This window comes from Ovis canadensis, chromosome X (genome assembly GCF_042477335.2).
Source record: "Ovis canadensis isolate MfBH-ARS-UI-01 breed Bighorn chromosome X, ARS-UI_OviCan_v2, whole genome shotgun sequence".
NCBI lineage: Eukaryota > Metazoa > Chordata > Mammalia > Artiodactyla > Bovidae > Ovis > Ovis canadensis.
The window spans coordinates 60206983-60783698 of NC_091727.1; the positions used below are offsets into that span (position 1 = coordinate 60206983).

The 576716-nt window shown below is 38.6% G+C and overlaps 1 pseudogene; it reads left to right on the top strand.

Moving 5' to 3' along the window:
• Positions 1–93559: 93559 nt before the first annotated feature.
• On the top strand, positions 93560–94929 carry LOC138929931 (Krueppel-like factor 4 pseudogene; annotated as a pseudogene).
• The last annotated feature ends 481787 nt before the right edge of the window (positions 94930–576716 follow it).

Here is a 576716-nt window from a genome sequence, read left to right on the forward strand (position 1 = left end):
TTTTGTTAGTGTTGCCAGTGGTGAAGGAATGAGTGTGTGCATGCAAACTCAGTCTCTCACTCATGTCTGACTCTTTGTGGCACCATGGGCTATAGTCCACCAATACTCATGTTTAAAACATATAGTGGGCAGAAAGACAATGGTGGAGTAGAAGGACCTTGAGCTTATCTACTCTCACGAGCATATCAAAATCATAGCCAACTGTTGAAAGACAATTGATTTAAAAGACTGGAACCTACCAAAAAAGATATTCTACATCCTGGCTTCTGTTCAAGATGGCAGAGAAGGACATACACTTATCTCCTCCTGTGAGAGCACCAAAATCACAACTAGCTGTTGAACAACCATCAACAGGAAGATGCTGGAACCTACCAAAGAAAGATACCTCATGTTCACAAAAAAAGAAGAAGCCACAACAAGATGGTTGGAGGGGTAGGATAAAATCAAATCCCATACCTATCAGGTGGGTGAAGCACAAATTGGAGAACACTAATACCAAAGAAGTTCTCCCACTCTTATGAAGGTTCTGAACCCCACATCAGGCTTCCCAGATTGGGGATCTGACAAAGAGACTGGGAATCTCCAGGGAATCTGACCTTGAAGGCCAGCATGATTTGATTACAAGACTTCCACAGGACTGGGTGAAACAGAGACTCCAGCCTTGGAGTGAAAGTCACTCAGTTGTGTCTGACTCTTTGTGACCCCATGGACTATACAGTTCATGGAATTCTCCAGGCCAGAATACTGGAGTGGGTAGCCTTTCCCTTCTCCAGGGGATCTTCCCAACCCAGTGATCAAATCCAGGTCTCCCACACTGCAGGCAGATTTTTACCAGCTGAGCCACAAGGGAAGCCCTCAGTCTTGGCAGGCACAAACAAAATCTTGTGTGCACCAAAACCCAGAGGAAAGGAGCAATGATCCCACAGGAGACTGAACAAGACCTACCTGCTAGTGTTGGAGTGTCTTCTGTGGGGATGTGGGTTGGCAGGGGCTCACCACAGGAATGAGGGCACTGGCAGCAGCAGTCTGTGAAGGCCTCCCTTGGCGTAAACCCTCTTGGAAATCACCATTAGTCCTACCATATAGCCCAGGACTGGGTCGCTTCAGGCCAAAAAACTACCTGGGAGGGAGGGCAACCCCATTCATCAGCAGATAATTGGATTAAAGCTTTATTGAGCAAGGCCCTACACACCAGAGCAAGACCCAGTTTTCCCCACCACCAGCCCCTCCTGTCAGAAAGCTTACACAAGCCTCTTAGGTTCCTCCATTAAAGGATAGACAGAAGCAAGAAGAACCACAGTCCCACAGCAAGTAAAACAAAAACCATATTATAGAATGTTAATCAGGATGAAAAAGCAGAAAGTTATATTCCAGATGAAAGGACAATATAAAACCCCAGAAAAACAACTAAATGAAGTAGATATAGGCAACCTTTCAGAAAAAAAGAATTCAGAATAATGATAGTGAAGATGATTAAGTATATCAGAAAAAGAATGGAGGCAAAGATTGAAAAGATGCAAGAAATGTTCACCAAAGACCTAGCAGAACTAAAGAACAAACAAGCAGAGACAAATAATACACTAGAATGGATCAATAGCAGAATAACTGAAACAGAAGAACAGATAAATGACCTGGAGGACAGAATGGTGGAAATTACTGCTGCAGAATAGAATATGGGAAAAAGAATGGAAAAAAAAAATGAAGACAGCTTAAGAAACCTCTGGGACAATGTCAAACACACCAACATTTGCATTTTAGGGGTTCCAGAATGAGAAGAAAAAGAGAAAGGACCTGAAGAAATATTTTGAATAGATAATAACTGGAAACTTCCCTAACATGGGAAAGGAAATAGTCAATCAAGTCCAGGAAGCACAAAGAGTCCCAGACAGGATAAACCCAAGGAGAAACACATCGAGACACATAGTAATTTAACTGACAAAAGTTAAAGACAGAGATAAAATATTAAAAGCAACAAGGGGAAAATGACAAATAACATACAAGGGAACTCCTATCAGGCTATCACTTGATTACTCAACAGAAACTCTACAAGCAAGAAAGGAATGACATGATATATTTAAAGTGATGAAAGGGAAGAACCTAAAACCAAGAATACTCTAACCAGCAAGACTCTTCCTCAGTTTTGATGGAGAAACCAAAAGCTTTCCAGATAAGCAAGAATTAAAAGAATTCAGCACCACCAAATCAGCTTTACATACTGAAGGATAAGAAAGCAAGAAGTATACTACATAGTGATCAAGGGATCAATCAAAGAAGAATATATAACAATCATAAATATATGTACAAGCAACATAGGAGCACGTAAATATGAAAGGCAATATTAACAGACATAAAAGGACAAATTAACAGTAACTCAATAATAATGGTGGACTTGAACAAACCACTTACAACAAAGGACAGGACATCCAGACAGAATCATTAAGGAAACACAGACCTTAACTGATACATTAGACCAGATGCACCAAATTGATATTTAAAGCATTCCAACCGAAAGCAGCATAATACACATTATTTTCACATGCACACTGAACATTTTGCAGGATAGGTAACATGCTGGTAACAAAGAAAGCATGGTAAATTTAAGAAAAATGAAATTATATCAAGCTTGTTTTCCAACCACAATGCTATGAGATGAGAAATCAACTATAAGAAGAAAAACTGCAATAAGCACAAACATATGGGACTGGACAAATGCTACTAAAAAACCAATGAATTACTGAAAAATAAAACAAAGAGGAAATTTAAAAAATCTAGAGACAAATGTAAATCAAACAAAATGATCCAAAATCTATGGGATACAGTAAAAGCAGTTTTAAGTGGGATGTTTACAGCAATACAAGTCTACCTAAGGAAGCAAGAATAATTCCAAATAAACAACGTACTCATATCTAAAGCAACAGGAGAAAGAGGAACAACAAAACCCAAAGTTAGAAGAAAATAATTTGTAAAGATCAGAGCAGAAATAAAAGACTGAAGAAACAATAGAAAAGGTAAAATGAAGCTAAAATCTTGTTCTCTCAAAAGATAAGTACAATTGATAAACCCTTAGTCAGACTCATCCAGAAAAAAAGGAGAGGGCCCAAAACAATAAAATCAGAAGTGAAAAAGTTGAACTGACAAATGACACTACAGAAATATATACACAACGGAGTATTACTCAGCCATTAAAAAGAATACATTTGAATCAGTTCTAATGAAGTGGATGAAACTGCAGCCTATTATACAGAGTGAAGTAAGCCAGAAAGAAAAACACCAATACAGTATACTAACACATATATATGGAATTTAGAAAGATGGTAATGATAACCGTGTATGCGAGACAGCAAAAGAGACACAGATGTATAGAACAGTCTTTTGGACTCTGTGGGAGAGGGAGAAGGTGGGATAATTTGGGAGAATGGCATTGAAACATGTATAATATCATATAAGAAATGAATCGCCAGTCTAGGTTTGATGCAAGATACAGGATGATTGGGGCTGGTGCACTGGGATGACCCAGAGAGGTGTTATGGGGAGGGAGGCGGGAGGGGGGTTCAGGATCGGGAACACATGTGCACCCGTGGTGGATTCATGTTGATATATGGCAAAACCAATACAGTATTGTAAAGTAAAATAAAGTAAAATACAAAAAATATAAAGCACCAAAGAGACTACTATGAAAAATTATATCCCAATAAAATGGAGAAACTAGAAGAAATGGACAAAGTCTTAGAAAGCTAGAATCTCTCAAAGCTGAAACAGGAAGAAAAAGAAAATATGAAAATATGAATTCCAAGTGTGAAATTGAATCTGTGGTCTAAAAGCTCCCAACAAAGTAAAGTCCAGGACCAGATGACTTCACAGGAGAATTCTACCAAACATTTGAAGAGGAATTAATACCTATTCTTCTGAAACTTTTGCAAAAAATTATACATGAAAGAACATTCTCTGAGGCCATAATAACTCTGATACCAAAATCAGACAAAGATAACACAAAAAAGCAAAATTACAGGTCAGTACCTCTAATGAACATAAATACAAAAATTCTCAAAAAAATACTATCCAACCAAATCCAACAATGCTAAAGCCTGTCATACAGAGTGAAGTAAGTCAGAAAGAGGAAAACAAATATGATATACTAATGCATACATATGGAATCTAGAAAAACGGTGAAAAAGTGAAGTCGCTCAGTCGTGTTCAACTCTTTGCGACCCCATGGACACTAGGCTCCTCTGTCCATGGGATTTTCTAGGCAAGAGTACTGGAGTGGGTTGCCGTTTCCTTCTCCAGGGAACTTCCCAACCCAGGGATCGAACCCAGGTCTCCCACATTGTAGACAGATGCTTTCCGTCTGAGCCACCACTTGATCTTAGCCAAAAAGCAATGTGAACCTATTTTCAGGACAGGAATAGAGAAACAGATGTAGAGAATGGATTTTCAGACAAAGGGGAGTAAGGAGAGTGTGGGATGAGTTGAATGAGTAGCATTGACATATATACACTATCATATGTAAAACAGATAGGTAGAGAGAAGCTACTGTATTGAACACAGAGCTCAGCTTGTTACTCCGTGATGACCTAGCAGAGTGGAATGGGGGATGGGAGAGAGGCTCCAGAGGGCGAGGATATATGTATATATATGGCTGATTCACACTGTTGTACAGCAGACACTAAAACAACATTGTAAAGCAATTATATTCCAATAAAAAATAAAGGACCAAGATGGAAATTTTTTAAAAAAGATCATACTCTGTCATCAAGTAGGATTTCTAACTTGCTTTTTGACCTGCATGCAGGTTTCTCAGGAGGCAGGTAAGGTGGTCTGGTACTTCCATATCTTTTAGAATTTTCAACAGTTTTTTTGTGATCCATACAGTCAAAGGCTTTAGCATAGTCAATGAAGCAGAAGTAGATGTTTTTCTGGAATTCTTTTGCTGGGACCACAAAATAAAGGAAATGTAAGGAACATTTATTTCTTGTGCATATACTAAGTCCCAGGCTCTTTCCTAAAACAACTGTGCAAGTTAGACAGTATTATTACACCATTTAAATTTTATTGGTTTGTATGTATGTGCTAAGCTCACTATTATTTATGAGGAAGCTGAGATTCATGGCATCCAGTCCCACTACTTCATGGCAAATAGATGGGGAAACAGTGGAAACAGTGGCTGACTTTATTTTTCTGGGCTCCAAACTCACTGCAGATGGTGATTGCAGCCATGAAATTAAAAGACGCTTACTCCTTGGAAGGAAAGTTATGACCAACTTAGACAGCATATTAAAAAGCAGAGACGTTACTTTGTCAACAAAGGTCTGTCTAGTCAAGGTTATGGTTTTTTCCAGTAGCCATGTATGGATGTGAGAGTTGGACTATAAAGAAAGCTGAGCATCAAAGAGCTGATGCTTTTGAATTGTGGAGTTGGAGAAGACTCTTGAAAGTCCCTTGGATTGCAAGGAGATTCAACCAGTCCATTCTAAAGGAGATCAGTCCTGGGTGTTCATTGGAAGGACTGATGTTAAAGCTGAAACTCCAATACTTTGGCCACCTGATGCAGAGAGATGACTCATTGGAAAGGACCCTGATGCTGGGAAAAATTGAGGGCAGGAGGAGAAGGGGACGACAGAGGATGAGATGGTTGGATGGCATCACCGACACAATGGACATGGGTTTGGGAGGACTCTGGGAGTTGATGATGGACAGGGAGGCCTGGCGTGCTGCAGTTCATGGGGTCTCAAAGAGTCGGACACGACTGAGCTACTGAACTGAACTGAACTGAGATTCAGAGAGAGGAAGTGACTTACTCAATGTCGCATACCTTCGCCCGGACCAAGACATAACCTAAAGTCAATAAGAGACCCTAAATCTGTTATTTTTCTACTATATCATACAGTAGTTACTCTCTGATTTGTACAATTTGTGGACTAGAGGAAGGAATAAAGGTTTACATTTACGAAGTTTTAACACTAGCATTTTAGCCCCATTAGAGTTCTGTAGTTTTTCACTCTGGAGATTTGGAGTATAAGTGAGCCATGAGGCATCTTTTTTTTTTCCCATGTGGCATATCCTTTCTGAAGTCCTGCTTGTTCCCTATGAGCTCACTGTTTTACCCACTATGGGGACATGTATGGTAACTATCCCCACTCCCCACCTCACCTCTCAACTATATTTTGTAAAATTCCTGTAAAATTCCTCTCAGGAAAGTCTTAGGCCCTTCTTTATGACATAGAAGAGTAAAAATTTTATTTTCAGGTATATAGTACATAAAGAAAAGAGGAGTGAGTCAGAGAGAAAAGGAGGTGTGGAGGGAGTGAGCAAATGATGAGGGGATATAAATGATAACATGTAATAATGAAAAATATTTTCTTTTCTTCTCTCTATAAACACTATAGTTTAGTTTGGCCTATTTTTAAATTTTATATGAATGAATCATATATTATGTTGTCTTTTATGTCTTGCTTCTTCCACTCAATATTATGAATGTGAAATTCATTCAAGATATAGGTATTATAGTTATGCATTCTTATTACTAGTCATTTTCTTGAAAATATACAAAATATAGTATAACCTATAAATTTATATGTCCTTTTTGTATAGGGCCATGCAAGTCATCTAACTAATGCTCCTATTTTACTCTATATGCTGTGAAGGTGAGTATGAGCTTTAATTTCTTCATCAGTAAAGTAGAGATAATAGACTCAGCTTACTCATCAATTTGCTGTGAGATTTAAGATGCAAGACAGAAACAAGTTTAGCATTCATAATGCCTGGATGGTGTTCTGTTTCTTGCACCATGAGAAGCTTTAATTCACAGAATATGTGGCTTTGGAACCAGATACTTGGCATTGATTTCTAGTTCCATTGCCCCCACTGCATTTTTCAAGCCTCAGCTTTCTCATGTGTAGGACAGAGATTGATAATATCCCTCAGTCATCACAATATATACAAATATTGATTCATTATGATATACATGTGAAACTAATATGTCAAATGTCAATTATATCTCCTCAAAAAGTCCCCCAACTAGTTTTTGTCCCAGGGGCCCTATTAAAAAGTATATGATAACTGGCAGTATGGTAGGCATTTGGCAGATTTGATTTATTTAGACATTCTAGAATGTGGTGTTTAGAAACCACACCATACATATGGTAAGAGAGTATCTATCTCATAGCTTAACACAGAGAGGCAGCAGGATGAAACACAGAGAAATGGTGAAGCTATTTTCCTGTGATCTGACCTAACCTTGCCTAGAAATAGGGAGGGAGAACCCTTTAGAAGTGGAGCCTAAAAAAAAAGCTGACTCAAGATGTGTCTTTTCTCTGAGTGTGGGATTCTAATGAGTGAGTGATCTAATGAAAGTGTTGTTATTATTACATTTGTCTTATAGTGATAACCAAACATGAACTGCACAAGACTGATTTCCTGGAGAAATATATGCTGGTCAATCAGAAACAGTTTTGCCAGTTGTTATTCATTATTGAACAAAAGTCCTTCCTCCTCAGGAAATTGACTCAACCCTGTCAACACTTTCTACTTGCCTTCATGAAAGATAAGGAGGGTGAGCCTTGGACTACCTTTATACCCTCCCCAACAAATGATTTTTATCATAGTGGGGTGAGTTATCTGTTTTGGCTCTTCCATGTCAGAGCCTGGGTCTTTTCTACTTAACTGGGTCTTCTTTAACAAACATCAAATTCTAAAGATGGTTCTGACTTCTCAATATTCTTACATATTTTCCCACCTCACTGTACTCCACTCTGCTCTATCTCATAGATATCAATAAAATAGCTATTCAGAATCTGTGATGCTGCAGAGTATGAAAGATCAACTGATGGTTAAAGGGAGGCCTCAAGAAAAACTCTCACCTTTGATAAGTTACTCATGTTTTCTGGGCCTTAGCTTCTCCACCTGTCAAATGGAAACAATAGTCCTTTCCCTGCTCTCAGAGCATTGCTGAAGATAGCTGTAAAAAATTCTTCAAAACAGAAGCCCTCAGTATACATAAGGTATAGTAACAACAACAACCAAACTTATTAAGTGATTTTTAAGTGGATAGTATAAACTAGTCACTCTGCTAAGTTCTTTATATACAATATCTTATTTATCCCTTAAAACATGAGGCAAATAAGTTTACCATCTTAAATGTATGAAAGTAGTTGAGGCTCAGAGAGATGCAGTTACTTGCCCCAAATTATATGACCAGTAGGTAGGAGAGCTAAGTTTAAAGCCAGAAAGTTGGATTATAGGGCCCATGCTCCTAACCACTTGTCCATTGCCTCTTTGCTATTATTACTATATTATGCATGCTTTTTTAAAAATTAATTTATTTTTTAACTTGGAGGATAATTGCTTTACAATGTTTGTTGGTTTCTGCCATACAACAACATATATCAGCTGTAAGTATACATATATTTCCTCCCTCTTGAACCTCCCTCCCACCTCCCCACATTCCACCCCTCTAGGTCATCAAAATGTACTAGGTTGGGCTCGCTGTTTTATACAGCAGCTTCTCACTACTTACATATTTTACACATAGTAGTGTATATGTGTCAATGCTACTCTCTCAATTTGTCCCACCCTCTCCTTCCCCCACTGTGTCCACACATATTTGCAGGGCAGGAATAGAGACACCGACATAGAAAATGCACTTGTGGATCCATGTATTCTTATCTAATAAAATCCTGCTCATTTCCATCCTTTCCAGGAAGCTTTGTCTAACCAATTCATCCATTAAGTATATAGTTCCTCCTCTGAGCTGTTATTTATGGTATATGACTAATTGGATATCGAACCTTATTGCCCTATCTCCCCTGTCATATTGTTACTTACATTTTTCATAAATGTTAGACTGACCTTCTCATATGTACTTTTTAAAATTAATTAATTTATTTTAATTGGAGGCTAATTACTTTACAATATTGTGGCGGTATTTGCCATAAATTGACATGAATCAGCCATGGGTGTACATGTATCCCCCAGTCCCGAACCTCCTTCCCACCTCCCTCCCCATCTCATCCCTCTGGGTTGTCCCAGTGCGCTGGCTTTGAGTGCCCTGTTTCATGCATTGGACTTTGACTGGTCATCTATTTCACATATGGTAATATAGATACTTCAGTGCTATTTTCTCAAATCATCCTACCCTCACTTTCTCCCACAAAGTCCAAAAGTCTGTTCTTTATATCTGTGTCTCTTTTGCTGTCTTGCACATAGGGTCGTTGTTACCATCTTTCTAAATTCCATACATATATGCATTAATATTCTGTATTGGTATTTTTCTTTATGACTTACTTCATTCTTTATAATAGGCTCCAGTTTCATCTATCTCATTAGAACTGACTCAAATGTGTGCCTTTTAATAGCTGAGTAATATTCCATTGGGTTTATGTACCACAGCTTTCTTATCCATTCATCTGCCAATGGACATCTACGTTGCTTCCATGTCCTGGCTATCATAAACTGTGCCGCAATGACATTGGGGTACACATGTCTCTTTCAATTCTGGTTTCCTCAGTGTGTATGCCCAGCAGTGGGATTGCTGGTTTGTGTGGCAGTTCTATTTCCAGTTTTTTAAGGAATCTTCACACTGTTCTCCATAGTGGCTGTACTAGTTTGCATTCCCACCAACAGGGTAAGAGGGCTCCCTTTTCTCCACACCCTCTTCAGCATTACTTTTTGTAGACTTTGTGATGGCAGCCATTCTGACTGGCATGAGATGGTACCTCATTATGGTTTTCATTCACATTTCTCTGATAATGAGTGATGTTGAGCATCTTTTCATGTGTTTGTTAGCCATCTGTATGTCTTCTTTGGAGAACTGTCTATTTAGTTCTTTGGCCCGTGTTTTGATTGGGTCATTTATTGTTCTGTTATTGAGCTGAGTGAGCTGCTTGTATATTTTTGAGATTAATTATTTGCCAGTTGCTTCATTTGCTATTATTTTCTCCCATTCTGAAGGCTGCCTTTTACACTTGCTTATAGTTTCCTTCATTGTACAAAAGCTTTCAATTAGGTCCTATTTGTTTACTTTTGCTTTTATTTCCATTACTCTGAAAGGTGGGTCATAGAGGATCTTGCTGTGATTTATGTCAGACAGTATTTTGCGCCAATGTTTTCTTCTAGGAGTACTATAGTTTCTGGTCTTAAATTTAGATCTCGAATGCATTTTGATTTCATTTTTGTGTACGGTGTTAGAAAGTGTTTTAGTTTCACTCTTTTACAGGTGGTTGACCAGTTTTCCCAGAAGCATTTGTTAAAGAAATTGTCTTTTCTCCATTGTATATTCTTGCCTCCTTTGTTAATGATAAGGTGTCCATAGGTGCACAGATTTATCTCTGAGTTTTCTATTTTGTTCCATTGATCTATAGTTCTGTCTTTGTGCAGTACCATACAGTATTGATGACTGTAACTTTGTAGTATAGTCTGAAGTAAGACAGGTTGATTCCTCCACGTCCATTCTTCTTTCTCAAGATTGCTTTGGCTATTCCAGGTGTTTTATGTTTCCATACAAATTGTGAAATTATTTTTTCTGGTTCTCTGAAAAATGCCATTGCTAGCTTGACACAGATTGCATTGAATCTATAGATTGCTTTGGGTAGTATATTAATTTTCACTGTATTGATTCTTCTGATCCATGAACATGGTATAATTCTCCATCTATTTGTGTCATCTTTGATTTCTTTCATCAGTATTTTATAGTTTTCTATATACAGGTCTTTTGTTTCTTTAGATAGATTTATTCCTAAATATTTTATTCTTTTCATTGCAATGGTGAATGAGATTGTTTCCTTAACTTCTCTTTCTGTCCTCTCATTGTTAGTATATAGGAATGCAAGGGGTTTCTGTGTATTAATTTTATATCCTGCAACTTTACTATATTCATTGATTAGCTCTAGTAATTTTCTGGTGGAGTCTTTAGGGTTTTCTATGTAGAGGATCATGTCACCTGCAAACAGTGAGGGTTCTACTTCTTCTTTTCTAATCTGGATTCCTATTAGCTAATTTTCTTTTCTGATTGCTGTGGCTAAGGCTTCCAAATCTATGTTGAATAGTAGTGGTGAGAGTGCTTATCCTTGTCTTGTTCCTGACTTTAAGGCAAATGCTTTCAATTTTTCACCATTGAGGATAATGCTTACTGTGGGTTTATCATATATGGCTTTTATTATCTTGAGGTATGCTCTTTCTATGCCTGCTTTCTGAAGCATTTTGATCATAAATGGATGTTGAATTTTGTAAAAGGCCCTCTCTGTGTGTATTGAGATAATCAATTTTTTAATGTGATGTATCACAGTGATTGATTTGCAAATATTGAAGAATCCTTGCATCCGTGAGATAAAGTCCACTTCATCATGATGTATGATGTTTTTAACATGTTGTTGTATACTGTTTGCTAGAATTTTGTTAAGGATTTTTGCCTCTATGTTATTGGTGACATTGGCCTGCAGTTTTCTTTTTTGGTGGCATCTCTGTCAGTTTTGGTATTAGAGTGATTGTGGTCTCATAGAATGAGTTAGGCAGTTTACCTTCCTCTGTAATTTTCTCAAAGAGTTTGAGTAGGATAGTTGTTAGCTCTTCTCTAACTTTTTGGTAGAATTCACCTGTGAAGCCATCTGGTCCTGAGCTTTTGTTTGCTGGAAGATTTTTGATTAAAATTTCAATTTCTGTGCTTATGATGGGTCTGTTAAGATTTTCTATATCTTCCTGGTTCAGTTTTGGAAGTTTATACTTTTATAAGAATTCGTCCATTTCTTCCAAGTTGTCCATTTTATTGTCTTATAGTTGCTGATAGTTGTCTCTTGTGATCCTTTGTATTTCTGTATTCTCTGTTGTGATTTCTCCATTTTTGCTTCTAATTGTGTTGATTTGATTCTTTTCTCTCTTCTTTTTTCTTGATGAGTCTGGCTAACGGTTTGTCTATTTTATTTATCTTCTCAAAGAACCAGCTTTTAATTTGTTGATTTTTGCTATAGTCTCCTTTGTTTCATTTTCGTTTATTTCTGATCAGATTTTTTTTTATGGTTTCTTTCCTCCTGCTAACTTTGGGGTTCTTCTTCTTGTTCTAGTTGCTTTAGATGTAAGATTAGGTAATTGATTTGATTTTTCTCTTGTTTCTTGAGGTAAGTTTGTACTGCTACGAAACTTTCTCTTAGCCCTGCTTTTCCTGAATCTCTTAGATTTTGGTTTGTAGTGTTTTCATTTTTATTTTCTTCCATGCATATTTTGATTTCCTTTTTGAATTCTTCTGTGACTGGTTGGTTATTCAGAAGTGTGTTGTTTAGCCTCCATGTTTGTATTTTTAATAGTTTCTTTTTCCTATAGTTGACATCTAATCTTACTGCATTGTGATCAGAAGAGTTGCTAGAAATGATTTCAAGATTTTGAATTTTCAAAGGCTGGATTTATGGCAAACTATGTGATCTATCCTGGAGAGTGTTCTGTGTGCATTTGGGAAAAAGGTGAAATTCATTGTTTTGGGATGAAATGTCCTTAGATATCAGTTAGGTCTAACTGGCCCATTGTATCATTTAATGCTAGATTTCCTCGCTAATTTCCTGTTTGTTTAATTTATCCATAGGTGCGAGTGGGGTATTAAAGTCTCCCACTATTATTGTGTTGCTGTTAATTTCACCTTTCATCAGTTCAGTTCAGTTCAGTTGCTCAGTTGTGTCCAACTCTTTGCGACCCCATGAATTGCAGCATGCCAGGCCTCCCTGTCCATAACCAACTCCTGAAGTTCATTCAAACTCACATCCATCGAGTCAGTGATGCCATCCAGCCATCTCATTCTCTCTCATTCTCTCCTCCTTCTGTCCCCAATCCCTCCTAGCATCAGAGTCTTTTCCAATGAGTCAACTCTTCGCATGAGGTGGCCAAAGTACTGGAGTTTCAGCTTTAGCATCATTCCTTCCAAAGAACACCCAGGATTGATCTCCTTTAGAATGGACTGGTTGGATCTCCTTGCAGTCCAAGGAACTCTCAAGAGTCTTCTCCAACACCACAGTTCAAAAGCATCAATTCTTTGGCATTCATCATTCTTCACAGTCTTACTCTCACATCCATACATGACTACTGGAAAAACCATAGCCTTGACTAGAAGGACCTTTGTTGGCAAACTAATGTCTCTGCTTTTCAATATGCTATCTAGGTTGGTCATAACTTTTCTTCCAAAGAGTAAGCATCTTTTAATTTCATGGCTGCAGTCACCATCTGCAGTGATTTTGGAGCACCCCCCCCCAAAAAAGACACTGTTTCCACTGTTTCCCCATCTATTTACCATTAAGTGATGGGACCAGATGCCATGATCTTCATTTTCTGAATATTGAGCTTTAAGCCAACTTTTTCACTCTCCTCTTTCACTTTCATCAAGAGGCTTTTTAGTTCCTCTTCACTTTCTGCCATAAGGGTAGTGTCATCTGCATATCTGAGGTTATTGATATTTCTCCCAGCAATCTTGATCCTAGCTTGTGCCTCTTCCAGCCCACCGTTTCTCATGATGTACTCTGCATATAAGTTAAATAAGCAGGGTGACAATATATAGCATTGACGTACTCCTTTTCCTATTTGGAACCAGTCTGCTGTTCCATGTCCAGTTCTAACTGTTGCTTCCTGGCTTGCATATAGGTTTCTCAAGAGGCAGGTTAGGTGGTCTGGTATTCCCATCTCTTTCAGAATTTTCCATAGTTTCTTGTGATCCACACAGTCAATGGCTTTGGCATAGTCAATAAAGCAGAAATAGATGTTTTTCTGGAACTCTCTTGCTTTTTCCATGATCCAACAGATGTTGGGAATTTGATCTCTGGTTCCTCTGCCTTTTCTAAAACCAGCTTGTACATCAGGAAGTTCATGGTTTGTGTATTGCTGAAGTCTGGCTTGGAGAATTTTGAGCATTACTTTACTAGCATGTGAGATGAGTGCAATTGTGTGGTAGTTTGAGCATTCCTTGGCTTTGCCTTTCTTTGGGATTGGAATGAAAACTGACCTTTTCCAGTCCTGTGGTCACTGCTGAGTTTTCCAAATGTGCTGGCATATTGAGTACAGCACTTTCATAGCATCATCTTTCAGGATTTGAAATAGCTCCACTGTAATTCCATCCCCTCCACTAGCTTTGTTCATAGTGATGCTTTCTAAGGCCCACTTGACTTCACATTCCAGGGATATCTGGCTCTAGGTGAGTGATCATACCATCATGATTATCTTGGTCATGAAGACCTTTTTTGTACAGTTCTGTGTATTCTTGCCACCTGTCCTTAATATCTTCTGCTTCTGTTAGGTTCATACCATTTCTGTCCTTTATCGAGCCCATCTTTGCATGAAATGTTCCCTTTGTATCTCTAATTTTCTTGAAGAGATCTCTAGTCTTTCCCATTCTGTTGTTTTCCTCTATTTCTTTGAATTGATCGCTGAGGAAGGCTTTCTTATCTCTTCTTGCTATTCTTTTGACCTCTGAATTCAAACGGTTGTATCTTTCCTTTTCTCCTTTGCCTTTAACTTCTCTTCTCTTCACAGCTACTGGTAAGGCTTCCTCAGATAACCATTTTACCTTTCTACGTTTCTTTTTTTTGGTGTTGATCTTGATCCCTGACTCCTGTACAATGTCATGAACCTCTGTCCATAGTTGTTCAGGAACTCTGTCTATCAGATATAATCCCTTCAATCTATTTCTCACTTCCACTGTATAGTTATAAGGGCTTTGCTTTAGGTCATACCTGAATGCTTTATTGGGTTTCCCTACTTTCTTCAATTTAAGTCTGAATTTGGCAATCAGGAGCTCATGATCTGAGCCGCAGTCAGCTCCCGGTCTTGTTTTTACTGACTGTATAGAGCATCTCCATCTTTGGCTGCAAAGAATATAATCAATGTGATTTTGGGCGGCTGTGATGGCACACAAGTGCGACCAAGAGTAGCTACCCCACGTCCGGGGTCAGGGGCGGTGGCCGAGAGTGCCAGGCTGCAACAGCGCAGGAGCAGCTGAGAAGAGCTACCCCACGTCCAAGGTCAGGGGTGGTGGCAGGGAGGAGCTACCCCACACCTGAGGTCAGAGGTGGAGGCTGAAAGAAGCAACCCCATGTCCAAGGAGCGGTGTCTGAGCAGCGTCAGGAGGGCCTAGAGGAGCTACTCCACGTTCAAGGTCAGGAGGGGCAGGCAGTGAGGAGATACCCCTCGTCCAAGGTAAGGAGCAGTGGCTGTGCTTTGCTAGAGCAGCTGTGAAGAGATACCCCACATCCGAGGTAAGAGAAACCCAAGTAAGGTGGTAGGTGTTGCAAGAGGGTATCAGAGGGCAGACACACTGAAACCATAATCACAGAAAACTATAGTCAATCTAATCACACTAGGACCATAGCCTTGTCTAACTCAATGAAACTAAGCCATGCCCTGTGGGGCCACCCAAGATGGGTGTCTCACGGTGGAGAGGTCTGACAGAATGTGGTCCACTGGAGAAGGGAATGACAAACCACTTCAGTATTCTTGCCTTGAGAACCCCGTGAACAGTATGAAAAGGCAATATGAGAGGATACTGAAAGAGGAACTCCCCAGGTCAGTAGGTGCCCAATATGCTAGTGGAGATCAGTGGAGAAATAACTCCAGAAAGAATGAAAGGATAGACCAAAACGAAAACAATACCCATACTAAATACTTTTTAGCATTTTCCTTATGTATTGAAGTACTCATATATTGGGGACATATATATATATTTATAATTGTTATACCTTCTTGGATTGTTCCTTTGATCATATGTAGTGTCATTCTTTGTCTCTTTTCATGATCTTTACTTCAAAGTATATTTTCTCTGACATGAGTATTGCTACTCTTGCTTGCTTTCTTTTAGTCTCCATTTGCCTGTAATGTCATTTTCCAGCCCTTCACTATCAGTCTGTATGTGTCCCTTGGTTTGGGGTGGGTCTCTTATAGACAGCATATATAGGGGTCTTGTTTTTGTATCTATTCAGCCAGTCTTTGTCTTTTGGTTGGGGCATTCAGCCCATTTATATTTAACGCAATTATTGATATGTATGATCCCATTGACATTCACTTTGTTGTTTTGGGTTTGATTTTATAAACATTTTCTGTGCTTCCTGTCTAGAGAAAATCCTTTAGCTAGTTTGGTGTTGCTGAATTCTCTCAGCTTTTGCTTGTCTGTAAAACTTTTGGTTTCTCCTTCATATCTGAATATGATCCTTGCTGGGTATGGTAGTCTGGGTTGTAAGTTTTTCTCTTTCATCACTTTAAGTATGTCCTGCCACTCCCTTCTGGCCTGAAGAGTTTCTATCGAAAGATCAGCTGTTATCTTTATGGGGATCCCTTTGTGTGTTGTTTATTGCTTTTCTCTTGCTGCTTTTAAAATTTGTTCTTTGTGTTTAATCTTCATTTGTTAGATTAATATGTGTCTTGCAGTGTTTTGCCTTTGATTTATGCTGTTTAGGACTCTCTGGTTTTCTTGAACTATTTCCTTCCCCATTTTAGGGAAGTTTTCAACTATTATCTCTTCAAGTATTTTCGCATGCCTTTTCTTTTTGTCTTCTTCTTCTGGGACACCTATGATTCGAATGTTGGGGCATTTAACATTGTCCCAGAGGTTTCTGAGGTTGTCCTTATTTCTTTTAATTCTTTTTTCTTTTTTCCTCATTTATTTCTGCCTCATTTATTTCCACTAGTCTATCTTCCACCTCACTTATCCTCTCTACTCCCTCAGTTATTCTACTCTTGGTTCCCTCCAGAGTGCTTTTCATCTCAGTTATTGCATTATTCATTATTGATTGACTCTTCTTTATCTTCTAGGTCCTTGTTAAACATTTCTTGCATCTTCTCAATCTTTCTCTCTAGTCTATTAATTTGTAACTCCATTTAGTTTTCAAGATTTTGGATCATCTTTACTATCAATTTTCTGAATTATTTTTCAGTTACACTCCCTATATCCTCCTCTTTTGTTTGGTTTGGTGGCTTTTTTTCGTGTTCCTTCACCTGCTGACTATTTTTCTGCCTTTTCATTTTGTTTACATTGTTGTGTTTGAGGTGCCCTTTCTGTAGACTGGAAGTTTGTGTTTCCTCTTTATTGTGGAAGTCCCTCCCTATGGGTATGGTTGGACTAGTGGCTTGTCAAGTTTTCTTGGTTGGGGAAGCTTGTATTTGTGTTATTGTGGGTGGAGCTGGATCGCTTCTCTGGAGTGCAATGAAGTGTCCAGTAGTGCATTTTGGGGGTGTCTATGGGTTTGGCATGGCTTTGGGTAGCCTGCCTTTTAAACACTCAAGGCTGTGTTCCTGCCTTGCTGGAGAATCAGCGTGGTATGTCTTGCATTGGACCTTGTTGGCTCTTGGGTGGATCTTGGTTTCAGTGTAGGTATGGAGACTTTTGGGTGAGCGCTTGTCTATTAATGTTCCCTGGAATCAGGAGTGCTTTGATGTTCTCAAGTTTTGGGGTGAAGCCTCTTGCCTCTGGCTTTTAGTCCTTCTCTTACTGTAGCCTCAATACTTCTCCATCCATACAACACAGATGATAAAACACCTAGGTTAATGGTGAAAAAATTCTCCACAGTGAGGGACAGCCAGAGAAATGCACAGAATTACATAGATAAGGTAAGAGGGAAGATGGATATAGAGGTGACCAAGAGAAGAAGAGGGGGAGTCAAAGGCTAGCCAGTACAGAACAGTACAGAACAGTCTAGCCAGTAGTCAGGCCCTGAGTGTTCTCCACAGCCCAGAACACCCAGAAAGATTCACAGATTCAAGTAGAGAAGAGAAGAGGGAGGAAGGAGATAGAGGTGACCTGGGGGAGCAAAAGAAGAGCCAAAAGTGGAGAGAGCAATCAAGCCAGTTATCACATCCCTAAGTGAAAATGGATACTGAAGATTAGATTCTTAAAGGTACAAAATTGATAAGAAGTACCAAAAAGCAAAAATTAAAAATCTAGAATATAGGTTAGACTCTCAAAAATACAATGTAAAAATACAAAGCAAAATCAATCACAAAAATTAATGTATATATATGGAATTTGCTTTGAAAATAGTGTCTTTTTTGCAATATAATAGTAGGTTATAAAAATTAAAATTAAAGGAGTAATAAAGAACTTAAATTAAAAAAATATTAATAGTAAAAAACATATCTAGGAATTTCTCTGGAGCTGTTGTGGGCAGTGTGGGGTCAGTTCAGTTTCAGATAGTTTCTTGTTATAGCTTGTATTTGTTGTCAAGGTCTATAGGCTCCTTCCAATGTTTAGTCCATGCTAACTACAGGGTTTTAACCTGTTGCACCTGTCACTTCCAGAGTGGTTCCCTCTTCTTTGCTGATTTTGGCTCCCTCTGTTTGCAAGTCTCTCCAGTGTCTAATTCTGCCCTGACACATGGGAGTGAAGGTGATCACTTATTTAGGCTTACTTGTTCAGTTGTGTTGCAGGGAGGTAGGGACACTGCAAACAAATATTGCTGTTGTGCATGGGGAGTGCTCGCAGTGTATGGGCCACACTGGGTGGCCACAGCTCAAGGTAGTGTGTGGTTCCCAGGTCTAAACTGCTCAGGCTCCATGTGCTCTGCAAGGGCACTGTCTGATGCAGGCCCTGCGTTTTGTGCACTTCCCATGTCTAAGTCACTCAGGTTCTCAAGTATTCCACAAGGGCACAGACCTGGTTGGGTGTGTGTTTTGTGCCCTTCCCAGGCCTGAGCAGCTCAGGAGACCAGACGCTTGGCAAGTGCACTGTCCCAGATGGGTTGTGCATCTTAATCTGGTCCTGGCCACTTGGTTTCCCAGGTGTGCCACAAAAGCACCATCTCAGGTGTGCTGTGTGTCTCCTTTGGGGAGCTGATCTCAGGCTGTGACCCTCTTGGTGGATGTCAACTACCCAGGATCTTAGGAAGATATGGTTAGCAGCTAGGAGTCTGCTCACAGTTTGGTGGAAGATTCTGTCTCCGGGGCCTAGATTGTAGCAGCCCCTTGCCTTCTGGCTCTGACTGTTGCATGCCTGCCTCTCTGTCTGGGGGTGGGGGGAAGGAGCCTGTATGGAGCCGGCTAGCTCTCCTTTGGTATTTGCTCAATTGTTTGTTCTGTGAGTGGGCCAGGCTGCAAATTAAGTTAGAGCCTTTCGTGGGAAAGTTCTCTTTCTTTTTTTTTTTTTCCTCTCTTGCCATCCCACAGTTTGGGTTGTTATCTCACGTTAGCTCCCTCAGATTGTCCTTGGGGCATTCAGGCCTAGTCCTTACTCTAAGCATTGATGATGTGGCCCATGCCTCTCTGGCCAGCCCCTGCTCGCTGGTGGCAGATGGGAGTGTCTGAGCTACTTCTCCATTGGCAGTTGTGGTTAGGCACATATTTTGTGGGCTTTTTTTTTCCTCCTTTTTATGTTGCCCTTCGAGATTCTAAAACTCGCCATAGACCTGCCTGTGTGAGGATTTCCTACTGTGTGGAAACTTCTTCCCCTTCACGACCCCCTCCCCAGGACGGGTCTCTGTCCTTAACACTTTGCCTCTCATTTTGTCTTTTATATTTTGTCCTACCTCCTTTTGAAGAAAATGGGCTGCCTTTCTGGGTGCCTGCTATCCTCCACCAGTGTTCAGAAGTTGTTTTGTGGAAGTTGCTCAGCGTTCAAATGCTCTTTTGATGAATTTGTGGGGGAGAAAGTGGTCTCCCTGTCCTATTCTTCCACCATCTTGGAACCACCCCTTCACATATACTTTAAGCTCATTGGAACACATATCCTATCTTACAGTATCCCCCATAGTATCAAGGACAAGGTAGAATTACAAACTCTTGGACAAAAGTCTGTATAGTTAATGCTATGGCTTTTCCTGTAGTCATGTATGGATGTGAAAGTTGTGCCATGAAGAAAGCTAAACAGTGAAGAATTGATGCTTTTGAACTGTGGTGTTGGAGAAGACTCTTGGGAGTCCCTTGGACAGCAAGGAGATCAAACCAATCAATCCTAAAGGAAATCAATCCTGAATATTCATTGGAAGTACTGATGCTGAAGCTGAAACTCTAATACTTTGGCCACCAGATGGGATGAAATAACACAGTGGAAAAAACCCTGATGCTGGGAAAGATTGAAGGCGGGAGGAGAAGGGGTCAACAGAGGATGAGATGGTTGAATAGCATCAACTCAACGGACATGAGTTTGAGCAGGCTCTGGGAGTTGGTGATGGACAGGGAAGCCTGGCATGCTGCAGTGCATGGTGTAGCAGAGTCAGACATGACTGAGTGGCTGTACTAAACTGAAAGTGAAAGTGAAAGTGAAGTCGCGTGTGACTCTTTGTGACCCCGTGGACTGTAGCCCACCAGGCTCCTCTGTCCATGGGATTCTCCAGGCAAGAATACTGGAGTGGACTGAAAGATCTTTTAACTGGGGCTCTTTTTTCAATAGTGGTCTAAATATGGTGAATTCTTTTAAAGTAATAAAATGAGGAAGATTATTTTCCATCCTCCTAAAGATGCACACTTAAAAAATACATTAATTTCTTTTAATTAGAGGACAATCACTTCACAACACTGTGGTGGCACCTACCACACATTTTTATTAATACACTCATGAGTTGTTCATTTGTTCATTCATTCATTTAGCCAACAATACTGTTATCAAGTGCTATGACAAGCAGTAAATTAAAACTGAATCAAAACAGCAAAGAAAATAAACAAAGTCCTTGCCCTCAAGGAGTTTGCAGCTTAATAGAAGAAGGCGGGTGTGTATGTTAATGTGTGGTACAAAGTATTTAAGAAAACATTTAAATATTTAAGGATATATTTATAAGTAGAATGGAGAACACAAGAAAAGAAGTCAGTTCTAATTGGGGCAAGGGGTAACACAGTCATGGAAATATTCCTCGAGGAGGTAAGCCATTGAATATGTGTATTGGAAGAACAAGTTCAAGGAACATTCCAGTAGAGAAAGCAATCTAAGTTATTTGACATGGAAGTGTGAAATCACTGAGGAATTTATACTCCACGCTAAATAATTTGAACTTTATCCTGTAAGTACTAAGGATCCTGTAGAGGATCATTTCAGTTTAGAGACTGGATTAAAGTCTGGAACAAGGCTGCAGGAGGCAGGGAGACCAACTAAAAGAAAACGTGGATGAAGGGAGAACCAATTAGAAGACTACATAGATGAAAGTCTTAACTAAGGCAGCAGCAAGGCAGATGGGAGAGGGACAACGACAGGACAAATATTAGCAAGAGAGAATAAATAGGGCTTAGTTTCTACTTGGACCTATAGGTGATGAGCAAAAGTGAGGAATCTAAGATTATGCAACACAGGTTGATGTTACTGCTTGGGTGACTGGATAGGTGATGGTGACATTTATTGAAAACCAAGGATGAAGGACACAATTGGAAGAAACAATTATGAGGGAAGGTTGGGACTCAGGAAGTTTTAGACTGAAGTCAGGACAAAATACTGGGCTGTGAATCTGGAATTAGTATTTTAAAAAATCATTTATTAAGTAATTTCACTTCACAAGCATTATATTATTTAATTTTCACATGGACCTTATGATTTATGAAGCATTTTATTCCCATTTTTACTGATGAGTAAACCAAAGCTTAGAATAGGTTAAGTAACTCACACAGCAAATAAGTAGCAGAGTCAGGATTTAAATCTAGGTCAGTCTGGCTTTAGTGCCTGCATTTTAATTACTGCTATGAAAGAAGTATTCAGAGTGTATGGGCTCATCCAAAGTATACCTGCAGACTGAGAAAAGAGGAAGGCCAATGAGTGAAATCTCTAGGCACAAGAAACTTAAGTGTATGGAAAAGAGAATCTTAACAGAGGATGCTGAGAAAGTATGATGATAGGGGTAGTAGAAGCAGGCATGACAGCTACAGTAGAAGCCAAGAGATTATAGAATTTCATGAGAAGAAAGTGGACAAGAGAGTCAAAAGCCATGGGGTAGGTGGCCAAGTAAACGAGATTGCTGCAAACAGATATTTGTATTCAGTTTATTCAGCTATAAAGAGGTTGTTGATGATCTCTACTAGAGCACTCTTAGAGGAGTGAGAGTGGGAACTGGCATGCAGTCAGTTATAGAGTGAGGAGATGCAGAGACTGAGGTGAGACTCTTTTGTTGGGGTACTTACCTATAAAGGGAAGAGGACAGACAAGGTAACAGAATGAAAGAGATTGAGTGAACAGAGTTTTTTCTTTCAACTGGAGTGGAATAAATAGTTTGAGTAGTGGGTGAAGATTATGGAATACCTGATGTGGAGAATGGGAAGTGGGGCTGACCCAGGACACATTAAAATGATTGTCAACTGTGGCAATGAACGCCTAGCTAAGGATGGAGCACATAGATTTTATAGAGCTGTAATATGCTTTGCTGTATGGTATCTGTAACTTCACAGCTATATTGTGAAATGGGAGCACACAGTAAGGGTTCTCAAAATTTTCCCACCCAAACACTCTTGAAGAGTGTGACAGGAACAATAATTAATGATTTCTGAGCACTTACATTCTCCAGGCACTGTTCTAAATGCTTTACATAAGTTCATTCATTTAACCCTTGCAATAACTCTAGGGTTTAAGAGTGTATTCTATTCTCATTTTACAGATAAATAAATTAAAATGCGAGGTTATTTACACTGCTAGCAAACTGAGGAATCAGGATTCAAATACAGGTAGTCTGAATATAAGTGCACAATTGTAACTACAACACTATAGCTATGCCTTATTATAGGGCAGTGAGTATAACCCAGACTGGAATGGGTGTGGAACGGAATCTCTAGAAAGGAGTTATATTGACTTTGAATATTCCATCCCCACTTCACCCTACCTGTCTGGATCCACTATCCTGGATATTCTGAGATAACTCCTGGCTGAGAATCATTTGTCAGAGTGAGTGTGCATAAAATACAAGGGAACTACATCATTACAGTTATAGTTAATATGATGTGTTGTAGAGTCTAGGCTCTGTAGGGAAAGAGGTAGAGTCAGTCATACAGGATTAACCAACTAGGAAGAAATACTAGGGTAATCAGACTGGTGTTAAAGAAGAAAAAAATACACTGAGTAGGAATCAAGGAGAAAGGCAGAAAGATATAAGATTGTGTTCCAAGTAAGGAATTGTTATTTAAGATTCTGTAAGTGGATAAATTCCTGATGATGACAAGATCCAAGGGATACCCTGAAATCAAGATGATATCCATCTTTCTTTTTTTTTTATTAACATATCACACTGTTTATTCTTACTGATTCATGTTGATGTGTGGCAAAACCAATACAATATTGTAAAGTAAAAAAAAATAAAAAAATAAAAAATATTCTTACTGAACTTTCTGACATCAAAGACTCCAAATTTAAACTTCTCACATACTTACTGGGCTATAACATACCTCTTTCAGTTGGAACTTAGATACTTGTATTTTTGGATTCAGATGAAGAACTTTATAATCATTACTATATTTGTCTTAATTAGATCAGTTTGTGACATATTTTTGACCCTCCTTTGTCATCAAGCTTGTTTGCTGTCCCTTCCAGCTTCATAACATGCCCACATTGGATATACATACCTTCCAGACCTGCCTCTAAGTAGGAATTAAATGAATATTAAGTTAGTTAAAGAAAAAAAAATCTCTCAGTACATTCCATGTGCAAACCCCTATATTAGATGCTACTGAAGGGTGCAAAATAAATAAATATTCAATCCACTAATTAACAAGCTTTACTTTGGGAGAAATGCGGGAGAAATGCTAAGAGATGAGGTATTAGCTTTTACTAAGTGCCTACAATGTGCTATCCAGTAAACTAGGCAAGTTACATATGATAGCTCATTTAATTGTCACAATAACTATATGTGAGATATATAGAAACTAAGGTTCACAAGTTAATAAGCATTTTAAAGTCACAGAGACTTAAGGCAGCACAGGGCCTTGAAACTAGTTCTTTCTGGCCCTAATATTCACCTTTCTTTTATTACAGCACAGGAGGGAAGATAAAATACTTGCTTTGGGGAAGCTCATAGTCTAATTGTAAAATAATTGTTCTCTAATTATTTCACATAAAAGTTTTAAGGAGTAAATTATCTCTGCCCCCAAGGGAAGTGACCACTCATTTTTCCCAGACAAGGAGTCAAGTGTAGTAATTAAAAATACTCTTTATGGAGTCAGACAGCACTGGATGCTTACTATACACTGGGAACAATATATAGATACAAACAAACATGAAATTTCTGGTTTTATGGAGTTTACAGTCTACTAGGAGAGAAATGTAATAATTGAGTCAACAAATTAAGATAACTTTAGAATGATATCAACTACAAGAATGAAATGACAAGAGGGAGGGAGGGAGCAAAGAAGGGAGGGAACAAAGAAGAGAGGGAGAAAGAAGGAAAGAAAGAAAGAGAAAGAAAGAAAGCAGGGTCAGGCAAAAAGAGTGATAAGGGCATGTGCATATGAAAGCTATTTTAGAGGCAAAGAAAGCCTCAAAGTGACATCTGAATTGAGATTCAAACAAGTGAAGGAATCAACCATGATAATAAATATAAGGGGAACAGAGTTCCTTAGAGAGAGACTAGCAAGTGTAAAGACTGGGAGGTGGGAACACATTTGAACTATCTGAGGAACAGCAAGAAATATTATATTGAACAAGTTAATTAAACACTGTTCTGATTATCATGTGTTTGTTAAATTCATGGTTCTCTACTCTGACTCTAGCCAACTGGCTCAGCAAGAAAGTCAATGGTCTGGCACAGGATGAAGGGAGGGGAGTAGTTGTACTAGATGATACTTATGATATAGGCAATAATTTATTTTTCCTCTTCTGCAAAGTGGGAATAATAATAGTACTCACAAGGGCTAGATAAGTAATAAATAAGATAATGTATTCTAAGAGCTTGATCCAAATCTGACATATGGTAGGTGCTCAAAATATATGCCATCATTGTTATTATTATAAGGCTGACCATGCCTAGTTTTGCCACATAATTGGCAAGGTTTGAATTAGAGGTATCACTCAAGGCAGGAGACTTGTGAAGCAAGCAGAACCAGAGCATTGGCAGAGATAAGGCAGAAGGAAATAGGAAGTAAGATCTGCATCCTTCACTGGCACATACTGGAGTGATGTCATATAGAATGACTCATATTTAGGATAGGAAAGAAAGATTGGAACATTGGAAACAGGATTGAAGACCACAACATCATGATGGGTCACAAGAGGAAGGGCACATGCCTGAGTTAGGAGGCTTCATCTTCTCATCTGTAAAACAGGAATAATAACTACTTCACTGATTTAATAAGATTAATGAAAGCACCTTGTGCACACTTGGCATATAATAAGAGCAGAAAACACATACACATTAGATAGATAGATAGATAGATAGATAGATAGATAGATAGATAATTCCTCCTCTCTTTGCTGTCTTGACTTTGGCTAAAGCTGATCTTACTAATCTCTCCACATGTAAGTGCATCTCTTCCTTGTATGTGTGTGCTTAGTCGTTCAGTCATGTCTGACTCTTGTGACTCCATAGACTATATCCTGCCAGGCTCCTCTGTCCATGGAATTCTCCAGGCCAGAATACTGGAGTGGGTAGCTGTTCCCTTCTCCAGGGGATCTTCCCAACCCAGGGATCAAATCCAGGTCTCCCACATTGCAGGCAAATTCCTTACTCTCTGAGCCACCAGGGAAGCCCTCCCAATTCACAGCCTCCAAACAAACAAGTGTATTTATTTGCTTACTTATTTAATTATACTTAGATAGGTACAGGGTATACAGGAAAAGGCATCTTTGGTACTTTTTGCCTAAAAAGCTTCTTGATGAAAGTGAAAGAGATGAGTGAAAAAGTTGGCTTAAAGCTCAACATTCAGAAAACGAAGATCATGGCATCTGGTCCCATCACTTCATGGGAAATAGATGGGGAAACAGTGTCAGACTTTATTTTTTTGGGGGCTTCGAAATCACTGCAGATGGTAACTGCAGCCATGAAATTAAAAGATGCTTACTCCTTGGAAGGAAAGTTGTGACCAACCTAGATAGCATATTCAAAAGCAGAGACATTACTTTGCTGACTAAGGTCCGTCTAGTCAAGGCTGTGGTTTTTCCAGTGGTCATGTATGGATGTGAGAGTTGGACTGTGAAGAAGGCTGAGCACTGAAGAATTGATGCTTTTGAACTGTGATGTTAGAGAAGACTCTTGAGAGTCCCTTGGACTGCAGGAAGATCCAACCAGTCCATTCTGAAGGAGATCAACCCTGGGTTTTCTTTGGAAGGAATGATGTTAAAGCTGAAACTCCAATACTTTGGCCACCTCATGTGAAGAGTTGACTCACTGGAAAAGACTCTGATGCTGGGAGGGATTGGGGGCAGGAGGAGAAGGGGACGACAGAGGATGAGATATTTGGCTGGCACAACTGACTCAATGTACGTGAGTTTCAGTGATATCTGGGAGTTGGTGATGGACAGGGAGGCCTGGAGTGCTGCAATTCATGGGGTTGCAAAGAGTCGGACACGACTGAGTGACTGAACTGAACTAAACTGAACAGGGAAGAGAATCTCATGGACAGAGGAGCCTGGCAGGATAGAGTCTATGGGGTCACAAGAGTTGACATGACTGAGTGACTAAGCACACACACACAGGGAAGGGATGAGCTTAAATGTGGAGAGATTAGTAGGGCCAGCTTTAGCTAAAGTCAAGACAGCAAACTGAGGAGGAAGTATGCAAGAGGATACACACCATTTTGCTACTTTCTGGAGGTATGTAATGTATAAACAAAAAATTAAGCAATCAGAAAGTATTTTGAAACAGGGCACTCAGTTTCTGTTTAACTACTGGCTGAACCACCTCTCTGCCCTCCAGACCACAGGTAATTGATTTTGGATGGAAATATCTGGAAAAAGAAATTAACCAGCTGGGTCACTGGTGACTGGGAATGTATTCTGACACAAATCAGAATACTAAAAAAGTGCATTAACCGCATTATTCTGGGTTGACTGTAGTTTGTTAATTTTATGAAAATGGTAATCCTTATTTCTCTAATAATTAGTGATGTTGGGCATCTTTTCATGTATTTGCCATCAGTATGTCTTCTTTGGAGAAATGTCTATTTAGATCTCCTGCCCATTTGTTTGATTGGGTTGTTTGGTTTTCTGATATTGAGGTACATGAGCTGTTTGTATACTTTGGAGAATAATCCCTTGTCAATTGTTTCATTTTCAAATAGGGAGAAAGTATGCCTTTTCGTCTTGTTTATGGTAATTTTTTGCTGTGCAATAAAAAGAAAAAGCTTTTAAGTTTAATTAGGTCTCATTTGTTTACTTTTGATTTCATGACTCTAGGAGCTTGGTCAAAAAAAGATCTAGCTGCGATTTATGTCAAAGACTGTTCTGCCTATGTTTTCCTCTAAGAGCTCTATAGTGTCTGGCCTTACATTTAGGTCTTTAATCCATTTTGAGTTTATGTTTGTGTATGGTGTTAGAGGGTGTTCTAATTTCATTCTTTTACATGCAGTTGTCTAGTTCTCCAAGCACCAGTTACTGAAGAGACTGTCCATTCTCCTCTGTATATTCTTGCCACGTCTGTCAAAGATCAGATGACCATAGGTACATGGGTTTATCTCTGGGCTTTTTGTCTTGTTTAATTTATCTATATTTCTCTTTTTGTGCCAGTACCATCATGTTGTCTTGATTACTGTAGCTTTGTACTATAGTTTGAAGTCAGGGAGTCTGTTTCTTTCAGTTCCATTTTTCATTCTCAAGATCACATTGGCTATTAGAGTTTTTTTGGTGTGTGATTCCATACAAACTATAAACATTTCGTGCTAATTCTTTGAAAAACGTCACTGGTAATTTGATAGGGATTGTGTTGAATGTATAGATTGCTTTGGATATTATAGTCATTTTCATAATATTGATTCTTCCAATGTAACAACACATTTGTATCATCTTTGATTTCTTTCATCAATATCTTATAGTTTTCTGTGTACAGGTCTTTTGCCTCCTTAGGTAGGTATATTCTGCCTTAGGGTGTGTGCTTAGTCACTCAGTCGTGTTTGACTCTTTGTGACCCCATGGACTGTAGTCTGCCAGGCTCCTCTGTCCATGGAATTCTCCAGGCAAGAATACTGGAGTGTTGCCATTCCCTTCTCCAGGGGATCTTCCTAACCCAGGGATTGAAACCGGGTCTCCTGCATTGCATGCAGATTCTTTACCATCTAAGCCACCAGGGAAGCCCCAAGTATTCCTCCTTAGATAGGTTCTATTCTTTTTTGTTACTATGGTAAATGTGATTGTTTCCTTATTTTCTCTTTCTCATTTTTAATTGTTAGTTTATAAAAATGCAAGAGATTTCTGTGTATTAATTTTGTGTTCTAAAACTTTTCTAAATTAATTGATTAGCTCTAGTAGTTTTCTGGTGACATCCTTAGCATTGTCTATGTATAGTATCATGTCATCTGCAAACAGTCAGAGTTTTACTTCTTCTTTTCCAATTTGGATTCCTTTCTTTTTCTTCTCTTATTGCCATGGCTAGAGACTTACACAACCATGTTAAATAACAGTGGCAAGACTGGAAATCCTTGTCTTGTTCTTGATCTTAGAGGAAATGCTTTCCACTTTTCACTGTTGAGAATAATGTTTGCTGTGGGTTTGTTGTATATTTGGGGGCTTTCCTGGTGGCTCAGATGGTAAGGAATGTGCCTGCAATGCAGGAGACCTGGATTCAATCCCTGGGCAAAGAACAGACTGTGGAGAAGGGAATGGCTACCCACTCCAATATTCTTACCTGGAGAATTCCACAGACAGAGGAGCCTGACTAGATACAGTCCACATGATCACAAAGAGTCAGATACAACTGAATGACTAACACTTTATCATATATAGCCTTTATTATATTGAGGTAGTTTCTCTCTGTGTACATTTTCTGGAGGTTTTTTTTTTATCATAAATGGAGAGTTTTTCTGGAGAGTTTTTATCATAAATGTTGAATTTTGTTTAACACTTTATGCATCCACTGAGATGATCATAGGGATTTTAATTCTTCAGTTTGTTAATGTGGTGTAATTGATTTGTGTATACTGAAGAATCCTTGCATTGCTGGGATAAATCTCACTTGATCATGGTGTACAATCCTTTTAATGTGTTGTTGGATTCTATCTGCTAGTAGTATGTTGAGGACTTTTGTGTCCATGTTCATCAGAGATACTGGTTTGTAATTTTATTTTCTTGTGATATTTTTGTCTGCTTTTGGTATCAGGGTAATGGCTGTCTCATTGTATGAGCTTGGGTATGTTCCTTCCTCTGTGATACTTTGGAGGAGCTTGAGAAGGATAGGTGTTAGCTTTTCTCTAAATCTTTGATAGTATTTGCCTGTGAAGACATTTGGTCCTGGATTTTTTGTTGTTGTTGTTCTTGTTGGAAGTTTTTTTTTTTCCAAATATGATTGCTTTTTAATTTTAATCCAGATATATTTTATCAAATTACAAGAAATATACATGCTTCTTTATTTGAAAAAGCTCCCTAGGGCTTTTGTACAACATATCACCACATCTGTGCATCTAGCTTTCTTTTTTTAATTTTTGAGGACAATTACAATATTGTGATGGTTTTTGCCATACCATAGGTATACATATGTCCCCTCCCTTTTCAACCTCCCACCCATTTCCCTCCCCATCCCACCTATCCAGGTTGTCGTAGAGCACTTGTTTTGGGTTCCCTGCATCATACATCAAACTCCCACTGGCTATCTTACATATGGAAATGTATATGTTTCAGTGCTATTCTCTCAAATCATCCTGCCCTCTCCTTTCCTCACTGTGTCCAAAAGTCTGTTCTTTATGTCTTTTCTGTTGGCAAATCCATCAGTCTTTCCTGTCTGGAACCTAACTTTGTGGCGCCATTTGTAAAGCCCATTCTTAATCCCAAGTTGATAGGAAGAGTCACTTATATTTTTGTCTAGTACTTTTGTGGTTTTGAATTACATTTATCTTTTTTCTATTAAATGATACTTTTAGTGATATAAAATTTTGTTATTTTATGTTGACCAGTCATGATACAGTTATTGTATTAAGCAAAACCCACAAAAGTAGAAGATGTTTATCAGTTTTCAAAATCAACAGCCAGACAAAAAATAAAAGATCATTATAATTGCAAGTCATAATGGAAACATGATTAACCTAACAATACAAAATAATAACATACAATTTGGGGCATTAAGCAAAGTGATGTGGTAAGTGGAAGTGCATACATGTACATGCTTTCATCTGCCCAGCCAGTCTATGTCTTTTTGTTCGTGCATTTAATTCATTTACATTTAAGGTAATTATCAATATATATGGTCTTATTACTGTTTTCTTAACTGTTTTGGGTTTATTTTGTGTAGGTATTTTCCTTCTCATGTGTTTCCTGCTTAGAGAAGTTCCTTTAGCATATGTTGTAAAGCTGATTTGGTGGTGCTGAATTCTCTTAACCTTTCCTTGTCTGGAAAGCTATTGACTTTTTTGTCAAATTTTATTGAGAGTCTTGCAGGGTTGAGTACTCTTGGTTGTAGGTTATTATCTTTCATCACTTTCAATATATGATGCCATTCCTTCTCGCTCATAGAGTTTCTATTGAGAAATCAGTTGATAACCTTATGGGAGTTCCCTTGTATGTTATTTGTGTTTTTTCCCTTGTTGCTTTTAATATTTTATCTTTGTCTTTAATTATTGTCAGTTTCATTACTATGTGTCTCAGTATGTTCCTCACTGAGCTTATCCTGCCTGGGACTCTCTGTGATTCTTGAACTCAGTTGACAATTTTCTTTCTTATGTTAGGGAAGTTTTCAGGTATTATCTCTTCAAATATTTTCTCAGGTCCTTTCTATCTTCTTTTTTGGAGACCTTATAATGGGAATGTTGGTGTTTTTTAAAAATTATTTATTTTTAAATGAAAGATGAATATTTTTAATGACAAGAGGTACAATTCACAAAGAAGAAAGACATCATAAACCATTAGACACCTAACAACAAAGAAACAAAGATACATAAAGAAAAATCAGAAGAAATATGAGAAAAGAAAAAAAATATAATCATACTGAGACATATTAACATTTCTGTGAGAATATTTTATCAAGTGCAGAAAAAGTGAGAATAGGAGCATCTTGAGTGATATCATCAATAATTTAAATATAATAGGTTTATATTAATATTAATTTATATTAATCTTATACACAAATCTATTTAAATTTTTTATCTCATATGTTATTATTAGATTTCCATAAAACATTTAGAAAAATTGGCAAAAGCTAAATCTTGCTAAATTTTAAAAAGATTTAATTTTTTATGTGTGATTCAGTTATACATATAAACATATATTATTTTTGAAATTATTTTACATTATAGGTTATTACATCATATTGACTATAGTTCCCTGTGCTATACAATAAACCTTTGTTTCTTGTTGCATATCTATTTTTTAAATTAGAAATCTAGCATTCTATTAATACTAAGTCAAAAAGTGGAATCAAAATGTTGTAATTATTTAGACAAAAATAAGTTTTCTAAAATATATATATGATACATATTATTTATATATATAGGTATACAAAAGCTTTTCTATGTGTTGGTGCACTTAATGTCCCAGAGGTCTCTTAGGCTATCTTCATTTTTTTTTTCATTCCTTTTTCCATATTCTGTTCTGCAGCAGTGATTTCCATCATTCTGCCCATAAGTTCATTTATCTGCTCTTCTACCCCAGTTATTCTGCTATTGATTCTTTCTAGTGTATTATCCATCTCTTGGATTTGTTTGTTCTTTAGTTCTTCTAGGTCTATGGTAAATATTTCTTTCATCTTCTCCATTGTTTTCCTGAGATCTTGGATCATATTCATTATTGTTCTGAATACTTTTTCTGGAAGGTTGCCTATCTCCACTTAAGTTTAGTTGCTTTGCTGGGGTTTTAACTTGTCCCTTCATCTGGGTATTACTTTCTGATTTTTCATGCTGATTAACTTTCAGTAATGTTGCCTTTGTTCTAGATAATGTGGGTTTATGGTTCTTGCTTTTTCTGTCTGCTTTCTGATGTAAGAGGCTAAGAGGCTTCTGTAAGCTTCCTGATGGGAGGGACTGGTGGTGGGAAAAACTGGGTTTGCTCTGGTGGGCAAGGCCTTGCTTAGTTCAGCTCAGTCGCTGAGTCATGTCCGACTCTTTGCAACCCCATGAATTGCAGCATGCCAGACCTCCCTGTCCATCACCAACTCCCAGAGATCACTCAAACTCACGTCCATCAATTCAGTGATGCCACCCAAATATCTTATCCTCTGTCATCCCCTTCTCCTCCTGCCCCCAATCCCTCCCAGCATCAGAGTCTTTTCCAATGAGTCAACTCTGCCTGAGGTGACCAAAGTACTGGAGTTTCAGCTTTAGCATCCTTCCTTCCAAAGAAATCCCAGGGTTGATCTCCTTCAGAATGGACTGGTTGGATCTCCTTGCAGTCCAAGGGACTCTCAAGAGTCTTCTCTAACATCACAGTTCAAAAGCATCAATTCTTCAGAGCTCAGCCTTCTTCACAGTCCAACTCTCACATCCATACATGACCACAGGAAAAACCATAGCCTTGACTAGACAGACCTTAGTCGACAAAGTAATGTCTCTACTTTTGAATATGCTATCTAGTTTGGTCATAACTTTCCTTCCAAGGAGTAAGCGTCTTTCAATTTCATGGCTGCAGTCACCATCTGCAGTGATTTTGGAGCCCCCCAAAATAAAGTCTGACACTGTTTTCACTGTTTCCCCATCTATTTCCCATGAAGTGATGGGACTGGATGCCATGATCTTCGTTTTCTGAATGTTGAGCTTTAAGCCAACTTTTTCATTCTCCACTTTCACTTTCATCAAGAGGCTTTTTAGTTCCTCTTCACTTTCTGCCATAAGGCTAGTGTCATCTGCATATCTGAGGTTATTGATATTCCTCCCAGCAATCTTGATTCCAGCTTGTGTTTCTTCCAGTCCAGTGTTTCTCATGATGTACTGCGCATATAAGTTAGATAAGCAGGGTGACAATAGACGGCCTTGACGTACTCCTTTTCCTATTTGGAGCCAGTCTGTTGTTCCATGTCCAGTTCTAACTGTTGCTTCCTTACTTCCATACAGATTTCTCAAGAGGCAGGTCAGATGGTCTGGTATTCCCATCTCTCTCAGAATTTTCCACAGTTTATTGTGATCCACACAGTCAAAGGCTTTGGCATAGTCAATAAAGCAGAAATAGATGTTTTTCTGGAACTCTCTTGCTTTTTCCATGAGCCAGCGGATGTTGGCAATTTGATCTCTGGTTCCTCTGCCTCTTCTAAAACCAGCTTGAACATCTGGAAGTTCATGGTTCATGGATTGCTAAAGCCTGGCTTGGAGAATTTTGAGCATTACTTTACTAGCATGTGAGATGAGTACAATTGTGTGGTAGTTTGAGCATTCTTTGGGATTGCCTTTCTTTGGGATTGGAATGAAAAATGACCTTTTCCTGTCCTGTGGCCAGTGGTGAGTTCTCCAAATTTGCTGGCATATTGAGTCCAGCACTTTCACAGCATCATCTTTCAGGATTTGAAATAGCTCAACTGGAATTCCACCCCTTCCACTAGCTTTGTTCGTAGTGATGCTTTCTAAGGTCCACTTGACTTCACATTCTAGGATGTCTGGCTCTAGGTGAGTGATCACTCCATCATGATTATCTGGGTCATGAAGATCTTTTTGTACAGTTCTTCTGTGTATTCTTGCCACCTCTTCTTAATATCTTCTGCTTCTGTTAGGTCCATACCACTTCTGTCCTTTATCGAGCCCATCTTTGCATGAAATGTTCCCTTGGTATCTTTAATTTTCTTGAAGAGATCTCTAGTCTTTCCCATTCTGTTCTTTCCCTCTATTTCTTTGCATTGATTGCTTTAGAAGGCTTTCTTATCTCTTCTTGCTATTCTTTGGAACTCTGCATTCAGATGCTTACAGCTATCCTTTTCTCCTTTGCTTTTCACTTCTCCTCTTTTCACAGCTATTTGTAAGGCCTCCCCAGACAGACATTTTGCTTTTTTTGCATTTCTTTTCCATGGGGATGGACTTGATCCCTGTCTCTTGTACAATGTCACGAACCTCATTCCATAGTTCATCAGGCACTCTATCAGATCTAGGCCCTTAAATCTATTTCTCACTTCCACTGTATAATCATAAGGGATTTGATTTAGGTCATACCTAAATGGTCTAGCGGTTTTCCATACTTTCTTCAATTTGAGTCTGAATTTGGCAATAAGGAGTTCATGATCTGAGCCACAGTCAGCTCCTGGTCTTGTTTTTGCTGACTGTATAGAGCTTCTCCATCTTTGGCTGCAGAGAATATAATCAATCTGTTTTCGGTGTTGACCATCTAGTGATGTCCATGTGTAGTCTTCTCTTGTGTTGTTGGAAGAGGGTGTTTGCTACGACCAGTGCATTCTTGGCAAAACTCTATTAGTCTTTGCCCTGCTTCATTCCGCTTTCCAAGGCCAAATTTGCCTGTGACTCCAGGTGTTTCTTGACTTCTACTTTTGCATTCCAGTCCCCTAGAATGAAAAGGACATATTTTTTGGGTGTTAATTCTAAAAGATCTTGTAGGTCTTCATAGAACCGTTCAACTTCAGTTTCTTCAGTGTTACTGATTGGGGCATAGACTTGGGTAGCTGTGATATTGAATGTTTTGGCTTGGAAACGAACAGAGATCATTCTGTCATTTTTGAGATTGCACCCAAGTACTGCATTTCGGACTGTTTTGTTGACCATGATGGCTACTCCATTTCTTCTGAGGGATTCCTGCCCACAGTAGTAGATATAATGGTCATCTGAGTTAAATTCACCCATTCCAGTCCATTTTAGTTTGCTGATTCCTAGAATGTCAACGTTCAATCTTGCCATCTTCCATTTGACCACTTCCAATTTGCCTTGATTCATGGACCCGACATTCCAGGTTCCTATGCATTATTACTCTTTATAGCATTGGACCTTGCTTCTATCTCCAGTCACAACCACAACTGAGTATTGTTTTTGTTTTGGCTCCATCCCTTTATTCTTTCTGGAGTTATTTCTCCACTGATCTCCAGTAGCATGTTGGGCTCCTACTGACCTAGGGAGTTCCTCTTTCATTATCCTCTCATTTTGCCTTTGCATACTGATCATGGGGTTCTCAAGGCAAGAATACTGAAGTGGCTTGTCATTCCCTTCTTCAGTGGACCACATTCTGTTAGACCTCTCCACCATACCCCCTTGTCTTGGGTTGCCCTGTGGGCATGGCTTAGTTTCATTGAGTTAGACAAGGCTGTGGTCCTAGTGTGATTAGATTGACTAGTTTTCTGTGAGTATGGTTTCAGTGTGTCTGCCTTCTGATGCCCTCTTGCAACACTTACCATCTTACATGGTTTTCTTACATTGGTGGTGGGGTATCTCTTCATGGCTGCTCCAGCAAAGCACAGCCACTGCTCCTTACCTTGGACGAAGGGTATCTCCTCACTGCCGCCCTTCCTGACCTTCAACATGGGATAGCTCCTCTAGGCCCTCCTGCATCAGCGCAGCCACTGCTCCTTGGACATGGGGTTGTTCCTCCATGCCTCCACTCAGTAAAGCTTTAATCCAATTGTCTGCTGATGGGTGGAGTTGTGCTTACTTCTTGTTAATTGTTTAGCCTGAGGTGAGTCAGCCATGGAGACTATTGGCTCTATGGTAGTGTTAGTGGTGACTTCTGAGAAGACTTATGCCGTGTAGCCCCTTCAGGACTGCTGCTTCCCAACTCCATGGCCATGATAAGCCACGGCTCCATGCCTGTGACAAGCCACTGCTGACCCACTTCTCTATACTGTTACTGCTAAGTCACTTCAGTCGTGTCCAACTCTGTGTTACCCCATAGGTGGCAGCTCACCAAGCTCCCCGTCCCTGGAATTCTCCAGGCAAGAACACTGGACTGGGTTGCCATTTCCTTCTCCAATGTGTGAAAGTGAAAAGTGAAGGGGAAGTCGCTCAGTCGTGTCCGACTCTTCACGACCCCATGGGCTGCAGCCTACCAGGCTCCTCCATCCATGGGATTTTCCAGGTGAGAATAATGGAGTGGGGTGCCATTGCCTTCTCTATAAGAGACCCTCAAACACTAACAGGTAGGTCTGGTTCAGTCTTCTGTGGGGTCGCTGCTCTTTCCCCTGGGTCTTGGTGCATGGAACACTTTGTGCCCTCCAAGACTGGAGTCTGTTTCTCCCAGACATGTGGAAGTACTGTAATCAAATCCCACTGGCCTTGAAAGTCATATTCCCTGGGAATTCCCTGTCCGTTTACTGAATCCCCAGGCTGGGAAGCCTGAGTTAGGGCTCAGAACCTTCACAACAGTGGGAGGACTTCTCTGATATTATTGTTCTCCAGTTTGTGGGTTGCCCATCTGGCAGGTACGAGATATGATTTTATCATGATTGTGCCCTAACAATCAGTTCCCTGGAAAGTTGCATGGCCCACCTGAAACTGTACCCTTGTGGCACACTCGGAAGCCCAAGTAGCTTGGCCCTGGGAGGTGCACTCCTTACTTGTGCTGTGGTAACCCCCGTGTAGTCCAGCCACTGTGAGCATTCCAAACACACGCCAGTGGCATTTGCAGTGTCCCTCCCTCTCCATAATACAACTGAACAAATGAGCCTGAATAAGTGGCTACTTTTGTCCCCTCATGTCAAGGCAGAGATCAGACACTGAAGACAGACTTGCTAGCAGAGGTGGGTCAACATGAGCAAAGCAAGGAAAGAGGGAGCGCCCCCAAAGTGGCAGGTGAAACAGATTACAATCCTGCAGTTAAAACGAGACTGTGTACTTTAGGGGCAACTGTAGACTTAGAGAACAAATACAAGCTGGAACAAGGGATGATGTGAGACTGAAATGACTCCATAATGCCCACAACAGGTCCAGAGACTTTCCTAGATATATTGGAAGACCTCCTGAGTAGGCAATTCGACTGGAGCAAGAAAACAGAGGAATCTCATAAACATTCCTCTCACTACCCCTGTATATATATATTTCCGGCCTCTTATAAAAATTTATTATTATTTTTTAAAAATTTAAAATTTATTCTTATTTTTCCTTCTTTCTTCTGCCCCCTTTTTTCATTTTTCCCTCATACTGTCCTAATATTGTCCTTTATTTCTCATTTAATTTTTATAGCTTACTTTTACCTTTCTAAAAAATAACCTTCTCTTTTAATTTATTCCACATTGTTTTCATTTTTTTGCATGTGATATTTTTTAAAAATATTGTATTTTGAGAGTCTATGTTTTATTCTAGATTTTTACTTTTTGCTTTTTAGCTTTTGTTGTTTATTTTGTATCTATGAAAGTCTAATTTTTAGTACCAATTTTCACCTATGGATTTGATTATTGGCTCGATTTCTCTTTTCTGACTCTCGTTTTTCTCCTCCTTGTCACCTTTTCTTTTTCTTCCCTCTTTTCTTCTCTATACAACTATGATTCTCTTTGGGTGTTCCTGGCTGTTGAGAGTTGTTTCACCATTAATCTATGGGTTTTGTCTTCTGTGCTGTGTGGACTGAGAAGTCTTGGTGTTACTGCAAGAAGTAGGGACTGAAACCCAGAGGCAGGAGACTCACCCCCAGGACTCTAGATCATCAGAGAACTCCAGACCCCAGGGAACATTTGTAGACAAGCACTAGCCAAAAAAGCCTTCATATTTACACTGGGACTAAGCTCCACCTAAGAGCCAGCAAGCCCAGTGCAAGACACCCCATGCCATTCCTCCACGAAAACAGGATCAAAACCATGCACATTAACAGACAGGCTGCTCAAAGCTGTAGCAAACCCACAGACACCCCAAAATCACTACTGGACACTGCACTTCTCTGCAGAGAGATGAGATCCAGTTCCATTCACCAGAACACAGACACAAGTTCCCCCAACCAAGAAACCTTTAAAAGGCACTGGTCTAGCCCTTTTGATGGAGAGAAGATGCAATAATCAAGAGGAATTACAATCCTCCGGCCTACAGTAAGGAGACTCCCAAACACAGCAAGCTAAACAAATGAAAAGAGAGAGAAATATCCAGCAGGTGAAGCAATACAGTAAAAACCTACCAGACCAAATAAAAAAGAGATGGATATAAGGAATCTACCTGAAAAAAATTTAGAATGATGATAGTAAAGATTATCCAAAATCTTGAAAACAAAATGGAGATAAGGATAAATACACTGGAGACATGGATTGAGAACATGCAATAAATGTTTAACAAGGACCTAGAACAAATCAAGAATAGCCAATCATCAATGAACAATGCAATAACTGAGATTAAAACACTCTGGAGGGAAAAAAAAAGAAGAGGAGTAAAGGCAGAAGAATGGATAAGTGAGCTGGAACATAGAATGGTGGAAATAAATTGAGCAGAGTGGAATAAAGAAACAAAGAATAAAAAGAAATTAGGACAGCTTCAGAGACCTCTGGGACAATGATAAGCACCCAAACATTAGAATTATATGAATCCCAGAAGGAGACAAAGGAAACAGCATGAGGGAATATTTGAGAATTGCTGGGAGAAATATCAATAACATCAGATATGCAGATGACACCACCCTTTTGGCAGAAAGTGAAGAAGAACTGAAGATTTAGCCCAATGATGAAAGTGAAAGGAGAGTGAAAAAGCAGGCTTAAAACAAAATGTTAAAAAAACTAAGATCAGGGCATCCAGTCACATCATTTCATGGCATGTAGATGATGAAACAATGGAAACAGTGAAAGACTTTATTTTGGAGGGCTCTAAAATCACTGTGGACAGTGACTGCAGTCATGAAATTAAAACACGCTTGCTCACTGGATGAAAAGCTATGACAAACCTAGACAGCATATTAAAAAGCAGAGACACTGCTTTGCCAACAAAGGTCTGTACATCAAAGGTATGATTTTTCCATTAGTCATGTATGGATGTGAGAGTTGGACCATAAAGAAGGCTGAGGGCCAAAGAATTGATGGTTTCAAACTGTGCTGTTGGAGAAGACTCTTGAGAGTCCTTGGACTGCTGGGAGAGCCAACCAGTCAATCCTAATGGAAGTCAATCCTGAATATTCACTGGAAGGACTGATGCTGAAGCTGAAGCTCCAATCATTTGGCCACCTGATGTGAAGAGCTGACACACTGGAAAAGACCCTGATGCTGGGAAAGATAGAAGGCAGGAGGAGAAGGGACAGGACAAGATGGTTGGTTGGCATTACCAACTCAATGGACATGAGTTTGAGCAAGTTCTGGGAGATAGTGAAAGAGAGGAAAGCCTGGCATGCTGTAGTCTATGGGATCACAAAGAGTCGGAAATGATTGAGTGAGTGAACAACAATAGTTGAATACTTCGGTAAAACAAGGAAGGAAATAGCCACTCAAAGAAACCCAGAGAGTCCCAAACAGGATAAACCCAAAGAGAAATATGTCAAGACACAAATTAATCAAAATAACAAAAATTAAACACAAAGAACAAATATTAAAAGCAGCAAGGGAAAAGCAATAAATAATATACAAGGGGATTCCCATAAAGCTAACAGCTGATCTTTCAACAGAAACTCTGCAGGCCAGAAAAGAATGGCAGGATACACTTAAAGTGATGAAAGGGAAAAATCTACAACCAAGATTACACTTTAAGTGATGAAAGGGAAAAACCTACAACCACGATTACTCTACTCAGCAAGCATCTCATTCAAATTCTGAGGAGAAATCAAAAGCTTTATAGACAAGCAAAAGCAAAAAGAATTGAACATCACCATACCAGTCTTTCAACAAATACTAAATGGCCTTCTCTAAATAGGAAACACAGAAAAGGCCTATAAAAATAAACCCAAAATAATAAAGTAAATGGTAATGGGACCATACTTATCAATAATTACGTTAAACATAAATGGGTTAAATGGTCCAACTCAAAGATATAGACTGGCCAAATGGATACAAAATCAAGACCTCTAAGAGACTTACCTGAAACCTAGGGACACATACATACTGAAAGTCAGGGGCTGGAATAAGATATTTTATGCAACTGGAAACCAAAAGAAAGCAAGTGTAGCAATACTAATATCAGATAAATCTATTTTAAAATAAATACTATTATAAGAAATAGAGGAGGACATTACATAATGACCAAAGGATCAATCCAAGAAGACATAACACAATTATCAATATATATGCACCCAACATAAGAGCACCTCGATACATAAGGCAAATGCCAACAACTATTAAAGGGGAAATCAGTAGTAACACAATAACAGTAAGGGTATTTAATACCCCACTCACACCAATGGATGGATCAACCAGACAGAAAATTAATAAGGAAACATAAGCTCTAAATGATACATTGGACCAGTTGGACCTGATATCTACAGGGCATTTCACTGCAAAACAATGGGTTTCATCTTTTCTTTGAATGTACATGAAACAATTGCTAGGATAGATCCCATCCTGGGCCACAAATTGAACTCTGGTAAATTTAAACAAACTGAAATCATTTCAAGTATCTTTTCTGATCACAGTGCTCTGAGATAAAGAATCAACTACAGGAAAAAAAAAAAACTATGAAAAACACAAACACGTGTAGGTGAAACAATACACTTCTAAATGGTCAACAGATCACTGAAGAAATAAAAAGGGATATCAACATAGGCAGAGAAACAAATGACAGTGAAGACATGACAACCTAAAATCTATGGGATTCAGGAAAAGCAGTACTTAAGTGGGAAGTTCACAGCAATACAAGCTTACCTCAAGAAAAAAGGGAGACATCAAATAAAAAACCTAACCTTGTATATAAAGCAACTAGAAAAACAAAACCAAAAAATAACCCTCAAAGTTAATAGAATGAAAAAAATCATAAAGATGAGAGCAGAAATAAATTAAAAAGAAATGAAGAATACTATAAAAAAGATCAATAAAATTAAATGCTGGTTCTAGGAGAAGATAAACAAAATGGACAAATTTTTTAGTCAAATTCAGTAAGAAAAAAGGGAGAAGACTCAATAACATTAGAAATGAAAAAGGAAAATTTACAACAGACAGCACAGGAAAACAAAGGATCATAAGAGACTACTATGAGCAACTCTATGCCAATAAAATGGATAACTTGGAAGAAATGGACAAATTCTTAGAAAAGTATGACCTTCCAAAACTGAACTAGAAAGAAATAGAAAATATGAACAGACCAATCCCAAGCATGGAAATTGAAACTACCATAAGAAATCTTCCACCGACCAAAAGCCCAAGACCAGATAGCTTCATAGGGGAACTCTACGAAACATTTATACAAGAGCTAACACCTATTCTGCTCAACTTTTCCAGAAAATTGCAGAGGAAGAAAAACTCTCAAACTTGTTCTATGAGGCCATGATTACCCTGATACCAAACCAGACAAAAACAACACACACACAAAAAGAAAATTAGAAGCCAATATCACTGATGAACATAGACACAAAAATCATCAAATTCTAACAAACAGAATCAAACAAAAATTTTAAAATGTCATACATCGTGATTAAGTGGGCTTTATCCCATGGGTGTAATAATCCTGCAATGTATGCAAATCAATCAATGTGATACACCATATTAACAAATTGTAAGATTAAATACCATATAATTATTTCAGTAGATGCAGAGAAAGCCTTTGATAAAATTCCACACTCATTTATGATTAAAAATTCTCCAGAATGTAGGAATAGAAGGAACATATTTCAACATAATAAAAGACATAGACAAGAAACCCACAGCAAACGTTATCCTTAATAGTAAAAAATTTAAAGCATTTCCTCTAAAATCAGGAACAAGACAATGGTGCCCACTCTAACCATTATTGTTCAACATAGTGTTGGCAGTCTTAGCCATGGAAATCAGAGAAGATAAAGAAAGAAAGGAATCCAGATTGGAAAAGAAGTAAAACTCTCACTGTTTGCAGTTGACATAATTCTCTACATAGAAAACCCTAAACACAGGATAGCTAAGATGGTGGAGGAATAGGAGGGGTGACCACTTTCTCCCCCACAAATTCATTGAAAGGTCATTTGAAAGCTGAGCAAATACCACACACAAAAAAAAATCTGAACACTGGCAGAGGACACCAGGCACCTAGAAAGGCAGCCCATTGGCTTCGAATGGAGGTAGGACAAAATACAAAAGATAAAAAAAGAGACAAAAGAGTTAGGGACAGAGACCCATCCCAGGGAGGGAGTCTTAAAAGAGGAGAAGTTTCCAAACACCAGGAAACCCTCTCACTGGCAGGTCTGTGGGGAGTTTTGGAATCTCAGAGGGCAACATAACCAGGAGGAAAAAATAAATAAATAAAACCCACAGATTACACACCTAACTGCAACTCCCAGTGAAGAAGTAGCTGAGATGCTCATGTCCATCCCCAGCAAGCGGAGGCTGAAAAGAGAGGTGCAGGCTGAATTGCTTAGGGTAAGGACTGGGCCTGAATGCCCTGAGGGCAATATGAGGGACCTAATGTGAGATAGCAACACAAACTGTGGGACAGCCAGAGAGAGAGAGAGAGAAAAAAAAAAAAAAAAGAGGAAAGAGAGAGAGAACTTTCCCATGAAAAGCTTTAACCTAAGGCCCTGCTGGGTCTGCTCACAGAACAAAGGACTGAGCGAATACCAGAGGAGAGCTAGCTGGAAGTGGAATGGCCCATCCCCTGCCAGAGGGAGAGGGGCAGGCTGGCGACAGGCAAAGCCAGAAGGCAAGGGGCAAACTCGACCCCAGAGATGGCATCCTCTACCAAACTGTGAGCAGGCTCCCAGTTGCTAACAAATTTTTTCTGGGATCCTGGATGGTTGACATCCTCCAGGAGGGTCGCAGTGAGAGATCAGCTCCCCAGAGGAGACACACAGCACACCTGAGATGGCACTCCTACTGCGCACCCAGGAAACTGAGCAGCTGGGACAGGGGAGGTGATAAGATGCACCGCCCCACCCGGGGAGTGTGCGCTTGCCAAGCACCTGGTCACCTGAGCTGCTCCGACATAGGAAGGGCACAAAAGGCAGGCCCAAACAAGTCTGTGCCTTTGTGGAGTACTGGAGAACCTGAACCTGGGTGGCTTAGATCTGGGAAGTGCACACACCCCAGGGCCTGCCTTAGACAGTTCCCCTGCAGAGCAACGTGGAGCCTGAGCAGTGTAGATCAGGAAAGCACATGTGCTTTGAGCAGGGGCAAACCCAGTGTGACCCAGACACTGCAAGCACTCCCCCCCCCCCCACACCAGTGATATTTGTTTGCAGTATTCCTCCCTCCCTGTAGCACAGTTGAACAAGTGAGCCTAAATAAATGACCACCTTTGCCCCCTTGTGTCAGGGAGGAATTTAGATACTGAAGAGACTTGCAAACAGAGGAAGCCAAAATAAACAAAGAAGAGGGAACCACTTTGGAAATGATAGGTGCAACAGATTAAAACCCTGTAGTTAGCACTGACTACATTGAAAGGGACCTATAGACCTTGAGAAGATGTATAAGCTGGAACAAGGAACTATCTGATACTGAACTGACCCCACACTGCCCTCAACAGCTCCAGAGAAATTCCTAGATATATTTTACTATTATCATTTTTTAATTAATTTAAAGTTCTTTATTACTCTAATTTTCATTCTTAAAACCTACTATTACCTTGCAAAAAAACCCTATTTTAAAAGCAAATTATATATATATATGTATATATATATATATTTATAACTTCTGTGATTTTGTTTTGTTTTTTAATATTGTAGTTTTGAGAGTCTAACCTCTGCTCTAGATTTTTAGTCTTTGTTTTTGGTATTTGTTATAAATTCTGTACCTTTAAGAATCCAATCCTCAGTACCCATTTTTACTTAGGAGTGTGATTACTGGCTTGATTGCTCTCTCCCCTTTTGACTCCCTTTTTCACCCCCAGGTCACCTCCATCTCCTCCCTCCCCTTTCTCTTCTCTACTTAACTCTGTGAATCTCTTTGGGTGTTCCAGGCTGTGGAGAACACTTAGGGAATTGACAACAGGCTAGACTGGTATCTCCCCTTTTCACCACCCCCCTCCTCTCCTCCAGGTCACCTCTATCTCCTTTCTCCCTCTTCTCTTCTCTATGGAACTTCGTGAACCTGTCTGAGTGTTCTATACTGTGGAGAGCAAATAAGGAATTGATTACTGGCTATATTGATCTCTCCACTTTTGATTCCCCCTCTTCAAATATCATGGCATCTGGTCCCATCACTTCATGAGAAATAGATGGGGAAACAGTGGAAACAGTGTCAGACTTTATTTTTTGGGCTCCAAAATCACTACAGATGGTGACTGCAGCCATGAAATTAAAAGACGCTTACTCCTTGGAAGAAAAGTTATGACTAACCTAGATAGCATATTCAAAAACAGAGACATTATTTTGCCGACTAAGGTCCGTCTAGTCAAGGTTATGGCTTTTTCTGTGGTCATGTATGGATGTGAGAGTTGGACTGTGAAGAAGGCTGAGCGCCGAAGAATTGATGATTTTGAACTGTGGTGTTGGAGAAGACTCTTGAGGGTCCCTTGGACTGCAAGGAGATCCAACCAGTCCATTCTAAAGGAGATCAGCCCTGGGATTTCTTTGGAGGGAATGATGCTGAAGCTGAAACTCCAGTACTTTGGCCACCTCATGCGAAGAGTTGACTCATTGGAAAAGACTTTGATGCTGGGAGGGATTGAGGGCAGGAGGAGAAGGGGACGACACAGGATGAGATGGCTGGATGGCATCACTGACTCAATGGACATGAGTCTGAGTGAACTCAGGGAGTTGGTGATGGACAGGGAGGCCTGGCGTGCTGCGATTCCTGGGGTCGCAAAGAGTAGGACAGGACTGAGTGACTGAACTGAACTGAACTTCTTCTCCTGGTCACCTCTATCTCCCTCCTCCCTTTTCCTTTCTCCATGTAATTCTGTGAACCTCTCTGGGTGTCCCCCACTGTGGAGAATCTTTTCACCATTAACCTAGATGTTTTATCATAAGTGCTGTATGGATGGAGAAGTCTTGAGGCTAATGTAAGAATGAGACTGAAAGCCAGAGGCAGGAGGCTTAAATCCAAAAGTTGAGAACACCAGAAAACACCTAAGTCCAGGGAATATTAATCGACAAGAGCTCATACAAAGGCCTTCATACGTACACTGAAACCAAGCTCCACCTAAGAGCCAACAAGTTTCAGAGCAAGGCATACCAAGCAAATTCTACAACAACGCAGGAACATAACCCCAAGCATTAAAATTCAGGTGCCAAAAGTTACGCCAAACCCATAGACACCTCAAAGCTCACTACTGGACACTTCATTGCACTCCAGAGAGAAGAGATCCGGCTCCACCCACAAGAACACCAACGCAAGCTTCCCTAACCAGGAAACCTTGACAAGCCACTCGTCCAACCACACCCACAGGGAGGAACCTCCACAATGAAGAGGAACCACAAACTTCTAGCATACAGAAAGGCCACCCCAAACACAGCAATCTAAACAAGATGAAAAGGCAGAGAAATATTCAGCAGGTAAAGGAACATGACAAAAACCCATTAAACCAAACAAAAGAGGAGGAAATAGGGAGTCTACCTGAAAAATACTTCAGAAAATTGATAGTAAAAATGATCCAAAATCTTGAAAACAAAATGGAGTTACAGTTAAATAGTCTGGAGACAAGGATTGAGAAGATGCAAGAAAAGTTTAAAAAGGACCTAGAAGAAATAAAAAAGAGTCAATCAATAATGAATAATGCAATAACTGAGATGCAAAGCACTCTGGAGGGAACCAACAGTAGAATAACTGAGGCAGAAGATAGGATAAGTGAAGTGGACGATAGAATTGTGGAAATAAATGAAGCAGAGAAGAAAAAATTAAAAAAGAATTACAAGAAATGAGGACAATCTCAGAGACCTCTGGGACAATGTCAAATGCCCTAATATTCAAATCATAGGAGTCCCAGAAGAATAAGACAAAAGGAAAGGCCATGAGAAAATACTTGAAGAGATAATAGTTGAAAACTTCCCCTAAATGGGGAAGGAAATGGCCACCCAAGTCCAAAAAACCCAGGGAGTCCCAAACAGGATAAACCCGAGGCAAAACCCTCAAGACATATACTAATCAAATTAATAAAAATCAAACACAAAGTTAAAATATTAAAAGCAGCAAGGGAAAAACAACAAATAACTCACAAGGGGGTCCCCATAAGTACAACAGGTGATCTTTCAATAGGAACTTTTCAAGCCAGAAGGCAATGGCAGGATACTTAAAGTGATGAAAAAGAAAAAGCTACAATCTAGATTACTGAACCCAGCAAGGATCTCATTCAAATATGAAAGCAAAATCAAAAGCTTTACAGACAGGCAAAAGCTGAAAAAATTGAGCACCACCAAACCAGCTCTTCAACAAATGCTAAAGGAACTTCTGTAGACAGGAAACACAGAAAAGGTGTATAAACTTGAACTCAAAACAACAAAGTAAATGGCAACGGGATCATACTTATCAATAATTACCTCAAATGTAAATGGGTTGAATGCCCCAACCAAAAGTCAAAGACTGAATGAATGGACATAAAAACAAGACCCTTATATATGCTGTCTACAAGAGACCCACCTCAAACCTAAGGACACATACAGACTGAAGGTGAAGGGCTGGAGAAAGATATTTCATGAAAATGGAGACCCAAAGAAAGCAGGAGTAGCAATACTCATATCAGATAAAATAGACTTTGAAATTAAAGCTGTGAAAAGAGACAAAGAAGCACACTATATCATGATCAAAGGATCAATCCAAAACGATACAACAATTATAAATATATATGCACCAAACATAGGAGCACTGTAATATGTAATGCAAATACTAACATCTATAAAAGGGGGAATTAACAATAACAGAGTAATAGTGGGAGACTTTAATACCCTACTTACACTTATGGATAGATCAATTAAACAGAATGTTAGCAAGGAAACACAAATTTTAAATGATACAATGGACCAATTAGACCTAATTGATACCTATAGGATATTTCACCATAAAACAATGAATTTCACCATTTTTCTCAAGTGCACATGGAACCTTCTCCAGGATAGATCACATCCTGGGCCACAAATCCAGCCTTGGTAAATTCAAACGAAATGAGATTACCTCAAGCATCTTTTCTGACCACAATGCAATAAGATTAGATATCAATTACAGGGGAAACAAAACGATTAAAACACATACATATGGAGGCTAAACAACACATTTATGAATAACCAAGAAATCACAGAAGAAATAAAAAAAGAAATCAAAATAGGTATAGAAACAAATGAAAATGAAAACACAACAACCCCAAACCTATGTGATTCATTCAGTAAAAGCAGGGCAAATGGGAAGGTTAGCCCTAGACCATTCAGGTATGACCTAAATAAAATCCCTTATGATTATACAGTGGAAGTTAGAAAGTTTTAAGGGACTAGATCTGATAGATAGAGTGCCTGATGAACTATGGACATAGGTTTGTGACATTGTAGAGGAGACAGGGATTAAGACCATCCCCATGAAAAAAAATGCAAAAAAGCAAAATGGCTGTCTGAGGAGGCCTTACCCAGATCTGTGAAAAGAAGAGTAGCAAAAAGCAAAGCAGAAAAGGAAAGATATAAGCATCTGAAAGCAGAGTCCCAAAGAATAGCAAGAAGAGATAAGAAAGCCTTCCTCAGTGATGAATGTAAAGAAAGAGGAAAACAACAGAATGGGAAAGACTAGAGATCTCTTCAAGAAAATTAGGGATACCAAGGGAACATTTCATGCAAAGATGGGCTCAATAAAGGACAGAAATGGTATGGACCTAACAGAAGCAGAAGATATTAAGAAGAAGTGCCAAGAATACAGAGAAGAACTGTACAAAAAAGACCTTCATGACCAAGATAATCATGATGGTATGATCACTCACCTAGAGCCAGATCCTGCAATGTGAAGTCAAGTGGGCCTTAGAAAGCATCACTATGAACAAAGCTAGTGGAAGTGATGGAATTCCAGTTGAGCTATTTCAAATCCTGAAAGATGATGCTCTGAAAGCGCTGCACTCAATGTGCCAGCAAAATTGAAAACTCAGCAGTGGCCACAGGACTGGAAAAGGTCAGTTTTCATTCCAATCCCAAAAGAAGGCAATGCCAAAAATGCTCAAACTACTGCACAATTGCACTCATCTCACACGCTAGCAAAGTAACGCTCAAAATTTTCCAAGCCAGGTTTCAGCAGTACGTGAACTGTGAACTTCCAGATGCTCAAGCTGGTTTTAGAAAAGGCAGAGGAACCAGAGATCAAGTTGCTAACATCCGCTGAATCATCGAAAAAGTAAGAGAGTTCCAGAAAATTATCTATTTCTCCTTTATTGACTATGCCAAGCCTTTGACTGTGTGGATCACAATAAACTCTGGAGAATTCTGAAAGAGATGGGAATACCAGACCACCTGACCTGCCTCTTGAGAAACCTGTATGCAGGTCAGGAAGCAACAGTTAAAACTGGTCTTGGAACAACAGACTGGTTCCAAATAGGAAAAGGAGTACATCAAGGTTGTATATTGTCACCCTGCTTATTTAACTTATATGCAATGAACATCATGAAAAATGCTGCGCTGGAAGAAGCACAAGCTGGAATCAAGATTGCCAGGAGAAATATCAATAACCTCAGATATGCAGATGACACCATCTTATGCTGGAAAGTAAAGAGGAACTAAAAAGCCTCTTGATGAAAGTGAAAGAGGAGAGTGAAAAAGTTGGCTTAAAGCTCAACATTCAGAAAATGAAGATCATGGTGTCTGGTCCCATGACTTCATGGGAAATAGATGGGGAAACAGTGGAAATGGTGTCAGACTTTACTTCTTTGGGCTCCCAAATCACTGCAGATGGTGACTGCAGCCATGAATTTAAAAGACGGTTACTCCTTGGAAGGAAAGTTATGACCAACCTAGACAGCATATTGAAAAGCAGAGACATTACTTTGCCAACAAAGGTCCGTCTAGTCAAAGCTATGGTTTTTCCAGTGGTCAGGTATGGATGTGTGGTTTGGACTGTGAAGAAACCTGAGAGCCAAAGAATTGATGCTTTTGAACTGTGGTGTTGGAGAAGTCTCTTGAGAGTCCCTTGGACTGCAAGGAGATCTATTGAGTCCATTCTGAAGGAGATCAACCCTGGGATTTCTTTGGAAGGAATGATGCTAAAGCTGAAACTCCAGTACTTTGGCCACCTCATGTGAAGAGTTGACTGATTGGAAAAGACTGTGATGCTGGGAGGGATTGGGGGCAGGAGGAGAAGGGGACGACAGAGGATGAGATGGCTGGATGGCATCACTGACTCGATGGGAGTGAGTCTGAGTGAACTCTGGGAGTTGGTGATGAACAGGGAGGCCTGGCATGCTGAAATTCATGGGGTCGCAAAGAGTCGGACACGACTGAGCGACTGAACTGAACTGAAGGGGAAGGTTCATCACAATACAAGCCTACCTCAAGTAACAGGAAAGACATCAAATAATAACCTAACTCTACACCTAAACCAACAGTTAAAAGAAGAAATGAAGCACCCCAGGTTTAGTACAAGGAAAGAAATCATAAAAATTAGGGCATAAATAAATGCAAAGGAAACAAAGGGGACCATAGCCAACATTAACAAAGCTAAAAGCTGGTTCTTGGAGAAGATAAATAAAATAAACAAACCATTAGCCCGACTCATCAAGAAACAAAGGGAGAAGAATCAAATCAACAAAATTAGAAATGAAAATAGAGAAATCATAACAGACATCACAGAAATACAAAGGATCATAAGAGACTACCATCAGCAACTAAATGCCAATAAAATGGACAGCTTGGAAACAATTACAAATTCTTAGAAAAGTATAACTTTCTAAAACTGAACCAGGAAGAATCAGAAAATATTAACAGACCCATAAAAAGCACAGATCAAAACTGCAATCAGAAATCTTCCAACAAACAAAAGCCCAGGACCAGATGGCTTCACAGCTGAATTCTACCAAAAATTTAGACAAGAGCTAACATGTATCCTACTCAAACTCTTCCAGAAAATTGCAGAGGATGGTAAACTTCCAAACTCATTCTATGAGACCACCGTCACCCTAATACCAAAACCAGACAAATATGCCACAAAAAGAAAACTACAGGCCTGTATCACTGATGAACATAGATGCAAAATTCCTTAACAATATTCTAGCAAACAGAATCCAAAAACATTAAAAAGATCATACATCATGACCAAGTGGGCTTTATCCAGCAATGCAAAGATTCCACATTAACAAATTGAAAGATAAAAAATATATGATTATCTCAATAGATGCAGAGAAAGACTTTGACAAAATGCAACATCCATTTATGATAACAACCCCCCAGAAAGCAGGCATAGGAGGAACATCAGTTCACTTCAGTTCAGTCACTCAGTTGTATCTGATTCTTTGCAACCCCATGAATCGCAGCACACCAGGCCTCCCTGTCCATCACCAACTCCCAGAGTTCACTCAAACTCACTTCCATCAAGTCAGTGATGCCATCCAGCCATCTTATCCTCTGTCATACCCTTCTGCTCCTTCCCCCAATACCTCCCAGCATCAGGGTTTTTCCCAATGTGTCAAGTCTTCACACAAGGTGGCCAAAGTACTGGATTTTCAGCTTCAGCATCAGTACTTCCAAAGAACACCCAGGGCTGATCTCCTTTAGAATGGACTGGTTGAATCTCCTTTCAGTCCAAAGGCTCTCAAGAGTCTTCTCCAACACCACAGTTCAAAAGCATCAATTCTTCAGCTCTCAGGTTTCCTCACAGTCCAACTCTCACATCCATACATGACCACTGGAAAAACCACAGCCCTGACTAGACGGACCTTTGTTGGCAGAGCTAATGTCTCTGCTTTTCAATATGCTCTCTAGGTTGGTCATAACTTTCCTTCCAAGGAGTAAGCGTCTTTTAAATTCATGGCTGCAGTCACCATCTGCAGGAATTTTGGAGCCTAAAAAAATAAAGTCTGACACTGTTTCCACTGTTTCCCCATCTATTTCCCATGAAGTGATGGGACCAGATGCCATGATCTTTGTTTTCTGAATGTTGAGCTTTAAGCCAACTTTTTCACTCTCCTCTTTCACTTTCATCAAGAGGCTTTTTAGTTCCTCTTCACTTTCTGCCAAAAGGGTCGTGTCATCTGCATATCTGAGGTTATTGATATTTCTCCTGGCAATCTTGATTTCAGCTTGTGCTTTCTCCAGCCCAGCGTTTCTCACGATGTACTCTGCATATAAGTTAAATAAACAGGGTGACAATATACAGCCTTAACGTACTCTTTTTCCTATTTGGAACCAGTCTGTTGTTCCATGTCCAGTTCTAACTGTTGCTTCCTGACCTGCATATAGCTTTCTCAAGAGGTAGGTCAGGTGGTCTGCTATTCCCACCTTTTAAAGGCTTTTCCACTGTTTCTTGCGATCCACACAGTCAAAGGTATTGGCATAGTCAATAAAGCAGAAATAGATGTTTTTTTTCTGAAACTCTCTTGCTTTTTTGATGATACAACGGATGTTGGCAATTTGATCTCTGGTTCCTATGCTTTTCTAACACCAGCTTTAACATCTGGAAGTTCATGGTTCACGTATTGCTGAAGCATGGCTTGGAGAATTTTGAGCCTTGCTTTACTAGCATGTGAGATGAGTGCAGTTGTGCGGTAGTTTGAGCATTCTTTGGCATTGTCTTTCTTTGGGACGGAATGAAAACTGACCGTTTCCAGTCCTGTGGCCACTGTTGTTTTCCAGATTTGCTGGCACATTGAGTGCAGCACTTTCACAGCATCATCTTTCAGGATTTGAAACAGCTCAACTGGAATTCCTTCACTTCCCCTAGCTTTGTTCGTAGTGATGCTTTCTAAGGCCTACATGACTTCACATTCCAGGATGTCTGGCTCTAGATGAGTGATCACTCCATCGTGATTATCTTGGTCATGAAGATCTTTTTTGCAGTGTTCTTCTGTGTATTCTTGCCACCTCTTCTTAATATCTTCTGCTTCTGTTAGGTCCATACCATTTCTTTCCTTTAACGAGCCCATCTTGCATGAAACATTCCTTTTATTCTTGTAATTTTCTTGAAGAGATCTCTAGTCTTTTCTATTCTGTTGTTTCCATCTATTTCTTTGCATTGATCGCTGAGGAAGGCTTTCTTATCTCTTCTTGCTATTCGTTGGAACTCTGCATTCAGATGCTTATATCTTTCCTTTTCTCCTTTGCTTTTTGCTTCTCTTCTTTTCACAGTTATTTGTAAGGCTTCCCCAGCCATTTTGCTTTTTTTGCATTTCTTTTCCATGGGGATGGTCTTGATCCCTGTCTCCTGTACAATGTCATGAACCTCATTCCATAGTTCATCAGGCACTCTATCTATCAGATCTAGGCCTTTAAATCTATTTCTCACTTCCACTGTATAATCATAAGGGATTTGATTTAGGTCATACCTGAATGGTCTAGTGGTTTTCCCTACTTTCCTAAATTTCAGTCTGAATTTGGCAATAAGGAGCTCATGATCTGAGCCACAGTCAGCTCCAGGTCTTGTTTTTGCTGACTGTACAGAGCTTTTCCATCTGTGGCTGCAAAGAATGTAATCAATCTGATTTTGGTGTTGACCATCTGTTGATGTCCATGTGTAGAGTCTTCTCTTGTGTTGTTCGAAGTGGGTATTTGCTATGACTAGTGCGTTTTCTTTGCAAAAATCTATTAGCTTTTGCCAATATTTGCTGATAAATCTCCATATTTCCTGCCCTTATAATGAATATAATTAGCATATAGGAGAAATAAGTATTAACATTTAAGATTAATCATGTTAAACCTTAGGCTAAGTAAATTCCTTTTCTTGATTGTAACCGACACAGCCTCACCCTATAGGAATACAACTTTATTTGGAGGGTGGCACCTGGTTTAAGAAAAAATCACCCTTGGAAAAAATAAGTGTTTTGGTTGACTGACTGTTATAAGAAATAAAGGGTCATAAAATAACATCAGGCCTCATGGCCAGACAATGATGTGAAACCCATGAGACCTTTGTATACATTTATATGAAAACCTGATTTTGACAAGGGTCAGGTCTGCTGAGCCCTGCGTGACTCTGTATTCATCCCTATGTATAACAAAAAGTATATAAGCAAACCTGAAAAATAAAGAAATGGGATCAGTTTCTGGAAAGACTGATTCCCCCATGTTGTTCTTTCTTTTCCCTTCTTGCTGAATTCCCATCTAAAACGTGGGTACTCACCAAGCCTGCTAATGTTGCTTGGGCTTCTAATATCGGACTGGGGAGGCTTCAGTGCCTCCTCTTCTTCGAGAGAATGGAAAGATGCCTGTGGCCTACGTAGATGTTGCAAATTCCTTGTCTTGGAGTTTTATTGGTATTCCACATAAACCAAGTTATTCAGCATCTTTTTCTCCACTAATTTTCCTACTACACTATTTCTTTCTAATCTTTCTTTATACTTCTAATTAAATAGCCTCCCTGTCCAGGCGCCACTTGCCGGGGTCCAGCACTGGTGGATCCAGAGTAATTCAAAGGGGAGACGGAATCAGCGTCCTAGGGAAAAGCTATTTAATTAGAAGTATAAAGAGAGATTAGAAAGAAATAGTGTAGTAGGAAAATTAGTGGAGAAAAAGAGGCTGAATAACTTGGTTTACGTGGAATACCAATAAAACTCCAAGACAAGGAATTTGTACCACCTACGTAGGCCACAGGCATCTTTCTGTTCTCCTGAAGGATAGGAGGCACTGAGCCCTCCCCAGTCCGATATTAGAAGCCCAGGCAACATTAGCAGGCTTGGTGAGTACCCACGTTTTAGATGGGAATTCAGCAAGAAGGGAAAAGAAAGAACAACATGGGGGAATCAGTCTTTCCAGAAACTGATCCCATTTCTTTATTTTTCAGGTTTGCTTATATACTTTTTGTTATACATAGGGATGAATACAGAGTCACACAGGGGTCAGCAGACCTGACTCGTCAAAATCAGGTTTTCATATAAATGTATACAAAAGTTTTATGGGTTTCACATCATTATCTGGCCATGAGGCCTGATGTTATTTTATGATCCTTTATTTCTGATAACGGTCAGTCAACCAAAAAACTTAGTTTTTCCAAGGGTGATTTTTTCTTAAACCAGGCGCCACCTTCCAAATAAAGTTGTATTCCTATAGGGTGAGGCTGTGTGGGTTACAATCAAGAAAAGGAATTTACTTAGCCTAAGGTTTAACATGATTAATCTTAAATGTTAATACTTATTTCTCCTATATGCTAATTATATTCATTATAAGGGCAGGGAATATATATGGAGATTTAGCAGCAAATATTGGCTCAACAAATGAAAACCCTTTACCAATATAATTTATAATCAATCTACTATCCTATACTAATAATTTTCTGACTTCTCAAAAGAGTCTGTATATAGAAAGTTTAAAGCATCTCATGCCTCTCACGGTTGGGAGGCTGTAAACAATCACATGTGGCCGGACGAACCTGCTCAGGCAGGCTAGAAAACCTTCAGAGGAGTTTGTAAGTTGAAACACTCTTGTCACGCGAGGAATTTTTATTAACTGGAGCTGCAAGTTAACTCCTTCTCCTAGAGAGGTGGTGGGAGAACAGCTCCCTGTAAAGTCAGAGGTATAGGTGAGAGCATAAAACAGACTCTGGTTTTGGGGGTAGATGCTGGGGAACAGAGGGTTTCCTGAGGCTCGATCCTGCCTTTGCATATGCCGAAGCCTCCTTCCTCATGACCTTTGCCATGGGCGGAGTTCCTCACGCTGGCTCCTGGCACTGCTTCATTCCGTGTTCCAAGGCCAAATTTACCTGTTACTCCAGGTAGCTCTTGAATTCCTACTTTTGAATTCTAGTCCTCTATGATGAAAAGGACATCTTTTTTGGGTGTTAGTTCTGAAAGGTCTTGTAGGTCTTCATAGAACCGTTCAACTTCAGCTTCTTCAGCATTACTGGTTGGGGCATAGACTTGGATAACTGTGATATTGAATGGTTTGCCTTGGAAACGAACAGAGATCGTTCTGTCATTTTTGAGATCGCGTCCAAGTACTTCATTTCAGACTCTTTTGTTGACCATAATGGCCACTCCATTTCTTCTAAGGGATTACTGCCCACATTAGTAGATATAATGATCATCTGAGTTAAATTCACCCATTCCAGTCCGTTTTAGTTTGCTGATTCCTAAAATGTCTGACGTTCAGTGTGACCTAATTAAACTGAAAAGCTTTTGCACAATGATAGAAGCAATAAGCAAGGTGAAAAGATAACCTTCAGAATGGGAAAAAATAATAGCAAGTGAAACAACTGACAAATAATTAATCTCCAAAATATACAAGCAGTTTATGCAGCTCAATACCAGAAAAGTGAACAACCCAATGAAAAAGTGGAGAGAAGACCTAAACAGACATTTCTCCAAAGAAAACAGAGATATGGCTGATAAACACACACACAAAAATGCTCAATGTCACTCATTATTAGAGAAATGCAAATCAAAATCACAATGACGTATCATCTTGTATCAGTCAGAATGACCATCATAAAACGTCTAAAAATAATAAATGCAGGAGAGGGTGTGGCGAAAAGGGAACCCTCTTACACTGTTAGTGTGAATGCAAATTGATATAACCACTATGGAGAACAGTATGGAGATTACATAAAAAACAGGGAATAAAAATACCATATGGCCAAGCAATCCCAATACTGGGCATATGCCCTGAGGAAACCACAACTGAAAAAAACGCATGTACCCCTAATGCTCACTGCAGCTATATTTACAATAGCTAGGACATGGAGGCAACCTAGATGTTGCAGATGAGTGGATAAGGAGGTTGTTATACATATACACAATGAAATATTACTCTGCTATTAAAAAATAATGCATTTAGGTCCATTCTTATGAGGTGGATGAACCTAGAGCCTATATTACAGAGTAAAGTAAGTCAGAAAGAGAAAGACAAATAATGTAAATTAACACATACATACATAATCTAGAAAGATGGTTTCAACAATCCTACGTGAAGGGCAGCAAAGGAGACACAGACCTAAAGAAAAGAATTCTGGACTCAGTGGGAGGAGAGGGGAGGATGATTTGAGAGAATAGCAATGAAACAAATATATTACCATGTATGAAGTAAGTACCATGTGTCTGTGCAAGTTTGATGTATGACTCAGGGCACACAAAGCTGGTGCTCTGTGACAACCTGGATGGATGAGGTGGAGAGGGAGATTCAGGATGGAGGCTATACAAGTATACCATGTATATTATTATTGATTCATACTGATGTATTGAAAAAACCATCACAATATTGCAATTATCCTCCAATTAAATAAAAAAAATCAAAGAAAGAAAAAAGAAAAGATAATGCTGTGTAAGTCCTATACTCAATATACCAACAAATTTCGAAAACTCAACAGTGTCCACACGACTGGAAAAGGTCAGTTTTCATTCCACTTGCAAAGAAAGCAATGCCAAGGGATGTTCAGACTATTGTACAATTGTGCACATTTCACGTGCTAGAAAGGTAATGCTTAAAATCATTCAAGCTAAGTTTCAACAGTATGTGAATTGAGAACTTCCAGATGTACAGGTTGGGTTTAGAAAAGGCAGAGGAGCCAGATAAAATTTTCCAACATTTGTTGGATCATGGAGAAAGCAAGGAAGTTCCAGAAAAAACATCTATTTCTGCTTCATTGACTATGCTAATGCCTTTGACTGTGTGGATCACAACAAACTGTGGAAAATACTTAAGAGATGGGAGTACCAGATCACTTTACCTGTCTCCTGAGAAACCTGTATGTGGGTCAACAAGCAACAGTTAGAACCAGACTCGGAATAACAGACTGGTTTAAAATTGAGAAAGGAGTAGGGCAGGTTGTATCTTGTCACCCTACTTATTTAACTTATATGCAGAGTACATCATGTGAAATGCCAGGCTGGATAAATCACAAACTGGAATCAAGTTTTCCAGGAGAAATAACAACCTCAGATATGCAGTTGATACCACTCTAACAGCAGAAAATGAAGAGAAACTAAGGAGCCTCTTGATGAGGATGAAAGAGGAGAGTGGAAAAGCCGGCTTAAAACTCAACATTCAACAAAGTAAGATCAGAGCATTTGGTCCTATCAATTCATGGAAAATAGAAGAGGAGAAAATGGAAACAGTAACAGATTTTATTTTCTTGGGTCCCCAAATTACTTCAGATGGTGACTATAGCCATGAAAGTAAAAGACACTTGCTCCTTGGAAGGAGAGCTATGACAAACCTAGACAGCATATTAAAAAGCAGATACATCACTTTTCCAAAAAATGTATGTATAGTCAAATATATGGTTTTTCCAATAGTCATGTACAGTCATGAGAATTGAACCACGAAAACAGTTGCACACCAAAGAACTGATGCTTTGGAATGTGGTGCTGGAGAAGACTCTTGAGAGTTCCTTGGACTGCAACAAGATCAAACCAGTGAATCCTAAAGGAAATCAATCCTGAATATTCATTGGAAGGACTGTTGCTGATGCTGAAGCACCAATTCTTTGGCCAACTGATGCAAAGAGCCAATTCATTGTAAAAGACCCTGATACTGGGAAAAATTGAAGGAAAAAGGAAAAAGGGGTGCCAGAGGAAGAGGTTGTTAGATATCATCACTGATTCAATGGACATGAATTTGAGCAAACTCTGGGTGGTATTGGAGGACAGAGGAACCTCGCGTGTGTCCATGTGGTCGCAGAGTCAGACATGACTTAGTGACTAAAAAAATAATAATATTCAAATAAAAAGAAATAGTAAGCTATAGAATCAGGGCTTCATCAAACAGATTTCCAGTCTCTTGAATAACATTGAGGAAAATATAGTCTTTTGACACTGAATTAGGAAAAGATTTTCTACAAGTGCATTTCTTTATTTCCTGTACCCCATGTAGGCCTTTTCTATACAGTGTTGATATCTTCTTGTGAAGAGCTGAAATAAACTGGATCCTTAGACAAGACAGAAAATGGGATGTAAATCACCAATTTTAAATTCCAGTAAAAAGTGAGAACTGGCTGAAGATCATATTGCAAATTTACCAACAAGTTTTAGAGGATTACATATAACCTAAGTTGTCTGCCAACTGCAAAGAACAACTTTTCTGATATAATCCTATTTGCTGACACTCAGGGCAATCAAAAATGTCTTCTTGCCTTTGTACTTTTCTTGACAGAATAGATCCACTGCCCTTTGAGGAGAAAAAGGTCACTTTCCCAGATCTGAGAAGCCCATGTAAAGATGTGTTTCAGACATCACACTTTTGTTACAAGGCAAATCATTTTGAGGAATGCAATTTTTCAATATGTAGTAAAGGATGTTAGAAACACACATTGGCTTTGATTTAGTAAACCCCTTTTGATAATTCATTCTAAGGAACCATAAAAAGTATAAACATACTTTTATGCATAAAGATGTTTATTACAGTGTTGAGGTTTATAATAGTACCATATTGCAAATAATCTCAATGTCTAATAAACCTGCTCAGGTTCAAATAAATCATAGCATGATGGGGTATTATGCAGCCATTAAAATGATGTTTACATGGAGCTGTAAAAGGGAGATTAGACTGTATTTTTCATATAAAGAGAAGAGCCAACTCATTGGAAAAGACCCTGATGCTGGGAAAGAATGAAGGCAGGAGGAGAAGGGGATGACAGAGGATAAGGTGGTTGAATGGCACCACTGACTCAATGGACATGAGTTTGAGCAAGCTCCAGGAGATGATGAAGGACAGGGAAGCCTGGCGTGCTACAGTCCATGGGGTCGCAAAGAGTTGGACGCAACTGAACGACTGAACAACAACTCATAGAAAATGAGAACTATATAAATTTATATAACAATCACACAATTATATCATGAATACAACTATGTCAACACTTAAGTACAGAAAATAGAAGGAAACATATCTAAACATTAATGATGATTATTATTATTTAGTAGAACAATTGATTATTTTTCTTTCTTTAATTTTTGTATTTATCAAATTTTCTATGATGAGCATATACTGATCTTAAAATCTGGGGGAGGCTCTCTCTCTCTATATATATAGACAGGTATATAGACTGATATACATATAGAATATATATATATGTGTGTATATATATATATATATCAGTTTTAAGGAAAAAAATGGTTATTTGAAAATTTTCTTTTTAACATTGGTGTGTGTTGGAATGAAAAAAGGAATACCTAGGAAGGGGAGGAGTCTGAAGTGGAACTAGTTGATGGTTCTGCAGCCGCTCCATACGAATAGAGAACTGAGTCTTCTAGATGCATATACAGTGACCTGAAGACACTGGCACAAACTGTATACATAAAACTTCAGCTTCACCCAAGTTCCTTGTGAAATATGAACACACTATTCAACTTGTTGGTCATCTAATATAGCTAATGATGAAAATGTATTACAGGATCCCTGTGTCATTCAAATAAAACTTAGGTGTCTGGTCTAGGATTAAATGACTTGGGGATCTTGAGCAGTATGAAAGGTTGAGTTTCTTCACATGTCCAAGACCAGAAACTAATATCTGTAGCCTAAAGAGACCAAATTCTATTGTCCACTATCAGAGTGAAGGAACTATGAAAATGCTTTATCCTGGTCAAGTATTACATTTGGTATAATTGTCAGTTGTCCCTGTGTCATAATTAGATTGACTATATCCCTAGATCCTTTTTGCCAATCAATCCATGGCTGGGTGAAGCAATGTGGCAAGTTTGTGAGGAAAATCTTAACCAAATTAACATACTGACTCTGTAGCCCATTGCTTTATGGTCTTAAACCTCGTGGTTAATGCTCAAAAATCAAGGTGAAAGATTTCACTGCCTATGTAAGCCTTTGTAGATTCTTGGCTGTAAGAGAACTTCATTGACATGGCTCCAGTAACAACAAAAAAAGTAATAACAGTGGTTAGATGACCAACACCTGACAGCTGGATCTATTAACAAAAGTTCCTATCCCCTTAATATCTGAGCATGCAAACATATAAAGATTTTTCACTTTTAGCTCACACACTGAGAATGAGAAGGGAGACCTCTTTAAAAAAACAACAAAAATATACCACTAAGAAATATAGAAGAAATGACAGAATTAGAAATCAGAAGAAAAAAAATTTAGCTAAGTAGAAAGTAAAAGTAAGGAGATAGATCAAGAAGCTAGAGTACAGGACTTTGAGCTCATATTCCCCCATAAGTATATGAAAAGATACATCTATAGATGGAGTAGCTCTCTCTGCAAAGAAACTGAAGACTGGCAGGAAGTAAGAAAGGAGACACAATCAGCTAGGGACCCACACCCCTAGCAGTGGACACAGAAGAGGAGGGGACATCATGGGCTCAGGGATCTTCCCTGGGGAAAGAGGGAAGACCTTCATGCCACATATTGGCACCCTAGCTTTGCAGTCCAACAATGAGAAGATGAGTCCCCTTAGCTGGTTTGAAAGCCAGTGGGACTTATAAGAGGGCTCTAAGAAATGAAGACTCCACTTGAGAAGAGCACATGCACTCACTTGCTTACTCCTAGGAACAAGGTAGAGGGTGCAGATTGAAAACACCTGTGACTGGCTCAGAAAATACCCCAGCCTGAACTGAGTTGCCTGCTTCAACGTCTCTTGCTCCCTCACAGCTCTCTACAAAGGTGAAGGTTATCACTGCCAAGGAGAGTGTACATACTTAGGAAACAGCCAGCTTGGACCTCACTTTGCCTCTGAACAGGGTGAAGTCAGCCATTACCAGTACACACACAGAGGCAGCAGACTAAAAACTGCTTGGAACTCTGACCTAATAGCCAGAATCATCCCAGTGCAGGCCCTGGCCCATGCCAGGTGCTGGTTCCAGCCCTCCCTCCACCCCCGACTCTGGCACTACTCTCCACTGGGGTGAAGGTGTCTTTGCCCAGGAGAGTGCACTCTGATCTGGCCTTGCCTTTAAACAAGGTTAGGGTGGCCATTGCCATGGTACATGCAAAGGCAGCAGATTAAGAGTTGCCTGAAGCTTTGAATAGCTTGCCAAGACTGTACGAGAGCACACATCAGGCCCTCCTTGCTCCAGCACTGCTCCCCACTGAAGTGTCAGTGCTGTTGTAAGGTGGGGGGCAGGGGTGGGGAAGTGCAAGCACGTGGAAAAAGCAAAGTCAGCTTGGACCTGACCCTGCCTATGTATGGGGAGAAGGTGGCCTTTCTTAGCACAGGGCAACTATGGATTAGAACTCGCCTGGAGCTTTGACTGGTTTTCCTGAACTGTTCCAGCACATATCCTGGCACACACGGGGCACCCATCCCATCCCCTCTTGCTCTGGCACTGCTCTACAATAGGGCAGAGGTGCCTGTGCAGCAGGGAGGAGGGAGGGGAGGGAACTTATACTCAGAGGGAATGGAACCAGCTTGGACTGCCCTTAAGGGCATCTGCTTAGGGCTGGAAGTCTACTCCATATAGGGCAGTGACTGCCACTGAACAGAAGAGAAGCCCTAGCTCATATCTAGTGCTGGATCTAGTCCCTCTATCTGCATCCCAACCTCTCACCAAGGTTGTAGCTGCCAGCACACTCTGGGGAATAATCTGACCTGTGCTCTCCCACACCTAGCTCTCCCACCAAAGCCACTGGGCACAAGCAGACTACATAGAACACTCACATAAGCACATCCCTTCAAACTCACAATAGGTAACCATTTCACCTACTTTCATAGAGACAGAGAAAGTTTAGCAAAATGACAAGATAGAGAAATGTGTTTGAAATTAAAAAAGGGAAAAAACAAGGAAAAAACATGAAAACTCTACTAAAACAAGAGATAATTCACCAGATAAAGATTAAAGCATTTCTTTTTATAATTTTGTGTATTTGTTTTATATTTTTTTTCTTTCAGTTTGCATTCTGCTTTTGGATTTTTGCTAGCTTTCTTTTTAATTGTATAATTTTGTTTTGAGGTTCTTTGGTTGTTCTCTTGTGTTTTGCTTTTAGTTTTGCAGCATTTCTCTGTGTTTCTTCATTTCTTTTCTTTGTTTGCTTTTGCTTTTACCATTTATCTTAGTTTATTTATCTATTCATTTATTTCTTGTTTTCTTTTGCCATCCTATGTGGCTTTCGGGGTCTTTTTTTCTCAGCCATGTGTCAGGCCTGAGCCTCTGTAGTGGTAGTGCTGAATCCAGGGCACTGGACTACCAGAGAATTCCTGGCCCTAGGGAATATTAATTGATGAGAGCTCTCCATGAAATCTCCATCATGACTGCAAGACCCAGCTCCACATAACTGTCTCCATGCTCCAGTGCTGGATGCCTCATGCCAAACAACAAGCAAGACAGAATACAAACTCACCCATCAGCAAAATGCTGTCTAAAGTTTTACTCGGAGAAGGCAATGGCACTCTACTTCAGTACTCTTGCCTGGAAAATCCCATGGACGGAGGAGCCTGGTAGGCTGCAGTCCATGGGGTCGCTGAGGGTTGGACATGACTGAGTGACTTCACTTTCACTTTTCACTTTCATGCATTGGAGAAGGAAATGGCAACCCACTCCAGTGTTCTTGCCTGGAGAATCCCAGGGACGGGGGAGCTTGGTGGGCTGCCGTCTATGGGGTCCCACAGAGTCGGACATGACTGAAGCGACTTAGCAGCAGCATTAGCAGCAGCAAAGTTTTACTAAGCTCACAGATATCCCAAAACACTCCAGACATGGCCCAGACCAACCTAAGGACAAGATCCAGCTCCACCCACCATAGCACAGTCCATCCCATCAGGAAACTTACATAAGCCACTGGATCAACTTCACCAATGGGGGGCAGACACCAAAAGCAAGAGGAACAAATACATTTAGCCTTCAGAAAGGAACCCTCAAACACAGTAAATTAGACAAAATGAAAAGACAGAAATACATGTTTCAGACAAAGGGGCAAGATAAAAATGCACAAGATCAAAAAATGAAGAGGAAATAGGCAATCTACCTGAAAAGAAATTCAGAGTAATTATAATGAAGATGATCCAAAATCTCATAAATAAAATGGAGGCATGGATATTGAAAATACAAGCAAATTTTAAGAGTACCTAGAAGAATTAAAGAACAACAGCAGCAAAAAAAAAAAAAAAAAAAGATGAGAAACACAATACCTGAAATGAAAAACTAGAAGGAATTAATGGCAGAATAACTGAGGCAGAAGAATGGATAAGTGAGCTGGAAGATAGAATGTTGGAAATAACTACCAAACAATTGAATAAAGAAAAATGAATGAAAAGAAATGAGGACATTCTCAGAGACTTCTAGGACAACATTAAATGCATCAACACTCGAATTATAGTGGTCCCAGAAGAAGAAGAAAAGAGAAAAGTTCTGAGAAAGTAATTGCTGAGATTGTAATTCAAAAAAAATCTGTAACATGGGAAAGGGAATAGCCACTCAACTCCAAGAAGTGCAAAGAATACCATACATGGTAAAACCAGGAAACACACCAAAAAAACACCAAAACACATACTAATTATAATAACAAAAATTAAATACAAAGAAAAATATTAAAGGCAGATAAGGGAAATCACGGAGAAGGTAATGGCATCCCATTCCAGTACTCTTGCCTGGAAAATCCCATGGACGGAAAAGCCTGGTAGGCTACAGTCCATGGGGTCGCAAAGAGTTGGCCATGACTGAGCAACTTCACTTTCACTTTTCATTTTAATGCATTGGAGAAGGAAATGGCAACCCACTCCAGTGTTATTGCCTGGAGAATCCCAGGGACGGCGGAGCCTGGCGGGCTGTCGTCTATGGGGTCGCACAGAGTCGGACACGACTGAAGTGACTTAGTAGCAGCAGCAGGGGAAAGCAAAAACAAAACAAAACAAAACAAAACAAAACACAAGAGAATTCCCATAAGGCTATCAGCTGATATTTCAGCATAAATTCTGCAGGCTAGAAGGGAGTAGCAGGATAGATCTAAAGAGATGAAAGGGATAAACCTACAGTGAAGATTCTTTTACCAGCAAGGATTGCATTCAGATTTGATTAAGACAAGCAAAAGCTAAGAGAGTTCAGCATCATCAAATCAGCTTTACAACAATTGCTAGAGGAGGATCTTTTTTTTAAAAAAGGGAAACACAATAGAAGAAAAAAGATATGTAAAACAAATCCAAAACAATTAAGAAAATGGTAATAGGAACATACCTATTGAAAATTGCCTTAAATGTAAATGGATTAAATACTCTCCCAAAAGACACAAATTGGCTGAATGGATACACAAACAAGACTCAAATATATGCTGTTTTCAAGACACCCACTTCAGACTAAGGGATACATACAGACTGAAGGTGAGGGGATGGGGAAAGGTATTCCACGTAAATGAAAATGAAAAGAAATCTAGAGGAACAATTCTCATATCAGACAAAACAGACTTTAAAATAAACACTGTTACAAGAGACAAAGGACAGTAGACAATTACCAAGGGATCAATCCAAGAAGAAGATATAACAATTGTAAATATTTATGCACCCAACATAGGAACACATCAGTACATAAGACAAATGTTAACAAATATTAAAGGGGAAATGGACAGTAACAATAATAGTGGGGAATTCAGCAGCCCAGCTACACCAATGGACAGATGATCCAGACAGAATGTTAATGCAGAAACACAAGTCTTAAATGACACATTAAACCAGATATATTTAACTGATATTTATAGTACATTCCATTTGATAGCACCAGCATAAACTTTCTTCTCAAGTGCACAAAGAACATTCTCCAAGATTGACCATATCTTGGGACACAAATCAAGCCTCAATAAGTTTAAGAAAATTGAAGCCATATCAGGCATCTTTTGCAACCACACCTCTTTGAGATTAGAAATCAATCACAGGAAAATAAAGTTGTAAAAAATAAAAACCCGTGGAGAATAAGTGATATGCCATGAAATAACCAAGACACCACTGAAGAAATCAAACAGGAAAAAAAAAAAAAAGCCCAGAAGAGAATGACAACGAAAACTCAATGACTCAAAACCTCTGGGATGCAGCAAAAGCAGTTCATTTTTTCTTAATATAAATTTATTTATTTTAATTGTAGGCTAATTACTTTACAGTATAGTATTGGTTTTATCATAAATTAGCATGAATCCGCCACAGGTGTACATGTATTCCCCATCCTGAGCACCCCCCCCCCCACCTCCCTCCCCATCCCGTCCCTCTGGGTCATCCCAGTGCACCAGCCCCGAGCATCCTGTATCATGCATCGAACCTGAACTGGCAATTCGTTTCACATATGATAAATATACATGTTTCAATGCCATTCTCTGAAACCATCCCACCCTCGCCCTCTCCTACAGAGTCCAAAAGACTGTTCTATACATCTGTGTCTCTTGCTGTCTCGCATACAGGGTCATCATTACCATCTTTCTAAATTCCATATGTATGTGTTAGTATACTGTATTGGTGTTTTTCTTTCTGGCTTACTTCACTCTGTATAATCGGCTCCAGTTTCATCCACCTCATTAGAACGGATTCAAATGTATTCTTTTTAATGGCTGAGTGATACTCCATTGTGTATATGTACCCCAGCTTTCTTATCCATTCGTCTGCTGATGGGCATCTAGGTTGCTTCCATGTCCTGGCTATTATAAACAGTGTTGCAATGAACATTGGGGTACACGTCTCTCTTTCAATTCTGGTTTCCTTGGTGTGTATGCCCAGCAGTGGGATTGCTGGGTCATCAGGCAGTTCTATTTTCAGATTTTAAAGGAATTTCCACACTGTTCTCCATAGTGACTGTACTATTTTGCATTCTCACCAACAGTGTAAGAGGGTTCCCTTTTCTCCACACCCTCTCCAGCATTTATTGCTTGTAGACTTTTGGATAACAGCCATCCTGACTGGCTTGAAATGGTACCTCATGCATTTCTCTGAAAATGAGTGATGTTGAGCATCTTTTCATGCATTTGTTAGTCATTTGTATGTCTTCTTTGGAGAAATGTCTGTTTAGTTCTTTGGCCCATTTTTTTGGTCATTTATTTTCCTGGAATTGAGCTGCAGGAATTGCTTGCATATTTTTGAGATTAATTCTTTGTCAGTTGCTTCATTTGCTATTATTTTCTCCCATTCTGAAAGCTGTCTTTTCACCTTGCTTATGGTTTCCTTTGTTGTGCAGAAGCTTTTAATTTTAATTAGGTCCTGTTTGTTTACTTTTGCTTTTATTTCCGATATTCTGGGAGGTGGGTCATAGAGGATCCTGCTGTGATTTATGTCCGAGAGTGTTTTGCCTATGTTCTCCTCTAGGAGTTTTATAGTTTCTGGTCTTATGTTTAGATATTTAATCCATTTTGAGTTTATTTTTGTGTATGGTGTTAGAAAGTGTTGTAGTTTCATTCTTTTACAAGTGGTTGACCAGTTTTCCCAGCACCACTTGTTAAAGAGATATCTTTTCTCCATTGTATATTCTTGCCTCCTTTGTCAAAGATAAGGTGTCCATAGGTGCGTGGATTTATCTCTGGGCTTTCTGTTTCATTCCATTGATCTATATTTCTGTCTTTGTGCCAGTACCATACTGTCTTGATGACTGTGGCTTTGTAGTAGATTGATTCCTCCACGTCCATTCTTCTTTCTCAAGATGGCTTTGGTTATTTGAGGATTTTTGTATTTCCACACAGATTGTGAAATTATTTGTTCTAGCTCTGTGAAAAATACCATTGGTAGCTTGAAAGGGATTGCATTGAATCTGTAGTTTGGTTTGGGTAGTATACTCATTTTCACTATATTGATTCTTCCAATCCATGAACAGGATATATTTCTCCATCCCTTTGTGTCCTCTTTGATTTCTTTCACCAGTGTTTTATAGTTTTCTATATATGTAGGTCTTTTGTTTCTTTAGGTAGATATAGTCTTAAGTGTTTTATTCTTTTTGTTGCAATGATGCATGTAATTGTTTCCTTAATTTCTCTTTCCATTTTCTCATTATTAGTGTATAGGAATGCAAGGGATTTCTGTGTGTTGATTTTATATCCTGAAACTTCACTATATTCATTGATTAGGTCTAGTAATTTTCTGGTGGAGTCTTTAGGGTTTTCTATGTAGACGATCATGTCATCTGCAAACAGTGAAAGTTTTACTTCTTCTTTTCCAATTTGGATTCCTTTTATTTCTTTTTCTGCTCTGATTGCTGCGGCCAAACCTTCCAAAACTATGTTGAATAGTAGTGGTGAGAGTGGGCACCCTTGTCTTGTTCCTCACTTTAGGGGAAATGCTTTCAATATTTCACCACTGAGGATAATGTTTGCTGTGGGTTTGCCACATATAGCTTTTATTATGTTGAGGTATGTTCCTTCTATTTCTACTTTCTGGAAGGTTTTTATGATAAATGGATGTTGAATTGTGTCAAAAGCTTTCTCTGCATCTATTGAGATAATCATATGGCTTTTATTTTTCACTGTTGATGTGGTATATTACATTGACTGATTTGCGGATATTGAAGAATCCTTGCATCCCTGGGATAAAGCCCAGTTTGTCATGATGTATGAATTTTTTAATATGTTGTTGGATTCTGATTGCTAGTATTTTGTTAAGGATTTTTGCATCTATGTTCATCAGTGATATTGGCCTGTAGTTTTCTTTTTTGTGTGGCATCTTTGTCAGGTTTTGGTGTTAGGTTGATGGTGGCCTCATAGAAGGAGTTTGGAAGTTTACCTTTTTCTAAAATTTTCTGGAAGAGTTTGGCTAGGATAGATGTTAGCTCTTCTCTAAATTTTTGGTAGAATTCAGCTGTGTAGCTGCCTGGACTTGGGCTTTTGTTTGCTGGAAGCTTTCTGATTAGTTTCAATTTCCATGCTTGTCATGGGTCTGTTAAGATTTTCTATTTCTTCCTGGTTTAGTTTTGGAAAGTTGTATTTTTCTAAGAATTTGTCCATTTCTTCCAAGTTGTCCATTTTATTGGCGTATAATTGCTTACAGTAGTCTCTTATGATCCATTGTATTGCTTTGTTGTCTGCTGTGATCTCTCCATTTTCATTTCTAATTTTATTGATTTGATTTTTCTCCCTTTGTTTCTTGATGAGTCTGGCTAATGGTTTGTCAATTTTATTTATCCTCTCAAAGAACCAGCTTTGGCTTTGTTAATTTTTGCTATGGTCTCTTTTTTTTTCTTGTGCATTTAGTTCTGCCCTAATTTTTAAGATTTCTTTCCTTCTACTAACCCTGGGGTTCTTCATTTCTTCCATTTTTAGTTGCTTTAGGTGTAGAGTTAGGTTATTTATTTGACTTTTTTTCTTGTTTCTTGAAGTATGCCTGCATTGCTATGAACCTTCCCCTTAGCACTGCTTTTACAGTGTCCCACAGGTTTTGGGTTGTTGTGTTTTCATTTTCGTTCATTTCTATGCATATTTTGATTTCTTTTTTGATTTCTTCTGCGATTTGTTGGTTATTCAGCAGTGTATTGTTCAGACTACATATGTTGGAATTTTTAATAGTTTTTATCCTGTAACTGAGATCTTATTTTACTGTATTGTGGTCAGAAAAGATGCTTGGAATGATTTTAATTTTTTTGAATTTACCAAGGCTAGATTAATGGCCCAGGATGTGATCTATCCTGGAGAAGGTTCAGTGTACACTTGAGAAAAGGATGAAATTCATTGTTTTGAGGTGAAATGTCCTATAGATATCAGTTAGGTCTAACTGGTCCATTGTATCATTTAAAGTTTGTGTTTCCTTGTTAATTTTCTGTTTAGTTGATCTATCCATAGGTGAGAGTGGGGTATTAAAGTCTCCCACTGTTATTGTGTTATTGTTAATTTCCCCTTTCATACTTGTTAGCACTTGTCTTACATCTTGTGGTAGTCCTATGTTGGGTGCATATATATATTTATAATTGTTATTTCTTATTCTTGGATTGATCCTTTGATCATTATGTAGTGTCCTTCTTTGTCACTTTTCATAGCCTTTGAAGTCTATTTTATCTGATATGACTATTGCTACTCCTTCTTTCTTTTGGTCTCTATTTGTGTGGAATATCTTGTTTTTGTATCCATTCAGCCAGTCTTTGTCTTTTGGTTGGGACATTCCACCCATTTACATTTAAGGTAGTTATTGATAAGTATGATCCTGTTGCCGTTTACTTTATTGTTTTGGGTTCAAGTTTATACACTCTTTCTGTATTTCCTGTCTAGAGAAGATCCTTTAGCATTTGTTGGAAAGCTGGTTTGGTGGTGCTGAATTCACTCAGCTTTTGCTTGTCTGCAAAGCTTTTGATTTCTCCTTCATATTTGAATGAGATCCTTGCTGGGTACAGTGGGGTGGATTTCTTCTCTCTGGAGTGCAATGAAGTGTCTGGTAGTGAGTTTTGAGATGTCTCTGGATTTGGTGTGACTTTAAGCAGCCTGTATATTGAAGCTCAGGGCTATGTTCCTGTGTTGATGGAGAATTTGCATGGTATGTCTTGCTCTGGAACTTGTTGGCTCTTGGGTGGTGCTTGGTTTCAGTGTAGGTATGGAGGCATTTGATGAGCTCCTATCGATTAATGTTCCCTGGAGTTAGGAGTACTCTGGTGTTCTCAGGATTTGGACTTAAGCCTCCTGCCTCTGGTTTTCAATCTTATTCTTATAGTAGCCTCAAGACTTCTCCATCTGTCACTTCCAAGGTGGTTCACTCTGTTTTAGCTTTTTCTGTTTGCTGGTCTCTTCAATGTTTAATTTCCTCCCTGACACAAGGGGGCGATGGTGGACCCTTTTTAAGGCTCACTTGTTCAGTCGTGCTGTGGGGAGGGAGGAACTGCAAACAAATAACACTGGCGTGTGCTTGCAGTGTCTCAGCCACACTGGATTTGCCCCTGCTTATGGCGTGTGTGCTTTCCCAGTCTACACTGCTTAGGCTCTAGGTTGCTCTGCCTGGAACTCTCTGAGGCTGGCAGTGGGTTGCATGCACTTTCCAGGTCTAAACCACTCAGGTTCAGGTACTCAGGTACTCCACAAAGGTTAAGACTCAGTTGGGCCTACATTTTGTGCCCTTCCTAGGTCCGAGCCGCTCAGGTGACCAGTTGTTTGGCGAGCGTGGTCGCTGTGATTTATCACCTCCCCTGTCCCTGTCACTCGGTTTTCTGGGTGTACAACCAGCGCACCTTCACAGATGGATGTCAACCGTCCAGAATCCCAACAAGTCTTGGTTAGCAATGAAGCCTGCTTGCAGTTTGGTAGATGATGCCTCTCTGGGGCCGCGATTGCCCCCTTCCACCTCTGGTTACCCTCACTTGCCTGTCTCCAGCAGGGGATGGGCTGGTCTGCAGCCGGCTAACTCTAGTCAGTCCTTTGTTCTGTGAGCGGGCCTAGCGGTGTCTTATGTTAGGGCTTTTCACGGGGTAGCTATCCTACAGCCTGGTTTGCTATCTCAAGTTAGTTCCCTCAGATTGCCTTTGGGGCACTTAGGCCTGGTCCTTACTCTAAGCAATGAAGCCCATGCCACCCTGCCCAGCCCCTGCTTGCTAGTGGTGGATGCAGGCGTCTGCACTGCTTCTCCAGTAGGAGTTACCATTGGGCACATAATCTGTGGGTTTTATATATTTATTTTTCCTCCTGGTTATGTTGCCCTCTGAGGTTCCAAGGCTTGCCACGGACTCGCCAGTGAGAGTGTTTCCTGGTGTTTGGAAACCTCTCTTTTTAAAGACTCCCTTCCCGGATGGATCTCCATCCCTACCTCTTTTGTCTCTCTTTTTATCTTTTATATTTTTTCCTACCTCCTTTCAAAGACAATGGGCTGCTTTCCTTGGTTCCTGATGTCCTCTGCCAGCATTCAGAAGCTGTTTTGTGGAATTTACTCAGTGTTCAGATGTTTTTATTGATGAATTTGTGGGGGAGAAAGTGGTCTTCCCATCCTAGTCCTCTGCCATCTTAGGACTGCCCTCCCAAAAGTAGTTCTAAGAGGGAAGTTTATAACAATATAATCCTACCTCAGGAAAAACAAAAGTTTCAAATAAACAACCTAACCTTACACATAAAGCAGCTGGAGAAAGAACAAATAAAGTTCAAATTAGTAAAAGGAAAGGAATCCTAAAGATCAGAACAGAAATAAATTAAACAGAGACTAAGAAATCAGTAACAAAGATCAATGACTAAAACCTGGTTCTTTGAGAAGGTAAAAAAATTAATAAACATGTTTAGTCAGGCTAATTAAGAAAAAAGGAGAAAGGACTCAAATTAATAAAATTGGAAATAGAAAAAGGTGAAATTACAACGGACATCCCAGAAATACAAAGATCATAATCAATTACTATAAGCAAATATATGCCAATAAAATGGACACTGTGGAAGAAATGGACAAATTCTTAGAAAGGTACAACCTCCCAAGACTGAATGAGGAAGAAATAATTTGAACATACCAATCACAATAATGAAGTTGAAACTGTCATTAAAATATCTTCTAACAAACAAAAGTCACGATGAGATGACTTCAAAGGTGAATTCTATCAAACATTTAGAGAAAAGCTAACTCCCATACTTCTCAAACTTTTCCAAAAAAGTTCAGGGAAAGGAGCACACACAAGCTCATTCTTTGAGTCTACCATCATGCTGATACCAAAGCCAGACAAATATATCATAAAAAAGAAAATCACAGACCAATATTATTGATGAACAGAAGGCAAAAATCCTCAACAAAATACTAGCAAACAGAATCAAACAACATATTAAAAGGATCAAACATCATGATTAAGTGGGGTTTACGCAAGGGATGCAAGGATTCTTCAACATATGCAAATAAAACAATGTGGTACACCAGAACAACAAATAAAAGGATAAAAGCCATATGATCATCCCAATGGATGCAGAAAAACCTTTATAGAAAATTCAACACCCACTTATAATAAAAAATCTTCTGAATGTGGATATAGATGGAACCCACCTCAACAAAATAAAGGCCATATAAGACAAACCCACAGCAACACAGAAAACATCATTCTCAATGGTCAATAATCAAAAGCATTTTCTGTAAGATCAGGAGTAAGACAAGGATGCCCACTCTCATCCCTATAATTCAACACAGTTTTGGAAATTCTAGCCATGGCAATCAGAAAAAAATAAATAAAAGAATCCAAATTGGAAAAGAAGTAAAACTCCCATTGTTTGCAGATGACATAATACTACACACAGAACATCCAAAAGATGCCATCAGGAAACCATTTCAGCTTAATCAATGAATTCAATAAAATTCCAGGAAATAAACTTGATGAAATCTCTTTCATTCTTATACACTAACAATGAAAGATCAGAAAGAGAAATTATCATTTACCATTGCAACAAAAAATAAAATACCCAGGAATAAACCTACCTAAGGAGGCTACAGACCTTGTTCATAGAAAACTATAAGATACTGATGAAAGAAGTTAAATACAACACAAACAGGTGGAGAGATTTACCATGTTCTTGAATTGGAAGAGTCAATATTGTGAAAACGACTATACAACAAAAAGAAACCTACAGATTCAATGCAATCCTTATCAAATTACCCATGTCATTTTTCACAGAATTAGGACAAAATTTCTTTTCTTTTCTTTCTTTCTTTTTTTTTTTACAATTTATATAGAAAGACAAACCACAAAGCAATCTTGAGAGCAAAACATGGAGCTGAAGGAATCAGACTAACTCCTTATTATACTACAAAGGGACAGTAATCAAGAGTGTATGATACTGTTACAAAAACAGAAATATAGATCAATGGAACATGATAGAAAAACCAGACATAAACCTTCGCATCTATGGTCACATCCTTGAAAAAGATGGCAAGAATATACAAAGGATAAAAAACAGTCTCTTCTACAAGTGGTGCTGGAAAAACTGACCAGCTACATGTAAAAGATTAAAATTAGAACACTCCCTAACAAAATACACAAAAATAAACTCAAAATGGACCAAAGGGAGATGGAAGAAGATGATGGAGGAGGAATATGGGGAGATCACCTGCCTCTCCACAAATACATCAAAAATTCATCAGAATATGGAACAACTCCTATAAAATAACTTCTAAACAACAGCAGAAGACTCAAACCTCCAAAAATGGAAGCCAGTCTCCTTTGAATGAGGTAGGACAAAAGATAAAGACATAAAAAGAGACAAAGGATTTCACTATGGGAGCTTGGGCCCCAAGGAAGGGAGGGAGTCTTGAGGTAAAGTTTCCATGCACTAGGAAACACCCTCACAGGTGGAGCCAAGGGGGAGCTACAGAACTTTGGAATGCCATGCAACAGCTGGGGCTCAGATGGCAAAACACAGAGAAAAATCACTACAGAAATGTGTGCTGCTGCCAAACATCACTTTTCAGCCAGCGAATAAGCAGCTCACAAGCCTCAGCCCTGACCAGAGGGTGGGGGCAGGGAGCTGAAAGAAGCTGCTAGCAAGCCTCTGCTTGCATCACAGGGTGGGTGTGGGTTGCCAAGGCTCTGGCAAAGATCCCAGGGAGAAGTCTAGGTTTGTAGCCCTGAGAATATGCTGAGAGGGCTACTTTGGCACAGCTGCAGAATTAGACATGACTGCCGCTGCCAAAGCCTGGGAAGGTGACTGAGGGAGTGGACAAAACACTGCTGATGCAGTCTGGACCCCAGAGGTGGCAGCTCCCAGGCACAGGTTACTGCCTGCACCTTGTTGGGAGCTTAAACAACTTGGCTTCTCCTAGGGACGCACAAACTGGGAGAACTAACGACCTGCCTCAGACTGTTAACAGCATTCAACAGGTTTCTATTGTCCCAGGCATTCCCTGGTACATCCCAACTGTGGCTGCCATATCCTGCCTCTCTCTAGCCCAAGAAAGCAAATGAGCCCTAATTGAGCCTTGGCCTTCACCTGCTCTTGTCCAGGCAGGGAACAGACTGTAGACTTTAGGGGAAACTGAACTTTAGGAGCAAGCACAAGCTGGAATAAGGCCAGATCTCAGACTGAACTAACCCCATACCGCCCACAACAGGTCCAGAGAAATTCTGATATATTAGTGGACTTTGGTGTAAGTCTTATGGGTGTTCTGGGCTGACGAGTGTTGCCTTCATCAAGAATCTTGGGGACGTGCCTTCTGCACTGTGTAGCTTGGGAGGTCTTGGAGCTATAGTAGGAGCTGAGCCTGAACTCCTGAGTTGGGAGACACTAGTCCAGGACTTTAATCTACCAGAGAACTGCAGACCCCAGGGAACATTAATAGGCAAGAGTATCCCCAAAGGCCTCCATTTCAACACCAAAACCAAGCCCACTCAAAGGCCAGAAAACACTGTTGCCCAGAAGCCGCCCACCAATTCTTCAACAAAACAGAAACACAGAGGAACAAGATAGCAGAGGAATAGGTGGACATGGAGTACATCTCTCTCCATGGATACATCAGGAATACACCTTCAGACACAGAATAGCTTGTGGAACACCAGCAGAGAGTGGGCAGGAGTACATTACCACTGGAAAAAAATATATAGAACCATGCAAACTAGGTAAGACAAAGGAAAAAGGGGGAAAGAGGTGAGTTGGTGGGACTGGACCTGCCCTTGGCAGGTGGGGGAACTGAAGCAGGTGTCCGACCTCTACATCAGGGCAATTGTTTGGGATAGAGGAGAAATTTGAAGCTGAGAGTGAAGCAGTTGATCTGTGACAGTCCAAATGGAATGATAATCATACAGACAATTGCTGCCACAGCCATACATACCCTGGACAGGGATGTGGGTCCTCTAGAAGGCACAGTGGCTGGGAACTATAGCATAGGGATTGTGGAGCAGTCCCAGGGTGAGTTTGGTGTTGACTGCGGGGAGATGGCCAAAGGGGATGTGAGGGAGGAGATTGTGGTGGGAAACGCCTGTGAAGGGAAACCACGCAGCCATGGCGGCAAGGCAATACTATTGAGTCATGGATAGGGTGTGGAGCTATCACCGTAGCCTCTCTATCCTCACACACCAGCATCTGAACAATAGAGATCCTGGCCCTTCAACCAACTGACATGCTGAACAACAGAGTAGGACACCAGCCAGGAGACCCCTTAAAGTGCCTGATGTGCTGAACGATGGAGAAGGACCCCAGCCAGAGGAGCCCTTTAAGTGCCTGAATGGGCAGAGCAATTGAGAAGGACCAGACAAAGAGGCCTTCTGATTGATAGCTTCCAGAGGCTAGAAAAAAATTCTGATAGGGCCATAGCTACTGTGGCTGAGGCAGTCTGTTAACACAAACTTGTTGCCACCAAGGTCCCCACGACCCAAGCAGCTGCACCACCTTCATGCTCAACCCTCACTGGTGCAGAGCTGCCACAGGTTAGAAAAAAGCTAAATAGCGCCATGTCTCCTGTGACAATAGCAGCTGGGGAGGCAAGGTGGACTGTGACTCCCAGCAAGGGAAAGGAAGCCGAGAACAGAGACTTAAAAAAAAAAAAAAATTCTTATACATTGACTTGTTCTGTAGATGCTTCTATTTTTTTCTTTCTTTTTTCTTTTTCCTCCCCTTTTCCACTCTGTTGTTGTAGTTGTTGATTTTATTAGTACTATTGAATCTATTGAAGCTTTTGAGAAATTTTTTTTTATCATCGCATTGTTTATTTTTGTTATTATACTTTTGCCCCTACATTGGCCTTTTGCAGTACTATGGGTTTTTCCTTTTTTCTCTTTTTTTTACTTTAAATTATTTATTATTTTTTCTACATTTTGTTTTACTTTTCCTACTATTCTGTTCCCATTGCAGTTAATCTTTAATATATATAAATCTTCTTTATCTACCTCTATTTCATTTTGCATTTCTACTCTGTCCTTCTTTTCTTTCTTACATTTCTTTTTTTCCACAATATTTGTTAGTTTGTTTTACTTCTGATGCTTTATTACACAGTTTGCATCTTGCTTTAGTTTTATTTTCCAGGCTTGTACTTTAGTTAGTTTTGCTCTTAAGTGATGGATATAATTTTTGGTTTCCTTTGTTCACCAGATCAACCTATTGGACCATTTTCTGGACTGTTTTGGTTTTATTAATGGGTGTACATGTATGTGAGTATATCCCATTATTTTAGCTATTATTTGCCTAATTTTGTAATTGCCATTTGTCTGGGGTGTATCTTTTGTTTCTCGCTTTTGTGTATTGTTTTAATTCCATTTAATGCCATAAAACCATCTGTGAAATTACCATTCCCCAGCCAGAGATCAAGCCCTGAACCTTTGGAGTGGGAGCACTGACTCCAAAACCCTAAACTACCAGAGAACTCCTAACCCCAGGAAGTATCCAATAGTGAGAACTCCAACAAAGGCAAACAATTGCATACAAGACCCAGCATAACCCAACTTCCAGTAGCACCCTGTGCAGGACACCTCATCCAAATAACAAGCCAAACAAGACAAAAATACAAACCCAGTCTTCATCAGACAGGATTACCATCTCGCTCAGCCCTGCCCTTCAGAGGAAAAAATTAGAAAAACTCATCTTCTCCCATCAGAACTCAAGCACAAGTCACCCTACACAAAGCTTACACAAACTACCTTACCAAACACAGGAGGGCAGAAACTGAAAGGAAGAAAAAATTCAAAGTCGAATTTTGGAAAAGGAGACCTCAAACAAAATAAGTTTTAAAAAATAATGTGTAATTGGCTCCAGTTTCATCCACCTCATTAGAACTGATTCAAATGTATTCTTTTTAATGGCTGAGTATGCTTGGGGCTGGTGCACTGAGATGATCCAGAGGGATGGTGAGGGGGGGCTAGGTGGGAGGGGGGGTTGGGGATTGGGAACACGTGTACACCCATGGCGGATTCATGTTGATGTGTGGCAAAACCAATAAAATATTGTAAAGTTAAAAAAAAATAAATAAATAAAAAGAAAGAAAAAAAAGACATACTGAAAAAAATGTAAAAGCAGAGAAATACTGCACAAATGAAGGAAAAATCTAGACACACAAATCCAAATAAATGAAGAGGAAATAGGAAAACTATCTGAAAAGGAATTCAGAAAAAATGATAGTAAAGATGATCCAAAACTTCAAAAATAAAATGGAGAAAATAGAAGAATCAATTAACAAAGACCTAGAAGAAATAAATAATAAGGATACAGAGAAAAACAATACACTTGCTGAAATTAAAATTACTCTCAGTTCAATCGGTCATGTCCCACTCTTTGCCACCACATGGAGTGCAGCATGCCAGACTTCTCTGTCCATTACAAACTCCTGGAGCTTGCTCAAACTCATGTCCATTGAGTCAATGATGCCATCCAACCATCTCATCCTCAGTCATCCCCTTCTCTTCTTGCCTTCGATCTTTCCCAGCAGGGTCCTTTCCAATGAGTCAGGTCTTCACATTAGGTGGGCAATATATTGCAGTTTCAGCTTCAGTATCAGTCCTTCCAATGAATATTCAGGACTGATTTCCTTTAGGATTGACTGGTTTGATCGCCTTGCAGTCCAAGGGATTCTCTAGCGGCTTCTCCAACACCACAGTACAAAAGCACCAAATCTTCAGATCTCAGCATTCTTTAGGGTCAAACTCTCACATCCATACATGACTGATGGAAAAACTATACTTTTGGCTATACAGACCTTTGTAAGCAAAAAATGTTTGTTTTTCAATATGCTGTCTAGGTTGGTCATAGCTTTTCTTCCAAGGAGCAAGTGCCTTTTAATTTCCTGTTTGCAGTCACCATCTGCAGTGATTTTGGAACCCAGGAAAATAAGTCCCTGTTTCCATTCTTTCCCATTTCATTTGCCATGAAGTGATGGGGCAAGATGCCATGATTTTCGTTCTTTGAATGTTGAATTTTAAGCAAGCTTGTTTACTCTCCTCTTTCACTTTGATCAAGAGACTCTTCACTTTCCGCCATAAGTGAGGTGTCATCTGTACATCTGAGGCTATTGATATTTTTTCTGGCAATCTTGATTCCAATTTGTGCTTCATTCAGCCCAGTATTCCACATGATATATTCTGAAAATAAGTTAAATAAGCAGGGTGACAATATACAGCCTTGGGTGCTCCTTTTCCAAATTGGAACCAGTCTGTTCTTCCATGTCTCGTTCTAACTGTTGCTTCTTTAACTGCATACAGATTTCTCAGGAGATTGGGCAGATAGTCTGGTATTCCCATATGTTTAAGAATTTTCCACAGTTTGTTGTGATTCACACAGTCAAAGGCTTTGGCATAGTCAGTAAAGCAGAAATAGATGTTTTTCTGGAATTCTCTTGCTTTTTCAATGATCTGGTGGATGCTGGCAATTTGATCTCTGGTTCCTCTGCCTTTTCTAACTCCAGCTTGGACACCAGGAACTTCACAAATGACATACTACTGAGGCCTGGCTTGGAGAATTTTGAGCATTACTTTACCAGCATGTGAGATTAGTGCAATTATGCAGTAGTTTGAACATTCTTCAGCATTGCCTTTCTTTGGGATTGGAATGAATAGTGAATTTTTCCAGTCCTGTGGTCACTGCTGAGTTTTCCAAATTTGCTGGCATACTGATTGCAGCACGTTCACAGCATCATCTTTTAGGATTTGAAATAGCTCAACTGGAATTCCGTCACCTACACTAGCTTTGTTCATAGTGATTCTTCCTAAGGCCCACTTGACTTCACATTCCAGGATATCTGAATCTAGGTGAATGATAACACCATCATGGTTATCTGGGTCATTAAGATCTTTTTTGCATAGTTCTTCCGTGTATTCTTGCCACCTCTTCTTAATATCTTCAGCTTCTGTTAGGTCCATACCATTTCTGTCATTTATTATGCCCATCTTTGCATGAAATATTCCCTTGGTATCTCTAATTTTCTTGAAGAGATCTCTAGTCTTTCCCATTCTATTCTTTTTCTTTTTTTTTTTTTGTTTGTTTTGCATTGATCACTTAGGAAGACTTTCTTATCTCTCTTTGCTATTCTTTGGGACTTCACATTTAAATGGGTATATCTTTCCTTTTCTCTTTGCCTTTAGATTCTCTTCTTTTCTCAGCTATTTGTAAGGCCTCCTCAGACAACTAATTTGCCTTTTTGCATTTTTTTTCCTTGGGGATGGTTTTGATCATAGCTTCCTGTAGAATGTGATGAACCTCTGTACATAGTTCTTTAGGCACTCTGTCTAAAAATCTAGTCCCTAGAATCTATTTGTCACTTGCATTGTATAATCATAAGGGCTTTGATTTAGGTCATACCTGAATGGTTTAGTAGTTTTCCCTACTTTCATAAACTTAAGTCTGATTTTGGCAATAAGGAGTTCAAGAACCGAGCCACAGTCAGCTCCCGGTCTTGTTTTTCTGTCTGTATAGAGCTTCTCCATCTTTGCCTGCAAAGAATATAATCAATCTGATTTTGGAATTGACCATCTGGTGATGTCCATGTGTAGAGTCATCTCTTGTGTTGTTGGAAGAGAGTGTTTGGTATGACAAGTGCGTTCTCTTGGCAAAACTCAGTTAGCCTTTTCCCTGTTTCATATTGTACTCCAAGGCCAAACTTGCCTGTTACTCCAGTTATCTCTTGACTTCCTACCTTTGCATTCCAGTCACCTATGCAATGGCACCCCACTCCAGTACTCTTGCCTGGAAAATCCCACTGACGGAGGAGCCTGGTGGGCTGCAGTCCATGGGGTAGCTAGGAGTCGGACACGTCTGAATGACTTCACTTTCACTTTTCACTTTCATGCATTGGAGAAGGAAATGGCAACCCACTCCAGTGTTCTTACCTGGAGAATCCCAGGGATAGGGGAGCCTGGTGGGCTGCCGTCTATGGGGTCGCACAGAGTCGGACACGACTGAAGCGACTTAGCAGCAGCACGATGAAAAGGATTTTTTTTTTTTTTGGTGTTAGTTCTAGAAGTTCTTGTAGGTGGTCATAGAATGATTCAACTTCAGCTTCTTGAGCATTTGCAGTTCGGGCTTAGATTTGAAAAATTACTGTAATATGGAATGGTTTGCCTTTGAAACAAACAGAGATCATTCTGTTGTTTTTAACATTGCACAAAAGTACTGCATTTCAGAGTGTTTTGTTTACTATGAGGGCTACTCCATTTCTTCTAAGGGATTCCTTCCCACAGTAGTAGATATTATAGTCATCTGAGTTAAATTCGCTAATTCCAGTGCATTTTAGTTCACTGAGTCCTAAATGTCGATGTTCACTCTTGCCACCTCCTGTTTGACCACTTCCAATTTACCTTGATTCATGGACTTAACATTCCAGGTTCCTATGCAATATTGTTCTCTACAGACTTTACTTCCATCACAAGTAAAATCCACAAATGGGTGTTTCTTTTGCTTTGGCTCAGGCTCTTCATTCTTTCTGGAGCTATTTCTCCACTCTTCTCCTGTAGCATATTGGGCACCTATTGACCTGAAGAGTCCATTTTTCAGTTTCATACCTTTTTTCCTTTTCATACTGTTCAGGGGGTTCTCAAGGCAAGAATACAGAAGTGGTTTGCCATTTCCTTCTCCAGTAAAAAATACTCTAGAAGAAATCAGTAGCAGAATATCTGAGGCAGAAGAAAGGATCAGTGAGATGGAAGATAAAATGGTAGAAATTACTGCTGAGGAGCAGAATAAAGTAAAAACAATTAAAGGAACTGAGGATAGTATCAGAGACCTCTGGGACGATATTAAATACACCAACATTTGATTTATTGGGGTCCCAGAAGAAGAAGGGAAAAAGGAAGTGTATGAAAATTTTTGAAGAGATTATAGTTGAAAATTTCCCCAAAATGGGAAAGGAAATAGTCAAGTCCAAGAGGCACAAAGAGTCAGATACAGGATAAATTGAAAGAGAAACACATAACAGTCAAACTAACAAAGATTAAACATAAAGAATATTAAAAGCAGCAAGGGAAAAGCAACAAGTAACATGCAAGGGAAACCTCGTATGTTTAACAACAGATCCTTCTGCAGAAACTCTGCAGGCCAGAAGGGAATGGCAGGATATATTTCAAGTACTGAAAGGAAAGTATCTGCAACCAAGATTACTCTATCTGACATGGATCTCTTACAATACTGATGGAGAAATCAAAAGCTTTACAGACAAACAAAAGTAAAGAGAATTTAATACCATCAAAGCAGCTTTATAACAAACTATAATGGGACTTACATAGTCAGGAAATACTAGTGAAGAAAAAGAACTACAAAAACAAACCCAAAGCTATTGAGAAAATGGCAATAGGAATATATATATCAATAATTACTTTAAATGTAAATGGATTAAATACTCCAACCAAAAGGTACAGATTGGCTGAACAGATACCAAAACTAGACCCATATATATACTGTTTACAAAAACCCTCTTCAGACCTAAAGACACATATAGACTGAAACTGAGAGGATAGGAAAATATATACTATGCAAATTTTATGACCAACCTAGATAGCATATTAAAAAGGAGAGACATTACTTTGCCAACAAAGGTCCGTCTAGTCAAGGCTATGGTTTTTCCAGTAGTCATGTATGGATGTAAGAGTTGGACTGTGAAGAAAGCTGAGTGCAGAAGAATTGATGCTTTTGAACTGTGGTGTTGGAGAAGACTCTTGAGAGTCCCATGGACTGCAAGGAGATCCAACCCATCCATTCTAAAGGAGATCAGTCCTGGGTTTTCTTTGGAAGGAATGATGCTAAAGCTGAAGCTCCAGTACTTTGGCCACCTCATGTGAAGAGTTGTCTCATTGGAAAAGACTTTGATGCTGGGAGGGATGGGGGCAGGAGAGGAAGGGGACAACAGAGGATGAGATGGCTGGATGGCATCACTGACTCGATGGACGTGAATCTGAGTGAACTCTTGGTGTTGGTGATGGACAGGGAGGCCTGGCATGCTGTGATTCATGGGGTCGCAAAGAGTCAGACACTACTGAGCGACTGAACTGAACTGAATGCACCCAACATAAAAGCACCTCAATACATAAGAAAATACTAACAGATATAAAGGGAGAAATTGACATTAACACATGAATAGTAGAAGACTTTAACATCTTGCTTACACCAGTGAACTGATCATCAAAACAGAACTGTTATAAGGAAGCAAAAGCCTTAAAGGGCACATTATACCAGAAATATCATTGATATCTTCAGGACATTCCATCCAAATGCAGAAGAATACAATTTCTTCACATGTGCACAGGAAACATTATCCAGAGTAGACCACATCTTGGGTCATAAATCAAACTTCAGTAAATTTTTTAATCAATAAAACTGATATCATATTAATTATAATTTCTGACAACAATGCTATAAAAGTAGATCTCAATTGCAAGACAAACCTGTGAAAAATACAAACATATGTATATTAAACAATACATTTCTAAATAATGAACAGATTACTGAAGGCGACAAAAAGGGAAATAAAAAAATTCCTAGACACAAATGACAGTGAAAACCCAACAAGTCAACCTATTCAATTCAGCAAAAGCATTTCTAAGAAGGAAGTTTATAGCAATGCAATCCTACCTCAAGAAACAAGAAAAACATTGAATAGAAAACCTAACTTTACACCTGAAACAAATGGAAAAAGAACAAAAATTCTCAAAGTTAGCAGAAGGAAAGAAATCATAAAGTTCAGAACAGAAATAAATGATAAAGAATGAAAGAAACTAGTAAAGATTAATAAAAGCTAAAAGCTGGTTCTTTGAGAAGATAAACAAAATTGGCAAACCTTTAGCCAGACTCATCAAGAAAAAATGAGAGAAGAACCAGCAATCCCACTTCTGGGCATACACACCGAGGAAACCAGAATTGAAAGAGACACATGTACCCCAATGTTCATCGCAGCACTGTTTATAATAGCCAGGACATGGAAACAACCTAGATGTCCATCAGCAGATGAATGGATAAGAAAGCTGTGGTACATATACACAATGGAGTATTACTCAGCCATTAAAAAGAATTCATTTGAACCAGTTCTGATGAGATGGATGAAACTGGAGCCGATTATACAGAGTGAAGTAAGCCAGAAAGAAAAACACCAATACAGTATACTAACACATATATATGGAATTTAGGAAGATGGCAATGATGACCCTGTATGCAAGACAGGGAAAGAGACACAGATGTGTATAACGGACTTTTGGACTCAGAGGGAGAGGGAGAGGGTGGGGTGATTTGGGAGAATGACATTCTAACATGTATACTATCATGTGAATTGAATCGCCAGTCTATGTCTGATGCAGGATGCAGCATGCTTGGGGCTGGTGCATGGGGATGACCCAGAAAGATGTTATGGGGAGGGAGGTGGGAGGGGGGGTCATGTTTGGGAATGCATGTAAGAATTAAAGATTTTAAAATTTAAAAAATAAAAAACTAAAATTAAAAAAAAAAGAATCAAATCAGCAAAATTAGAAATGAAAAAGGAGAGGTTACAACAGACAATGCAGAAACACAAAGAATTATAAGAGCCTATTATGAGCAACTAAATGCCAATAAAATGAACAATGTGGAAGAAATGGACAGAGTCTTAGAAATTTCAATCTTCCAAGACTGATCCAGGATGAAAAAAATTATGGACAACCCCAATTACAAGCACTGAGACCAAAATTATGTAAAAAACAAACAAACAAACAAAAAAACCAAAAAAAAAAAACCTCCCCCAAAACAAAAGCCCAAGGTTAGATGGCTTCACAGGTGAATTCCAGAAAATATTTAGAAAAGAGCTAATGTTTATCATTTTATACCTCTTTCACAAAACTGCAGAGGGAGGAACACTTCTAAACTTTTTCTATGAGGCCACCATCACCCTGATACCAAAACCAGGCAAAGACAACCGAAAAGAATATTACAGGCCAATATTATAGATGAACATAGATGGAAAAATCCTGAACAAAATTCTAGGAAACAGAATTCAGCAACACAATAAAAGCTCATACACCAGGATCAAGTCTGGTTTATCCCAGGGATGCAAGGATTTTTCAATATATGCAAATCAATATGATACTCCATATTAACGAATTGAAAGGTAAAAACCATATGATAATCTCAGTAGATTCAGAAAACCCTATGACAAAATTTAGCACCCATTTATCATAAAAACTCTTCAAAAATGGGCATAGAAGGAACCTGCCTCAACACAGTAAAGACATATATGTTAAGCCCACAGCAAATATTATTCTCAATAGTGAAAAACTGAAAGCATTTGCCCTAAGATTAGGAACAAGACAAGTGTGTCCACTCTCACCACTATTATTCAACATAGCTTTGGAAGTCCTAGCTATGGTGATCAAAGAAGAAAAAGAAATAAAGGAACGCAGATTGGAAAAGAACATGCAAAACTCACTGTTTGCAGACGACATGATACTATACTTAGAAAATGCTAAAGATACTATCAGAAAATTACTAGAGTTAATCAGTGAATTTAGCAAAGTCAAAGGGTACAAAATTAATACACTATATTATTTGCATTCCTATATAGTAACAATGAAAAATCAGAAATAGAAATTAAACAATCAATCCTATTCACTATTGCAACAAAGAGAATAAGAAAAACCTAACTAAGGAGACAAAAGAACTGCATACAGAAAATTATAAGACACTGATGAAAGAAATCAAAGACAACATAAACAGATGGAGAGATATTCCATGTTCCTGGGTTGGAAGAATCAATACCATGAAAACAACTATACAACCAAATGCCATCCACAGATTCAATGAAATCTCTAGCAAATTACCAATGGCATTTTTCACAGAGCTAGAACAAAAAATTTCACAATTCATATGGAAACAAAAATGACCCTGAATAGCCAATGCAGTCTTGAGAAGAATGGAGCTGGAGAAATCATCTTTCTTGACTTGAGACTATACTACAAAGATATAGTCATCAAGACAGTATAGTACTGGCACAAAAACAGAAATATAGAATTTGGAACAAGATAGTTCAGAGATAAACCCATGCACCTATGGGTACCTTATTTTTGACAAGAGTCAGGACCCATCAATGGGCCAAAAACAGCCTCTTCAAAAAGTGGTGTTGGGAAAAATGGACAACTACATGTAAAAAGAATGTAATTAGAACACTTCCTAACACCATTCACAAAGATAAATTCAAAATGGATTAAAGACCTAAATGTAAGACCAGAAACCATAAAACTCTTAGAGGAAAATATAGGCAGAATATTCAATGATATAAATCAAAGCAAGATGCTCTATGACCCACCTAGAGTAATGGAAATAAAAACAAAACAAACAAACAAAAAAGTGGGACCTAATTAACTTAAAAGCTTTTTCACAGCAAAGGAAACTATAAACAAGGTAAAAAAGCAATGCTCTGAATGGGAGAAAATAATAGCAAATGAAACAACTGACAAAGGATTAACTTCCAAAATATACAAGCAACTCATAGAAGTCAATACCTGAAAAACAAACAACCCAATCAAAAACTGGGCAGAAGACTTAAACAGACATTTCTCCAAAGAAGACATACAGATGGCTAACAATCAGATGGAACAATACTCAACATTGCTCATTATTAGAGAAATGCAAATCAAAACTACAATGAGATATCTCCTCACAAGAGTCAGAATCAGTTCAGTTCAGCATAACTGAACTGATTCTGTGATCCCATGGACTGTAGCATGTCAGGCTTGCCTGTCCATTACCAACTCCTGCAGCTTGATCAAACACATGTCCATCAAATCAGTGATGCCATACAACCAACTCATCCTCTGTTGTCCCCTTCTGCTCTTGTCTTCAATCTTTCCCAGCATCAGGGTCTTTTCCAATGAGTCAGTTATCTGCAGCAGGTGGCCAAAATATTGGAGCTTCAACTTCAGCATCAGTCCTTCCAATTATTCAGGACTGATTTCCTTTAGGATTGATTGGTTTGATCTCCTTGCAGTCCAAGGGACTCTCAGCAGTCTTCAATACCACAGTTCAAAAGCATCAATTCTTCAGTGCTCATCTTTCTTTATGGTCCAACTCTCACATCTATACATGACTACTGGAAAAAGCATAGCTTTGACTAGATGGACCTTTGTTGGCAAAATAATGTCTCTGCTTTTTAATATGCTGTCTAGGTTGGTCATAGCTTTTCTTCCAAGGAGCAAGCATCTTTAAATTTCATGGCTGCAGTCACTATCTGTAGCGATTTTCGAACCCCCCAAAATAAAGTCTGCCATGGTTTCCATTGTTTTCCCATCTATTTGCCATGAAGTGATGGCACCAGATGCCATGATCTTAGATTTTTGAATGTTGAGGTTTCAGCCAGGTTTTTCACTCTCCTCTTTCACTTTCATCAAGAGTCTCTTTAGTTCCTCTTCACTTTCTGCCATAAGGATGGTATCATCTGCATATCTGAGGTTATTGATATTTCTCCTGGCAATCTTGATTCCAGCTCATGCTTCATCCAGTCCAGCATTTTGCATGATGTACTCTGCATATAAGTTAAATAAGCAGGGTGACAATATACAGCCCTGACATACTCCTTTCCCGATTTGGAACCAGTCTGCTGTTTCATGTCTGGTTCTAACTGTTGCTTCTTGACCTGTATACAGATTTCTCAGGAGGTAGGTAAGGTGGTCTGGTATACCGTGTCTTCAAGAATTTTTCACATTTTGTTGTGATCTACACAGTCAAAGCTTTGGAAATAAATGTTTTCTTGAACTCTCTTGCTTTTTCAATGATCCAATGGATTTTGGAAATTTGATTTCTGGTTTCTCTGCCTTTTCTAACTCCAGCTTGAACATCTGGAATTTCACGGTTTACATACTGTTGAAGCCTGGCTTAGAGAATTTTGATCATTACTTTGCTAGTATATGAGATGAGTGCAATTGTGCAGTAGTTTGAACATTCTTTGGCATTGCCTTTCTTTGGGATTGGAATGAACTGACTTTTCCAGTCCTGTGGCCACTGCTGAGTTTTCCAAATTTGCTGGCATACTGATTGAAGCACATTCACAACATCATCTTTTAGGATTTGAAATAGCTCAACTGGAATTCCATCACTTCCACTAGCTTTGTTCATAGTGATGCTTCCTAAGGCCCACTTGACTTCACTTTCCAGGATGTTTGGATCCTGGTGAGTGATCACACCATCGTGGTTATCTGGGTCATGGAGATATTTTCTGTGCAGTTCTTCTGTGTATTCTTGCCACCTCTTCTTAATATCTTCTGCTTCTGTTAGGACCATACCATTTCTGTCCTTTATTGTGTTCGTTTTTGCATTAAATGTTCCCTTGCTCTCTTATATCCATTCAGAATGGCCATCAACAAAAAGTCTACAAACAGTAAATGCTGGAAAGGATGTGGAGAAAAGGGTGCACTCTTGCACTATTGATGGGAATGTAAATTTGTACAATCACTATGGAAGACAGTATGAAGATTCCTTAAAAAAACCAGGAATAAAATCACCATATGATTCAGCTATCCCACTACTAGGCATATACCCTGAGGAAACCAAAAATAAAAAGGACACCTGTAGTCCAATAATCATTGCAGCACTATTTACAATAGCTAGAACATGGAAGCAACGTAGATATTCATTGACAGATGAATGGATAAAGAAGCTGTGGCACATATATATAAGGAATATTGCTCAGCCACAAAAAGGAATGCATTTGAGTCAGTTCTAATGAGGTGAATGAATCTAGAGCCTTTTATGCAGCGTGAAAAGTTGAAAGTGAAAGTCGCTCAGCGTATCCTATTCTTTGTGATCCCATGGATTAGTCTGCCAGTCTTCTCTGTCCATGGAATTTTCCAGGCCAGAAAACTGGCCTGGGTAGCTGTTTCCTTCTCCTGGGGATCTTCCTAACCCAGGGATCAAACCCAGGTCTTCTGCATTGCAACCAGATTCTTTATCAGCTGAGCCATCAGGGAAGCCTATGCAGAGTGAAGTAAGTCAGAAAGAGAAAGATAAATATCATATTCTAACGCATATATATGGAATCTAGAAAGATGGTACTGATGAATTTATTTGTAGGGCAGCAATGGAGGCTCAGAGGTTAAAGCATCTGCCTAGAATGCGGGAGACCCGGGTTCAATTCTTGGGTCAGGAAGATCCCCTGGAGAAGGAAATGACAACCCACTCCAGTACTCTTGCCTGGAGAATCCTATGGAGGGAGGAGCCTGGTAGGCTACAGTCTATGGGGTTGCAAAGAGTCGGACACGACTGAGCGACTTCACTTTCACTTTCAATGGAGAAACAGACATAGAGAACAAATTTATGGACACAGCAGGGGGAAGAGGAAGGAGATGGTGAGCTGAATGAAGAGAGTAACTTGGAAATGTACATTACCATATGCAAAGGAGATAGCCAATGGGTATTTGCTCTATGACTCAGGGAACTCAAACAGGGGCCCTGTAACAACATAAAGGGGTGGGATGAGGAGGGAGATGGGAGTTTCAAGAGGGAGGAGACATATGTATACCTATGGTTGACTCATGCTGATTTTTGGCATTAATGACAAAATTCTGTAAAGCAATTATTCTTCAATTAAAAAATAAATCTATTAAAAAAAAACCAGAAACACAGCATTGCACATTAGCAGACAGGCTGCACAAATCCATACCAAATCAACAGACATCCCAAAACTTAATACTGGATATGGCTCTGCCTTTCAGAGAGACGAGATCCAGCTCCATCCACAGGCAAAAGTCCCTCAACCAGCAAACCTTCACAAGGCACTGTTCCAACTCCACACACTGGAGGCAGACTCCACAATTAAGAACTACAACCTTCCAGTCTGCAGAAATGGGACCCCAAGCAAAGTAAACTAAACAAAATGACAACAGAAAAATATGCAGCAAGTGAAAGAACAAGGTATAAACCTACCAGAACAAGCACATGAGGAGGAAATAGGGAATCTGCATGAAAGAGAATTCCAAATAATCATAGTAAAGATGATCCAAAACCCTCAAAACAAAATGGAGGCATGGATAAGTAGACTGAACACATGGATAAAGAAAATGGAAGAAATGTTTAAAAAGGATATAGAAGAATTAAAGAATAAACAATCAACCATGAACAATGCAATACTGAGATTAAAAATATACTAGAGGGAACCAACAGTGGAGTAACTGAAGAAGAATGGGTAAGTGAGCTGGAAGATTGAATGGTGGAAATAACTGAAGCAGAGAAGAATAAAGAAAAAAGAATGAAATGAAATGAGGACAGCTTCAGAGACCTCTGGGACAACTTTAAGAGCCCCAACATTTGAATCATAGGTATCTCAGGAGAGACAAAAGGAAAGGGCATGATAAAATATTTAAGGGGATTATAGTCAAAAATTCCCTAAAATGGGAAAAGAAATAGACACCCAAGTGCAGAAAGCCCAGAGAGTTCCCTACAGGACAAAATCAAGGAGAAATATGCCAAAACATATATTAATCAAACCAACAAAGTACAACACAAGGAACAAATATTAAAAGCAGCAAGGAAAAAGCAAAAATAACATACGAGGGGATCGCCATAAGGCTAACAGATGATCTCTCAACAGAAACCCTGCAGGACAGAAGAAAATGACAGGACATACTTAAAGAGATGAGAGGGACAAACCTACATCCAAGATTACTCTATCCAGCAAGAATCTCATTCAGATTTGAAGGCGACATAAAAGATTTAGAGACAAGCAAAGCAGCACTACCAAACCAGCTCCTCACCAAATACTAAAGGAACTTCTCTAGACAGAAAACACAGAAAAGACTGAACAAAAAACCCCCAAAACAAAAATTAAATGGTAACAGAATCATGTGAAATACCAAGCTGGATGAATCACAAGCAGGAATCAAGGTTGCTGGAAAAATATCAATAACCTCAGATACACAGATGACATCACCCTTATGGGAGAAAGTGAAGAGGAACCAAAAAGCCTCTTGATGAAAGTGAAAAAGGAGAGTGGAAAAAGTTGGCTTAAAACTCAACATTCAGAAAATGAAGATCATGGCATCTGGTCCCATCACTTCATGGGAAATAGATGGGGAAACAGTGGAAACAGTGACAGGTTATTTTCTTGGGTTCCAGAATCCAAAATCAGAGTAGAAATAAATGAATAAGAAGTGAAGGAGACTATAGAAAAAATCAATAAAACTAAAAGCTGGTTCATTGAGAATATGAACAAAATTGACAAACCATAAGTCAGGCTTATCAAGAACAAGAGCAAGAAGACTTAGTAAAATTAGAAATGGAAAAGAAGTTACAATGAACAACACAAAAATATAAAGGATCATAAGAGAGCAACTATATGGCAATAAAATGAATAACACGGAAGAATGGACAAATTCTTAGACAAGTATAACCTTCCAAAACTGAACCAGGAAGAAACTGAAAATATGAACAGACCAATCACAAACATGGAAATGAAAACTGTAATAAAAAATCTTCCAACAACAACAACTACAAAAAGCCTGGTAGTTCCCTGAGAGAGGGACTGCAGCTGCAAGTGTGCAGATCACAGAGGCTGTGACCCCCAGAGGCAGGAGCCGCCAAGTTCCCCTCCCTGCCCCTCAATCACTCCACCCAGCCACCTGCCATCGGCCAGCATCCATGGTAGCAGGTGCCTAGTGCAGCCCCCCATACCCCACGCCCACCATCACCACCCCATCAACGGATCCATGCGTCCATGGCCAGTCTCACCTGGCATCGCAGTCTGCCTGTCACAGCCCCAGTGCCCATGGTGATGGCCCAGATGACGGCAAAAGCAGCAGGGGATGCTGCTGAGTTGAAGACAGCACAGCTTGCCTACCAGACCTACTCACTTGCCTTGCTGCTTGTCTATGTTTACGAGTTCACAACTTTTCTAAGACCTTTTGTACACAAGTTCAGTTCAGTTCAGTTGCTCAGTCGTGTCCGACTCTTTGTGACACCAAGAATCGCAGCACGCCAGGCCTCCCTGTTCATCACCATCTCCCGGAGTTAACTCAGACTCACGTCCATCAAGTCTGTGGTGCCATCCAGCCATCTCATCCTCGGTCGTCCCCTTCTCCTCCTGCCCCCAATCCCTCCTAGCATCAGAGTCTTTTCCAATGAGTCATCTCTTCTCATGAGGTGGCCAAAGTACTGGAGCTTCAGCTTTAGCATCATTCCTTCCAAAGAAAACCCAGGGCTGATCTCCTTCAGAATGGACTGGTTGGATCTCTTTGCAGTCCAAGGGACTCTCAAGAGTCTTCTCCAACACCACAGTTCTAAAGCATCAATTCTTCAGCGCTCAGCCTTCTTCAAAGTCCAACTCTCACATCCATACATGACCACAGCAAAACCCATAGCCTTGACTAGACGGACCTTAGTCGGCAAAGTAATGTCTCTGCTTTTGAATATACTATCTAGGTTGGTCATAACTTTTCTTCCAAGGAGTAAGAGTCTTTTAATTTCATGGCTGCAATCACCATCTGCAGTGATTTTGGAGCCCCAAAAAATAAAGTCTGACACTGTTTCCACTGTTTCCCCATCTATTTCCCATGAAGTGATGGGACCAGATGCCATGATCTTGCTTTTCTGAATGTTGAGCTTTAAGCCAACTTTTTCGCTCCCCTCTTTCACTTTCAACAAGAGGCTTTTAGCTCCTTTTCCTTTTCTGCCATAAGGGTGGTGTCATCTGCATACCTGAGGTTATTGATATTTCTCCCAGCAATCTTGATTCCAGCTTGTGTTTCTTCCAGTCCAGCGTTTCTCATGATGTACTCTGCATAGAAGTTAAATAAGCAGGGTGACAATATACAGCCTTGATGTACTCCTTTTCCTATTTGGAACCAGTCTGTTGTTCCATGTCCAGTTCTAACTGTTGCTTCCTGACCTGCATACAGATTTCTCAAGAGGCAGGTTAGGTGGTCTGGTATTCCCATCTCTTTCAAAAGTTTCCACAGTTTATTGTGATTCACACAGTCAAAGGCTTTGACATAGTCAATAAAACAAAAATAGATGTTTTTCTGGAACTCTCTTGCTCTTTCCATGATCCAGCTGATGTTGGCATTTTGATCTCTGGTCCTCTGCCTTTTCTAAAACCAGCTTGAACATCAGGGAGTTGTTCACGGTTCACGTATTGCTGAAGCCTGGCTTGGAGAATTTTGAGCATTACTTTACTAGCATGTGAGATGAGTGCAATTGTGCAGTAGTTTGAGCATTCTTTGGCATTGCCTTTCTTTGGGATTGGAATGAAAACTGACCTTTTCCAGTCCTGTGGTCACTGCTGAGTTTTCCAAATGTGCTGGCATATTGAGTGCAGCACTTTCACAGCATCATCTTTCAGGATTTGAAACAGCTCAACTGGAATTGCATCACCTCCACTAGCTTTGTTTGTAGTGATGCTTTCTAAGGCCCACTTGACTTCACTTTCCAAGATGTCTGGCTCTAGATTAGTGATCACATCATCATGATTATCTGGGTCGTGAACATCTTTTTTGTACAGTGCTTCCGTATATTCTTGCCACCTCTTCTTAATATCTTCTGCTTCTGTTAGGTCCATACCATTTCTGTCCTTTATCGAACCCATCTTTGCATGAAGTGTTCCCTTGGTATCTCTAATTTTCTTGACGAGATCTCCAGTCTTTCCCATTCTGTTGTTTTCCTCTATTTCTTTGCATTGATCGCTGAAGAAGGCTTTCTTATCTCTTCTTGCTATTCTTTGGAACTCTGCATTCAGATGCTTATATCTTTCCTTTTCTCCTTTGCTTTTTGCCTCTCTTCTTTGCATAGCTATTTGTAAGGCCTCCCTAGAGAGCCATTTTGCTTTTTTGCATTTCTTTTCCATGGGGATGGTCTTGATCCCTGTCTGCTGTACAATGTTACGAACCTCATTCCATATTTCATCAGGCACTCTATTTATCAGATCTGGGCCCTTAAACCTATTTCTTACTTCCACTGTATAATCATAAGGGATTTGATTTAGGTCATATCTGAATGGTCTAGCAGTTTTCCTTACTTTCTTCAATTTAAGTCTGAATTTGGCAATAAGGAGTTCATGATCTGAGCCACAGTCAGCTCCTGGTCTTGTTTTGTTGACTGTATAGAGCTTCTCCATCTTTGGCTGCAAAGAATATAGTCAATCTGATTTCGGTTATGACCATCCGGTGATGTCCATGTGTGGAGTCTTCTCTTGTGTTGTTGGAAGAGGGTGTTTGCTATGACCAGTGCGTTTTCTTGGCAAAACTCTATTAGTCTTTGCCCTGCTTCATTCTGCATTCCAAGGCCAAATTTGCCTGTGACTCCAGGTGTTTCTTGACTTCTACTTTTGCATTCCAGTCCCCTAGAATGAAAAGGACATCTTTTTTGGGTGTTAATTCTAAAAGGTCTTGTAGGTCTTCATAAAACCGTTCTACATCAGCTTCTTCAGCATTACTGGTTGGGGCATATAATTGGATAACTATGGTATTGAATGGTTTGCCTCGGAGACGAACAGAGATCATTCTGTCGTTTTTGAGATTGCATCCAAGTACTGCATTTCGGACTCTTTTGTTGACCATGATGGCTACTCCATTTCTTCTGAGGGATTCCTGCCCACAGTAGTAGATGTAATGGTCATCTGAGTTAAATTCACCCATTCCAGTCCATTTTAGTTTGCTGATTCCTAGAAAGTCGACGTTCACCCAAAGGGAACTCACGTACACCCATGGTGAGTTCATGTTGATGTATGGCAAAACCAATACAGTATTGTAAAGTAAAATAAATAAAATAAAATAAAAAAATAAAAATGCTTTTATATTTAATCCAAAGAAGAAGGATCTTAGGCAATTGGGGGTTTTGGTTTTGGCTTCATTTCTAAGTCTTCTTTTCCTCTTTGTTCACTTTGGGGTTCAGGTACCCCCACTGCTTCAGACTTCCAAGGCTTTTGGGGCCCCCACATTAATAAGGCAGCCACTTGGTGAGTCTGACATGGCTTTCAGTGACACGCTGCTCCCATCCTTCTCCACATTCAAGTCCAGCCCAGCGGGAAGGTAGAAGACACTGTGTCCAGCAGGTGCCCCAAATAGCCACTGATGGCAGGAGCTCTCCTACGTGAACTGACTTCCCCTGGTGCTTCTTGGCGGCAGTGACTGTGGCCACCAGTCTGGAGAGTGGCAGAATCAGTGGGGCTTGTGGCAGCAGCAATGTGGCTCTCCTACCCTGGAGGGAGATGGAGGAGTTCGGTGATTTCCAGGACCTGGACTTTATCCTTTCCAACTCTCTGTCCCATCAGGAGTCAGTGGCCACCACGGTGTCCTCATCAGCATCATCCTTGTCCTTCCCAATGAGTAGCAGTTCTGCCAGTTATCCCTCCACCTGCAGCTTCAGCTATCGAATCAGGACAGGTATGGCGCCAGGCAGCTCCAGTGGCAGCCTCCTCTATGGTGGTGAGTCTGCACCCCCTCCAACACTCCCTTCAACCTGGCAAATATCAGCGACATGAGCCTCTCTGGCAGTGAGCTCCCACAGCCCAAACTGGACCCAGTGTACATTCTGCCACAGCAGCTGTAGTCGCCAGGTTGGCAGGTTGATGGGCAAGTTTGTGTTGAAGGCATCACTGAGTGTTCCTGGCAGTGAGTAAGGCAGCCCATTGGTCATCAGTGTTAGCAAAAGCAGCCAGGATGGCAGCCACCTGGTGGTGGTGGTGGCGCCCTATGGCAGTGGGCCACTGTGCAGTTGCCCTAAGTTCAAGCTTGGACCCCCTCTCAGCAATGGCCACCAGTCTCATGTACATGACTTTCCTCTGGGGTGGCAGCTCCCCAGCAGGACTACTCTGACACTGGGTGCCCAGGAGCTGCTGAGCAGCAGAGACTGTCATCCTATCCTGTGGCTCCCTTCCCCACTCATCCCCCAGGCTTCCATCCCCACCCTGGGCCCATCCACCCTTCCTTTCTGCTTGACAAGATGCAGCCACTAGTCCCACTGCTCCATTACCAAGGACTCATACCACCCAGTTCCTGCATGCTGGAAGAGTCCAAGCCAAAGAAGGGGAGAAGGTTGTGGCCCCAGAAAACTATGGCCACTCACACTTGTGATTACAGAGGCTACAGCAAAACCTACATGAAGAGTTTTCATCTCAAGGCACACCTCCACACCCACACAGGTAATGTACCTTACCACTGTAACTGGGATGGCTGTGGGTGGAAGTTTGTTCACTCAGATGAACTGACCAGGCACTACTGCAAACACACCTGGCATGACCCCTTCCGGTGCCAGTATGGGGCGGGGCATTCTCAAGGTCGGACTACCTCACTTTACACATGAAGAGACACTTTTAAATCCCCAAACAGTGGATGTGACCTGCACTGCCAGAAGAGAATTCAGTGTTTTTAATATTTCATATTGTCTTCCTGGTGAGGAGAGGAACCCAGCTGGAAAGCACTATAATCATGGTCAAGTTCCCAACCAGTCAACTTGTGAATGGATAATCAGGAGACAGTAGGAAATCAAAAGACAAACAAACAAGCAAAACAAATAAAAAACAAAACATTAAAAAAAAGATGGGGTCTGTGGCTGGATCTTCTATCATTCCAATTCTAAATCCAACTTGCATATATATTCCTGGACTTATGAATGCCAAAGAGGTGATTGGAAGTTGTGGATATCAGGGTATAAATTAGATCTGAGAGTTGAGGGGAGGGAAGACCAGAATCCACTGAATTGGTTCAAGTTGGTGATGGACAGGGAGGCCTGGCGTGCTGCGATTCATGGGGTTGCAAAGAGTTGGACACGACTGAGCAACTGAACTGAACTGAACTGAATATAAGAAAAAACATCATCTTGTGTTCTCCTTGCATTCTAAAAGCCATTATTATGACCTTAGAAGAGGACAAAATTCAAGTACAGAAAATGTTTTTAATAGCCTAAATGATGGTGCTTGGTAAGTCTTGGTTCTAAACATACCAAGTGAAGCCAGAGTTCATAAACTACTACATACTTTGACAAGGAAAATTTACTTTTGCCTTCTGAGCTATGTTTATGGCCTAAGTCAGAAAAATACACTTGGTTTACTTTAAATCTTTTTATACAGACAGTCTGTTATGCATTGTGGTTTCATATGTGCAATAATATGTACAGTGGTTTATTCCCAAGTATACCTTTAAGCAGAACAAATTTTTAAATATAGTCTGCCTTAATAAATATGTAATATAAATTTAAGCAACCTTCCATTTTGTATATTTGTAAACTGTAAAGAAAAAAATTAACATTTTGTAGAATTCATATTTTGCATATTCAAGATGAGAATTAAGTTTAAATAAACCTGTAATATTTTATCTAAAAATAAAAAAAGCCCAGGGCCAGATGGCTTCACAGGTGCATTTTACCAAAAGTTTAGAGAAGAGCTAACACCTATTTTGCTCAAACTCTTCCAGAAAATTGAAGAGGAAAGAACATTTCCAAACAAGGCCACCATCACCATAATACCAAAATCAGACAAAGATGCCACAAAAAAAAAAAGAAAGAAAGAAAGAAAGAAAATAAAGAAAAGAGAGACAGAAAATTATAGGCGGATGTTACTGATGAACATAGATGCAAAAATATTCAAATATTCTAGGAAAAAGAATCCAACAACACATTAAAAGGTCATACAGGGGGTGGTCCTCAGAAGGTGGAGGAATAGGATGGGGAGACCACTTTCTCCCCCACAAATTCATCGAAAGATCATTTGAATGCTGAGCAAATTCCACAAAACAACTTCTGAATGCTGGAGGACACCAGGCACCCAGAAAGGCAGCCCATTCTCTCTGAAAGGAGGTAGGACAAAATATAAAAGATAAGAAGAGAGACAAAAGAGTTAATGATGGAGACCCATCCCAGGGAGGGAGTTGTGAAGGAAGAGAAGTTTCCAAACACCAGGAAACCTTCTCACCAGTGGGTCTCTGGGGAGGGAATCTCAGAAGGCAACATAACCAGGAGGAAAAATAAATAAACAAACCCCATAGATTATGTGCCTAACTGCAACTCCCAGGGGAGAAGTAGCCCAGACGCTCGAGTCCACCACCGGCAAGTGGGGGCTGAACGGGGAGGTGTGGGCTGTGTTGCCTAGGGTAAGAACCAGGCCAGAATGCCCTGAGGGCAATCTAAGGGAGCTAACATGAGATAGCAACCCAAACCTTGGGAGACCCAGAGAGAGAGAGAAGAAAAAAAGAGAGGAAAGAGAGAGAGAACTTTCCCACGAAAAGCTCTAACCTAAGGCACTGCTCGCCCGCTCACAGAACAAAGGACTGAGTGAATAGCAGAGGAGAGCTAGCCAGCTGCGGACCGCCCCCTCCAACCCCCTCGCCAGAGGCAGAGAGGGCAGCAGGCGACAGCCAGAGCCAAAAGATGAGGGGCAATCTTGGCCCCAGAAATGCCATCCTCCAACAAACTGGGAGCAGGCTCTCAGTTGCTAACTTGGTCTTCCTGGGATCCTGGACGGTTGACATCCCCCAGAGGGTTGCAGTCAGAAATCAGCTCCAAAGAGGAGACATATGGCACATCTGAGATGGCGCTCTTGCTGTGCCTCCAGGAAATTGAGCAGCTGGGACCGGGGAGATGATAAGATGCACAATCCACCTGGGAGAGTTCAGTCACCAAGAATCTGGTCACCTGAGCTGCTTGCACCCGTGAAGGGTATAAAATGCAGGCCCAACCACGTCTGTGCCTTTTTGCTGCTGCTGCTGCTGCTAAGTTGCTTCAGTCATGTCCAATTTTGTGTGACCCCATAGACGGCAGCCCACCAGGCTCCCCCATCCCTGGGATTCTCCAGACAAGAACACTAGAGTGGGTTGCCATTTGGAGTACTGGAAAACCTGAACCTGAGTGGCTTAGACCTGGGAAGTGCATGCAATCCAGGGCCCACTTTAGACAGTTCCCCTGTAGAGCAACCTGGAGCCTGAGCAGTGTAGACCAGGAAAGCACATGTGCCATGAGTGGGGGCAAACCCAGTGTGGCCAAGACACTGCAAGCACTCCCCACACACACCAGCGATATTTGTTTTCAGTGTTCCTCTCTCCCCACAGCACAACTGAACAAGTGAGCCTAAATAAGATACCACCTTCGCCCCCTTGTGTCAGGGTGGAAATTAGACACTGAAGAGTCTTGCAAACAGAGGAAGCCAAAATAAAGTAAGAAGAGGGAACTTATTTGGAAGTGACAGGTACAACAGATTAAAACCCTGTAGTTAGCACTGACTACATTGGAAGGGGTCTATAGACATTGAGAAGAAGTATAAGCTGGAACAAGTAACTATCTGAAACTGAACTGACCCCACACTGCCCACAATAGCTCCAGAGAAATTCCTAGATATATTTTACTATTATAATTTTTCAATTTTTTAAATTTTAAGTTCTTTATCACTCCTTCAATTTTCATTTTTATAACCTACTCAGTTCAGTTCAGTTCAGTTGCTCAGTTATGGCCCAATCTTTGCAACCCCATGAATCACAGCATGCCAGGCCTCCCTGCCCATTACCTTGTGAAAAAGACCCTATTTTTAAAGCAAACTCTAAAGACTCCACCAGAAAATAACTAGAGATAGTCAATAAATATAGTAAAGTTGCAGGATATAAAATTAACACACAGAAATCCTTTGCATTCTTATACACTAACAATGAGAAAACAGAAAGAGAAATTAAGGAAACAATCCCATTCACCATTGCAATGAAAAGAATAAAATACTTAGGATTCAATCTACCTAAAGAAACAAAAGGCCTATATGTAGAAAACTATAAAACACTGATGAAAGAAATAAAAGATGACACAACTAGATGGAGAAATATACCATGTTCATGGTCAGAAGGATCAACATATTGAAAATGAGCATACTACCCAAAGCAATCTATAGATTCAATGCAATCCCTATCAAGCCACCAACGGTATTTTTCAGAGAACTAGAACAAATAATTTCACAATTTGTATGGAAATACATAAAACCTCGAATAGCTAAAGCAATCTTGATAAAGAAGAATGGAACTGGAGGAGTCAACCTGCCTGACTTCAGACTATACTACAAAGCAACAGTCATCAAGACAGTATGGTACTGGCACAAAGACAGAATTATAAATCAATGGAACAAAATAGAAAGGCTCAGAGATAAATTCACACACCTATGGACAGCTTATCTTTGACAAAGGGGGCAAGAATATAAAATGGAGAAAAGACAATCTCTTTAACAAGTGGTGCTGGGAAAACTGGTCAGCCACTTGTAAAAGAATGAAACTAAAACACTTTGTAACAAAAATACATGCAAAATAGATTAAAGATCTAAGTTTAAGACCAGAAACTATAAAACTCCTAGAGGAAAACATAGGCAAATCACTCTCTGACATAAATCATAGCAGGATCCTCTATGACCCACCTCCCAGAGTAATGAAAATTAAAGCAAAAATAAACAAATGGGACTTAATTAAGCTTAAAAGCTTTTGCACAATGAAGGAAACTATAAGCAAGGTGAAAAGACAAACTTCAGAATGGGGGAAAATAATAAGAAATTAAGCAATTGACAAAGAATTAATCACAAAAATATACAAGGAGCTCCTGCAGCTCAATTGCAGAACAATAAACGACCCAATTGAAAAATAGGCTGAAGAACTAAGCAGATATTTCTCCAAAGATGATATACAGATGGGTAACCAACACATGAAAAGATGCTCAAAATCACTCATTATCAGAGAAATGCAAATCAAATGCACAGTGAGGTACCATCTCATGCTAGTTAGAATGGCTGCTATCAAAAAGTCAACAAACAATAAATGCTGGAGTCAGTGTGGAGAAAAGGGAACCCTCTTACACTGTTGGTGGGAATGCAAGCTAGTACAGCTACTCTGGAGAACAGTGTGGATATTCCTTAAAACCTGGAAATAGAACCGCCACACAATCCAACAGTCCCACTTCTGGGCATATTGTCTGAGGAAACCAGAATTGAAGGAGACACATGTACCCCAGTGTTCATCGCAGCACTGTTTACAATAGCTAGGACTTTGAACCAACCTAGATGTCCATTGGCACACAAACGGAAAAGAAAGCTGTGGTACATATACACAATGGAATATTACTGAGCTATTTAAAAGAATGCATTTGAATCAGTTCTAATGAGGTGAATGTAACTGGAGCCTATTATACAGAGTGAAATAAGTCAGAAGGAAAAACACCAATACAGTATATTAACGCATATATATGGAGTTCAGAACAATGGTAACAATGACCCTATATGCAAGACAGCAAAAGAGACACATATGTAAAGAACAGACTTTTGGACTCTGTGGGAGAAGGTGAGGGTGGGATGATATGAGAGAATAGCATTGAAACATATATATCACCATATGTGAAATGATTCACCACTCCAGGTTTGATGCATGAGACAGGGTTCTCAGAGCTGATGCACTGGGATGACCCTGAGGGATGGGATGGGGAGGGAGGTGGGAGGGGGGTTCAGGATGGGGAACACATGTACACCCATGGCTGATTCATGTCCATGTATGTCAAAAACCACTACAATATTGTAAAGTAATTAGCCTCCAATTAAAATAAATAAATAAAAATTTTAAAAAAGATCATACATCATGATCAAGTGGGCTTTATCCCAGGCATACAAAGATTGTTTATTATATACAAACCAATCACATATTAACAAATTGAAAGATTAAAAACTACATGATCATCTTAGCAGATGCTGAGGTAGCCATTGACAAAATACAACACCTATTTATGATAAAATCTCTCCAGAAAGTAGGGATGCTGCTGCTCAGTTGCTTCAGTCGTGTTCAACTCTGTGCAACCCCATAGATGGCAGCCCACCGGGCTCCCCTGTCCCTGGGATTCTCCAGGCAAGAACACTGGAGTGGGTTGCCATTTCCTTTTCCAATGCATGAAAGTGAAAAGTGAAAGTGAAGTTGCTCAGTTGTGTTTGACTCTTCACAACCCCAAGGACTGCAGCCTACCAGGCTCCTCCATCCATGGGATTTTCCAGGCAAAAGTACTGGAGTGGGGTGCCATCACCTTCTCTAGAAAGTAGGGGTAGAAAGAATATATTTCAACACAATAAAAGCTATATATGACAAGCCAACAGCAAACATTGTCCTGAGTGGTGAAAAACTGAAAGCATTTCCTCTAAATACAGGAACAAGACAAAGGTACCCAGTCTCACCACTATTGTTCAACATAGCTTTGAAAGTCATAGCCGCAGCAACCAAACAAGAGAAATAAATAAAAGGAATAAAGATTGGAAAAGAGAATTAAAACTTTCAATGTTTGCAGATGACATTATTCTCCAAATAGAAAACTATAACAATGCCACCAGAAAACTACTAGAGCGAATTCATCAATTAATATAGTAAAGATGCAGAATATAAAATTAATACACAGAAATCCCTTGCATTCTTTTATACTAACAATCAAAAGGTAGAAAGTAGAAAGAGAAATTAAGGAAACAATCCCTTACACGACTGCATCAAGAAGAATAAAATACATAGGGATAAATTTACCTAAAGAGACAGAATACTTGTATGAAGAAAACTATAAGACACTGATGGAAGTAATCAAAGATGAAACAAAGGGATGGAGAGATATACCACGTTCTTGGATTGGAAGAATAAATACAGTGAAAATGACTATACTACTGAAAGCAATCTATAGATTCAATGCTGCTGCTGCTGCTGCTGCATCACTTGTCATGTCTGACTCTGTGCGACCCCATAGATGGGAGCCCACCAGGCTCCCCCATCCCTGGGATTCTCCAGGCAAGAACACTGGAGTGGGTTGCCATTTCCTTCTCCAATGCATTTCTTCAATGCAATCCCTATCAAATTACCAATAGTATTTTTCATAGCACTAGAACAAATAATTTCACAATTTGTATGGGAACACAGAAAACCACAAACAGCCAAAGCAATCTTGCGAAAGAAGAATGGTACTGTAGGAAGCAACCTTACTGACGTCAAACTAACTATGAAACTACAGTCATTAAAACAGTATGGAACTGGCACAAAAACAGAAATATAGACCAATGGAACAAGATAGAAAGCCAGGAGATAAGTCCTCATAATTATGGGCACTTTATCTTTGACAAAGGAGACAAAAATATACAATGGAGAAAGACAGTCTCTTCAGCAAGAGGTTTTGGGAAAACTGGTCAACTATGTATAAAGGAATGAAATTAGAACACCCCTTAACACCATACACAAGAGTAAACTCACTATCAATTAAAGACCTCAGTGTAAGACCAGAGACTATAAAACTCTTGGAGGAAAACATAGGCAGAACACTCTCTGACAGCAAGATCTTCTATGACCCACCTCCTAGAATAATGGAAATAAAAACAAAAATAAACAAATGGGACCTTATTAAACTTAAAAGCTTTTATACAACAAAGGAGACTATGAGCAAGATGAAAAGATGACCCTCAGAATGGGAGAAATTAATAGCAAATATCAAAACTGACAAATAATTAGTGTCCAAAATATACAAGCAACCCATGCAGCTCAATACCAGATGAAAAAAAAAATCAAAAAGTGGGCAGAAGACTTAAACAAACATTTCTCCAAAGAAGACGTACAGATCGCTAATAAACGCACAAAAAGATGCTCAATATTTCTCATTATTAGAAAAATGCAAATCAAAACTACAATGAGGTATCATCTCACACCAGTTAGAATGACAATCATCAAAAAGTCTACAAACAATAAATGCTGGAGAGGGTGTGGAGAAAAGGGAATGCTCTTACACCATTGGTGGAAATGTAAATTGATACAGCCACTATGGAGAACAGTATGGAGATTCCTTAAAAACTATCAATAAAACTACCATATGACCCAACAAATTTACTCAGCATATACCCTGAGGAAACCATAATTGAAAAAGACATATGTACCCCAATGTTCACTACAGCACTGTTTCCAATAGCTAGGATATGGAAGCAATCTAGATGTCCATCGATTAATGAATGGATAATGTAGTTGTGGTACATTTACACAATGGAATATTACTTATAAAAAGAAATACATTTGAGGCAGTTCTAACGAAGTGGATGAACCTAGAGCCTATTATACAGAGTGAAGTAAGTCAGAAAAAGAAAGACAAATATAATATATTAATGCATATACATGGAATCTAGAAAGACAGAACTGATGATCCTACTTGCAAGACAACAAAGAGGCACAGTCACTTTGGACACAGTGGGGGAAGGAGAGCATGGGATGACATGAGAAAACAGAACTGAAACATGTGCATTATCATATGTAATACAGATAGCCAGTGGGAGTTCAATGTATGATAAAGTGAAATCAAACCCAATGCTCTGTGACAACCTAGAGGAGGTGGGATGGAGAGAAATTTAGGAGGGGTGTTCAAGAGGGAGGGGACATATGTATACCTAAATGCAGATTCATGTTGATGTATGACAAAATCCATCACAATATTGTAAAATAATTATCTCTAATGAAAATATCTAGGTATGTATAAGAAAGAATGCGTGCTTGGTCACTCAGTTGTGTCCAACTCTTTGCGACCCCATGGATTGTGACCTGCCAGGCTCCTCTGTGCATAGAGTTTCCAGGGCAGGAAAGCTGGAGTGGGTTGACATTCCCTTCTCTGGGAGATCTTCCTGACCCAGGGATCTAGCTCATGGCTCCTGTGTCTGCTGTATTTGCAGGAGAATTATTACCACTGAGCCACTTGGGAAGCCAATAAGAAATACTCCTTATCAAAAATATAAGCAAACTCTAACAAAAATAATATCTTAATCACGAATATAATGCAAAATCTGGGGTAGATATATAAGCTTTCAGTTCAGTTCAGTTCAGTCGCTCAGTCGTGTCCGACTCTTTGCGACCCCATGAAACGCCTCCCTGTCCATCACCAACTCCCAGAGTTCACTCAAACTCACGTCCATCGAGTCGGTGATGCCATCCAGCCATCTCATCCTCTGTCGTCCCCTTTTCCTCCTGCCCCCAATCCCTCCCAGCATCAGAGTCGTTTCCAATGAGTCAACTCTTCGCATGAGGTGGCCAAAGTACTGGAGTTTCAGCTTTAGCATCATTCCTTCTAAAGAAATCCCAGGGCTGATCTCCTTCAGAATGGACTGGTTGGATCTCCTTGCAGTCCAAGGAACTCTCAGAGTCTTCTTCAACACCACAGTTCAAAAGCATCAGTTCTTCGGCGCTCAGCTTTCTTCACAGTCCAACTCTCGCATCCATACATGACCACTGGAAAAACCATAGCCTTGACTAGACAGACCTTTGTTGGCAAAGTAAAGTCTCTGCTTTTCAATACGCTATCTAGGTTGGTCATAATTTTCTTCCAAGGAATAAGAGTCTTTTAATTTCATGGCTGCAGTCACCATCTGCAGTGATTTTGGAGCCCCTAAAAATAAAGTCTGACGCTGTTTCCACTGTTTCCCCATCTATTTCCCATGAAGTGATGGGACTGGATGCCATGATCTTCGTTTTCTGAATGTTGAGCTTTAAGCCAACTTTTTCACTCTCCACTTTCACTTTCATCTTTTAGCTCCTCTTCTAATGAGTATTAAAAGGTTTTGCATAGCAAAGGAAACCATAAACAAGATAAAGTGACAACCCTCAGAATGGGAGAAGATATCTACAGTCCATGGGGTCACAAAAAGTGACTGAATGACTAACATACACATCCACAAATGAAGCAAGGGATTAATGTCCAAAATATACAAGCAGCTCATGTAGCTCAGTATCAAAAATCAAACAATCCAATTAAAAAAATGTGCAGAAGACCTACATAGAGTTTTTCCAAAGAAGACATACAGATGGCCAACAAACATGAAAAGATGCTCAAATAATATCTAAAATCATCTGTTTGCACCCCAAATTTGTAGCATTCTGAATTCAGAAAATGATACCACCACTCACTTAATTGTTCAAGATAGAAACTAGGAACCTCGGACTTCTGTTCTCTCTACCTGACTACATCCTTCCCTCATATATAATCACTCTCTATGTCCTATTTGTTTTACTCCCCAATTAACCCCTTAATATGCTCATCTTTCTGACCCTCATGGACACAAACCCAATAGAAGCCACCACCTCTCTTGCCTGAATTATCTCAAAAGTATTCTAAGTTGTCTTGAAATATTTTGATATGCTATTCAGCAGGTAGAGTTATCTTTACAAAATCCAAATTTGACCATGTCGTTTCCCTGATGAAAGCTCTTCAGTTGCTTCTCATTAACTTAAAGAAAAAGTTCAAATTATTTCTGTGGCCTATAAAGCTCCTGCTCACTCCTTCACCCTTGTATCATTACTCTGTCTAGCATTCCTCTACATGCCAACTACACACTGGCCTTCTTTTTGATTTCCAAATACATCACCCTCTCACTGCCTTGGGACATTGTACACATGCTCTCTTCTCTGCCCAGACTCTCTTCCTTCTCTTTATTTAATTCCCTCAACTCAAGCATCCCCTCTTCAGGGAAGTCTTACATAGTCCCAAGTTGTGTGCTCTCATAGCATATTATTCTTCTTATTTTCATAATTTAAATTTTTGATTAATTTATTATGTGAATTACAGCTTAATACTGTGCTTGGTTCCCCAATGGCTCAGTGGTAAAGAATTCACCTGCAGTGTAGGAGACAAAAGAGATGCAGAAGATGTGGGTTCAATCCCCTGATTGAGAAGATGCCCTGGAGCAGGAAATGGCAATCCACCCCAATATTCTTGTCTGAAATATCCCGTGGACAGAGGAGCCTGGTGGGCTACAGTCCAAAGAGTCACAAAGAGTCAGACATGATTGAGCAACTGAGCACTAAGCTACACACTTGAATGAAAGTTGCATGAAGACAGGGGCTTTGCTGGGACAAAGCTAGATGTTGTATCCTCAGCACATAGCATAATGCTGGGAACAAAGTAGGTGCTCAGTTAGTATTTGTTAAATTAATGATATATAAGTGTTAAGGCAGAAAGAAGAATCAAAAATTATAGCATGGTTTCTGGCTTTGTGATGAAAACTGACCTTTTCCAGTCCTGTGGCCACTGCTGAGTTTTTCAAATTTGCTGGCATATTGAGTGTAATACTTTCACAGTATTGTCTTTTAGGATTTGAAATAGCTCAACTGGAATTCCATCACCTCTACTAGCCTTGTTCATAGTGATGCTTTCTAAGGCCCACTTGACTTCACATTCCAGGATGTCTAACTCTAGGTGAGGGATCACTCCATCATGGTTATCTGGGTCATGAAGATTTTTTTTGTAGAGTTCTTCTGTGTATCCTTGCCACTTCTTCTTAAAGTATTAAGCTTCTGTTGGGTCTATACCATTTCTGTTCTTTATTGTGCCAATCTTTGCATGAAATGTTCTATTGATATCTCTAATTTTCTTGAAGAGATCTCTAGTCTTTCCCATTCTACTGTTTTCCTCTATTTCTTCACATTGATCACTGAGGAAGGCTTTCTTATCTCTCCTTGCTATTCTTTGGAACTCTGCATTTAAATGGGTATATCTTTCCTTTTCTCCTTTGCCTTTAGCTTCTCTTCTTTTCTCATCTATTTGTAAGGCCTCCTCAGACAACCATTTTGCCTTTTTGCATTTCTTTTTCTTGGGGATGGTCTTGATTCTTGCCTCCTATACAATGTCACGAACCTCCACCCATAGTTCTTCAGGGCCTCTGTCTATCAGATGTAATCCCTTGAATCTATTTTTCACTTTCACTGTGTAATCATGAGATTTGATTTAGGTTATATGTGAATGGTCTAGTGGTTTTCCCTAGTTTCTTGTAATGGTCAAAATTCTCAAAGCCAGGCTTCAAAAGTATGGAAACCATGAACCTCTAGATGTTCAAGCTGGATTTAGAAAAGGCAGAGGAACCAGAGATCAAGATACAACATCCACGGGATCATTGGAAAAAGTGAGAAAGTTCCAGAAAAAAAATCTACTTCTGCTTTACTGACTATGACAAAGCCTTTGATTGTATGGATCACAACAAACTGGAAAACTCTTAGAGAGATGGGAATACCATACCACCTTACCTGCCTCCTGAGAAATCTGTATACAGGTCAAGAAGCAACAGTTAGAATTGTACATGGAATAACAGACTGATTCCAAATTGGGAAAGAAGTACATCAAGTCTATATACTGTCACCCTGCTTATTTAACTTATATGCAGAGTACATCTTGCGAAATGCTGGGCTGGATGAAGCATAAGCTGGAATCAAGATTGCCAGGAGAAATATCAATAATCTCAGATACACAGGTGACATTATCATTATGGCAGAAAATGAAGAGGAACTAAAGAGCCTCTTGGTGAAAGTGAAAGAGGAGAGTGAAAAACCTGGCTGAAAACTCAACATCAAAAAAAACTAAGATCATGGCATCTGGTCCCATCACTTCATGGCAAATGGATGGGGAAACAGTGGAGACCATGACAGACTTTATTTTCTTGGTCTCCAAAATCACTGCAGATGGTCACTGTAGCCTTGAAATTAAAAGACACTTGCTCATGGAAGAAAGCTATGACCAACCGACACAGCATATTAAAAAGCAAAGACTTATTCTGCCAACAAAGGTCTATAGTCAAAGCTATGGTTTTTTCAGTGGTCATATATAGATGTGAGAGTTGGACTATTAAGAAAGATGAGCACTGAAGAATTGATGCTTTTGGACTGTGGTGTTGAAGACTGTTGAGAGTCCTGTGGACTGCAAGGAGATCAAACCAATCAATCCTAAAGGAAATCAGTCCTGAATAATTGCAAGGACTGATGCTGAAGGTGAAGCTCCAATACTTTGGCCACCTGATGCAAATAACTGACTCATTGGAAAAGACCATGATGCTGGGAAGGATTGAAGACAGGAGCAAAAGGGGATGACAGAGGATGAGTTGGTTGTATGGCACCACTGTTTCGATAGACACAAGCTTAAGCAAACTCTGGGAGCTGGTGATGGACAGGGAAGCCTGATGTGCTGCAGTCCATGGGGTCGCAAAGAGTCAGTCATAACTGAGCGACTTAACTGAACTGAGAATTTATTTTCTCAACTCTAAAATGAGAGTCAGGGTTAGAAGATTTAACTCATCTTTAACTAAGGTCTTTTGCACAAGTCCCTCATGACACATTGATAAGAGCATGAGGCCCAGAATCTAGCAGACCTGGTTCTAAAATCCCAAGTCAGTCACTGACCAGGACAACCTCATATAAGTTACTTAGCCTATCTTTGTCTCAATTTTCTTCACATGTAAATCAACCTCAGAAAAATCACAAGGAGAATCAAAGGAGAGGATGGATGTTGAGAGTGTTAGCAACATGATACATATATATATATGTACATAACATTATATATATATATATATATATTATATATATATATACATATATATATGCAGTATAATGCTGCCAACGGTTACTAAACTCCCGGGAAGCCATTAAATTATTTTTAGTTAATGTATGCTTAGTATAACAAATTTTAGTTAATAAACTCATTTTATCACAACCCTCAGCAGTAGGCACTGGTATTATCCCCATTTTACAGATGAAGAAGTGAAGCACAGACAGGTTAAGATGCTTGCTTAAGGTCACACAGCTAGCAATCTCCGTAAAGATGTGAAACCAGAGAGCCTGGCTGTAAAGTTCTGCATAATCATTTTGGTATGGTGTTCTTCCCTAAGAGCCACATCCTTTAAAAAAAGGATTCACCAACCCTTTTGAAAAACTCTGATGAAAGCTTTGGACCCTCTGTCACCCAAAATACACAGAAATCCACACATGTATGTTTTTACATACTATTTTAAGGAGTTCACTCACTCATCTTTATTACTGGCATAAATCCCTTCCATGTAGCTCATGTAGGTATCTCAGATTAAAATTCCTTCTTTTGAAGTCTAAATTTCACCAGTCTTATACTTTAACTTAGCTTCAAATACTGTCATAACAGCTCAGATCTAGAAACAAAGAGGGAACAGCTGAGGCTCTTACGCTACACTCTACCGCTGCCTACTGGACTGCCTGCTGTAATGACAACATCGCCATACCTGGAGCTTAGAGACCTTTTAAAATTACCAGAGCGCTTTCATAAAAGGATGCTGTCACAGCTCGGGATTCCCAAACCCCAATCTCAGTGGTCAGTGCCCAGAGTTCATCCTCCAATCGTTGCTGAATTCTTCCTGCCCTTCACAGTATGGAACGTTGGAATGTCGCCACCATTTTGACTTCTCAGACTGCGTCAGTACGAGTTCAGTTCAGTTCAGTTCAGTCGCTCAGTCGTGTCCGACTCTTTGTGACCCCATGAATTGCAGCACGCCAGGCTTCCCTGTCCGTCACCAACTCCTGGAGTTCACTCAAACTCATGTCCATCGAGTCGGTGATGCCATCCAGCCATCTCATCCTCTGTCGTCCCCTTCTCCTCCTGCCCCCAATCCCTCCCAGCAGCACGAGTTAGGTGACCAGCTTTTAGGATTCAGCAGAGGGCGCTGGAGTACATCTTTCGTGGTGGAGGTTGTGGTTAGCCAAAGGGGCTGAAATCTCAACTTTCTGACCTGCTCTTTAGGGATTTGTCCACTTATTTTCTTCTCTGACTGAATAAACTTCCTTAGCATGCGCCCCTCAAACCCTCTTAACCATTAACCATTCTTGGCCTTCTAAGGAATGTTCTTTTGTTTTTAGTAGTAAAATTTTGACCTCCTTTTCTGATCTTTCATTTTCTTGCCCTTCACACTGGTTATACCCATCCCTGTAGTCATTTTTTTGCTGACCATACTCCAGCGCCAAACCTGGGAGTAGTAATTAGATCACTGAACTGAGAATCAGACCAGAATTGCGGATTTAAGCTTTGCACTTTACTAGCTGTGTGACAAGTTCACTTGACCTCTCTAGGGTCTCAGTCCATAAAACTGAAAGAGATTGATATCGTAGGATCTTAATCATATCGATGGGCCTTTTGTGACCAGCTAGGACTGTAACAAATTTCTCTCTTTATACTTTCAAAGTAGTTCTGCACCAGCGTGCAGTCGCTGAGTCCTATCTGACTCTGCAACCTCATGGACTTTAGCCCGTCAGGTTACTCTGTCCATGGAATTTTCCAGGCAAGAATAATGGAGTGGGTGGGCCATTTCCTACTCCAGGAGATCTTTTTGATGCAGGGATCTAACCCGTCTCCTGCAGTGGCAGGCGGATTCATTTTCCCTGGGCCACCTGGGAGACCGCCCCTAAAGTAGTTCACCCCTACCTCAATTCCCAGGGCAACATCTCTAAATTATGCTAGCACACCCTTGTTTAAATCCTCTAATCCTTGCCTTTTGCCCATGAGAAACCTCAAATACTGTGTTGTGAAATTAAAAACCTTCATAATCTGTTTTTTTTCTTTCTTCCCTATCTGACCTCCACCTTTGCTGTTTCACTATCACAAATATCACAGTTTTCCCAGGTGGTGCTAATGGTAAAGAACCCACCTCCAATGCAGGAGATATAAGAGACATGGGTTCAAACCCTGGGTCAGGAGGATCTCTTGGAGAAGGGCATGGCAACCCACTCCAGCATTTTTGCCTAGAGAATCTCATGAACAGAGGAGCCTGGTGGGCTACAGTCCATAGGGTAGCAAAGAATTGGACATGACTGGCAAGAGTGAATGTCGACATTCTAGGAATCAGCAAACTAAAATGGACTGGAATGAATGAGTTTAATTCAGATGACCATTATATCTACTACTGTGGGCAGGAATCCATTAGAAGAAATGGAGTAGCCATCATGGTCAACAAAACAGTCTGAAATGTAGTACTTGGATGCAATCTCAAAAATGACAGAATGATCTCTGTTCGTCTCCAAGGCAAACCATTCAATATCACCGTAATCCAAGTCTATGCCCCAACCAGTAATGCTGAAGAAGCTGAAGTTGAACGGTTCTATGAAGACCTACAAGACTTTGTAGAACTAACAGCCCAAAAGGATGTCCTTTTCATTCTAGGGGACTGGAATGCAAAAGTAGGAAGTCAAGAAATACCTGGAGTCACAGGCAAATTTGGCCTTGGAATGCAGAATGAAGCAGGGCAAAGACTAATAGAGTTTTGGCAAGAAAATGCACTGGTCATAGCAAACACCCTCTTCCAACAACACAAGAGAAGACTCTACACATGTACATCAGCAGATAGTCAACACTGAAATCAGATTGATTATATTCTTTGCAGCCAAAGATAGAGAAGCTCTATACAGTCAGCAAAAACAAGACCAGGAGCTGACTGTGGCTCAGATCATGAACTCCTTATTGCCAAATTCAGACTGAAATTGAAGAAAGTAGGGAAAACTGCTAGACCATTTAGGTATGACCTAAATCAAATCCCTTATGATTATACAGTGGGAGTGAGAAATAGATTTAAGGGCCCAGATCTGATAGATAGAGTGCCTGATGAACTATGGAATGAGGTTTGTGACATTGTACAAGAGACAGGGATGAAGACCACCAAACGGAAAAGAGATGCAAAAAAAGCAAAATGGCTCTCTGGGAAGGCCTTATAAATAGCTGTGCAAAGAAGAGAGGCAAAAAGCAAAGGAGAAAAGGAAAGATATAAGCATCTGAATGCAGAGTTCCAAAGAAGAGCAAGAAGAGATAAGAAAGCCTTCTTCAGCGATCAATGCAAAGAAATAGAGGAAAAGAACAGAATGGGAAAGACTAGAGATCTCTTCAAGAAAATTACAGATACCAAGGGAACATTTCATGCAAAGATGGGCTTGATGAAGGACAGAAATGATATGGACCTAACAGAAGCAGAAGATATTAAGAAGAGGTTGCAAGAATACACAGAAGAACTGTACAAAAAAGTACTTCATGACCTGGATAATCACAATGGTGTGATCACTCACCTAGAGCCAGACATCCTGGAATGTGAAGTCAAGTGGGCCTTAGAAAGCATCACTACGAACAAAGCTAGTGGAGGGGATGGAATTCCAGTTGAGTTATTTTAAATCCTGAAAGATGATGCTGTGAAAGTGCTGCACTCAATCTGCCAACGAACTTGGAAAACTCAGCAGTGGCCACAGGACTGGAAAAGGTCAGTTTTCATTCCAATCCCAAAGAAAGGCAATGCCAAAGAATGCTCAAACTACCGAACAATTGTACTCATCTCACACACTAGTAAAGTAATGCTCAAAATTCCCCAAGCCAGGCTTCAACAATATGTGAACCGTAAAATTCCAGATGCTCAAGCTGGTTTTAGAAAAGGCAGAGGAACCAGAGATCAAATTGCCAACATCTGCTGGATCATGGAAAAAGCAAGAGAGTTCCAGAAAAACATCTATTTCTGCTTTATTGACTATGCCAAAGCCTTTGACTGTGTGGATCACAATCAGCTGTGGAAAATTCTGAAAGAGATGGGCATACCAGACCACCTAATCTGCCTCTTGAGAAATCTGTATGCAGGTCAGGAAGCAACAGTTAGAACTGGACATGGAACAACAGACTGGTTCCAAAGAGGAAAAGGAGTACATCAAGGCTGTATATTGTCACCCTGCTTATTTACCTTATATGCAGAGTACATCATGAGAAATGCTGGGCTGGAAGAAACACAAGCTGGAATCAAGATTGCTGGGAGAAATATCAATAACCTCAGATATGCAAATGACACCACCCTTATAGCAGAAAGGGAAGAGGAACTAAAAAGCCTCTTGATGAAAGTGAAAGGATAGTGAATATGTTGGCTTAAAGCTCAACATTCAGAAAACGAAGATCATGGCATCTGGTCCCATCACTTCATGGGAAATAGATGGGGAAACAGTGGAAACAGTGTCAGACTTTATTTTTTGGGGCTCCAAAATCACTGCAGATGGTGACTGCAGCCATGAAATTAAAAGACACTTACTCCTTGGAAGAAAAGTTATGACCAATCTAGATATCATATTCAAAAGCAGAGACATTACTTTGCCGACTAAGGTCCGTTTAGTCAAGGCTATGGTTTTTCCAGTGGTCATGTATGGATGTGAGAGTTTTACTGGGAAGAAAGCTGAGCGCTGAAAAATGGATGCTTTTGAACTGTGGTGTTGGAGAAGACTCCTGAGAGTCCCTTGGACTGCAAGGAGATCCAACCAGTCCATTCTAAAGGAGATCAGCCCTGGGATTTCTTTAGAAGGAATGATGCTAAAGCTGAAACTCCAGTACTTTGGCCACCTCATGCGAAAAGTTGACTCATTGGAAAAGACTCTGATGCTGGGAGGGATTGGGGGCAGTAGGAGAAGGGGACGACAGAGGATGACATGGCTGGATGGCATCACTGACTTGATGGACATGAGTCTGAGTGAACTCCGGGAGTTGGTGATGGACAGGGAGGCCTGGCGTGCTGCAATTAATGGGGTCGCAAAGAGTCGGACACGACTGAGCAACTGAACTGAACTGAACTGACGCGATTTAGCACTCACACCACAGTTTAGGTGGCATGGCTCCCATTGTAAACAAAAGAAAACAATGCAAACAAACAAACAAACAAAAAAGATTTAGGCACGGATTTAATCTTCATCTCAGTTTGATTGAAATGTACCATGATTATCTGTTTCATTATCTTTCTCCCAGTCTAGGCTGTGAGCTCCTAGAATGATGTGTGACACTTTGTAATTGTTCAGTAAATATTTGTTGAATGAATGAATGATTATGTGTTGCTGCATCCCCAATAACTGTCACCATGCCAGGCATGTAGTAGGTGTTCAATGAATACTGAATGAAGAAACGAACTTGCAAACTCTCATCAACTGCTCTAATATCTCTTTCATCCAGTTTTCACTCTTCAGTACCTTGTCAGGCATTAACTATCTCTATCTGGATTATGGGGAACCCTTTTAGCTAGTCTCTCCACACCTAGTCTTTCTCCCATTAAGAGACTGTTCCTTAAAATACAATTCTACAATACTATTACTTCTTCTAAAATCTTCTAGGACTCCTTATTGCCTAAGGATCAAGTTTAAACTCTTTTGCCTCATAATCAAGACCTGACTCTACTTTAGTTCGGTGCCCCAGGCAAACAGAATTACATCCTATTCCTCAACTTACGCTCTACTTGTCCCAATACATGCACAATAAGACCAAATGAGAAATAATAAAGACCCAAATGAGGTCCCAGGAAGTGGGGATAAAAAATAGGGGATGAAGTTAAAGAGACACACACTTCAAAGGTAAGTCTCTCTTAGTTGTCTATATGCTTCAATTCCCAAGCACTACCAAACTTCTTTAGGGAAATCTTCATTCTGGAAATAATAGAAGGCAAATTTCTTCAGGAGCTTCTTGTATGCCAAACATTGTTCTAACTGCTCTGCATGCATTAATAAATTTAATCTTCACAGTAGACTTTAGTGTAGATACTATTGGTGTCCTTCCTTCATGTATAAAGGCACTGAGGCAGATTTAAGATTGTTACCTCTTCTATGTCTTGTAACCAATGAAAATAGCAGATCTGGAACTAAACCTAGTTAGGCATAACCTGTAGTTGTGGTCTGAACTCCAACACTATCAGATATTTCTGTTGGCTGTCAGGGTACTGCCTATTTCAAAGTCTCCATTTCCATTTGTGATACTATCACTTTCCTTTTTTATTTAATTAAAGTTTTTTAATTGAAGGAGCAATATTCGTTTTGTTTCTGCCATACATCAACATGAACTGGCCATAGGTATACATATATTCCCTCCCTCTTGAACCTCCCTCCCACCTTCCACCTGTTCCCATCCCTCTAGGTTGTTACAGAGTCACAGTTTGAGTTCTCTGAGTCATACAGAAAACTTCCTTTGGCTATCTGTTTTACATATGGTAGTGTATATGCTTCCATGCTACTCTCTCCATTTATTTTGCTCTCTCCTTCCCCCACTCCCTGTCCTTGTTGAAAGCATCTATTCTTTGGCACTCAACCTTCTTTATAGTCCAGCTCTCACATAAGTACATTACTACAGGAAAAACCATGGGAATAGCTGACTTGAATTTCCTAATGTCTGAGGAAAACAAAAAATATAAAAATATATAAAACAGAAAGAAATTATAGAACTGAAAAAACAACAGCCATACTTAAAAAAATTATTTTTAATTGAAGGATAATTGCTTTACAGAATTTTGTTGGCCAAACATCAACATGAATCAGCCATAAGTGACTTTATTTTTTTGGGCTCCAAAATCACGGCAGATGGTGACTGCAGCCATGAAATTAAAAGACGTATGACCAATCTAGATAGCATATTCAAAAGCAGAGACATTACTTTGCCAACAAAGGTCTGTCTAGGCAAGGCTATGGTTTTTCCAGTGGTCATGTATGGATGTGAGAGTTGGACTGTGAAGAAGGCTGAGCACCGAAGAATTGATGCTTTTGAACTGTGGTGTTGGAGAAGACTCCTGAGAGTCCTTTGGACTGCAAGGAGATCCAACCAGTCCATTCTGAAGGAGATCAGCCCTGGGATTTCTTTGGAGGGAATGATGCTAAAGCTGAAACTCCAGTACTTTGGCCACCTCATGCGAAGAGTTGACTCATTGGAAAAGACTCTGATGTTGGGAGGGATTGGGGGCAGGAGGAGAAGGGGACGACAGAGGATGAGATGGCTGGATGGCATCACTGACTCGATGGATGCGAGTCTGAGTGAACTCTGGGAGTTGGTAATGGACAGGAAGGCCTGGCATGCTGTGATTCATGGGGTCACAAAGAGTCGGACACGACTGAGAGACTGAATTGAATTGAACTGATACATTTGTCCCAACCTTTTAAACCTTTTAAACCTCCCTTCCACCTCCCTCCCAATCCCATCCCTCTAGGTTGTTACAGAGCCCCAGTTTGAGTTCCTTGAGTCATATAGTAAATTCCCATTGACTATCTATTTTACATATGGAAATTTATGTTTCTATGTTACACTCTCCATACACCCCACCCTCTTCTCCCTCCCTCCCTGCCCATAAGTCTGTTCTCTATGTCTGCATATGCATTGCTGCACTGCAAATAGGTTCATCAGTACCATCTTTCTACATTCCATATATATGCATTAATATACAGTATTTGTTTTTCTTTTTCTGACTTACTTCACTCTGTATAATAGGCTCTAGGTTCATCCACCTCATTAAAATTGACTAATGTGTTAATTATGTGTTCCATTTTATGGCTAAGTAGTAGTCCATTGTGTATATGTACCACAGGTTCTAGACCTATTCATCTGTTGGTGGACATCTAGGTTGCTTCCACGTCCTAGCTATTGTAAATAGTACTACAAAGAACATGGGGTACATGTGTCTTTTTCAATTTCCTCAGGTATATGCCTAGAAGTGGTATTGCTGGTTCGCATGGTGGTTTTATTCCTAGTTTTTAAAGGAATCGCCATACTGTCTTCCATCGCTATATCAATTTACATCACCACCAGCAGTGCAAGAGGCTTCTCTTTTCTCCACACCCTCTCCAACATTTATTGTCTGTAGACGTTTTGATGATGATCATTCTAACAAGTATGAGGTGATACCTCACTGTAGTTTTGATTTGCATTTCTCTAGTAAAGAATGATGTTTAGCATCTTTTCATGTATTTAGTAGCTGTCTATCCATATATCTTCTTTGGATAAATGTCTGTTTAGGTCTTCAGCAAACATTTTGATTGGGTTGTTTGTTTGTCTGGTATTGAGCTGCATGAGCTGCTTGTATATTTTGGAGATTAATCCTTTGGCAGTTGTTACATTTGTCATTATTTTTTCCCATTCTGAGGGTTGTCTTTTCATCTTGTTTATAGTTCTCTTCATTGTGCAAAAGCTCTTCAGTTTAATTAAATACCATTTATTTGTTTTTGTCTTTATTTCCTTTACTCTAAGATGTGGGCCATAGAAGATCTTGCTGTGATTTATCTCATACATCGCTCTGCCTATGTTTTCCTCTAAGAGTTTTATAGTTTCTGATCTTATATTGGGATCTTTAACTTATTTTGATTTGTGTGTGTGTGTGTGTGTATGTGTGTGTATAGTGTTAGGAAGTGTTGTAATTTTATTCTTTTACACATTCTTGACCAGCTTTCCCTGCAGTACTTATTGAAGAGATTGTCTTTTCTCCATTGTATATTTTTTCCTCCTTTGTCACAGACAAAGTCCTCAAAGGTGTGTGGGTTTATCTCTGGGTTCTCTGTCTTGTTCCATTGATCTATATTTCTGTTTCTGTGCCAGTGTATACTGTCTTGATGAATGTAGCTTTGTAGTATAGTCTGGAGCCAGGAAAGTTGATTCCTCCAGCTTCATTCTTTTTTCTCAAGATTGCTTTGACTATGCAAGGTCTTTTGTGTTTCCATACAAATTGTGAAATTATATGTGCTATTTCTGTGAAAAATGCCTTTGGTAATTTGATATGGTTTGCATGAATATATAGATTGCATTGGGTAGTATAGTCATTTTCACAATGTTGATTCTTCCAATCCAAGAACATGATATAGCTCTCCATCTGGAAAAATGTCTATGCATGTCCTCTGCCAATTTTTAAATCAGATTGTTGTTGTTGTTTGATGTTGACTTAAATGAGTTTTTGTATATATTGTATGTTAATGACCTATCAGAGGTTTACTGTATATTATCCAATTGTCAGATGCATGTAGCAAATATCTTCTCCCTTTCAACTGGCAACCTTTTCATTTTGATGATAATTTATCTCCACAAAATCCTTTTAGATTTATACAGTTTGATTTCTTTGTTATTGCTTTGATTCTCTTGGCTGAGGAGACATATCCAAAAAATTATTTTTAAGACTGATGTCAAAGAGCATAATGTCTATGTTTTCTCTTAGGTGTTTTATGGTTTTAGGTCTTACATTTAAGTCTTTTTTTCATTATTTTTTTAATCTTACTTTATTTTACATTTAAGTCTTAATACATTTAAAGTTAATGTTTATGTGTGGTGTGAGAAAGAGGTTCACATTCCTTATTTCACATTTGGAAGATCATCTTCCCCACACCACTTGTTGAATAGACTGGCTTTTTTTTTCCAAATTATATGTATACTCTTGTCTCCTTTGCCAAACATTAGTTGACCATTTCATCATAGAATTGGAATGTAGAAGTAGGAAGTCAAGCGATATCTTGAGTTACAGGCAAGTTTGCCCTTGAAATACAAAATGAAGCAGGGCAAAGTTTAACAGAGTTTTGCCAAGAGAATGTACAACCCTCTTGGAAACCACCCTCTTCCAACAACACTTGAGACAACTGTACACATGGACATAACCAGATGGTCAGTACTGAAATCAGATTGATTATATTATTTAAGCTAAAGATGGAGAAGCTCTATACAGTCAGAAAAAAAAAAAAAAAAGACCTGGAGCTGACTGTGGCTCTTTATTGCAAAGGAGCTCCTTATTGCATCAGCTCTTTATTGCAAAATTCAGGCTTAAGTAGAAGAAAGTAGGGGAAACCACTAAACCATTAGGCATGACCAACATCAAGCCCATTATTATTATAAAGTGGAGGTGACAAATAAATTCAAGGGATTACATCTGGTAGACAGAGTGCCTAAAAAACTATGGACAAAGGTTTGTAATATTGTAAAGGAGGCTGTGACCAACCATCCCCAAGAAAAAAAAATGCAGAAAGGGAAAGTGTTGTCTGAGAAGGCCTTACAAATAGTTAAGAAGAAATGAAATGCAAAGAAGAGAGGAAATAAAATAAAGGAAAAATGAAGAAAGGCTATAAAGGAAAGAAAATAAAAGAAAGACTTTATTTCTTTTATATAAAAATATTTTATTCTCTTGGGTCCCAACTGAATGTAGAGTTCCAGAGAATAGCAAGGAGAGATAAGAAACCCTTACGTGAACAATGCAAAGAAATAGAGGAAAAACAATAGAATGGGATAGATGAGAGATTTCTTCAAGAAAATTGGAGATACCAAGGAAATATTTAATGCAAAGATGGGCACAATAAAGGATAGAAATGGCAAGGACCTAAAAGAAGCAGAAGAGATTAAAAAGAACAATACACAGAAGAACTGTGCAAAAATGTCTTAATGACCCAGATAACCACGATGTTGGTCACTCACCTAGAGCCAGACATCCTTGAGTGTGAAGTTAAGTGGACCTTAAGAAGCATCACTACAAACAAAGGTAGTGGAGGTGATGGAATTGCAGCTGAGCTATTTTAATTCCTAAAAGATGATGCTATGAAACTGTTGCAGTCAATATGCCAGCAAATTTGGAAAACTCAGCAGTGGCCACAGGACTGGAAAAGGTCAGTTTTCATTCCAGTCTCAGCAGAAGGTAATGCCAAATAATGTTAACTACCTTGCAGTTGTGCTCATTTCTCATGCTCGCAAAGTAATCCTCAAGATTATTTAAGCTAGGCATCAACAGTACATTAACCGAGAACTTCCAGATGTACAGGCTGCATTTAGAAAAGGCAGAGAAACCAGAGATCAAATTGCCAACATCTACTCAATCATAGAAAAAGTAAGGGAATTCCAAAAGTACATCTACTTCTGCTTTGTTGGCTATGTGAAAGCCTTTTTGTGGGTTACAACAAACTGTGGAAAATTCTTAAAGAGATGGGAAAAACAGACCACCTTACCTGTTTACTGAGAAATCTGTATGTAGGTCAAGAAACAACAGTTTGATCTGGACATAAAACAATGGACTGGTTCAAAATTGAGAAGGGAGTATGTCAAGGCTGTATATTGTCACCCTGTTTATTTAAGTTATATTCAGAGTACACCATGCAAAATGCCAGGCTGGATGACTCACAAGCCAGAATCAAGATTTCCTGGAGAAATATCTACAACCTCAGGTATGCTTATGATACCACCCTAATGGCAGAAAGAGAAGGGGAACTAAAGAGCCTCTTGATGAAGGTGAAAGAGGAGAGTGAAAAAACCGTCTTAAAGCTCAACATTTAAAAAAACTAAGATTATGGCATCTGGCCCCATCACTTCTTGGCAACTGGAGAGGGAAAAAATAGAAAACAGTGACAGACTTTATTTTCTTCGGTTCCAAAATCACTGCAGATTGTAGCTGCAGTCTTGAGATTAAAAGACTCTTGCTCCTTGAAGAGAAGCTATGACCAGCCTAGACAGCATATTAAAATGCAAAGACATCCCTTCCCTAACAAAGGTCAATATAGTATAGCTATGGTTTCCCCAGTAGTCATGTAGGGATGTGAGAGTTGGACCATAAAGAAGGCTGGGTGCTGAAGAATTGAGGCTTTGAATTGCGGTGCTGGAGAAGACTCTTGAGAGTCCCTTGGACTGCAAGGAGATCAAAACATTCAATTCTAAAGGAAATCAACCCTGAGTATTCATTGGAAGACTTATGCTGAAGCTCCAATATTTGGCCACCTGATGTGAAGAGCCAACTCATTGGGAAAGACCTTGATGCTGGGAAAGACTGAGGGTAAGAGGAAAAGGGAGCGGCAGAGCATGAGATGGTTAGATAGCATCGCTGACTCAATTAACAGGAGTTTGAACCAACTCCAGGAGATAATGAAGGACAGGGAAGCTTGGCATGCTGCAGTTCATGGTTTGTCAAAAAGCCCAAAATGACTTAGTTCCAGAAAAATGAGCAGCAATTAACCATGTGAGTATGGGTTTATTTCTGGGATCTCTTCTGTTTCATTAACCTATTTGTGTGTGTCAGTACCAAACTGTTCTGATTACTGTAGCTTTGTAGTATAGTGTGAAATCAGTTCAGTTCAATCACTCAGTCGTGTCCAACTCTTTATGACCCCACAGAATGCAGCATGCCAGGCTTTCCTGTCCATCCTCAACTCCTGGAGCTTGCTCAAACTCACGTCCATTGAGTTGATGATGCCATCTAACCATCTCATCCTCTGTCATCATGTTCTCCTCCTGCCTTCAATGTTTCCCAGCATCAGAGTCTTTTCCAAGGAGTTAGTTCTTCTCATCAGGTGGTCAAAATATGAAATCAGGTTATCATACTTTCAGTTTTGTTCTTCTTCAAGACTATTTTTGGCATTTGTGGTGTTCTGTGTTTCCCTATTACTTTTATAGTTATTTGTTTTCTTTTCTTTCTTCCTTTTTAAGGAATTGCAAGTAATTTTACAATGTTTTCTTCTAATCCATGAACAAGGTATATCTTTCCATTATTTAATGCTCTCTTCAATTTCTTTCATCTCTGTCTTATAGTTCTCTGTGTACTGATTGTTTAGCTCCTTAGAATTATTCACAGCTATTTTAGTCTTTTAATGCAATTGAAAATGGTATTGTTTTCTTAATTTATTTTTCTAATATTTTTTTAGTGTATAGAAATGCAGATTTCTGTGTTTTAATTTTGTATCCTTTAACTTCACTGAATTCTTTGATGAGTTCTAACAGTTTTTTGGTGGTGTCTTTCAGACTTTTTATATAATGTCATCTGCAAGCAGTGATAGTTTTATTTCCTCTCCAATTTGGCTTACTTTTATTTATTTTTATTTTCTGATTTCTGTAGCTAAAACTTTCAATAGTATATTCAATAAAATTGTAGATAATGGGCATCCTTGTCCTGTACCTGATCTTATAGGAAATTTAAGGTTTTCACTGTTGAGTATGATGTTTGTTGTACATTTTTCATATATGGCTTTTATTATATTGATGTAAATTCCCTCTCAACACACTTTATCATGAATGGATGTTGAATCTGTCAAAAGCTTTTTCTGAATCTATTGAGATGATCATATGATTATTATTTTTAATTTCTCAATGTGCTGTATCACATTGATTGATTTGCAGATATCGAATCATTCTTGCATCCCAAGGACAAAAATTTGATTAAGCTGTATCATCCTTTTAATGTATTTTTGAATTTGGTTTGCTAATATTTTGTTCAGCATTTTTACATCCTTGTTAATCAGAGATATTTGCATGTAATTTTCTTTTCTTTTTTCTGTGGTATCTGTGCCTGGTTTTGGTATCAGGCTGACCTTGTACACATAGAATAGGCTTTTAGGAACATTTCTTTACTTACAGATATTTGGAATAGTTTGATAAGGAGAGGTTTCAACTATTCTTTAATTTTTTTGGTAGAATAAATTTGTGAAGCTATCTGGTCCTGGACTTTTGTTTGTTTTAATTTTTTTGTTCTTATTTTTGTTTATTGCTGATTCAATGTTGTTAAGGACAATTGATCTGTTCATTTTTTTCTTCTTGTTTTAGTCTTTGGGGATTGTATATTTCTAGGAATTTTTCCATTTCTTTTAGATTGTCCATTATATTGGCATGTAGTTGTTTATTAAAATCTCTTATGATGCTTTACTTTTCTGAGGTGTCATGTATAATTTCTTATTTTTTATTTCTGATTTTACTGATTTGGGCTCTCTTTTTATGTAATAGGCCTGCCTAAGGATTTAACATTTCTTTTGTTTCATAAAACAAACTCTTATTTTCATTGGTTTTTCTATTATTTATTTAATCTATCATTTATTTCTGCTATGATTTTTTAAATTTCCTTCTACTAACTGGGTTTTTTTTTTTTTGCAATTCTTTTTCTACTTTTTTTGGTGTAATTTAATTTGCTTACTTAATGATTTTCTTCTTTCCTTAGGTAGATTTGTATTGCTATAAAATTCTTTCTTAGAACTGCCTTTGCTAAACCCCATAGATTTGGAGTCATTGTGCAGGTATTTTTAAAAAATCAACTTTGATTTCTTCAGTGAGCCATTTGTTGTTTAGTAGCATTTTGCCAACAAATGTCTGTATAGTCAAAGCTATGGTTTTCCTTTTCCAGTAGTCATGTATGAATGTGAAATTTGGACCATAAAGAAGGTTGAGCTCTGTAGAAATGATGCTTTTGAACTCCTGTTGTAGAAGACTCTTGAGAGTCTCTCAGGCTGTAAGGAGATCAAACCAGTCAATCCTAAAGGGAATCAGTCTTGAATATTCATTAGAAGGACTGATGCTGAAGCTGAAGCTCCAATACTTTGGTCACCTGCTCTGAAGAACTGACTCATTAGAAAAATCTTGATGTTGGGAAAGATTGAAGGCTGAGGAGAAGGGGACAATAGAGTGCGAGATGGTTGAATGACATCACCGACTCAGTGGCCATGAGTTTGAGCAAGCTCTGGGAGATGGTGAAGGACAGGGAAGCCTGGCATGGTGCAGTCCATGGGGTCACAAAGAATCGGACATGACTGAGGGACTAAACAACAAAAGCATATTGTTTTGACACCGTGTGTTTGTGGTTTTGTAGGTTTTTTTTTTTCCCTTGTGGTTGATTTTAGTCTCATACCTGTTAGGGAAATAAAAACGGAGGTAGTCTTCTTTAGGCTTCAAAAGCAGGAGAGCAGGCCTCTAACTTCTGACCCTTCCCAGACTATGTGAGTGTCTGCAAGCACACCAGTTGTTACCAGTAAGTCAAATGGCACTTTAGATAAGAGGAGTGGGTCAGCCTTGGCCAGGCCCTGGGCTCTGGGAAATCTTGTGACTCACAGGATAAAACAAACAGCATTTTAAAGTTAAAGAAAAATTAGAATTGCATTTTTGCTTGCACACTGATGATATCAGTTTAAAACCTCAAATTATAAGCAGTAGTCCCCAAAACTGCAATTTGAAGTCTCACCTGCAATATGGACACACCACCTAGGGCCACCTAGGGCCCTTTACCCATCTGGGACTCCAGATTGCTATTACTCAGGACTTCAAGTCTCAATGTAGGTCTCAGCCCAGTTTGGTGATATATATGCTGTTACCTCTCTATATTTCTATGTCTTTTCTTTTAATGACTGCATATTGAAATTAAGTTAAATAATTCTCTCTTAAAAGTGAAATTGTTTATTTTTGTGTAACGAGTGGTTTCTTTTGTTAACGAATCCTTCTAATCTAAAACTAAAGTAAAACTTTCAGCAAAATAATATGTTTATGGTCAAAAAAGATGCTTGATATGATTTCAATCTTTTTAAATTTATCAAGATTTGCTTTGTGCATAGCATGCATTCTATAGTGGAGAATGTTCAATGTGCACTTAAAAGAATGTGTATTTTGCTGCTTTTGGATGGAATGTTCCCTGTCTATCATCTCCCTCTGATCTAAGTTCAAATGTATCATAAAATCCCTGAATTTTATCCTCCCTCCAATGTATTGACATGTATTTTACATCATTTTTATTTTGTGTATTCCTTAGCTTCTTTTTCTGGATGTACGTGATTTTATTGCTTTTTTGCCTTTTATCCTTATTAGCTTTCTGTATGTTTTTTGTAGTACCTTTACTGCATATTTGTCTTTACTAATGAAATTTTCTTTCATAATTTTTATATTGCTATTTGTGGCCTTTCTTTTCCACTTAAGAAGCCCCTTTAACATTTCCTGTAAAGCTGGTTTCATGGTGCTCAACTGATTTACCTTTTGCTTGTCTGTAAAGCCTTTGATCTCCTGTTCAAACTTGAAAGATAGCTTTGCTGTGTAGAGTATTGCATTTTTTTCCCCTTTCTTTACTTTAAATATACCATGCCATCCCCTTCTAACCTGTATATTTTCTGTTGAAATGTCAGTTGATAGCCTTATGGGAGCTCCATTGTTAGTACTTGCTGAATTTTCCTTCCTGCTTTTAATATTTTCACTTCATCTTTAACTTTTGTCATTTTAATTACAATGAATCTTGTTGCATTCCTCTTTGGGTGGATCTTGTTTGAGACCCTTTGTTTCCTGGACATGGATATTTGATTACTTTCCCATGTTAGGGAATTTTTCAGCAATTATGTTTTCAAATAAGTTCCCTGCTCCCTTTCTTTTTCTTCTGGGACCCCTACAATGGAAACGTTAATATACTTGATGTTGTCTCAGAGGTCTCTTAAGCTGCCCTCATTTAATTTTTTTTCTTTTCTTCTATTCATGTTATGCAATTTCCACGATTCTGTCTTATATTTTGCTAATCCATTTCTCTGAATCATCTGATCAACTGTTGATTCCTAAAAAATAATAAGTATTATTTATTTCAGATATTGTATTCTTTAGATTTGTTTGGTTCTTCTTTACATAACTTTTGTTACTCTTCTTACTGTGTTCTTCCATTCTTCTTTTGAGTTCTTTGAAGATCATTAGGATCATTACCTTGAGATCTTTATTGTGGAGATTAATTATCTCTTCACTTAGATCTTGTGGGGGGCGGTAATCTTGTTTTTGTCTTCATTTCAAAAATAATCTGTAATTTTATTTTGCCTGCCTGATTCTCTGTGTTTATGTTCATGTATCATGTAAGTTTGTTATATTTCACAATCTGAGAGAGGTAGCATTATGTAGGAGACATTCTATGAGGTTCAGCCACACACTCCCCTCTTTTCAACAGATCTATGTCCTCTAGAGTTGCCCTTTATGTGTGTGAGTGGGTTATTCTTTCACAGTGAGGCCAACTACTCTAGACATGTGATTAGGCATAATTTTCCCTGGCCCAGTTGGTTGCCAGACTCTTTCAAGTGCAGAGGCTGGCTGCTGACCCATGGTGGTTTGGACAAGGTCACATAGCAGGTAACTTCAGGGACTCAGGTAGTTCCTGGTGCTGTTAGTTCACTGCCAGCTCAGGGATCCCAGAGCTGGTGTCAGTCCACAGGTGAGTGGGGCCAGGTCACAGGGCCAGTGACTGAGAGGAAAGTTGTTTCTAAACTGATACATACCCTCTGCTGGACAAGGCAAGAGCCCAGGGAGACAAGGGGCTGGTGCCCACACATTGATATACACAGCCAGGTCCTGGGTCTAGTGTTGGCCCACTAGGCATGGTATGTCCCAATATGGCTGGCTTAGGGTTCCTAGGGCTACAAAAAGACCCCTCTTGGTGTGTCATGACCTAGTGCAACTGGGAGCCTCGGGGCGGGGTTGGGGGGGGAGTCTATGGTTGCTTCCAGACTTCCTGTTGGTGAATCTATGTCTTTGCATCACTAGTTGCTTGAGTTCAAGGGTCCTAAGACTTATGCCAGCAGGTTGATGGAAGGGGCTGTGTCCTGACACTAAAAACCTATAGGGAGGATTCCAGAATAGTATTTGCTCACACCAGTGTCCTTGTGGTAGAATGAGCTCACCAAGATGACTACTGCCAGTGTCTATGTCCTCAGGTTGTGTCTTAGTTGCCTCCTGCCTCTCCCAGAGCACTTGAAGATCAGCAAGTGAGTCTGAATCAGATGTCTTTCAAATTACTGTCTTAGGTGTCAGATTTTGTGTGTGCCCTTTAAGAGTCTCTGTTACCCACAGCCTTTTCGTTCTCCAAAAGCAGGCCTTCTAGCCTTAAATACCAATGTTCTGGGTATTCGTTTTCTTTGTGCAGTATCCCTGGGCTAGGGAGCCTGATGTGGGGCTCTGATACCTTGCTTCTTGGGTAGAATCACTGCAATTATGATTAATCCTCCATTTGTGCATTGCCTACCTGAGGTTGTGGGTTTTGACTAGCACATTGTCAAATCACTTGCCTGTATCATTGTCATTATTATTTTATAATTTTAGTTGTGGAGATCTTTTCTACTAGTCTTCAGCTTGTTTTCTTTGATGATTTTTCTGTAAATAGTTGCAATTTTGGTGTGCCCATGGGAGAAGGTAAGCTCAGGGTCTTCCTACTTCACCAGTATAGCCACTCCATGTCTTCTGTTTTTCTTAATGTCGGCATTTATTGCTATAAATTTCCCTCTCAAATCTATTTTTGCTGCATCCCGTGTTTTGATATATTGCAGTTACATTTTAATTTGCTTCAAGATGCTTTTTTGTTTCCTTTTCTTTTGTGGTCCATTCGTTATTCAAGTGTGTAATTACTAATTTTTATAATTTGTAAATTTTGTAATTGTAATTTTTCCAGTTTGCTTGTGTTGTATATTCCATACACTTTGTTCATAAAAGATTTGATATGATTTCAATCTTCTTACATTTTCTAAAGCTTGGTTTTTGACCTAAAGTCATCTATCCTGTAGAATATTCTGTGTGTGCTTGAGAAGTATGTGTATTTTGGTACTGTTTGGTGGAATATTCTATATATTTCTATTGTGTCAATGTAGACTAAAATATAGTTCAAATCAAGTATTTCCTTATTGGATTTTCTGTCTGGATGATCTATCCTTTATTGAAAGTGGAATACTGAAGTCATCTACTATCACTGTATTAGGGTCTGTTTTTCCATTTATTTCTCTTTTCAAATCTGGTAGTATTTGCTTAATATATTTAGATGCTCTACTTCTGAGTGTATATTTAATTATAATTGTTACAGCCTCTTAAAAACTTGATTCTTCTATCACTGTAATTTTTGTCTCATTACACTTTTTGACTTAAAGTCTATTGTATCTTACCTCTATCTATCTCTGACCTTTCAGTTTCCATTTGCCTGGAGTACCTTTTTCTATCCCTTCATTTTTGCCACTTGTGTGTCCTCAAAGTTGAAGTGAAATTCCTATGGGCAGTATAGAGTTGTATCTTATTTTCAAATTTATTCAGTGCCTCTATCTTTTGATTTGAAAATTTTATCCATAAACAAATAAAATAATTATTGATAAAGACTTACTGATGGCATCTTATTGTTTTCTTGCTGTTATGTAGTTTCTCTGTACCTTTTTTTCCTCTTTTGCTATCTTTGTAAGTTGGTGACTTTGTGAAGTGACTTCCTTCGATTCCTTTATATTTATATTTTGTGTATCTTTTGTAGGTTTTTGCTTTGTGGCTACCAGGAGGCTTGGCTTACACAAAACATCTTATAACACTACTTTTAGGTGATAACAACTTAAATTTTATTGTATGCAAACAGCCATACCTTTCCTAATATTTTATACTTACCCTAATATTTTACAATTTTGTTGCTACAATTTGCATCATTTTGTACTGTGCATTCATGAAGAAATTATTGTAGTTATAGTTATTTTAATAAAGATTTTCATTTGGTTCTTTATACTAAAGTTGAGTTATAAATACACTAACATATTACAATATTTGAATGTTCTGAATTTGACTATATGCATTTAAAATTTGATTGCTTTTAAAAAATTGTGTACTTCATGTTACTAATTATTGTCCTTTCATTTCAGTTTGAAGAAATCCTTTTAAAATTTCTTGTAAGGCAGAAGTAGTGTCGATGAACTCCCTAAACTTTTGCTTGTTTGGGGAAGTCTGTATCTCTCCTTTATGATTGAAAGACATCTTTAAAAGGGAGTGTTCTTGGATGGTAGTTTTATTCTAATAGCACTTTTATTATGTCATCCCACTTTCTCCTGACCAGCAAGGTCTCTGCTGTGAAATCTACTGATGAATTTATGGAGGTTTCCTAATATGGAGAAATTTTTTCTCTTGCTGTTTTTAAAATTATGTCTTTGTCTTTCATTTTGTACTGTTTTGTTATAATGTGTCTTAGAGAAGATAATTTGGTACTGAAATAGTTGAGTGACCAATTAACATTGTTTAACATTGTGAACTTGATGTGCAGATCTCTGCTCAAACTTAGAAAGCTTTAAACGATCATGCCTTTAAATACATTTTCTGCTTCTTTCTCTTTTTCTCTCTTCTGGGAATAAATAATGTGAAGATTATTTCTTTTAATGCTATCCCATAATTCATGCAGGCTTTCTTTACTCTTTTCTTACTCGTTTTCCCTTTTGCTCCTCTGAATTGAAGGCTTTAAGTCACCTGTCTTCTAGCTTATATATTCATTTATCTGATTGACCAAGTCTGTTATTATAGCTTTCTTCTGAATTCTTTAGTTCATTCAGTGTATTCTTTTAAAAATTTATTTATTTTTAATTTAAAACATTTTTATTTTGTATTGGAGTATAGTGGATTAACAATGTTATAGTAGTTTCAGTTGGATAACAAAACACTTCAGCCACACATATACATGTATCCATTCTCCCCCAAAACCCTTCCCACCTAGGCTGCCACATAGCATTGAATAGAGTTCCCTGTTAGTTATCCGTCTTAAATATAGCAGTGTGTACCTGTCCATCCCAAACTCCCTAACTATCTGTTCCTCCATCCTCCCCTCCCCACTGCTGCTGCAACCAGAAGTTCATTCTCTTAAGTCTGTCAGTGTGTTTTGGTCTTATAAATAAGTTCATTTGTATCATGTTTTTTAGATTCCTCATATAAGGGATGTCATATGATGTTTCTACTTCTCTGTCTAACTTACTTCACTCAGTATGACAATTTTTGCTGTTGCTCAGTTGTGACTGACTCTGTGACCCTATGGACTGTAGCACTCCAGACTTTACTGTCTCCTGGAGCCTACTCAAACTCATGTCCTTGGAGTCTGTGATGCCATCTAACCATCTTGTCCTCTGTCGTCCTCTTCTCCTCCTGCCTTCAATCTTTCCCACCATCAGGGTCTTTTCTAATGACAATTTTAAGGTCCACATCCATATTGCTGCAAATGACATTATTTCATTCTTTTTGATGGTTGAGTAATATTTGATTGTAAATACGTACTGCCCCTCCTTTATGCATTCCTCTGTTAATGAACATTTAGGTTGCTTCCATATCTTGGCTGTTGTAAAGCGTGCTTGCATTCCTTTTTATTGTCAAATAATATTCTATTATGGTATATTTTCTTTGTCCATCAGTTAATGTACACTTCAGTTGTTTCCACTTGGGAGCTATTGTGAATAATGCTATTTTTTAATTGAAAGATAATTACTTTACAGTATTGTTTTGGTTTCTTTCAAACATCAACATGAATTAGTCATAAGTATACATATGTCCCAACCTTTTAAACCTCCCTCCCGCTTCCCTCTCAATCCCATCCCTCTAGGTTGTTACAGAGCCCCAGTTTGAGTTCCTTGAGTCATATAGTAAATTCCCATTGACTATCTATTTTACATATGGCAATGTATCTTTCCATGTTACACTCTCCATACACCTCACTGTCTTCTTCCTCCCTCTTCACCATGTCGATAAGTCTGCTCTCTATGTCTGTGTCTCCACTGATGCCCAGCAAATAATTTCATCAGTACCATCTTTGTAGATTCTATGTATATATATGTGTGTATATATATGTAATATATATATATAAAATGTGTGTATGTATTTATATATGTTAATATACAATATTTGCTTTTTCTCTCTGTATAAATAGGCTCTATGTTCATCCATCTCATTAGAACTGACTCAAATTCATTCTATTTAAGGACTGAGAGATATTCCATTGTATATATGTACCACAGCTTCTTTATCTACTCATCTGATGGTAGACATATAGGTTGCTTCCATGTGTTTGGTTCAGTTGCTTAGTAATATATCCAAGTGTTTGTGACGCCATGGACTGCAGCATGCCAGGCTTCCCTGTCCATTACCAACATCCAGAACTTGCTCAAACTCAGGTCCATTGAGCCAGTGATGCCATCCAAAGATCTCATCCTCTGATGTCCCTTTCTCTTCCTACCTTCAATCTTTCCCAGAATCAGGGTCTTTTCCATTGAGTCAGCACTTCGCATCAGGTGGCCAAAGTATTGGAATTTCAGCTTCAGCATTAGTCCTTCCAAAGAATATTCAGGACTGATTTCCTTTAGGATTGACTGGTTAGATCTCCTTTCAGTCCAAGGGACTCTCAAGAGTCGTTTCCAACACCACAGTTCAAAAAGCATTAATTCTTCAGCACTCAGCTTTCTTTATAATCCATCTCTGACATCCATACATGATTAATGGAAAAACCATAGCTTTCACTATATGGACTTTTGTTGGCAAATAAATTTCTCTGCTTTTTAATATACTGTCTAGGTTTGTCTAGCCTTTTTTTCCAAGCAGCAAGCGTCTTTTAATTTCATGGCTGAAGCCTTCATCTGTAGTGATTTTTGAGCCCCCCCAAATAATGTCTGTCATGGGTTTCCATTGTTTCCCCATCCATTTGCCATGAGATGACGGGACTGGATGCTATGATCTGGCATTTTTTCAATGTTGAGTTTTAAGCCAACTTTTTCACTTTCCTCTTTCACTTTCATCAAGAGGCTCTTTAGTTCTTCAATTTCTGCCGTAAGGGTGCTGTCATCTGCATAGCTGAGCTTATTGAGATTTTTCCTGGTAATCTTGATTCCAGCTTGTGCTTCATCCAGCCTGGCATTTTGCATGATGTACTCTGCATATAAGTTAAATTAGCAGGGTGACAGTATATAGCCTTGATGTACTTCTTTCCCAATTTGGAACCAGTCTGATTTTTCATGTCCAGTTCTAACTGTTGCTTCTTGACATGCATACAGATTTTTCAGGAGGGAGGTAAGGTGGTCTGATATTCTCATCTCTTTAAGAGTTTTCCACCGTATGTTGTGATCCACACAAAGGCTTTGGCATAATCAATAAAGCAGAGGTAGATGTTTTTCTAGAACTCTCTTGCTGTTTCTATGATTAGACGGATGTTGGCAATTTGATCTCTGATTCCTTTGGCTTTTCTAAATCCAGGTTGAACATCTGGAAGTTCTTGGTTCATGTACTGTTGAAGCCTGGCTTGGAGAATTTTGAGCATTACTTTGTTAGTGTGTGAGATGAGTGCAATTGTGTGGCAGTTTGAGCATTCTTTGGAACTGGTTTTCCTTGTGATTCAATGTGGATTTCATGTGCTAGCTGTTGTAAATAGTGCTGCAATGAACATTAGGGTACATGTGAGTTTTTCAATTCTGCTTTCCTCAGGGTATATGCTTAGTAGTGGGATTGCTGGGTCATATGATTGTTATATTCACGTTTTTTTTTTTAATGGACTCTGCATGCTTTTCTCCATAGTGTTTGCATATCAAAGTACATTCCCACCAACAGTGCAAGTACAGTTCAGTTCATTTCAGTTCAGGCGCTCAGTCGTGTCCGACTCTTTGCAAAGCCATGAACTGCAGCATGCCAGGCCTCCCTGTCCATTACCAACTCCCAGAGGCCACACAAACCCATGTCCATATTGTCAGTGATGCCATTCAACAATCTCGTACTCTGTCGTCCCCTTCTCCTCCTGCCCTCAATCCCTCCCAGCATCAGGGTCTTTTCAAATGAGTCAGCTCTTTGCATCAGGTGGCCAAAGTATTGGAGTTTCAGCTTCAGCATCAGTCCTTCCAATGAACACCCAGGACTGATCTCCTTTAGGATAGACTCGTTGGATCTCCTTGCAGTCCAAGGGACTCTCAAGAGTCTTCTCCAACACCACAGTTCAAAAGCATCAATTCTTTTGCACTAAGATTTCTTTATAGTCCAACTCTCACATCCATACATGACCACTGGAAAAACCATAGGCTTGACTAGACGGACCTTTGTTCGCAAAGTAATGTCTCTACTTTTTAATATGCTGTCTAGGTTGGTCATTACTTTCCTTCCAAGGAGTAAGTGTCTTTTAAATTCATGGCTTCAATCACCATTTGCAGTGATTTTGGAGTCCAGAAAAATAAAGTCAGCCACTATTTCTCCATCTATTTGCCATGAAGTGATGGGACTGGATGCCATGATCTTCGTTTTCTGAATGTTGAGCTTTAAGCCAACATTTTCACTGTCCTCTTTCACTTTCATCAAGAGGCTCTTTAGTTCTTCTTCACTTTCTGCCATAAGAGTGGTGTCATCTGCATATCTGAGGTTATTGATATCTCTCCCAGCAATCTTGATTCCAGTCTGTGTTTCCTCCAGCCCAGCATTTCTCATGATGTACTCTGCATATAAGTTAAATAAGCAGGGTGACAGTATATAGCCTTGATGTACTTCTTTCCCAATTTGGAACCAGTCTGTTGTTCCATGTCCAGTTCTAACCTTTGCTACCTGACCTGCATGTTGGTTTCTCAAGAGGCAGGTCAGGTGGTCTGGTATTCCCATCTCTTTTAGAATTTTCCAAAGCTTATTGTGATCCACACAGTGAATAAAGCTGAAACTGATGCTTTTCTGGAACTCTCTTCCTTTTTCAATGATCTAGTGGATGTTGGCAATTTGATCTCTGGTTCCTTTGCCTTTTCTAAAACCAGCTTGAACATCTGGAAGTTCACTGTTCACATATTTCTGAAGCCTTCATTGGAGAATTTTGAACATTACTTTACCAGTGTGTGAGATGAAGGCAATTGTGCAGTAGTTTAAGCATTGTTTAGCATTGCCTTTCTTTGGGATTGGAATGAAAACTGACCTTTTCCAGTCCTGTGGCCACTGCTGAGTTTTCCAAATGTGCTGGCATATTGAGTGCAGCACTTTCACAACATCATCTTTCAGGATTTGGAATAGCTCAACTGGAATTCCATCACCTCCACTAGCTTTGTTTGCAGTGATTCTTCCTAAGGCCCACTTGACTTCACATTCCAGGATGTCTGGCTCTAGGTGAGTGATCACACCATTGTAATTACCTGGGTTGTGAAGATCCTTTTTGTACAGTTCTGTGTATTCGTGCCACCTCTTCTTAATATCTCTAGCTTCTGTTAGGTCCATATCATTTCTGTCCTTTATTGAACCCATCTTTGCATGAAATGTTCCCTTGGTATCCTTCACTTTCTTGAAGAGATCTCTAGTCTTTCCCATTCTATTGTTTCCCTCTATTTCTTTGCATTGATCACTGAGGAAGGCTTTCTTATGTCTCCTTGCTATTCTTTGCAACTCTGCATTCAAACAGGTATATCATTATTTTTCTCCTTTGCTTTTTGCTTCTCTTCTTTTCACAGCTATTTGTAAGGCCCCTCAGACAGCCATTTTGCTTTTCTTTTTCTTGTGGATGGTCTTGATTCCTGTCTTCTATACAGTGTCACGAAGCTCCATCCATAGTTCATTAGGCGCTCTGTCTGTCAGATCTAGTCCTTTACATCTATTTCTCACTTCCACTATATGGTTAATAAGGGATTTTATTTAGGTCATACCTGAATGGTCTAGTGTTTTTCTGCACGTTCTTCAATTTCATTCTGAATTTGGCAGTAAGGGGTTCATGATCTGAGCTACAGTCAGCTCCTGGTCTTGTTTTTGCTGACTGTATAGAACTTCTCCATCTTTGGCTGCAAAGAATATAATCAATCTGATTTCGGTGTTGACCATCTGGTGATGTCCATGTGTAGAGTCTTCTCTTGTGTTATTGGAAGAGCGTGTTTGCTATGACCAGTGTGTTCTCTTGGCAAAACTCTATTAGCCTTTGCCCTGCTTTATTCCGCATTCCAAAGCCAAATTTGCCTGTGACTCCAGGTGTTTCTTGACTTCCTACTTTTGCATTCCAGTCCCCTATAATGAAAAGGACATCTTTTTGGGGTGTTAGTTCTAAAAGGTCTTGTAGGTCTTCATAAAACTGTTCAACTTCAGTTCCTTTAGCATCACTGGTCGGGGCATAGACTTGGATTACCGTGATATTGAATGGTTTGCCTTGGGAATGAACAGAGGTCATTCTCTCATTTTGAGATTGCATCCAAGTACTGCAGTTTGGACTTTTTTGTTGGCCTTTATGGTTACTCCATTTCTTCCAAGGGATTCTTACCCACCGTAATAGATATAATGGCCATCTGAGTTAAATTCACTCATTCCAGTCCATCTTAGTTCTCTGATTCCTGGAATGTCGATGTTCACTCTTGACATCTCTTGTTTGACCACTTCCAATTTGCCTTGATTCATGGACTTAACATCTGGTGGCTGCACAGGATGGCACAGAAGTGTGGCGGCTGCGATGGACAGTGCAGAAGTGCGGCCAAGAAGTGCTACCCCAAGTCCAAGGTCAGGGGCGGCGGCTGAGAGGAGCTACTCCATGTGCAAGGTAACCAGTGTCAGCTGAGCTTTGCTGGAGCAGCCGTGAAGAGATACGCCATGTCCAAGGTAAGGGAAACCTAAGTAAGATTGTAGGCACTGAGAGAGGGCCTCAGAGGGCAAGAAGACAGAAACTAGCCAATCTGATCACACAGATCACAGCTTGTTTAACTCAGTGAAACTAAGCCATGCCATGCGGGGCCACCGAAGACAGACGGGTCATGGCGGGAAGGTCTGACAGAATGTGGTCCACTGGAGAAGGGAAAGGGAAATCACTTCAGTATTTTTGCCTTGAGAACCCCATGAACAGCATGAAAAGGCAAAAAGATAGGACACTGAAAGATGAACTCCCCAGGTCTGTAGGTGCCCAATATGCTACAGATGATCAGTGGAGAAATAACTCCAGAAAGAGTGAAGGGATGCAGCCAAAGCAAAAACAACACCCAGTTTTGGATGGTACTGGTGATAGAAGCAAGGTCCGATGCTGTAAAGGGCAATATTATATAGAATCTGGAATGTTAGGTGCATGAATCAAGGCAAATTAGAAGTGGTCAACAGTGCAAGAGAGTTCCCTTAACTCCACACCCCTCCACATTTTCTTTTTGTAGACTTTTTGATGATAAACATTCTGACAAGTGTGACGTAATATCTCACTTTTTTTGATTTGCTTTTTCCTAACAGTGAATGATGTTGAGCGTCTTTTCATGTGTTTATTAGCCATCTGTATGTCCTCTTTGGAGAAATGTCTGTGTAGGCATTTTCCCACTTTTGATTTGGTTGGTTGTTTTTCTGATATATATATTTTTAATATACTTCTATTTATTTTCATTGGAGGCTAATTACTTTACAATATTGTATTGGTTTTGCCATACATCAACATGAATCCACCACAGGTGTACACCTGTTCCCAATCCTGAACCCCCCCACCCTCCTCCCTCCCCGTACCATCCCTCTGGGTCATCCCAGTGCACCAGCCCCAAGCATCCTGTATCCTGCATAAAAACTGGACTGGCAACTCATTTCATTTATGATATTATACATGTTTCAATGCCATTCTCCCAAATCATCCCACCCTCTCCCTCACCCACAGAGTCCAAAAGAGTGTTCTATACATCTGTGTCTCTTTTGCTGTCTCATATAGAGAGTTGTATGTGCTGCTTGTATATTTTGGAAAGTAATCCTTTGTCAGTTGGTTAACTTGCTGTTATTTTCTCCCATTCTAAAAATTGTCTTTTTACATTGTTTATAGTTACCTTTGCTGTGCAAAAGTTTTTAAGTTTAACTAGGACCCACTTGTTTATTTTTGCTTTTATTTCTATTAGTCTAGGACGTGGGTCATAGAGGATATTGCTTTGATTTATGTCATCAAGTGTTCTGCCTATGTTTTCCTCTAAGAGTTTTACAGTTTCTGGTGTTACATTTATGTCTATAATCTATATTGAGTTTGTCTTTATGTATGGTGTTAAGAATTGTTCTAATTTCATTCTTTTACACATAGCTGTCCAGTTTTCCCAGCACAACTTATTGCAGCAGCTCTCTTAGCCCATTGTATATTATTGCCTTCTTTGTCAAAAATAACATACCCATAGGTGCATGGGTTTATCTCTGGGCTATCTCGGAGGACATCATGAGAAACGCTGGACTGGAAGAAACACAAGCTGGAATCAAGATTGCTGGGAGAAATGTCAATAACCTCACATATGCAGATGACACCACCCTTATGGCAAAAATTGAAGAGGAACTAAAAAGCCTCTTGATGAAAGTGAAAGTGGAGAGCGACAAACTTGGCTTAAAGCTCAACATTCAGAAAATGAAGATCATGGCATCTGGTCCCATCACTTCATTGGAAATAGATGGGGAAATAGTGGAAATAGTGTCAGAGTTTATTTTTTGGGGCTCCAAAATCACTGCAGATGATGATTGCAGCCATGAAATTAAAAGACGCTTACTCCTTGGAAGGAAAGTGATGACCAACCTAGATAGCATATTGAAAAACAGAGACAATACTTTGCCAACTAAGGTCCGTCTAGTCAAGGCTATGGTTTTTCCTGTGGTCATGTATGGATGTGAGAGTTGGACTGTGAAGAAGGCTGAGCACTGAAGAATTGATGATGCTTTTGAACTGTGGTGTTGGAGAAGACTCCTGAGAGTCTCTTGGACTACAAGGAGATCCAACAAGTCCCTTCTGAAGGAAATCAGCCCTGGGATTCTTTGGAAGGAATGATGCTAAAGCTGAAACTCCAGTACTTTGGCCACCTCATGCGAAGAGTTAACTCATTGGAAAGACTCTGATGCTGGGAGGGATTGGGGGCAGGAGGAGAAGGGGACGACCAAGGATGAGATGGTTGGATGGCATCACTGACTCAATGGACGTTACTCTGAGTGAACTCCGGGAGTTGGTGATGGACAGGGAGGCCTGGCGTGCTGCAATTCATGGGGTCTCAAAGAGTTGGACATGCCTGAACGACTGAACTGAACTGAACTGATCTATCTTTTTCCAATGGTTTGCATTTTTTTTTCCAGTACCATAATGTGTTGATGACGGTAGCTTTGTAGTATAGTCTGAAGTCAGGAAAGTTGATTCCTACAGCTCCATTCTTCTTTCTCAAGACTGCTTTGGCTGTTTGGGGTATTTTGTGTTTCCTTATGAAATGTGAGATTTTTTCCTCCTAGTTCTGGGAAAAATCTCATTGGTAATTTGATAGGGATTGCACTGAACTTGTTGGTTGTATTTGGTTGTATAGTCAGTTTCACAGTATTGATTTTTCCAACCCAAGAACATGGAATATCTCTCCATATGCTTATGTTGTCTTTGATTTCTTTCATCAGTGTTTTATAGTTCTCTTTATACAGCTTTTTTGTCTCCTTGGTAGATTTATTCCTAGATATTTTATTCTTTTTATTGCACTGGTCAATGAGATTGATTCCTTTTGTTCTATTTCTGGTTTTTCATTGTTAATATATAGGAATGAAAGCAAATTCTGTGTACTAATTTTGTATCCTGGGGCTTTACTATATTCATTGATTAGCTCTAGTAATTTTCTGGTTGTGTCTTTAGGGTTTTCTGTGTAAAGGATCATGTCATCTTTAAACAGTGAAAATTTTGCATCTTCTTTTCCAATCTGCATTTCTTTCTTTCTTTCTTTCTTTTCTCTGATTTCCATAGTTAGGACTTCCAAAACTATGTTGAATAATAGTGATGAGAGTGAACACACTTGTCTTGTTCATGATCTTAGACAGAATGCTTTCAGCTTTTCACCATTGAGTGTAATGTTTGTTGTGGGTTTATCACATATGGTCTTTAGGGTAATGAGGTAGATTTCTTATATGTCCGTTTTTTGAAAAGTTTTTTTTTTTTTAAATCATAAAAGGGTGCCAAAGTTTGTCAGAGGCTTTTTCTCTATCTATTGAGATTATCATATTTTTTAATCTTTTAATTTGGTAATATGGTGTATCATATAAATTTATTTGCATATATTAAAGGCACTTGCATCCCTGGGATGGAGAAGGTAATGGCACCCCACTCCAGTACTCTTGTCTGGAAAATCCCATGGACAGAGGAGCCTACTGGTAGGCTGCAGTCCATGAGGTTGTGAAGAATCAGACATGACTGAGCGACTTCACTGTCACTTTTCACTTTCATGCATTGGAGAAGGAAATGGCAATCCACTCCAGTGTTCTTGCCTGGAGAATCCCAGGGACAGCAGAGCCATGTGGGCTGCCATCTATGGGGTCGCACAGAGTTGGACATGACTGAAGTGATGTAGCAGCAGCAGCAGCATCCCTGGGATAAACCTGACTTGATTATGGTGCATGATCATTTTAATGTGTTGTTGAATTCTTTTCACTAAAATTTTGTTGAGGATTTTTGCATCTATGTTATTCAGTGATATTGTCCTGTATTTCTCTTTTGTGTGTGTGTTGATTTTGTCTGGTTTTGGTATCAGGGTGATAAGTACCTCATAATGAGTTTGGAGGTTACTCTGCAATTTAAAGCGATTGTTTATTTATTTATTTTTTAAACAACAGCAACAAACAGCTATTTTTACTATTCTCTCACATTCTCACATCCATTTCACCACAACGAAATTTACCATGGTAATCTATCACATTTTCTTCTATGTGTCCTTAAGCAAATGCCGGAATTTTTTCTCTTAAAAGTATTTCATCCATAACTGTTTTGCCTTATCTCTTTTCTTTCTTTTTTTTTAATTTTTATTTTTACTTTATTTTACTTTACAATACTGTATTGGTTTTGCCATACATTATGGGGAGGGAGGTGGGAGGGGAGTTCATGTTTGGGAACATATGTACACCCGTGGTGGATTCATGTCAATTGTTTATTTTTAATTGAAGGATAAATGCTTTACCATATTGTGTTGGTTTCTACCAAATGTCAACATGAATCAGCCATAGGTTTACCTATTTCCTTTTTCACTTAGAATGAGAGGCATTAGCTCTTTTCTAAATGTTTGATATAATTCACCTGTGAAGCCTTTGGCCCTGGGCTTTTGTTTTTGGGAAATTTTGAACACAGTTTCAATTTTAGTGCTTGTAATTGACTTGTTCATAATTTCTATTTCTTCTTGGTTCAGTCTTGGAAGATTGAATTTTTCCAAGAATCTGTCCACTTCTTCCAGATTGTCCGTTTTGTTGTCATTTAGTAGTTCATAACTGTGGTGTTGGAGAAGATTCTTGAAGATTCTTGAAGATTCTTCAGTCCCTTGGGCTGAAAGGAGATCAAACCAGTCAACCCTGAAGGAAATCAGTCCTGAATATTCTTTGAAAGGATTGAAACTGAAACTCCAATACTTTGGCCACCTGATTCGAAGAACTGATTCATCAGAAAAGACCCTGATGCTGGGGAAGATTGAAGGCAGAAGGAGAAGGGAATGACGGAAGATATCTTTGGATGACATCACCAACGTGATGGACATGAGTTTGAGCAAGCTCCGGGAGTTGGTTGTGGACAGGGAAGCCTGGCATGCTGCAGTCCATGGGGTCACAAAGAATCAGACATGAGTGAGTGACTGAGATGAAATGAACTGAATAGTCTCTTATGGTCCTTTGTATTTCTGTATTGTCTGCTGTAACTTCTTTTTCATTTCTAATATTGCCGATGTGATTCTTCTTTCTCTTTTTCTTGATATTTCTGTCTAAAGATTTGCCAATTTTATCTTCTCAAAGAACCAGCTTTTAGTTTTATTAATCTTTAGTATTGTTTCTTTCGTTTCTTTTTCATTTATATCTCCTCTGATCTTTATGATTTTTATCCTTCTGCTAACTTTGAAGTTTTAAAATTCTTTTTCTTATTGTTTTAGGTGTAAAGATAGGTTGTCTATTCAATGTTTTTCTTGTTTCTTGAGGTAGGATTGCATTGTCATAAACTTCCCCCTTAGATCTGCTTTTGCTACATCCTATAGGTTGTCATGTTTTTTTTTTTTTTGTCATTTGTTTGTAGAAATTTTTTTTATTTTCTCTTTGATTTCTTCAGTAACCTGTTCATTATGTAGAAGTGTATTGTTTAATCACCATGTATTTGTATTTTTTACAGTTTTTGTCCCCTGTAATTGATATCTAGCCTCATAGTATTGTGCTTAGAAATGATACTTGATACAAGTTCAATTTTCTGAAATTTACTGAGGTTTGATCTGTGACCCAAGATTTGGTCTATCCTAGAGAATGTTCCATGTGCACTTGAGAAAAAGTACATTCTTCTGTATTTGGATGGAATGTCCTGAAGATATCAACTAAATCCATCTGGTCTAATTTGTCATCTAAGACTTGTGTTTCCTTATTAATTTTCTGTTTTGATGCTATATTCATTGGTGTATTGGTGTGTTTATGTGGTAATAATTTATTATTATTAGTAAAGGGGCGGTGCGGTGGCTGCACTGGCGCAGGAGAGCTGAGAGGAGCTACTCCACATTCAAGGTCAGGAGGGGCAGGAGTGAGGAGATACCCCTATCCAAGGTAGGGAGCAGTGGGTGCGCTTTGCTGGAGCACCTGTGAAGAGATACCTCACGCCCAAGGTAAGAGAAACCCAAGTAAGATGATTAGTGTTGCAAGAGGGCATCAGAAGGAATATACACTGAAACCATAATCACAGAAAACTAGCCAATCTGATCACATGGACCACAGCCTGGTCTAACTCAAGAAACTAAGCCATATCCTGGGAGGCCACCCAAGATGAGAGGGTCATGGTGGAGACGTCTGACAGAATGTGGTCCACTGGAGAAGGGAATGGCAAGCCACTTCAGTTTTTTTTTTTTTTTTTTTTTGCCTTGAGAACCCCATGAATAGTATGAAAAGGCAAAATGACAGGATACTGAAAGGGAAACTCCCCGGTTGGTAGGTGTCCAATATACTACTGGAGATCAATGGAGAAATAACTCCAGAAAGAATGAAGGGATGGAGCCAAAGCAAAAACAATACCCAGTTGTGGATGTGACTGGGTATAAGCCAGGGATGTGGATAGAAGCAAGCACTGGGATGCAAGCAAGGGATGTAGATAGAAGAAGCACTGGGATGTGGATGGAAGCAAGGTCCGATGCTGTAAAGAACAGTATTACATAGTTAGTTCATAGTTCAGTTGCTCAGTCGTGTCTGACTCTTTGCAACCCCATGAATCGCAGCACACCAGGCCTCCCTGTCCATCACCAACTCCCAGAGTTCACTCAGACTCACGTCCATCGTGTCAGTGATGCCATCCAGCCAGCTCACCCTCTGTCGTCCATTTCTCCTCCTGCCCCCAATCCCTCCCAGCATCAGAGTCTGTTCCAATGAGTCAACTCTTCACATGAGGTGGCCAAAGTACTGGAGCCTCAGTTTTAGCATCATTCCTTCCAAAGAAATCACAGGGCTGATCTCCCTGAGAATGGACTGATTGGATCACCTTGCAGTCCAAGGGACTCCCAAGAGTCTTCTCCAACACCACAGTTCAAAAACATCAGTTCTTTGGTGCTCAGCCTTCTTCACAGCCCAGCTCTCACATCCATACATGACCACAGGAAAAACAATAGCCTTGAGATAGGAACCTGGAATGTCAGGTCCATGAATCAAGGCAAATTGGAAGTGGTCAAACAGGAGATGGCAAGAGTGAACGTCGACATTCTAGGAATCAGCAAAGTAAAATTGACTGAAATGGGTGAATTTAACTCAGATGACCATTATATCTACTACTGTGGGCAGGAATCCCTCAGAAGAAATGGAGTAGCCATCATGGTCAACAAAAGAGTCTGAAATGCAGTACTTGGAGGCATTTCTCAAAAACGACAGAATGATCTCTATTTGTTTCCAAGGCAAACCATTCAATATCACAGTAATCCAAGTCTATGCCCCAACCAGTAATGCTGAAGAAGCTGAAGTTGAACAGTTCTATGAAGACCTACAAGACCTTTTAGAACTAATGCCCCAAAAAGATGTGCTTTTCATTCTAAGGGACTGGAATGAAAAAGTAGGAAGTCAAGAAACACCTGGAGTCACAGGCAAATTTGGCCTTGAATTGCGGAATGAAGCAGGGCAAAGGCTAATAGAGTTTTGCCAAGAGAACGCACTGGTCATAGAAAACATATTCTTCCAATAACACAAGAGAAGTCTCTACACATGGTCATCACCAGATGGTCAACATCGAAATCAGATTGATTATATTCTTTGCAGCCAAAGATGGAAAAGTTCTATACAGTCAGCTAAAACAAGACCAGGAGCTGACTGCGGCTCAGATCATGAACTCCTTATTGCCAAATTCAGACTTAAATTGAAGAAAGTAGGGAAAACCACTAGACCATTCAGGTAGGACCTAAATCAAATCCCTTATGATTATACAGTGGAAGTGAGAAATAGATTTTAAGGGAGTAGATCTGATAGACAGAGTGCCTGATGACCTATGGATGGAGGTTCGTGACATTGCACAGGAGACAGGGATCAAGACCATCCCCATGGAAAAGAAATGCAAAAAAAGCAAAATGACTGTCTGAGGAGGCCTTACAAGTAGCTGTGAAAAGAAGAGAAGCGAAAAGCAAGGGAGAAAAGAAAAGATATATGCATCTGAATGCAGAGTTCCAAGGAATAGCAAGGAGAGATAAGAAAGCCTTCCTCAGTGATCGATTCAAGAGTAATACAACAGAATGGGAAAGATGAGAGATATCTTCAGGAAAATTAAAGATACCAAGGGTACATTTCATGCAAAGATGGGCTCAATAAAGGGCAAAAATGGTATGGACTTAACAGAAGCAGAAGATATTAAGAATAAGTGGAAAGAATACACAGAAGAACTGTACAAAAAAGATCTTCACAACCCAGATAATCACGATGGTGTGATCACTCACCTAGAGCCAGACATCCTGGAATGTGAAGTCAAGCGGGCCTTAGAAACCATCACTACGAACAAAGCTAGTGGAGGTGATGGAATACCAGTTGAACTACTTCAAATCCTGGAAGATGATGCTGTGAAAGTGCTGCACTCAATATGCCAGCACATTTGGAAAACTCAGCAGTGGCCACAGGCTTGGAAAAGTTCAGTTTTCATTCCAATCCCAAAGAAAGGCAATGCCAATGAATGCTTAAACTACGACACAACTGCACTCATCTCACACGCTAGTAAAATAATGCTCAAAATTCTTCAAGCCAGGCCTCAGCAGTACCTGAACCATGAACTTCCAGATGTTCAAGCTGGTTTTAGAAAAGGCAGAAGAACCAGAGATCATACTGCCAACATCCGCTGAATCATCAAAAAAGCAGGAGAGTTCCAGAAAAACATCTATTTCTGCTTTATTTACTATGCCAATGCCTTGACTGTGTGGACCACAATAAACTGTGGAAAATTCTGAAAGAGATGGGAATACCAGACCACATGACCTGCCTCGTAAGAAACCTATATGCAGGCCAGGAAGCAATAGTTAGAACTGGACATGGAACAACAGACTGGTTCCAAATAGGAAAAGGACTACATCAAGGCTGTATATTGTCACTCTGCTTATTTAACTTATATGCAGACAAATGGTGGGCTGGAAGAAGCACAAGCTGGAATCAAGATTGCCAGGAGAAATATCAATAACCTCAGATATGCAGATGACACCACCCTTATGACAGAAAGTGAAGAGTAACTAGAAAGCCTGTTGATCAAAGTGAAAAAGGAGAGTGAAGAATTTGGCTTAAAGCTCAACATTCAGAAAACGAAGATCATAGCATCTCGTCCCATCACTTCATGGCAGATAGATGGGGTAACAGTGGAAACAGTGTCAGACTTTATTTTGAGGGGCTCCAAAATCACTGCAGATGGTGACTGCAGCCATGAAATTAAAAGACACTTACTCCTTGGGAGGAAAGTTATGACCAACCTAGGTAGTACATTGAAAAGCAGAGATATTACGTTGCCAACAAAGGTCCGTCTAGTCAAGGTTATGATTTTTCCAGTGGTCATGTATGAATGTGAGAGTTGGAATGTGAAGAAAGGTGAGCACCAAAGAATTGATGCTTTTGAATTGTGGTGTTGGAGAACACTTTTGAGAGTCCCTTGGCTTGCTGCTGCTGCTGCGGCTAAGTCGCTTCAGTCGTATCCGACTCTGTGCGACCCCATAGACCACAGCCCACCAGGCTCCGCTGTCCCTGGGATTCTCCAGGCAAGAACTCTGGAGTGGGTTGCCATTTCCTTCTCCAATGCATGAAAGTGAAAAGCGAAAGTGAAGTTGCTCAGTCGTGTCTGACTCTTAGCGACCCCATGGACTGCAGCCTACCAGGCTCCTCTGTCCATGGGATTTTCCAGTTAAAAGAACTGGTGTGGGTTGCCAGTGCCTTCTCTGCCCTTGGCCTGCAAGGAGATCCAACCAGTCCATCCTAAAGGAGATCCGTTCTGGGTGTTCATTGGAAGGACTGATGCTGAAGCTGAAACTCCAATAGTTTGGCCACCTCATGTGAAGAGTTGACTCATTGGAAAAGACCCTGATGCTGGGAGGGATTGGGGGCAGGAAGAGAAGGGGACGGCAGTGGATGAGATGGTTGGATGGCATCACCGACTCAATGAACATGAGTTTGGGTGAACTCTGGGAGTTGGTGATGGACAGGGAGGCTGGCGTGCTGTGATTCATGGGGTCGCAAAGAGTCGGACATGACTCAGCGACTGAACTGACTGACTGACTGACTGATATATGTATTCCTATTGCCATTTTCTTAATTGCTTGGGGTTTGCTTTTGTATATCTTGTTCTTCAGTTGTGTTTCCTGTTTATATAAGTACCTTTAACATTTGTTGTAAAGCTGGTTTGGTGGTATTAAATTCTCTTAATATTTGCTTGTCTGTAAAGTGTTTGATTTCTCCATCAATTTTAAATGACCTCCTTGCTGCTTAGAGTAATCTTCATTTTAGATGTTTCCCTTGAAGTAATTTAAATATATCTTGCCATTCCCTTCTGGCCCGCAGAGTTTTTGCGGAAAGATAATCTGTTAATTGTATGGGATTTCCCTTGTGTGTTACCTGTTGCTTTTCACTTGCTGCTCTTTATATTCTTTCTTTGTGTTTAATCTGTTAACTAGTTTGATTAGTATGTCTTGGCATGTTTTCCTTGGTTTTATACTGTATGAGACTCTTTTTGCTTTTTGAACTTTATTGACTATTTCCCATGTTGGGGAAATTTTCACATATAATCTCTTAAAAAAATTTCTCCTACCCTTTCTTTTTCTCTTCTTCTGGTTCCCCTATAATTTGAATGTTGGTGTGTTTAATATTGTCCTAAGGGGTCTCTGAGACTATCCTCAGTTCTTTTCATTCTTTTCCTTTATTCTGCTCCTTGGCAGTTATTTCATCCATTTTATCTTCCAGCTCACTTATCCGTTCTTCTGGCTCAGATATTCTGCTATTGATTCCTTCTAGATTATTTTTAATTTCAGTAATTGTGTTTTTGTCTCTGTTGTTTATTCTTTATTTCCTCTAGCTCATTATTAATGCATTAATTGATTCTTACCTTTTCTCCATTTTATTCTTCAGGTTTGGGATCATCTTTTTATCATTTCTATAAATTCTTTTTAGGTAATTTGCCTATTTCCTCTTCGTTTATTTGCACACGTGTGTCTCTATGTTGTTCCTTCATTTCTGAAATATTTCTCTGCATTTTAATTTTTTAACTTAATTGTGTTTGAGTTCTCCTTTTTCCAGGGTTTAAGGTCTAATTCTTTCTTCCTTTTAGTTTCTGCCTCAGTGGGTCAAGCTAGCCCAGTATTTTGTGTAGGCTCTGTGTAGGACAACATTTTGCTTGCTTTCTGCTGGGATGAGGTGAGTTGTTTCCCTCCCCCCCTACCCCGCCCAGATGGGCATGACTCTGTTGTGTGCTGGTTATTGAGTTTATATTTTTATCTTATTTGCTGTTTGGATGAGATATCCTGCACTGGATGCTACCTGAATTTGGGTGCTGACAGGTCTTATATACAGGTGGATGATTTGTGGGAGTTCTCACTAATTAATACTCCCTAGAGTTAGGAGTTCGCTCACAGTCTGTGGTCTTGGAGTCAGCCCTCCCATTTCAAAGGTTCAGGGCCCAATCTCTGACTGGGGAATGGGGATTTTCTTATGGCATTAAAGGTAATTACAACAAAAACAGAAAAACAAAAATCAAGAAACAAACGATGAACTCCAGACAAATGGCAAATACAAAATCAGGAAAATAATAGCAAAAACAATGGAATACACACATGAACACACATTTATACCCATAAAGAAAACCAAAATAATCCAAAATAAAGAATAATGGATTGAGCCAGTGAGCAAAGGAAATAAAAAATTATATCAACCAGTTAAAAGCAAAACTAACTAAAGCACAAACTGGAAAACAAAACCAAAGCAAGGTGACAACTGGGAAATAAAGCAATGAAAACAAAATGACCTAACAATCATGGTGAGAAAAAAAAAAGAATACAAATGTAATTTAAATACAATTAGTTAAAGAAGATATATATATATATATATATATATATATATATATATATATATGAATAGCTACAACAGAAAAAGAACAATAGGAAAAGCAAACAAAAGAAAAAATGTAGAAAAAAATAAAAATTTGAGAATTAATTAAAAAAAGAAAACCCCATAGACCTGCAAAAGGCCAACATAGAGGCAGAAGTATATAAGAGAAATAAAATATGTGATTAAAATATATTTAATATTATTAATAAAATCAACAATTACAGCAACAGAGAAAAAAGGAAAAAAGAAAAAAAGGACAACTACAGAACACATAAAAGTATAAGAATAATATATATTTTTCTTGAATTTCTATTGTCAGCATTGTTTCCCTTTTGTGAGTCTGTCCCAATGAGACCAGGTGTGGAGGTGCCACAGATGCTTGGGTCGCAGGGGCCCTAGCAGCACCAGGTACTCAGGGGAGCTGGCTGCTAGAGCAGCAGGAAATATGGTGCTCTTATGTTTTTTTTCCAGCCTCTGGCAACTCTGTCCCAGTGGGGATCAAGCATGGAGGTGATGCAGTTGCTAAGATCTTGGGGACCTGGGCAATGCCAGGTACACAGGGAACTGGTGGCTATTGTCACAGGAGGTATGGTGATATTAGGGCTTTTTCTAGCATCTATAAGTTTTGCCCCAGTGAGGATTCAGCGTGGAGGTGGCACAGCTACTTGGATAGTGGGGACCCTTGCAGGACCAAGTGTGCAGGGACACCGACTGCCTCAGCCACGGGAGCTATGGCCTTATCAGAATCTTTTCTAGTCTCTGGAAGCTGGCAATCAGAGGATTTCTTTAACTGGCCCTTCTGTGTTGCTCGACCTGTTCAGGCACTTACAGGGCCTCCTGAATGGGGGTCTTCCCCTGTTGCTCAGGTCATCAGGCATTTAAAGGGAATTCCGGACTTGGATTGTTCTCTGTTGTCCCACACATCAGGAACTTAAAAGGGCAGCTTCTCTGGGGTCTTTCTCTATTGTTCTGGTGCCAGTGCTGGGGTGTGGGGAGAGAGAGCCTAGAGTGATGGCTCCACTCCCTGAATGTGACTGAGTAGTATAGCGTCACATCCATGACTGCTTGATATTTCTCCACAGGCATTTCCCACTGCAATCTCCTCCCTCACGTCCCCTTGGGCCATCTCCCTGCAGTCAACAGCAGACCTCACTCTGGGGTTGCTCTCCAATCTTTATGCTCCAGCTCCTAGTCATTGTGCTTTCTATGGGACTTGTGTCCCTGTCCAGGATACGTATGGCTGCAGCAAGGCTTATCTGTGTGATTCTCATTTTACTCAGACTGTCACAGATGAGCTACTTTACTCTCAGCCTCAAATGCTTCTCCTCTGTCCCAAATAATTGCCATGATGTGGGGATCTGACCCCTGTTTCAGCTCCCCCCATCCCCCAGGCATGGGTCTTGTCCTTCTCACTCTTCTCTTTTCCCCCATACTTCCTTCATCCTACTAAGTTTTGCATGGTTCTGTATGTTCTTTTCCTGTGGTCAGGTACTCCTGCCCACTCTCAGCTGGTGTTCTGCAAGATCTGTGTCTGAACGTGTATTCCTAATGTATCCGTGGAGAGAGAAGTAATCCACATCTACCTACTCCTCCACCATCTTGTTCTTATCCAACGTATTCTTTAATTCTCATGAGTCTGCATTTAATGGTTTTTGAATATAAAAATACAGTTTTAGGAATCAGGTTCCCTAACTTCAGACAGTACTATAAAGCTACAGTAATCAAGACAGTATGGTACTGGCATAAAAATAGAAATATAGATTAATTGAACAACATAGAAAACTCAGAAATAAACCCATGCACCTCTTGTCATCAAATCTATGACAAAAGAGGTAAGAATATACAATGGAGAAAAGACAGTCTCTTCAATAGGTGGGGTTGGGAAAACTGGACAGTTTTATGTAAAAGAATTACATTAGAACACTCCCTAACACCATATACAAAGGTAAACTCAAAATGGATTAATGATATAAATGTAAGGCCACTCTTAGTGGAAGCCATAGGCAGAACACCCTTTGACAAATCGCAGCAAGTTCCTCTTTGACCTATCTCCTAGAATAATGGAAATGAAAATAAACATGATAGTATACATGTTTCAATGTCATTCTCCCAAACCATCCCACCCTCTTCCTCTCCCACAGAGTCCAAAAGTCTGTTCTATACATCTGTGTCTCTTTTGCTGTCTCGCCAGTCTAGGTTTGGTACAGGATACAGGATGTTTGGGGCCGGTGCACTGGGATGACCCAGAGAGATGATATGGGGAGGGTGGTGGGAGAGGGGTTCAGGATTGGGAACTCATGTACACCCATGGCAGATTCATGTCAATGTATGGCAAAACCAATACAGTATTAGAAAGTAAAATAAATAAATAAATAAATAAACAAATGAGACCTAAAGGAAACCAACTATAGACAAGATGAAAAGACAACTCTCAGAAAGTGAGACAATAATTGCAAATGACAAGGGATTACTATCCAAAATACATAAGCAGGTCATGCAGGTCAATATCATAAAAACAAACAACCCAATCAAGAAATGAGCAGAAAACCTTAACAGACATTTCTCCAAAGAAGACATACAGATGTCCAACAAACACATGAAAAGATGCTCAACATCACTAATTATTAGAGAAATTCAAAACAAAACTACAAGGAGGTGTAGTTTTGACACTACACTGGGTCAAAATGAAAGTGAATATGTTAGTTGTTCAGTTGTGTCCAACTCTTTGTGACCCCATGGACTATAGCCTCCTAGGCTCCTCTGTCCATGGGATTCTCCTGACAAGAACACTGGAGAGGGGTGCTATTCCCTTTTCCAGGGGATCTTCCCAACCCAGGGATGGAACTGGTCAAAATGGCCTTCATAAAAAAAAATCTACAAACAATAAATCTTAGAGAGGATTTAGAGAAAAGGAAATCCTCTTATGGTATTGATGGGAATATAAATTGATACAACCACTATGGAGAATAGTATAAAAGTATAACAACTATATAACCCAGCAATTCTGCTCTTGGGCATATACCCAGAGAAAACTGTATCTCCAAAAATACATGTCCCACAATGTTCATTGCAGCACTATTTATAATAGTCAGGTTGTGGAAGTAACTTAAATGTTCATCAACAGAGGAATGGATAAAGAAGATGTGATATATATAAACAATGAAATATTACTCAGTCATAAAATGGATGAAATTGGGTCATTTGCAATGATGAGGATGGACCTAGAGACTCATATAGTCATATATATATATGCACACATATATGTGTATGTGTATATATATATATATATATATATATATGCGGGACTTAGAAAACAATGGTATAGATGATCTTATTTACAAAGCAGAAATAGAGACACAGACATAGAGAACAAATCTATGGATATCACAGGAGAAAGCAGGTGGAGTAACAATTTGATGAATTGGGAGATTGAGATTGATGTATATACACTACTATGTATAAAATAGATAACTAATGAGAACCAACTGTATAGCACAGGGAACTACTTGGTGCTCTGTGGTGATTTAAATGGGAAGAAAATCCAAAAAAGAGGTCATATATGTATATGTGTGGCTGACTTAACTTGCAGTACAGTGGAAAATGACAGCAATGTAAAGCAACTATAATCCAACTAAAAAAAGGTTTCTAGAATATTTCTTTGTTGAATCTTTCCTTTTGTTCATGTATTGTTTTCCCTAATTTCATTTAATTGTCCCTCTGTATTTTCTTGTAGTTCACTGAATTTTAGAGGATTATTCTAAATTCTTTGTCAGGCAATTCACACATCCCCATGTCTTTGAAGTTTGTAATTGAAGTTTCATTATTTTCCTTTGGTTGAATCACATTTCCTTGATCATTCATGATTTTTGTGGTTATATGTTGATGCCTAAACTTTAATAAATTAGCAACCTCTTTTAGTCTTTAGAAACTGGCTTCAGTAGACAAAGTCCTTCAATAATCAGCTTGTCTATAGATTCTGAGTAGGCCATCTAATGGTATTCATGCTTGCTGCTTGTATCCTTTTTGGGTTAGTTTGGTGCATGATCAGTAAGTGGGAAAACCTGGTATATGACTACATGGAGACCAGCCTGGTGCCTAGGAACATGGAGACAGCTTGGACCCAGGGTTCAATACAGTAGGTCTGATCTTTAGTTTTTTGTGATGGGCATGAGACCTTACTGGACATGGAAAAGCCTGGATCCTGTGTAACCAGGCACCTGTGATCACTGAGGTGATCCCCATGTCTGGGTCTGTGAAGGCCAGCCTGGGACTGGGGCATGCTGGAAGCCAGCGTCTGTGGAAAGTAGTCTAGAGGCTAAATCCATGAGTCTCAACCTGGCATTAGGGTAGGCTAGGAGTCTGGGTTCACTGGTGTTCTGTTAGGGCTTGGGTTTGTGGGAGCCCATCAAGAACTTGAGGCTACAGTAGCCCTCTGAGGCCATCTGAACTAGCATACATAAGAGTGAATCTGGGAGTATGAAGCTGAGGAAACTACTTGGAGTTTCTGGAGACATCTGGGGCCATTGAGCTAGTAGGTGCATAATAGAGCTGAGGGGCCTGGATTCATTGGCGCCTGACTTGGACCTGGTGCCGTAGATCCACCTAAGACCTCTGGATCCTGCAGAGCCTGCTAAAACTAGAAGATCCTATGGTAAGCCATGGGTCTACATTCATGGAATCCTGCAGGGAACTTGGTGTTAATTTACAGGACATACTCTGTGCATATGTTAAATAAGCAGGGTAATGATATACAGCCTTGTTGTACTCTACCAGTGAACAAGTCCATTGTTCCATGTCCAGTTCTAAGTGTTGCTTCTTGACTTGCATATGTTTCTCAGGAGGCAGGTAAGGTGGTCTGGTATTCCCATCTCTTACAGAATTTTCCAGAGTTTGTTGTGATCCACACAAAGGCTTTCACATAGTCAATGAAGCAGAAGTGGATGCAGTTTTGGAATTTCTTTACTTTTTCTATGATACAGAGGATTTTGTCAATCTGATCTCTGGTTCCTCTTCCTTTTCTAAATCCAGCTTGTACATCTGGAGGTTCTCAGTTCACATAATGCCAAAGCCTAACTTGAAGGATTTTGAGCATAATCTTGCTAGCATGTAATATGAATGCAATTGTATGATAGTTTGAACATTTTTTAAGATTGCCTTTATTTGGGATTGGAATGAAAACTGACCATTTCCAGTCCTGTGGCCACTGCTGAGTCTTCCAAATTTGCTAGCTCATTAAGTGCAGTATTTTAACAGCATCATTTTTAAGATTTGAAATAGCTCAACTGTAATTCCATCACCTCCACTAGCTTTGTTTTTAGTAATGTTTCCTAAGGCCCAATTTATTTCACACTTCAGGGTGTCTGGCTCTAGGTGAATGACCATACCATTATGGTTATATGGGTAATTAAAAAGCTTTTTGTGCAGTTCTTCTGTGTATTCTTGCCACAGCTTTTACTCTCTTCTTCTTCTGTTAGGTCCTTTTCCTTTCTCTCTTTAGCCCATCCTTGCATTAAATGTTTCCTGGTATCTCCAATTTTCTTTAAGAGATCTCTGGTCTTTCCCATTCTATTGTCTTCCTCTATTTCTTTGCATTGTTCACTAAAGAATATACTATATCCTAATATTAGAGCTTGATATTGGAAAATGTGATGTCTTCCACATTGTTGTTTCTCACAATTGCTTTGGCTTTTCAGAGTATTTTGAGGTTCTGTATGACACCACCCTTATGGCAGAAAGTGAAAAGGAACTAAAAAGGCTCTTGATGAAAGTGAAATAGGAGAGTGAGAAAGTTAGCTTAAAGCTCAACATTCAGAAAAATAAGACCATGGCATCTGGTCCTATCAATTCATGGGAAATAGATGGGGAAACAGTGGAAACAGTGTCAGACTTTGTTTTTCTGGGGTCCAAAATCACTACAGATGGTGACTGCAGCCATGAAATTAAAAGACGCTTACTCCTTGGAAGAAAACTTATGACCAGCCTAGACAGCAGAGATATTACTTTGCCAACAAAGGTCTATCTAGTCAAGGCTATGGTTTTTTCCAGTGGTCATGTATGGATGTGAGAGTTGGACTGTGAAGAAAGCTGAATGCCAAAGAATTGATGCTTTTGAACTGTGGTGCTGGAGAAGACTCTTGCAAGTCTCGTGGACTGCAAGGAGATCCAACCAGTCCATCCTAAAGCAGGCCAGTCCTGGGTGTTCATTGGAAAGACTGATGCTGAGGCTGAAACTACAATACTTTGGCCACCTCATGCGAAGAGTTGACTCACTGGAAAAGACCCTGATGCTGGGAGGGATTGGGGGCAGGAGGAGAAGGGGACGACAGAGGATGAGATGGCTGGATGGCATCACCGACTCGATGCATATGAGTTTGGGTGAACTCCAAAAGTTGGTGATGGACAGGGATGCCTGGCGTGCTGCGATTCATGGGGTCGCAAAGAGTCGGACACAATTGAGCAACTGAACTGAACTGAATTGAACTGATAAATATTAATATTGTTTTATTTACATCCAGAAAAATGCCATTGAATACTTATAGGGATTGCATTGAATCTACAAATGGGTTAGGGTATTACGGATATTTTAGCAATATTGAAACTTCCAATTCATGTGTATGGATATTTTAAATATTTAAATTTATTTTTCCCTCATTCAGCTTCTTTCATCAGTGTTTTGCACTTTTCAGTGTAAATACCAATCAGTTCCTTCGTTAAATTTATTCCTAGATGTCTTATTGTTTTTGATGTTTTTGTAAATGGAACTGTTTCAACTCTAATAATTTATATTAATATATAGAAATGCAACTGATTTTTTTATGTTAATTGAGTCTAGGATTTTTGTATATAAATCATGTTATTTGCAAATACAGACAATTTTATTTCTTCATTTCCAATTCAGATCTTTTTTATTTTTCTTGTCAGATTGCTCTGTCTGGGACTTCTAATTTTGCATTGAATAAAAGCAGTGAGAGTGGGTATTCTTGTCTTGTTTCTGATTTTATGAATAAAGTTTTCACACTTTCATCACTGAGTGTGATTTTAGCTGTGAGCTTGTCATCTATGGCCTTTATTTTTGAAATATCTTCCTTCTATATCTAATTTGTTAAAATTTTTTAAAATACTGAACAGGTGAGGAAATTTGTCCAAAAATTTTTCTGCATCTATTGAGATGTTCACATGATTTTTGTGTATTGTTTTTTTTCATCCACTCAGCTGTTCTAAAGCTTTTGATTAAATAATTAAATCTATTTACATTTGAAATAATATTTCATAGATAATACTTTTATAATTTTGTTGTCTTTTCTGTTTTGTTGATCCACTTTTCCCTGTTTCTTATCCATATATCTGTGTATGTGTGTGTGTGTGTGTGTGCTTGTGCATGTGTATGTATATGTGATTTGATTTCACTTGGTACCAGTATGATTTGACTTCTTTATTAGGTCATTTTGTATAGTTACTACAGGTTTTTCCCTTGTGGCTATCATGAAGCTTACTTAAATTTTCTTAAAATTATAACATCCTACTTTAAATTGATAACAACTTAGCTTTGATAGAATTTCTAAACTTTATTCTCTTACTTGTCCACTTCTCACATTTTAGATTGTTGATGGTACAGATGTTGATGGTACAGACCCAGGTCTCCTGCATTGCAGGCAGGCATTTTAACCTCTGAGCCACCAGGGAAGCCCACATATTTTTACACTGTGTAACTAATAGTAGATTATTTTAACTTTAATAAAGTTAGTTTTTAACTTTATTTTGTTTGTTAATTTTTATCCTAGAGTTGTAAGTAAACTGTATACACCATTACAATATTAAACTTTCCTGGTGGCCCAGATGGTAAACAAACTGCCCACAATGCAGGAGACATGGTTGGATTGAATAGCAACCCACTCCAGTGTTTTTGCCTGAAAAAAATCCATGGACAGAGGATCCTGGTGAGCTACAATTCATAGGGTTGCAAAGAGTCAAACATGACGGAATGGCTAACAGTTTCACTTTCACACTATTACCATATTATGAAATTTAAATTTGACTATATGTTTACCATAATAAGTGAGTTTTGCTAACTTCTTGTGTTTTTATAATGTCAGAATTCTTTTCCTTTTACTCAAAGAACTCCCTTTATCACTTCTAGCTAAACATATCTAGTGGTAATGAAGTTTCCCAGAATGTGTTCTTTCAGGGAAGTCTTTATATCTTCTTCCCTTGTAAAGGATATCTCTGCTCAGTATATAATTCTTTATTACAGGATTTTTTTTCTTATAATACTTTGAATATTTTTTCCAATTATTGCCTGGTCTAAAAAGCTTCAACTGAGATATTCACTGCTGATATTATGGGGATTTCAATGTAACTTCTATCTTCTAACTTCTATCTAGCTGTTTTCAAAGTTCCTCTTGTCTTTGACATTTAATAATTCTGTGATAATGTTTCTCAGTGTGTTTCTATTTGCATACAACTTATTTGAGGTCTTTTGGGTCTCATGGATACAGATGTCCATTTCTATCCTCAGATTTGGGAAGTACTCTGTCACCATTACTTTAAAATGTTTTCTTTTTATACTCCTTCAGCATGGGTTTCAATAAGAATGTTTTAGCTAGTAACATCTTTAAGCAGGTGTCACTTTCTACAAGAGTATTTTTGCAGTGAGGTCACTGCCTACACTCTTTAAAATTGGGAGTGATGGTGCTTCTGGCTCAGGGCATTTGTAAGGGATTGTTGCCTTGGTTTCCTGTACATTTGCGTCTTTTCTACTGTTGCCTGGATTCTCATGTCAGGCTTCCTAAACTCTTAGAGCTAGATACTACACTCAGCAGTAGGCAGGTTATAAATTAACTTTCCAATTTTGGCAGGGTATCAGAACATACCTCAAGGCCTGCACTGATCATGGGGGAATCACATCAATAAGACTGTTCAAGGTGGCCTGTACAGATTCCCAGGAGCTCTGACGAGGATTCCTTCAAGTGTGGCTGAAGGCTGTATTCAGCTTTGGGCAGGACTATACATCATATTCTCTGCCCAGTTGGCATTGTGACATATGCTGTAGGGCTGACAAGTCTCTTTGCTTGAGAATCAGATGAAACAGACTTATACACAAAGCTCCCTGTAGAGATAAGGCCACTATTTTGGCTCTTCAAATGCAGAACCATTGGTAAGGTTCTCTGCTCAAGTGTTACTGCAATTGAGGTTGCAGTGTGGGCTACCAAGATTTCTGGGAGCTCTGGTTAGGTTACAGTTTTAATGCAATTCATCACTGTCTCTGTGGTGCAGAAGGTGCTTCAGTCTCACCCATGTGTTGTCAATTTTTTTCTCAGAAGTCTATGAAGGATTGTTAGTTGTTCTTGTGGAGGGGGTGAAATCAGGAATAAGCAATGTCATCACCTTAGTGACAACATCTCTCTCTTTTTGTGCATTGGTTCCCAAAGTGTGGTTCTTACACCAACTCCACCAGCATCACTTGGGAGACTGTTACAAGCTACTGTTGATTCTTCATAGATATTAACCCTTTTTTAAATTTGAAGTTTGCAAATATTTTTTCTCAGTTTGTATATTTTCTTTACATCCTCATCACATGGTCTTACATAAAGAAAGCACTTTTCATATATGATATTATACATGTTTTAATGCCATTCTCCCAAATCATCCCACCCTCTCCCTCTCCCACAGAATCCAAAAGACTGTTCTATACATCTGTGTCTCTTTTGCTGTCTCACATACAGGGTTATCATTACCATCTTTTAAAAAACAAAAAAATAAAAAAAAGAAAACACTTTTATTTTTATGAGGTTTAATTAATCATTCTTTTCTATTATGGATTGTGTTTGTTTTCAAAACTGAAAGCTCTGCCTAGATCAAGCCCTAGATCTCAAATTCCTCCTACGATTATTCAGAAAGTTTTATACTTTTACATTTGAATTAGTTAGATATTTTGAATTAATTTTTGTACAAGGTGTGAGGTACAGGTAACAAATTTTGACTTATATATGTCTCAATATTCCAGTATTATTAGTTGAAAAGTTATCTTTCCTCCATGAAATTGATTTCACATCTTTTCCAAAAATCATTTGAGCATATTGTATGTGTCATTTCTGGGTACTCTATTGTATTCCATTGATCTATATGTCTGTCCACAAATACTACACTGTTTTGAATACTCTGGGTATATACGAAACCTTAATATTGAATAGAGTGATCCATCCCATATTTTATCTTTTTGTTCAACATTGTTTGTGTCCCAAATGTCAAATCTTTGAGTTCTCTGAATTTGAATCAATTCCTCCCCTCTGGATCTGGGTTTGCTCATCTGTAATTGAATTATACCATAATTCCATGGAGTTGGGAACACTATGAGCATCTACGTGAAAAACTAAAACATTAGTCTTCTGTACAGCTTCCCAATTGTCTGCCCATAGTTCTTTTTCCCACAATTCTTTTGAATGAGTCTGCCAATTGTTTACTATTTACACTGGAAGCCAAATTACCAACCCATTAGTTACAAACCAAGAATCTGTGTAAATATGACATTCTGTTAATTTTTCTTGTTTTACAGCCTAATATACTACATATAATTCAGTGAATTGACTACTTTTACCTTCTCCAGTAGTGATTAACAATTCAGTTATAACTGGGTTATAAGCTACTGCTTTCCAATAATGAATTGTTCCTACATACTTTGCTGATCTGCTTGTAAACCAAGCATGTCTCTTTTCTGTTTCTGTTAAGGAGTCAAAAGGTTTTCCCCATTTAACTGGAGATTCTGTTATTCCAATCTTACTTAAAGCCTCTTCTTTAAGCCTGTTCTCCAGTGCAGTCTGGAATTTCACAAATCTTTTCATGTAAGGGAGCCATATCCTGTGGGCCTGACTTGGCTAGATCTTGAATATACAATTTCCATTTAATTATACTGAACTCTTGGGCTTTACCAATCCTGTGGGTTTTGGGTGATCTTAGGATCCATTTCATAATTTGTACTTGTGGGCTTAATATGACTGTATGACACACAGTAATTTATTCAGTGTCAATTAAAGCCCAGTGACAAGCCAGTAACTGTTTTTCAGAGGTAGTATAATTTTTTTTCCAGCCACTGGGAATTTCCTACTCCAGAAGCCCAGAAGTTTCCACTCTTTAATTTACAGAATTATCAATTAAAGTCCTAACTATCATTTGAGAGCCATTTAAAAAAAAATCATTTTAACATGAGGCTTCATATCCTTTTTGGTCCAGGAGTCTACCAGAGCTTGACCTATTTGTAACTGGTCCTTCTTAGATTTGCCTAAATTTTTCCACGGAACAAATCAGAATATTTACTTTTGTATTTCTCATCTTCAATGTTTCTTGTCTGTTTTAAATAGACTTTTAGGTTCCTGATTTTGTCCCTTCCTTTCTTCCTCAGTTATTTATTGAGAAGTTTTCCTCACATTTAGCCCTTTCTTTTTATATAATATTTCCCATACTTCACCTGTATTAATCATATCAATCTGTTTTCTTGAGATCCCCCCCCCCCTTTTTATTAAGGAACTAGAGCATGTCCTTTCTGGTTAATTTGTCTGCCTTTTTGATCTGTCTCTTTTCTCTTTTTTCCTCAAATTCCATTCTCCCAAATCTTTTAACTGTTTCACATTGTCATCAACCTCAGAAATAGGATTTTCAATTTCATTTAATAGGAGAGTCAGAATTACATGTTTATAACTTGGAGAAGCAGTTTTGAAAACCTTGTTTCTAACTGGCACAGTCTAGGAACATCAGACATACTGGGTGCTCATCTAATAAAAATAGCACTTTTCATTGCTTCCTCCTTTAATCTCTTTAAAATCTCTTTAAAACCAGCAAAACCTTTAAGAGTGACCAAGGACAATCACTTTCAGGCCAGGAAGATTCTATAGGATATTTCTTGAGACATTCCTCAGTGACTATCTCTAATTAGCTGGAGTAGCCTTGATGATTTGCCTTAAATCTCTAAAGGTTTGTTGTACAGAAGAACTATTACTAATAGTAACAAACTTAAGGGCATCTCCATAATGAAGCCTGCATCATGTATATGCACCACCCAGGAAATCAAAGGCCCTCCTGACCTTTGGGAAGATCCCTTAGAGAAGGAAATGGCAACCCAATCTAGTATTCTTGCCTGGGAAATCCCATAAACAGAGGAGCCTGGTAGGCTACAGTCCATGGAGGTTGCAAAAGAGTCAGACATGACTGAGCAAATAAATAACAAGCTGACCTTTGAGTTAACCTGCCCAGAATATTGTTAATCTCATATTGGGTATAATCCTCCAAAATACCCTTCCTTACTGCATTCCCCTTGGCATCCGACTCCATTTTACATCACCAAACAGGCTGTGCCTTAAATCTAAGCAATTTAGTTTCTTCCTTTAACTGAGGTGGAGTTGTTGTTTTCTGCTCTATGTCATCATCATCATCAGTTTCTGAGGATGAGCTGTCATCCCAGATCTCCCCATCCCAGATATCTGGGTCCCAATTCATGCCAGCCTTAGCTAGGGCCAGGTGGACTTCCATTTTATTTACTTTGTCCCACTATTTTAGATATTTGGCTTGGGCAACTTTAACAGCATTTTTTTTTCAACAACAGAATGGAAAATAGAGCTAACACAAAATTAGTCAGCTAACACAAAATTCTGGCATTTAATTGTCTTTGTAAGTCATATCAATCTTTCTCCAGTTGCACCTTTTCTTCACCAAATTTCTGTTTAGTTTCATGTACCTGAAGGATCCAGCCTTTCTGTCCCAGCTATATAATTGTTTGCCCTCTCTTAAAAGTCATGAGCTATGACAAGTAAGTGCTTCCCAGGTGGCGCAGTGGTAAAATATCCACCTGCCAGTGCAGGAGATGCAAGAGACGCAAGTTTGATCCCTGGGTCAGGAAGATCCCCTGGAGTAGGAAATGGCAACTCTCTCTAGTATTCTTGTCTGGAAAATTCCATGGATAAAGGAGACAGGCAGGCTACAGTTCAAGCAGTCACAAATTGGAAAACAGTTCCTGATATGTAAGTAATATAGCAACAAACAAACATACATATCATGAAATTGGAGAAACATTTGCACCCAAATTCAAGCAATACTGGGAGGTCCTTCAAACAGCAATTTGGAGTTTCCAATTAGAAGATCCCAGGGAATGTGTTCATCACACAAGTGAGACCTCAGAGTGCCATCCAAAGGAGTCCTGCTTTTATCACCAAGCCGTTATCAGCTTATGTGAAAGATGCACCTCTGGCTGTTATGCTAAATGCTTGTATTTCTAGTCTTAAGCCTCATGTTTGCTGATCCCTGGGAATTGGCCAGATTCACAAGTCCAGGAGCTTTGTGACTTACTCCCTTCCTTATCTGTTGGTTGCCAAGACATACTTTCACCATTTCTGCTGGTTAACAGCTTGATATGCAACACATTTCAGGGTCTCTGTCCAGACAAGGCCTCTTGTTGCCTCTGATACATGAACAAGACTACTTCTATTAATTATCCCAACACTGCCACAATAAGTCTAGTTAATATTTGTCACTGCCATACATTATATCCCCATGACATTTGTTTTATAACTAAAAATTTGTACCTTTACCTGTTTTGCTCATCCTACTACCCCCAAACCCTAGTCACCACCACTTTGTGTTCTCTATATATGAGTTAATGTTTTGTCTGACTGTTCTTGTTTCTTTAGATTTCACATGTAAGTGAGACCATGTGGTATTTGTCTTTCCGAATGTTGAATTGTATGAGTTCTTTGTGTAGTTTGGCTAGTAACCACTTATTTGATATATTTTTGCAGATATGTTCTCCCATTCAGTAGATGGTCTTTTCATTTTGTTGGTAGTTTACTTTGTTGTTCAAAAGCCTTTTTAGTTTGGTGTAGTCCTGTTTGCTTATTTTTGCTTTGGTTTATCTTGCCTGAGGAAACAATAAAAAAATATTATTAAGACTGATGTCAATGAGTGTATTGCCCATGTTTTCTTCTAGAAGTCTTTAATCAATGTTGAGCTAATTTTTATGAATGCTATAAGCTAGTATTCCTGTGTTATTATTTTGCAAGTGGTTGTTCAGTTTCTCCAACATTGTTTATTGAAGATACTATCCTTTCTCCATTATATAGTTTTACCTCTGATATGAAGTAACTGATCATGTATGTGTGGGCTTATTTCTGGGGCTCTGTATTCTGTTCCATTTATCTATGGATCTTTTTATGCTAATACTATATCATTTTGATTGTTATATCTTTGTGATATAGTTTGAAATCAGGAAGAGTGATGCATAAATCTTTAAATTTATTGTAAAGATTGCTTTGATTATTTGAATTTTTTGTATTTCCATACAAACTTTAGGATTATTAGACTTATTTCTGTGAAAAATGCCACTGAAATAAATTACATAAAGAAAACTGGAAAATCCACAAAATGTGGAAATTAAGAAACACAGTACTGAACAACGAAGAGTTCAGGAAAAAATTTAAAACATACAAAATAAATATATTGAGAGAAATGAAAGTAGAAATATATCATAAAACTTAGGGGATGCAAAAAACCAATTTTAAGATGGATGTTCATAGTGATAAATGCCTACGTGAAGAAAAAAATCTCAATTTAATTTTATACACCAAAGAATTAGAAAAATAAAAACAAATGAGACAAAAAAATCTACTATTCAAAAAAATGAAAAAAACCGCAAAATGTGAAGATTAAATATCATGCTACTAAAAATCAATAGGTCAATGAAGAAATCAGAAAATACCTCAAAACATATCAAAATTAAGCAAAATTTAAAAACCTATGAAATCCAGCAAAAGCAGTTCTAAGAGAGAAGTTCATAGCAAAACAGGTCTTCTTCAAGAAATAAGAAAATCACAAATGAACAAATTAATCTACAACACAAAGAGACATTGAAAAAGAACAAACAAACCAAATGTCAGTAGAATGAAAGAAATAATAAAGATCAGAGAAGAAATAAAATAGAGGTTAAAAATGATAGACAAGATCAATAAAACCAAGAGTTGTGTTTTTGAAAAGGTGAATAAAATGGACAAACCTCTAGACAAGCTGACTATGAAGAAAAGTGACAAATAAACAAAATAAGAAATGAAAGAAAAGAAGTAACAACCAATACAATAGAAATACAAATAAAATCATGAGTGTACTACAAAAAGCTGTAGGCCAACAAATTGAACAACTTAAAATAAAAGGAAAAATTTCTATAAACTTATGATTGAATCAAGAAGAAACAGACTATTTGAAAAGACTGATCACTAGACATGAGATAGAACCTATTTTATTTTTAAAATTAATTTATTTTATTATTTTTAATATAAATTTATTTTATTTTAATTGGAAGCTCATTACTTTACAATATTGTGGTGGTTTTTGCATACATCAGCATGAACCAGCCATGGCTGTACATGTATCTCTCCATCCTGAACACCCCTCCCACCTCTCTCCCCACTCTATCCCTCTGGGTAGGCCCAGAGCACCAGCTTTGAGTGCCCTGCTTCATGCATTGGTCAAACTTGCATTGGTCATCTATTTTATATATGGTAATATACATGTTTCAATGATATTCTCTCAAATTGTCCCACCCTCAACTTCTCTCACAGAGTCCAAAAGTCTGTTCTTTACATCTGAGTTTCTTTTGCTGTCTTAAATATAGTGTCATCATTACAGTTTTCCTAAATTCCTTATATGTGTGTTAGTATACTCTATTGGTGTTTCTCTTTCTGCCTTACTTTACTTTGTATAATAGGCTCCAGTTTCACCCACCTCATCAGAAATGACTCAAACACGTTCTTTTTATAGCTGAGTAATATTCCATTGTGTATATATACCATACTTTGATATCCATTCATCTGCCAATGGACATCTAGATTGCTTCCATGTCCTAGCTATTGTAAACTGCTGCAATGAACACTGGGGTACATGTGTATTTTTCAATTCTGGTTACCTCAGTGTGTATGTCCAGCAGTGGGATAGCTGGGTCATATGGCAGTTCTATTTCCAGTTTATTAAGGAATCTCCGCACTGTTCTCCATAGTGACGGCACTAGCTTGGATTCCCACCAACAGTGTATGAGGGTTCCCTTTTCTCCACGCCCTCTCCAGCATTTATCGTTTGCAGACTTTTTGATGGCAGGCATTCTGACTGGCATGAGATGCTATCTCATTGTGATTTTGATTTGCATTTCTCTGATATTAAGTGATGTTGAGCATCTTTTCATGTGTTTGTTAGCCATCTGTATGTCTTCTTTGGAGAAATGTCTGTTTAGGTCTTTGGCCCACTTTTTGATTCAGTCATTTATTTACCCAGTATTGAGTCACATGAGCTGCTTGTATATCCTGGAGATTAATTCTTTGTCAGTTTCTGCATTTGCTGTTAATTTCTCCCATTCTGAGAGTTGTCTTTTTATTCTCCTCATAGTCTACTTCGTTGTTCAAAAGCTTTTAAGTTTAATTAGGTCCCATTTGCTTATTTTTGCTTTTATTTCCATTACTCTGGGAGGTGGGTCATAGAGGATCTTGCTGTGATTTATGTCGAGTGTTCTGCCTATGTTTTCCTCTAATTGTTTTATAGTTTCTGGTCTCACATTTATATCTTTACTACATTTTGATTTTATTTTTGTGTATGGTGTTAGAAAGTGTTATAGTTTCATTCTTTTCTGGGTGTTTGACAATTCTTCCCATAACCACTTGTTAAAGGGAATGTCTTTTTCCATTGTGTATTTTTTCATTCTTTGTCAAAGATAAAGTGTCCATAGGTGTGTATGTAGATTAATCTCTCTGCTTTCTCTTTTGTTCCATTGATCTATATGTCTATCTATATGCCAGTACCATATGGTCTTGATGACAGTAGCTTCATAGTATAGTCTGAAGTCAAGCAGGTTGATTCCTCCACTTCCCTTCTTCTTTCTCAAGATTGCTTTGGCTATTAGAGGTTTTGTGTGTTTCCATATGAATTTTGAAATTATGTGTTTTAGTTCTGTGAAAAATACCATTGGTAGCTTGATAGGGATTGCATTCAATCTATAGATGTTTTTGGGTGGTATATACATTTTCACTATACTAATTATTCCAATCCATGAACATGGTGCATTTCTCCATCTATTTGTGTCATCTGTATTTCTTTCATCAGTGTTTTATAGTTATACATATATAGGTCTTTTGTTTCTTTAGGTAAATTTAACCCAAGTAGTTTATTCTTTTCATTGTAAAGGTGAATGGGATTGTTTCCTTCATTACTCTTTCCTCATTGTTAGTGTATAGGAATGCAAGGGGTTTCTATGTGTTAATTTTATATCCTGCAACTTTACTGTATTCATTTATTACTCTAGTAATTTTATGGTGGTGTCTTTAAGGTTTTCTGTGTAGAGGATCATGTCATCTGCAAACAGTGAGAGTTTTACTTCTCCTTTTCCAATCTGGATTCCTTTTATTTCTTTTTCTTCTCTGATTGCTGTGGGTAAAACTTCCAAAACTATGTTGATTAGTAGTGGTGAGAGTGGGCACCCTTGTCTTTTCCCTGATTTAAGAGGAAATGCTTTCAATTTTTCACCATTGAGGATAATGTTTGCTGTGGGTTTGTCATATATGGCTTTTATTATGTTGAGGAATTTCCAGTGAGTCAACTCTTCACATGAGGTGTCCAAAGTACTGGAGTTTCATCTTTAGCATCATTCCTTCCAAAGAACACCCAGGACTGATCTTCAGAATGAACTGGTTGGATCTCCTTGCAGTCCAAGGGACTCTCAAGAGTCTTCTCCAACACCACAGTTCAAAAGCATCAATTCTTTGGCGCTCAGCTTTCTTCACAGTCCAACTCTTTCATCCATACATGACTACTGGAAAACCATAGCCTTGACTAGACGGACCTTTGTTGGCAAGGTAGTCTCTGCTTTTGAATATGCTACCTAGGTCGGTCATAACTTTCCTTCCAAGGAGTAAGCGTCTTTTAATTTCATGGCTGCAGTCACCATCTGTAGTGATTTTGGAACCCCCAAAAATAAAGTCTGACACTGTTTCCCCATCTATTTGCCATGAAGTGATGGGACCAGATGCCATGATCTTTGTTTTCTGAATGTTGAGCTTTAAGCCAACTTTTTCACTCTTCTCTTTCACTTTCATCAAGAGGCTTTTGAGTTCCTCTTCACTTTCTGCCATAAGGGTGGTGTCATCTGCATATCTGAGGTTATTGATATTTCTCCTGGCAATCTTGATTCCAACTTGAAAAGACTCTGATGCTGGGAGGGATTGGGGGCAGGAGGAGAAGGGGACGACTGAGGATGAGATGGCTGGATGGCATCACCGACTTGACTGATGTGAGTTTGATTGAACTCCGGGAGTTGGTGATGGACAGGGAGTCCTGACATGATGTAATTCATGGAGTCTTAAAGAGTTGGACACGACTGAGCAACTGAACTCAACGAAACTGATGTTCCTTCTATGCCTGATTTCTGGAGAGTTTTGATCATAAGCTGGTGTTGACGTTTATCAAAGGCTTTTTCTGCATCTATTGAGATAATCATATGGTTTTTAAAAATATAAATTTGTTTTTATCTTTCAGTTTCTTAATATGGTGTATCACATTGACTGATTTTTGAATATTGAAGAATCCTTGCATTCCTGGGATAAAGCACACTTCATCATGATGTATGATCTTTTTAATATGTTTCTGGATTCGATTTGTTAGAATTTTGTTGAGGATTTTTGCATCTATGTTCATCAGTGATATTGGCCTGTAGTTTTCTTTTTTGTGGCATCTTTGTCTGGTTTTGGTATTAGGGTGATGGTGGCCTCATACAATGAGTTTGGGAGTTTGCCTTCCTCTGAAATTTTCTGGAAGAGTTTGAGTAGGATAGGTGTTACCTCTTTAAATTTTTGATAGAATGCATCTGTGAAGCCATCTGGTCCAGGCCTGTTGTTTGTTGGAAGGTTTTTTAATTAAGCTTCTATTTACCATGCTTGTGATAGGTCTGTTAAGATTTTCTATTTCTTCCTGGTTCAGCTTTGGAAGATTATACTTTTCCGTGTATTTGTCCATTTCTTCCAAGTTGTCCATTTTATTGGCATATAATTATTCATAGTAGTTTCTTATGATCTTTTGTATTTCTGTGTTTTTTGTGTGTGTGATTTCTCAATTTTTATTTCTAATTTTATTGATTTGATTCTTCTCCCTTTTTTTCTTGATGAGTCTGGCTAATGATTTGTCTAGTTTATTTATCTTCTCAAAGAATCAGCTTTTAGTTTTGTTGAGTTTTGCTATCCCAAAGAAGGACCATGCCAAAGAATGTTCAAACTGCTGCACAATTGCACTCATCTTACCTGCTAGCAAAATAATGCTCAAAATTATCCAAGCCAGGCTTCAACGGTATGTGAACCAAGAATTTCCAGAAGTTCAAGCTGGATTTAGAAAGGAAGTGGAACCAGACATCTAATGCCAACATCTGTTGGATGATAGAAAATGCAGGAGAGTTCCTGAAAAATATCTACTTCTGTTTTATTGATCACACCAAAGCCTTTGACTGTGTAGATCACAACAAACTGTGGAAAATTCTTAAAGAGATGGGAATACCAGTCCACCTTATCTGCTTCCTGAGAAATATGTATGCAGGTCAAGAAGCAACAGTTAGAAACCAGACATGGAATAACATACTGGTTACAGATTGGGAAAGGAGTACATCAAGCCTGTATATTGTCACCCTGCTTATTTAAGTTATATTCAGAGTACATGCTAAATGTTGGGCTGGATGAAGCACAAGGTGGAATCAAGATTGCTGGGAGAAATATCAATAACCTCAGATATGCATATGACACCACCCTTGTGGCAGAAAGCGAAGAAGAACTAAAGAGCCACTCTCTTTTTGTGTTTGATCTTCATTAGCTTGATTAATGTATGTCTTGGCGTGTTTCTCCTTGGGTTCATCCTGTTTGGAATTCTAAGGATTTCTTGGATTTGGGCGGCTATTTCTTTCCCTATTAGGTAAGCTTTCAACTATTAGCTCCTCAAGTACTTGTATGTGCCCTTTCTTTTTGTCTTCTTTTTCTGGGACACCTATGATTCGAATGTTGGGGCATTTAACATTATCCCAAAGGTCTCTCAGGTTGTTCTCCTTTAATTCTTTTTTCCCCCTCTCTACTTCATTTATTCCCACCATTCTCTTCAACCTCACTTATCCTCTATTCTGTCTCAGTTATTCTATGTTTGCTCCCTCCAGAGTGTTTTTAATCTCAGTTATTGCATATTTCATTACTGATTGATTCTTCTTTATTTCTTCCAGGCCCTTGTTAAACATTACTTGCATCTTCTCAATTCTTGTCTCTAGTCTATTTATCTGTAACTACATTTTGACTTCAAGATTTTGGATCATCTTTACTACCATTTTTCTGATTTTTAAAAAAATGTAGACTCCCTATCTCCTCTTCCTTGGTTTGGTTTGGTGGTTTTTATTATGTTCCTTCACCTGCTGAATATTTCTCTGCCTTTTCATTTTGTTTATATTGCTGTGTTTGGGGTTCCCTTTCTGCAGGCTGGAAGTTCATGGTTCCTTTTAACTGTGGAATCTTCTCCCTTTGGGTGGGATTGGGCAAGTGGCTTGTCAAGGTTTCCTGGTTGGGGAAGCTTGTGTCTGTATTTTGGGGGGTGGAGCTGGATCTCTTCTCTCTGGAGTGCAATGAAGTGTCCAGTAGTGAGTTTTGGGGTGCCTATGGTTTGGCATGGCTTTGTGAAGCCTGTCTTTTAATGCTCACGATTGTGTTCCTGTTTTCCTGAAGAATTAATGTAGTATGTCTTGCATGGAAACTTGTTGGCTCTTGAGTGGAGCTTGGTTTCAGTGTAGGTATGGAGGCTTTTGTGTGGGCTCTTGTCTATTAATGTTCTCTGGAATCAGGAGTTCTTTGATGTTCTAAAGTTTTGGCCTCTGGCTTTTGGTCCTTCTCTTACAATAGCCTCAAGTCTTCTCCACCCATACAGCACAGATGCTAAACCCCTTAGGTTAATGGTGAAACAATTCTCCACATCCCAGAACACCCAGAGAGATTCACAGAGTCATGTAGAGAAGAGAAGAGGGACAAAGGAGATAGAGGTGACCAAGAGGAGAAAAGGGAGTGTCAAAAGGGGAGAGAGCAATCAAGCCAGTAATCAAATCCCTAAGTGAAAATGGATACTGAATATTAGATTCTTAAAGGTACAAAATTGATGACAAATATAAAAAGCAAAGATTAAGAACCTAGAATAGAGGTTAGACTCTCAGAAATACAGCATGAAAAATAGAAAACAAAATCAATCAAAAAAAATTTTAAAGTGTGTGTGTGGAATTTGCTTTTAAAAAACAGGGATTTTTTTGAAAATTAATAGTAGACTACAAAAATAAAAGATGAGTAATGAAGAACGAAAAAATTTTTTGGAAAATTAAAAATATAATAATAAAAACATACCTAACAATTTTTATGGAGCTGTATTGGGCTGTGTGGTATCAGTTCCGTGTCAGATAGTCTCTTTTTCTGGCTTGTACTTGTTCTCAAGGTCTATAGGGGCCCCTCAAAGGTACAGTCTCAGTGTAAACTGCTGGGTTTTACTCTGCTTCACTTGTCACTTCCAGAATGGTTTTCCCTCCTTTATTTTGTTTTCCTCAGTTAACGAGTTTCTTCAGAGTCTAATTTCTGCCCTGACATAAGGGGGTGAAGGTGGCAACTTATTTAGGCTCACTTGTTCAGTTGTGTTGTGGAGAGGGAGGGACACTGAAAACAATACTGCTGGCATGTGTGGGGAGTGCTCATGGTAGATGTACCACATTGGGTTTGCCACATCCCAAGGCAGCTTGTATTTCCTGGGTCCACACTGTTCAGGCTCCAGATTGCTCAGCAAGGGCACTGTCTCATGTGGGCCCTGCATTTCATGCACTTCCCAGGTCAAAGTCACTCAGGTTCTCGGGTGTTCCACAGGGGCACAGATCCAGATGGGCTGTGTGTTTTGTGCCTTTCCCTGGTCCAAGAAGCTCAGGCGACTGCATGCTTGGTGAGTGCACTGTCCCAGGTGGGTGGTACATCTTATTCACCTCCCAGGTCCTGGCCTCTTGGTTTCCCAGGTGCACCACAAGAGCACATCCCAGGTGTGCCGTGTGTCTCCTCTGGGGAGCTGATCTCAGGCTGTGACACTCTTGGCTGATTTCAACCCTCCAAGATCACAGAAAGATGTGATTAGCAGCTTGGAGCCTGCTCACAGTTTGGTGTAAAGTGCAGTCTCTGGGGCCTAGATTGCAGCAGCCCCTTGACTTCTGGCTCTGATTGTTGTATGCTTGCCTCTCTGCCTCCAGGGAGAGAGGGACCTATATGGCAGCCAGCTTGCTCTCTCAGTCCTTTGTCCTGTGAGTGGGCCAGGGGTCACCATGTGGTGTTAGAGACTTTGGCAGGAAATGTCTTTGCTTTTTGTCTCTTTGGCAATCCCACAGTTTGTGTACTATCTCACATTAACTCCCTCAGATTGTTCTCAGGGCATTCAGGTCTGGTCCTTACCCTAAGGACCAATAACGCATCCTGCACCTCCCTGCCCAGTCCCCATTCACTGGTGGCAAACACAAGCGTCTCTGCCACTTCTCCATCTCCATTTGTGGTTCTGATTAGGCATGTATTCAGTAGGCTTTTTTTCCCCTCCCATTTATGTTGCTCTTTGAGATTCCAAATCTCCCTACAGGCACGCCTGCGAGGTTTCCTGCTGTGTGGAAACTTCTCCTTCTTGACTCCCTCCCCAGGACGGGTCTACATTGCTAAATCTTTTGTCTCTGTTTTTGTCTTTTATATTTTGTCCTATCTCCTTTGAACATATTGGGCTGCCTTTCTGGGGACCTGGTGTCCTCCACCAGTGTTCAGAAGTTGTTTCGTGGAAGTTGCTCAACATTCAAATAATCTTTTGGTGAATTTGTAGGGAAGAAAGTGGTCTTCCCATACTATTCCTCTGCCATGTTGGGGCCACCTCGAGATAAAACTTATTAAAAACAACAACAATAACCACAATCCTCTCTGCAAACAAAAGTCAGTGACTTCAATGGAGAATTCTACCAAACGTACAAAGAATAATTAATACCTGTCTTCTCAAACTACTCCAGAAAACTGAAGAAGAGAGAATACTCCAAGATTCATTGTATGAGGCCATCATCACTCTGATTCCAAAACAAACTTTGCAAAAAATAATTATAAACCAATATCTTTGATTAATATAGATGCAAAAATCCTCAACCAGATTTTAGCAACCCAAATTCAATAATATAGAAAGGGGATCATATATCATGATCAAGTTGGATTCATTCAGTGGTCATGGTTCAAACATATGTAAATCAATCAATGTGATACATCACATTAACTAAAGGGAAGACAAAACCCACATGATCATCTCAATATACAAAGAAAAAGCATTTGGCAAAATTCAACACCTATCCATAATAAAAATATTCATTGTGGTGGGTACAGAGGAAACATCTCTCAAAATGATAAAGACCATTTGTGACAAGTCCACAGCAAACATAATGCCCAATGGTGAAAACCTGAAACCCTTCCTGCTGAATTCAGCAAAAGGATAAGGATGCCAACTTTTACCATGTCTATTTAACATACTATTGGAAGTCCTACACACAGTAATCAGACAAGAAAAATAAATAAAATGTATCCAAACTGAAATGGAAGAACTAATACTGTCAATATTTGGAGATGACATAATGTTCTACGTAGAAAACTCTGAATTCTTCACAATAACACTGTTAGAACTAATAAATGATTTCAGCAGTGTAGCAGGGTACAAGATTAATATATAGCAATCTGTTGTGTTTTTATAAACTGATAATAAAATATCTGAAATTTAAAAAAATCCCAATTTTATATATACGTATATGTATATGTATAAGTATATGTATATGTATATGTATATGGATGGCTTAGTGGTAAAGAATCCACCTGAAATTCAGGAGATGCAGGCCCACGGGTTTGATCCCTGGGTTGGGAAGATAGATCCCCTGGAGAAGGAAATGGCAACACACTCCAGTAATGTTGTCTGGGGAAACCCATGGGCAGAGAGGAACCTGGTGGGTTATAGTTCATGGCATCTCAAGAGTCATATGTATGTATGTATGCATGTATTACATGTCCCTTGGACAGCACAGAGATAAAACCAATCAATCTTAAGGGAAATCTTCCCTGAATGCTCATTGGAAGGACTAATGTTGAAGCTGAAGCTCCAGTATTTTGGTCATCTGATGCAAACAGCTGACTCATTGGAAAAGTCCCTGATTCTGGGAAAGACTGAGGCCAAAAGGAGAAGATAGCATCAGATGATGAAATGGCTGGTTGGCATTACTGATGCAATGGACATGGAACTTGGGCAAACTTCAGGAGATGGTGAGAGACAGGGAGGCCTGGCGTGCTGCAGTCCATGGAGTTGCAAAGAGTTGGACATGACTGGGTGACTGAACAAAAACAATGTATTATATCTCTCTGTGTGTGTGTGTGTGTGTGTGTGTGTGTGTGTGTGTGTGTGTGTATATGTAGGAATAAGATTAACCAAGCAGGTGACAGATCTATATGCTGAAAAGTATAAAACATTAGTAAAGGACATTGAAGATGGTTCAAAGAAATGGAAAGATATTCCATGTTCTTCGATTAGAAGAATTCATACTGATAAAATAAGCATAGTACCCAAAGCCACCTATAGATTTAAAGCAATCTCTATCAAAATATCCATGACATTTCCCACAAAATTAGACCAAATAATCCTAAAATTTATATGATGCTACAAAAGACCCAAAATTGCCAAATCAATCCTAAGAAAAAGAAAGACTGGAAGTATAAGCCTTTCAGAATTCAGGTTCTACTACAAAGTTACAGTAATGAAAATGTTCAGCTGTTGGCCAAAAGCAGGCATATTGATCAATAGTACAAAATAGTGCAGAAGTAAACCCATACACCTGTAGTAAATTAATCAATGAAAAAAATGCAGCAAGACTATACATTGGAGAAAAGACAGTATCTTCAAAATTGGTGCTGGGAGAGCTAAACAACTACATGTCAAAGGATGATATTCAAACATAAACTTATATCATATACAAAATAAACTCAAAATGGTTTAAAGACATAAATTTAAGTCCTGAAACCATAAAATTCCTAGAGAAGAACATAAAACATTGATGTATATCATAGCAATATTTTCTTGTACCAGTCTCCTAAGGCAAAATAAAAAAGCAACAAACAAGTGAGCCCTAGTTAAATGTAAATGGTTTTGCAGCAAGGGAAACTGTCAACATAATGAAAGATGACGACCTATGGAACAGGAGAATATATTTGCAGATGATGCGATTGACTGAAGGTTAATATCCAAAATATGTAAGAAACTTATACAACTCAATACAAAAAGCAAGCAACCTAATAAAATATAGGCAGAAAATCTAAAAATCTAAATATTATTCCAAAGAAGACATGCAGATGATTAACAGACACATGAAGAAGTGCTCAACATCAATAAATACTAGGAAAATGTAAATCAAAACCACAATGAGGTATCACTTCACACCAGTCATGATCATCACCATCAAAAAGTTTACAGTGTGTACATGTCCATCCCAAACTCTCTAGTTATCCCTTCTACCCATTCACACACTGCTATATTTAAAATGGATAACCAACAAGGACCTACTGTATAGCACATGGAACACTGCACAATGTTATGTGGCATTTTGGATGAGAGGGGAGTTTGAGGGTGAATGAATACATGTATAATATGTATGGTCGAGTCGCTTCACTGTTCGCCTGAAACCACCACAAGATTATTTTTTAATCAGTTATACTACAATATAAAATAAAATTTTTAAATGGTTACAAACAATAAATGCTGAAGAGAGTGTGGAGAAAAGGGAACCCTCCTACCTTGTTGGTATGAACTTAAATTGGTGCACACATTATAAAACACAGTATAGAGGGTTCTTAAAAATCTAAAAATAGAACTGCTGTATGATCCAACATTCCCACTCCTAGGAATATCTGGAAAAAAGAAAGCTCTCATTTGAAAAGATTTGTGCAGATAAGTATGAAATATTGCAATTCATAGCAACATGGATGGGCCTAGAAAAGATTATGCTTAGTGAAAAAAAACAGAGAAAGACAAATACTATATGATATCATTTATATGTGGAATCTAAAAAATAATACAAATGAATCTATGTGCAAGACAGAAACAGACTCACAGACATAGAAAGTAAGCTTATGGCTACCAAATGGAACAGGAAAGATGGAGGGACAAATTAAGAATATGCGATTAACAGATACAAACTACTATACATAAAATAAATAAGCAAAAATAATTTACTGCACAGAACAAGGAATTATATCCAATATTTTATAATTAACAATTATGGAATATAATTTGCAAAAAGCACCTCAAAACAAATCATGTGCTATAACCTGAATCTAACACAGTATTGTGAATCAACTATTATTTTGTTAAAAAATAGTAGAAGTAAGGAAATAGCAACAATCATTAAATAAATAGAGTATTGTGAACCAATATTTGCCAACAAATTTGAAAACCTGGAAGAAATAGATACATTCCTAGAAGCATACACCTACCAAAATTGTATCATGAAGAAATAGAACATTTGATCAAACTGATTGCTAGTAAAAATATTGAATATGTAATCAAAAACCTCTCAATAAGCAAACATGCAGGACAACATGGATTCACTAATGAATTCTACCCAACATTTAGAACAGAATTAATGCTTATGAATACTTATGAAGCTCTTTCAAAGACAGAACACTTCTAAACTCATATTACCTTGATATAAAACTATACAAGACACCATACACACACACATACAAAAAAAAAAAAAAACCAACTAAATATTTCAGGCCAATATCCGTGATAAATGTAGATTCAAAAATATCAACAAAATATTAGCAAACCAAATTTAGAAATGCATTAACAGGATCACACTCTATGATTATGTAGAATTTATTCTAGGGATGCATTTATGGATCAATATCCACAAATCACTCAATGTGATACACCATCTTAACAATTTTAAAGACAAAAATAATATATGGTCATCTCAATAGATGCTGAACAAGTACTTGATAATATTCAACATCCATTTGCGACAAAAACTCTCCAGAAACTGTGTATAGAGGGAACCTACCTCAACATAATAAAGATCATATATGACAAGTCCACAGCTAACATAATATTCAATGGTGAAATGCTGAAATCTTTTTAATCTAAGATCAATAACTGCAAGGAGGCCCACTCTTGCCACTTTTATTCGACATACTATTAGAAGTTCTAGGCAGAGCAATTAATAAGAAGAAATATATTATCCTTTTTAAATACAAAAAAAGTAAAACTGTCACTATTTCCAAATGACATGGTATTTCGCACAGGAAACCCTGAAGATGCCATCAAAAAAAATATTAGAATTAATAAAAAATTCAGTAAAAGCAAGATACAGAATCAACCTAATTTTTTTTTCTTATACACTGATGAGAAACTACTAGAAAGAGAAATGAATAAAACAATCCTGTTTACAAATTCATCAAAAAGAATGAAATATCTAGGAATAACTGTAAGGGAGAAGATAAAAGACCTGAACACTATAAGACAATGATGAAAAACCTGAAGACACAGATAATGGAAGATATTGTGTGCTCATGGATTGGAAGAATTATTATTGTCAAAATACCCAAAGCAAACTACAGACTGAATGCTATCCTAATTGAAATTCCAATGGAACTTTTAACAGAAATAGAATAAACCTAAAGTTTGTATGGAACTACAAAAAATCCCAAAATACAATGAATTTTTGTATATTGATCTTGTGTACTACAATTTGCTTGAACTTATTTATTAGTTTTAACAGATTTTTAATTGATTCATTACCATTTTCTATATATAAGACCATGTCTGTGACTAGAAATTGTTTTATTTCTCCCTTTCCAGTTTTTATGCTTTTCTTTTTCTTACCTAACAGTCTGGGAGAAAAGCTCTAGCTTAATGTTTAATAGAAACAGCAAGTGTGAACATACATATATTTTTCCTTAGCTAAGGGCAGAGGATTTTCATTCTTTTACAATTAAGTATGATGTAGGTTGTGAGTTTTTTCATTTGTTTGTTTTTAATTTTTTATTTATTTTTAAAATATAAATTGATTTATTTTAATTGGAGGTTAATTACTTTACAATATTGTATTGGTTTTGCCATACATCAACATGAATCTGCCACGGGTATACACATGTTCCCTATCCTGAACCCCCCTCCCTCCTCCCACCCCGTACCATCCCTCTGGGTCATCTCAGTGCATCAGCCCCAAGCATCCAGTATCATGCATCAAACCTGGACTGGCTATTCGTTTCATATATGATATACATGTTTCAATGCCATTCTCCCAAATCATTCCAACCTTTCCGTCTCCCACAGAGTCCAAAAGACTGTTCTATACATCTGTGTCTCTTTTGTTGTCTCGCATACAGGGTTATTGTTACCATCTTTCTAAATTCCATATATATGTGTTAGTATACTGTATTGGTGTTTTCCTTTCTGGCTTACTTCACTCTGTATAACAGGCTTCAGTTTCATCCACCTCATTAGAACTGATTCAAATGTATTCTTTTTAATGGCTGAGTGATACTCCATTGTGTATATGTACCACAGTTTTCTTATCCATTCATCTGCTGATGGACATCTAGGTTGCTTCCATGTTCTGGCTATTATGAACAGTGCTGCGATGAACATTGGGGTGGGTACATGTGTCTCTTTCAATTCTGGTTTCCTCGGTGTGTATGCCCAGCAGTGGGATTGCCGGGCCATCAGGCAGTTCTATTTCCAGTTTTTTAAGGAATCTCCACACTGTTCTCCATAGTGGCTGTACTAGTTTGCAGTCCCACCAACAGTTTAAGAGGGTTCCCTTTTCTCCACACCCTCTTCAGCATTTATTGCTTGTAGACTTTTGGATCACAGCCATTCTGACTAGTGTGAAATGGTATCTCATTGTGGTTTTGATTTGCATTCTCTGATAATGAGTGATGTTGAGCATCTTTTCCTGTGTTTGTTAGCCATCTGTATGTCTTCTTTGGAGAAATGTCTATTTAGTTCTTTGGCCCATTTTTTGATTGGGTCATTTATTTTTCTGGAATTGAGCTGCAGGAGTTGCTTCTATATTTTTGAGATTAGTTGTCAGTTGCTTCATTTGCTATTATTTTCTCCCATTCTGAAGACTGTCTTTTCACCCTGCTTAGAGTTTCCTTTGCTGTGCAGAAGCTTTTAGGTTTAATTAGGTCCCATTTGTTTATTTTTGCTTTTATTTCCAATATTCTGGGAGGTGGGTCATAGAGGATCCTGCTGTGATGTATGTTGGAGAGTGTTTTGCCTATGTTCTCTTCTAGGAGTTTTATAGTTTCTGGTCTTACATTTAGATCTTTAATCCATTTTGAGTTTATTTTTGTGTATGGTTAGATTCACTTTATTAAGGTGAGAAAGTTTCCTATTTCCTTTTTTAAATATAAATTTATTTATTTTAATTGGAGGTTAATTAGTTTACAATATTATATTGGTTTTGCCATACATCAACATGAATCCGCCACAGATATACACGTGTTCCTTTTGTTGAGTGCTTTTATCATGTTACAGTGTTGGATTTTGTCAAATGTTATTTTTGTATTTGCTCTGACCATTATTTTTGTCCTTTAGTCTATTTTTGTGATTTGTTGTTGTTTAGTTGCTTAGTTCTGTCCAACTCTTTTGCAACTCTATGGACTGTAGCCCTCCCAACTCTTCTGTCTATGGGATTTCCCAGGTGAGGATATTGGAGTGGGTTGCTACTTCCTTCTCCAAGGGATCTTCCCGACCCAGGGATTGAACCCATGAACCCATGTCTTCTGCATTGGCAGGCCAACTCTACTAGTGAACAACCAGAGAAGTCTATTTTTGTGGTATATTACATTAACTGATTTTTAGATCTTAAAACAACCTTGCATCCCTGGCATAAATTCCACTTGATCATACAGCATAATCCTTTTTATACATTTCTGGATGCAAGCACTATAATTTTGTTGAGTAATTTTGCCTCTACATTTATAAGTCTACAATTTCTCTTGTGTATCTGGGTAATACCAGTTTCATCAAATTAATTATGAAGACTTTTTCACTTGGGGATTTTCCAAGTTCATGGTACAACAAGTGATTTTTCATTATATCCTGAACTTTATTTTATTATGGGACTCTGAATTCTATTTAATAATCTTTTCTAGTTCCAGAAATTCACCTTTTATGTATAATGCATAGAAACAGGTGCAAGTGAATGGTTAAGTTTCTGCTGGACTCATTGCTATCACCCTGGCAATTGCAAAACTTGGACTGTCACTACCTTGCCCCACTCACTGTCAGCAGGTGTTGGCTGAAGTTCAGTCTCCTTCTTGGCCTTGATTATACCTCTCAGCAGAGCACTAACTCATAGCACTCATTATTTCTGTGTGAGAGATGGAAGTTCAGCTCCAAATTAGGCCACACTGATGTGGAGGGGAGAGGATGGTCATAGTGGAAAACAAAGCGCAAACTATCACCACATTGCACTGCTGTTTTCTCCTTTATTACCAGTGATTTGGAGTGTAATATTTTTATTGTTCAGTCTCTCAGCTGTGTCCGACTCTTTGTGACCCCATAGACTGTAGCATGTCAGGCTTCCCTGTCCTTCACTATCTCCCTGAATTTGCTCAAACTCATGTCCATTGAGCCAATGAGGCTATCCAACCATTTCATCCTCTGTTGCCCCCTTTTCCTCCTGCTCTAAATCTTTCCAGAATCAGGTTTTTTTTTTTTTTTCCTCAGTGAGTTGGCTCTTTACATAAGGTGCCCAAAGCTTCAACTTTGGCATCAGTCCTTCCAATGAGTATCCAGGGGTTATTTCCTTTAATACTGACTGGTCTCCTGCTCTCCAAGGGACTTTCAAGAGTCTTCTCCAGCACCACAGTTTGACGTCATCAATTCTTTGGTATTCAACCTACTTTATAGTCCAACTCACACCTCTGTACCTGACTACTAGAAAAACCAAAGCTTTGACTATATGAACCTTTGTCAGAAAAGTGATATCTCTGCTTTTTCATATGCTTTCTAGGTTTTTAAGAGTGTAATACTAGCTCCCTGTTTTGCCCAAGTGATACTGAGACAGGTGTGCAGAAAGTGGCATACTGAAAATCACTTCCTAACACCACGTTACTCTGCCTTGTTGCCAGGTGGAGGTGATAGTTCAAGTACGCTCTGGTCCCTGCTGATATGGGGCTAGGAGGAAGAAGAGTGTCAATAAGTATCACCTCTCTGTATTTCTTATTGCCTACTTTTGCCCTGTTGATGCCTGGTAAACTTGGAAGCTCAGTATCTGCCTGAGTCCTGTTGATACTAGGGCAGGAGTGGAGAGTAAGTGCTGACCAGAACTTCCCTGCACCACTTTACTCCATTTCACTGTTGTACAATGTGGACTGAAATTCAGCAACACTCCCCACAGTGCACATGCATGCACACACACACACGCACACACACACACACACACACACACACTATTGACACCATCTCTGCAAAAGTAGAGTGCTGAACAGAGGTGGAAGTTCAGCTTCCAGCTAGGCCTTACTCATTCTACACAAGCAGAAAAAGTCTAGTGCTGGCTAGCACTGCCTTGCACCACTTTATCCTGCTTCTTTGCTACTGGGTGAGTTTAGGATCCATAATTGGTCTTTTTGAAAATGTATGGGAAGTAGTGGGTGGGAGAAGTTTTATTTTGGTGTTTTGTTGAAATAGAGCTGATAATATGTTTAATTTTTTTCCCTGTTCTGCTGTGCCATATTTATTCCAATCCTGTGGCTTCAGCAAGGAGGATTTTCTTGTAGCCTTTTTTTGGTATGCGCCTATGTATGTTCCAAGTTGCACACTTTTCATGTTATCCCATAGTGATATATGAAAGCCTAAAAGGAAACACAGGGAGCTTCCCATAACTTTATTTCTCAAGTCCTGAAGGCCTTAGGTAGTTTGCCTTATTCTTTCTATTCTTCAGTCTTTCTAGGTTTGTTTGTTATATCCAATTTTTTTTAAGTTGTAAGAGAGAGGACTTGGGTGATTACTTTGTCTTGACTGGGAATGGAAGTCATAAATCTGTTTTAACAAGCCCTCCAGATGATTCTAAGGTATGATCAGTTTGATAACCATTGCTTTGCATAGTCTTTAAATCTGTCCCTCCCCTCCTGATGCCAATTTCAGTTTCATTTGGAAAAAATGGACTCTCTGTGTTGGGTCAAATTGTAAAGACCTCCCTTCTATTGCCCAAACATCTGATTCTTGGAACTTTATCAATTGGTCCTGAGTACTCAGCTTAGAAACATCCTGTGATGGGGGAGCTCACTTGCTATCAAGAGGCCATCTCTTTTAGAAAATTCTCATTTTTTTCCAAGCAGGAAATTGTGTCTATGATGCTTATATTTATACATCCCAGCTTGGACCTTCTGTGAGGTATTGGGCCTTCAGAGCTCAGAAGACAGAAACCAAATGCTCCTGAGCCTTCTACATGGAATTGGTTTCTTATCTCCTTACATCCCAGTGGCCACCATGTGGATATATTGCCATCCACCTATTTCCCTGTTAAAAGATGGGGCCTAGAGTCTGAACAGATAGAGTATCACACTTGCAGCTCTAGATCAATATTTTCTGAAGTTCATTTTTACCGAACAGTAGTCACATAAAATGTTTTATAGATAAGTTTTTCTATGGTAAAATAAGTTTAAGAAACACAGCACCCATAATTCCATAATGGAGAGTCACAATGCAATTTACATATTAGAAAACAAGAAGTCTGCAAAGAAAGCTTTTTAATTTTCTTTAGCTTGGAATTTCCCAAGTGTGTTTACATATAGAGTTAAAACAACAACAACAGCAGCAGCAGCAACAACAACAACAACATAACTCTTACTACCAACTCACAGAAGGAACTTCCTTATAGAATCTCTATAATATAAATAAGTGATTTTTAGATTGCTTTATTCAATCTTTCAAATAAATGTATATTTATTTATTTACTAGTCTAGTATTTGCCAGACTGAGTACCATGAATGTTCAGACATTATTTGGTTAATATTTCTCTTTATACAGCTCTATTACCATTTCTTCTGTTAGCCACATCTTTCTATTAATTAATACTGAGTTAGCAGTTCCTTAAGCTTGGTTATAGATGCTAGTGTTAAGTCTCATCTCCTTTCTTTGGGACCATTGTTTCTAGTGATTGTTTTTTGTTTATTTTTGTTGCTAGACACAAGTGCATAAACTTTTATCTATATTCCAGTTAAACTTCTTCTTGGTTTTGGCTCATAATCCCATCCTTCCCAGACCTCTTTTAGCTTTTTAATTCCTTTTGTTCTACAATGAGTTCTGCAAAGTGAGTGCTTAATAAATGTGACTTAATTGACTTAACTCAGACAAGATAGGGAGATTTTCATGCCAATCACAAATAAATTGAATTTGGTAAGTCCATTTGTTGGTTACAAAGTGAATCTTTGACTGAGAATGCTGATAATGATAATCAGGTATATATCTCTATGGAAAGACTCTCTAGAGCCTGTGGGGTGTAATTACTAAAACTCTAAAGAGCTATGTCAAACTAAAAATTCCGTAAGGTTGAAATCATAACCTAGAATAATGGTATTAATGATAGCAATAATATCTCAAGTAAAACCTTTTCCCACACTGATTATTTAACTTGATCCTCAGAACAACCTGGGCAATAGAAAAGATAGGTCATGATTGGACTGAACAATGGAACCACTTCTTCCTCTTGAATTACAGAGTCAGATTACAGGAGTCCACTGTTGATTATTTGGATCAATCCAAATTGTGTGTAGGATTTTGTGTAAGATCCACTTAACCATACTGTATATGGGTATAACATAGTGGTTGCTAATATCAACTGTGCATCAATTAATCAATTTTTTAACCTAAATCAGTTCAGTTCAGTCACTCAGTCGTGTCCGACTCTTGCAACCCCATGAATCCCAGCATGCCAGGCCTCCCTGTCCATCACCAACTCCCGGAGTTCACTCAAACTCATGTGCATCAAGTCGGCGATACCATCCAGCCATCTCATCCTCTGTCATCCCCTTCTCCTCCTGCCCTCAATCCCTCCCAACATCAGAATCTTTCCCAATGAGTCAACTCTTCGTATGAGGTGGCCAAAGTACTGGAGTTTCAGCTTTAGCATCATTCCTTCCAAAGAAATCCCAGGGCTGATCTCTTTAGAAAGGACTGGTTGGATCTCCTTGCAGTCCAAGGGACTCTCGAGAGTCTTCTCCAACATCACAGTTCAAAAGCATCAGTTCTTCGGCGCTCAGCTTTCTTCACAGTCCCACTCTCACATCCATACATGACCACTGGAAAAACCATAGCCTTGACTAGACAGACCTTAGTTGGCAAAGTAATGTCTCTGCTTTTGAATACGCTATCTAGGTTGGTCATTACTTTCCTTCCAAGGAGTAAGTGTCTTTTAATTTCATGGCTGCGATCACAATCTGCAGTGATTTTGGAGCCCCCCCCCCCCAAATAAAGTCTGACTCTGATTCCACTGTTTCCCCATCTATTTCCCATGAAGTGATGAGACCGGATGCCATGATCTTCGTTTTCTGAATGTTGAGCTTTAAGCCAACGTTTTCATTCTCCTCTTTCACTTTCATCAAGAGGCTTTTTAGTTCCTCTTCACTTTCTGCCATAAGGGTGGTGTCATCTGCATATCTGAGGTTATTGATATTTCTCCCAGCAATCTTGATTCTAGCTTGTGCTTCTTCCAGCCCAGCGTTTCTCATGATGTACTCTGCATAGAAGTTAAATAAGCAGGGTGACAATATACAGCCTTGACATACTCCTTTTCCTATTTGGAACCAGTCTGTTGTTTCATGTCCAGTTATAACTGTTGCTTCCTGACCTGCATATAGCTTTCTCAAGAGGCAGGTCTGGTGGTCTGGTATTCCCATCCTTTGCAGAATTTTCCACAGTTTCTTGTGATCCACACAGTCAAAGGGTTTGGATAGTCAATGAAGCAGAAATATATGCTTTCTGGAACTCTCTTGCTTTTTTGATGATCCAGCAGATGTTGGCAATTTGATCTCTGTTTCCTCTGCCTTTTCTGATACCAGCTTGAACATCTGGAAGTTCACGGTTCACGTATTGCTGAAGACTGGCTTGGAGAATTTGGCGCATTACTTTACTAGCGTGTGAGATGAGTGCAATTGTGTGGTAGTTTGAGCATTCTTTGGCATTGCCTTTCTTGGGGATTGGAATGAAGCTGACCTTTTCCAGTCCTGTGGCCACTGCTGAGTTTTCCAAATGTGCTGGCATATTGAGTGCAGCACTTTCACAGCATCATCTTTCAGGATTTGAAATAGTTCAACTGGAATTCCATCACTTCCACTAGCTTTGTTCGTAGTGATGCTTTCTAAGGCCCACTTGACCTCACATTCCAGGATGTTTGGCTCTAGGTGAGTGATCACACCGTCATGATTACCTTGGTCATGAAGATCTTTCTTTTACAGTTCCTCTGTGTATTCTTGGAGAAGGCAATGGCACCCCACTCTAGTACTCTTGCCTGGAAAATCCCATGGATGGAGGAGCCTGATTCTTGCCACTTCTTCTTAATATCTTCTGCTTCTGTTAGGTCCATACCATTTCTGTCCTTTATTGAGCCCATCTTTGGATGAAATGTTCCCTTGGTATCTCAAATTTTCTTGAAGAGCTCTTTAGTCTTTCTCATTCTGTTCTTTTCCTCTATTTCTTTGCACTGACTGCTGAGGAAGGCTTTCTTATCTATTCTTGGTATTCTTTGGGACTCTGCATTCAGATGCTTGTATCGTTTTTTTTCTCCTTTGCTTTTTGCTTCTCTTCTTTTCATAGCTATTTGTAAGACCTCACCAGACAGCCATTTGCTTTTTTTCATTTCTTTTCCATGGGGATGGTTTTGATCCCTGTCTCCTGTACAATGTCATGAACCTCAGTCCATAGTTCATCAGGCACTCCATCTATCAGATCTAGGCCCTTAAATCTATTTCTCACTTCCACTGTATAATCATAAAGGATTTGATTTAGGTCATACCTGAATGGTCTAGTGGTTTTCCCTACTTTCTTCAATTTAAGTCTGAATTTGGCAATAAGCAGTTCATGATCTGTGCCACAGTTAGCTCCCAGCCTTGCTTTTGTTGACTGTATATAGCTTCTCCATCTTTGGCTTCAAAGATGGAGCCATTTACCTAAATGGTGACTGCCTAATACAATTCCTGAGACTGACTGATGGCATTCATTTGTGGTCTGATCCCTCTCCCTTTCTCTGATGCCTTATTAGACATTCATTTTTGCTGTTCATTCTAGGCTATCAGTATAACCCCGAGAGGGTATGTATACCATTTTAAACTAACATTCCTACATCTATAAATATTGAAGACTGAATCAGGCAAAGTTGGAAGAGTCATAGACCATGAAATGTCATGATTGGCATCTCAAGGAGTGATAGGAGACTGACAAGGTAGAATTATAGGCCTTGTTAAGTCTGATCAACTCTTCTGATCTACTTAAAACGGAGCATCAATGCTTTTGTAATCTATTTCACAAATTGAGTTCCATTTCTTAAAATCAATGACAAAAACTCAAACACTGGATTACAACCTTCTTAAACTTATTTTCAAAGTTGACCTTTTATGGTTTTATAATCTAGAATCAAAGATAAGCAATGGCAGACTAAAAAAAATATGGATATTTGTATTTGTAAACAAGGGTGGATTTGGAGATTGGGACTTACAAGCTGTGACTTAAGCAAGCTATTTAATTCACTGACCTCGTCCTGTTATCTCTATATGTAGATGAGTCAGTGATTTGCGGGGTTTAATGAGATGATGCTTACTGTTCATTCAATTCTTACTCATGTCAAACAGCATGTCAATTTTTTACATGCTGTTTTTCACATAATTTTCTTCATAACACTCTTCACTACCTGATATTATATACAATTGAGCCTTGAATAACATGAATTTAAATTGTGCAGGTCCACTTATAAGTGGATTTTTTCAAAAGTACAAAATTACAGTACTACACAATTCACATTTGGCTCAAACCATTGATGCATACTGAACAATTTATATGGAGAATTGACTATAAGTATATAAGGATTTTCCACTGCACAGAGGGTCAGCTCTCTAACCTCTACATTGTTCAGGGGTCAAATCTATTTCTAAATCTTCTTTATTGTTTGCCTTTACCTACTTCTAGTGGTAAAGAAAACCCCTGTCAATGCAAGAGACCATGAGACTAGGGTTTGATCCCTAGGTTGCGAAGATGCCCTTGAGGAGGACAGAGCAAACCACTCCAGTATTCTTGCCAGGAGAATCCTATGGACAGAGGAGCTTGGTGGGCTACAGTCCACAGAGTCACAGAGTCAGACATGACTGTGGCGACTTAGCATGCATTCATTCTCCACTTCATGAAGAGGAAATTCAAACATTTTGTTCAATAAATTGCCACATTTAATACTCACCATGACTCTATGAGGTATTATTGCTATTTTAAAGTGGAAGAAGTCTAGGTTCAGAAGTAAAATAATTTCCCTCAAATTACACAGTTGGTAAGTGTCAGAGTGAGTGAGTAACAGGTAGGAAGGCCAGAGGTCCCCAGGTGGCAGACATTTTTTTTTCCTTCTCTGTTGATGAAACCGGTTCTGCCTAAGACTACTTTTTTTTTTTTTTCTTTTCTCAAACCTTGGGCTGATAATGGCTCAATAAACCAGCATTCATGTCAATTATTTTGTGGCTGGGGGATGATACACCTCATGCCATCCTACCTCAAAAATGCATATGGTGGGAGAGGGGCCTGGTGAAACTCCCTCAGCCTTGAGGTGTTTCTTTTATCTGATTAGAAGCTTTCTGACAGACATAAAATGCCTCCTAAAAACTAGCAAGGGGGCACTCTTTTTGTCCCTTTCTGATGTCTATGTCTGAAGCTTTCCCTGTCTCTGTTATACTTTAATAAAACTTTGCTACACAAAAAGCGCCAAGTAGTCAAGCCTCCTCTCTGACCCCTGATCAAAATCCTCTCCTCTGGAGGTCACAAATCCCAACTTGTAGCAGCATCCTTTCAAGAGATGTGATTCAAACTCAGATCTGCGTGACTTATAGCAATACAGTTAACCTCTATGTTCTGTGGCCCTATTGGTTGGTGATGTAAAATCTGTTCCACATATTTACCACCAAATGTCATCAGAACTCTGCATATCTCTGCAGTAACAAAGTCCTCTTTTCCTTTTCTCCTTCTACTCTTTATTCTCATGTTGTTTAACTGTAACTCTGTGACCAAAAACGTCTGGTGCAAATGATCCTGTCCTTTTTCAGAACCTAGGTCCTAATAGGCTAGCAGCTTCTAATTTCTATCCTTTAAACACACTCTAGGGACCCTTTCTAATTCCCATCTCTTGAATACTCTCTAGAATCTCTGAGCTTTCATGTAAGCAGTCAGAGTAGCATGGCAACATCATACTGAAAAGGCCACATAGGCAGTATATTCTACAGTCCCAGCTGAGCCCAGTCTTCTAGCATTCCCAATCAAAGAATCAGACATATGAGTGAAACTATCTTGAAACCTCCAGATCAGTCCATTTCCCAGCTGAGTAGTACCAAATGACTTCATTCAACACCAAGTGGAGCAGAAGAATCACCAATCCAGACATTGCTAAAATTCCTAATTGAGTAAAACAGTATAATAAAATGTTTTGCTTTAAGCTATTAAATTTTGGGGAGTAGTTTGGTTCACAGCAATAGACAGCTATAACAATTAGAGCTATGCAAAGATGAACTGGACTACCTCTGGTCCCTGGAGGTGATTAGTTTACTGTCACTAGAAAAGTACAAGAAGGATCTGTATAGCACCTGGAGAAGAGGCTTTAGAAAGGATTTCAGTAACAAAAAGAAAATACTTTTGAACTAGATTATTAGTCTGTAAGCATGGATACCTCTCAGAATTCACTGGAATACTTATTTAGAACACATATTCTTATTCCTCCAGTGTATTAGTCAAGGTTCTCAGGTAAATTGGTTCTCAGAACCAATGTGTGCATGCTCAGTCACTTCAGTCATGTCTGATTCTTCACAACCCCATGGACTGTGTATCCTGCCAGCCTCCTGTCCATAGGATTCTCCAGGCAAGAATACTGGAGTGGCTTGCCATGCCCTTCTCCAGGGGATCTCCCCAACAGAACCAATAGGATATGAATATATAAACATATTTATTTTCAAGATTTGACTCACATTCCTCTTGATTGTGGAGGTTTGGTGAATCAAAAATCTGATGTGAGAGACTAGCAGGCTGGAAAGTCAGGAAAAAATTGAAGTTTCAGTCTGAAGGTGGTCGGTGGAGAATTTCTTCTCCTTTGGGGTAGATCCACCTTTTATTATACTCAGATAGTCAGCTGATTGGATGAGGCCTACCCACATCATAAAGAGTAATATGCTTTACTCTACCAATTTAAATGAAATCTCATCTGAAAATACCCTCACAGTTATGACCACTAGGTCAGTCCCTGTGGCTTTACATTTCAGATGAACATCTAGGCCAACAACTCTATATAACAGACCTAGGACCCAAACTGAGCCACATGAGCTCTTTACTGCAAAAAGAAAGAAGTCATTATTACATACAAAACTATATTTTACTCTTCAAAGAAGGGTAAATATGTTGCCTCCATCCAAAGAGAAATATGTGTTTCTTCTATTAACCCAGGCCCTGGTCCATGTAATTAGGTCCTCTATCCTGAATGCCAGCTAACTGTTTTTGCTGAGTCTTGCTATTTGAAAGATTGGAGAAAATAATTGTGATAATAATTGTTCTAATTGCTAACACTTGGTATGCATTTACTATATGGTGGGAAGTCTTCTAAATGCTTTAGAATTTACTTAACACTTAATCCTATGAGGTATGTCTCATGTCTCTTATCATTCTCATTTTTCACTTTAGGAAACTGAGAGACATAGAAGTGAAGCAGTTTTCCATATCTACAAAGCTAGTAATGAAAAAATTAAGATTTGAATAAAGGCAGCCAGGCTCATGAGCTTATAAGCCTCTGTTTTTAATTATTATGTTAAGCCTTTCCTGGTTTCAGAGACCCACTTCTGAAGGCAAATCACCATAAAGTGTTAATCAAGCTCTACCGGTTTCCACAAGCTTTACTCTAACAGCTTCCATTTTCAGGCAGAACCTCCAGAACTTGAAGACCCCTAGGAGTGCCTAAACAAGTTTCTTAGGCAACCCTACTTTACAGATCCCCTGAAAAATATCAGAAAACCACCTTTAGTGCTAGTCATTTAACCTATTAGTCTTATGATAGGATGATTATTACAATGACCAGTGAAACAGATTAAAATACTGATTCCTAGACATCATCCTAAGCCTACTGAATCCAAATATTTGCAGTTGAGAATCTGGAACCTGTATTTTTACTGGCTATTGTGATAATCAGTCAGGTTTAGGAATTTCTTTACCTCAACATTCTTCACTTTAATCCCTCTAAAATATTCCTACTGCATATTCTTTCAGCCCCTGTTTGTATCTTCTGATCTTTGCCCCTCCCCACCCCTACCAATACTCACACACTCTTTCTCATATACATACCACAGATGTGATTAATCTCAGGTCAACTCCACCAGCACGTTTCCCTGGTCAAGTTGACCTAAAATTACCCTCTTTATATCTTTATTATTGGTCCTGGTTCTGCCATTCAAAGCCAGAGTTAATGTCTAACACAACTTTAATTAAATAGTCTTCTATATTTTTGAAGAGAGCTATCACATGTTCTCTGTATTTTCTTTTCTGGGGGTGAATATTCTCAGTTCAATTACTACTTTTCTTATGACAGTTTTGAGTCCCTGCATTCTTCTCACTCCCTTCATGGCATGTTCTAATTTATAGTTTCATCCCACTTAGAATATGGCATCTTGATCTGAACAAAGTAATTTAGACGTGGTCTGACCACTGGTGACAACGGTCTCTTCCCATATTCTCAACATTTATACCTAGTAATATAGCCTAAAGTGGTGTTAGTTTTTGGATCAGTCTATCAATTTCTGCACTCACAAGGGCTTTCAAACATCTATCTACCTCTTTTAAGTCTTTATTGACATTAGGATATGAGTATCATCTTATGTGAAAAAGCTGCAGTAGACTGAAAAATGACCTCCTAAAGATGTTCACATGCTAATCCCCAGAATCTGTAAATATGTTACATTATATAGCAAGAGAAACTTTATAAATGTGATTTAGTTAAATATCTTAAGATAATAATATTATCCTGAATTATCTAGGTGACTTCTATGTAATCGTAAGAAGGAGAAATGAGATTCAGAATGAGAAACACATTTGATGATTCTACACTGCTCACTTTGAAGATGAAGGAATGGGCCACAAGTCAAGAAATGCAAAAAAAATCTATAGAAGCTTGCAAAGCAAGGAAATGGATTTTCCTCTAGAACATCCAGAAAGTCAGCCTTGCTGAATTCTTGATTTTCCAATGAGATTTGTTTGATTTCTGACATTAATAACTATATAATATTATTTTTTTGTTGTTTTAACCCACTAAGTTTGTGGTAACTTGTTAAAGCAACAATAAGGAACTAATACAAATGTGTCAGTTTTTGTAAGAATTTTAGAATGACAAACTGGAAGAGTACCAATAGGTTATCTAGTTCAACCAATTGGAATGCAGAGACTCAGAAAGGGAAAGATACTTATCCAAAGTCACACGAAAGTAATTAGTAGATCTTGGACTAGAATTCACGTCTCCTGCCTTTTGGGCTAGGACTATCCACCTCCTTCACTTTTTAGCAAACTCTCATAGAATAAAAGAAAGCTCAAAGGCCCTCAGAGAGAAGCATAAAATTGAGAATCTAACACTTTAAGAGCATGAAATGTGATCCAAGAAGCAAAAAGAACTAATCTGAGGTGTCACAGTGAGTCAAAGCCAGAGCCAAGTCTTTGACCCAGGTTTTAGATATTTAGGTTTCGCTGCTGTGACTCATCTCCTTTCTTTGGACACACATGTCACATTTCTTTTAACCGTTGCAACCATTAACTCTATCTAGTCAAGGCTATGGTTCTTCCAGTGGCCATGTATGGATGTGAGAGTTGGACTGTGAAGAAAGCTGAAGGCCGAAGAATTGATGCTTTTGAACTGTGGTGTTGGAGAAGACTCTTGAGAGTCCCTTGGACTGCAAGAAGATCCAACGAGTCCATCCTAAAGGAGATCAGTCCCGGGTACTCATTGGAGGGACTAATATTGAAGCTGAAACTCCAATACTTTGGCTACCTGATGTGAAAAGCTGACTCATTTGAAAAGACCCTGATGCTGGGAAAGATTGAGGGCGGGAAGAGAAGGGGATGACAGAGGATAAGATGGCTGGATGGCATCACTGACTCAATGGACATGGGTTTGGGTGGACTCCAGGCGTTGGTGATGGACAGGGAGGCCTGGCGTGCTGCGGTTCATGGGGTTGCAAAGAGTTGGACATGACAGAGCTACTGAATTGAACAGCTCAGTCTTTTCCATTGAGTCAACTCTTTGCATGAGGTGGCCAAAGTATTGGAGTTTCAGCTTTAGCATGAGTCCTTCCAATGAACACCCAGGACTGATCTCTTTTAGAATGGACTGGTTGGATCTCCTTGCAGTCCAAGGGACTCTCAAGAGTCTTCTCCAACACCACATTTAAAAAGCATCAATTCTTCAGCACTCAGGTTTCTTCACAGTCCAACTCTCACATCCATACATGGCCACTGGAAAAACCATAGCCTTGACTAGACGGACCGTAGTTGGCAAAGTAATGTCTCTGCTTTTTAACTTGCTGTCTGGGTTGGTCATTACTTTCCTTGCAAGGAGTAAGCATCTTTTAATTTCATGGCTGCAATCACCATCTGCAGTGATTTTGGAGCCCCCCAAGATAAAGTCTGACTCTGTTTCCACTGTTTCCCCATCTATTTCCCATGAAGTGATGGGACCAGATGCCATGATCTTCGTTTTCTGAATGTTGAGCTTTAAGCCAACTTTGTCACTCTCCTCTTTCACTTTCATCAAGAGGCTTTTTAGTTCCTCTTCACTTTCTGCCATAAGGGTGGTGTCATCTGCTTAGCTGAGGTTATTTATATTTCTCCTGGCAATCTTGATTCCAACTTGTGCTTCCTCCAGCCCAGCATTTCTCATGATGTACTCTGCATATAAGTTAAATAAGCAGGGTGACAATATACAGCCTTGATGTACGCCTTTTCTTATTTGGAACCAGTCTGTTGTTCCATGTCCAGTTCTAACTGTTGCTTCCTGACCTGCATATAGGTTTCTCAAGATAATTTATTTTTCTCTGAATAATGGTAGGAGTTGAGGAAGAGTGAGGATAAAAATCACTAGTCTGGTTTCTGTGCCAACAGAGTTTTTCCACAGTTACTGAGCACTTGACACTTGGAAACATTCCATTTTGCATATGACCTTTGTAAAAGTGTATTTTGTCCTAATTTTGCTTAATCTGAAAATAACATTTAATTTTAAAATTCTAAATTTTCTGTAGCACATTTTGCTGCAGTGAATGAATACAACTAATTTCACTATTTGCTTATTTTCAGAGCTATTGGCCCCTTTAGAGCTGGTGGAAAATTAAGGGTGTTGATGAGCATGTTCAAATAATGCAGAGATTGGGAGAAAGGCAGGACTGACAGAGATTTTTGGAGGATTCTATCAGAGGCTTTACAATGAGACAGACGTAGGTTCAAATCCCAATCTCATGACTTGTTTGTGTGTTCATTTTCCCAGGTTACTTCACTTCCTGATGAATTTCCTCATTTGTAAAATGGGGATAGCAAAGGTTGATAGAATTAAATAAGATAGTACACATAAAAGATTTAGCAAATTATTTGGTACAGAGGAAGTACTCAAGAAATGGGAGCCGTTCTAATTTTGGTATTGTTTTCACATTGCAAGAATGACAAAGTCTGGAATGTTCAATCAAGCCAATGAGAGAAGAGCAACCATCTAATTCTTATCCTACATCCAGCAAGTGCTCAGTGTTCTGGCCTTGGCAGTCATCTTGACTCACTAAATAGATGTTCCAATGGTCAGCCTAGGATCAGAAAGTACACAAGATAGGTAGAACTGTGGTCTGAAAATCAGGAAGCTTTGGTTCTAGTCTCATACTGGTCAGTGATATGCTCAATGATTATGACCAAATCACTCCCTTCTCTAGGCTTTAACCAATGGAAATGGTGACAGACTTTATTTTCTTGGGCTTCAGAATTACTGCAGATGGTGACTATAGCAATGAAATTAAAAGACTCTTGCTCCTTGGAAGAAAAGCTATGACAAAACTAGACAACATATTAAAAAGCAGAGACATTACCTTGCCAACAAAGGTCTACACAGTCAAAGCTATGGTTTCCCCAATAGTCATGTATGGATTTGAGAGTTGGACCATAAAGAAGGCTGAGAGCTGAAGAACTGATGCTTTTGAACTATGGTATTGGAGAAGACTCTTCAAGAGTCCCTTGGACAGCAAGGAGATCAGACCGGACAATCCTAAAGGAAATCAATCCTGAATATTCATTGGGAGGACTGATGCTGAAGCTGCAATACTTTGGCCACCTGATGTGAAGAGATGACTCATTAGAAAAGACCCTGATGCTGGGAAAGCTTGAAGGCAGGAAGAGAAGGGGATAACAGAGGATGAGATGGTTGGATGACATCACCAACTCAATGAACATGAGTTTGAGCAAGCTCTGGGAGGTGGTGATGGATAGGGAATCCTGGCATGCTGTAGTCCATGGAGTTGCAAAGAGTTGTACATGACCAAGTGACTGAGCAGCAACAATAGTTAGACTTTAATAGCCTATCTGTAAAATGGGAGGAGGATGAATTAAGTTATTTATTCATTCACTCATTTATCTATTCTAGCATATTTCACTACTAATTACCACACTCTAGTTGAAAATGTATCAATAACGATAAGAATTTTGATGGGCCAGTGTAGTGGTCAGATTTATATTTCCTTGATAGATCATTCTGGAAAATGTGGAGAATAGTCTTTGTTGCTGTTCAGTGACTAAGTCATGTCCAACTCTTTGTGACCCTATGGATTGCAACATAACTGGTTCCCCTGTCCTTCACTATCTCTTGGAGTTTGCTCAAATATTTGTTCATTGAGTCAGTGATGTTATCTTCTCATCCTCTGGCACCTCCTTCTTCTTTTTTTTTTTTTAACCTTCAGTCTTTCCGAGCACCAGAGTCTTTTCCAAGGATCTGGCTCTTCAAATCTGGTGGCCAAAGTATTGGAGCTTCAGCTTCAGCATCAGTTCTTCCAATGAATATTTAGGGTTAATTGCCTTTAAGATTGACTGAGCTTGATCTGTTTGCAGTCCAAGGAACACTCAAGAGTCTTCTCCAGCACCACAATTTGAAACCATCAGTTCTTCAGAGCTCAGCCTTCTTTATGATCCAACTCTCACATCCACACATGACTGCTGCAAAAGCCATATCTATGTGTTAGTTGCTCAGTCATGTCCAACTCTTTGCGACCACATGGATTATAGGCCATCAAGCTCCTTTGTCCATGGGATTTTCCAGGTAAGAATGCTGAAGTGAACAGCCATTTCCTTTGCCAAGGGATCTTCCCAAGCCAGAGTTCAAACCTGAGTCTCCTTAATTTGAGGCAGATTCTTTATAATCTGAGCTACCAGGGAAGCTCAAATTCCAAAACCATAGCTTTGACTATAGAGAACTTTGTCGGAACAGTGATGTCTCTGCTTTTTAATATGCTGTCTAGGTTTGTCATTACTTTCCTTCCAAGAAGCAAGCATCATCTAATGGCTGCAGCCACCATCCACGGTGATTTGTGAGCCCCCAAAATAAAATCTGTCACTGCTTCCACTTTTCCCCGTTCTATTTGCCATGAAGTGATGGACTGGATGTCACAATATTGGACTTTTGAATGTGGAGTTTTAAGCCAGCTTTTTCAGCCTCTTCTTTCACCCTCATCGAGAGACTCTTTAATTCCTCTTCAGTTTCTGCCATTAGAGTGGTCTCATCTGCATATCTGAGATTGTTGATATTTCTTTTGGCAATCTTGATTCCTGCTTGTGGTTCATTCAGCCTGATATTTTGCATGATGTACTCTGCATATAAGATAAATAAGCAGGTGACAATATAGTCTAGGGGGGAAAGTCTAGGATGAGAGAAAAGGGGGCAGAGTGAATGAAGTGTATGATGAGATGAGTGAGATTATTGTACTGGGTAATCCATTATAAAAGTAAATTAGAAATTTCAGAAAATGAATAAAAGTAAAGAAGTCCAATATCCCATCATTTAGTCACACTTGACTACTTTCTAAAAATTATGCTCTTGTTAACACTTATTGCCAGTACCCTGCTTATGTCATAAGCATGTCCACATGCCTTCAGTTCAGTTCAGTTCAGTCGCTCAGTCATGTCTGACTCTTTGCGACCCCATGAATCACAGCACGCCAGGCCTCCCTGTCCATCACCAACTGCCAGAGTTCACTCAGACTCATGTCCATCGAGTCAGTAATGCCATCCAGCCATCTCATCCTCTGCCATCCCCTTTTCCTCCTGCCCCCAATCCCTCCCAGCATCAGAGTCTTTTCCAATGAGTCAACTCTTCACATGAGGTGGCCAAAGTACTGGAGTTTCAGCTTTAGCATCATTTTTCCAAAGAAATCCCAGGGCTGATCTCCTTCAGAATGGACTGGTTGGATCTCCTTGCAGTCCAAGGGACTCTCAGGAGTCTTCTCCAACACCACAGTTCAAAAGCATCAGTTCTTCGGCGCTCAGCCTTCTTCACAGTCCGACTCTCACATCCATACATGACTACTGGAAAAACCATAGCCTTGACTAGACGGACCTTAGTCGGCAAAGTAATGTCTCTGCTTTTCAATATGCTATCTAGGTTGGTCATAACTTTCCTTCCAAGGAGTAAGCGTCTTTGAATTTCATGGCTGCAGTCACCATCTGCAGTGATTTTGGAGCCCCAAAAAATAAAGTCTGACACTGTTTCCACTGTTTTCCCATCTATTTCCCATGAAGTGATGGGACCAGATGCCATGATCTTTGTTTTCTGAATGTTGAGCTTTAAGCCAAGTTTGTCACTCTCCTCTTTCACTTTCATCAAGAGGCTTTTTAGTTCCTCTTCACTTACTGCCATAAGGGTGGTGTCATCTGCATATCTGAGGTTATTGATTTTTAAATCAAATATAAAATCAAAGTATAATTTTAGATGAAATGATTATTACATAAATTTGACTGGTAACAGAACCAAAAGTGTTAGGGAAATAGAAGAAGAGTTATGAGAGGAAAAAAGGAGTTAGGGGGATTTCTTTAAGTTTAATTGACTTATAGTATTCTTAATTTCAGGTATAAAGTACTCATTTGATATTATTATTATACATTACAAATTAATGACCATAATATACCTAGTTACCATCTGTCACTATAAAAAATTTGTATTTGTTGTTGTTCAATAGCTAAGTTGTGTCTGATTTTTTGTGACCCCATGAACTGCAGCATGCCAGACTTCTCTGTCCTTCATGAGTTTGCTCAAACTCACATCCATTGAGTCAGTGATGTCATGCAACTATCTCATCCTTTGTTCCCCCTTCTCCTATTGCCCTCAATCTTTCTCAGCATCAGGGGCATTTCCAATGAGTCAGCTCTTTGAATCAGGTGGCCAAAGCACTGGAACTTCAGCTTCAGCACCATTCCTACCAATGAATATTTAGAGTTGATCTCCTTTAGGGTTGACTAGATTGATCTCCTTGCTGTCCAAGGGATTCTCAAGAGTCTTCTACAGTGCCACAGTTTCAAAAGCATAAATTATTTGGTGATCAGCCTTCTTTATGGTCCAATTCTCACATCCATACATGACTACTGGAAAAACCATAGCTTTGACTACAGAGACTTTGCTGGCAAAATGATGCCTTTGCTTTTTGATACATTATCGAGGTTTGTCATAGCTTTTCTTCCAAGGAGCAAGGGGCTTTTAATTTTGTGGCTGCAGTCACTGTCCACAGTGATTTTGGAGCCCAAGAAAATGAAATCTCAAACTGTTTCCACTATATCCCTGAATGCCATGAAGTGATGGGTCTAGATGCTATGATCTTTGTTTTTTGAATGTTGAGTTTTAAGCCAGCTTTTTCACTCTCCTCTTTCACCTTCATCAAGAGGCTCTTTAGTTTCTCTTCACTTTCTGCCATTAAAGTGGCATCATCTGCATATCTGAAGTTGTTGATATTTCTCCCATGAATTTTAATTCCAACTTGTACTTCATCCAACTCAGCATTTCACATAATGACTCCGCATTTAAATTAAATAAACAGGGTTACAATATACGGTGTTGACATACTCCTTTCCCGATTTTGACATACTTCTTTCCTTTCCCAGTCCATTGTTCCAGGTCCAGTTATAACTGTAGCTTCTTGTTCTTCATACAAGCTTTTAAGAAGTCAGTTAAGGTGGTCTGGTATTCCTATTTCTTTAAGAATATTCCACAGTTTGTTGTGATTCACACAGTCAAAGGATTTAGCATAGTCAATGAAGCAGAAGTAGATGTATTTTTGGAATTCCATTGCTGTTTCAATGATCCAACAGATGCTGGTAATTTGACCTCTGGTTCCTCTTCCTTTTCTAAATTCAGCTTGAACATCGGAAAGTTCTCAGTTAACACACTGCTGAAGCCTAGCTTGAAGGGTTTTCAGCACAATCTTGCTAGCTAGTGAAATGAGTGCAATTGTATGGTAACTTGAACATTCTTTGGCATTACCTTTCTTTGGGATTGGAATGAAATATGATATTTTCAAGTTCTTTAGCCACTGCTGGGTTTTCCAAATTTGCTGACATATTGAGTGCAGCACTTTAACAGCATCATCTTTTAGGATTTAAAATAACTCAGCTGGCATTCCATCGCCTCCACTAGCTTTGTTCACTGTAATGTTTCCTATGGCCCACTTGACTTCACACTTCAAGATGTCTGGCTCTAGGTGAGGTACCATACCATTGTGGTTATGTGGGTCATAAAGAGCTTTTTTGTACAGTTCTTCTGTGTATTCTTGCCACTTATTCTTAATCTCTTCTGCTTCTATTAAGTAGTGCTGTTTTTGTCCTTTATTGTGCCCGTCTTTGCATGAAATGTTCCCTTGGTGTCTCCAATTTTCTTGAAGAGATCTCTAGCCTTCCCATCCTATTGTTTTCCTCTATTTTTTTTGCATTTTTCACTTAAGTGTTTCTTATCTCTTCTTGCTCTTCCCTGGAACGCTGCATTCAGTTGGGTATATCTTTCCCTTTCTCTTTTGCCTTTCACACATTTTCTTTTCTTAGCTGTTTGTAAGGCCTCCTTAGACAACCACTTTGCCTTCCTAAATGTCTTTTTCTTGGGGATGGCTTTGATCACCACATCTTGTACAATGTTATAAACCTCCATCCATAGTTCTTCAGGCACTCTTTCTACCATATCTATTCTCTTGAATCTATTTGTCACATTCACTGTATATCTAAGGGATTTGATTTATGTCACATATGAATGGCATAGTGGTTTTCTCTACTTTCTTCAATTTGAGCCTGAGTTTTCCAATAAGGAGCTGATGATCTGAGTCACAATCAACTCCAGGTCTAGTTTTTGCTGTCTGTATAGAGCTTCTCCTTCTTAGACTGCAAAAATGTAATCAGTCTGATTTCGGTAGTGACCATTTGGTGATGCCCATGTGTAGAGTCATCTCTTGTGTTGTTGGAAGAGGGTATTTGCTATGACCAGTGTGTTATCTTGGCAAAACTCCATGAGCCTTTGCCCTGCTTCATTTTGTACTCCAAGGCCAAACTTGCCTGTTATTCCAGGTATCTCTTGACTTCTTTTGCATCCAATACCCTGCCGGGGGCCAGCGTGAGGAATTCCGCCCATGGCAAAGGTCATGAGGAAGGAGGCTTGGCATACGCAAAGGCGTGATCAAGCCTCAGGAAACCCCCTGTTCCCAAGCATCTAACCCCAAAACCAGAGTCTGTTTTATGCTCTCACCTACACCTCTGACTTTACGGGGGGCTCTCCCCCATAACCGTTTCTCTCGGAGAAGGAGTAAACGTGCAGCTCCAAGGCAATAAAAATTCTTGGGCGTGACAAGAGTGTTTCAGCTTACGGACTCCTCTGAAGGTTATCTAGCCCACCTGTATAGGTTTGTCCAGCCACATGTGATTGCTTGCAGCCTCCCAACCTGAGAGGCACAAGATGTTTTAGACTTACTAAAGGCAAATTATTTGGGGGAGTTAAAATTATTAGTATAGTTGGTTAGGAATTATATTGGTGAAGGGTCTCTTCATTTGTTGTGTCAATAATTGCTGCTAATTCCCTGCTCTGGGTGGGACAAGGATGTCTCAGGTCAAACCTCTCTGCTGACAGACTAGCTTGTGTGACAGGATTATCCTTACTGCCGCCACTAGGCACATGACTGTTTACTACCTCTCAACCATAAACAGCACAGAGAGTTTTGGAGTATTTTGAGAGTCTTAATTAGCGTAGGACTTTCTCTTCTTGTTGAGTCAATGATTGCCGCCAGGCCTCCGTATCCTTAGGCACCTGGGAATATATTAATCAATGTATTTGGAATATAGCAAAGGAAATATGGTAGTTTTTGATGTTAGCAATACTAGACTTTTTGAGTTAATGGATTTTCTCTTTTGTAATAGATCACTGTACTTTGTTATATATCACTGTGTCCTTGCTGTGTAAGAATGTAACTTTATCATATCTTAAGACTAAATAGATCTTAAGGGGAGCATTGGTGAAAGGATTTTCATTTGTTGGGTTGATGTTTGCTGCTAAATCTCCATGTTCCCTACCCTTATAATGAATATAACTAGCATATAGGAAGAAATAAGTATTAACCTTTAAGCATATAGGAGAAATAAGTATTAACCTTTAAGACTAATCATGTTAACCTTGGGTTGAATAAATTCCTTTCTTGATTGTAACTCACTACACCCTCACCCTATAGGAATGTAACTTTATTTGGAGGGTGGTGCCTGGTTTAAGAAAAAACACCCTTGGAAGAAATAAGTTTTTTTTGGTTATCAGAAAGAAAGGATCATAAAATGTAAGCAGGTCTCACTCATGGCCAGAAGATGATGTAATATTCCTAAGACCTTTTTTTTTTTTATACATTTATGTGAAGCACCTGATTTTGACAAAGGTCAGGACTGCTGACCCCCACGTGACTCTGTATTCATCCCTATGTGTAACAAAAGGTATATAAGCAAACCCAAAAATAAAGAAATCGGATCAGTTTCCGGAAAGACTGATTCCCCCATGTCGCTTCTTTCTTGCTCCCGTTTTTCTGGCTGAATTCCCATCTGGAGCATGGATGCTATTCCACGTAATCCAAGTTATTCAGCCTCTTTTTCTCCACTAATCTTCCTACTACACTATCCATTTCTAATCTCTCTCTATCTGTGATTAAATATGTATTTTTCCAAAGACGCCGACTCCGTCCCCACCTTCGAATCACCCTGGATCCACCGGGGCTGGACCCCGGCAATACCCTATGATGAAAGGAACATCTTTTTTTGGTGTTAGTTTTGTGAGTGCTTGTAGGTCTTCGTAGAATTGTTTGACTTCAGCTTCTTAGGGATTAGTGGTTGGGGCATAGACTTGGATTACTATGATGTTGAATGGTTTGCCTTGGAAATGAACCAAGATCATTTTTTAAATTGAAACCAAGTACTGCATTTTGGACTCTTTCGTTGACTATGACAGCTACTCCATTCCTTCTAAGAAATTCTTGCCCACAGTAGTAAATATAATGGTCATCTGGATTAAATCCACCCACTCCCATCCGTTTTAGTTCACAGATTCCTAAAATGTCTACGTTAACTCTTGCCATCTCCTGTTTGGCCACATTCAATTTACCTTGACTCACGGACCCAACATGCCAGGTTCCAAAGTAATATTGTTCTTCAAAGCACTGGATTTCACTTTTACCACCAGACACTACCACAGCCGTGTGTGGTTTCCTCTTTTGCTCAACCTCTTCTTTCTTTTCATAGCTATTTCTCTGCTTTTCTCCATTAGTATATTGGACACGTACCAACCTGGTGGGTTTATCTTTCAGTGTCATAACTTTTTGACTCTTCATACTGTTCAAGGCAGGAATATTGAAGTGGTTTGCCATTACCTTCTCCAGTGGACCACATTTTGTTAAGCCCTAACTAGCTTGGACATGCCCTTCTGCAGCTCCACATGGTTGGATGACATGTCCAGTGCCCAGCTTGTCCCACTGCTGATCCTCATTGAGCATGTAGCCATTGGGTGTTGGTCAACGTGTGGCCTGGGATTTCAGCAAAAGCCCTGCTGGAGTGTCTGGGAAGAGGGTCCAGGTGAGGTTGGAGTTGTTTGGGGATTCCCATGGGCAGAGGGCTCCCTGGTCTCTCTGTTGCCACTGGCCTGCACTATATGCTATTAAAATATAGAGACTATATTTCTTCTGCTGTGTATTACATCTCCATGACTTATTTATTTTATTTTATTTTATTTTTTTTAACTTTTTATTTATTTTTATTTATTTATTTATTTTTAGTTTTTTTATTTTTTAAATTTTAAAATCTTTAATTCTTACTTGCATTCCCAAACATGAACCCCCTCCCACCTCCCTAGAAATGGACAAATTCTTAGAAAAGTACAATCTTCCAAAACTGAACCAGGAAGAAATAGAAAATCTTGACTTATTTATTTTATAACCAGAACTTTGTATCTCTTAATTTCACTCAGTATTTCATTCTCTGTCCATTCTTCTGACAATCACCTAAATCCTTTGCATTTGCAAATCTGTTTATGTTTTGTTATGTTGGGTCATTTTTCTTTTCAGATTCCACATATAAGTGAGTTCATATGGTATTTGTCTTTGACTTATTTCACTTAGCATAACAGCCTCTAGGCCAAACCATATTTTTTGCAACAGGCAAAATTTCACTATTTTTATGGCTGAATGTTATTTAATTGTGTAAAAATACACACATACATGTTTCTTGTTTATCCATTCAACTGTCAATGGACACCACAGTTGCTTCCATATCTTGGCTGCTGTTGAAACTGATGTTGGACTGGACTGATGTTGAAACTGAAATACTTCGGCCACCTGATGCAAAGAGCTGACTCATTGGAAAAGACCCTGATGCTGGGAAAGATTGAAGGCAGGAGCAGACGGGGATGGCAGAGGATAAGGTGGTTGGATGGCATTACCAGATTGATGGACATGAGTTTGAGCAAGCTCCTGGATTTGGTGATGGACAGGGAAGCCTGGCATGCTGCAGTCCATGGAGTCACAAAGAGATGAACATGACTGAGCGACTGAACTGAACTGAGATATATAATTTTCACCTAACTTCTCCCATTCAGTAAGAGGCCTTTTGATTTTTTTTTGATATCTTCCTTCACTATGTGAAACCTTTTTAGTTTGATGTAATTCCATTTGTTTACTTTTGCTTTTATTCCCCTTGCCTGAAGAGATATAGCCAAAAAAAATATTGTTAAGACCAATGTCAAAATGTGTACTGTCAATGGTTAATTCTAGGAGTTTTATGGTTTTCAGGTCTTAATAAATAAAAGCTTTAATAACTTTTAGTTAATGTTTTATATATGGTGTGAGAAAATATTCCAGGTTCATTCTTTTGCATGTCTATCTTTTTCAACATAATTTATTTGAAGAGTTTTCTTTTCCTCATTGTATATTATTGTCTCCTTTGTCATAGATTAATTGACCATATATGTGTGACTTTATTTCTAGGCACTCCATTCTGGTTCATTGATCTGCATACGTGTATTTGTGCAGTAACATATTTTGATTATTGTAGTATAGATTGAAATCAGAGAGCATGATACCTCTAGTTTTGCTCTTCTTTCTTAAGATTGTATGGTCTTTTGTGTTTCTATATAGATTTTGCAAGTTTTTTGGGGGGCCTAATTCTGTAAAAAAAAAATGCCATTTGTAATTTGATAGGGGTTGTATTGAATCTGTAGATTCCCTTGGGTAGTATTGCCTTTTTAACAATATTAACTCTCCCACCTACGAGCATGGTGTATTTTTCCATTTGTTAGTGTTGTCTGGTAAAGAATTCACCTGCAATGCAGGAGACCCAGTTTGATTCCTGGGTCAGAAGATCCCCTGGAGAAGGGATAGGCTAGCCATACCCTTGTGGCTCTCCTGGTAAAGAATCCACCTGCCATGTGGGAGGCTTGTGTTCGATCCCTGAGTTGGGAAGATACCCTGGAGAAGGGAATGGCTACCCTCTCCAGTATTCTGGCCTGGAGAATTCCATGGACTGTATAGTCCATGGGGTAGCAAATAGTCGGACATGACTAAGTGACTTTCACTTTCACTTTCTTTAATTGATATTGTACAGTTTTCTGAATTCAAGTCTTTTACCACCTTAGATTTATTCCTAGGTATTTTAATCTTCCTGATGTAACTGTAAATGTGTTTCTTTAAATTTCATCTTTATATTGTTAGTATTTAAAAATGAGGTAGATTTCTGTGTTTAATTTTTTATCCTATAAATTTATTGAATTCATTACTTCTAATAGTTTTTCCCTCAGTAGAGAATTTAGGGTTTTTTTTATCTATGATATTTTGTCATCAGCAAACATGACAATTTTAAGTCTTTCTTTCCAAATTACATTACTTTAAATTTATTTTATTATCTAAATGTTGTGGGTAGGCCTTACAATGTCATATTGACTTTTTTAATTTTTAAAATTTAGTTATTTTCATTTTACAATACTGTATTGGTTTTGCCATACATTGACATGAATCCACCACAGGTGTACATGAGTTCCCAACCCTTTTGCCTATCTTTTCCTTATCTTAGAGGAAATCCTTTCAGCTTTTAACCATTGAGTACAATGTTGGTTGTAGGTTTGTCATATAAGGTCTTTTTTATGTTGAGGTACTTTCCTCCTATGCCCAGGTTGTTGAGGTTTTTTATCAAAAATGAAACTTGAATTTTCTCTAAATATATTTTTATATCTATATAAATGATCATTTGATTTTTATTATTCAATTTCTCCATGTGGTGTATCAGACTGACAGATTTGTGGATATTGAAACATCCTTGCTTACTTGGGATAAATTCCATTTGATCAAGACATATAATCCTTTAATTTATTTTTTCCTGTTTTGAAGTATAGTTTATTTAGAATATTATACTCATTCAGGTGGATAGCATAGTAATTAACTACAGATAATATTCCACAAAAAGTTATTATATAATAATAGCCTTAATTTGTTTTGCTATATAATAATCATTTTGCTTATCTATTTTATGCATATGTTTGTACTTCTTAAGTTCATGATCCTACTTTACTTCTTCCCCTTTCTTCTTACCACTTGTAACCACTAGCTTGTTTTCTATGTGAGTCTGTTTTGAAGATACATTAGTTTTCATTATTTTTCCACAAATAAGTGATATAGTACAGAATTTGTCTTTATATGACTTATAAAACACTTTAGGCCAATTCACATTGTTTAAAGGGCAGAATCACACTTTCTTTTTGACCATGTGATTTTCTACTGCATATATATATATATATACACACCACATTTTCTTTTTCCATTCATCTGTTGATGGGCACTAAGGTTGCTTCCATAGCTTGGCTATTGTAAATAGTGCTGCTGTGGTACTTGTATCGTTTGAAATTAATGTTTGTGTTGTGTTCAGATATATACCCAGAAGAGGAATTGCTGGGGCATGTGGTAGGTATACTTTTAGTTATTTGAAGAATCTCCATACTATATTGTGCTTTCCTGGTGGCTCAGATAGTAAAGTGTCTGCCTACATTGTGGGAGACCTGAGTTCAATCCCTGGGTTGGAAAGATGCCCTGGAGGAAAGACTGGAAACCCATTCCAGTACTCTTGCCTGCAAAATCCCATGGATGGAGGAACCTGGTAGGCTACAGTCCATGGGGTTGAAAAGAGTCGGACATGACTGAGCAACTTCACTGTCTCTCTCTCTTTTCTTTTTTTTTTCATACTATGTTGCACAGTGGTTGGCAAAATTTTTATTTCCCCTAACATTATACAGGGGTTACCTTTTATCCATATTTTATTGAACATTTGTTATTTTTAGAGTATTTGGTGATAGCCATTCTGTTGGGTGTATGGTGATATCCCCTTGTTTTGATTTGTAATTGCCTACTAATTGGTCATGGCATCTGGTCCCATCACTTCATGGGAAATAGATGGGGAAACAGTGGAAACAGTGTCAGACTATTTTTGGGGGCTCCAAAATCACTGCAGATGGTGACTGCAGCCATGAAATTAAAAGTTGCTTACTCCTTGGAAGAAAAGTGATGACCAACCTAGATAGCATATTCAAAAGCAGAGACATTACTTTGCCAACCAACAAAAGTCCGTTTAGTCAAGGCTATGGTTTTTCCAGTACTCATGTATGGATGTGAGAGTTGGACTGTGAAGAAAGCTGAGCGCCAAAGAATTGATGCTTTTGAACTGTGGTGTTGGAGAAGACTCTTGAGAGTCCCTTGGACTGCAAGAAGATCCAACCAGTTCATTCTGAAGAAGATCAACCCTGGGATTTATTTGGAGGGAATGATGCTAAAGCTGAAACTCCAGTACTTTGGCCACCTCATGCGAAGAGTCGACTCATTGGAAAAGACTCTGATGCTGGGAGGGATTGGGGGCAGGAGGAGAAGGGGGCAACAGAAGATGGGATGGCTGGATGGTATCAACAACTCGATGGATGTAAGTCTGAGTGAACTCCGGGAGTTGGTGATGGACAGGGAGGCCTGGCGTGCTGCGATTCATGGGGTCACAATGAGTCGGACACGACTGAGGGACTGAACTGAACTGAACTGAACTAATTGGTCATATTGAACAAAGTTTAATATTAATGTTAGCCACCTGTATGTATTCATTGGAAACATGCCAACTCAGGACTTCTGATGATTTTTGGTTTCACTTTTTTATATTGAGTTGTATGAACACTCCATATGTTGTGGATATTAGCCTATAATCAGTCATATCATTGTAAATATTTTCTCCCATATCATAGGCTGTTTTTTTGTTGTTGATGATTTCCTTTGCTGTACAAAAGTTTTTAAGCTTAATGAGGTCCTATGTATTTATTTTTTCTTGTATTTTTATTTTAGAAAATAGATACAAAATATTGTTACGCTCTATGTCGAAAAGCTTTCTGTTTATGATTTCTCTGTCCTATGGCTTCAGGTCTTATGTTTAGGTCTTTAATGCATTTGGAGTTTATTTTTGTGAGCAAATGTTCCAATTTCATTCTTTTACATGTAACTGTGTAGTTTCCCCAGAACCACTTGTTGAAGAGACAATCTTTTATCCATTCTTACCTCCTTTGTCATAGATTTTTTTTTCTTTTTATATTATACTGCATTAATAACTATTAGTGGTTTTATTTATCTTTTTTTTAAATTTTAAAATCTTTAATTCTTACATGCATTCCCAAACATGAACCCCCCTCCCACCTCCCTCCCCATAACATCTTTCTGGGTCATCCCCATGCACCAGCCCCAAGCATGCTGCATCCTGCGTTTGTCATAGATTAATTGACCAAACCTGTGTGGGTTTATTTCAAAGCTCTCTGTTTTTTCCTTTGGTCTATGTGTCTGTTTTGTGCCAGCACCATGCCAATTTGACTACTGTAGATTTTTTATATAGTCTAAAGTTCAGTTCAATTCAGTTCAGTCGCTCAGTCATGTCCAACTCTTTGCGACCCCATGAATTGCAGCACGGCAGGCCTCCCTGTCCATCACCAACTCCCGGAGTTCACTCAAACGCACATTAATCGAGTCGTTGATGCCATCCAGCCATCTCATCCTTTAGTGTCCCCTTCTCCTCCGGCCTGCAATCCCTCCCAGCATCTGAATCTTTTCCAATGAGTCAACTCTTCACATGAGGTGGCCAAAGTACTGTAGTTTCAGCTTCAGCATAATTCCTTTCAAAGAAATCCCAGGGCTGATCTCCTTCAGGATGGACTAGTTGGATCTTCTTGCAGTCCAAGGGACTCTGGAGAGTCTTCTCCAATACCACAGTTCAAAAGCATCAATTCTTTGGCACTCAACTTTCTTCACAGTCCAACTCTCATATCCATACATGACCACTGGAAAAACCATAGCCTTGACTAGATGGACCTTTGTTGGCAAGTAATGTCTCTGCTTTTGAATATGCTATCTAGGTTGGTCATAACTTTCCTTCCAAGCAGTAAGCATCTTTTAATTTCATGGCTGCAGTCACCATCTGCAGTGATTTTGGAGCCCCCCAAAATAAAGTCTGACACTGTTTCCACTGTTTTCCCATCTATTTCCCATGAAGTGATGGGACTGGATGCTCTGATCCTCGTTTTTGAATGTTGAGCTTTAAGCCAACTTCTTCACTCTCCTCTTTCACTTTCATCAAGAGGCCCTTTAGTTCCTCTTCACTTTCTGCCATAAGGGTGGTGTCATCTTCAAAACTGAGGTTATTTATATTTCTCCTGGCAATCTTGATTCCAGCTTGTGCTTCTTCCAGCCCAGCGTTTCTCATGATGTACTCTGCATATAAGTTAAATAAGCAGAGTGACAATATACAGCCTTGATGTACTCCTTTTCTTATTTGAAACCAGTCTGTTGTTCCATGTCCAGTTCTAACTGTTGCTTCCTGCCCTGCATATAGGTTTCTCAGGAGGCAGATCAGGTGGCCTGGTATTCCCATCTCTTGAAGAATTTTCCACAGTTTATTGCAATCTACACAGTCAAAGGCTTTGGCATAGACAATAAAGCAGAAATGGATGTTTTTCTGGAACTCTCTTGCTTTTTCCATGAACCAGCAGATGTTGGCAATTTGATCTCTGGTTCTTCTACCTTTTCTAAAACCAGCTTGAACACCTGGAAGTTCACAGTTCACGTACTGCTGAAGCCTGGCTTGGAGAATTTTGAGCATTAGTTTACTAGCGTGTGAGATGAGTGCAATTGTGTGGTAGTTTGAGCATTCTTTGGCATTGCCTTTCTTTGGTTAGGGAGTACGATTACTCTAGCTTTATCCTTCTTTTTGAAGTCTCTGTGTGACAAGTTTTGAAGTTTCTATATAAAACATCAATACCAAAATCAGATTGATTATATACTCTGTAGTCAAAGATGCAGCTCTCTACAGTCAGCATAAACAAGACTGGGAGCTGTCTGTGTCTCAAACCAGGAACTTCTTATTGCTAAATTCAGACTTAAATTGAAGAAAGTAGGGAAAACCCCTAGACCATTCATGTATGACCTAAATCAAATCCCTTACAATTATACAGTGGAAATGACAAATAGATTCAAAGGATTATATCTGATAGAGTGCCTGAAGAACTATGGACAGAGGCTTGTGACATTGTACAGGAAGTCATGGTCAAAATCATCCCCAAGAAAAAGAAATGAAAAAAGGTAAACTGTGTCTGAAGAGGATTTACAAATATCTGAGAAAAGAGGAGACGTGAAAGGCAAAGGAGAAAAGGAAGATATACCCATCTGAAGGTAGATTTCCAAACAATAACAAAGAGAGATAAGAAAACCTTACTAAGTGATCAATGCAAAGAAATAGAGGAAAGCTATAGACTAGGATAGATTAGAGATCTCTTCTCACCACTATCATTCAACATAGTCTCGGAAATTTTTGTCACAGCAATCACAGACAAAAAAGAAATAAAAGGAATCCAGATTTGAAAATAAGTAAAACTCTCACTGTTTGCAGATGACATGACCTTCTACATAGAAAACCCTAAAGACTTCACCAGAAAATTACTAGAGCTAATCAATGAACATAGTAAAGTTGTAGGATGAAAAAGTAACACACAGAAATCCCTTGCATTCCTATACACTAACAATGATAAAACAGAAAGGGAAATTAAGGAAACAACTCCATTAATGATTGCAACGAAAAGAATAAAATACTTAGGAATAAATCTACCTAAAGAAGAAAACATATATATGTATATAAATATAAATATAAATATATATATATATATATAATTATAGAACATTTATGAAAGAAATACAAGATGACACAACTAGATGGAGAAATATACCATGTTAATGGATCAGAAGACACAATATAGTGAAAATGAATATACTACCCAAAGTAATCTATAGATTCAATGCAATCCCTGTGAAGCTACCAACGGTATTTTTCACAGAACTAGAACAAATAATTTCGCAATTTGTATTGAAATGCAAAAAAACTTGAATAGCCAAAGCAATCTTGAGAAAGAAGAATGGAACTTGAGGAATCAACCTGCCTGACTTTAGACTATACTAAAAGCTACAGTCATCAAGACAGTATGGTACTGGCACAAAGACGAAAATACAGATCAATGGAACAAAATAGAAAGCCCAGAGATAAATCTACACACGTATGGACACCTTATTGTTGACAAAGGAGGCAAGAATATACAATGGAGAAAAGACAATCTCTTTAACAAGTGGTGCTGGGAAAACTGGTCAACCACTTGTAAAAGAATGAAACTAGAACACTTTCTAACACCACACACAAAAATAAACTCAAAATGCATTAGAGATCTAAAAATAAGGCCAGAAACTATAAAACTGTTAGACGAAAACATAGGCAAAACACTCTCTGACATAAATCACAGCAGGATCCTCTATGACCCACCTCCCAGAGTAATGGAAGTAAAAGCAAAAATAAACAAATGGGACCTGATTAAACTTAAAAGCTTTTTCACAACGAAGGAAACTAAGAAAAGAGAGCCTTCAGAATGGGAAAAAATAATAGCAAAAGAAACAACTGACATAGAATTAATCTCAAAAAATATACAAGCAGCTCCTGCAGCTCAGTTCCAGAAAAATAAATTACCCAATCAAAAAAATGGGCCAAAGAACTAAACAGACATTTCAAAGACATACAGATGGCTAACAAACACGTGAAAAGATGCTCAACATTGCTCATTCTCATAGAAATGCAATTCAAAACCACAACGAGGTACCATCTCATGCTGCTCAGAATGGCTGCTATCCAAAAGTCTACAAACAATAAATGCTTGAGGGTGTGGAGAAAAGGGAATCCTCTTACACTGATGGTGGGAATGCAAACTAGTCCAACCACTATCGAGAACACTGTGGGTATTCCTTAAAAAAACTGGAAATAGAACTGCCTGATGACCCAGCAATCCCACTGCTGGGCATACACACCAAGGAAACCAGAATTGAAAGAGATATGTGTACCCCAATGTTCATCGCAGCACTGTTTACAATAGCTAGGACATGGAAGCAAACTAGATGTCCATCAGCAGATGGGTGGATAAGAAAGCTGTGGTGCATATACAAAATGGAATATTACTCAACTGTTAAGAAGAATGCATTTGAATCACTTCTAATGAGATGGATGAAACTAGACCCTATTATACAGAGTGAAGTAAGCCAGAAAGAAAAACACCAATACAGTATATTGACACATATATATGGAATTTAGAAAAATAGTAATGAGGACCTTATATACGAGACAGCAAAAGAGACACAGATGTAAAGAACAGACTTTTACGGACTCTGTGGGAGAAGGCGAGGGTGGGATGATTTGGGAGAATAGCATTGAAACATGTATATAATCATATGTGAAATAGATCGCCAGTCGAAGTTTGATGCATGAGACAGGGTACTCAGGGCTGGTGCACTGGGCTGACCCTGAGGGATGGGATGGGGATGGAGGTGGGAGAGGGGTTCAAGATGGGGAACACATGTACACCCATGGCTGATTCATGTCAATGTATGGCAGAAACCACTACAATATTGTAAAGTAATTAGCCTCCAATTAAGATAATTAATTAATTAAAAAAAAGAAAATTAGTGATACCAAGGGAACATTTCATGCAAAAAGGAGCACAATAAAGGAAAGAAATGCTATGGACCTAACAGAAGCAGAAGAGATTAAGAAGTGGTGGTAAGAATACACAGAACTATACAAAAAACATCTTAATGACCTAGATAACCACCATGGTGTGATCACTCACCTAGAGCCAAATATCCTGGAATGTGAGGTCAAGTGGGCCTTAGGAAGCATCACTACGAACAAAGCTAGTGGAAGTGATGGAATTCCAGTTGAACTATTTCAAATCCTGAAAGATGATGCTGTGAAAGTGGAGGTGATGGAATTCCAGTTGAGTTATTTCAAATGCTAAGAGATGATGGTTTTAACATGCTGCACTCAATAAGCCAGTAAATTGGGAAAACTCAGCAGTGGCCAAAAGACTGGAAAAGGTCAGTTTCCTTCCAATGCCAAAGAAAGGCAATGCCAAAGAATTTTCAAACTACAACACAATTGCACTCATCCCACATGTTAGCAAAGTAGTGCTCAAAATTCTCAAAGCAAGACTTTAACAGTATGTGAAACGAGAACTTCCAGATGTTCAAGGTGGATTCAGAAAAGGAGGAGTAACAAGAGATCAAATTGCCAACATCCATTGGATCACAGAAAAAAAAAAAAAAAGATGATAATGATGACCCATATGCAAGACATCAAAAGAATCACAGATGTAAAAACGTACTTTTGGACTCGGTGGGGGAAGGTGAGGGTGGGGTGATATGAGAGAATAACACTGAAATATGTATATTACCATATGTAAAATAGATGACCAGTTCAAGTTTGATGCATGAAGCAGGGCACCCAAAGCTGGTTCACTGGGACAACCCAGAAGGATAGATTGGGAGGGGGTTTCAGGATGGTTGGAAATGTGGCTGATTCATGTCAATGTATGGCAAAAACCACCACAATATTGTAAAGTAATTAGACTCCAATTAAAATAAATAAATACATTAAAGAAAAGAAATACAGAGATAAACACACGCTTATGGGCAACTTATTTTTGACAAAGTAGGAAAGAATATAAAATGGAGAAAAGATAGCATCTTTATTAAATGGTGATTAGAAAACTGGACACTTACTTGTAAAAGAATGAAACTAGAACAGTTCCTAACACCATACACAAAAATAAACTCAAAAAGGAATGAAGACAAACATAAAGCCAGAAATTATAAAACTTAGAGGAAAACACAGACAGTAAACTCTTTGACATAAATCACAAGATCCTCTTTGATCCTCCCCTTAGAATGATGGAAACAAAAGCAAAAAGAAACAGGTAGGACCTAATTAAACTTAAAAGATTTTTCACAGCAGAGGAAATAATAAGTTTTGATTTGCATTTCTCTGATAATGAGTGATGCTGAGCATCTTTTCATGTGTTTGTTAGCCACCTGTATGTCTTCTCTGGAGAAATGTCTGTTAAATTCTTTGGTTCATTTTTTGATTGGGTCGTTTATTATTTTGGTATTGAGCTGTATGTGTTGCTTGTATATTTTGGAGAATGATTCTTTGTCAGTTGTTTCATTTGCTATTATTTTCTGCCATTTTGATGTGTTCATTTTCATCTTGCTTAGAGTTTCTTTTGTTGGGCAAAATATTTTATGTTTAATTAGGTCCCACTGTTTATTTTTGTTTTTAGTTCCATTACACTGGGAGGTGGATCATAAAGAATCTTGCTGTGATTTATGCCAGAGAGTGTTCTGACTATGCGTTCCTCTAAGAATTTTATAGTTTCTGGTCTCACATTTAGATCTTCAATCCATTTCGAGTTTATTTTCGTGTATGGTGTTAGAAAGTGTTTGTTTCATTATTTTAGAAGTGGTTGACCAGTTTTCCCAGCACCACTTGTTAAAGAGATTATTTTTGCTCCATTGTATATTTTTGCCTCCTTTGTCAGAGAGAGATTGTCCATAGGTGCATGGATTCATCTGGGCTCTCTATTTTGTTCCATTGATCTATATTTCTGTCTTTGTGCCAATTCCTTCCTGTCTTGATGACTGTAGCTTTGTAGTATCATCTGAAGTTGGGAAGGTTGATTCCCAGTTCTATTCTTCTTTTCAAGATTGCTTTACCTATTTTAGTTTTGTGTGTGTGTGTGTTTCCATACAAATTTTGAAATTATTTGTCCTAGTTCTGTGAAAAAATAACATTGGTAGCTTGATAGGGATTGCATTGAATCTATAGTTTGCTTCGGGTAACATACTCATTTTCACTATATTGATTCTTACAATCCAAGAATATAGTATATTTCTTCATCTAGTTGTGTCATCTTTGGATTCTTTCATCAGGGTTGTATAGTTTTCTATATATAGGTCTTTTGTCTCTTTAGGTAAATTTATTCCTATGTGTTTTATTCTATTCATTGCAATGGTGAATGGGATTGTTTCCTTAATTTCTCTTTCTCTTTTCTCATTGTTAGTGTATAAGAATGCGAGGGATTTCTGTGCATTAATTTTATATAATTCAAATTTACTATATTCATTGATTAGCTCTAGTAATGTTCTGGTGATGTCTTTAGAGTTTTCTTTTTTTTTAATTTTTATTTTTACTTTGTTTTACTTTACAATACTGTATTGGTTTTGCCATACATTGACATGAATCCACCACGGGTGTACATGCGTTCTCAAACGTGAACCCCCCTTCCACCTCCCTCCCCATAACATCCCTCTGGGTCATCCCTGTGCACCAGCCCCAAGCATGCTGTATCCTGCATCGGGCACAGACTGGCGATTCGATTCTTACATGATAGTATACATGTTTCAATGCCATTCTCCCAAATCATCCCACCCTCTCCCTCTCCCTCTGAGTCCAGAAGTCCGCTATACACATCTGTGTCTTTTTTGCTGTCTTGCATACAGGGTCTTCATTGCCGTCTTTCTAAATTCCATATGTATGTGTTAGTATACTGTTTAGAGTTTTCTATGTAGAGGATCATGTTATCTGAAAACAGTGAGAATTTTACTTCTTCTTTTCCAATCTGGATTCCTTTTATTTCTTTTTCTGCTCTGATTGTTGTTGCTAGGACTTCTACAACTATGTTGAATAGTAGTGATGAGAGAGGGCGCCCTTGTCTTCTTACTGATTTTAGAGGAAATGATTTCAATATTTTGCCATTGAGGATCATGTTTACTGTGGGTTGGTCGTATATGACTTTTCTTATGTTGAGGTGTGTTCCTTCTATGCCTGCTTTCTGGAGAGTTTTGATCATAAATGGGTGTTGACTTTTGTCAAAGGCTTTCTCTGCATCTATTGAGATAATCATATGGTTTTTATCTTTTAATTTGTTAATATGGTATATCACATTGATTGATTTGCAAATACTAAAATATCCTGGCATCCCCGAGATAAACTCCACTTCATCATGGTGTATGATCCTTTTAATATGCTGTTGGATTCTGTTTAGAAATTTTTTCAGGATATTTACATCTATGTTCATTAGTGATATTGGCTTGTAGCTTTCTTTTTTTGTGTGTGGCATCTTTTTCTGGTTTTTGTATCAGGGTGATGTTGGCTACATATAATTTGTTTGGGAGTTTACCTTCCTCTACAATTTTCTGGAAGGGTTTGAGTAAGATAGGCGTTTCCTATTCTCTAAATTTTTGGGAGAATTCACCTGTGAAACCATCTGGTTCAGGGCTTTTGTTTGTTGTAAGATTTTTTATTAGGCTTCGATTTTCATGCTTGTGATGGGTCTGTTAAGATTTTCTATTTCTTCCTGGTTCAGTTTGGAAGGTTACACTTTTCTAAGAATTTGTCCATTTATTCCAAGTTGTCCATTTTATTGGCATATAACTGCTGATAGTACCCTTTTATGATCTTTTGTATTTCTGTGTTGCCTGTTGTGATTTCTCAATTTTTATTTCTAATTTTATTGATTTGATTCTTCTCCGTTTTTTCCCTGATGAGTCTGGCTAATGGTTTGTCCATTTTATTTATCTTCTCAAAGAACCAGCTTTAAGTTTTGTTGATTTTTGCTGTATTCTCCTTTTTACCCCATTTATTTTTGCTCTGATTTTTGTGACTTTTTTCCCTTCTACTGACTTTGGGGTTCTTATTATCATAGTTCCTTTAGATATAAAGGTAGGTTGCTTATTTGATGTTTCTCTTGTTTCTTGAGTTAGGCTTGTATTGCTATGAATCTCCCTGTAATCACTGTTTTTACTGAGTCCCATAGATTTTGTGTTGTCATGTTTTCATTTTAATTTATTTCTATGCATATTTTGATTTCCTTTTTGATTTCTTCCATGATCTGTTGGTTATTCAGAAGCATGTTGTGTAGTCTCCATATGTTTTTTTTTAAATTTTTAGTAGTTTTTTTCCCTGTAGTTCACATCTGATCTTACCACATTGTGATAAAAAAGATCACGAACCTCATTCCATAGTTCATCAGGCACTCTATCTATCAGATCTAATCCCTTAAATCTATTTCTCACTTCCACTGTATAATTATAAGGGATTTGATTTAGGTCATACCTAAATGGTCTAGTGGTTTTCCCTACTTTCTTCAATTTAAATCTGAATTTGGTAATAAGGAGTTCATGATCTTAGCCACAGTCAGCTCCTGGTCTTGCTTTTTTGATTGTATAGAGCTTCTCCATCTTTGGCTGCAGAGAATATAATCAATCTGATTTCGGTGTTGACCATCTGGTAAGTCCATGTGTAGAGTCTTCTCTTTTGTTGTTGGAAGAGGGTGTTTGCTATGACCAGTGCATGTTCTTGGCAAAACTCTATTAGTCTTTGCCCTGCTTCATTCCGCATTCCAAGGCCAAATTTGCCTGTGACTCCAGGTGTTTCTTGACTTCCTACTTTTGCATTCCAGTCCCCTAGAATGAAAAGGACATCTTTTTGGGGTGTTAGTTCTAAAAGGTCTTGTAGGTCTTCATAGAACTGTTCAACTTCAGCTTCTTCAGCATTACTGGTTGGGGCATAGACTTAGATTACTGTGATATTGAATCGTTTGCCTTGGAAACGAACAGAGATCATTCTGTCGTTTTTGAGATTGCATCCAAGTACTGCATTTCGGACTCTTTTGTTGACCATGGTGGCTACTCCATTTCTTCTGAGGGATTCCTGCCCACAGTAGTAGATGTAATGGTCATCTGAGTTAAATTCACCCATTCCAGTCCATTTCAGTTCGCTGATTCCTAGAATGTTGACGTTCACTCTTGCCATCTCTTGTTTGACCACTTCCAATTTGCCTTGATTCATGAACCTGACATTCCAGGCTGCTATGCAATATTGCTCTTTACAGCATCAGACCTTGCTTATATCACTAGTCACATCCACAGCTGGGTATTGTTTTTGCTTTGGCTCCATCCCTTCATTCTTTCTCCAGTTATTTCTCCACTGATCTCCAGTAGCATATTGGGCACCTACTGATCTGGGGAGTTCCTCTTTCAGTATCCTACATTTTGCCTTTTCATACTGTTCATGGGGTTCTCAAGGCAAGAATATTGAAGTGGTTTGCCATTCCTTTCTCCAGTGGACCACATTCCATCAGACCTCTCCATCATGACCTGCCCGTCTTGGGTTGCCCTGCAGGCATGGCTTAGTTTCATTGAGTTAGACAAGGCTGTGTTCCAATCCCAAAGAAAGGCAATGCCAAAGAATGCTCAAACTACCACACAACTGCACTCATCTCACACGCTAGTAAAGTAATGTTCAAAATTCTCCAAGCCAGGCTTCAACAATATGTGAACCATGAAATTCGTGATGTTCAAGCTGGTTTTAGAAAAGGCAGAGGAACTAGAGATCAAATTGCCAACATCCACTGGATCATGGAAAAAGCAAGAGAGTTCCAGAAAAACATCGATTTCTGCTTTATTGACTATGCCAAAGCCTTTGACTGTGTGGATCACAATCAACTGTGGAAAATTCTGAGAGAGATGGGAATACCAGACCACCTGACCTGTCTCTTGAGATCTGTATTCAGGCCAGGAAGCAACAGTTAGAACTGGATATGGAACAACAGACTGGTTCCAAATAGGAAAAGGAGTACGTCAAGGCTATATGTTGTCACCCTGCTTATTTAACTTTTATGCAGAGTACATCATGAGAAACGCTGGACTGGAAGAAACACAAGCTGGAATCAAGATTGCTGGGAGAAATATCAATAACTTCAGATATGCAGATGACACCACCTTTATGGCAGAAAGCGAAGAGGAACTAAAAAGCCTCTTGATGAAAGTGAAAGTGGAGAGTGACAATGTTGACTTAAAGTTCGACATTCAGAAAATGAAGATCATGTCATCTGGTCCCATCACTTCATGGGAAATAGGTGGGGAAACAGTCAAACAGTGTCAGACTTTATTTTTTATTTTTGGGGGCTCCAAAATCACTGCAGATGTTGATTGCAGCCATGAAATTAAAAGACGCTTACTCCTTGGAAGAAAAGTTATGACCAACCTAGATAGCATATTCAAAAGCAGAGACATTACTTTGCCGACTAAAGTCCATCTAATCAAGGTTATGGTTTTTCCAATAGTGAAGTATCAATGTGAGAGTTGGACTGTGAAGAAGGCTGAGTGCCCAGAAATGAATGCTTTTGATCTGTGATGTTGGAGAAGATTCTTGAGAGTCCCTTGGACTGCAAGGAGATCCAACCAGTCCATTGTGAAGGAGATCAACCCTGGGATTTCTTTGGAAGGAATGGTGCTAAAGCTGAAACTCCAGTACTTTGGCTACCTTATGTGAAGAGTTGACTCATTGGAAAAGACTCTGATGCTGGGAGGGATTGGGGGCAGGAGTAGAAGGGGACCACAGAGGATGAGATGGTTGGATGGCATCAGTGACTCGATGGACGTGAATCTAATGGAAATCCACGAGCTGGTGATGAACAGGGAGGCCTTGCATGCTGCGATTCATGGGGTGACAAAGAACTGGACACGACTGAGCAATTGAACTGAACTGAACTGAACTGTTGTCCTAGTGTGTTTAGATTGACTAGTTTTCTGTGAGTATTGTTTCAGTGTGTCTGCCTTCTGATGCCCTCTTGCAACACCTGCCATCTTACTTGGGTTTCTTTTACCTTGGGCATGGGGTATCTATTCACAGCTGCTCCAGCAAAGCACAGCAGCTGCTCCTTTCCTTGGACGAAGGGTATCTCCTCACCGCCGCCCTTCCTGACCTTCAACATAGGATAGCTCCTTAGGTCCTCCTGCTCCCGCACTCCTTGGACGTAGGGTTGCTCCTCCCGGTGGGACTGACTTAATGGACATGAGTCTGAGTGATCTTCAGGAGTTGGTTATGGACAGGGAGGCCTGGCGTGCTGTGATTCATGGGGTCTCAAAGAGTCGGACATGACTGAGCGACTGTACTAAACTGAACTGAATAGTAATATATATATATCTAGGAATTTCTCTGTGCTGCTGTGTATAGTGTGGGGTCAGTTGAGTGTCAGATAGTCCATTTTTCCATCTTGTGCTTGATCTTAAGGTCTATAGGCGCCCCTCAAATGTCTCCAGTATTAAATGCAGGGTTTTAATCTGTTGCACCTGTTACTTCCAGTGTGATTCCCCCTTCTTTGTTTATTTTGGCTTCCTCTGTTTGAAAGTCTCTTCAGTGTCTAATTTCTGCCCTGACAGAAGGGTGCACAGGTGGCCACTTGTTTAGGCTTACTTGCTCAGTTGTGTTGTGGGGAGGGAGCAACACTGCAAACAAATACCCCTGGCATGTGTGGGGAGTGCTCACAGTGGCTGGACCACACTGGGTTTGCCACAGCCCAAGGTGGCATGTGCTTCCTGGGTCCACACTGCTCAGTCTCCAGGGTGCTCTGCAAGGGGACTCTCCCAAGTGGGCCCTGCATTTCGTGCACTTCCCAGGTCAAAGTCACTCAGGTTCTCGGTTGTTCTGCAGGGGCACAGACCCAGATGGGCTGTGCAATTTGTGCCTTTCGCAGGTCTGAGCAGCTCAAGCAACTGGGTGCTTGGTGAATGCACTGTCCCAGGTGGACTGTGTGTCTTATTCACCTGCCCGGTCACCACTGTTTGGTTTCCTGGGTGCACCATGAGAGCAGAGTCCCAGGTGTGCCATGTGTCTCCCCCTGAGGAGCTGACCTCAGGCTGTGATACTCCTGGCAGATGTCAACCATCATCATGTTCCCAGGAAGGAATATGAGGTTAGCAACTGGGAGACTGCTCACAGTTGGGTGTAAGATGCGGTTGCTGCGTTCAAGAATGCTGTGGCTCCTTGCCTTCAGGCTCTGGCTGTCACATGCCTGCCTCTCTGCCTCTGGGGGAAGAAGGCCCTCTTTTGGTATTCACTCAGCCCTTTGTTCTGTGAGGGCACCAGGTGTGGTAATAATGCCTTTCACAGGAAGTACTTTTTTGTTTTGTTGTTCAGTTCAGTTCAGTCACTCAGTCATGCCGACTCTTTGTGACCACATGGACATAAGCACTCCAGGCTTCCCTGTCTATCACCAACTCTTGGAGTTTACTCAAACTCATGTCCACTGAGGTGATGTTGCCATCCATCCATCTCATCCTCTGTCATCCCCTTCTCCTCCTGCCCCCAATCCCTCCCAGCATCAGAGTCTTTCAAATGAGTCAGTTCTTCACATCAGGTGGCCAAAGTATTGGAGTTTGAGCTTCAACATCAGTCCTTCCAGTGAACACTCAGGACTGATTTCCTTTAGGATGGAATGGTTGGATCTCCTTGCATTCCAAGGGACTCTCAAGAGTTTTTTCCAATACCACAGTTCAAAAGCATCAATTTGTCAGTGCTCAGCTTTATACTCCAATTGTCACATCCATTCATGACTACTGGAAAAAGAATAGCTTTGGCTAGACAGACATTTGTTGACAAAGTAATGTCTCTGTATTTTAATATGCTACCTGGGTTGGTCATAAATATTCTCCCAAGGAGCAAGTGTCTTTTAATTTCATGGCCATAGTCACCATCTGCAGTGATTTCCCCAAATTAAAGTCTGTCACTGTTTCCACTGCTTCCCTATCTATTTACCATGAAGTGATGGGGCCAGAAGTCATGATCTTTGTTTTCTGAATGTTGAGTTTTAAGCTAAATATTTCACTCTCCTCTTTCATTTTGGTCAAGAGGCTCTTTAGTTCTTATTTGCTTTCTGCCATAAGGGTGGTGTCATCTGCATATCTGAAGTTATTGATATTTCTCCCAGCAATCATGATTCCAGCTTGTGCTTCATCCAGGCCAGCGTTTCTCATGATGTACTCTGCAAATAAGTTAAATAAACATGGTGACAATATATAGCCTTGACATACTCTTTTCCCAATTTTGAACTAGACTGTTGTTCCATGTCCAGTTCTAACTGTTGCTTCCTGACCTGCATACAATTTCTCAGGAGACAAGTCAGGTAGTATGGTATTCCCCTCTCTTTCAGAATTTTCCACAGTTTGTTGTGATCCATACAGTCAAAGGTTTTGGCATGGTCAATAAAACAGAAGTAGATGTTTTTATGGAACACTCTTGCTTTTTTGATGATCCAACAGATGTTGGTAATTTCATCTCTGGTTCCTCTGCCTTTTCTAAATCCATCTTGACCATCTGGAAGTTCATGGTTCATGTACTGTTGAAATCTGGCTTGGAGAATTTTGAGCATTAACTTTGCTAGTATGTGAGATGAGTGCAATTTTATGGTAGCTTGAACATTCTTTGGCATTGTCTTTCTTTGGGATTGAAATGAAAACTGACCTTTCCAGTCCTGTGGTCATTGCTGAGTTTTCCAAATCTGCTGGCATATTGAGTGCAGCACTTTCGCAGCATCATCTTTTAGGATTTGAAATAGCTCAAGTGGAATTCCGTAACCTCCACTAGCTTTGTTCATAGTGGTGCTTCCTAAGGCCCACTTGACTTTACATTCCAGGATGTCTGGTTCTAGGTGAGTGATCACACCATCATGAATATCTTGGTCATGAAGATCTTTTTTGTATAGTTCTTCTGTGCATTCTTGCATCTCTTCTTAATATCTTCTGCTTCTGTTAGATCCATACCATTTCTGTACATTATTGTGCTCATATTTGCATGAAAATTTCCCTTGGTATCTCTAATTTTCTTGAAGAGATCTCTAGTTTTTCCCATTCAATTATTTTTCTCTATTTCTTTGCATTGATCCCTTAGGAACACTTTCTTATCTCTCCTTACTTTCCTTTGAACTATGCATTCAAATGGGTCTACATTTACTTTTCTCCTTTGCCTTTCCCTTTTCTACTTCCACAGCTATTTGTAAGGCCTCCTCAGACAACCATTTTTCATTTCTTTTACTTGGGGATGGTCTTGATCACTGCCTCCTGTACAATGTCATGAACCTCCATCCATAGTTCTTCAGGTACTCTGTCTATCAGATCCAATCTCTTGAATCTATTTTTCACTTTCTGAAATTAAAAGATGCTTACTCCTTGGAAGAAAAGTTATGACCAACCTAGACAGTATATTTAAAAGCAGAGACATTATTTTGCCAACTAAGGTCCGTCTACTCAAGGCTTTGGTTTTTCCTGTGGTCATGTATGGATGTGAGAGTTGGACTGTGAAGAAGGCTGAGCGCAGAAGAATTGATGCTTTTCAACTGTGGTGTTGGAGAAGACTCTTGAGAGTCCCTTGGACTGCAAGGAGATCCAACCAGTCCATTCTGAAGGAGATCAGCCCTGGGATTTCTTTGGAAGGAATGATGCTAAAGATGAAACTCCAATACTTTGGCTACCTCATACGAAGAGTTGACTCATTGGAAAAGACTTTGATGCTGGGAGGGATTGGGGGCAGGAGGAGAAGGGGACGACAGAGGATGAGATGGCTGGATGGCATCACTGACTCGATGGACGTGAGTCTGAGTGAACTCCGGGAGATGGTGATGGACAAGGAGGCCTAGAGTGCTGCGATTCATGGGGTCGCAAAGAGCTGGACACGACTGAGCAACTGAAATGAATTGAACTGAATATCATTGTAAGGGATTTGATTTAGGTCATACCTCAAGGGTCTAGTGGTTTTCCCTACTTTCTTCAATTTAAGTCAATTTGACAATAAGGAGTTCATAATATGAGCCATAGTCAGCTCCCAGTCTTGTTTTTGCTGACTATATAGAGCTTTTCCATCTTTGGCTGCAAAGAATATAATCAATCTGATTTTGATATTGAGCATCTGGTGATGTCCATGTGCAGTCTTCTCTCATGTTGTTGGAACAGGGTGTTTGCTATGACCAGTGTGTTCTCTTGACAAAACTCTATTAGTCTTTGCCCTGCTTCATTTTGTACTCCAAGGCCATGTTTGCCTGTTACTCCAAGTATTTCTTGATTTCCTATTTTGCATTCCAGTCCCTTATAATGAAAAGCACATCTTTTTGGATGTTAGTTCTAGAAGATGTTTTAGGTCTTCATAGAACCATTCAACTTCAGCTTCCTCAGCATTACTGGTCAGGGCATAGACTTGATTTACTGTAATATTGAATGATTTGCCTTGGAAAAGAACAGGGATCATTCTTCATTTTGAGATTGCATCCAAGTACTGCATTTCAGACTCTTGTTGACCATGATGGCTACCCCATTTCTTCTAAGGGATTCTTACCCACAATAGTGTATATAATGGTCATCTGAGTTAAATTCACCCATTCCAGTCCATTTTAGTTCGCTGATTCCTAAAATGCCTATGTTCCCTTTTGTCTTTTCTTGTTTTACCACTTCCAATTTGCCTTGATTCGTGGACCTAATATTACAGGTTCCTATGCAATATTGCTCTTTACAGCATCAGACTTTGCTTTTATCACGTCATATCCATAACTGGGTGTTATTGTTACTTTGGCTCCATCTTTTATTCTGTTGGATTTATTTCTCAACTGATCTCCAGTCGAATATTGGGCACCTCCTGACTTGGGGAATTCATCTTTCAGTGTCCCATCTTTTTGCCTTTTCATACTGTTCATATTTTTTTTTTCTCTCTCTGGAAGTTCTATGGTTTGGGTTGCTATGTCTCATTAGCTCCCTCGGACTGTCCTCAGGGCATTCAGGCCCTGTCCTTACCCTAAGGACCGATGATGCAGAACACAGCTCTCTGCCCAGCCCCCACTAGCTGGTGGCAGACGCAAGCAAATGGGCCACTTCTCCACTGGCAGTTGTGGTTAAGCACACATTTTGTGGGATTTTTCCCCCCTCCTGGTTATTTTGCCCTATGAGATTCCAAAACTCCCCACAGACACGCCTATGAGAGAGTTTCCTACTTTGTGCAGACTTCTCCTCCTTCCCAATTCCCTCCCCAGGATGGGTCTACATCCCTAAATATTTTGGTTCAGTTTTTATCTTTTATATTTTGTCCTACCTCTTTTTGAAGAGATTGGGCTGCCTTTCTGGGTATCTTGTGTCCTCCACTCACATTTAGAAGTTATTTGGTTTAAACTGCTCAGCATTCAAATGATATTTTGATGAATTTGTGAGGGAGAAAGTGGTCTCCCTTTCCTATTCTTCTGCCATCTTGGAGTGCCCCTATCTCTAGATTTTCTATATTGTTTCATTTGTCTCTATTTCCATTTTTGTGCCAATACCATACTCTCTTGATGACTGTAGCTTTGTAGTATAGTCTGAAGTCAGGAAGGTTGGTGCCTCCAACTCCATTTTTCTTTCTCAATACTGCTATTCAAGGTCTTTTGTGTTTCCATAAAAATTGTGGGAGTTTTAGTTCTAGTTCTCTGAAAAATAACATTTTTAGTTTGATAGGAATTACATTGAATTTGCTTTGGGTAACATAGTCATTTTCACAATATTGATTCTTCCATCTCAGGAACATGGAATATCTCTTCACCTGTTTATGTCATCTTTGGTTTCTTTCATCAGTGTCTTATAGTTTTTTGTCTCTTTAAGTAGAATTATTCCATGGTAGTTTATTCTTTTTGTTGCAATGGTGAATGATATCATTTCCTTAATTTATCTTTCTTATTTTTCTTTGTTAGCTTATAAAAATGAAAGTGATTTCTATGTATTAATATTCTGTGGCTTTACTATATTCATTGCTTAGCATATACTGGTGGCATCTTTAGGTTTTTCTATGTATAATATAATCTCATCTTAAAACAGTGAGAATTTTGCCTCTTCTTTCCTAATCTGGGTTTCTTTAATTTCTGTCTCTTCTCTGATTGCCATGGCTAAGACTACCAAAACTATGTTGAATAATAATGACAACAATATCATCCTTGTCTTTTTCCTGCTATTAGAAGAAATGCTTTCAGTTTTTCACCACTGAGAATAACATTTGCTGTGAGTTGTCATATTAAGTGGTGGTAGGTTATTAAACGGTGGTAGGTTCCTTCTATGCCTACTTTCTGAATTTTTTTTAATCATAAATTGGTATTGAATTTTGTTGAAAGTTCCTCTGCATCTGTTGAGATGATCGTGTTTTTTTATTTGTTAATATGGTATATTATATTGACTCATTTTCATATGTTGACGAATCCTTGCATCAGTTGCAAGCATCCCACTTGATCATTCTGCATGATCCTTTTAATGTATTATTGGATTATGTTTGCTAGAGCTTTGTTGATAATTTGTGCATCTATGTTCATCAGTAATATTGGCTTGTAATATATTTTTTGCGGTATCATTTTCTCATTTTGGTATCAGGATGATGGTGGCCTCACAGAATGTGTTTTGGAGTTTTCCTTCCTCTGCAATTTTCTGGAAGAGTTTGAACAGGATGGGTATTAGCTTTTCTTTAAACTCTTGGTAGATTCACTTATGAACACATTTGGCCCTGGGCTTCTAATTGAACTGTTCATATTTTCTATTTCTTCCTGATTCAGTGTTGGAAGATTGTACATTCATAAGAATTTGTTGCTTTGTTTTAGGTTGCCCCTTATTGGCATATAATTGTTCATAGTAGTCTCATGATCATTTGTATTTCTTCACTGTCTGTTGTAACTTCTTTTTCATGTCTAATTTTGGTGATTTTTCTCCGTTTTTTATTGCTGAGTCTGGCTAATAGTTTTTCAATTTTGTTTATCTTCTTGAAAAACAAGCATTCACTTTTATTAATCTTTTCTTTTCTTTTTTAATTCATCTTTTCTATTGTGTCCATTTTTTTCCTTTGATTTCTGCTCTGATTATTTTTCTTTCCTTCTACTAACTTTGGCATTTTTTTCATTCTTCTTTTTCTAGTTTCTTTATGTGTAAAGCTATGATGATTATTCAGTGCTTCTCTTATTTCTTGAGGTAGGCTTATGTTTTTATAAACATCTCTCTTAATACTTTTTTTTTTAACTGTATCTTATAAGTTCAGGTCTGGCATGCTGCAGTGCATGGGGTTGCAAAGAGTCAGACATGACTGAGGCACTGAACAACAAATTAAGAGTTGTCGTGATTTGTCATTCATTTCCAGATATTTTTTTATTCCCTCTTTGATTTCTTCAGTGACCTTTTGGTTGTTCAGATGTTTACTGCTTAGCTCATCTCCATGTTTTTGTGTTTTGTGCAGCTGTAGTTTTGTTTATTCCTGTAGTTGATATATAATCTTACAGTGTTTTGGTCACAAAAAATGCTTGCAAGTATTTCAATTTTTAAAAACTTTACCAGGACTTGTTCTGTGACCCACAGTGTGATCTGGCCTAAGGAATGTTCCCTGTGCACTTGAGAAAAAAGTGAATTCTACTGTTTTTAGATGAAATGCACTGTATATATGAATTATATCCCTCTGTTCCAATATGTTGTTAAATGTTTGTGTTTCCGTATTTTCTGTCTAAATGATCTGTTCTTTGCTGTGAGTGGTGTGTCAAAGACCCTTACTATTATTGTGTTACTGTCAATTTCCCCTTTAATAGTTGTTAGCATTTGCCTTGTGTATTGATGTGTTCCTCTGTTGGGTGCATGTATATTTATAATTGTTATATCTTCTTGGCTTGATCCCTTGATCATTATGTAGTGTCCTTCCTTGCCTCTTGGAACTGTCTCCATACCTACACTGAAACCAAGCACCACCCAAGGGCCAAAAAATTCCAGAGCAAGACATACCATGCAAATTCTCCAGCAACACAGGAACACACCCCTGAGCTTCAATATACAGGCAGCTCAAAGTTATTCCACAACTACTGACGTCTCATAACCCATTACTGGTCACTCCATTGCACTCCAGAGACAAGAAATCCATCTCCACCCACCAGAACTCCAACACAAGCCTCCCTAACAAAAAACCTTGACAAGCCACTGATACAACCCCACCCACAGTGAAAAAACTCCATAATAAAGAGAACTCCTCAAATTCCCAGAATATAGAAAGGCCACCCCAAATGCAGCAATATAACCAAGATGAAGAGATAGGAATACTCAGCAGGTAAAGGAACAGGAGAAATTCCCTTCAAACCAAACAAAAGAGGAAGAGATAGGGAATCTACCTGAGAAAGAATTCCGAATATTGGTAGTGAAAATGATCCAAAATATTGAAATAAAAATGGAATCACAGATAAATAGCCTGGAGACAAGGATTGAGAAGATGCAAGAAAGGTTTAATAAGGACCTAGAGGAAATAAAAAAGAGTCAATATATAATGAATAACACAATAAATGAGATCAGAAACACTCCAGAGGCAACAAATAGTAGAATAACGGAGGCAGAAGATAGGATTAGTGAAATAGAAGATAGAATGGTAGAAATAAATGAATCAGAGAGGAAAAAAGAAAAACTAATTAAATGAAATGAGGACAATCTCAGAGACCTCCAGGACAATATGAAATGCTCCAACATTCGAATTATAAGAGTCCCAGAAGAAGAAAACAAAAAGAAAGACCATGAGAAAATCCTTGAGGAGATAATAGTTGAAAACTTCCCTAAAATGGGGAAGGAAATAATCACCCAAGTCCAAGAAACCCAGAGAGTTCCAAATAGGATAAACCCAAGGCGAAACACCCCAAGACACATATTAATCAAATTAACAAAGATCAAACACAAAGAACAAAGATTAAAACAGCAAGGGAAGAACAACAAATAACACACAAGGGGATTCCCATAAGGATAACAGCTGATCTTTCAATAGAAACTCTTCAGGCCGGGAGGGAACAGCAAGACATCCTTAAAGTGATGAAAGAAAATAATCTACAGCCCAGATTACTGTACCCAGCAAGGAGGATCTCATTCAAATATGAAGGAGAAATCAAAAGCTTTACAGACAAGCAAAAGCTGAGAGAATTCAGCACCAACAAACCAGCTCTCCAACAAATGCTAAAGGATATTCTCTAGACAGGAAACACAAAAAGGGTGTATAAACCCGAACCCAAAACAATAAAGTAAATGGCAACGGGATCATACTTATAATTATTTTAAATGTAAATGGGTTGAATGCCCCAACCAAAAGGCAAAGACTGGCTGAATGGATACAAAAACAAGACCCCTATATATGCTGCCTACAAGAGACCCACTTCAAAACAAGGGACACATACAGACTGAAAGCGAAGGGCTGGAAAAAGATATATCATGCAAATAGAGACCAAAAGAAAGCAAGAGTGGCAATACTCATATCCGATAAGATAGACTTTAAAACAAAGGCTGTGAAAAGAGACAAAGAAGGACACTACATAATGATCAAAGGATCAATCCAAGAAGAAGATATAACAGATATATATATATATATATATATATATATATATATATATGCACCCAACATAGGAACATCGCAATATGTAAGACAAATGCTAACAACTATGAAAGGGGAAATTAACAATAACACAATAATAGTGGGAGACTTTAATACCCCACTCCCACCTATGGACAGATCAACTAAACAGAAAATTGCCAGGGGCCAGCGTGAGGAATTCCGCCCATGGCAAAGGTCATGAGGAAGGAGGCTTGGCATACGCAAAGGCGTGATCAAGCCTCAGGAAACCCCCTGTTCCCGAGCATCTAACCCCAAAACCAGAGTCTGTTTTATGCTCTCACCTACACCTCTGACTTTACGGGGGGCTCTCCCCCATAACCGTTTCTCTCGGAGAAGGAGTAAACGTGCAGCTCCAAGGCAATAAAAATTCTTGGGCGTGACAAGAGTGTTTCAGCTTACGGACTTCTCTGAAGGTTATCTAGCCCACCTGTATAGGTTTGTCCAGCCACATGTGATTGCTTGCAGCCTCCCAACCTGAGAGGCACAAGATGTTTTAGACTTACTAAAGGCAAATTATTTGGGGGAGTTAAAATTATTAGTATAGTGTGTTGGTTAGGAATTATTTGGTGAAGGGTTCTTCATTTGTTGTGTCAATAATTGCTGCTAATTCCCTGCTCTGGGTGGGACAAGGATGTCTCAGGTCAAACCTCTCTGCTGACAGACTAGCTTGTGTGACAGGATTATCCTTACTGCCGCCACTAGGCACATGACTGTTTACTACCTCTCAACCATAAACAGCACAGAGAGTTTTGGAGTATTTTGAGAGTCTTAGCGTAGGACTTTTTCTTCTTGTTGAGTCAATGATCGCCGCCAGGCCTCTATATCCTTAGGTACCTGGGAATATATTAATCAATGTATTTGGAATATAGCAAAGGAAATATGGTAGTTTTTGATGTTAGCAATACTAGACTTTTTGAGTTAATGGATTTTCTCTTTTGTAATAGATCACTGTACTTTGTTATATATCACTGTGTCCTTGCTGTGTAAGAATGTAACTTTATCATATCTTAAGACTAAATAGATCTTAAGAGGAGCATTGGTGAAAGGATTTTCATTTGTTGGGTTGATGTTTGCTGCTAAATCTCCATGTTCCCTACCCTTACAATGAATATAACTAGCATATAGGAAGAAATAAGTATTAACCTTTAAGCATATAGGAGAAATAAGTATTAACCTTTAAGACTAATCATGTTAACCTTGGGTTGAATAAATTCCTCTCTTGATTGTAACTCACTACACCCTCACCCTATAGGAATGTAACTTTATTTGGAGGGTGGTGCCTGGTTTAAGAAAAAACACCCTTGGAAGAAATAAGTTTTTTTTGGTTATCAGAAAGAAAGGATCATAAAATGTAAGCAGGTCTCACTCATGGCCAGAAGATGATGTAATATCCCTAAGACCTTTTTTTTTATACATTTATGTGAAGCACCTGATTTTGACAAAGGTCAGGACTGCTGACCCCCACGTGACTCTGTATTCATCCCTATGTGTAACAAAAGGTATATAAGCAAACCCAAAAATAAAGAAATCGGATCAGTTTCTGGAAAGACTGATTCCCCCATGTCGCTTCTTTCTTGCTCCCGTTTTTCTGGCTGAATTCCCATCTGGAGCATGGATGCTATTCCACATAATCCAAGTTATTCAGCCTCCTTTTCTCCACTAATCTTCCTACTACACTATCCATTTCTAATCTCTCTCTATCTGTGATTAAATATGTATTTTTCCAAAGACGCCGACTCCGTCCCCACCTTCAAATCACCCTGGATCCACCGGGGCTGGACCCCGGCAGAAAATTAACAAAGAAATGCAAACTTTAAATGATACAATAGACCAGTTAGACCTAATTGATATCTATAGGACATTTCACCCCAAAACAATGAATTTCACCTTTTTCTCAAGTGCTCATGGAACCTTCTCCAGAATAGATCACATCCTGGGCCATAAATCTAACCTTGATAAATTCAAAAAAATCGAAATCATTCCAAGCATCTTTTCTGACCATAATGCATTAAGATTAGATCTCTATTACAGGAGAAAAACTATTAAAAATTCCAACATATGAAGGCTGAACAACACGCTTCTGAATAACCAACAAATCACAGAAGAAATCAAAAGAAATAAAAATATTTTTAAGTCTATTATATTTGATATGCATATAGCTACTCCCACTTCCCCTTCATTTCCATTTTCATGGAGTATCTTTTCTATCCCCTCACTTTCAGTCTGTATATGCTTCTAGGTCTGAAGTAGTCTCTTGTAGACAGTATATATACGGGTCTTATTTATATCCATTCAGGAAATTTGTGTTTTTTGTTTGGAACATATAATGCATTCACATTTAAGTAATTATTGATATGTATGATCCTATTACCACTTTATTATTTGAGTTTGTTTCCTGAGGCCTTTTCTTTCTTTTGTTTTTCCTGTCTAAAGGAGTTTCTTTAGCATGTGTTGTACAGCTGGTTTTGGTGGTGCTGAATTCTCTTAACTTTTGGTTATATGTAAAATTTATTTCATTTCTCATTTGAATCTGAAAAAGATCTTTGTTGCACAGAGTAGTCTTAGTTGTAGCTTGCTTTATTTTATTTTTTTCTTTTATCACTTTTTGGGTTTCCTGCCACACCCTTCTGGCCTGCATAGTTTGTGTTGAAAGATCAGCTGTTAACCTTATGGAGATCCCCTCATATGTTATTTGTTGATACTATATGTTTTACTTGTGTTTAATTTTCTTTTTTAATTTTTATTTTTACTTTATTTTACTTTACAATGCTGTATTGGTTTTGCCATACATTGACATGAATCCACCACGGGTGTACATGCGATCCCAAACATGAACCGCCCTCCCACCTCCCTCCCCATAACATCCCTCTGGGTCATCCCCGTGCACCAGCCCCAAGCATGCTGTATCCTGCATCGGACATAGACTGGTGATTTGATTCTTACATAATAGTATACATGTTTCAATGCCATTCTCCCAAATCATCTCACCCTCTCCCTCTCCCTCTGAGTCCAGAAGTCCGCTATACACATCTGTGTCTTTTTTGCTGTCTTGCATACAGGGTCATCATTGCCATCTTTCTAAATTCCATATATATGCATTAGTATACTGTATTGGTGTTTTTCTTTCTGGCTTACTTCACTCTATATAATCGGCTCCAGTTTTATCCATCTCATCAGAACTGATTCAAATGAATTCTTTTTAATGGCTGAGTAATAATCCATTGTGTATATGTACCACAGCTTTCTTATCCATTCATCTGCTGATGGACATCTAGGTTGTTTCCATGTCCTGGCTATTATAAACAGTGCTGCGATGAACATTGGGGTACATGTGTCTCTTTCAATTCTGGTTTCCTCAGTGTGTATGCCCAGAAGTGGGATTGCTGGGTCATAAGGCAGTTCTATTTGCAATTTTTTAAGGAATCTCCACACTGTTCTTCATAGTGGCTGTACTAGTTTGCATTCCCACCAACAGTGTAAGAGAATTCCCTTTTCTCTACACCCTCTCCAGCATTTATTGCTTACAGATTTTTGGATCGCAGATATTCTGACTGGTGTGAAGTGGTACCTCATTGTGGTTTTAATTTGCATTTCTCTAATAATGAGTGATGTTGAGCATCTTTTCATGTGTTTGTTAGCCATCCGTATGTCTTCTTTGGAGAAATGTCTATTCAGTTATTTGGCCCATTTTTTGAATGGGTCGTTTATTTTTCTGGAATTGAGTTGCATAAGTTGCTTGTATATTTTTGAGATTAGCTGTTTGTCAGTTGTTTCATTTGCTATTATTTTCTCCCATTCACAAGGCTGTCTTTTCACCTTGCTTATATTTTCCTTTGTTGTGCAGAAGCTTCTAATTTTAATTAGATCCCATTTGTTTATTTTTGCTTTTATTTCCAAAATTCTGGGAGGTGGATCATAGAGGATCCTGCTGTGATTTATGTCGGAGAGTATTTTGCCTATGTTCTCCTCTAGGAGTTTTATGGTTTCTGGTCTTACATTTAGATCTTTAATCCATTTTGAGTCTATTTTCATGTGCGGTGTTAGAAAGTGATCTAGTTTCATCCTTTTACAAGTGGTTGACCAGTTTTCCCATTAGTTTGATTAGTATGTGTTGTAGCATGTTTCTCTTTGGGTTTATCCTGTATGGGAATCTCTGGGCTTCCTGGACTTGGGTGATTATTTTGCTCCCCAAGTTAGGGAAATTTTTGGCTATAATTGCAAATATTTTCTCATGTCCCTTCTTTTTATCTTCTTCTTTTGGGACCCATATAATTAAAATGTTGGTGTGTTTAATGTTGCTCCAGAGTGTCTGAGACTGTTTTTATTTTCATTCTTTTCCTTTATTCTGTTCTGCTTCAGTTATTTCCACCATTAAATCTTCCAGTTCACTCATTTGTTCTTCTGCTTCAGTTTTTCTGCTCTTGCTTTCTTCTAGTATACTTTTAAAATCTCAGTTATTGTGTTATTCATTGCTCATCATCTATTCTTTAATTCTTCTGTGTGTGTTTTGCTAAGTAGCCTCAGTTGTGTCTGACTCTGTGTGATCCTGTATGGACTGTAGTCCTCCAGGCTCCTCTCTCCACAGGATTCTCCAGGCAAGAATACTGGAGTGGATTGCCATGGTCTTGTCCAAGCGCTCTTACAGACCCAGAGATCAAAATGGCATCTTTTCCATCTAGCTGTATTGACAGGCAGGTTCTTTACCATTAGTGCCACCTGAGAAGTATTAATCAATTTAATTATTTTAGACCCTTGTTAAATATTTCTTGTATCTTCTCAATCTGTGCCTCTATTCTGTTTATCTTGCCTCCATTTTATTTCTAAGATTTTGGATCATCTATACTATTATTACTCTGAATTCTTTTTCATGTAGACTATCTATTTTAATTTTTTTTCATCTTTTTCTCGTCTTTTTACCATGCCTTTTTGTCTATTGCATGTTTCTCTATCTTTTCATATTTTTTAGTTTACTATGTTTGGGGTCTCTTTTCTGCAGGTCATATTTCCTCTTATTTGTGGATTCTGTCCCCCATCATGTTTGGGGTTGGACCAGTGTCTTCTGAAGATTTCTTGGTTTGGGGGACTTGCACCTATGTTCTTGTGGATGGAGCTGGATCTTCTTCTCTCTGAAGGGTAGTTTGGCCTCCATTGGTGTGTTTTGGAGCATCTGTGGGCTCGGTATGGTTTTGGGCAGCCTGTCTGCAAATAGACATCATTGTGTTCCTGTTTAGTTCAGGATTTGGTGTGAGACATCCATCACTGGAGCTGAGTGGGGCCTGATCTTAGTGTTGAGATGGAGGACTTTAGGAGACCTCTCACCAGTTAGTGTTTCATGTAGTCAGTAATTCTTTGGTCACTATCCTGGACTGGCATCTCCTTCCTCAGAAGTTCAGGCCTGATCTCTTTCTGTGCACTAAGACTCCACAAGGCACATAGCACAGAAGACAAAACCCCAAGGCATGAAGGTAACAGTCAACAAACAAAATCACCCAAAGAACTTCACAGTTTTACAAAGAGAAGAGAGAGAAAAGAGAAAGAGAGAAAAAAATAGGAATCAAAAAAGAAGAGAGCAATCAAGCCATTAAACAAAGGTATAAGTGAAAATTAATAATAAAATCTAGAGTAGTGTAAATACAGAATCAAAAACATGGAAAATGCAATATAACTAAAAAGTACTGGAAAAATAGGAAAAAGTAAAATAAGAAAAAAGAAATTATAATAATTAAAGGAATAATAAAAAACATTAGAACAATACAAAAAAAGGAAAAAAAAATATATATATATACACACACATAGAGAGAGAGACAGTGGAAGTAAGAAGAATGTCCTCTTGTGTTCTCTGTTGTCCTTTCCACAAGAGTGAGCACCAGCCAAGCTACCTACTCAGGAAGTCCTCCAATATTTCTAGGAAGGTCTCTTGATCTGTTGTGGGTACTGCAGGTCAGCTCAGATTCAGATCTGGCCTTACTCCAGCTTGTACTTATTTTTAAAGTCCACAATAGCCTCCAAAGCCCACAGTCTCAGGCTAATTGGGGGGATTTACTCTGTTGCACCTGAAACTGCAGGAGTGAATTCACTTACTCTTTGCTCACATAGCCTCTGGTGCTCTGCTTTGGTTTTGAGCCCACCTCTGCTTGTAGGCTGCCATCCATTCCCTGCCCAGACACTATGAGGTGAAAGTAATATTTTATTAGGGGTCACTTGCTCAGTTGGACTGGGGAGACAGAGGCATATGGTAGCCACAGTTAGGGCATTTGGGGAGTGCCTGCTGTGGCCGAGACCTGCAGAAAGTTGCTACGGTCTGAGACAGGTTGTGCACTCTCCTAGGATAATTGGCCATGGGTCATGTGTCTCTTGGCAGGGCCAAGTAGCATTGGCTCCCAGGAAAGTGTAGGCAGTAACCCATGCCTGCTCCTGGCTTGTTGGCAGATGCTACCTCTGGGATTGGGACTGCAGCTGCAGCATTTTATTCCTTGCCTCAGGCTCAGAACTTGGCTTGTGATGCCCTGCTTTGGCAGTGGCCAGTCAGCTTGTATTTCCCCCTTTGGGATCATAAACTTCATTCACTTCTAGTTCTACCTCTGGGACTCATGCCATCTTTGGCAGTGGCTGGTCATATCATCTCTGGGGTCACATGGTTTGCAGCCACCACTCATCCCACCTATTGCATTCATGAAGGTGGATTCCTGCAGTCTGCAAGTGCATGGAAGTAAAAGGTCCCCACAACAATGATCTCTTGCCTCTCTGGGAGACCCAGGCTTTTTCCTGGACACTCTTAGCTGTATCTTCATGGCAGTCAAACTCTGTCCTCTCCCTGGGGTCTGACCCCTGAAACCTGAGCCTAAGCGCCTAGCCCCCACTCACTGAGGTGGGTGTGCAAGCCACTTATAGGCTGGGAAGTGCTATTTGGCACCAATCTCTGTGGTGAATTCTCTCAGCTTTGCCTTCTGAACACCTTTGTTGTGTTCTCCTTTGAGGTTCCAAAGCTCTCCACTGTCTCCACTCATAAGGGGGTTTCCAAGAGCTTGCAGAGTGTTTTCCTTCTTTTCTGCTCCCTCCCTGAGGAGCAGGTCCCATTCCCAAAGTCTTTGTCTTTTTCTTTATCTTTTGACCTGCCTCATTCTAAGGAGATTGTCTTGCCTTTTTGGAAGTCTTGCGTCTTCTGCAAGCATTCAGTAGGTGTCCTGTAGGAATTCCACATGTAGATGTATTTTGGATGCATTTGTGGGGAGAAAGGTGATCTCCCCATCTTACTTCTCCACCATACTTAAAGTCCCTTTCAGGTCATTCTTATAAGTAGTTGTTCTGTAAATAGTTGAAATTATCATGGGCCTATGGGAGGAGGTGAGCTCAGAGTCTTCCTACCACAGTGTTGGCCACATCCTCATTAAGATAATTTTGAATGGAAGGAAAAATCCACCTTTATTTAATAACTAGAGCAAACAGTTCAAATATACTTAAATTCTGTATTAAAGTCAAGTAAATCATAATGAAAATGAAAGGAAGGACACTAGAAGAAGTGGGGAAGATGTAATAGAGAAGTAAAATTTAACATTTAAATTTAACATTTAATTTAACATTTAATTTAGCATATATATATATATAATATATATATAACTAATTGTTTACTCTAATGACTGTGTCATACTTAGTTCTGCTTAGCTTTTAGTATTTCTTTTCAAAGAATATCTTCCTCGACTGACCTATCCTTTTGGGAATGGTGTTCTAAAAATTTTAGCATAGTTTGCTTTCACAATTTCCTGGCATTATGACCAGAGCTGATTAGATCCAGAATCGGAAACAACCTGAGGCAAAGGTAGTTATCGATGTCTTATTCATGGATAGGATATAGTATGACAGGATATATTCTGACAGAAAACCTCTGTCTAATTTAGGTATTCTAAACCTGTTTTGTATCTCCTGAGATCCTATTCTTTGGAATATCTAAACCCAAGATATATGAAAGATCTGTTAGGCAATACCACCAAGACCAGGAGAAGTAGAAACAGAAAGTCACTATGTCATAAAATACAAGATCAGGAACGAGAGCTATCTACTTTGGAAGGTCAACAGTATACATCACTGAGGTACCGTCTATCCTGAATAGACCAGTGGTTTCTATTCTATTTCTCCATATAGCCATAAAATAACTTTCCATAAGCTTGTCTCTATGCCTTGCTAACAAAGAAAAAGAAATTTTAAAACACCCATTAGACAATGTGATGTTTCCCAGCGGGAAAGCTGGGATTTTTAACTTGAACTCTAGTGTGGTAAATGTAATAACCTCCAGAGAATATTCCCTGAAAATATAATATATATCAATGAGGAAAATTACATGCTTTTTGTGTGCCATATGCCATATGCAAACAATTCTCAAAACTTACTTCTGTGCAACACCTCTTCACTGGACTTTAGACTTGTATATATAACCACTTACTTCACAATTTTATTTGGATGTATGATAAACATCACTAACTTACTATGTTCTAAGTTAAACTCCAAATCTTCTCCACGTAGAGTTGTTCTCACTTCAGATTTCTTCATCTAAGTCATCTTCCACCCTCCAATTGCTCAGCGCAGAAACCTTGAGACCACAGACTGCTCTCACACCATCACATCATATCCACCAGCAAGTTTTATTTACTTCTCTTCCAAAATATAACTAGAATCTGACCACTTCCCACCACCTTCAGTGGTATCACCTAGGTCTAAGCTGTCATCATTTTCCACCTGAGTTTATACAATAGCTCCCTTATTAACCTCCATTTTCTTATACTTGTTCTTATATGATTTTATTCTTCAAACAGCATCCAGAAGATGAGATGGCTTGGGTCAGTTTTCCTTGTGCTTCCCCACGAAGTACAATTTTATACCCTGTAAATAATGAAATAGGCAACCAAAACAGAACTATAAAAGGTGGAAAGAGGAAGGAAAACTGGTTAGCAAATTTTAAAAAAGGGAAACACCATTTTAGCATGATGTCTTATGATTTTTTCTTTATCCAAAAGAAGAAGAAACCCAGACCAACTGTTTCCCAACCCAAATATAGCAAGATAGCAGCTCAGACAGGCTTATTTTTCCCTCAAGTCAAACAGAAGTCCACCGATAACACAGAGCCTGGCAACGCCATCAAGGAAGATTGATTAGGAACTGCACTAGTGGTAAGTGAACAAAGGACAAACTTTCCTTTTGTGCTGGGCCTCAAATTACACTTTTGCCACCAAGAGACACTAAGCAAGTGGATGGCATTAGCAAGGGGTGTCTCAGTACAAGTGGTTTAACCTGGGAAATGCTCCTCTTTCCTGTAGGCAAGAAATTCTCTTCCCTCAACCTAGATGTAATAAGTTACATGGCCCAGGGAAATATCTTCTTTTCTTCAGACAGCACTAACAGAAATTAGTGGGGGATATCAGCAGCACCAGATAAATCAAGTAGACCAAAATAACACCACAAAGATACTAAAAACTAAACTGTCACTAGAACCCGAGCTACAAATTAGACTGGGATCTAGAAGCTAAACCTAACCAGAATGGCAGTTGGCAAAATTTTAAAAAACACATAGGATGAAAAGTTTCATAATCTAGAGGATACAACAAAAATCACTTGTCATACCAAGAACAAGGAAAATCACAATTTGAATAAGAAAATAACCAACTTGGTATTGGAACTATGCGACAAAGATTTTAAAGCAACTCTCATTAAAGTGCTTCAATCATCAATTATAAAAATTTCTGTAAGGTATGAAAAAGTAGGAATTCTCAGCAAAGAAAGAGAAGTTATAAAAATAAAATGGAAATTGTGGAGCTGAAAGACAAAATAACAGAAACTTAAAACTCATTGGATGAGTTCAAGTTAAAATGAAGATAATAGTGAATAGAATCAGTGAACTTGAGGACATATCAATAGAATTTATTCTATCTAATCAATGAAGAGAAAAATAAACTGAAAAAAAAATTGAGTAGGGCCTGAGGAACCTGTGAGATAATAACAAAAGATACATTTTTTTTTTGTCATCAGAGCCCTAGAAAGAGAGGAAAAAAGAATAGGACTGAAAGAATATTCCAGAAATAATGGTTTAAAATTGATTAAAAGACTGTAAGATGCAAGAGATTAAACTACTCCCAAACAGGCTAGATCCAAATAAGTCTATTGCAAGACACAACATACTTAAACTGTCAAAAAATAAAGGCAAAGAGAAGATCAAAGTCAATAAGAGAAGCAGCATCTGACATATAGGGGAACATCAGTTAGAATGATGAGCTATCTCATCAGAAACCATGGAAACCAGAAGGATGCAATGAAAGTTCTAAAGGAAAATAATAGTCAACAGCAAATTCTATATCTTGAAAAACTCTTCAAGAATAAAGATATTTTCTTCAAGGGAAAACTGAAAAGAGTGTGTTGATAGTAGACCTACCCTTAAATAATGCCTAAAGGAAGTTCGTCAAACAGAAAGGTAGCGATAAATTAAAAAAGGAGTCTCAAATCATCAGGAAGGAATAAATAACAAAGAGCACAAATGAGTACAAGCAATACACTATCTTTCTCCTCATTAATTTTATATAACATATTTGATAATTTGAAATAAAAAATATAATATAATTTGGTTTGCAAAGCCCCAAACAACCTTGAATCCCTGCCTTGTTATCTCCCTAACCTAATTTTTTGACACTATTTTTGTCACTGTCTCTGCTTCACCCACACTGGCCTCTTGCTGTTCGACAAATACATCAAACATATTTGTGCTTTTGGGCTTCGGCACTTCCAGTTCCTTCTGCTTGGAATATTCTTATTTCAATGGTCTTTGCTCATAAGTCACCTAGTCAGTGTGGCCTATTTTCTTAAAAGTTGGTCCCCTGCACCCCTAGCACATTCTGTCCACATTTCTTGTTTTATTGTGTACTTTACAATAAATTTAGCTCCATGAATGCAGAGATCATTGGTTTTTCTTCACTTTTGAATCCCCAGTGACCAAAACAGTATGTAGCATATATGTTGGACTGACATGTTTGAATGAATGATTTCATTAACAAATCCAAGACCTTTCTCTCTGTGAACTCTGGGAAAAATTTAATGCCACATTCAGAGCAGATTGCATGCCTCCTCTTTTCCTGGGCTGAGATAAATCATTACAGTCTAGAAGGCCCAAGAAGATGGAGAACATTTAAGTGTATATAAATATTTATAAATTCATAAACCTCTTACTTTTCATCCTGATTTCACCACCTTCTATTTATTGATTACCTACAGTTTGTTTACTTTTATCTAATAATCTTATTTAATATTTGCTGTAATCTTATAAAGTAGGCATTATTATAATTGAAAACTATGTTGGATGCTAAAGATTGAAAAAAATAATTTCATAATAGTTTGGTGTTTTTTTTTTTTAGGAAAAGAAAAAGAATAACAAAGGTAGGAAGGCAAGAAGGAAGGACAGACTCCCACAGTAAATATGCACATATATTTTAGGATGCTTTCTAATTTCAGAAGCTTAAAACTATTCTAACATTTGAAACTATATGTTATTAACCCCCTTTTACAGGTGAATAAGTTGAGGTTCAGGGAGTATAAGTAACTTGCTTTGAGTCACAAAGCCAAATAAATGGAAGAATTAAAATACAGGACTACCTAATCCCAAATATTGTCCTATATCTACTACAGTTTCTGGTTTATTAAGAAATTTTCCCAGCAGTTCTCAACCAATGCTCTTAAAGGACTTTTAGAGAGGGTGGTTTGGTGCCTTAATAACCTAATAATACCTCCAGCATTTAGCAGGTAGGTATCAGTGAGTTCAGTCAATCCATGGGAAAGTTTTACCCAACAAATAATTATTCCCTCAAAGATCACATGGAAGAAAAATCAACAAAATTTACTGATAGACTAATCTATAGCAGTATTGGGTTAAGAGCTGGAAATACAAATATGAATAGAACTTGGTTCTTATCCTCAGGAAGCTCATTGGCTAGTGAGAGACTCAAGTAAACAAATAATCTCTCATACAGCACAAGAATTAATTTATCAACATCATGAACAAAGTAACATGGGCTTACAGAGACTCAGTCTTAGACGCTTACTCCTTGGAAGAAAAGTTATGACCAACCTAGATAGCACATTCAAAAGCAGAGACATTACTTTGCCAACTAAGGTCCATCTAGTCAAGGCTATGGTTTTTCCAGTACTCGTGTATGGATGTGAGAGTTGGACTATGAAGAAGGCTGAGCACTGAAGAATTGATGCTTTTGAACTGTGGTGTTGGAGAAGACTCTTGAGAGTCCCTTGGACTGCAAGGAGATCCACCCAGTCCATTCTGAAGGAGATCAACCCTGGGATTTCTTTGGAAGGAAGGATGCTAAAGCTGAAACTCCAATACTTTGGCCACCTCATGCAAAGAGTTGACTCATTGGAAAAAACTCTGATGCTGGGAGGGATTGGGGGCAGGAGGAGAAAGGGGTGACAGAGGATGAGATGGCTGAATGGCATCACTGACTCAAAGGACGTGAGTCTGAGTGAACTCCGGGAGTTGGTGATGGACAGGGAGGCCTGGCTTGCTGCGATTCATGGGGTCGCAGAGTCAGATACAACTGAGCGACTGAACTAGAACTAGTTTTTCATAATGTTGCTTGTATAGATACAGGGAGGGAGTAAGGAGGGTAAGTCAAGAGAGGCTTCAGTGAAGGGGAAGTCTTTGAGTTGAGTCTTGAAGAACGAGTGTGAGCTTTTGCTTTAGAGAAAATAAAGGTGAATATTTTCAAGAACAGAAGATAACATACATGAAAGCACAAGCATTAAAGGATATGTCAGGAAATGCAGGTATATGATGTACAGGCTGAAACTGCAGCTCTGGGTCATAGCTGCATTTATATTTTGCCCTCACTACTTCTTAGCTGTGAATCTGAAAGCAAACTACTGAACTTCTACATGTTTCAGTCCTCTTATGTGTAAAATACGGATCATCTTAATAGAATATATCTCATAGGATTGGTGGGAGAGAAAAAGACTTAATATCTGTGAAATATTTAGAGTGGTATTTAGCACATAATAATTTTTCAATTTATGTTAGCTATTTGTTATTTTAAAAACAGATTTGTTTGTCTTACTGTTTATATTCTGTTCCAGCAAGGATTTAATACAGATGATTGATAGATGGATGGATAGATAGATAAATAGATAGATGTGAAGAAACAGAGATCTGGAATTGAGGAAACTTTAAAATGTCTGGTTTAACCAAACTTGTGTTAGAGTGCATGAGAATGGAAAAGTAAAGTTCAGACCACATATGTCGCTATATTTACAACATATAACATATGTTTAAATTTTATTATATAGGAAATGGGGAGCCATGGTTGGGTCTTAGCAGGATGGTGACACGATCAAATTTGTTTTCTGAGATTACTCTGACTCCAGTGTGAAAGATGGAATGAAGGAGAGACACTAAAAACAGGGAGACCAAATAGGAAACTATGGAATAAATCCAGGATGGAAATGATAATACCTAACCTCAGGCAATGGTAGATTGTCAAATAGGGAATGAATCTGTGAAAGAATCACAATCCACAATACTTGGTTTTTGATTGATTGAGTATAATTGAAGTTGGATAAATATGAAAAAAGAGTTGAAGAATTCAGATCTGGAAGTCTCTTGACTCTCTTCCAATGCTCTTACCCTTTCTCTAAGTTGTTTACTTTCCCCTGCTGCTGCTATTAGCTTGTGCTGGACCTCTTCCATGACACATGGGCCTGCTGAATATCCTATGTATTCTGCTTGTCTCTATTACTATACTAAAGGGCTATAAGCTGGGAGTGCAACTTATCTCTTTCCTCTGTGTACAGAGATTCTTATTAATAGATGCATTCCTGGAGTTTGGCCATCCATTACCCAGGAACTCTCATGGCCTTTGGGTGGCCTGGGCACAGGCATAAGGATCGAGGAAGGTGTTAGAGCTCTCTTCTCCCTAATGGCGCAGGTATTTGGGATCTACTTCTGTGTCTTCATGGGAAATCTCTGCAAATACTATGTGATCCCAGCCACCCTGGAGGCTTTGCCCAAACAGAGAGTGCTCTTGGCTGAGCTGCTGCTCCTTCCATTTCTAAACTTTGTATATTTCAAGGGAAATCTGATCTGAACCCCTCTGATTCATTTATACTTAAATCATCCAAAGGCTCTGTTTTAAGAGTGAATTCAGCTCCAAAAATGTCTTATAAGCTTTGGTTATAAAACTCTTTAGATTTTGTGGGCTAGAATATTTTTACTCCCCTTTTCTTTGAAACAAGATGTTGTGACTTTGCCAAGAGTAAATGGATTTCCAACCCCAAAGAGGTCATGTTTGGTTCAAGAGTCAAAAATCATGAAGCTCAAAGACTCAAAAGCATTCTTCAGGAACTGGTAATAATTAACCCCAGGGGGATGGGATAAATGATGAGATACATGATAAATCCAGGAGGTGGTGGATAAAAGGGTGACAGGGCGTTATGTATTCTACCCTTTTGGCTCAGTGCCCTAAAGCCTCAAACTTTTGTCCTTTAACTGGGGAAACAGAGCCATGAGATAGCATGCTCCCACAAAGCACCAGAAAAATTAGGCAGAGAAACAGTTCTCATGTTGAACAAGTGCCTGAGTGTTTAGAGAGTTGTTTTCACAGTTTTCCCGAGTGTTTAGAGAGTTATTTTCACAGTTTTCCCTCTCATTGAATCCTTAAACATCCTTGTGGACTAGGGATAATTACCTCCAATTTCCCAGAGAAACAGAATGAGATTCAGAGAAAGTAAAGTGACATATCCAAGGTGAAAGAACTGTTCTAAGCCAAGTCAACAAATCACTTTAATTAATTTCAGCCTTCAATAAGTTGGAGAGAGATAAGTGACAGTCGCCTACCTTGAGGAGCTGACATATAAGAAGGAAATGACATAATGATTATCACACTAAAATTATTCCTAAACAAAATTGAGTATGTGGAGTACCAATTCCAGTGATGTGCATATTTTTACACGTACTTAGAAATTTGTCTCTAGTCCTTTGTGCCAATGTTTCCTTACTTTTGTATTGACTCCCTCAGGCTAGCATAGTGGCTGGTACAAAGTAGGTATTTGGGCAGTAATGAATGAATGAGTTAATGAATGCATAAAAGAATGGGTGATAGGCCACAGTGAATGATTTAGCCTAGAATCATGTTTCTGAAACTTTCTTTGTGATAAAAATTACTTTGAGCACTAGTTACCTACACAGATTACTATACCTCTTCCCTGGAAATTCTGACTTGAAAGTTGGGGGTTTCAATTCAGGAACCTGTACTTTAACAAGTTCACTAGGTGATTCCTAACATCGGATAAGCTTGAGACACAGGTCTAGAAAAGCACCAGCTTACATTTTACTTAGGTAAGTCATAACATCAGATAAGCTTGGTACACAAGTCTAGAAAAGCCTCAGCTTAAATTTTACATAGATGAGTTCAGCTTTCCCAGTTGCCAACATAGTGAAGGCTGAGATAGGAACTCAGAGTAGGGTACACATATAAAATAAAAATATGATATTCCCTATTGTGTATAACTCCTTAAATTGAAGAATGATTTCTTTCTGTATTGTCAGAGATTATCACTACTATCGGCCCTCATGAATATTCATGTGTTTGTCTTTTTCCTGAGCATGAAACGAGACTATATTTCTAAACATTCATTGTCCTTCAGTTAAGTTCAGTCACCAAGTCATGCCCAACTCTTTGTGACCACATGGAAAGCAGCACGCCAGGCTTCCCTGTCCATCACCAACTCCCGGAGCTTGCTCAAAATCATGTCCACAGTGTCAGTGATGTCATCCAACCATCTCATCCTCTGTTGTTACCTTCTCCTCCTGCCTTCAATCTATCCCAGTATTGGGGTCTTTTCCAATGAGTCAGTTCTTTTCATCAGGTGGCCAAAGTATTGGAGTTTCAGATTCAGCATCAGTCCTTCCAATGAATATTCAGGACTGATTTCCTTTAGGATTGACTAGTTTGACCTCCTTGCAGTCCAAGGGACTCTCAAGAGTCTTCTCCAAAATTGATGTTAAAAAACATCAATTCTTCAGCACTCAGATTTCTTTATAGTCCAACACTCACATCCATACATGACTATTGGAAACACTATAGCCTTGACTAGATGGATCTTTTTTGGCTAAGTAGTGTCTCTGCTTTTTAATATGCTGTCTTGGTTGGTCATAGCTTTTCTTCCAAGGAGCAAGTGTCTTTTAATTTCATGGTTGCAGTCACCATCTGCAGTGATTTTGGAGCCCCCCCCCCCCCAAATAAAGTCTCTCACTGTTTCCGTTATTTCCCCATCTATTTGCCATGAAGTGATGGGACCAGATGCCATGATCTTTCTTTTCTGAATGTTAAGTTTTAAGCCAAATTTTTCACTCTCCTCTTTTACCTTCATCAAGAGGACATTTAGTTCCTCTTCACTTTCTGCCATAAGGGTGGTATCATTTGCATACCTGAGGTTATTGATATTTCTCCCAGCAATCTTGATTCAGCTTGTTCTTCATCCAGCCTGGCAATTCATGTGATATACTCTGCATACAAGTTAAATAAGCAGGGTGACAATATACAACCTTGATGTACACATTTCCCTATTTGTACCCAGTCTGTTCTTCTAAGTCCAGTTCTAACTGTTGCTTCTTGAGGGGCATACAGATTTCTCAGGAGGCAGGTAAGGTGGTCTGATATTCCTGTCACTTTAAGAATTTTCCACACTTTGTTTTGATCTACACAGTCAAAAGTTTTGGCATAGTCAATAAAGCAGAAGTAGATGTTTTTCTGAAATTCTTTTGCTTTTTCTATGACACAAAGGACGTTGGCAATTTAACCTCAGGTTCCTCTGTTTTTTCTAAATCCAGCTTGAACATCTGGAAGTTCTTGGTTCGCATACTGCTGAAGCTTGGCTTAGAGAATTTTGAGCATTACTTTGCCAGTGTGAGCTATGAGTGCAATTGTGCGGTAGCTTGAACACTTTTTGGCATTGCCTTTCTTTGGGATTGAAATGAAAACTGACCTTTTCCAGTCCTGTGTCCACTGCTGAGTTTTCCAAATTTGCTGGCATATTGAGTGAAGCACTTTCACAACACCATCTTTTAGGATTTGAAATAGCTTAGCTGGAATTCCATCACCTCCGCTAGCTTTGTTCACAGTGATGCTTCCTAAGGCCCACTTCACTTCACACTTCAGGATGTCTGACTCTAGGTGAGTGATCACACCATCATGGTTATCTGAGTCATTAAGATATTTTTTTGTATAATTCTTCTGTGTATTCTTGTCATCTCTTCTTAATATTTTCTGCTTTGTTAGGTCCATACTGTTTCTGTCCTTTTTTGTGTCCATCTTTGCATGAAATGTTCCCTTGGTACTCTAATTTTCTTGAAGAGATCTCTAGTCTTCCCCATTCTATTGTTTTCCTCTCTTTCTTTGCATTGTTCCCATAGAAAGGCTTTATCTCTCTTTGCTATTCTTTGGAACTCTCCATTCAGATCTCCTTTGCCTTTTCCTTCTCTTCTTTTCTGAGCTATTTTTAAGGCCTCCTCAGACAATGGTTTTGCCTTTTTGCACCTACTTTTCTTGAGGATGGTCTTGATCCCTGCTTCCTGTACAATGTCATGAACCGTGGTGCATAGTTCTTCAGGCACTCTGTCTATCAAATCTAATCCCTTAAATCTATTTGTCACTTTCACTGTATAATTGTAAGGGGTTTGATTTGGGTCATACATGAGTGGTCTAGAGGTTTTCCCTACTTCTTTCAATTTAAGTCTGAATTTGTCAATAAAGTGTTCCTGATCTGAGCCACAGTCAGCTCTCGGTCTTGTTTTTGCTGGCTTTATAGAGCTTCTCTGTCTTTGGCTGCAAAGAATATCATCCATCTGATTTCAATATTGACCTATTTTGTAGACAGGAAAACTATCTCCATTTGATAGTTAAATGCTTTTGCATACCAAAGGCATTTAGCTATTAACCAATGAAGCTTAGATTAAAGAATAGCTCATCTGCCTTGCCGTTGTTTTCTTAAGCATATCACTCAGTCCAAATTTATCCAAAAAGGGCTAAATAATGAAAAGAAGAAAAAATTATTAAATGTTATAATTTTTTTTAAAAAGCCATGATCCAATGAGATTTCTAGGAATTTCTTCTAGATATCCTCTGCTAAGGGTTTTCTCTTGCTTCATTGATACACAATGAGAAGTTAGTCCATGTATCTATAAAGCATATTTAATATGTTAACTTTACTTTACAGTTACTTTTGTATTTATCTTGAAAACTTCATACTCATTATTCTCCACACTTCACCAATCTACAAGCATCTCAAAGACTAAAAAGTACCTCATTCTTCTTTCTGTCCAGTTTCTAATTCAGTGTCAGACATTGGATGGGAAATCTCCCAATAAATGTTGAATAGATGTACAGTTACAGAGTCAATATGTGGATATGTACAGACATGACTGTGTGTGTAGGTTGGTATGTATTTGTGAGGGTGTGAGATTGGATGCAGTTTAAAGATGTATAGACCTTGGTGGCAGTACTGAGTGTGCATCTGTGTATCCTAGAAAATTGGAGCTATATGTGTGCATTGCCTTTGTTTATATTGGAAAGATGCAATTCTTTGAGGGTGGTTTGGTGTGAAACTTGGACAATTTTTTTGTCCTCTCACTGGGTAGGAAGGATATTTTGTATTTGTTGAAATAATTTCTTTTAACAAACCAAAAGGTTTTATGTCTGCTGGTCAGCCCTGATGTGCCAAAGACTCTAAAGGCATTTCCAAAGTCTCTACTGGTGCTCTGCCACAGGGAAATGGGTCACAAAGTTAGGAATCAGAAATATGAAAGAACATTTACACTTGAAGCCCACACTTCCTGTTCCTGTGATCTTTTTTGTGCCCTCCTTCTCCACACAGAGCCTCCAGGGTCCTCAAATTGAATGAAGTCTACTGGAAGAAGATGCCTGATAAGCAGGGTTCAGACTTTGTAAGTAGATAGAGACCCAAGGCTCCCTTTTCAAAACTGAAGTCTCTCAAGTTCTTCTGGGCTACAGCTGATTTCCTCTTGCCACCACTCATATGATTCAGGAGCAACTAGAGATTTTCTAAAACTGATCACCTATGAAAGAAATTGGGTTAGGAAGATACAAGCCTTGTGGCAGGTATTTCCTTACTTTTACATCAATAAAAAAGAAATAAAAGGAATCCAGATTGGAAAAGAAGAAATAGAACTCTCACTGTTTTCAGATGACATGATGCTCTACATAGAAAACCCTAAAGACATCACCAGAAAATTACTAGAGCTGATCAATGAATATAGCAAAGTTGCAGGATATAAAATTAACACACAGAAACCTCTTGCATTCCTATACACTAACAATGAGAAAACAGAAAGAAAAATTAAGGAAACTATCCCATTCACCATTGCAATAAAAAGAATAAAATACTTAGTAATAAATATACCTAAAGAAACCAAAGACCTATATATAGAAAACTATAAAACACTGACGAAAGAAATCAAAGAGGACACAAGTAGATGGAGAAATATACCACATTCATGGATTGGAAGAATCAATATAGTGAAAATGAGTATATTACCCATAGCAATCTATAGATTCAATGCAATCCCTATGAAGCTACCAAAGGAATTTTTCACAGAACTAGAACAAATAATTTCACACTTTGTATGGAAATACGAAAAACCTCTAATAGCCAAAGCAATCTTGAGAAAGAAGAATGGAACTGAAGGAATCAACCTGCCTGACTTCAGACTATACTACAAAGCCACAGTCATCAAGACAGTATGGTACTGCACAAAGACAGAAATATAGATCAATGGAACAAAATAGAAAGCCCAGAGATAAATCCACACACTTATGGACACCTTATCTTTGACAAAGGAGGCAAGAATATACAATGGAGAAAAGACAATCTCTTTAACAAGTGGTGCTGGGAAAGCTAGTCAACCACTTGTACAAGAATGAAACTAGAACACTTTATAACATCAAATACAAAAATAAACTCAAAATGGATTAAAGATCTAAGTGTAAAACCAGAAACTATAAAACTTCTAAAGGAAAACATAAGCAAACCACTCTGACATAAATCACAGCAGGATCCTCTATGACTCACCTCCCAGAGTAATGGAAATAAAAGCAAAAATAAACAAATGGGACCTAATTAAACTTAAAAAGCTTTTGCACAGCAAAGGAAACTATAAACAAGGTGAAAAGACAGTCTTCAGAATGGGAGAAAATAATAGCAAATGAAGCAACTGACAAATAATTAATCTCAAAAATATACAAGCAGCCCCTGCAGCTTAATTCCAAAAAATTAACGACCCAAACAAAAAAATGGACCACAGAACTAAATAGATATTTCCCCAAAGATGACATACAGATGGCTAACAAACATGAAAAGATGCTCAGCATCACTTGTTATCAGAGAAATGCAAATCAAAACCACAATGAGGTACCATCTCATGCTGGTCAAAATGGTTGCTATCAAAAAGTTGACCAACAATAAATGCTGGAGACGGTGTGGAGAAAAGGGAACTATTTACACTGTTGGTGGGAATGCAAACTAGTACAGCCACTCTGGAGAAGAGTGTGGAGATTCCTTAAAAAACTGGAAATACAACTGCCATACAAACTAACAATCCCACTTCTGGGCATACACACCAAGGAAACCAGAATTGAAAGAGAAACATGTACCCCAATGTTCATTGCAGCATTGTTTACAATAGCCAGAACATGGAAGCAACTTAAATGTCCATTGGCAGACGAATGGATAAGAAAGCTGTGGTACATATACACAGTGGAATATTACTCAGCTATTAAAAACAATGCATTTGGATCAGTTCTAATGAGATGGATGAAACTGGAGCCTATTATATAGAGTGAAGTAAGCCAGAAAGAAAAACACCAATATAGTGTTTTAATGCAGATACATAGAATTTTGAAAGATGGTAATGATGACCCTATATGCAAGACAGCAAAAGAGGCACAGAATAAAGAAGACTTTTGGACTCTGTGGGAGAAGGTGAGGTTGGGATGATTGAGAGAATAGCATTGAAATGTATATATTACCATATGTGAAATAGTTCGCCAATCCAGGTTTGACACATGAAACGGGGTGCTCAGAGCTGGTGCCCTGGGATGACCCTGAAGGATGGGATGGGGAGGGAGGTGGGAGGAGAGGTTCAGGATGGGGAACATATGTATACCCATGGCTGATTCATGTCAATGTAATTAGCCTCCAATTAAAATAAATAAATTTAAAAAGTAAGTCTGTTAATCTATTTGCAATTGGGCCTCTTTCCCACTATGCTTCTTATTACAATGAAGGAAAAATTTCTTGTGCTATCTAAGGCCAGTTTTTCTAGCTGTATTGTGGATCCTAGCACTTTTCACATTACCAAAGACTTAACTTTTCCATTTTCCATCCATGCTTCTCTTCCATATCTTGTTCCCTACTGGATCATTATCTTCATGCTTCAAGCATGTTCTAGTGTCTCTCAGTCACACACACACAAAAAAAACATTTATCTCTATCCCACATTCCCCTTTGCAGCCCTTCTAGCTATTTCTCTTTTCCACTTAAAAGTAAAATTCTGAAAAGAATAGATACCAATTATATCCATGGATATAAAAAATGGACTATAAAACTCTTAGAGGAAAACACAGGCATAACACTCTCTGTTATAAATCACAGCAGGATCCTCTATGACCCATCTCCCAGAATATTGGAAATAAAAGCAAAAATAAACAAATAGGACCTAAATAAACTTAAATACTTCTGCACAACAAAGGAAACTATAAGCAAGGTTAAAAGACAGTCTGCAAAATGGGGGAAAATAATAGCAAACGAAGCAACTTACAAAGGGCTAATCTCAAAAATATACAAGCAACTCCTGCAGCTCAATTCCAGAAAAATAAACTACCCAATCAAAAAATGGGCCAAAGAACGAAACAGACATTTCTCTAAAAAAGACATATAGATGGCTAACAAACACAGGAAAAGATGCTCAACATCACTCATTCTCAGAGAAATGCAAATCGAAACCACAATGAGGTACCATTTCATGCCAGTCAAAATGACTGTGATCCACAAGTCTACAAGGAATAAGTGCTGGAGAGGTGTGGAGAAAAGGGAACCCTCTTATACTGTTGGTGTGAATGGAAACTATTACAGTCCCTATGGAGAACAGTGTGGAGATTCCTTAAAAAACTGGAAATAGAACTGCCTTATGATCCAGCAATCCCACTACTGGGCATACACACTGAGGAAACCAGAACTGAAAGAGACACGTGTACCCCAACGTTCATTGCAGCACTGTTTATAATAGCCAGGACATGGAAGCAACCTGGATGTCCATCAGCAGATGAATGGATAAGAAAGCAGTGGTACATATACACAATGGAGTATTACTTAGCCATTAAAAAGAATGCATTTGAATCAGTTTTAATGAGGTGGATGAAACTGGAGCCAATTATACAGAGTGAAGTAAGCCAGAAAGAAAAACACCAGTACAGTATGCTAACACATGACCACTGGAAAAACCATAGCCTTGACTAGATGGACCTTTGTTGGCAAAGTAATGTCTCTGCTTTTGAATATGCTATCTAGGTTGGTCATAACTTTCCTTCCAAAGAGTCTTTTAACTTCATGGCTGCAGTCACCATCTGCAGTGATTTTAGAGGCCAAAAAAATGTCTGACAGTGTTTCCACTGTTTCCCCATCTATTTCCCATTAAGTCATGGGACCGGAATGCCATGAATTTAGTTTTCTGAATGTTGAGCTTTAAGCCAACTTTTTCACTCTCCTCTTTCACTTTCATCAGGAGGCTTTTTAGTTCCTCTTCATTTTCTGCCATAAGGGTGGTACCATCTGCATATCTGAGGTTATTGATATATCTGCCAGAAATCTTGACTCTAGCTTGTGCTTCTTCCAGCCCAGCATTTCTCATGATGTACTCTGTATATAAGTTAAATAAGCAGGGTGACAATATACAGCCTTGACGTACTCCTATTCCTGTTTGGAACCAGTCTGTTGTTCCATGTCCTGTTCTAACTGTTACTTCCTGACCTGCATATAGGTTTCTCCAGAGGCAGGTCAGATGGTCGGGTATTCTCATCTCTTTCAGAATTTTCCACAGATTATTGTGATCCACAAGTCAAAGGCATTGGCATAGTCAATAAAACAGAAATAGATATTTTTCTGGAACTCTCTTGCTTTTTCCATGATCTAGTGGATGTTGGCAATTTGATCTCTGGTTCCTCTGCCTTTTCTAAAACCAGCTTGAACATCTGGAAGTTCACGGTTCATGTATTGCTGAAGCCTGTCTTGGAGAATTTTGAGCATTACTTTACTACCACTGAGATGAGTGCAATTGTGCAGTAGTTTGAGCATTCTTTGGAATTGTCTTTCTTTGGAATTGGAATGAAAACTGACCTTTTCCAGTCCTGTGGCCACTACTGAGTTTTCCAAATTTGCCGGCATATTGAGTGCATCACTTTCACAGAATCATCTTTCAGGATTTGAAGTAGCTCAACTAGAATTCCATCACCTCCACTAACTTTGTTCATAGGGATGCTTTCTAAGGCCTACTTGACTTCACATTCCAGGATGTCTGGCTCTAGATGAGTGATCACACCATCGTGAATATCTTGGTCATGATGATCTTTTTTTGCACACTTCTTTTGTGTATTCTTGCCACCTCTTCTTAATATCTTCTGCTTCTGTTAGGTCCATGCCATTCCTGTCCTTTATCAAGACCATCTTTGCAGGAAATACTTCCTTGGTATCTCTAATTTTCTTGAAGAGATCTCTAGTTTTTCTATTCTGTTGTTTCCTCTATTTCTTTGCATCAATGGCTGAGGAAGGCTTTCTTATCTCTCCTTGCTATTCTTTAGAACTCTGCATTCAGATGTTTATATCTTTTCTTTTCTCCTTTGCTTCTCACTTCTCTTCTTTTCACAGCTATTTGTAAGGCCTCCCCAGATAGCCATTTTGCTTTTTTGCATTTCTTTTCCATGGGGATGGTCTTGATCCCTGTCTCCTGTACAATGTCATGAACCTCTGTCCATAGTTCTTCAGCACTCTATCAATCAGTTATAGTCCCTTAAATCTATTTCTCACTTCCATTGTATAATCATAAGGGATTTGATTCAGGTCATACCTGAATGGTCTAGCGGTTTTCCCTACTTTCTTCAATTTAAGTCTGAATTTGGCAATAAGGAGTTCATGATCTGAGCCACAGTCAGCTCCTGGTCTTGTTTTTGCTGACTGTATAGAGCTTCTCCATCTTTGGCTGCAAAGAATATAATCAATCTGATTTTGATGTTGACCATCTGGTGATGTCCATGTGTAGAGTCTTCTTTTGTGTTGTTGGAAGAGGGTGTTTGCTATGACCAGTGCATTTTCTTGGCAAAACTCTATTAGTCTTTGCCTTGCTTCTTTCCATATTCCAAGGCCAAATTTGCCTGTTACTCCAAGTGTTTCTTGACTTCCTACTTTTGTATTCCAGTCCCCTATAGTGAAAAGGACATTTTTGGGGGTGTTAGTTCTCAAAGGTCTTGTAGGTCTTCATAGAACTGTTCAACTTCAACTTCTTCAGCATTACTGGTTGGGGCATAGACTTGGATTACTGTGATATTAAATTGTTTGCCTTGGAAACAAACAGAGATCATTCTCTCATTTTGGGATTGCATCCAAGTACTATATTTCGGACTTTTTGTTGACCATGATGTCTATTCCATTTCTTTTGAGGGATTCCTGCCCACAGTAGTATATATAATGGTCTTCTGAGTTAAATTCACCTATTCCAGTCCATTTTACTAGTCATTTCACTGATTCCTAGAATGTTAACTTTCACTCTTGCCATCTCCTGCTTGACCACTTCCCATTTGGCTTGATTGATGGCCCTAACATTCCAGGTTCCTATACAATATTGCTTTTTACAGTATCAGACCTTGCTTCTATCACCAGTCACATCCACAGCTAGGAATTATTTTTGCTTTGGCTCCATCCCTTCATTCTTTCTGGAGTTATTTCTCCACTGATCTCCATGGCTGAGAGGAGCTACCCCCCATCCGAGGTCAGGGGTAGCAGCCTAGAGTGCTAGGCCTCAATGGCGCAGGAGTGGCCAAGAAGAGCTATTCCACGTCGGAGGTCAGGGGCAGTGGCCACGAGGAGCTACCTTGCATCCGAAGTCAGGGCCAGTGGCCGGGAGGAGCTACCCTGTGTCTGAGGTCAGGGGCAGTGGCCAAGAGGAGCTACCCCATGTCTGAGGTCAGGGGCGGAGGCCAGGAGGAGCTACCCCACACCCAGGCCAAGGGCAGTGGCTGGGAGGAGGTACCCCACCCCCAAGGTAGGGGGCGGTGGCTGAGAGGAGCAACTCCACATCCAAGAAGTGGTGGCTGCATGGGCGCAGGAGGGCCAAGAGGAGCCACTCCACATTCAAGGTCAAGAGGGGCGGCGGTGAGGAGATACCCCTCATCCAATGTAAGGAGCAGAGGCTGCACTTTGCTGGAGCAGCTGTGAAGAGATACCCCAGGTCCAAGGTAAGAGAAAACCAAGATGATAGGTGTTGTGAGAGGCATCAGAGAGCAGACACACAAACCATAATTACAGAAAACTAGTCAATCTAATCACACGGATCACAGCCTTGTCTAACTCAATGAAACTAAGCCATGCCATGTGGGGTCACCCAAGATGGCCAGGTCATGGTGGAGAGGTCTGACAGAATGTGGCCACTGGAGAAGGGAATGGCATACCACTTCAGTATTCTTGCCTTGAGAACCCCATGAACAGTATTAAAAGGCAAAATGATAGGATACTGAGAGAGGAACTCCCCAGGTTGGTAGGTGCCCAATATGCTACTGGAGATCAGTGGAGAAATAGCTCCAGAAAGAATGAAGGGATGGAGCCAAAGCAAAAACAATATCTTATTACAAAATTCAGGTTTAAATGGAAGAAAGTAAGGAAAACCATTAGGCCATTCAAATATGACCTAAAGCAAACCCCTCATGATTATACAGTGGAGGTGATGAATGGTTTAAGGGATTAAATCTGGTAGACAGAGTGCCTGAAGAACTATGGATCTAGGTTCATATGTACAGGAAGCAATGACTATACCCATCCCAAAGAAATTAAATTCAAGAAGGCAAAGTTCTTGTCTGAGGAAGCTTTACAAATAGCTGAGGCAAAAGAAAAGTTGTTTTTTTTTTTTTTTTTTTTAAGTTGAGGAAAGAAAAAGGCAAGGGACATGGGGGAATGTATACCTAACTAAATGAAGAGTTCCAGAAAATAGCAACAAAAGATCATAAAGCCTCCTTAAGTGAACAATGTGAAGAAATAGAGGAAAACAATAGAATGGGAAAACTGGAGATCTCTTCTAGAAAAGTGGAGATGTCAAGAGAACATTACATGCAAGGATGGGCATAACAAAACAAAGAAATGGTAAAGACCTAACAGAAGCAGATGAGGTTAAGAAGAGGTGGCAAAAATACAAAGAAACTCTATACAAAAAAGATATTAATGACCCAAATAACCAAGAAGCTGTAATCACTCACCTAGAGCCAGGTATCCTTGAGTGTGAGGTCAAGCGGACCTTAGGAAACATTACTAAGAGCAAGTTAGTAGAGATGATAGAATTCCAGCTGTGATAATTAAAATCCTAAAAGATGATGCTATTACAGTGCTGCATTCAACGTGTCAGCAAATTTGGGATAGTCAACAGTGGCCACTATATTGGAAAAAGTGAGTTTCCATTCCAATCCCGAAGAGGGCAATTCCAAAGAACATTCAAACTACCATACCATTGCATTCATTTCACATTGTACTCAGGTTTTGTTCAAAATCCTAGAAGATAGGCTTCAAGAGCATGTGAACTGAGAGCTGGATTTTGAAGAGTCAGAGCAATCAGAAATCAAATTGCCAACATTCATTCTATCATGGAGAAAGCAAGGGGATTTCAGAAAAACATCTACTTCTGCTTTATTGACTATGTTAAACCTCTGATTATGTGGGTCACAGACATGTATGGGAAATTCTCTAAGAGATAGGAGTACCAGACCACTTACCTATTTCCTCAGAAACCTGTATTTGAGTCAAGAAGCAAAAGTTAGAAATGGACATGAAACAACGGACTGGTTCAAAATTGGGAAAGGAGCACAACAAGGCTGTATATTGTCATTCTGCTTATTTAACTTCTATTCAAAGAACATCATGCAAAATGCCAGGCTGGATGAATTACAAACAGGAAACTAGATAAAGGCACTCTTGATGACTCTGAAAGAGGGGAGTGAAAAAGCTGGCTTAAAACTCAACTTTCAAAAAATTAAGATCATATCTTTCAGTCACATCACTTCATAGAAAATAGAAGGAGAAGTGGAAGCAGTGACAGATTTCACTTTCCTGGGCTCCAAAATCACTGGGGATGGTGACTACATCCATGAAATTAAAAGGCACTAGCTCTTTGGAAGGGAATCTATGATAAATATAGACAGTGTATTGAAAAGCAGAGACATCACTTTGCCAACAAAGGTCCATACAGTCAGAACTACGGTGTTTCCAGCAGTCATGTACAAATGTGAGAATTGAATCATAAAGAAGACTGAGTGCCAGAGATCCATCCTTTCAAATTGTGATGCTGGAGAAGATTTTTGAGAGTCCATGGGAGTGCAGTCAATCCTAAAGGAAATAAAATCAACTCTAAATATTCATTGGAAGTACTGAAGCTGAAGCCGAAGCTCCAATGCTTTGGCCACCTGATGTGAAGAGCCAATTCATTGGGAAAGATCCTATTGCTGGAAAGATTGATGGTAAAAGAAGGGCTTGACAGGAAGAGAGTATTACTGACTCAATAGACAAGAATTTGAACAAACTCCAGAAGATTGCGGAAGACCAAGGAGTCTGACATGCTGCAGTGCATGTGGTAGTGAGTCAAATATGACTTAGCAACTGAACAACATGTCTTCTTTGGATAAATGTCTGTTTAGGTCTTTCCACCGTTTTTTTTATATTGAGCTTCCTGAGCTCTTTGTATATTTTGGAGATTAATCCTTAGTTAATTGCTTCATTTGCAATGATTTTCTCCCATTCTGAGTGCTGTCTTTTCATTTTACTTATAGTTTTCTTGCTGTACAAAAGCATTAAAATTTAATTAGTTCCCATTTGTTTATTCTTGCTTTCATTTCCTTTACTCTAGGATGTGGATCAGAGAGAATCTTGCTGTGATTTATGTTAAAGTGTGCACTGCCTATATTTCCTCTAAGAGCTCTATAGTCTCTAGATTTAAATTTATGTCTTTAATCCATTTTGACTTTATTTTTGTGTATTCTGATTTTGTTGTTTTGAATGTAATTGCAGTTTCCCAGCACCACGTATTGCATATTTTTGCCTCCTTTGTCAAAGATAAGGTGCCCAGAGGTGCATGTGTTTATTTCAGGGTGTACTATCTTCTTCCTTTGATCTATATTTCTGTTTTTGTACCACTACCATACTGTTTTGATGACTGTAGTTTTGTAGAACAGTCTGAAATCAGGAAGGTTCATTCCTCAAACTTTGTTTTTCTTTCTCAAGATTGCTTTGACTATTCTGCATCTTTTGGGTTTCCATACAAATTGTGAATTTTTTTCTTCTAATTCTGTGAAAAAAAATGCTATTAGTAATTAGATAGGGATTTCATTGGATCTATAGATTGCTTTAGATAGTATAGCCATGACTGATTCTCCAATCCAAGAATATGGTATATATCTCATTGTGTTTGTGCCATGTTTGATTTCTTGCATCAATGTTGTATGGTTTTTCTGCATACAGGTCTTTTTTTCTCTCTAAGTAGGTTTATTCCTATGCATTTTATTCTTTTATTGCAATGGTGAGTGAGACTGTTTGCTTAGTTTCTCTTTCTGATTTTTCATTGTTAGTATCTAGGAATGCAAGGGATTTCTGTGTGTACATTTTTTTTATCCTGTGACTTATTAAATTCATAGATTAGATTTAGAATTTTGGTGGTATTTTTAGGGTTTTCTAGGTGTAGTATCATGTCATCTGCAAACAGTGAGAGTTTTACTCCTTTTTCAATCTGGTTTCCTTTTATTTATTGTTCTTCTCTGATTGCTATGGCTTGGACTTCCAAAGCTATATTAAATGATAGTGGTGAGAGTGGGTACCCTTTTGTTGTTCCTGATCTTAGAGAAAATGTCTTCAGTTTTACAATGTTGAGAATAATATTTGCTGTGTGCTTGTAGTTTTCTAATGTTAAGTTCCTTCTATGCCAATTTTCTAGACAGTTTTTTGTTTTCAATCACAAATGAGTATTGAACGTTGTTAAAAGGTTTCTCTGCATCTATTTAAATAATCCTACAATTTTCATTTTTCAATTAGTTAATATGGTGTATCCCATTGTTTGATTTGAATATACTGAAGAATCTTTGCATCCCTGGGATAAACCTCACTTGGTCATGGTGAATGATCCCTTTAATGTGTTATTGGATTCTCTTTGATAGAATTTTGAGGATTTTTGTGTCTATGCGCATCAGTGATATAGGCTTATGATTTTTGTTTTTCTTCTTGATATTTTTGTCTGATTTTAGCATTATAGTGCTTCTTGCTTCATAGAATCAATTGGGGAGATTTCCTCTCTCTGCAGTTTTTTTGGAAGAGCTTGAGTAGGATAGGTGTTGGCTCTTCTGTAAACATTTAGTTAACTTTGCCTGTGAATCTATCTGGCACCGGGCTTTTGTTTGTTGGAGGATTTTTTTTTAAAATTTTCACTTTATTTTGCTTTACAATACTGTATTGGTTTTGCCATACATTGACATATATCTACCATGGGTGTACATGAGTGCCCAATACTGAACCCCCCTCCAACCTCCCACCCCATATCATCTCTCCGGATCATCCCCATGCACCAGCCCCAAGCATCCTGTATCCTGTATTGAACATAGACCAGCGATTCATTTCTTAGGTGATAGTATACATGTTTCAATGCCTTTCTCCCAAATCATCCCACTCTTACCCTCTCCCACAGAGTCCAAAAGTCCATTCTAAACATCTGTGTCTCTTTTGCTGTCTCGCATACACGGTTATCATTATCATCTTTCTAAATTCCATATATATGTGTTAGCATACTGTATTGGTGTTTTTCTTTCTGGCTTCCTTCACTCTGTATAATTGGCTCCAGTTTCATTCATCTCATTAGAACTGATTTGAATGTATTCATTTTAATGGTTGAGTAATACTCCATTGTGTATATATACCACAACTTTCTTATCCATTCATCTGCTGATGGACATCTAGGTTGTTTCCATGTCCTGGCTATTATAAACAGTGCTGCGATGAACATTGGGGTACATGTGTCTCTTTCAATTCTGGTTTCCTCAGTGTGTATGCCCAGAAGTGGGATTGCTGGGTCATAAGGCAGTTTTATCTGCTGTTTTATAAGGAATCTCCACACTGTTCTTCATAGTGGCTGTACTAGTTTGCATTCCCACCAACAGTGTAAGAGGGTTCCCTTTTCTCCACACCCTCTCCAGCATTTATTGCTTGTAGACTTTTGGATCGCTGCCATTCTGTGACAGTTTTGATTTCAGTCTTTGTAATTGGTTTGTTCATATTTTCTCTTCCTTCCTGGTTCAGTCTTGGAAGGTTGTACCTTTCTTAGAATTTGTCCATTTTTTCCAGGTTGTCCATTTTATTGGCATATAGTTGATTGTGGCATGTGTGCTCAGTTGTGTTTGACTATTTGCAACCCGATGGACTGTAGCCCTCCAGGCCCTCTGTCCATGGGCTATTTCCAAGCAAGAATACTGAAGTAGATTAATCCAAGAAGAAGATATAACAATTATAAATATATATGCACCCAACATAGGAGCACTGCAATATGTAAGACAAATGCTAACAAGCATAAAAGGGGAAATTAACAATAACACAATAATAGTGGGAGACTTTAATACCCCACTCTCACCTATGGATAGATCAACTAAACAGAAAATTAATAAAGAAACACAAACTTTAAATGATGCAGTAGACCAACTAGACCTCATTGATATCTATAGGACATTTCACCCCAAAACAATGAATTTCACCTTTTTCTCAAGCACACACGGAACCTTCTCCAGGATAGATCACATCCTGCACCACAAATCTAGCCTTGGTAAATCCAAAAAAAAAAAAAAAAAAAAAGTGAAATCATTCCAAGCATCTATTCTGACCATAATGGAGTAAGATTAGATCTCAATTACAGGAGAAAAACTATTAAAAATTCCAACATATGGAGGCTGAAAAACACACTGCTGAATAACCAGCAAATCACAGAAGAAATAAAAAATGAAATCAAAATATGCATATAAATGAATGAAAATGAAAACACAACAACCCCAAACCTCTGGGACACTGTAAAAGCAGTGCTAAGGGGAAGGTTCATAGCAATACAGGCGTACCTCAAGAAACAAGAAAAAAGTCAAACAAATAACCTAATTCTACACCTAAAGCAATAGAAAAGGAAGAAATGAAGAACCCCAGGGTTAGTAGAAGGAAAGGAATCTTAAAAATTAGGGCAGAAATAAATGCAAAAGAAACAAACAAACAAAAAAAACCATAGCAAAAATCAACAAAGCCAAAAGCTGGTTCTTTGAGTGCTGAATTCTCTCCACATTGTCTTCCATGCACCTGTTGCTGCACTCCACTCTGAGGTGCTGAAGCTCCCTCTGTCCCTGCCCATGAGGGGGATTCTGAGTGTGTTAAACATCTCCTCCACAGCTCCCTCCTTAAGTCCTATAGTGGGGTTGCTGGGTCATATGTTAGATTTTTTCCTAGTATTTAAAGGAAGCTCTATGCTGCTTTTCATTTCACTTATCCTTTTTCATTTCAAATTTTATTGATTTGAGTCTTCTTCCCCTTCTTTCTTGATGAGTCTGGCTCATCAAGTTTGTCAACTTTGTTTATCTTTTCAAAGAATCAGCTTTTAGTTTTATTGATCTTTGACATTGTTTCCTTCATTTCTTTTTCATTTCTTTCTGCTTGAATCTTTATTATTTCTCTCCTTCTATAACTTTGTTTTTTTTTTTCTTGTTTTGTTCTTCTATTTCTAGTTGGTTTAGGTATAAGTTTAGGTTGTTTATCTGATGCATTTCTCATTTTTTGAGGTAGGATAGTATTGCTATGAACTTCCCTCCTAGCACTGCTTTTACTGCATCCCATAGGCTTTGAGTCGCCATGTTTTCATTATCATCCATTTCTAGATGTTTTAAAATTTCCTCTTATTTCTTCAGTGACATCTTGGCTAATTAGAAGTGTATTTTTTAGCCTCCATATGTTTGTGTTTTTTACAGTTTATTCCTATAAATGAGATATAATATTCTGGTATTGTGTTTAAGCAAGATATAATTGGCTGCGAGCCGGTGCACTAAGCATGGCAGAGAGGAGCTACCCCACGTCCGAGGTCAGGGGCAGCGGCCTAGAGTGCCAGGCTGTGATGGTGCAGGAATGGCTGAGAGGAGCTACCCTGTGTCCGAGGTCAGGGGTGGCTGGGAGAAGGCACCTCGTACCCGAAGCCAGGGGCAGTGAACCTGAGGAGCCACCCCAGCCCGAGGCCAAGGGCGGCAGCTGGGAGGAACCACCCATGTCTGAGGACAGGGCCTGAGGCCAGGAGGAGTAACCTGAGGAGAAGCAGCTGGGCAGGGACAGGAGGGCCTAGAGTAGCTATTCCACACTGAAGGTCAGGAAGGCAGGCAGTGAGAAGATACCCCTTGTCCAAGGTAAGAAGCAGTGGCTGCGCTTTGCTGCAGCAGCTGTGAAGAGATACCCCCACGCCCAAGGTAAGAGAAACCCAAGTAAGATTGTAGGCATTGCAAGAGGGCATCAGAGGGTAGACACACTGAAACCATACTCACAGAAAACTAGTCAATCGAATCACGCTAGGACCACAGCCTTGTCTAACTCAATGAAACTAAGCCATGCCTGCGGGGCAACCCAAGATGGGCCGGTCATGGTGGAGAGGTCTGACAGAATGTGGTCCACTGGAGAAGGGAATGGCAAACCACTTCAGTATTCTTGCCTTGAGAACCCCATGAACAGTATGAAAAGGCAAAATGATAGGATACCAAAAGAGGAACTCCCCAGGTCATTAGGGGCCCAATATGCTACTGGAGATCAGTGGAGAAATAACTCCAGAAAGAATGAAGTGGATGGAGCCAAAGCAAAAACAATACCCAGTTGTGGATGTGACTGGTGATAGAACCAAGATCCGATGCTGTAAAGAGCAATATTGCATAGGAACCTGGAATGTCAGGTCCATGAATCAAGGCAACCTGCAAGTGGTCAAACAAGAGATGGCAAGGGTGAACATCAACATTCTAGGAATCAGCGAAGTAAAATGGAATGGAATGGAGGAATTTAACTCAGATGACCATTATATCTACTACTGCGGGCAGGAATCCCTCAGAAGAAATGGAGTAGCCATCATGGTTAACAAAAGAGTCCGAAATGCAGTACTTTGATGCAATCTCAAAAATGACAGAATGATCTCTCTTCGTCTCCAGGGCAAACCATTCAATATCACAGTAATCCAAGTCTATGCCCCAACCAGTAATGCTGAAGAAGCTGAAGTTGAACGGTTCTATGAAGACCTACAAGACCTTTTAGAACTAACACGCAAAAAAGATGTCCTTTTCATTATAGGGGACTGGAATGCAAAAGTAGGCAGTCAAATTTGGCCTTGGAATGTGGAATGAAGCAGGGCAAAGACTAATAGAGTTTTGGCAAGAAAATGCACTGGTCATAGCAAACACCCTCTTACAACAACACAAGAGAAGACTCTACACATGGACATCACCAGATGGTCAACACCAAAATCAGATTGATTACATTCTTTGCAGCCAAAGATGGAGGAGCTCTATACATTCAACAAAAACAAGATGAGGAGCTGACTGTGGCTCAGATCATGAACTCCTTGTTACCAAATTCAGACTTAAATTGAAGAAAGTAGGGAAAACCACTAGACCATTCAGGTATGAACTAAATCAAATACCTTATGATTATACAGTGGAAGTGAGAAATAGATTTAAGGGCCTAGATCTGATAGAGTGCCTGATGAACTATGGAATGAGGTTCATGACATTGTACAGGAGACAGGGATCAAGACCATTCCCATGGAAAAGAAATGAGAAAAGGCAAAATGGCTGTCTGGGGAGGTCTTACAAATAGCTATGAAAAGAAAAGAGGCAGAAAACAAAGGAGAAAAGGAAAGATATATGCATCTGAATGCAGAGTTCCAAAGAATAGCAAGAAGAGATAAGAAAGCCTTCAGCGATCAATGCAAAGAAATAGAGGAAAACAACAGAATGGGAAAGACTAAAAATCTCTTCAAGAAAATTAGAGATACCAAAGGAACATTTCATGCAAAGATGGGCTTGATAAAGGACAGAAATGGTATGGACCTAACAGAAGCAGAAGATATTAACAAGAAGTGGCAAGAATACACAGATAACTATACAAAAAAGATCTTCATGACCCGGATAATCACGATGGTGTGATCACTCATCCAGAGCCTGAAATCCTGGAATGTGAAGTCAAGTGGGCCTTAGAAAGCATCACTATGAACAAGGCTAGTGGAGGTGATGGCGTTCCAGTTGAGCTGTTTCAAATCCTGAAAGATGATGCTGTGAATGTGCTGCACTCAATATGCCAGCAAATTTGGAAATCTCAGCAGTGGCCACAGGACTGGAAAATGTCAGTTTTCATTCCAATTCCAAAGGAAGGCAACACAAAAGAATGCTCAAACTACCGCAGAATTGCAGTCATCTCACATGCTAGTAAAGTAATGCTCAAAATTCTCCAAGCCAGGTTTCAGCAATATGTGAACCATGAACTCCCTGATGTTCAAGGTGGTTTTAGAAAAGGCAGAAAAACCAGAGATCAAATTGTCAACATCCGCTGGATCATGGAAAAAGCAAGAGAGTTCCAGAAAAACATCTATTTCTGCTTTATTGACTATGCCAAAGCCTTTGACTTTGTGGATCACAATAAACTGTGGAAAATTCTGAAAGAGATGGGAATACCAGACCACCTGACCTACCTCTTGAGAAATCTGTATGCAGGTCAGGAAGCAACAGGTAGAACTGGACATGGAACAACAGACTGGTTCTAAATAGGAAAAGGAGTATGTTAAGGCTGTATATTGTCACCCTGCTTATTTAACTTCTATGCAGAGTACATCATGAGAAATGCTGGACTGAAAGAAACACAAGCTGGAATCAAGATTGCTGGGAGAAATATCAATAACCTCAGATATGCAGATGACACCACCCTTATGGCAGAAAGTGAAGAGGAACTAAAAAGCCTCTTGATGAAATTGAAGGAGGAGAGTGAAAAAGTTGGTAAAGCTCAACATTCAGAAAACAAAGATCATGGCATCTGGTCCCATCACTTCATGGAAAATAGATGGGGAAACAGTGGAAACAGTGTCAGACTTTATTTTGGGGGGCTCCAAAATCACTGCAGATGGTGACTGCAGCCATGAAATTAAAAGACACTTACTCTTTGAAAGAAAAGTTATGACCAACTTAGATAGTATACTCAAAAACAGAGACATTATTTGCCAATAAGGTCTGTCTAGTCAAGGCTATGTTTTTTTCCTGTGGTCATGTATGAATGTGAGAGTTGGACTGTAAAGAAGGCTGAGCACCGAAGAATTGATGCTTTTGAACTGTGGTGTTGGAGAAGACTCTTGAGAGTCCCTTGGACTGCAAGGAGATCCAACCAGTCCACTCTGAAGATCAACCCTGGGATTTCTTTGGAAGGAATGATGCTAAAGCTGAAGCTCCAGGACTTTGGCCACCTCATGCAAAGAGTTGACTCATTGGAAAAGACTCTGATGCTAGGAGGGATTGGGGGCAGGAGGAGAAGGGACGACCGAGGATGAGATGCCTGGGTGGCATCACGGACTCCACGGACGAGAGTCTGAGTGAACTCCGAGATGGTGATGGACAGGTAGGCCTGGCGTGCTGTGATTCATGGGGTTGCAAAGAGTCGTACATGACTCAGGGACTGACCTGAACCGAACTAAGTTCTCAAAGGTTGGATATGTGACCTAAGATGTGATCTATCTTGGAGAATATGCCTTGTGCCTTTGAGGAAAAAAAAGTACACTTTGCTATTTTGGTGTGGAATGTTCTATAGATATCAGTTACGTCTATCTCATCCAATGTGTTACTTAATGTTCATGTTTCCTTATTCACTTTTTTTTTTTTTTCTGGATCATCTGTCCATTTTTGTGACTGGGGTATTACAATCCCCCACTGTTTTTGTGTTACTGTCAATTTCTCCTTTTATAGTTGTTAGCATTTACCTTATATTTTGAGGTGCTTCAAAGTTTGAAACATATGCATTTGTAATTGTTTATCTTTTTCTTGGATTGAGTCCTTGATTATTATGTAGTGTCTTGTCTCTTGTAATGGTCTTTATTTCAAAGTCTATTTTATTTGATGAGTATTGCTACTCCTGCTTTCTTTTCATTTCCATTTGCAAAGAATATCTTTTTATAACCTCTCCCTTTCAGTCTGTATATGCCCTGTCTGAATTGGGTGTCTTGTAGGCAGCATATATATGGATCTTATTTTTATATCAGTTCTGCCAGTCTGTGTCTTTTGATTGGAGCATTTAATCCACTTACATTTAATATACTTATCAGTATTTATGATCTATTACCATTTGCTTTACTGATTTGGATTTGTTTTCTTCCTCTTTTGTCTACTGTCTAGAGAAATCCCTTTAGTATTTGTTGCAGAGCTAGTTTGGTGGTGCTGAATTCTCTTAACTTTTGCTTATCTGTAAAACTTTGATTTCTTCAGAAAATCTGAATGAGATCCTTGACGGGTAGTGTAATCTTGGTTGTAGGTGTTTTTCCTTTCATCTCTTTGAGTGTGTCCTGCTTCTCCCTTGTGCCTTGCAGAGTTTCTCCTCACTGATCAGATGTTATCTATAGGGGGATTCTCTTGTATGTTATTTGTTGCTTTTCCCTTGCTGCTTTTAATAATCTTCTCTTTGCATTTGTTCTTGCTGATTTTATTAATATCTATCCTGGCATGTTTATCTTGGGGTTTATTCTGTATGTGACTCTCTGGGCTTCTTGGACATATCCTTTCCCATGTTAATGCAGTTTTCAAGTATAATCTCAGCAAATATTTTCTCACACCCTTTCTTTTTCTCCTTCTTCTGATACCTTTATAACTCAAATGTTGATGTGCTTAATGTTGTCCCAGAGGTCTCTGAGACTGTTCTCCTTTCTTTTCATTCTTTTTCTTTTTAACATTCTTCTGTGCCTTAGTGACTTACCCACTTCTCTGCCTCAATTATTCTGCTATTGATTCCTTATAATGCATTTAAAGAATTTCAGTCATAATGCTGTTCATTATTTGTTGTATATTCTTTATTTCTTCTAGGTCCTCATTAAATATTTCTTATATCTTCTTAATCAGGATATTCTATTTATCTATGCTTCTATTTTATTTCTGTGGTTTTAGATCATCTTTATTATCATTACTCTGAATTTTTTTTGAGGTAGACTACTTATTTCCTCTTCATTTGTTTGTCCTTATGGGTTTTTACCATGCTCCTTCATCTGTTTCATATTTCTCCATCTTCCATTTTGTTTAACTCACTGTGTTTTTGGGTGTCTTTTCTGCAGGCTGTAATGTCCCTATAGCTTATGAAGTCTGTCCCCATTGGTTGGGTTGGACCAATACCTTTTGAAGGTTCCCTGATTGAGAAGACTGGTGCCTGTGTTCTGTTGTTTGGAGCTTGACCTTATCTCTTTAAAAGGCAGTGTCGGGCCCAGTGATGTGTTATGGGGTATCTGTGAACTTGTATGACTTTGGGCAGCCTGTCTGCTAATGGGTAATGTGTTCCTGTTTTGCTAGTTGCTTTGTTTGAGGCATCTGGCACTGGAATTTACTGGCCTTTGGGTGGGGCCAAGTCTTAGTGTTTAGATGGAGGCTTTTGGGGAGTTCTCATTAATTAGTAATCTATGGGGTCAGAAGTTCTTTGGTGGTCCAACATCCTGGGCTTGGTTGTCCAATCTTGGAGTTTCAGGCCTGAAACCTTGCTGGAGCACCAAGACTCCAGACAAGCCACAAAGCACAGAAGAAAAAAAAAATAGGGGAAAATTCAAACAAACATAAAAAATAACAGAAAAAGCCACAAAGCAAAAGTTTAAAGCAATATTAATCAGAAGGAACACACAAAAAAACCCAGGAACTCACACTCACAGAAAGAAAAAAATGAGAGAATAAAGGACCACAAAAAAAAAAGAAGAGAGCTATCAAACCAGTAAAAAAAAAAAAAAATCCATAAATGAAAACACTAACATCTACAGTATAAAAATATGAAACAAGTACCATCGAAAAAGTACATATAATAAAAAGGTATTGTTGAAAAAGGAAAAAAATAAAATGAATTCACTTTAAAATAAAACATTAAAAATAAATAAAATAAAACTTAAAGTATTAGTAAAAAAGGAAAAATAAAAAAACAAAAATGGATATATGTGTGTGTGTGTGTGTGCCAAGTCACTTCAGTTGTGTCCAACTCTTTGCAACCCTATTGATTGTAGCCCACCAGGTTCTCTGTCCATGGGATTCTTCAGGCAAGAATCCTGGGGTGCTTTACTATTCCCTTCTCTAAGAGACCTTCCTGACCCAGGGATTGAACCCAAGTCTCTTATGTCTTCTGCATTGGCTTGTGGGTTCTTTACCACCAGCACCATCAAGGAAGCTCAATATATAAACATATGCATTTATATACATGTGCATATATATATATATATATATATATATATATATGTACACATATGCATAGATAGGTGGAGAGATTGCAAGAAGAATATTTTTCCTGAGATGTCAGTTGTTCTCATCACACAGTGACCTCCAGCTAATTTGCCTACTCAGAAAGTCCTCCAATGTTTCTAGGATGTCTCTGGACCTAAGGTGGGCACTGTATGGTTAGCTCCAACTCAGATCTGGCCTGACTCCAGCTTGTACTTGCTTCAAAAGTCTGCAGTTGCTCCAAAAGCCCAGTCTAAATGTAATTTGGGAGATTTAATCCACTGCACCTGCTGCTGCAGGAGTGAATTCTCTACTTTGATCACATGGGCCCTGGTGCTCAGCTTTGGTTTTGGTCCCACCTCTTCTTGTAGACTGCCCTCCAACCTCTGTTTCCCACACAGGCAAGAGGAGGCAAAAGCAGAGGCTTGCTAGGGCTCACTTTCTCAGTCAGGCAGGGGTGAAGGGGTATGGCAACCACAATTGGGATGTTTGGGGAATGTCTGCTGCAGTAGGGATCTGCTGGAATTTGCTACACTCTGTCCCATGACTCTGGGACAGGTCATTCACTCTCCCAGAGGAATTAGCCCCAGTTTGCGGGTCCCTCAGAAGAACCAAGCTTCATGGGCTCCCATGAAGTTATGGGTATTGACCCGCACCTGCTCATAGCTTGGTGGCTGCTTCACAGCCATCGTGTCCACCTCTGGGTCACAGACCCTAGCCCTATCTCTCTGTCCACCTCTGGCACTCCTGCCAGCCTTGGTGCCTGTAAGCCCATGAACATGCCCACCACTTGGGTCACAAATTGCAGCCCGATGGTCCCACCTATGGCACTCACGAAGGCAGGGTCCTGCATTAAGGGTCCCTGTGACAATGATCTCTTGCCTTTCTGGCAGGCCCAGGTTTTTCCCTGGACTCCCTCAGCTGTGTTGTACTAGTGCCCTCTGAGCACCTTCACTGCAGTTAACCCCAGTACTCTCCCTGGGGTCTGACCCCCAAAGCCTGAGCCTCAGCATCGAGTTTCCATCCACCCTAGTGGGCATGCATTCACGTCTCAGGCTGGGAAGTGCTAGACAGCACCAATGTCTGAGCAGAATTCTCTCTGCTTTGTTTCCACACATCTGTTGCTGCACTGTCCTTGAGGTGCCAAAACTCCCCCCCCCCCATCCCTACACATAAGGGGGTTTCTGAGTGTGTGGAAACTTCCTCCTTCACAGTTCCCTCCCAGAGGTGCAGGTCTCATCCTGATTGCATTGTCTCTTTTTTCTCATTTGTTTTGCCATACACCATTGTTTGTAGATTAGCTTGCCTTTTTAGAAATCTGAGGTCTTCTGCCACATTTAATACATCTTCTGCAGGAGTTGTTGCATATGCAACTGTATTTTTTAAATGTATTTGTAAGGAGGAAGATGATCTCCATGTCTTACTCCTCTGCTATCTTCTAAGAGAATACTGTTGTTTCCCACATTGCTTTTGATAATTTTTCTTTGTCTTTAATATTTATTAGTTTGGTTAATATATGTCTTGCTGTGTTCCTCCTTAGATTATCCTGCATGGGACTCTGTGCACTTCCTTGACTTGGTTACCTATTTCCTTTCCCATGTTAAGGAATTTTTCAACTATCATCTCTGCAAATATTTTCTCAAGTCATTTCTCTTTCTCTCCTTTTTCTGAGACTCATATAATTCTAATGTTGGTGCATTTAATGTTGGCCTAGAGGGCTCTGACTAAGACTGTTCTCACTTCTTTTCATTCAGTTTTTAAATTCTGTTTGGCAACAGTGATTTCCACAATTGTATCTTCCAGCTCACTTATCCATTATTCCACCTCAGTTATTCTGCTACTGATTCCTCCCAGTATATTTTCATGTCAGTTTTTGTATTGTTCACCTCTGTTTGTTCTTTAGTTCTTTTAGGTTTGATTAAACCTTTATTGCATCTTTTTGATCTGTGACTCCATTATTTTTCCAAACACTTAGACCATCTTTACTTTAAGTACTCTGAATTCTTTTTCAGACAGGTTGCCTATCTACTGTTCATTTAGTAGTTCTTATACGTTTTTATCTTGCTCCATCTGGGACATATTCAGATAATCTCATTTTGTCTAACTAACTGTGGTGCATCCTTTCTGTTGTCTGCAGGGTTGTCATTCCTCTTGCTTCTGGTGTCTGTCCCCTGGTGGGTGAGCTTGGTCTAGTTTGCTTTTGCAGGCTTCCTGATGATAGGGATTTGTGCCTGCCTTCTGCCCTGCAGAGCTAGGTTTTGTTCCTCTGATGGACAGAGTCAGTCCAAGTAGTGTGTTCTGGTAAGTCTGTGTTCTGAGAAGTATGACTTTAGGCAGCCTGTCTGCTGATGGGTGAGGCTATGTTACTTTCTTGCTGGTTGTTTGGACTGAGGTGTGCCAGCACTGGAGCTTACAGGCTGTGGAGTAGGCCTAGACTTTGGTACCAAATTGGAGACCTTCATTAGTCTCATTCTGGTTACTGTTCCCTGCATTCTCTGCCGTAATTTTCCTTGTCCCTACAGTGAGCTACAGCCAACTTCTACCTCTCAAGGATACCCTCCAAGATGCTTTGCATCCCAGTGCATGTGAGACCTTGTGTAGCATCACTTGTTAAAGAGATTGTCTTTTCTCCATTTGTGTATTCTTGGTCCCTTTGCTGTAGATTAATTGACCATAGGTGCCTGGGTTTATTCCGAGGCTATTCTGCTCCACTGATGTATATCTCTATTTTTGGGTTAGGAGCAGGCTGTTTTAATTACTATAACTTTATAGCATAGATTGAAATCTGAGCAGTTTATATCTCCAGTTTGCTTGCTCTTTTTTCTCAATACTGCTTTGGCAATTTGGGGTCTTTTGTTGCCCCATATGAATTTTAGAATTACTTATTCTACTTCTGATAAAAATATCATGAAAATTTTGATAAAAATTTCATTATACCTGTAGATTGTTTTGGGTATTATGGCCATTTTAGCAATATAAATTCTTCCAATCCTAGAGCAAGGGATATTTTCCCATTTCTTTGTATCATCTTCAGTTTCCTTCATCAGTGTTTATTAGTTTTCAGATTATAGGTCTTTTGCCTCCCTGGTTATGTTTATTCATAGGTAGTTTATCCTTTTTGAAGTGACTTTATTTGTTGTTTTTTTTTTCAATTTATTTATTTTAATTGGAGCCTAATTACTTTACAATATTGTATTGGTTTTGCCATACATCAACATGAATCCACCATGGGTGTACATGTGTTCCCAATCCTGAACCCCCCTCCCACCTCCCTCCCCATACATCCCTCTGGGTCATCCCCGTGCACCAGCCTCAAGCATCCTGTATCCTGCATTGAACCTGGACTGGCAATTCATTTCTTACATGTTATTATACATGTTTCAATGCCACTCTCCCTAATTATACCATCCTCTCCCTCTCCAACAGAGTCCAAAACACTATTCTATACATCTGTGTCTATTTTGCTATCTCACATACAGGATTATCATTACCATCTTTCTAAATTCCATATATATGCATTAGTATACTGTATTGGTATTTTTCTTTCTGGCTTACTTTACTCTGTATAATCGGCTCCAGTTTCATCCGCCTCATTAGAACTGATTCAAATGTATTCTTTTTAATGGCTGAGTAATACTCCATTGTGTATATGTACCACTGCTTTCTTATCCATTCATCTGCTGATGGACATCTAGGTTGCTTCCATGTCCTGGCTATTATAAACAGTGCTGCGATGAACATGGGGTACACGTGTCTCTTTCAATTTTGATTTCCTCGGGGTGTGTGCCCAGTAGTGGGATTGATGGGTCATAAGGCAGTTCTATTTCCAGTTTTTTAAGGAATCTCCACACTGTTTTCCATAGTGGCTGTGCTAGTTTGCTTTCCCACTAACAGTGTAAGAGAGTTCCCTTTTCTCCACACCCTCTCCAGCATTTATTGCTTGTAGACTTTTGGATGGCAGCCATTCTGACTGGCATGAAATGGTACCTCATTGTGGTTTTGATTTGCATTTCTCTGATAATGAGTGATTTTGAGCATTTTTTCATGTATTTGTTAGCCATCTGTATGTCTTCTTTGGAGATGTCTATTTAGTTCTTTGGCCCATTTTTTAATTGGGTCATTTATTTTTCTGGAATTGAGCTGCATAAATTGCTTGTATATTTTTGAGATAAGTTATATGTCAGTTGCTTCATTTGCTATTATTTTCTCCCATTCTGAAGGCTGTCTTTTCACCTTGCTTATAGTTTCTTTTGTTGTGCAGAAGCTTTTAATTTTAATTAGGTCCCATTTGTTTATTTTGCTTTTGTTTCCAATATTCTGGGAGGTGGGTCTTAGATGATCCTGCTGTGATTTATGTCGGAGAGTGTTTTGCCTATGTTCTCCTCTAGGAGTTTTAGTTTCTGGACTTACATTTAGATCTTTAATCCATTTTGAGTTATTTTTGTGTATGATGTAAGAAAGTGTTTTAATTTCATTCTTCTACAAGTGGTTGACCAGTTTTTCCAGCACCATTTGTTAAAGAGATTGTCTTTTCTCCATTGTATATTCTTGCCTCCATTTTCAAAGATAAAGTGTCCATAGGTGTGTGGATTTATCTCTGGGCTTTCTATTTTGTTCCATTGATCTATATTTCTGTCTTTGTGCCAGTACCATACTATCTTGATGACTGTGGCTTTGTAGTAGAGCCTGAAGTCAGGCAGGTTGAATCCTCCAGTTCCAATCTTCTTTCTCAAGATTGCTTTGGCTATTCGATTTTTTTTTTTTTGTATTTCCATACAAATTGTGAAATTATTTGTTCTAGCTATGTGAAAAATACCGCTGGTAGCTTGAAAGGGATTGCATTGAATCTATAGATTGCTTTGGGTAGTATACTCATTTTCACTATATTGACTCTTCCAATCCATGAACATGGTATATTTCTCCATTAGTGTCCTCTTTGATTTCTTTCACCAGTGTCTTATAGTTTTCTATATATAGGTCTTTAGTTTCTTTAGGTAGATATATTCCTAAGTTTTTATTTTTCGTTGCAATGGTGAATGGGATTGTTTTCTTAATTTCTCTTTCTATTTTCTCATTATTAGTGTATAGGAATGCAAGGGAGTTCTGTGTGTTGATTTTATATCCTGCAACTTTACTATATTCATTGATTAGCCCTAGTAGCTTGCTGGTGGAGTTTTTAGGGTTTTCTATGTAGAGGATCATGTCATCTGTAAACAGTTGACATGATCTTTTCCAATTTGAATTCCTTTTATTTGTTTTTCTGCTCTGATTGCTGTGGCCAAAACTTCCAAAACTATGTTGAATAGTAGTGGTGAAAGTGGGCACCCTTGTCTTGTTCCTGACTTTGGGGAAAATGCTTTCAACTTTTCACCATTGAGGATAATGTTTGCTCTGGGTTTGTCTTATATAGCTTTTATTATGTTGCGGTATGTTCCTTCTATTCCTGCTTTCTTGAGAGTTCTTATCATGAATGGATGTTGAATTGTGTCACAGGCTTTCTCTGCATCTATTGAGGTAATCAATTTGTTAATATGTTGTATTATATTGATTGTTTTGCAGATATTGAAGAATCCTTGCATCCCTGGGATAAAGCCCACTTGGTCATGGTGTATGATCTTTTTAATGTGTTGTTGGATTCTGATTGCTTGAATTTTGTTAAGGATTTTTGCATCTATGTTCATCAGTGATATTGGCCTGTAGTTTTCTTTCCTTTTTTTTTTGTGGGATCTTTGTCAGGTTTTGGTATTAGGGTGATGGTGGCCTCATAGAATGAGTTTGGAAGTTTGCCATTCTCTGCAATTTTCTGGAAGAGATTGAGTAAGATTGTGTTAACTCTTCTCTAAATTTTTGGTAGAATTCAGCTGTGAAGCTGTCTGGACCTGGGCTTTTGTTTGCTGGAAGGTTTCTGATTACTGTTTCAATTCCCATGCTTGTGATGGGTCTGTTAGGATTTTCTATTTCTTCCTGGTTCAATTTTGGAAAGTTCTGCTTTTCTAAGAATTTGTCCATTTCTTCCAAGTTGTCCATTTTATTGGCATATAATTGATGATAGTAGTGTCTTATGATCCTTTGTATTTCTGTGTTGTCTGTTGTGATCTTTCCATTTTCATTTCTAATTTTATTGATTTGATTTTTTCTCCCTTTGTTTTTGATGAGTCTGGCTAATGGTTTGTCAATTTTATTTATCCTTTCAAAGAACCAGCTTTAGGCTTTGTTGATTTTTGTTATGGTCTCTTTTGTTTCTTTTGCATTTATTTCTGCCCTAATGTTTAAGATTTATTTCCTTCTACTAACCCTGGGGTTCTTCATTTCTTCCTCTTCTAGTTGTTTTAGGTGTAGAGTTGGGTTATTTATTTGACTTTTTTCTTGTTTCTTGAGGTATGCCTGTATTGCTATGGATCTTCCCCTTAGCACTGTTTTTACAGTGACCCAGAGGTTTTGGGTTGTTGTGTTTTCATTTTCATATGCTTCTATGAAACATATATTTTGATTTCTTTTTTGATTTCTTCTGTGATTTGTTGGTTATTCAGCAGTGTGTTGTTCAGTCTCCCTATGTTGGATTTTTTAATAGTTTTTCTCCTGTAATTGAGATCTAATCTTACTGCATTATGGTCAGAAAAGATGCTTGGAATGATTTCAATTTTTTGAATTTACCAAGGCTAGATTGATGGCCTAGGATGTGATCTATCCTGGGAAGATTCCGTGTGTGCTTGAGAATAAGGTGAAATTCATTGTTTTGGGGTGAAATTTCTATAGATATCAATTAGGTCTAACTGGTCTATTGTATTATTTAAAGTTTTTGTTTTTAATTTTCTGTTTAGTTGATCTATTTCTAGGAGTGAGTGGGGTACTAAATTCTCCCACTATTATTGTATTATTGTTAATTTCCACTTTCATACTTGTTAGCATTTGCCTTACATATTGTAGTGCTCTTATGTTGTGTGCCTATATATTTATAATTGTTATATCTTCTTCTTGAATTGATCCTTTGATCATTATGTAGTGTCCTTCTTTGTCTCTTTTCACAGCCTTTGTTTTACAGTCTATTTTATCTGATATGAGTATTGCTCCTCCTGATTTCTATTGGTCTGTATTCACATGGAATATATTTTTCCAGCCCTTCAATTTCAGTCTGTATGTGTCCTTTGTTTTGACGTGGGTCTCTTGTAGACAACATATATAGGGGTTTTGTTTTTGTATCCATTTAGCCAGTATTTGCCTTTTGGTTGGGGCATTCAATCCATTTATGTTTAAGGTAATTATTGATAAGTATGATCCCGTTGCGATTTACTTTATTGCTTTGGGTTCGAGTTTATACACCCTTTCTGTCTTTCCTGTCTAGAGAAGATCCTTTAACATTTGTTGGAGAGCTGGTTTGGTGGTGCTGAATTCTCTCAGCTTTTGCTTGTCTGTAAAGCTTTTGATTTCTCCTTCATATTTGAATGAGATCCTTGCTGGGTACAGTAATCTGGGCTGTAGGTTATTTTATTTCATCATTTTAAGGATGTCTTGTCATTCCCTCCTGGCCTGAAGAGTTTCTATTGAAAGATCAGCTGTTATCCTTATGGGAATCCCCTTGTGTGTTATTTGTTGTTTTTCCCTTGCTGATTTAATATTTGTTCTTTGTGTTTGATCTTTGTTAATTTGATTAATATGTGTCTTGGAGTGTTTTGCCTAGGGTTTATCCTGTTTGGGACTCTCTGGTTTTCTTGAATTTGGGTGACTATTTCCTTCCCCATTTTAGGGAAGTTTTCAACTATTATTTCCTCAAGTATTTTCTCATGGTCTTTCTTTTTGTCTTCTTCTTCTGGGACTCCTATGATTAGAATGTTGGAGCGTTTCATATTGTCCTGGAGGTCTCTGAGTTTGTCCTTATTTATTTTCATTCGTTTTTCTTTTTTCCTCTATGATTCATTTATTTTTACCATTCTATCTTCTACTTCATTAATCCTATCTTCTGCCTCCATTATTCTACTATTTGTTGCCTCCAGTGTGTTTTTTTCTCATTTATTGCATTATTCATTATATATTGACTCTTTTTAAAATTTCTTCTAGGTCCTTGTTAAACCTTTCTCAGTCCTTGTCTCCAGGCTATTTATCTGTGATTCCATTTTCACTTCAAGATTTTGGATCATTTTCACTATCATTATTCGGAATTCTTTATCAGGTAGATTCCCCATCTCTTCCTCTTTTGTTTGTTTTGGTGGGCATTTATCCTGTTCCTTTACCTGCTGGGTATTCCTCTGTCTCTTCATCTTGTTTATATTGCTGTGTTTGGGGTGACCTTCCTGTATTCTGGCAGTCTGTGTAGTTCTTTTTATTGTGGAGTTTCCTCGCTGTGGGTGGGGTTGTACGGGTGGCTTGTCAAGGTTTCCTGGTTAGGGAAGCCTGTGTTGGTGTTCTGGTGGGTGGAGCTGGATTTCGTCTCTCTGGAGTGCAATGAAGTGTCCAGTAATGAGTTATGAGATGTCAATGGTTTTGGAGTAACTTTGGGTAGCCTGTATATTGAAGCGCAGGGCTGCATTCTTGTGTTGCTGGAGAATTTTCATGGTATGTTTTGCTTTGGAACTGGTTGGCCTTAGGTGGTGCTTGGTTTCAGTGTAGGTATGGAGGTATTTGATGAGCTCCTATGGATTAATGTTCCCTGGAGTCAGGAGTTCTCTGCTGTTCTCAGGATTTGGACTTACGCTTCCTGCTTCTGGTTTTCAGTTTTATTTTTATAGTAGTCTCAAGACTTCTCCTTCTATACAGCGCCATTGATAAAGCATGCAAAGTTAAAGATGCAAAGTTTCTCCACAATGAGGGACACCCAGAGAGGTTCACAGAGTTAAATGGAGAAGAGAAAAGGGAGGAGGGAGTTAGAGGTGACCTGAATGAGATGAGGTGGGATCAAAAGAGGAGATAGCAAGCTAGCCAGTAATCACTTCCTCATGTGCACTCCACAGTCTGGACTGCTCAGAGATGTTCATGGAGTTATACAGAGAAGAGAAGAGAGAGGAAAGAGACTGAGGTGGCCAGGAGGATAAAAGGGGGGTATGAAAAGGAGAGAGACAGATCCAGCCAGTAATCAGTTCCCTAAGTGTTCTCCACTGTCTGGAACACACAGAGATTCCTGAGTTAGGTAGAGAAGAGAAGGGGAAGGGAGGAGACAGAGGCGACCTGGTGGAGAAAAAGGAGAATCCAAAGGGGGAGAGAGCAGTCAAGCCAGTAATCTCGCCTCCAGGTAAAAATGGGTACTGAAGATTGGGTTCTTAAAGGTACAAATTTGATAACAAATACCAAAAATCAAAGGTTAGAAATCTAGAGTAGAGGTTGGATTTTCAAAAATACAATATTAAAGAGAAGAAGAAGAAGAAAAAGTCACAAAAAATATTAAAATATATATATATATATATGAAGTTTGCTTTAAAAAATAGGGTCTTTTTTTGAAAAGTAATAGTAGGTTATAAAATCTAAATTAAAGGAGTAATAGAAGACTTAAAATTTTTTAAAAAAATTAAAAAAAGAGAAGAAAAAAGAATGATAGTAAAAAGAGTAAAATATATCTAGGACTTTCTCTGGTGTTGTGGGCAGTGTGGGGTCAGTTCATTTTCGGATAGTTTTTGTTCTGGCTTATATTTCTCAAGATCTATAGGCCCCTTCCTATCTAGTCAATCCTAACTACAGGGTTTTAATCTATTGCACCCGTCACTTCCAAGACGGTTCCCTGTTTTAACTTCTTCTGTTTGCTGGTCTCTTCAGTGTCTGATTTCCGCCCTGACACAAAGGGGGCAGTGGTGGACACTTTTTTTAGGCTCACTTGTTCAGTCACGCTGTGGGGAGGGAGGGACGCTGCAAACAAATAACACTGGCATGTGCTCGCAGTGTCTCAGCCACACTGGGCCTGCCCTCGTTCACAGCACATGTGCCTTCCCTGCCCACACAGCTCAGGCTCTAGGTTGCTCTGCCAGGAACAGTCTGAGGCTGGCCCTGGGCTACATGAACCTCCCAGGTCTAAGCTGCTCAGGTTCAGGCACTCGGGTAGTCCTCAGAGGTGCAGACTCCATTGGGCCTGCGTTTTGTGCCCTTCCCAGGTCTGAGTAGCTCAGGTGATGATGTGTTTGACGAGCACAGTCTCTGCAACTTATTGCCTCTCCCGTCCCTGCCACTCGGTTTTCTGGATGTACAGCCAGTGCACCTTCTCAGGCGGATGTTGACTGTCCAGAACCCCAAGACGTCTTAGTTAGCAAAAAAGCCTGCTTGCTGTTTGGTAGATAATGTGTCTCTGGGGCTGTGATTGCCCCCTTCTGGGTCTGGCTGCCTGTCACTGGAGGGGGATGGTCTGCAGCTGGCTACTTCTGTTCAGTCCTTTGTTCTGTGCGCAGGCCTGGCGGTGTCTTAGGTTAGGGCTTTTCACGTGGTAGCTATCCCACAGTCTGGTTTGTTCGCTCAAGTTAGTTCGCTCAGATTGCCCTCGGGGCATTCAGGCCCAGTCCTTACTCTAAGCAATGCAGCCCGCGCCTCCCTGCCCAGCCCCCACCACATCTTGCTTGTGGCAGATGCAGGTGTCTGCGCTGCTTCTCTGCTGGGGGAGTTACCGTTGGGCTGGTAATCTGTGGGTTTTAATTATTTATTTATTTTTCCTCCTTGGTATGTTGCCCTCTGTGCTTCCAAGGCTTGTCACAGACTTGGCAGCGAGAGTGTTTCCTGGTGTTTGGAAACCTCTCTTTTTAAGACTCCCTTCCCAGGACGGAGCTCTGTCCCTACCTCTTTTGTCTCTTTTTTTTTGTGTTTTATATTTTTTCCTACCTCCTTTCAAAGACAATGGGCTGCTTTTCTGGGTGCCTGATGTCCTCTGCCAGCATTCAGAAGTTGTTCTGTGGAATTTACTCAGCGTTTAAATGTTCATTTGATGAATTTGTGGGGGAGAAAGTGGTCTACTCGTCCTATTCCTCGGCCATTTTAGCCACTCCCTTGAAGTGAATTTAAATGGGATTTTTTTTTGCTTTCTCTTTTAGATATGTCATTAATAGCGTACAGAAATTCAACAGATTTTTGTATGTTAATGCTGTATCTTGCAACTCTGCTTAATTCATTAGCTAGTTCTAATAGATTAGGGGTATGAGTTTGCAGATTTTTGAAAACAAATTATCATGTTATCTGCAAATAGTGAAAGTTTCACTTCTTTACTTCCAATATTGATGCCTTTGACTTCTTTTTCTTATCTAATTGTTTTCATGGGGACTTCTAATTCTGTGTTAACTAGAAGTGGTGAGAGTGGGCATACTTGTCTTGATCCTGATTTTAAAGGAAAAGCTGAGCTTTTCTGTGTGGAGTGTGATGTTAGCTGTGAGTTTGTCATCACTGGCCTTTATTATGTTGAGATATGTTTCATCTATACCAATTTTGATGAAATTATTTTTATCATGAATTGATGTTGAATTTCATCAAATTCATTTCTCTCTTTATTGAGATTATCGTGTGATTTTAATTCCTACTTTTCTTTCTAACTCTAGAGCTGTAATAAATCCCACTCGACCATAGTGTATGATTATTTTTGTATATATTTTTGCATTGTGTTTACTAATATTTTGTATTAGAATTTTGTGTCTTTATGCATTGAATATATTGGTCTCTAATTTTCTTTTCTTTCTTTTTTGTAGTGTCTATGTTTGGTTTTGCTATCAAGGTAAAGGTGGCATCATGGAATGAAATTGTGGAATGTTTTCTCTGGTTCAAATTTTTAAATAGTTTGAGAAGTTTAAATAGATCATTTTGTTATGTTTTGTTGAACTCCCCTGTGGACTATTATTTGCTGTGAGTTTTTGATTACTAATCATTTCATTGCTAGTGATCAGTCTGTTCATGTTGTCTATTTCTTCATGACTCAGTTTTGTAAGATTTTATGTTTCTAGATAGTCATCTATTATTTTTAGGTTGTCATATTTGTTGGCATATAACTGTGTGTAGTATTCTCATGGTTTTTGTATCTCTGTCATATTGCTTCTAATGTTTCCTCTTGCATTTCTTGTTTCATTTTGTCCTTTCTCTTTTTAAAATTTGACTGTGGCTAAAACCTTATTGATTTTTTTATCTTTTCACAAAAATCACTCTTGGTTTTACTGAACTTTTGTTGTTAGTCTCAATTTTATTTTACTTTGATATTTATTATTTCCTTTCCACTACTGACTTTTTTAAAAATGTTCTTCTTTTTCTAATTACTTTAGATGGCACATTAGGTTGCTGTTTGTTTGTTTGTTTTTGTGGTAACCCTGTATTACTATAAACTTACCTCTTGGAACTCTTTTAACTGTGTCTTATATAGTGGAATCTTGTATTTTAATTTTTATTTGTCTTGGAGTATTTTCTGATTTCCCATTATTTTTTTATTGATTCATTTTTTCTCTTTTTTAATATAAATTTATTTATTTTCATTGGAGGCTAATTACTTTACAATATTGAATATTTTTGCCATACATCAACATGAATCCACCACAGGTATACACGTGTTCCTTATCCTGAACCCCCCTCCCACCTCCCTCCCTGTATCATCCCTCTGGGTCATCCCAGTGCACCAGCCCCAAGCAGCCTGTATCTTGCATCGAACGTGGACTGGTGATTTATTTCTTGTATGATATTATACATGTTTCAATGCCATTCTCCCAAATCACCCCACCCTTACCTTCTCCCACAGAGTCCAAAAGACTGTTCTATACATCTGTGTCTCTTTTGCAGTCTCGCATATAGGGTTATTGTTACCATCTTTCTAAATTCCATATATATGCATTAGTATACTGTATTGATGGAGAAGGCAATGGCACCCCTCTCCAGTACTCTTGCCTAGCAAATCCCATGGACGGAGGAGCCTGGTAGGCTGCAGTCCATGGGGTCGTGAAGAGTCAGACACAACTGAGCAACTTCCCTTTCACTTTTCACTTTCATGCATTGGAGAAGGAAATGGCAACCCACTCCGGTGTTCTTGCCTGGAGAATCCCAGGGACAGGGGAGCCTGGTGGGCTGTTGTCTATGGGGTCACACAGAGTCTGACATGACTGATGTGACAGCAGGGAGGTACTGTATTGGTGTTTTTTAAAGCTTCATTATATTAACTTTTTCCCCTCATTTGTCTTCTTATAATTGATTTCTAGTTTTATACCATAGTTGTCAGGAAATTATTGATTGGTATAATTTCTACCATCTTAAACTTTTTCAGACTTGTTTTGTAGCCTAGTATGTCATCTATCCTGGGGAATGTGCACTTAAACAGGATGTGTATTCTGTGCTTTGGGGGTGAAAGATCCTGTAGATATCCAATTCAATCAATATAGTGTAATGTGTCATTTACGAACACTTTTTCAGTATTAATTTTCTGTTTGGAAGATATATCCATTGACATAAATCCATTACAATAATATATTACTCTTTTCCCTTTATCATTGTTAATGTTTGCTTTCTGTATTAACATTTAGATACTTTTGTATTGGGTGTGTTAACAAGTGTAATAGCCTTTACTTGTATTGATGCCTTTATTAGAATATAGTGTCCTTCTTAGTCTTTTGTTATAGACTTTTTTTTAAGTAAAGTTATTTTATCTTTTTTATTTTTGGCCAATCTGTGTTGCTTGTGAGATCTTACTTTCCTGACCAGGGATCAAAACTATGCCCTTTGAAGTGGAAGCACAGAGTATTAACCACTGGATTGCCAAGGAACTCCCTAGACTTTGTTTTAATGTCTACATTGTCTGATATGATTATTGCAACCCCAACTTTCTTTAATTTTTCATTTGCGTGAAATACATTTTTTTCATCCCTTCACTTTCAGTCTGTGTGTATCTTTAGATTCGAAGAGAGTTTCTTGTAAGAAGTATATAAATGGGTCTTGGTTTTTAACCCAATTAACTACCCTATGTCTTTTGATTGGAGCATTTATTCCATTGACATTTAAAAGGATTATTGATATGTATGTACTTAGTTTCATTTTGTAACTTGTTTTATGCTAATTTCTATACTTCTTCTCTGTTCTTTCTTTTTTTAGCTTCTTCCCTTGTGGTTTAATAATTATCTTTAATGGCTTGCTTTTGTTCCTTTTTCTATATTTTGGGGTGTCTACCGTAGAGCTTTTTTGTGGTTACCATAGGGCCCATATAGTTTGACCTGTAACTATATCTTAAACTATATGTTTTAAACTGATCATCATTTAATTTCAGTGGTCAATCCATAGCTTCTACTATTTATTTGTATTTACTAGTAGGATTTTCCCATTGATACACATGTGTACATCTTGTTGTAATGTTTTCTTTTCCACTTAGAGAAGACTCCTTAACACTTCTTTAGGGTAGGTTTAGTATTGAGGAACCCTTGTTTTTTGCTTGTCTGAGAAGTTGTTTTTAAAATCTCTCCTCAATTCTGAATGACAATCTTACTGGGGAGAGTATCCTAGGTTTTAGGTTTTTGTCTTTCTGCACTTTAAATATACCATGCTACTCTCTTCTTAATTTTAAAGTTTTCTTTGAAAAATCATCTAATATCCTTATGGGAGTTCCCTTCTTTGTACCTCTCCCTTTTTTTCTTACTGTCTTTGGATATCTTTCTTTAATCTTTAACTTTTGCTATTTTATTATGATATATACCCTGTTTTCTAATTCCTTCTCTTGTGTTCTGTTTTTGTATTCTTCACCTCTGAATCATTCATATATATATATATATATATATATATATATGTGTGTGTGTGTGTGTGTGTGTGTGTGTGTGTGTGTGTGTATGAAAATATTACAAGATGTACACATGTGTATCAATGGGAAAATCCTATATATATGTATATAGTTTCTTTTAAAAATTCTCACTGTGTTCACCTATACTTTTCCAAAGTCAGTTATCATCCTTATCAGTAATACTTTGAACTCTTTATCTGGTCAATTATTTATCTATGTTTCAACAGTTGTTTTGGGGTTATTTCATTCTTCTCTGTCCTTTCATTGGAACCAAATTCTCCTTTATTACTTTGTCTATATGGAGTTATTTGAAACAATTGCCTTTCTTGGTCTGGGAATGATTTCTTTGCATGGGAGTGTTCCTATGCAGTGTGTGTGCTCTGTTGCTTTTGTGAGAGATCTGGTTCTGAAGTGAACATGAGCCATGTTTTTCCTGAGGGTTTGCTCATAGCTAAACACCTTGATGATAAATAGGGTTAGAGATGGAAGGGCTAAAGCCAGATCCAGGTGTGAGCTGGAACTTCTTTATTCAGTGGTCATAACTGCCTTATTGAGCTCAGGGCCATGACCCAAACTCCTTGAGCAGAAGCCCTGAGGTTTAGGTCCAAGCTGATTCCATTCCCTGTAGGTGTGCTCTCTCTTGACTCTACAATATGGTACCTTTTCCCAAGAGGTGAGCAGAGCTGGAGCAAGAGGGTCTAGAGCATGTTCCCAGGACAAGGTAGGGCATGTACTGTGACTGATCCTACTTACCAGTCAGAGCTCTAGACAGCTTCCAATCTACAACCTCTCTCACCTTGTTTTTATGCTGTACTGGGTTCATGCCTGTTCTGTTTAACCCAAGTGTTCACTCTCTTTGACTATACCAGGCTTTGTCTTAATAGGAATGCTGCACCAGGACACATGATAATGCAGTCATGGGAAGCCACCCATAACACTGGACAGTTTCAATCTGCTTCTTCTATCTTGTTCCCAGGAGTAAGTAAGCAAGTATAAACTCATCAGGAGTAGAATCCATATTTCTTATAGCTTTTATGTTATTTTTCCCCCTTTGGTTTTAAATCCATGTAAGAGGACTTATCTTCGCAGCATTAGACCCCAGAGTTGGGGTTTACAATACATGGTTTGAACAGCTCGCTCCTCAGGGAGAATCTCTGAACCTTTGATATCCCTCTCCTCTTCTGCGTTCCCTCACACAGCAGTCCCAAGTTGATCCATTCTCTTCCTTTCCTGCCCAAATCCATGTCTCTTTCTTCATATCCCTGGTTATAGAAAAGTCTTTCTCCCAGTCCCCAGTTTGTTTTCAGTGAGAATTGCTCCACACATGTCACTCTGCTTGACACCCCCAAATTGTATGTGATTCTTTTATATTTTTAAGTTAATCATGTTTCCATTGTGGCTTACAATTGAAATTACCTTTTGATGAATTCATGGGGGGCATAGGAGCTCAGAATCCTCTTCCCCTGCCATCTTGAAATTCCCAGCTACTTGAAAATCTTACTCAGCTTTACTGCTTTTCTGTGGTGTCTTCCATTTCCCTATTGGGTTAGATAAGATTTATCTAAACAATAGATTATCATCTACTTTTGTTACTCACATCTTGACTGTACTAGACTGCTTTAGATGACTGAGATTTTTGAACACCAAGGGGAGATTCCCCAATTCCTGATATGGAATTGGCCGTTTTTAGTCATCTGGGTATTCAGAGACTGTTCTTTTATTTTCTTCCTATCTGTAACTCCCATATCTGCTGCTTCTAACTTTTAACTTTATCCCCATCCCCATACTTGAAATACAGATATAAGTATTTAGTTCACACTTCTTAGCATGCAGAGTCTTTCATAATTTGTTTCAAGCTGATCTATCTAGCTTCATTTCCTACCACTCTTTCCCTCTATACACCCTACCTTCCAACCACAGAAAATTCACTTTTCTTGAAAGATACCAAGTCTTTTCATGCCTCTGACAGTGATGACATTTCTTTCTTTTTCGCAGATAGTATACTCATTCAAGTTTCAGCTCAAAGATTGATTCCTCTGCTTTTCATATCTTCTCCTGCACTCCAACCTATATTATAGATCTATAATCCCTTGTATGCAACTGATAAAGCCAGATCTGTCTCCGAGTTTAACGTTTTGGATTTTATAAATGTAACATATTCATTGCACTGTTTATTTTTTAACTTTCTTATTAGGATCTGGGGAAGCATCCAATATATATTCAAATGCTTTAACTTTCAAGAAGAAAACACAGAAAGAATGACAATAATTAGGATAAATATAGTTTATAAATAGCATTGTATAAGAACAGATTCGTTTATGCTGCTGGATTAGATATTTTTTTTTTATTTTCAAAGAGTTTTGAACTTTATAATTATGGATGAAGAATCGTAGACTTTGTATTGCAGGATTAATTATATCAAGACAAAATGGAGTTTATTTTACAGGTGCAATAATTGTTTAATATTAAATAATATATTAATAGAGTACTCAATGGACATGAGTTTGAGCAAGCTGTGGGAGATGGTAGACAGCAAAGCCTGGTGTGGTGCAGGCCATGGGGTTGCAAACAGTCAGTCACGACTGAGTCACTGAACAATAATATAGCACACCATATTAATAGCTCAAATGAAAAAAGAAATAGGTAGTTTTCAAAAGGTATTTGACAAAATCTAATATTATTACTAGGGGAGGTGATGGAATTCCAGTTGAGCTGTTTGAAATCCTGAACAATGATGCTGTGAACATGCTGCACTCAATATGCCAACAAATTTGAAAATCTCAGCAGTGGCCACAGGACTGGAAAAGGTCAGTTTTCATTCCAATCCCAAAGAAAGGCAATGGCAAAGAATGCTCAAACGACCACACAATTGCACTCATCTCACATGCTAGTAAAGTAATGCTCAAAATTCTTCAAGCCAGGCTTCAGCAATACATGAACTGTGAATTTCCAGATGTCCAAGCTGAATTTAGAAAAGGCGGAAGAACCAGAGATCAAAATGCCAACATCGACTGGATCATGGAAAAAGGAAGAGAGTTCCAGAAAAACATGTATTTCTGCTTTATTGACTATGCCAAAGCCTTTGACTGTGTGGATCACAAGAAACTGTGGAAAATTCTGAAAGAGATGGGAATACCAGACCACCTGACCTGCCTCTTGAGAAATCTGTATGCAGGCCAGGAAGCAGCAGTTAGAATTGGACATGGAACAACAGACTGGTTCAAGATAGGAAAAGGAGTACGTCAAGGCTGTATATTGTCACCCTGCTTATTGAACTTCTTTGCAGAGAACATCATGAGAAACGCTGGACTGGAAGAAACACAAGCTGCAATCAAGATTGCCTGGAGAAATATCAATAACCTCAGATACGCAGATGACACCACCCTTATGGCAGAAAGTGAGGAGGAACTAAGGAGCCTCTTGATGAAAGTGAAAGAGGAGAGTGAAAAGTTGGCTTAAAGCTCAACATTCAGAAAATGAAGATCATGACATCTGGTCCCATCACTTCATGGCTAATAGATGGGGAAACAGTGTCAGACTTTATTTTGGGGGGCTCCAAAATCACTGTAGATGATGATTGCAGCCATGAAATTAAAAGACGCTCACTCCTTGGAAGAAAAGTTATGACCAACCTAGACAGCATATTCAAAATCAGAGACATTACTTTGCCGACTAAGGTCCATCTAGTCAAGGCTATGGTTTTTCCAGTAGTCATGTATGGATGTGAGAGTTGGACTGTGAAGAAGGCTGAGCACCGAAGAATTGATGCTTCTGAACTGTGGTGTTGGAGAAGACTCTTGAGAGTCCCTTGGACTGCAAGGAGATCCAACCAGTCCATTCTGACGGAGATCAGTCCTGGGTGTTCTTTGGAAGGAATGATGCTAAAGGTGAAACACCAGTACTTTGGCCACCTCATGAGAAGAGTTGACTCATTGGAAAAGACTCTGATGCTGGGAGGGATTGGTGGCAGGAGGAGAAGGGGACGACAGAGGATGAGATGGCAGGATGGCATCACCGACTCGATGGATGTAAATCTGAGTGAACTCCGCGAGTTGGTGATGCACAGGGAGGCCTGGCGTGCTGCCATTCATGGGGTCCTAAAAGAGTCGGACATGACTGAGTGACTGAACTGAACTGAATATAATTACTGATATCTTATAAAAAAATATGTGCATCCATAACATGCATATGCATGGATCATCCTTAAAGGATGATCCTTAATGGTAATCCACACTTAATGGTAAAAATCTTAAAAATTATTTCCATAAAATGGAAGAGAACATGAATGCAACTTATCTCCACTCTTATCTAATGGTGTTCTGAAAGTTTTAGCCAAAGCAAGTGGTCAAGAGAAAAAAATTAAAATTATTAATATTAGAAAATTATTTATATTTCATTTGTACTTATACAAGATTGTAAACGCCAAAACAAAAAATTCAGTTCAGTTCAGTCGCTCAGTCATGTCCGACACTTTGCGACCCCATAAATAACAGCATGCCAGGCCTCCCTGTCCATCACCAACTCCCGGAGTTCACTCAGACTCGCGTCTATCGTGTCAGTGATGCCATAGAGCCATCTCATCCTCTGCTGTCCCCTTCTCCTCCTGCACCCAATCCCTCCCAGCATCAAAGACTTTTCCAATGAGTCAACTCTTTGCATGAGGTGGCCAAAGTCCTGGAGCTTCAGCTTTAGCATCATTCCTTCCAAAGAACACCCAGGACTGATCTCCTTTAGAATGGACTGGTTGGATCTCCTTGCAGTCCAAGGGACTCTCAAGAGTCTTCTCCAACACCACAGTTCAAAAGCATCAATTCTTCGGTGCTCAGCCTTCTTCACAGTCCAACTCTCACATCGATACATGACTACTGGAGATACCATAGCCTTGACTAGACGGACCGTAGTTGGCAAAGTAATGTCTCTGCTTTTGAATATGCTATCTAGGCTGCTCATAACTTTTCTTCCAGGGAGTAAGCATCTTTTAATTTCATGGCTGCAATCACCATTTGAAGTGATTTTGGAGCCCGAAACAAAAATAAATCGGACACTGTTTCCACTGTTTCCCCATCTGTTTCCCATGAAGTGATGTGGCCGGATGCCATGATCTTCGTTTTTTGAATGGTGAACTTTAAGCCAACTTTTTCGCTCTCCTCTTTCACTTTCATCAAGAGGCTCTTTAGTTCCTCTTCACTTTCTGCCATAAGGGTAGTGTCATCTGCATATCTGAGATTACTGATATTTCTCCCGGCAATTTTGATTCCAGGTTGTGTTTCTTCCAGTCCAGTGTTTCTCATGATGTACTCTGCATAGAAGTTAAATAAGCAGGATGACCATATACAGCCTTGACATACTCCTTTTCCTATTTGGAACCAGTCTGTTGTTCCATGTCCAGTTCTAACTGTTGCTTCCTGGCCTGCATACAGATTTCACAAGAGGCAAGTCAGGTGGTCTGGTATTCCCATCTCTTTCAGAATTTTCCACAGTTTCTTGTGATCCACACAGTCAAAGGCTTTGGCATAGTCAATAAAGCAGAAATAGATGTTTTTCTGGAACTCTCTTCCTTTTTCCATGATCCAGTGGATGTTGGCAATTTGATCTCTGGTTCTTCTGCCTTTTCTAAAACCATCTTGAACATCAGGAATTTCATGGTTCACGTATTGCTGAAGCCTGGCTTGGAGAATTTTGAGCATTACTTTACTAGTGCGTGACAGAGTGAAATTGTGTGGTAGTTTGAGCATTGTTTGGAGTTGCCTTTCTTTGGGATTGGAATGAAAATTGATCTTTTCCTGTCTGTGGCCACTGCTGAGATTTTCAAAATTTGCTGGCATACTGAGTGCAGCACTTTCACAGCATCATCTTTCAGGATTTGAAACAGCTCAACTGGAATGCCATCCCCTCCACTAGCTTTGTTCGTAGTGATGCTTTCTAAGGCCCACTTGACTTCGCATTCCAGGATGTCTGGCTCTAGATTAGTGATCACGCCATCATGATTATCTTGGTCATGATGATCTTTTTTGCACAGTTTTTCTGTGTATTCTTGCCACCTCTTCTTAATATCTTCTGCTTCTGTTAGGTCCATACCATTTCTGTCCTTTATCAAGCCCATCTTTGCTTGAAATATTCCCTTGATAGCTCTAATTTTTTTGAAGACTGGAAGCTATTCAAAGCTATAATTAAGCAAGATGACTGTTTAAAAATTTGTTAAGTAAAATCAGTAAATTTTTCTATATACAGTAAGATGGGAATCTATATACTTTATTTATAATATCAACGAAAAGAATAAAAATTCTAAGGCATAAATACAGAATGTGTATAACTTTAGAAAGGAAAAAGGATCATATAAGAAGACATACGTGAATGAAAAGACTACTGTATAGTGTCTGAAATTTTATTATAATAGTAAATGTAACTCATAGTAGAAATATTGGGAAAGATGTCAGAGAGAATTTTTAAAAAATGTTAACTATATTTTCTATAAAAATACATGGAAAAATTCTGAACCTGATTAGTAATATGTTAAGGCACATGAGTAGTGAGGGAGGGAGAACTGGATGTCAGCAACACTCGTAATAAGAAAAATACATTATGAAGCTATAATGGTTAAAACAGCTTGGCATTGGAAAAGAAATAGAGAAAATCAATGAAGCAAGAACAAGAGAATCTCGAAATAGATCCAAATATTTTTAGATATTTTGTATATTATTAAGTTTATATTTCTGATCAGGGATGGAAGTGCTTGTTTAATAAGTGGACGTAGAAAAAATGATTGACCACTTGAAGAAAAAACTTCATTACCTACAGGAACAATAAATTACAGATATATTAAAGGTAGAACATTATAATAAAAATTTAAAATTCTCTATGAAAACACTATGAAATGCACTAAGCGCAGGCAGCTGCGACAGCCAGCCCACTAAGCACGGCTGGGAGGACCTACCCCCCGTCAGGTCAGGGGCGGCGGCCGAGATGAGCTACGCCGCATCTGAGATCAGGGTTGGCCGAGAGAAGCCACCTCACACCCGAGGCCAGGTGCCATGATCCTGAGGAGCCACCCTGAGCCCGAGGCCAAGGGTGGGAGCTGGGAGGAACCACCCATGTCTGAGGACAGGGCCTGAGGCCAGGAGGAGCATTCCGAGGAGGAGCCGTGGCCTGGCAGGGACAGGAGGGCCTAGAGGAGCTCTCCCATGTTGAAGGTCAGGAATGGTGGCGGTAAGGAGATACCCCTCATCCAAGGTAAGGAGCAGCAGCTGCGCTTTGCTGCAGCAGCTGTGAAGAGATACCCCCACGCCCAAGGTAAGAGAAACCCAAGTAAGATGGTAGGCATTGCAAGAGGGCATCAGAGGGCAGACACACTGAAACCATACTCACAGAAAACTAGTCAATCGAATCACACTAGGCCCACAGCCTTGTCTAACTCAATGAAACTAAGCCATGCCTGCGGGGCAACCCAAGATGGGCCGGTCATGGTGGAGAGGTCTGACAGAATGTGGTCCACTGGAGAAGGGAATGGCAAACCACTTCAGTATTCTTGCCTTGAGAACCCCATGAACAGTATGAAAAGGCAAAATGATAGGATACCAAAAGAGGAACTCCCCAGGTCATTAGGGGCCCAATATGCTACTGGAGATCAGTGGAGAAATAACTCCAGAAAGAATGAAGGGATGGAGCCAAAGCAAAAACAATACCCAGTTGTGGATGTGACTGGTGATAGAACCAAGATCCAATGCTGTAAAGAGCAATATTGCATAGGAACCTGGAATGTCAGGTCCATGAATCAAGGCAAATTGGAAGTGGTCAAACAGCAGATGGCAAGGGTGAATGTCAACATTCTAGGAATCAGCAAAGTAAAATTGACTGAAATGGGTGAATTTAACTCAGATGACCATTATATCTACTACTGCGGGCAGGAATCCCTCAGAAGAAATGGAGTAGCCACAATGGTCAACAAAAGAGTCCGAAATGCAGTACTTGGATGCAATCTCAAAAACAACAGAATGATCTTTGTCCGTCTCCAAGGCAAACCATTCAATATTAGAGTTATCCAAGTCTATGCCCCAACCAGTAATGCTGAAGAAGCTGAAGTTGAACGGTTTTACGAAGACCTACAAGACCTTTTAGAACTAACACGCAAAAAAGATGTCCTTTTCATTCTACGGGAGTGGAATGCAAAAGTAGGAAGTCAAGAAACACCTGGAGTAACAGGCAAATTTGGCCTTGGAATGCGGAATGAAGCAGGGCAAAGACTAATGGAATTTTGTCAAGAAAATGCACTGGTCATAGCAAACACCCTCTTCCAGTAACACAAGAGAAGACTCTACACGTGGACATCACCAGATGGTCAACACTGAAATCAGATTGATTATATTCTTTGCAGCCAAAGATGGAGAAGCTCTATACAGTCAACAAAAACAAGACCAGGAGCTGACTGTGGCTCAGATCATGAACTCCTTATTACCAAGTTCAGACTGAAATTGAAGAAAGTAGGGAAAACCACCAGACCATTCAGGTATGACCTAAATCAAATCCTTTATGATTATACAGTGGAAGTGAGAAATAGATTTAAGGGCCTAGATCTGATAGATAGAGTGCCTGATGAACTATGGAATGAGGTTCATGACATTGTACAGGAGACAGGGATCAAGACCATCCCCATGGAAAAGAAATGCAAAAAAGCAAAATGGCTATCTGGGGAGGTCTTACAAATAGCTGTGAAAAGAAGAGAAGTGAAAAGCAAAGGAGAAATGGAAAAATATAAGCATCTGAATACAGAGTTCCAAGCAATAGCAAGGAGAGATAAGAAAGCCTTCCTCAGCCATCAATGCAAAGAAATAGAGGAAAACAACAGAATGGGAAAGACAAAAGATCTCTTCAAGAAAATTAGAGACACCATAGGAACATTTCATCCAAAGATGGGCTCGATAAAAGACAGAAATGGTATGGACCTAATAGAAGCAGAAGATATTAAGAAGAGGTGGCAAGAAAACACAGAAGAACAGTACAAAAAACATCTTCATGACCCAGATAATCATGATGGTGTGATCAGTCACCTAGAGCCAGACATCCTGGAATGTGAAGCTAAGTGGGCCTTAGAAAGCATCACTACGAACAAAGCTAGTGGAGGTGATGGAATTACAGTGGAGTTATTTCAAATCCTGGAAGTTGATGCTGTGAAAGTGCTGCACTCAATATGACAGCATATTTGGAAAACTCAGCACTGGCCACAGGAATGGAAATGGTCAGTTTTCATTTCAATCCCAAAGAAAGGCAATGCCAAACAATGCTCAAACTACCACACAATTGCACTCATCTCCATGCTAGTAAAGTAATGCTCAAAATTCTCCAAGCCAGGCATCAGCAATACATGAACTGTGAACTTCCTGATGTTCAAGATGGTTTTAGAAAATGCAGAGGAACCAGAAATCAAATTTCCAATATTCGCTGGATCATGGAAAAAGCAAGAGAGTTCCAGAAAAACATATATTTCTGCTTTATTGGCTATTCCAAATCCTTTGACTGTGTGGATCCCAATCAACTGTGGAAAATTCTGAAAGAGATAGGAATACCAGACCACCTGACCTGCCTCTTGAGAAATCTGTATGCAGGCCAGGAAGCAGTAGTTAGAACTAGACATGGAACAACAGAATGGTTCCAAATCAGAAAAGGAGTACCTCAAGGCTGTATATTGTCACCCTGCTTATTTAACTGGTATGTAGCGTATATCATGAGAAACTCTGGACTGGAAGAAGCACAAGCTGGAATCAAGATTGCCAGGAGACATATCAATAACTTCAGATATGCAGATGACACCACCCTTATGGCAGAAAGTGAAGAGGAACTAAAGAGCCTCTTGATGAAAGTGAAAGAAGAGAGTGAAAAAGTTGGCTTAAAGCTCAACATTCAGAAAATGAAGATCATGGCATCTGGTCCCATCTCTTTATGGGAAATAGATGGGGAAACAGTGGAAACAGTGTCAGACTTTAGTTTTTTGGAGCTCCAAAATCACTGCAGATGGTGATTGCAGCCATGAAATTAAAAGATGCTTACTCTTTGGAAGGAAAGTTATGACCAACCTAGATAGCATATTAAACAGCAGAGACATTACTTTGCTAACAAAGGTCCATCTATTCAAGGCTATGGTTTTTCCAGTGATCATGTATGGATGTGAGAGTTAGACTATTAAAAAAGCTGAGTGCCAAAGAATTGATGCTGTTGAATTGTGGTGTTGGAGAAGACTCTTGAAAGTCCCTTGGACTGCAAGGAGATCCAACCAGTCCATTCAAAAGATCAGTCCTAGGTGTTCTTTGGAAGGAATGATGCTATCGCTGAAACTGCAATGCTTTGGCCACCTCATGGGAAGAATTGACTCATTGGAAAAGACCCTGAATCTGGGAGGGATTAGGGGTATGGGAAGAAGGGAATGACAGAGGATGAGATGGCTGGATGGCATCACTTACTCGATGGATGTCAGTCTGAGTGAACTCTGGGAGTTGGTGATGGACAGGGAGGCCTGGCATGCTTCAATTCATGGGGTCACAAAGAGTTGGACAGGATTGAGCGACTTTACTGAACTGAGAGCACATAGACCCCAGGGCAGGGTTGCCTCTGGCCAAACAAATACCAGGGAAATAATGCAACCCCACCTTTCAGCAGGTAATTGGATTAAAGTTTTACTGAGCAACACCCTGCCCACCAGAGCAAGACCTAGTTTTTCCCATCACCAGTCTCTCTCATCAAGAAGCTTACACAAGCCTCTTAGCCTCATCCATCAGAGGGCATGTAGAAGAAGCCACAAGAAGCACAGTCTCACAGTAGCTAAAAATAAAACCATATTACAGAAAGCTAATCATGAGGAAAAAAGCAGAAAGTTATATCTCAGATGAAGGGACATCTAAAAAACAACTAAATGAACAACTAAACATCTAAAAACATGCAGAAAAAAGCAACTAAATGAAGCAAAGATAGGCAAGCTTCCAGAAAAAGGATTCACAGTAATGATGGTGAAGATGATCCGGGATCTCAGGAAAAGAATGGAGGCAAAGTTTGAGAAGATGCCAGAAATGTTTACCAGAGATCTAGAACTACAAAACTAAATAACAAACACGAATATATGAATAATACACCTAGAAGGAATCAATAGAATAATGGAGGCAGAAGAACAGATAAGTGACCTGGAGGACAGAATGGTAAAAATTACTGCCACAGAACAGTATATAGAAAAGAGAATGAAAATAAATGAAGACAGCCTAAGACACGTTTGGGAGAACATTAAATGAACCAACATTCCCATTATAGGGGTCCCAGGTGGAGAAGACAGAGAAAGAACTTGAGAAAATATTTGCAGAAATAATAGCTGAAAACTTCCTGAACATGGGAAAGGAAAGTCAACCAAGCCAGGAAGCACAGAGTTGCAGGTAGGATAAAGCCAAGTAGGAACACATGAAGACACATAGAAATCAAACTGAAAAAAAAATTACAGAGATAAAACATTAAAAACAATAAAGGAAAAATGACAAGTAATATACAAGAGAACTCCCATCAGGCTATCAGCTGATTTCTCAACAGAAACTCTATAAACCAGAAGGGAATGGCATGATATATTTAAAGTGATAAATGTAAAGAACCTACAACCAAGAACACTCGACTCATCAAGACTCCTTCAGATTTGATGGAGAAATCAAAAGCTGTCCAGACAAGCAAAAATAAGAGAATTCAGCACTACCAAACCAGCTTTACAACAAATGCTAAAGAAATTTCTCTAGGCAGAAAACACAAGAGAAGGAAAAGACACAAAGAAAATAAACTCACAACAATAAAGAAAACGGTAACAAGATCATACATATCAATATCTACCTTAACTGCAAAGGATTAAATCCACCAGCCAAAGACTTAGACTGACTGGGTGGATGAAAACGTGTCCACTTCTACTTACCACCTCACTCTGCTTGACATCCCAAAATTGTATGTAACTCTTCTATATTTTTAAGTTAATCATGTTCCCATTGTGGCTTGCAATGGAAATTAACTTCCAATTTTTTGTCTTGTGAAAACTGATAAACATCTTTTACTATTGTGATTATGTAACTGTTATTCACTTAATACCATTGTATCATGATCATGAAACAGAAAAAAAAAACCCAACAACTCTATTTCACCAAAACTAGAATCTAATAGCAAAAACCTATAATCACTTTTTAAAAATCCAGATGCATACCAGAATTATCTTGAATTTTTTTCAGTTCAGTTCAGTTCAGTCGCTCAGTCGTGTCCAACTCTTTGCAACCCCATGAATCACAGCATGCCAGGCCTCCCTGTCCATCACCAACTCCCGGAGTTCACTCAGACTCACTTCCATCGAGTCTGTGATGCCATCCAGCCATCTCATCCTGGGTCGTCCCCTTCTCCTCCTTCCCCCAATCCCTCCCAGCATCAGAGTCTTTTCCAATGAGTCAACTCTTCACATGAGGTGGCCAAAGTACTGGAGCTTCAGCTTTAGCATCATTCCTTCCAAAGTAATCCCAGGGTTGATCTCCTTCAGAATGGACTGGTTGGATCTCCTTGCAGTCCAACGGACTCTCAGGAGTCTTCTCCAACACCACAGTTCAAAAGCATCAATTCTTCGGTGCTCAGCCTTCTTCACAGTCCAACTCTCACATCCATATATGACCACATCGTGATCAGAAAAGATGGTTGAACTATTTCAAATTTTTTTAAAAAATTTCCTATTCCAAATCCTAAAAGATGATCCTGTGAAAGTGCTGCACTCAATATGACAGCACATTTGGAAAACTCAGCAGTGGCCACAGGACAGTTTTCATTCCAGTCCCAGAGAATGCTCAAACTACTGCACAATTGCACTCATCTCACATGCTGTTAAAGTAATGCTCAAAATTCTCCAAGCCAAGCTTTAGCAATACGGGAACCGTGAACTCCCTGATGTTCAAGATGGTTTTAGAAAAGGCAGAGGAACCAGAGATCAAATTACCAACATCCGCTGATCATGGAAAAAGCGAGAGAGTTCCAGAAAAACATCTATTTCTGCTTTATTGACTATGCCAAAGCCTTTGACTGTGTGGATCACAATAAACAGTGGAAAATTCTGAAAGAAATGGGAATACCAGACCACCTGACCTGCCTCTTGAGAAATCTGTATGCAGGTCAGGAAGCAACAGTTAGAACTGGACATGGAACAAGAGACTGGTTCCAAATAGGAAAAGGAGTATGTCAAGGCTGTATATTGTCATCCTGCTTATTTAACTGATATGCAGAGTACATCATGAGAAATGCTGGACTGGAAGAAACACAAGCTGGAATCAAGATACAAATGCTCAGGTATTGTTTTTTTCCTCCTGAGCTCCTGATATGTTTATAAGGAGCAGTCTTGTTTTAAAACAACTGGACTATATGATTAGCGTCTAGATAAAAGTCTAGTTTGTTTCACTTTTTTCTATTTCATATTCAGTGCTCACATTTCATTTAGTTTGTTGTTGTTCAGTCTCTCAGTCGTGTCTAAATCTTTGCTACCCCATGAACTGCAGTATGCCAGGCTTCCCTGTCCTTCACCATCTCCTGGAGCTTGTTCAAACTCATGTCCATTAAATTGGTGATGCCATCCAATCATGTCATGCTCTCTCATCCCCTTCTCCTCCTGCCTTAAATATTTCACAGCATCAGGGTGTTTTCCAGTGAGTCAACTCTACATATCGGTTGGCCAAAGTATTGGAACTTCAGCTTCAGCATCAGTTCTTCCAATGAATATTTAGGGTTGATTTCCTTTAGGATTGACTGATTTGATCTCCTTGCCATTTAGTTGATGTTTACCAGTTTCTCCATCTCTTTTTTTAAATGTTATCTCTCAAGCCTTTATCAACTGTAGTAGAAAAGCTTTTGTATACATATATATTTTTATATATGCATAACATATATATTTTAGATAAGCTATGAATTTTTACCTAACTAAATTTTTTTGTTTTTTATTTTATTGTGTTTTATTAATTAATTTATTTTAAATATGAATTTATTCATTTTAATTGGAGGTTAATTACTTTACAATATTGTATTGGTTTTGCCATACATCAACATGAATCCGCCACAGGTATACACGTGTTCCCCATCCTGAACCCCCCTCCCTCCTCCCTCCCTGTACCATCCCTCTGGGTCATCTAGTACACCAGCCCCAAGCATCCAGTATCATGCATCGAACCTGGACTGGTGATTCGTTTCATATATGATATTATATGTGTTTCAATGCCATTCTCCCAAATCATCCCACCCTCGCCCTCTCCTACAGAGTCCAAAAGACTGTTCTATACATCTGTGTCTCTTTTGCTGTGTCACATACAGGGTTATCAGTACCATCTTTCTAAATTCCATATATATGCGTTAGTATACTGTATTGGTGTTTTTCTTTCTGGCTTGCTTCACTCTGTATAATAGGCTTTAGTTTCACCCACCTCATTAGAACTGATTCAAATGTATGATTTTTAATGGCTGAGTAATGCTCCATTGTTTTGTTTCTACTTGTTTGACTTAGTATTAATAGAATGCTATATTTCTAACTGTAAAGCAATTATCCTTCAATAAAAAATAAATTAATTAAAAAATACATATGCAACAAGCAACCAAGGTTTACTGTATAACATATGAAACTATAGTCAATATCTTGTAATAACCTATGATAGAAAATAATTTCAAAAATAAGATATGTGTATTTGTATAACTGAATCACCTTGCTGTTCACCTGTAACATTGTAAGTCAACTATATGCCAATAAAATATATATATTAAAAACAAGCACATTGAAACAAGATATGTTTTTGCCTCTCAGATTGTCAGAAACAATAAGGGTAACTATATTCAGTGCTGGCAAGGTTATAAAGAAATAGATACTATCCTGTCCCTGGAGCTCATTAGTCTTGGGTAATATCTTGTTAAAGAAAAGCATAGGGGTTTTATGTAATAAAGGAATCCCACATTTATCTAGAAGTGTATGGTTTCCAAGTGTGCTTTCATTTAATCGCATAATGATCACATGTCAACATGAGAAAAAGCAAGATCCATAAAAATTATTCTGGCTTACTCAAATTAATTTAGTGAATGATAGAGCTATAATTTGATCTTCTGACACAGTCCAAAGTTTTCTCATGAATCCAGAGTAAAAGGTGAATTGGGTTGCCATTTGAGTGTTTTTCAAATCCAAATCCCATCCCATTCAACCAAGCATTTACTGAAAAACTTCTGTGGGGCATGCTTGATTCTAGATACTGGGGATAGGACAGTGACCAAAACAAAATCTCTGCCCTCATGGAAACTAAATTCTAGTGTGGGGAAAGAGATAGTAAATAAATGAATATAAAGTATACAAGTTGATGATAAATATGATTAAGAAAAAATAAAATAAGATAAATGCTAGTGGAGAAGATGGTCCCAAGATGGCAGGGCAATAGGACAGGGAGACCACTTTCTCGCCTACAAATTCATCAAAAGATCATTTGAATGTTGAGAAACTTCCACGAAACAACTTCTGAATGCTGGCAGAGGACACCAGACACTCAGAAAGGTAGCCAAATATCTTTGAAAGGAAGTAGGAAAAAATATAAAAAATGAAACGGAAACAAAAGACTTAGGGATGCAGGCTGATCCTGGGGATAGAGTCATGAATGAAGATAAGCTTCCACACAGTACGAAGCCCTGTCACTAGCATGTCTGTGGGAGTTTCAGAATCTCAGAGAGTAATACAACTAGGAGGGAGAAAAACAGAATACATGCCTAACTGCAACTATAAGCAGCAATGGAGAAGTGGTTCAGATGCTTGCATCCATCACCAGCCAGTTTGGGTTGGGCAGGGAGGTGTGGGTCCTTAGGGTAAGGACCAGGCCTGAATTCCCTGAGGACAATCTGAGGGAGTTAATGTGAGGTAGCAACAAAAACTATTTGTCAGAGAGACCAAAAAAAAAAAAAAAAAAAAAGTGTTCCCTTGAAAGGCTTGAATGCCACATAGTGATCCCTGGCATGCTTACAGAACAAAGTACTGAGCGAATCCCAAAGAAGAGCAGGCCTGCTGCCATATAAGGCCCTCCCTCCCTGGAGGCAGAGAGATAAGTGTATGACAGCCAGAGTTAAAAGGAAAGGGGCTGCTGCAACCTCGCCCCAGAGACAGCATCTCACATCAAACTGAGCAGGCTCCCAGTTGCTAATCATGTCTTCCTGAGATCCTGGAGCATTGACCTATGCCAGGAGTGTCATAGCCTGAGATCAGCTTTCCAGAGGAGACACAGGGACACCTGGGACTGTGCTCTCACAGCACACCTGGGAAACCGAGGGGCCAGGACTGGGGAGGTGAATAAGATGAACTGTCCACCTGGGACAGTGTGATCGCCAGTCACCTGACCTGCTTAGACCTGGGAAGGGCACAAAACACACAGCCCATCTGGATCTGTGGCCTTGAAGAGAACCTGAGTGTATTAGACCTGGGAAGTGCACAAAGCACAGGGCCAACTTGGGACAGTTCCCTTGTAGAGCACCCTGGAGCCTGAGCGTTGTGGACCCAGGAAGTACATGCTGCCTTGGGCTGTAGCAAAGCCACTGTGGTCCATCCAGTGTACACACTCCCTACATATGCAAGTGGTATTTGTTTGCAGTGTCCCCGCCCCCAACAACACAACTGAACAAGCGAACCTAAATAAGTGGCCACCCCTCCCCTTCTTTGTGTCAGGGTGGAAATTAGGCACCAAAGAGACTGGTAAGCAGAGGACGCCAAAATAAACACGAGGGAACTGAAATTGACAGGTGCAACAGATTAAAACCCTGAAGCTAATACTGAGACTGTGTATTTGAGGGGCACCTATAGACCTTGAAAACACATACAAGCCAGAACCAGTGACTATCTGGCACTGAACTGACCCTGCAATGCCTACAACAGCTCCAGAGAAACTTCTAGCTATATTTTTACTATTACCACTGTTTAATTTTTTTTAAAAAAATTGGATCTTAATTACTTCTTTAATTTTCACTTTTTTAAAAATTTTTATTTTTGCTTGATTTTACTTTACAATACTATATTAGTTTTGCCATCCATTGACATGAATCCACCACGGGTGTACATGCGTTCCCAAACATGAACCCCCCCCCCCCACCTCCCTCCCCATAACATCTCTCTGGGTCATTCCCATGCATCAGCCCCAAGCATTCTGTATCCTGCATCAGACATAGACTGGTGATTCGTTTCTTACATGATAGTATACATGTTTCAATGCCATTCTCCCAAATAATCCCAACCTCTCCCTCTCCCTCAGAGTCCAAAAGTCTGCTCTACACATCTGTGTCTCTTTTGCTGTCTCGCATACAGGGTCATCACTGCCATCTTTCTAAATTTCATATATATGTGTTACTATACTGTATTGGTGTTTTTCTTTCTGGCTTACTTCACTCTGTATAATCAGCTCCAGTTTCATCCATCTCATTAGAACTGATTCAAATGTATTCTTTTTAATGGCTGAGTAATACTTCTTTGTGTATATGTACCACAGCTTTCTTATCCATTCATCTGCTGATGGACATCTAGGTTGTTTCCATGTCCTGGCTATTATAAACAGTGCTGCGATGAACATTGGGGTACATGTGTCTCTTTCAATTCTGGTTTCCATGGTGTGTATGCCTAGCAGTGGGATTGCTGGGTCATAAGGCAGTTCTATTTGCAATTTTTTAAGGAATCTCCACACTGTTCTCCATAGTGGCTGTACTAGTTTGCATTCCCACCAACAGTGTAGGAGGGTTCCCTTTTCTCCACACCCTCTCCAGCATTTGTTGGTTGCAGACTTTTGAATCACAGACATTCTGGTGTGAAATGGTACCTTATTGTGGTTTTGATTTGCATTTCTCCAATCATGAGTGATGTTGAGCATCATTTCATGTGTTTGTTAGCCATCCGTATGTCTTCTTTGGAGAAATGTCTATTTAGTTCTTTGGCCATTTTTTGATTGGGTCATTTATTTTTCTAGAATTGAGCTGCAGGAGTTGCTTGCATATTTTTGAGATTAGTTGTTTGTCAGTTGCTTCATTTGTTATTATTTTCTCCCATTCAGGAGGCTGTCTTTTCACCTTGCTTATAGTTTCCTTTGTTGTGCAGAAGCTTTTAAGTTTATTTAGGTCCCACTTGTTTATTTTTGCTTTTATTTCCAGAATTCTGGGAGGTGGATCATAGAGGATCCTGCTGTGATTTATGTCAGAGAGTGTTTTGCCTATGTTCTCCTCTAGGAGTTTTATAGTTTCTGGTCTTGCATTTAGATCTTTAATCCATTTTGAGTTTATTTTTGTGTGTGGTGTTAGAAAGTGATCTAGTTTCATTTTCTTACAAGTGGTTGACCAGTTTTCCCAACACCACTTGTTAAAGAGATTGTCTTTTCTCCATTGTATATTCTTGCCTCCTTTGTCAAAGATAAGGTGCCATATGTGTGTGGATTTATCTCTGGGCTTTCTATTTTGTTCCATTGATCTATATTTCTGTCTTTGTGCCAGTACCATACTGTCTTGATGACTGTGGCTTTGTAGTAGAGCCTGAAGTCAGGCAGGTTGATTCCTTCAGTTCCATTCTTCTTTCTCCAGATTGCTTTGGCTATTCGAGTTTTTTTTTTTTTTTTTTTTTTGTATTTCCATACAAATCTTGAAATTATTTGTTCTAGTTCTGTGAAAAATATCGCTGGTAGCTTGATAGGGATTGCATTGAATTTGTAGATTGCTTTGGGTAGTATACTCATTTTCACTATATTGATTCTTCTGATCCATGAACATGGTATATTTCTTCATCTATTAGTGTCCTCTTTGATTTCTTTCATCAGTGTTTTATAGTTTTCTATATATGCCAACAAAATGGACAATGTGGAAGAAATAGACAAATTCTTAGAAAAGTACAACTTTCCAAAACTGAACCAGGAAGAAATAGAAAATCTTAACAGACTCATCACAAGCACGGAAATTGAAACTGTAATCAGAAATCTTCCAGCAAACAAAAGCCCAGGTCCAGACGGCTTCACAGTTGAATTCTACCAAAAATTTAGAGAAGAGTTAACACCTATCCTACTCAACCTCTTCCAGAAAATTGCAGAGGAAGGTAAACTTCCAAACTCATTCTATGAGGCCACCATCACCCTAATACCAAAACCTGACAAAGATGCTGAAAAAAAAGAAAACTACAGGCCAATATCACTGATGGACATAGATGCAAAAATCCTCAACAAAATTCTAGCAATCAGAATCCAATAACACATTAAAAAGATCATACACCATGACCAAGTGGGCTTTATCCCAGAGATGCAAGGATTCTTCAATATCCACAAATCAATCAATGTAATTCACCACATTAAGAAATTGAAAAATAAAAGCCATATGATTATCTCAATAGATGCAGAGAAGGCCTTTGACAAAATTCAACATCCATTTATGATAAAAACTCTTCAGAAAGCAGGAATAGAAGGAACATACCTCAACATAATAAAAGCTATCTATGACAAACCCACAGCAAACATTATCCTAAATGGTGAAAAATTGAAAGCAGTTCCCCTAAAGTCAGGAACAAGGCAAGGGTGCCCACTTTCACCACTACTATTCAACATAGTTCTGGAAGTTTTGGCCACAGCCATCAAAGCAGAAAAATAAATAAAAGGAATCCAAATTGGAAAAGAAGAAGTAAAACTTTCACTGCTTGCAGATGACATGATCCTCTACATAGAAAACCCTAAAGACTCCACCAGAAAATTACTAGAGCTCATCAATGAATATAGTAAAGTTGCAGGATATAAAATCAACACACAGAAGTCTCTAGCATTCCTATACAGTAATAATGAGAAAGTAGAAAAAGAAATTAAGGAAACAATTCCATTCACCATTGCAACGAAAAGAATAAAATACTTAGGAATATATCTACCTAAAGAAATTAATGACCTATGTATAGAAAACTATTAATTCTCATTTTTATAGCCTATTACCTTTCAAAAACCTACATTTTAAAATAAATTCCTTATATATATTAATTTTTGCAGTTGATTTTGTTTTGTATTTTTATATTGTATTTTTGAGTTCCTAGCCTCTATTCTAACCTCTTTGCTTTTTGGTATTTTTTATCAATTTTGTACTTTTAAGAATCTAATCTTTAGTATCCATTCGTTATTTGCTTGACTGCCCTCTCCCCTTTTGACTCTCCCTTTTCTCCTCCTGGTCATCTCTATCTCCTTCCTGCATCTTCTCTTCTCTACAGAACTCTGTGAATCACTCTGAGTGTTCCTGGCTTTGGAGAACTGTTTCACCATTAACCTAAGGATTTTATCTTCTGTGCTGTATAGATGGAGAAGTCTTGAAGCCACTGTATGTGAAGGACCAAAAGCCAGAGACAGGAGACTTAAGTCTAAAACTTTAGAACATCAGAGAACTACTGACTCCAGGGAACATTGATAGACAAGGGCTCACCCAAAATTCTCCATATCTACATTGAATCAAGCTCCACCAAAGAGCCAGCAATTTCAGCAATTCTCCAGAAAAACAGGAACACAACCCTGATCATTAAAAGACAGGGTGCCCAAAGCCATGCCAAACCCATAGACACTCCAAAACTCACTACTGGACACTTCATTGCACTATAGAGACACAAGAACCAGCTCCATCCACCAGGACACAGACACAGGCTCTCCCAACCAGGAAACCTGGACAAGCCAATAGTCCAATCCCACCCACAGGGATTAGACTCCACAATTAAGAGGAACAAAGAACTTCCAGCCTGCAGAAAAGGCAACCAAACACAACAACCTAAACAAAATGAAAAGGCAGAGAAATATTCAGCAGGTAAATGAACATGATAAAAAGCCACCAAAAAAAAAAAAAAAAAAAAAAGCAGAGGAGACAGGGAGTCTAGCTGAAAAAGGATTCAGAATGATAGTAAATATTATCAAAAATCTTGAAAACCAAATGGATTTACAGATAGACTAGAGAAAAGGACTGAGAAGATGTAAGAAATGTTTAACAAGGACCTTGATGAAATAAGAAGAGTAAATCAACGATTCAGAATGCAATAACTGAGATTAAAAACACTCTGGAGGGAACCAACAGTAGAATAACTGAGGTACAATAGTGGATAAGTGTGGTAGAAGACAAAATGATGTAAATAAATGAAGCAGAGGGGAAGAAATAAAATAAAAGTAATGAGGATAACCTCAGAGACCCCTGGGACAATGTTAAATGCCCCAACATTTGAATCATAGGTGTCCCAAAAGAAAGGGCATGAGAAAACACTTGAGTAGATAATAATAAAAAAAAGTTCCTAAAATGGGGAAAGAAATAGCCACCCAAGTCCAAGAATCCCAAAGAGTCCTAAACAAGATAAGCCCAAGGCAAAACACCCCCAAAACACATATTAATCAAAGTAACAAAGATAAAACACAAAGAGCAAATATCATGTAAGAATTGAATTGCCAGTCCATGTCTGACATAGGGTGCAGCATGCTTGGGGCTGGTGCATGGGGATGACCCAGAGAGTTGTTGTGGGGAGGGAGGTGGGAGGGGGAGTCATGTTTGGGAACGCATGTAAGAATTAAAGATTTTAAAATTTAAAAAAAAAAAATCAGCAAGGGAAAGGCAACAAGTAATATACAATGATATAACCATAAAGATAACAGATAATGTTTTAATAGAAACTCTTCAGGTCAGAAGGGAATAGCAGGACAGGACATAAATTAAGTGATGAAAGAGAAAAACCTACAACCAAGAGAACTCTACACAGCATAGATCTCATTCAGATATGAAGGAGTAATCAGAAGATTTACAGACAAGCAAAAGCTGAGAAAATTCAGCACCACAAAACCAGCTCTTCAACAAATGCAAAAGGATCTTCTCTAGACAGGAAACACAGAAAAAGTTTATAAAAACAAACCCAAAACAACAAAGCAAATGGTAATGGGATCACACTTATTAATAATTACCTTAAATGTAAGTGGGTTAAATGCTCCAACCAAAAAACAAAAACTGGCTGAATGGATACAAAAACAAAACCCCCATGTTGGCTGTCTACAAGAGACCCACCTCAAACCTCAAACCTAGGGACAGATACAGACTGAAATTGAGGCTCTGGAAAAAGACATTTCATGAAAATGGAGACCTAAATAAAGCAGGAGTAACAATACTCATCAGAAAAAATAGACTTTGATATAAAGACCATAATAAGAGACAGAAGGACATCACATAATGATCAAATGATCAATCTAAGAAAAAGAACAATTATAAATATATCTGTGCCAACAGAGGAGCAACTCAATACGTAAGGCAAGTGCTAAAAACTGTGAAAGGGGAAATTAACAGTAGCATAATAAGAGTGGGGGACTTAACCATCCCACTCACACCTATGGATAGATTAATCAAACAGAAAATTAGCTAAGAAACACAAGCTTTAAATGATACAATGGACCAATTAGACTTAATTGATATCTAAGGGCATTTCACCAAAAACAATGGGTTTCACCTTTTCTCAAGTGCACACTGAACATTCTCCAGGATAGATCATGTAATGGGCCATAAATCTAGCTTCAGTTCAGTTCAGTTCAGTTTCTCAGTTGTGTCCAACTCTTTGTGACCCCATGAACTGCAGTACACAAGGCCTTCCTGTCCATCACCAACTCCCGGAGTCCACCCAAAACCATGTCCATTGTGTCAGTGATGCCATCCAACCATCTCATCCTCTGTCGTGCCCTTCTCCTCTGGCCATCAATCTTTCCCAGCATCAGGGTCTTTTCAAATGAGTTAGCTCTCTGAACCAGGTGGCCAAAATATTGGAGTTTCAGCTTCAACATCAGTCCCTCCAATGAACACCCAGGACTGATCTCATTTAGGATGAACTGGTTGGACCTCCTTACAGTCCAAGGAACTCTTAAGAGTCTTCTCCGACACCACAATTCAAAAGCATCAATTCTTTGGCACTCAGCTTTTTTAATAGTCCAACTCTCACATCCATACATGACCACTGGAAAAACCATAGCCTTGACTAGATGGACATTTGTTAGCAAAGTAATGTCTCTGCTGTTTAATATGCTATCTAGGTTGGTCATAACTTTCCTTCCAAAGAGTAACTGTCTTTTAATTTCATGGCTGCAATCACCATCTGCAGTGATTTTGGAGCACCCCCAAAATAAAATCTGACACTGCTTCCACTGTTTCCCCATCTGTTTCCCATGAAGTGATGGGACCAGATGCCATGATCTTACTTTTCTGAATGTTGAGCTTTAAGCCAACTTTTTCACTCTCCTCTTTCACTTTCATCAAGAGGCCCTTTAATTCTTCTTTACTTTTTGCCATAAGGGTGGTGTCATCTGCATATCTAAGGTTATTGATATGTCTCCCGGCAATCTTGATTCCAGCTTGTGCTTCTTCCAGCCCAGCGTTTCTCATGATGTACTCTGCATAGCAGTTAAATAAGCAGGGTTGCAATATATATCCTTGACATACTCCTTTTCTTATTTGGAACCAGTCTGTTGTTCCATGTCCAGTTCTAACTGTTGCTTCCTGATCTGGATATAGGTTTCTCAAGAGGCAGGTCAGGTGGCCTGGTATTCCCATCTCTTTCAGAACTTTCCACAGTTTATTGTGATCCACACAGTCAAAGGCTTTAGCATAGTCAATAAAGCAGAAATAGATGTTTTTCTGGAACTCTCTTGCTCTTTCAATGATCCAGCAGATGTTGGCAATTTGATCTCTGGTTCCTCTGCCCTAGAAAGGGAACCTGCTTGAACATCTGGAAGTTTATGGTTCATGTATTGCTGAAGCCTGGCTTGAAGAATTTTGAGCATTACTTTACTAGCGTGTGAGATGAGTGCAATTGTGTGGTAGTTTGAGCACTCTTTGGCATTGCCTTTCTTTGGGATTGGAATGAAAACTGACCTTTTCCTTTCCTGTGGCCACTGCTGAGTTTTCCAAATGTGCTGGCATATTGAGTGCAGCACTTTCACAGCATCATCTTTTAGGATTTGAAATAGGAAATTAAAAAAAATTGAAATAATTCATCCATCTTTTCAGATCACAATGTGGTAAGATTAGATGTCAACAACAGGGAGAAAAAAAACATTAAAAATGAAAGCATATGGAGGCTAAACAACACACTTCTGAATAATCAACAGATCACTAAATAAATCATAAAGAAAATAAAAATATACAGAGAAAAAATGAAAATGAAAACAAGACAACCCACAACTTATGGGATTCAGTAAAAGCGATGTTAACAAAGATGTTCATAGCAATAGAAGCCTACCTTAAGAAACATCAAATAAACAACCTAACTTTACACCTAAAGCAACTTGAAAAATAAGAACAAAGGAACCCGAAAGTAGAAGGAATGAAATCATAAAAATCAGAACAGAATTAAATGAAAAACAAATGAGGGAGACAATAGCAAAAATCAACAAAACTAAAAGCTGGTTCTTTGAGAAGATGAACAGAGAAACCGTTTACCAGACTTATCAAGAAAAAAAGAGAAAACAAGCAAATTAATAAAATTAGAAATGAAAATGGAGAAACCACAACAGATAACACAGAAGTACAAAAGATCATAAAAGAATACTATGAGCAATTATATGCTAATAAAATAGACAACTTGGAAGAAATGGGTAACTTTTTAGAAAAAGTATAACCTTCCAAAACTGAACCAGGAAGAAATAGAAAATGTTAATAAATGAATCACAAGCATGGAAATGGAAACTGTAGTAAAAAATCTTCCAGCAAACAAAAGCCCAGGAATAGATGGCTTCAAAGATGAATTCTACCAAAATTTTAGAAAAGAGCTAACACCTATGTTACTCAAACTCTTCTGGAAAATTGCAAAAGAAGATAAGCCACCAAACATCCTATGAGGCTACTGTCATCTTAATACCAAAGTCAGACAAAGATGCTACAGAAAACAAAACTACAAGCCAATATTACTGAGGTACATAAATGCAAAAATCCTCAACAAAATTGTAGCAAAAGGAATCCAACAACATATTAAAAAGAAAGATCCTACATCATGGCCAAATGGGCGTTATGGCAGGGAGCCAAAGATTCTTCAATATTCACAAATCAATCAATGTGATACACCATATTAACAAACTGAAAGGTAAAAACCATATGATTATCTCAATAGGTGTAGAGAAAGCCTTTGAGAAAATTCAACAACCATTTAATGTAAAACTCTTCAGAAAGTAGGCATAGAAGGAATATACCTCAACATAAGAAAAGCCATATACAACAGACCCACTGCAAGCATTATCCTCAATGGCAAAAAATTGAAAGCATTTCCTCTAAAGTCAGGAGCCAGACACAGTTGCCCACTCTCACCACTACTATTCATCATAGTCTTGGAAGTCCCAGCCACAGCAGTCAAAGAATAAAAAATAAATTAAAAGAATCCAGATTGGAAAAGAAGTAAAACTCTCACTGTTTGCAGATGACATGGTCCATTGCATCGAAAACCCTAAAGACACCACCAGAAAACTACTGGAGCTAATCAATGAATATAGTAAAGCTGCAGAATATAAAATTAACACAGAGAAATCCCTTGCATTCCTATACACTGAGAAGACAAAAAGAGAAATTAGGGAAATAATCCCATTCACCATTGCAACAGAAAGAATAAAATACTTAGGAATAAATTTACCTAAACAAGCAAAAGACCTATATATAGAAAACAATAAAACACTGATGAAAAAAATCAAAGATGACACAAATAGCTGGAGAAATAGACAATTTTCATGGATTAGAAGAATCAATATAGTGAAAATGAGTATACAACCCAAAGCAATCTATAGATTCAATGCAATCCCTATCAAGATACCAATTGTATTTTTCACAGAACTAGAACAAATAGTTTCACAATTTGTATGGAAATACACACACACACACACACACACACACACAAACCTCGAATACCAAAGCGTTCTTGAGAAAGAAGAATGGAACTGGAGGAATCAACCTGGCTGATTTCAGACTATACCACAAAGCTGCAGTCATCAATATGTATGGTACTGGCACAAAGACAGAAATATAGATCAATGGAACAAAATATAAAGTCTAGAGATAAATCCATGCACCTATGAATATCTTATCTTTGAGAGAGGCAAAAATATACAATGGAGAAAAGACAATCTCTTTAACAAGTGATTCTGGGAAAACTGGTCAACCACTTGTAAAAGAATGACATTAGAGCACTTTCTAACACCACACACACACACACACACACACACACACACACAAAGAAAAATTTAAAATTTATTAAAGATCTAAATGTAAGACCAGAAACTATAAAAGTCTAAGAGGAAAACATAGGCAGAACAGTCGATGACTTAAATCACAACAAGAGCCTCTATGACCCACCACCCAGAGTAATGGAAATAAAAACAGAAATAAATAAATGGGACCTAATTAAACTTAAAAGCTTTAGCACAACAAAGGAAACTATAAGCAAGGTGAAAAGGTGGCCTTTACAATAGGAGAAAAATAATAGAAAATGAAACACCTGACAAAGAATTAATCTCTAAAATATGAAAGCAGCTCATGCAACTCAATGCCAGAAAAATAAACGACCCAATCAAAAAGTGTGCCAAAGAACTAAACAGACATTTCTCCAAAGAAGACATGCAGATGGCTAACAAATATGTGAAAAGATGCTGAACATCACTCATTATCAGAGAGAAGGAAATCAAAACCAGAAGGAGGTACCATCTCATGCCATCAAAATGTCTACAAACAGTAAGTGCTGGAGAGGGTGTGGTGAAGAGGGAATCCTCTTTCACTTTTGGTCAGAATGCAAACTGGCAAAGCCACTATGGAGAACAGTGTGGAGATTCTTTTAAAAACTGAAAATAGGACTGTAATAAGGCCCCACATTCCCAGTGCTGGGCACACACACCAAGGAAACAGAATTGAAAGAGACACATCTACTCCAATGTTCATTGCAGCACTGTTTACAATAGGTAGGACATGGAAGCAACTTTGATGTACATAGGCAGATGAATGAATAAGAATGTTGTGGTACATATACATAATAGAATATTAATCAAGTATTAAAAATGAACACATTTGAGTCAGTTCTAATGAGATGGATGAAACGAGAGCCTATTATATGAAGTAAGAAAGAGAAACACCAATATACTATAATAATGCATATATATGGAATTTAGAAAGAGAGTAATGACGACCCTATATGCAAGACAGAAGAAGAGACATAGTTGTACTCAGCCGTTAAAAAGAATTCATTTGAATCAGTTCTGATGAGATGGATGAAACTGGAGCCAATTATACAGAGTGAAGTAAGCCAGAAAGAAAAACACCAATACAGTATACTAACACATATATATGGAATTTAGGAAAATGGCAATGACGACCCTGTATGCAAGACAGGAAAAAAGACACAGATGTGTATAATGGACTTTTGGACTCTGTGGGAGAGGGAAAGGGTGGGATGATTTGGGAGAATGGCATTCTAACATGTATACTATCATATAAGAATTGAATCGCTAGTCTATGTCTGATGCAGGGTGCAGCATGCTTGGGGCTGGTGCATGGGGATAACCCAGAGAGATGTTGCGGGGAGGGAGGTGGGAGGGGGCTTCATGTTTGGGAACGCATGTAAGAATTAAAGATTTTAAAATTTAAAAAAAATAAATAAAAGAGCAGAGAAAAAAGTAAGAAAACAACTATAGAGTTCTGGGGTGCCTGGAGGGCTTGGAACCCATGCAAAACAGACTTTATTAAAAAATAAAACTAAAAGTTGGCCTTTGGAAAAAAAAAAAAAAGAACAGACTTTTGGACTCTGTGGGAGAAGGTGAGGGTGTGATGATTTCAGAGACTAGCATTGAAACAAGAATATTATACCATATGAAAAATAGATGACCAGTGCCAGTTCAATGCATGCAGCAGATCACTCAAGGCCAGTGCTCTGGTACAACCCAGAGGGATTGGGAGGGGAAGGAAGTGAGAGGGAGATTCAGGATAAGGGAACACATGTGTACCCGTGGCAGATTCATGTTAATGTATGGTAAAAATCACCACAGTATTGTAAAATAAGTAGCCTCGAATTAAAATAACATAATTAATTTAAAATAAATAAAGAAATGCTAGTGGAGGTGGTATGTTTCAATTTCTAGCATAGTGGTCAAACAGAAACCATCAACTGGAAAGAAGGAAGTGAGCAAATATCTGAAGGAATTGAGGTAATGAGCCATCAGGGTATCTGGGGAGGGAATCTAGCACTGATTTGGGAACATGTCCGGTATATTTGAGGAACAGATAGTGTAGGACCTTTGGCTCTTGCTCTGAGTTGGGAAGTTGTTAGTGGCATGCCTGCTAAAGGGGTATTTAGGCAGAAATGATCACCATGTTGGAGACTCCTGGGGGTCTCTAGCAGTCACTGGAACCAACCACAATTTACCTTCCCACTTCTTAGCCTGCCTCATTGCCTCTCTTCCAGAAATAGCTGATTCCTGACTCCCAGGAGCAGTCAGTCTGGCTCATTTACTCCCATGACCCAGAGCTCCCCACATGGGGAAGCTGCAGAAGCAGTCAGATTGGCAGGCAAGGAGGCACGAGCAGATGGCTGCAATCTGATAGCAAGCAGTGAATTCCATAGAAATGAGCTGGTGAAAGGAAAGGATGTCTGTCAAGCTCATAAAGTAAGGGACTTTATGTGGGGAAAAATGCTTATCTCTATCCGGGCTGGTGTTCAATGACTGCAGATGACTGCCAATATAGAGGGAAGATAAAGCAAAGATGTCCATTGCAGAAGCTGGTGTCCTTCTGCAGGCATTCTGCTTTATGGGATGTCTGGTAGGATAAGAACAAGGAAACCTTTATAATCTTTGGGCACAAGTACCACTTATTTGCATCTCATTTGCACCAATTCACTTGGTAGGTTTGACAATGTGTGGTGATTACTTGTTTTGAGAGATATAAATAACTGAGCCCATTGCCCAGCACAGTAAAAGTTAGATTTTATCATTGTTGATGTTACTTTTGTTATTAGAGCTGAACGTTACCATTAAGAAATTGTATAAGCCTAATGAATTTTCAAGTTTGGGTTTGTGGTTGTTTTGGAGGGGGTTACTAATGAAACTCTCTTTTTTCTCCCCCCCCCAAATAATTTTACAAAAAACTTCAACATATATATGAAAATATAAAAGTAGTATTTTATTAGTACAAAAGTATTTTGAAAGTTCAAGTTTATAATGTTTACTTATAAAATCAATCAGCAAGTATGAAGCTGTTTTGATGAGCAAAATGAATGATCATATAATTATTTTATTATGTATTTTTATAATTCATTTACTGTCAATTTTGGTCATTTGTTTATGTTCTTATTAAAGCTGAAACCATATTTTAAAAAGGAATCCCAGACCAAGTATTTGCAAAGCTTTTGAAATACCTCTCTTGCATATCACTCTTTAAGAAACACATTTTGAAAGCCATAGATATGGGACAACATTTAAAACTGTACTTATTGTTTTGGAGAAACACTCCAAAATGTCTCTCTGGAATGAAGGGCAAGTGATGTTTCATTTTACCTCTCCCTTCCGTTCTAGCTTGCTTTAGTCAGATCACCTCTACTATGTTAGACTTCCACTAACGGTTTTATTTGACAGACACACTCCATTACTGTTAGTGGCAGCATAGTATTTCATTACACGAGGTGGGGGGATAGTGTGAGGAGAATCTATTATAAGACAAGTTTCCTGGGCTTGGAAAGGCTTGAAAATAACTCATTTTGTCACATATTGATTACTCAAATGAAGAAACTGAGTCCTGTTTATGAGACAAGTCTCTCACCTATGGCCACACAGTGCTTCATTGGCAAAATCTAGGTAAGAGTGGCTCTCTGTTCAAAGGTGTGCAAAGTCTCCTGTACCACTCATAATAAAAGTCAAAATCCACTTCCCTTTTCTTTTGTTACTTCTCTGCCTCATTCTTCCACCATTCTTTCCCTCAGTCTCACCACTTTAGTCACGCTTGCCTGCTTACTAGTCCATATACACCACAAGCAAAATTCTAACTTACCCTTAAAAACTGTTTCTATCAATATATGAACTGCACTTTTCCCAAATAGCTTTATGGCTTACTCCTTTCCATTCTTCAAATATTTTCTCAAAAGAAACCTGACCACTGTATTTAACACTGCAAACTGTCTCCATATCCAGCACTCCTGATGCACTTTACCTTGTTTTAACTTTTCTATTTTCCATATAATTTATCATCTTCAAATATAAGATACAATTTATTTATTTATTAGCTTTGCTGCTTATTGTCTTTCTTCCTCTGGCATGTGAGTTCCAAAAAGGCAGATGTTGTCTATTTCGTTCCTTTGTGTCTTATTAATAAGTATTCAATAAATATTTATAGTTGAATAATATCTACTCTCTCTGTCTAGGTTGTCTTCTAGAGCTTCTCTTTCCGGCTCAGTGTATTGTCATTCCCAGACACTCGTTCTGCGTTTTGAATGCCACAGACCACATGGCCTTCACTTGACAGGCTATGAAATCTTCATGACATTTTGGGCTCTAGTGACTGTGGTCACATATGGCTTGAATGTAGGGTTGTAAATAGTTTAAAATGTTCTGGATATCAAGATTACCATGGCCTTCCTGTCTGAAATCAACAAAACAAACTGTCTTCCTTTCTTACGCAGGCAGAAGGGATGAAATTGACTGGTAAAATGGCAAGAATAATTGGATTCCCTTATCAGAGGGAAACTTCCTCCAAACTAGTAGCCATTAAAGGGAAAATGTACAATAGAATCATTTTATTAATTATGTAGACATCGAGGGTTAATCATGAAAAAGAGAAACCCAAATCTCCTCACATAATACAAGACACCTATTAATTTCAAGGGAATATTAGATCTAAGAAAATAAAATATATGTCTGTATTTTGGAGATGTGCTCACTTTATGGTAAACAAGTAAAGGAAAAAGCAAACCCACATTTTTCACTCTTGGAAAAATAAAGAGGAAACCTGAACTGCAGGATCCAAACCTATTGCCTTCCCTGGGGAAAGTCAGCATTGGTATAAAATTGCATAGAACTGAAGCAATGGCATGGAGAAAATAAGGTGAGGAAGGAATGACTGGGATCAAACCAGACCACCTAATTATCCAGGAGGTCAAAAAGTGGGAAGAAGGGTGGAACTTCATGGATCTGTTTAGTAATACATGTGTGAAATTGGGTTTAGGGTAGTAGATGATGGTTTAGAGCATATGGAAGAGAATTTTGTTGTCTTTCTTAAGCAAAGGTAATGGGAGAAGTCCTACCAGAGATTGGAAAGTAAATGGCTCAATATTGTTCTTAGAACTTTCCAAATCCCCGGGAATATCCATATAGCATAATTTCAGGAGAACTGTTCCAAAGCAAGAAAATTACTAAAATAACTCTGGTGCACCTTATATATTTATCTTTTGGGCAAAGGCCCAACCTTATTTCCATTACACACATAGCTAAAAAGATTCATCGCCTTTGGGTCCCTATGTACCACACAAGATAAATTGGCTCAGTTTCACTTAGCTTAAAGAATAACAGGAAAATAAATTAAGATATATTTAATATATCCACACTGCCTAGATGAAGGCCAATAAAAGCCACCCTCAACCACTGAGCTCCTTGCAGCTGTTGTAGAATTGTTAGGATTGAAATCTTCACTCTCTGTCCTCAGTAGTTCCATGATTATGCTTGTTCTATTTTTTTTTTCAATGAACAAACAGATTCCCATTAACCCCACAAAATGTATGCTTCAAAAAAAATTTCTCTAGCTCTTCTCCTTTATCCAGCAGCCTATGCTCCATGTACCATTCCTTTGACTCAGAAGCTCCTTGAATGAACTACTCTGGGAATGTATAGGGAGAAAAGTATAAGTATGAGGAGTATGGGCAACTGGGAAGTCAGGGCAGAGAATGGCTTTTGTAAGAGATTCGGAAAAAAGCTTTTCAGTTTTGCCATCCCTGGTCCACTGAATATCATGCCCATAGATGTCAAAAACAAGCTTTATTTGAGATTAATGACCAATTGTTAGTTATGAGTTAGAACCAGTTCTTAACCATGGTTGCTTTTGATTGACCTCAAAACAGAAACTAAGCCTGAGTTGATAATTAACTAATACAGAAGTAGCCCTTTAATGAGAAATAGAGAGGAAGAGGGTATGGGGAGGGGCAGGGAATAAACTCCCCTAATTAGCTAAATGTTTAGTTAATAGAGAGATTTCTGAGCACATTATCCCATCATTCTTGTTCTTGAGTCATAAACACTGACATTTATAATATTATTTACTCTTTCTGAAGCCCTAATGAGGGAATATTGTTATTTCTTTTCTGTAGACAGAAAAAAAGGAGGCTCAGAGAGGCTTTAGCTGACTAGATGAAGGTCACATAATTATTAATTGAGTTGAGACTCAAAGTCAGCCCTTTGACTCCAAATTCAGTTGTTATTTATAAATTAGATTCTGTCACTGTTCATCTAGGAAATGTTTGCTATAGAAGAATTGAAATATCAGAAAATACTCTTAAAAATGAAATTTTCAAAACTATAGTGTAATTATGGACCCATAACAATGGCCACCACTTACTAACTTCCTATGTTCTAGGCCTTTTACATTTGTTATTTTGAATACCCCTAATTTTATAGAGAAGGAACTGGTGGTTCAGAAAGTTTAGCATACTGTATAATTTATTTGTTATGTCTATTATTTATTGTATTCCTCTCTGAAGTAGATTAGTAGGTTGCAAACTCCATGAGGACAAGGATCCCCAGTGCTTAGAACAATTCTCAGCATACTGTAAGCACTCTAATAAAAAAGCTTTTTATGTGAGTGCTAGTATCATTCAGACTTCTCCAGAGAAACATAACCAACAGGACATTTATGATTTCTCTTAAGGAACTGGCTCATTTGTTTGGGAGGTTGGTGATCCAAAATTTATAGGACAAGCTGGCAAGCTGGAAACTCAGACAGGACTTGATGCTATAATCTTGTCACAGAGTTGCTTCTTCAAAGAACCTTGTTTTTTGCTGTTAAGGCCTTCAACTGACTGGATGAAGAAGTGAAATGATAGTCACTCATTTGTGTCTGATTCTTTGCAACCCCGTGGACTGTAGTCCTCCAGGCTCCTCTGTCCATGGAATTCTCCAGGCAAGAATCCTGGAGTGGGCAGCCATTCCCTTCTCCAAGGGATCTTCCCAACCCAGGGATCGAACTCAGGTGTTCCTGCACTGTGGGCAGATTCTTTACCATCTGCACCACCAGGGAAGACTGATTAGATGAGACCCACCTATTATTGAGGGTAATCTTTATGTAAAATCAACTGCTTGTAGAGGTTAACCATATATACAACATACCTTCACCAGGGTTCCCTATATTAGTGTTTAATTAAACCTCTGAGCCGGAGAAGGCAATGGCAACCCACTCCAATATCCTTGCCTGGAAAATCCCATTAACAGAGGAGCCTGGTAGGCTGCAGTCCATGGGGTCGCTAGGAGTCGGACACGACTTAGTGACTTCACTTTCACTTTTCACTTTCATGCATTGGAGAAGGAAATGGCAACCTACTCCAGTGTTCTTGCCTGGAGAATCCCAGGGACGGGGGAGCCTGGTGGGCTGCCATCTACAGGGTCGCACAGAGTCAGACACCACTGAAGCGACTTAGCAGCAGCAGCAAACCTCTGAGCACTATAACCTAGTCAAGTCAACACATGAAACTAAAAATCACAGTGCTCAAGTTCATATAATTAAGTAAGTGGGGCTGCTGGGACTTAAATAAAAATCCAGGTCTCTGGGATTCTGGAATCTATCTTTTCCTTTATACCACAAGAATATATAACCTGGAAGGAATTTTACTAATCATCTAGTCTAATTCTACAATAATAGATATGAGAATATGGAAGATGGGTAGAGAGAAGGAGAGGTAAGGCACAGGAAGTTGCTCAAATTCACCCTCATATTTCCAGACTTCCCTCCCCTTCTATGTTAACTAGGATTTGCATAATTTGTTTTTAATTCTTCCTTTCGTGATCAAGGACTGGGAGGAACACTGGAGAGGGTGTCAAAACTGTGCTAAATGTGTGGCATAGGCCATACATACTCTGGAAATAGATTTGGTAAGGTTGTTGAGGTTTATTACTGTTATTTCCTTCTGTCTTTTAAAGCTGACCCCAGATACTTAATGCTCCTGCACTAAATTTTTAACCTTAAAAGTTTGAAATGTTAAATTTCATGGTATATGCATTTTACACAATTAAAATGGATTTTTAAAAAGTTGATCAAAGAGTGGGAACACAAACTTGAATTAAGAAATCAAGAGACTTATGTATTAGATTGTTGTCTACTATATTCCAGGAATTCTACATAAACATATGGGTTCACTTCAGTCTCTCAGTTGTGTCTGACTCTTTGAGACCTCATAGACTGCAGCACAGTAGGCTTCCCTGTCCATCACAAGCTCCTGGAGCTTGCTCAAACTCATGTCCAATGGGCGAGTGATGCCATCCAACAATCATTCTCTGTCGTCCCCTTCTCCTCCTGCCTTCAATCTTACCCAGCATCAGGGTCTTTTCTAATGAGTCAGTTCTTCACATCAGGAGGCCACAGTATTGGAGGTTCAGCTTCAGTATCAGCCCTTCCAATGAATATTCAGGATTTATTTCCTTTATGATTGACTGGTTGGATCTCTTTGCAGTCCAAGGGACTCTCAAGAGTCTTCTCCAACACCACACTTCAAAAGCATCAATACTTCAGTGCTCAGGTTTCTTTATAGTCCAACTCTGACATCCATACATGACTACTGGAAAAACCATGGCTTTGGCTAGATGGACCTTTGTCAGCAAAGTAACGTCTCTGCTTTTTAATATGCTGAATAGGTTGGTCATAATTTTTCTTGAAAGGAGCAAGGGTCTTTTAATTCCATGGCTGCACTCACCATCTGCAGTGATTTTGGAGAGCCCAAAAATAAAGTCTCTCACTGTTTTCATTGTTTCCCCATCTATTTGCCATGAAGTAATGGGACTGGATGCCATGATCTTCATTTTCTGATGTTGAGTTGTAAGCCAACTTTTTCAATCTCTTCTTTCACTTTCATCAAGAGGCTCTTTAGTTCTTCACTTTCTGCCATAAGGGTGGTGTCATCTGCATATCTGAGGTTATTGATATTTCTCCTGGCAATCTTGATTGCAGCCTGTACTTCATTCAGCCCAGCATTTCGCATGATGTACTCTGCATATAAGTTAAATAAGCAGGGTGACAATATACAGCCTTGATATACTCCTTTCCCGATTTGGAACCAGTCTGTTGTTCCATGTCCAGTTCTAAATGTTGCTTTTTGATCTGCATACAGATTTCTCAGGAGGCAGGTCTGGTATTTCATTCCCTTTAAGAAATTTCCAGTTTGTTGTAATCCAAACAGTCAAAGGTTTTGGAGTAGTCAATAAAGCAGTAATAGATATTTTTCTGGAACTCTCTTGCTTTTTCAGTGCCCCATTGAATATCGGCAACTTGATCTCTGGTTCCTCGGCCTTTTCAAAATCCAGCTTGAATATCCAGATGTTCACAGTTCATGTACTGTTGAAGCCTGACTGGGAGAATTTTGAACACGACTTTACTAGCATGTGAGATGAGTGCAATTGTGCAGTAGTTTGAAAATTCTTTGGAATTGCCCTTATTTGGCATTGGAATGAAAACGGATCTTTTCCAGTCTTGTGGCCACTGCTGAATTTTCCAACTTTGCTGGCATATTGACTGCAGCACTTTCACAGCATTACTTTTTGGATTTGATGTAGCTCAACTGGAATTCTATCACCTTCACTAGCTTTATTCATACTGATGTTTCCTAAGGCCCATTTGACTTCTCATTCCAGGATGTCTGGCTCTAGGTGATCACACCAGTGTGCTTATGTGGGTCATGAAGATAATTTTCATATAATTCTTCTGTGTATTCTTGCCACCTCCTCTTAATGTCTCCTGTTACTGTTATGTCCATACCGTTTCTGTCCTTTATTGTGCCCATCTTTGCATAAAATATTCCCTTGGTATCTCTAATTTTCTTGAAGACATCTCTAGTCTTTCCCATTCTATTGTTTTCCTCTATTTCTTTGCATTGATCACTGAGGAAGGCTTTCTTATCTGTCCTTGCTATTCTTTGGAACTCTGCATTCAAATGGGTATATCTTTCCTTTTCTCCTTTGCCTTTAGCTTCTCTTCTTTTCTCAGCTATTTTTAAGGTCTCCTCACTTTGCCTTTTTGCATTTCTTTTTCTTGGTGATGGTCTTGATCCCTGACTCTTGGACAATGTCGTGAACTTTTTCTATAGTCCTTCAGGCACTCTATCAAATCTAATTCCTTAAATCTGTTTGTCACTTCCACTGTATGATCATAAGGGATTTTATTTAGGTCATACCTTAATGGTCTGGGCTTCCCTGATGGCTTCCATGGTAAAGCATCTGCCTGCAATGCAGGAGACTCGGGTTCAATTCCTGGGTTGGGAAGGTGCCCTGGAGAAGGAAATGGCAATCCACTCCAGCACTCTTGCCTGGAAAATCCCATGGATGGAGGAGCCTGACAGGCTACAGCCCGTGGGGTCACAAAGAGTCGGACACAACTGAGCGACTTCACTTTCACTTAATGGTCTAGTGGTTTTCCCTACTTTCTTCAATTTAAGTCTGAATTTGACTTCATTATCTGAGCCACAATCAGCTCTTGGTCTTGTTTTTGCTGATTCTATAGAGCTTCTCCATCTTTGGCTGCAAGGAATATAATCGATTTGATTTCAGAATTGACCACTTGGTGATGTCCATGTGTAGAGTCTTCTCTTATGTTGTTTGAAGAGGGTGTTTGCTATGATGAGTGCATTCTCTTGGAAAAATTGTTAGCCTTTTACCTGCTTCGTTTTGTACTCCAAGGCCAAATTTGTCTGGGACTCCAGGTATCTCTTGACTTCCTACTTTTGCATTCCAGCCACCTGTAATGAAAAGAACATCTTTCTTGGGTGTTAGTTCTAGAAAGTCTTGTAGGTCTTCATAAAACCATTCAACTTCAGCTCCTTCAGCATTACTGATTGGGGCATAGACTTGGATTACTGTGGTATTGGATGGTTTGCCTTGGAAATGAACAGATATAATTCTGTCATTTTTCAGATTTCATCCAAGTACTGCATCATGGGCTCTTTTGTTGACTATGATGGCTACTCCATTTCTTCTAAGGGATTCTTGCCTACAGTAGTAGATATAATGATCATCTGAATTAAATTCACCAGCCACATCCACAACTGGGCATTGTTATTGCTTTGGCTCTGTCTCTTCATTCTTTCTGGAGTTAGTTCTTCATTTTTCTCCAATAGAATATTGGGCACCTACAAACCTTGGGAGTTCATCTTTCAGTGTCATATCTTTTTGCCATTTCATATTGTTCATGAGGTTCCAAGGCAAGAGTACTGAAGTGGTTTGCCATTTCCTTTTCCAGTTGACCACATTTTATCAAAACTCTCCACCATGACCCATCCATCTTGGGTGGCCATACATGGCATGGCTCATAGTTTCATTGAGTTACATAAGGCTGTGGTCCATGTGATAAGTTTGATTATTTTTCTGTTATTGTGGTTTTCATTCCTCTGATGGATAAGTATAGGAGATTTATGGAAGCTTTCTGATGGGAGAGACTGACTGTGGGGGAAATTGGGTCTTGTTCTGATGGGGGGCATGCTCAGTAAATCTTTAATACAATTTTCTATTTATGGGCATGGCTGTGTTTCCTTCCAGTTGTCTGATCTGAGACCTCAGATCTGATCATGGAGTTAATGAAGATAATGGTGACCTCCTTCATAAAGTCCAGTGCATGCAGTGCTGCACTCAGGGACCCCAACCGTGCAGCAAGCCACCTCCAACCCATGCCTCTGCCAGAGACTCCTGGACACTCACAAGCAAGTCTGTGTCAGTCTCTTCTGGGAATAATGTTCCTCTCTCCTGGATCCTGGTGTGCCCAAGGTTTTGTTTGTGCCCTCTAAGAGTCTGTTTCCTCAGTTCTGTGTAAGTTCTCATGGATCTATGGTAGGATTAATGGTGACCTCCACCAAGAGGGCTTTTGCCACACCCAGGTCTGGTGCACCCAGAGCCCCTGTCCCTGCAGCAAGCCACTGTTAACCCATACCCCCACAGGGACACTCAAACAGTCAAAGACAGGTCTGGCTCAGTCTCTGTGGTGTCTCCTGGTGTACACAGGTTTTGTTTGAGCCTTCCAAGTGTTTCTGGCAGGTATGTACTTACAAAATTATAATTCGCTGCTGAACAACCATCAACAGGAGAAAGTTGGATCCTACCAAAAAATGATATGCCATGTGCAAGGGCAAAGGAGAAGCCACAGCATGATGGTAGGAAGGGCGAAATTGCGTTTGGAATCAAACCCCATACCTACACATATAAATTACCTTATTTAATACTTGAATCAACAGTGTGAGGTAGTAAATATTATAAATAAACTTTGACCCAGAAAAAGTTAAATAATTTGCCCATAGTTAGAAGATAGGGGGGGCCAGGACTTGAAATCAAGTGCCTTAACTCTTATCCATTTCAATAGCAACATGAAAATTAATGATGATGATGATTATACTAAGGTATTATATATGGAATACACTTATTCAAAGACCTATTGATAAGGTTAGAGTCATCTTTTATCATTTATATGTTTGTAATAGTAAATATATATAATTAATTATAATAATTTTATTTATTATTAATATTTTAATACAAATTCATTTCTCAGAAATATTGTTTCTTGGCAATACCTTGAATAGATGGAACATAAGATAGGTAAATATACCAGGTGAGAAGGAACTCAGTTGTAGAATGTTGGAGAGGGTAGGCATTCATGGCACCATATGGGGAAAGCTGAGTATTTAATAGGGCAGATAAATACAACCTCTGCTTGTCTTTCAGATATGCTGATAGCTATACATTTCAACTCCATTTCCTCCTTTTTCCTGGACCAAAGGAATTAAAATCCTTGCACTACTCTTGTAAAGCAAAAAACAGCAAAAAAGCTAATAAGCTAATGGTGTCTGGAGTTGCCACCACTCCCACAGCTAGTACTCAGTTGCTACAGAAGCTGTTTATTTTCTGTTCTGGCTAGAAAACAGGAAAACAGAAGTACTCCACAGGAAATTGATAGAACTGAATGGTAAAGAAATCAACTAAGCTCACTGCCTAAGAGTGGCTCATGTACCCTAAATTGGGGCTGTGGTAAGTGGTAAAATACAACTAGGGAAATGAATTTAGCAAGTCAGGGCAATCAGGGCACTTTCTGAGTGTGTGGATTTCTTACTCAGGAACCGCAGAAACAGATCCTGCTACATAGTGGAAATTAAAGTGTTAGTTGCTCAGTCATGTCTGACTCTTTGTGACCCCATAGACTGTAGCCCATTGGGTTTCTTTGTCTATGGAGTTTTCCAGGCAGGAATACTGGAGTGGGTAGTCACTCCCTTCTCCAGTGGATCTTCCTGACTGAGGGATCGAACCTAGATCTCCTCCATTGCATGCAGATTCTTTACTGTCTGAGCTACCAGGGAGTCCCCTACAAAGTAAGCATCAATAGAAGCTTGCTAAATGAATAAATAAAAAATAATAGTAGCTAAGATAATCATGATGGTGTGATCACTCACCTAGAGCCAGACATCCTGGAATGTGAAGTCAAGTGGGCCTTAGAAAGCATCACTATGAACAAAGCTAGCGGAGATGATGGAATTCCAGTTGAGTTATTTTAAATTCTGGAAGATGATGCTGTGAAAGTGATGCACTCAATATGGCAGCACATTTGGAAAACTCAGCAGTGGCCACAGGAATGGAAAAGGTCAGTTTTCACTCCAATCCCAAAGAAAGGCAATGCCAAAGAATGCTCAAACTATCACACAATTGCACTCATCTCACACGCTAGCAAAGTAATGCTCAAAATTCTCCAAGCCAGGTTTCAGCAATACGTGAACTGTGAACTTCCAGATGTTCAAGCTGGTTTTAGAAAAGACAGAAGAACCAGAGATCAAATTGCCAACATCCTCTGAACCATGGAAAAAGCAAGAGAGTTCCAGAAATTTAAAAAAAAAAACCTATTTCTGCTTTATTGACTATGCCAAAGCCTTTGACTGTGTGGATCACAATAAACTGTGGAAAATTCTGAAAGAGATAGGAATACCAGACCACCTGACCTGCCTCTTGAGAAACTTATATGCAGGTCAGGAAGCAACAGGTAGAACTGGACATGGAACAACAGACTGGTTCCAAACAGGAAAAGGAATACGTCAAGGCTGTTTATTGTCACCCTGCTTATTTAACTTATATGAAGAGTACATCATGAGAAAAGCTAGACTGGAAGAAACACAAGCTGGAATCAAGATTGCCGGGAGAAATATCAATAACCTCAGATATGCAGATGACACCACCCTTATGGCAGAAAGAGAAGAGGAACTAAAAAGCCTCTTGATGAAAGTGAAAGAGGAGAGTGAAAAAGTGAAAAAGTTGGCTTAAAGCTCAACATTCAGAAAACGAAGATGATGGCATCTTGTCCCATCACTTCATGGGAAATAGATGGGGGAACAGTGGAAACAGTGTCAGACTTTATTTTTTGGGGCTCCAAAATCACTACAGATGGTGACTGCAGCCATGAAATTAAAAGACACGTACTCCTTGGAAGGAAGTAGTTATGAGCAACCTAGATAGCATATTCAAAAGCAGAGACATTACTTTATGAACCAAAGTCTGTCTAGTCAAGGCTATGGTTTTTCCAGTGGTCATATATGGATGTGAGAGTTAGACTGTGAAGAAATCTGAGCGCTGAAGAATGGATGCTTTTGAAGTGTGGTGTTGGAGAAGACTCTTGAGAGTCCCTTGGACTGCAAGGAGATCCAACCAGTCCATTCTAAAGGAGATCAGTCCTGGGTGTTCTTTGGAAGGAATGATGCTAAAGGTGAAACTCCAATACTTTGACCACCTCATGCGAAGTGTTGACTCATTGGAAAGACTCTGATGATGGGAAGGATTGGGCGCAAGAGGAGAAGGGGATGACAGAAGATGAGATAGCTGGATGGCATCACCAGCTCGATGGACATGAGTTTGGGTGAACTCTGGGAGTTGGTGATGGGTGGGGAGGCCTGCTGTGCTGCAATTCATGGGGTCGCAAAGAGCTGGACATGACTGAGTGACTGAACTCACCTGAACTGAATTGAACCCATTTTGAACATTTACTATGTGCCAGGCCAGAGCTGCAATCTCATCTGAGAAACCCAGAGAACAAAACGCTCTCTGATTTATCTCTGTGCTCTTGAGGTTGTCACTATGATCACACAGTAAGTACCTGATGGAGCCAAGATTCAAATCCAGGATGGCTTACTCCAGACTCCATACTCTTAAATGAGTATACTAGTACAGTAGTTCACAAAGAGCAGTTATTCAGTAGATACATCACAAATATTTGCAGAATAAACAGACTTGCATTGATAAGTATATTAAGCTATTTTGTGCCCTGGCCAAGTTAGGAACGTTACTAGGTAAGGGAGCAGTTTTACATCACCTCAGCAAAAGGAGGAGTCATAAGGACAGAAGAAATAAGTTTCAAGGTCTAGAGTGTGCTAGCTTTGTGGTTTTGGGGTAAGAATTCCCATTTCCTCATCTATCAAGTAGAGTAAATAACTAAAAACTCACAGCTTGTGGTGTACACAGTAAAAAGGCAAATGTGAAAGCCTCTAGCACTGTGCTTGGCAGATCTGAATCCTAATCCAGAGTTTTATTTTCCTTTCCTGGGAGGGAATGACAGGCAATTTACACAAGTGGGAAGAGGAGAAAGGGTTAGGGTGAAGCAAGAAAGCTCAGGAAATAATGGGTGTTCTCCTAGGAAGATGGAGAAATGAAGGGGAAACATTGCTTCCCAATATTACCCTCACGGAGTTTCTCTGGTCTTAAAGCTTGTCTTTAGCATGTCAAAGAGCTCATGAATTCTATCAATTCTTCTCAAAACTTTTATTTCATAGGCTATTCAAGTAGCCAGGTGATACCAAAGCCACAATCTTCTCCCCTTTTCCCTGAAATATCTGGCATAATCTAGAGCCAGAGAGTCCATAAATTTCCAGCTGGTAAGGTTTGAAAGAAGCCAAATGTCTTCCCTTTGGGGAGGGACAGTTCAGTGCTGGATCAAATTTTGCTTACCAGTAGAATGTCTGGCACATAATAAATATTCAATAATTGTTTGGTGAATAGATCAAAGTATTATTTTTTCCAGAAGGGGTAATTTGCCAAAGCAAAGATTATTTTTGTCAATTGTATTGGCTGGTATTATATAGCTACACCCTCCCAACCTTTTCATCTAGGAGCCAGTGACAGAAGGCAGGCAGATTGTCAAAAGATAGACAGACACATGGACAAGGAATGAGAAACCATACATATTAAAAGCTCTCTGTAAGTCAAGGAATAAGTGCCTATTTCTTAGTCCTCTGTCTCTCTCTGTCTCTCTCTGTCTCTCTCTGTCTCTCTCTCTGTCTCTCTCTCTGTCTCTCTCTCTCTGTGTCTCTGTCTCTCTTTTTGCACTTAGTACAGAGAGGCTGCCATTTCATATTCCAAATTCCTGGCAGTATTTTTCACAAGTCTGCTTTCACAGAGATGTGAAAATTAATTTAGTTAAAATAGAGCCATTGAGTCAAAGGCCCATAGAACATAAGACTTTTAAGGGCTTTAGATTTCAAATTCTTCATTTTGCTAAGTAAGAACATAAGGGCCAAGAAACAGCCTTGTAAAATGTGAAGAGTAGTTCCTATCCTCACAGGATTTTGAGGCAGAACCACATAAGATTGTATAGCAGAGGGCTATACAATCTGTGTGTGTGTGGGACTGTGCCCAGGCATTATGAATTTTGCTTTTTTCTCTTCTGTTATCAACATCACCAGTAACCCCTAGGGCAGGGAGTACTAGTGACTGCAAAATGGCCTTGAAGTCTATGCATTTCACAAGGAACAAAAAAGCACATGATGATAGAAGGAGCAGGGATAGACGGTTAGAATTGGAAATCCAGTGACAAAAGCAAGATTTCAAGCAGAGCTGTACCAAAAAAGGCCTCGGGGCAAAGGGAAGACAGGGATTGAGTCAGGTGAGGGATCTGAAATCCTGAGTTATAGATTCCACTCTGAAACTCGATGTCATCATTCACAAAATGGGGAGGGAATATGGGATTATGGTAGAAGGTAGTCGCTACACTATAAAACCTGTAAAGTTCCTGTGGCCTTATAACTTACAAGATTTATAGCATTTAAGACTAGCATTTCCCTTGACTCTAAGGCCCAACCCTACCTTTAGAACCCAAAGAGGTCTTTCCCAGCCTTGGCTTCCTCTTGTATGAGAATACTCTCCTCCCTAATCTTCTTAGTACTTGGAAGTTCCTAATCCACAACACAAAATTGATAGGTTCTATATTTTGTCTGACAGCCCCTTTTTCTAAGGAAGAAAATGGGGTATGACAGATACACAGAACTGGGGCTAACAAACCAGGACTTTAGGTAAATTAGACACTTTCCAGGGCCTCAGTCTTATCAATTGTAAAACAACAATGGTAGAACCTATTTTCCTAGGCTGCTGTGACAAGTAAATGAGAGAAAAAAAGTGTCATCACTTGATAATCTGTGAAGAACAGTAAACATAGGAGAAATAAGAAAATGAGCTTTCATTCTACTTTAGTTATAGGAGCAAGGGAGAAATTATTTGTCTGTCATGTTTTAGAGTTAGAAATTGACGTATCTTCCTTCCCAGATTTTGATCTTCCAATGATTCTAGACTGTATCATAGTTATCTTCAACCTTGAAGATAGAACTTGGTATAGAGCAGATACAGTCAGCCTGCAACAATACATTTGCCTCATAAAGAACTGAACACCAGAAGCAATAATAGTATTTTCATTTTATAATTCAGTCCTATCAAAAGAAACTTTGTTTCTGTACAAACTATTAATGTTGCTAATTATGTCTTCACTGACAAGAAACTCAAGATACAGTGATTAATTACTCTTGTCACAATAGTCTGAATCATCCTCTCTTTGGTCCTCATTTTCTTCTTTTATGTAAGGTGCAGTAAATATGTGGTGGAATTACACATGGATTCTAGGGTCAGACACACCTGTATTTAAATCCTGTTTCTTATCTGGGTGACTTTAGAAAAATTGCCTCTTTCCTTTGAGTTTCATTTTCTCTTACCATAAAAGAAAGTGATAATTTGTACCTCAGAATGATGTTGTAAAATATAATGAGGTAATACATAGTGTTTGGCATACCACCAGCAGTTGAGAATCAGTTAATATATGGAATATGCACATGTATGCGTTTCCTGCTTGTCTTTTCTCCAAGATGTAGGTAAAAGTGAATGTACACATCAGTAATTGCATTCTGTTTTTCTGCTTCCCACTTCTGGCACCAAACTCAAGGAGAGTGGCTATCCAGTGCCATACAAAGGAAACACAGCAAGTCAGAGAACATGTCGCTCAAGGCATTAAAGTAGGGGAAGGCAAATTAAAGCCCATGTAAAAAAGCTTATAGGCAAATAAATGGCTGTTAAATGTTAGACATGGATCAAGACCATCCCCATGGAAAAGGAATGCAAAAAAGCAAAATGGCTGTCTGAGGAGGCCTTACAAATAGCTGTGAAAAGAAGAGAAGTGAAAAGCAAAGGAGAAAAGGAAAGATATGATCAGAATGCAGAGTTCGTTCCAAAGAATAGCAAGGAGAGATAAGAAAGCCTTCCTCAGCGATCAATGCAAAGAAATAGAGGAAAACAACAGAATGGGAAAGACGAGAGATCTCTTCAAGAAAATTAGAGATACCAAGGGAACATTTCATGCAAAGATGGGCTCAATAAAGGACAGAAATGGTATGGACCTAACAGAAGCAGAAGATATTAAGAAGAGGTGGCAAAAAAACACAGAAGAACAGTACAAAAAATATCTTCAGGACCCAGATAATCATGATGGTGTGATCACTCACCTAGAGCCAGACATCCTGCAATGTGAAGTTAAGTGGGCCTTAGAAAGCATCACTACGAACAAAGCTAGTGGAGGTGATGGAATTCCAGTGGAGCTATTTCAAATCCTGGAAGTTGATGCTGTGAAAGTGCTGCACTCAATATGCCAGAACATTTGGAAAACTCAGCAGTGGCCACAGGAATGGAAAAGGTCAGTTTTCACTCCAATCCCAAAGAATGCTCAAACTGCTGCACAACTGCACTCATCTCACATGCTAGCAAAGTAATGCTTAAAATTCTCCAAGCCAGGCTTCAGCAATATGTGAACCGTGAACTTCCTGATGTTCAAGCTGGTTTTAGAAAAGACAGAAGAACCAGAGATCAAATTGCCAACATCCTCTGAACCATGGAAAAAGCAAGAGAGTTCCAGAAAAACATCTATTTCTGCTTTATTGACTATGCCAAAGCCTTTGACTGTGTGGATCAGAATAAACTGTGGAAAATTCTGAAAGAGATGGGAATACCAGACCACCTGACCTGCCTCTTGAGAAATCTGTATGCAGGTCAGGAAGCAACAGGTAGAACTGGACATGGAACAACAGACTGGTTCTAAATAGGAAAAGGAGTATGTCAAGGCTGTATATTGTCACCCTGCTTATTTAACTTATATGCAGAATACATCATGAGAAATGCTGGCCTGGAAGAATCACAGCTGAAATCAAGATTGCCGGGAGAAATATCAATAACCTCAGATATGCAGATGATACCACCCTTATGGCAGAAAGGGAAGAGGAACTAAAAAGCCTCTTCATGAAAGGCAAAGAGGAGAGTGAAAAAGTTGGCTTAAAGCTCAACATTCAGAAAACGAAGATCATGGCATCTTGTCCCATCACTTCATGGGAAATGGATGGGGGTACCGTGGAAACAGTGTCAAAGTTTATTTTTCTGGGCTCCAAAATCACTGCAGATGGTGACTGCAGCCATGAAATTAAAAGACACGTACTCCTTGGAAGGAAGTAGTTATGAGCAACCTAGATAGCATATTCAAAAGCAGAGACATTACTTTGCCAACAAAGGTCTCTCTAGTCAAGGCTATGGTTTTTCCAGTGGTCATGTATGGATGTGAGAGTTAGACTGTGAAGAAATCTGAGCGCTGAAGAATGGATGCTTTTGAAGTGTGGTGTTGGAGAAGACTCTTGAGAGTCCCTTGGACTGCAAGGAGATCCAACCAGTCCATTCTGAAGGAGATCAGTCCTGACTGTTCATTGGAAGAACTGATGCTGAAGCTGAAACTCGAATACTTTGGCCACCTCATGTGAAGAGTTGACTCACTGGAAAAGATCCTGATGCTGGGAGGGACTGAAGCAGGCAGAGAAGGGGATGACAGAAGATGAGATGGCTGCATGGCATCACCGACTTGATGGACATGAGTTTGGGTAAACTCCGGGGATTGGTGATGGACAGAGAGGACTGCTGTGCTTCAATTCATGGGGTCTCAAAGAGTTGGACATGACTGAGCGACTGAATTGAACTGAACTGACTGAAATATTAGAAAAGGAGAATGAGGAGGCCATTGTCGAGGAGGGGAAGGAGAAGGAAAAGGAGGAAGAGAAGAAGGAGGAGGAGAAGAAGGGAGTGGAAAGGGGAGAGTATAAATCACTTGTCCGCAGAGCCTAAAATATTCTCTATCTAGTCCTTTATGGAAAAAATATTGCTGACCACTGACCTAAAGAGGAAGAGCCATGGCCACCCTTGCTAAAGACAGATAAAAGCATAATGTAGTACTAGAATGAGGCTCTTGATTTAGAATCCTTGGTGTCATTCTACAGAGGTTTCCTTCACCCTACAGCTCACAGTGTGAGGGTCAAAAGGGAGACTATATCTGGCACTCAATGTATGTGTAATTTTCCTTTCCCTCTTATTTGTTTATGTAAATTGATAAATGTTTATAAAACTGGGTTCATAATTCTGGGAATATCTAATTTCATTCTCCTTTATTTAATCCTTTCTCTTCAATTGGGTTATCTTATGTCATGATGTTTTCTCCTAGAGGAGCAGCCTATCAGATCCCCAGTGAGAACTCAATACATATACTTCCTTATTACTTTACATTGAAATATCAGAAATGTCTCTAGACAAAAGTCTTCCTCCTATTTAGGCACCTTGTTCCCTGGGTTACATTCATGAGACTATAGACTGGCTTGAATGTCATGAGAACCATCATCACTTCTGGCTTCAGTTAGATGCTATCCTTGTATTCTCTCTAATCTTCAAACAAACCAATGATGTCCTCCATTCATATGAGGACACTGAAGTTCTGAGATGTTATAGCACATTAATTGACTGAAACCCAATCTTGTATGTGCCCCATTTCTTCTTTATATTTTCCCTCAATAAACTGTTAGGAAAGGCTTCTTGGAGAACTAAGGTTGAGGGAAGAGAAACAGTATGCCATGACCTTTATTCCCAGTGATTACTTGAACTGAGGAATTTGAAGATGTCAGGCCAAAAGAATAGCCTTCTGGAAACTGATATAAGTATTTTTTTTCCCCCCACAAATGGGGCTGATGAGGAGGAGGTATGGATTCTGAGAACTATATAGATAAAGAATATAAGCTCCTCATATATGGTTTAAATAATTATATCTGCTTTGTACTATTCAAAAAGCTATTTTGAACCTTAAAAATATAAAATGGATGTAGAAGAGAATTATAAACTGCAAAAGGCTGTATTAATGTGAGGATCTTATTCCTATACTCAGGGAAGGGCCTGGCTTTCAGTTACATGATGGATCTGTGTTAGAACCTTGTTTAATTTCCCCATCTTCCTACCCCTGGCCCTAGCACTTCTACCAGTATCTCCACAGCAATCTCCACAACTAACGTCCTTAGAGTGTTAGAGGATAGAAGAAAGAAGGTGGAGATATCCTGAGCTGGTATCATTAACATCTCACCTCCTTTCAAAGGAAGACTGTAGTGCTGATTCATGCTTACAGTGCCAATTGTATTGCTGTTCACACCATTTGCTGAACCCGGGGTAGGCAAGGCATGAACTAAGAGGCTGAAAGGAGACTTGAGGAGCTATAGGAAGTGCAGACACATTTATTCTCTCCTGGCTGGCACAGCAGCCAAAACACAGCCTTTCTCCTGGCTGATGCAGCAGCCATAGTAGCAGCCACAACATAACCATAAGGCAACCATAGCACAGCCATAATGTAGCAATAGCATAAACTCATATAACATAACCATGGTGTCACTTCAATGTAGCCTTAATGTGGAAGCAGCCGGGGCTTTCATGGTGAAGCTCATACAGGTGTACCACACAAAGTAGCCCATGACCAAGTGAGTACCTTGTGACATACATGTGTCATGCTATAAATGATCTCATCTGTTACATTATCATTATTTGCAAAATATGAGATGGGAGAGCCTGAACATGCCATCTTGGCTAATTTGCTCTCCCACTACAAAGACCATCAGGCCAGCAAGCAGATTTCTGTGTCTTTCTCACTTCCCTGCTATGAAATGTTTATGTCTGCCTTCCATTATGTACTTGGGGAGGAGAAGAGCTGAATTAGTGGCAGAGGAGGGAAAAAGCCATTCCAACAAAGAAAGGAAGCTTCCAGACCATAGTTGGCACTGTGTCACTACCATTCAGGTCCAAATCCTTGGCAAATACTCCCTAAAAGTTTCCTCTGATCAACTCCAAATCACGTTCCATAGTGGAATATGACTTGGCCCTCTTCTCAGAGAGCTTGCAGTTTTATGGTTGTTTTTCAATCACTCAGTCATGTCCAAGTCTTTGAGACCTCATGGACTGCACCATGCCAAGCTTCCCTGTCTTTCACTATTTCCCAGAGTGTGCTCAAATTCATGTCTATAATGTCAGTGATGGCATCCAACCATCTCATCCTCTGTCACCCCTTTCTCCTCCTGCCCTCAATCTTTCCCAGCATCAGGGCCTTTTCCTATGAGTCAGCACTTTGCATCAGGTAGCCAAAGTATTGGAGCTTAAGCTTCAGCATCAGTCTTTCCAATGAATATTCAGGGTTGATTTCCTTTAGGATTGACTGGTTAGATCTCTTTACTGTTCAAGGTACTCTCAAGAGCCTTGTAATCATGCCTTCTAAGTTCAGCTACAGCTTTAATACTGCACAAAGTACCTAAGTGGAGGCAACATGATGGGATAGGGAGACAGAAACCTACAGGTTTAACTGCCTCCCTCACTCTCATGTGACTCCCAGGGACTATCCTGCTGCTGCTGCTGCTAAGTCACTTCAGTCGTGTCCAACTCTGTGCAGCCCTAGAGATGGCAACCCACCAGGCTCCCCTGTCCCTGGGATTCTCCAGGCAAGAACACTGGAGTGGGTTGCCATTGCCTTCTCCAATGCATGAAAGTGAAAAGTGAAAGTGAAGTCGCTCAGTCGTGTCCGACTCTTAGCGATCCCATGGGCTGCAGCCTACCAGGCTCCTCCGTCAGTGGGATTTGCCAGGCAAGAGTACTGGAGTGGGGTGCCATTGCACTATCCTGACCAAGACCCATATAGTTTGACAGACCTGTCCCCATCATCAGGTCTGAAAGTGATAATAATAATGTAAACAACAGCAACAATATTTCTGCCAGCTACTGCATCAAGCATTTGTCACTTATTAACTTCTTGACTCCTCCCAGAAATTATATGTAGAAGGCATATCATTATCCCAATTTTTTGAATAAGGAAACCAAGACATAAGATAATCCTCAGGAGACTATAACAGAACTAAATCATCTTGATTCTATAAACATCAAGCATCCTCTATGTGCTAAACTCTGTGGGTCCTGGGAATACACAGCATCATGAGAATACAAAATCTGTCATATGGGAGAGAAGAAAAGTAAACAGTCAGACAGGAAGTCACCAATTATATATACATTTATATGCTGCTGCTGCTTAGTCACTTCAGTCATGTCTGACTCTGTGTGACCCTATGGACTGCAGCCTGCCAGGCTCCTCTATCCATGGGATTCTCCAAGCAAGAATACTGGAGTGAGTAGCCATGCCCTCCTCCAGGGGAATCTTCTCAACCAATGGATCAAACCCAGGTCTCCTGCATTACAGGCAGATTCTTTACTGCTGAGCCACCAGGGAATCCCCATACATTTATATATACAGTGCTTATTATATATCAGGAATTATGCTAAGCCCTGAATTTAGATGATAAACAAAGCAGATAGAGTGTTACAGCAGAGTGGCAAGAGCAGATGGCAGAGGTAAGCGTAGGGGTTATGGAATCTCAGCCTGGGGAATGGCAGGGGCAGTCATATAAGAATTCCTGGAGAAGTTGATCCTTTGGGCAATTTCTGACCCTCAGATATTTAAAAGAGATCAGCCAGTCTCCTCTTTCCCAACAGAACAGCCAGGTCCCTACTCTCCATCTCTCTAGCCCCAGAAGGTTAACAGTTAACTTTTTTTTAGGTTACACCAAGTTTGAGGGACTTTCTAACCACAGGCAGGTCAGAGCATTCAGTCCCAGAAGCCTCCCTCTCAATTCTCCTCTCCCTGGCAATAGGTACAATCTGTCTATCTGGTTTGCCTTAAAAAACATCCTGCAAGATGATTAAATAAAAAGGAAAGATTGGCATCTCACTGCAGTGCCTGGCTCATTGTCTCCATGGGGAGTACCTTCAGACAGCTCTTACCCAGAAGTTTTGTCTACAGCATTTTTTTCTATCCTTTCATTATATTCATATTTATTACAAGGGCATAAGCAGCGTCTGAGAGTCTGTCTGCTCAGCACAGCAATGAAATTTTTCTTAACATTCAGAACAATTTTTTTTTTAATCAAGTGCTCTAACTCTTAGCAAGAATGGGTATATATATCTAAGTATATACACATGGGTATGTGGGGAAGAGGAGCTTTTGTCTATGACTATATACAGAATACTGTGTATGTTTGTAAGCATTTCTTTGTGTGTGTGTGTGTGTGTGTGAAGCTGGGCTGATTTACATGTCTGAAAGACTTCTTGCAAATTTCCTGAAGAGATGAGTTCCATAAAATTGTCTTTCCTGTAACTTGGTGGAGAAAGAGGTCATGAGTAAATGTTGCTAGTTTAGATGATTGTGTTCATGGAAATTATTTTCCAATAAGTACAGTAATTATTATTATTACCCCTAATATAATTGAACTTAGTTCTATAACAAATTCTTTACATGGGTTAGCTTATTTCATTTTCAGAACAGCCCCATAAGGGGCATTATTTCCTCATCATTTTATAGATGAGAAAATTGAGGGTTAAAGAGGTTAAATAATCTGTTCAAGGTTGTACAGTTCATAAGTGATAGAAAGAAGATTCCAATTCAGAATTCTTAAGTCTAGGATCCCAGCCATAACTACTACCCTCTAGATTAAATTTTCTAGATTTAAATTAAATCTTCTAAAGCCTAGCCAAACCATTCAATGTTGAATGTATGTGAAAGTTTCTCAGTCGTGTCCAATTCTTTGTGACCCCATGGACTGTAGTTCGCCAGGCTCCTCCGTCCATGGGATTTTCCAGGCAAGAATAGTAGAGTGGATTGCCATTTCCTTCTCAAGGGAATCTTCCCAACCTAGAGATCAAACCTGGGTCTCCTGCATGGCAGGCAGATTCTTTACCATCTGAGCCACCGGGAATCCCCTTGAGTGCACCTAGAGCACCTTATAAAGATGCTGAAGACCAGAATGTGGAGTTTAGAATTAGTATGGAAAGCATTGGGAGCCACTGACTTTTTTGATCAGGGGAATGTGTTGAGAGAGGGGCTGTGGAAAGATGGAGTTCTAAAAAGAGGAGGCAACACTCTTGGACCAATTATCTATGTGTTTACTACCCTGGTTTGTGTGATCCAATCAAGAAAACAAGAAGCAAATTGGGCTTTATTGGGATGAATTACCTTTCTTGAGTTCATTGTAATCAGTCTTGCAGAGGTGCTGATATGGGAAGAGAACACAGGATTTTGACTTTAAGGAAAAATCCTAGATGATCTTACTGCAGTTTTCTGGAGGCTGGCTGCTAAATCACTTGTCCTTTAAAAGCTTCCAGGGGTTCTTACTTTATTTCCATACTTGATTTAATTTTGGGGGGTATTATCCTAGTTCTGCTTATTAGATGTGCAAGCTACTTAACTTCTGAGTTTCTGAAAGCTAGTTTGTTGTTCCTTTTCAGTTCTCTACTCCTAATACTGCCACACACACAAAATTCAAGCCTAAATAACATTAAAGGAAGTATGAAGGAGTAGAATGTAGGCTATTTTTTTTAATTTTTATTTTTACTTTATTTTACTTTACAATACTGTATTGGTTTTGCCATACATTGACATGAATCCACCACGGGTGTACATGCGATCCCAAACATGAACCCCCCTCCCACCTCCCTCCCCACAACTTCTGCACAACAAAGGAAAATATAAGCAAGGTGAAAAGACAGCCTTCTGAATGGGAGAAAATAATAGCAAATGAAGCAACTGACAACCAACTAATCTCAAAAATATACAAGCAACTTATGCAACTAAATTACAGAAAAATAAACGACCCAATCAAAAAATGGGCCAAAGAACTAAATAGATATTTCTCCAAAGAAGACATACGGATGGCTAACAAACACATGAAAAGATGCTCAACATCACTCATTATTAGAGAAAGGCTATTTTTTTTATAACAAGCAATTCCATATCATTGTAACAAGTGACTAACACAAATATGTATAACTAAAAAGTTAGTTATTTCATTCAAGTCTCTTGCTATCCAATTTTCAGGAGATAACTGATATTATCAGTTTGGCATAATTTCTTCCACAGCTTTTTCCATACTTTTACTAATTTGTTTAAACAAATATACACACATGCACAGCTGTTTCTTTCCCTAGACAAAATGATTCATATTATGCATATGTTTTTACAAACATCATCTAATTTCACCCTCAGATGGATAAAAGCAACTTTCTTTGTTCTTTGAATAGTTAAAAGATCATGGACTTTAGTTCAATAACCACTGGATTAGAAAAAAAAATAGACTTAATGGCATGAAAACAAAAATCTTGTGGGTTGAAAAGAATTAACTCAAATAAGGACACTAATCCTTTATTTGTTATATCAGTTGCTAATATTTCCCCAGTTTATTATTTGTTTTTTGACTTCGATTTTTCTGTCTTTTGTCAGAGGGAACATTTGCATAATCTTGGAAAGAAAGAGGCTTTCTTAAGAAGGTGTTCAAACAAGACAGAAAACGCAGATTCTATGAGGAAAAAGAAAGGCATGTTTGATTATACTGAAGAAGAAATGTTAAGGCTTTTAAAGTTTCTCTCGCCAAGCATATGGAAGGCTTAGGTGTGGGAGCATGTTGAAGAAAGGTAGAATTCAGACGAAGAAAAGAAGTATTAGATTAGCATTGATTATAGGGAAAGCAGTTTGACCTGTATTTTGAGAGTGTACCCAGAACTAGCAAGTAATAGAAGAATGCCTGTGTGTGGAACAGTAGTGATAAGGATTGACTCATTGTGTAAATGTGAGTAAAGAGCTGGAAGAAAAACTTTCCTCAGATAAACACAACTCTTTGCCTAATAAACTGAAATGCTGACATTGATGGGTCAGTGGTGGGGGTAATTTAGACAATCAGATGGTCTTGAGGCCATGAGGCTTCCAGCAAGATAGCCTCTAAGTGTCTCGGAAGGTTTCCTCTGACTGTGGTCAGAAGTTTTACAATCTTAAGAACTTCATGGAATCCATCAAAGCTTTCCATATTCACTCCCCATTTCAGACTCCAGAACCAGATGTTCTTGATACAGGTCATTTTAATGATCACTTTAGCAGTAGAATGAGCAAAAGCTTTTGGAATTGTGTAGTGTGTACCTGGCTCTCACTAGCTGTGTGACTTTGGCCAGGTTATTTTCCCTCTCTGAATTTGAGTTTCTTTTTTTGAAAAAAAAAAAAAAAGTTTAATACTGACTTTAAAAGCTCTTCAAGGAAGTCAGAGGACTGATGCATATTAAAGGACTTCAGAGAATGTAAAGGCCAATAAAAATGTCAGTGATTACTATGATGTCAGCTTAGGTGATAAATAACCTGAAGTAAAAAAGGCATATTGAGTAGAGTAGTAGCTTTCCCCTACTCTTGGCATCTGCAGACCATTTGTGGTTGGATGGGCTCAGAGAAGGTACTGAAGCTTTCAGAGCCTACCTGCTACTAGCATCACCATTGTCCTTCATCCATGCAACTCATGGGGTGAATGACACAGTTTGTTAAGACATCAGTGAGATGATGTATAGTATTATCAGACGGTTTTTAATTCAGGCCAAAAAAAAGCAGAAAATATGTCATATTATCATCACAAATGCTAAAAAGGAGATAAATTTCTGGAACTCTAGGAAGTACAGAGATATACATCAAAAAGGTCTGAGCTCTCAGGGACAAATTGACCAGCTCATATGGTACAAGAGCACATAAATACACAGTCTCAGATCTAGCTGAGATTATGGGAGTAAGTGGCCTGAATGAGGGTGCAACAAAGAGATTATATTTTAGCTCTTACCCCTGTAAGGACTCTGGAACTAGAATTCCTTGGTAGAAATCCTGGCTCTGTTGTTTGCTATCTATGAGGTGCTAGACAAGTTAATTAATCTCTGTGTGCCTCAGTAATAGTACTTATCTTACACTATTCTTTTGAGTATTAAACGAATTAATATCTATAAAGTGCTTAGAATAGTGGCTAGTGCATAGTGTTACATAAATACTATTTTAAAATATTAATAAAAAATAGATGATTTCATTATTAGGGCATTAAGGTTTTTTTTTTTTTTCTCTTTATCAGGCACCTATGTATCTCTCCATCCTCATTTCTTACTGTTTCCTCTTAAAGTTGAATTCTCCAAGAATGAAATAGGTACAGCAATGTCCAATCATACTAGGTGATTATACATCTCTTTGCTTTTGCCTTCCTCTGGAATACTCTTCCTATTACCTTCATTAAGAAAATTCCTCTTCTCTTTTCAAAAGCCAACGCAAGCACCACCGCCTCCAGGAAGCCTTTCCTAATTATCACCACCTTGTTTTCTCATCTTCTTGATCTAGATATTCACTTATTTTCACAATTTCTTTGTCATTCACCCCATGAGTTGTGTGGATGAAGTACAGTGGTGATGTTAATAGCAGCTAGGCTCTGAAAGCTTCAGTACCTTCTCTAAACCCATCCAACCGCAGATGGCAAGAGTAGGGGAAAGCTACTAGTCTACTCAATATGACTTTTTTACTTTAGGTTGTTTATCACCTAAGCTGACATCGTAGTAATCACCTACATTTTTATTGGCCTTTACATTCCCTGAAGCCCTTTCATATACATCAGTAACCTGACTTCCTTGAAACCCATACACAATTCTATAATGATGGCTCACATTTTGTACTTCAATTATTTGTTTATGGGACTAAATGCTGTGGTTAGACCATGAGATCTTAAATGGTGACCATAATCACCATAACCTCACTGTCTCCCCCTCCACTCAAGCCTTGAACCTATAGTATGTTACACAGTAGAATCTCCAACAATGTTGGTTGACAAGACTTAGATGCAACACATTTTAAATAACTACTGATCTTGTGTCATTCTTGCAATGACCTGGTATAATAGACATTATTATTAGCCCTATTTTATGGATGAGGAACTTGAGGTTGAGAGAAATTAAGGGTACATCAAGGTCTCCACCAGCTAATGAGTAACAGAGCTGGAAGTTAGTGCCAGGCCTTTTTTTTTTTTTCCTAACACAATGCTCTTTCCACAGCAATGCTTTTGTTATCTGCCTGATTTTATTACTAGTAATAATGGCTAGCATTTATCAATTACTTGCTTTATTTAAAACACTAGGCTAAACCCATACCACAAATTATATCATTTAATCTTCTCAACAATGTTGCAAGCTTATCCCATTATGATACTCCTTAACAAATGAGGAAACTGAGACATAGAGAGGTGAAGTAATTTGCTGGAATTCATAAAGAATTTGAATCCAGTGTAAATTTATAGAAAGAATTTTTATCTGTAATCCTCTAGTAATTCTCAGTTGAGACTTAGAGAAAAGTCGCTTCCTCAAAATTCTACTAGGAGTGAATGGATTTTTGAACCCAGATCCTGGTACCTCTGAAGATCTTCTCTTTCCATCACAACATGTGGCTGCATTAGCAGCCCAAAAGGGAAAAACTCTCTGAGGGGGATATTTCTGGGTAGTTGGGAGTTCAGTTACTCAACTTGAGATGTGAGAATCATGACTCCTTATGATATAGAATTTTGAAGTAATATAAGAGAGGAGAATTAGACTGAAGTACATGGCCTGTCTTCTGTCCTCACAGATTTGTGATGAGTATATTACCAACACTGATGAGAAGAGGAGACAGATATAATGTGAAATGGGGCTGGAGAAAAAATAAATTATTGAAATGAGGCCCCAGCCAAGCAAACTGTCAGCAAGGCCATGTTTTCATCTTCTTCTTACCCAGTGATAATATCCCTAGGCAAGTTTAACAAGAAAGTACAAAGGAGGCCATTATTTTTATTTTATTTATTTGCTGCAGTCATTGAAAGTGTCCATCTTTGCATTGGCAGTTATAAATAAAGTATATCATCTGATCTTCCAGATTTATGAGCAAGTATGCACCAGTCAGAATTGCCCCTGGGTATCTAAGAATAATGCATAAACACAATAAAGGATCAAGGCAAAGAGCAGAATTTAGGAGCTTCCAGGTTAGGAAAGAACTTACTAAATAGGCAAAGGGACCCATTTGATAAAAGTGTGTAATAGAGTGAATATACCAGAGCCATCCAAGCTCGGTGATTCAAGCCATCACACAATCATTAAAAATGCTGCCATGATCCTAGGTCTGCAGACTTCCTTTTGACAAATTGACCTAGCTCACTGAGAGATAGGGGAATAGGTGGAAATAATCATGTTTTAGAGCATTACAATCTGGGCTTACCTTAGGCTAGAGAGATGCATGCTTCTTGGCCTGAGAGCATGAACCACGCAGGAAAGATCTCTAGGGTGCCCAATTTACAAATATGTTAATTTTGAGCATGACTTTGCTAGTGTTTGAGATGAGTGCAATTGTGCAGTATTCAAACGTTCTTTGGCTTTGCTTTTCTTTGGGGTTGGAATGAAAACTGACCTTTTCCAGTCCTGTGGCCACTGCTGAGTTTTCCAAATTTCCTGGCATTTTGAATGCAGCACTTTTAGGATTTGAAATAGCTCAGCTGGAATTCCATTACCTCCACTAGTTTTGTTTGTAGTGATGTTTCCTAAGACTCACTTGACTTTGCATTCCAGGATATCTGGCTCTAGGTGAGTGATCACACCACTGTGGTTATCTGGGTCATGAAGATCCTTTTTGTATAGGTCTTCTGTGTATTCTTGGCACCTCGTCTTAATCTCTTCTGCTTCTGTTAGGTCCATACCATTTCTGTCATTTATTCTGCCCATTTTTGCATCAGTTCAGTTCAGTTCAGTTCAGTCGCCCAGTTGTGTCTAACTCTTTGCCACCCCATGAATTGCAGCACGCCAGGCCTCCCTGTCCATCACCATCCCCCGGAGTCCACTCAAACTCAAGTCCATCGAGTCGGTGATGCCATCCAGCCATCTCATCCTGTCGTCCCCTTCTCCTCCTGCCCCCAATCCCTCCCAGCATCAGAGTCTTTTCCAATGAGTCAACTCTTCACATGAGGTGGCCAAAGTACTGGAGTTTCAGCTTTAGCATCCTTCCTTCCAAAGAACACCCAGGGCTGATCTCCTTCAGAATGGACTGGTTGGATCTCCTTGCAGTCCAAGGGACTCTCAAGAGTCTTCTCCAACACCACAGTTCAGAAGCATCAATTCTTCGGCGCTCAGCTTTCATCACAATCCAAATCTCACATCCATACATGACCACAGGAAAAACCATAGCCTTGACTAGACGGACCTTTGTAGGCAATGTAATGTCTCTGCTTTTCAATATGCTATCTAGCTTGGTCATAACTTTGCTTCCAAGGAGTAAATGTCTTTTAATTTCATGGCTGCAATCACCATCTGCAGTGATTTTGGAGCCCAAAAAATAAGTCTGACACTGTTTCCACTGTTTTTCCATCTATTTCCCATCATCTTTGCCTGAAACATTCTAACTTTCTTGAAGAGATCTCTAGTCTTCCCCATTCTATTCTTTCCCTCTATTTCTTTGCATTGATCACTGAGGAAGGCTTTCTTATCTCCTCTTGCTATTCTTTGGAACTCTGCATTCAAATGGATATATCTCTCCTTTTCTCCTTTGCCTTTAGTTTCTCTTCTTTCTTTTTTTTTTAAATGAATTTATTTATTTTCAATGGAGCCTAATTACTTTACAATTTTGTGTGTGTGTTTTTTTTTGTTTTGTTTTGTTTGTTTGTTTGTTTGTTTTTGCCATGCATTGACATGAATCAGTCACGGGTGTACATGTGTCCCCCCATCCCTAACCCTCCTCTCACACCCTTCCCATCCCATCCCTCTGGGTTCTCAATTATTTGTAAGTCCTCCTCAGAGAACGATTTTGTCTTTTATGAATTTACTTTTCTTGGGGAGGGTTTTGCTCACTGCCTACTGTGCAATGTCATGAACTTCTGTCCATAGTTCTTCAGGCTCTATGACAGCATATTAAACCTGGACACCATATTAAAAAGCAGAGACATTACTTTTCCAACAAAGGTCCATCTAGTCAAAGCTATGGTTTTCCCAGTAGTCATGTATGGATGTGAGACAGTATACTAACACATAAAAAAAAAAAAATAAAGAAAGCTGAGCACCAAAGAATTGATGCTTTTGAACTGTGGTGTTGGAGAAGACTTCTGAGAGTCCTTTGGACTGCAAGGAAATCCAACCAGTCAATTCTAAAGGAGATCAGTCCTGCATGTTCTTTGGAAGGAATGATGCTGAAGCTGAAACTCCAGTACTTTGTCCACCTGATGTGAAGAACTGACCCACTGAAAAATACCCTGATGTTGGGAAAGATTGAAGGCAGGAGAAGGGGATGACAGAGGATGAGGTGGTTGGATGGCATTACCGACTCAATGGATGAGAATTTGTGCAAGCTGTAGGAGTTGGTGATGGACTTGTAAGTCTGGTGTGCTGCAGTCCATGGGGTGGCAAAAAGTTGGACATGACTAAGCTATTGAACTGAACCTGGTGCTATGGAAGAACTCATACTAGAAACTAGGACCTTGACTTCAATTCCAGTGTTCCCACCACTTCATCTTAGTTAATTATCTTTATTCTTCATGCCTTAGTGAGGGAAGAGAGGATCTAGATATTTAACCAGACAGTGAATAGAGAACTGCAGCTGGCTCTTAGCACCTGTGTTTCCAAGTAGACCAGAGATTCAGGAATAGCAATGGATTTGTGATCAAAAGCCCTAGGGTTCACTCACATCTAAGCCATTACCTCAGTTATCTTGGGCAAGTCCTTTTACTTACTGAAACTTAGTTTTTTCATCTAAAAATGAGAAGAATGAAGCATGTCTAAGGAGTTCATAACCTCATAGAAACAGGGGGTGTGCAGACTGTCTGAGGTATGGGAAAACTCTGGAAAGATGCTGGGACTGTAAAGATAGATACCTCCAAACATTCATTAGCCACATAAGGCTTTTGGTTTTGTCTTTTAAGTGGCTTTCATTTTGTGTTCACAAACATTATTTGAACATTTACTTTGTATACATTGCCATGCAAGGTTCTATGAGAGGTGGAGATATGGGCCTTGGCCAGCAGTAACAAAAGGAAAATGAATGATGACTAAAGCACTGAACTTGTGGCAATTGGGACTCTTGTCTCCAAGACAGCCTTTGAATAGCCCTCACCTGTATCACCATTTAAGTCCTCCTGCTAGTGCTGCTGCTTTTACTGATCCCTTTCCTACACTATCTACCCCATATATGGTCAAAATGTGCATTGATTCCAAATTCTTATGCTTGGCATTACTGGGTCTCCCCATCCTGGGTAACTTCTCTCTCCTTGCTCCCCAGTATGAACCACCCTTGATCCTCAGGCCTGGTTCCTTACAGAGCCCACTCACTCCATGACCTCTCCTATTCCCAATACTATCTTTACTGCAATCTCTGCCTCTCTACTTGTCTCTCATGTATTTGCCTATACCCAGCCCACTTTATCATCTTTCAGATGCCAGTATAATTTCACTTCTTCCTTAGGATATATCTCCTCTGAGTTCACAAAATCAGAACCAAGTTGAACTATTAAAGGCTCAGGTGATTCCAGGCTGTTTGTTCTGCCTTCTTAATTTGAGTTTCAGTTCCTTGAAGGCAGGAATCAACCCTCCTTCATGCATGATGGCTGTTTTTTCTTTTTTTCCTTGCCTCAAAGCTGAAGGTATGCAGTCTGATTCTAGTTGAAGTACAACTCAAAGAAATGTCCTTTGTTTGCCAACGTATTGACATTTATGGACTATTGAAATAATTTCAGCAGTTCATGATATGGATTTTCAACCTGATTTTAACACTATAACTTTTAAACACAAATAAAAGTCAACGATGTTATGGGGAGGGAGGTGGGAGGGGGGTTCATGTTTGGGAATGCATGTAAGAATTAAAGATTTTAAAATGTAAAAAATAAAAAACTAAAAATAAAAAAAAAATAAAAAAAAAAAAAAAGTCAACAGGGGAACTCAATATAGAAAACAGATCAAAGTGGAGCTGTTCTAGTTGAAGTGGGGAAGCCATCTCTTCTATGTAATTCCTAGGATGCCTCCATAGAATGTTTTAGAGTTCATGAGGTACAACTTTGAAATAATTGTTTCAAAAGGCAAATGGGCCAGGAAAAGTTAAAATTAAGGTACATGGTTGGTAGATGACTTAACTGATGAATGTCATAATTCAGACTCAGGGGACCTGAGGGGTGCCATGGGGACATGTCTTATATAACCCATTCAAAATTTGCCTTAGGGGGTAAGAACTATAGTAATCACCTACACAGAGAAATGGAGAAAGCTCCAAAAGGCCTTGGTGAGGCCATAGAAATGGGAACAGGCAGCTAACTAAAGCCTAGATGACTGATGAGGGGCCTCTCTCCCCTAGGGAAGGCCAGGACCCTAGGTCCTGCCTTCAGCAGTTCCTGTACTACTCAGTCTAAGCGTCTTCATTGCCAAGGGTAACAAACCCCATGTCTGAGACCCTGCCTCTCCATTTCCCACATTTGGAACAATGTCCAATAGTCATCTTACTGTGTTTTCCTTTGTGTCTAGCACCAAAAGAGTTCCAAAGAGTCAGACATTTTTCCTGAGGTGAATTCCCTTTTTTAAGAAAATATAAATGCATATTTAAACGCTCATGTAAGACATCACTTTAGCCATTTCAGGAACAAGCCCTGCAATCTACTTAGATATAAGGATACTCTGGATGATATTTTTTTCTGAAAGGTTCACAGCTTGTCACACATCCCATATCCAACCACCCAAATCTGAAACACCTTTGCAATGACCTGTGGGTTATAAACTATGTTCTCTGCCATTGGGGTTTCACAGAAGAGTCTCAGGATGCAGTAATGCTATAAGCCTAGTTCCATGTTTGTTTAGTTTAAACAATTAAAAAAGAAACTAATTAGCACTGTTCTAAAGGCTTTTCCTATATTAACTCACTAAATTCTCACAAAAAAACTTATGAGATAAGTGATATTGTCTGCTCATTTTTCTTTGAAATTGAGGCACAGAAAAGTTAAGTAACTTGTGCATAGTGAAACAGCTAGATAGTCACAGGGCTAGGATTTAAACCTAGGAAACCTCAATTCAGAGCCCAAGTTAAATTATCCATACATTGTATGCTCAGGTCAGCTTCTTGAAGAAGAAACTGCATTCTTGAGAAGCAAAGCAGCCTGTCCATATCAGTGAGGTGTTTCTTCATGCACCAAGAAACAGTCTTTAATCACTCCTTGACTCACTTCTGCCTTCTAGGCAGGACCAGATAGAAGAAAATACAATTGTCCAGGTTGCCGGTAATTTGGATTCAAGTTATTTCTTTGTTTTTAAATCTCTTTGTGATCCTTGGGAGGAAGATTCTTCCTCTCTTTGAATATCAGTTTCACTGACTGCAATATGATGATTTAGAATTTCTCTCATACTTTTTCCAGTCTGAGTCAAAATGCAATTTTTTTGTAGATTTACTATACCTTAAAAAGTTCATCTGCATTTTTTGCATTCCACTCCATAATGAATATGTATTTATTTTAATGTAACTCTTCCAAATCTTCTAGCAAAGTCAGTTCTCCAGGAGAGAGTGGCCCTATAGTTCATGTATCCACTGCATTTGGGAGGACATTTGTGGTACATGCATTCTGTTTTCAGAGCCAGTGATCTAAAAGATGTCTCCAAAGGCTTTCTTTGTTCTGACATTTAACAACATTAAAACATGTTTAACCCTATTGTGCTAAGTAAAGGAAAGTAAGGTAGAAGGGAAAATGGGCTGAGCCTATTCTATGAGCTCTCTCAGAATCTTTACTCATTTGAAAACAAAACGTGGCATCAAGGAAAAGTCAAGGAGTGGCTTAACAGAAAGTCAGTTCTTGCTCTACTACAAACAAATTGTGTGACCTTTAAATCAGATTGTAAGATTGTTTCATCTAGCCCCTTCATTAAGTGGATGAGGAAATTGAGGTACAGAGATGGGAAGATGTCTACCTAATGTTACACAAAAGTAAGTAGTGAAGTTTGGACTAGAATCATAGCACCCTGTTAAACTAGAACCATAGTACCCTGTTAAGAGAGCCATACCAGTCACATCAAGTTCCTAGTCCTGTGTCCTCATCTCTAGAATGGAAATAAAATAATTGCTCTATCCCTGAGTTATTATGCTGATCCGATGGGGCAGTGAATGTGAGAGGTCTTTGGACTGATCACTTCTTGCCATCAGAGAAGTTGAGGAGAGAGTACCAGAGTTCTGGAAACCTGAGGAGTGTGCTATCTGATGAGGAGTGGGTGCTTGAAGGGAAACCATACATGGAAAGCCTCAGAAAGGAGAGATGAGGATCTCTAAGAAAACCTCCCTCTTGCTACTGAATTTGCTGGGGCTATTAGATTTGTTTAAAATTAAGTGAAAATCCTGTTTGTTCTATTCAAAAATATTATATAGTATTTACTTTATGGCAAGCACTGCTCTTGGTGCTTTACAAATATTAACTCATTTAATCCTTCTGAAAATATTATGAGGTAGGCTATATGATCATCCTTATTTTATAGATGAGGAAATGGAGGTGCAAAAACATATAGTAATTTACTCAGGCTCACACAGCTAGTAAATAGCAGAGAACAAATCTGAACTCAGGCCATTTTCCTTGAGAGCCTGTGCTCCTAACTGTTGGAAACTATCTACTCAGGTAAAATTGGTTTATGTGCAGGATGGTGTTATGGAAAGGCACAGAGTTTAGTATTTTGTTGCTAAAAAGAAGTTAGTGATCTTGGATAAGTCATTTTCCTTTATGTACCTTCTTGTGTCTATGAAGAGATTTCCCTTTCTTTTGCTCATTTTTGGTAATCTAAAAACCCAGAATTCCTTTCTCCATTCCAGAGACATTTTCTCAAGCAACAACTTTGGTTTTCTTCTCTCAGCTCCACTCCCAGTCCAACCTGACTTATTACCTCTAGGGAATAACGCTCTCTCAGCATAAAGAGAATTCCACTGGAGCAGCTAATCTTTAACTTCTTAGAGCCTCTGGATGCCTCAGCAAGACTAGAACTCCAGGAAAGTTCACTTTGCTGTTCTTCATTTAGATTTAATAAGATAATTACTGTCCATTATTTAAATATTACTGGGTTATTAAAAACATTAACAATTTCTTGCCTTTCATCCTGCTTGTTTGCTGTCTATTTGGGAACAGGGTGTCATTAAGCAAGTATTATGGAACAGATGTTTTCTTTGTGCTATAAATGTTAATGTTACTTTGAGAGGCAGCTCAGAACACTGCCACTATTTCCCAACATGACTCTGGACTCATCATTTAACCTTGATGACCCTGGGTAATCAGCCAGCCAGGAAGCAGCTCCCTTGATCACTTAAATACTTAAGTACTGGTGATCAAAAATTCAGCACTGTAGAGCTGAAACAGACCTCCCACATACACCGACTGCTAATCATTTCACCAATGAGGAAACAGGACAGAGAGAAGGGAATTGCCTGTGGGTCCACTGTGAGTGGCCAGTCCAGAAATATAAACTATTACACTGAAAATATAGTGAAGACAGGGACTGGGTCTAATCTGTTTGCCATAGTCTCCTCAATATCAATATAATGTCATGCCCAAAGACTGCAGTTGAAAAATATTGTGGATTTCCTGATTGACATAACCCAGGTGTTCTGACTTCCAGGTGAGACATCTTATCAGTAAACCACAATTTTAAGCAGTCTTGTAAATTAGCATAAACATAGAGGTCAGGGCCTGAAAGAAATCAAACTATGAATGTGACAATTTTTTTCAGCCAAAAAGTACAAAACTCTTCCAACTATCACAATCTTCACAATCCTGATGTTACTCTCCAAGCTCTAGTCCCTTGTAGCACCAAATAGGTTATTGCTACCGACATATTGAGTGAAAGAAAGGCTTTGGGACTGAGAACCACAGAGGGAGGTGTGGCAGCTGAGGCAGTGAAGATAGTGTGGTACAGGCCACTTTGTGTTTCTGGTTTTGTCAGTTATCCATTTCTGCATAAGTAATATAAAAACAGCATATTAAAGAGTGTCCAGCTATTATTTTACTGTGGGTCATGAAGCCAGGCATGTCTTATCTGGTTGCACCTAGCTCAGGGTCTCTCACAGGCTACAGTCATAGGATCAGCTGGGGTTGCATTTATCTTAAGGGTCAGCTGCAGGAAGATAAGTTTCTAAGCTTGCTCATCTGGCTATTGGAAGGATTTCGTTCCTTATGAGCAGTTGAACTGAGGGCTTCTGTTCCTTGCTAGCAGTTGAACAGAGGAGTCCATCAGTTCCTTGCCACAAAGACTTCTCCATAAAGCTGCTCCCAAAATAGGGCCCAACTTCATCAGATAAAGCAAGTAAGGGAGAAAGAGAGGGATAGTAAGATGGTGTAGGAAAAGAGCAAATTAGCCAAGATGGCAGTTGTCAGGCTTTCTCATCTCACGGCCTCTTGCTCTTGCCCCACGTTTTGTGAATACATGGTTATGTAGTAGTTAAGATCACTTATAGCACTATACATATGCATCATGATGTACTCGGTCACAGGCCTCTTTTGTTCTGTAAACCTATATAAACTCCACCAGAAAAGCCCTTGTGGTTGCATTATGGCTATGTCTGTTGGATCAACGATGAGAGAATACAGCATGTCTACTGAACTGCTGCTGTGGCAGTCAGGAGAGAACAAACATATCTGCAGTTCCTGTGGCTCCTTAAGTTTTCTTCCAGCCTCCCTTCTCATACCTTGCCTACTGTAGTTTCAGTGAACAGTGAGATAGAGCAAGACAGTTGGAAATTATGGTCTTCTGTAACCTGACCTCTGAAGTGACATTGCATCACTTTTGCCACGTTCTTAATTAGAAGTAAGTCACTAGCTTCAGTCTATGCTCAAGGGGAATGTATTACAGAAGGGCATAAATACCAGGAGGTAGGGACCATTACATGTCAATTTAGAAACTATCTACCACAGTGGTTTTTTCTAGCCCAAGCTTTGTACAAGATAAGCACACTATGAACCTAGGGGTAGAAAACAGCATTGATCAGAACATTGGAGAATTTGGCCATAGTCCTTGCTATACCACTTACTCCATAACTTTGATAATTTAGCCCACTTCTCTGAGTTGCACTACCCTCATGAGCAAAATAGAGATAAAATACCTGCTTCACAGGTTATTTGTGGTAATGCAATGAGATTGTGGATTTCAAAGAGCTGGTAATTTAACAAGGGGGAGGATTATATGCACTCTTTTGCAGAAATGATTCATATCTTTTATCAGAGTCTCAAAAAGACACTTGACTCCTTCAAATGTAATAATTTATTGCACATTTAGCAAATTTTACTATTCATTTGTTCAATGGCTATTTATTGAGCACCAATCATGTACATGATACTGTCTTAAGCACTTAGGATGACACAGTGGAGAAATCAGTAATCCCTGGCAGTCAAACACTGGTGAGGATGACAGAAACAAAGACAATAAATAAAATACATGTTATAAAGTAATAAGTGCTAATTTGGAGAAAAATAAAGGAGAACGTATAGAAAAGAAATATTGGGAGGGTGGGTATAAACTTAGATAAGATGGTCAAGCAAAGTTTCCCACATAAAGTAAGATTTGAGGGCAGGCCAGAAGTAGGTAAGAATGAGCCATATGTGGGAAAAGAAAATGGCAAGTCCAAAGATCATAGCGTATCTGAATTGCTCAAGAAACAGCAAATGAGCCAGAGTAGCTAGAAAAAGCAAGGTGAAGAGTAGTGGGAAATGAGCCAAGAGAGGTGGCAGAGGTTGGGGGTGATCATAAGGGGTCTTATAGACTCGTGTAATGAGTTCCCAATGCCACTGTTGCTGTTACTCTTTAAACCACACCAGCCTTCCACCACCCACTTCTGATGCCTGCTTAAGCTGCCAGTTTTCTACCCCAGGGCCTTGATTCAGTCATTACCCTCTTGAGTCAGTTAGAGCTGCTGTGGCTGCCCTGCTCTCCTGATCTATTTGAGAACCTTCTCTCCATCCTGATTCTCTCAGGAAACCCCTGCAAATAAAGGCTCATGCATTATGTATCATTGAAACCCTAACATCTATTCCATTGTTAGCAAAATCTATGGCTGAGAGGAGATGTTTAGCTAAAATTTGTTGATGGAAACTATTTTGCTACCTCAAGGCTGGAAGTGCTCTAAAATAATATGTTATGTTACTCAGTGTAGGTTATCCTTTCCTGGCAAGAGGAGAAATCACAAATTCAGAAATTATTCCAACAGGAAGATCACCCAGCCCAACTCTTTGCTAATCTACTACCTATTAAGTTCCTATTAGGTGTCAGACATGGCAGTAAAGTATCTCATTTAGCTTTCACAATTACTTTTGGATTCTCTAGTGGCTCAGGGAGAAGGCAATGGCACCCCACTCCATTACTCTTGCCTGGAAAATCCCATGGACGGAGGAGCCTGGTAGGCTGCAGCCCATGGGTTCGCTAAGAGCTGGACATGACTGAGCAACTTCACTTTCACTTTTCACTTTCATGCATTGGAGAAGGAAATGGCAACCCACTCCAGTATTCTTGCCTAGAGAATCCCAGGGATGGGAGAGCCTGGTGGGCTACTGTCTATGGGGTCGCACAAAGTTGGACACGACTGAAGCAACTTAGCAGCAGCAGCAGCAGCAACAGTGGCTCAGTGTAGAAAGAATCAGCCTGCAAATACAAGAGACATGGGTTTGATCCCTGGGTCAGGAAGATGCCCTGGAGAAGGAATAGCAACCCCCTCCAGTATTCTTGTCTGGGAAATCTCATGGACAGAGGAGCTTGACAGTCTACAGTCCATGGGGTCACAAAAGAGTCAGATACGACTTAGTGAATAAACAACAGCAACAAAATAACCTTTACAGATAGGAAAATAGAGACCCAGTGTGTAGAAAAGGATTTGTTTAGCATCCCACAGTGAATCAATAGTGAGCCAATAGGTGTTACTGACGCTATGGGCCCACAGTAGTAGAAATGGATTTCACTCACCTGCTACCCAGTATCAACTCCTATGCCCAAGAGAACACTTCAGTAAGATGGGTCCCAGATGTTGAAGAATGGAGCCTGAGGCCATTGCTTAGACTCAAGTAAAGCTTACTGTCTCAAAAAAAATAGAAGGCAGTCCTCTCTAGAAGTAGACATTCTTAGGATTGAATCCAAGCTCTGTTACTTATAGTCATGTGAATTTGAACCAGTTGCCCCTACTCTCAATTTTACTCTCTGTGAGAGGATTATAGCACCTGTTTTGGGTAAGTGACATGGAACTGGTGATCAGTGTGTTGTGAATGAGATGAATGGGTATGAAACCATTTAACCCCATGTCTAGCACTCTGTTTAAATACTCAAGGAATGAGTTTTCTTACTCATTAGACTTTGATTGGACCAGCTCCATTCCTGCTAGGGCTGATTGCCTTGGTATTTTATGATCATTCTCTACTTTTTGATCAGTCTTTCCAGCTAGCCCATAAGAACAGTCCAGTCCTGGTTTCACTCAACTAACTCCAGGCTTCCTCAAGGCTTAATATTACCTCCCCACACCAGGAACTTTTGACAGCTGCGCACACATGATTGGACACATATACACAAAGCTCTGAAAAGAAATGAATCTGAACCAAAGCAGTTGATTGCTAAGGAATAGGTTTGGAGAGACTTTGGCCTTCTCCTCTGCTATAATCTCCATTAACCTTTATAAGACTCCCTAAATATTTGTTGTGGTTGTGCTCAGTCATGTCCAACTCTTGGTGAACCCATGGATTGTAGCCCTCCAGGCTCCTCTTTCCATGGACTTTTCCAGGCAAGAATACTGGAGTGGGTTGCCATTCCCTTCTCCACCAAATACTCATAGACTGTGTATAAAATCAATATACTTGGCCATACAAATGTCTCCCCCAATTTTCATTTATGTGAAGATTCTGCAACAACCACTCTCAGGGAGGAGTGAGTATGGCTCAAAACTTATTACCCATTTTCCCCTCCTTCACTACATCTAGAACCCTACTATTGTCTGCTGACTATGGCATTGTCCCTGACAAGCAGTTTCTAAGTAAACTCAGTACTACCTGCAGAGGAACTCAGACAAGAAACTATGGGCTAGATCTGTAACACTCAGAGCAAAGGAGTATGCTCTGTATATAAAAGTATATGCAAAGCAGAGTGTATAAGGGCACCAGGAAGACTAAGGCCCCGCTCTCACCAGGACCAATATTTCTAGGGATCAAGGTAGGAACAAAGAGAGTTGGCATGGAGCCAATCTAGTATATTCCAAATCCAGGTGCCAGTTATGCCAGGAAAGAGGTACTGTTAAGCATGGAATTGTGGGAAACTAGCTCATCTTGCTTTCAGGTTGCAGAATTAGAATGGTGGTACAAAGCATTTAATGCCCAGTTTTCCAAGATAGAGAGACTGATCCTAAGAAAGAAATATATTCCTAAACCTCCTCCCCCTTTTGACACTTCATGCACCTTCTCACCCTCAAGTGTGGGCTCATTCCTGGAATTTATCACCTCACTAATTGGTCAGACTTCATCTGGGGGGCTGTATCAAGCTCTAAGCATGTATGCATGCGTGCAAGCTCTAGGCATCACGCTTTAATAGGAAGACAACAAAAGAGGGGCATGCACAGTGAAGATGGAGAGAGAGAGATCCCAAGGCTCATGAAGAGAAATTTAAAGAAATGGGATTGTTTGGCTGGAAGAAGAGAAGATTCATGTGGTATGATATTTTGGAAGATTTCTGAAGGGATTCTCATGGGGTAAAGAGCAATTCTGGCAAGCCCAAGTTGACAGGAAATACACCTATGGCTGGAACCCACAAGGAGCCAAATTTCAGTTGAATGAAATGAATAATTATCTATTTCTCAGAGCAGTCCCTGGAAAAAATGAACCATGTTTATAGGTGATGATCTACCACTGTAACTGTTCAACTAGAGGATAATCAGTTCAGTTCAGTTAAGTCACTCAGTCGTGTCCGACTTTTTGTGACCCCATGGACTGCAGCACGCCAGGCCTCCCTGTCCACCATCAACTCCCAGGGCTTACTCAAACTCATGTCCATTGAGTCAGTGATGCCATCCAACCGTCTCATCCTCTGTCATCCCTTTCTCCTCCCACCTTCAATCTTTCCCAGCATCATGGTCTTTTCCAGTGAGTCAGCTCTTTGCATCAGGTGGCGAAAGTATTGGAGTTTCAGCTTCAGCATCAGTCCTTCCAATGGCTATTCAGGACTGATTTCCTTTAGAATGGACTGGTTGGATCTCCTTGCTGACCAAGGGACTCTCAAGAGTCTTCTCCAACACCACAGTTCAAAAGCATCAATTCTTTGGCACTCAGCTTTCTTTATAATCCAACACTCACATCCATACATGACTACTGGAAAAACCATAGCTTTGACTAGAGGACTTTTGACTAGTGGATAATATACACTTTTTCAAATATCCAACAATCCTGAAATTCTTAGGTTTCTGTGATCATAGAGCTACTCAAAGTTGGAGCCAGAGCTTGGAATGCATAAGTTCTGAAGTCTGCTGTTGCACTTTTGACCTCACAGCCTGTCTCTTGATCAGGGTGGGAACACAGTGAAGTCCCAAGCTCTGGGAAAAGTAGTGATACTGCCTAAGGAGGATTGTATCCCCATTCTCCCAAACCTCAGTCTCATTTCAGAAACTTCTACTACCATTATCTCCATCATGCTGTGAGTGCCTCTGGGCTCCTAGGAATACTCAAAAGAAAGTCATAGGAAGCTGAGTTCAGGGTATCTTTGAGACTCGCTGATGACTTTCTCTTTAGCCTACTTGATTTCCTTTCAACAGTAACCATTTCAGAGTATGTGATTCTGTGGACTGTGGTATAGTATTGGGAGGTACTAATTTCCCTGGTGTAAGCTGGCCTGCAGGCTAGCCAAGCATCTACACTTTCCTCAGGGAAGACGACTTGCCTCATATGCACCAATAGCTTAAGAAGCTTCAGCTTTCCCTCATTTTATTCAACATTTAATTTTCTTGCTTTTGACAGGAAAGAAAAATAGGAGGAGGGGAATTAAAAGAGAAAACAACCAAGAAAGGGCTGAAGGAGAGGGTGTAGGGAGCACTAAAACCACTGCTATGTAACCAGCCAACAGTGATACTGCAAGTTTATGGGCTTTGGTTGCCATGGAGATGGTTACGTAACTCCAGCTGGTGGTGAAATTTCATACTGCTTGTGGTGGCGAACAATATTTCAGTCACTTAGGGCTACTTTTAAAGAGAACAAATAAAGTAGCTGAGGGGCCCTTTGTCTTGCAGTCTACAACCCGCACTGAGTTTCAGTCCCACACGCCAGTCATTTTCCAGGTTTTTGTGTGTAGAAAATGTTCCCAATTATTCTCTGAGTAGAGCTGGGTACTTACTACTCTCTTTGGCCCAAAATGGCTAGGAATGAGGCTTGAAGCAAAAAAAAAAAAAAAAAAAAGTAAAAGGTCCGCTTACTGGAGTGAAAGGTCTATGTGGAAAATTTCTGCTTGGAAAACTTGTGTTTTTGGAAAATCATGAATTGAGGGGAGGGCATTTATCACTAGGACAGTGTCCAGAAGGGCTAGGTATGTCCTCTGTATTTAATCTCTCTCTCTCTCTCTCTCTCTCATACACACACACACACACACACACACACACACTTGAACTCATATGTACAATGATATGAGGTCTCATTTGTCTTTCCAAGCAGATTCAGATGAAAGCATGTATATTCATATTTACAATGCTTTACTGAAAAAATACACCATTAGATTGCACACACAATTTATTTACACACAAATACACATTTGTTTGAACATACACATTCATTTGTGGCTTCCCAGGTGGCGCTAGTGGTAAAGAATCTTCCTGCCAATGCTGGACATACCAGTTCAATTCCTGGGTCAGGAAGATACCCTGGAGAAGGGCTAGGCTGCCCACTCCAGTATTCTTGGGCTTCCCTGATGGCTCAGATGGTAAAGAAATCACCTGCAATGGGGGGAGATCTGGGTTAGATCCCTGGGTTGGGAAGATCCCCTGGAGGAGTGAATGACAACCAGTATTCTTGGGTGGAGAATCCCCATGGACTGAGGATCCTGGTGGGCTACAGTCCATGGGGTCACAAAGGACTCCATGAAAAAGCATCAGACACGACTGAGAAACTAAGCACAGCACAGCACATTCCTATTGGACACATGAACTAAAGGACACAGAGAGAAAAGTGACCCATGTTCACGTTGCAATTAATATGCAGAGATTTGAACCTGGACCTTTTGATGACAAATTCAGTGCTATTGCCCCTGTGACTGTCTGCCACCACAGTAGAGTAGAGACATTTTGGGTGAAAACATTCTGCATTAGGAATTGAAACTGTAAACCTGTGCTTCTGAGAACTATCTGGGAAGTTGAGGTTATGCTTTAGGTGATGTCTCTGTCCCCTTTTGTATCTCACGTAGCAATGAGGTAAACAGAGGTAATTCCATTTACCCATATCAGAATATCCCACTCACTTGGTACCACTTGTGTGTCCTTAATCCTCCAGTCATCTCCTACCCTGCCTTGTTGGTCTGGCCAGTGAGCAATGCCAACCTCTGCTTTATGCATTCTTCTTTCTTTATTATTTATAAGTGACAACAGCTTTACTGCATCATACACAGAGGAGCAAGAGACTCAGAACCAGCTCTGAAGCTAGAATAATTCAGCCGCACTGCTTATACTCCAGATAAATGAATAGGAAAATAGTATTTCAGGATCAATTTGGTTTTCAGGACAAAGCTTTCTAGAAAGGTTCTGAAGCACTGGAGTTCTGGAGTCAAATTTCTCTGCCAGGATATTTCTGATTTCAAAAGCTTCTGAGACTAGAAAGTTCTAGATTGGTTGTTGGAGCATAAAGTCTCTGAAGTCAGAGTATTGGGATCTGAAAGTATGTAAGAATGGAGATAATGAAAAAATAGAATAGACTTCATAACAGGGGAAAAGTGGTGTGTTGAACTGCATTCATCAAATTTCTGGCTGGCTTCCTTTTGCCTCTCCCTTTCTACTCTTCACACTTCTCCGGTCTGCTCTCTGGCCCAGGATGCTGATTGGTATACTAACAAGTTTAAGTGCTCTCTCTGGTTTCCAGTTGTGCTTGGTTAAGGGGAAATCTGGCAGAAAATTAGAGGGAAGGAAAAAAATCAGAGTCAGAGTCTTTATTCTTCCAGCTCCCTCCCTTCAGTGTCACCTTGAGTTGTACTTTTCAATTGAAGATAACAGCTCCTCTCCTGACAATTCTCTCCAAAGATACTTACTTTACAAATTTCAGTAACTCCCTCCTCTCACTCTTTCAGACTTCAGAGTGGTGACAAGGCCCCACAGTGAGTACTGTACCAGGCCTTGAGGTTTCCCTACACCACACTCATGCCTTTGTAAACAGTTTTTTTATTCAAACCTCTCCATATTCTCCTAATTTGTGTGCACCTACTATTTCCTTCTGGGACTAAAGTCCAAAGAAAATCTATGGGAAATAGTTATGTTATTGTCCATCTCAGATCCAGTTAGGGAGAAGAGGGACCAGAGTTGATATTCTGGTGCTGCTCAGGGTGCCCTAAAATTTTATCCAGTCCTTCTTACCTTGGGGACCCTCTCACATAGGTCCTCAAGTGGTATTCATGATATTTGCCTGAGGGCCCTTCTAAGCCACAAACACATTTCAAGAAGGCAGTTCAGTTCAGTCACTCATTTGTGCCCAAATCTTTGTGACCCCATGGACTGCAGCATGCCAGGCCTCCCTGTCCATCACCAAATCCTGGAGCTTGCTCAAACTCATGGAGTCTGGTGATGCCAAAGTCCATGGAGTTGGTGATGCCATCCAACAATCTCATCCTCTGTCATCCCCTTTTCCTCCTGTCTTCAATATTTCCCAGCATCATGGTCTTTTCCAATGAGTCAGCTCTTCGCATCAGGTGGCCAAAGTATTGGAGTTTCAGCTTCAGCATCAGTCCTTCTAATGAATATTCAGGACTGATTTCCTTTAGGATTGACTGGTTTGATCTCCTTGTAGTACAAGGGACTCTCAAAAGTCTTCTCCAATACCACAGTTCAAAAGCATCAATTCTTTGGTGCTCAGCTTGCTTTATGGTCCAACCTCACATCCATACATGACTACTGGAAAAACCATTGCTTTGACTAGATGGATCTTTGTCAGCAAAGTAATGTCTCTACTTTTTAATATGCTGTCTTTCTTCCAAGGAGCATGTGTGTTTTAATTTCATGGCTTCAGTCACCATCTGCACTGATTTTGGAGCCCAAGAAAATAAAGTCTGTTTCCATTGTTTCTCCATCTGTTTGCCATGAAGTTATGGGACCAGATGCCATGATCTTCATTTTTTGAGTGTTGAATGTTGAGAACCCCATGAGCATTATGAAAAGGCAAGAGGGAAGAGCCCCATCCATTGTAGAAGTCTGTCATTTTCTATTATTTCAATTTGCTTCCCAATTCAAAGCCTAAGGCCTGAATCCCAAATTAGAAGAGACATGTACTTTTTTCCTACCATCCCTAGGAATTTTCCAGAAAAAATCATTGATGGCATTTCACAGGCTACTTGAGAGACACATGATGTTCAAAATGGGACATGCAGTAAAGACAAAGGATAGACTTTCTGTTCTAACAGTCAATATTTCCATTGCTTGAGGCTGCCCATGTTGATTGGTGTCGCCCTCCTAGTGTCAGGAAGACAGAAACAGACCCTGAGAAGGAGGGAGATTCACTTGACAAAGTTTAGACAGCAAGTCAAGGATGCAATCTGACGAGGACTCAGGAACTCTTGATTCCTAAAGCTGGCTACACTATTCCCAGTTAGAATTTATGACTCTCAATTTCCCTTTCTCATTCTTGTCCTTAGAAGTATGGTTTGTGGGGATGGGAGTCATTTTCTTAGACTTACTTAGTATCTGACAATCCACCAATGTTCCTGGATTATTTCTTCTCTGTAGAATATTAAGAAGGGTGGTTTTAGTATTATCTAAGCCTCTTCTCTATTCCCAGGTATCCCATTTTTTCTTATCACCATCAACATAAGAACATCCTATTTAGAGCCCCATCTAACAATGCCACACCTCAAGAATATTTAGATCAAAAGTTATCAAATTTTGTTCTCCTAGGGTTATTCAGGGGCTACCATGGGGGTATAAAGGTTTATATTAATAACAGTTAGGACTGTAGGGCAGAATCTCCTTCTTTAACCACTGCTGTCTCTACCATTCTTGTCATTCTTACTATCCTCAGTCCTTAAGAGCAATTCTTCTGTTTTTTCTGCTTTATGCACCAAGCTTTGATTTATGGTTAAATTTTGGGGAAAAAACTAACTGCTGCCTAAAGCAATTAGAAAACCACTGATTTATTCCAACTCCTTAATTATATAGGTGAGAAAACAGAGGCTCAGAGAGGAAAACGAATTTGTTCAAGATCACACAGTAAATCATTCAGTAGCACACTTCCAGATGTTCAAGCTGCATTTAGAAAAGGCAGAGGGACCAGAGATCAAATTGTGAACATCCACTGGATCATCAAAAAAGTAAGAGAGTTTCAGAAAAACATTTACTTCTGCTTTATTGACTATGCCAAAGACTTTGACTGTGTGGATCACAAAAAAAAAAAAAAAAAGGAAAATTCCTCAAGAGATGGGAATACCAGACCACCTGACCTGCCTCCTGAGAAATCTGTATGCAGGTCACAAAGCAACAGTTAGAACTGGACATGGAACAACAGACTGGTTCCAAATTGGGAAAGGAGTACATCAAGGCTGTGTATTGTCACCCTGCTTATTTAACTTATATGCAGAGTACATCATGAGAAATACTGGACTGGATGAAGCACAAGCTGGAATCAAGATTGCCGGGAGAAATATTAATAACCTCAGATATGCAGATAACATCACCATTATGGCAGAAAGCGAAGAAGAACTAAAGAGCCTCTTGATGAAAGTGAAAGAGGAGAGTGAAAAAGTTGGCTTAAAACTCAACATTCAGAAAACTAAGATCATGGAGTCTGGCCCCATTACTTCATGGGAAATAGATGGGGAAAAAGTGGAAACAGTGACAGATTTTATTTTGGGGGGCTCCAAAATCACTGCAGATGGTGATTGCAGCCATGATTTTAAAAGACACTTGCTGCTTGGAAGAAAAATTTTGACCAGCCTAGACAGCATTTGGACTCTGTGGGAGAAGGTGAGGGGAGGATGATTTGAGAGAATAGCATTGAAACATGCATATTATCATATGTGAAATAGGTAGCCAGTCCAGGTTTGACGCATGAGACAGGGTGCTCAGGACTGGTGCACTGGGATGACCCTGAGGGATGGGATGGGGAAAGAGGTGGGAGGGGGGTTCAGGATGGGGAATACATGTACATCCATGGCTGATTCATGTCAATATATGGCAAAAACCACGACAATATTGTAAAGTAATTACCCTCCAATTAAAATAAATAAATTAATTGTAAAAAAATAAAAAAAAGAAAATGAAAAGCAGAGATATTGCTTTGCCAACAAAAGTCCACCTAGACAAAGCTATGGTTTTTCCAGTAGTCATGTATGGATGTGAGACTTGGTCTATAAAGAAAGCCAAAGAATTGATGCTTTTGAACTGCGGTGTTGGGGAAGACTCTTGAGATTCCCTTGGACTGCAAGGAAATCCAACCAGTCCATCCTAAAGAAATGAGTCCTGAATAGTCATTGGAAGGACTGATGCTAAAGCTGAAACTCCAATATTTTGGCCACCTGATACAAAGAACTGACTCATTTGAAAAGACCCCTAAACTGGGAAATATTGAAGGTGGGAGGAGAAGGGAATGAGGTTGTTGGATGGCTTCACTGACACAATGGACATGAGTTGGAGTAAACTCCGGGAGTTTGTGATGGACAGGGAGGCCTGACGTGCTGCAGTCCATGGGGTCACAAAGAGTTGGACACGACTGAGCAACTGAACTGAAATGAGCACATTTAATCAGGTAAGGACTAATGAAGATCCTTGCTGCATGACCTCAACCTAATTATCATTGGGTTGGCATTACCCTCACAGTCTTCCCTCCCAGCAGCCTTGGAGTGGATAGTGGGAGGAACCAACACATTAGTCCTTCAGAATATGACTGTGAAAGTGGTGCTACTGTTTGGGTGCTCATGGTGCCTGCAGAGATGAGTTCCCCTCCCCACCAGCCCCTCCCCCATGGATAGTTGCTTGCTATGCTTAGGACTGAATTGGACAAGATTGCTGTCTCTGGCCCAGCAGCCACTCTTTCTACACTCAAGGTCCTTAGTCCATTAAAGAGGTTTCTACCCAACCAAATGTATTTTCAATTTGGAACACAAGCTTTTACCTACAGAGTGACAGCTAGAGAAATGATGCTGACTATGTTCCAAGGCAGAGAGGGATTTTGGCTGTAAGTAATAAGAAAGTGAAAGCTGCAGCTGTGTTTGGAGTAAAGTTCATTGAGGAATTCTTACAGATGATGCTCCATTGCCAGAGCATTACACAACATTGCCCTTTTCACAGGCCTAAAGTTATTGGACACAAAGGGAAAAGGGAAAAGTTGAAGCAGTGGGTACTTGCAGCCCTGAGACAAAATGGCTCTGGTCTCCGGTCTGGACAGGCCCTGACATGAAAGAATGGGAGTTTCAAATTGTTGCTTGTTCCACTCGAGTCTAGCATTACCAGATATCTGATGTAGCAATAAGGGGTAGGGACTTTAAAGTTAGGCTATTTGGTTCAAATTTTGGCTCTATCATTTATTGTCTGTATGTTTTGGGAAAGTTATTGAACCTTTCTATACCTCAGTTGTTCTATATGTAAAATAGGGATAATAACCTATATCACAGGGTAGTTGCAAGGATTAAATGAGATGGTATATGTAAAACACATAGGTCACTGTCTAGAGCTATATTATAGTAAGCTAACTCTATGTAAAGTTGAACTATTATTACTACTTCCCCAGACCTTGGACCCAACTCAGAGTCTTGGGTGCAAGGACCGAGGCAAGTTACAATCTGTTTAAGAAGCAAATGCCACAGAAACAGTTTCTGAGAGGGAGTGGAAGACAAAAATAAGAAAATTATCATTTATCTCTTTTTTAAAAAAAATTACTAGTTTTATTTAAATTTTACTTCAAATTTATTTATTCTTTTTAATTTATTTATTTTGAGGGGCTAATTACTTTAAATATTGTATTGGTTTTGCCATAAATTGACATGAATCCGCCATGGGTGTACATGTGTTCCCCATCCTGAACCCCCCTCCCACCTCACTCCCCATCCCATCCCTCTGGGTCCTCCCAGTGCACCAGCCCCAAGCACCCTGTCTCATACATCGAACCTGGACTGGCGATTAGTTTCACATATGATAATATACATGTTTCAATGCCATTCTCCCAAATCACCCCACCCTTACCTTCTCCCACAGAGTCCAAAAGACTGTTCTATACATCTGTGTCTCTTTTGCTGTCTCACATACAGAGTTATCATTACCATCTTTCTAAATTTCATATATATACATTAATATACTGTATTGGTATTTTTCTTTCTGGCTTACTTCACTCTGTATAATAGGCTCTGGTCTCATCCACCTCATTAGACTGATTCAAATGTACTTTTTTAATGGCTGAGTAATAGTCTGTTGTGTATATGTATCACAGCTTTCTTATCCATTTGTCTACTGATGGACATCTAGGTTGCTTCCATGTCCTGGCTATTATAAACAGTGCTGCGATGAACATTGGGGTATATGTGTCTCTTTCAATTCTGGTTTCCTCAGTGTGTATGCCCAGCAGTGCGATTGCTGGGTCATATGGCAGTCTTATTTCCAGTTTTTAAGAAATCTCCACACTGTTTCCATAGTGGTTGTAAGTAGATTGCATTCCTACCAACCATCTAAGAGGGTTCCCTTTTCTCCACACCCTCTCCAGCACTTATTGCTTGTAGACTTTTGGATAGCAGCCATTCCGACTGGTGTGAAATGGTACCTCATTGTGGTTTTGATTTTCATATCTCTGATGAAGACTCTCGAGAGTTCCTTGGACTGCAAGGAGGTCCAACCAGTCCATCCTAAAGGAGACCAATCCTGGGTGTTCATTGGAAGGACTGATGCTAAAGCTGAAACTCCAATACTTTGGCCACCTCATGCGAAGAGTTGACTCATTGGAAAAGACCCTGATGCTGGGAAGGATTAGGGGCAGGAGTAAAAAGGGACGACAGAATGAGATGGCTGAATGGCATCATCGATGATAGAGATAAGTTTGGTGAACTCTGGGAGTTGATGTAGAGGGAGGCCTGGCATGCTGTGATTCATGGGGTCACAAAGAGTCGGACATGACTGAGTGACTGAACTGAACTAAATTGAATAATGAGTGATATTGAGCATCTTTTCATGTGCTTGTTAGCCATCTGTATGTCTTCTTTGGAGAAATGTCTGTTTAGTTCTTTGGCTTATTTTTAGATTGGGTCATTTATCTTTCTGGAATTGAGCTACAGGAGTTGCTTGTATATTTTTGAGATTAATTCTTTGTCAGTTGCTTCATTTGCTGTTATTTTCTCCCATTTTGAAGGCCCTCTTTTCACCTTGCTTATAGTTTCCTTTGTTCTGCAAAAGCTTTTAATTTTAATTAGGTAGCATTTGTTTATTTTGCTTTTATTTCCAATATTCTGGGAGGTGAGTGATAGAGGATCCTGCTATGGTTTATGTCGGAGAGTGTTTTGCCTGTGTCTTCCCCTAGGAGTTTTATAGTTTCTAGCCTTATGTTGGAGAAGGCATTGGCAACCCACTCCAGTACTCTTTCCTGAAAAATCCCATGGACGGAGGAACTTTCACTTTTCACTTTCATGCACTGCAGAAGGAGATGGCAACCCACACCAGTGTTCTTGCCTGGAGAATCCCAGGGAGTGCAGGGCCTGGTGGGCTGCCATCTATGGGGTCGCACAGAGTCGGACACGACTGAAGCGACTTAGCAGCAGCAGCCGCCTTGTGTTTAGATCTTTAATCCATTTTCAGTTTATTTTTGTGTATAGTGTTAGAAAGTGTTCTAGTTTCATTTTTTTACAAGTCATTGACCAGTTTTGCCAGCATCACTTGTTAAAGGGATTGTATTTTCTCCATTGTATATTCTTGCCTCCTTTGTTGAACATATCATGACCATGGATGCGTGGATTTATCTCTGGGCTTTCTATTTTGTTCCATTGATCTATATTTCTGTCTTTGTGCCAGTACCATACTGTCTTGATGACTGTGGCTTTGTAGTAGAACCTGAAGTCAGGCAGGTTGATTCTTCCAGTTCCATTCTTCTTTCTCAAGATTGCTTTGGGTATTCGAGGCTTTTTGTATTTCCATACAAATTGTGAAATTATTTGATCTAGTTCTGTGAAAAAATACCGTTGGTAGCTTGATAGGAATTGCATTGAATCTGTAGATTCCTTTGGGTAGTATACTCATTTTCACTATGTTGATTCTTCCAATCCATAAACACGGTATATTTGTCCATCTATTTGTGCCCTCTTTGATTTATTTCACCAGTGTTTTATAGTTTTCTATATATAGGTCTTTAGTTTCTTTGGGTAGATATATTCCTAAGTATTTTATTCTTTTCATTGCAATGGTGAATGGAATTGTTTCCTTAATTTCTCTTTCTATTTTCTCATTGTTAGTATATAGGAATGCAAGGGATTTCTGTGTGTTGATTTTATATCCTATAACTTTACTACATTCATTAATTAGCTCTAGTACTTTTCTGGTGGAGTCTTTAGGGTTTTCTATGTAGAAGATCATGCCATCTGCAAACAGTGAGAGTTTTACTTATTTTCCAATCTGGATTTCTTTCATTTCTTTTTCTGCTCTGATTTCTGTGGCCAAAACTTCTAAAACTATGTTGAATAGTAGTGGTAAGAGTGGGCACCCTTGTCTTGTTCCTGACTTTAGGGGAAATGCTTTCAATTTTTCACCATTGAGGATAATGTTTGCTGTGGGTTTGTCATATATAGCTTTTATTATGTTGAGGCATGTTCCTTCTAGGCCTGCTTTCTGGAGGTTTCTTTTTTTTTTATCATAAATGGATGTTGAATTTTGGCAAAGTCTTTCTCTGCATCTTTTGAGATAATCATATGGTTTTTATTTTTTGATTTGTTAATGTGGTGTATTACATTGATTGATTTGCAGATATTGAAGAATCCTTGCATCCCTGGGATAAAGCCCACTTGATCATGATGTATGATCTCTTTAATATGTTGTTGGATTCTGTATGCTAGAATTTTCTTAAGGACTTTTGCATCTATGTTCATCAGTGATATTGGCCTGTAGTTTTCTTTTTTTGCGGCATCTTTGTCAGGTTTTGGTATTAGGGTGATGGTGGCCTCATAGAATGAGTTAGGAAGTTTACCTTCCTCTGCAATTTTCTGGAAGAGTTTGAGTAGAATAGGTGTTAGCTCTTTAAATTTTTGATAGAATTCATCTGTGAAGCCATCTGGTCCTGGGCTTTTGTTTGCTGGAAGATTTATGATTACAGTTTCAATTCCCATGCTTGTGATGGGTCTGTTAAGATTTTCCATTTCTGCCTGATTCAGTTTTGGAAAGTTGTGCTTTTCTAAGAATTTTTCCATTTCTTCCAATTTTTCTGTTTTATTGGCATATAGTTACTGATAATAGTCTTTTACGATCCTTTGTAATTTTGTGTTGTCTGTTGTGATCTCTCCATTTTCATTTCTAATTTTATTGATTTGAGTTTTTTCCCTTTGTTTCTTGATGAGTCTGACTAATGGTTTGTCAGTTTTTTTTTTTTTTACCTTCTCAAAGAACCAGCTTTTGGCTTTGTTGATTTTTGCTATGGTCTCTTTTGCATTTATTTCTGCCCTAATTTTTAAGATTTCTTTCCTTCTACTAACCCTGGGGTTCTTCATTTCTTCATTTTCTAGTTGATTTAGGTGTTGAGTTAGGTTATTTATTTGACTTTTTTCTTGTTTCTTGAGGTAAGCTTGTATTGCTATGAACCTTCACCTTAGCACTGCTTTTATAGTGTCCCATAGGTTTTGGGTTGTTGTGTATTCATTTTCTTTTGTTTCTATGCATATTTTGATTTCTTTTTTGATTTCTTCTGTGATTTGTTGGTTATTCAGCAGCGTGTTGTTCAGCCTCCATATGTTGGAATTTTTAATAGTTTTTCTCCTGTAATTGAGATCTAATCTTACTGCATTGTGGTCAGAAAAGATGCTTGGAATGATTTCAATTTTTTTGAATTTACCAAGGCTAGATTTATGGCCCAGGATTTGATCTATCATGGAGAAAGTTCCATGTGCACTTGAAAAAAAGGTGAAATTCATTTTTGGGGGGTTAAATGTCATATATATATCAATTAGGTTTAACTGGGTCTATTGTATGATTTAAAGTTTGTGTTTCCGTGTTAATTTTCTGTTTAGTTGATCTATCCATAGGTGTGAGTGGGGTATTAAAGTCTCCCACTATTAGTGTGTTATTGTTAATTTCCCCTTTCATACTTGTTAGCATTTGTCTTACATAATCCAGTTCTCCTATGTCATGTGCATGTATATTTATAATCGTTATATCTTCTTCTTGGATTGATCCTCTGATCATTATGTAGTGTCCTTCTTTGTCTTTTTTTTTTCACAGCCTTTGTTTTAAAGTCTATTTTATCTGATATGAGTATTGCTAATCCTGCTTTCTTTTGGTCTCTATTTGGGTGGAATATCTTTTTCCAGCCCTTCACTTTCAGTCTGAATGTGTCCCTTGTTTCAAGGTGGGTCTCTTGTAGACAGCATATATAGGGGTCTTATTTTTTTTATCCATTCAGCCAGCCTTTGTCTTTTGGTTGGGACATTCAACTCATTTACATTTAAGGTAATTATTGATAAGTATGATCCCGTTGCCATTTACTTTATTGTTTTGGGTTCAAGTTTATACACCCTTTCTGTGTTTCCTGTCTAGGGAAGATCCTTTAGCATTTGTTGGAGAGTTGGTTTGTTGGTGCTGAATTCACTCAGCTTTTGCTTGTCTGTAAAGCTTCTGATTTCCCCTTCATATTTGAATGAGATCCTTGCTGGGTACAGTAATCTGGGCTGTATGTTATTTTCTTTTATCACTTTAAGTATGTCTTGCCATTCCCTTTTGGCCTGAAGTGTTTCTATTGAAAGATCAGCTGTTATCCTTATGGGAATCCCCTTGTGAGTTATTTGTTGTTTTTCCCTTGCTGCTTTTAATATTTGTTCTTTGTGTTTGCTCTTTGTTAATTTGGTTAATATGTGTCTTGGGGTGTTTCACTTTGGGTTTATCCTGTTTGGGACTGTCTGGGTTTCTTGGACTTGGGTGACTATTTCCTTCCCCATTTTAGGGAAGTTTTCAAATGCTGTCTCCTCAAGTATTTTCTCATGGTCTTTCTTTTTGTCTTCTTCTTCTGGGACTCCTATGATTTGAATTTTGGGGCGTTTAACATTGTCCCAGAGAACTCTGAGGTTGTCCTCCTTTCTTTTAATACTCTTTTTTAAAATTTTCTTTTCTGATTCATTTATTTCTACCATTCTATCCTCTACCTCACTAATCCTATCTTCTGCCTCTGTTATTCTACTGTTGGTTCCCTCTAGAGTGTTTTTTATCTCATTTATTGCATTATTCATTATATATTGACTCTTTTTTATTTCTTTGAGGTTCTTGTTAAACATTTCTTTCATCTTCTTGATCTTTATCTTCAGGCTATTTATATGTAACTCCATTTTGTTTTCAAGATTTTGGGTCATTTTCGCTATCATTATTTGGAATTCTTTATCAGGTAGATTCTCTATCTCTTCCTCTTTTGTTTGTTTTGGTGGGCACTTAGCCTGGCCTTTCCGTATTCTGGCAGTTTGCGGTTCTTCTTTATTATGGAAGTTCCTCACTGTGGGTGAGATTTTACGGGTGGCTTGTCAAGGTTTCCTGGTTAGGGAAGCTTGTGTTGGTGTTCTGGTGGGTGGAGCTGGATTTCTTCTTTCTGGAGTGCACTTTATTTTTTTGGGCTCCAAAATCACTGCAGATGGTAATTACAGCCATGAAATTAAAAGACGCTTACTCCTTGGAAGAAAAGTTATGACCAACCTATATAGCATATTCAAAAGCAGAGACATTACTTTGCCGACTAAGGTCCATCTAGTCAAGGCTATGGTTTTTCCTGTGGTCATGTATGGAAGTGAGAGTTGGACTGTGAAGAAGGCTGAGCACTGAAGAATTGATGCTTTTAAAGTATGGTGTTGGAGAAGACTCTTGAGAGTCCCTTGGACTGCAAGGAGATCCATCCAGTCCATTCTGAAGGAGATCAGCCCTGGGTGTTCTTTGGAAGGAAGGATGCTAAAGCTGAAGCTCCAGTACTTTGGCCACCTCATGTGAAGAGTTGACTCATTGGAAAAGACTCTGATGCTGGGAGAGATTAGGGACAGGAGGAGAAGGGGACGACAGAGGATGAGATGGCTGGATGGCATCACTGACTCGATGGACGTGAGTCTGAGTGAACTCTGGGAGTTGGTGATGGACAGGGAGGCCTGGTGTGCTGCGATTCATGGGGTCACAAGGAGTCAGACACGACTGAGCGACTGAACTGAACTGAACTATCCTGTTCCTTTACCTGCTGGGTATTTCTCTGCCTTTTCATCTTGTTTATATTGCTGTGTTTGGTGTGGCATTTCTGTATTCTGGCAGTTTATGGCTCTTCTTTATTATGGAGGTTCTTCACTGTGGGTGGGGTTGTATATGTCTTGTCAAGGTTTCCTGATTAGGGAAGCTTGTGTCAGTGTTCTGGTGGGTGGAGCTGGATTTCTTCTTTCTGGAGTGCACTGAAGTGTTCAGTAATTAGTTTTGAGATGTCAGTGGGTTTGGTGTGACTTTGGCCAGCCTGTATATTGAAGCTCAGGGCTATGATTCTGTGTTGCTGAATTTGCATGGTATGTCTTTCTCTGGAACTTGTTGGCACTTGGGTGGTGCTTGGTTTTGGTGTATGTATTGATGCGTTTGATGAGCTCCTGTTGATTAATGTTCCCTGGAGTCAGGAGTTCTCTGGTGTCTCAAGATTTGGACTTAAGCCTCCTGCCTCTGGTTTCAGTCATATTCTCACAGTAGCCTCAAGACTTCTCCATCTACATAGCACCAATGATAAAACATCTAGGTTAATGATGAAAAGTTTCTCCACAGTGAGGAACACCTGGAAAGGTACAGAGAGTTACATAGAGAAAAGAAGAGGGGGCAGGGAGATCGAGGTGACCAGGAGGAGAAGAGGGGGAATCAAAAGGGGAGAGAGCAAGCTAGCCAGTAATCACTCCCCTATGTGCTCTCCACAGTCTGGACCCCTCAGAGATGTTCACAGAGTTACACAGAGAAGAGAAGAGGAGGAAGGAGAGAGAGGTGGCCAGGAGGATAAAAGGGGGAATCAAAAGGAGAGAGACAGATCCAGCCAGTGATCAGTTTCCTAAGTGTTCTTCATAGCCCAGAGCACACAAAGAAATTCCCAGAGTTGGGGAGAGAAGAGAAGGGGGAGGGAGGAGATAGAGGTGACCTGGTGGAAAAAAAGGAGAGTTCAAAGGGGGAGAGAGCAATCCAGCCAGTAATCTCACTCCCTTGGGTTCTTAAAAGTACAAAATTGATAACAAATACCAAAAAGCAAACATTAAAATCTAGAGAAAAGGTTATATTCTCAAAAATACAATATTAATGAAAAAAAAACAGTCACAAAAATTATAATATATAAAGTTTGCTTTAAAAATAGGGTCTTTTTTTGCAAAGTAATAGTAAGTTATAAAAATGAAAATTAAAGGGGTAATAGAGGACTTAAATTTAAAAAAATAAAAAATGTAAAACAATTAAAATAGCAAAAATATATCTAGGACTTTGTCTGGTTTTGTTGTGGACAGTGTGGGATCAGTTCATTTTCAGATAGTTCCTTGATCCAGCTTACACTTCTCAAGATCTATAGGCCCATTCCTATGTAGTTGGTGCTAACTGCAGGGTTTCAATCTATTGCAACTGTCACTTCCAAGGTGGTTCCCTCTGTTTATTTTAGCTTCTGTTTGCTGGCCTCTTCAGTGTCTAATTTCCACCCTGACACAAGGGGGCGGTGGTGGCCACTTTTTTTAGGCTCACTTGTTCGGTGTTGCTGTGGGGAGGGAGGAACGCTGCAAATAAATATCACTGGCCTCTGTGAGGAGTGCTCTCAGTGTCTCTGCCACACTGGGATTGCCCCCACTCTTGGCTTGTGTGCTTTCCCAGTCTACACTGTTCAGGCTCTAGGTTGCTCTGCCGGGAACTGTCTGAGGCTGGCCCTGGGTTGAGTGCACTTCCCAGGTCTAAGCTGCTCAGGTTCAGGTTCTTGGGTACTCCACAAAGGCACAGACTTGATTGAGCCTGCATTTTGTGCCCTTCCCCAGTCCGAGCAGCTCAGGTTACCAGGTGCTTGGTGAGCTGTGACCTATCGCCTCCCCTGTCCCATCCGCTCGGTTTTCTGGGTGTACAATGGGCGTGCCTTCTCAGATGTGCTGTGTGTCTCTTCTGGGGAGCCGATCTCTGGCTGGATGGTGGATGTCGATGGTCCAGAATCACAAGGAGTCTTGGTTAGCAATGAAGCCTGCTTGCAGTTTGGTAGAGGATGCCTTTCTGGGCCTGGGATTGCCCCCCAGGATGGGCTGATCCACAGCCGGCTAGCTCTGCTCAGTCCTTTGTTCTGTGAGTGGGCCTGGCAGTGTTTCAGGTTAGGGCTTTGCAAGAGATAGCTATTATTTATCTCTTATCCCCACTCTGTGGCAGATATTTTATGCTAACATCAAAATTATGCCATTGAATTCTCAAGACATATTTGTAAACTATGTATTACATAACCTTTTTTCATATGAAGAAATTGTGGCTGATAAAAGTTTAATAAATTTCTAAAGCTTACCCGGAATCAAGAGTCAAACCCACATGTCTATTTGCCAAGTCCCATGCACGGTATTTCTACTTATGGCCAGGTGTATCTGATGGGAAACTCAGATGACAGAATTGACATTGGAAATACAAAAGCAATGAATTAGAGGTAGTATATTTCGGCTCTGCCTCAAACAAATTGGGACATTATCAAAGCAAAAGGAAAGTTATGGGAAGCCCTTGCATACTGTTTTAGCATCTCTACTGTTCTTGCCTTTCCGAATGGAATCTGATGACCATGCCCATTTCCTCCTTCTCTGTTTTCTAAATACTCAGGATGGAAGACACTGGGATAGTCTATCAGTTATGATATTTCTGGAGAGCACTTGTGTACCATGGGCTCAGGACATTCTCAAGTGTTAGAACCAATTCCTCTGAAACTTCATTTGTCAATTGATAGTCACGCAAAATCCCAGATAAAGGGAATTGGAGTAAAGTCAGAAAAAATGTTGGAGGATATAAAACCACTGGAGCTAAGGCTGTGGCAGAATAAAATCTGTAGTTCCTTCTATCTCTTGATCATTCTACCCTGAAACACTACTTCTGGGTATGGGAAAACCCAGGGCTGGTTATTCACCTTTGCCTGTGACATGAAATATGCATTTTGCTTCTAGTAGTGAATAAATAGGGTCAGGAGAAGTGGACATGTTACTCTTTCTTTGTATGTCAGTGTTAGCTCTCATGCTGGAAGAAGAAAATGTGAACTCAGCTGGTAGAGGCAACTGTAAACTAGGAAGCAGTTTTCTAGTTTGGGAACAGGGTGACAGAGACATGGATAATGAGGAAATTGTTATTCAAGCAGAAAGACTTTGGCTAGCTCACCAAGGAGTTAAGTGAAACTCACAGTAGGCACTAATATCAACATATACACATAGTAGCACACTGGAGAAATGGGAAAGAATAACATTGAGAAAGCAAGGAGAGAATTTCAGCTGACTGATAAAGCAGAACAACTTCATACATCAAACATGGCAATAGTAAACTTTTGGAGATGACTAGGTGTGAGTGGAGGGTGGTCATGGTCTTCAGAGGGACAAAAAGTCAGGATAAGAAAAAAGATGGTGCTGGACTCAGGCTACAATTCCTTCACCAGCTTCCAAGTCCAAAGAGCCTTAGCGTGCCCAGTTTGCTATTGGCATTCAGCAAAGGATATTTATTACTAGGCTCATAAGATGAGACAGGCAGGAGTCATGAATCTTGGCAGGAAAACAAGACCAAAAGATTTGCTTTGACTAAAAGTCGTATAACTGGAAAGGTTTATTGCTGAACTGATTATGTAAGAGCAGTATTTAAGATAAAGATTTGAAGCCCTTAGGCAGATTTGCAAAGAGAGTTGGGGAAAGGGCTGAATGTATTAATAGGCCATTTAAGAACTGCCTGCCTTTTAAACCTAGTTTCAGACTATAAAGGGGGAAGGCAGTGGGGCATGATAAAGGACACTAATTTGGAGTCAGAAGACCTGGAATCAGTCTTTCCCTTCTCTGTATGTATGCATCACATACATACTGGGTGGTGAAGAAGGAACAGGAGTTAGATTTAGGAATCATTAAGAGGACTTTCATATCTGACACCTTAGGTTTTAGAGTAACCCTACTTTCAACACCCAGGTGTTTGACTCACTACAACATCAATAACCCTCAAAAAGACCTAACTGGATCAATTCTCCAGGTGGGCATTCCTCCATTCACCCCCTCTCCCTTGGTCATATCCAGTTTCTCTTGGCCTAACCCAGTAGTTTTCCACTCTGGCAGTACTCACAGGAAACTTTAAAAAGGCCAAGGCTCAGGCCCCTTTCCAGAGACTCTGACTTAAAAGCTCCCCTGATGATTCCCATGTACAGTCAGGGTAAAGAACCACTGACTTAGACAAACTCTCTGGTGGGCTTAATGTAAACAGCCTTAACTTCCTCAATCTTGATTTCTTGCCTCATTTGTTATTGTCTTCACATTTACTCTGTGGCCCTTTGATCACTCACAAACCATACAATTCTAATGCATTTTCTACCCATGGCCCATTGTTTTAACAATGATCAGTTCTTGAAACTAAGTCTCCTAATCACTTCACCAGATGCAGATCCATTTTTAGGACTCTTATCTCTAGGCACTTAGGTAATTAATGTTAAATTAGTTGGCATTTGTTGATTCACAGCTTTGTAAAATACCTCATTCATGCATAATATATTAATTTGGATTCTGTGCTATTTAGCACAGGGTTGAACTTATATTCATCTCTAATTATCTAAACCTATTCAATTATTCATTAATTATTTATTTTAAGGATTGTTATAGAAACATAATTTATATACCATATAATTCATTCATTTAAAGTATATAATTCAGTGCTTTTAAAATATATGCAGATATGTACAACCATCACCACAGTCAATTTATTTCTGGGCTCTCTATTTCATTCCATCAATCAATATATCTACCGTTTGTCACTTCCACGCTGTCTTGATTTCAACTGCATTGTAGTAAGTTGTGAAATAGGGATGTGTGTGATTGCTTGTGCTTCATTCTTTCTTTTCAAGACTATCTTGACCATTTTGAGTTCCTGCAATTCCACATGAATTCTACAAACACCTTGTCAATTCTACAAATAACTCCGGCTGTGACTCTAATAAGGATTGTGCTGAAATTGTAAATTAGCTTAGGAAACATTAGGGCTTCCCTGAGAGCTCAGCTGTAAATAATCCGCCTGCAATGCAGGATACCCCAGTCTGATTCCTGGGTCAGGAAGATCCGATGAAGAAGGGATAGGCTACCCACTCCAGTATTCTTGGGTTTCCCTGGTGCCTCAGCTGGTAAAGAATCTGCCTGTAATGTGGGAGACTTGGGTTTGATACCTGGGTTGGGAAGATCCCCTGGAGAAGGGAAAGGCTACCCACTCCAGTATTCCGGCCTGGAGAATTCCATGGACTGTATAATCCATGGGGTCACAAAAAGTCAGACAAGATTGACAGACTTTCACTTTCACTTTTCGCTTTAGGAAACATTGCCTTCTTAACAATGCTGTCTTCTGATCCATGCACACACATCACTTTCCCATTTATTTAAATACTCTTTAATTTCTTTCAAGAACTTTCTGTGGTTTCCAGAGTATAAATTGTCTAGCTCCTTAAATTTATTCCTAAGTATTTCATTTTTTTTGACACCATTGTGAATGATTTTTTTCTCTTTATCTTTTAATGTTTTATTGCAAGTGTATATAAACACAACATTTTGATTTCATTGATTTTTGTATTGTTTTTCCATTTTCTATCTTATTAATTTCTATGCTATTCCATCCTTTCTGCTTGTTTTGTTTCAGCTCAGTTCAGTCACTCAGTCGTTTCTGACTATTTGTGACCCCATGGACTGCAGCACGCCAGGCCTACCTGTCCATCGCCAACTCCCAGAGTTTGCTCAAGTTCATGTCCATTGAGTCGGTGATGCCATCCAACCATCTCATCTTCTGCTATCCCCTTCTCTTCCTGCCTTCAATCTTTCCCAGCATCAGGGTCTTTTCCCATGAGTCAGTTCTTCGCATGAGGTGGCCAAAGTATTGGAGTTTCAGGTTTAGCATCAGTCCTTCCAGTGAACACCCAGAACTGATCTCCTTTAGGATGGACTGGTTGGATTTCCTTAGAGTCCAAGGGACTCTCAAGAGTCTTCTCCAACACCATAGTTCAAAAGTATCAGTTCTTTGATGCTCAGCTTTTTTATAGACCAATTCTCACATCCATGCATGACTACTGGAAAAAACATAGCTTTGACTAGACTGACCTTTGTTTTAGGTTTAGTTTGTTATTAATTTAGGATCTTACTTCTTTCTTAATATAGGCAGCTACATGTGTAATTTTGCATCTAAGCACTGCTTTAGCTATAACCCTTAAGTTTGTAGTGCCTTCATTTTCATTCATCTCAAAGCATTTTCTCATTTTTCCTTTTGATTTCTTCCTTAACCCATTTATTGCTTATGAGTGTGTTATTTAATTTCCCAAATTTGAGAATTTCTCCAATTTTCCCCAATTATTGACTTCTAATTTCTTTTCATTTGGATCAAAAAAGACACTTTTTATTACGCTATGTTTTAAATTTTATTGAGGTCATATGCTTAGAAATAACATATGATCTAAGAATGTTCCATCTCGGTAGGATATTTTAGAGATTTGTTAGGTCTAATTGCTTTATAGTATTGTTCAAGTATTTTATTTTCTTATTGGGTTTGTCTTTCTGCTGCTGCTTCTAAGTCATTTCAGTTGTGTCCGACTCTGTGTGACCCCATAGACAGCAGCCCACAAGGCTCCTCTGTCCCTGGGATTCTCCAGGCAAGAATACTGGAGTGGGTTGCCATTTCATTCTCCAGGCTTTGTCTTACTGTTTTATAATTTATTGAAAGTATTGAAGTCTCCAACTGTTTTTGTTAGATTGTCTATACCTCTCTTCATTTCTGTCAATTATTGTTTCATGCATTTTGGTGTGCTTTTATTCAGTTCACATATGTTTATAATAGTGTATATTCCTGATAGATTGACACTCTTGAGTGCATGCATGCTACTCTTTGAGTTGTTTGCATCCAACTCTTCGAGACTCTCTGGACAGTAGCTTGCCAGGTTTCTCCGTCCATGGGATTCTCTAGGCAAAAATACTGGAGTGGATTGCCATACCTGCCTCCGGGGATCTTCCCATCCCAGGGATCGAATCAGCATCTCTTATATCACTTGCATTGGCCGGCAGGTTCTTTACCACTAGTGCCACCACAAAGTAGCTTAATTTATCTCTAGTTATATTTTTTGTTTTAAATTATATTTAACCTGACATTAACATAGTTTCTCCAGCTTTCCCATAGTTGCTGGTTTGCATATTGTATCTTTTCCTATCCTTTTAATTTCAATTTGTTTGTGTCTTTGAATCTAAAGTATGTGTTCTGTATACAATACACAGTTGAAATTTTTTCAAGTCTGACAGTCTTAGTCTTTTGCTTGGATTAATACATTTATATTTATTTTTCATATGTTTGGAATTATGTGTGACATTATACTTTTGTTGTCTATATGATTTTTTGTTTCTTTATTCCTTCCTTACTGCTTTGTTTTGCTTGAATAATATTTTCTAAAGCAGCATTTTAATTACATTAATGATTTGCACTTTATTGTAAAATTTATTTTTAGTCATTGGCCCGAGGTTTACCATATACATCTTAACTTGTCAGAATCAGCTTCAGCTTTATAATTATATGATTCTAGTAATACATATATAGAAATGTAATTCCTGTATTTCTCTAGTCTTTTTTTGTAACCAGTTTTTGTGGCACTGTTGTTAAAACTATTATATCCATTAATGAAACAAACCAAACAGTACATTTTTATAATTATTATTTTTTTATTTGTTGTCACTTTTAGCCCATTACAGCTTTTCTTCCATATATTGATACTTCCTTTGTGCTATTATTTGCAAATACATTACCCATACACTGTTTTTCTATAGTTATGGGTCCAATGCATTCTATACAAATTTTACACAATTGTTTCTTTAAAATCAGTTAAGAGAAAAAAGGAGAAAACCGTATTTATTCATAGTTTTAAAAATAATTACATAATTACTTTTATGATATTTTTATTTATATGTATTCAAATTATCATCCAGAGTCACTTGTTTACAGCCTTAGGACATTTTTTAGTATTTCATGTAAAGCAGGTCTGCAACTATCAAATTATCTCAATTTTTGTTTATTTACAAAATCTCAATTTTGCCTTATATTTTGAAAAATAGCTTTGCTAGATATAGAAATTTTGGTTAACAATTTATTTATTTAAGCATGGCTTATATGTTATCTCACTGTCTTCTGTCCTTCATTGCTTCTGCTGAGTGCTGCATTTCTAATCCTATTAGGTCTCCCTTGTAAATGGTATGTCATTTTTCTCTTGCTGCTTTCAAGATTAACTCATCAACATTTTACTGTTTTGTGCTTATTTATGGGTTTCCTTGCATTTATCTTATTTGAAGCTTGTAGAGCTTCCTGAATACTTAGGTTATTGTTTTTCAATAAATTTGAGATTACAGGTATTACTTCTTTTTATTGAAACAGAATTGATTTAAAATATTGTGTTGCTTTCAGGTGGAAAGCAAAGATATTCAGTTATATATATTCTTGTTACTGTTGGGGTCGCAAAGAGTTGGACATGACTGACTGACTAACACACACACACACGTGTGTGTGTGTATATATGTGTGTGTGTGTGTGTGTGTATATATATATATTTTGTTTTCCCTGGTTTCTCTGTGACTCAGTGATAAAGAATCTGCCTGGGGAGAACAAGATGGCTGAGGAATAGGTGGACATGGATTGTATCTCTTTCCATGGGTACCTCAGGAATACATCTTCAGACACAGAAGTGCATGCAGAACACCAGCTGAGAGCAGACAGGAGACACAAAACTTCGTAGGATGAAGGAACTAGGAGGAAAAACAGGAGTGTTAGTAGGAATGGACCTGCCCTTGGTGGGTGGAGGAACTGAAGCAGAGATCGAATCCAAATATCAGGGCAACTGTCTGAGTCAGAGGAGAAACATTTAAGGCTGCAAGTGAAACAGCTGATCTGTAGCAGCCTAAATGGAATGAGAATCAAACAGTCCTTGCCACAGCCATACATACCTCAGACAGGAACGTAGATCCCCTGGAAGGGGCAATGGCTGGAAGCTGGACTTTAGGGGTTGTGGAGCAATCCCAGGGCGAGGGCTGCTGTTGACTGTGGAGAGACAGATCGAGGAGATGTAAGGGAGGAGATTGTGGTGGGAAATGCCTGTGGAGGAAAGCAGGGCAGCCATGGAAGCAAGGCAATATTGCTGAGTCATGCATAGGGGGTGGAGCCATCACCATAGCCTCTCTTCCCCCCACACGCCAGTATTGGCAGCTGAACAATAGAGAGGTTGGCCCATCAAACACCTGACACAGTGAACTACAGAGTAAGACTCCACCCAGGGTGCCTTTTACTTGCCTAATGCACTGATCTACAGAGTAGGGTCCCAGCCAGGGGGGCCCTTCTATGTTCCTGATGTGCTGAACAACAGAGAAGGACCCCAGGCAAGAGAGCCCTCTAAGTGCCTGAACGGAGGGAGCTATGGAGAAAGACTGGCCAAAGAGGTCTTCTGAGCAGCAGCTACAAGAGGCTTGAAAAAAAAAAATTCTGATGGACCCATAACTCCTGCAATGGAAGTAGTCCATGTCCCTGAACACTTGATGCGACCAGGGTCCCTGCAAGCCAAGTAGCTGTGTCACCTTCATGCTCAACTCTCACTGTGGCAGAGTGGCCACAGGCTGAAAACATCTTGCATCTATGCATGCATGGTCTCTTCGGTAGTGTGTGACTCTTTGGGACCCTGTAAACTGTGGCCTGCCAGGCTTCTCTGTCAAGGAGGGAGGTATTCTCCAGGCAAGAGAATATTAGCCAATACTAGTTGCCCTACCCTTCTAGAGTACTATATTTCCTGCTGCCCTAGCCTCCAACCCCCTTGAGTACCTGGTGCTGCCAGAACCCCTGCAACCCAAGCAGCTGCACTACTTCCACACCTGGCCCTCACAGGGGCAAACCCAAGTCCTACAGGGCAGCCTCAGGAACAAACCCCAGTGGGTGACCCACATGCAGAGGTGGAAATAAAACCACAATTGAAACCTAGGGGCAGTGTGACTAAGGAAGAAGACCCCAAGCCTTCCGACCAGCTGTGCAAACTGCAGATCAAATCCACAAGATCAACTAAGCAGACTCTGTGTCTATGGAATATATAAAAGGTCATTGAGAGCTCCCACAAAAGAAAATGCACTATTTCTGATAGCTGTGGACATTGGAGGCAAGGATATAGAGAAGTAGGGCCAGATTAGAATCTGAGCTGACCCCACAACAGGTCTAGAGATCAGCACAGTGTTGGAGGGCATCCTAGGGAGGTGAGGTGTACTGTGACTCCCAGCGAGGAAAAGGACTCTGAAAACAGTGACTCAAGAAAAACTTTTATTATTCTTATGTTTTGACTTGCTCTGTAGATTCTTTAGGATTTTTTCTTTTTCCCTCCCCCCCCCCCCCGTTGTAGTTGTTGATTTTATTAGCACTAAGAAATCTAATTAAGCTTTTGAGCTTTTTTTTTCTTTTTTTTTTTCCTCAGTCACATTTTTTATTGTTGTTATAACCCCCTGCCTCTATATTGGGCTTTTGCAGTTCTGTGGAGTTTTTCTTTATTATTATTTTAATTTTTTAAACCTATTATTTTTTCTACACTTATTCCTTTGTTTGTTTTTCTTACTGTTCTTTTCCCCTTGCAGTTAAACTTTAATGTATATATGTTAAACTTCTTTATCTACCTCTATTTAGCTTTGAATAGCTATTCTTTCTTTCTTTCCTTTCCTCTCAACATATTTGGCAGTTTTATTTTCATTGCTTTGTTCTTCAGTTGGCACCTTGCTTTAGTTTTGTTTTCCAGTTTGTACTTTTGTTAGTTTTGTTCTGGTAGATATGATTTTTTATTTTCTTTGTTCACCAGGTTAATCTATTGTACTTTATTTTTGTTGTACTACTTTGATTCCGATTATGTGTTTATAGGTATATGTGTATATTCAGTCACACATTTTATTGTTGTTATAAACCTCTGCCTCTACATTGGGCTTTTGCAGTTCTGTGCTTTCATTTTTTCCCCTCTTTTCTTTCTTTTTCCATTCTTTCTTTTCTCTTTTTTATAATTAAAAAAATTAAAACCTATTATATTTTTCTATATCTATTCCTTTGTTTGCCTTTCCTACTGTTCTTTCCCCTAGAAGTTAAACTTGAATGTATATAAATCTTCTTCTTCTACCACTACCTAACTTTGCATATCTATTCTTCCTTTCTTTATTTTCTTTATTTCCTCTAAAAATATTTGTTAGTTTTGTTTTCATTGCTTTCTTCTTCACTCGGCACCTTGCTTTAGTTTTATTTTCTACTTTGTGCTTTAGTTAGTTTTGTTCTTAACTGGTAAATATAATTTTTTTATTTCTTTTGTTCACCAGGTCAACCTCAGTTCAGTTCAGTTCAGTCGCTCAGTCGTGTCCGACTCTTTGCGACCCAATGAATTACAGCACGCCAGGCCTCCCTGTCCACCACCAACTCCCAGAGTTCACTCAGAGTCGTGTCCATCGAGTCAGTGATGCCATTCAGCCATCTCATCCTCGGTCGTCCCCTTCTCCTCCTGACCCCAATCCCTACTAGCATCAAAGTCTTTTCCAATGAGTCAACTCTTCGCATGAGGTGGCCAAAGTACTGGAGTTTCAGCTTTAGCATCATTCCTTCCAAAGAAATCTCAGGGTTGATCTCCTTCAGACTGGACTGGTTGGATCTCCTTGCAGTCCAAGGGACTCTCAAGAGTCTTCTCCAACACCGCAGTTCAAAACCATCCATTCTTTGGTGCTCAGCCTTCTTCACAGCCCAACTCTCACATCCATACATGACTACTGGAAAAACCATAGCCTTGACTAGACAGACCTTAGTCGGCAAAGTAATGTCTCTGCTTTTAAATATGCTATCTAGGTTGCTCATAACTTTTCTTCCAAGGAGTAAGCGTCTTTTAATTTCATGACTGCAATGACTATCTGCAGTGATTTTGGAGCCCAAGAAAACAAAGTCTGACACTGTTTCCACTGTTTCTCCATCTATTTCCCATGGAGTGATGGGACCAGATACCATGATCTTCGTTTACTGAATGTTGAGCTTTAAACCAACTTTTTCACTCTCCTCTTTTACTTTCATCAAGAGGCCTTTTTGTTCCTCTTCACTTTCTGCCATAAGGGTGGTGTTATCTGCATATCTGAGGTTATTGATATTTCTCCTGGCAATCTTGATTCCAGCTTGTGTTTCTTCCAGTCCAGCGTTTCTCATGATGTACTCTGCATATAAGTTAAATAAGCATGGTGACAATATACAGCCTTGATGTACTCCTTTTCTGATTTGGAACTAGTCTGTTGTTCCATGTTCAGTTCTAACTGTTGCTTCCTGGCCTGCATACAGATTTCTTGTCAATCTACTGTACTTTATTTTGTTGGACTGTTTTGACTTCGCTCATGGATGTATATGTGTATATTCCATTATTTTAAATATTATTTGCCTGATTTTGTGCAAATGGCAGGCATCTTTGGTTTCTCATTTTTGGATATTTATTTTAGTCTCACTTAATGCCATAACAAACCACTTGTGGAATCTTCATTGCTGACCAGAAATCAAGCCTTGAGCCTATGGAGTGGGAGCACTGACTCCAAGACCCTAGAATACCAGAGAACTAACCCTTAAGTGAAGTGAAGTGAATTCATGTCTGACTCTTTGTGACCCCATGCACTGTAGATTACCAGGGTCCCCTGTCCATGGGATTTTCCAGGCAAGAGTACTGGAGTGGATTGCCATTTCCTTCTCCAGGGAATCTTCCCAACCCAGGGATTGAACCCAGGTCTCCCACACTGCAAGCAGATATTTTACCATCTGAAGCACCAGGGAAGCCCAAAACTAACCCTAGGGAGTATCAAATAGTGAGAACTCACACAAAGAAAACTACTTTAATACAAGACCCAGCATCACCTAACCACCAGTAGCACTCTGTGCAGGACACCTCATCTAAACAAAAATCAAAACAAAAATACAAACCCAATCATCAGCAGACAGTATTACCACCTTACTCAGCCTTGACCATCAGAGGAAAAACAAACAAACAAACACTCAGCACAAATCTCTTCCTATAGGAAGCTTACACAAACCACTGGACCAACCTTAGGAATGCAGAAACCAAAGGGAAGAAATAATTCAACCTTGAAGCCTAGGAAAAGGAGATCTCAAACACAATAAGTTAAAAAAAATATAATGTAAAGGTAGAGAAATACTACATAAGTGAAGGAACAAACTAGAAACACAGAAGTCTAAATAAATGAAAAGGAAATAGGCAAACTACCTGAAAAAAAAATCAGAATTATGATAGTAAAGATGGTCAAAAAACTTGAAAACAAAATGGAGAAATTGCAAAGATCACTTAACAAAGACCTAGAAGAATTAAATTATAAACATGCAGAGACAAACAACACAATTACTGAGATTAAAAATACTCTAGAAGGAATCAATAGCAGAATATCTGAAGCCGAAAAACTAATCAGTGAACTGGAAGATAAAATGCCGAAAATAACTTCTGAAGAGCAGAATAAAGTTAAAAGGATGAAAATAACTGAGGACAGTCTCAGAGACATCTGGGACAATATCAAATGCACCAACATTTGAATTTTAGGCATCTCAGAAGAAGAAGAGAAAAAGAAAGGGAATGAGAAATTTTTTGAAGAGATTAGAATTGAAAATTTCCCCAACATGAAAAAAGAAATAGTCAATGAAGTCCAAGAGGCACAAAGAGTCCCATGCAGGACAAACCCTAGGAAAAACATGCCAAGACACATACCAATCAAACTAACAAAGACTAAACAGAAAGAAAGAAAATTAAAAGCAGCAAGGGAGAAGCAAGAAGTAACATACAAGAGAAATCCCAGCTGATCTTTCAGCAGAAACTCTGCAGGCCAGAAGGGAATGGCAGGATATATTCAAAGTACTGAAAGGGAAAACTCTGCGACTAAGATTACTGTACCTTGCAAAAATCTCATTCAAAACTGAGGTAGAAGTAAAAAGGTTTTCAGACAAGCAAAAGTTGAGAGAATTCAGTACCACCAAACCAGCTTTACAACACATGTTAAAGGGGCTTATAAAGTCAAGAAATACAAGAGACAAGAAAAAAAATCTACAAAATCAACCCCAAACAATTAAGAAAATGGCAATAGAAACATATATATCAATAATTACTTTAAATACAAATAGATTAAATGCTCCAACCAAAAGGTAGACTGGTGAATGGATACAAAAACAAGACCCATATACATGTTGTCTACAAGAAACCCTCTTCAGACCTAAAGACACATATAGACTGAAAATGAGAGAGTGCAAAATATATTCCATGCAAACGGGAAGCAAAAGAAAGTTAGAGTAACAATCCTCATATTAGACAAAATAGGCCTAAAGGATATTACAAGAGATAAGGAAGAGCATTGTATAATGATCAAGGGATCAATCCAAGAGGTAGCCATAATTTTAAATTATCTATGCACCCAACACAGAAGCATCTCAATATGTAAGAAAACACTAACAGACATAGAAGGAGAAATTGACAGTAATGCAATAATATCAGGAGATTTTAATAACACCCCCTCACAGCAATGGACAGATCATCAAAACAGAAAATTAATAAGGAAATACAAGTCTTAAATGATACATTAGGTGAGATGGATGTTATTGATATTTTCAGAACATTCCATCCAAATGCAAAAGAATGCACCTTCTTCTCAAGTGCACATGGAACATACTCCAGGATAGACCACATCTTGGGTCACAAATCAAACCTCAGTAAATTTAAGAAAACTGAAATCGTATTAAGCATCTTCTCTGACCATGTTATGAGACTAGATATCAATTACAAGAAAAAAAAAAACGCAAGAAACACAAACACATGGAGATTAAACAGCATGTTTCTAAATAACCAACAGGTTGCTGAAGAAATCAAAAGGGAAATTAAAAAAAATTTCTAGAAACAAATGACTATCAAAACATGACAACTCAAAACCTATGGGATTCAGCAAAAGCAGTTCTGAGGGAAGATTATAGCAGTACAATCCTACCTCAAGAAACAAGAAAAACATCAAATATACAACCTAACTTTACACCTAAAACAATTAGAAAAAAGAAGAACAAAAACTCCAAAAATTAGTAAAAGGAAAGAAATCATAAAAATCTGAGCAGAAATAAGTGAAAAATAAATGAAATTAGCAATAATAAAGTTTAGTGTATAGGAGTGCAAGGGATTTCTGTGTGTTGATTTTATATCCTGCAACTTTACTATATGCATTGTTTAGCTCTAGTAATTTTCTGGTGGAGTCTTTAAGCTTTTCTATGTAGAGGATCATGTCATCTGCAAACAGTGAGAGTTTTACTTCTTCTTTTCCAATTTGGATTCTTTTTATTTCTTTTTCTGCTCTGATTGCTGTGACAATTCCATTCACCATTGCAACGAAAAGAATAAAATACTTAGGAATATATCTACCTAAAGAAACTAAAGACCTATATATAGAAAACTATAAAACACTGATGAAAGAAATCAAAGAGGACACTAATAGATGGAGAAATAGACCATGTTCATGGATTGGAAAAATCAATATAGTGAAAATGAGTATACTACCCAAAGCAATTTACAAATTCAATGCAATCCCTATTAAGCTACCAGCCACATTTTTCACAGAACTAGAACAAATAATTTCAAGATTTGTATGGAAATACAAAAAACCTCGAATAGCCAAAGCAATCTTGAGAAAGAAGAATGGAACTGAAGGAATCAACCTGCCTGACTTCAGGCTCTACTACAAAGCCACAGTCATCAAGACAGTATGGTACTGGCACAAAGACAGAAATATAGATCAATGGAACAAAATAGAAAGCCCAGAGATAAATCCACACATATATGGACACCTTATCTTTGACAAAGGAGGTAAGAATATACAATGGAGTAAAGACAATCTCTTTAACAAGTGGTGCTGGGAAAACTGGTCAACCACTTGTAAAAGAATGAAACTAGATCACTTTCTAACACCGCACACAAAAATAAACTCAAAATGGATTATAGAGCTAAATGTAAGACCAGAAACTATAAAACTCCTAGAGGAGAACATAGGCAAAACCCTCTCTGACATACATCACAGCAGGATCCTCTATGATCCACCTCCCAGAATTCTGGAAATAAAAGCAAAAATAAACAAATGGGACCTAATTAAAATTAAAAGCTTCTGCACAACAAAGGAAAATATAAGCAAGGTGAAAAGACAGCCTTCTGAATGGGAGAAAATAATAGCAAATGAAACAACTGACAAACAACTAATCTCAAAAATATACAAGCAACTTATGCAACTCAATTCCAGAAAAATAAATGACCCAATCAAAAAATGGGCCAAAGAACTAAATAGACATTTCTTGAAAGAAGACATAAGGATGGCTAACAAACACATGAAAAGATGCTCAACATCACTCATTCTCAGAGAAATGCAAATCAAAACCACAATGAGGTACCACTTCACACCAGTCAGAATGGCTGCGATCCAAAAATCTGCAAGCAATAAATGCTGGAGAGGGTGTGGAGAAAAGGGAACCCTCCTACACTGTTGGTGGGAATGCAAATTAGTATAGCCACTATGGAGAACAGTGTGGAGATTCCTTAAAAAATTGCAAATAGAACTGCCTTATGACCCAGCAATCCCACTGCTGGGCATACACACCGAGGAAACCAGAATTGAAAGAGACACATGTACCCCAATATTCATCGCAGCCCTGTTTATAATAGCCAGGACATGGAAACAACCTAGATGTCCATCAGCAGATGAATGGATAAGAAAGCTGTGGTACATATACACAATGGAGTATTACTCAGCCATTAAAAAGAATTCATTTGAATCAGTTCTGATGAGATGGATGAAACTGGAGCCGATTATACAGAGTGAAGTAAGCCAGAAAGAAAAACACCAATACAGTATACTAACACACACACACACACACACACACACACACACACACATATATATATATATATATATATATATATGGAATTTAGAAAGATGGCAATGATGACCCTTTATGCAAGACAGCAAAAAAGACACAGATATGTATAACGGACTTTTGGATTCAGAGGGAGAGGGAGAGGTTGGGATGATTCGGGAGAATGGCATTGAAACATGTATACTATCATGTAAGATTCCAATGGCAAGTCTATGTCTGATGCAGGATACAGCATGCTTGGGGCTGGTGCACAGGGATGATCCAGAGAGATGTTATGGGGAGGGAGGTGGGAGGGGGGGTTCATGTTTGGGAATGCATGTACACCCGTGGTGGATTCATGTCAATGTATGGCAAAACCAGTACAGTATTGTAAAGTAAAATCAAGTAAAAATAAAAATTAAAAAAATAAAAAAATAATAAAGTTTAATAAAACTAAAAGCTGGTTCTTTGAGAAGATAAACAAAATTGACAAATCTTTAGCCAGACTCATCAAGAACAAAAGAGAGGAAATAATCAAATCAACAAAATTAGAAATGAGAAAGGAGAAGTTACAACAGACAATGGAGAAGTACAAAGGGTTATAAGAGACTATTATGAACAACTATATAGCCATACAATGGATAACCTGGAAGAAATGGATATATTCTTAGATAAGTTTAGTCTCCCAAGAGTGAGCTAGGAAGAAAGAGAAATTATGAACAACCCAATTACAAGCACTAAAATGGAAGCTTTGATAAAAAATCTCCCAAACAAACAAAAGCCCGGGACCAGATGGCTTCACAGGAGAATTCTATCAAATATTTAGAGAAGGGATAATGCCTATCCTTCTAAAACTCTTTCAGAAAATTCCAGAGGAAGGAACACTTCCAAACTCATTCTACAAGGCCACCATCACTTTGTTACCAACAGCAAACAACACAAAAGAAAACTACAGGGCAATATCATTGATGAACATAGATGAAAAAATCCTCAACAAAATTTTAGCAAACAGAGTTAAGCAACACATTAAAAAGCTTATACATAATGGTCAAGTTGGGTTTATTCCAGGAATGCAAGGACTCTTCAATATATGCAAATTAATCAATGTGATACTATATTAAACAATTGAAAGATAAAAACCATGTGATGATCTCAATAGATGCAGAAAAAGCATTTGATATAATTCAGCACCCATTTATGATTAAAACTCTTCAAAAAACGGGCATAGAAGGAACCTACCTCAACATAGTAAAGGCCATATAGGTTCAGCTTATAGCAAACATTATTATCAGTGGTGAAAAACTGAAAGTATTTCCCCTAAGATCAGGAACAAGACAAGGATGTCCCCTTTCACCACTATTATTTAACATAGTTTTGGAAGTCCTAGCTATAGCAATCAGAGAAGAAAAAGAAATAAAAGGAATCCAGACCAGAAAAGAAGAAGTAAAGCCTCTCATTGTTTGCAGATGGCTTGATACTGTACATAGAAAATCCTAAAGATAGTATCGGAAAATTACTCGAGCTAACCAGTGAATTTAGCAAAATTGCAGGATACAATGGAGAAGGTGATGGCACCCCTCTCCAGTACTCTTGCCTGTAAAATCCCATGGACGGAGGAGGTTGGTAGGCTCCAGTCCATGGGGTCGCGAAGAGTTGGACACGACTGAGTGACTTCACTTTCACTTTTCACTTTCACGCATTGGAGAAGAAAATGGCAACCCACTCCAGTGTTCTTGCCTGGAGAATCCCAGGGATGGGGGAGCCTAGTGGGCTGCCATCTATGGGGTCACACAGTGTCAGACATGACTGAAGCGACTTAGCAGCAGCAGCAGGATACAAAATCAATTCACAAAAATCACTTGCATTTCTATATACTAACAATCAAAAATCAGAAAGAGAAATTAAGGAATCAATCCCATTCACCATTGCAACAAAAATAATTAAATATCTAAGAATAAACTTACCTAAGGAGAAGAAAGAGCTGTACACAGAAAATTATAAGACACTAATGAAACACATCAAAGATATTTCTCCAAAGAAGACATACAGTTGGATAACAAACAGATGAAAAGATGCTCAACATTGCTCATTATTAGAGAACTGCAAATCAAGACCACAATGAGCTATCACTTCAAACCAGTCAGAATGGTGATCATCAAAAAGTCTGCAAACAATAAATGGTGGAGGGGGTGTGCAGAAAAGGGAATACTCTTGCACTGATGGTGAGACTGTTAATTGATACAGCCACTATGGAAGATGGTATGGAGATTCCTTAAAAAATGTAGGAATAAAACCACTATATGTCCCAGCTATCTCACTTCTAGGCATATACCCTGAGGAAACAAAAATTGAAAGAGACACACGTATCCCATTGTTCATTGCAGCACTATTTACAATAGCTAGAACATGGAAGCGACCTAGATGTCCATTGACAGATGAATGGATAAAGAAGTTGAGGTACATATACACAATGGAATGTTACTCAGCCATAAAAGGAACACACTTGAGTCAGTTCTGATGAAGTGGATGAACCTAGAGCCTATTACAGAGAGTGAAGTGAGTCAGAAAGATAAATATCGTATTTTAATGCACATATATGGAATCTAGAAAAATTCTACTGAAGAATTTATTTACAGGGCAGCAATGGAGAAACAGACATAGAGCATAGACTTATGGACATGGGGAGAGGAGAGGAGAGGGTGAGATGTATGGAAAAAGTAACATGGAAACATATTACCATGTGTAAAATAGATAGCCAATGGAATTTGCTGTATGGCTCAGGAAACTTAAACAGGGGCTCTGTGTTAACCTAGAGGGGGTGGGATGGAGAGAGAAGTGGGAGGGAGTTCAAAAGGGAGGGGATATTATGTATACCCAAGGCTGATTCATGTTGTGGTTTGACAGAAAACAACAAAATTCTGTAAAGCATTTATCCTCAATAAAAAAATAAAAGAAAAAATAGGTTTTCCTTAACAATTATAAAATATTTACAGAAGAGATAAATCAATGGAAAAATTCAATGAGGCTTTGGGAATGTTGATTTGGAACAATGTTATAATAGTCCCTTTGGTATGAACAAAGTGTGTAAACAATTACACATCAGTCACTTAGATATTGAACACTTGGACCTCATGTTCATTATCTTGCTTTTGAAATACACATAATAACTGTATGTGTCCCTTGATTGGTGACTGAATAAACATAATTTGGCTATTTCCATATTTATTAATTGTACTATGAGGGTGTTAAATGGTGTGTCTTTTTCAGCTATGAGACTGCTTACCAGAATAAATGCTTGACTTAAAAATATTAAAAAAAAAATAAAAAAAGAATCTTCCTGCCAAGCAAGAGACGTGGGTTTGATCCCTGGGTCAAGTCAGGAAGAGCCCCTGGAGGAGGAAATGGCAACTCACTTCAACAACAATATATATTGTTGAACCCATTCCCTTCTCCAGTTCTCTTCTTTTTATTATAGGTTATTACAAGATATTGAGTATAAATCCCTGTGCATATAATAAATCATTGTTGTTTTTCCATTTTATATATGGTAGTGTGTATCTATTGATTACTCCTAATTTATTCCTCCCCACATTTTCCCTTGTATTAAAGGTAAGTTTGTTGTCTATTTTTTGTTATTGTTCAGTCTCTAAGTTATTTCCAAATCTCTGTGACCCCATAAATGGCAGCACACCAGGCTTCCCTGTCCTTCACTCTCTCCCAGAGTGTGCTCAAACTCATGTCCATTGAATCAGTGATGCCATCCAACTGTCTCATCCTCTGTTGCCCCCTTCTTCTGCTCTCAATCTTTCTTAGCATCAGGGTCTTTTTCAATGAGTTGACTCTTCACCAAAGTGGCCAAAGTTTTGGAGCTTCAGCTTCAGTATCAGTCCTTCCAGTGAATATTCAAGGTTGATTTCCTTTAAGAGTGTTTGTTTATAATGTGTAAATAAATTCATTTGTATATTTTGTAAATTCAGATATAAGTGGTAGCATATAATATTTGACTTTCTCTGTCTGACTTACTTCACTTAGTATGACATTCTATAGGCCCATCAATGGTTGCTACAAATGGCAATATTTCACTCTTGTTTAAGGCCGAGTAGTATTCCATTGTGGGTGTGTGTATACCATATCTCCTTTATCCATTCATCTCTTGAAAATGAGAGTTGCTTCCATTTCAGTGTTATTGTATATAATGTTGCTATGAATATTGGGGTGTGTGTATCTTTTAAAATCAGAGCTCCATCTTTTCTACATATATGCCCAGAAGTAGAATTGATTCATCATAAGGTAGCCTTATTTTTAACTTTTTTTAAAACCTCAATACTGTTTTACATAGTTGCTGCATTAATTTACATTCTCACCAACAGTGTACAAGAGCTCTCTTTTCTCCACACTCTCTCCAGTCTCTTTATTATTTGTAGACTTTTTTTTTTGACAATAGCCATTCTAACTGGTGTGAAGTAATACCTAATTGTAGTTTTGATTTTTATTTCTCTAATAATCAGCAGTGTTGAGCATCTTTACTTGTGTCTGTTGGCCATTAGTATGTCTTCTTTGAAGAAGAAGATATCTTATTTGGTCTTCTGCCCGTTTTTTATTGGGTTATTATCTTATATTGAGTTGTATGAACCATTTGTTTATTTTAGATATTTAAATTACTTGTCATTTGGATCTTTTGCCAACACTTTCTCCCAATCTATAGGCTGCCCCTATACTTTGTTTATTGCTTCCTTTGCTGTGCAAAAGCTTTTAGGTTTGATTAGGTCCCATTTGTTTATTTTTGCTTTTATTCCTTTGGCCTTGGGAGACTGATCTAAAAAACATATTGCTACCATTTACATAAGGTAATGTTTTGGTTATGTTCTTTATTAAGACTTTTATAATGTCATGTTTCATATTTAGATCTTTAAACTTTCTGAGTTTCTTTTTGTATATGGTGTGAGGGAGTATTCTGATTTCATTGATTTACATATGGCTGTCCAGCTTTCCCAAAAGCACTTATTGAAGAGACTATTTTCTCCATTGTATATTCTTGCCTCATCTGTCTAAGATTAATTGACTGTAGGTTGATGGATTTATAAGCTCTTTATTTTTTTCCATTGAACTATATGTCTGTTTTTGAGACAATACCATGCTGTTTCAATTACTGTGAAAATGAAAGCGAAGGTCTCTCAGTCGTGTCTGACTCTTTGTGACCTCATGGACTATACAGTCCATGGAATTCTCCAGGCTAGAATACTGAAGTGGGTAGCCTTTCCCTTCTCCAGGGGATCTTCCCAACCCAAGGATTAAGTCTAGGGAAACCCAAGAATACTGGAATGGGTAGCCTATCCCTCCTCCATCAGGTCTTCCTGACCCAGGAATCAAACTGGGGTCTCCTGCATTGAAGGTGGATTCTTTACCAACTAGGCTTCAGGGAAGTCTGCATTATTTTATGAAGTCTGGGAGGTGTATGCCTCTAGCTTTCTTTTTTGGTCCTCAAGATGGCTTTGGCAATTCTGGGCCTTTCGTAGTCATAGTAATAGTAGTGAAAGTCGCTCAGTTGTTTCTGACTCTTTGCGACTCCATGGATGACTGTAACCTACCAGGCTCCTCTGTCTATGGAATTCTCCAGGCAAGAATACAGGAGTGGATTGCCATTCCTTCTCCAGGATATCTTCCTTAACCAGGGATAGAACCTGGGTTTCCTGAATTGCAGTCAGATTCTTTATCATCTGAGCCACCAGGGAAGCCTTTGAGCCACCAGAGAAGCCAGGGTCTTTCGTGAGTCCATATAATATTTAGGATCATTTGTTCTAGTTCTGTGAAAAATGTCATAAGGATTGCATTTAATTTGCCAATTTCTTTGTGTAGTATGACCATTTAAACAATATTAATTCTTCTCATCCCAGGGATATGGGATATCTTTCCATTTCTTTGAATCATCCCCAATTCCTTTATCAATGTTTTGTAGTTCTCAGGGCATACATTTTTCAATCCTTGGTTTGGTTTATTCCTAGCTATTCTATTTTTGACATAATATTATATAGGAATGCTTTTTATTCTTTTTCTGATATTTCATTGTTAGTGTAAAGAATGCAACAGATTTCTGTAAATTAATCTTGTATCCTACTGCCCTGCTGAAGTCATTTATTACTTCTAACAGTTTTTGTGTGGGGTTGCTAGGGTTTTCTATATACAGTATTATAATGATGACTGTTTTACATCTTCCCTTATGATTTAGATAATTTTATTTTTCTTATCTAATTGATATTTCCAGTACTTCTAATATTATGTTGAAAGAAATGGTGAAAGTGAATGCACATTCTTGTCTTGTTCCAGAATCTAGCAGGAAGATTTTGAGCTTTTCACAGGTGAGTAGGATATTGGCTGTTGGCTTATCATAAATGACTTTTATTGTGTTGAGCTATGTTTCCTCTATACTCATGTTGGTGAGAATTTTTATCATGAATGAATGTTGAATTTCATTAAAAGTTTTTTTCTGCATCTATTGAGATAGTGATATGATTTTTGTCGTTTTGTTAACACAAAATATCACATTGTTTCATTTGCACATAGTGAATGATCCTCATGACCCTGAAATTAATCCAACCTGATCATGGTATATGACCTTCTTATGTATTGTTAGGATTTTGTTGAGAATTTTTGCATCTGTATTTTGTCCTGTAATTTTCATTTCTTTCTTTCTTTCTTTTTATGTAGTGTCTTGTTTTGTTATTAAGATGATGGTGGCTTCATAGAATCATTTTAGGAGAGTTCTCTCCTCTTCAATATTGTCAAACATTTGAGAAGAATAGGACTTCCCTGGTGGCTCAGATGATAAAGAATCTGGCTGTAATGAAGGAGACCCAGGTTCAATGCCTGGATCAGGAAGATTCCCTGGAGAAGGGCATGGCTATCTACTCCAGTATTCTTGTTTGGAGAGTTCTATGGACAGAGGAGCCTGGCAGCCTACAGTCCATGGAATCACAAAGAGTCAGACATGACTGAGCGACTAACCTTTTCACTTTCACTTTGAGAAAAATAGGTATAAGTTCTTTAATGTATGCTTGGTATAATTCCTCAGAGAAGTCATCTGGTCCTGGACTTTTGTTTGTAAGGAATTTTTTATTTATAGATTTCATTTTGCTTCTAGTGATCAATCTGTTCAAACTTTTTTTTTCTTTTCTTTTTAAATTTATTTTTAATTGAAGGGTAATTGCTTTACAGAATTTTGTTGTTTTCTGTCTAACCTCAACATGAATCAGCCATATGTATACATATGTCCCCTCCTTCTTGAAGTTCCCTCCTTTTTCCCACCCTATCTCACCCCTCTAGGTTGATATAGAGCCCCTGTTTGAGTTTCCTGAGACATATAGGAAATTCCCATTGGCTATCTATTTTACATATGGTAATGTAACTTTCCATGTTACTCTCTGCATACATCTCACCATCTCCTCCCCTCCTCCCATGTCCATAAGTCTGTTTATGTCTGTTTCTCCACTGCTGCCTTTTTTTTGCATATAATTTCATCAATTCCATCTTTCTAGATTTCATATATATGCATTAGTATACGAGGTATATTTTTCTCTTTCTGACTGACTCCACTCTGTATGATAGCCTCTAGGTTCATCTACCTCAAATGCATTCCTTTTTTTTTGGCCTCTTTTTTTAAAAAATAATTTTTTAATTGAAGAATTATGGCTTTACAGAATTTAAATATGTTCCTTTTTATGGCTGAGTAATATTCCATTGATGAGAGGTGTGCTGTGAATTTTGCCAATGTCAGTAGGAGACTTTGCCCTTAAGGAAAGTGGTAGCTAATTTAATAGGGACACATTATCTGTGTTTCCAAAATGTGTTCTATACTGTCAGAGATGGAGCAAATAAAAGGTGTCAAAGGATCATTTAATATATCTCCTTGATTATTCTGATGGCTACTTTCAAATACTAGAATTATTTCACCTTTTTGGGAAAAAGAAATTCCAGCATAATATTTCTCTGAGATGTCTTGGCCTAATAAATGTATAGTGTCAGAGGAACTAAGGCAAGAAAGAGCACAAGGCTTCCCTGCTGGTCCAGTGGTTAAGAATCCACCTTGCAATGCAGGGGACATAGGTTAGATCCCTGGTCCAGGAAGATCCTACATGCTAAGAAGCCTGTAGTAGCCATAATTACTAAAGCCTGTGCACCCCAGAGCCGGTGATCTGCAATAAGAGAAGCCACTGCAATAAGAATCTTTGGAACCACAACTAGAGAGTAGCCCCCCTCTCCACAAGTAGGAAAAGATCATGTGCAGCAACAAAACTCACCACAGCCAAACACTAAAATAGATAAATAAATCTTTATTTTTTTTAAAGAGTGTTTTTTCTGTCTCTAAGGGTCTGAAAGAAGAGGAATAGGTTCAGAGACCAAAACCTCTTGGGGTTCATTAACGATCCATAGTTTGAATTGTTTTAGTATTTTGAGGCAGTGTGTATTTTATGGTAGTTTGGTTGAGCACCAAGGGTTTTGTTCAGTGTCAGTTAGGACTGGAAGAAATTCATCTCCAATCTGGAATTATTTTCTGAACTGATTAAGAGAAAGAATTGGGATGATCTCCTAAGGTTCCTTGGAGACCCATTATTGAGAAGTAGGAGGACTTTGGAAAGCTTGTAGCAGTGATGAGGACACCCAAAGTACTTGCATTTGTGACAATCAGTTTTCCAATAATAGCAGAAACTGTTAACAGGAAGGTTTTAGTTTTGTTTAGTTTTCATTTGCTAAAGTTGAAGATTAAGTTGAGGATTAAGACTTTTGGCAGCCTTCGTTGGAAGTGACTCATCTAGAGTGCAAGACAGCAAGTGACTCATCTAGAGTACAAGACAGCTGGATTGCTAGATTAACTAAGACTGGAATGGATATAGTTTCCCATTCTATACTGGTCTTTTTATATTAGAAAGGAAAGTGAAGTGAAAATTTCTCAGTTGTGTCTGGCTGACTATTTATAACCCCATGGACTAAACAGTCCATTGAATTCTCTAGGCCAGAATACTGGAGTGGGTAGCCTTTCCCTTCTCCAGGGATCCTTCCAAACCAGAGATCAAACCCAGGTCTCCCACATTGCAGGTGGATTCTTTACCAACTGAACTGTCAGGGATGCCCCCTGTTCAATCCATTAATAGACTTAAAAGCTTCTCAAGTAGAATTAGCATCTGAAGGAAGATCAGAATTTTCTTTAAAAGCAATCTGAAGACTCCCCACTGGTAAACACTAGTTTGTTCTCTATATCTGTGAGTCTTCTTTGTTGTTGTTGTCATATTAACTAGTTGTATTTTATAGATTCTACATATAAGTGATATCATACAGTATTTGTCTTTCTCTGACTTATTTTCCCTTTTATAAGGCAATATAGGGATGAGCATTTGGGAGGTACAAACTATTAGGTGTAAGATAGGCTACAAGGCTGTATGGTACAACACAAGAAATATAGCTAATATTTTGTAACAACTGTAAGTGGAGTGTAACCTTTAAAATTGTATAAAGAATTTTTAAAAGGAAATTGTCAAACAGTAAAAAAAAATTAAAACAATCTGAAGTCAATCATAAAATTAATACCCAGGTTTGTCATATTTCTGTGTGCAAACCTGAATTTTGTACCATTCTAGAGTCTTTAGAAAAGTCCTAGGAATTGCTTGATAAAAGCACTGAGTGATTGGGCCTGATCATATAAATTAGTAGGCTGGTCTCCCAGTTGTAATTCTAGAGTCCTTTCAGGACTTTCTCAATTAATGGTTTTCATCCAATGCTGGGCCTGACACTTGCCAACAAGCATATGAACTATCTGATATAAGTCAGAGAAACCAGGTTGATAAAGTTGATAACTGTATTAAATTTCTCAGGAGATATGTTAGAATCTATGGTTACCTCGGGAAAATTTTTGATTATGGCTAGAATTCAGAACAGGGAGTATAAGAAATGAAGGGTTTAGCTTCCAGATCCTCTGAAGGTTTAATTTTAAAGGGACAGGTTTTGACAAGTTCAGAGGAAAAGAAAGTAGAAGGTTTCAGAGGAAAGTAGAAGTTTGGCGAGAAAATTAGTATGAGCAATTTGAAGGTATAGTGGAGGGATAGGCAGTGTAGAAGGAAAGGAGGAATATGGTGCTGGAGGTGGAACCTAGTCAGAAGGAGCTGAGGGAAAGAGACAAGTTGAGCTGGAGGCAGAGCCTGGGACAAAGAAGCCAAGGAAGAAGAACCAGAAGCTTTGGGATCCATTTTATCTTTCTTTAATCATTTGCTTCCTTAGGTAATCTTAAAACTTACTTTGCTTACAAGCAGTTGTAGATTCCTAATAATATTGGGAAGCCTCAAAATGCCAATCAAAATAAATATTCCTCTCAATTGTGGAAATTTTTCAGCCATTCTAGTCCAATTCGATTTTGAGAAAATTAAATTTGGGTGTTTTGAAAGTTCCCCATAAAAGTTATTAATACTCTGAACTGCTTTTATACAAGTAAGTCCATTTAATTAGACATTGGCATAAGAAAGGATCTAGGTTTTTAAACATAAAATCAGCCTGGAGTCTCTGAAAAAGGGGTACCCTCAAGATACTGCCAATTCAAGGGGTGGCTCAGATGATAAAGACTCTGCTTGCAACACTGGAGGCCTGAGTTTGATCCCTGGGTCAGAAGGATACCCTGGATAAGAGAATGGCTACCCATTGCTTGGAGAATTCCATGGACAGAAGAGCTTGGTGGCTACAGTCCATGGGATCACAAAGAGTCAGACACAATTGAGTGACTAACACTTTCATTTTCAGTTTTCAAAATAGTTAAAGTGATCCCACTACCTAGAGGTTTTCCCTCTAAAATTTATTTTCAGACAACTTAAACAGCTTATAGCACAAATGGCTTGATTCACACTACTTTCAAGCCAGTCCCATCCAGTTTTAGGCAGTAGCTTGGTCCCAGAAGAGCAAGGAAGAAGGGTTCTTTTTTGTTGTTGTTTGTTTGTTTTAAGCCAGTCTCCAGAGAATAACCTTTCCCAATGAATAGGCTAAAGGCTAAAAATATCAGTACCATTTCTGAGAGATAACCCCTGTTCTTAAACAAATGAGCAGAAGGATAGCCAGCTTCAGGAGAAGTAGTCCTTGTTCCAAAGGGAATAGTGTGAAGGCTGGCCAGTTTCAGTGAAATAGTCTAAACTCAGATCAGACCAAAGTGCCAAATGAATACTTATGTACAGAAAACAAGGCCTTGATCAGAAAGACAAAGCATTCCAATAGACCCCAAATAAGGCCTGGACAGTTTCAATACAAAAAGGTCATTAACTCACATTCAGGAGAAAGACACAGATTTGAATTCCATAATACAAAGGAAAAGACTAAGCACCTGGTGGCTCAGATGGAAAAGAACCTGCCTGCAATGCAGGAGACTAAGGTTTGATCCCTGGGTTGGGAAGATCCTCTGGAGAAAGGAATGGCTACCCACCCCAGTATTCTTGCCTGGAGAATTCAACACATAGAGGAGCCTGGCAGGCTACATTCCATGGAGTTGCAGAGTCAGACATGACTGAAGAGACTAACACAAACAGATAAACAACGAGGTCACCTGTTTGCTCACCAGCCCAAGAGCTCTCAGGAGTTGTCTCTGGTTTCTGTATCGGCCACAAAAATGTTAACCTGAAGCGTACTGCCAGATATTTCCTAGGTACCTAGGATGAGCAGAGAATTGCAATTTGGGAGTCTGCAGCCATGATTAACCACACAAAAGTCCGTGCTTGCAAAGGAAAGAAGAACACTTTTACAGAGAGGTAAAAATGTTGGGAGGGCTCTAGTAAACAAAAAGTCTGTGGCTTTTCATTGTCTGAGAACTTGTAAAGAAAGAAAAAGTTTTTTTTATTCTTCCTGTGCAGTTCAGTTCAGTCGCTCAGTCGTGTCCGACTCTTTGCCACCCCATGAACGGCAGACGCCAGGCCTCCCTGTCCAACACCAACTCCCGGAGTCTACCCAAACCCATATCCATCGAGTTGGTGATGCCATCCAATCATCTCATCCTCTGTTGTCCCCTTCTCTTCCTGCCCTCAATCTTTCCCAGCATCATGGTCTTTTCAAATGAGTCAGCTCTTCACATCAGTTGGCCAAAGTATTGGAGCTTCAGCTTCAAAATCAGTCCTTCCAATGCACAACCAGGACTGATCACCCCTAGGATGGACTGGTTGGATCTCCTTGCAGTCTAAGGGACTCTCAAGAGTTTTCTCCAACACCATAGTTCAAAAGCATTGATTGGGAACATGTGTACACCCGTGGTGGATTCATGTTGATATATGGCAAAACCAATACAATATTGTAAAGTAATTAGCCTCCAATTAAAATTAATAAATTTAAATTAAAAAAAGAAAAAAAAAAACCTCTTCCACAGTGAAAAAGCTTACAAAAAAAAAAAACAGCAACAAACAAAACCATCAATTCTTTAGTGCTCAGCTTACTTTATAGACCAACTCTCACATCCATATATGACCACTGGAAAAACCATAGCCTTGACTAGAGGGACCTGTGCTGGCAAAGTAATGTCTCTGCTTTTTAATATGCTGTCCAGCTGGTCATAACTTTCCTTCCAAGGAGTAAGGGTGTTTTAATTTCATGGCTGAAATCACCATCTGCAGCAATCTTGGAGCCCAGAAAAATAAAGTCAGTCACTATTTCCAATGTTTCCCCATCTGTTTGCCATAAAGTGATGGGACATGATCTTAGTTTTCTGAATGGTGAGCTTTAAGCCAACTTTTTCACTCTCCTCTTTACTACTGCTACTGCTAAGTCACTTCAGTCATGTCCGACTCCATGTGACCCCATAGACGGCAGCCCACGAGGCTCCCCCGTCCTTGGGATTCTCCAGGCAAGAACACTGGTGTGGGTTGCCATTTCCTTCTCCAATGCATGAAAGTGAAAAGTCAAAAGTGAAGTTGCTCAGTCGTGTCCGACCCTCAGCGACCCCATGGACTACAGCCTTCCAGGCTCCTCCGTCCATGCGATTTTCCAGGCAGGAACACTGGACTCTCCTCTTTAGGGCACTATTATTTTTCAGGGTATGAGAGCTCCCCTTTCTGGTCTCCCAACTCTAATAGAGTTTTTGTTTATTAAATTTAAATATATATTTACATTTAGTTTATATCAAATATATAATTTATATCAATATGTATTTATTTAGTGTTTCTATTTATTATTTTCCTTTATCCATTAATTCATCACAGACACTGAGATCATTTGTATGTCTTGACTATTACAAATAATACTGCTGTGAATGTAGGGTTGTATATAGCCCCAAGATAGGTTTTACTTCCTTTGGATCTATACAAAAGTGGAATTGCTGAATCACAAGGCAATTCTATTTTCAAGTTTTGATGAACATCCACACTCTTTTTCCATAATGTCTGCATCAATTTGCATTCTCACTGAAAATGTATGAGGATTATTTTTCCACATCCTTGCTAAACCTTATCTAGTCTCTTTTTTAGGATAACCATTATATTAATTATGAATGAAAATATATTATTAGAATTTTGACTTGCATTTATCTGACAGTTAGTGATGCTGAGCACCTTTTCATATACTTGGTAGCCATTTGTAGATTTTCTATGAAGGAAAAAAAGTTTATTCAAGCCTTCTGTCTAGTTTTTAACCTAGTTTTTAATTTGTTGGCCATTGATTTGCATGATTTCCTTACATATTTTGAATATAAACTCTTTATCAGATAGGTCGATTGCAAATATTTTTTCCCATTCTGTAGGTTGCCTTTTCATTTTGTTAATTGTTTCTTTTGCTGTGCAAGAGCTTTTCAATTTGATGTAGACCCACTTGTTTAGCTTTTCTTGCTTTTGCTCTCATAGTCATAAAGTCATTGCTAAGAGCAATGTAAGGAAGCTTTTTCTATAAGTTTAATGGTTTCTGATTTTACATTTAACACTTTGATCCATTTCAAGTTAGAGTGTTGTAATGTCCAGTTTCACTCTTTTACGTGACAAGTTTTCCCAGCACCATTTATTGAAGCAACTATTTTTATGCCATTGAGTATTCTTGATAAATATTAGTTCTAAAATATTGGTTTTCAAATATGGGTTTATTTCTAGACTCCACTACTTTATTCTCCACTTTCTAGCTTTGCCAGCACCCTAGTCTAAGCTACTATCATTTTTTGCCTGGTATCTTTCCTTCTACTTTTGGCCCCATCCAAAATATTCTTCACACTTCTGCCAGAATAATCTTTGCATAGCACAAAAACGGCCATGTCACTTCCCTGTTAAAAATCCCTTTAATGCTTTCCCATTGTTAATCTGGAGACAGAAAATACTATTGCTTAGGACTGAAACAATGTTTCTTCATTGAAAAGATTTCTATTCTACCTTTGGAACTCAATATTTCCTTCCTAACTTTTTTAAGGTAAAATAAAGTTTAAAAGCCAGATGGAATTGAAGATATTAACCAGCTGACCTTGAAGTGGAGAGATTATCCTAGATAATCTAAGTGAGTCCAATATAATCACAAGGGCTTTTATCAGTGGAAGATGGAGGCAGAAAAAGGAAAACCAGAAAGTTGGTAGTGTGAGAAGGACTTGGCCTGATGCTGCTGGCTCTGAAAATGGAGAGTGTCATGAGCCAAGGAATGTGGGTGGCTTCTAGAATATGCAAAGGTCAAGGAAACAGATTTTCTCCTAGATACTGCAGAAAGAAACTTAACCCTGTCAACATCTTGGTTTTAGCTTTGATGTTATAGATGCTCAGATGCTCAGTCGTGTCCAAATCTTTGTGATCTTACGGACTGTAGCCCACCAGTCTCCACTGTCTGTGGAATTCTTCAGGCAAGAATACTGGAGTGGGTTGCCATTTCCTTCTCCAGTGGATCTTCCCCACCCAGGGATTGAACCTGGGTGTCTTGCATTAAAGGTGGATTCTTTACCAACTTAGCCACCAACTTAGCTTGGTAAGACTCAGTTCAGACTTCTGACATCCGCAGCATATTACATTTGTATTGTTTTGAGCAAACAATTTTGTGATAACTTGTTACAGCAGCAACAGAAAACTTACACAAGTAGAAATACAAATAGTATCATAAATTTACAGCTAAATATAATGACTTGAAAAAGATTCTGATGCTGGGATAGACTGAAGGCAAAAGGAGAAAGGGGTGGCAGAGGACGCGATTCAATAGACATAAACTTGAGCAAACTATGAGATAATGGAGGACAGAAAAGCCTGGCATGCTACAACCCATGAGGTGCGAAGAGTCAGACATGACTTAGCGACTGAACAACACAATCATAATTAATTGAGTGTGAATAATAAGCATGACTAAACATAGGCAGAACACTGTAATAACATAAAAGGGGGCAATATCTTTTTCAATCAGTATCCCAGAATAATGGAAATGAAAACAAAAATTGAAAACTGGGACCTAATTAAACTGAAAAGATTTTGCACAACAAACGAAAAAATAAACAAAAAGAAAAGACAACAAACAGATTCAGTTCATTTCAGTTCAGTTGCTCAGTACTGTCTGACTATTTGTGACCTCATGGACTGCCAGCACACCATGCTCCCCTGTCAGTCACCAATTCCCAGAGCTTGCTCAAACTCATGTCCATAGAGTTGGTGGTGCCATCCAGCCACCTCATCCTCTATTGTCCCATTCTCCTCCTGCCTTCAATCTCTCCCAACATCAGGAGCTTTTCCAATGAGTCAGTTCTTCCCATCAGGTGGCCAAAGTGTTGCAGTTTCAACTCCAGCATCAGTCCTTCCAATGAATATTCAGGACTCGTTTCCTTTAGGATGGACTGGTTGGATCTCCTTGCAGTCCAAGGGACTCTCGAGAGCCTTCTCCAACACCACAGTTCAAAAGCATCAATTCATTTTAGTCCAATTCTCACATCCACACATAACTACCAGAAAAACCATAGCACTGACTAAATGGAACTTTGTTGACAAAGTAATATATCTGCTTTTTAATATGCTATAAAAGTTGGTCATAGCTTTCTTCCAAGGAGAAAGCATCTTTTAATATCATGGCTGCAGTCACCATCTGCAGTGATTTTGGAGCCCAAGAAAATAAAGTCTATTGCTGTTTGCATTGTTTCCCCATCTATTTGCCATGAAGTGATGGGAATGGATGCCATGATCTTAGTTTTCTGAATGTTCAGTTTTAAACCAGCTTTTCCACTCTCATCTTTCACTTTCATCAAGAGGCTCTTCAGTTCCTCTGCACTTTCTGCCATAAGGGTGGTGTCATCTGCATTTCTGAGATTATTGATATTTCTCCCAGCAATTTTGATTCCAGCTTGTGCTTCATCCAACCCAAAATTTTGTATGATGTAATCTGCATATAAGTTAAATAAGCAAGGTGGCAATATACAGTGTTAATGTACTCCTTTCCCAATTTGGAACCAGTCTGTTGTTCCATGTCTGGTTCTAACTGTTGCTTCTTGACCTACACACAGATTTCTCAGGAGGCAGATATGGTGGTCTGGTAGTCCCATCTCTTGAAAAATATTCCACAGTTTGTTGTGATCTACACAAAGGCTTTGGCATAATCAATAAAGCAGAAGTAGATGTTTTTTTCTGGGATTCTCTTGCTTTTTCAATGATCCAACAGATGTTGAATCATAGAAAAACAGATTTGGAGAAAATACTTGCAAATTATGTGACTGACAAAGGATTAATCTCTGAAATTTATGAACAGCTCATGAAGCTTAACTGAAAAAAAAAAAAAAAAGAAATGGACAGAATACCTAAACAGACATTTCTAAAAAGAAGACGTGTTACAGATGGCCAAGAGGCACATGAAAAGATGTTCAACATCGCTAATTATTAGAGAAATGAAAATCAAAACTACAATGATATATCACCTCACACCAGCCAGAATTACTGTCATCAAAAATCCATAAACAATTAATGCTAGAGAGGGTATGGAGAGAAGAAAATCCTTCAACACTGTTGGTGGGAATGTAAATTGGTACAGCCACCATGGAGAACAATATGGATGTTCTTTAAAAACCTGAAAATAGAGTTACCATATGACTCTGCAGTCCCACTCCTGGGCATGTATCCAGAGAAAAACATGATCCAAAAGTATACATGCACTTCAATGTTCCCTTCAGCATTGTTTATAACAGCCAAGACATGGAACCAATCTAAATGCCCATCAATAGAGGAAAAGATAAAGAAGACATTGTGTATTTATACAATGGAATATTACTCAGTCATTAAAAAGAATGAATTAATGCCATTTGCAGCAACATGGATGGACCTAGACATTGTCGTACTGAGTGAAGTAAGTCAAGGCAGAAGAGAAGAAAAATAATGATATTCCTCATGTGTGGAATCTAAAAAGAAATTACAAATGAACTTACAAAACAGAAAGAGTCACAGACTTAGAGAACGAACTTTGTTACCCGTGCACACTGCTATAATTAAAATGGATAACCAATAAAGACCTATTCTATGTATGTATGTGTGTATATATACATAGCTGAGTCCCTTTACTATTCACCTGAAACTGTCACAACTTTGTTAATTGGCTATACCCCAATACAAAATTAAAAGTCGAAAAATCAATCTAAAACTGAAAACTGTACTATTGGAAGAAGTGAATATATTCCTACCACTCAAGTATTTGTAAAACAAAATTTTGACCAGAAAGCAATATGCATATTCAAAAACTTCATTTCGTTTAACTGTCAATACACTCTTTCTCACATCTCAGAGTGCTGTTATAAAACTTTGTCAAGTGGTGGCATGAAGCCATATATGATTTTACACAATTTTCAAATAAAACACAAGAGTTTCCCTAGTAAGCCAATCACATATTCCCCAAACAAGTGCAAAAGAGAACTTTGAAGTATTTTTTTCTGTAAATTTAGAGATCAAAAGTAAAAGGACACTATTCAAAGATGAAATATACATGAGTAATAGATTATACTATTACCAAGGAGCAACCAGCTGCAATGTTAACATAAACTGTCTCAAAGAGAAAGCAGAATGAGTTATTGGCAAACTCTCTTTAAAATTTGGTCAGTGGCATGTGATGCGGAAGATCACTTACTGTCTTCTGTGTGCTTTTGCATTCTTTTTTTCAAAATTAATTTTTAATTGAAGTATAATTACTTAACAATGATGTGCTGGTTTCTGCCATACAACAACATGAATCAGCCATTAGTATACATATGTCCCCTCCCTCTTGAAACTCCTTACACTTCCCACCACCAACACTCCACTAAGTTGTCACAGAGCACCAGGTTGAGCTCCCTCTGTTATAAGGCAACTTTCAACTAGCTATCTATTTTACATATGGTAATGTAGAGTATTCAATGCTACTCTCTCAATTCTTCCCACTCTTTCCTTTCATTGTTGTGTCCACAAGTCTGTTCTCTATGTCTCTATTCCTACACCGTGATTAGGTTAATCAGAACTATATTTCTAGATTCCATATATTTGTGTTAATATACAATTTTTTTTATTCTTTCTGACTTACTTCACTCCATATAACAGGCTCTATGATCATCCACTTCACTAACATTTACTCAATTTGTTACTTTTTATGGCTGACTGTGGCTCAGATCATGAACACCTTATTGCCAAATTCAGAATTAAATTGAAGAAAGTAGGGAAAACCACTAGACCATTCAGGTATGACCTAAATAAAATCCCTTATTATTATACAGTGGAAGTGAGAAATAGATTTAAGGGACTAGATCTGATAGACAGAGTGCCTGATGAACTATGGATGGAGGTTTGTGACATTGTACAGGAGACAGGAATCAAGACCATCCACAAGAAAAAGAAAGGCAAAATGGTTATCTGAGGAGGCCTTACAAATAGCTGTGAAAAAAAGAGAAGCAATAAGCAAAGTAGAAATGGAAAGATATGCCCATTTGAATGCAGAGTTCCAAAGAATAGCAAGGACAGATAAGAAACCCTTCCTCAGTGGTCAATGCAAAAAAATAGAGAAAAACAATAGAATGGGAAAGACTAGAGATCTGTTCAAGAAAATTACAGATACCGAGGGAACATTTCATGCATAGATGGGCACAATAAAGGGCAGAAATGGTATGGACCTAACAGAAGCAGAAGATGATATTAAGAAGAGGTGGAAAGAATACACAGAAGAACTCTACAAAAAAATATCTTAAAGACCCAAATAACCACAATGGTGTGATCACTCACCTAGAGTCAGACATCCTGGAATGTGAAGTCGAGTGGGCCTTAGGGAGCATCACTACGAACAAAGTTAGTGGAGGTGATGGAATTCCAATTGAGCTATTTCAAATCCTGAAAGATGATGCTGTGAAAGTGATGCAATCAATATGCCAGCACATTTGGAAAACTCAGCAGTGACCACAGGACTGGAAAAGTTCAGTTTTCATTCCAATCCCAAAGAAAAGCAGTGCCAAAGAATGCTCAAACTCTTCCACAATTGCAGTCATCCCACACGCTAGTAAAGTAATGCTCAAAATTCTCCAAGCCAAGCTTCAGCAATACATGAACTGTGAAATTCCAGATGTTCAAGCTGGTTTTAGGAAAGGCAGAGGAACCAGAGATCAAATTGCCAACATCTGCTGGATCATCACAAAAGCATGTATTGGAGAAAGAAATGGCAACCTACTTTTGTATTCTTTCCTGGAGAATCCCAGGGACAGGGGAGCCTGATGGGTTGCAGTCTATGGGGTCGCACAGAGTCGGACACGAGTGAAGCGACTTAGCAGCAGCAGCAGCAGCATGTATGGTTGTGAGAGTTGGACTATAAGGAAAGCTGAGCACTGAAGAATTGATACTTTTGAACTGTGGTGTTGGAGAAGACTCTTGAGAGTCCTTTGGACTGCCAGGAGATCCAACCACTTCATCCTAAAGGAGATCAGTCGTGGGTGTTCATTGGAAGGACTGATGTTGAAACTGAAAGTCCAATACTTTGGCCAACTGATGCAAAGAGCTGACTCATTTGAAAAGACCGTGATGCTGGGAAATATTGAGGGCAGGAGGAGAAGGGGAAGACGGAGGATGAGATGGTTGGATGGCATCACCGACTCAATGGACATGAGTTTGGGTAAACTCCAGGAGTTGGTGATGGACAGGGAGGCCTAGCGTGCTGTGGTTCATGGGATAGCAAAAAGTCAGACACGACTGGGTGACTGAACTGAACTGATGGTTCAGTAACAGTCTTTTTATATATGTATAAGATCTTATTTAACCATTCATCTATAGATGGACGTGTATGTTGGTTCCATGTCTTGGCTACTGTAAGCAGTCCTTCAGTGAATATTGCGGTACATGTTTTTTTTTTTTTTACTTATGATTTTCTCAGGGTATATTTCTAATAATGGTATTGTTGAGTCATATGGTAGTTTTATTCCTAGCGTTTTTAAGGAATCTTCATACTTTTCTCCACAGTGGCTGTATTAATTTACATTTCCACCAACAGTGCAAGAAGGTTCCCTTTTCATCATATCCTCTCCAGCATTTACTGTTTGTAGATTTTTAAAAATTATATCCATTCTGACAGGTGTGAGTTGATGCTTCACTGTAATTTTGATTCACATGTATCTAATAATGTCACACATTATTTCATGTGTTTATTGGCCATCTGTATGTTTATTAGCCATCTATATGTGTTTATTGGCCATCTGTATGACACCACCCTTATGGCAGAAAGTGAAAGGAACTAAAGAATCTCTTGATGAAGGTGAAAGAAGAGACTGAAAAAGCTGTCTTAAAACTGAACATTCAAGAGACTAAGATTGTGGCATCTGGTACCATCACTTCATGGCAAATAGATGGGGAAACAATGGAAACAGCAACAGACTTTATTTTGGGGGGCTCCAAAATCACTGCAGGTGGTGACTGTAGCCATGAAATTAAAAGACATATGCTCCTTGAAGAAAAGCTATGACCAACCTAGATGGCATATTAAAAAAGAAACATTACTTTGCCAACAAAGGTATGTATAGTCAAAGGTATGTTTTTCTAGTAGTCATGTATGGATGTGAGAGTTGGACCATAATTGCATCCAAAAAGTAAAATACTTAGGAATAAACCTGACCAAGGACATGAAATAATTATATGCTGATAAATACAAAAGATTAATAAAGGAAACTGAAGATAATTTAAAGAAATTGAAAGTTATTTTATGTTTTTGGATTGGAGGAATTAACATTGTTAAAATGGTCATACTGCCCAAAGCAATCTACTAATTCAATGCTATCCTTATCAAATTACCCATGACATTTTTCACAGAACTAGAACAAATAATCCTAAAATTTATATGGAACCATGAATGATTCAGAATTCCCAAAGCAATCCTGAGAAAGGATAACAATGCAGGAGACATAACCCTCCTAGATTTCAAAAAATACTACAAAGCTACAGTAATCAAAACAACATGGTATTGGCACAAGATAGACATATGGATCAATGGAATAGAATAGAAGGCCCTAGAATAATTCCATATACCTACAATCAAGTAATCTTTGACAAAGGAGGCAAGAATATGCAATGGAAAAAAAGACAGTCCCTTCAGGAACTGGCATTGGGAAAGTTAGAACCAGTTGTTCTAAATCAGTGAAGTTAGAACACACGTTCATACCACAGAGAAAAATAAACTTAAAATGGCTTAAAGACTTAAATACAGGACAAGACACCACACAACTCCTAGAAGAGAACATACACAAGATATTCTCAGACATATATTGTACCAATGTTTTCTTAGGTTAGTCTTCCAAGGCAATAGAAACTAAAGCAAACATAAACACATAGGATCTAATCAAACTTACAAACTTTTGCACAACAAAGGAAACAAAAACCAAAACACAGAGACAGCATACAGAATGGGAGAAAATATTTGTAAATGATGTGACCGTTGTTTTTGTTTATCACCCAGTCATGTCCAATTCTTTGCGACCCCATGGACTGCAACACACCAGGCTTCCCTGTCCATCACCATCTCCCTGAGTTTGCCCAAGTTCATGTTCATTGCATCAGTGATGCTGTCCAGCCATCTCATCCTCTGATGCTCTCTTCTTCTGATTTCAATCTCTCCCAGCAGCAGAGACTTTTCCAATGTGTCGGCTATTTGCATCGGATGACCAAAATATCGAAGCTATAGCTTCAGCATTAATCTTTCTAGTGGATATTCGGGGTTTATCTCCCTTAAGATTGACTGATTTGATCTCCTTGCTGTCCAACGGACTTTCAGTAGTCCTCTCTAGAATCACAGTTTGAAGGCATCAATGCTTTGGCATTCTGCCTTCTTTACACTCCAGATCTCACAACCATATGTGACCACTGGGAAGACCATAACCTTGGTTATACAAACCTTTCTCGGCAAAGTAATGTCTGCTTTTCAGCATGCTGTCTAGGTTTGTCATCACTTTCCTGCCAAGAAGTAATGTTCTTCTGATTTCATGACTGTAGTCACTGTCCACAGTGGTTTTGGAGCCCAAAAAGAGGAAATCTGTCACTACTTCCACAGTTCCCCTGCTATTTGCCATGCAGTAATGGGGCAAGTTTCCATGGTCTTAGTTTTTGTTAATACTTAGCCTTAAGCTGGCCCTTTAACTCTCCTCCTTCACCCTCATCAAGAAGCTCTTTAGTGCCTCTTTGCTTTCTGCCATTAGAATAATATCATCCACATCTCTGAGGTTGTTGATATTTCTCCTGCCTATCTTGATTCCAGCTTGTAACTCATCCAGCCTGGCGTTTCTCATTATTTGCTCAGCAAACAGGTTAAACAAACAAAGTGAGAGCAGACAACCCTGTCATACTCCTTTCTCGATCTTGAACCAATCACTTGTCCCATACAAGGTTCTAACTGTTGTTTCTTGATTTGCATACAGGTTTCTCAGGAGATAGGTACGACCGTCTGGTATTTCCATCTCTCTAAGAGCTTTCTGGAACTCTCTTGCTTTTTCCATGATCCAGCGGATGTTGGCAATTTGATCTCTGGTTTCTCTGCCTTTTCTAAAGCCAGCTTGAACATCAGGAAGTTCAGGTTCCCGTATTGCTGAAGCCTGGCTTGGAGACTTTTGAGCATTACTTTACTAGCTGCCATTTAAGGGGTTGCACAGTCGGACACGACTGAAGTGACTTAGCAGGTTACTAGTGTGTGAGATGAGTGCCACTGTGTGGTAGTTTAAGCATTCTTTGGCATTGCCTTTCTTTGGGACTGGAATGAAAACTGACCTTTTCCAGTCCTGTGGCCACTGCTGAGTTTTCCAAATATGCTGGCATATTGAGTGCAGCATTTTCACAGCACCATCTTTCAGGATTAGAAATAGGTCAACTGGAATTCCATCCCGTCCACTAGCTTTGTTCATACTGATGCTTTCTAAGGCTCACTTGACTTCACATTCCAGGATGTCTGGCTCTAGGTGAGTGATCACACCATCGTGACTATCCGGGTCATGAAGATCCTTTTTGTACAGTTCTTCTGTGTATTCTTGCCATCTCTTCTTAATATCTTCTGCTTCTGTGAGGTCCATACAATTTCTGTCCTTTATCGAGCCCATATTTGCATGAAGTGTTCCCTTGGTATCTCTAATTTTCTTGAAGAGATCTCTAGTCTTTCCCATTCTGTTCTTTTCCTCTATTTCTTTGCATTGATCACTGAAGAAGTCTTTCTTATCTCTTCTTGCTATTCTTTTAAACTTTGCATTCAGATGCTTATATCTTTCCTTTTTCTTCTTGGCTTTTCACTTCTCTTCTTTTCACAGCTATTTGTAAAGCCTCCCCAGATAGCCATTTTGCTTTCTTGCATTTCTTTTCCATGGGGAAGGTCTTGATCCCTGACTCCTGTACAATGTCATGAACCTCATTCCATAGTTCACCAGGCACTCTATGTATCAGAGCTAGGCCCTTTAACCTATTTCTTACTTCCACTGTATAATCATAAGGGATTTGATTTAGGTCATACCTGAATGTTCTAGCGGTTTTCCCTGTTTTCTTCAATTTCAGTCTGAATTTGGTAATAAGGAGTTCATTTCTGCTTTATTGACTATGCCAAAGCCTTTGACTGTGTGGATCACAATAAACTGTGGAAAATTCTGAAAGAGATGGGAATATCAGACCACCTGACCTGCCTCTTGAGAAATCTGTATGCAGGCCAGGAAGCAACAGTTAGAACTGGACATGGAAAAACAGACTGGTTCCAAATAGGAAAAGGAGTACGTCAAGGCTGTATATTGTCACCCTGCTTATTTAACTCACATGCAGAGTACATCATGAGAAACCCTGGGCTGGAAGAAACACAAGCTGGAATCAAGATTGCTGGGAGAAACATCAATAACCTCAGATATGCAGATGGCATCACCCTTATGGCAGAAAGTGAGGAGGAACTAAAAAGCCTCTTGATGGAAGTGAAAGAGGAGAGTGACAAAGTTGGCTTAAAGCTCAACATTCAGAAAATGAAGATCATGTCATCCTGTCCCATCACTCCATGGGAAATAGATGGAGAAACAGTGGAAACAGTGTCAGACCTTATTTTGGGGGGCTCCAAAATCACTGCAGATGGTGATTGCAGCCATGCAATTAAAAGACGCTTACTCCTTGGAAAAAAAGTTATGACCAAACTAGATAGTATATTCAAAAGCAGAGACATTACTTTGCCAACTAAGGTCCATCTAGTCAAGGCTATGGTTTTTCCAGTGGTCATGTATGGATGTGAGAGTTGGACTGTGAAGCAGGCTGAGCGCCGAAGAATTGATGCTTTTGAACTGTGATGTTGGAGAAGACTCTTGAGAGTCCCTTGGACTGCAAGGAGATCCATCCAGTCCATTCTGAAGGAGATCAGCCCTGGGATTTCTTTGGAAGGAATGATGCTAAAGTTGAAACTCCAGTACTTTGGCCACCTCATGCGAAGAGTGGACTCATTGGAAAAGACTTTGATGCTGGGAGAGATTGGGAGCAGGAGGAGAAGGGGATGACAGAGGATGAGATGGCTGGATGGCATCACTGACTCGATGGACATGAGTCTGAGTGAACACCGGGAGTTGGTGGTGTACAGGGAGGCCTGGCGTGCTGAGATTCATTGGGTAGCAAAGAGTCAGACACGACTGAGCGACTGAACTGAACTGAAGAGCTTTCTACAGTTTGTTATGATCCACACAGTCAAAGGCTTTAACATAGTTAATGAAACAGAGGTACATGATTTTTCTGTAATTCCCTTGCTTTCTCTATAATCCAGAGAATGTTGGAAATTTGATCTCTAGTTCCTCTTCCTTTTCTAAACTCAGTTTGGAAACCTGGAAGTTCTTGGTTCGCATAATGTTGAAGCCTAGCATGCACGATTTTGAACATAACCTTATTAACATGGGAAATAAGTGCAATTGTCTGATGGTTAGCACATTCTTTGGTGCTATCCTTCCTGGGAATTGAGATGAAGATTGAACTTTTCGAGCCCTGTGGCCACTGCGAGGTCTTCCAGATTTGCTGACACAATGAATGCAAAACCTTGATGGCATCATCTTTTAGGGATTTGAATAGTTCTGCTGTAATTTCATTGCATTAACTAGCTTTATTAACAGCAGTGCTTTTTAATGACCACTTGACTTCACATTCCAGAATGTCTGGCTCTGGATGACTAACCATACCATTGTAGTAATCTGGCTCATTAAGATCTTTTTTAGACAGTTCTTCCATGCATTCTTTCCATATCTTCTTGATCTTTTCAGCATCTACTCGGTCCCTACCCTTTTCATCATTTATTGTGTCCATATTTGGGTGGAATGCTCCCTTGATGTTCCCAATTTTCCTGAAGAGATCTCTAAGCTTTCCCCTTTTGTTGTTTTCTTATATCATTATGCATTGTTCATTGAAGAAGGCTTTTTTGTCTTTTTTAGCTATTTTTTGGAACTTTACATTTAATTCGATGTACCTTTTCCTCTCTCCCTGCTTTTAACTTCTCATCATTCTCCCACGATTTGTAAGGCCTCCTCAGGTAATCACTTTGCCTTCTTGCCTTTCTTTTTCTTTGGGATGGTTTTGTTCACTGCCTCCTGTACAATATTTTGGACCTCTGACCATAGTTCTTCAGGCACACTGTTAACTAGATCTAGTCCCTTGAATATATTTGTTACCTCTGCTGTGAATTCATACAGGATTTGATTTAAGTCATACCTGGCTGGTCTATTGTTTTTATCAATTTTCTTTAGTTTAAGCCTAAATTTTGCTATGAGAAGCTGATGATCTGTGCCACAGTCAGCTCCAGGTATTGTTTTTGCTGAGTTTATACAGCTTCTCCATCTTTGGCTACAAATAATGTAATCAGTTTTATATCAACCCTTGTGACTGACAAGGGCTTAATTTCCAAAGTATTCATACAGCTCATACAACTCAGCAACAGAATAAGCAAACAACTGAATCTAAAAAGTGGGCTAAGAACTAAATAGACATTTTTCCAAGGAAGACATTCAGATGGCCAATGAGCACGTGAACAGAAGCTCAACATCACTTATTTTTTGGGAATCTTTTTTCAATTTTGTAATTTCCTCAAAAACTAAAAATATATTTTCCATAATATCCAGTGATGTCACTCCTCAGCATATATCTGGACAAACTACAATTCAAAAAGATATATGCATGCCTATGTTTATAGTAGCGCTATTCACATTAACCAAGGCATGGAAACAACCTATGTGTCCATTGACAGATGAATGGATAAAGAAGATGTGGTATATATATATATATATATATATATATATATACACACACACACACACACACACACACACCAGAATATTACTAAGCCATGAAGAAGAATGAAATACTCCCATTTACAGTAATGTGCATGAACCTAGAGTTTACCATACTAAGTGAATTAAGTCAGAAATATAAAGACAAATACCATATGGTATTGGAATCTAAAATATCTAAAACAGATGACCCTATCTATAAAATAGAAAGAGACTCACAGACATAGAGAACAGACTTGTGTTTGCCAAAAGGAAGTGGAGGGAATGAAGGAGTGTTGAAATGGTAGTTTGGTGTTAGTAGATGCAAACCATTATGTATAGAATGGATAAACAATAAGGTCCTACTGTATAACACAGGATTTATATTTAATATCCTGTGATAAACCATAATCCAAAAGAATTTTACAGAGAATGTGTATGTATGTATAACTTAGTTTGCTGTACAGCATAAATTAACAGAACATTGCAAATCAATAATAATTCATTGAAAAAAGACCACGAATAGCAAACATTGACAAGAATGTGCAGAAAGGAGAACCCTCATACATTTTGGGACTTCCCCAGTGGCTCAGTGGTAAAGAATCCATCTGCCAATGCAGAAGCTGCAGGAGACATTGGTTCAATCCCTGGGTTGGGGAGATCCCCTGGAGGAGGAAATGGCAACCCACTCCAGTATTCTTGCCTGGAGAATCCCATGGACAGAGAATCCTGGTGGGCTACAGTCCTTGGGGTCACAAAGAGTCAGACATGACTGAGAAAGCATGCATGTATACAACTTGCGGGGAATGTACTTTGGTGCAGCCATCATAGAGAACAGTATGGAGGTTTCTAAACAACTAAAAATAGAACTACCATAAGACCCAGAAATTCCACTTCTGGATATTTATTTGACAGAAAGAGAAACACTAATTAGAAAAGATACTTGCACCCCAATGTTCATAGTAACATTATTTACAATTGCCAAGATATGGAAACAACCTAAATGTTCATCAAGAAATGAATGGATAAAGAAGATGTGAGATATTATTCTCTATGAAAAATGAAATTTTGCTACTTGCAGCATCATGGATGGACTTGTAGAGTGAAATAAGTCAGACAAATACTGTACACTATCAATTTTTTATGGAATCTGAAAATAAAACAGCCAAATGTAATAAGAAAAGGCTCAAAGATGTAGAGAACAAACTAATGATTACCAGTGGGGAAGAGGGGGAGGAGCAAGCTATGGGTAGGGGAATAAAAGGTATAAACTACTGTGTATAAAATAAATAAAGTAAAAATATTGTACAACATTGACAACAGCCAGTATTTTATAATAAATATAAAATGGAATGTAACTTTTAAAAATTGTCAATCACTGTTAACTCCGGGAGTTGGTGATGGACAGGGAGGCCTGGCGTGCTGCGATTCATGGGGTCACAAAGAGTTGGACACAACTGAGCGACTGAACTGAACTGAACTGATGTTATACACCTGAAACATATAATATTGCACATCAACTATATCAATAAAAACATATCTACATGCATAAATGGATTTCATTATAATCCCATTTGAAGCATTTTTAGTTTTTAATTTTTTAAACTTTTAATTTCATATTGTAGTCAATTAACAATGTTATGATAGTTTCAGGTAGGTAGCAAAGAGACTCAGCCATACATATACAGTTATCCAAATAGAAATGTAAACATTCAGGTGTGCATTGTGCACAATATCAAGGGAAATGATGAGGAAATATGTTAGCAACCAACTATAGGAAGCTGAACTGAGGGAGTATAAGCTGGTAAGAGACTTATCATACTTGTAAAAACGAAGTACTAAGCCAACAGAAGAGGGGAGTCCTGAAACATAACAGTTCACACAACCAAACATCCCAATGGTGAAGAAACCACTGCCTCAAAAAGTGAATGAGGGTAAAGATGACAATGGAATTAAGAGAGTTCTAACCTGTGGGGCGGCAGCTGAGAGGAGCTACCCCGCATCCAAGGTTAGGGGTGGCGGCCGGGAGGATCAACCCCACGTCCAAGGAGCAGTGGCTGCGTGAGCACAGGAGGGCCTAGAGGAGCTATTCCACAATTAAAAGATGCTTACTCCTTGGAAAAAAAGTTATGACCAACCTAGATAGAATATTGAGAAACAGAGACATTACTTTGCCAACAAAGGTCTGTCTAGTTAAGGCTATAATTTTTCCAGTGGTCATGTATGGATGTGAGAGTTAGACTGTGAAGAAAGCTGAGAGCTGAAGAAGTGATGCTTTTGAAGTATGGTGTTGGAGAAGACTCTTGAGAGTCCCTTGGACTGCAAGGAGATCCAACCAGTCCATTCTGAAGGAGATCAGCCCTGGGATTTCTTTGGAAGGAATGATGCTAAAGCTGAAACTCTAGTACTTTGGCCACCTCTTCCTAAGAGTTGACTCATTGGAAAAGGGATTAAGGGCAGGAGGAGAAGGGGACTACAGAGGATGGAATGACTGGATGGCATCACTGATTCGATAGACATGAGTCTGAGTGAACTTCGGGAGTTGGTGATGGACAGGGAGGCCTGGCATGCTGCTATTCATGGGGTTTAAAGAGTAGGACATGACTGAGCGACTAAACTGAACTGAACCTGTTATCTTCCCTCACTTCATGAAGCCAGGTGATTTCTCTCATAGCAGCAGAAATCAAATATTTTGTTTTCCCTTAAGGATAACATATATTTCTTCATTAAGAAACATTTGCATCAGTTTTGAATTGATGAACTCTTAGTTTTTGCTTTTCTAATTTCTTTGTCTCCACTTCAGTTCTAAATGACAATCTTGCTGTACAGTGTCCTAGGTAATATTTTTTTTTCTTTTCATCACTTTCCATGAACAAATGAGTGAATACAGAACATGTGAAAAGTTATACAATGGAATAGTATTCAGATATAAAAGAGATTGAGATTCTGTCATTTGCATGGAAGCAATCTAGAGATTAATATGTTTAGTGGAATAAGTCAGCTAAGTACTCCAAGCTATCACATGTGGTATTTAAAAATATATACATATATGCATATAAGAAAACAAAATGGACCCACAGGTATAGAGAACAAACTAGTGGTACTCACTAGGGAGATGGAAATAGGTTGAATGAGGTTTGGGCTAAGAAGCACAAAATGCTATATATAAAGTAGATAAGCAACAAAGATATATAGTACAGATAAATAAAGACATTATTATTATAACTTTAATTGAATATAGTCTACAAAATATTGAATCAATATGTTGTATATGTGAAACTAATATAGTATTATAGATCAACTATACTTCGATAGGGCTTCCCTAGTGGATAAGATGATAAAGAATCTGCCAGCAATGCAGGACACATGTGTTTGATTCCTGGGTCAGGAAGATACCCTTGAGAAGGGAATGGCTATACATTCTAGTATTCTTGATTGGATAATTCCATGAACAGAAGAGCCCGGTGGGTTATGTCCAGGAGGTCCCAAATAACTGGACGTGACTTAGCGGCTAACACTTTCACTTTTTATACTTCAGAGAAAGCAAATTATGCTTTAGATATAGTGAAGAACGAGAAGAAAAGACATCAACTAAAAATTTAAAAATTGAATGTTGAGCCTCCAACTGACTCAAAAGACTAACTAAACTTAGACATCTTAGGGAGAGAAGATATTTACCTTGGGAATGTGACTGAATTAAGAGAAAATATCTGAAGATATCAGCATCAAATCTTTCCCAATGAAACCTCTATTAGTCTGTGAAGCCCAGATTTGAAAATTTCCGCATACTCATGGAACTTCTAAAGTCTCAGTTAACCATTTTTTTTCCTATTTTTGTTTTTTTTTTTTAAAGTAATTTAAGGATAATTGTTTTACAATATTACATTGGTTTCTGCCATACATCAATATGAATTAGCTATAGGTACAAATATGTCCCCTCTCTATTGAACCTCCCTCCCATTGCTTCCCACCCCTTTATGTTGTTATAGAGCCCTGGTTTGAGTTCCCTGAGTCATACAGCAAATTTCCATTGGCTATCTATTTTACATATGGTAGTGTATATGCTTACATGCTACTCTCTACATTTGTCCCACCCTCTGTTTCCTACCCCTGCACATGTCCATAAGTCTGTTCTCTATGTCTGAGTCTCCATGGCTGCACTGCCAATAAGTTCATCAGTACCATCTTTTCAGATTCCATATAGATGCATTAATATATGATATTGTTTTTTTTTCTCTTTCTGACTTACTTCACTCTGTATTATAGGCTATAGGTTCATCTACCTCATTAGAATTGACTCAAATGAATTCCTTTTTATGGCCAAATAATATTCCATTTTATATATGTACCACAGTTTCTTTATCCATTTACCTGTCAATGGACATCTAGGTTGCTTTCATGTCCTAGCTATTGTAAATAGCGCTGCAATGACATTGAGGTACATGTGTCTTTTTAAATTTTGGTTTCTTTAGGGTATATGACTAGTAGTGGGATTATTATTGGCTTCCCACGTGGCACTAGTGGTAGAAAACCTACTTGCCAATGCAAGAGATATAAGATATGCAGACTCAATCCCTGGGTCACAAAGATCTCCTGAAGGAAGGCATACAAATCCACTCAAGTATTGTTGCCTGGAGAATCCCATGGACAGAGGAGTCTGGTGGGCAATAAGGTCTATAGGGTCGCAAAGAGCTGTAAATGACTGAAGTGATGCAGCAGCAGCGTGGTAGTTTTACTCCTAGTTTTTAAAGCAATCCCCATAGTGTCTTTCATAGTTGATGTATCAATTTATATTCCCACCAACAATGCAAGGGGTTTGGTTCCGTTTTCCCTACACGCTCTCCAACATTCATTGTAGATTTTTTGATGATGGCCATTCTGACCAGTGTGAGGTGATACCTTCTTGTAGTTTGGATTTTCATTTCTCACGTGTTTGTTAGCCATATGTATGCCTTATTTGAAGAAATGTCTCTTTAGGTATTCTGCTCACTTTTCGATTGGGTTGTTTGTGTTATTGAGTTGCATAAACTGCTAGCATATTTAGGAAATGAATCATTTATCAGTTGTTTCATTTGCTATTATTTTTTCCCATTTAAGGGCTGTCTTTTCACCTTGTTTAGAGGTTCGTTTGCTGTGCAAAATATTTTAAGTTTAGTTAGGTCCCAATTGTTTATTTTTGCTTTTATTTCCATTACTCTAGAAGGTGAGTCATGGAAGACCTTGCTATGATTTATGTCATACAATATTATGCTTCTGTTTTCCTCTAAAAATTTTACATTCTGGTTTCACATTTAGTTTTTAATCCATTTTGAGCATATATTTGTGTATGGTGTTAGGAAATCTTCTAATTTCATTTTTTTTTTTACACATAGTTGTCCAGTTTTACCATCACCATATACTGAAGAGATCATCTTTTCCCCATTGAATATTCTTGCCTCCTTTGTCAAAGAAAAGGTACCCATAGGTGTGTGTGTTTATCTCTGGACTTTCTGTCTTGTTCCATTGGTCTATATATCTGCTTCTGTGCCAACAACATACTGTCTTCGGCACTTAGCCTTCTTCACAGTCCAAATCTCACATCCATACATGACCACTGGAAAAACCATAGCCTTGACTAGACGGACCTTAGTCGGCAAAGTAATATCTCTGCTTTTGAATATACTACCTAGGTTGTTCATACCTTTTCATCCAAGGAGTAAGCGTCTTTTAAATTCATGGCTGCAATCACCATCTGCAGTGATTTTGAAGCCCCCAGAAATAAAGTCTGACACTGTTTCCACTGTTTCCCCATCTATTTTCCATGAAGTGATGGGACCAGATGCCATGATCTTTGTTTTCTGAATGTTGAGCTTTAAGCCAACTTTGTCACTCTCCTCTTTCACTTCCATCAAGAGGCTTTTTAGCTCCTCCTCACTTTTTGCCATAAGGGTGGTGTCATCTGCATATCTGAGGTTATTGATGTTTCTCCCAGCAATCTTGATTCCAGCTTGTGTTTCTTCAAGTCCAGCGTTTCTCATGATGTACTCTGCATGTGAGTTAAATAAGCAGGGTGACAATATACAGCCTTGACATACTCCTTTTCCCATTTGGAACCAGTCTGTTGTTCCATGTCCAGTTCTAACTGTTGCTTCCTGACCTGCATACAGATTTCTCAAGAGTCAGGTCAGGTGGTCTGGTATTCCCATCTCTCTCAAAATTTTCCACAGTTTATTGTGATCCACACAGTCAAAGGCTTTGGAGTAGTCAATAAAGCAGAAATAGATGTTTTTCTGGAAATCTCTTTGCTTTTTCCGTGATCCAGCAGATGTTGGCAATTTGATCTCTTGTTCTTCTGTCTTTTCTAAAACCAGCTTGGACATCAGGAAATTCACAGCTCATGTATTGCTGAAGCCTGGCTTGGAGAATTTTGAACATTACTTTACTAGCGTGTGAAATCACTGCAATTATGCAGTAGTTTGAGCATTCTTTGGTATTGCCTTTCTTTGGGATTGGAATGAAAACTAAACTTTTCCATTCCTGTGGCCACTGCTGAGTTTTCCAAATGTGCTGGCATATTGAGTGCAGCACTTTCACGGCATCAACTTCCAGGATTTGAAATAGCTCCACTGGAATTCCATCACCTCCACTAGCTTTGTTCGTAGTCATGCTCCCTAAGGCCCACTTGACTTCACATTCCAGGATGTCTGGCTCTAGGTGAGTGATCACACCATTGTGATTATCCAGGTCATGAAGATCTTTTTTTGTACAATTCTGTGTTTTCTTGCCACCTCTTCTTGATATCTTCTGCTTCTGTTAGGTTCATACCATTTCTGTCCTTTATTGAGCCCATCTGTGCATGAAATGTTCCCTTGGTATCTCTAATTTTCTTGAAGAGATCTCTCATCTTTCCCATTCTGTTCTTTTCCTCTATTTCTTTGCATTGATCTCTGAGGAAGGCTTTCTCATCTCTTCTTGCTATTCTTTGGAATTCTGCATTCAGATGCTTGTATCTTTCCATTTCTCTTTTGCATTTTGCTTCTGTTCTTTTCACAGCTATTTGTAAGGCCTCCCCAGACAGCCATTTTGCTTTTTTGTATTTCTTTTCCATGGGGAAGATCTTGATCCCTGTCTCCTGTACAATGTCACGAACCTCATTCCATAGTTCATCAGGCACTCTATCAGATCTAGGCCCTTTAACCTATTTCTTACTTCCACTGTATAATCATAAGGCATTTGATTTAGGTCATACCTGAATGGTCTAGTGGTTTTCCCTACTTTCTTCAGTTTCAGTCTGAATTTGGCAATAAGGAGTTCATGATCTGAGCCACAGTCAGCTCCTGGTCTTGATTTGTTGACTGTATAGAGCTTCTCCATCTTTGGCTGCAAAGGATATAATCAATCTGATTTTAGTGTTGACCATCTGGTGATGTCCATGTGTAGAGTCTTCTCTTGTGTTGTTGGAAGAGGGTGTTTGCTACAACCAGTGCATTTTCTTGGCAAAACTCTATTAGTCTTTGCCCTGCTTCATTCCGCATTCCAAGGCCAAATTTGCCTGTTACTGTAGGTGTCTCTTGACTTCCTACTTTTGCATTCCAGTCCCCTAGAATGAAAAAGACATCTTTTGGGGGTGTTAGTTCTAAAAGGTCTTTAGTTCTTCATAGAACCGTTCACCTTCACCTTCTTGAGTGTTACTGATTGGGGCATAGACTTGGATAACTGTTATATGGAATGGTTTCCCTTGGAAATGAACAGAGATCATTTTGTCGTTTTTGAGATTGCATCCAAGTACTGCATTTTGGACTCTTTTGTTGACCATGATGGCTACTCCATGTCTTCCGAGAGACTCCTGCCCACAGTAGTAGATATAATGGCCATCTGAGTTAAATTCACCCATTCCAGTCCATTTAACTTCGCTGATTCCTAGAATGTCGACGTTCAGTCTTGCCATCTCCTGTTTGACCACTTCCAATTTGCCTTGATTCATGGACCTGACATTCCAGGTTCCTATGCAACATTGCTCTTTACAGCATTGGATCTTGCTTCTATCACCAGTCACATCCACAGCTGGGTGTTGTTTTTGCTTTGGCTCCACCCCTTCATTCTTTTTTGAGTTATTTCTCCAGTAGCATATTGAGCACCTACTGACCTGGGGAGTTCCTTTTTCAGTATCTTATCATTTTGCCTTTTCATACTGTTCATGGTGTTCTCAAGGCAAGAATACTGAAGTGGTTTGCCATTCCCTTCTCCAGTGGACTACATTCTGTCAGACCTCTCCACCATGACCCGCCCATTTTGGCTTTCCCCAGGGGCATGGCTTTGTTTCATTGAATTAGACAAGGCTGTGGTCCTAGTGTGATTAGATTAACTAGTTTTCTCTGAGTAATATAGTCATTTTCACAAGATTCATTCTTCCACCCAAGAGCATAGAATATCTCTCTATCTGCTTATGTTGTCTTTAATTTCTTTCATCAGTGTCTTATAGTTTTCTGTATACAGCTCTTCTGTCTTTTAAGTAGATTTATTCCTAGATATTTTATTCTTTTTTTTGCAATGGTAAATTGGATTGATTCCTTAATTTCCCTTTCTGATTTTTCATTGTTAGTATATAGGAATGCAAGGGATTTCTGTGTATTAACTCTGTACATAACAACTTTACTAAATTCACAGATTGGCTCTAGCAATTTTGTGATAGTATCTTTAAGATTTTCTATTTATAGTATCCTGTCATCTGCAAATAGTGAGTGTTTTGCTTCTCCTTTTCCAATCTGCATTCCTTTTATTTCTCTTTCTTCTCTGATTGTCATAGGTAGGACTTCCAAATCTATGTTGAATAATAGTGGTAAGAATGGACAAACTTTTCTTTTTCCTAATCTTACAGGGGATGCTTTAATTTTTTCACCATTGAGAATAATGTTTCCTGTGGGTTTGTTGTATATGGCCTTTATAATGTTCCTTCTATGCCCATTTTCTGAAGAGGTTGTTTTTTTTTTTTTTTATCATAAATGAGTGTTAATTTTTGTTGAAAGTTTTTTTTTTTGCATCTATTGAGATTGTTCTATGTTTTTTAATCTGTTAATTTGCTAATATGGTGTATCACATTGGCAGATTGGCATATACTGAAGAATCCATGCATCCTTGGAATAAACCTGATTTGGTCATGGTGTGTGATCTTTCTAAAATGTTGAATTTTGTTTGCTAGAATTTTGTTGAGAATATTTGCATCTAGGTTCATTAGTAATATTGACTTGTAATTTCATTTTTTATGATGTCTTTGTCTTGTTTTTCTATCAGGTGGCCTTGTAGATTGAGTTTGGAAGTATTCCTTCTTCTGCAATTTTTTGCAAAATTCTCTAGAGGTTTGATAGAATTTATCTGTAAAGCCATCTCGCCCTGGGATTTTGTTTTTAGGGAGTTTTTTTTTTTTTTAAATCACAGTCGTGATTTCAATGTTTGTAATTGGCTTGTTCGTAATTTATATTTCTTACTGGTTCAGTCTTAGAAGGTTGAACTTTTCTAAGAATCTATTTCCTCTAATTTGCTCATTTTGCTAACAGATAGTTGCTCGTAATAGACTCTTATTATCTTTTGACTTTCTGCATTGTCCGTTGTAACCCCTCTTTTTTCATCCCTAATTTTGTTGATTTTATTTTAACTACTTTTAAATATAAACAGACAAACAAGTTTACTACACATTTGAGAAAACCTCTAACATAACAGGCGAATACAGAAACAAACAAAAATAAGAAAAATGAGTAACTTTGTTGTTTTTGCAAAATGAAAAATTTAAGCTCAGAGAACAAGATGGCAGAGGAGTAAGTGGATGTGGAGTACATCTCTCTCCATGGATATGTCAGGAATACACCTTCAGACACAGAAGTGCTTGCATAAGATGAGCTGAGAGATGCAGGAGTACCTGACCACTGGAAAATAATATATAGAACCACAGAAAACCCATAAGATGAAGGAAATAGGGGGAAAAAAGAGGAGACTTAATAGGACTTGACCTGCCCTTGGTGGGTTGAGAAACTGAAGCAGGGGTCCAACCTCCCCATCAGGGTAATTGTTTGGAACAGAGGAGAAACATTTGAGACTGAGAGTGAAGAGGCTGATCTGTGACAGTCTAAATGGAACAAGAATCACACAGACAATTCTTGCCACAGCCACACATACCGTGGACAGGGCCACAGGTCCCCTAGAAGGCACAGTAGCTTGGAGCTGGAGCATAAGGATTGTGGAGCAATCCCAGGGCAAGGTCTGCTGTTGACTGTAGGGAGATGGCCTAAGGGGGCATGAGGGAGGACAATGTGGTGGGAAGTGCCTGTGGAGGAAAATCAGGCAGCCATGCAGGCAAGGCAATACTGCTGAGTCATGTGTAGGAGGTCGAACCATCACAGTAGCCTCTGTTTCCTCACATGCCAGTACTGGCAGTTGAACAATAGAAATAATGGGCTTTCAAGCACCTGAAATACCAAACAACAGAGAAGGACCCCAGCCAGGTGAGCCCTTTTAGGGCCTTATGTGCTGAACACCAGAGTAGGACCCCAGTAAGGGGAGGGAGACCTTTTATGTGCCTGATGTTCTGAGAAACAGAGAAAGACAAGTCAAAGAGGCCTTCTGATCACCAGCTGCCAGAGGCTAGAAAAAGACTCTGATAGGGCCATAGCTCCTGTGGCTGAGGGAGCCCATGTTCTTGAACACTTGGCACCACCAGAGTCCCCTCGACCTAAAAAGCAGCACCACCTTCACTCTCAATCTTCATTGGGGCAGAGCTTCCACAGGCTTGAAAAAATCCTAATAGCACCATATCTCCTGTGAAAATAGCCACCAGCACTCCTGCACAGCCAGCATTGCAGGGTCCCTGTGATCTAAGTAACTGTGCCACCTCCATGCATGATCCCCACAGGGACAAAACTGTCAGAGGCTAGATAAAGTCCTGTATCTTGCATGCAGGGTCGTTTCAGTCATGTCCAACCTTTTGCAACCCTCTGGAATATGGCCTGCCAGACTTCTCTATCTGGGAGATTCTCCACACAAGAATACTGGAGTAGACTGTCATGCCATTCTAGAGCACCGTATTTCCTGCTGCCCTACTCATTGAGTCCCCTGAGTACCTGGTGCTTCCAGAGCCCCTGTGACCCAAGCAACTGTGCCATCTTCACACTTGGCCCTCACTGAGGCAGACCCAGGTCCTCCAGGGCAGCCTCAGGAGCAAACCCCTGTGGATGAGCACAGGCAGAGGTGGAGATAAAACCACAGTTGAAATCCAGGGGCACAGTGCCTAAGGAAGAGGACTCAAAACCTTCCCACCAGCTGTACTAGTGGCAGATTAAATTCACATGGTCAACTAGGCAGACTCTGTGTCTATGGAATATGTAAAAGGACAATGAGAGTTCTCACAAAATAAAATGCACTACTTCTGACAGATGTGGACATTGGAGGCAATAACTCAGAGGAGTAGGACCAGATTAGTGTCTGAATTTCCCCCACGGCAGGTACAGAGACCAGTCCAGTGCTGGAGAACATACTGGGGAGGCGAGGTGGACTGTGGCTCCCAGCGAGGGAAAGGACTCTGACAGCAGAGACTCAATAAAAAAACATTTATTATTTTTATATTTTGACTTGTTCTGTAGCTGCTTCTGAATTTTTTTCTTTCTTTTCTTCCCCTCTCTGTTGTTGCAGTTGTCAATCTTATGAGTACTATTTAATCTATTTAATCTTTTAGAATTTTTTAAATCATAATTTTCATTTCTGTTAAATACTTCTGTCTCTGTGTTGGCCTTTTGTGGTTCTATGGGGTTTTCATTTCCTTTTTCTTTCTTTTCCATTTTTTTTAATTTTAATTTTTAAATGTTTAAAATTTATTATTCTGTTTTTACATTTATTCCTTTGTTTGCTTTTCCTGCTGTTCTTTTCTCACTGAAGTTAATCTTTAATATATATACACCTTCTTTATCTATCTCTATTTATCTTTGAATTTCTGTTCTTTCTGTTCATTCCTTTTCTCACCATATTTGCTAGCTTGCTTTGTTTTCATTGTTTTATTCCCCAGTTGGCACCTTGCTTTAGTTTTGTTTTCAGTCTGTGCTTTTAGTTTGTTTTGAAGTGGTGGGTTTTTGGATTCCTTTGTTCACCAGGTCAAACTATTGTACTTTACTTATTTATTAATTTTTAGATTATTTTGGTTTTGCTTATTAGTATATATGCATGTATATATATTCCATTATTTTAGTTATTCTTTGCCTGATTTTGTAACTGACATTTGTCTGCGGTGCACCTTTTGTTTCTTATTTTTGTGTACTTGTTTTAATCCCATTGAATGCCATAACAAACCACCTGCGGAATCTCTGTTCTCAGCCAGAGATCAAGCCTTGAGCTTTGGAATGGGAACACTGGCACCAAGAACTAGACTGCCAGAGAACTCCTAATATTAGGGAGTATCAAATAGTGAGAACTCCCACAAAAGGCAATCACTTTATATAAGACTTGGTATCATCCAACTGCCAGTAGCACCCTATGCAGGACACCTCATCCAAACAACAAAGAAGAGAAAAATACAAACTCAATCATAAGTAGACAGGATTACTACCTCATTCAGCCATGCCCATCAGAGGAAAAGAAAAAAAAGTCTCACCTTCTCACACCAGATCCAAAGCATAAGCAACACCCTACACAAAGCTTACACAAATCACTGGACCAACCTTATGAGGGCCGAAACCAAAAGCCTAGGAAAAGGAGACTTCAAACACAATAAGTTAAACAAAATAATGAAAAGGCAGAGAAATACTGTTCAAATAACAGAACAACCTAGAAACACACAAGTCCAAATAAATGAAGAGGAAATAGGCAAACTACCTGAAAAAGAATTCAGAATAATGATAGCAAAGATAATCCAAAATCACTAAAACAGAATGGAGAAAATGCAAGAATCAATAAACAAAGACGTAGAAGAAATAGAGAAGAAACATACAGAGTCAAACAACACAATTATTGAAATTAAAAAAATACACTAGAAGGAATCAATAGCAGAATATCTGAAGGAGAAGAATGGATAACAGAGCTGGAAGAGAGAATGGCAGAAATAACCATAGAAGAGCAAAATAAAGTAAAAAGAATGAAAAGAACTGAGGATAGTCTCAGAGACCTCTGGGACAATATAAAACACACTAACATTCGATCTATAGGGGTCCCAGAAGAGAAAGAGGAAAAGAAATGAATAAAGAAAATTCTTGAAGATTTTATAGCTGAAAATTTCCCAAACATAGGAAAGGAAATAGTCAGTCAAGTCCAAGAATTGCAAAGAGTCCTATACAGGATAAACTCAAGGAGAAACACACGAAGAAACATACTAATCAAACTAATAAAGACTAAACACAAAGAAAGAATATTAAATGCAGCAAGGGAAAAAATAAGTAACATACAAGGGAAACCCCATATGCTTAACAATTGCTCTTTCAGCAGAAACTCTTCAGGCTAGAAGGGAATGGCAGGATATATTTAAAGTACTGAAAGAGAAAAATCTACAACCAAGATTACTCTACCCAGCAAGGATTTCATTCAGATTTGATGGAGAAATATAATAATTTACAGATAAGCAAAAATTAAGGGAATTAGTACTACCAAACCAGCTTTACAACAAATGGTAAAGGGACTTATGTAATAAGAAAATATAAGAGAAGAAAAAGATCTACAAAAACAAACCCCAAACAATTAAGAAAAAAAGGAATATATATATATATATAATATATAAATATATATATATATAATTACCTTAAATGTAAATGGGATAAATGCTCCTACCAAAAGATAAAGACTAGTTGAATGGATATCAAAACAAGCCCCATATATATGCTATCTATAAGAAACCCACTTCAGACCTAAAGACACATATAGACTGAAAGTGAGATGATAGAAAGATATATTGCATGCAAATGGAAATCCAAAGAAAGCTGGAGTAGTAATCCTGTTATCAGACAAAGGGAAAGTCATTCAGTCATGTCTGACTGTTTGTGACCCCATAGACTGTACAGTCCATAGAATTCTCCAGGCTAGAGTGGGTAGCCATTCCTTTCTCAAGGGGATATTTCTAACCCAGGGATCAAACTCAAGTCTCCCGCATTGCAGGTGGATTCTTTACCAGCTAAGCCACCAGGGAAGGACAAGTATACAGGAGTGGGTAGACTATTCCTTCTGCAGCAGACCTTCCTGACTCAGAAATTGAACCAGGTTTCCTTCATTGCAGGCTGATTCTTTACCAGCTGAGCTACCAGGGACCTTAAAATAAAGAACATTGTAAGAGAAAGGATGGACACTACACAATGATCAAGGGATCAGTCTAAGAGGAAGACAACAATTGTAAATATCTATTCACCCAACATAGGAGCACTTCAATACCTAAGACAAACACTAACAAACATATAAAGAGAAATTGACAGTAACACAATAATAGTAGGAGACTTTAACACTCTACTTACATCAATGGACAGATTATCAAAAGAGAAAATTAATAAGGAAACACAAGCCTCAATGACACATTAGACCAGATGAATCCTGTCGATGTCTTCAGGATATTCTATCCAAATACAGAAGAATAAACTTTCTTCTCAAGCACACATCGAAATTCTCCAAGATAGATCACATCTTGTGTCACAAATAAAACCTAAGTAAATTTAAGAAAATTAAAATAATATCAAGCATCTTTTCTCTTGACAATGTTATGAGACTAGATATCAATTACAAGAAAAAAAAAACCTGTAAAAACACAAACATATGGTATTAAACAATACGTTTCTAAATAACGAACAGGTAACTGAAGAAAACAGAAGGGAAATACAAAATTTTCCAGAATAAATGATATTAAAAACAAGATGATTCAAAACCTATTTGTTGTTACTGTTTAGTCATTCAGTCGTGACTCTTTGCAACTCCATGGATTGCAGCATGGCAGCCTTTGCTGTCATTCACCATCTCCAAAAGCTTGCTCAAACTCATGTCCGTGGAGTCACTGCTTCTATCCAATTATCTCATCCTCTGTCATCCCCTTCTCCTCTTTCCTTCAATAATTCCCAGAATGAGGGTCTTTTCTCATGTGCTGGCTCTTTGCATCAGGTGGCCAAAGCATTGGAGTTTCAGCATCAGACATTCTAATGAATATTCAGGATTAGTTTATTTAGGATTGACTTCTTTGATCTCCTTGCAGTCCAAGGGACTCTCAAGAGTCTTTTCCAGCACCACAGTTCAAAAGGATCAATTCCTCAGTGCTCAGCTTTCTTTATAATCCAACTCTCACATCCATATATGAATACTGGAAAAACCATAGCTTTAAATATACGGACCTGTGTCAGTAATGTTATGTCTATGCTTTTCAGTATGCTGTCTAGGTTTGTCATAGCTTTTCTCCCAAGGAGCAAGCATCTTTTAACTTTATGGAGGCAGTCACCATTTTCAGTGACTTTGGAGACCAAGAAAATAAAGTCTGTCACTGTTTCCATTACTTCCCCATCTATTTGCCATGAACTGATGGGACTGGATGCCATGATCTTAGTTTTTGAATGTTGAGTTTTAAGACAACGTTTTCACTCTCCTCTTTCACGTTCATCAAATGGCTCTTTAGTTCCCCTTTGCTTTCTGCCATAAAGGTGGCATCTGCTTATCTGAGGTTATTGATATTTCTCCTGGCAATCTTGATTCCATCTTGTGCTTCATCCAGCTCAGTATTTCTCATGATATAATCTGCATACACCCATCAGAGGGAAGAGAGAATGAAAACCACAATCACAGAAAATTAACCAAACTGACCACATGGACTACAGCCTAACTCATTGAGCCTGTCTAACTCAATGAAACTATGAGCCATGCTGTGAAGGGCCACCCAAGAAAAATGGGATATTGTGGAGAGTTCTGACAAAGCATAGTCCACTGGAGAAGGGGATGGCAAACCATTTCAGTATTCATGCTTTGAGAAACCCATGAACAGTATGAAAGAAAAAAAGATAGGATGCTGAAAGATGAACTCCCCAGGTCAGTAAATGTCCAAAATGCTACTGGAGATCAGTGGAGAAATAATTGCAGAAAAAATGAAGAGACAGAGACAAAGCAAAGACAGTACCCAGTTGTGGATGTGACTGGTGATGGAAGTAAAGTCCAATGCTGTAAAGAGCAATATTGCAAAGGAACCTAGAATGTTACATCCATGAATCAAGGCAAATTGGAAGTGGTCAAACAGGAGATGGCAAGAGTGAACATCAACATTTTAGGAATCAGCAAACTAAAATGGACTGGAATGGGTAAATTTAACTCAGATGACCATTACATCTACTATTGTGGGAAAGAATCCCTTAGGAGAAAAGGAGTAGCCATCATAGTCAACATAGAGTCTGAAATGCAGTACTTGGATGCAATCTCAAAAACGAAAGAATGATCTCTGTTCATTTCCAAGGCAAGCCATTCAACATCACAGTAATCCAAGTCTATGCCCGACCAGTAATGCTGAGGAAGCTGACGTTGACTGGTACTACGAAGACCTACAAGACCTTGTAGAACTAACACTCAAAAAAGATGTCCTTTTCATTCTAGGGGATTGGAATGCAAAACTAGGAAGTCAAGAGATACCTAGAGTAATGGGCAAATTTAGCCTTCAAGTATTAAATGAAGCAGGTCAAATGCTAACAGAGTTTTGCCAAGAGAATATACTGGTCATAGCAAACACCCTCTTCCAACAACACAAGAGAAGACTACACATGCACATTACCAGATACTTAATACCAAAATCAGATTGATTAAATTCTTTGCAGCCAAAGACGAAAAATCTCTATATAGTTAGCGAAAACAAGACTGGGAGCTGACTGTGGTTCTGATCATGGACTCCTTATTACCAAATTCCAAATTATTTTGAAGAAAGTAAGGAAAACCACTAGACCATTCATATGACCTAAACTCTCTTTAGATTATATAGTAGAAGTGATACATAGATTCAAAGGATTAGATCTGATAGACAGAGGACCTGAAGAACTATGAATGGAGGTTCATGACATTGTACGAGAGACACTGATCGAGACTATCCCCAAGAAAAAGAAATGCAAAAAGGCAAAATGGTTGTCTGAGGAGGCCTTACAAATAGCTGAGAAAAGAAGAGAAGCTGAAGGCAAAGAGAAAAGGAAAGATAGACCCATTTGAATGCAGAGTTCCAAAGAATTGCGGAGAAAGATAAGAAAGCCTTTCTCAGTGATCAATGCAAAGAAATAGAGGAAAACAGAATAGGAAAGACTAGAGATCTCTCCAAGAACATTAGAGATACCGAGGAAAGATGGGCAAAAGTTGGGTTAAGATAGGCATCGTGCAAAGATGGGCACAATAAAGGACAAAATGGTACGGGCCCACAGAAGCAGAAGATGTTAAGAAGAGGTGGCAAAAATACACAGAAGAACTCTACAAAAAAGATCGTAATGACTCAGATAATCATAATGCTGTGATCACTCACCTAGAGCCAGACTTCTTGGAGCATGAGGTCAAGTGGGCCTTAGGAAACAACACGACAAACAAAGCTAGTGGAGGTGATGGAATTTCAGTTGAACTTTTTCAACTACTAAAAGATGATGGATCACAGACATTCTGACTGGTTTGAAGTGGTACCTCATTGTGGTTTTGATTTGCATTTCTCTAATAATGAGTGATGTCGAGCATATTTTCATGTGTTTGTTAGCCATCTGTATGTCTTCTTTGGAGAAATGTCTATTTAGATTTTTGGCCCACTTTTTGATTGGGTCTTTTATTTTTCTGGAATTGAGTTGCATAATTTGCTTGTATATTTTTGAGATTAGTTGTTTGTCAGTTGTTTCATTTGCTATTATTTTCTCCCATTCAGAAGGGGGTTCATGTTTGGGATCGCATGTACACCGGTGGTGGATTCATGTCAATGTATGGCAAAACCAATACAGTATTGTAAAGTAAAATAAAGTAAAAATAAAAATTTTTAAAAAGAGATGATGCTGTGAAAGTGATGCAATTAATATGACAGCAAATTTGGAAAGCTAAGCAGTGTCCACAGGACTAGAAAAGGTCAGTTTTCATTTCAATCCCAAGGAAAGGCGATGCCAGAAATGTTCAAACTACTGCACAATTGCACTCATCTCACAGGCTAGTAAAGTAATGCTCAAAATTCTCTGAGCTGTGCTTCAACAGTACTTGAACCGTGAACTTCCAGATGTTCAAGCTGGTTTTAGAAAAAGCAGAGGAACAAGAAATCAAATTGCCAACATTTGTTGGATCATAGAAGAAGCAAGAGAATTCCAGAAAAACATCTATTTCTGCTTTATCAACTCTGCCAATGCCTTTGACTGTGTGGATAACAAGAAACTGGAAAATTCTGAAAGAGATAGGAATATCAAACCTCATGATTTGCCTCCTGAGAAATCTGTATGCAGGTCACGAAGCAGCAGTTAGAACTGGACATGGAAGAGCAGACTGGTTCCATATCAGGAAAGGAGTAGACCAAGGTTGTGTATGGTCACTCTGCTTATTTAACTTATATGCAGAGTACATCATGCGAAATGCTGGGTTGAATGAAGCACAGGCTGGACTCAAGATTGCTGGGAGAAATATCATTAACCTCAGATATGCAGATGACATCACCCTTACGGTAGAAAGTGAACAAGAACTAAAGAGCCTCTTGATGAAAATGAAAGAAGAGAGTGAAAAAGTTGGCTTAAAAGTCAACATTCAAAAAACTAAGATCATGGCATCCAGTCCCGTCACTTCATGGCAAGAGAATGGTAACATAGTGGAAACAGAGTGAGACTTTACTTTTTTTTTGGAGGGTGGGGTGGGAGGTGGGCTCCAAAATCACTTCATATGGTGACTGCAGCCCTGAAATTAAAAGACGCTTTCTCCTTGGAAGAAAAGCTTTAGCCAACCTAGACAGCATATTAAAAAGCATAGACATTACTTTGCCAACAAAGTTGTGTCTAATCAAAGCTATGGTTTTTCCAGTAGTCATGTATGGATGTGAGAGTTGGACTATAAAGAAAGCTGAGCACCAAAGAATTGATGCTTTTAAACTGTGGTGTTGGAGAAGACTCTTGAGAGTCGCTTCGACTGCACAGAGATCCAACCAGTCCATCTTAAAGGAAATCAGTTTTGAATATTCTTCCAAGGACTGATGCTGAAGCTGAAACTCCAATAAGTTGGCCACATAATGCGAAGAACTGACTCACTAAAAAAAAAAAAAAAAATCCTGATGCTAGGAAAGATAGAAGGCATGAGGAGAAGGAGATGACAGAGGATGAGATGTTTGGATGGCATCACCAACTTGATGGACATGAATTTGAGTAAGCTCTGGGAGCTGGTGATGGACAGGGAAGCCTGGCATGTTGCAGTCCATGGGGTTGCAAAGAGTCAGGAAATGTTCTGAACTGAACTGAACTGAATCTGCATTTAAGTTAAATAAGCAGAGTGACAATATACAGCTTGATGTACTCCTACCCAATTTAGAACCAGTCCCTTGTTCCATGTCCAGTTCTAACTGTTGCTTCTTGACCTACATACAGTTTTGTGAGGAGGCAGGTCAGGTGGTCTGGTATTCCCATCTCTTTAAGGATTTTCAACAGTTTGTTGTGATCCACATAGTCAAAGGCTTTAGCATAGTCAATGAAGCAGAATTAGATTTTTTTTTCTGGAATTCTCTTGCTTTTTCTATGATCCAAGTGATGTTGGCAGTCTGATCTCTGGTTCCTCTGTCTTTTCTAAATTTAGCTTGAACATCTGGAAGTTCATGGTTCACCTACTGCTGAAACCTACCTTGGAGAATTTTGATCATTACTTTGCTGACATGTGGAGTGATTTCAATTATGCCATAGCCTGAACATTCTTTGGCATTTGCCCCTCTTGAGATGGGAATGGAAACTGACCTTTCCCAGTCCTGTGGCCACTGTTGAGTTCTCCAAATTTGTTAGCATATTTAATGTTACATTTTAACACATCTTCTTTTAGGATTTTAAATAGCTCAACTGGAATTCCATCACCTCCACAAGCTTTGTTCATAGTGATGCTTCCAAAGACCCACTTGACTTCACACTTCAGGATGTCTGGCTCTAGGTGAGTGATCTCATCATAATGGTTAGCTAGGTCGTGAAGATCTTTTTGGTATAGTTCCTCTGTGTATTCTTGCCTCTTCTTAATATCTTCTACTTCTGGTATGTCCAGTTCTGGTACTGTTTCTTTCCTTACCATACCCATCTTTAAATGAAATATACCCTTAGTATCTCTAATTTTCTTGAAGAGATCTCTAGTCATTCCCATTCTATTGTTTTCCTCTTTTTTTTTTTTTTGCATTGATCATTTAGGAAGGCTTTCTTACCTCTATTTGCTATTCTTTGGAAATCTACATTCATATGAATATATCTTTCTTTTTCTCCTTTGCCTTTTTCTTTTCTTTTCTCAGCTCTTTGTTAGTCCTCTTAGACAACCATTTCTTTTGCATTTATTTTCTTTCTTCCTTTCTTTTTTTATACATTCCCCTCTAATTGTTCCACATTCTAGCTAGTTCTTGATATTGTTAAAATTTTTATGTGTCAACCATTCTGGTAGGTATGCAATACAATCGTATTATGGGTTGTTTTTTTTTTTTTCCACATTTAACGAATTTATTGTTACAACTCAGCCTTACAAACAACTCTAAGAAGGTTCCAAACCTCAGATAATTTTAACCAATATGCCATCACTTGTAGGTCAAACTTTGAAAAATTACATCACAGTTCATCAAGCAGAAATTATTTCTCATCCTGGGAAGGTGAGTAAGTGTTTATATATACAAGATTACTTAACTCATGTACACCCGGGGCAGATTTATGTTGATGTATGGCAAAATCAGCACAGTATTGTAAAGTAAAATAAAGTAAAAAAAGAAAACAAAACAAAAAAGGTGCATTTATTTTCTTTGGGATTGTTTTGGTCACTGCTTCCTTACAATGTTATGAACCTCTGTCCATAGTTCTTTAGGCACTCTCTCTATCAGATCTAATCCCTTGAATCTATGTTTCACTTCCAATCTATAATCATAAGGGATTTAACTTAGGTCATGCCTGAATGGTCTATTGGTTTTCCCTACTTTCTTCAATTTAAAAATGAATTTGGTAATATGGAGTTCATGATCTGAGCCACAGTCAGCTCCCAGTCTTGATTTTTCTGACTGTATAGACTGTAAAATGGATAGCCAATGAGAATTTGCTATATGACTCAGGTAACTCATAAAGAGTTCTGTACCCCCTAGAGTGGTGGGATGAGGAGGGACATAGGAAGGAGGTTCAAGAGGGAGGGAATATATGTTTACTTATATCTGATTCGTGTTGATATTTGGCAGAAAACAAAATCCCCTAAAGCAGTTATCCTTCAGTTAAATAAAAATAGGTAAAATCAGATTTAAAAAATTAATTTACAGGGAGGAAAAAACTTAAAAATGTGAGAAGAGATCTTGGAAACTAGAAATTCGGTGGTAATTATATATTTAAATTATCCATAAATTATTTATTTAAATGAAAGCTGTAAAACATATTTGAGAAAGTCTTCAAGGATATAGGGGCAAAGTCAGAAATGAAAAATAGTAGTGAAAATTTAAAATTAGAGAAATATATCAGGATTTCCAACATTCAGTTCATAGCAGTTCTAGGAATAGAGATGAGACAAACCATGGTGGGGTGAGTGCCAAATAAATATTTCAAAATAACTTAATGACTTGAATAGTATGGTATTCCTTATTTAAAGTGTCCATTTAGGGGGGGAGGGAAAGATGGCAGAGGAATAGGACGGGAAGACCACTTTCTCCCTCACAAATTCCTCAAAAGAACATTTCAACCCTGAGCAAACTTCACAAAACAACTTCTGTAGGCTGGCAGAGGACATCAGGCAACCAGAAAAGCAGACCATTGTCTTCAAAAACACGTAGGATAAAATATAAAAGACGAAAAAGGAGACAAAGGAGGTGGGGAGGGAGCTCCATCCCGGGAAGGGAAGCCCGTCCCGGGAAGGGAATTTTAAGAAGAGAGGTTTCCAAATACCAGGAAACACTCTCCCTGCCGAGTCTGTGGCAAGCCTTGGAAACACAGAGGGCAACATAACAGGAAGGAAAAATAGATAAATAATTAAAACCAACAGATTACAAGCCCACCAGTAACTCCCCCAGCGGAAAAGCAGCACAGACGCCTGCATCCGCCATTGGGAAGTGGGGGCAGGGCAGGGACGCGCGGGCTGCAGGGCTTTGTAAGAATCAGGCAGGAACGCCCCACACGCAACCAGAACGATCTAACTTGGGCTAGCAAACCAGACTGTGGGATAGCTACCACGCGAAAAGCTCGAACATAAGACACCGCCTGGACCGAGCACAGAACAAAGGACAGAGCGGAAAAAGCCAGCTGCAGACCATCCCCCGCCGGGGACAGGCAGCCAGAGCTGTAAGGTCTGGAAAGGGGCAATTGCAGACCCGGAGAGACTTTACTTACCTAACTGCAAGCAGGCTTCTTTGCTAAGACTTCTGGGGGTGCTGGACAGTCACAATCTGCCTCACGGGGTGCGCCAGCAGTCCACCCAGAAAGCTGAGCAGCAGCGGCAGAAAAGGTGACAAGCCGCGGCGATTGCGCTCGCCAAACTCCTGAGCTACTCGGACCTGGGAAGGGCACAAAGTGCAGTCCCAGCCGCATTTGTGCCTCTGAGGGCTGCCTGAGCGCCGAACTTGAGCGGCTTGGACCGGGGAAGTGCACGCAGCCTAGGGCCGGCCCCAGACGGTTCCCGGCTGAGCATCCTAGAACCAGAGCGGTTTGTGCACCGCGAGAAAGGACAGGTCAAGCGAGGCAGAGATACTGTGTGCACACGACAGTGCTATTTGTTTGCAGCATCCCCCTTCCCCACAGCGCGACTGAACTAGTGAGCCTAAAAAACCAGCAAACAGAAGAAGTTAAACAGAGGGAACCACCTTGGAGTGATCCCACACGGCCCATAACACCAGGAAGGGCCAGATATATATTTTTAATATTTTTAAAATCATTCCTTTTTTTTTTTGCTTTTTTTTTCTAACTTTTTTTTAATTGTTAAGTCTTCTATTTCTCCTCTAATTTTTATTTCTATAACCTATTATTACTATTTTTTTAAAGACTTTTTTTTTTTAAGGCAAACACCATATATAGTCTTTGGATGGTTGTTGATGGTTTTTTGTTTTTTGTTTTTTTTTTTTAATTGTTTGCCTGTTTGTTTTTTAATAATTCTTTTTCTTTCTTTTTTTTCCTTTCTTCCTTTTTCCTTCTGCTTCTCTTTAATATTGTATCTTTGAAAATCCAACCTCTACTCTAGATTTTTAATCTTTGCTCTTAGGTGTTTATTGCCAATTTTGTACATTAAAAAACCCAAACTTCACTACCCCAGTTTACCTGAGAGCGAGATTACTGGCTTGACCACTCTCTCCTCCTCTGGACTCTCCTTTTTCTCCACCAGGTGGCCTCTGTCTCTTTTCCCCCCTATCTCTCCTCTATCCAACTCTGTGAATCTCTGCGTGTTCCAGACTGTGGGGAACACCTAAGGAACAGGTTACTGGCAGGATTTGTCTCTCTCCTACTCATTCCTCTCTCTGATCCTCCTGGTCACCTCTGTCTACTTCCTCCCTCTCCTCTTCCCCGTATGACTCTGTAAATACCTCTGAGCGGTCCAGACTATAGAGTGCACATAAGGAAGTGACTACTGGCTAGCTTGCTCTCTTCTCTTTTGATCTCACAGCATCTCATTCCAGTTACCTCTAACTACCTCCTCCATCTTCTCTTCTCCTTATAACCCAGTGAACCTCTCTGAGTGTCCCTCAATGTGGAGAAACTTTTCATCTTTAACCTAGATGTTTTATCATCGGTGCTGTATAGATGGAGAAGTCTAGAGGCTACTGTAAAAATAAAACTGAAAACCAGAAGCAGGAGGCTTAAATCCAAAGCCTGAAAACATTAGAGAACTCTTGAATTCAGGGAACATTAAGCAATAGGAGCCCATCTAATGCCTTCATACCTACACCGAAACCAAGCTCCACCCAAGGGCCAACAAGTTCCAAAACAAGACATACCATGCAAATTCTCCAGCAACACAGGAACACTCCCCTGAGCTTCAATATACAGGCAGCTCAAAATTATCCCAAAACCTTTGATGTCTTGTAACCCATTATGGGTTACTCCACTGCACTGCAGAGAGAAGAAACCCAGCTCCAACCAACAAAACTCCAACACAAGCCTCCCTAACCAGGAAACCTTGACAAGCCACTGATAGAACCCCAACCAAAGTGAGGAAGCTCCATTATAAAGAGAACTCCACAAATTACCAGAATATAAAAAGGCCACCCCAAACGCAGCAATATAACCAAGATGAAGAGACAGAGGAATACACAGCAGGTAAAGGAACAGGAGAGTTGCCCACCAAACCAAACAAAAGAGGAAGAAGTAGGGAATCTACCGGAAAAGGAATTCCGAATATTGATAGTGAAAATGATCCAAAATCTTGAAATCAAAATGGAATCACAGATAAATAGGCTAGAGACAAAGATTGAGAAGATGCAAGAAAGGTTTAACAAGGACCTAGAAGAAATAAAAAAGAGTCAAAATATAATGAATAACGCAATAAATGAGATCAGAAACACTCTGGAGGCAACAATTAGTAGAACAACGGAGGCAGAAGATAGGATTAGTGAAATAGAAGATAGAATGGTAGAAATAAATGAATCAGAGAGGACACAAGAAAAACGAATTAAAAGAAATGAGGACAATCTCAGAGACCTCCAGGACAATATGAAACGCTCCAACATTCGAATTATAGGAGTCCCAGAAGAAGAAGACAGAAAGAAAGATCATGAGAAAATCCTTGAGGAGATAATAGTTGAAAACTTCCCTAAAATGGGGAAGGAAATAATCACCCAAGTCCAAGAAACACAGAGAGTTCCAAATAGGATACACCCAAGGCGAAACACCCCAAGACACATATTAATCAAATTAACAAAGATCAAACACAAAGAACAAATATTAAAAGCAGCAAGGGAAAAACAACAAATAGCACCCAAGGGCATTCCCATAAGGATAACAGCTGATCTTTCAATAGAAACTCTTCAGGCCAGGAGGGAATGGCAAGACATACTTAAAGTGATGAAAGACAATAACCTACAGCCCAGATTACTGTACCCAGCAAGGATCTCATTCAAATACGAAGGAGAAATCAAAAGCTTTACAGACAAGCAAAAGCTGAGAGAATTCAGCACCACCAAACCAGCTCTCCAACAAATTCTAAAGGATATTCTCTAGACAGGAAACACGAAAAGGGTGTATAAACCTGAACCCAAAACAATAAAGTAAATGGTAACGGGATCATACTTGTCAATAATTACCTTAAACGTAAATGGGTTGAACGCCCCAACCAAAAGACAAAGACTGACCGAATGGATACAAAAACAAGACCCCTCTATATGCTGCTTACAAGAGACCCACCTCAAAACAAGGGACACATACAGACTGAAAGTGAAGGGCTGGAAAAAGATATACCACGCAAATAGAGACCAAAAGAAAGCAGGAGTGGCAATACTCATATCCGATAAAATAGACTTTAAAACAAAGGCTGTGAAAAGAGACAAAGAAGGCCACTACATAATGATCAAAGGAACAATCCAAGAAGAAGATATAACAATTATAAATATATATGCACCCAATATAGGAGCACCGCAATACGTAAGACAAATGCTAACAAGTATGAAAGGGGAAATCAACAATAACACAATAATAGTGGGAGACTTTAATACCCCACTCACACCTATGGACAGATCAACTAAACAGAAAATTAACAAAGAAACGCAAACTTTAAACGATACATTAGATCAGTTAGACCTAATTGATATCTACAGGACATTTCACCCCCAAACAATGAATTTCACCTTTTTTTCAAGTGCTCATGGAACCTTCTCCAGGATAGATCACATCCTGGGCCATAAATCTAAACTTGATAAATTCAAAAAAATCGAAATCATTCCAAGCATCTTTTCTGACCATAATGCATTAAGATTAGATCTCAAGTACAGGAGAAAAACTATTAAAAATTCCAACATATGGAGGTTGAACAACACACTTCTGAATAACCAACAAATCACAGAAGAAATCAAAAAAGAAATCAAAATATGCATAGAAACTAATGAAAATGAAAACACAACAACCCAAAACCTGTGGGACACTATAAAAGCAGTGCTAAGAGGAAAGTTCATAGCAATACAGGCATACCTCAAGAAACAAGAAAAAAGTCAAATAAATAACCTAACTCTACAACTAAAGCAACTAGAAAAAGAAGAGTTGGAGAACCCCAGAGTTGGTAGAAGGAAAGAAATCTTAAAAATTAGGGCAGAAATAAATGCAAAAGACAAAAGAGACCATAGCAAAAATCAACAAAGCCAAAAGCTGGTTCTTTGAAAGGATAAATAAAATTGACAAACCATTAGCCAGACTCATCAAGAAGCAAAGAGAGAAAAATCAAATCAATAAAATTAGAAATGAAAATGGAGAGATCACAACAGACAACACAGAAATACAAAGGATCATAAGAGACTACTATCAGCAGTTGTATGCCAATAAAATGGACAACGTGGAAGAAATGGACAAATTCTTAGAAAAGTACAATTTTCCAAAACTGAACCAGGAAGTAATAGAAAATCTTAACAGACCCATCACAAGCACGGAAATTGAAACTGTAATCAGAAATCTTCCAGCAAACAAAAGCCCAGGTCCAGACGGCTTCACAGCTGAATTCTACCAAAAATTTCGAGAAGACCTAACACCTATCCTCCTCAAACTCTTCCAGAAAATTGCAGAGGAAGGTAAACTTCCAAACTCATTCTATGAGGCCACCATCACCCTAATACCAAAACCTGACAAAGATGTCACAAAAAAAGAAAACTACAGGCCAATATCACTGATGAACATAGATGCAAAAATCCTCAACAAAATTCTAGCAATCAGAATCCAACAACACATTAAAAAGATCATACACCATGACCAAGTGGGCTTTATCCCAGGGATGCAAGGATTCTTCAATATCCGCAAATCAATCAATGTAATTCACCATATTAACAAATTGAAAAATAAAAACCATATGATTATCTCAATAGATGCAGAGAAGGCCTTTGACAAAATTCAACATCCATTTATGATAAAAACTCTCCAGAAAGCAGGAATAGAAGGAACATACCTCAACATAATAAAAGCTATCTATGACAAACCCACAGCAAACATTATCCTCAATGGTGAAAAATTGAAAGCATTTCCCCTAAAGTCAGGAACAAGACAAGGGTTTCCACTTTCACCGCTACTATTCAACATAGTTCTGGAAGTTTTGGCCACGGCAATCAGAGCAGAAAAAGAAATAAAAGGAATCCAAATTGGAAAAGAACAAGTAAAACTCTCACTGTTTGCAGATGACATGATCCTCTACATGGAAAACCCTAAAGATTCCACCAGAAAATTACTAGAGCTCATCAATGAATATAGTAAAGTTGCAGGATATAAAATCAACACACAGAAATCCCTTGCATTCCTATACAAGAATAATGAGAAAGTAGAAAAAGAAATTAAGGAAACAATTCCATTCACCATTGCAACGAAAGAATAAAATACTTAGGAATATATCCACCTAAAGAAACTAAAGACCTATATATAGAAAACTATAAAACACTGATGAAAGAAATCAAAGAGGACACTAATAGATGGAGAAACATACCATGTTCATGGATCAGAAGAATCAGTATAGTGAAAATGAGTATACTACCCAAAGCAATTTACAAATCCAATGCAATCCCTATCAAGCTACCAGCCACATTTTTCACAGAAAGAGAACAAATAATTTCAATATTTGTATGGAAATACAAAAAACCTCGAATAGCCAAAGCAATCTTGAGAAAGAAGAATGGAACTGGAGGAATCAACTTGCCTGACTTCAGGCTCTACTACAAAGCCACAGTCATCAAGACAGTATGGTACTGGCACAAAGACAGACACATAGATCAATGGAACAAAATAGAAAGCCCAGAGATAAATCCACACACATATGGACAACTTATCTTTGACAAAGGAGGTAGGAATATACAATGGAGTAAAGACAATCTCTTTAACAAGTGGTGCTGGGAAAACTGGTCAACCACTTGTAAAAGAATGAAACTAGATCACTTTCTAACACCGTACACAAAAGTAAACTCAAAATGGATTAAAGATCTATAAGATCAGAAGCTATAAATCTCCTAGAGGAGAATATAGGCAAAACACTCTCTGACATAAATCACAGCATGATCCTCTATGATCCACCTCCTAGAATTCTGGAAATAAAAGCAAAAATAAACAAATGGGATCTAATTAAAATTAAAAGCTTCTGCACAACAAAGGAAAATATAAGCAAGGTGCAAAGACAGCCTTCTGAATGGGAGAAGATAATAGCAAATGAAGCAACTGACAAACAACTAATCTCAAAAATATACAAGCAAGTTCTGCAGCTCAATTCCAGAAAAATAAACGACCCAATCAAAAAATGGGCCAAAGAACTAAATAGACATTTCTCCAAAGAAGACATACGGATGGCTAACAAACACATGAAAAGATGCTCAACATCACTCATTATTAGAGAAATGCAAATCAAAACCACAATGAGGTACCACTTCACACCAGTCAGAATGGCTGCGATCCAAAAATCTGCAAGCAATAAATGCTGGAGAGGGTGTGGAGAAAAGGGAACCCTCCTACACTGTTGGTGGGAATGCAAACTAGTACAACCACTATGGAGAACAGTGTGGAGATTCCTTAAAAAATTGCAAATAGAACTACCTTATGACCCAGCAATCCCACTTCTGGGCATACACACCGAGGAAACCAGAATTGAAAGAGACACATGTACCCCAATGTTCATCGCAGCACTGTTTATAATAGCCAGGACATGGAAACAACCTAGATGTCCATCAGCAGATGAATGGATAAGAAAGCTGTGGTACATATACACAATGGAGTATTACTCAGCCATTAAAAAGAATTCATTTGAATCAGTACTGATGAGATGGATGAAACTGGAGCCGATTATACAGAGTGAAGTAAGCCAGAAAGAAAAACACCAATACAGTATACTAACACATATATATGGAATTTAGGAAGATGGCAATGACGACCGTGTATGCAAGACAGGAAAAAAGACACAGATGTGTATAACGGACTTTTGGACTCAGAGGGAGAGGGAGAGGGTGGGATGATTTGGGAGAATGGGAATTCTAACATGTAAACTATCATGTAAGAATTGAATCGCCAGTCCATGTCTGACATAGGGAGCAGCATGCTTGGGGCTGGTGCATGGGGATGACCCAGAGAGTTGTTGTGGGGAGGGAGGTCGGAGGGGGGGTCATGTTTGGGAGCGCATGTAAGAATTAAAGATTTTAAAATTAAAAAATATATATATAAAAAGATAAAGTAGCCCTAAGAGATAAGTTAAAAAAAAAGTGTCCATTTATTACTCAATACAATAGTGTATTTTATAGAAAAAAACATTGGTTACATGTGCAAGTTGGAAATCAGAATTGGTTTGATAACAACACTAAGTTCTGAAAAGCAATGGATAAATGGTTTCAGAATCATTAATTAAACATTTTTACAATTGAACCAAACTATATCAAGTGTGCAGGTTGTCTTAGATATTTTCAGACAATCAAAAGTCCTTAAGAAATTCCCATTACATTCATGCTTTCTTAGGACATATCTAGGAAATGTGAAGACTAACACTACAGACAAATAAAGACAATTTCCAGGAAGATGGTGATGGAAACCTAAGTTTGTATCAGCAGAGAAAGAAAGTGTTCTGGGTTAAAGATGATGATGATATTCCAGGCAACCATGTACTAAGTTTGTATCAGCAGAGAAAGAAAGTGTTCTGGGTTAAAGATGATGATGATATTCCAGGCAACCATGTACTAAGAAAGGAAAATTATAAGAATATCTGAAGCATTGAGATATGTTTTACACAGATTTTGAATAATCTTGGTATAATTAGTTGCAAAAGTAAGCAAAGAAGAAAATTTTGAAAATGTTGCGGTCAACTGGAGAAAATTAGGACAAGAAAGAAAAATTAGTCTTTGCAAACAATATAATTCATTTGAATAACATTTACATAGTAATAAAAATGTAAAGCATAATTATTGATCTAGCAAATTTATTGTATATCTATATTTAGAATATGATGAAACTGTTTGTGTATCCATATGTAGTGTGGAGCAGGGAAGTGACAAAGACCAACATATTCACTATGTTAATGGAAGTCAGTATGCCTAAAACTATCAAATGAAGAAGTGGTCAAATAAGGATCTTGTTAGAGATTTGTAGAGGCAAATACCAAAAGGAAAAGCTAACAAAGTTGGAAGTGATTGTCTTTGCAAGCAAGAAATGTGGCTTAAGTTTTATAGGTTTTTTGACTTTTTAACATGTCTGTGTAAAATACTGAGAACAACTACATGAACAATAAGATGAAAAAGGGCCAAGAGAGTTTATGCTAACAAAACTATAGGTAAATTCATGACATAAGAATAAGTCAGAATATTTCTACAAGACACTGGACAGGTGGGACAATGGGCGGTTTTCCTACTGCCATCATAAGCAGAATATTTTGACAGAGCTACTCAAAACAGTGTCCTCCACACTGATACAATTAGGATCACTTAAAAACTATTCAGATATGTAAATATTTTCGCATTTTTGAGGTTTAATTGGCAAACAAAATTATAAGGTATTTAAAGAAGAGTTTATTGTGATAATTTGATGTATGTATTTTGTTGTTCAGTAGCTAAGTTGTGTTCTATTCTTTGAGACGTCATGGACTGCAGCATGCCAGGACTCTCTGTTTCTCTCAGATTTTGTTCAAACTCATGTTCATTGAGTTGGTGATGCCATCCAACAATCTCATCCTCTGTCAACCCCTTCTCCACCATCTTTCCCAGCATAAGGGTCTTTTTCAGTGAGTCAGTACTTCACATCAGGTGGCCAGAGTACTGGAGCTTCAGCTTCAGCATCAGTCCTTCCAATGAATAGTCAGGACTGATTTCCTTTACGGTTGACTGGTTGGATCTCCTTGCTGTCCATCAGACTCTCAAGAGTTTTCTCCAGCACAATTTGAAAGCATCAATTCTTCAGACCTCAGCCTTCTTTATGGTCCAACTTTCAGATCTATATATGACTAATGGAAAAACCATAGCTTTGACTGTACAGACCTTTGTTGGCAAAGTGATGCCTCTGCTTTTTAATATGCTGTCTAGGTTGGTCATAGCTTTTTTTCCAAGGAGGTAGCATCTTTTAATTCATGATTGCAGTCACTGTCCACAGTGATTTTGGAGCCCACAAAAATAGTCTGTCACTGGTTCCATGTTTTACCCAACTATTTGCCATGAAGTGATGGGACTGTGTGCCATGATGTTAGTTTTTTGGAAGTTGAGCTTTGAGCCAACCTTTTTACTCTCCTCTTTCACCTTCATTGAGAGACTTTTTAGTTTCTTTTTGTGTTCTGCCATCTGAATGGCATTAGTTGCATATCTGAAGTTATTGGTATTTCTCCTGGCAATCTTAATTCCAGTTAATGATTCATTCAGTGCGGCATTCTGCATGTTGTAATCTGCATATAAATTAAATAAGCAGAGTGACAGTATATGGCCTTGATGTACTCCTTTCCCAATTTTGAACCAGTCCTTTGTTCCATGTCCAGTTCTAACTGTTGCTTGTTGACCTGCATAAAGGTGTCTCAGGAGGCAGGTGAGGTGTTCTGATATACTCATCTTTAAGAATTTTCCATAGTTTGTAGTGATCCACACAGTGAAGGGCTTTAGCATAATCAATGAAGCATAAGTAGATATTTTTCTAGAATTCTCTTGCGTTTTCATTGATCCAACAAATGTTGACAGTTTGATCCCTGGTTTCTTTACCATTTCTAAATCCAGCTTGTACATCTGGAAGTTCTCGACTCACATAATGTTGAAGCCTAGCTTGAAGGATTTTGAGCACTACCTTGCTAGTATTTGAAAGGAGTGCAGCTGTTCAGTAGTTTGAACATTGTTTGGCATTGCCCTTCTTTAACATATGTATACATTATGTCAGTATTCCCACCACTTATTTAATTAATATTACCTCACACTTGTCTTTTTTTTTAATGAATTCACAATAAGGGATAACATGATCTGTCTGGCTTATTTCACTTAGCATAATGCCCTTAAAGGCCACACATTTGGCAAATGACAGAATTTTCTTCTTTATCATAGTTGAATAATATCCCATTATACGTATATACCACACCTTCTTTATCCATTCATCTGTTGACAGATACTTAGGTTGTTTCTACACCCTGGTTGCTGTGAATGGTACTGTAATAAATATGGGAGTACAGATTTCTCTCTGATATACTTTAAAACATTTTTTATATAAATCCAGAATTTTAAATGCTGGATCATATTGCAGTTATATTTTTAATTTCTAGAGAAATCTCTATACTGTTTTCTCTAGTGGCTGCATGAATTTGCATTCTTAAAAACACTGCCCAAATGTTCCCTTTTCTCCACATTTTTGTCAACACTTTAAATCTCTTTTTGATGATAGCCATTCTGACAGGTATGAAGTGACATCTATTGTGGTTTTGGTTTGCATTTCTCTGATCATTAGTAATGTTGGGCACCTGTTGGCTATCTTGACACTATTCTAAATATAATTGTTTTATTAATTTCATTTTTGGAACATTCATTGTTAGAGTACAGAAATACAATTGACTTTATTGATAATGTATCTTGCAAAGTAGCTGAATTCATTTATTGCTACTAATAAATTATTAGTGTTTTGTTTTTTAAGATTTTTCTCTATACAATATTATATCATCTATAGGTAGAGATAGTTTTACTTCTACTACACTGGAAAGTTTTTTCTTAATTTTTCTTGCTTGCCTAATTATCTTGTCTGTAGACAATAGCACAATGCTAAATACATTTGGTGAAAATGAATACACTGTCTTGTTCCTATATTGGGAGGAAAAGTATTTTGTTTTCTTTTTTAGTATTAACTGTAAGTTATATTTGGATTACTTTAATTTTTTTAAGTTTAATTAAGTCCCATTTGTTTATTTTGTTTTTATTTCCATTACTCTTGCAGACAAATACAAAAAGATGCTTCTGTAATTTATGTCAAAGATATCCTCTCTATGCTTTCCTTCAGGAGTTTTATAGCATACAGTCTTACATTTAGGTATTTAACACATTTGAATTTGTTTTTATATACTAGAGAATGCACTAGTTTCATTCTTTAACAGGTAACTGTCCAGTATTCCCAGTGCCATTTATTGAAGAGACTGTTTTTTTCTCCATTGTATATTCTTATATCTTTTGGCATAGATTAGTTGAACATAGGTAGATGGGTTTATTTCTGGACTTTCAACATGCTGCATTTTTGCTACAGAAGAGAAGCAAAAAGCAAAGGAGAATGGGAAAGGTACATTCAAATGAATGCAAAACTGCAAAGAATAGCATGGAGAGACAAGAAGACCTTCTTCAATGAACAATGCTTAAAGCTAGAAGAAAACAACAGAAGGGGAAAGACTAGAGATCTCTTCAGGAAGATTGGAGATGTCAAGGGAACATTTCACCCAAAGATGGACAAAATAAAGGACAGAAAAGGTAGAGACTTAGTAGATGCTGAAGAGATCAAGAGGGGATGGAAAGAATACATGGAAGAAGTGTACTAAAAAAGATCTTAATGAATCAGATAACTACAATGATGTGTTCAGTCACCCAGAGCCAGACATTTTGGAAAATGAAGTCAAGTTGGCCTTAGGAAGCACTGTTATTAATAAGGATAGTGGATGTGATAGAATTCCAATAGAACTATTCCAAACTCTAAAGAATGATGCCATCAAGTTGTTGCATTCAATATGTCAGCAAATCTGGAAGACCCAGCAGTGGCCACAGGGCTGGAAAAGGTCAATCTTCATCCCAATTCCCAATAATGTGCTTACCATCTGGCAATTAGAATCATCTCCCATTTTAGTAAGTGAAGTGAAAGTTGCTCAGTCATGTCAGACTATTTGCGACCCCATGGACTGTAGCCTGCTAGACTCTGAAGTCCATGAAATTCTCCAGACAAGAATACTGGAGTGTGTATTCATTCCCTTCTACAGAGGATCTTCCCAACCCATGGATCAAATCCAGGCATCCTGCATTGCAAGTGGATTCTTTATCATCTGAGCCACCAGGCAGCTCATGAATACTGGAGTGGGTATCCTATCCAATCTCCAGGGGATCTTCCTGTCCCAGGAATCAAACCTAGATCTCCTGCATTACAGGCAGATTCTTTACCATCTAAGCTATCAGAGACATGCTAGTAAGGTCATGCTTAAAATCTTGCATGCTAAACTTCAGCATTATGTGAACCAACAACTTCCAGATGTCCAGGCTTGGTTCAGGAAAGCAAGAGAAACCAGAGATCAAATTTCCAACATTCACTGGATCATAAAGAAGGCAAGGGAATTCCAGAAAAACAACCATCTCTGTTTCATCAGTTATGCTAAAGCCTTTGACTGTGTGTATCATAACAAACTGTGACAAGCTCTTAAAGGGATGGGAATACCAGACCATCTTACCAGTCTCTTAAGAAACCTGCATGTGGTTCAAGAAGCAACAGTTAGAACCCTGTATGGAACAACTGATTGGTTTAAGATAGAGAAAGGAGTATGACAGAGTTGTCTGCTGCCATGCTGTTTGTTTAAACTATATGTTGAGCACATCATGAGAAATGCCAGCTGGATGAGTTATAAGATAGAATCAAGAGAGGCAGGAGAAATATCAACAACTTCAGATATGTGGATGATACCAATTTAATGGCAGGAAGTGAAGAGGAACTAAAGAGCTTCTTGATGAGGATGAAGGAGGAGTGAAAGAACTGGCCTAGAACTAAATATTTAAAAAACAAAACAAAACAAAACAAAAGCAAAAACATAAACAAACTAGAATCATGGCATCTCATCCCATTTCTTCATGGAAAAAAGAAGGGGGAAAGGTGACAGTCATGACAGATTTCCTCTTCTTGGGCTCTAAAATCACTGAGGATGGTGACTGCAGCCATGAAATCAGAAGATAATTGCTTTTTGGTAGGAAAGTGATGAAAAACTTATACAGGGTGTTGAAAAACAGAGACATTACTCTACCAACAAAGCTCTGTATATTCTTCCCAGTGGTCATGTACAGTTGTGAGAGCTGGACCATAAAGAAGGCACAACACCAAAGAATTGATGCCTTCGAACTTCGGTGCTGAAGAAGACTCCTAAAAGTCCCTTGGAAAGCAAGATCACACCAGTCAATCTCAAGGGAAATCAACCCCAAATACTCATTGGAAGGACTGATGCTGAAGCTCAAGTTCCAAAATTTTGTTCATCTAATGCAAATAGCCGACTCATTAAAAAGTCTCTGTTGCTGGGAAAGATTGAGGGCAGAAGGAGAAGAGGGTGTCAGAAGATGAGACGGCTGGATGGCCTAACCCTTGAAATGGACATGACCTTGGGCAAACTTCAGGAGGTGGTGAGGGACAGGGAGGCCTGGTGTACTGCAGTCCGTGGGGTCACAAAGAGTCAGACATGACTGGGAGACTGAACAACAAATGACTGTAGATACATGGGTTTATTTCTGGGCTTTCTATCATTCAACATTGGTATACGTGTGTTTTTGTGCCATACTGTAGCTTTGTAGTAGAATCTAAATTCAGGGATCCTGATTCCTCCAGCTCTATTCTTTCTCAAGTTAGCATTGACTTCTTGTGATATATTATGGTTCCATGCAAATTTTACATTTTTTTCTTCTAGTTCTGTGAAAATAATGCCATAGTAATTTAATAGAGATTGCATTCAATCTATAGGTTGCTTTGGGTAGTATAGTTATTTATTCTTCTGAACCAAGAACACAGTACATCTTTCAATTTGTTTGCATAGTCTTCATTTTCTTTCATGAGCATCTTTTAGTTTTCAAAGCATAGTCCTTTTGCCTCCTTAGTTAGGTTTATTCTTAGGTATTTTATTCTTTCAGATGTACTGGTAAAAGGGACTCTTTCCTTAATTTCCTTTTCTGATATTTAATTGTTTATGTATAGAAATGCAGCAGATTTCTGTATATTAATTTTATATCTTACAATTTTACCAAATTAATTAATGAGTGCTAGTTGTTTTTTTTTTTTGTTAGCATCTTCATATTTTCTACCTATAGTATCATGCCATTTGCAAATAGTAAGTTTTACTTCTTCTTTATCAATTCGGATTATTTATATTTATTTTCCTTCTCTGATTATTATGGCTAGGACTTCTAAACTATGTTTAGTAGAGGTGAAAAAAATGGGCATCCTTGTTCTAGTCCTGATTTTAGACGGGATGTTTTCAGCTTTTCACTATCGAGTATGATGTTAGCTATGGGTTTGTCATATATGGCCTTTACTATTTTGAGGTGGGTTCCCTCTATTTCTACTTTCTGGAGTTTTTTTCTTTACCATAAATGGATGGTCAAGTTTTTCTGCATCTATGTGATGATCATATGATTTCATTATTCTATTTGTTAATGTAGTGTATCACATTGATCTGCAAAAATGAAAAAAAAAATGCTTGCATCCTTGGGATAAATCCCACTTGATCATGGTGTATGACCTTTTAATCCATGTTAAATACATTTTGCTAGTATTATGTTGATGACTTTTGTGTTTATGTTAATCAGGGATATTGGCCTGTAGATTTTTGAGGTATCTTTGTCTGGTTTTGGTATTAGTATGATTGTGGTCTCATAAACTAAGTTTGAAATTGTTCTTTTCTCTACAAATTTTTTTGGAATTGTTTCCCATGTATATGTGCAAATTCTTTTCTAACACTTTGTTCGAATTTAACTGTGAAGCCATCTGGTCTTGGGCTTTTGTTTGTTAAATTTTAATCAGTTTCAATACTTGTGATTGTTCTGTTCATATTTTCTATTTTTTTTTCTGGTTCAATCTTGGGAGATTGAATCTTTCTAAGAATTTTTCCATTTCTTCTAGGATATCCTTTTTTTTTTGGTAATATAGTTGCTTGTAATAGTCTCTTATGATTCTTTATATTTCTGTGGTATCATTTATAACAACTTCCTCTTTATTTATAAATTTATTGATTTGGTTGGTCCCTATGCCTATTTCTTATATGAGTTTGGCTGAAGATCTATCAATTTAGTTTATCTTTTCTAAGAATAAGCTTTTAGTTTGATTGACGTTTTATATTGTTTTATGATTCTCTGTTTACTTTATTCCTGCTCTGATTTTTATCATTTATTTCCTCCTACTAGCTTCCAGTTTTGTTTATTCTTCTTTCTGTAGTTGCTTTAGATATAAGTTTAAGTTGTTTATTTGATACTTTTCTTGATTGCTGAGTTAGGCTTGTATGACTATAAACTTCCCTTTTAGAAGTGGTTTTACTGAGTCCAATAGGTTTTGAAAAGTCAAGTTTTTTCTTCTTTTTAATTGAGGTGTAACTACAGTGTTGTGTTGGTTTTCGCCACACATCAACATGAATCAGTCATACGTATACACATGTCCAATTCCTTTTGAACCTCTCGCCCACCACCCACACTATCCTACCCCTCTAGATTGTCACAGAGCATGTGTTGAACTCCCTGCAGTATACAACAATTTCCTGTTTGCTATTTTATACATGGCAATATATATATATTTCAGTGCTACTTTCTCAATTATCTTACCCTCTTCTTCCCCTTCTGTATCCATAAGTCTATTATCTATGTCTGAATCTCTATTTCTGCCCTGCAAATAGGTTCATCTGTACCATTATTATGGGTTCCATATATGCATTAACATATATTTGCTTTTCTATTTCTGACTTACTCTATTCTGTATAACTTCAGTACCACTGACTCATTTGCCTCTATGTCCTGGCTATTGTAAATAGTTCTGCAATGAACATTGGTGTGAATGTGTCCCTTTGAATTAGGGTTTTCTTAGGGTATATGCTCCCTAGTAGAATTGCTGGGCCATATGGCAGATTTGTTCCTAGTTTCTAAAGAAAGCTCCGTACTGTTCTCCATAGTGGCTGTATCAACTTACATTCCTACTAACAGTGCAAGGGGGTTCCCTTTTCTTCACATCATCTCCAGTATTTACTGATTCTTTGATGATGGCCATTCTGACCAGTGTGAGGTGACACCTCATTGTAGTTTTGATTTGTCTTTCTCTAAATAATCAGCAAATCTGTATGGAGGTCAGGAAGCAACACTTAGAATTGGACATGGGAAAACAGACTGGTTCCAAATCAGGAAAGGAGTACCTCAAGGCTTTATGTTGTCACACTGCTTATTTAACTTATATGCAGAGTATATCATGAGAAATGCTGGGCTGGATGAAGCACAAACTGGAATCAAGATGGCTGGGAGAAATATCAATAACCTGAGATATGTAGATGACACCACCCTAATGGCAGAAAGTGAAGAAGAAATAAAGGGCCTCCTGATGAAAGTGAAAGAGGAGAGTGAAAAAGTTGGCTTAAAGCTCAACATTCAGAAAATGAAGATCATGGCATCTGGTCCCATCACTTCATGGCAAATAGAAGGGAAAAAGTGGAAGCAATGACAAAGTTCATTTTCTTGGGCTCCAAAATTACTGTGGATGGTGACTGCAGCCATGACATTAAAAGATGCTTGCTCTTTGAAAGAAAACCTATGACAAATCTATAAAGCATATTAAAAAGCAGACACATAACTTTGCTGACAAAGATCCATATAGTCAAGCCTATGGTATTTACAATAGTCACGTACAGATGTGAGATTTGGACCATAAAGAATGGACAAAAGAATTGATGCTTTAGAATTGTGGTGCTAGAGAAGACTTTTGTGAGTCCTTTGGACTGCAAGGAGAGCAAACCAGTCAATCCTAAGTGAAATCAACCCTGAATATTCATCGGAAGGACTGATGCTGAAGCTCCAATACTTTGGCCACCTGATGCCAAGAGGTGACTCATTGGAAAAGACCTTGATGGTAGAAAAGTTTGAAGCCAAAAGGAGAAGGGGGCAGCAGAGGATGAGATGGTTAGATAGAATCCCTAATTCAATGAACATGAATTTGAGCAAACTACAATAGATAGTAAAGGATAGAAGAACCTGGCTTGTTTCACTCCATGGTGCCACAAAGAGTCAAATACCACTTAGTAACTGAACAGGTACAACAAAGCTGTGTGCTTGCCTTTAACAATGAGTTTTCCTGTTTCATAATCTTCACTTTTTTTTCATGACCTTGACTTTTTTGCTTAGAGAAGTGCCTTTAGTATTTGTCGTAAAATTGTCTTTTGGTGGTATTGGATTTGTTATTTTTTGTTTTCTGTAAAACTTTTTCAAAAAGTTTTCTCCATTGAATTTGAATGAGATTCTTTGTAAGTAGAGTAGTCTTGGTTGTAAGTTTTTCCTTTCATAACTTTAAATATACTGTGAAACTCCCTTCAGGCTTGCAGAGTTTTTAGTGATACACATATTGTGATTTTCTTGATTGTTATTTGTTGCTTTTATCTTGTTGTTTTTAATAATTTTCCTTTGTCTTTAATTTTTGTCATCTTGATTATTGTGTGTTTTAGAGAATTCCTCTTTTGATTAAACTTGTATTGGATTCTGTGTGCTTCATGGACTTGTTTTACTGTTTGTTTGTTTGTTTGTTTGTTTGTTTTTCCCCACACTAGAGTATTTTTCATCTATTAGTCTTCAATACGTTCTCAGGTCTTTTCTTCTCTTTCTGAGACACCTAATTTGCAAATGCTGGTGCATTTGACATTGTCCCAGAAATTTCTCAAACTGTCTGCATTTATCTTCATTCTCTTTTCTTTATTCTGTTCTGCAGCAGTAATTTCCATTACTTTTTCTTACAACTCACTGATCTTTTCTTCTGCATCAATTATTCTTCTATTTACTCCTTCAAGTTTATTTTTCATTTCTGTTATTTTAGTCTTCAACTCTGTTTGGTTGTTCTTTATATTTTCTAATTCTTGCTAAAATTTTCTTATAGCCTGTCTTTCTGTAAATACATCCTTTTCCTGAGTTCTTAATCACACTTACAATCATTACTCTAAAATATTTCTCAGATAGATTGTCTTTCTCCACATTACTTATTTATTCTTATGAAGTGTTATCTTTTCTCTTCTTCTGGATCATGTTCTTCGCTATCTCATTTTATTCAAATATCTATTGCATTTTTTATATGTAGTACCTTATTTATATTTTTAACTTTGGAGAAGTGACTATGTATTGCAGTTGTTCACTCCCATCTTCTCACCCAAGATCCAGGGACCATTTTGTCCAAGGTTGGGTTCTGACATTTGTTTGCAGATTCAGATCTGTAGAATGAAAGATCACAGTTTTCTCCTTTATGGTTTCTTCCCCCTAATGTGTTAGGTTGCTTTAGAGATTCATGCTAGCATCCTGGTTGAAGGGGCTGGGGCCTGTTCTGTGGCGTTTAGAGCTGTGTTTTGGCCTTTTGATGGGCAGAGCCATGTCAAGGAACATGTGTAGAAGTGGTTTGTTCAGAAAAAAATTTAGGTAGCTTGTCTAAATCAAATCCTTTATGATTATAAAATGGAAGTGAGAAATAGATTTAAGGGCCTAGATCTGATAGATAGAGTGCCTGAAGAACTATGGAATGAAGTTCGTGACATTGTGCAAGAGACAGGGATCAAGATGATCCCCATGGAAAAGAAATGCAAAAAAAACAAAATGGCTGTCTGGGGAGGCCTTACAAATAGCTGTGAAGAGAAGAGAGGAAAAAAGCAAAGGAGGAAAGGAAAGATATAGGCATCTAAGTGCAGAGTTCCAAAGAATAGCAAGAAGAGATAAGAAAGGCTTCTTCAGCAATCAATGCAAAGAAATAGAGGAAAACAACAGATTGGGAAAGACTAGAGATCTCTTCAAGAAAATTAGAGATACCAAGAGAACATTTCATGCAAAGATGGTCTCGATAAAGGAAAGAAATGGTCTGGACCTAACAGAAGCAGAAGATATCAAGAAGAGGTGGCAAGAATACATGGAAGAACTATACAAGAAAGATCTTCCTAACCCAGATAGTCATGGTGATGTGATCACTAATCTAGAACCTGACATCTTGGAATGTGAAGTCAAGTGGGCCTTAGAAAGCATCACTGCAAACATAGCTAGTGGAGGTGATGGCATTCCAGTTGAGCTGTTTCAAATCCTGAAAGATGATGCTGTGAAAGTGCTGCACTCAATATGCTGGCAAATTTGGAAAACTCAACAGTGGCCACAGGAATGGAAAAGGTCAGTTTTCATTCCAATCCCAAAGAAAGGCAATGCCAAAGAAGGCTGAAACTACCGCACAATTGCACTCATCTCACATGCTAGTAAAGTAATGCTTAAAATTCTCCAAGCCAGGCTTCAGCAATACATGAACTGTGAACTCCCTGACGTTCAAGCTGGTTTTAGAAAAGGCAGAGGAACCAGAGATCAAATTGCCAACATCCCCTGGATCATGGAAAAAGCAAGACAGTTCCAGAAAAAACATTTATTTCTGCTTTATTGACTATGCCAATGCCTTTGACTGTTTGGATCACAATAAACTGTGGAAAATTCTGAAAGAGATGGGAATAGCAGACCACCTGACCTGCCTCTTGAGAAATCTGTATGCAGGTCAGGAAGCAACAGTTAGAACTGGACATGGAACAACAGACTGGTTCCAAATAGGAAAAGGAGTACATCAAGGCCGTATATTGTCACCCTGCTTATTTAACTTCTATGCAGAGTCCATCATGAGAAACGCTGGAGTGGAAGAAAGACAAGCTGGAATCAAGATTGCCAGGAGAAATATCAATAACCTCAGATATGCAGATGACACCACCCTTATTGCAGAAAGTGAAGAGGAGCTAAAAAGCCTCTTGATGAAAGTGAAATAGGAGAGCGAAAAAGTTGGCCTAAGGCTCAACATTCAGAAAACGAAGATCATGGTGTCCAGTCTCATCACTTCATGGGAAATAGATGGGGAAACAGTGGAAACAGTGTCAGACTTTATTTTGGGGGGCTCCAAAATCACTGCAGATGGTGACTTCAGCCATGAAATTAAAAGATACTCCTTGGAAGACAAGTTATTAGCAACCTAGATAGCATATTCAAAAGCAGAGACATTACTTTGCAGAGTAAGGTCCGTCAAGTCAAGGCTATGGTTTTTGCTGTGGTCATGTATGGATGTGAGAGTTGGACTGTGAAGAAGGCTGAGTGCTGAAGAATGGATGCTTTTGAACTGCGGTGTTGGAGAAGACTCTTGAGAGTCCCTTGGACTGCAAGGAGATCCAACCAGTCCATTCTGAAGGAGATCAACCCTGGGATTTCTTTGGAAGGAATGATGCTAAAACTGAAACTCCAGTACTTTGGCCACCTCATGAGAAGGGTTGACTCATTGGAGAAAACTCTGATGCTGGGAGGGATTGAGGGCAGGAGGAGAAGGGGACGACGGAGGATGAGATGGCTGGATGGCATCATGGACTCGATGGACATGAGTCTGAGTGAACTCTGGGAAATGGTGATGAACAGGGAGGCCTGGCGTGCTGCAATTCATGGGGTCACAAATAGTCAGACATGACTGAGCGACTGCACTGCACTGAACTGAACTGTCTGCTGATAGGTGGGGCTATGTTCTCATCATTTTATTTATTTGGACTGATGTGTCCCAGCATTGGAACCTAAAGGTTGTGGCATGAGGTTGGTCAAGGTGCTAATGATGAAGCAATATATCTGCTAACAGGAAGAATTCACATAGATGAATACTCCTTAATATATCGGCCACCAGCTTTTAAGACCCTGACAGAGCTAGAGATGCCCCCCTGAGTCACTAGAAATTCCATCAAGACTATCAGGTAAGTCTGCCAGAGGCTCCTGTGAAGTCACTGCTTTTGCTCTTAGCCCTGGTATACATGAGACCTTTTGTGTACCCTCAAAGAACGGAGAACATGGAATCCAGTCCCATCACTTCATGGGAAACAGATGAGGGAAAAATTGAAACAGTGGCAGATTTTATTTTCTTGGGCTTCAAAAGCACTGCAGATGGTGACTACAACTGTGAAATTAAAAGACACTTGCTCCTTGGAAGAAAAACTATGAAAAACCTATACAGCATATTAAAAAGCAGAGACATCACTTTACTGACAAAGGTCAATATTGTCAAAGCTGTTTCTTTTTTTTTTTTTTTCCAGTAGTCATGTGTGGATGTAAAAGTTGAACCATAAAGAATGATGAACACCGAAAAAATGATACTTTCTAACTGTGGTGCTGAAGATGACTCTTGAGAGTCCCTTGGACAGCAAGGAGATCAAACCAGTCATTCCTAAAAGATATCAACCCTGAATATTCATTGGAAGGACTGATGCTTAAGCTGAAGCTCCAATACTTCAGCTACCTGATGAGAAGAGCCAACTCACAGAAGAAGATTCTGATGTTAGGAAAGGTTGAGGGCAGGAAAAGAGGGTGACAGAGAATGAGATGGTTGGATGGCATTACCAATTCAATGGACATGAACTTGAGCAAACTCTGGGAGATAGTGAAAGACAGGGAATACTGTCCATGGGGTCACAAAAAGTCAGACACGACTTAGCAACTGAACAACAACAAAGAGTGGAGTCTCTGTTTTCCCCAGTCCTGTGGAGCACCTGTGATCAATCCTCAGTGTCCTTCAAAACGTCATGCTTTGGGGGTTCCTCCTCCTGATGTCAGACTCCTAGGCTGTGATTCTGGGCTCAGAGCTCTCACTCCTTTGGCAAAACTTCTGCAATATAATTATTCTCTAGCTTGTTCATTGTCCACCCAAGATTATGAGACTTGACTATATTTCAAGTGCACCTCTCCTACCATCTTTGGACTTAGAACATCATTTTTGTTAAGTTCCCATATTTTTTATAGACAGTTGTTCAGTAATTAGTTTTGATTTAGGTGTAGTCATATGAGGTGGTGAGCTCAAGGTCCTTATATTCCACCATCTTATTTTCCTCTCTTTGATCTACTTTTTTTGTTATTTTTGACATTTGATTCACATGCTACACAAGTCACCCATTTGAAGCAGGTGGGTTAAAATATATTCACAGATATGTGTAATTATCACCACATAAAACATTTTGGTCACTTTTGAAAAAAGAAAAAACCGGGAATCTTTAGCTATTTAGCATACTGCATGCACACATAACACACATAACACAAACACATACACACACAAAAGCACAAATACATTAGCAACCACTAAACTAAATAATTTCTATATCTATGGCATCCTTATTCTGGATATTTTACATAAATGGAAGCACAATATGTTCTCTTTTGTTACTGGCTTCCTTCACTTGGGAGATTTTTTTTTAACTTTCATCTGTGGTGCAGCATGTATCAGTACTTTATTTCCTTTTTATGGATGAATAATAATAATAATATTCCATTGCATGACTGCACTGCTTTCATTCATTGATAACTATTTTTTCTACCTTTTGATGATTATTGTTAATATGTCCATGACCATTCATATATAATTGTTTATGTGAACATAATTTTTTAGTATTTTGGAAGTATATACTTAGAAGTAGAATTACTAGGCCGTATATTAACTTTATGTTTCTTTAACAATCAGACTGTGTTAAAAAATGACTATATTATGTGTATTCCCACTAGCAATATATGAGATTTTTTATTTTTCCACTTCCTCATCAACACTTATTATTATTTTTTGTTATATCCATTCTATAGCCATTCTAGGATGATGTGATTTGGTATTATATTGTGATTTTGAGTTTCATTTCTCTGATGACTGATAATATCAAATATCCTTTTATGTACTTGTTAAGCTGTCTGTATACCTTACTTGAAGAAGTGTCTATTCAGATCCTTTGACAAATTTTAAACAGATTGTCTTTTCAACAAGTTGTAAGAATTCCTTATATATACTGGATACAAGTCCTTTATAACATTTATGATTTGCAATTATTTTCTTCTATTACGTGAGTCATCTTCTTACTTTGTTAATGGTGTCTTTTGAGACGCAAAATGTTTATTTTAGTAAAGTCCAGTTTATCCACTTTTTTATTTTATTGATATGTTTTGTTTTGCTTTCTTTTTTTTAATTTTTTTTTGGGTTAACTTTTTACTTTTTTTATTTTATTTTTATTTTTTTATTTTTTAAATTTTAAAATCTTTAATTCTTACATGCGTTCCCAAACATGAACCCCCCTCTCACCTCCCTCCCCATAACATCTCTCTGGGTCATCCCCATGCACCAGCCCCAAGCATGCTGTATCCTGCGTCAGACATAGACTGGCGATTTAATTCTTACATGATAGTATACATGTTAGAATGCCATTCTCCCAAATCATCCCACCCTCTCCCTCTCCCTCTGAGTCCAGAAGTCCGTTATACACATCTGTGTCTTTTTTCCTGTCTTGCATACACGGTCGTCATTGCCATCTTCCTAAATTCCATATATATGTGTTAGTATACTGTATTGGTGTTTTTCTTTCTGGCTTACTTCACTCTGTATAATCGGCTCCAGTTTCATCCATCTCATCAGAACTGATTCAAATTAATTCTTTTTTAAGGCTGAGTAATACTCCATTGTGTATATGTACCACAGTTTTCTTATCCATTCATCTGCTGATGGACATCTAGGTTGTTTCCATGTCCTGGCTATTATAAACAGGGCTGCGATGAACATTGGGGTACATGTGTCTCTTTCAATTCTGGTTTCCTCAGTGTGTATGCCCAGAAGTGGGATTGCTGGGTCATAAGTTAGTTCTATTTGCAATTTTTTAAGGAATCTCCACACTGTTCTCCATAGTGGCTGTACTAGTTTGCATTCCCACCAACAGTGTAGGAGGGTTCCCTTTTCTCCCCACCCTCTCCAGCATTTATTGCTTGCAGATTTTTGGATCGCAGCATTTCTGACTGGTGTGAAGTGGTACCTCATTGTGGTTTTGATTTGCATTTCTCTAATAATGAGTGATGTTGAGCATCTTTTCATGTGTTTGTTAGCCATCCGTATGTCTTCTTTGGAGAAATGTCTATTTAGTTCTTTGGCCCATTTTTTGATTGGGTCGTTTATTTTTCTGGAATTGAGCTGCAGAACTTGCTTGTATATTTTTGAGATTAGTTGTTTGTCAGTTGCTTCATTTGCTATTATCTTCTCCCATTCAGAAGGCTGTCTTTTCACCTTGCTTATATTTTCCTTTGTTGTGCAGAAGCTTTTAATTTTAATTAGATCCCATTTGTTTATTTTTGCTTTTATTTCCAAAATTCTGGGAGGTGGATCATAGAGGATCCTGCTGTGATGTATGTCAGAGAGGGTTTTGCCTATGTTCTCCTCTAGGAGTTTTATAGTTTCTGATCTTACATTTAGATCTTTAATCCATTTTTAGTTTATTTTTGTGTACGGTGTTAGAAAGTGATCTAGTTTCATTCTTTTACAAGTGGTTGACCAGTTTTCCCAGCACCACTTGTTAAAGAGATTGTCTTTACTCCATTGCATATTCTTACCTCCTTTGTCAAAGATAAGGTGTCCATATGTGTGTGGATTTATCTCTGGGCTTTCTATTTTGTTCCATTGATCTATATGTCTGTCTTTGTGCCAGTACCATACTGTCTTGATGACTGTGGCTTTGTAGTAGAGCCTGAAGTCAGGCAAGTTGATTCCTCCAGTTCCATTCTTCTTTCTCAAGATTGCTTTGGCTATTCGAGGTCTTTTGTATTTCCATACAAATCTTGAAATTATTTGTTCTAGTTCTGTGAAAAATGTGGCTGGTAGCTTAATAGGGATTGCATTGGATTTGTAGATTGCTTTGGGTAGTATACGCATTTTCACTATATTGATTCTTCCAATCCATGAACATGGTATGTTTCTCCATCTTTTAGTGTCCTCTTTGATTTCTTTCATCAGTGTTTTATAGTTTTCTATATATAAGTCTTTAGTTTCTTTAGGTAGATATATTCCTAAGTATTTTATTCTTTTCGTTGCAATGGTGAATGGAATTGTTTCCTTAATTTCTTTTTCTACTTTCTCATTATTCGTGTATAGGAATGCAAGGGATTTCTGTGTGTTGATTTTATATCCTGCAACTTTACTATATTCATTGATCAGCTCTAGTAATTTTCTGGTGGAGTCTTTAGGGTTTCCATGTAGAGGATCATGTCATCTGCAAACAGTGATAGTTTTACTTCTTCTTTTCCAATTTGGATTCCTTTTATTTCTTTTTCTGCTCTGATTGCTGTGGCCAAAATTTCCAGAACTATGTTGAATAGTAGCGGTGAAAGTAGACACCCTTGTCTTGTTCCTGACTTTAGGGGAAATGCTTTCAAATTTTCACCATTGAGGATAATGTTTGCTGTGGGTTTGTCATAGATAGCTTTTATTATGTTGAGGTATGTTCCTTCTATTCCTGCTTTCTGGAGAGTTTTTATCATAAATGGATGTTGAATTTTGTCAAAGGCCTTCTCTGCATCTATTGAGATAATCATATGGTTTTTATTTTTCAATTTGTTAATATGGTGAATTACATTGATTGATTTGCGGATATTGAAGAATCCTTGCATCCCTGGGATAAAGCCCACTTGGTCATGGTGTATGATCTTTTTAATGTGTTGTTGGATTCTGATTGCTAGAATTTTGTTGAGGATTTTTGCATCTATGTTCATCAGTGATATTGGCCTGTAGTTTTCTTTTTTTGTGACATCTTTGTCAGGTTTTGGTATTAGGGTGATGGTGGCCTCATAGAATGAGTTTGGAAGTTTACCTTCCTCTGCAATTTTCTGGAAGAGTTTGAGGAGGATAGGTGTTAGGTCTTCTCGAAATTTTTGGTAGAATTCAGCTGTGAAGCCGTCTGGACCTGGGCTTTTGTTTGCTGGAAGATTTCTGATTACAGTTTCAATTTCCGTGCTTGTGATGGGTCTGTTAAGATTTTCTATTACTTCCTGGTTCAGTTTTGGAAAATTGTACTTTTCTAAGAATTTGTCCATTTCTTCCACGTTGTCCATTTTATTGGCATACAACTGCTGATAGTAGTCTCTTATGATCCTTTGTATTTCTGTGTTGTCTGTTGTGATCTCTCCATTTTCATTTCTAATTTTATTGATTTGATTTTTCTCTCTTTGCTTCTTGATGAGTCTGGCTAATGGTTTGTCAATTTTATTTATCCTTTCAAAGAACCAGCTTTTGGCTTTGTTGATTTTTGCTATGGTCTCTTTTGTTTCTTTTGCATTTATTTCTGCCCTAATTTTTAAGATTTCTTTCCTTCTACTAACTCTGGGGTTCTCCAATTCTTCCTTTTCTAGTTGCTTTAGTTGTAGTGTTAGGTTATTTATTTGACTTTTTTCTTATTTCTTGAGGTATGCCTGTATTGCTATGAACTTTCCTCTTAGCACTGCTTTTATAGTGTCCCACAGGTTTTGGGTTTGTTGTGTTTTCATTTTCTTAGTTTCTATGCATATTTTGATTTCTTTTTTGATTTCTTCTGTGATTTGTTGGTTATTCAGAAGTGTGTTGTTCAACCTCCATATGTTGGAATTTTTAATAGTTTTTCTCCTGTAATTGAGATCTAATCTTAATGCATTATAGTCAGAAAAGATGCTTGGAATGATTTCGATTTTTTTGAATTTATCAAGTTTAGATTTATGGCCCAGGATGTGATCTATCCTGGAGAAGGTTCCATGAGCACTTGAAAAAAAGGTGAAATTCATTGTTTTGGGGTGAAATGTCCTATAGATATCAATTAGGTCTAACTGATCTAATGTATCATTTAAAGTTTGCGTTTCTTTGTTAATTTTCTGTTTAGTTGATCTGTCCATAGGTGTGAGTGGGGTATTAAAGTCTCCCACTATTATTGTGTTATTGTTGATTTCCCCTTTCATACTTGTTAGCATTTGTCTTACATATTGTGGTGCTCCTATATTGGGTGCATATATGTTTATAATTTTTATATCTTCTTCTTGTATTGATCCTTTGATCATTATGTAGTGTCCTTCTTTGTCTCTTTTCACAGCCTTTGTTTTAAAGTCTATCTTATCGGATATGAGTATTGCCACTCCTGCTTTCTTCTTGCTTTCTTTTTTTGTTAAAAGCCTTTCTAGGTATGAAGGCTTTGAGATTTTGAAAAATTGAAGTATACTTAATTTACAATGAAGTCTTAAATTCAAGTGTATAGGAAAGGAAATTCAGTCTGTATGTATGTATATTCTTTTGCATTTTAGCTTATTAAAAAATATTGAATATAGTTCCCTGTGCTTAACAGTAAGTCCTCGTTTTTTTTAAAAAATATTTTATATACAGTAGTGTATATATGTTAATTCCATCTTTCTAATTTATTTATCCATCAAAACCTCTTTGGGACAATAATTTCCTTTCTATGGCTGTGAATATATTTCATTTTTGTAAGTTGATTTGTATCACTTTTATAGATTACAGATGTACATGATATCATATGATATTTGTATTTGTCTGCTTTACTTCACTTAGTATGATAATTAGTAGGATCATCCATGCTACTGAAAATGACATTATTTCACATTATTTCATTCATTTAATGGATGAGCAATATTCACATATATATATGTATGTATGTGTATATATGTGTGTGTATATATATATATATATATATACACACACACACATATGGCTTCAGTCATGTTTGACTCTTTGCAATGCTCTGGACTCTAGCCCACCAGGCTTCTCTGTCCGTGGGATTCTCCAAGCAAGAATTCTGGAGTGGATTGCCATGCCCTTCTCCAAGGGATCTTCCAGGAACCAACATCTCCTACATTGCAGGCAGATATGTTACTGCTGAGCCACTGGGGAAAAAAATTTATATATAAATAATTATATATATATATATAAATAAATAAAACTACAAATAATAAATGATGAAGCTGTGGAGAAAAAGGAATCATTTACTGCTGGTGAGAATGTAAATTTTATTCAGCTACTATGGAGAACAGTATGGAGATTGCTTAAAAACTCAAAATAGAGTTACTATATGATCCTACAAGCCCACTTCTCGGCATATATCCAGATAAAATTATAATTCAAAAGGACACATAACACTCAGTATTCATAGCAGCACTATTTACAGGAGTGACTTGGAAGCAGTCTAAATATACATTGATAGATGAATGGATAAAGACGAGATTATATATATATATATAATCTCCAGCTTTCCCAGAAAATCTGATTGAAGCAACTACCTTTTCTCCATTGTATAGTTTTGCTTCTTTTGTTGTATATTAATTGAAGATAAGTGCATATGTTTTGGGGGGGCAGTTTTTGTCCTGTTCCAGTATCATGCTCTTTTGATGACTGTAGCTTTGTAGTATAGACTGAGGACAATACAGTTGATTCCCCAATCTCCATTCTTTCTCAAGATTGCTTTGTTTAATCGTGGTCTTTTGAGTTTTCATACAAATTATGAAATTTTTTGTTCTAGTTCTGTGAAAAATATCACTGGTAGTTTGATAGGAATTACATTCAATCTGTAGATTGCTTTGAGTAGTATAGTCATTTTCACAATATTGATTTTTCCAATCCAGGAACATAGTATATCTCTCCATTTGTTTGTGCCAACTTTGGCTTCTTTCATAGGTGTCTTATAATTTTCTTCATATAAGTCTTTTGTCTCTTGTGGTAGACTTATTCTTAGGTATTTTACTTTTTGTTGCAATAGTGAATGGGACTGTTTCCTTAGTTTCTCTTTCTGACTTTTTATTTTCAATGTATAAGACTGCAAGGGATTTATGTGTATGAATTTTATATTGTATGACTTTACTATATTCATTGATTTTTTTGTTATTCAGTCACTCAGTAGTGCCCAACACTTTGTGACCCTATATACTGCAGCATACTAGGCTTCCCTGTCCTTCACAGTCTCCTAGAGTTTGCTTAACCTCATGTCCATTGAATCAGATGCCATGCAACCATTTCATCCTCTGTTGTCCCCTTGTCTTCCTGCCTTCAATCTTTCCCAGTATCAGGATTTCTTCCCATGAGTTAGCTCTTTGCATCAGCTAATGAAATTCACTGATATCTCCAGTAATTTTCTGTGGCATCTTTAGGGTTGTCCATATCATCTGCAAACAGTGAGAATTTTGCTTCTTATTTTTTTACCTGGATTCCTTTTCTTTCTTTCTCTTCTCTGATTACCATGGCTAGGACTCACAAAATTATGTTGAATAATAGTGAGGAGAGTGAGCACAATCTTTGTCCTGTTTCTGATCTTAGCTGAAGTGCTTTCAGTTTTTCACCACTGAGAATAATGTCTGCTGTGTTTGTCATATATGGCCTTTATTATGTTGAGACAATCTCCTTCTATGCCTACTTTCTGGAGAGTTTTATTTTTTAATCTTAAGTATGTGTTGAATTTTGTCAAAAATTTTCTCTGTATCAGTTTATATGATCATATGATTTTTATCTTTCAATTTATTAATATGGTGTATGACTGATTTGCATATATTGATGAATCCTTACATCTCTGGGATAAATCCCACTTGATTATGATGCATGATCCTTTTAATGTGTTGCTGGATTCTGTTTGCTAAAATTTTGCATTATGTTCTTCAGTGGTATTGGCCTGTAATTTACTTTTTGGTGGCATCTTTATCTGATTTTTGTATCAGGGATTATATGGTCTTATATAATATGTTTGGGAGCCTTTTTACCTGAAATTTTCTGGAAGAGTTTGGGCAAGATAGATGTTAACTTTTTTTCTAAACTTTTGGTAGAATTTGCCTATTAAGCCATCGGGCACTGGGCTTCTGCTTTTGGAAGATTGGTTTATTACAGTTTTGATTTCTGTGCTTGTGATTGATCTGTGCATATTTTCTATTTCTTCCAGGTTCAGTTTTGGAAGATTATACTTTTCTAAGATTTTTCCATTTCTTCCAGGTTATCCATTTTGTTGGCATATAGTTATTTATAGTAGTCTCTTATGATCCTCTGTATTTCTGTGTTTTCTGTTATAACTTCTCCTTTTCCATTATAATTTTATTAACTTGGGTCTTCTCTCTATTTTTCTTTATTTGTTTGGCTAATGATCTTTAGAGACTAAGAAAAACCTACTAGCACCATGTTCCCTCTACCCATGGATGCTGACTCCCCTCCATACCCTTGGGCCTCCCTTGATCCAAGCAGCTGCATCACCTCCATCCCTGGTCTTCACTGGAGCAGACTCAAATTATCCAGGGAAGCCTCAGGAGCAAACTCCTGTGGATGACCAACATTCAGAGGTAGAGATAAAACCACAATTGATCTCCAGGGGCAAAGAGGCTAAGGAAGACGATCTAAAACTTTTCTGTTAGCTATGTAAGCTGCAGATTAAATCCACACAATCAACTAAGTAGACTCTGTGTTTATGGAATATATAAAAGGATAATGAGTATTCACATAAAAGAAAAACCCCTAATTCTGGCAACCTTCAAAGCAAGTACAAGCAGGAGTAGGCCTGAATTAGAATCTGAGCTGCCCCCATAGCTGATCCAGAGAGCAGTCCCGTATTGGAGGGCCCCCTTGGGAGATGGAGGTAATGCTACCACTCATATATATTGTTCTCCTTTACTCCCCTTTCCCCCCTTATTTTCTTTCTTTTTTCATATTGCTATCATGTTCCTTCTTTGTTATTCCTTTACTTTTTATTTTTATACCTACTTTTCCCATTTTAAAAATGTCTTATCTTTTAATAATTTCATTTTTTTCTATTTTTAGAGTCTTAATTGCCCATTTTTTTTTGCTCCTATTTTTGTCTTTTATTTTTTTTCTCTTTTACCTATCTTTCTTTCTCTTGGAAAGTATGCAAGTTTCTTTGGGTGATCTTAGCTATTGAGTGTTGCTTTCACCATTAGACTTGGGGTTTTGTCTTCTGTCCTGTGAGGTCTGTGAAGTCTTGGTGCTACAGTAAGGTGTCAGGTCTGAAACCACAAGATAAGAGACCCGAGTAGGACTTTGGACCACCAGAGGAATCTCGACCTCATAGAACATTAATTGATGAGAGCTATCCCAAAGGCATCCATCTCAACACTAACACCAAGCCCCTCCCAAAGGCAGAAAGCTCCAGTGCTGGATGCCTCATGACAAACCACTTACGAAACAGAAACACAGTCTTTCCCATTGGCAAAAAGCCTGCCCCAAACCATACAAAGCCCATAGATACTCCAAAACAGACTACTTGTTCATGTCCTGCCTTTCAGAGAAACAAGATCCAGCGCCATCCACCAGAGCACAGACAAGTCCTCTAAGCCAGGAAACCTTAACAAGGCACTGGCCCAAACTGACTCACAGATGGCATACTCTATAACTAAAAGGAACTATGACTCTCCAGCCTGCAGAAAGGAGATCCCAAACACAGTAAATTAAACAAAGTGAAGAGACAGAGAAACATGCAGCAGGTGAAGGAACATGGTAAAACCCGACAAGACCAAACACATGAAGAGGATATAAGCAGTATACCTGAAAAAGAACTCAGAATAAGGATAGTAGAGATGAATCAAAATCTTGGGGAAAAATGGAGGTATATATAAAGTGACAGGAAGTATGGGTCAGGAATACACAACAAATGTTTAACAAAGACATAGATGTATTAAGTAATAGGCAATCAGCAATGAACGGCACAATAACCGAGATTAAAAATATGCTAGAAGGAAACAATAGCATACTAATTGAAGCAAAAGAATAGATAACTGAGCTGAAAGATAGAATAGTGGAAATAACTGAAATAGAGCAGAATAAAGAATAGAGAGAAATAAGGACAGTTTCAGAGATCTCTGGGATAACATTAAGGATAACAACATTAGAATTATAGGGGTCCCAGAAGTAGAAGACAAAAAGAAAGTGTATGCGAAAACATATGAAGAGATTATACTTGAAAACTCCCCTAACTAGGGAAAGGAAATGGCCACTCAAATCCAGTAAGCCCAGAGTCTCCCATACAGGATAAAGACAAGGGAAAATACAAGAACATATTAATCAAACTAATTAAAACTAAACACAAAGAATAAATATTAAAAGCAACAAGGAGACAGCCTCTTCAATAAATAGTGCTACATGTAAAAGAATGAAATTAAAACACTTCCTAACCATACACAAAGATAAGACATACAGATGACTAACAAACATAAAAAGATGCTCAAAATCGCTCATTATTAGAGAAATGCAAATCAAAACTACAATGAGATATCACCTCATACAAGTCAGAATGGCCATAATTAAAAAGTCTACAAACAATAAATGCTGGAGAGGGTGTGGATAAAAGGTAATGCTCTTGCACTGCTGGTGCAGTATTGTAAATTGATACAGCCACTATGGAAGGTGGTATGGAGATTTCTTAAAATACTAGGAATAAAAGCACTATATGACCCAGTGATCCTACACCTAGGCATATACCCTGAGGAAATCAAAATTGAAAGAGTCACATGTATCCCATTGTTCATTGCAGCACTATTTACGTTAGAACATGGAAGCAACCTAGATGTCCATCGACAGATGAATGGATAAAGAAGTTGTGATACCTATACACAATGGAATATTACTTAGCCATAAAAAGAAACGCATTTGAGTCAGTTCTAACGAGGTAGATGAACCTAGAGCCTATTATACAGAGGGAAATAATAAGAAAGAGAAAGATAAATATCGTATACTAATGCATATATATGGAATCTAAAAAAATGGTACTGAAGAATTTATTTACAGCCCAGCAATGGAGAAACAGATGTACATAATAGACTTATGGACAAGGAGAGGAGACGATGGAATGTATGGAGAGAGTAACATGGAAACGTACATTACCATATATAAAATAGATAGCCATCGGGAATTTGCCATATGTCTCAGGAAACTCAAACAGGGGCTCTGCATCAGCATAGAGGGGTGGAATGGGGAGGGAGATGGGAGGGATATTGAAAAAGGAGGGGATATATGTATACCTATGGCTGATTCATATTGAGGTTTGACAGAAAACAACAAAATTCTGTGAAACAATTATGCTTCAATTAAAAAATAATTTTAAAAAAAAGCAAGAAAAAGCAAAAAATAGCACACAAGGCGATTTCCCATAAGGCTAACAGATGATGTTTCAACAGAAACACTGCAGGCTAGAAGGGAGTGTCAAGATACACTTAAAGTGATGAAAGTAAAAAGCCTACAACCAAGATTACTCTATCCAGCAAGGATTTTATTCAGATTCAAAGGAGAAATCAAATGCTTTACAGACAAGCAAAATTTAAGAGAAATCAGCACCACCAAACCGGATTTACAACAAATGCTAAAGGAATTTCTCTGGACAGGAAATATAAGATAAACAAAAGCAAAACAATAAAGTAAATGGTAAAAGGATTATACATATCAATAATTACTTAAATATAAACGGACTAAATGCTCCAACCAAGATATAGATTGACTGAATGGAGATTAAAAAAAAAAAAAAAGATCCCAGTATATGCTGTCTAAAAGAGACCCACCTCAGACCTAGGGACACACAAGACTGAAAGTGGGGGTTGGAAAAATATCCATGCAAATAGAAATCGAAAGAAAGTGGAAGTAGTAATACTGATATCAGATAAAATAGACATTAAAATAAAGGTCATCACAACAGACAAGGATGTACACTACATGATGATCAAGAATTCAATCCAAGGAGAATATATAATTATAAATATATATGTACCCAACATAGGAGCACCATATTGCATAAGGCGAATCCTGACAACTATTAAAGGGAGATTTGACAGTAACACAGTAATAGTGGGGGACTTTAATACCCTACTCACACCAATGGATAGATCATCCAGACAGAAAATTAGTAATGAAACTCAAGCTTTTAAATGATCTATTGGACCAGTTGGACCTAATCGATATCTACAATGCATTTCATGAAAAACAGTAGATTTAACTTTTTTTTCTCAAGCGCACATGGAAATTTCTCCAGGATAGAAACCATCTTGGGCCACAAAGCCAGATCTGGCAAGTTTAAATTTTAAAAATTTGAAATCATTTCAAGCATCTTTTCTAACTACAGTGCTATAATATTAGACATAAATTACAGGGGAAAAACAACAAAAAACACAACACATGGAGGCTAAACAATATGCTTCTGAGTAACCAAAAGATCACTGAATAATAATAAAGAAAATCAAAGTATACCTCAAAACAAACGACTATGAGAACATGACAACTCAGAACTTATCAGTTCAGTTCAGTCGCTCAGTCGTGTCTGACTCTTGGAACCCCATGAACAGCAGCACGCCAGGCCTCCCTGTCCATCACCTGCTCCCAGACTACACCCAAATCCATGTCCATTGAGTTGGTGATGCCAACCAACCATCTTATCCTCTGTCGTCCCCTTCTCCTCCTGCCCTCAATCTTTCTCAGCATCAGGGTCTTTTCAAATGAGTCAGCCCTTCACATCAGATGGCCAAAATATTGGAGTTTCAGCTTCAACATCAGTCCTTCCAATGAATACCCAGAACTGATCTCCTTTAGGATGGACTGGTTGGACCTCCTTGCTGTCCAAGGGACCCTCAAGAGTTTTCTCTCAGAACTTACAGGATGCACTAAAAGCAGTCCTAAGAGGAATTTTATAGTAATGCAAACCTACCTCAAGAATCAAGAAAAACATTGAATATCCTAACCTTATACCTAAAGCAACTGGAAAAAAAAAACAAACCCAAAGTTTGTAGAAGGAAAGAAATAATAAAAATCAGAGCAGAAGTAAATGCAAACAAATTAAGGAGACAATAGCAAAGATCAATAAAAGCTGGCTCTATGAGAAGATTAAAAAACGGACAAACCATTAGCTTTGGTGTTTTTGATAGAATTGTTCACATCATTTTATTTTGAATGGCTCATTGCAAGTCTGTAGAAATAGAATTTATTTTTTAACGTTGATCTTGTAACCTGTAATTTTGCTGAAGTCATTTATTAGTTTTTCATTTTGGTTTATACTTTTCTACCACAGAATTTTTATTTAAAACTTGTAATTTCTTCCCTTCTACTATATTTTTGAGATGTTATCATTATATCTTACTTCAATTCTTTACACATGGTTTTCTATAGCTCATTAAAGATATTTATTAGAGCTGCTTTGAAGTCTTTGTATGTTTGCCATAAAATATTTTCTGTTGCCTACTTTTTCTCTTTGTTTATGAGGCACTCTAATCTTATTTTTTCCTATGTCACTTTTGTTGTTGTTTAAACTTGAGTGTTTTAGATAGTATATGTAACCAATTCTGTATACTAATACCACACCCCCATAGCCCAGCCAAATTGTTGTTTTGTTTATTTGTTTATTGACTAAATTGAATTAATCTTGCATATACCATTTCTCCTGGAGCCTGTTACCTCCAATATGTCTGCTCAGAATTTTCCCTCTTTTAAATTTTTTAGTCTGGTTACATAGGTTTTGTCAAAGTTACCAGAGGGGACACAGGTACAGCCTTGGGTTGTACACAACCTTTCAGACTGTCAGGGATGAGTGTAATAGTATTTTTAGACCTGACTTTCTAGGAGTAGCTCTTGAGTCAGAGAATCTTATTGTTCATTCAGTGTTTAATTATAAGCCGTATTTAAAGCCCAATGAAGCTTTTGTACTGTCTTAATGGATCTGTGTGTGGCTGGGGAATGCTTTCAAGTGGGCCTCCTGTCCCTTTCTAATTGCTCCTGTGTGGGTTACAGCTTAGAGGATACACACAACCATTCAATAGCCAGAGTTAATTGTGTTCCCATCAGGATTTTCCTTATTTGTCTCCTTCTCTGATTTTCAATATTAAACTTCTGACTACCCTGCTCTTTTTCTTTTAATCAAGGAGCTACTAGCCTCCTCTTAATTGCTTTTTACCAAGATCGCCATTGTTTTTGAATATATTCATAGGCATGGAGTTCTCTCCTCTCTGTTTTAAATAAAGTCAGTCCTCTAAGGCAGAGCTGGTAGATTCCTTGCTCTTATGACTGGCCTTTATCCCTAGGCAAAAATTCTATGCTACTGTTCTATGGCTGGGGGTGGACACCCATATTTCCCAGAGTGAAACCTCGGGTCTTTAAATAGGTATTTATATGGGAACGGATGGTGACCCCTGATTTTCTCACCTTGTCTCTCTTCGTATGACACCATTCTATGGGCAAAGTGGGGAAAGAGGGATGATCAGGGCCCCATTAGCCTCTATCTGGGATAGATCTCCCATCTTATGAGTGAAGAATGTGTGGGGAAAGAGACACTGAATCCTGTCATGCCTGTTTGAAACAGTGCTTCAGTGACTTAGGTCAGAGGTCTGAGAAATACCACTGAAAACCTACCCCTGCCATGGTAGAGCTATAGCCTCAGTCTGGGAACTAGAAAGAGAAGAAACTCCCACCTTCTTGGTAGTACATGACCAGCATAGAGTATGTAGGTTAAGGCTTCTGTAAAATGGAGCTAGAGGATTAAACTAGGGGGCAAGAGACAGTCATGGTTCAAATGCCAGACTCTTATTCTTATCAAAATTTTGTAGATTTCTGTGAATAAGTTTCTCTATTTTGCTGTACATTCTTAGAACTATTTTCAGATATTTCTATTTATCAATTTAAAAAAATCGTTTTCACCACTTAAATTGTTTTTTTTTTTTTGCTGAAAATGTCCACCAAACTCTACTCTGTCATTCTAGAAGTCCTCATAAACAATATATGATCATACTTCTTAAAAATTATAGAAAGTTTATTTAATGAGTATACTTTTCTAACTCAACGTTTGTCACTATGTTTTATTCACATTACACATAGCTAGTACCTTTATTTTCACAGTTGTTTGTGTGAACATTAAAAAGCAATTATCCAATAGTATTATCTGACTTTAAAATTTTCCCAGTTGAATGTGTACAAGATGGTATTCCTTTGTAATTTTGGTTTAATGGATAGGTTTATTTTTGGTTTTATGGCCACATGGGTGAAATAACTTCTGGAGAAGTTGAGAACAAGAGTAAGGAACTTACTACATAATTCTAATTTTCAATGCCACATGAACTGGTTTCCACATCACAATATTCTCCCTATTTCTAAAATGTCTACACTCTACTACTGCTATTTCAGAAAACCATCCCCATGAGGGCTAAACATTGCATACCTCTTTCCTTCTTTTGGGAAGTGTCTTAGTAGTGCTTCTTCTCTGCTTCCTGACTATCTCCAAAGGAGTGAGGACTCTGAAAAGTGGTCAGACGCCATATTAGACTGGGTTTTCCAGCACATCCCAGCATTTCTGCAACCCCTTATGCAGCTCACCAACACTGCTTTTTATTGATATTTGATTTGTTAATTTCTAATTTTAATATTTCAGTTTATAAAAACATAAGTGCACATATTAATTTTAAGAAGCTAAAATCTTTATATAAATTAATTTTGAATATGTCCCCCACAATATATTAACATTTAAATGTGCATCACATCGTTCAAGTTAAATCAACAGCAGCCAAGTACCATCAAGGTAGTTCTAAGCCATGAATGGGAATGTCTTCTATGGACTGTCTCATATAAGGTTTTCCTCTAAACTCAATATATGCTGTATTTCTGTCTTATTTTTCAAGCACTGCTTTTACTTTTAATATTTCAATCAGCAAGTCTCCAAATTGAGTACACACTTGAATTACTTAAACAACTTTTAAAATGCAAATATCCAGGACCCACTTCCAAAGATTCAGATTCAGTAGATCTGGAGGAGCTGGGAATCTGCATTTTAACAAGCACTATAAGAAATTATATACATTCACATTTCAGAACCATAGCTCTTAAGGAAGAAATTCACAATACAAAAAAAAAAAAAAAAAGAAAGAAAGAAAAGAAAAAGAAAAAAAACCTTTCCAACACAGTTGAGATTCTTGTATATTGGCCATAAGGCACCACTAGCAATTTCAGATTTGATGCAAGGCATTGCTAAATCCAGTCGTGGTTACCAAACTAGTCTTCTTTCACTATGCCCACTGCTACTCAGCCTTTAATCTCAAACATTTCCTGTCAGCTTTTATTCCCCCAGTTTCCCAGGTAGCAGAAACTCAAAGATAGAGTTTTTTTTCATTTATATCATATAAGTAAATTACAGTATGAAAGTATTTATTCCAGAAAATTCAACTGTCTGACAGTAATATTTTTGGTTGCATGAGAGTTGACTTAACTAGTTTGAGAATCTTCCTTTAATGTTTTATTTTTTAAATTTATTTATTTTAATTGAAGGCTAATTACTTTATAATATTGTGGTGGTTTTTGCCATATACTGACATGAATCAGCCATGGGTATACATGTGTCTCACCATCTTGAAACCCCCTGCCACCTCCCTCCTCACTCTATCCCTCTGGGTTGTCCTAGAGCACTAGCTTTGGGTGCCCTGCTTCATGCATCAAACTTGCACTAGTCATCTATTTTACATTTGGTGATATACATGTTTCAATGTTATTCTCTCATCTCATCTCACCCCCACCTTCTTCCACAAAGACCAAAAGTCTGTTATTTACATCTGTGTATCTTTTGTTGTCTTGCATATAGGGTCATCATTACCGTCTTTCTAAATTCCATATATATGAGTTAATATACTCTATTGGTGTTTTTCTTCTGCCTTACTTCACTCTGTATAATAGACTTCATCCACCTCATAGTTTCATTCACCTCATCAGAACCGATTAAAATGTGTTCTTTTTTACAGCTGAATAATATTCCATTGCATATATGTACTGCAACTTCCTTATCCACTCATCTGTCAATGGACATCTAAGTTGCTTCCATGTCCCAGCTATTGTAAACAGTGCTGCAATGAACATTGGGGTACACTTGTCTCTTACAATTCTGGTTTCCACAGTGTGTGTGCCCAAAAGTAAGGTTTCTGGGTCATATGGCAGTTCTATTTCTATTTAAGGAATCTCCACACTGTTCTCCATAATGGCTGTACTAATTGCATTCCCACAAACAGTGTAAGAGGGTTCCCTTTCCTCCACATGCTTTCCAGCATTTATTTGTAGACTTTTTGATGGCAGCCATTCTGACCAGCGTGAGATGATACTTCATTGTGGTTTTGATTTGCATTTCTCTGATAATGAGTGATGTTGAGCATCTTTTCATGTGTTTGTTAGCTATCTGTATGTCTTTTTTGGAGAAATGTCTGTTTAGTTCTTTGGCCCATTTGTTGATTGGGTCAGTTTTTTTTTTTTTTTTTGGTATTGAGCTGCATGAGCTGCTTGTATATTTTGGAAAATTATCAGTTGCTTCGTTTGCTAGTATTTTATCCCTTTCTGAAGACTGCCTTTTCACCTTGCTTATAGTTTTCTTTGTTGTTCCTGTCAGCTTTTGAACAGGGGTAAGCCAGAGCTACTTTCAATCCATCCCTGGAAGGAAAACCTATAAAATTCCATGTTTCAGGCTTTCTATTCCATACCTGTTTTACTCTATTGACATGCTTCACTACACTAGTCACAGCCTCCACATAACTCTGGTACTCAGAGCTTCCAACTAAAAATTAACAGAATGGGAACAAAAAATAAGGAAGAACAAAAAGCGATTTCTTTGAAATTTGCTGATTTTTTTTTTAAACTTGGGCAATTTGGGTACTAGCTCCTTTATTCCCTGGGTTAACTTAACCTATGCCTAGCTTGGCATAGTTTTTGGTGGGGAAAATTAGTGAAGATGGAGATTTAAAAGGAATACATTGAATTTTCTGTACCTGGAGAAATTGGATGTTAAGAAAAGATAAATCACAGTTTGGAGGTATTCTCATACTGTTGCTTCAGAACTTGGGGGCAAAAAGTGAGATTTTAATTCACTCATGGAAATTCAGCTTATGCTATATCCATTCTAAACTGTGTGTCACTACCAGCTTCCTTATTCCAGGTGATGATGGGGTCATTCTCTCTGATACCACTCAATGATAACTCTAATTGAGAGGAAAGTTATTCTTTATGTTGAGGTGATAAAATCTATATTTCTTATGGCTTTCTAAATCTTCTTCTGAGAATATACATAAAATATTTGTCTCTCCCACCTAAATATGCATCAAAAGGCAAATGGATAAACAAGATGTGGTATAAACATAGAAAGGGGTATTATTCAGCCTTGTCACATGCTACATCATTGATGAAACTTGAGGACATTATACTAAGTGAAATATGTCAGTCACAAAAAGACAAATACTATGATTCCATTTAAATGGAATATCTAAAGTAGTCTAATTCATAGAGACAGAAGGTAGTATGGTAGTTCCTGGCATCTGGAGAAAGGGGGAAAAGAGTTGATGTTTAGTGGGGATAGAGTTCAGATTTGCAAGATGAAAAAGAACTAGTTATCTTTTTGCAACACTAATAAATTTATAAACTTTAAAATAAAAAAGTGATAGCCTTTCAGAAATTTTATAAGACTAAGTTGACTTAATTCTTCTCAAAAACAAATAACCACATAGAGTTCAACTGTTCTTCATTAAATTTTCCTAACTACTCCTGAATGTATCCCCTCAGACTTCAAATACTGAAGCTCTACTGTGGCTATATTGAGATTAAGAAAGCAATTAAAGTTTAAGTGTGGGGGCTTGACAAAATAGGGTTAATAATCTTTTAAGAGGTCTCTCTCTCTCTCTCTCTCTCTCCCCCCCTATCTCTCTCCCTCCCTCCATTCTCCTTCTTTCACTCTCTCTCCCTGTGTGTACACACTAAGGAATGGCCATGTATGACCATTTACAATCTGGGAAGACAGGTCTCATCAGAATCAAATTGATTATGGACCCTGATCATGGACTTCTAGCTCCCACAACTGTGCAAAAATAAATTTATGGTGTTTCAGCCATTCAGTTTGTGGTATTTTGTTATAGCAGACTAAACAGACTAATACACCTTACCAGACTTGTCTCACTGCCGTTTGGACAGGATTAAGTTTGTTTGTGTCCCTTTTCATGTGTGGGGTCAAGAGCTATTATGCTGATATGAACCTGATCAGTAGAAAATAGATCCAAATTAACAATATTTGTAATTAACTGCCTTTGGTATTTTGTTTTTACTTGATTCACTGTCATCTCTCTTTATACAATCCAGTCTGCCCTGTATGGCTCTCAGAGTAACCCCACCCTGATCCAAGGACACTGATTCTTAAAGCAGTTAGCCTTTCCCCCTTTCTGCTCTACTACTGTATTAAGTTATTCAATAAATAATTACTATACTGTATATTTTTGAGTTCATTTATTAAGAACAGTTTTATATTCACAGCAGCAATGGTATGAAAGTACATAGATTTCTGATATATGCCCTTCTTCCCCAACACACAAAGCCTCCTTCATTATCAGCAGATGTACCAGAGTGGTATTATATATATACAGAGTGGTATATACATATTTATTTACAATAGATGAACTTCCATTGACACATCCTAATCACTGAATATTCATAGTTTACACTAGGGGTCACTCTTGGTGTTTTACTTATATGGGTTTGAACAAATCTATAATGTCATAGTAAAAAAAAAACAAAACAGTGTATTAAAAAGTAGAGACATAACTTTGCTTACAAAGGTCTGTATAGTTAAAGCTATGGTTTTTCCAGTGGTCATGTATGGATGTGAGAGTTGGGCCATAAAGAAGGTTGAGTGCCAAAGAATTGAAACTTTCAAACTGTGGTGCTGGAGAGAACTATTGAGAGTCCCTCGAACAGCAAGGAGATCAGACCAGTCAATCCTAACAGAAATCAACCTTGAATATTCATTGGAAAGACTGACGCTGAAGCTGCAATAATTTGGCCACCTGATGAGAAAAGCCAACTCATTAGAGAAAACTTTGATTCTGGGAACTATTGAGGGCAAGAGGAGAAGTGGGTGACAGAGGATGAGATAGTTGGATGGCATCATCAACTCAACGAACATGACTATGAGCAAACTTGGGGAGATAGTGAAGGACAGGGATGCCTGGCATGCTGCAGTCTGTGTGTCGTAAAGAGTTGGACACGACTGAGAAACTGAAGAACAGCATAATGACATGTATCTATCATTACAGTACTTCATAGTATTTCAGCTGCAGCAAAAGTCTTCTATGCTTCACCTATTCATCCCTTCCCCCACCCTAATCTCTGGTAACCATTGATCTTTTTATTAACTTTGTTGTTTTGCCTTTTCCAGAATGTCATATATTGGAATCATGTAGTATGTAGCCTTCTAAGATTGGTTTATTTCACCAATCAGTTTCATAAGATTGGCCCTTTTGAATTTAAATTCCTGCCATGGGAAGCGGTCCTAAGATGGTGGAGGAATAGGATGGGGAGACCACTTTCTCCCCAACAAATACAACAAAAGAACATTCAAACGATGAGTAAATTCCACAAAACAACTTCTGAATGCCGGCAGAGGACATCAGGCAGCCAGAAAAGCAGCCCATTGTCTTCGAAAGGAGGTAGGAAAAAATATAAAACACAAAAAAAGGGACATAAGAGGTAGGGACAGAGCTCTGTCCTGGGAAGGGAGTCTTAAAAAGAGAGAAGTTTCCAAACACCAGGAAACACTCTCACTGCCGAGTCTGTGGTGAGCCTTGGAAGCACAGAGGGCAACATAACTGGGAGGAAAAATAAAAATTAAAACCCACACATTACAAGCCCAACGGTAATTCCTCCAGCGGAGAAGCAGTGCCGACTTCTGCACCTGCCACTAGCAAGCGGGGGTTGGGCAGGGAGGTGCAGGCTGCATTGCTTAGAGTAAGGATCTGGCCTGAATATCCCGAGGGCAATCTGAGCGAACTAACTTGTGTTAGCAAACCAGACTGTGGGATAACTACGACGTGAAAAGCCAGCCCTAACTTAAGACACTGCCAGGCCCGCACACTGAACAAAGGACTGAACAGAGATAGCCGGCTGCAGACCATCCCCTTCTGGTGACAGGCAGCCAGAGCCAGAATGGGGCAATCACAGCCCCAGAGAGACATTATCTACAAAACTTAAGCAGGCTTCCTTGCTAACTAAGACTTCTTGGGGTTCTGGACAGTCAACATCCACCTGAGAAGGTGAGCTGGTTGTACACCCAGAAAACTGAATGGCAGGGATGGGGGAGGTGATAAGTCGCAGTGACTGCATTCGCCAAACACCTCATCACCTGAGCTGCTCGGACCTGGGAAGGGCACAAAACGCAGGCCCAACTGAGTCTGCGCCTCTGAGGAAAACCCGAGTGCCTGAACCTGAGCAGCTTAGACCTGGGAGGTGCATGCACCCCTGGGCTGGCCTCAGACGGTTCCCAGCAGAGCAACCTAGAGCCTGAGCTGTGTGGGCAGGGAGGGCACACACCCCGTGAGAGAGGGCAGGCCCAGTGTGGCTGAGGCACTGCAAGAACATGCCAGTGTTATTTGTTTGCAGTGTCCCTCCCTCCCCACAGCATGACTGAACAAGTGAGCCTAAAAAAATTGCCCACCACCACCCTTTTGTGTCAGGGTGGAAATCAGACACTGAGGAGATGAGCAATCAGAAGAAGCTAAAACAGGGAATCACCTTGGAAGTGACAGGTGCAATAGATTAAAATCGTGTTGTTAGTACCAACTACATAGGAAGGGGCCTATAGATCTTGAGAAATATAAGCTGGAACAAGGAACTATCCAAAAATGAACTGACCCCACACTGCCTACAACAACACCAGAGAAAGTCCTAGATATATTTTTACTATCATTCTTTTTTTAATTTTTTTTTTACTTTTTAAGTCTCTATTACTCCATATGATTATTTCAATAGATGCAGAGAAAGCCTTTGACAAAATTCAACATTCATTTATGATTAAAAACTCTCCAGAAAGCAGGAATAGAAGGAACATACCTCAACATAATAAAAGCTATATATGACAAACCCACAGCAAACATTATCCTCAATGGTGAAAAATTGAAAGCATTTCCCCTAACGTCAGGAATAAGACAAGGGTGCCCACTTTCACCATACTATTCAACATAGTTTTGGAAGTTTTGGCCACAGCAATCAGAGCAGAAAAAGAAATAAAAGGAATCCAAATTGGAAAAGAAGAAGTAAAACTCTCACTGATTGCAGATGATATGATCCTCTACGTAGAAAACCCTAAAGACTCCACCAGAAAATTACTAGAGCTAATCAATGAATAAAATAAAGTTGCAGGATATAAAGTCAACACACAGAAATCCCTTGCATTCCTATAATCTAATAATGAGAAAATAGCGAAATGAAGGAAAGAGTTCCTTTCACTATTACAATGTAAAGAATAAAATATTTAGGAATATATCTACCTAAAGACCTATATATAGAAAACTATAAAATACTGGTGAAAGAAATCAAATAAGACATTAATAGATGGAGAAATATACCATGTTCATGGATCGGAAGAATCAGTATACTGAAAATGAGTATACTACCCAAAGCAAATAATTTCACAATTTGTATGGAAATACAAAAAACCTTGAATAGCCAAAGCAATCTTGAGAAAGAAGAATGGAACTGGAGGAATAAACCTGTCTGATTTCAGGCTCTACTACAAAGCCACAGTCATCAAGATAGTTTGGTACTGCCACAAAGATAGAAATATAGATCAACAGAACAAAAATAGAAAACCCAGAGATAAATCCACACACCTATGGATACCTTATCTTTGACAAAGGAGGCCAGAATATACAATGGAGAAAAGACAATCTCTTTAACAAGTGGTGCTGGGAAAACTGGTAAACCACTTGTAACAAAATGAAACTAGAATACTTTCTAACACCATAGACAAAAATCAACTGAAAATGGATTAAAGATCTAAATGTAAGACCAGAAACTATAAAATTTTTGAGGATAACATAGGCAAAACACTCTCCGACATACATCACAGCAGGATCTTCTATGACCCACCTCCCAGAATATTGGAAATAAAAGCAAAAATAAATGAATGGGACCTAACTGAAATTAAAATCTTCTGCACAACAAAAGAAACTATAACCAAGTTGAAAAGACAGCCTTCGGAATGGGAGAAAATCATAGCAAATGAAACAACAGACAAACAACTAATCTCAAAAATATACAAGCATTTCCTGCAGCTCAGTTCCAGAAAAATAAATGACCCAAACAAAAAATGGGCCAAAGCACTAAACAGATATTTCTCTAAAGAAGACATAAGGATGGCTAACAAACACATGAAAAGATGCTCAACATCACTCATTATCAGAGAAATGCAAATCAAAACCACAGTGATGTACCATTTCACGCCAGTCAGAATGGCTGTGATCCAAAAGTCTACAAGCAATAAATGTGGAGAAAAGGGAACCCTCTTACACTGTTGGTGGGACTGCAAACTAGTACAACCACTATGGAAAACAGTGTGGAAATTCCTTCAGTTCAGTTCAGTCGCTCAGTCGTGTCCGACTCTTTGCGACCCCATGAATTGCAGCACGCCAGGCCTCCCTGTTCATCACCAACGCCCAGAGTTCACTTAGACTCATGTCCATTGAGTCAGTGATGCCATCCAGCCATCTCATCCTCGGTCGTCCCCTTCTCCTCCTGCCCCCAATCCCTCCCAACATCAGAGTTTTTTCCAGTGAGTGAACACTTCTCATGAGGTGGCCAAAGTACTGGAGTTTCAGCTTTAGCATCATTCCTTCCAAAGAAATCCCAGGGTTGATCTCCTTCAGAATGGACTGGTTGGATCTCCTTGCAGTCCAAGGGACTCTCAAGAGTCTTCTCCAACACCACACTTCAAAAGCCTCCATTCTTCAGTGCTCAGCCTTCTTCATAGTCCAACTCTCACATCCATACCTGACCACAGGAAAAACCATAGCCTTGACTAGACGAACCTTACTTGGCCAAGTAATATCTCTGCTTTTGAATATGCTATCTAGTTTGATCATAACTTTTCTTCTAAGGAGTAAGTGTCTTTTAATTTCATGGCTGAAGTCACCATCTGCAGTGATTTTGGAGCCCAAAAACATAAAGTCTGATACTGTTTCCTCTGTTTCCCCATTTATTTCCCATGAAGTGATGGGACGGGATGCCGTGATCTTCGTTTTCTGAATGTTGAGTTTTAAGCCAACTTTTTCACTCTCCTCTTTGATTTTCATCAAGAGGCTTTTTAGCTCCTCTTCACTTTCTGCCATAAGGGTGGTGTCATCTGCATAGCTGAGGTTATTGATATTTTCCCCAGCAATCTTGATTCCAGCTTGTGTTTCTTCCAGTCCACCGTTTCTCATGATGTACTCTGCATATAAGTTCAATAAGCAAGGTGACAATATACAGCCTTGATGTACTCCTTATCCTATTTGGAACCAGTTTGTTGTTCCATGCCCAGTTCTAACTATTGCTTCCTGACCTGCATACAGATTTCTCAAGAGGCAGGTCAGGTGGTCTGCTATTCCCACCTCTTTCAGAATTTTCCAGTTTCTTGTGATCCACTCAGTCAAAGGCTTTGGCATAGTCAATAAAGCAGAAATATATGCTTTTCTGGAACTCTCTTGCTTTTTCCATGATCCAGGGAATGTTGGCAATTTGATCTCTGGTTCCTCTGCCTTTTCTAAAACCAGCTTGAGGAGGAGGAAGGAAAGTTGGCGGAGGAATAGGACGGGAAGACCACTTTCTCCCTCACAAATTCCTCAAAAGAACATTTCAACCCTGAGCAAACTTCACAAAACAACTTCTGTAGGCTGGCAGAGGACATCAGGCAACCACAAAAGCAGACCATTGTCTTCAAAAACACGTAGGATAAAATATAAAAGACGAAAAAGGAGACAAAGGAGGTGGGGAGGGAGCTCCGTCCCGGGAAGGGAAGCCCGTCCCGGGAAGGGAATTTTAAGAAGAGAGGTTTCCAAACACCAGGAAACACTCTCCCTGCCCAGTCTGTGGCGAGCCTTGGAAACACAGAGGGCAACATAACAGGAAGGAAAAATAGATAAATAATTAAAACCAACAGATTACAAGCCCACCAGTAACTCCCCCAGCGGAAAAGCAGCACAGACGCCTGCATCCGCCATTGGGAAGTGGGGGCAGGGCAGGGACGCGGGAGGCGCGAGCTGCAGAGCTTTGTAAGAATCGGGCAGGAACGCCCCACGCACAACCAGAACGAACTAACTTGGGCTAGCAAATCAGACTGTGGGATAGCTACCACGCGAAAAGCTCGACCATAAGACACCGCCAGGACCGAGCACAGAACAAAGGACAGAACGGAAAAAGCCGACTGCAGACCATCCCCCACCGGGGACAGGCAGCCAGAGCCATAAGGACTGGAAAGGGGCAATTGCAGACCTGGAGAGACTTTACTTACATAACTGCAAGCAGGCTTCTTTGCTAAGACTTCTGGGGGTGCTGGACAGTCACAATCTGCCTCACGGGGTGCGCCAGTGGTCCACCCAGAAAGCTGAGCAGCAGCGGCAGAAAAGGTGACAAGCCGCGGCGATTGCGCTCGCCAAACTCCTGAGCTACTCGGACCTGGGAAGGGCACAAAGTGCAGTTCCAGCCGAATCTGTGCCTCTGAGGGCTGCCTGAGCGCCGAACCTGAGCGGCTTGGACCGGGGAAGTGCACGCAGCTTAGGGCCGGCCCCAGACGGTTCCCGGCTGAGCATCCTAGAACCGGAGCGGTTTGTGCGCTGCGAGAAAGGACAGGCCAAGCGAGGCAGAGATACTGTGTGCACACGACAGTGCTATTTGTTTGCAGCATTCCCCCTCCCCACAGCGCGACTGAACTAGTGAGCCTAAAAAACCAACAAACAGAAGAAGTTAAACAGAGGGAACCACCTTGGAAGTGATCCCACACGGCCCATAACACCAGAAAGGGACAGATATATATTTTTAATATTTTTAAAATCATTCCTTTTTTTTTTTTGCTTTTTTTTTCTAACTTTTTTTTTTAAATTGTTAAGTCTTCTATTTCTCCTCTAATTTTTATTTCTATAACCTATTATTACTATTTTTTTTAAAGGCTTTTTTTTTTTTTTTTTTAGGCAAACACCATATATAGTCTTTGGATGGTTGTTGGTTTTTTTTTTTTTTTTTGATTGTTTGTCTGTTTGTTTTTTAATAATTCTTTTTCTTTCTTTTTTTTTCTTTCTTCCTTTTTCCTTCTGCTTCTCTTTAATATTGTACCTTTGAAAATCCAACCTCTACTCTAGATTTTTAATCTTTGCTCTTAGGTGTTTATTGCCAATTTTGTACATTTAAAAACCCAAACTTCACTACCCCAGTTTACCTGAGAGCGAGATTACTGGCTTGACCACTCTCTCCTCCTCTGGACTCTCCTTTTTCTCCACCAGGTGGCCTCTGTCTCTTTTCTCCCCCATCTCTCCTCTATCCAACTCTGTGAATCTCTGTGTGTTCCAGACTGTGGGGAACACCTAAGGAACAGGTTACTGGCAGGATTTGTCTCTCTCCTACTCGTTTCTCTCTCTGATCCTCCTGGTCACCTCTGTCTACTTCCTCCCTCTCCTCTTCCCCGTATGACTCTGTAAATACCTCTGAGCGGTCCAGACTATAGAACGCACATAAGGAAGTGACTACTGGCTAGCTTGCTCTCTTCTCTTTTGATCTCACAGCATCTCATTCCAGTTACCTCTAACTACCTCCTCCATCTTCTCTTCTCCTTATAACCCAGTGAACCTCTCTGAGTGTCCCTCAATGTGGAGAAACTTTTCATCTTTAACCTAGATGTTTTATCATCGGTGCTGTATAGATGGAGAAGTCTAGAGGCTACTGTAAAAATAAAACTGAAAACCAGAAGCAGGAGGCTTAAATCCAAAGCCTGAAAACATTAGAGAACTCTTGAATTCAGGGAACATTAAGCAATAGGAGCCCATCTAATGCCTTCATACCTACACCGAAACCAAGCTCCACCCAAGGGCCAACAAGTTCCAAAACAAGACATACCACGCAAATTCTCCAGCAACACAGGAACACTCCCCTGAGCTTCAATATACAGGCAGCTCAAAATTATCCCAAAACCTTTGATGTCTTGTAACCCATTACGGGTTACTCCACTGCACTGCAGAGAGAAGAAACCCAGCTCCACCCACCAAAACTCCAACACAAGCCTCCCTAACCAGGAAACCTTGACAAGCCACTGATAGAACCCCATCCAAAGTGAGGAAGCCCAATAATAAAGAGAACTCCACAAATTACCAGAATATAAAAAGGCCACCCCAAACGCAGCAATATAACCAAGATGAAGAGACAGAGGAATACACAGCAGGTAAAGGAACAGGAGAGTTGCCCACCAAACCAAACAAAAGAGGAAGAAGTAGGGAATCTACCGGAAAAGGAATTCCGAATATTGATAGTGAAAATGATCCAAAATCTTGAAATCAAAATGGAATCACAGATAAATAGGCTAGAGACAAAGATTGAGAAGATGCAAGAAAGGTTTAACAAGGACCTAGAAGAAATAAAAAAGAGTCAAAATATAATGAATAACGCAATAAATGAGATCAGAAACACTCTGGAGGCAACAATTAGTAGAACAACGGAGGCAGAAGATAGGATTAGTGAAATAGAAGATAGAATGGTAGAAATAAATGAATCAGAGAGGACACAAGAAAAACGAATTAAAAGAAATGAGGACAATCTCAGAGACCTCCAGGACAATATGAAACGCTCCAACATTCGAATTATAGGAGTCCCAGAAGAAGAAGACAGAAAGAAAGATCATGAGAAAATCCTTGAGGAGATAATAGTTGAAAACTTCCCTAAAATGGGGAAGGAAATAATCACCCAAGTCCAAGAAACACAGAGAGTTCCAAATAGGATACACCCAAGGCGAAACACCCCAAGACACATATTAATCAAATTAACAAAGATCAAACACAAAGAACAAATATTAAAAGCAGCAAGGGAAAAACAACAAATAGCACCCAAGGGCATTCCCATAAGGATAACAGCTGATCTTTCAATAGAAACTCTTCAGGCCAGGAGGGAATGGCAAGACATACTTAAAGTGATGAAAGACAATAACCTACAGCCCAGATTACTGTACCCAGCAAGGATCTCATTCAAATACGAAGGAGAAATCAAAAGCTTTACAGACAAGCAAAAGCTGAGAGAATTCAGCACCACCAAACCAGCTCTCCAACAAATTCTAAAGGATATTCTCTAGACAGGAAACACGAAAAGGGTGTATAAACCTGAACCCAAAACAATAAAGTAAATGGTAACGGGATCATACTTGTCAATAATTACCTTAAACGTAAATGGGTTGAACGCCCCAACCAAAAGACAAAGACTGACCGAATGGATACAAAAACAAGACCTCTCTATATGCTGCTTACAAGAGACCCACCTCAAAACAAGGGACACATACAGACTGAAAGTGAAGGGCTGGAAAAAGATATACCACGCAAATAGAGACCAAAAGAAAGCAGGAGTGGCAATACTCATATCCGATAAAATAGACTTTAAAACAAAGGCTGTGAAAAGAGACAAAGAAGGCCACTACATAATGATCAAAGGAACAATCCAAGAAGAAGATATAACAATTATAAATATATATGCACCCAATATAGGAGCACCGCAATACGTAAGACAAATGCTAACAAGTATGAAAGGGGAAATCAACAATAACACAATAATAGTGGGAGACTTTAATACCCCACTCACACCTATGGACAGATCAACTAAACAGAAAATTAACAAAGAAACGCAAACTTTAAACGATACATTAGATCAGTTAGACCTAATTGATATCTACAGGACATTTCACCCCCAAACAATGAATTTCACCTTTTTTTCAAGTGCTCATGGAACCTTCTCCAGGATAGATCACATCCTGGGCCATAAATCTAAACTTGATAAATTCAAAAAAATCGAAATCATTCCAAGCATCTTTTCTGACCATAATGCATTAAGATTAGATCTCAAGTACAGGAGAAAAACTATTAAAAATTCCAACATATGGAGGTTGAACAACACACTTCTGAATAACCAACAAATCACAGAAGAAATCAAAAAAGAAATCAAAATATGCATAGAAACTAATGAAAATGAAAACACAACAACCCAAAACCTGTGGGACACTATAAAAGCAGTGCTAAGAGGAAAGTTCATAGCAATACAGGCATACCTCAAGAAACAAGAAAAAAGTCAAATAAATAACCTAACTCTACAACTAAAGCAACTAGAAAAAGAAGAGTTGGAGAACCCCAGAGTTGGTAGAAGGAAAGAAATCTTAAAAATTAGGGCAGAAATAAATGCAAAAGACAAAAGAGACCATAGCAAAAATCAACAAAGCCAAAAGCTGGTTCTTTGAAAGGATAAATAAAATTGACAAACCATTAGCCAGACTCATCAAGAAGCAAAGAGAGAAAAATCAAATCAATAAAATTAGAAATGAAAATGGAGAGATCACAACAGACAACACAGAAATACAAAGGATCATAAGAGACTACTATCAGCAGTTGTATGCCAATAAAATGGACAACGTGGAAGAAATGGACAAATTCTTAGAAAAGTACAATTTCCCAAAACTGAACCAGGAAGAAATAGAAAATCTTAACAGACCCATCACAAGCACGGAAATTGAAACGGTAATCAGAAATCTTCCAGCAAACAAAAGCCCAGGTCCAGACGGCTTCACAGCTGAATTCTACCAAAAATTTCGAGAAGAGCTAACACCTATCCTCCTCAAACTCTTCCAGAAAATTGCAGAGGAAGGTAAACTTCCAAACTCATTCTATGAGGCCACCATCACCCTAATACCAAAACCTGACAAAGATGTCACAAAAAAAGAAAACTACAGGCCAATATCACTGATGAACATAGATGCAAAAATCCTCAACAAAATTCTAGCAATCAGAATCCAACAACACATTAAAAAGATCATACACCATGACCAAGTGGGCTTTATCCCAGGGATGCAAGGATTCTTCAATATCCGCAAATCAATCAATGTAATTCACCATATTAACAAATTGAAAAATAAAAACCATATGATTATCTCAATAGATGCAGAGAAGGCCTTTGACAAAATTCAACATCCATTTATGATAAAAACTCTCCAGAAAGCAGGAATAGAAGGAACATACCTCAACATAATAAAAGCTATCTATGACAAACCCACAGCAAACATTATCCTCAATGGTGAAAATTTGAAAGCATTTCCCCTAAAGTCAGGAACAAGACAAGGGTGTCCACTTTCACCGCTGCTATTCAACATAGTTCTGGAAGTTTTGGCCACGGCAATCAGAGCAGAAAAAGAAATAAAAGGAATCCAAATTGGAAAAGAAGAAGTAAAACTATCACTGTTTGCAGATGACATGATCCTCTACATGGAAACCCTAAAGACTCCACCAGAAAATTACTAGAGCTGATCAATGAATATAGTAAAGTTGCAGGATATAAAATCAACACACAGAAATCCCTTGCATTCCTATACACAAATAATGAGAAAGTAGAAAAAGAAATTAAGGAAACAATTCCATTCACCATTGCAACGAAAAGAATAAAATACTTAGGAATATATCTACCTAAAGAAACTAAAGACCTATATATAGAAAACTATAAAACATTGATGAAAGAAATCAAAGAGGACACTAATAGATGGAGAAATATACCATGTTCATGGATCAGAAGAACCAATATAGTGAAAATGAGTATACTACCCAAAGCAATTTACAAATTCAATGCAATCCCTATTAAGCTACCAGCCACATTTTTCACAGAACTAGAACAAATAATTTCAAGATTTGTATGGAAATACAAAAGACCTCGAATAGCCAAAGCAATCTTGAGAAAGAAGAATGGAACTGGAGGAATCAACTTGCCTGACTTCAGGCTCTACTACAAAGCCACAGTCATCAAGACAGTATGGTACTGGCACAAAGACAGACACATAGATCAATGGAACAAAATAGAAAGCCCAGAGATAAATCCACACACATATGGACAACTTATCTTTGACCAAGGAGGCAAGAATATACAATGGAGTAAAGACAATCTCTTTAACAAGTGGTACTGGGAAAACTGGTCAACCACTTGTAAAAGAATGAAACTAGATCACTTTCTAACACCGTACACAAAAGTAAACTCAAAATGGATTAAAGATCTATAAGATCAGAAACTATAAATCTCCTAGAGGAGAATATAGGCAAAACACTCTCTGACATAAATCACAGCAGGATCCTCTATGATCCACCTCCCAGAATGCTGGAAATAAAAGCAAAAATAAACAAATGGGATCTAATTAAAATTAAAAGCTTCTGCACAACAAAGGAAAATATAAGCAAGGTGCAAAGACAGCCTTCTGAATGGGAGAAGATAATAGCAAATGAAGCAACTGACAAACAACTAATCTCAAAAATATACAAGCAAGTTCTGCAGCTCAATTCTAGAAAAATAAACGACCCAATCAAAAAATGGACCAAAGAACTAAATAGACATTTCTCCAGAGAAGACATACGGATGGCTAACAAACACATGAAAAGATGCTCAACATCACTCATTATTAGAGAAATGCAAATCAAAACCACAATGAGGTACCACTTCACACCAGTCAGAATGGCTGCGATCCAAAAATCTGCAAGCAATAAATGCTGGAGAGGGTGTGGAGAAAAGGGAACCCTCCTACACTGTTGGTGGGAATGCAAACTAGTACAACCACTATGGAGAACAGTGTGGAAATTCCTTAAAAAATTGCAAATAGAACTACCTTATGACCCAGCAATCCCTCCGCTGGGCATACACACCGAGGAAACCAGAATTGAAAGAGACACATGTACCCCAATGTTCATCGCATCACTGTTTATAATAGCCAGGACATGGAAACAACCTAGATGTCCATCAGCAGATGAATGGATAAGAAAGCTGTGGTACATATACACAATGGAGTATTACTCAGCCGTTAAAAAGAATTCATTTGAATCAGTACTGATGAGATGGATGAAACTGGAGCCAATTATACAGAGTGAAGTAAGCCAGAAAGAAAAACACCAATACAGTATACTAACACATATATATGGAATTTAGGAAGATGGCAATGATGACCGTGTATGCAAGACAGGAAAAAAGACACAGATGTGTATAACGGACTTTTGGACTCAGAGGGAGAGGGAGAGGGTGGGATGATTTGGGAGAATGGGAATTCTAACATGTATACTATCATGTAAGAATTGAATCGCCAGTCCATGTCTGACGTAGGGTGCAGCATGCTTGGGGCTGGTGCATGGGGATGACCCAGAGAGATGTTGTGGAGAGGGAGGTGGGAGGGGGGGGGTCATGTTTGGGAACGCATGTAAGAATTAAAGATTTTAAAATTTAAAAAAAAAAAACAGCTTGAACATCAGAGAGTTCACGGTTCATGTATTGCTGAAGCCTGGCTTGGAGAATTTTGAGCACTACTTTACGAGCATGTGAGGTGAGTGCAATTGTGTGGTAATTTGAGCATTCTTTGGCATTGCCTTTTTGGAATTGGAATGAAAACTGACCTTTTCAAGTCCTGTGGCCACTGCTGAGTTTTCCAAATGTGCTGGCATGTTGAGTGCAGCCCTTTCACAGCATCATCTTTCAGGATTTGAAACAGCTTGACTGGAATTCCATCGCCTCCACTAGCTTTGTTGGTAGTGATGCTTTCTAAGGCCCACTTGACTTCACATTCCAAGATGTCAGGCTCTAGATTAATGATCACATCATCATGATTATCTGGGTCGTGAAGATCTTTCTTGTACAGTTCTTCTGTGTATTCTTGCCACCTCTTAATATCTTCTGCTTCTGTTAGGTCCATACAATTTCTGTCCTTTATCGAGCCCATCTTTGCATGAAAGCATAGTTACTGTACTACATATAACATCCCTAGGACTTATTTATTTTGTGACTTGAAGTTTGTACACTTTGATAACTTTCATCATATTTCCCCTCCCCCTACTGTTGCCTCTGGAAGGGACAGGAATACCAGACCACCTGACCTGCCTCTTGAGAAATCTGTATGCAGATCAGGAAGCAGCAGTTAGAACTCGACATGGAACAACAGACTTGTTCCAAATACGACAAGGAGTACGTCAAGGCTGTATATTGTCACCCTGCTTATTGAACTTATATGCAGATTACATCATGAGAAACGCTGGACTGGAAGAAACACAAGCTGGAATCAAGATTGCCAGGAGAAATATCAATAACCTCAGATATGCAGATGACACCACCCTTATGGCAGAAAGTGAAGAGGATCTAAACAGCCTCTTGATGAAAGTGACAGAGGAGAGTGAAAAAGTTGGCTTAAAGCTCAACATTCAGAAAACGAAGATCATGGTATCTGGTCCCATCACTTCATGGGAAATAGATGGGGAAACAGTGGAAACAGTGTCATAATTTCTTTTTCTGGTCTCCAAAATCACTGCAGATGGTGACTGCAGCCATAAAATTAAAAGACGCTTACTCCTTGGAAGGAATATTATGACCAACCTAAACAGCATATTCAATAGCAGAGACATTACTTTGCCAACTAAGGTCCGTTTAGTCAAGGCTATGGTTTTTCCCATGGTCGTGTATAGATGTGAGAATTGGACTGTGAAGAAGGCAGAGCACCGAAGAATGGATGCTTGTGAACTGTGATGTTGAAGAAGACTCTTGAGAGTCCCTTTGACTGCAAGGAGATTCAACTAGTCCATTCTGAAGGAGATCAACCCTGGGATTTCTTTGGAAGGAATGATGCTAAAGTTGAAACTCCAGTACTTTGGCCTCCTCATGCGAAGAGTTGACTCATTGGAAAAGACTCTGATGCTGGGATGGATTGGGGGCAGGATGGGAAGGGGACGACCTAGGATGAGATGGCTGAATGGCATCACTGACTCGATGGTCGTGAGTCTGAGTGATTTCCTGGAGTTGGTGATGGACAGGGAGGCCTGGCGTGCTGTGATTCATGGGGTCGCAAAGAGTCAGACACGACTGAGCAACTGAACTGAACTAAACTGAACTTCTCTTGCCTCTGTTTTTTAGCCACTTAGTACGGTCTGACTCTTTGCCACCCCATGAACTGCAGCAAACCAGGCTTCCCTCTCCTTCACTATCTCCCAGAGTTTGTTCAAATTCATGTCCATTTAGTCACTGATACCATCCAACCATCTCATTCTCTGTTGCCCCTTTCTCCTCCTGCCCTTTATCTTTCCCAGCATCATGATCTTTTCCAGTGAGTCAGCTCTTTGCATCAGGTGGCGAAAGTATTGGAGTTTCAGCTTCAGCATCAGTCCTTCCAATGAATATTCAGGACTGATCTCCTTTAGGATGGACTGTTTGGATCTCCTTGAAGTCCAAGGGTCTCTCAAGAGTCTTCTCCAACATCACAGTTTAAAAGCATCAATTGTTCTTAATGGTCCAACTTTCACATCCATACATGACTACTGGAAAAAATCATAGCTTTGACTAGATGGATCTTTGTAAACAAAGTGATGCCTCTGCTTTTTAGTATGCTAAGTGGATCAATGCTATCTTTCAAAGAAGCAAGTTTATTTTTGTGTGCGGTGTTAGAAAGTGATTTATGTAAGATCAGAAACTATAAAACTCCTAGAGGAGAACATAGGCAAAACACTCTCAGACATAAATCACAGCAGGATCCTCTATGATCCACCTCCCAGAATGCTGGAAATAAAAGCAAAAATAAACAAAAGGGATCTAATTAAAATTAAAAGCTTCTGCACAACAAAGGAAAATATAAGCAAGGTGAAAAGACAGCCATCTGAATGGGAGAAAATAATAGCAAATGAAGCAACTGACAAACAACTAATCTCAAAAATATACAAGCAACTTATGCAGCTCAACTCCAGAAAAATAAACGACCCAATCAAAAAATGGGCCAAAGAACTAAATAGACATTTCTCCAAAGAAGACATACGGATGGCTAACAAACACATGAAAAGATGCTCAACATCACTCATTATTAGAGAAATGCAAATCAAAACCACAATGAGGTACCACTTCACACCAGTCAGAATGGCTGCGATCCAAAAATCTGCAAGCAATAAATGTTGGAGAGGGTGTGGAGAAAAGGGAACCCTCCTACACTGTTGGTGGGAATGCAAACTAGTACAGCCACTATGGAGAACAGTGTGGAGATTCCTTAAAAAATTGCAAATAGAACTACCTTATGACCCAGCAATCCCACTTCTGGGCATACACACCGAGGAAACCAGAATTGAAAGAGACACATGTACCCCAATGTTCATTGCAGCACTGTTTATAATAGCCAGGACATGGAAACAACCTAGATGTCCATCAGCAGATGAATGGATAAGAAAGCTGTGGTACATATACACAATGGAGTATTACTCAGCCGTTAAAAAGAATTCATTTGAATCAGTTCTGATGAGATGGATGAAACTGGAGCCGATTATACAGAGTGAAGTAAGCCAGAAAGAAAAACACCAATACAGTATACTAACACATATATATGGAATTTAGGAAGATGGCAATGACGACCCTGTATGCAAGACAGGGAAAGAGACACAGATGTGTATAACGGACTTTTGGACTCAGAGGGAGAGGGAGAGGGTGGGATGATTTGGGAGAATGACATTCTAACATGTATACTATCATGTGAATTGAATCGCCAGTCTATGTCTGACGCAGGATGCAGCATGCTTGGGGCTGGTACATGGGGATGACCCAGAAAGATGTTCTGGGGAGGGAGGTGGGAGGGGGGTTCATGTTTGGGAATGCATGTAAGAATTAAAGATTTTAAAATTTAAAAAATAAAAAACTAAAAATTAAAAAAAAAAAAAGAAGCAAGTATCCTTTCATTTCACAGCTGCACTCAGCATCCATAGTGACTGGAACCCATGAAAATATTCTGTCATTGTTTCTGTTTTTTCCCATCTATTTGCCATGAAGTGATGGGGCCAAATGCCATGATGGTGTTTTAAGCCAGTTTTTTCACTCACCTCTTTCGCCTTCATCAAGAGACTCTTTAGTTTCTCTTCACTTTCTGCTATTAGGTGATTTCATCTGAATATCTGAGGTTATTGATATTCTCCTGCAATCTTGATTCCAGCTTGTGCTTCATCCAGTGCAGAATTTAGAATGATAAACTCTGCATGTTAAATAAGCAGGGTGACAATATACAGCCTTAATGTTCTCCTTTCCCAATTTTGAACTAGTCTATTATTCCATGTTTCGTTCCAACAGTTGCTACTTGACCTGCATACAGTTTTCTCAGAGTGCAGGTAAGGTGGCCTGGTATTCCTACCTGTAAGAATATTTCACAGTTTTTTTTTTTTCACAATTTTTCACTGTAATCCACACAGTCAAAGGCTTTAGCAGAGTCAAAGAAGCAGAAGTAGATGCTTTTCTTGAATTCCATTGCTTTTTCTATGATCCAATGGATCTTTCGGAGAAGGCAATGACACCCCAATCCAGTACCCTCGCCTGGAAAATCCCATGGATGGAGGAGCCTGGTAGGCTGCAGTCCATGGGGTCATGACGAGTCAGAACGACTGAGTGACTTCACTTTCACTTTTCACTTTCATGCATTGGAGAAGGAAATGGCAACCCACTCCAGTGTTCTTGCCTGGAGAATCCCAGGGATGGGGGAGCCTGGTGGGCTGCTGTCTGTGGGGTCGCACAGAGTTGGACATGACTGAAGGGACTTAGCAGCAGCAGCAGCAATGGATCTTTGGCAATGTGATCTCTGGTTCAGTTCTTGGCTCATGTATTGTTGAAACCTACCTTGAAGGATTTTGAGCATTACCTTGCTAGCATGTGAGATGAGTGCAATTGTGTGGTAAGTTGAACATTCTTTGGCATTGCTCTTTTTTGAGAATGGAGTGAAAACTGACCTTTTCTAGTCCTGTGGCCACTGCTGAGTTTTTCAAATGAGCTTGCATATTGAGTGCAGCACTTTAGAGGCATCACCTTTTAGTATTTGAAGTAGCTCAGCTGGAGTTTTATCACCTCCACCAACTTTGTTCATAGTGATGCTTCCTAAGACCCACTTGACTTTGCACTCCAGGATGTCTGACTCTAGGTGAGTGATCACATCATTTAGCAGAGTAAGGTGGTTACATATCACGTAACATTAGCATTGTGGTTATGTAGTCCATTAAGACCTTTTTTCTACAGTTCTTCTGTATATTCTAGCCACCTTATCTTAATATATTCTGTTTCTGTTAGATCCATATCGTTTCTGTCCTTCATTGTGCCCATCTTTTCATGAAATGTTCCCTTGATATCTCTAATTTTCTTGAAGAGATATCTAGTCTTTCCCATTCTAACTTTTCCCTCTATTTCTTGACCCTGTTCATTTAAGAAGGGTTTCTTTTCTTTCTATTCTTTGGAACTCTGCATTCAGATGGGTATATCTTTCTTTTCTCCTTTGCCTTTCATTTTTCTTCTCAGCTATTGGTAAGACCTCCTCAGACAACCATTTTGCCTTGTTGCATTTCTTTCCCCCTTCCCTCTGCTAAGCATAAATCTTATTTCTTTTTATATACTTTGTGTTTTAGATGCCACAAATAACTGATATCATGTAGTATTTGTCTTTCTCAATCAAGCTTACTTCACTTAGTATAGTGCACCCCAAGGTTCACCCATATTGTGGCAGATCATAAGTTTTTTTTATGGTTGAATAATTTTGTTGTTCCTCATGCGAAGAGTTAACTCATTGAAAAAGATTCTGATGATGGGAGGATTGGGGGCAGGAGGAAAAGGGGACGACACAGGATGAGATGGCTGGATGGCATCACCGACTTGATGGACGTGAGTTTGAGTGAACTCTGGGAGATGGTGATGGACAGGGAGGCCTGGTGTGCTGCGATTCATGGGGTCATAAAGAGTCGGACAAGACTGAGCGACTGAACCTAACTGAACTGAATTTTATTGTTCAGTGGCTAAGTAATGTCTGACTCCATGACCCCATGGATTGCAGCATGCCAGACTCCTTTATCCTTCACTATCTTCTGGAGTTTGCTCAAATTCATGTCCATTGAGTCAGTGATGCTATCTAACCATCTCATCCTCTACCACCCATTTCTCCTTTTTCCTTTAATCTTTCTCATCATCAAGGTATTTTCCAATGCATTAGCTCTTCCCAACAGGTGGTCAAAGTATTGGCGCTTCAGTCATCATCAGTCCCTCCAATTCAGGTTTGATGTCCTTTAGGATTGACTGGTTGATCACTTTGCAGTCCAAGGGACTTGCAAGAGTCTTCTCCAACACCACAATTAGAAAGCATCAATTTTTCAGTGCTCAGCCTTCTTTATGAACCAACTCTCATATTTGCACATGACTACTGGAAAAACCATATGGCTGAATAGGTTTCCATTGTATATTCTACAAGTTATTTGCTCATTCCTCCATCAGTAGACACATAGACTATTTCCATGTCCCTGCTGTTGTAACTCGTGCTGCTGTGAACATGAGTGGAGATATCTTTTGTTTTTCTTGGATATATTGCAGAAGTGAAAGTGTTAAATCATATGGTTATACTATTTTTAATTATTGAGAAACCTCCATATTCTTTTACCTGGTGACTGTATCAATTTCCAATCCCACAAACAGTGTAAAAGTCTTCCCTTTTCTTCACATCCTCACTAACTTTTGTTATACCCCCTCTTTTTTTTTTCAATTATAGCTATTCTAACAGATCTGAGGTGATATTGTAGTTTTGATGTATACTTACCTTATGATTATTGATGCTGAGCAACATTTCACGTTCTTTTAAATCCATTTTATGATTTCTTTGAAAAATGGCTGTTAACATATTTTAATCATTTTTTGAAATTAGATTGTTTGATTTTACTACTGATTACTATGAGATATTTATATATTTTTTTTTATTAACCCCTTAGAAGATACGGTTTGCAAGTAATTTCCCATTCTGTAGGTCGTCTTTTTGTTTTGTTGATCATTTCATTTTGTTGGACAGAAACTTCAGCTTCCAATTTAAAAAAAAATTTGTACTTTGGGCATTATCCAAAAATCATGGCCAAGACCCACATCAAAGAATTTCTTTTCTATGTTTTGTTTAGGGGTTTTGTTTTCCAGTTCACTTTTACAGCTTTAAACCATTTTGAATTTAAAAAAAAAAATTAATTGTGTAAGATGAGTCTAGTTTCATTTTCTTAAATGACAATATCCAATTTTCCCAAGTTCATTTATTGAAGAGACTGTAATTTCTCCACTGAGTGTTCTTGGCTCCATTGTCAGGTGTCAGTTGGCTGTATAATACATGGACTTTTCTGGCCTCTCAATATTATTGTATTTGTGTGTGTGTGTGTGTGTGTGTGTGTGTGTCTGTCTGTCTGTCTGTCTGTCTGTCTGTCTGTCTGTTTTTATGCCAGTAGCATACAGGTTTGGGTACTGTAACTTAATATGACTTGAAATCAGAAACTATAATGTCTTCTCTCATTTCATTTTTCTTTTTCAGGATTGCTTTTAGTATTTGGTATCTTTTGTGGTTTCATATAAATTTTAGGATTTTTTTTACTCATGTGAGAATGGCCATTGGATTGTTGATAGGGATTTCATTGAATCTATTCATGGCTTTGGACAATATTAATTTTCCAGTACTTGAGCATGGAATATCATTCCATTTATTTTGAGTTGCCTTCAATTTCTTTTATCAATGTCTTATGACTTTTCAGTGTACAAAAAATTTTCATCACCTCGGTAAAATTTATTTCTAAGTATTTTATTATTTTTTATGGTATCGTAGATGGGATTTTTTCAGCTTCAGATAATTCATTGTCGAATTATAGATCTGCCAGTAATTTTGTATGTCAATTTTCTATCCTGCAACTTTACTGAATTTGTTGATTAGATCTGAAAAGATTTTGGGAAGGGAATCTTTTGGATATTCAATAAATAAAATTATTTCATCTGCTAATAGAGCCAACTTTAAATTTTCCTTTATAGTTCTGATGGCTTTTATCACTATTTCTGTTTCTTCCCTGATTCCTTTGTCTAGGACTTGCAGTACTATTAACAGGTTGAGTAGGAATGATGAGAGCAAGCACTCTTGTCTTTTTCCTTATCTTGGAGGAATATACTGCAAACTTTCATCACTGAATAAGATGTTGGCTGTGAACTCAACATATATGGTCAATATTATGTTGAAGCAAATTCCTTTTATAAACTATTTGTTAAGGGTCTTTATCATGACCTCATGATGAAAGTTTTTCAGATGCTTTAACTTCATCTATTGAGATTATCTTTTGATTTTTTTAATCTTTTATTTTATTTATTTATTTAATTTTTAGTTTTACTTAATTTTGCTTTACAATACTGAATTGGTTTTGCCATACATTGACATGAATCCACCACGGGTGTACATGAGTTCCCAATCCTGAACCCCCCTCCCACCTCCCACCCCATATCATCTCTCTGGATCATTCCTGTGCACCAGCCCCAAGCATCCTGTATCCTGTATTGAACATAGACTGGCGATTCGTTTCTTACATGATAGTATACATGTTTCAGGGCCATTCTCCTAAATCATTCCACCCTCTCCGTCTCCCTCAGAGTCCAAAAGTCCGTTCTATACATCTGTGTCTCTTTTTCTGTCTCGCATACAGGGTTATCATTACCATCTTTCTAAATTCCATATGTATGATTTTTTTTATTCTATTGATAGGATCAGTTCAGTTCAGTCCAGTCACTCAGTCATGACCGACTTGTTGCAAACCCGTGGACTGTAGCACGCCAGTCTTCCCTGTCCATCAGCAAATCCCAGAGCTTGCTCAAACTCATATCCATTAACTTGGTGATGGCATTCAACCATCTCACCCTCTGTCATCCCTTTCTCCTCCTGCCTTCAATCTTTTCCAGGGTTTTTTTTCCAATGAGTCCTTTCTTCCCATTAGGTGGCCAAAATATTGGAGTTTCAGCTTCAGCATCAGTACTTCCAATGAATATTCAGGACTGATCTCCTTTAGGATGGACTGGTTTAATCTCCATTCTGTCCAAGGGACTCTCAAGAATCTTCTCCAACAACACAGTTCAAAAGCATCAATTTTTTGGTGCTCAGCTTTCTTTATAGCCCAACTCTCACATCCATACATGACTACTGGAAAAACCATAGCTTTGAATAGATGGACCTTTGTCAACATAGTAATGTTTCTACTTTTTAATAGGCTGTCTAGGTTGGTCATGCTGTCTTTGCCAACAAAGGTCCATCTAGTCAGGGCTATTGTTTTTCCAACCACTCCGTCTTAAAGGAGATCAGTCCTGGGTTTTCATTGGAAGGACTGATGCTGAAGCTGTAACTCCAATACTTTGGCCACCTGATGCGAAGAGCTGACTCATTTGAAAAGTCCTGATGCTGGGAAAGATTGAGGGCAGGAGGAGAAGGGGATGACAGAGGATGAGATGTTTGAATGGCATCGCTGACTCGATAAACATGGGTTTTGGTGAACTCTGGGAGTTGGTGATGGAAAGGGAGGCCTGGTGTGCTGCGGTTCATGGGGTCGCAAATAGTTGGACACGACTGAGTGACTGAACTGAACTTGGTTGGTCATAACGTTTCTTCCAGGAAGCAAGCATCTTTTAATTTCATGGCTACAGTCACCATCTGCAGTGATTTTGGAGCCCAAGAAAATAAAGTCTGACACTGTTTCAATTGTTTCCCCATCTATTTACCATGAAATCATGGGACAGGATGCCATGATCTTAGTTTTTTGAACCTTGAGTTTTAAGCCAGCTTTTTCACTCTCCTCTTTCACTTTCATCAAGAGGCTCTTTAGTTTCTCTTCACTTTCTGCCATAAGGGTGGTTTCATCTGTATATCTGAGGTTATTGATATTTCTTCTGGCAATCTTTATTCCAAGTTGTGCTTCATCCAGCTCAGCATTTCACATGACTTACTCTGCATAAAAGCTAAATAAGCGAGGTGACAATACATAGCCTTGACATACTCCTTTCCCAATTTCGAACCAGTCTGCTGTTCCATGACCAGTTCTCCCTGTTGCTTTGTGACCTGCATACAGATTTCTTAGGAGGCAGGTCAGGGGTCTGGTATTCCCATCTCTTGAAGGATTTTTCACAGTTTGTTGTGATCCACACAATCAAAGGCTTTGGCATAGTCAATGAAGCCAAAGTAGATGTTTCTCTGGAATTCTCTTGCTTTTTCTATGATCCAGCAGATGTTGGCAATTTGATCTCTGGTTCCTCTGCCTTTTCTAAGTACAGCTTGAACATCTGTAAGTTCATGGTTCACGTATTGTTGAAGAACAACTTGAAAAATTTTGAGCATTACATTGCTAAGCAGTGGAGATGAGTGCAATTGTGCAGTAGCTTGAATATTTTTGACATGGCTTTTCCTTGGGACTGGAATGAACTGACCTTTCCAGCACTGTGGCCACTGCTGAGCTTTCCAACTTTGCTGGCATAGTGAGTGCAGGACTTTCACAGCATCATTTTTTGGGGTTTGAAATAGCATAGCTGGAATTTGATCACCTCCACCAGCTTTATTTGTAGTGATGCTTCCTAAGGCCTACTTGGCTTCACATTCCAGGATGTCTGGCTCTAGGTGAGTGATCACACCATAGTAGTTATCTGTGTCATTAAGATACTTTTTGTAGAGTTCTTCTGTATTTTCTTGTCACCTCTTCTTAATATCTTCTGCTTCTGTTAGGTCCATAATATTTCTGCCCTTTATTTTGTCCATCTATTCATGAAACTTTCCCTTGGTATCTCTAATTTTCTTGAAGAGATCTCTAGTCTTTACTATTCTATTGTTTTCCTCTATTTCTTTGCACTGATCACTGAGGAAGGCTTTCTTATCTCACATTGCTATTCTTTGGAACTCTGCATTCAAATGGATATATCTTTCCTTTTTTCCTTTGCCTTTCATTTCTCTTCTTTTCTCAGCTATTTGTAAGGCCTTCTCAGACAACCATTTTGCCTTTTTCACATTTATTTTTCTTGGTGATGGTCTTGATCACTATCTCCTGTGTAATGTGTTGAACCTCCAGCCATAGTTCTTCAGGCACTCTATCAAATCTAATCACTTGAATCTATTTGTCACTTTCATTGTATAATCATAACAACTTTGATTTAGGTGGTACTAGAATGGTCTGATGGTTTTCCCTAATTTCTTCAATTTAAGTCTGAATTTGGCAATAAGCAGTTCATTATTTGAGCCACAACAGCTCCCCATCTTGTTTTTGCTGTATATATAGAGCTTCTCCATCTTTGATTGCAAAGAATATAATCAAGTTGCTTTTGTTATTGACCATCTGGTGATGTCCATGTGTAGAGTCTTGTGTTGTTGGAAGAGGGTGTTTGCTATGACCAGTGTGTTCTCTTGTTAAAACTCTGTTATGCTTTTCCCTGCTTCGTATTGTACTCCATGGCTGAATTTGCCTGTTATTACAGGTATCTCTTGACTTCCTTTTTTTTTGGGGGGGGTGGTGTTAGTTCTAAAAGGTCTTGTAGGTCTTCATAGAGCTGATCAACTTCAGCTTCTTCAGCATTACTGGTTGGGGCATAGACTTGGATAACTGTGACACTGGATGATTTGCCTTGGAAACGAACAGAGATCATTCTGTCGCTTTTGAGATTGCATCTAAGTACTGCATTTCAGACTCTTTTGTTGACCATGATGGCTACTCAATTTCTTCTGAGGGATTTCTGCCCACAGTAATAGATATAATGGTCATCTGAGTTAAATTCACTCATTCCAGTCCATTTTAGTTCACTGATTCCTAGAATGTCGACATTCACTCTTGCCATCTCTTGTTTGACCACTTCCAATTTGCCTTGACTCATGGACCTGACATTCCAGGTTCCTATGCAGTATTGCTCTTTACAGCATCAGATCTTGCTTCTGTCACCAGTCACATCCACAGCTGGGTATTGTTTTTGCTTTGGCTCCATCCCTTCATTCTTTCTAGAGTTATTTCTCAACTGATCTCCAGTAGCATGTTGGACACCTACTCACCTGGGGAGTTCCTCTTTCAGTATCCTATCATTTTGCCTTTTAATACTGTTCATGGGGTTCTCAAGGCAAGAATACTGAAGTGGTTTGCCGTTCCTTTCTCCAGTGGACCACATTACTAACATCCAAAAAAGATGTCCTTTTCATTCTAGGGGACTAGAATGCAAAAGTAGAAAGTCAAGAAACACCTGGAGTAACAGGCAAATTTGGCCTTGGAATACAGAATGAACCAGGGCAAAGACTAATAGAGTTTTGCCAAGAAAATGCATTGGTCATAGCAAACACCCTCTTCCAACCACACAAGAGAAGACTCTACACATGGACATCACCAGACGGTCAACACCAAAATCAGATTGATTATATTCTTTGCAGCCAAGAATGGAGAAGCTATATACAGTCAACAAAAACAAGACCAGGAGCTGACTGTGACCCAGATCATGAACTCCTTATTGCCAAATTCAGACTTAAATTGAAGAAAGTAGGGAAAGCCACTAGACCAATCAGGTATGACCTAAATCAAATCCCTTATGATTATACAGTGGAAGAGAGAAATAGATTTAAGGGCCTAGATCTGATAGATAGAGTGCCTGATGAACTATGGAATAAGTTTCGTGACATTGTAGAGGAGACAGGGATCAAGACCATCCCCATGGAAAGGAAATACAAAAAAGCAAAATGGCTGTCTGGGGAGGCCTTACAAATAGCTGTGAAAAGAAAAGAGGCGGAAAACAAAGGAGAAAAGGAAAGATATATGCATCTGAATGCAGAGTTCCAAATAAGAGCAAGAAGAAACAAGAAAGCCTTCCCTAGCGATCAATGCAAAGAAATAGAGGAAAAGAACAGAATGGGAAAGACTAGAGATCTCTTCAAGAAAATTAGAGATAAAAAGGGGATGTTTCACACAAATATGGGCTGATAAAGGACAGAAATGGTATGGACCTAACAGAAGCAGAAGATATTAAGAAGAGGTGGCAAGAATACACAAAAGAACTGTACAAAAAAGATCTTCACGACCCAGACAATCACGATGATGTGATCACGAATTTAGAGCCAGACATCCTGGAATGTGAAGTAAATTGGGCCTTAGAAAGCATCACTACGAACAATGCTAGAGGAGGTGATGGAATTCCAGTTGAGCTATTTCAAACTTCAAAAAAGATGATGCTGTGAAAGTGCTGCACTCAATATGCCAGCAAACTTGCAAAACTCAGCAGTGGACACAGGACTGGAAAATGTCAGTTTTCATTCCAATCCCAAAGAAAGGCAATGCAAAAGAATGCTCAAACTACCGCATAATTGCACTCATTTCACATGCTAGTAAAGTAATGCTCAAAATTCTCCAAGCCAGGCCTCAGGAATACGTGAACCATGAATTTCCTGAAGTTCAAGCTGGTTTTAGAAAAGGCAGAGGAACCAGAGATCAAATTGCCAACATCTGCTGGATCATGGAAAAAGCAAGAGAATTATAGAAAAACATCTATTTCTGCTTGATTGGCTATGCCAAAATCTTTGACTGTGTGGATGAGAATAAACTGTGGAAAATTCTGAAAGAGATGGGAATAGCAGACCACCTGACCTGCCTCTTGAGAAATCTGTATGAAGGTCAGGAAGCAACAGTTAGAACTGGACATGGAACAACAGACTGGTTCCAAATAGGAAAAGGAGTACGTCAAGGCTGTATATTGTCACCCTGCTTATTTAACTTCTATGCAGAGTACATCATGAGAAATGCTGGACTGGAAGAAACACAAGCTGGAATCAAGATTGCCGGGAGAAATATCAATAACCTCAGCTATGCAGATGACACCACCCTTATAGCAGAAAGTGAAGAGGAGCTAAAAAGCCTCTTGATGAAAGTGAGAGAGGAGAGTGAAAAAGTTGGCTTAAAGCTCAACATTCAGAAAACGAAGATCATGGCATCCAGTCCTATCACTTCATGGGAAATAGATGGGGGAACAGTGGAAACAGTGTCAGACTTTATTTTGGGGGGCTCCAAAATCACTGCAGATGGTGACTGCAGCCATGAAATTAAAAGATGTTTACTCCTTGGAAGAAAAGTTATTAGCAACCTAGATAGCATATTCAAAAGCAGAGACATTACTTTGCCAACTAAGGTCCGTCTAGTCAAGGCTATGGTTTTTCCTGTGGTCATGTATGGATGTGAGAGTTGGACTATGAAGAAGGCTGAGCGCCGAAGAATGGATGCTTTTGAACTGTGGTGTTGGAAAAGACTCTTGAGAGTCCCTTGGACTGCAAGGAGATCCAACCAGTCCATTCTGAAGGAGATCAACCCTGGGATTTCTTTGGAAGGAATGATGCTAAAGCTGAAACTCCAGTACTTTGGCCACCTCATGCGAAGAGTTGACTCATTGGGAAAGACTCTGATTGTGGGAGGGATTGGGGGCAGGAGGAAAAGAGGACGACAGAGGATGAGATGGCTGGATGGCATCACTGACTCAATGGACATGAGTCTGAGTGAACTCTGGGCGTTGGTGATGAACAGGTAGGCCTGGCGTGCTGCGATTCTTGGGGTCGCAAAAAGTTGGACACGACTGTGTGACTGAACTGAACTGAACTGAACTTGACTTCCTACTTTTGCATTTCAGTTCCCTATGATGAACAGGACATCTTTTTTTGTGTGTTAGTTCTACAAGGTCTTGTAGGTCTTCATAAAACCATTCAACTTCAGCTTCTTCAGCATTACTGGTTGGGATATAGACTTGGATTACTGTGATATTGAATGATTTGATTGGAAATGAACAGAGACCTTTCTGTCATGTTTGAGATTGCACCCAGGTACTTTATTCAGACTCTTTTGCTGACTATTAAGGTTACTCAATTTCTTCTAAAGGATTTTTGCCCACACTAGTAGATGTATAACAATAGTAGATGTAGCAGTAGTGGTATTGATGGGATATATCACATTTAGTGATTTTCATATGTTGAAGCTTTTTTGCATCTTGCAAATATATCTCATTTTGTCATGGTGAGTGACCCTTTTAATGAACTGCTGAGTTTGGTTTAATAGAACTTAAATGAGAATTTTGCATCATATTCATCAGGGATATTGCCCTGTATTTTTATTTTCTTGTAATGTACTTTTCTGATTTTGATATCAGGATAAGGCCAGACCCATGAAGTCAGTTTGAGAGTGTTCCTTCCTCTTTTATTTTTTGAAAGAGTTTCAGGATTAATGTTGCTGCTTCATATATTTGGTAAAATTTACCAGTGAAGCCACCTGGTTCTATGCTTCTATTTATTGAGAGACATTTGATTGTTGATTCAGTCTTTTTACTGATAATTAGTTGTTCAGAATTTTTAGGTCTTTCTGGGTTAATTTTGGTATGTTTCTAAAAACTTTTCCTAGGTTGTCTTAATTTTTTGCACATAATTATATATGATTCTTTTTACTTCAGTGGTGTGAGATGCAATACCCCTTTTCACATTTTAGGTTGTTTATTTGGGCCTTCTCTCTTTTTTCTGAACTTAGTGTAGCTAAAATTTATCAATGTCGGTTATCTTTGCTGAGAAATATATGTTAGCTTTGTTAGTATTTTCTATTATTTTCCTGTTTTCTATTCCATTTATGTCTGCTTGTTCTTTATTATTTTCTTGTTTCTGTTAAATTTGAGGGTTTTTTGTTTTGTTTTTTCATTAATTTATTAAGGCCTATGTGTGCATGCTAAGTTCCTTCTGTCATGTCCAACTCTTTTTTGGACAACTCTCTGTAGCCCACCAGGCTCCTCTGCCCATTGGATTCTTCAGACATGAATACTTGAGTGATTTTACATGGCCTCATGCAGGTGATCTTCCTGGCCCAGGCATCCAACCTTCATCTCTCACATTTCCTGCACTGGCAGGTGGGCTCTTTACCACTAGTTCCAACTGGGAAGCCCTCATTAAGGCTTAGAGTTAGGTTATTTGAAAACTTTTTTTCTTAATATAGGCATTTATTACTATTAGTGTCTTCCTTATAACTGCTTTTGCTGCGTCCCAACAACCTGGTGGGCTACAGTCCATGGGGTCAGAGAAGAATTAGACATTACTTAGCAACTAAACAATAACAACGAGTCTTGGCATTGTGTTTCCATTTTTAATTTCAATATACTATTGATATTTCACCATCCTTTTGATTTCTTCCTTGATCCATTTGTTGTTAAGGAGAGTTGTTTTATTTTCATGTATTGTAATTGCTCCAATTTTTTCTCCTGCTATTAATTTCTAGTTTCATACCATTGTGGTCACAGAAGATATTTTATATGATTGCAATGTTCTTGAATTTGCTAATACTTGTTTTGTGCCCTAACAAATCATCTGTGCTACAAAATGTTCCATGTGTCCTTGAGAAGAATATGTATTCTGCTTTTGTTGGATTGAATGTTTTATATATGTCTTTTAATTCCTTTTTATCTATAGCATTGTACAAATCCTCTGTTCCTTTATTGATTCTTTCTCTGGATAATATATATTCATTATTGAGACTAGGTTGTTACATTCTGAAACTATTCTCACATTGTCATTTATTTCTCCTTTTAGCTCTGTTTATTTTTGCTTTATATATTTAACTGTTCCAATGTTGAGTGCACAAGTATTTGCAATTGTTGTATCTTCTTGAGTGAGTGACATTTTTAATCATTATATAATGACCTTCTTTGACTCATTTTACTATTTCTAGTTTAAAGTCCAGTTTTCCTGATAAAAGAAAACTACCCCTGTTTTTTTTTTTCTATGTGAGAAATATTTACTTGAAATATCTTTTGCATACTTTGACTCTCAAGCTGTATGTGTCTTTAAGGGTAATGTGAGTCTCCTGTAGGCAGAATACTTTTAGATCTTTTTTGTTAAAATTCATTCAGTCATTTAATATTATTTGACTGCATAAATTGATCCATTTTTAACTTGTTTATAGGTTTCTGCCCATTTTTAATTGGGTTGTTTGGGTTTTTTGATGTTGAGTTGTATGAGCTGATTATATATTTTGGAAATTAACCCTTTTCTGGTCATATCATTTGCAAATACTTTTTTTTCTTATTCAATAGATTTTCTTTTTATTTTGTTGATGATTTATTTTGCTCTGTAAAATATTTTATGCTTAATTAGATGCAATTTATTTATTTTTGCTTTTATTTCCTTTGCCTTAAAAGACAGGTTAAAAAAATATTACTACAATTTATGTCAAAGAGTGTTCATGTATGTTTTCCTTTAGGAATTTTAATCCCTTCCCAAGTTCACTGACCAAATTATGTCACTGACTATGTTATGCAAATGACCAGCTCTACCTGCTGTATTTTCTTTGAATGTTGCTAAAGGTACACATGAAAGTCTTCCCTGGTAGCTCAGAGGGTAAAGCGTCTGCCTGCAATGCGGGAGACCTGGGTTCGAATCCTGGGTTGGGAAGATCCTCTGGAGAAGGAAATGGCAATCCACTCCATTACTCTTGCCTGGAAAACCCCATGGACAGAGGAGCCTGACAGGCTTCAGTCCATGGGGTCACAAAGAGTCGGACACGACTGAGCAACTTCACTTCACTTCAGGTATACATAGTGATTTAATTATACACACTTATATTGACTGTATTCCTTGTGCTATACAAGTGCATCTTATTTATTTTATACATAGTAGTTTGTACTTCTTAATCCCCTATCACTGTCTTATCCTTAAACTTTCCCTTTCCACACTGGTAACCACTAGCTTGTTCTTCATATCTATATTTCTGTTTCTATTTGTTATATTTTATTAATATGTTTTATTTTTTAGATTCCACATATAAGTGATAACATACAGCATTTATGTTTTTCTATATGACTTATTTCACTAAGTATAGTACCCTTCAGGTCCATCCATTTTGTTCCAAATCCTGTATCCTTTTGATTAGTGTAAGTATAGTATATTTTTGTTCTTAAATTTTCCTTTTACCTACATGTGTCCTTATATTTATCATGGGTTTCTTATACACAACATATAGTTGAGTCTTCTAATATACTAACCTCTGTCTAACCTCTGTCTTTAATTGACACAGTAAGACTATTGATACTCAAAGTGATTATGGATATAATGGGATTAATATCTAAAATATTTTTACTGTTTTGTTTTCCATTGTCTTGTTCCTTGTTCTTATTTTTGTCTAAACTTTTTGTCTTTGTGATTTAATTATTTTATGTAATATAATTTCCTCTCCATTTTTACCAGATGATATTTAAAATATTTTAGTGGATACCCTAGACTTTGCAATGTATATTGACAACTAACCCAAGTCCACTTTCAAATAACACCATGCCACTTAATGGATAGTGTGAGTAACATATAATAATGAAAGAACTCTAAATCGTTTCTCTTTCATGCCTTGCATCATTACAGTAATTCAATTTAACAATGTGATGGTACTGTGTGAGGCTAGAGAGGCATTCTATAGACCTATGAGTAGATCTCAGTCTTTTTATGAGATCATGCCTCTGAATTAAGTATCTGAGTTTTTCGCCCCTATGTTAGAGAGGGTGGCTAGAGTTGACTGGAGCTGCATATTTCTCTTTCCCCTGGTCAGTTAGACTCTGACAATACCCCAGTAGGTTAGGCTCTGGTTAAATAAGTGCTTCTGAGGGCAAGTCTTGTCAAGAAGAATAAAGTGCTCTGGTGTATATACATATATTATTTATATTATATATTTATATTATATATATTATATATATTTATATTATATATATATTATTTCTATTTTAAAAAGTAAATATACTTTAAAAAATCTACTAAAAAAGAAATTAGAATTTTACATAATATTCACTTCAGTTCAGTTCAGTCACTCAGTCGTGTCCGACTCTTTGCGACCCCATGAATCGCAGCACGCCAGGCTTTCCTGTCCATCACCATCTCCCGGAGTTCACTCAGACTCACGTCCATTGAGTCAGTCATGCCAGGCAGCCATCTCATCCTCGGTCGTCTCCTTCTCCTCCTGCCCCCAATCCCTCCCAGCATCAGAGTCTTTTCCAATGAGCCAATTCTTCACATGAGGTGGCCAAAGAACTGGAGCTTCAGCTTTAGCATCATTCCACCAAAGAAATCCCAGGGTTGGTCTCCTTCAGAATGGACTGGTTGGATCTCCTTGCAGTCAAAGGGACTCTCAAGAGTCTTCTCCAACACCACAGTTCAAAAGCATCCATTCTTCGGCGCTCAGCCTTCTTCACAGTCCAACTCTCACATCCATACATGACCACTGGAAAAACCATAGCCTTGACTAGAAGGACCTTACTCGGCAAAGTAATGTCTCTGCTTTTGAATATGCTATCTAGGTTGGTCATAACTTTTCTTCCAAGTAGTAAGCATCTTTTAATTTCATGGCTGCAGTCACCATCTGCAGTGATTTTGGAGCCCCCCAAAATAAAGTCTGACACTGTTTCTTCTGTTTCCGCATCTACCTCCCATAAAGTGATGGGACTGGATGCCATGATCTTCATTTTCTGACTGTTGAGCTTTAAGCCAACTTTTTCACTCTCCTCTCTCACTTTCATCAAGAGGCTTTTTAGCTCCTCTTCACTTTCTGCTATAAGGGTGGTGTCATCTGCATAACTGAGATTATTGATATTTCTCCCGGCAATCTTGATTCCAGCTTGTGTTTTTTCCAGTCCAGCATTTCTCATGATGGACTCTGCATAGAAGTTAAATAAGCAGGGTGACAATATACAGCCTTGACGTACTCCTATTTCTATTTGGAACCAGTCTGTTGTTCCATGTCTAGTTCTAACTACTGCTTCCTAACCTGCATACAGATTTCTCAAGAGGTAGGCTAGGTGGTCTGGTATTCCCATCTCTTTCCGAATTTTCCTCAGTTTATTCTCATCCACACAGTCAAAGGCTTTGGCATAGTCAATAAAGCAGAAATAGATGTTTTTCTGGAACTCTCTTGCTTTATGGATGATCCAGTGGATGTTGGCAATTTGATCTCTGGTTCCTCTGCCTTTTCTAAAACCAGCTTGAATGTCAGGGAGTTCACGGTTCTCGTATTGCTGAAGCTTGGCTTGGAGAATTTTAAGCATTACTTTACTAGCATGTGAGATGAGTGCAATTGTGTGGTAGTTTGAGCATTCTTTTGCATTGCCTTCCTTTGGGATTGGAATGAAAACTGCCCTTTTCCAGTCTTGTGGCCACTGCTGAGATTTCCAAATTTGCTGGCATATTGAGTGCAGCACTTTCACACCATCATCTTTCAGGATTTGAAATAGCTCAACTGGAATTCCATCACCTCCACTAGCTTTGTTGGTAGTGATGCTTTCTAAGGCCCACTTGACTTCACATTCCAAGATGTCTGGCTCTAGATTAGTGATCACATCATCATGATTATCTGGGTCATGAAGATCTTTCTTGCACAGTTCTTCTGTGTATTCTTGCTACCTCTTCTTAATATCTTCTTCTTCTGTGAGGCCCATAAAATTTCTGTCCTTTATCAAGCCCATCTTTGCATGAAATATTTCCTTGGTATCTCTAATTTTCAAGAGATCTCTAGTCTTTCCCATTCTGTTGTTTTCATCTATTTCTTTGCATTGATCTCTGAAGAAGGCTTTCTTATTTCTTCTTGCTGTTTTTTGGAAATCTGCATTCAGATGCTTATATCTTTCCTTTTCTCCTTTGCTTTTCACCTCTCTTCTTTTCACAGCTATTTTTAAGGCCTCCCCAGACAGCCATTTTGCTCTTTTACATTACTTTTCCATGGGGATGGTCTTGATCCCTGTCTCCTGTACAATGTCACGAACCTCATTCCATAGTTCATCTGGCACTCTATCTATCAGATCTAAGCCCTTACATCTATTTCTCACTTCCACTGTATAATCATAAGGGACTTGATTTAGGTCATACCTGAATGGTCTAGCGGTTTTCCCTACTTTCTTCAATTTAAGTCTGAATTTGGCAATAAGGTGTTCATGATCTGAGCCACAGTCAGCTCCTGGTCTTGTTTTTGTTGACTGTATAGAGCTTTTCCATCTTTGGCTGCAAAGAATATAATCAATCTGATTTTGGTGTTGACCGTCTGGTGCTGTCCATGTGTAGAGTCTTCTCTTGTGTTGTTGGAAGAGGGTGTTTGCTATGACCAGTGCATTTTCCTGGAAAAACTCTATTAGTCTTTGCCCTGCTTCATTCCGCATTCCAAGGCCAAATTTGCCTGTTACTCCAGGTGTTTCTTGACTTCCTACTTTTGCATTCCAGTCCCCTAGAATGAAAAGGACATTTTTGGGGGGTGTTAGTTCTAAAAGGTCTTGTAGGTCTTCATAGAACTGATCAACTTCAGCTTCTTCAGCATTACTTGTTGCTGGTATAGACTTGGATAACTGTAATATTGAATGGTTTGCCTTGAGACGAACAGAGATCATTCTGTCGTTTTTGAGATTGCGTCCAAGTACTGCATTTTGGACTCTTTTGTTGACCATGATGGCTACTCCATTTCTTCTGAGGGATTCCTGCCCACAGTAGTAGATATAATGGTCATCTGAATTAAATTCACCGATTCCAGTCCTTTTTAGTTCGCTGATTCCTAGAATGTCGACGTTCACCCTTGCCATCTCTTGTTTGACCACTTCCAATTTGCCTTGACTCATGGACCTGACATTCCAGGTTCCTATGCAATATTGCTCTTTACAGCATCAGATCTTGCTTCTATCACCAGTCACATCCACAGCTGGTTATTGTTTTTGCTTTGGCTCCATCCTTTCATTCTTTCTGGAGTTATTTCTCCACTGATCTCCAGTAGCATATTGGGCACCTAATGACCTGGGGAGTTCCTCTTTCAGTATCCTATCATTTTGCCTTTTCATACTGTTCATGGCGTTCTCAAGGCAAGAATACTGAAGTGGCTTGCCATTCCCTTCTCCAGTGGACCACATTCTGTCAGATCTCTCCCCCATGACCCATCCATCTTGAGTTGCCCCACAGGCGTGGCTTGGTTTCATTGAGTTAGACAAGGTTGTGGTCCTACTATGATTAGATTGACTAGTTTTCTATGAGTATGGTTTTAGTGTGTCTGCCCTCTGATGCCCTTTGCAACACCTACCATCTTACTTGGGTTTCTCTTACCTTGTGTGTGGGGTATCTCTTCACGGTTGCTCCAGCAAAGCACTGCCACTGCTCCTTACCTTGGACACGGGGTATCTCCTTATAGCCGCCATTCCTGAACTTCAATGTGGGATATCTCCTCTAGGCCCTCCTGTGCCTGTGCAGCCAGCTCTTGTCAGGTTGCTCCTCCCGGCCACCGGCCCTGGCCTCGGGCTCGAGGTGGCTCCTCAGGGTCACTGCCCCTGGCCTCAGGCACAAGGTGGCTTCTCCGGGCCACCCCTGGCCTCAGACGCTGGGTAGTTCCTCCTGGCCGCCTCCCTGACCTCGGACGCAGGGTGGCTCTTTCCAGCCGTTCCTGCGCTGTCGCAGCCTGGCACTGTGGGCCGCTGTCCCTGACTTCGGACGTGGGGTAGCTCTCGGCCGTGCTTAGTGTGCTGGCCCGCCACCACCACCTGTGCTTAAATATTACCTATTTTAGGTATTTCCTAAATTTGAAGGCTTGTATGATACTGTTTCATATACCCATTATTATGTGTATTTTTAAAAATTTTATGTTATGTAGTGGGGTATAGCCAATTATCAATGTTGTGATATTTTCAGGTGAACAGTGAAGAAACTTAGCCACACATATACATATTCATTCTCCCCTAAACAACCCCCCCCCCACCCGCATTGATACTGCCACATAATTTTGGGCAGAGTTCCATGTGCTATACAATAGGTCCTTGTTGGTTATCCATCTTAAATATAGCAGTGCATATATGTCCGCCTCAAACTCTCTAACTATCCTTTCCTCCCATCCTTCCCCATGGGACTCATAAGTTCACTTAAGTCTGTGAGTCTGTTTCTGTATTATAAGTAGGTTCATTTGTATCATTTCTTTTTAGATTCTACATATAAAATATGCCATTTAATATTTCTCCTTCTCTGACTTAATTCAATTCACTCAGTATGACAGTCTCTAGGTACATCTATATTGCTGCAAATGACATTATTTCATTGTTTTTAATGGCTGAATAATATTCCATTGTGCATATGTATGATATCTTTATCCATTCCCCTGTTGATAGGCATTTAAATGGGTTCCCTGTCTTAGCTATTGTAAGAAGTGCTACAATGAACATAGAGGTGCATATATTCTTTTGGATTATGTTTTTCTCTGGATATATGCTCAGGAGTGGAATTGAAGGGTCATGTGGTAGCTCTATTTTTAGATTTCTAAGGAACCTCCATGTTGCTCTTCATAGTGGCTGTACCTATTTACATTCTGACCAACAGCATAGGAAGGTTCTCTTCTCTCCATACCCTGTCCAGGATTTATTCTTTGTGGATGATTTGGTGATAGTCATTCTGACTGATGTGAGGTGATATCTCATTGTACTTTTGATTTGCATTTCTCTAATAATTAGTGATATTGAGCATCTTTTAATGTGCCTTTTGCCCATCTGTTGTCTTTGGAGAAATGTTGGTTTAGGTCCTCTGCCCACTTTTGAGTGGGTTTTTTGCTTTGATGCTGTTAAGAATCATGAACTGTTTGTAAGTTTTAGAGACTAATCCCTGGTTGGTTACATCACTTGCAGATATTTTCCCCCAATATGTGGGTTGTCTTTTTGTTTTGTTTATTGTTTCTTTTTCTGTGCAAAAGCTTTTGAGTCTAAGTAGGTCCCATTGGCTTATTGTTGCTTTTATTTCCATTATTCTGGGAAACAGATCAAAAAAAGATATCACTGCAATTTATGTCAGAAAGTGTTTGGTCTACATTTTCCTCTAGGAGTTTTATAGTGTTTGGTCTCACATTTAGGTCTTTAATCATTTTGAGCTTATTTTTCTGTAAGACTTTAAAGGATGATCTAATTTAGTGTTTTTTTTTTTTTTTTAATCTAGCTGTCTAATTTCCCCAGCACCATTTGTTGAAGAGTTTGTCTTTCTATCATTGTGTAGTCTTATCTTTTTGTCATAGATTAATTTACCATAGATGCATAGTTTTATTTCTGAGTTTTTTATCTTGTTTCATTGATCTATATATTTATTTTTGTGTCAATACTATACTGTTTTGATGACTGTAGCTTTGCAGTAGAGTCTGAGTCTGGGAGCCTGAATCCTCCAGTTTAATTTTTCTTTCTCAAGATAGCTTTGGCTACTTAGGGTCTTTTGTTTCTCCCTACAAATTTTAAGATTTTTTGTTTGTTTGTTTGTTTTAGTTCTGTGAAAAATGCTATTGGTAATTTGAGAAGGATTACATTGAATCGGTAGATTTCCTTGAGTAGCAGAGTCATTTTGACAACATTGGTTCTTCTGATCCACAAACATGGTATATCTTATTTCTTTGTGTCTTCTTTGATTTCTTTCATCAACATCTTAGAGTTTTTGAAGTATATATCTTTTTGTGTCCTCAGACAGTCTTGTTCCTTAGTATTTTACTCTCCTTGATGCAATAGTAAATGGAATTGTTTCTTCAATTTCTATTTCTGATGTTTAGTTATTAGTGTAGAGAAATGCAACAGATTTGTGTGTATAATTTTGAACCTACAACTTTACCAAATTTATTGATGAGTTCTAGTAGTTTTCTGGTAGTATCTTTAAGATCTTCTATGTATAATATCATGTCATCTGCAAATAGTGACAGTTTTACTTCTTTTCCAATTTGGATTCCCTTTACTTTGTTTCCTCTGATTGCTGCATCTGGGACTTTCAAAACTATGCTGAATAAAAGTGATGAGAGTGGACATTTTGTCTTGCTCCTTATCTTAGAGGAAATGTTTTCAGCTTTTCATCATTGAGTATGATGTTAGCTGTAGGTTTGCTATATATGGTCTTTATTATGTTGAAGTATGTTCCCTCTATGCCCACTTTCTGGGGAGCTTTTATCATAAATGAGTGCTGAATTCTGTCAAAAAAATTTTTCTGCATGTATTGAGATGTTAATATGGTCTTTATTCTTCATTTTGTTTATGGGGCTTATCACAGCGATTGATTTGTGGATATTAAAATCCTTGCATCTCAGGATGAATCCCATTTGATCGTGGTGTATGATTTTTTTTTAATTTTAATTTTTACTTTATTTTACCTTACAATACTGTATTGGTTTATGATCTTTTAAATGTACTGTTAGTTTCAGATTGATAGAATTACTATTTTTTGTGGATTTTTGCATTTATGTTCATCTGTATTACTGACTGGTAGTTTTCTTCTTTTGTGGTATCTTTGTCTGGTTTTGGTAATATGGTGATGGTGCTCTCAGAATGAGTTTGGAAGTTTTCCTTCCTCTGGAATTTTTTTGAAGAGTTTCAGGAGGATAAGTGTTAACTCTTCCCTAAATGTTTTATGAAATTTGCCTGTGAAGCCATCCATTCCTGGACTTTTGTTTATTGGAAATTTTAAAGTCACAGTTTTATTTTCAGTGCTTGTGATTGGCCTGTTCATATTCCCTATTTCTTCCTGGTTCATACTTTGGGGATCGTGCCTTTTTAAGAATTTGTCCATTTCATCCAGGTTGTTCATTTTATTCACATACATTTGCTCATAGTAGTCTCTTTGTGGTACTACTACAAAAATAGTACTTTTGTGAAGTCAGTTATAAATTCTCCTTTTTCATTTTTAATTTTATTGAGTTGAATCCTTTCCTATGTTTATAGATGAGCCTAGCTAAAGATTTATAAATTTTGTTTATATTTTCAAAGAAACAACTGTCAGTTTCACTGATCTCCAAAATTTTCTTTGTCTCCAGTTCATTTCTTCTGTTCTCTAAAATTTTCTTTGGCTCCAGTTCATTTCTTCTGTTCAGATCTTTCTTTCTTTTTTTCTTTCTTTCTTTCTACTAACTTTAGGTTTTGCTTTTTCTTTTTTCTCTAGTTGTTTTAGGTGCAATGTTAGGGTGTTTATTTGAGATTTTTCTTGTTTCTTGAGGTAAGATTGGATTGCTATAAACTGTCTTAGAACTACTTTCTGCATTCCATAGGTTTTGGACTGTTGTGCTTTCACTTTCATTTGTTTCTAGGTATTTTTTTATTTCCCCTTTGATTTTTTCACTTAGCAAATGGTTTTTAATAGCATATTGTTTAGCCACCACATGCTTGTGCATTTTGCTTTTTTTCTTGAGGTTATTTCAAATCACACACCATTGTGATCAGAATAAATATAGATACTTGATATAATTTAAATTTTCTTATATTTTCTAAGGCTCAACTTGTGGCCCAGCATGTGATCAATTCTGGAGAATGTTCTGTGTGCACTTATGGAGAATGTGTATTCTGGCCCAGAGGTTTCTAAGTCAGTCTTCGTTTGCTTTGAATGGAGTGTCCTATGAATACAAATTAAATTTATTTTATCTAAATGGTCATTTAAAGCCTGTGTTTCTATATCAATTCCTGTATGGATAATTTTTCCATTGATGGAAGTGGGGTGTTAAAACCGTCCACTCTTATTGTATTAATAGTACTGCTGATTTATCCCTTTACAGTTTTACTATATGCCTTACTTATTGTGATGCTCCTATATTGGGTGTATATATATTTATAATTATTATGTCTTGTGGGAGTGAACCCTTGATCATTATGTAGTGTCCTTGGTTTCATCTTATAACGGTCTTTGTTTTAAAGTTTATTTTGTCTGTTATGAGTATTCCAACTCCTATTTCCTTTGATTTACATTTGCATGGAATATCTTCTCCCATCCTCTTACTTCAAGATTGCAAATATCTATAGGTCTGAGGTCGGTCTCTTGTAGACAGAGCATATATAGGCCTTACTTTTTATCCAGCCAGTCTATGCTGTTTGGTTGGTGCATTAATCCATTTACATATAAGGTACTTATTGATATGTATGACCCTATTACTATTTTCTTAGTTGTTTAGTGTCTATTTTTTGTTGGTCTTTTCCTTCTCCGTGTTTGTCTAGATAAGTTCCTTTAACATTTGTTGCAAAGTTGGTTTGGTGGTGCTGAATGGTTTTAATTTTTACTTGATTGAAAAACTTTTGATATCTTCATCAAATCTGAATGAGAGTCATGCTGAGTAGAGTATTTTTGGTTGTAGAGTTTTTCCTTTCATCATCTAAAATGTATCATGTAATTCCTTTCTTGCTTGTAGAGTTTCTATTAAGAAATCACTGGATAACCTTATGGGAGTTCTCCTGTATGCTATTTGTCACTTTCCACTTGCTACATTTTTATCTGTTTTTAATTAATCTGTTAATTAATATTTTATCTGTTTTTAATTTTAGTCAGTTTGATTACTATGTGTCTCAGTGTGTTCCTCAATGGATTTATCCTGCTTGGGGCTCTATGTTCTTCCTGGACTTTGTTGAATCTTCCCTTTCCCATGTTAGGTAACTTTTCAGCTATTATCTCTTCAAGTATCTTCTCGAGGCCACCCCCCTCTCTTCTTCTGAGACATGTATAATGTGAATGTTGGTGCATTTACTGTTGCCCCAGAGGTTTCTTAGGCTGTCTTTGTTTTCATTTTTTCTTCTATATTCTTCTCTGCCACAGTGATTTCCATCATCTTGCCTTAACCACTTTTATGACCCAGTTATTCTGCTCTTGATTCCTATTGTATTCTTCATGTCTATTTGTCTGCTTTTTAGTTCTTCTAGGTCTTGGGTAAACATTTATTGAAACTTCTTCATTCTTTCTCCAAGAACCTGGATCATCTTCATTATCATTATTCTGAATTCTTTTTTTTTCTGGAAGATTGCCTATCGTCACTTCATTTAGTGGTTTTTTTCTGGAGTTTTATCTTGTTCCTTCTTCTGGGACATACTCCTCTGCCTTTTCATTTGATTAACTTTTGTGATTGCATTTTCTTTTCCTGGTTGCTGTTGTTGCTCAGTCTCTAAGTCATGTCTGACTCTTTTGTGAACCCATGGACTGTAGCCTGCCAAGCTCCTCTGTCTGTGGGATTTCCCAGGAAAGAATACTGAAGTGAGTTTCCATTTCCTTCTCCAGGGGATTTTCCCGACTCAGAAATTGAACTCTCATTACTTGCATTGGCAGGCTGATTCTTAACCACTGAGCCACCAGGGAAGCACTTGTTCTGGAGTCTCGGGAATTGAAGTTCTTGCTTCTTTTGTCTGCTCTCTGGTTGATGAGGCTAAAAGGCTTGTGAAATGTTCCTAATGGGAGGACTGGCAGTGGGAAAAACTGAGTCTTGCTCTGATGATCAAGGTTGTGTTCAGTAAAACTTTAATCCAATTTTCTGATAATGTATGAGGCTGTGCTCCCTTCCTGTTATTTTTTTTGGCCTGAGGCAACCAAGCCTGGAGTCTGCCGTTTCAATGGTAGGGCTAATGGTGAAGTTTAAAAGGACTCCTGCCAAGGGGCACCTCCCTGGACTGCTGCTGCCAGTGCTGCCATCCCTGCAGTGAGCCACTGCTGACCCAGGTGTCCGCAGGAGACCCTCCAACAATTGCATGCGTGTGTTTCATTCTCCTGTGGGATCATTGTGATACTCCTTTTCCCTGGGTCCTTTTTCACATAAGATTTTGTTTGTGCTCTCTAAGAATGGAGTCTCTCTTTCCCCCAGTCCTGTGAAAGTCCTACAATCAAATCCCAGCACCCTTCCAAGTTAGATTCACTTGGGATTCCTAGTCCCTTTGCCAGATTCCTAGGCTGGGAAGCCTATTGTGGGGCTCAGAAACTTCACAACAGTGAGAGACCTTCTTAGGTATTATCATTCTCCAATTTGTGGGTCATCCAGCTTTTGGGTATATTATTTGAGTTTATCATGATTATGTCCCTCCTACCATCTTTTTGCAGCTTCTCTTTTGACTTTAGTATGGAGTACCTGTTTCTGTTGGTGGGTTTTAGCATCCTCCTGTCAATGGTTGTTCAATAGCTTGTTGATATTTCAGTGCTTTCACAGGAAGAGTTGGGTTCATGTTTTTTATTTTTCTATCTTGAACCAATATCTCTGGTATATTTTTAAATAATTTACTTTCCCTTTATTGCTGATAACAGGAGGGGATTGTTTTTTTCTAGATTTACTGAATTATAATTGACATATAACATTGCAAATTGAGGATGCACACTGTGATAATTTGATTGTTGTTATTTAGTCTCCAAATCAAGTCTGACTCTTTGAGACATCATGGATTGCAGCATGCCCAGCCTTCCTGTCCTTCACCATCTCCCAGAATCTGCCCAAGTTCATGTCCATTGAATCAATGATGCTATCCAATCAACTTATCCTTGGAAATCCCCTTCTCCTCCTGCCCTCAATCTTTCCCAGTATCAGGGTCTTTTCCAATGCGTTGGCTCTTCACATCAGGTGGCCAAAGTATTGAAGCTTCAGCATCAGTCCTTCCAATGAGTATTCAGGACTGATTTCCTTTAGGATTGACTGGTTTAATCTCCTTGCTGTCCAAGGTATTCTCAAGAATCTTCTCCAGAATCATCGTTTGAAAGTATCAATTCTTTGCTGCTCTGCCTTCTTTATGGCGCAATTCTCACATCTGTACATGACTACTGGATAGACCATAGCCTTGACTATATGGACTTTTTTCAGCAAAGTGATGTTTTTGCTTTTTAATACACTGTCTAAATTTGGCATAGCTTTCCTGCCAGTAAGCAATTGTCTTCTAATTTCATGGTTTCCGTCACCATCTACAGTGATTTTAGAGCCCAAGAAGAGGAAATCTGTCACTGTTTCCACCTTTTCCCCTTCTACTTGCCACAAAGTGATGGGACCAGATACCATGATCTTAATTTTTTTAATATTGAGTTTTAAGCCGGCTTTTTCATTCTCCTCTTTCACCCTCATCAAGAGGCTCTTTAGTTCCTTCCCTGACACATAGCTTTCTAAGTTAAAGGGGTGATGGGTGGTGGTTTCGTCACTAAGTCATGTCCAACTCTTGCAAACCTGCCAGCCTCCTCCATTCATGGAACTCTCCAGGCAAGAATACTGGAGTGGGCTTCCATTTCCTTCTCCAGGGTAAAGATGTACATTGTGATGATTATATATATATATATATATATATATATATATATATATATAGAAAGAGAGGGAGGGAGAGAGCTTATATATATATATACACACACATAGAGAGAGAAAGATTAAGACATTCTTTATTACAGATAATTACCATTATTGGTATGATGAGAAGATTAAAGATCCACTCTCATACAACTATAATTGTATAATGTAGTATTATTAATTATAGTCACCATGATATGTATTAGATTCCCTAGAACTTATTAATCTTTTAACTAAACTTTCTACACTTTGATCAGCATCTCCCTATTTTCCGCATGCCTCAAGTTACGGTAATCACCATTTTACTCTCTGTTTCTATGAGTTTGATGTTTTTAGATATCACATGTATGTGAGATCATTATTTGTCCTTCTCTGTGTGACATTTCATTTAGCACAAGGCAATTGAACTCCATCCATGTTGTCATAAAAGGAAGGATTTCCTTCTTTCTGTAGTTGAATAATATTCCAGGGCTGTGTGTGTGTGTGTGTGTATATATATATATATATACACACACATATATGTATATATATATGTATGTATATGTGTGTATATGTATGTGTGTATATGTATGTATATGCATATATACACATAATAATATTCCAAGGCTACACACACACACACACATATATATGTATATACATTATGAATGTATGCATGCATGTACATACATATATGTGTATACATGTATATATGTGTGTAGGTATACATGCATATATATATACATATATACATATGTACATATGTATGTATAGATATATGTGTGTACATATATACACATGTACATGTGTGTACATATGTGTGTGCATGTATGCATGTATTGTGTGTATGTGTATATATGTATATATGTATGTGTGTATATATACATATACATACATATACATACATGCATACATATGTACATATATATATATACATATATATATACACACACACATAAATAATATTCCAGGGCTGTGTGTGTGTGTATATATATATGTAGGTGTATATATATATATATATATATATGTACATATGCATGCATGTATGTATATGTATGTATATATATGCATATGTATATGTATGTATATATATACACACACATTATTTACACACTTACATATTTTATTTCTCCATTTATTTGTTAATGGACACAAGTCATTTCGTGTCTTGGCTATTGTGAATAATGCTGCAATAAACAAAGAAGTGCAGATAGCTCTTTGAGACAGTGATTCCATCTTCTTCAGATTTACACCCAAAAGTGAGACTGTCAGATCATATGACAATTCTATTTTTAATTTTTTAAGAAATCTCTTCAATTCACATTCCAAACAACAGTGAGTTCACAAATCTTCCCTTTTTTCCATATCTTTACTAGAACTTATTATGTCTTTTCTTGTTGATAATATCCTTTTTAACAGTTATGAGATAGTATATCATTTGTGATTTTGATTTGCATTCTTTTGATTAGTGATATTGAGCTCTTTTTCATGTACTTGTTGGCAATTTGTATGTCTTCTTTGAAAAAATGTCTGTTCAAGTCTTCTGCCCTTTTAGAAAATCAAGTTGTTTGCTATTTTGCTGTTGAATTGTATGAATTGCTTATTAAGTTTGAATAGAAACAGCTTATGGGACATATGATTTGCAATTTTTTTTCTTTCATTCCATAGCTTGCCTTTTCATTTTGTTGACTGTGTCTTTTCTTGAGCAGAAATTTAGTTTGATGTAGCCCCACTTGTTAATTTTTGCTTTTATGTTATGATTTTGGTATCATATCCAAGAAAGCATTGCTGAAATGAATGTCAAGAACTTTCTCTATTTTTTTCTTCTAGAAATTTTAAAGGTTTAAATCTTATGCTAAGTCCTTAATCCTAGTCAAATTTTTTGTGAGTGGTGTAAGATTGGGCCAAATTTAATTCTTTTGCAAGTAGATATTCAGTTTTCCCAATGCCATTTATTTATTCAAGTGATTAACCTTTTCCATTGAGTATTTTTTGCTCTCTTGTCAAATCTCAGTTTACCATATATGTGTGGGTTTATTCCTAGGATTTCAATTCTGCTTTGCTAGGAAAGTTCTTTCCATTATTTACTGTGAGAACCTGGTTGACTAAATTTCACAAAATCATGTACCCTTGTTCCCAAGTCCTTCTGAAGTGTTTAACAGTAAAAGTTGGCCACACAGAGCTTTCAGCAAATTGTCAATAACAGTTCCAGTTTCCTTATGTTGGCAATGATTCCTGTCAGTTGTGTTGTGAAGCTCCACTTTAGTAAGCTATGATTCTCTATATTTGCCGTTCTCTCCTATTGTGCTGGAGACAGTTTTCTCTGTGTCTTCCCTTCTTACAGATTCAGGAAGAGCTGATTTTTCAGTGTGTTCAGCTTTTTACTCATTAGGGCCGAGTGGAGACTTCTAAGGTCCTTACATGCAAAAATAGATCTAATATATGTTCTAATATTCATACAGTAAATGTTGCTATTATCTGCCAACCAGTGCTCTGGAAACTGAATATAGAGCCCTAAACAAGGCAGATGCTTTCCTTCTCTACTTATATTCTAGTGGGAGGAAACTGATAATAAAAAGCTGTTTTCATGCCTCTTGGCAAGAAAATAATAGTGGTTAGCCAGAGTCTTAAAGAGATACTTGTAATACTTCTGCGTCAGAACTCAGACTTAAGAGAGTTCTTCTCATGCTTGAGAGAGCCAAGATTTCTCCTGATCCTCAAATGGGTCTATGGAATTTCTGCTGGACTGCAAACTAAGGGCTGGTAGCCTGAGTCCTGTGATAGTCTCAAAAACTTCCTTGGATCCTAGGAGCTGGAGGAACCCATACTAAAGAAAAGGAACATAAGTACTTATAGAGGTTTCTCTTAAGGGCTTCAAGCCTTCAAGGATGAAAATCCCACAGCAACATATTGCTATGGTTATCATTAATAAGTATTACAACATTATGAATATTATTACAATATTATTAATTAATAATGAACAGACACCTCAGGCCAGCTCTGGTGTTTGGAGAGCATCCCAACCTATTTTTCCACATGTTTGGGGTTCAATGTTAGTCCCTCTATTTTGCCCCAAGTCCTTTACTCTGAGGTTGAGGGCAGGGAAATACATGCCTCTGTACTTTAAGGCAATTGCAGCCTGTATGTTCAATTCATCTTCATTTAAATAATTTGAGATGGTCTCTTATAAGAATGTGCTTGAATCCAGGAAGGATTTTAATCTTTCAAATAAATTTTCTTGGTTATTTTCCCCCTTTCCTTATAAACAGTAAATTATCTTCAATTGGGGCACATACTGGGGTTAGATGAGGGAGACTGTGGAAATATACTATATTCTGAAGTTTCATTCTGAAGAAAAACAGGATCTCTTCTTACAACTATTATGTTTCAAGGTGCTTAATTTTTTTTTTAACTATGGTCTTATTTTTCAATGTAGCTGAATCTAGAATAAGTCCAATACGAACCTTGCAGGTACCCTTTCAGGATATAATAATAAGATAGCAGGGAGATAGAAATCATTGGGTCAGTAGTGTATAAAAAATACCCCAGTCCAGATGGTGGGAACAACAAGAAAGGAAGTTACTGCCACTTCAGGCTCCAAGACTGATCAGTTTCCAAGTTGATCTATACTCCTCTGCCACAATCTTAAATTTTTACATTTATTTTTGGCTACTATAATGTACTATAGTGAAGCAGTGAAACTGTGCTTTGGAACTACGCTGATTTGGGTTCAAATCACAGCCTCATTTTCTGTGTCACACAGCTTGTGGCCTTAGGCAAGTTAGTGAACACTCTGAAACGTGCTGTCATTGCCTATTACATGGGTTGCTGTCAGCAGGTAATGAAGACATGCCTTCAATGGGCTCAACTTCTTTGATCTTCTTCAGCAATTTCATTTTTGTTTAAAGTTCAAACACCCTTTACATCAATTGCCACAGGAAGTCACATCTCTTACCAGAGCTTCCTCCCCAGGTTATTTCTGGCATTTGCTTAGGAAAGAGCACATATTATACAGGTATATTCTGGTATTTTTCTTCTGATAGCCTCAGCCAACATTCTCACTCCAGACCACTACTCTACTCAAAGTTTGTCTTTTCTTGCTCTCTCTACTGCTTTCTCCAGTCTACTGATAGTCCTTGTTGTGATGATTTCAAGTTCTACTTCCCATGACACCCTCAAAGATATATTTAAGCCTACTGAAGATTTTGTGTAGATTTCAAAGGTTCCAGAGACAATTTAGAAGGTGATAAAGGTCAGAGAACCTGAGATTCCTATTTTCTGAGGAGTCTTTATGACACAAAAGTACTTAAGCCTATGGCCTAAGCCTGTAGGTCCAAAGCTGATATAGGAGGAAAGAAAAGCTTCCTCTCTCTGTCAAAACAAATCTCAAAGAATGTGACTATTTTTATTCTGGTTCTAGATGAAACATATCTGGCATATCTTTGTTGGCACTAGGGCAGGCACAGAGAAAAAGAATGGAGGCATCCAGAGAGAAGTAATACATATTCCCAAATGCAGAATCTTGTAGGCAAGGAAAACATTTGCAAGTGAAATATGCATTTGCAAAATTGTCTTTGCATTGGAAACCTGAGTTACATTGTAGATGGAAAGAGTTATCAAATTCTTCCATTTGCCCTCTGTGGAAATAACCCTGATTAGACTTTTGACTGACATGCTTGCTGATATCACCCATGCTTTTTAAAGTCTTCTTGTGTCTGAAGATCTCCAATTTGCTAAGATCTTTTGCATGTCTCCTCTAGATTGCTATTTTGACTCAAGGAGAAGGATATTCCAATCTCAGGACCCCAAAGGTCCTGAACAACATTATCAGTACATAAGCTCTGTTTCTGAAAAACCTTTAGCTTTAAGCTTTCCCATAATATTTCCTTGAAATAATGGCCTTTACAAGATACCACTATGCCACTGCACCTTTCCTGGCAGAACCATTAGGCCAAGCAGGAAAAATATCTTCTGAACAGAGCATTTATATTCTTCTTGTTTCTGTATAATAAAGAACCACAAACTTGAAGAACTAAAACCACATCCATTTATTAGCTCACCATTCTTCAGCTAAGAAGTATGGTAATTCTACAGCAGGGTTCTCTGCTCAGAGTATTATCAAACTAGAAGTGGCAGCTGGGCTAAGTTTTCATCTGGAGGCTCTAGGGAAAGATTCCCTTCCAAGTTCATTCTCATATTTAGAAGAATTCAATTTCTTATCATCATAAGACTGTTGAAGGACTATTTTATTCCCTGCTGTTAACCAGGGGCCAGTCTCAGCTTCGTCCATTTTATGCCAGCAAGAGCACATCAAATAAATCTTGATTTTAAAATTTTTCTTTCTTTTCTACCACTAGTTGAAGAAAATTCTGCTTTCAAAGATTCATATCATGTGGATAATCTCCCTACCTTAATATAAACTAATTTAGGAAAGCAACTAACAATAAAATTCCTTCTCAGTATGACCTAAGTTAGTGTTTTATTGAATACACCAAAAGGATTTTAAATAGCCCAACTGGAATTCTATTCCCTCTATTAGCTTTGTTCATAGTAACACTTCCTAAGGCCCACTTGACTTCACACTTCAGGATATCTGGCTCTAGGTGAGTGACTGCACCATTGTGGTTATTTGGGTCATTAAGACCTTTTCTTGTACAGTTCTTCTGTGTATTCTTGCCACCTCTTCTTAATCTCTTCTGCTTCGGTTAAGTCCTTACCATTTCTGCCCTTTTTAAAAATAATACAGATTTATTTATTTTAATTGGAGGCTAATTACTTTACAATATTTTATTGGTTTTGCCTTACATCAACATGAATCTGCCACGGGTGTAGGTGTGTTCCCCATCCGAACCCCCCTCCCACCTCCCACCTCCCTCCCCATACCATCCCTCTAGTGCCATTCTTTGCATGAAATATTTCCTTGGTATCTCCAATTTTCTTGAAGAGATCTCTAGTCTTTCCCATACTACTGTTTTTCTTTGCATTTTCACTTAAGAAGGCTTTCTTATCTCGCCTTGCTTTTCTTTTGAACTCTTCATTCACTTGAGCATGAAGTGAAGTGAAGTGAAGTCGCTCAGTCGTGTCCGACTCTGTGACACCATGGACTGCAGCCTACCAGGCTCCTCCCTCCATGGGATTCTCCAGGCAAGAATACAGGAGTGGGTTGCCATTTCCTTCTCCAGGGGATCTTCCCGACCCAGGGATCGAACCCAGGTCTCCTGCATTCCAGGCAGATGCTTTAACCTCTGAGCCACCGGAGAAGCCCTTCCATTTTACCCTTGCTTTTCACTTCTCTTCTTTACTCACCTGTGTGTAAGGTCTCCAGACAACAACTTTGCCTTCTTCCATTTCTTTTTTGGGATGGGGGATGTACAGCCTCCTATACAATCTTACAAACCTCTCTCCACAGTTTTTTTCAGGCACTCTCTACCATATCTAATCCCTTGAATCTATTCATCATCTGTATAATCATAAAGGGTTTGATTTAGGTCATATCTGCAAAGATGTGAGGGATGAAACATAAAGAAAGCTGAGCATTGAAGAATTGATGCTTTTGAATTGTGGTGTTGGAGAAGGCTCTTGAGAGTCCATTGGACAGCAAGGAGATGCAACCAGTCCATCCTAAAGGAAAATACTCCTGACTATTCATTGGAAGGACTGACTCTGAGGCTGAAGCTCCAATACTTTGGCCACCTGATGCGAAGAACTGACTCACTGGAAAAGACCCTGATGCAGCGGAAGATTGAAGGAGGGAGGAAAAGGGGACAACAGATGATGAAATGGTTGGATGGCATATCCAACTCAATGGACATGAGTTTGAGCAAGCTCCAGGAGTTGGTGATGGACAGGGAAGCATGGCATGCTACAGTCTATGGGGTCGCAAATAGTCAGACACAACTGAGTGACTGAACTGAACTGAACTGAATGGCCTAGTAGTTTTCCCTACTTTCTTCAATTTAAGGGTGAATTATTCAATGAGGAGCTAATCATCTCAACCACAGTTAGATCCAGCTCTTGTTTTTGCTGACTGTATAGAGTTTCTCCATCTTCAGCTGCAAAGAATAAATTCAATCTGATTTCAATATTGACCATCTGGTGATGTCCTTATGTACAGTCGTCTCTTCTATTGTTGGAAGAGGGTCTTTGCTATTACCTACTGCTGAGTTCTCTTGACAAAGCTCTGTTAACCTTTACCCTGCTTCATTTTTTCCTCCAAGGGCAAACTTGCCTGGCACTCCAGTTATCTCTAGGCTTCCTATTTTGCATTTCAATCCCCTATGATGAAAAGGATATCTTTCTTTGGTGATAGTTCTAGAAGGTGTTGTTTGGTGTTTGTTCCTTTTTTTAAAAAAAAATTAGTTTTTTATTTTTTAAATTTTAAAATCTTTAATTCTTACATGCATTCCCAAACATGAACCCCCCTCCCACCTCCCTCCCCATGACATCTCTCTGGGTCATCCCCATGCACCAGAGATCTTCATAAAACTTCAGCTTCTTGAGTATTAGTTGAGGCATAGACGTGGATTACTCTGGTTTTGAATGGTTTGCCTTGGAAGTGAGCTGAGATCATTCTGTCATTTTTGGGATTGCACCATAAGTGCTACATTTCGGACTCTTTTGCTGACAGATTTTATTTTCTTTGGCTCCAAAATCACTGTGGATGGTGACTTTAAATGAAATTAAAGGATGCTTTTTCCTTCGAAGAAAAGCTATGACAAACCTAGACAGTGTACTAAGAAGTAGAGACATCACTTTGCCAACAAAGGTCTGCATAGTCAAAGCTATTTTTTTTTCCCAAAAGTCATGTACAGATGTGAAAGTTGAACCACAAAGAAGGCTGGGCACTGAGGAATTGATGCTTTTAAACTGTGGTGCTGGTAAAGACTCTTGAGAGCCCCTTGGATGGCAAAGAAATCAAACCAGTCAATCCTAAACAAAATCAGTCCTGAATATTCATTGGAAGGACTGATGCTGAGGCTGAAACTCCCGTATTTTGGCTGCCTGATGTGAAGAGCTGGCTCATTGGAAAAGACCTTGATGCTGCAAAAGATTGAGGGCAGGAGGAGAAGGGAACAACAGAAGATGAGATGATTGGATAACATCACCAACTTAATGGACATGAATTTGAGCAAACTCTCGGTGATATTGAAGGACAGGGAAGCCTGGCATGCTACAGTCCATGGAGTCACAAAAAGTCAGACATGGTTTAGCAACTGAACAGCACCACCACCAAAAGACAGTAATCTTTGTAGGCCATTTTGGAATTTTCTCTTCCACAAATATCAATTTTATTAGACATTTCAACATTGGGACTACCACATTGAACAACATACCTAAAAATCATGACTTTCAAGGATTTTGTATTCTAGCACAATGGAATAGACAGTATTTAAGTGAAAAAGAAATATGTAGTATCCCAGATGGTGATAAATATTATAGAAAAAATAATGCAGAAGAGAAGAATTGGGAATACCTGGAAAACATATCATTTCTATTATAAATGAAAGTTCTCACTTAAAAATATCACATTTAAGCAAAGATCTTAAGGAACTGAAGAGCAAAGCCTGAAAATATCTAGGGGAAGAACATTCCAGGCTTAAAGAACAAGTCCAAAGGCTGTTTGCAGGAAAACAAAATTCTTATTCTGTCCTCATCCCTGGCTCCTGTTTCTCTCTCCAGATTCATCCAGTCTGATAACTCCTCATTTTCTGAGCTTCAGTATAATTCCTCTCTTTCTTTTAATACTCTTCTCCAGGTTCTTACTTGGCTAGCTTTTCTTTCAGACATTGGCTCATGGGATTACTTGGTGGTCCAGTGGTTAGAACTCTGTGCTTCCACTATAGGAGGCACAAGTTTGATACCTGGTCAGGGAACTGATATCCTGCAATCATTCAGCACAGCAAAACAAACAAGCAAGCAAACAAACATAAAACAAGAAAAGTGCAGATATTGGCTCATGTAATTTCCCTGTTTCATCATCTTGCTTTGGTTTTTAAACATTTGGACACATATATTTAAAATAGATTATTTCATGTTGTAAAAGCTTAGTATTTACTTACTGCATAAGATAAGCACAATTTTTCCCAAATATGCTCAGATCTATATAAATCACTATATCTATTTTTTATATTTAATAAATTTTTGAGTACTTTGCAAAAAAAAACAAAACAAAAAAAAACTTTGAGCTGTGATGAGTATACAAAACATTGTTAATTTTTAACGTATACAACTTGGTGAATTTGATGATAAGTATATATCTGTTAAATCACCACTACAATCTATGCTATGAATATACTCATCACTTCCAAGTTTTTCCCTCTTGCTTCATTTATTACAATTGTTTTGTGATTAGAGCACAACATAAAATCTACCCTCTTAGCATTTTTTTTTTTGTGTGAGAATGCCTTCTCTACTGGATTGTAAATTTCATTTGTATATGGGCCAGATCTGCTTTGTGTTCCACTATGTTCCCTGTATCTAGTAGAGTGCCTGTCACATGAGTTGTGCTCCACTGGATAAGGTAAACAAAACACATTTCAGGGACACATTGGTTATGTAGTTTAATATACAACTGATATCAGCAAATCCTAATTTAAAATGCTTCTGATCATCCAGAAAATCCATGACTTAATTATTGAATTGGTATGTAAACACCACACTTTCATCTATAAGAATATAAATAAATAAATATAATAATAAATAAATATAATAAAAAAATAAAAATAAATATAAGAATATAAATAAATAAATAAATATAAATAAATCAATGACTTCCCTGGTGCCTCAGACAGTACAGAAATTGCCTGTAATGCAAGGGACCTATATCATTCATTTTTTATACAGTTATTTTTTGGTAAACTTTGAATAAAGACATCTATTATACAAAAAATGTTTCAAAACACTGCTTTTACCCAACCACTTAATTATACAAGATGGGAAACAGACCACAGAGGGAGAGAACAAATTTGTTCAGAGTTATATGGTTAGTCAGTAGTAGTATTAACCTCCTGAATCAGGTTCTCTAATTCCTTGTCTTGTTATCTCCCTTCTTTATCCTCTGAGTATATTCAAGTGAAATGTGACATAGTAGGAGACATGAAGGAAAGGGTTTAAGATGATAGCTGAGCTCCTCTGAGCATCTTGACTCAGAAGGAGGCAGTGGGAAATATGGCCGAAATAAAAATGGAACCTGTAAATCCAGACTGGAACCCAGAGCAAAGTGTTCAAAGACTCCAGAAATGGATTGCATAACTGCACCCTAATCCCAAGAGTGTGTGTACTTTTCTATAACATGATTTGTTCACTTAACCATATACTTTAAAGCTCTTTTCAGATCAGTGTGTACATAAAATTGTTTTGTTATTTTTAAAAGCTCTATAATAATCTCCAGAATTGCTGTTTTTTGTGTTTTTTTTTGTTTTCTTTTTTTGTTTTTTTAGTTTTTTATTTTTTAAATTTTAATATCTTTAATTCTTACATGCGTTCCCAAACATGAACCCCCCTCCCACCTCCCTCCCCGTAACATCTCTCTGGGTCATCCCCATGCACCAGCCCCAAGCATGCTGCATCCTGTGTCAGACATAGACTGGCGATTCAATTCTTACATGATAGTATACATGTTAGAATGTCATTCTCCCAAATCATCCCACCCTCTCCCTCTCCCTCTGAGTCCAAAGGTCCGTTATACACATCTGTGTCTTTTTTCCTGTCCTGCATACAAGGTCGTCATTGCCATCTTCCTAAATTCCATATATATGTGTTAGTATACTGTATTGGTGTTTTTCTTTCTGGCTTACTTCACTCTGTATAATTGGCTCCAGTTTCATCCATCTCATCAGAACTGATTCAAATGAATTCTTTTTTACGGCTGAGTAATACTCCATTGTGTATATGTACCACAGCTTTCTTATCCATTCATCTGCTGATGGACATCTAGGTTGTTTCCATGTCCTGGCTATTATAAACAGTGCTGCAATGAACATTGGGGTACATGTGTCTCTTTCAATTCTGGTTTCCTCGGTGTGTATGCCCAGAAGTGGGATTGCTGGGTCATAAGGTAGTTCTATTTGCAATTTTTTAAGGAATCTCCACACTGTTCTCCATAGTGGCTGTACTAGTTTGCATTCCCACCAACAGTGTAGGAGGGTTCCCTTTTCTCCCCACCCTCTCCAGCATTTATTGCTTGCAGATTTTTGGATTGCAGCCATTCTGACTGGTGTGAAGTGGTACCTCATTGTGGTTTTGACTTGCATTTCTCTAATAATGAGTGATGTTGAGCATCTTTTCATGTGTTTGTTAGCCATCCATATGTCTTCTTTGGAGAAATGTCTATTTAGTTCTTTGGCCCATTTTTTGATTGGGTCGTTTATTTTTCTGGAATTGAGCTGCAGAAGTTGCTTGTATATTTTTGAGATTTGTTGTTTGTTAGTTGCTTCATTTGCTATTATTTTCTCCCATTCAGATGGCTGTCTTTTCACCTTGCTTATATTTTCCTTTGTTGTGCAGAAGCTTTTAATTTTAATTAGATCCCATTTGTTTATTTTTGCTTTTATTTCCAGAATTCTGGGAGGTGGATTATAGAGGATCCTGCTGTGATTTATGTCTGAGAGTGTTTTGCCTATGTTCTCCTCTAGGAGTTTTATAGTTTCTGATCTTACATTTAGATCTTTAATCCATTTTGAGTTTATTTTTGTGTACGGTGTTAGAAAGTGATCTAGTTTCATTCTTTTACAAGTGGTTGACCAGTTTTCCCAGCACCACTTGTTAAAGAGATTGTCTTTACTCCATTGTATATTCTTGCCTCCTTTGTCAAAGATAAGGTGTCCATATGTGTGTGGATTTATCTCTGGGCTTTCTATTTTGTTCCATTGATCTATATGTCTGTCTTTGTGCCAGTACCATACTGTCTTGATGACTGTGGCTTTGTAGTAGAGCCTGAAGTCAGGCAAGTTGATTCCTCCAGTTCCATTCTTCTTTCTCAAGATTGCTTTGGCAATTCGAGGTTTTTTGTATTTCCAACAAACTGTGAAATTATTTGTTCTAGTTCTGTGAAAAATATGGCTGGTAGCTTGATAGGGATTGCACTGAATTTGTAAATTGCTTTGGGTAGTATACTCATTTTCACTATATTGATTCTTCCAATCCATGAACATGGTATATTTCTCCATCTATTAGTGTCCTCTTTGATTTCTTTCATCAGTGTTTTATAGTTTTCTATATGGAGGTCTTTAGTTTCTTTAGGTAGATATATTCCTAAGTATTTTATTCTTTTCGTTGCAATGGTGAATGGAATTGCTTCCTTAATTTCTTTTTCTACTTTCTCATTATTAGTGTTTAGGAATGCAAGGGATTTCTGTGTGTTGATTTTATATCCTGCAACTTTACTATATTCATTGATGAGCTCTAGTAATTTTCTGATGGAGTCTTTAGGGTTTTCCATGTAGAGGATCATGTCATCTGCAAACAGTGAGAGTTTTACTTCTTCTTTTCCAATTTGGATTCCTTTTATTTCTTTTTCTGCTCTGATTGCCGTGGCCAAAACTTCCAGAACTATGTTGAATAGTAGCGGTGAAAGTGGAAACCCTTGTCTTGTTCCTGTGGCCAAAACTTCCAGAACTATGTTGAATGGTAGTGGTGAAAGTGGAAACCCTTGTCTTGTTCCTGACTTTAGGGGAAATGCTTTTAATTTTTCACCATTGAGGATAATGTTTGCTGTGGGTTTGTCATAGATAGCTTTTATTATGTTGAGGTATGTTCCTTCTATTCCTGCTTTCTGGAGAGTTCCATCATAAATGGATGTTGAATTTTGTCAAAGGCCTTCTCTGCATCTATTGAGATAATCATATGGTTTTTATTTTTCAGTTTCTTAATGTGGTGAATTACATTGATTGATTTGTGGATATTGAAGAATCCTTGCATCCCTGGGATAAAGCCCACTTGGTCATAGTGTATGATCTTTTTAATGTGTTGTTGGATTCTGATTGCTAGAATTTTGTTGAGGATTTTTGCATCTATGTTCATCAGTGATATTGGCCTGTAGTTTTCTTTTTTTTGTGACATCTTTGTCAGGTTTTGGTATTAGGGTGATGGTGCCCTCATAGAATGAGTTTGGAAGTTTACCTTCCTCTGTTCTTGCTCATTCTTTAACTGTTAATTGTAGCTATAACTGATTTTATCATTTTATTTTTAATCTATGTATCTTCTTTGTATCTTCTATGTATCTTCAGTTCTGCTCAAAAGTAGCCTGAACTTGTGTTTTTTTCTGTGTTTCTTTTTTCGTCCCAGTTCTAGAGCTTGGCTGTAGTGTGGAGTTGAAAGCGACTTGTGTGGGGAGGGGTTGGGGGGAGCATCAATGCTTTGTAAATGCAGGAATTGAGGTGGCTGCATTGCTACCTGATTTCTTGGATGCCTCTGTGGCAAATTTTTCTTAGGACCTGTTTGACCCATATACAGCACTAAGTTGCACTGTGGAGTGGGAGGAGCTAAGGCATTTTTGCTAAGAAAGGAATTGCTGTGTACTTCTGCACATAAGGACACTGGACATCACCACATCACCTGGGCTATGCTATAGACTCTCAGGATGTCTCTAGTTAACTAGGCAAGCCCTCTCTCAGGGCCTGTATGTCCAGGATTTAGTGCTTAGACTCTTCAGCTCTTGTGGGAGCCCCTCAATATATATCTTGATATCTCCCATTTCTGTACCCACTGCTCTGTGCAGCCAACTGACAATAGCCTATGCAGCTCCATCTGGATCACATACCTGGAGCCCTGGACTGTCTCTGTGCAGTGAGACCGTATCTGCAGGGATCTTGCTCCAGACTTGATGTGGAGTGATTGGGGCCAGAGTGTTCAGTCTTTTGGATTGTGAAGTGCAGTGAGGCAGCAGCCACCAGTGTTAAGTTATCTCAACCCTGATTGTCAGCAAGTCATCATGGACACACTCCTTGCAAGTACAGTCTACGTTGCTCTAGCCCTTCCATCTGTCTCAGCAGGTTTCCAAGCAGGCAAGAGAGCCTGTGCCCTGTGGGCAGGATCCCAGGACTCAGATGCCCCACTAACTACCAAGGAGAGGGCCCATCAATTCAGTCCTCTCATGTTTAGTTCTATTCATTTATTTGTTTTAATTTTTTATGTTCCACTCTAAGTGAAAGCATACAGTGTCTTTCTCTGAAATAATCCACTAATAATGTTTGTCCAGCTTTATCAATGTTGTTGCAAAAGGCATAATTTCATTCTTTTCTTATGGCTGAGTAATATTCTAATGTATAGATATAGCTGCACTATATCTTCATATTCATTTATCTATGATGGAAATTTAAGTAGCTTCCATATCTTGGCTATAGTAAATAATGCTGCTAAAACATTGAGGTGCATACTGCTGCTGCTGCTTAGTCACTTCAAACTGTCTGACTCTGTGAGCCTATGGACTGCAGCCCACCAGGCTCCTCTGTCCATGGAATTCTCCAGGCAGGAGTATACTAGAGTGGGTTGCCATGCTCTCCCAACTCAAATCAAATCAATGTTTCCTGCTTTGCAGGCAGATTCTTTACCACTGAGCCACCAGGGAAGCCCAATTGAGGTGCATATGTCTTTTCAAATTAGTCTTTCTGTTTTCTTTGGATATACACCCCCAAAGTGGGATTTACTGAATCACATGATAGTGCTCTTTTCAGTTTTTTGAAAAATTTCCGTATTATTTTTTGTAAAGTCTATAACAATTTACATTTCCACAAAGGTTGGTTTTTTTTTTCCCACATCCTCAAAGATATTTATTATTTGTTATTGTTTCATGATATTTTTTTCTGACAAATCTAAACTGATATCTCATTTTATTTTAATTTACACTTCTTTAATGATGAGTAATGTTGAACATCTTTTCATGTGTCTGCTGTCCACCTCTATGTCTTCTTCAGGAAAAATGTCTACTCACATCTCCTGCCAACATTTTAAAAATTGTGTTGTTGGCTTCACTGATATAGAGTTATGTGAGCTCTTTATATACATTGAATGTTAACACATTTGCAAACATCTTCTATTCACTAGGTTGTCTTTTCATTATGTTGATGGTTTCTTTTAGGGGTTTCTTTTGCTATGTGAAACTTTTTAAGTTTACTTAGATTCCTTTGTATATTTTTGCTTTTCTTTCTCTTACTTGAAGAGAAAAATTTAAAATATATATATTCCTAAGACTCGTGCCAAAGAATATTGTTTATGTTTTCTACTAAGAGTTATATGGTTTCTGGATTTACATTTAGGTCTTTAATCCATTTTGATTATATTTTTGTGTGTAGTGTGAGATATTCTAATTTCATTCTGTTACATGTCCAGTTTCCCGACACTATTTTTGAAGAGATCAATCTATGTGTTTGTTTTTGTGCTGGAATCATATTGTTTTGGTGACTATAGCTTTATATTAGAGTCTGAATCAGAAATGGTTATGCCTCCAGCTTTCCCTCCCCCCCTTAAGATTGCTTTGGCAATTTTGGTCTTTTTGTTTCATACAAATTTGGGGATTCCATATAGTTTTCAGGATAGAGGTCTTCGGTTTTAAATATGTTTATATTCAATTGTTTCAAAGTGAAGAGGAACTAAAGAGCCTCTTAATGAAGGTGAAAGAGAAGAGTGAAAAAGTTGGCTTAAAACTCAACATTCAAAAAACACACATCATGGCATATGGTACCATCATTTCATGGCAGATAGATGAAAAAACAAAGGAAACAGTGACAGACTTTATTTTCTTGGGCTCCAAAATCACTGTAGATGGTGAATATAGCCATGAAATTAAAAGATGCTTTCTCCTTGGAAGAAAAGCTATGAACAACCTAGACAGTGTATTAAAAAGCAGAGGCATTACTTTGCCAACAAAGGTCCATCTAGTCAAAGCTATGATTTTTCCAATAGTCATGTATGGATGTGAGAGTTGGAAGGCTGAGCACTGAAGAATAGATGCTTTTGAACTGTGGTGTTGGAGAAGACTTTTGAGGGTCCCTCAAACTGCAAGGAGATCAAATCAGTCAATCCTAAAGGAAATCAGTCCTGAATATTCGTTGGAAGGACTGATGCAGAAGTTGAAGCTCCGATTCTTTGGCCATCAGATGTGAAGAGCGGACTCATTAAAAAAGACCCTGATGCTGGGAAAGATTGAAGGCAGGAGAAGAAGGGGATGACAGAGGACAAGATGGTTGTATTACATCGCTGACTGAGTGGACATGAGTTTAAGCAAACTCCAGGAGATAGTGAAGGACACGGAAGCCTGGCATGCTGCAGTCCATGGGGTCACAAAAAGTCAGACACCACTGACAACTGAATAACAACAATATTTGATTGTAAATGGGGATAGACTTACTGATTTCTCTTTCTGATAGTTCACTATCAGTGTATCAAAAAAACCATATTTATATATTTTAATATTTTAACTTGAAACTTTCTGAATTCATTTATCAGTTCTAGTATTTTTTATAGTGAATTTACAGTTTTCTCTATATAGTATCACGGAGGAGGCAACGGCACCCCACTCCAGTAATCTTGCCTGGAAAATCCCATGGACGGAGGAGCCTGGTAGGTTGCAGTCCATGGGGTCGCGAAGGGTCGGACACGACTGAGCGACTTCCCGTTCACTTTTCACTTTCATGTATTGAAGAAAGAAATGGCAACCCACTCCAGTGTTCTTACCTGGAGAATCCCAGGGACGAGGGAGCCTGGTGGGCTTCTGTCTATGGGGTTGCATTGAGTCGGACACAACTGAAGCGACTTAGCAGCAGCAGCAGCTATATAGTAACATGTGATCTATAAAGCGTGGTAGTTTTAATACTTTTTCAAATTGGATGCCTTTAATTTCTTTTTCCAGTTTGAATTCTTTGAATCTAACTACCAATGCTATGTTAAATAAAAATGGTGAGAGTGAGAACCCACATTTTGTTCTTAATTTTAGAGGAAATGTCTCACTCTTGTGAGGGTCAGGAAATCTTGGTGTTTTGCAGTCCATGGGTTGCACTGAACAACAACAACTTCAATTTTTCACTCCTGAGATTTATGTTAGGTGTGATTTTTACCAAAATGGCCTTTATGATTTTGGGATATGTTCCCTCTGTATCAAATTTATTTAGCATTTTTAAAATTATAAATGTCATTGAATTTTATCAAATGCTTATCTGTATGTCTATTGTGATTACATGTAATTTTTATTCCTAGATTTTTTTTCTTGGCTTGAGGATCACATTGCTTGATTGGAAACATTAAAGCATCCTTGCATTATGGTTTTGATTTGCATTTCTCTGATAATGAGTGACGTTGAGCATCTTTTCATGTGTTCGTTAGCTATCTGTATGTCTTCTTTGGAGAAATGTCTGTTTAGTGCTTTGGCCTATTTTTTGACTGGGTCGTTTATTTTTCTGGAATTGAGCTACAGGAGTTGCTTGTATATTTTTGAGATTAATTCTTTGTCAGTTGCTTCATTTGCTATTATTTTCTCCCATTCTGAAGGCTGTCTTTTCACCTTGCTTATAGTTTCCCACACCACGGAAACCAGAATTGAAAGAGACACATGTACCCCAATGTTCATCGCAGAACTGTTTATAATATCCAGGACATGGAAGCAACCTAAATGTCAATCAGCAGACGAATGGATAAGAAAGCTGTGGTACATATACACAATGAAATATTATTCAGCCATTAATAGTTTTTCTCCTGTAATTGAGATCTACTCTTAAAGCATTGTGGTCAGAAAAGATGCTTGGAATGATTTCAATTTTTCTGAATTTTCCAAAGCTAGATTTATGGCCCAGGATGTTATCTATCATGGAGAAGGTTCCGTGTGTGCTTGACAAAAAAGTGAAGTTCATTGTTCTGGGGTGAAATGTCCTATAGATATCAATTAGGTCTAAGTGGTCTATTGTGTCCTTTAAAGTTTGTGTTTCCTTGTTAATTTTCTGTTTAGTTGATCTATCCATAGGTGTGAGTGGGGTATTAAAGTGTCCCACTATTATTTTGTTATTGTTAACTTCCCCTTTCATACTTGTTAGCATTTGTCTTACATATTGTGGTGCTCCTATGTTGGGTGCATATATATTTATAATTGTTTTATCTTCTTCTTGGATTGATCTTTTGATCATTATGTAGAGTCCTTCTTTGTCTCTTTTCACAGACTTTATTTTAAAGTCTATTTTATCTGATATGAGTATTGCTACTCCTGATTTCTTTTGGTCTCTATATGCATGGAATATCTTTTTCCAGCCCTTCATTTTCAGTCTGAATGTGTCCCTTGTTTTGAGGTTGGTCTCTTGTAGACACCATATATAGGGGTCTTGTTCTTGTATCCATTCAGCTAGTCTTTGTCTTTTGGTTGGGGCATTCAACCCATTTACGTTTAAGGTAATTATTGATAAGTATGATCCCGTTGCCATTTTCTTTATTGTTTTGGATTCAAGTTTTTGCAGCCTTCTTGTGTTTCCTATCTAGAGAAGATCCTTTAGCATTTGTTGGAGAGCTGGTTTGGTGGTGCTGAATTCTCTCAGCTTTTGCTTGTCTGTAAAGCTTTTGATTTCCCCTTTATATTTGAATGAGATCCTTGCTGTGTACAGTAATCTGGGCTGTAGGTTATTTTCTTTCATCATTTTAAGTATGTCTTGCCATTCCCTCCTGGCCTGAAGAGATTTTATTGAAAGATCATCTGTTATCCTTCTGGGAATCCCCTTGTGTGTTATTTGTTGTTTTTCCCTTGCTGCTTTTAATATTTGTTCTTTGTGCTTGATCTTTGTTAATTTGATTAGTATGTGTCTTGGGGTGTTTCACCTTGGGTTTATCCTCTTTGGGACTGTCTGGGTTTCTTGGACTTGGGTGATTATTCCCCTTCCCCATTTTAGGGAAGTTTTCAACTATTATCTCCTCAAGTATTTTCTCATGGTCTTTCTTTTTGTCTTCTTCTTCTGGGACTCCAGTGATTTGAATGTTGGGGCATTTAACATTGTACCAGAGGTCTCTGAGATTGTCCTAATTTCTTTTATTTTGTTTTTCTTTTTTCCTCTTTGATTCATTTATTTCTACCATTCTATCTTTTACCTCACTAATCCTATCTTCTGCCTCCATCATTCTACTGTTGGTTCCCTCCAGAATGTTTTTATATCATTTATTGCATTATTCATTACATATTGACTCTTATTTATTTCTTCTAGGTCCTTGTTAAACATAAGACCAGAAACTATAAAACTCCTGGAGGAGAACACAGGCAAAACACTCTCCGACATACATCACAGCAGGATCCTCTATGATCCACCTCCCAGAATTCTGGAAATAAAAGCAAAAATAAACAAATGGGATCTAATTAAAATTAAAAGCTCTGAACAACAAAGGAAAATATAAGCAAGGTGAAAAGACAGCCTTCTGAATGGGGGAAATTAATAGCAAATGAAGCAACTGACCAACAACTAATCTCAAAAATATACAAGCAACACCTGCAGCTTAATTCCAGAAAAATAAACGGCCCAATCAAAAAATGGGCCAAAGAACTAAATAGACATTTGTCCAAAGAAGACATACAGATGGCTAACAAACACATGAAAAGATGCTCAACCTCACTCATTATTAGAGAAATGCAAATCAAGAGCACAATGAGGTACCACTTCACACCAGTCAGAATTGCTGTGATCCAAAAGTCTGCAAGCAATAAATGCTGAGTGTGGAGACAAACTAGTACAGCCACTATGGAGAACAGTGTGGAGATTCCTTAAAAAATTGCAAATTGAACTGCCTTATGACTCAGCAATCCCACTGCTGGGCATACACAGTGAGGAAACCGGAATAGAAAGAGACACGTGTACCCCAATGTTCATCGCATCACTGTTTATAATAGCCAGGACATGGAAACAACCTAGATGTCCATCAGCAGATGAATGGATAAGAAAGCTGTGGTACATATACACAATGGAGTATTACTCAGCCGTTAAGAAGAATACATTTGAATCAGTTCTAATGAAATGGATGAAACTGGAGCCGATTATACAGAGTGAAGTAAGCCAGAAAGAAAAACACCAATACAGTATATTAACACATATGTATGGAATTTAGAAAGATGGTAATGATGACCCTGTATGTGAGACAGCAAAAGAGACGCAGATGTGTAGAGCGGACTTTTGGACTCAGAGGGAGAGGGAGAGGGTGGGATGATTTGGGAGAATGGCATTGAAACATGTATACTATCATGTAAGAAATGAATCACCGGTCTATGTTTGATGCAGGATACAGGATGCTTGGGGCTGGTGCATTGGGATGACCCAGAGAGATGTTATAGGGAGGGAGGTGGGAGGGGGGTTCATGTTTGGGAACTCATGTACACCCGTGGTGGATTCATGTCAATTTATGGCAAAACCAATACAGTATTGTAAAGTAAAATAAAGTAAAAATAAAAATAAAAATAAAAATAAAAAAACCCTTTATTGCATCTTCTCAATCCTTGTCTCCAGGCTATTTATTTGATTCCATTTTGTTTTCAAGATTTTGGATCATTTTCACTATCATTATTCAAAATTCTTTATGAGGTAGATTCCCGATTTCTTCCTCTTTTGTTTGGTTTGGTGGGCATTTATCCTGTTCCTTTACCTGCTGAGTACTCCTCTGTCTCTTCATGTTGTTTATATCACTGCATTTGGGATGGCCTTTCTGTATTCTGGCAGTTTGTGGAGTTCTCTTTATTGTGGAGTTTCGTCACTGTGGGTGGGGTTGTATGGGTGGCTTGTCAATGTTTCCTGGTTAGGGAAGCTTGTGTCGGTGTTCTGGTGGGTAGAGCTGGATTTCTTCTTTCTGGAGTGCCATGAAGTGTCCAGTAATGAGTTATGAGATGTCAGTGGTTTTGGAGTGACTTTGGGAAGCCTGTATATTGAAGCTCAGTTCTATGTTCCTGTGTTGCTAGGGAATTTGTGTGGTATGTCTTGCTCTGGAACTTGTTGGCCCTTGGGTGGTGCTTGGTTTCAGTGTAGGTATGGAGGCATTTGATGAGCTCCTGTCGATTAATGCTCCCTGGAGTCAGGAGTTCTCTGATGTTCTTAGGATTTGGACTTAAGCCTCCTGCTTCTGGTTTTCAGTCTTATTTTTACATTAGCCTCAAGATTTCTCCATATTCTTTTGAAGACAATGGTCTGCTTTTTTGGGTGCCTGATGTCCTCTTCTAGCATTCAGAAGTTGTTTTGTGGAATTTACTCAGTTTTCAAATGTTCTTTTGATGAATTTGTGGGGGAGGAAGTTGTCTCCCAGTCCTATTCCTCCGCCATCTTAGGACCGCCCTCTCAAAGTCTACTCAGCCATTAAAAAGAATACATTTGAATCAGTTCTAATGAGGTGGATGAAACTGGAGCCTATTATACAGAGTGAAGTAAGCCAGAAAGGGAAACAGCAATACAGTATACTAACTCATATATATGGAATTTAGAAATATGGTAACCATTACCTTGTATGAGAGACAGCAAAGAGACACAGATGTATAGAACAGTCTTTTGGACTCTGTGGGAGAGGGTGAGGGTGGGATGATTTGGGAGAATGGCATTGAAACATGTCTAATATCATATATGAAACAAATCGCCAGTCCAGGTTCAATGCATGATACAGGATGCTCAGGGCTGGTGCACTGGGATGACCCAGAGGGATGGTATGGTGAGGAAGGTGGGACGGGGGTTCAGGATGGGGAACACATGTACTCCTGTGGTGGATTCATTTCAATGTATGGCAAAACCAATACAATATTGTAAAGTAATTAGCCTCCATTTAAAATAAATAAATTTATATTAAAAAATCCTTTCATTCTTGGGATAAATTCTACTTGGTTATAGTATATAATTCTTTTTCTATATTGTTAAATTAGGTTTCTTAATATTTTACTAAGGATTTTTGCATCTGTATTCGTCAGTGATAAATGACATTTAAGTTTCTAAATTTATTTCTAATTAAAAGATAATTTCTTACAGAATTTTTTTTTTCTGTCAAACATCAACAAGAATCAGCCATAGGTACACTCATGTCTCCTCCCTCCTGAACCTCCATTCCCACCCTTCTAGATTGTTACAGAGCCCCTGTTTGAGTTCCCTGACACATACAATAAATTCTCATTGGCTATCTGTTTTACATATGGTATTGTAAATTTCCATGTTACTCTCTCCATACATCTCATCCTCTCCCTCCTCCAATCCCCTTCTCCCTCCTCCCTGTACCCTGTGTCCTTAAGTCTGTTCTCTATATCTATTTCTCCATTGCTGCCCTTGCAAATAAATTCATCAGTACCATGTTTCTAGATTCCATAAATATGCATGAGTATACGATATTTACATTTCTCTTTCTGACTTACTTCACTCTGTATAAAAGGCTCTAGATTCATCCATCTCATTAGCTCAGTTCACTCAGTCTTGTCCAACTATTGTGACTCCATGGACTGCAGAACGCAAGGCTTCCTTGTCCGTCACCATTTCCAGAGCTCGCTCAAACTTATGTTCATCAAATCAGTGATGGCATCCAACCACCTCATCCTCCGTTGTTCCCTTCTCCTCCTCCCTTCAATCATTTCCATCAACAGGGTCTTTTCTAATGAGTTAGTACTTCACATCATGTGGCCAAAGTATTGGAGTTTCAATTTTAGCATCAGTCCTTCCAATGAATATTCAGGGTTGATTTCTTTAAGATTGACTGGTTTTATCTCCTTGCTATTCAACAGACTCACTAGAATCTTTTACAACACCACAATTCAAAAGCATCAATTCTTCAGCACTCATTTTCCTTATGGTCCAATTCACATCCATACATGACTACTGGAAAAACCATTGCTTTGACTGGAGGGACCTTTGTTGGTAAAGTAAGGTCTCAAGTATTTTTACATGCTGTCTAGGTTTGCAATAGCTTTTCTTCCAAGGACAAGAAAATTTCTTCTAATTTCATGGCTGTGGTCACCATCTGCAGACTGTGGAGCCCAAGAAAATAAAGTTTGTCACTGTTTCTATTGTTTCTCCATTTATTTGCAATGAAATGATGGGGCCAGATGCCATGATCTTAATTTTTTGAATGTTGAGTCTTAAGCCAGCTTTTTCACTTTCCTCTTTCAACTGCATCAAGAGGCTGTTTAGTTCCTCTTCACTTTCTACCATAAGGGTGATGTTATTTGCGTATCTGAGGTTATTGGTATTTCTCCTGGCAATCTTGATTCCAGCTTGTGCTTCAACCAGTCTGGCATGTCAAATAATGTACTCTGTATATATGTTAAATAAGCAAGGAGACAGTATTCAGTCTTTACTTACTCCATTCCCAATTTGGAACCAGTCCGTTGTTCCATGTTTGGTTCTAACTGTTGATTCTTGACCTGCATACAGATTTTTCAGGAGGCAGGTAAGGTGGTCTGCTATTTCCAACTCTTTAAGAATTTTCCACAGTTTGTTGTGATCCATAGAGTCAAAGGCTTTAGCAAAGTCAGTGAAGCAGAAGTCTATGTTTTTCTGAAATTCTCTTGCTTTTTCTATGATCCAATGGATGTTGGCATTTTGATCTCTTGTTCCTGGAAGTTCTCAGTTCATATACTGTTGAAGCCAAGTTTGGAGAATTTTGAGCATTGCTTTGCTAAAGTGTGAGATGAGTGCAATTGTGCTGTAGTTTAAACATTCATTGGCATTGCCTTTCTTTAGGATTGGAATGAAAACTGACCTTTTCCAGTTCTGTGGCCACTGCCGAGTTTTCCAAATTGGCTGGCATATTGAGTGCAACACTTTAATAGCATCTTCTTTTAGGTTTTGAAATTGCTTAGCTGAAATTTCATCACCTCCATTAGCTGTAACAATGCTTCCTAAGCAATGTTTGTAACAATGCTTCTTAAGGCCCACTTGACTTTGCATTTCAGGATATCTGGCTCTAGGTTAGTGATCACACCATCATGTTTATCTGAGTCTTTAAGATCTTTTCTGTATAGTTATGTGTATTCTTGCCACCTCTTTTAAGTATCTTCTGCTTCTGTTGGTCCATACCATTTCACTCCTTTATTGTGACCATATTTGCATGAAATATTCCCTCGGTATCTCTAATTTTCTTGAAGAGTTCTCTCATCTTTCCCATTCCATTGGTTTCCTCTATTTCTTTGCATTGATCACTTAGGAAGTCTTTCCTATCTCTGTTTGCTATCTTTGGGACTCTGCATTCAGATGGATATATCTCCCCCCCCCCTTTTTTTTCCTTTTCTCTCTTTCATGCACTTCCTTAGAATCAACTCAAATGTGTTTCTTTCTATGGCTTAGTAATATTCCATTGTATATATGTACCACAGCTTCTTTATATATTCATCTGTTCATGGGCACCTATATTCTACCTATTGCAAATAGTGCTGCAAGGAGCATTGGGGTACATATATATCTCAATTTTGGTTTCCTCAGGGTATATATCTAGGAGTGGGATTGCTGGGTCATGTGGTGGTTTTATTGCTATTTTCTTAAAAAGAGAAATATCCATACCATCTTCCTAGTGGCTGTATCAATCTACTTTCCCACCAGCAATTCCAGAGGGCTCCCTTTTCTCCACACCTTCTTCAGCATTCATTGCTTGAAGACTTTTTGATGATGATCATTCTGATTGGTATGAGGTGATGTCTCATTATTTTGAATTCTATTTCTCTAATAATGAGTGATGTTGAACATTTTTATGTGTTTATTAGTCATATGTATGTCTTCTTTGGAGAAATGTCTCTTTAGGTACTTTTCCCCACTTTTTGATAGGGCTTTTTGTTTTTCTGGTAATGAGTTGTATGTGCCACTTGTATATTTTGGAAATTAATTCTTTGTCAGTTGCTTCCTTTACTATTATTTTCTTCCATTCTGTGGGCTGTCTCTTCACCTGCTTGTAGTTTCCTTTGCTGTGCAAAAGCTTTTAAGCTTAATTAAGTCCCACTTGTTTATTTTTGGTTTTATTTCCATTACTCTAGGAGGTGGGTCATAGAGGATCTTGCTTTGATGTATGTCATTGAGTGTTCTTCCTGTATTTTCTTCTAAGAGTTTTATAGTTTCTGATCTTACATTTAGGTCTTTAATCTATTTGAGATTATCTTTGTGTATGGCATTAGGAAGTGTTCTAATTTCATTCATTTACACGTAGCTATCCGGTTTTCACAACACCACTTACTGAAGAGGCTATCTTTGCTCCACTGTATATTCTTGCCTCTTTGGTCAAAATCAAGGTACCCAAGGTGTGTGGGTTTATCTCTGTGCTCTATATCTTGTTCCATGAGTCTATATTTCTGTTTTTGTGCCTGTACCATACTGTCTTAATGATTATGCTGCTGCTGCTGCTAAGGCTCTTCAGTCATGTCCAGGTCTATGTGACCTCATAGATGGCAGCCCGCCAGCCTCCCCAGTCCCTAGGATTCTCCAGAATTATAGCTTGTAATAAATTCTGAAGTCAGTAATATTGATTCCTCCAGCTCCATTCTTCTTTCTCAAGACTGCTTTGGTTATTCAGGGTTTTTGTCTGTTTATTTGTTTGTTTCCATATGAATTGTGATAGTTTTTCTTCTAGTTCCATGAAAAATTCCATTGGTAATTTGATAGAGATCACATTGAATCTGTAGATTGCATTTGATAGTACAGTCATTTTCACTATATTGATTCTTATTACCCAGGAACATGGAGTATCTCTCCTTCTGTTTATGTCATCTTTGATTTGTTTTATCAGTGTCTTGTAATTTTCTCTACACAGTTCTTTTGTCCCCTTAGGTAGGTTTATTCCTATATATTTCGCTGCTTTGTTGCAATGGTGAATGGGATTGATTCCTTAATTTCTCTTTCTGATTTTTTATTGTTATTATATAGGAATGCAAGTGATTTCTGTTTATTGACCTTGTGTCCCACTACTTTGCTAAATTAACTGATTAGCTCTAGTGATTTTCACGTAGTTTCTTTCTGGTTTTCTATATAGTATCATGTCATCTACAAACATTAAGAGTTTTACTTCTTTTCCAATCTGGATTATTTTTGTTTCTTTTTTGTCTTGAATGCTGTAGTTAGGACTTCCCAAAATATGTTGAATAATAGTGGTGAGAGTGGAAATCCTTGTCTTGTTCTTCATCTGAGAGGGAATGCCTTCAGATTTTCACCATTGAGCATTTATTGTCTGTATATTTTTTGATAATGGCCATTCTGACCAGTGAGATGTGGTATCTCATTGTAGTTTTGATTTTCATTTCTCTAAGAATGAGCAGGGCTGAGTATCTTTTCATGTGCTTATTAGACATCTGTATGTCTTTAAAGAAATGTTTGTTCAGGTGTTTTTCCCACTTTTTGATTGGTTTGTTTTTCTTGTATATTTTGGAAATTAATCCTTTGTCAGTTTACTATTATTTTCTCCAATTCTGAAAGTTGTCTTTTCAGCTTTCTTTACAGTCTCCTTTGCTGTATAAAAGCTTTTAAGTTCAATTAGTTCCCGCACGTTTATTTTGTTTTTGTTTTTGTTTTTGTTTTTTCCATTACTCTAGGAGGTGTGTCATAGAGGATTTTGATGTGATTTATTTCAAAGAATGTTCTACCAACGTTTTCCTCTAAGAGTTTTATACTTCCTGGTCTTACATCTAGGTCTTTAATCTATCTTTAGTTTATCTTTGTGTATAGTTAAGAGCTTCCTATGTGTAGCATCATTTCTTCTGCAAACAGTGAGAGTTCTACTCTTTTTCCAATCTGGATTCACTTTATTTCTTTCTTCTCTGATTATATCAAAACATTTTCTAATTTACTCTTTGATTTATTTCTTGACTCATTTGTATTTTTAGTACAATGTAATTTACTTTTCATGTATTGTGTGGTGTTTATTTTCTAGTTTTTTTTCAATATGATTTCTACACTTTTAAGTTTGTTGAGACTTGTTTTGTGGCCTAGCATGTGACCAATCCTGGAGAATGTTCCATGTGCACTTGAAATGATGTGCATTCTGCAGTTTGGGTATGGAATGCCCTGTTTCAATTCAGATCAGTTCAGTTCAGTTAATCAGTCGTGCCCTACTCTTTGCAACCCCATGAATCACAGCATGCCAGGCCTCCCTGTCCATCACCAACTCCCAGAGTTCACCCAAACTCACATGCATAGAGTCAGTGATGCCATTCAGCCATTTCATTCTCGGTCATCCACTTCTTCTCCTGCCCCCAATTCCTCCCACCATCAGTCTTTTCCAATGAGTCAACTCTTCGCATGAGGTGGCCAAAGTATTGGAGTTTCAGCTTTAGCATCATTCCTTCCAAAGAAATCCCAGGGCTGATCTCCTTCAGAATGGACTGGTTGGATCTCGTTGCAGTCCAAGGGACTCTCGAGAGTCTTCTCCAACACTACAGTTCAAAAGCATCGGTTCTTCGGCACTCAGCTTTCTTCACAGTCCAACTCTCACATCCATACATGACTACTGGAAAAACTATAGCCTTGACTAGACGGACCTTTGTTGGCAAAGTAATGTCTCTGCTTTTGAATATGCTATCTAAGTTGGTCATAACTTTCCTTCCAAGGAGTAAGCGTCTTTTAATTTCATTACCCGGTGACAATTCTCTTGCGTATATTATCCCCCTCTTCTTCTATATTTCCTGTTATTGGTGCATGCATGCCCTGGCCAGATCAATTCCCCTTTCCTATCAGACTCTGTGGATCTTTATTTACAGCCTTCATCATTAAAGAGATGCTCTGCTATCCCCAGGTATATTTCAGCAAGATTTGCTCTATAAGTAGTGGTAAAGTTTTATGTGTTTCTAAAACATCCTCCTACAACACCATCTTTATCTTTCTGGTAGTTCTTTTTGTTATTTTTGCTGAATCTCCATAGTTTATTTGAAACTGGCTGAATCAATTTACACCCCATCCAACAGTGCATGACGGTTCATTTTTCTCCATATCTTTACCTATAATTGTTATCATTTTTCATTTTGAATAGAGCTTAACACGTGTGAGATGGCAATCTCATTGTGATTTTGATTTTCAGTTGCCTGATGGTTAGTGATATTGAGCATAGTTTCATGTATCTAATGGCTGTATGTATGTATTCTTTGGAAAAATGTCTATTAATGCCATCTGCCCATTTTGTGATCATGTTTTTTGGTGCTGCATTGAAATATTTTTTGTATATTTTGTATTCAATCCTTTATCAGATCCTGTTTGCAAATATCTTCTTTTTAGTTTGCTGTCTTTTCATTTGTTGATGGTTTCCTTAACTTCGCAAAAGCTTTATAATTTAATATAGTCCCATTTGTTTAAGTTTTCTTTCTTTCTTTTCTTTCTTTTCTTCTTTTTTTTTTTGCTCTTGCCTGAGGAGATAGAACACCTAAAATATTGTGAAGACAGATATGAAAGAATGTATCTATGCCTCTGTTTTCTTTCAGATGTTATGATTTCAGATCTTTCATTTAAGTCTTTAATTAACTCTGAGTTTCTTTTGCATTCACATATAGTTTCAGAAAGTGGCCTTGTTTCATTTTTTTGTATGTAGCATCCAGTTTTCCAAACATAATTTACTGAAGAGCCTGTCTTTTTCCTGCTGCATTCTTGCTTCTTTTGCCATAGATAAATTAATCATATGTGTGTGGGTTTATTTGGTTGCTATTTTGTTTCATATGTGTTTTCTTTTGTTCCAGGATCATACTGTTTTGATTAATGTAGCTATATGTTATAGTCTGAAGTCAGAGACCATGATACCTCCAGCTTTCTTCTTAACATCAAGGTTGCTTTTAATATTTCAGGACTTTGTGGTTTTGTACTAATAGCAGGATTTTTTGTTCTAGTTCTGTGAAAAATAGGTATTTTGGTAAGTATTTCATTAAAACTGTAGATGGCCTTGGAGATTATGTTCATTATAACATTAATTCATTCTGTGATGGCAGTACATTTTTTCATTTGTTTGAGTTGTCTTCAATTTCTTTCATCAACGTCTTATAGTTTTTCAAGTAGAGTTTCTTGTATCTCCTTAGTTAGATTTAACCTTAGGCATTATATTCTTTTTGATGCATTTTATATCTAATTTTTATTTATTTATTTATTTATTTTTTTATTATTTTTTTTTTTTAATTTTTAGTTTTTTATTTTTTAAATTTTAAAATCTTTAATTCTTACATGCATTCCCAAACATGAACCCCCCTCCCACCTCCCTCCCCAGAACATCTTTCTGGGTAATCCCCATGCACCAGCCCCAAGCATGCTGCATCCTGCGTCAGACATAGACTGGCGATTCAATTCACATGATAGTATACATGTTAGAATGTCATTCTCCCAAATCATCCCACCCTCTCCCTCTCCCTCTGAGTCCAAAAGTCCGTTATACACATCTGTGTCTCTTTCCCTGTCTTGCATACAGGGTCGTCATTGCCATCTTCCTAAATTCCATATATTGAAAGAGACACATGTACCCCAATGTTCATCGCAGCACTGTTTATAATAGCCAGGACATGGAAACAACCTAGATGTCCATCAGCAGATGAATGGATAAGAAAGCTGTGGTACATATACACAATGGAGTATTACTCAGCAGTTAAAAAGAATTCATTTGAATCAGTTCTGATGAGATGGATGAAACTGGAGCCAATTTTACAGAGTGAAGTAAGCCAGAAAGAAAAACACCAATACAGTATACTAACACATATATTTATTTATTTTAATATAAATTTATTTATTTTAATTGGAGGTTAATTACTTTACAATATTTATTGGTTTTGCCATAAATCAACATGAATCTGCCATGGGTGTACACGTGTTCCCCATCCTGAACCCCCCTCCCACCTCCCTCACCATACCATCCATCTGGGTTATCCCAGTGCACCAGCCCTGAGAATCCTGTGTCATGCATCAAACCTAGACTGATGATTCGTTTCTTATATGATATTATACATGTTTCAATGCCATTCTTCCAAATTATCCCACCCTCTCCCTCTCCCACAGAGTCCAAAAGACTGTTCTATACATCTGTGTCTCTTTTGCTGTCTCGCATACAGAGTTATCATTACTATCTTTCTAAATTCCATATAGTATACTGTATTGGTGCTTTTCTTTCTGGCTTACTTCATTCTGTATAATAGGCGCCAGTTTCATCCACCTCATTAGAACTGATTCTTTTTAATGGCTGAGTAAGACTCTATTGATTATATGTACCACAGTTTTCTTATCCATTCATTTGCTGATGGACATCTAGGTTGCTTCCATGTTCTGGCTATTGTAAACAGTGCTGCGATGAACATTGAGGTACACCTTTCTCTTTCAATTCTGTTTTCTTCGGTGTGTATGCCCAGCAGTGGGATTGCTGGCTCCTATGGCAGTTCTATTTCCTGTTTTTTAAGGAATCTCCACACTTTTCTCCATAGTGGCTGTACTAGTTTGCATTCCCACCAACAGTGTAAGAGGGTTCCCTTTTCTCCACACCCTCTCCAGCATTTATTGCTTGTAGCCTTTTGGATCACAGCCATTGTGACTGGTGTGAAATGGTACCTCACTGTGGTTTTTATTTGCATTTATCTGATAATGAGTGATGATGAGCATCTTTTCATGTGTTTGTTAGCCATCCATATGTCTTCTTTGGAGAAATGTCTATTTAGTTCTTTGGCCCATTTTTTGATTGGGTCGATTAGTTTTCTGGAATTGAGCTACAGGAGTTGCTTGTATATTTTTGAGATTAGTTGTTTGTCAGTTGCTTCATTTGCTATTATTTTCCCCCATTCTGAAGGCTGTCTTTTCACATTGCTTATCTTTGTTGTGCAGAAGCTTTTATTTTTTTATTGTTTTTTTTTTAATTTATTTTTTAAATTTTAAAATCTTTAATTCTTACATGCGTTCCCAAACATGAACCCCCCTCCCACCTCCCTCCCCACAACATCTCTCTGGGTCATCCCCATGCACTAGCCCCAGGCATGCTGCACCCTACGTCAGAGTGTCCCTCAATGTGAAGAAACTTTTCATCTTTAACCTAGATGTTTTATCATCGGTGCTGTATAGATGGAGAAGTCTAGAGGCTACTGTAAAAATAAAACTGAAAACCAGAAGCAGGAGGCTTAAATCCAAAGCCTGAAAACATTAGAGAACTCTTGAATTCAGGGAACATTAAGCAATAGGAGCTCATCAAATGCCTTCATACCTACACCGAAACCAAGCTCCACCCAAGGGCCAACAAGTTCTAAAACAAGACATACCACGCAAATTCTCCAGCAACACAGGAACACTCCCCTGAGCTTCAATATACAGGCAGCTCAAAATTATCCCAAAACCTTTGATGTCTCATAACCCATTATGGGTCACTCCACTGCACTCCAGAGAGAAGAAACCCAGCTCCACCCACCAAAACTCCAACACAAGCCTCCCTAACCAGGAAGCCTTGACAAGCCACTGATAGAACCCCACCCAAAGTGAGGAAGCTCCATAATAAAGAGAACTCCACAAATTACCAGAATATAAAAAGGCCACCCCAAACGCAGCAATATAACCAAGATGAAGAGACAGAGGAATACTCAGCAATTAAAGGAACAGGAGAGTTGCCCACCAAACCAAACAAAAGAGGAAGAAGTAGGGAATCTACCGGAGAAGGAATTCTGAATATTGATAGTGAAAATGATCCAAAATTTTGAAATCAAAATGGAACCACAGATAAATAGCCTAGAGACAAGGATTGAGAAAATGCAAGAAAGGTTTAACAAGGACCTAGAAGAAATAAAAAAGAGTCAAAATATAATGAATAACGCAATAAATGAGATCAGAAACACTCTGGAGGCAACAAATAGTAGAATAACTGTGCAGAAGCTTTTAATTTCAGTTTGGTCCCATTTGCTTATTTTTGCTTTTATTTCCAATATTCTGGGAGGTGGGCCATAGAGGATTCTGCTGTGATTTATGTCAGAGAGTGTTTTACCTGTGTTCTCTTCTAGGAGTTTTATAGTTTCTTGTCTTACATTTAGATCTTTAGTCCATTTTGAGTTTATTTTTGTGTATGGTGTTAGGAAGTGTTCTAGTTTCATTCTTTTATAAGTGGTTGACCAGTTTTCCCAGCACCACGTGGTAAAGAGATTGTCTTTTCTCCATTGTATATTCTTGCCTACTTTGTCAAAGATAAGGTGACCATAGGTGCATGGATTTATCTCTGGGCTTTCTATTTTGTTCCATTGATCTATATTTCTGTCTTTGTGCCGGTACCATACTGATGGTATGGTACTGGCACATACCAGTACCAGTGGTACTGATGACTGTGGATTTGTAATAGAGCCTGAAGTCAGGCAGGTTAATTCTTCCTGTTCCATTCTTCTTTCTCAAGATTGCTTTGGCTATTCGAGGTTTTTTTTGTATTTTCATACAAATTGTGAAATTATTTGTTCTAGCTCTGTGAAAAATACCGTTGGTAGTTTGATAGGGATTGCATTGAATCTATAGATTGCTTAGAGTAGCATACTCATTTTCACTATAATGATTCTTCAGATCAATGAGCACTGTATATTTCTCCATCTATTAGTGTCCTCTTTGATTTCTTTCACCAGTGTTTTATAGTTTTCTATATATAGGTCTTTAGTTTTTTTTTGTAGTTACATTTCTGATTATTTTATTCTTTTCGTTGCAATGGTGAATGTAATTGTTTCCTTAATTTCCCTTTCTGTTTTCTCATTATTAGTGTATAGAGATGCAAGGGATATCTGTGTGTTGATTTTATATTCTGCAACTTTACTCTATTCATTGATTAGCTCTAATAATTTTCTGGTGGAGTCTTTATGGTTTTCTATGTAGAGGATCATACAGTGACAGTTTTACTTACTTTTCAATTTGGTTTGCTTTTATTTCTTTTTCTTGCCTAATTGCTATGACTGGGATTTCCAATTAAAAAAAGAAGTGAAAATGTTAGTCGCTCAGTCATGTCTGACTCTTTGTGACCCCATGGACTATAAGCTGCCAGGCTCTTCTGTCTGTAGAATTCTACAGGCAGGAATACTGGAGTGAATAGCCATTCCCTTCTCAAGGGTATCTTCCTGACCTAGAGATTGAATCCAGGTTTCCTGCATTGCAGGCAGATTCTTTACCATTTGTGCCATTAGGGAAGTTCAAGATTTCCAATACTCTGTTAAAAAAAAAAAAAAAAACGGTCAAGAATGGCATCCTTGCCTTTTTACTTATAGGGAATACTTTCAGCTTTTCACTGTTGAGTCTGATGTTGACATTGGCTTTGTCATATATATACATATATAATATTATTTTGAGTTATAATCCTTTTATACCAAATTTGTTGAGAGGTTTTTTTTTATCATAAATAGATGTTGAATTTTGCCAAAAGATTTTCCCATCTAGTGAGAATATCATATTTTTGTCTTCAATTTCATGTCATGTATCACATTGATTTGTGAACATTGACCATCCTTGCATCCCTGGGATAAACACCACTTATTCATGGTGCATGATTCTATATGTCATTTAATTTGATTTCTTAAAGGTTTGTTCAGGACTTTTTGTATCTATATTAATCAGAAATATTGACATGTAACGCTTTTTGTGTGATCTGATTTTGGTATCAACATGATGCTGGCATCATAGAATGAATTCAGAAGAGTTCACTTCTCTTAAAATTTTGAAAGTTTCAGAAGAAAAGGTAATAATTTGTCTTTAAATTTTTGGTAAGATTAACCTGTGAAGTTATTTGTTACAGGACTTTTGTTTCTTGGGAAGCTTTTACTTAATTAACTTTTATTTCTGGTAGTCAGACTTCATATTTTCTATTTCTTTCTGATTCAGTTTTGGAAGATTGTAGACTTCTAGACATTTATTCATTTCTTTGAGGTTGTCCAATTATTCAGATGGTCAATATTAAAATCAGATTGATTATATTTGATGGAGAAGCTCTATAGAGTCAGCAAAAACAATACTGGGAGCTGACTGTGGCTCAGATCATGAACTCCTTATTGTTAAATTCAGACTTAAATTGAAGAAAGTGGAGAAAACCACTAAACCATTCAGGTATGACCTAAATAAAATCTCTTATGATTATACACTGAAAGTGACAAATAGATTCAAGGGATTAGACCTGATAGACAGAGTGCCTGAAGAACTATGGATGGAGGTTCATGGCATTGTACAGGAGACAGTAATCAAGACCATCCCCAAGAAAAAGAAAGGCAAAATGGTTGTCTGAGGCTGCTTTACAAATAGCTGAGAAAAAAAGAGAAGCTAAAAGCAAAGGAGAAAAGGAAAGATATACCCATTAGAATGTGGAGTTCCAAAGAATAGCAAGGAGAGATAAGAAAGCCTTCCTCAGTGATCAATGAAAAGAAACAGAAGAAAAAATAGAATGGGAAATACTAGAGATCTCTTCAAGAAAATCAGAAATGCCAAGCGAAAATTTCAACAAAGATGGGCACAAAAAGGGACAGAAATTGTATGGATCTAACAGAAACAGAAGATATTAAGAAGAGGTGGTGAGAATACACAGAAGAACTGTACAAAAAAAAATCTTCATGATCCAGATAATCACGATGGTGGGATCACTCACTTAGAGCTAGATATCCTGGAATGTGAAGTCAAGTGGGCCTTAAGGAAGCATCATCATGAAAAAAGCTAGTGGAGGTGATGGAATTCCAGTTGAGCTATTTCAAATCCTAAAAGATGATGGTGTGAAAGTGCTGCACTAAATACACAAGCAAATTTAGAAAACTCAGCAGTAGCCACAGGATGGGAAAAAATCAATTCTCATTCCAGTCCCAAAGAAGAGCAATGCCAAAGAATGTTCAAACTATGACACAATTGAACTGATTTCACATGCTGTCAAAGTAATGCTCACAATTTTCCAAGCAATTCTTCAACAGTACATGAACCATGAAATTCCAGATATTCAAGCTGGATTTAGAAAAGGCAGAGGAACCAGACATCAAATTGCCAACATCTGTTGGATCATCAAAAAAGCAAGAAAGTTCCAGAAAAACATCTGCTTCTGATTTATTCAGTTCAGTTCATTTCAGTTCAGCCACTCAGTTGTGTCCGACTCTTTGCGACCCCGTGAATCACAGCACCTGATTTATTGGCTATGCCAAATCCTTTGACTGTGTGGATCACAACAATCTGGGAAATTCTTTTTTTTTGGGGGGGAATTCTTAAAGAGATGGAATATCAGACCACCTAACCTGCCTCCTGAGAAATCTGTATGCAGGTCACAAAGCAACAGTTAGAACTGGACATGGAAGAACAGACTGGTTCCAAACCAGGAGAGGTGTACGTCAAAGCTGTATGTTGTTACCCTGCTTATTTAACTTATATGCTGAGTGCATCATGAGAAATTGTGGGCTGGATGAGGCACAAGCTGGAATCAAGATTGCCAAGAGAAATATCAATAACATCAGATATACAGATGACACCACCCTTATGGCAGAAAGAAAAGAAGAACTAAAGATCCTCTTGATGAAAGTGAAAGAGGATAGTGAAAAAGTTGACTTAAAGCTAAACATTCAGAAAACTAAGATCATGGCATCTGGTCCAATCACTTTATGACAAATAGTTGGGGAAACAGTGGAAACAGTGACAGACTTTATTTGGGGGGGCTCCAAAATCACTGCAGATGGTGACTGCAGCCATGAAATTAAAATACAATTACTCCTTGGAAGAAAAGTTATGACCAAACTTGACAGCATATTCAAAAGCAGAGACATTACTTTGTCAACAAAGGTCTCTCTAGTCAAAACTACAGTTTTTCCAGTAGTCCTGTATGGATGTGAGAGTTGGACTATAAAGCAAGCTGAGCTCTGAAGAATCGATGCTTTTGAACTGTGGTGTTGGAGAAGACTCTTGAAAGTCCCTTGAACTGTGAAGAGATCCAACTAGTTCATCCTAAAGGAAATCAGTTTTGAATATTTATTGGAAGGACTGATGTTGAGCCTGATACTCCAATAGTTTGGCCACCTGATGTGAAAAACTGACTCCTTTGAAAAGACCCTGATGCTGAGAAAGATTCAAGGCAGGAGAAAGCGAAAACATAGGATGAGATGGTTGGATGGCATCACCGACTCAGTGGACACGAGTTTGAGTAAACTCGGGGAGTTGATGATGGAAAGGGAGGTCTGGTGTGCTGCTGTCCTTGGGGTCACAAAGAGTCAGACATGATTGAGCGACTGAACTGAACTGAACTGAATTTCTGATTTATAATGGTTCATAGTAGTGATTTGACTCCAATACATGGAAAAAGTCTCTGATGCTGGGAAAGATTGTAGGCAGGAGGAGAAGGGGCCAACAGAGGATGAGATGGTTGGATGGCATCACCGACTTGATTGACATGTGTTTGAACAGGTTCTGGGAGTTAGTGATGTACAGGGAAGCCTGGTGTGCTGCATTCCTTGGAGTCACAAAGAGTCAGACACAACTGAGCAACTGAACTGAAAGTTTTATTACCCTTTGTGTTTTTGTGATGTCATGATTTATTTTCTTTCTTTTTTATTTTACTTTCTTTGACCCTTTTACTTTTTTCTCTTTATTACCCTGATTTAAAAGTTTCTCAATTTTGTTTACCTTTTCAAGAATCCATTATTTTCATTTATCTTTTCTATTGCTTTGTATCCATTAAAAAAATTTTACATTGATGTTTATTATTTCCTTCCTTCTTCTAATTTTGTTTTTTGTTTATTTTAGTTTTATTTAAGTGTGAGTTTTGAATTTTTATTTTGACTTTTTTTTAAGGAAGTAGACCTATATCACTAGAAACTTCCCTCTGATTGTTGATTTTGCTGCATTCCATATATGTTGTATCACTGTGCTTCTATTTTCATTTGTCTCCAGGTATCTCTTTGTTTTATTTTATTTTTGTATTTCATAAGTGATCCACTGACTGTTTGATAGCATATTGTTTAGAATTCACATCTTTTGTGGGTTTTTAGTTTCTATATAGTTGGTTTTTATTTTCATACTCCTGTAGTTGGAAAAATTCCTTGATATGATTTTAATCTTCCTAAATTTTTAAAATCATTTTTTGCAGTCTAGCATGCAATCTATCCTGGAGAATGTACCAGGTGCAATTGAAATGAAAGTGTTTTCCAATGATTTTGGATGGAATGCTCTATAATATATAGCTACCTATCTATCTATCTAAAATCCATCTACTCTAATGCATCATTCAAGGTCAATGATATTCTGTCCATTGATGTAAGATGTCCATATCTTCTTGATATTCTGTCCATTGATATAAATGTGTTATTAAAGTCCCTTATTTTTGTTGCATTGTTATCAATTTCTTATTTTGTAATTGCTAATATTTGCTTTATATATTTAGATGGTCATCTACTGGGTGAAAATACATTTATAGTTGTCTTGGTTTCTTGTTCAGTTACCCCCTCCCCCTTTATCATCAGTTAATGTCTTTTATTTTTTCTTGCCCTAATCTTTTATAAAAGTATATATTTTTATGATTAAGTATTCGTACCCAAATTGTTTTTTTTATTTTTTTAAAGAAGATTTCCATTTGCATGGAATATCTTTTCTACTCCCTCACTTTCAATCTATGTGTATTTTTAGTTCTGAATTAAGTCTTTTGTAGGCAGCAAAGACATTTTAAAAAAAATCGCTTCATCTCTTTCAGGTCTTTTAACATGCAAAAGTTAGTATGATTTACATTGTTTCAAAGGTCTGTTAACCTGCTTGCATTTTTAAAAATTATTTTCCCCATTGTTTCTGTTTAAGTAATTCCTGCTAATCTGTCTTCCAGATCACTGAACCATTACTGTGTATCATCTAATTTACTGTTAATTCTTTCTAGTGTATTTTTAATTTTATTTATTATATTCTTCATCTCTGTTTTTTTTTTATTTTCTAACTCTATGTCAAAATATTCACTGTGTTCTACTATTCTTCACTCAACTTATCTGAGCATGTTTTTGATCATTGCTTTAATCTCTTTATCATGTAAATTGCTTACATCCATTTTTTTAGTCTTTGCAGAGGTTTTGTCTATTATTTCATTTGAAATATATTCCTCTGTCTCTTCATTTTGCTTAATTCTCTGTTCATTTTTGCATATTAGGTACATTGGTTTCATCTCCTGATCTTAGAGAAGTGGCTTTCTCTAGGAGACACCTACATGCACCAGCAGCATGCTTCACTGTATTCACCAGAGATCTATGTTCTAAGAATGTGCTATGAATGGGCTGCATGCATCCTTCTGTTGTGGCAAGAATAATCACTGTGGATATACTACAAGTGGAGCTGACCCTTAGCCAGGTAGGCTGAAGGCCTTATCTCATATGGTGGCTGTGGGCCTATTTGTCATTCAGACCAGGTATTTACGTGACCATCCATGCAACCTAGTTGTGTGTCACTGCTTTAAGACAACTGGTGTGTTTTGGGGGGGTGGTTAAGCCTCCATTTTTAATAAGCTTCTTATAAGCAGTAGAACAAATTTCTCATCATAGCTTCTACCAGCATCCATATCTGCAGGGAAGAAATCAGTTGCCACCTGCCTGTCTGGGAGGCTGTCCAAAATCAGCAAGTAGGTCTGACCCAGGCTCCTTTTAAGTTATTGCCTCTGTGCTGGAACTTAGTGTTGTGAGATTTGTGCATATTCTTTAAGAGTGGAATCTGTTTTCAGTTGCCCTCTGGCTCTCCTGAATGTAACCTTCACTGATTTTCAAATCTGGTTGTTCTGGGACTTATCTTCCAGCAACAGAATCCCAGAATGCGAACTCCGATGTGAGGCTTGTATCCCTTGCTCTTCAAGTAAGACCACTACAGTAATAATATCTCTAACATATATTGAACGTTGGGGTATGTATCATGATTATACTGCATTTTTGCCACTCTACCTGTCTTGCTGTGGTTCCTTGTTTATATCTTTAATTTTTGAAAATATTACCTACTTGTCTTCAAGTTGTTCTCATATATAGTTGCTCTATAAATAGTTTAAATGGTGTTCAATTCACTCAATCATGTCTGACTCTTTGCAACCTCATAGACTGCAGCATGTCGAGCTTCCTTGTCCTTCACTATCTCCCAGGGTTTGCTCAAACTCATGTCCATTGAGTCAATGATTCAATCCAACCATCTCATCCTCTTTGTAACGTTGTGAGGTGTTTTATACTGATTCAATCTCCATATTCATTATTAGTCTATCAAATTTTCTATATCTTCATTATTCAGCCTTGGTAGTGAGAGGGTAACAGGCAGGAAGGTTAGGGGTTCCCATGTGTAGGAAATAGACTGCAAGTGTCAGACTTTTTTTTTTCCTTTATCTATACAAAATTAAAGGAGGTTTCTTTTATTTTTATTTTTTTAATCTTTTTAAATTTATTTTAATTGAAGGCTAATTACTTTACAATATTGTAGTGGTTTTGGCCATACATTGACATGAATCAGCCATGGGTTTACATGTATTCCCCATCCTGAACCCCACTCCCACCTCCCTCCTGTGAAGATACATTAATTTATTTATTTTTAAACTAGATTCTTTATTTTATTTTATTTTACTTTACAATACTGTATTGGTTTTGCCATACATCGACATGAATCCACCATGGGTGTATATGAATTCCCAATCCTGAAACCCCCTCCCACCTCCCACCCCATATCATCTCTCTGGGTCATCCCAGTGCATCAGCCCCAAGCATCCTGTATCCTGTATCGAACCTAGACTGGAGATTCATTTCTTGCATGATAGTATACATGTTTCAATGCCATTTTCTCAAATCATCCCACCCTCTCCCTCTCCCACAGAGTCCAAAAGTCTGTTCTATACATCTGTGTCTCTTTTGCTGTCTCGCATACAGAGTTATCATTACCATCTTTCTAAATTCCATATATATGTGTTAGTATACTGTACTGGTGTTTTTCTTTCTGGCTTACTTCATTCTGTATAATCGGCTCTAGATTCATCCACCTCATTAGAACTGATTCAAATGTATTTTTTAATGGCTGAATAATATTCCATTGTGTATATGTACCACAGCTTTCTTATTCATTTGTCTGCTGATGGACATCTAGGTTGCTTCCATGTCCTGGCTATTATAAGCAGTGCTGTGATGAACATTGGGGTACACGTGTCTCTTTCAATTCTGGTTTCCTTGGTTTGTATGCCCAGCGGTGGGATTATTGGGTCATAAGGCAGTTCAATTTCCAGTTTTTTAAGGAATCTCCACACTGTTCCCCATAGTGGCTGTGCTAGTTTGCATTCCCACCAACAGTGTAAGAGGGTTCCCTTTTCTCCACACCCTCTCCAGCATTTATTGCTTGTAGACTTTTGGATCACAGCCATTGTGACTGGTGTGAAATGGTACCTCATTGTGGTCTTGATTTGCATTTCTCTGATAATGAGTGATGTTAAACATCTTTTCATGTGTTTGTTAGCCATCTGTATGTCTTCTTTGGAGAAATGTCTATTTAGTTCTTTGGCGCATTTTTTGATTGGGTCATTTATTTTTCTGGAATTGAGCTTCATAAGTCGTTTGGATATTTTTGAGATTAGTTGTTTGTCAGTTGCTTCATTTACTATTATTTTCTCCCATTCTGAAGGCTGTCTTTTCACCTTGCTTATATTTTCCTTTGTTGTGCAGAAGCTTTTAATTTTAATTAGATCCCATTTGTTTATTTTTGCTTTTATTTCCAGTATTCTGAGAGGTGAATCATAGAGGATCCTGCTGTGATTTATGTCGGAGAGTGTTTGGAGGTTTCTTTTAAAACTCTGTGTTGGCCAAAGTATTGAAGCTTCAGCTTTAGCATCAGTCCTTTTAATGAATATTCAGGATTGATTTCCTTTAGAATTGACTGGTTTGATCCCCTTGCTGTCCAAGGGACTTGAAAGAGTCTTCTCTAGCACCACAGTTTGAAATCATCTTTAGACTACTTATAATACTTAATATAATGTAAATTATATGTGAATTGTTGTACTTTTTGAAATTTTTTCCCTAATATTTTCTGTTCTCAGTTGATTGAATCTGCCTGCGGATGCAGAATCACAGACATGGAGGTCTGACTATACTCCTGAGCAAAGGACGTTAAGGCCTGGAGGGAGGAACTCCCTATCTGGCATCTCTCCCTGGATGCCCAGTTTAAATGGATCAGTTCTGCGGTCCCCAGTGAGTGACAGCCGCTCAGTCCTGTCTAGCTCTTTTCGACCCCATGGACTGCAACCTGCCAGGCTCCTCTGTCCATGGAATTCTCCAGGCAAGAATATTGGAGTGGGTTGCCATCCCTTTGGTCCCCAAGGAGAACTTATATCTTGCCCAGATTCATGACACATTTCTCCAGGTAAAGTTTTTCTGTATGTTTTCCTTCCACAGATAGTAAAATCTTATCTAATGTTTCACCCTGCCTTGATGATGTCTTTAATTTAATCTAAGGTGAGAGCCATTGTGGCTGTTGTCTAGAGAGAAAAGTCATTCAGCTGTGTCCAACTCTTCTGAGGTCCCATGAACTACAGCCCACCAGGCTCCTCTGTCCATGGAATTCTCCAGGCAAGAATACCGGAGTGGGTAGCCATTCCCTTCTCCAGGGGATCTTCCCAATGCAGGGACCTGCATTGCAGGCAGAGTCTTTACTGTCTGAGCCACCAGGAAAGACCCCTCCTCAAGGGAAGGTTCCAATTTTGTAGTAAACTTCTTGGTTCTCAAGTTTTTCTTCTTTAAAGAAGACACTTCTTTACATTATTTCCTCTCCCCTGGAGATCGTTGCAGTCGTGGACTGTGCCCAGGCTCAGGAGACAAACAGCTACAAGAGCTGGCTTGCTGGAAAAGACCCTGATGCTGGGAAAGACTGAGGGCAGGAGGAGAAAGGGGCATCAGAGGATAAGATGGTTAGAAAGCATCACTGACTCAGTGGACATGAATTGGAACAAACTCCAGGAGATAGTGAAAGACAGGGGAGCCTAGCATGCTGGAGTCCCTGGGGTCAAGAAGAGTTGGATACAACTTAGTGACTGAACAATGACAAGGAACAGACTGATTTCTGCCCTACTTAACACATTCTGTAATTTCCGACTTAGTGACTAGAACAACAAAGGTGGTTTAAATGGGAGGATGTGCTATAGATTATATACAAATACTATCATCATTTTACATAAGGGACTTGAGCACCTTCAGATTTTGGTATGTGGAGGTGGGGGAGGGGGGTGGAACCAGTTACCCACAGACCCTGAGGGATGACCATATATCCCTGCATCTCCCAAAAGCCACTCCGAGAGGAAAGAACAGCAGCAGACCTTATGTTTTAAGTCATGGTCGGTTGATGGGAGTGTTTAAAGATTTGGGGGAAGGAAAAAAAGTTTTGTTACTCTTATTTCCTAAGTTCCTCTGCTTTCCCTGTGCTTCGCCTACTCATCTATTTGGTTGATAAAAAGCCAGTCTTGTTACTCTAATAAAATATAACCCAAAGACCTCAAAAATAAATAAATAAATAAATAAAACTCTGTGTTGCCATGATGACACCTGGTTCCACCTGAACTTAAGTTTTCTCAAACCTTGAGCTGACCAATGTATTCTTCTTATGGAAATGTTTTTCTTAAGCTATGTTAATGAAATATGTATTTACCTTAGAATTTGCCTTTCTTCAAGATTCATGTCAACTGTTTAATGGCCCTGATGACTCACCTTTTGCCAACGTAATCTCAAAATGCATGTTGTGGGTGAGAGCCCTGATGATACTCTGAGTTTTGAGATATTTCCTTTCTCTAATATGCAGCTTGCTAATAGGTATATAACTTCTTGGTAAAAACTAGAAAGGGGACACTTTCTGCTCCCTTCTGATGTGTATGTCAGAAGCTTTCTTTATCTCTTTTACACTTTAATAAGACTTTATTACAGAAAAGCTCTGAGTGATGAAGCTTCATCACTGGCCCCATATCAAATTGTTCTTCTCTAGAGGCCAAGAATCCCTTCATCATTTATGGCTCATAGCAACAATCTTTCAGTAGATAATATAAATATAAGAATGTATCCATCTCTTCTAGTGTATTTATTTTTATATGGCAAGTGTTGAATTAATCATATTTCTCAGTTTGTTACACTTATTACCATTGATCCATGAAAGAAAGAATCCTGTTTTGTTTTTATTTACTTATCTATTTATTTCTCTCTTTTCTACCCATTACCAACTCCCATTCCTTCTTTTAACCATCCCATCCAGCAAGTGCTTATTTGATTTCTGAATCTCTAATAATCTCTACTCTAAAGTCACCTTTTAGAGAAGACTTTCCTAATTCCCCTCTCTAAAATATTAGCTTCTTGTCATTCTCCATCCTTTTGCTCCACTTATTTTCCCTTTACATAATGAAGCATCACCTAAACTTTAGTTATTTGTTTTATTTAATCAAATGTAAGTTCTTAGGGGTGAAAAGTTTTTATTCACACCACTGTATTCTTAGAGCCTTAGAACAGTGCTGCCTGGCACAAACTGGATGCCCAAGCAGTATTTGAAGGATGAATGTATGAGGGAATGAAAAAAGGAAACAAAGATCAGTGATAATAAGATGTTGAGAAGCCTCTGTAGATGACTCATAAATCTCTGAAGTGTTGTATGTGTTTATAATTAAACCCATGCATTATTTGTAGTTTTAATGATATGTTCTTTCAAAAAACACTACCTACTGTGCTATGCCTTGAGGAAACCAAGGCAAATAAGAAAATTCTTTCTCAGAAGGTGTTTGCAGTCTAACGTGTTAACAAATATGTAAATGGACACTTCTAATGTGGTGTAATAAGAGCATTAATACACATATGGACAATGCACCATTATTCCTCAGGAAGAAAGCAATGAATTTCAGACAGGCCAGAGATGAATTAATGTACAAAATGACATTTAATTCATCCTTAAATAAAATCTATGGGACAATTACCATACACCTACAGCGTGCTAGATTTCAGTGACATGGCATCAACTGTAAGTGAGGCCCAAAATGAGAAATAGCTGAGTACCAAAAAAGAAACAATCACCTCTACAACAGATGAAATAAAGGTATAATTTAGGACTCATATTATTGCCAATGCAAGAAGTTCTTTCTCATGCAGTTAAAAAGTTCAGCAAAAAGAACTTTTGACAATCACTTGGAAGGAGACATTCTCTGGAGAGAGAAAACAGACAGAAATTTCAAGCAAACTCAAATAGACTCTGCTAAGTAATCCAACATTGCTTTAGTTCCTTGAAATGGAAAGGTGATCCTAAGAGTACACTCTGTTCTAATGGGTAGGTCATGTTGGAGCCAGATTCTGAGATCCCAAAGCCCAGTGCATTTGGATTGCAGACAATTTTTAAAAAAGTTAAAAACAAGGACTACACCATTTCAAAATGGTATATTAAATGGTGTAAATAGCATTGATATGTGAGATATCACCTCACATCCGTCAGAATGGCTGTTATCAAAAAACCTACAGATAAATACTGAAGAGGATGTGGAGAAAAGGGAACCCTCTTGTACTGATGATGGGAATATGAGTTGATAGAGCCACTATGGAGAACAGTATGGAGATCTGTTCAAAGCTAAGGATAAAACTACCATATGTCCCAGCAATGCCACAACTGGGTATATACCCTGAGAAAACCACAATTCTAAAAGACACATGCACCCCAGTGTTGACTGTAGCAGTATTTTCAATAGCCAAGACATGGAAGCAGATGTCCATCAATAGATAAATGGATGAAGAAGTTGTGATACATATATACAATGGAATATTATTATCCATTTATATCCATTATTATCAGCCATAAAATGGAACAAATTTGAGTCATTTGAACTGAGGTGAAGGAAACTACAGCCTGTTATACAGAGTGAAGTAAATCAGGAAGAGAAAAACAAATATTGTATATTCATGCATATATATATATAATCTAGACAAATGGTATTATGAACCTACTTGCAGGTCAGGAATAGACACAGACATAGAGAATGGACTTGTGGACACAGTGGGAGAAGGAGAGGGTGGGACGAATTGAGAGAGTAGAATTGAAATAGATAATTACCATGTTTAAAATAGATAGCTAGTGGGAATGTTCTATATAGCACAGGGAGCTCTGCTGCTGCTGCTAAGTCGCTTCAGTCATGTCCGACTCTGTGCGACCCCACAGATGACAGCCCACAAGGCTCCGCCGTCCCTGGGATTCTCCAGGCAAGAACACTGGAGTGGGAAGCCATTTCCTTCTCCAATGCATGAAAATGAAAAGTGAAAGTGAGGTCGCTCAGTCGTGTCCGACTCTTTGCGACCCCATGGACTGTAGCCAGGGGGATTTTCCATCCATGGGATTTTCCAGGCAAGAGTACTGGAGTGGGATGCCATCGCCTTCTGCTATAGGGATCTCAGCCCTGTGCTATTAATATTTGATGACCTAGAAGAGTGGGATGGGGGGAGTGAGTGGGAGGGAGATTCAAGAGGGAGGGAATATGTATATATATATATACATACACTTATGGCTGATTCACATTCTTGTATGGCAGAAACCAGAAACCAATACAACATTATAAAGCAAATATCCTCCAATTAAAAATAAATTAAAAAATGAAAAACATGGTGTGAATATAAGTCTCCCAGCTACATTTTAATGACTTTACTTGCTTTTAAAATCTATAATTCCTAGGAGCATTATTCTTTATGCTACAACCACCAGTATAAGTTACAATAGTAAATGCTCCAAAGGCAGGCATTAACTTGGCGTGGAGCTACTTCTCAAATTGGGTAACTATATAACATGCTGTAGAGTGAGGAGCTTCAGATGTTTATAGTAGAAAACAAGAGGTGGTTTATAAAGTATTTTGTTTCAAAGTTTAAAGTTATCATGGTTATACATTAATTATTACAAATAAAATTAATAATATTAATCCAATTGCTATGTTGTTTCTATTAATATTAAATTTCATATAATAAAGTTCTTGATGTCTCTGAGAAGCACCTGATTAGGAAACTAATAATAAATAAAAAGTTAGAAAAGAATAGCTAAACAGACATTTCTCCAAAGAAAACATACAGATGGCTAACAAACACATGAAAAGATGCTCAACATCATTCATTATAAGAGAAATGCAAATCAAAACCACAATGAGGTACCATTTCACACCAGTCACAATGGCTGTGATCCAAAAGTCTACAAGCAATAAATGCTGGAGAGGGTGTGGAGAAAAGGGAACCCTCTTACACTGTTGGTGGGAATGCAAACTAGCACAGCCACTACGGGGAACAGTGTGGAGATTCCTTAAAAAACTGGAAATTGAACTGCCTTATGACCCAGTAATCCCACTGCTGGGCATACAAACCAAGGAAACCAGAATTGAAAGAGACACGTGTACCCCAATGTTCATCGCAGCACTGTTTATAATAGCTAGGACATGGAAGCAACCTAGATGTCCATCAGCAGACAAATGGATAAGAAAGCTGTGGTACACATGCACTATAGAGTATTATTCAGCCATTAAAAAGAATACATTTGAATCAGTTCTAATGAGGTGGATAAAACTGGGGCCTATTATACAGAATGAAGTAAGCCAGAAAGAAAAACACCAATACAGTATACTAACACATACATATGGAATTTAGAAACATGGTAACGATAACCCTGTATGAGAGACAGCAAAAGAAATACATATGTATAGAACAGTCTTTTGGACTCTGTGGGAGAGGGAGAGGGTGGGATGATTTGGGAGAATGGCATTGAAACATGCATCAGTTCAGTTCAGTTCAGTCGCTCAGTTGTGTTTGACTCTTTTCGATCCCATGAATCGCAGCATGCCAGGCCTCCTTGTCCATCACCAACTCCCGGAGTTCACTCAGATTCACGTCCATTGAGTCAGTGATGCCATCCAGCCATCTCATTCCCTGTCATCCCCTTCTCCTCCTGCCCCCACACCCTCCCAGCATCAGAGTCTTTTCCAATGAGTCAACTCTTTGCATGAGGTGGCCAAAGTATTGGAGTTTCAGCTTTAGCATCACTCCTTCCAAAGAAATCCCAGGGTTGATCTCCTTCAGAATGGACTGGTTGAATCTCCTTGCAGTCCAAGGGACTCTTAAGAGTCTTCTCCAACACCACAGTTCAAAAGCATCCATTCTTCGACGCTCAGCCTTCTTCACAGACCAAATCTCACATCCATACATGACCACAGGAAAAGCCATAGCCTTGACTAGATGGAGCTTAGTTGGCAAAGTAATGTTTTTGCTTTTGAATATACTATCTAGGTTGCTCATAACTTTTCTTCCAAAGAATAAACGTCTTTTAATTTCATGGCTGCAGTCACCATCTGCAGTGATTTTGGAAGACAAAAGAATAAAGTCTGACACTGTTTCCACTGTTTCCCCATCTATTTCCCATGGAGTGGTGGGACCAGATGCCATGATCTTGGTTTTCTGAATGTTGAGCTTTAAGCCAACTTTTTTCACTCTCCTCTTTTACTTTCATCAAGAGGCTTTTTAGCTCCTCTTCACTTTCTGCCATAAGGGTGGTGTTATTTGCATATCTGAGGTTATTGATATTTCTCCCAGCAATCTTGATTCCAGCTTGTGTTTCTTCCAGCCCAGCATTTCTCATGATGTACTCTGCATAGAAGTTCAATAAGCAGGGTGACAGTATACAGCCTTGACGTACTCCTTTTCCTATTTGGAACCAGTCTGTTGTTCCATGTCCAGTTCTAACTGTTGCTTCCTGACCTGCATACAGATTTCTCCAGAGGCAGGTCAGGTGTTCTGGTATTCTCATCTCTTTCAGAATTTTCCACAGTTTATTGTGATCCAGACAGTCAAAGGCTTTGAAACATGCATAATATTATATAAGAAATGAATCACCAGTCCAGGTTCGGTGCAGGATACAGGATGCTTGGGGCTGGTGCACTGGGATGACCCAGAGGGATAGTATGGGGAGGGCGGTGGGAGGGGGGTTCAAGATGGAGAACACGTATACACCTGTGGTGGATTCATGTTGATGTATGGCAAAACCAATAAAATATTGTAAAGTAAAAATAAATAAATAAATAAATAAAGGTCTTATTTCCTAGAGGTGTAGGAAAATAATAAAATAAAAAGCAAAAGAAGTTGCAAGTGAAAAAAAAAAAGGAAAGATTACTTAAAATGTAGTGCAAGTAGTTAAGCTATCCTCAATAGACTATTATCACAGTTCAATACATTACACACTTTTCTGATATTATGTAGCTGACTATAATGTCCAGAGGGGTGCATGTGCCAAACCAATGGACCTAAACTTTGGTTGTTCTCTTTAGTGGGCATATACAGATTGAATTCAAAGAAAGACTAGGAAGAGATCCAACACCTTCATTAATGATGATGATGATGCCTTAGAAAAAGGTTAAATACAAAGTTTAGGCAAGACAGAAAGCTTATTTCAGTGTCTGCATGAAAAACAAGTTAACCATGAAGTCTAAGTTACTGCATAACTGCTTTCCAAAGAGTTCAAATTTGGCACATCACACATTTATACATTTGAGTGTGAATGGTTTTTATCAGTACAATTGTTTAAAATATAGTCAAAATATATTTAAAAATGAAACTAAGACTAAATGTCTGAGTTTTCTGAAGCATTCCCATTAAATCAGTTAATAACTGCCTCTTGGCACAAAAAAGTAATCTATAAGGAGAGAAATTATTTAATTTCTTGTAGAACAGTGTTTCTCAAACTGTGGTTTATAATCCATTATGAAGTTGTGAAATTAATTTAGTGAGTGAATTGGGACTAGTTTCATCATATATATTTAAATTTTATGCATGTTATATGTATAAACACAATTTCCAGATGGCACAGTGGTAAAGAATCTGAATGAAGGTTTGATCCCTGAGTCAAGAAAATCTGCTGGAGAAGGAAATGGTAACCCACTTCAGAAGTCTTTCTTGGAAAATTATGTGAACAGATGAGTCCGGTGGGCTACAGTCCATGGGGTCACAAAGAGTTAGACACAATGGAGCACACAACACAAATATATTCAGTTTATTTCATACACATACACACACAAACACATGACATCAGAGTGCATCACATTGTTCCAAATAATTGCTTTTGGGAAAGTTTGTTTTCTGTTTTAAACCCATAGATATACATATGTGTACTGAGTAGTGAAGTTTATATATATATATATATATATATATGTATATATATATATATATATGTGTGTGTGTGTGTGTGTGTGTGTGTGTGTGTGTGTGTAAAATTAAAATATTGCTCTGTGTGTATGTTTGTGCTCAGTTTCTCAGTGATGTCCAACTCTCTGCAACGCTATGGACTGTAGCCCATTTAGACCTCCCTTTTCTTCCATACATTAGAGCTTACAAAGTTCTCCATTTGTTTTTCAAACCTAAGTGGTCTGAGTAGCATTCAATATCCATTTTAATTTGTCCCTTCTATACCAAAGTTATTTCCTATAGTTTGCTTCAAAGAGACTGACCTGGTTGCTTAATCGCAGCCTCTTATTACACCCTACCATATACAAACTACAGTCATTCTTCGAGACTGCTCCCCTCCCCCCAGCTCTCTTGCCTAGAGTGCCATTTATCTTTTCTGTGCCTGTTATTCTTGTTGTTCAGTTGCCCAGTCTTGCTGGACTCTTTGTGACCCATGGACTGCAGCACACCAGGCCTCTGTCTCTCACCATCTCCCAGAGTTTGCCAAAATTCATGTTCCATCCAGCCATCTCATTCTCTGACGCCCTTTCTCCTGCTGTTTTCATTTTTTCCCAGCATCAGGGACTTTCCCAATAATTCGTCTGTTCGTTTCAGATAACCAAAATACTGGAGCTTCAGCATTAACCCTTCCAGTGAATATTCAGGGTTGATCTCCTTTAAGATTGACTGGTTTGATTTCCTTGCTGTCCAAAGGACTTTCAGGAGTCTTCTTCAGCACCACAGTTTGAAGGCATCAATTTTTTGGCATTCTGCCTTCTTTATGGTACAGCTCTCACAACTATATGTGATCACAGGAAAAATCTTGACTATACAGACATTTGTTGGCAGAGTAAGGTCTCTGCTTTTCAGCACAATGTCTAGGCTTTTCATTGCTTTCCTGCCAAGAAGCAATCATCTCCTGATATCGTGGCTACAGTCACAGTCTGCAATGATTTTGGAGCCCAAGAAGAGGAAATCTGTCACTGCTTCCACCATTTCTCCTTCTATTTGCCATGCAGTAATGGGGATGGATGTCAAAATCTTATTTTTAAAAAAAATTTAAAAATATTTAGTCCTCAGCCAGCTCTTTCACTCTCCTCCTTCACCTTCATCAAGAAGCTCTTTAGTTCCTCCTCACTTTCTGCCATTAGAGTGGTATCATCCACATAGCTGAGACTGTTGATATTTCTTCTGCCTATCTTGATTCCAGCTTGTAACTCATCCAGGCCAGCATTTCTCATTATATGTTCAGAGTATAAATTAAACAAAAATGGTGACAGCAGACAGCCCTGTAATATGCCTTTCTTGATCTTGAATCAATAAGTTGTTCCATACTGAGTTCTAACTGTTGCTTCTTGACTTGCCTACAGGTTTCTCAGGAGACAGGTAAGATGGTCTGGTATCTCCATCTCTCTAAGAGCTTTCCACAGTTTGTCATGATCCACACAGTCAAAGGATTTAGCGTAATCAATGAAAGATAGATGTCTTTCTGAAATTCCCTTACTTTCTCTATAATCCAGCAGACGTTGGCAATTTGGTCTCTAGTTCCTTTTCCTTTTCTAAACCAAGCTTGGACATCTGGAGTTCATGGTTTGTATAATGCTTAAGCCTAGCGTGCAAGATTTTGAGCATGTCTTTACTAGCATGGGAGATGAGTGCAATTGTCCAATGGTTAGCATATTATTTGGTACTACCTTTCTTGGGAATTGGCATGAAGATTGAACTTTTCTCATCCTGTGGCCACTGCTCTGTCTTCCAGATTTGCTGACAAAATGAATACAAAACCTTGATGGCATTATCCTTTAGGGATTTGACTAGTTCTGCTGGAATTTCATTGCATCCACTAGCTTTATTAACAGCAGTGCTTCTTAAAGCCCACTTGACTCCACACTCCAGAATGTCTGGCTCTGGATGACTAACCACACCATGATAGTAATCCGGTTCATTAATATTTTTTATATAGTTCTTTTGTCTAATTTTTTTCCATCTCGTTTTGATCTCTTCAGCATCTACTAGGTCTCTACCATTTTTATCATTTATTTTTTCCCTCTTTGGACAGAATGCTCCCTTGATGTTTCCAATTTTCCTGAAGAGGTCTCTAGGCTTTCCCTTTTTGTTGTTTTCTTCTTTTATTAGGCATTCTTCATTGAAGAATACCTTGTTTCTTCCAGCTATTCTTTGGGAGTATGCATATAAGTGGATGTACCATTCCCTCCCTCCTTTGCTTTTCACTTCTCTTCATTATTCCTCTATTTGTGAAGCCTCCTCAAATAACCACTTTGCCTTCTTGCTTTTATTTTTTCTTTGGGATGGTTTTGATCACCACCTCCTGTACGATATTATGGACTTCTTTTCATAGATCTTCAAGCACACTCTTGGCTGGATCCAGTCATTGAATACCTTCATTACTGCTACTGTGAATTTTATACGGTATTTGATATAAGTCATACCTGGCTGGCAGAGTGATTTTCCTGGTTTTCTTTAGCTTAAGCCTGGATTTTGTTATGAGAAACTGATAATCTGAGCCACAGTCAGCTCCAGGTCTTGTTTTTGCTGATGCTATACAGCTTCTCCACCTTTGGCTACAAATAATGTAATTAATTTGATTTCAGTATTTACCATATGGTGATTTCCACCTGTTCAAGCTAGTTTTAGAAAAGGCAGAGGAACCAGAGATCAAATTGCCAACATCCGCTGGATCATGGAAAAAGCAAGAAAGTTCCAGAAAAACATATATTTCTGCTTTATTGACTATGCCAAAGACTTTGACTGTGTGGATCACAATAAACTGTGGAAAATTCTGAAAGAGATGGGAATACTAGACCACCTAACCTGCCTCTGGAGAAACCTATATCCCGGTCAGGAAGTAACAGTTAGAACTGGACATGGAACAACAGACTGGTTCCAAATAGGAAAAGGACTACATCAAGGCTGTATATTGTCACCCTGCTTATTGAACTTATATGCAGAGTACATCACCCTGCTTATTTAACTTATATGCAGAGTACATCATGAGAACTGCTGGACTGGAAGAAACACAAGCTGGAACAAAGATTGCTGGGAGAAATATCAATAACCTCAGATATGCAAATGACACCACCCTTATGGCAGAAAGTGAAGAGGAGCTAAAAAGCCTCTTGATGAAAGTAAAAGAGGAGAGTGACAAACTTGGCTTAAAGCTCAACATTCAGAAAACGAAGATCATGGCATCTTGTCCCATCACTTCATGGCAAATAGATGGGGAAACAGTGGAAACAGTGTCAGAATTTTTTTGGGGGGGGCCTCCAAAATCACTGCAGATGGTGATTGCAGCCATGAAATTAAGAGACGTTTACTACTTGGAAGGAAAGTTATGACCAACTTAGATAGCATATTGAAAAGCAGAGACATTACTTCACCAACAAAGTTCCGTCTAGTCAAGGCTATGGTATTTCCAGTTGTCATGTATGGATGTGAGAGTTGGACTGTGAAGAAGGCTGAGTGCTGAAGAATTGATGCTTTTGAACTGTGGTGTTGGAGAAGACTCTTGAGAGTCCCTTGGACTGCAAGGAGATCCAACCAGTACATTCTGAAGAAGATTAGCCTTGGGTGTTCTTTGGAAGGAATGATGCTAAAGCTGAAACTCCAGTACTTTAGCCATCTCATGTGAAGAGTTGACTCATTGCAAAAGACTCTAATGCTGGGAGGGATTGGGGGCAGGAGGAGAAGGGGATGAAAGAGGATGAGATGGCTGAATGGCATCACCAACTTGATGGACGTGAGTTTGAGTGAACTCCAGCATTTGGTGATAGATAGGGAGGCCTGCCGTGCTGCTATCCTTGGGGTCGCAAAGAGTCTGACAAAACTGAGCGACTGAATTGAACTGAACTGATGTCCATGTGTGAAGGTATATCTTGATTTCCTTTTGCATTCCAATCCCTGAGGATAAATAGAACATCTCTTTTAGATGTTATTTCTAGGAAGTCTTCTAGATCTTCATAGAATTCATAACTTCAGTTTCTTTGTCATTGGTGATAGGGGCATAGATATGGATTACTGTGATGTTGAACATCTTGCCTTGGAGATGAACAAAGATCTTTCAGTCATTTTTGAGGTTGCACCTAAATGCTGTATTTCAGACTCTTTTGTTTATTATGATAGCTACTCCATTTATTCTATGAGATTCTTGCCCACAGTAGTAGATAAAATGGTCACCTGAATTAAATTTGCCCATTTCTATCCATTTTAGTTTGGTGATTCCTAAAATGTAGATGTTTATTCTTACCATCTCTTGCTTGACCATGTACAATTTTCCTTGATTCATGGATCTAACATTCCACGTGCCTGTACAACACTATTCTTTGCAGCATCAGATTTCACTTTCATCAAAAGATGCATCCACAAGTGAATGTCATATCTGCTTTGGCCCAGCTGCTTCATTCATTCTGCAACTATTGGTAATTCTCCTCCACTCTTCCCCAGTAGCATATTGGACACCTTCAAACCTTGGAAACTCATCTTTTAATGTCATATCTCGTTGGCCTTTTATACAGTTCATGAGGTTCTCATTGCAAGTATACTGAGCTGGTTTGCCATACCCTCCTCCAGTGGATGCAGTATTTGGGTGCAATCTCAAACATGAAAGAAAGGTTTATGTTTGCTTACAAGGCAAACCACTCAATATCACAGTAATCCAAGACTATGCTCCAACCAATAATTCCAAAGAAGCTGAAGTGGAACAGTTCTATGTGGACCTACAATATCTTCTAGATCTGACTCCAAAAAAGAGATGTCCATTTTACTATAGGGGAATGGAATGAAAAAAAAGTAGGAAGTCAAGAGATAACTGCAATAACAGGCAAATTTGGCCTTGGAGTACAAAAGGAAGCAGGGAAAAGGCTAACAGAGTTTTGCCAAGAGAACACACTGGTCATTGCAAAAACACCCTCTTCCAATAACACAAGAGATGACTCTACACATGGACAGCACCAGATGGTCAATACCGAAATCAGATTGATTATATTCTTTGCAGCCAAAGATGGAGAAGCTCTATAGAGTCAACAAAAACAAGACCAGGAGCTGACTGTGGCTCAGGTCATGAACTCCTTATTGCCAAATTCAGACTGAAATTGAAGAAAGTAGGGAAAACCACTAGGCCATTCAGGTATGACCTAAATCAAATTCCTTATGATTATACAGTGCAAGTGACATACAGAGTCAAGGGATTAGACCTGATAGACAGAGTGCCTGAAGAACTACAGACAGTGGTTCATAACATTGCACAGAAGGCAGTGATGAAAAGGATCCCTAAGAAAAAGAAATGCAAAAAGAAAAATGGTTATCTGAGGAGGTCTTACAAATAGGTGAGAAAAGAAGAGGAGTGAAAGGCAAAGGAGAAAAGCTAAGTTATATCCATAAAAATGCAGGGCTCCAAAGAATAGCAAAGAGAAATAACAAAGCCTTCCTCATTGATCAATGCAAAGAAATAGAAGAAAACCACAGAATGGGAAAGGCTAGAGATCTCTTCAAGAAAAGTAAGAGATACTAGGGGAATATTTCCTGAAATGATGGGCACAATAAAGAACAGAAACAGCATAGACCTAATAGAAGAAAAAAAGATATTGAGAAGATGTGGCAGGAATGCACAGAACTCTACAAAAAAAGATCTTAATAACTCAGATAATCATGATGCTGTGATCACTCACCTAGAGCCAGACATCCTGGAATGCCAAGTCAAATGGGCCTTAGGAAGCATTGCTACGAATAAAGCTAATAGAGGTGAGAAAATTCCAGCTAAGCTATTTCAAATCCTAAAAGATGATGCTGTGAAAGTGCTGCCCTCAGTATGCCTGCTGTTGCTGCTGCTGCTAAGTCGCTTCAGTCATGTCCAACTCTTTGCGACCCCATGGACAGCAGCCCACCAGGCTCCTCTGTCCCTGGGATTCTCCAGGCAAGAATAATGGAGTGGGTTGCCATTTCCTTCTCCAATGCATGCATGCATGCTAAGTCACTTCAGTCGTGTCCAACTCTTTGCAACCCCATGGACAGCAGCCTGCCAGGCTCCTCTGTCCACAGGATTCTCTAGGCAAGAATACTGGAGTTGGTTGTCATTTCCTTCTCCACAATATGCCAGAAAGTTTGGGAAATTCAGCAGTTACCAGAGGACTGGAAAAGGTCAGTTTTCATTCAAATCTCAAAGGAAGGCAGTGCCAAAGAATGTTCAAACTACCTCACTATTGCACTCATTTCACATGATAACAAAGTAATGCTTAATGTAACCGAGAACTTCCAGATGTTCAAGCTGGATTTAGAAAAGGCAGAGGAACCAGAGACTGAAATGCCAGCATCCATTGTATCATAGAAAAAGCAGCAAATTCCAGAAAAGCATCTACTTCTTCTTCATTGACTGTGCTAATTGCCTTTGATTGTGTGGATTACAACAAATTGTGGATAATTCTTAAATAGATGGGAATACCAGACCATCTCATCTGCCTCCTGCAAAACCTGTAGGCAGGTCAAGAAGCAATAGTTAGAACTGGACATGGAACAACAGACTGTTGCCAAATTGGGAAAGGAATACATAAAGGCTGTATATTATCACCCTGCTTATGTAACATATGCAGAGTATTCATGTGAAACACCAGGCTGGATGAAACACAAGCTGGAATCAAGAATGCTGGGAGAAATATCAATAACCTTAAATATGCAGATGCCACCATCCTTATGGTAGAAAGCAAAGAGGAACTAAAGAGCCTCTTGATGAAGGTGAAAGAGGAGTGTGAAAAAGCTGGCTTAAAACTCAACATTCAAAAAACTAGGATCATGGCATCCAATCTCATCATTTTATGGCAAATAGATGGGGAATCAATGGAAACAGTGACAGACTTTATTTTCTTGGGCTCCAAAATCATTGCAGATGGTGACTACAGCTATGAAATGAAAAGACCCTTACTCCTTGGAAGAAAAGCTAGACCAACCTAGATAACATATTAAAAAGCAGAGACATTACTTTGCCAACAAAGGTCCATATACTCAAAGCTATGGTTTTTCCACTAGTCATTTCGGATATGAGAGTTGGGCCATAAAGAAGGCTGAGTAGCAAAGAATCGATGCTTTTGAACTGTTATGTTGTAAAAGTCTCTTGAGAGTCCCTTAGATTGCATAGAGATCAAACCGGTCAATCCTAAAGGAAATCAACTCTGAATATTCATTGTAAGGACTGATGCTGAGCTGAAACTCCAATGCTTTGGTCACTTGATTGGAAGAGCTGACTTATTAGAAAAGACCCTGATGCTGGGCAAGATTGAAGGCAGGAGGAGAAGGGGACAGCAGAGGATGAGATGGTTGGATCACATCACTGACTCAATGGAAATGCATTTAACAATTTCTGTGAGATGGTGAAGTACAGGTAACTCTGGCATGCTGTATTCCAATTAGTGGTCGCAAAGTGTTGGACACGACTGGGCAACTGAACAACCACCACCTCTGGTGGATCACGTTCTGTCAGAACTCTCTGCTATGACCCTTCTGTCTTGGGTGACCCTGCACAGTGATCCATGAAGGGGATCTACAGGTCGTCTGTGCTATTCAACTTTAATTCCAGTTCAAGGCTCAACACAAGTGTGATCACTTCCTTGAAGCCATCTCTGACCATGCATTTCTAACTATTGACACTTATACATTTCTCTCCCTCCATTCTGATTTGATCATGATACCATGCCATATAGCTTAATACTTAAAGGACTTAATACTCTCACTTAAAGTGAGAATCTCAAAGCTGAAAAATACCTGAAAGTCTATTTGGTTTAAATTCTCTACTGAGACCAAGGTAGTCCATAAAACCCTGCATCAAAATTACTTGGCAAATGTATTATACATGCAGATTCTAATAGCTTAAGGCTATCTCTAGAATCATAATTTCATGGAATATTACTCAGCTATTAAAAAGAACACATTTGAATCAGTTCTAATGAGGTGGATGAAACTGAAGCCTATTATACAGAGTGAAGTAAGTCAGAAGGAAAAACACCAATACAGTGTATTAGCACATATATATGGAATTTAGAAAGATGGTAATAATGACTCTATATGCGAGACAGCAAAGGAGACACAGATATAAAGAATATGCTTTTGTACTCTGTGGGAGAAGGTGAGGGTGGGATGATTTGAGAGAATAGCATTGAAACATGTATATTACCATATGTGAAATATATCACCAATCCAAGTTTGAAGCATGAAACAAGGCACTCAAAGCTGGTGCACTGGGACAACCCTGAGGGATAAGATGGGGAATGAGGTGGGAAGGGGGTTCAGGATGGGGGACACATGTACACCCATGGCTGATTCATGTTGATGTATGGCAAAACAAATACAATATTGTAAAGTAATTACCCTGTGATTAAAATAAATAAATTTGTTTTAACATTTTTTAAAGAAAAAAAGAATTTCAAGGAAGGGGTCCAGGAAACTGCACTCATTAATCTATAGGTGACTCATGCCCAAATAAGTTTAAGAACAGTGAATCTAATTTGACCTTCCTTCCAACCCAGGGACTGTTTTTTTCCTGGGAAAATTCCAGGGTCACTGTATTCATATGGTGCTTATTTATTCTTTCCTGGCACTGCCCAGCTGAGCAATGGGGAGTTTCTACTTTGAAGATTTGTGGACTCAGAAAACTTTACCACCAGGCAGAAACAAAACTGAGAAAGTGATGACATATTCCATTGCACTCCTCCAGGACTTCTTACTTGTTCATCCAGAATGGCCATGGTAATATCCAGCTACCTCTACATGACATGAAGTTCAAAAATACCACTTTCATGATTACCAGAGCATAAACTCATAATCTTAGCTTTATATTTACAGCGCAGTAGGTCAACTGCTGCAAGCCTGAGTTTCCTCATCTGCAATACAGGAATACTAATGGTACTCACTTCACAAGGCTGGCATGAGAATTAAATAAGACAAACAGGAAATTGGCTGTCATATAGGAAAGGCTCCATAAATTATAGCTGTTATTATCCTCATAGTCTTTCTGGTTCACAATGGTCTTCAACAATTATTTTATCACCTAGGCTCAGTGAGACAATTTTAAGGAACAAAGGATTCTTTCCTGGATTCTCTGAGTGTTGAATGTATTCAACCTTTGTACAGCCAATCCTCAGAAAGAAACAAAATCTGATGACCTAAAGGAAGCTGGAGATAAGGCTGGAGAAATGAGCAGAAATTGATCACTAGGTCTTTCGATTTGTACTGCATGGGAAGCCATGTGAAGCAGTAGAGTGATAGGACAGACTTGAGAGAAAATTTGGGAAAATTAAATCTAGATCAGGAGATTTGGGCAAGGCTTTCCAATGTCTTGTTTGAAGTTGTTTCTAGGCCCCACCCTGCCCCCAGCTCCACACAAGCTGTCTGAGACAGGGGAACACTGGGGACTAGAGGTTGGAGAATGAAACAGGCAGCGGCTCTAGGGAGACTGCCGAAGAGGAGCAAAGGCATGATAGCTTGGCAAGGGGGAGATATGAGAGAACCTTTATCAGAACTCCAGTGGGGCCACAGTGCTTGGTATAAATGCAGGATGGAGGGAGAAGGTAGAGATGCACGCAGGTACAAGGTCAGAAACAGGTACAGGCACTCAAACATGAGGATCACAGGATCCAAAGTCCCTTGACCATCAGAATCTTGGCATTTGGGAAGATCCCAGAACAATAAATTTCAAATGTGCATCTCAAACAAATGTCCCTAAATTACTGTAATTAATACATAGAGGGTCTTCTCAGGTTTGGGGTGAGGCATGAGGAGTGGACAAGACATTCCTCCACAAACACACACACAGTCCAAAGTTGTTCAGTGTTTGCTTCAAATATTGAGGTTTTATGTAAGTTTTGTTTTGAAGAAAGGATGAATACCACTGATTTAAAAAGAAGGAGTCAGGAGAATATTTACCATAGTACAAAACTTGGGGTTCCAAACAGGAAGGGACTTGTAAAAAATTGTATGTGGTATGAGGCAGGAAAAGAGCTCAGCCTACCTGATTACCAGTCCAGTCCCCTTCTCAGTGCTGGCATCAGCCAATCCTCAGTATGCTATTGCCTAAAGTGGGATTTGAGTAATTTAGGGACACCTGTTCGAGATGCACATTCTCAGGCCCTATACAAGACCTCCTGAATTGGAATCTGATGTGGAAAGAATCTGAATCTATACTAGCCTCCCAGGTGATACTAGTGGACCACACCCTCAAGTTTGAAATCCATCATTCTATTTAATATAGAAATCTGGTTTCACGTTAATATTAAAGTACATTCTCTTTGCACAGCTCTATTGGCAAAAAATTTACTACTCCTTGAAGCATCTCACCCTATACATGGACATTATAGACTGGCTCAAAGTCCTTTTTTAATAATAATATGAAATTTCTTCTTTCTCTGAAATGGACACCTGGGTTTCTCAGAACTGGTCTGCTCCTTCTGCTCTGAGAGAACCCTTCAAAAGTTTGAATCCTTGTCTTTCTAAATCTTTTCCAGGTAGAACATCCCTATGTCCTTCAGCTGTCCCATATGGGACCTTGGTTCCAGGTCCCTCCACAATCTCTTCACTTTCTCCTGAACACAGTTCTTGACATATACACTAAGGGAGAGTCTGTCCAGTAGAGACACAAGGTCTGAATGCTATCTGACACTGAGATGCCCATCACAGAATCCTCCTTAAAGTCTAGGTTATATAGTCTATCTCACTCCTGTATGGTCAACCACATACTTATACAGGGATTTAATATTTTCTACTAAATGTCACTTTGCTCCAACCTGTAAAATATATGTACAGTTTACTATATCCATGAATATGAATAAGAAATGTCTTCATTTAAATTATTGATACAGTTGAAGATAGAACCCTGTGGCAATCTAATACAGACCTTCATATTAATTAGCCCCCATAGAGATCAGTTTTTCAGTTACAAACTCATCCAGCAATTCACAATGATTTTACAACTTTGAATGATTTGATTTCAGTAGGTGTTAATCAACATCTACCTCCATTCTATCAGTCTAGAAACTCTGTTGAGAGATAAAATGAGATTAATATTATATAACTTCAAGCAACTGTCATAAGAAACTTTATTTGTATTATTTTCATAGATTTCTGAAAATGAGAAATCTTGCCAGAATTGAAAAATTTTCCACAGTAAAATATTGAACTTTACCCTTTTAAAAATTTACTTATGGAGAATATACAGTTCTATGAGCTCCCAAACATGCATATAATTATCACTAAATCACTACACTACAAATCAGGATAAAGCAGTTTCAATGACCCCAAATTATGCCTTTACACTGTTTCATCATAGTTACACATTTTCCCACACCTAACTCCTGGCAACCACAGTCCTGTTCTTTGTTCCTAGTTTTCCATTTACTCGACTATTACATAAATTAAAACATGCAGTAAGTAGTCTTTTTGTATTTGGCTTTTTTTACTTAGCACAATGTATTTGCAAATTCATCCATTTTGCCATATGCATCAGAAGTTGGTTCTGTTTTAGTCCTGAGTAGTGTCCCATGGTATGGATATATCAGAACTTATCTATCCATTCAACTGTTGGTGAACATTTGACTGGTTTCCAGTATTCTGAAATTTTGATTAGAAATTATATAAACATTTATGCACAGATTTGGGGGTGAACTTAAATTTTTAATTCTCTAGATTAAATACTTAGTGGTTAGCCATATGATACGTGCATTTTAAACTTAAAAAAAAAACTGGAAAATTGTTCTCTAAAGTGGTTGTACCATTTCTACCACATCATTTGGTTTTGGCAAACTAGTACTGGGTTCCCATCTTTTCACACTTACTCATTAGAATTTGAGGGCTTCATCTCTATAATGCCTAACAGCATGTAGGTCAAAACACGATATTAGTTTCATGCAAACATAATTGCAGTTTTGGATTGTGAATTTTAAATCATTATAACTAGGCTCAAACACAGCTTTATTAATCAAAATAGGAACTATTATAATCAGCACATTCTTTGCCAACAAGCTTGTTTATTCATATAGCATATAAATCTGGGCTTTGGGATTTGACAAACACTTGGAAAGCATTTTCTGCCTCCTTCTAGTTGAGGAAACATTTTCCCTGAAAAAGAGTTGTTGAGATGCATGGAGAAATGGTAGTTGATTGGCAAGAGATTGGTTGGCAAGAACCCAGTACTAGTAAATATGGTGGATGAGCCAAAATTTGGTAGTCCAATTTGTTCAACTTTTGAAGCATTGGTTGTACAACATGTGGTCAGGCATCATGGAAGAGAATTGGGCCCTTTTTGTCAAGCAACGCTGGCTGTAGGCATTGCAGTTTTCAGTGCATCTCATTGATTTGCTGAGCATACTTCTCAATTGTAATGGTTTCATCAGCATTCAGAAAGTTATAGTGGATCAAATGAGCAGCAGACCACCAAAGTGTGACCATGACTTTTTTTTTTTTTGGTATAAGTATGGCTTTTGGAAGTGCTTTGGAGCTTCTTTTTAGTGCAACCACTAAGCTGGCCATTGCCAGTTGTCATATAAAATCCACTTTGTTGTACATCACAATCTGATCAAGAAATGGTTCATTGTTGTTGTGTAGAATAAGAGAAGATGACACTTCAAAGCAATGATTTTTTGTCGTCAGCTTATGAGACACTCACTTATTGAGATATTTCACCATTTCGGTTTGCTTCAAAAACTGAACAACCATAGAATGATGGATGTTGAGTTCTTTAGCAACTTCTCATGTATTTGTAAGAGGGTCAGCATTGACGATGGGTCTCAGTTGGTTGTTGCCAACTTCTGATGGCCGACCACTACACTGCCCATCTTCTAGGCTCTCATCTCCTTTGTAAAACTTCTTGAACCACTACTGCACTGTATGTTCATTAGCAGTTCCTGGGCCAAGTGCATTGTTGATTTTTCCAGTAGTCTCCACTGCTTTAAGGTCCATTTTGAACTCAAATAAGAAAATCACTTGAATTTGCTTGTTGTCTAACATCATTTCCATAGTCTAAAATAAATACAGAAAGACAACAAATAATAAGTCATTAGAAAAAATAGAAAAATGTACATTAAAATGATGTGTAACATAACCATGTTTATTTAGGAATGTATTCTAATATAAAGCAAAAATTTTAATAATGCAAAACCACAATTATTTTTTGCACCAACCTAAATCTAAAGGAAGTAATTGTTGGATGTCATTTATGTGTTTTTCTTCCATCTTTTATACATGCACTTTTAAAATTCATTCAGTTTAATCGATCACTTGTTACTTATAGAATAAAAGCCAAAAGATTCAGAGTCACATTAAATCTTTCATTACCTGATCCTTAAATTCAGTTCCCAGCTTTATTACCATACACCATCATAGCTTATACTCTACCAATACCAGAAAACTTCCATTTATTCCTTCTGCCTGGAATATCCCCCATTTTGCACTAATACGACTATAAATTATGACAGATAAATTTACTGATTATCCATTGCAGGCCAACTTATTGTTTGTTATGTCACAATATTTTATATATACTTAAAAATTTAGAAATGATAGTACAGACAAATTAAGGAACTTGCCAAGGTCACTCAGCTAATGAGTTCTAGAGCCAGAAATCAGACAAAAGACATCAAGATAGAGCCCCAAATCCTTATCCTGGCATTCATGGTCCCTCATGAACTTCTTAAAGCAATTGTGGAAAAGTAATGTAATATAGAGGTTGTGAACATTGGTTCTGTCTGGATACAAATTTCATGGGTTTGAATCTTAGTTCTACCACTCACTGGCCATGGGCTCTTGAACAAGTAACTTCCCTAGACCTCAGTTTCTGAACTGTCAAGTGAAGATGATGATGATAATATTAACTTATAAGGTTATTGTGAGGATTACATAAATTAATACCTTACATAGATTAATACATTCTCAAGCTGTGCCTGGCATATAGCAAAGTGAAAGTGAAAGTCACTCAGTCCTGTCAGACTCTTTGTGGCCTCAAGGACTATACAGTCCATGGAATTCTTCAGGCCAGAATACTGGTGTTGTTAAGCCATTCCTTCTCCAGGGATCAAACCCACGTCTCTCACATTGCAGGCAGATTCTTTACCAGCTGAGCCACCAGGGAAGTCCAAGAATACTGGAGTAGGTAGCTTATCCCTTCTCCAGGGGATTTTCCCAACCCAGGAATTGAACCAGGGTCTCCTGCATCACAGGTGGATTATTCACAAGCTGAGCTCTCAGGGAAGCCCTAGTAAGTGATCCTCAAATATCAATTATTAGTGCTATTTTTTTACTCTCATCTTCTCTCACTTGCATCACTATACAACCTGTAGTCTGTATTGTCTTGACTCAATGCATTTATCCATGCTGATCCCTAAACTAACCTATTTGTATGGAAATAAAACTCTTTCTCCCCTGCTCAAGTCAAAAACCATCTTCTCTATTTATTCTTTTTGGATTCCTCTAGCTAGAAGCCAATGCTCCCCATTCAGTGCTCACATAGTAACGTATTTATACTTCTTTCATTAGAGCACTTATCAATTTCTACCTTTGACTAATTTGTATAATGCCTGTCTCCTCTGTGCCTCCTTATAATCAAGGATAGATACTTATTCCTTTATTTGTCATTCACAGAGTATAGTACAATACAGAACACAGGGGCTTCAAGTGTAGTATTGTTATATAGTGTAGCATTGAATTATATTCTTTTTTTTAAATTTCATTGCCAGCTGCAGCTTGAAACAAGGTTATGGAAGTTTCACTCTGAAGTTAAGTCAGTCATGGCTTTCATCTCTTTTTCGCAGTCATTTTTTATTTTCTGTTAATACTTTCCACGTGGACATCTCTCAACCAAAGTCCTGTAGGTGGGTGTGGTTAGAGGTAGGCCTGGCCCAGTCAAGCCACCTTATAGTTAGTATTTGTTATTAACTTCAGGTCTGCTTTCTTAGTGGATATGAGAGTAAGAGTGAAATTAGAAAGGCACCTCTAATTTTTTGACACTGATTCTGATGACATCAGACATTCCCAAGCATTTACATAGGGCTGAGACTCTCCAGATTTCTAGCATCCAGGGTGGCTTTCTAGTTGGTTCTTTTTGGTTTACTCCAGGCCCAGACTGCATATTCCTAAATGTAAGTATGAGAAATGTTCAGTTTCCTACTTTCTGTGAAGATGTAAACAGGAGTTTCCCAGAATGACCAATCCTCTGATATGTGTTGGGATGGGTATAGAGAGCACGTAGGGAGTATGGATAGGGATGACTGGAGATGAAAGGAAACATGGACTGGCAAGAGATAATTTGTAGGGCTTTATCCCTAAAATATTGGAGATGAGCTCAGCAGGAAAGCTATTTTTTATTGAGCTAGTACATTCATTTCTCCCTTCCATCTCTATGGGAAATAAACTAAATAAAAACAAACAAAACAAAAACAAAACTTCTCAGCTTGAGATTCGTTTAATCTGAGTGTATTGACTTTTACCTCTTTTATTTGCTATCACTTCCTAACATTCTGATTAAGTTTCATTATTGTTTACATACATTGGCACCTGACTCCCTGTTTTCTTCCCTGACATTGCCCTGAATAACTTCAGGGTTCTGAGAGATCACCCAGCTAACATCTGGGATTTCTGGTCCTTTTATTTTCTCATATGCAGTATTTTTGTCCTCCATCTCCTCTCAGCCACGCTGCCTATTGCCATCACTCAGTATTGCTCCATTATTAAAATATTAAATTCAAACATCTTGTTATTGCACACATCTTCCAAGTTTTCTTTCAATGACTACCAAACAACACTTCTACATGCTCCCTAGCTAAGCAATTCCCTACTATCACACAATCTGGTTTATGACATCCCCAAAAGGCAAGATTTAAGTCCTTAGTCTCTCCCATCTTACCTTTCCACCCTCCAA